The sequence below is a fragment of the Toxotes jaculatrix genome, chromosome 16 (assembly GCF_017976425.1).
Source record: "Toxotes jaculatrix isolate fToxJac2 chromosome 16, fToxJac2.pri, whole genome shotgun sequence".
Classification (NCBI taxonomy): Eukaryota; Metazoa; Chordata; class Actinopteri; family Toxotidae; genus Toxotes; species Toxotes jaculatrix.
In genome coordinates, this window is record NC_054409.1 from 8,715,511 (window position 1) to 9,252,968 (window position 537,458).

General features: G+C 40.0%; 12 protein-coding genes and 2 long non-coding RNA genes across 21 annotated transcripts in view; 10 read left to right on the top strand and 4 right to left on the bottom strand.

Moving 5' to 3' along the window:
* The window catches only part of tsc1b (TSC complex subunit 1b), a 25,970-nt gene extending 1,650 nt beyond the window's left edge, over positions 1-24,320 (top strand). The window contains exons 2-22 of the mRNA XM_041059048.1: positions 4,014-4,228; positions 4,449-4,552; positions 5,570-5,722; positions 6,398-6,542; positions 6,764-6,918; positions 7,019-7,092; positions 7,198-7,376; positions 8,465-8,583; positions 11,978-12,143; positions 12,300-12,421; positions 13,003-13,096; positions 13,458-13,565; positions 14,244-14,889; positions 16,337-16,380; positions 17,701-17,867; positions 18,602-18,784; positions 18,981-19,091; positions 20,596-20,718; positions 21,396-21,583; positions 21,936-22,112; positions 23,263-24,320. Coding sequence (XP_040914982.1) covers positions 4,120-4,228; positions 4,449-4,552; positions 5,570-5,722; positions 6,398-6,542; positions 6,764-6,918; positions 7,019-7,092; positions 7,198-7,376; positions 8,465-8,583; positions 11,978-12,143; positions 12,300-12,421; positions 13,003-13,096; positions 13,458-13,565; positions 14,244-14,889; positions 16,337-16,380; positions 17,701-17,867; positions 18,602-18,784; positions 18,981-19,091; positions 20,596-20,718; positions 21,396-21,583; positions 21,936-22,112; positions 23,263-23,938 — 3,843 coding nt within the window. The 5' untranslated portion in view covers positions 4,014-4,119 and the 3' untranslated portion in view covers positions 23,939-24,320. The remainder of the gene's footprint in view (positions 1-4,013; positions 4,229-4,448; positions 4,553-5,569; positions 5,723-6,397; positions 6,543-6,763; positions 6,919-7,018; positions 7,093-7,197; positions 7,377-8,464; positions 8,584-11,977; positions 12,144-12,299; positions 12,422-13,002; positions 13,097-13,457; positions 13,566-14,243; positions 14,890-16,336; positions 16,381-17,700; positions 17,868-18,601; positions 18,785-18,980; positions 19,092-20,595; positions 20,719-21,395; positions 21,584-21,935; positions 22,113-23,262) is intronic.
* Positions 24,321-27,049: 2,729 nt separating this feature from the next.
* LOC121195909 lies at positions 27,050-46,548 on the top strand. Its single transcript, XR_005895521.1, has 3 exons — positions 27,050-27,179; positions 27,713-27,786; positions 46,469-46,548. It is a non-coding gene; the product is annotated as an uncharacterized LOC121195909 (long non-coding RNA).
* Positions 46,549-65,933: 19,385 nt separating this feature from the next.
* On the bottom strand, positions 65,934-74,690 carry gtf3c4 (general transcription factor IIIC, polypeptide 4). Its single transcript, XM_041059783.1, has 5 exons — positions 74,368-74,690; positions 70,040-71,785; positions 69,213-69,343; positions 68,622-68,710; positions 65,934-66,176 (listed from the first exon to the last, which is right to left on the bottom strand). The coding sequence occupies exons 1-5, from the start codon at positions 74,680-74,682 to the stop codon at positions 66,112-66,114; spliced, it is 2,346 nt and encodes a 781-aa protein (XP_040915717.1). The 5' UTR covers positions 74,683-74,690; the 3' UTR covers positions 65,934-66,111.
* A 33,722-nt stretch (positions 74,691-108,412) lies between these two features.
* Positions 108,413-113,389, bottom strand: barhl1b (BarH-like homeobox 1b). Its single transcript, XM_041059211.1, has 3 exons — positions 112,853-113,389; positions 110,048-110,270; positions 108,413-108,713 (listed from the first exon to the last, which is right to left on the bottom strand). Exons 1-3 carry the CDS (start codon positions 113,298-113,300, stop codon positions 108,413-108,415), a joined length of 972 nt encoding a protein of 323 aa, XP_040915145.1. The 5' UTR covers positions 113,301-113,389.
* Positions 113,390-145,537: 32,148 nt separating this feature from the next.
* Positions 145,538-157,214, top strand: stom (stomatin). Of its 2 annotated transcripts, XM_041059347.1 has the most exons (8): positions 145,538-145,717; positions 147,442-147,474; positions 147,866-147,975; positions 148,239-148,311; positions 150,770-150,852; positions 151,071-151,274; positions 152,980-153,114; positions 153,540-157,214. In XM_041059347.1, exons 1-8 carry the CDS (start codon positions 145,660-145,662, stop codon positions 153,726-153,728), a joined length of 885 nt encoding a protein of 294 aa, XP_040915281.1. In that variant the 5' UTR covers positions 145,538-145,659; the 3' UTR covers positions 153,729-157,214. The 2 variants fall into 2 exon arrangements, with proteins under 2 accessions (XP_040915281.1, XP_040915282.1); XM_041059348.1 differs by lacking the exon at positions 147,442-147,474.
* Positions 156,669-174,744, bottom strand: gsna (gelsolin a). 2 transcript variants are annotated; one of them, XM_041059344.1, is made up of 17 exons: positions 174,591-174,744; positions 167,101-167,301; positions 165,035-165,189; positions 164,499-164,660; positions 164,128-164,277; positions 163,951-164,040; positions 163,723-163,855; positions 163,295-163,599; positions 162,869-163,002; positions 162,640-162,730; positions 162,410-162,436; positions 160,786-160,956; positions 159,865-160,039; positions 158,548-158,669; positions 158,235-158,312; positions 158,063-158,123; positions 156,669-157,634 (listed from the first exon to the last, which is right to left on the bottom strand). In XM_041059344.1, the coding sequence occupies exons 2-17, from the start codon at positions 167,294-167,296 to the stop codon at positions 157,465-157,467; spliced, it is 2,220 nt and encodes a 739-aa protein (XP_040915278.1). In that variant the 5' UTR covers positions 167,297-167,301; positions 174,591-174,744; the 3' UTR covers positions 156,669-157,464. The 2 variants fall into 2 exon arrangements, with proteins under 2 accessions (XP_040915278.1, XP_040915280.1); XM_041059346.1 differs by lacking the exon at positions 162,410-162,436.
* LOC121195715 lies at positions 159,917-166,715 on the top strand. Its single transcript, XR_005895504.1, has 4 exons — positions 159,917-160,055; positions 160,812-160,984; positions 164,165-164,334; positions 164,508-166,715. It is a non-coding gene; the product is annotated as an uncharacterized LOC121195715 (long non-coding RNA).
* A 4,099-nt stretch (positions 174,745-178,843) lies between the features above and the next one.
* Positions 178,844-192,575, top strand: ppp2r2ab (protein phosphatase 2, regulatory subunit B, alpha b). Its single transcript, XM_041059308.1, has 10 exons — positions 178,844-179,117; positions 181,383-181,451; positions 186,647-186,744; positions 187,037-187,202; positions 187,403-187,515; positions 189,125-189,302; positions 189,689-189,853; positions 190,026-190,195; positions 190,673-190,764; positions 190,887-192,575. The coding sequence occupies exons 1-10, from the start codon at positions 179,111-179,113 to the stop codon at positions 191,164-191,166; spliced, it is 1,338 nt and encodes a 445-aa protein (XP_040915242.1). The 5' UTR covers positions 178,844-179,110; the 3' UTR covers positions 191,167-192,575.
* Positions 192,576-193,198: 623 nt separating this feature from the next.
* bnip3lb (BCL2 interacting protein 3 like b) lies at positions 193,199-206,415 on the top strand. The gene is made up of 6 exons (XM_041058773.1): positions 193,199-193,493; positions 196,912-197,143; positions 199,608-199,686; positions 200,036-200,139; positions 200,710-200,859; positions 203,607-206,415. The coding sequence occupies exons 1-6, from the start codon at positions 193,436-193,438 to the stop codon at positions 203,653-203,655; spliced, it is 672 nt and encodes a 223-aa protein (XP_040914707.1). The 5' UTR covers positions 193,199-193,435; the 3' UTR covers positions 203,656-206,415.
* Positions 206,416-211,951: 5,536 nt separating this feature from the next.
* dpysl2b (dihydropyrimidinase like 2b) lies at positions 211,952-237,387 on the top strand. 3 transcript variants are annotated; one of them, XM_041058954.1, is made up of 16 exons: positions 211,952-212,039; positions 212,681-212,726; positions 213,451-213,899; positions 225,601-225,689; positions 226,937-227,121; positions 228,466-228,630; positions 229,083-229,144; positions 231,155-231,235; positions 231,725-231,793; positions 232,720-232,840; positions 233,274-233,430; positions 233,553-233,694; positions 233,891-234,061; positions 236,130-236,309; positions 236,628-236,793; positions 237,014-237,387. In XM_041058954.1, the coding sequence occupies exons 3-16, from the start codon at positions 213,633-213,635 to the stop codon at positions 237,103-237,105; spliced, it is 1,947 nt and encodes a 648-aa protein (XP_040914888.1). In that variant the 5' UTR covers positions 211,952-212,039; positions 212,681-212,726; positions 213,451-213,632; the 3' UTR covers positions 237,106-237,387. The 3 variants fall into 3 exon arrangements, with proteins under 3 accessions (XP_040914888.1, XP_040914887.1, XP_040914889.1); XM_041058953.1 differs by lacking the exons at positions 211,952-212,039; positions 212,681-212,726 and adding an exon at positions 213,015-213,141; XM_041058955.1 differs by lacking the exons at positions 211,952-212,039; positions 212,681-212,726; positions 213,451-213,899 and adding an exon at positions 216,286-216,549.
* Positions 237,388-247,245: 9,858 nt separating this feature from the next.
* adra1ab (adrenoceptor alpha 1Ab) lies at positions 247,246-260,322 on the bottom strand. Its single transcript, XM_041059186.1, has 3 exons — positions 260,172-260,322; positions 254,779-256,077; positions 247,246-251,218 (listed from the first exon to the last, which is right to left on the bottom strand). The coding sequence occupies exons 2-3, from the start codon at positions 255,695-255,697 to the stop codon at positions 250,761-250,763; spliced, it is 1,377 nt and encodes a 458-aa protein (XP_040915120.1). The 5' UTR covers positions 255,698-256,077; positions 260,172-260,322; the 3' UTR covers positions 247,246-250,760.
* Positions 260,323-270,360: 10,038 nt separating this feature from the next.
* On the top strand, positions 270,361-277,454 carry LOC121195612 (transmembrane protein 230-like). Its single transcript, XM_041059187.1, has 4 exons — positions 270,361-270,480; positions 273,339-273,453; positions 273,830-273,952; positions 276,721-277,454. Exons 2-4 carry the CDS (start codon positions 273,352-273,354, stop codon positions 276,859-276,861), a joined length of 366 nt encoding a protein of 121 aa, XP_040915121.1. The 5' UTR covers positions 270,361-270,480; positions 273,339-273,351; the 3' UTR covers positions 276,862-277,454.
* Positions 277,455-278,329: 875 nt separating this feature from the next.
* On the top strand, positions 278,330-394,942 carry igsf9a (immunoglobulin superfamily, member 9a). Of its 4 annotated transcripts, XM_041059515.1 has the most exons (22): positions 278,352-278,573; positions 289,850-289,944; positions 290,127-290,327; positions 298,165-298,311; positions 300,948-301,096; positions 302,734-302,845; positions 304,903-305,044; positions 309,932-310,077; positions 311,630-311,772; positions 313,278-313,418; positions 313,882-313,998; positions 315,167-315,317; positions 375,645-375,756; positions 377,489-377,679; positions 379,414-379,631; positions 379,987-380,071; positions 381,095-381,265; positions 381,653-381,689; positions 382,041-384,347; positions 385,057-385,130; positions 386,989-387,180; positions 391,104-391,189. In XM_041059515.1, the coding sequence occupies exons 2-21, from the start codon at positions 289,884-289,886 to the stop codon at positions 387,150-387,152; spliced, it is 4,869 nt and encodes a 1,622-aa protein (XP_040915449.1). In that variant the 5' UTR covers positions 278,352-278,573; positions 289,850-289,883; the 3' UTR covers positions 387,153-387,180; positions 391,104-391,189. The 4 variants fall into 4 exon arrangements, with proteins under 4 accessions (XP_040915448.1, XP_040915449.1, XP_040915450.1 ...); XM_041059514.1 differs by lacking the exon at positions 391,104-391,189 and having other exon boundaries at positions 278,330-278,394; positions 386,989-388,453; XM_041059516.1 differs by lacking the exon at positions 386,989-387,180 and having other exon boundaries at positions 391,104-394,942.
* Positions 394,943-498,134: 103,192 nt separating this feature from the next.
* Positions 498,135-535,601, top strand: lrrtm4l1 (leucine rich repeat transmembrane neuronal 4 like 1). Its single transcript, XM_041059474.1, has 3 exons — positions 498,135-498,219; positions 509,346-510,976; positions 535,536-535,601. The coding sequence occupies exons 1-3, from the start codon at positions 498,135-498,137 to the stop codon at positions 535,599-535,601; spliced, it is 1,782 nt and encodes a 593-aa protein (XP_040915408.1).
* Positions 535,602-537,458: the final 1,857 nt, after the last annotated feature.

Below are 537,458 nucleotides of genomic sequence, written 5' to 3' on the forward strand. Positions count from 1 at the left end.
TGATAAACATCAGAGGAGACGACCCTCTGTTTACTATGATATATTTATTTTGCATATCATTTAAATGCATGTTCTTTGCTCCTGTTATTTATATATACTCATGTTTGAGTTTTTGGCTGTATTGAATTAACATTTTCATGTAAAGTAAGTTAAAGTTTGGCTGTTGTCTCTGAATTAATTAAATTATTGATCTGTATAAGCTGTATATATGTAAAATCAGAACCCTGTTATTGCTAAAAAGGATTAGTTGATTAATTGATTAGCAGATTGATAGAAAAATAATTGCCAACATCTGTTATCTATGATCATATTGCATTATCATATCTGTCCCTTATCAAGCAAAAATGCAAAACAGTCTGTGGTTCCAGCTTCTCAAACGTGACAGTTTGATGCCACAATTAATTAATCTATTAGCTGGTCACCAGAAAATTATTTAGTCATTGATTTGATAATTGATTAATCATTTAAGCCAAATATCCTCAAAGATGAGGATTTGCTACTTTTCCTTGTCTCACATTTTAATAAATTAAATACCTTTGGACTGTTGGCCAGACAAAACAAGACATTTGAAGGAGTCACCTTGAAATACAGGAAATGGTGACAGGCATGTTCCACTGTTTTCTGATGTTTTCCAGACCAACCGGGTTAATTGATTATTGAGAAGGTAAACAGCAGCCTAAGATTTAATACCTTTTGGTTTTGGGCTGTTAGTTTGAAAAAATGAAAAACAAGCACTTTGAGGACATTATTCACAATGAAAATAATGTTGGCCATATCCTTAAACCCTGTTGTGTTCAGTTAAACTACAATATTTGCATTTCCTTTTATTACACTCAACAAGCCTCTTTCTGCTAACTGAGCAGGGCAGTGGGTTGATGATATTCATGTCTTCAAATGGACTGAGCAGGCCGTCTTTTATGAAACTGCGTTAGAATATTCATGCAGGAGAAAAGGAGCCTGTTGGTAACGGCTCGCACATAGCCAAATGTTATTTCCAGTGTGTACATGGAAGCGCTCGGGCTGCATAAAGGTTCTTTGTGTCCTCCTGATCGTTCCCGAGCTGCCTGAGACCACACTGAGGGTGGCTCCTGTTTGGGCCACTGACCTGTCCCTGCGAGAGGAGGGTGAAAAACAGCTACATCTGAATCCGCTGTCCTGTCCACACCCTGACTCCCAACAACCCCGTGACTGAGCAGTTAACTGATAACAGGGAGACAATCGAGCTGTGACAGGAACGTATTCAAGATTTTAAGCATCTTGTTTTGATTAGTTGTGAATGAGAGAGACTCGAGGAGGCTAATATTTCTTCCCAGAGGGCAGTGTCTTTATCTGACATATGACTTTGGTGGAAATAAGATAAACCACGCTGGATATCGTTTAATTTCTTCTCGTGTCACTTTCTAAATTGGCTCCAGTTATCTTGGTTTTGGTAGCATGTGATTCTGTGTTGAAAGATTTGATATAGCGTACTAATGAAGTAGTTTATAGCCTGTAAACCTGTAAAAAAAAAAAAAAAACACAAACAAGTTCAGCCATATTGGGATTCCGATCATCTCCTGGAGTGTTTAGTATGTGGCCTAAGTGGTGAAAAGAGATCTGTAAGACTGATGAGATCTCTGGTGCTGATTCATTACTCCTGTGAGGGAATAAGCTGCTGCGTGCAGACACCCTGACGATAATGACCTGCCTATCAGGATTATTTATGCCTGTTTTTCAGATGGAGATTTGTGTGGCTCTCCTTTACTTTAACTGACTGACTCAGGCTGTTGCCTAAATGTATCATAGACAACATTAATAGACTAATAACCTGAAATGGTAAACACATCAGGCAGGTTTGTTTGTTTGTTTTGATGGATTTGATAATTGTTGAATATGCCACTTGAATTAAACTCATCAAGGCATTGATAGTAAACATGGAGGATTGAAATGAGTTGGCTTTAGCGGGGGTCAGATAAGGTGCAGGTAACATATTGGGATCTGTCACACTGTCTTAATTAGTTCTTGGAAATTTTCTGCTTTCCTTGTTTGATTAATACATTTTATTGATTTGTGCTACATGGTATAAATGTGGTTTAGGTCTGTTTTTGTTTGTGAGGGTGTGTGTGGTTCAGGTGTAATACTCTCACCTCATGTGAACTGGGTTGGTTTGGAAAATCTGTGACAAAATTTGTGTTTTTTGCTGGATCAGATATAACAGTTATATCCCAGCTTGTTAAGTGTGGAGTGTTTCCCTTATTATGTGGTGTTTTCAGTGGGTAAAGTATCAATGCCTGCTGAGTTTGTTCTCTGCGGGGTAAAGATCATTTATTTTCTCATTTAAAGACCAAAAGTATGTCAGCCTTCTTAGGGAAAACAGAGGTATAAATAATGAAATGAATGATGATTGTATTGCATTTAGTGGCTTCAGTTTCAGGGGCCTGGTTTTTGTGCATGCGGGCTCGCTGTCACACTGTGTGGGCTTAGTGGGAAACTGTCAGTGTTGTTGCTTTTTCAAAGTCTAGATGTCTCCTGTCAAAAAGATTTATTCTCATTAAAATTAAGTTGATTAAGACAAAATAACTCAGCATCTACTCGGCTTTCAATGCAAATGTAATTGGGTTGGTTACTGAGTTGTTTTCATGCTCAAAATTTAGCCTTTTTTTGTTAGAAAGCAACTAATAATGGTAAATATACTTTGTTAGTGTCAGTGGACACAGTGAGATGTTATACCAAACATTCCTTGAATCTACATTAAATTCTTTTGTTTTTGTGACTTGGGGCAGTGCAACCAGCTGTAAACACAACACTGATGTCTTATCATCTTATAAAACTGCTGTGGCAAGCATGTTAGTGAACAGGGTTTTTTTTAGAGTGTCTACAGCTGCCTGCTGCTGTGGCTCAAAACAAAGCTGATGAGAGCGGCGAGAGTGAAATAAAACAGTAAGGTTCAGGGTCGTAAAACCAAAACAATGAGTTAAAAGACTCTAAAACACTTTGTAGAGCTGAGGGGAACTGCAGAGTTGGCAGTAACTCTCTGCAGGTTCGTCACTACAAACGCCCCATTTTCCCATTACACTCAATCATTTAGTCTATTGTTAATATACAAATATTGATTAGAGCGGCTTTAAATAGAACTCATACCTAAATGATTATTCATGACTGTTCAGTCAGCAAGAAAGTGAAGAGATCTTCCTCTTGTCAGCAATCTTGGCTACAATACACTGCTTACAATTATTCTTTTCAACAGGACTTAAAATTAGATGCATGTTTTTCCACTGAAGGTCCACCTGGAAGTTTCAAAGTATAACCTCAGCAGTTGGAGGTTAAGGCTTTTGCATAAATGCTCCTTAGTGGTGGTAATGTGTTAGGGGACAAATGCTGCTCTTTGACTTTCCCCACTCACATTCATCCTGTCACAGCCCTGTTCCTCCTATATAACAAAGCATGACCTCACAAAGATGTAAGCTTGTTCATTCATGAAAACAGCCCCAGGCCTTTTTATGGTTCTTCATCAGGAAGTCACCAGCAGCCACATCACCAGGGTCTGTTTAAATTAACGAGTAAAATGCCTTTACATTTGCAATTACATTTGCAGAGCAAATGTAATGGAAATCATCAGAGATGTTAAAATTAAATTGCTTATTTGGGATTTGCTTATTTTGGGATGTGTAGTACATCTGTAAATTGCTGAGAAATATGGGCGTGGTGTCTGGGATAGTACATACAGTGTTTGGTGTGATGACCTCTTGGGTAGCAGCAATCCTGCTGAAAGAATCAAGGTCATCGTATCATTCAAAACTGTAGTTAATTTTATTCCTCAGGGACCTCATTTGTCATGTCTGGGTGAATGAGATGAAGTCAGAAGATGAGATCATTGTGGGCAACCTTTCAATTGTTTTTTCTTCTGATTTAAAGAAATGGCCCAAACCCTGAGTCCCACTAAAGAGTTGTTATGGTCATGTGACCATTAATCCTAGATCAGAGCTCTGACTAATTCTGGGAAATGTTTATGAATTGGTCTTGGTACAATGTAGAGGTGCCTGGAGACTGTATTGGAGGGTGGCCCCAGGAGTCCTCCAGGCAGGCAGGGACGGACACCGTGAGAGAGACGCTGCCTCCACCTCCAGCACTGCCACCACCATGGCCAGGGAGCAGCCCAACGTGGGGGACCTCCTCCCGCTCCTGGAGACCTCCGACCTCCACCAGCTAGAAGAGATCAGAGGCCTTATCAACGAGCAGCTCAGCACTGGTGCGTACACTTGGCTCGTCTAACGTCAGCATGGTTTATCTATTAGTGTCAGTGGTTTGGCCAGTGTGACAAGATTGCACCAGATTGCTTTTTTAAAATACCAACTGTTTGAGGATTCACTGTATTTTAATATATTCCCTGTTGGTGAAATCCACCTAATTTACTTTGCCTGACTCTCTTTCTTTCAAAAACTAACTTGTTATAATTATTTTTCCCAAAGAGCGAGGGTCGATGCTGCTGAACGGGCTGGTGGACTACTTTTTGGAAACAAATTCTGCCCAGGCCATGCATATCCTCTCCTCAGTCAGAGAGCCACATGATAAGGTGAGAAACTCCGCCACACAATCCCGCTCACACTGGGATTTAAAACAGCGAAATCAATTCATTCCAACGGAATCAATACGTTCAGAGTATGTGCTCAAGTTATGAGACAGGAGCTGATGGTACAAACACATCTTTTGAGTAAATTGTGTGAAATTATTGCCCTGTTAGCATGTTAGCGACTGACAAATACAGGCATTCATTGTGTTGTTGTCTTGTCCTCAGCTCTTAGAAATGTCATCAGTTTGCTTCCATGCTGTTGTTGAATTGTGTGCTTTTTGTGTGTGTTTGCATATCACCCTAGCAACCTAATACATGTGGATTTGTTGTGGTCTACGACTGTCTTCTGTGATTTCATTTGCATGTCATTGAAACACCCACACCACCCTGTATGTGTTCCTGGTGCTCTGCTTGTCCCTTTTTCCTCTCCTGTCTTCTCTGAAGCTCCACCCAGGTGCGACCTGATCAGTCATCAATGAGGTGCACCTGGTCTGGGAATGAAGCGCCTAAAATCTTGTGTGCTAGCATCAGTAAAGAGAGGCTTCTAGTGTAGGCACTGCTCAACTTGCAGTCTCTCATCCTGGGATTTTAGTTTGTGTTGCTGTTGTGTTTTAACTTTGTGTCTTTTATGATCTTGATTTAGTGTCCTGCTTTTTTTGTATATTTGTTAATTATTTCCATGGATTTAGTTGTTTAAAGTTGTTTTCTGTGGTTTATTTGGGTCAGTGGTGTTGGGGTGTACGCTCCACAGGGTTCCCCAAGGGTGGAACATTACACTGGCATTTTGACTTCTGTTAAAGTGGTGATTTTTTAGCTGTTTTTGGTTTCTGTAACATGTCTACACTTTACATCACGTGTATTTCTACATACTGATTTGAAAAAAAAAAAAAAATTATAATCTAATTTCCTGTACTTTTTTTGATTAAAAAGAAGAAGAACTCCAGTTTTTGTTTCACCTACAATGATTTTGTTAAATACAAATGTAACCCTGCCGTACCTCCTCCCCTTACTCCCTCACAGCACCTTCTGGACAAGATGAACGAGTGTATGACCAAACAGGCCTGCCGACTGCCCACCCTCACCCTGCTTGGCCATGTAATCCGCAAGCAGCCGTCCTGGATCCACAAGATTGCTCGATACCCTCTGCTGCTCTCGCTGCTCAAATGCCTAAAGGTAACGGCCCAGTTATGACTCAGTGAACAAAGAAATCTCCTTGTCAAGGCATTGAGAGGTATGTAGACGGATGAGGATTAGAGCCGGTCCTTTTTTGTAAAATTATTGTAACTATAGCATTTAATGACCAGGGTTTTAAAACTAGCAGGCAGTGAAAGGGTGTTGTCTCACTATAGAACAGTGAGCAGTTCCTTACAGGTTTGATGCTGTGTGTTATTGATTAGCTTTGTCACTGTGTTCCTCAGAGGAACACTGCTTGTTTGTCTACTACAAAGTTGCTTTGTTGATTAACCCTTGATTAGATTAAACTTTAACCATGCTACGAGCCGGACTCTAGAAAAGGCAGTTGTCAGTCTGTAAGCGTCCGTGTGAACCACTGCTTTGGAAGTATTGGATGGATTACCACAAAACGCCATGCACACATTCATGTCCCACTCAGGGTTAAGTGTAATAATTTTGTTGCAGCGCTTGTATAAAGGTTCTCACAATTTTCACAATTTCTTTATGTTGTTCTTTAGATAAAATACTTTTTAATATAAAAAACCTGATTTGGTAAAATGTTCCACCTCATTACGATGTAAATAAACGCAAACACTGACCCTTTAATGTCTTTTATTAAAGGGTCTTTTAATGGTTGATTTTGTTGTAAACTCTAATACTTCACTTTCCTGGCAGACGGATACGGACGTAGTGGTGCTGATAACTGGAGTGCTGGTACTGATCACTCTGCTACCCATGATCCCTCAAGCTGGGAAGCAACACCTGTGGGAATATTTCGACATCTTCGGCCGCCTGGCATCCTGGAACCTCAAGAACCCTGGTAAGAACTTCTTGTCATTTCTCAAGAAAACATGTCAGTGCCACACGTCTGTACTTGAACATGCAAGAGCAAACTTTTTTGAGTTGATTTTGAATATGTCCCCAGCTTGCAAAATATAATGCTCAAGACAAAACAAACGTACTATAAATTTGTTTTCCAATTATCTTGCAGTGTGAATTTGTTACCCTGTAGTTTACATGTTTGGCTTTTGACACATTCAGGGCATGTTTCGGAGGTTTATCTAATCCACCTGCACGCCAGCGTCTATTCACTCTTCCACCGCCTCTACGGCATGTACCCGTGCAACTTTGTGTCCTACCTGCGATCCCACTACAGCATGAAGGAGAACATGGAAACATTTGAGGAGGTGGTAAAGGTGAGGATGTTATCACTGCTGCTGCACTGTGTTGTTCTTTGTCACAGCCTTGTAGCCAGATAATTGCGTAAATAAATTTTGTGTCCAATCTTCCATTCAGCCGATGCTCGAACACGTACGTATACATCCTGAACTGGTGACGGGAACAAAAGACCATGAGCTTGATCCCACTAGGTGAGTTTCATGCTGTAACACGTAGCAAGGGAACAATATGGTGCTTAATCGTCTCACCCAAGTCTGCTGCATCACTTAGACTAACACTGCTGTGCTTTGCTGTAGGTGGAAAAAGTATGAAATCCATGATATCGTCATCGAATGTGCCAAAGTGTCTCTGGACCCCAAGGAGGCCTCCTGTGAGGAGGGCTACGCCACCATGCCTGAGAACTTTTACCCCCAAATCCACATGCGACCACAAGACTGCACTTCCAGCCCCTACACGGACCTCCACAGCAGCTACGGTCAGAAAACCTCTTATGCATATGAAACTTAATACTAATGGAAAGATGTTGAATTTTTAAGGATGATATTGGTTTTGAATGCTGGTAAAATGAATTTAATTAATTTTACATTAACACATAACAATCAACATGTATCTTTGCCATTTCTGTACTGTAGTTTCTTAACAGTTGACCAGTATGTACACTGAGGAGGCACAGGACGAGAGTGTTGTTGGTTTATATTTTTCTCAGTCTATTCTTTCATTAACATGATAAACAAGCAGGAAGCTGACAGCAATTACACATGTAGTGTTACAACAGGAAGTTGCAAAAACATTAATTTGCGATCATGATGTTTTATCATGTTCTACTATGGCATTATTAATATGTAGGGATTTATCTTTATTGCTGGAATGTACACAACTACTAAATATCTCATCTAGTCAGCTGGAAATTCTGTGCAGATGTTCTGCAACGTGTTACGTTATATTGTGATAGTGAATATTTTCTGGAATTATTAATTGCAACCTTAAGTGCAATTAAGTGTTTGCTTAGTTTGTCCAAAAGAATCACTTACTATTCCTCAATCTTGTTTTTTTTTTTTTCTTTATCACATTTATATCAGCACTGATGCGGACGTTTATTACTGGTTTTGGACAAAAACTGCGTTTTAGTTCTGAGACGATTAGCTGATTTGTAAGGTTGTCGATCAGAAGAAAAGTGGCCACAATTCAAGTCCATTAATCATTTAAATTATTAGCTAAACATGTCAAACATTTACTTGTTTCAGCCTCTTGAGTTGGTGTGAAGATTTGGTGTTTTTTTTTTCTGATGTCACGTTGAACTGTGGGAAATTGTGATAGGCACTTTTCACTTTTTTTTGACATTTAGATCAGAACATTAATCTGTTAATACAACATTCAGAATTAGTAATTAAAATAATTAGTTGATACATTAAAAAAAAATTTGGCTTCTACTTCTCATATTAAATGTGTTTTCTCACTGGTTTAAAGGACGAACACTGAACAGTGGTGTCCAATAGAGCAGAGAACGACCGCAGGTTAAATCCATTGAAAGATTGATCTGACTGTTTGTCTTCTCGACAACAGGAAGCTCTTCTTCGACCCCGTTCTCAACTCCACGGCAGCCGTTACCCCCGCCCTTGTCCTTGCCCCCCTTCTCAGGGACACAGTCCTCCTACCGCAGCCCACAGACCTCCAGACGCCAGGTAAGACCATCCATAATCCGGTCAAAAGCTGTCAAAATCCTGGTTTTGCACAGAAGACTGGTCAGTAACTGATGATCAGAGGTTAATACCAGAGCACTGTGTCGTTAAGCTTCTGTTTGCTGCTGGCTGTTGTACGCAGGGTCATGTTTACACTCCACGTATCACCTGTCAGATGTAGTAAGCTGATCGCTTTTCTCCAAAAGTCCTGAAAAGTACTTAATTAGAGCAACAACTTCCTGCCTTGTTTGTAACTCACAGAGCAAAAGTGAGTGGACAGACAGTTTTTGAATCATCAGAGTCAGCGGGCTGGCAGACAGTTGGGTCAAGCTTCAGAAATTACAGCACATGGCCCCCATCCTCGTCCTGCCACATCTCTGTAGACACTCCTGAGGGTTGGTTGCCTTGGAGATGCCGTCTCTCCCTTTCTATTATTGGGCCAGCCACATGAGGGAGGGGTCTGGGTGTTTTTCTGCCCCCTGGGGTCTGTCTGAGGATTTTTCTCCATGACCCAGACAGATGGAAAATCTGGAAAACATGGGGGACCCGTCATTTTAGGGGGAAAAAAGAAAAAGGCATTTTAATTTGGAGAGGAGAGAAGGCATGTTCGATTGTTGTAGCAGCCAACATGTTGGTGTTAGTCACTAAATTAATATTGAAAGTCATGTATTATTTATTAAAGTTACCATTTGTAAATACGTACATGAAGCCAAATAAACAGGGTGAAATTATCCAGGATATCGAGTCAATTTCGATACATTTCAAGGTGTAGTGTAATAAGCAGTACTCCTCAGTCATAATAATTACATCCATATGAGTAGCTGTGCAGTACTTGGATCCAAAAATCAAAACTTCTGGGACAGGACTGTCCAAATTAAGGTCAGCAGTCGGGTGCAGTGACACACGGACGATCTGCCAAAGGATCTCAAATCTGGATTTCTGGCTGAAACGCAGACTGCTGCTAACTCAGGGTTTCCCTCAGGGATGAGTTTTATCTAAATGGCCCATTAAGTAAATGCCATTTGCTGTGTGAAATAGCACCACGTTGACTTAAGGTTTAAGTTAACTACTTTTTCTGATGTCAGCAGAGGTGGTCTTTGTCCACTTTAAAAGAATGGGAGAAATCTTTGAACTACACTTAATCCTGCCTACATGATACACAATAATAAAATAAAATGTGTGTAAAATATTTCCTGAGCACTTTTTAAAAGGTTAGTTCACCGTAATTAAAGTTAGAAATGTTTCTTCTCTTCTTTCTCTTGTGAATTATCCCGAGGAGGAGGTGTAGTAGTCGTAGTCGTAGTAGTTGTTGTTTTTTGGGGAGGAAAAAAATTTCCATTGATCTAAAACGTAACACAAATCCAGAGCTGTTTGCATGAGCAGATGCCTCCAGGAGTGATTTAAAATGTGCCTTTTGTAATTTGAGTGGACTGGACACATACAATACAATACAAATGGAATTAATTTCACAGGTTGAGAAACCACATATGGATAACCAGGTGTCTCATATAGACTCATACAGAGCAGCAAATTAGACTTAAAGGAATAGTTCAGCATTTTGCAAACTGTCTGTTCAACATGAAATTACAGTCAGCCAGTTTAGCTTAGCTTGTTTCCAGTCTTAATGCTAAGCTAACTGGCTAGCTGACTGTAATTTCATATTGCTTACTTTTCATCTAGCTCCCAACCAGAAATCTAGTGTATATACACTGCTCACAAAAATTAAAGGAGCACTTTAAAGAAACACATTAGATCCATCAGATCTCAATATGAAGTTGGATATCTATACAAATATCGACAGGGCAATGTCTTAGGAACAAAAGGATGCAAAGTCTTTTAATGGAAATAAAAGTTTTCAGCCTACAGAGGGCTCAATTGTGTAGACACCCTAAAATCAGAGTGAAATGAAGATGTGGCAGGCTAGTCCATTTTTTCAAAAACTTAATTTCTGCAACTCAAAATGCTTTTCAGTATCTTGTGTGGCCCCCACGAGCTTGTATGCATGCTTGACAACGTCGCGGCATGCTCCTAATGAGACGACGGATGGTGTCTTGTGGCATTTCCTCCCAGATCTGTGTGAGGGCATACCTGAGCTGTTCTACAGTCTGAGAGCAACTTGGCGGCGCCTAATGGACCGAAACATAATGTCCCACACATGTTCTATTGGGTTTAAGTCAGGGGATCGTGAAGGCCATTCAATTGTTTCAATTCCTTCATCCTCCAGGTACTGCCTGCATACTCTTGCCACATGAGGCCGTGCATTGTCGTGCATTAGGAGGAAACCAGGACCTACTGCACCAGCGTAGGGTCTGACAATGGGTTGAAGGATTTCATCTCAATACCTTATGACAGTCAGAGAACCATTTCCTAGGCAGTAGAGGTCTGTGCGTCCCTCCATGGATATGCCCCCCCAGACTATCACTGACCCACCACCAAACCTGTCATGTTGAACGACGTTGCAGGCAGCATAACGTTCTCCTTGTCTTCTCCAGACTCTTTCACGTCTATCACAGGTGCTCAGGGTGAACCTGCTCTCGTCTGTGAAAAGTACAGGGCGCCAGTGGCGGACTTGCCAATTCTGGTGTTCTTCAGCAAATGCCAGTCGAGCTCCACGGTGCTGGGCAGTGAGCACAGGGCCCACTACAGGACGTCTGGCCCTCAGGCCACCTTCATGAAGTCTGTTCCTGATTGTTTGGGTAGAGACATTCACACCAGTGGCCCTCTGGAGGTCATTCTGTAGGGCACGAGCAGTGCTCAGCCTGTTCCGCCTTGCACAAAGGAGCAGGTATCGGTCTTGCTGATGGCTTGAGGACCTTCTACGGCCCTGTCCAGCTCTCCGAGAATAACCACCAGTCTCCTGAAATCTCCTCCATGTTCTGGAGATTGTGCTGGGAGACACATTAAACCTTCTTGCTGCAGCACGTGTGGATGTGCCATCCTGGAGAAGTTGGACAACCTGTGCAACTTCTGTAGGGTTAAGGAATCGCCACATACTGCCAGTAGAGATAATTACTCAAGCCAAAACCAGCACGAGTGAAAAATCAGCCAAAAAAGATCAAGAGGGAGAAACTTGAAATGACCTCCACATGTAAAACCAGTCCTGTTTTGAGGGTTTTCTGATTGTTGCCACTGTGGTGCACCTGTTGTTAATTCCATGAACACCAATACAGCTGAAAGTGATTAACGATGCCCTCAGCTGCTTAACCAACCAGAAAATTATCAGACAGGTTTAACTGATTTCATGCCAGGCCCAATAAAAAAAGTGTTCCTTTAATTTTTGTGAGCAGTGTATATTAGTGCGTTTCCTAAGTGTCGAACTATCCCTTTAAGCTCAGTGGAAATTTAGCTGACCTTGAAGATGCCAGATTTGTGACAGTTTTGCTTTGTTTCTTTGCAGAACTCCACCTGTGAACTCAACTCTTCCTGCGGGGGGAAGGACCCTCTGTGGAGCCCCTCCTCGTTGTGTGGCATGGCCACGCCCCCTTCCTCCAGGGGCATGTCACCCAACTTAGAGCTCTCCCACAGTGCCTCACACCTTCCCAGCCGCTTCCACTGCACATCAGGTACAGGTTACATCATTAGAAAACATCTGACCTCAGGTGTTGCTGTGCTGTAGTGGTTTTGTTTTGTTTTTTTTTGTTTTTTTGGTCCGCTCTGCATCTGAGTGACGCTCTGGAATTTTCTCTTCTGTTGACCGCTGATTGTTTTGATCTGAGCAGGAGGGAAAGGAACGCCTGCCTCCAGCACTCCAGCCACATCTTCCCCACCTCCCACCCTATCAGATGACTTCCCAATAATCTCCTTACCAGCCAACACAGTCCAGTCCAGTCCACCAAGAAAGGTATGCTCGTTTACAGATTTTTCTCCTGTCAGTAAGTTTATGATGTTACTTATTTCTGGATTTCACTGAAAGACAATAGTCTCCAAACAGACTTTTTGAAATAGTTTTACACAGCTGCAAAAAAAAAAAATCAATGGGTGGATTGTGATTATTCATCACCAGTATGCTGTTTTTCCAAAGTTCGTCATAGACTAATTGGCTAATTTGTTTCTCGTATGTTGTTTAATGTGGAACACACCAAATAAATGACAAATGTCAGCCATTTCAAATTATCTAGTTTCAGTCATCTTGAAAAATCATTTCCATGGCAGTAGACAATTTTTTTTTGTTTTTTTGATTTTGCACTCAGAAATAAATGAATAGGAGAAAAGCAATGAAATCAGTCATGGTAACAGTAGTCAGATAATTATTTTTTTTTTTTAACTAATTTTAGTATATAAATCTAAATATCTTTAGAAAAAAATCTTGAGATTGTAAAAGGTTTATTATAAATGAATTATTATGAACTAGTATGAATTCATTTCATATAAGGAGTCAGTGGTTTGCTCTGACTTTCCACTGATTTTTCCACTGATTTTCAGGATCGTCGACAAGGAGACAGCAGTAAACCTACACTGGTGAGACAGGAGCCAGTGAAAGATGCAGACAAGGGTGCAGAAGTAACAACAAACAGAGGTTAGTCGTGATGAGTCTCATTACTGTAATTCAGCATATTGAATTTTAACAGTAGAGGCCTTAATAGGTTTTTCACTGAAGGTTACAAAGCTGATAGTGGGTCCACTCGGATTCACTTGGGTGAACTAGACACATTGACACATAGATCTGAGACCTGGGGCAGTATTACTGGATCCCACCAACCGGATTAGACCTGAATATAATCTGGATTCAGACTGACCGAGGTCTCAAGTTGAAGACCTCTTTGTGATTCTAAATGATGAATTGTTGGATCATCTGTCTTAATCTTAATGAGGTGCAGCTTTTTTTTTTTTTTTTTTTTTTAATGCCCAAAACTGTGATACATCCATCTCCCCATCAGATGCAGGAGCTGCTGAGAATGTCTCCATGACTTTGACAGAACTGTCAGTGTTCATGAAGAAACAGGAGCTGGAGCTTCAGCTGAGAACAGAGAAGGAGAAAGAGGAGGGTGAGTATTGGCTTCGTACATATCATAGAACCAGATCCAGTCACTCTGTGGGTACCTTCCTTCCAAGGTGGCAGAATGACAAAGTGACCCTTTGGAAATGATATTGTGAGTTCTCTTTCAGCAGGTTGGCAACCACAGGAAATCAGGAGTGAAACTGCTTTGTGCTCACAAATTTGTTGGCTGACGAGCTTGTTACACTCTGAATTGCTTTGCTTTTTATGTTTGACAAAGGAAGGCCTTCAAAATGCAAAATGAACCAAAAAGTTTTGAATTGGAAATTTATTCTGCTGTTCAGTTAAATGAGCCTGAGCTCTTGGACTTGACTAAATATGTTTATATCGGTTTATGTCTGTGTCTATCCCTGTGTGCTTAGCTAGCTCCGCACGGGTATTGGTTTAAATTCCACTTGAGCCACTTGTACTAAAAATAAATGCACCTACAGTGCTGTGAAACACTTAAGGGAAAAAAAAGGCATCTGCCAAATGGCACAAGCTCTGTTGCTAAAGCTAGCTGCTTAGACTGAGAGCCTGAAACCTTTTCAGTTTTTCTGTGTGGGATAGCTGTTGTTTGGCACCTGTTGTGAGTGCAGAAATATTTAAGCAGTCACTGACGTTCAGAGCATACTGTACATGGAGCTTTAACTCCATCACAATCTTCAATATGTTGTTCCTGCTGCAGCCGCCATCACAGAGGAGCTGCTGAAGATCACTGAGGATACGCAGGAGCTGCCGGGCCTGAGGGGCTTTGATTCTCCTTTCTATCACACCACTGAGACGCTGACCGGCTGTCAGGCACAAGACAAGACCCTCTCCAACACCCAGCCTGGAGGCACCGTCCGGGACACCCACCATGTTGTATCAACACCAGACAAAGCAGGGAACACTGCGAGTACCAGTGGTGTTGGCAGCGAAAGAGCAGGGGGAGGAGCAGGAGGAGACAGCCGGAGTTCAGCCCTCGGCCTCGAGCAGTCCTGGTCCTACCAGTCGGGTTTCACCCCGATCGACCACGACCTGCACCGGAGCCCCTCCGGCCCAGACGACGAGGTGGGTAAGTTGGGGATGTTCTTCCCGAGCCCGTGCAGCAAGACCCCAGGCCCGGTACCCTATGAGTCGTTTTTCGACCTGGCTCTGCCCAGGGCGGCCTCGCTCTTCGTGGGGCAGAAGACGTCGGAGGCAGTGCACAAGGCGGCGATGGAGAGGCTGTTGCAGCGAGAGGAGGGTTTGGAGGACGGGGAGGAGGAAGGAGTAGTGTCCGCTTCACCACTGGAGGTGCTGGATCGCCTTGTTCAGCAGGGGAGCGACGCCCACGATAAAGTTCTGAAGAGGTGAGGGGCTTGACTCTGTCCTCTACTGAGGAGCCCGTTTGACTTCACCTGATAGCATTTCATCTATAGGTTACATTATTGCAACATAAACTGCTCAAACAATGTGCTCATTACTTTTATTGTGAAGCAGTGTCTGAGCATTTTCTGTTCATAAATCAACACATGGAGAGGATGGTGCAGCCATGACAGAGTTAATCTCTCATGACTTCTGTGAGTTTGTTGGCAATATGAAGCTCAAGTTGTTCACACTGAAGAAGTGTGTTTTGATGTTCTGTTCACTGAGCAGAGCGTGTTTCCAGTCTATTACTGTGGCCCAAAGGAAACACCCAGATGAGAACAAGTATGACATTGTTCAGAAGACACCACCCCTTTCTTTCTATATACACACACACACACACACACACACACACACACACACACACACACACACACACACACACACACACACACATACACACACACACACATACACTGTGAGCCGGTCCTCCCAGCCAATAATACGACAGCACAGACAGTGTCAGCAAAGTCAGTGCTGGGCACAGAACAATCTGGCTCCACTCATTTCAGTTGCTCCTCATCCTCACATATTACAATCTGTAAAAGATGAAGTCAGCTGAAACACAGATGAAGTAGGTGACAGACAAACGACCAGCAAGGCTCCTTACTATGATATAGTCACTTATGGGCATTAATGTGACTATAACAACAGCAGTTTCATATTGATACATTATGACGTTTACTAAAATTAAAAAAAAAACTTGGGTCATTTTTACATTTTGGTTTTTGTACAGATTAAACAGTCTTGATATAACACATTAATTGCTGGTCAGTGGATTTTGTCACTGATTGACAGAGTCAGGCTAGCTGTTTCCGCCTGCTTCCAAGTCTTTATGCGAAGTTAAGTGGCTGCTGGCAGCAGCTTCATATTTAACATTCAGACAAAGCAGTATCTGTCTTCTCATTTTACTTGCTGCAAGAAAGCCAATTAGCGTATTTCCTGAAATGTAAAGTTTTGTGAAATTTAACTTCTCACGCATTCAGACGAGAGAACTCCTGGATACACTGATAAGAGACACAACAATTCAAATAGTCTTTTTGATACTTTTAGTTTTTTCTAAACCTAGTTAGGAGTGTAAGATATATATATATATTATTATTTTGATTAATATTTATTTATGCCATAGAATCACCATCATGTTTAACCCACAGGGAAAGTATCACAGTAGTATCATGTATGTTAATCTGTTCTTTCAACCAGGTTATGTCTTTGAATGTAGTCCTTAAAGCTGTGTTGTCCATGGTTAACTTCACAGACTGCTTTGTGTCTTTTTTTTTTTGCAGCAGCAGTGAAAACCTGGTTTGATAGAATCACTTAAGAGCAGCTTAGGAGAGAAACATCCCTGAGAGATCATTTTTATAAACAGTCTTTCATTCTCTCCTTTCACAGATTACCTTTGCCAAGTAAGTCAGCTGACTGGACGCACTTTGGAGGTAAAGCACTCGCCACCACAACAGTTGTACACTGATAAAAGAAGCTATTATAAAGACTGCAGACGGAGGATTATTTAGGCATGATTCATCACGAGCTCTGAGACATGAACAGCATGTTAAAATGTTACCAAGTCGGACAGGGAATTTGTTCAGCTGAGGCTTATCAAAACACACAAAGTTCCCACAGTCAGGCAGAACGCGATCACCTCAGAAATTCGAATGTTGGCCCTTTACAGATTTCTTCTCCTTTTATTTACCTCCCTGTATGCACTCAGTCACCCAGAGCAAGAATCAGATTTTCTCCAGCTGCAATTCAGAACAAAATAGAAACGCTGTGATTTTGCTCGAAGTCTTTGCCAACGTGTAATTACAACTCTGGAATTTAATCATCTCCCCTGTATTTTTGATTGCATCTAAAACGAAACTCCTGTCACTGCTTATGGCTGACTGATCAAATTCCCCAGTGGGTTTTCTCTAAATTTCCTCTCTGCTCTCTTTCCCTTTATACACGTTAACAAGGGAAGCTCTGTATGCAGAGCTTTGTCAGAGTTGTAGGTTTTCTATTTATTTATTTATTTATTTTTTTTTTTTTAATCCTTGATTGAACAGTACAGCACTTTAACATTTTTTAATGAGATTAATGTGTGGCACATAGAAGCCCTAAAGATATAGAGTTGTTACCACCAGAAGAACAAAGACCTGCTAAAATCTTAGCAGGTGCATGAGGATCGATACTATTCATCTTTAAATAAAGACCATCAAGATTTCAGTTAGTGCAGCTGTGTAGCAGCCAACAGACAGTTAGCAGGACAGCAGATTTCAATGAAGTAGAGGTGGAAGGTTTGGTCATGAGCCAAAGAACAAGTGAAACTGAGAAGGAGCCGGGAATCCAGCACACTGTGGGTCGCTTTCTCTCATATAAGCATTTTGCAGGGCTGTGCGTCGTTTGAAGGTTTCAATACAAGTGCCTTTACAGCACCTGAGTTTCATTACTGATACCAAACAGTTTTTTGTGTGTGTGTGTGAGTGTGAGTGTGTGACTGATCAGCAAATCTTTGTAAAGTTCAAAAACAGACAGTTTCGTAACTAACAATAATGTGATGTGGTATTTGTAGCAGAACTCAGTGTTTCAGACTCAGCAAAGTCACAGGTTTAAATCAATGTCCAGTTACTGGGTGTATTGTAGTATCGTAACCTTATCTCTGCTGTTCCCGTGATCCACACCTGAATAATTCATCTCATTTCTAGTGGTGTGTGTGTGTGTGTGTGTGAGGTTGTGTGACCGTGTTAATTACATTATTATGACCATGGTCTCCCCAGGCTCAGCTCCGCTGGACGAGCTTCACACGCTGCGCAGCCAGCTGCTCCTGCTGCACAACCAGCTGCTGTACGAGCGCTACAAGAGGGAGCAGCACGCCGTCCGCAACCGACGCCTCCTCCGACGCATCATCAACGCCACTGCGCTGGAGGAGCAGAACAATGCTATGGCAAGTTTGCGTGAGCCCATCATCACAGATTAGCCCTTTTTAGCGCCTTTAAATTTAAGCAACAAAATGAAACAAACTGCATTTTAAATAGACAAATGGGGATTTGTGGATTTAGTTTACTGAGATCCAGCACCACAGAACAATCAGAATGACTGTCCTGTAACTGGAGACTCATGAGTTTATTCTTTAACTACCAGCATGGTTGTTAAACGGCTCTTTGGATTTTGAACAACAGTGAGAGGAGCAAATGTATCTAAACTCTTCAGAGATATCAACTGATCGTCGAGGCATTCGTAGCATGTCCTAACTCCAGCTGTCTAATCTGTCGGGTCTCATCGGCTCCATGTAACATAAGAAATGTTTGTTTGTGACTGACAGCAATTCAGTCAGATTGTGTTTTCGACAAGTGATTGTTACAAAGACGCCATGGAGGCTGTTTTGTCTCCAGGAAGGAAACGTAAACAAGGAGGAGGAACACTGGCACATTCATGCAGCAATCAACTGAAAGACTAATTGATTTTCTGCAAAATATTTCAGAAATGTTGCTCACTGATTGAGTTTTGTGGAGAAAAATGCCTGTGTGTGTGTGTCTGTGTGTCCATGTCTGTGGTCACCTAAAACTTTTTGAGTGAAAAAGTAGCACAAACTGTTGTAAACTGCCTTAAAACATTTAGAATCTCCTGCACACTTTGTACTGAACTTGTGCATCTGTGTGTGTTTGTGTGTCTCTCCAGAAGGACCAGCTGAACCTGCAGAGTGTGGACATCTTGTCTCTGAGGGAGAGTCTGCAGGTGGAGCAGCAGCGGTACAGGCAGCTGTGGGACGACCGGGAGACAGTGGTGACCAGGCTGCACAGTCAGATCAGACAGCTGCAGCAGGGCCGAGACGACTACTACACAAAGAACCAGGAGCTCCAGGTACAGACACACACACACACACACACACACACACACACACACACACACACACACACACACACACAGTGTCACACACAGTGATGCAGATAATTGGGCAGACACCTGCACCCTGGTTCACATCAGCATATACATTTCTAAACAAATGGAATCCAATTTAACTCTCCTGCTTTAATCTGAATCCGTCTTGTGTCTCCAGAGTAAGTTGCAGGAGTGTCAGAAAAGGATGGATGAACTGGAGGCAGAGCTTCAGAGGGCCAACAACAAAGTGTGCCACACTGGTCACCTCCTCAACCAGATGGCCATCAAGGTAAAGAAATGTTTTGTTCATTTCAGTTTGGTGACAGAAGGTAATTAAAATCCCTCTTCAGCACAGCAGCTTTCAAAAATAGATGCAATTCAGAGTGCTTTACATAAGGTGGAAAATGCATTTGAACATTTAAAATTTTTAATTTAAACAATTTAATATTTTAAAAAATATGTTAGATATACTCAATTAAATGAAGGATGTTTGCTCACATGCTCCATGTAAAGCATTTTGCTGGATATTCATGTTTTCATGCTTGCTGTTGGCATAGATGAATAAATGCAACTATAGGCCGGGAGCGCTGGTCTGAGCATTTTTTTTTTTTTTGTTCTGTTGCATCAAACTGATTTTTAGAAGGCATGGTAATTAAGTGAAAATATATTTCAGTTTTCTTAGAGGGTGAAAGGAGGGGTGTTTTTTCAGACGTGTAAAGTTGCCAGCACATTTACGCAGTGGGGTGCACGTCTGAAAGGGGTTGCATGTCGTCATGGTGCCGTTATTTAAAAATGACAAAAACCTTTTGGAAGTGTCTCCTTTGGCCTGACACTCTCAGCTCTTGCTTTGGCTTGTATTTTGATTGTGTGTGTGGCCACATACTGCAACTGGAAAGATCTATATTTTTAATATTACTGGAATGTGTGCATCTGCCCTGAACAATAACAAAACAATAACAGCAATCAGTTAGAACTTGCCAGTGATATTTCCTGTTGCCGCATGACGTCTTCAAAACGAGTCCGGCCAAAACTCTTCAGGCTCCTCCAGTGTAACATTTAAAATCTAAATTTTAAGACATTTCTATGTCCTCACTCCTGTTTTCCAAATGGAGCAACTGGGGAGGACAGCGAGCCCGCCGGCAGAAAGTTGGGTCAGACTTGGGGGAATTACAATGGCACAGGCCCCCTCCCTCGCCCTGTCACCTCTCTGTAGATTGCAGACTGTCCCAGGGCTCAGTTGCCTTGGAGATGTTGTCTCTCCCTGTCTATTTTTGGGTCAGCGACGTGGGGGGTCCTGGGTGTTTTTCTGCCTCCTGGGGTTTGTCTGAGGTCTGTTTCCCTCCACTGACCCAGACTGAACTGAAATCCTGTCAGACAAGGAGCCGTTGATCCAGGAAATGGGAATTTCAAATCAGACAGTAACCAACTAAAGGTCCTTATTCATGATATCCAGACAAGATGAACACGCTGTAGGATTAAATATTACATGATGTCATGTCAGGGGGATTGATTGAAACATTTCTCTTTGAAGTTGGCCACATAGTTGATTCAGTCATAAACTATAATTTGTTTCTGACAAAATTAGCTTCTTACAGTGATGTTTACTGAAATATTTGCACGACTCTTTTCTCTCGCGCTTTGTCAAATCCTTGATGGATTCAGCGAGATTATTAATGACTAATTCTGTACTTCTTGTTGTTGATGCACTCCCAAATATCATTGGACAGGTTTTACTTGTAGCCTGATTGCTGTTTTGCCCTCCATCATCACTGTTTGTCTCGTGTGTCCTTCAGCTGAGCAACAGTGAGAGCACCCAGCAGCAGATGAGCTTCCTGAACAAGCAGCTGCTGCTCCTCGGGGAGGCACATAAGCTGTCCATGCAGGAGCTACACCACACAGGCGCAGATAATACAAAGGTACAGTGAATGGAAGTGTGTGTGCGTCTGTGGGTGTGGGTGTGTGTTTGTGTGTGTGTGTGTGAGAGAGACAGACGCAGAGACGACGTACTGAGGTGAAAAAAGGGACACTAATTGGGTTTGTTGGGCATCAGGTCAGAACTGTCCTACTGAAGTGTTTTTAGCTTTGCTGTAACAGCAGCTCTGGTAGATGTGTCATAGGAGGCTGTATTTACAGTTTTTTTTTTATATCTCAACTGTATATGAATAAAAGTGAAAATCATAATTAATGTGGTAGCTGATACATCATTACTCTTGGTTACAGAACAATGAATTCACCATTTCTTTTTACAAATCTTTTAAAACAATATTAAAGCATCATATGGATGTTCTTCAGGCTTCATCTGTGTTTGGTTTAAAGTACTATATTTAGACTTCTTTGCCTTCTTCTAAGCTCAAAGGTCTTAGAGTTTGTAAAATGAAGTTTGAGATCATTTTGTCACATGTACTGTTCCCAAAGTCAAGAAAAGACTTCCTTGTTTAAATGCCAGCAACCTTGACTTTTGGGTCAAGTGCACATAAAAAAGGTCTTAAGGTACACTCACAGCAGAGTTACAGTAAAAATCTCCACAAACGTTCATTTATTTCTTGTTCCTTCCTTCTCTTTGTGTTGCCGTTGACAATGACTCATCACCCAGGAGGCCCAGATGCTGCAGGTTTCTTACGGGAAAGAGGTGGAGACGCTGAGGCAGAATCTGCTGGTTCAGGGTCAGAAGCTGGAGGCGGCGCAGCAGAGAGTCGCCGAGCTGGAGACACACCTTTCCAAGAAAGAACACCTCATCGCCGAGCAGAAGAAGTTCCTTGAGGATGTAAAATGTCAAGCAAAGTGAGTATATGTTTATCAGGATTAGTTTGAACCACAAAGTTCTCAGAGACACATACTGTAATTGTCTTTGATACGTGTATAACTGAAAATAATGAACCCATGAGTACTTTGATGTCTGTAGTGAGACTTTTTTTCCCATCTCATCATCAGTGCAATAGTAAATACCATAAATCAGCAGGACGTGAATCAGTTGTTTGTATTGATAGAAGCAGGTGTAAATCAGTCACATCTCATGTCCTCCTTCTGCCTTTTATCTTTCCTTCACTCAATTTCAACTGTGCCTGCTCTTGTATTTTCTTTCCCTTCTTTGTCATCTTTTTTTCTTCTCCCTGTCTTGTCTCTCTCTGTTTAGGGCGGAGCTGCAGGCCTCAGACAGCAGGTATCAAGCTCAGAGAAGAATCACTCAGCTGCTGCAGACTGAACTCCTGCAGCTCTACAGCAGGGTGGAGATGGAGGCCCCAGCAGCCAGCGCCTCCACCAGCTCACCACCAGGGGGCAGAGCTGACCCACACACTCCTGCTGACTCCAGGTCAGGCTCAGAGCACCCTCAATTTGGATGATTTTTTTTTTTTTTTTGTGTGTGTATGTATTTTTCCTGATGTATTGCACATAAACCCACACAGCTTAATCACAGCTTTAGAAACATGGCAAAGTCACTCAGCTGGTGACTTACTTTTGCTCTGAATATGCAGTGATAGTTTTATTGATTTGCTTGTTATTAAACAAGCTAATGTCCATAAGTGATCATAGATTCAATATTTATCTTGTTAGCACTTTGTAAGCCTGGTTGATCGTTCCACCACTTTCCAGACTGAAATATCTCAACAACTACTCGATGTATGGCCTTAAAATTTGGTTCACACATTCATGTTCCCTTTATGGTGAATTATAACAACTTGAATAATGCTTTAGCTTTTCATCTAACGCCACCATTAAGCCAAAATTTTTGTAATGTAAACTAGTTTGGATCAAATATCTTCAAGACTAATGATTTTCCCATCAGCCTCAGCTGTACTTAGTGTTTAGAGGTGGTAGCAAATGTTAGCATGCTAACTAAGAAGGTGAACATAGTAAACATTATACCTGCTAAACATTAGCATGTTAGGATTGTCATTGTGAGCAAGTTTGCATGCTGAGTCTGAAGCACCGCTGTGCCAAAGTACGGCCTCACAGAGCTGCTAGCACGGCTGTAGACTTAATCCTGTTTAATGAAAAGTTTTTTTTTCCACTGTAGTATATTATGAATGGTGTTGTTTGTAGATACACTTCCATAGTAGATCCTCCCAGTATCAACAAATTGGTTTTAGACATCATGTCTGATCCTTTTATTGTTTTAGGCTTTGCAGTAATAAACATTTTCTGCTGTGAGGGGAAAAAATATCAGTGGTATGTAGTTGCTTTACAAACAATAAGAGGATAAAAGTGTTGACATGAACATTTGACCAGTTCAGGTGTCAAATTTGGTCAATAAAAACATTTTTAACCAGTAAACTAAAGCAGTGACAGTTACTTCTGACTAGTGATGTTTATATTAATTATTCAAAAATGGATAAATTTGAATGCACAATTAGTGAAGCATTTTGCTTTCTGTCACATTGTCTTTCTTTGAAACAACAGCTGTTAAAAAAAAAAATCAATGATTATCTTTTTTTACGCATGAACATTTTCTCAATCCACAGTGTCGTGGTGCCAGATGGACCAAGTAAAACTCACACCAACGAGGAGGCGGCCAGTAGACCACCGCATGACTCCCCTCGGGGTAACGCCAGCACTTTATCGCCAGGGCAACCAAAGGCGAGCAACTCTTCCAAGTCAACAGCCAACTCCATCAACGGCAGCCAGGACCTGGGCCCGCCCCTGCTGGTGGAGCCCTCCTTGTCTTGTCCCCATGTCAACCCGCTCACACCCCTGCCCACCTCCGAAGCGCCCCTCACCGTGGGCTCTTACCCCAGTGCCAAGAGCTTCCTGGGCATGAGGGCGCGCGAGCTGTTCCGTAACAAGAGCGAGAGCCAGTGCGACGAGGAGCAACCACCGCCACGCCTTGCTGGCCTCGCCCAAGGCCTGAAGACTGAGCTGTGCGTGGAGCCGCCCTGCCCAGGTTACGTTGCCCCCGTCAGCCCTGCACCTTCCCCTGTTCCAGCTCCACTCCCCACCTCAGCCCCTGCCACTCCTCTCACTGTGTCCACTAAGGAGCCGCCATCTGAGCCTAAACAGCGGGCCTTCAGCCAGGAAAGCCCCCGCAGGAAGGCAGGGACGGGACCCGGTGGAGGGCGGGGTCAGGCAGGGTCAGTGCGCCCCCGGCAGCAGCATCTAAAGATCATGGACTATAATGAAACACATCATGAGCACAGTTAGAGACACAGAACTGAGCCGGGACGGAGGGTGGGTGAGGAGAGACTGAAGTTTAACGATGGAGAAGAGCTACAAATCAGCAAAAGAGTAACATGTCAGCAACTCTTTGGAATTCAGTGTTATTTGTTCCATTCCTCTGAGTGGACAACAGGATTTACCCACACCTTTCTACCCCCCCCCCCCCCCCACAGACACACACACACAGACACACACACACTGATTCATGCCCCAGAAATATTCTGACGAAGTGACAGGGATACAAAATTATGTGTTACCAGAGAACTTGCCAAACTTATGAATTTGAGTAAGAGGCTCCAAGATACACCATCAGGATGTGACACTGTGAGTCTGAGGTTTAAAGGGTAAGATCAACTAAATTAAAATTTAAAAAAAAGCATATTTCCCTTTTGGCTCTAGTTGTATCAGCCATGCAGCTAGCTCAGGTTTTTTATGTCCACATTTTGAGGAATCTGTCAGGAGTTTCTGCTTTCACCAGCTCACCACCAGGGGGCAGAACTGACCAAGTTGGTGAATGAAATCCTGTTTGTGGTGCTCTCAGCAGCAACTTGCCTTTCTAGAAACAGTGTCCTAGTTACTTTGGATAATCCTCAGACTTCACAGTGAACAGTTTTCACTGTTAGAAAAAAAAAAAAAACTTTCTACTGAAGAAATAGTTCCTTTGAAAAAAGTTCACGAGGTCTGTGGTTTATCCAGAGTAATGGGGACATTGTTTTTTAGAAAGACAAGCTGCTGTTAAAATTTTTAGATGTCATTTTTCAGTGCTGTGAAGACTACAAAGGACTGCACTAGGTATAAGTGAATCGAACATTTAAAAATTTGAAAGGCACCATCTCAAATCAGATCAAAGATGTAACACCAGGAGAGCAGGAGATGTTAATTTGTCTTGATCATCTGTTGGGCGTGTTTGGAATCGACCAAATTATTGTTTTTTTGATTCATGCAGAGCGAGTGTTTGAGAGTTACATCAGAGCGACGGAAGTGATGAGTATGTAGAGATGTTTGGGTTATTCCAGGGAAGCCTGGAATAAGAGTGTGACCTTACTGTTGCTGGACTGAATTGGAAGACAGCATCATTTCCACACAAAACTCCCTTGAGTTTTTGTCCAAAATAGGTCAGACGGCGATTGTGTTTTGTTTGCGAGGGTGTACGTGATGGAGTCATGTTGATTCTTGTATTTCACAAAAGGTGCAAGAAGGAAAGTGTTTGAAGTTTAAGAACTGGTGAAATTTTATGCATTTTTATAAATTCCACTCTCTCTTTACTTTTTATTCAGCTATGAATTGTGCTCACGGGTACATATCCTAAATCTGAATCAGACCTGGCAAAGGACACGAGCCCAAGCTACAAAAGTCAACATTCTTTTGTTGTTGTTAAACAGAACCAGCTGACCATTTTGGAAGTGCCATGAAAACATTTGTGGCTGAATTCAGATATCTCTAAACAGAGGTGTTGTTACTCACGTTGTGTTCAGCGGTTACGTACAGTGTGGGAAACTGAAGATGTCCAATGGGTTTTCCTTCCTGCAGGTCTGATAAACATGGGGTTACCTCCTTTTCTTCTAAGTATTAGAAGTAAACTCTGCTTTTGAATCCTGTTGTCCACTGGGAACTCCTGCTGTCATTTCCTTCTGCCTCGCTATCTAAAGCATGTTCAACAATCCACTTTAAATGCCAACCATAGTAACTACAGCAAACCAAGACAGAAGGTACAATCAGCACAAACTGAAGAAACCAGGACTCTGACCGGAGCTGGAGAATCTGGGACAAAATGGCAAAAAAGGAAGTTCTTAAAGCAGTGGCTTGTGTTTAACTGTGAACAATAAAGATCGTCTTCAATGTTTTGCACTACAATTCTTGAGTTTTGCTTTCTTTCTGCTGTTGAAGTCCCTTGATTTGGTTTGTACTTCTGTGCAAATGCAGCATCAAGATGTTTTGTCAGTATAACCATTTATTTGAATTTGTTTTAGGACTTTTTCAAATAATGTGGTTCCACAGAAAATGAATCAACTATTTTGATAATTTGACTTTCTCTTTTTGGGTTTCTATCTTTTTCTATCTATTTCTGTCTTTGGGTTTTAGCCTATTGGTTGGACAAAAGACATTTAAATATGTTACTTTCAGTTATGATGGCCATTTTTCACAATTTTCTGCCATAAATATACAATATAATAAATCAAGAAAATAATTATGTGATCAGGAGATAGCAAAAATAATCTTGAGTTGCAAGCCCAACGTGTACAAGGACTTACAGATGGTACAGAAATTTGAGGCAGCAGTATCTGTTGAAAGCTGGCATCGAATGCCTGTCCAGATTCCTAGACTTGTTTACTGTTTATAGATCTGTAAATGTTGTTAACTTCAGGCTGCATTTCATTGAGCCAAAGATTTTTATGTGTGTTGAGCAGGTTTGTTAAATGGGTGAAAAAGGCTTAGAACATGTTTATAGTTCCTAAATAAGGTATCAAATAAATGTTGTTTGAATATCTGTACTGAAACTATATCGTATTGGCGCTGGTGAAACCATGATAAAACCAATAATTACAAAAATCCTGATGGGCAAAACACCAGCAAATGCTGCTACTGCTATTATTATTATTATTATTATTATTATTATTATTGCTTACATTATTTTTGATATTATTATTAGTAGTGGAGGTGTAATTTTTGAAAAAAAAAAGGAAGAGACTTACACCATTAAGCATTATATAAACTGTACAATTAGTTTGTGCATTATAGCAGCAATGAAGAAGTTAATGTGGGATTGGTTCATCATGTTGAAGACACTCATACCTACATTAAATATAAAGCTGGATCCAGGACAACGGTTAGCTTAGCTCAGCACGCGACTGACAACAGAAAACAGCTTAGTGAAAAGGCTCCACCAACAAACACCTCTACACCTCACAGAGGACCAGGTCATAGCCTGTTTCAAAAAAATGAAATGACGGCGTACAAAGGGCAGGTTGTGGGTTTACAGCAGGTTTTGTACTAGACTATTTCTTGGCGAAGCGCAGTGACTTCCTGAAGTCACGTGCACGCAGGTGGACTTTAATTAAAAAGAAAATACAGAGCCGACACGAGCCAGGTGAGCTGTTTCCTCGTGCCCCTGGTTTTACGAAGATAAACTAAGATAAGCTAACAGTTCTCCGTGTGACTGTCAACTACGTCCCTGCAATAAAGTGATTTCCCAAAATATCGAACTACTCCTTCAGTAAATACACAGGTGAGTGTGAGTCTGAAAGGTAAATGTTTTTCGCTAACATTTCAGGTGAGCTAAATATAGCAAGAACGCCATTTCCCTCAATCCCGAAACATTTTCTGACAGTGAACCGATACAAACACTTAAAAATATAATAATTTAATCTCATAAATTCGTTTACCGCTGTCATTAAACATGGCAGCGTGTGCTGTGCGTTTGTTGAAGGTTTTACAGGTGAGTGTGGACTGACCTGAAAACTGCTGAAGGTGGTTGTCACTTCAGTGCATTTACAAGCTTTGTTAGGGCCTTTTTATTGTGATTGTTTTTCACGTTATAGCACATTTTATGGCGTCCTATAACAAAAACAATAGTGTTTTGAACGTTTTCTTTAACAGTTTACATCTTTATTTTTGTTAAAGTGTATTGTTTTTCATTTTTGGGCTACTCCCCTCTCTTCTGCTCTTTCCAAAAAGCGGGTATTACAGGGAGTACATGTCTGTGGTCATTTTTGCTTGAGTTTACTTTGATTCCTCTGTTTGTTTTCTTGTTTCCACCAGAGGACACTGTTGCTCCAAAAAAAACCAAAACAAAACCCTAACACCAGACTCTGCAGCCATGTTGGGATCAACAGGTAAGACAGGCGGGTAAATATGGTGTTACACAGCTGATGACTGAAGATGATTCAGATCCTTAGGCTGTTAATGGTGCTGTTAAGGTCAATATATGACAGCAGTATTGATGGTATTGATGAGAAGTGTTGTTATTAGTGGGTTTTTTTTTTTTTTGAAACATATAAGTTGATTTGATATTAGTGTGAATCTGATACCAGAATCTAGGCTGTTGAAAAATCAGAACGAAAACTAAAACCAGAAATATTACAGATGGTGAAACAAATGTTCATCTATATTGCTTTACACAGTTAAACCTGTCAGTATTTTGTGATTTTGTGTTTGAATTTTTCTTGTGTGTGTGTATGTATGTTGTTGATGCATGTGGATACTCATCCGTGTGTGTTTTATCAGCTCCCAATTCCCTGGGCCTCTCTGTAAACTCTCATCCCGCTTCCGGGATTGAATCGTTTTTTGTTTTTTTGTGAGCATAACCAACCAAGTATGATTAGTTTATCAAACGTGTGCATATGTATTTCCAAAAAAAAAAAAAAAAGGGGGGTGGAAAAAAAAGTGATATGATTAATTTACCAGCATTCCACAGGGTCAAGGAAATTGATGCAGGATAATTGGGCACATAGGGAATCCTTGGCAATTTGTGCTTTCAGACTCTACTTGAGAAATTAGATGTCAGTGCAAATGTGAAATTGCTCCTCAATGTTCTCAAAGATTCCATGAAAGTTTAAATATAAATCTTAAGTATTTCCAGCAAAGGGATTCGTTCTTTTTTTTTTTTTGTGCCAACTTGAAATGAATCCCTGTGAAAATGATCTGAATGAAGTGAAAGTGTATGAGGGGGGAAAGAGACATCCGAGCTTGTGTAAAGTTCGGGGCTGCACTCTGTGGAGGATGTCGGGGCTCTTGCTCTCGGTAAAATCCTCATGCAAGAATTCATTAGATTCTTTTTGACAGGAAGTAAAGTTTGAATTCATCTGAAGACATGTAATTATAATATTCAAGATATGTACACCTATAATGCAAAATATAACTCAGATGGTTCAGTATAGCCTACTTTTTTTTTTTCTTCTTCCGGTTGTCAGTGTAGAAGTTAGGAGGTACAAACGTATGACACATGTGTTCATATGACTCAGAATAAATTATATAGGAGTGAATAATTGATAATAAAGGAGCATATATTTGTCAGGTTCACGCGGTCATTGATTAATAAAGTTGCCGTGTGTGTTTTAGTTTGAAAGAACTTAGACAGTTTTATTCCAAAAAGCATCCAGACTCTGATAAGCCACTTTTTATTTAATTCAGTGGTCATCAATTACATTTTATCAATTTAGCTTCAATTTACAAGAATTACTGAAATTACTGAAAATTAATAAATCATCATCATCACAGAGTCTGATCAAAACTTGAGGGAAATTTTCTATTCAAGCAAGATCAAGATAAACTGATCGCTTAAAAGTCTTGCTCCAAAATCCTAGTTATATTTAAATGTTAGTGTTTATTCCTCACGGACACAGTGCAAAAGAAAATGCTAAACAAGAATATTTTTGGTAAGCATACTACATACTGACACTCTGGAAAACGGCTTCATTTGTCCTCATTAAAAGCTTAAAAGTCCATGAATAAATAATCATTAAAGAGGATACTTTTTTCCCTGCTTTTTTTTTTTTTTTTTTTTTTTTTTTTTTTATCTTCGGCCTTATGCAAAATACACTCACTGACTAAATAAATATACTCCATAAAGGCTGTTTAGAAACGTGCCCTCCCCCCTCTGCTTCCACATTTAGATGGCTGACATGCACCTAAAGATCAGATCCTACATTGGCTGTTGGTTTTGGAGGGAAAAATTGGACCTCCGAGAGTCAACTTAATGCAATTAAGTGAGGATGATGAGTCTTTCTCTCTCTCTGTGCTGCTTGAATCCGTAAGCAAGGCAGAATCAAAACTTAAAGGCAAGAAGAAAAGATGAGCATGCACAGACCGGTCCCAGCGGTTTAATTATTTTAATTATCTCTCCTCTTTCAGCTTTCCTAAAAAAGAGGCCATTAAAGGATGCCCGTTTGGGTTAATCTGATTAAAAAAACAAGATGGAGGGAGAGATGAAAGCCTGCAGATGTCAGTGCTAATCAGGGGAGTTAAAACTGCTATTTGTGAACTGGGACGGTTGTTAAAGTGGGTAGAAAGTGCGTGCAGTGTTTTTTTTTTTTTTTTTTTTAAATGCGTTTTTCCTCACTTCAAAACACCTCCTTCCTGCAGCCTCTGTTGATAAACTCCTCAAACTAACACCACGTTTGATTCTCTGCCGCGCTGTGTAGCGGTGCTGGCAGCAGGTCAGGCAAACACAGCGCGACTGGAGAGAAATAGTAAAAGTTTAAGTTCAGTCCCCAGTGATACGGTTTCGTTTCCGTAAAAGGAAGATGCCATTTGAGGAAGTGATGAAAGCAGCCTTAGCAATTAGCAACACCAGAGTGGATCTTACTTAGGTTTTGCAGAAAGTCGGCCAGTAAGGCACGTGATTATTGATTTAACAGTATTTTCCCTTTTAATTCTGATCCAAAAGATGATCGTAAGCTGCTTCTAAGCATGTCATTTTTGCCAACAGTGGAGTCCTCGTGTTGTTATTAGTTCAAGTGAGGAAAGTCTGTCAGTTTGCAATGCAGATTAGGTTGTCTCATGCATTTTTACGTGATTCTCATGGTGCAACCTGTCTTTTTCTTTGTTGTTTCAAGTTACGTGAAGGTGGGGTGCGGAAGGGGGACCGGGCAGGAGAGAGAGTTGTGTTTTTAACGACAGTCAAAGTCCAGCAAGTACAAAACATTTGTGCGCTCAAATCAGGCAGAATGCCCCTTTAATTCTATATAGTTTTAGTTTCTGCATTCAACGCAGGGGAGTCCATTTCTGGAAACATCTTGAAATAGGTTGCTTTCTAATGGAAGTGTTTAAGTATTCTCACTTCACTGGCGGAGTTTTTCACTTGTTCTAAGAAAATCTAAAAAAATTTTTTACAGAAAATGTAAAAAATATTTCTGTCTAAAAATTAATTTTAGATAGAACTGACTTGATAAGCTGGAGATAATTTTTGCAGTGTAATAATTTAATGCGTATAAGAAGCCATGTGCCTCAGCTCCACATCACTCAGCAGGCCAAATGCAACACTGTCAAGTTTCATAATGCAGGGAGTTGTTAAAGTTCCTCTGACTGCAGAGCTTGACATTTGTTCAGGCAAGAATGAGCACAAAACCAGCACAGGTGTTGAGCCATAGCATGGCGAGAGAGGAGGGGAAAGGAGAGAGGGGGAAAAAAAAAAAAACAAAGATCTACTTTCAAACTAAATCAAGCAGAAGGAATGTCCTGAGTGTGTACAGAGATGGACGGGAGCCCATGCAATATTAAAGCGCCATGTCTGGCAATGCCAATCGTGCCACTCCTCTCCGCGGCTCCCGCCCTCCTGGCTTCCCGGCCATCGGCTCTTCCCTCAAGGTGACACTTCAAAGCGGGCACGCAGACGTGGCAGGCTTGGCTGTCGGCATGGAGCCAGCCCCCCCATCCCCCTACTCCCCCCACCCCACTCCATCCTCCTCTTTCTCTCCCGCCCACCACCCATTCTACCCCACTACCCACACCACCACCACCTCAAAGACACAGCTCCTACCCCTGCTGGGCCAGGTCAGCGCCAAGATCCACACCGCTTGCCGCCTCGGGAGCCGCTGTCAAAAAACTCTTCCCCACAAGCTTAATTAATAACGGGCCATTCCTAATGCAAACCCTCTGAATCTGCAGCCTGTTTCCCTCCGATCCTATTGGTGAGTTCTGAGGCCTCGACAGAAGGCAGACAAGGAGAGGAGGGCTGGTTGGGGATGCATCCAAATCATTTGAATTTTGATGATTAGGATTCACATGCATTATTCTCTGCGCTTTATAACCTATTTTCTGTGTTGTACAGAGTTCCTGTCTGTCTGACTGGGTGCTTTTTTTTTTTTTTTTTTTTTTTAAAAAGACGTCTCTCTTCTGCAGATGATTGGAGACACTCGAACCAAAGAATATAGGGCTGCTCTCCTCGGCCTGTCTGACAGGTGGGGTAGGAAAAACCTAAATGTGCACACATACACACACCCAGCCTGCATCAGCTGGGTCCAGGTCCTGTAATCACCTCTCAAACCTGGAGGGAGAATTTTACCAAGCGCGCCGTGATCGATATTTGCCGATCTGTCTGCCCATATCAACCTCAAATAAAAGCAGAGAGCAGGAGACAAGGCAGCACAGGCAGGTCGTGAGGAGGTCTGCGGCGCCCCCGTTTGATGTCTGTGAAAGTGCTCATCAGTGTGTAGAACCGGCCTCATCTCGGCACGCCGGGTCACCGCCACCTCACCCTGAGCAGCTCACGGCTGATTGTCTCACTGTCGGGGCGAGCGAGGTTGTTGTTTTCTGAGGTGAGAGGACGGATCTTTTCCAGCAAGCTGGGCTTCGTTTTTTTAATAGGGCCCCAGCTCCAGCACCTCGCAGGCCTGCTCAGGCCGACACGCTGATGATGAGGAGGGGAACTCGTCCAAACTCACTCCTCCTCCTCCTGCCAGGCCTGAGCTCATGTTGCTACTGTATTTTTATTCACCGCATGTGCTCCTCTGCCTCGTCCGTTGCATTCTTGATGGGATGAGCGGGGAAAAAAAAAGTGCAGGCTAAACAACCCTGTGTGCCTCGAGAAGCCGTGGTTAAATGGTACACAGCTCGGAAACATAAGGTCTGCAAGTACAAGCTCAGCCACGAGAGTATTGTGGCATTTAGGGCAAGGAGCTGGTTACGTTAGCTGACACACTGATATAATTAGGTCGTAATAAATAAAAAAAAGGCAACCGGGGCGTGTCTCAACAGTGGCCATTAGAAAAACTACATAGGTTGCTTTTTAAGAAAAAAAAAGTGATTCGTCTACCTGGAAATACACACACTATTCTCTTTTTGCTGCTCGGTCTCTCACACGTTTACTCAGTGTCCTACTTGCAGAGTCCTTATGAATGTTGTTCTAAACCCCAGAAGCCCTGGCCCTTTAAGTGAGCTAACTGGGGTGGTTGTAGGCTCAAACCAACCTTAATTAGTACGCTTACTGCACAGCGAGGGCAGGTACGAAGGCGAGCCTCTGCACTGCAGTTTCCCTCAGATTAAGCCTCTTTTAGATGAGGCTGTAACCTCCCACAATGACGCGGTAATTAACTTCATTAGCTTTCGATTCTCTTTTAGTTTTGGCAAAGTGGGTGAGGCTTAGTTTTGGCCTCCGTTGAGATAATAGTAGCAGAAATCGGCTAATCTCATCTGTCTGTGTTTTATCTCCACCAATGTTGCTGTATTTCACGCGTGCTACCTGCTGTTCATCTTGGCGACATGCATGTGCATGAGCGGGTTGTAATGAGTCAGGCATCGGGTTTTAATAAGCAGAGCTTTACCCACAGATCCTTCTGTGATTTGCATCCATGTCGGACACGAGGCGTAAAGCGGGGTGATTGATTCATGGCTTGTCCCATATTGGAGCGAGAGAGAGGGAGGAGAGAGAGATAGAGGAGGGCCGTAGATTTATTATCAAGCTCAGCGACAAAGAGAGGAAGAGAGTGTGCATATGTTAATCCGCTGGCTGAACGATGATCAAAGACTGGAACAAGCTGAGCCCTGCTGATCGCCTCGGGGCAAACGATGCTCTCCAAGCAGCTGGGAAAGTGTGCAGACGAGGAGTAAACAGATAGTTAGAAAAATCAATAGCTGAGGTTCAGGCCGCAGCTTGGTGTGAAGGTCAAAGGAGGCTGGTGTCCGTGGCGCGTAGAGGGAAGTCTGGAAACCAGGGGCGCTTTTAGGCCAATTTAAGAGAAGTGATGTGTTTACAGCTGAGTTGTGTCCAGACGTGAAGGAAGTTCAAGCTGAGGTTACGACTGGTCTGGTCAACTTGGTGATATATATTTTAAAAAAAAACATGAAAAAACATCAGTTACTGGTTCAAACTCGAACATCTAAGGACTGGATTCATGGGCAGTGGCATGGTTGTGTGTTTGGAGCGAGGACCTCGCATCAGCTCATTTGGGTTTCAAAGGAAGAAGGATTTTCTTTTTAGTGTCAAAACACCTTGCATGGGTCTCCGTGTGTTCGTTATCTGTTATTTCACCTTTTTCTTTATGCTGACCCAAAGTATTCCCACAAGGCCTCTACCTCAGGTACCCATGCTGTCTGGCTGCTTTGGGAATTTGAGCCATCTCTGTGATCCCGTCCTCAAAGCTCATTTTCGGTTTGAATTTTAAAATTTCCATAGTCAGAAACACCTGGTTGTCCTGTATGTGGTCGTGTAGATAATGTAGACAATGTAGAGCAGGTTCGCTTTCATCAAAACTACAGTATCTGTGAAAAAATAAAAATATTTTCTGTCTTTGCTCTGTTAATTATACATTTATTTCTTTGTTTGCCTATAGCTGAATAATTAAGATGACTTAGCTTCTTACCCCCAAGCTTTGGTGCCTGTTGACTTCCTCCACTTCTGAAGCGGATTGTTTTTGTGATTAGTCACTTTGTTTAATCTGGTAATGATGGCATCCCCTCAGGCTAAATGCCTGATTCGTGCTTACCAGTTTATTTATTCATTTGTACTTTTGACGTGTTAATCTGCATAAACGGCGCAGAGCTCCACCAGGACCCCCGAACGTCTCTCTGCACCTGTCAATTACAACAAATCTGAAACACCAGGAAGCAGCCACCCTGGTCTCTGCACCTTGATCGGGGTAGACGTCTGCCTGTCAGTCAGCCCTGATGTACCCTGTCCTGTCAGGGAGATACAGATACTCATCCCTTCATCTCTGCCTCAGTTCTGCAGCATTAATTGAGCAGAACTGCGGCTAATTAAGAGTGATGAGAGAGAGTGGAGGGCTGCACAGAAATAGACAATACAGCGACACACACACAGCTCGTTTGGCAGTAGTTTTTCACTTGTTTGGCTTGTGACGACTTGTCAGTGGTTCCGTGTATTTTATTCATCTGTACATTGCATATTTCTGTAAAATTCTAGAGGCCTGAAATGGTTAAACTATCCTGTAATTCATAAGAAAAACGCAAAAATATATACTTATATTTTGATAGCATCAGAAAGATTTGGTTTTTCTTCTGTCTTATCACGTCAATTTTGCTAGTTACTCCTTAAGCTTAATTTGAGTCTGACTCTGGAACTGCATGAAAAAACATGGCTATAGACAACCGTGGGGCTTTGTAGAAATTTGTTATATGTATTTGTTATATGTTTTAAACTGGAGGAAATTTGATGGTGTCAGGGTTAGGGGACGTGGATGGTCCGTTATTCACAGGATTGGTGGTTCTGCCCTCAGCTCCTCCATGTGTCCATGTGTCAGTGTTCTGGACCTTCTGAAACTTGTGCAGGTAAAGCTGACATTCACAAGTCTTGACCCAGAAATTGTTGGAGTTGGATACCAGACGTCAAAAGGAACCGGCTGACCTCTCCTGCTGCAGCCCGGCCATTAGAAAATCCTCCGATATGTTGTCGGACAGTTGGAGACCAATAATTTACTGCAGCACATCCCGGTTATCCCTACAGCAGGCCTCTGGTTATCTGATGCAAATGTTCCCAAATGAAACGAATGGGGAAATATCAACAAGCTCTGAGTAATTGCGGCTGATAAAAAATGCATGGGAGTTGTGGTGCCGGACTTGCTTCCCGCAGACGCAGGGAAGTTATCTCTCATTACCCAGATCGTGATAAAGTGCACCGACTTCGCCATCAAGCTAAAGCAATGCATTCAGCTCCGCCTAATAAAGGCTGCTGCCTACCATGCACTTGCTCGTGAAATCCATTTGGAGCAGTTTGTTACAGAGGAGAAATGGTTGCTGGCTGCAACGATTAATTTTCTCTCTCTATGTGCTTTGACGCTTGTCTCCATAGTTAAAAATCCCTGCACATGAAGTCTAGATGTTTTATTCATTGTAAAACTTAATTTATATACAAGTATGGATGTACACTATGTTAGGATTTCAGACTAACAACCTCCATAGTACACTTAGAGCGTAGAGTCTGTTGCAGTTGTTCATTGGTGAACTGGGGATTACAATATCAGTTAGTTTTCAACTGCAACTTGTCTTGATGTGTTTCTTGCTGCACCACAATTCAAGACCTCAGTCCTTCAATCTGTCACCTGAGTGTCAGGAGACAGGACAAGCTCTGATTCAGTCTGCCATGCAAAACAGCTGCTTGGCTCCGAGAAATCTGAATAATAAAGAGGATGACACGATGGCTGTCGCTGCGAGCACAGTGGGGGATCCAGACTCCACAAAATAAAAACATGAGACTAGATTATGAGGAATGGATGAGGGTGATTTCATGCCAAAGATGAGCAGTTATTTTTCTGTGCTGCTGGGAAACTTGTAGTCTGTGGAGATTTGAAAAATCACCCGCCCCCCCAAAAAAAGAGTAGATGTGGTTGGTGCCTCGAGTTTAAAACTCAATAAGGTCAGGCTGAAACACCAAGCCAGTGTTTCTGGATGTTTTAGCTCATTTGCTGCTTCACATCAGCTTACTGTTGGGTGTATTACGTTGTAATACGTGTTTCTCCAAACAGCTATCAGTCCCCTTTCACTTCACTTTGGTGTTAATATCATTGTGTAGACTTCAAAATGCTTGCATGAGATACATAATCCAAAACAATGAGCATCGCCGCCTTTTATTTTTGTTACTTTTGTTTTATCTTTGCAAGGAGAAACAGCTGTCGGGTCCAGGTCACATCGTAAGTCTTCAAAATCAAATTAGCATTCAAGATAGGAGCCTTTGAAGCCTCTGAATGCTGACTATTAAAATGACACCGCATTTGAACATTTTGCTTTGAGAGCTGTGTTAAGGTTTTTTTTGTTGTGCAGCTTGTAGCGTCAGTCAGTCTGTCAGTTGGTCCACTTTGGTCTGAAATATCTCAGCAGCTATTTGATGGATCTCCATGAAATGTTCACATATTCATGCTCCACTCAGGTTGAATTGAACCTTGTGTTTAGTGCTGATTCCTAAATGTTTGCATGCTTGCATAATCCAGAAGGGTACAGTTCTGTGTGGCAGCATGAACTGGTCTGAAAACAATAAGTTAGCCAAGGATGAGAACATGACTTTAAAAAAGTAGACACGGAAGTTGGCATTGTGATGCATTATGCAAGTTGAGTTTCACACTGCCCTGAAATGAAAGGAATCCATTAGTTTCCACGAAGATGAAAACAATTATATATATATATATATATATATATATATATATATATATATATATATATATATATATATATATATATATGTGTCTCAGTTGGCAGCAATGTAAAGTATTTGAGAGAGATTTACAAAAAATGCTGAAGCATGCAAAAACTTTATTAATAAAAAAAAAATTATTAATATTCACTGTTCATCCATAAATGCTGTCAGAAAAGGACCCCTTTCTGATGACAGGTAACATTTCTGTGAACTTTGAGATCTGCCTGTTGCCCATGCAGATGAAAGGATCATCAGCAATCCAGCAAAAAAAAAAAAAAAAAACTTCACTTCTCAACTAGGGTTAATGCTTGTGGCAGTACACTGACGTCAACAGCTGTTCTCAAACAAGCCCTTTGATGACTCATTGACAGCAGAAGCTCCCGATTGCCACTTTCACTAACTGGGGAAATGTCAGCGTCTGCACTCGACGGAGGCTGATCACAGTCCCTCCACAGGTCCCGCCTGCCAGAACGAGGCGGTGATGAAATAGCTCTGGTGTTAATGGATGTGAGAGCAATCTTGACCCTCACCAAAGAGCAGGCTCTCTGTCTCCATTAAAAAGGGCCTTTGCTTTGGTCTGGATCAGAGCCTTAGCTCTCTCTGTGCCACGGGGAGTAGCCAAACAAAGGTAATTGTACGCCTCCTCTGCCCCCTCCACCTCCACGTCAGGACTCAGGGGAGTGTCAGTGGAGGACACAGGTTTTGAAATAGAGAGGAAGCACACACACAGACAAGTAATGATTAGGTTATTAGCACCGAGGTGACTAATTACCTAATTGTACTGTCAAAAGGGGGAGCAGGAGGGGAGCCAGGCTGCAAGGTGAGGAGAGGAGAGGGGACCAGAGGTGGAGTGTTTGGAGAAACTCGGGTTCATCTCTACTCTCCTGCCTCCCCAGGCTGGGCTGCCGGGGTGGGTCCCTCGCTACGTCTCTTTCCCCGCGGCGTTCCCCCTCAGCCTGCTGTTCGGGTCCCAGTGACATCTGCTCGTAGCACGATGTGTCCTCCCTCCCCCCCTCGGAGGCCGGAGTACCCCCTCCACACCCCCGCATGCCTCCCCGTGCAGATGTTGCACTCCCTGGGTCCTGCCTGCGTGGAGAGCGTCAGGCCTGTTTGATGTGTGATGAAACGGAATCGAGCGAGCCACTCGGGGACTCAGGGAGCAAAGGGGGTAGAGGGGGTGAGGAAGGGTACCAGCGAAAGAGGGTAGGGGGGGAGGAGGAGGGCAGATTGGGAAGAGTACAAGGAGGAAGGGATGTTGGGATAAGTCTCATTACAATATCAATCAGAGGCTGGGCACAGAGTACAGGGTTGGGATGTCCCTGCACTGGAGGTCAGAAACCTCAGGAGGAGGATGATGGGAAGGAGGAGATGGGAGGAAACAAGGAGAGGAGAGGAAAGAAAATAAGTGTCAAGGAAACAAGGAGAGGAACTGAGATGAGAGAGGGAAAGAAATTCAGGGAAAGGAAAGTAGATAAGAGAAAACAGGGTGAGAAGAGAAGAAAAGAACAGATAGAGGAAAAGAGGAAAGGAAAACAGATAAAAGAAGAGGAAGTAAGGGGAATAACCACAGGAGAGGAATGACAGCATAAGGAGGAGAGATGGAAAAAGAGAGGAAACCAGAAGAAATGAGGAAATGAGATGAAAGAGAGGGAAAGGAAAAAGGGGATGAGACAAATGTAGGTGAGAGAAATCATGATTAGAGGAAGGAAACAAGGGAAAGCAAGACGGAGGCAAAGGAAAGACAGAAAGAGAAGAGGAAATTAAAGGAAAATAAAAACAGAAGGAAACACAAGGAGAGCAGGTGAAACTAAAGATTTTAAATAAATAAAATTAGAGGAAAGGAACAAGGAAATGTAAGTGGAAGAGGAGAAAAAATGGATGAAAGTGTGAATAGATGGTTTAAGTATATGAGAGGAGACAGGGTGCGAGAAAAGGAGTCCAGAGGAGAGAAGAGGAAATAACACTGGAGGAGAGGAAAGAGCAAACAAGGAGGAGAAAGATAGACATCGAGTAGATGAGAGGAGAGGAAAGGAAATTAGATGAAAGGAGACGAAATAAGAGGAAAGGAAAGGAAATCAGAGAACTCATGATAAGAGGAGAGGAGGCAAGAGTAGAGGAGCTGGTCGCAGCTTTTCTCTCATGTTTCCTTTCTCTGTTTCTTCCTCCAACATGGGCTCCTTCCCTCGACTCCTCGCTCTGCGTTCCTGCATATTCCCTCATTTACTCCTGCATCTCTCTGCCTAATCTTGCTCCCCGTGCAGTATGTTAATTATTGTTGTGAAAGAACAGAATGTTAATGATGACAAGGAGGAGGAGGATGATGATGATGATGATGATGGTGCGATTATGATTACCACTTAGTGCGGGCAGTGCCATGCCACATAGAGAAAAGTTTAACAGGAGGAAGTGGGTGAAGAAGCACTAACAGGGGATCAGGTGAAGCAATGGATAGGTTAGCAGTTAAAGATCAAAGTGAAAAACAAAGGCGGATTTCAAACGGGCCCAGAGAGCTTGGCAACAGACCCACGGCTCCTCTGATAATACTTAGATCTATAAATGTTTCTTTTTTTTATTTATTTATTTTCTTATTTATTTTTAAAATTATTCATCGCCATAATAATTTGGGCCTAACAAGCACTTGAGGGAGACGGCTTCCTTTTGCATCTCTCTCTCCCCCATTTCTTTAGTTCCCCGCTCTGTGGTGCTGGGAGCTCGGGGATTTGGGGGCACTATTAGAGAGAATTTCTTTTATTTGCTGCTAATGAATGATATGCATGATACTATTTTCTTTTTTCTTGTGTACTTTGTGGGGGTAACTGCGAGGATTGGGGCAGGAGCTGGAGAATTGGACTCTTTTTCAAGGCTTTGTTCATTTAACCCTCTTCTCGCCTTCCGAGCGAGTGCACGAGGTTGTTATCATCACTTTGCCAGATTTCCAATTCAAATATGCTATCGTACTTCACTTGACACCAGTGATATGGCATAGTTTGACTTTGTTTTGCTATTTTCAGTCACACTGTATGTTTGTGAAATATGGGTTAACTGGTCTGTAGATACAGGAGAGGCACAGCAGGTCTGTAAACATCTCTGCCACCTAGAGAAATAACTGCACATTTATTGTTCTTGATTCAAAAAAATGATCCCTATTTTTTTTTTCCATGCCTACACGGTGCAAACACAGAGCACTTTATTCAGCCTAATGCTGTGCTGACACTGTGTGATTTCAGTAATTGTTCGTGTGTTATTTATATGTGAATTAATACACTACATGTTTTAATCAGCTTCTCCATAAACTAATCACCACATGTTAATGCTCACACTGAAAATTAACACTGAGCCCCTGATTGGTTCTGTCCATTGACAGTTCCAAGAAACTACAGTCAGATGCAACTAACTAAGCTCACTGCAGTTTGTAACAGAACATCTGAGGGCAGGGAGGTGGGAAATCAAATCAGGGAACTACTCAAACTGTAAACTGTAAAACAATTCTTGAAACAACCTGATATTTATTAGAGCTCAGAAAACTGACTGCAGCCTTTTTTTTTTTGTTTGTTTGTTTGATGCAGAAAAAATGACCTGTAACTAACATATTACTTGTTAAATCTGATATTTTTGCAGTATATTCTCCTGCTGCCGTATTATATGAAGTATTTATTTTGCTGTTTGTGCAAAGATGTTGATAGTCACCGGGGAAACACTGACCTTCACCTTTCTGTGCAGGAAATAGCGCAAATACCTTTTAAAGTCTCGTCTCAATAGGCTTTTGGAACAACTGCACACAAACACACACACACATACACACATGCATACATAGGCAAACAGGAACATAAACTATTTTGCCTGCAGTGATTGCTGCAATGCCATATTCCAAATGTTAAAACAGCAGCACACATCAGTTCGCTCTGTGCCGGTGTAAACATGGCCTGATAATGACCTCCCTCCTGACTGGAGAGAGCTGCTCCTCCTCAACTGTCCCTCCTCTCCTCTTCTTCCTCTTTTTCTTCTTCTTCTTCTTCTTTGGTGTGATGTGTGAGTCGACCCGGGCCTCAAAAACTTTGAAGTTGCCTCTCTGCCACCTTCTGCCTAAATCGGCAGCTTCTGATGGGAGTTGATGGAGGCTCTATTGTCTCCCTTTGGAGCGAGCTTGCAGGAGAGGTCGTGTGATGAATGTTTGAGCAGCAGTGATAAAGCTGCACTTTTCCCATGCTGAGAGTCATGCCAGAGGCTTCACACGCCTCGTCGGTCAGGAGGGGAGAGTCCAGGCTTGGGCCGCCCTGATCTTTACCTCCTACAGTGGGCTATATGGATGGGGCTTCAGGGAGCTCTGGGGCTAAAGGTCGAGTGCATAAGCACAGAGCACAAGTCCATAACACACCTGAGAGAAAAGACCTGTGTGTTTTGTTGATGCACAGATTCACACTGATGCCAGGCCTTTATTCTCTTTAAGACACGCTGCACAAAAAACAAACTTTGTACAAATATGTGTGGACGCTGAGGGCTCGCGTTAATGTTTAATTCAAGGCTGTAAATGACCATTCATTAGTAAACCTCATACTTCAGTCTTCTCAATGTTACATGAGCGAATGTTTAACTTTTAATATGGCAGCAGAGATGTCAACACATGTTGGGGTCTGAATTAAAAACTACCACAGATTGACTCAATTAGCGCAATCCTGTGAAATCCATCACTCAGATGCAACTTGCCGATGTTAAATCCCCCGTCTTTGTTTGTTTCTGCACAGCTTGTTGCTCCCCAAACCCCAAACATCTGTGCAGAGGGAGGGGACGGGGGGGTTTGTGGGGGGGTTGATGGCAGGCCACATGGGGAGGGCCTCCCCTCTCTCAGTCTGTCAGCCCACCTGACTGCTGCTGTGGCAGGCCTGCCCAAGGCAAGACCACAGGCTAGGGCCTCTTGTGGGCCTCCAGCAGGGCTCACCAGCCTCCCTGAGCCCATTAGAGCACCCCTCCTTCCACCTCCGCCTGGGTAGCCCCCACCCAGCCCTGCAGCCCTCTGCCCCAAGATGCCATTGCTCTCCGTCCTTCTCTGCTCTTTGCTGAAATAACTCTATTGTTTTCCACTGTTTGCCATGTTGTGTCTGTAATAGGAGCAGTTTGGGGGCATGTTTTTTTTTTAAATTTATTTTTCTGCCTTTGCTTGCCTTGTCCTCAGGCTGCAAGGTTTCAAATCAGGCTCCTGAGAGGTTCCGCCTTCCAGTGGTGTGAGAGTATTTTTAGGGAACAAATCCCAGAAAGGCCTTTTTACAGTTACTGCACTAATGTGGTGTGACTGTCAAAGCTTCCACTTGTGTCCAGTGCTCCCCTGAACGGTCCAACATGGAGGATTGTTGAAGCACTTAACCTGAATTCGCTGCGTGTTACAGCAAAGACAGTAGAAGGCAGTATTTGTGTTGTATATTTCTCTCTCTGGTTCTAACATCTCCGATTTAATAAGATTGTCTCGAGAGCAGCTGAGATTCTCAGAGGCAAGGTGAGGCAGGGGGGGCTGGGGGAGGTGGATGATCAGATATTCTAGATATCCTGTGATTCTCTGTCTATTTGAGTCTTTTTGATCTAAATGAAACTACAGGGTGCAGAACGGACCCTGCATGTGAATCAGACCCGGCGACTTTGCATACGAGCCGCAGAAATACCAGGAGAGCAAATTCATGTTCAAGCCCAGTTGTGGATGCAATTTGTGAACGTGAGCTTCTGAAGCGCGCTGTAATGGTTCAATTTATAATTAATCATATCTGATTTGCCAGATTGCCATAAACTTAGGGAATAAAAATTTGGGAGTGTTGGGGTTTCTTACTTTTTTAAACATTAAGTATTTATGATCCTTGATGGATATATAAACTGTGTTAAATCCATTGCCTTGAATATTGATTATCTCTAATTAAAAATGCAGTTTGATAAGAAGGTTAGCAGCTTTCTCTGGTCAGCCCCCCCCCCCCCCCCCCCCCCCCCGTTTTACAACTTTCATAATATTTTTTTTTAAATTCCTGACCTCCTTGTGGTGTTTCCCTGTTTGCAGTTCAGTATGCCAATTAGCTGTAGAGCTCTTTAACGAGCAAGTCATTAGTTCTAATTAGGATGCGGTTAACTGCGATGCATTAAAAGGCGAAACCCATCATGTTGAAGGATGGCGGTGTCGCCGCTAAGCTCGACTGGAAGCAGCTGCCGACTTTCCTGAGAGGGTCACGCCATAAACAAATACTCCCCTGAGCACAGCGATGGGACACCTACTCGTAGAGAATTATTGGCATGCAAAATTAACAAAAGCAGGTATTTCAAGTGTGCTGTTGGAAAGAAGTGGAATTGTGTCTGTCTTTTATTTCTTGGACAAACTAACAGGTGTATCTCATAATGTTGTAGCCCCACAAAATGATTTATAGGAACGCTGTCTCCTAAAATTATGTTTATATACTATAAAGACAGAAACGTAATGCTACCCAGATTATATTTCTATCAGCATTATCAGGAAAGTTTTTAAACAATGTGTCTGTCATGAAATGTTCATACTGAAGATATGTGCTAAATTATCACTGATCTTTTTTTAACATTAACATTAACATTAATAGCTGTTTTTTTTTCCAGTTTAGACAAAAAATTGCAAGTTCAGTGTCAAACTGTCGTCTCTAGCTGTGGACGCGCTTTCTATCACTTCTATTCTTCTAACGAAGTTAGCCAGCTCACCAGCTAGCCCCTGCCCATCCTGTCCTGTAACACTATTTTGCCATCATGGGTCATGGTAGTGTCCAGTCTGCCCTCAGTCCAACATAAGAGGATGAAGATATAGCACTGCCCTAAGGGCAGATTCTAACCTTTGGCTTGTCTCTCAGATTTCTATGTGGTATGAGAATAACCCTCTGTAGGTTTAAAAAAAACATTGCCATAATCAATGGAGCAATTACATTTCTTCCTTAAGGAATGAGGCAAACATATGAACACATCATAATTTTTAGGAGACAGTGTTGCTCCTGTTCTGCTTTTTCATTACATAGTAAAAAAATACCTTGTTGATTTCCATTAAGTTCACTATATAAAAGACAAGTTAGGTCATTTATTGTTTCCTTACAAAACCACATGAATGATTCATTTGAGTGTTTTCTTACTTTGGAATGAGATTGTTGTCAAAGTTCTTCAAAGGTTTTATAGTCTCATTTTTTAATGTCTTAAATTTTCTTAGCTAACTTAGCCTACTTTAAACCTTTGTTTATTGATGTTCCTTTCTCAGCTGAACAGTATTTTTACAAAATTTAAGCATCTCTTATGGGGCAGTGGTTATGTTTTAACAAAAGTTTAAAAAGTTTGTTTACTTAGATATAATTCCATGACTTTTAAATAATAGTTCATAACAACATGAGGATTCTGTGAAGGCCTTTGGAGAGCAATCCACTGAATTACATTTGCAAAAACGTCCTTTTTTTTTTTTTATCACGAGAACTGGTTTAACTGTTGAACAAAAAAACTGTTTTTGGTACTATGAAGCTATCTTAGACACTTACATTTCACAAACTCTTTTAGGTGAAGCTGTTTGGTACATATGGAGGATCTGAATCTCATTACCTAAAGTCAGAATAGTTGGCAGACAGTTGTTTTTGCTAATGTGTGCACAGGGACAAGGGAGGAGGAGGAGGAGGAGGATGGCAGGGCGGCGGGTTGTAGCTGAGGATGTGCAGGTGCAATGTGGAATGAAACACAGGGAGGAAAGATAAAGAGGAAGAAGGAAATCATTGAGCGAGACTCGTAATGTGGGAGTCGCGGGGCTCGGCATAAATCGTCGTAGATTACGGAGCCTGTGGAGATCTTTCGACTTGTGTTCCTCCTCTTCCTGCCTTCTGTTTGACATGAGAGTGAATGAGGTAATCCACGGTGCTCAGGGGTACACAGGCTCTGCTCCCATCTGGGCTTTGAACCTTTTGCTCACCTCACGCTCGGTCTCTGGTGTGTCGTGGTACAGTCGAGCATGTCAAACAAAGAAATTAAAGATGGCAGTTTACAGGGAAACACTCGGCTCTTTTGGTAACACGGCTCCGAGAAAAACCTGACAAATTGATTTAAAAGGATGAAATACGTTCCCCAACCCACAAACGTTTCCCCCTCACCTTTTAAAACATATTTACCTCCCTGTCTGTTCCCTTTCTGTCACTTTGGGAAGGCGTGTGCGCTTTGTGCACGTTTGTGTCTGTTTGCATGTTTGCATTTATGTACTCATTCATTTTTCATGCTTGTAATAGCACTTCTTTGCAGCTATTTCTATCAATCAGGGTTTTTTTTTTTTTTTTTTGTTTGCATGTGAGATTATATGTGAGTGCATACAATATGTGTGTGTTTTTTGAAACCGCTCTGCATGCAAGTGTGTTTTCAAAAGCAGGACTGCGACAGTTCCTTTGTTGCTCACAGCTGTCCCACATTAGGGATCAGCCACTATTCCCCAGGCAGTAAAGGGTTTTCAGAGGCCTTGCTAATTGGCTGTAATCTCCTTTTTAAACTTGAAAGCCAGCAAGCCTCCAGCCTCACAGTTTACAAGCAATTAATGCAAGGAACACCAATATTGCTGGTCACAACTGGTGTATATCTGCTCCCTCTTCTTGCGGTTTCCTCTTATCTGATCTCACGCCCATCTCAGGGGCGGATTGACTCCTCCTGTGTTATGGGCCCCGGTGTAAACAGCTACTCAGTAGTGGGGCCTTCTGGGGAAGAGGAGCGGCGGGGGGATTTGGTGTGAATCTTGAAGTGTCCGTGGGGATGATGGCGGGGTTTGGGGATCGGAGGGGTTTCCTTCTTAGGCGCTGATGAAATAATAATGCACAGAGTTGGCGAGGCTGAAATTTGCACATGAAAATCCTCTCCCTTCGCGCTCCTTGCGTCTAATGTGCCGCCGATGACAATCCCTGCCTCTCACAGTTTATATGCAAATGAGTTCTCTCAGCTTTTTCCTCCTCAGAGAGTCGCCCAGCCGAGCTAGAGAGAGCGAGATAGACAGAGAGATATAAAGTGAAAGAGACAGAGTGGGGCTTTTTTGTTGTGTTTTGTTTGTGTTTGTCTTGTTTATTTTTAAAAGGATTTTTAAAAGATGATAATATATTTTAATTTTTCCCTTTGTTTTTTTTTTTTTTTCCTGAAAGGCGATATGCAGATTCTCTGAAGAGTTTGAAATGCCAGACTTTTCTATTGTGTTTAATTGGAACATAATGCCGGCAGTCTAAATAAAGTGTTTGTGTGAAGTAAGAAATGGTTGTATGATGACTAATTTTTTTTTGGGGGGGGGGGTGGTTCTCCAACAAACAACACTCATCTCCCCCTCAGGAGTCTCCTCTACCCGTGCTTGTCTGATTATTCTCTTTTGATATAAATACTGTTTCCTCTCTGTGACCTCTGCTCTGTCTGGTTTCCTCTTTTTTTTTTTTTTTTTTAATTTCTGTCTGCAGGTCTCAGCCTCCTGCTCAGCCGTCCTGTTGGCTTTTGAGGAGAGGAGTCCGGTGTTAACGTCACATCACCAGACACTCCAAGCTGCTCGCCATAAATTATGGTAAACATAAACAACACACATGAATTGGAAGTCACTGGAAAGCAAGAATTTTTTGTTTGTCTTTCTGTTTGGAAATGAAAACCATGGATCTAAAACACAGAGCTGAAGATAATGATTAGTAGCTTTACACAGTCAGCCTAAATTTCATGAACTCCATTTTTGTTTTTATTCTAATATTCACTGAAGAAGCCAGACCAATCAACAAACACAGGGAGTTTCAGATGATGCTTTCACTCCCAAACATTATGAACAACTATTTAAGCCAGAGTTGTTTGAAAAATATAAAATAGAGCATGATTCAGCAATAGCATGACCACTTTTACATCTCACACGTATTCAGAAACTGATTACGGCAGACAGTGTGGGACAAATTTGCCCAAAACGTCACCTTTTTGCAATCAGACTTCGGTATGTTTTATTACCTACTTGTTATGATGTCTGGGGCCGAGGGGCTGGGGGTGTGGCACAGGAGTACAGAGGGGGAGAGGAGAGGGGCTTCATGTCAGCCTGCTCTCCTCAGTCACGGCCAGTTAGTTAAAGCAAATGCAGGCGGACCCTGGAGAGAGCGCAGGGCGGCGGAGAGTGCCAATCACGGCCGAGCCCTGGGCATTCCTCGGTACAGCTCGCCTTGAGCAACTTTTTATTAATTTAATAAACATCCCACAGAGATGGAGCAATGTGGACTTGCGTACCCTCGCAGACGAGAGCACTGCTCGGGCCTAATGAGATGTGCTAGTCACACACGCACATATTCACACATACGTGAAATGTGCACACACCCCGCCTGAAAACATGCAAGCGTTCAGCCCACAGGCTCATTTGCTCAATAAATATGAATAAGAAAAAAAAACAAAAACATTTTCACAGTTTCCTATTGTGGTCTCTAGCCATGAAGATACCATGATGCCATACAGCTAAGTCTTGGTTTTATTCACCCAAGTTTTGAGATTCATCTCTGAGCTTTCTGCCTCTACACTAATCCAAAGGAAGTGAATGGAATTTCATTACAATATTGAAAAATGATGTTTAAAACATCTCTTTCCAAGAAACAGTGGTACTGTGGACAATCCACATAACACACTGTCAAAAGATTTCACAGGGACCGTTTCTTTAGTGGAAAGTATATGTAAGAACATATACTGTGAATGTGCATCTGTGGATCCTCCAGGGTAAACAGGACATTGTTTCTGGAGTAGGGCTGGGTAGTGAACCTCAGTTCTTTCTGGTTCTGACCGAAATGCGTCAGAAACATCAAGTCAAGTATTGAAAGTTGGCATTGAAAGTCTTAAGCCTTTCGATGCCCCTTTTGATTCTTTTCAGAACTTGACTCTACAGACACATTTCAGTCAGTGCACAGAAAGTATTAAGGTTACATACCCAGCCTCACTCTGCCCAGAAAATGTGCTGGTCGCTCTGAATAAACCACAGAGCTCATAGAAGAAATCCCATTGAAAACTGTTGTTGTTCTGTAGATTATCCAGAGTAAAACTTTCAAGAAAGATTTTCATTTTTAAATGCTTTGAACACCAGAAATGAAATAATGTTCACCTGCATCATATTGGAGTGCTGACAGGAATCTTAGAGGTGGACGTCTCAAAACTTGGGCAAATAAAACCAGAAATATGTGCATGGTTATCGGCCACAAGACGCAAGTGAGAAAATATTGTATTTTGGGTGCATTGACCCTTTAACGGCATCTTTGAAATAAAGTTCTTCTCTCCGGCCCCCGAACCGCTCCTCAGACTGAGAGTTCATTACGATGCTGCGAGCGGCGCAGTGATGCACCAGGGGTGCGACTGAGAGCACAAAACATTATGAAAATAATAATGATCTGACTTTCATGCTTGTTTCTTCCTGCCCCGGCTGCTTATGGCTGGCGTCAGTGTCGATGGGAGTCATTAGAAGGGTCGGGCTCTCCTCTCGACTGATGAGGAGCGGCTGCAGCAAGGAGGGACTGGGGGATCAGGAGGAGGAGGACAGACTCCGGCATGCTAACAACCATCATCACTATCGCCACGCGTACCTACTGCTCTGGGGAGATGCTACCTCCTGTCAAACAGCAGAAGGACCCCGGTTCGCCCCGCAATGCGAAGTCTAGTGTGTGTGTGTGTAAATGTATGTGACTGCTTGTGTATGTGTGGGTGTGTGTACATGTGCTTGCAAGTGTATATGTTTCTGTGTATGTGTGTGTGCATCTTGCTGTCTACATAATTCCCTCCCAATCTCGGCTCACTCTTTGGCTTTGACGGTTCACTCCTCTTTCTCTTCCTTCACCTCACCCCTCCGTCTCCCTCCCCCTCCATTTCTCACTGTATCACTCCATATATTCATGAATTTCCTGTTTATCATGAAAACTTATGCATGAAAATAGAGGGTGGGAAAGGGGAAAAAAACAAAAACAACAACAAAAAAAAAAAAAACAAACAGGGTGAATGTTGATGGGGGTTTTGTCTCGTCTGGGTGCAGCGCTGCACAGGCAGCCCGATCCTCGGGGGACGTGTGTGAGAAGACCCTGATTCTATCTCCCTTTTCTTTGCTTTTCTTTTCATTTCCTTTCTTTCTCTCTTTCCTTCCATCCACCCACCTACCGCCTTCCCTCTCTCCTTCCTAACATCCACCCCCCTCTCACTTTAGTCTCCCCCCACCTACCCACTGCCTTTCTCTTCTCTTTTCTGTCTCCCCTTCACAGTGTCAAAGCCAGTTACAGGCAGAGGAGCTCTCCTTCTTAAATAATTCACAAGTTGATTAATAGACTCACAAGGGTATAATTAGGCAGGGGAGAGACAGTGGCTAGTGTAACCAGTACAGTGCTTAGGGGAATTAGAGAGCAGGGTTATTGAGGAAATGGAGAGTACCAGTAAAAAAAATAAAATAAAATGGAAAAAAAAAAAAGCTGGCGGCTGCAGTGGTGGACTTGAGGAGGGGATGAAGAGGCAGGGGGGAGGATGAGGAGGAAGAAGGGGGGGGGGGGGCGGGGGCACCTTTTTCTGAGGCTATGTGTTGGATATGAGGCAGCCTCTCCAGGAGCATGGAGCCCAGGGTTTGTTTGATGTGGAAATTGGACAGTTTGAATCCGTCTCCTTTAATTTTTCACAACTTACAGGGCCCCCCTGGGTGCCTCACATTCCTCTTATAGGATATAAATTAGTTTTTTTTTTTGTCCTCTCACTCCCTCAGTTTTTAAACCCCTTTCTTCTCTTTTTCCTTAACACATTACCCAGGTACCCCGGTTATTTTTTTTCTCCGCGCCTTCTTCCTTTTCCTCGCTGAATGGAGTTGTAGTTTCACCCCCGATGTTTGTCAAACAGTCAGTCATCAGCATAAAACTTCACTTATGTTGCCTCTAAGGCATCTTTTGTATTCTGAAAGGGATGTGCTTTCCTCTGCCAGACTGGTCTTCAAAACAAACAAACAGAACAATGGAACAACAGATCTCTCAGACATCATATTTCTGTTGTGGTGATCTCTGCCTGCCTCGCTTTTGCTGTTAAAATAAAATGAAAAGAACCAATGGAAATACACCCAGACAGGTACAACACTGCCTTTCCAGCTTGTGCTTTTTTTTTTTTCTTTTTTTTGTTTTCTCCTCCTTCCCGGGAAGTTCTCTGTGAGTTAAAGCAGTCATATTGGGTACACACTGCTGTTTCTTTGGATTGTTCTTCTGTATTTATTTCATTGTCGATATCTCAGATTGCTTCCCGCCGTCCCGCTCAGGGTGTTTTTTTTGCACCCAGGATTCACCGATATCTAAACAGACTGATGTGTCCATCCTGGCTGCGCGGGGCTGGCTGTGATGTGCGGCGTGTCTGCCTGCATGTCGACATGTCAACTTTAATTCAAACTCCTGTGTTCTCCTCTCATCTGTCTGCTCCAGATGTTGCACTGGGTGTCAAAATGGATCTCTGCTCTCAAAAAAAAAGGTGGAAAGCAACACATTTTTCTGTTTGTAGAAACTGATATATACACTTTGAAATTCAATTCAGGCATGCAGTAGGAGATGAGCCCAATTCAGTGAGTGTAAGCCTTGATGCCACTGCTGATTTCATTTCCTGCTTGTTATCTGCACTGAATCATCTGACGTGACAGCCAGGAGGATAAAAAATGCACTGCTTATTGGTTAATTCACTTCTTTGCCTATCCGTATTTGACAATTGTGCATTAATTATCTTTCCTGTACCTTGTAATTGGCCTTTCTTTGTTGTCCCCAGCAGACGGCTAATGACTTCTTGATATTTTCCTTGGCTGTGCAGATACCCTGCCACCAGGAGGCGCTGAAAAGAGCAGGACCCCTGTGTGTTGATTTATTTATCTATGTCTGGATTAAAGCCTGTATACCTGATAAAGGGGATGTCAGAAGAGCTTTGACAGCCACAGAGGCGGCAGAGTGTGTGCGATTTGGTCGCTGCGCCGGCAGAAACAAGGAGTGTCGATGGCATCTTTGAAGTCTTGACAGACGAGAGCCTCTGAACATCCCCTTAATCTTGCCTTCCCCTCAGAAAGGCATGCGAGCAGGCAGGTTCTGAGCGTGCTCGGCTCCCTGTTTGCCTTATTCTCTTAATGACACAAACCATTCAGCGACCACGCATGATAGCATTTCATCTGGCATAATGTGTGGTGGCTGCTTACTTCAAACGCTCCAGCGCCTCTCTGCGTTAAGCCGGCTGGAGACGGCAAGAGCCGGGACATGAACACACAAGGCTTTTCCTATTGGCTTGATGGGATGCCTGTGTGTAGTGTGTGCTGTTTGATTGTGCTGATTGTTTTCGTGAGCCCACCTAAAGCAAATACAAAGAATCTGCCGTGTATGATTGTCTGGAAATCAGATCAGTGGAGAGAGATGTGTTTCACACCTGAACGCTCCGTCTGCCTCGAGTGATTCACGCCGCTTATAATGACCCTTGAACCTTGAACTGTTCCCATTACTGTTTCTTCACACAGCATATATGATATTGCTTCCTCACATAAAGACATGTCACTACAAAGACAATGTCAGGGAGGTGCAGCAGTGCTCTGTGATGGGGTGCATTGCATTACTCTGCGCTCCATCTCGAGCTTATTTCCTATCAGCGCTGATTTGATGTTTTTCCATCAATTTTCATCTTCCTCCCCATCGCATCCAGGACAGTGACAAAGCAGCAATAGAGGCAGAGTGGAATACAGGGGGCGGTCGTCGTGGAGGACCGGAGCTGCTGGGCATAAGAGGGCGCTGGGGTTAATTACTCCATTACTGAGTGGCTCAGCCAGGAGCTGTTTAAACAGGCCCCAGTCAGCAGGGGATTAGGCCTCATTACTCCAGCTAAAGTTACGCCCACGACCCTTCCCCGCTGCCTCTTACTGCGGGTTTGTCAGGCATTCGGGGGAATATTCATATGGAGGGAGGGGGGTGGGATACAGGAAGGAAAAAGAGATTAAGACTAAGCAAAAGGGGAAGGACAGGTGAGGGGAAGAGAGCAAACTGGCAAGTATGATGGGTCTTAACTCCAGCACATCGCCTGCATCATCACCTGAGCTCAGCCAGGGCTACAATTATCCCCCAAAATGCCAGAGCGTAGCAAGATTAGCATCTGAGGCTCAGGTTACCCTCCCTCCCACCGAACCAAACCCCCGGCCATCCTTGGCCACCGCCTCTCCACCGTCCTCCTCCTCCAGGTGTCTGATGGCACTCGGTGATAATGACGGTGCTCTCGTTTGCAGGGAGGACGGGCAGCTTGAAATTAGGTCGATGTTTGTGCTCCATGAGCGGAGCGATGGGTCAGTTTACCAGGTCTATAAGGCATGAAATACTTTGGTTTACAGTGACAGTCATCACTCAGTGATGGACGGTGTCTTTGTGAAATATAGGAAATGGAGTTAAAGTTTCTCTAATGTAATACACACAGTATAATGTCCTTTCACTGTAAAAAATATTGTATTTGTAGGGTCATTGTTTTTGTTTCTGGGTTTTTGTTTCAGATGCTAAAGATTGGATTGAAAACATTCAATCAGCCAAAAGCTTGACGTTTTACGTATGGATGCATGTGGCCCCGCGGGCCGTAGTTTGCCCAGGTCTTAGGTCCCTTTTTTTGAGCATTTAAGGTGCTTGTAGGCATTTTTTTAACCCATGGACAGAGCCCGACTAACTGTTTGCCCCTGTTTTCAGTCTATGCTATGTCAGGCTAAGCTAGAGGTCTCCTTGATTCAGCTTCATATTTATCATACAGATGTGACAGTGGTAGCAATTTTCTCATCTAACTTGGTAAGAAAGCAAGTAAGTGCATTTCCCGCAATGTCAAACTATTCCTTTAATGGGTCTGATCGTTGTGTAGGTCGTCATCTACTGACTAAACTGATCACAAGATGAGATGTGTATCGATCTCGTGGCTTATATCCACAGCTAACAGTTTCCTGGGGAAACTCTGACCTGAGAATTACTTTCAATTGATCAAGTTGCTTATTGTTGAAAGTTGGAATAATGATCCTCCCTTAGATCTTCAGTCTGATTGCTCTTGGGCCGGTTAAGTTTAAATGGATGTTAGGTTGAGCTGAATATTCATTTTGCCATGAAACAGGATAAGTGTCCAGTCGTGTTTTCACTCACAGCGATGCTCCTAACCTGTATTTTCCTGTCGATATCTATATGCCTGGGAGGATAAAGAATTTAGGGATTTCAACAAAGTTGCCAATGGATCAAATGGCTAAAAAAGTGGATGCCTTCCAATTAGAAAAGTCAACTGTGTACTGGGAGAACTAATCCAAGGGCTTTTCAAAACAGATTTGTGAGAGCTTGAGTTGTGGCTTGCTGAACTGCATACTCAAAGTTTTGTGTCAGTGCCTCTTTGTCTTTAGTCCAATCACCTGAAACGCATTAAAAAAAAAAAAAAAAACCCTACAGACATACACTTTGGTATTGCGCATTCACACAGTAGTCACGCAAATCCCTCCAGAGGCACTGCCAAATGCAGTCGATAAAAATCCTATTTCATATGAGTCAAAATGCTTTCTTGATTTATAGGATACGCTCGCTCGCCAAACTATGTGATTTAAGTTCAAATCCAGAACAGAGCTTCTATTATATAATTGAGGACAAAAAAATCAATAGAGGCAGCTGGATGTGGCCGCACCAAGCACAGCTCGCATCCATATTGAGAGTGTACCCTCTTCGATCGGTGTCTGGGCCAGGCTCAGCTTCACTAGCCTAATCACACACGGAGCAGGTCGATTGGAGGACTTAGCCAGTGGCGCTCTCCGATGGCATATGTTAACATGATTCCCCCTCTTGTTCGCTGTTTAAAAAAAATAGCTGCACCTGAGATCCTTGGCCATTCAGCACTCAAAAAAAAAAAAAAAAAGAAACAGGGATTATTTTAAACATAGCCTGAGGTGAGAGCGAGATTCTCCGCTCCGGTAACCTGAGCGAGCTGGAGGTGGGCGGCTGAGGACAAGAGGGGCAAACAGGATATTTATCCTATTGATTTTCTAAAGTTGAAACAAGAAGATTTAGGGGAGCTTGACTCTTAAAATTCCCAAGGAGCCACTCACTGCTCAGCCGCACGGCCATGAACACACACACATGCGTACAAACACACACACACGCACAGAGAAAGCATCTTGCTAGTGAGCGGTGTGAGTGAGGTTTAGGGGCCTTGAGCTGCAAAGCTGTGCTGTGCTGTGGAATGATGTGCCCCAATGTGTGTCAGAGGAATCATTATAGCCAGTGCTAGAGCTGAAGCCCGCCCATGGTGTATGAGTGTGTGTGTGTGTGTCAAGTAGCAAAGTGGAGGTGTGAGCAGACAACAGATGGGATGGGCCTCAGTATTGCAGAGATGTGGCCTTGTCTATCTTGCTGAAGGGAGAAAAACCTGCAAATCATCAACAAGCGCGCTGTGAAGGAAAATGTGTGGGAATGTGACTCAGCACACAGAAAGCCTCCTGGAAATTTATAAACGCGGATGGCAGGTCCTCAGTGCAGGGGATACGAAGCTTTGCCTGTTGCTATATTCAGAATGTTACGTTTAGTCATAACTTTTACTTTAGAATAATGATCTAACTAGAAATTGCTTTCAGTTTTCAGTGTAACTCAGTCTGTGCAAAGGTGTTGTGAAAAAGTTCACTTCATCTGAAAATGGGCCTTTTTCTTTTGTAACACAGCTGTGAAGTTATATTCAGGGGGTCCAAGCTTCTCGGGAGTAAAACTTCTGTTCAACTCCGGGAATATCTCCCGGGGTTGGATGGACAGGAAAGTCTCTTTCGTGAGTCGTCAATGCAAGAGATGAATAATGTTAGAAAATACCTCACTTTGATTTAAAGTTCTGCTTATGTAAATAATTACTGCAATTAATCCCCCCGTCTCTATGGCAGCTCACTTTTCACCCCACTTTGAATTGGGCCATTGGGAAAAAATCCTGCAACTGCATCAGTTTCTCATTTAACTTTAACTCAGAAACTCAATTTTGGTGGAATGTTTTGATGAAATATGCCAATGTTTCCAGAACCACCAACACATTTTTTTGGTTTGAAAACCAAACCAATGGCATAAACTACACCCAGAACTCTGCTGCTCATTTGTTCCTACCAGAGACCATGTCACCCCTGTACTGAGATAGTTTACTGGCTCCTTGTATTGCAATGCATTCAGTTCTGACTTCTTCTCATCATGTCACAAAACTCTTCACAACCAGGACCCCTGTTTCCTCACTGACCTTCACCATGGCCACACTGTTCTGCCAACACCAGCCCCCTCCCTCCCTCCCTCCCTCCCTCCCTCCTCCAGGACCAACATCAGATAACTGCCACCCCCTCCTCACCTTTTTAAAAGCACTTTTACTCTTTGATTTTATATCCAGCTCCTCAGCGCTCTGCCTGGATTTTCTGGTGAAACGGCAACTAGATAATTAGGTTTTAAAAACTGTCTGATTTTGGTTGAAACAGATATTTAATTTTGACACTGAAAATGCTACATTAAGCCCAGTTTTGAGTTTTAGCCCAGACTTGAACCCGAGCCAAACTAAAAGAACACCCGAGACTTGACCTGGACTTGACTGCTGTGTGACTTGACTAACTTGAGATTTGACTCCCAATGGATTTGAAAGCTAAAACATTCAAGTCTCAGGTTTTCACAAATCCTGGTACAATAAAAAAAAAAAAAAAAACTAAGACAGAAACAGGTAGCTCTTTCATGAATATTACATTTTTAGGCCTAGGCATTGAAAGGACCCAGTTTGTTTTATAAAACACAATTAACACAGGTTTCTTCAAAATTCAGAGCAGCAGTTTCAGAAGTTAAGGACCAAATTCTCACAATGTGACTGTGTCTGTGACCCACATTTTCAAGACAACCAAAGGGAATACAGCAGAAATGGCACAGGATACACAAGCCAAGACTATAAGTACCCACAGAGATAGAGAGCCAAAGTCCTCGTGTCACATCAGACACACCGATTCATCCATGGACTCACCTCTCATCTACAAATAGACACAACGCTGGTGTGTAACTGTCTATTGTAGGTGCCATTTTTGAATTAAGTTAAACAAGCAGCATGAGCGTTACGGTGAAGCCTTGTCTTTGGCTGCAGTTTCAAAACTTGAGAAAGGTGCAGCTGTATGTTGTGAGATCATGACAGATTTTATTATTATTTTTATCTTTATCTCTTGAGGTATTTAAACTTATCCCTCAGGGACTTGAGACTTGGCTTGGACCCATCCAAAACACATGGAACAGCTCTGTCTAAATGTCCTTTGACCTGTAAATGATGCTTAATTCACTAAATGTTGGGGTATGTTAAGGGTGTGTTAAAGAATGGTAGAAAATCTCACTCAAAAGGATTTGGGTTTTGCTCTTTGTCACCTAGTAACACAAACACTGTCATCTATTTTAGCACAAATGCATCACTTGATGATAATTACAGTCCATCAGACAGGTCACAGGCCTGCATTCTTGGCTGCGGTCGTCTGTCTGCGCTCTCCAGCTGCTCCTGTTGGACCTCCCGGGTCAATCTGCAGCCACGACTCGTTGCCCGGCGGTCACGACTCGTGACTCCTCAGTCATGCTCGCAGATGATTGCTGATCTCATAGGTGGGGAGGAGGTGCCACGGTAATTGTTCTTTGGAGTGCCCCAATTATGCCATTAACGGCCCCTCAGTGATGAGGCTAATGGCGAGAGACCTCGTTTGCATAGCATTATCTTAATTGAGCCCGAGGCCTGGCATGAAAACAAGCCCGAGATTATGTTACTGATGGATGGTGGCGATGGTCCGGTGGCAACCATTTACCCGACAGCTATATTAATTAACAGCTATCCAGTTACATGGGCTTTAACAGGAATGAATAAGTTAACATGGTGACTGTGACGGCGGTGGTGACAGGGCTCCTGTGCTTATGTGTGTGCTTCTAATGGAGGAGACACACTAATATGGGGTGTGTGTGTGTGTATGTGTGTCTCTGTGTGGAGAGGGATGCTAAAGAAGGCCTGGCATCGGATCTTATTACCCATTTCCTAAAGGAGGAAACCGAGCCAGCGTTCGTACCAGCCTTTAAATAAATCACCACACAAAGCCTGTACTAATACTTTTAATCGTGAATTAATTACACACTCATTGCGGGGAGAAGACCCATAAATGTTCCAATATGCTCGGGCCTGAAATCTTTATCGCGCAATATTTCAGGAAAATTGCAGCTCCAGAATATGTCGCCACACACTGTGTGTAATGTGAGGCAGGGACTTATTGTGAATCACCCTCAGACCAGAACCGGGACTCACACATGCAGTGTGTCTCTGGATCAGGATGGAGTTTTAAATGAAGCGGGCCAGCCAGGTAGCCCTTTTGTTATGTAAAGATCTGCCATGTGATCCGGCAGGATAAAAGAGGAGAGAAAAAGAAACCCTTCAGATAAGCTTCCCCTCATCAGATAATTAAGGATGCCTTTGCTCCAGTTTCTCCGTCTTTGCATAAGTGTCTGATCAACTTTCAAAAAGCTCATCAGTCAGAGTTGCTCCTTGGAGCTCCACTCCAGAGACTTAAGCAGGTTCCTCCAGGATCTGTCTGCCCAAGTCGGGCTCTGCACCGGGGGGATCTTGGCCTGCGGCTCGTCCTGGAGGGCCAAAATAAATTTGCAGAAAATCAATTATTCCACTAGATATGGCCAACAGCAAACGCCCAGCTCTAGGAATGATAATAGGTATTGTTTTTTTATTATATTTGAGGTCCAGTGTTTTTGTGAGTAACTTTTAATAGGGCTACAACTAATGGCTGTTTAACACTTATTTTTATGGCCTGTTTAGTTTAGGAAAAGGTGGAAAATAGTGGAAAATTAAAAGTTCCGATGGTCCAAGGGGACATTGTTTTTTGTCCACAAAACAAAGACATTCAGTTTACAAAAAGCAAATTTTTGGCATTTTCTGCTGTAAACTGACCAATCAGTTAATCTGCTAATCATTTCAGTGCTAATTCCCACTGAGGTGAAACAGAGAAAAGCTTCAAATGTTCATATTTGAGAGTCAGAAATGTGCTATTCAACTGCCATATGTGTAAATCGTTTTTTTTTCCACCTGCTGGTGTGCGTCTGCATTTCATGTGAAGGATTTTTGTCCCCATGTTGTCTCCTTGGATGTCACTACTTTACCATGCTGTGGTGCAAATGAGCCATGCAAATGAGAAAACAGAATTATGAAATCATTTCCTAACAATATGCAGAAGAGGTCAGTGAGCCATGCTTGGCTACAGGCTACAATAAGTGAAATTAATTACTGTTTACGGTGCCATCTAATTGCAGCCTCTCAGTGAACGCCTTTTTTTTTTTCCTCTTACATTTTCCCACCTCGACACCCCTTTGCTCCTTGTCAAAACTCTTCCTCCACCTGTCACAGTGTCTGAGTTTTGTGCACGGCCGCCCCCCCCCCACCCCCCATCCTCCTCCCCTCCTCTTACTCCTCTCCGTCGCCCCCCTTCCTGCCTCCCCTGCTGCCAGTTTTTAACTACACTCCACTCTGGCCTCTGCTCTACTTGTTACAGCCCCAACACGAGTGCAAACAATCAAAGTCTTTGGGAACGCTAAAATATGCATGGCTATCCGTGACAGACAGATAAAGCAGGGCAATTAGGCACGTAATCCTAGAGCATCGTACGGAATAGTCCGCCTCAGCTGTCCTCCCTCCCCTCCTTCCCTTTACTCTCTTGGTCTCCATTAGTTAAATGTACTCTGTGTGTCGGCTCCCCATCAAATCAAGTAACACTTCCCCTAATTGGCTTATAAATAATACAGCAGGGCCTACATTATAATTTCATCAGTGGTAAACATTGCGGGGGCAGTTGGTAAAGAACCTATTCCTCATTAATTTCTTAATTTGGGTAGATGGAACGAAGGGGAAGTGAGGGAATGAAAGGTGGAGAAAGAGGGAGAGATGTGGAGATCGAATGAACGGAGAGACTCACATCACCTCAGGCAGAGAGAGAAGGAGAAAGAGGGAGAGATGGTAGAGGAAAAAAAAACAAGGGGAGGAAGATGCTACTCCTGCTGCTTTTGTTAAGAGATGTCAGATATTCAATCCAGGGGTTTTGTCAGTACTCCTGTGCAATAGGTGATGAGGGCCCCCACCGCCCCCATTTTACACACAAATACACACAAGTAAACACGCGCTCCCACTCCCCAGTCTCATTCGTTGTTCTTTTTTTATACCGACTTAATGAATATTTCATAACAAGCAACATAAATATTCATTCTAATGGTTTTGCACATAGTTATTACCGGTATTTCCTTTTTCTCAAAAAAACAAAAAAAAAAACAAAAATACCCATTACAAATTCTGCATAACCAGGCCCTGAAATAATTTCTCCCACTCCCATGCAGACACAGAGGACTGCACAAGATTATCTAGATCAACTGCTCAGACAGTATTTCAACAGTAAGTTGCTAGAACTGTTGTGAAAATCTTCCCAAATATCTTGTGTTTGCTTTATGTCAGCTTTAGGGTGTAATTATTTGCATGTGCTAAAACATATTTGTCGATGTGAATGGCATAAAGTTCATTTCTAATTTCAGTCATCGGCTGCAATCACAAGACAAACCGGAGAAATTCACATAGACTCCCTGGGTGATGAAATCCTTTTTGTAAAAGGCAATAGGTCTGTAACCAGCCTTCCTCCCCTTGGCAGATAAATGTCACCCAAACCTGCTATTATATTGCATAATGCACTTTTAAAGGAATTTTACATGGCCTGTGATAGATGCTAAGAAATATGAGGTGTGAGAATTTGACATCCTCTGATCTTTGAAAGACAGATATTAAAGCAAACTCTCAAATAAGCCACCCCCACCTTCTCTTCCTGCTGAAATCTGGAATATAAAAGGCACAGAGAGCCCTTCAGTCTTCAAAAGGAAAGTTAAGCGCTCCATATTCTTGGTGAGATTTTGAAAATGGAGCCACCTGAAGGCAATCTGTCTCCGCTGGAGCCCAACTTGTCACCGTTACAGAGAGCTGTCACTTCACAGTGCCAGCACGGATGGAGACAGACATCCATCATCTGCTGTATTCGCGAACACGCTACATGATGTCTTGCAGGCCTGCTGAACAGTATGTTTCACTTAAGATCTGCTGAAACTTGCTCAGGCAGAGCCACGAGTGCTTTTTGTTCACTTATCCCTGTCATCTTAAAGGAAAGCAAAGAAAATACAGTTAGTTATTCAGTCCTGAAGCAACAGAGAAATAACTGCCCATCAATCACACTCTAAGACACATCACACAGCTCTCATTAAACGGAGGAAATCCTTAAATCCTTACGAAAACGCTGCTCTAAGTCCTGATTTAGAATTTTTCAAGTTAAAGTAAACAAGTAATAACAGTAAAATTCATTTAAGTATCAAACCTGACACAGATGTGAATTATTGGCACATGTTGAGGGATCAATAAAGAAAATCCCCCACACTGCAGATCAATTATATAGCAGATAATATCACAGTATAAAGCAGTATAATATGCTCTGGTATTAAAAATAAATGTAGTAGTAGTTCTGTGGGCCATGACCCATTAAAACAAAGCTTTGTCAAACTGAGACCACCAGTTATGGCCAATTAAAATAAGGATTTATTAATTTAAGAATTAATCATTGATTTAAAGGCTAAATTAGATAATAAATGACAAGAAAAAAAAAGAGTCAAGATTAGAGGTACGTCTGCAAAAAGAACCATAATGTGGTGCGACATGTAAACAAACCTCAACGTGAGACATAATTTCGATGACTGATTGTCGTTACGTTCATTTGGACATGTAGTTTTATATTGTGCAGTTCTTAGCACTGTCACCTCTCAGCAAAAAGGTTCTGGCTTCATACAGAGCCTTTCTGTGTGGAGTTTGCATGTTTTCCCTGTGCCTGCGACGGTTTCCTGCATGTACTCCAGCTGCCTCCCACCCTCAAACTGTAGCGAGTCAGTTTCTCTCTGAGTCATTTTCTCTGACAGTTAGCATTTTTCAGACTTCAGTCCTTTTCAGCTCATCATGTGTTACAGCCCTTATTCTTGGCTGTTTGACAGATTCTCTTCCTGGTTCATTGCTGCAGTAAAGACGTCAGGAGACGTGATTAACTTTTTCCACTCGTGAGTTTATTTCTCTGTGGCAGCAAAACACATTACACCAGCCTTCAGAAACTCCTGCAGGCTACACTGGGCTAACCAAACACTTTTAGGGCTGACTGACTTTGAAGGACTCGCTAATGACTTAAAAACACTTGCAAGCCTTGAAACATCAAGTCTACAAACACTGTAGTTACACTTCTACTCTCCCCATTCAGAAAGAATATCTAATGTTGTGAGCAGTAATCACCTCAGTACTGGGCCTGTATTACATCCTTTCTCTATAGAGTGATAGGAAACTCTCATCACAGTTTTTTCCATTCATTTTGTTTAGGCCCTGTGCAAAAACATTTAGGTGCCATGCCTAAGTCTTATAATGGCAGAGAAACCCATGGATTAAAGTGCCATGGCTAAAAAAAGCAACAAAGCTAAAACTCAGAAGCTCAGTTAATCATCCACGCAGGACTGCGTGGGTGTGATTTGATCAGATTTGATTGACAGTGGCCTGGTATAATCTAAATCTGCAATGTAAACTAACTACGACTAATAATGGATTGAAAAGTACTTGATTCCTTTAAAGCAATGGCAATGTTAACTCTTGTTTTTCTTGTCTATCACTTGTTTTCTTCTACAGAAGTTACCGTGCTAACCAGCCCATGCCCAAGATGTCCAGGCTGTCCTCAGTTCAGCAAGAGACGACGAAGAATCAGCGCTGCCCAGAGGACACATTCCTCTTGTCTTGTAAACGCAACAACAGCTGAAGCTCTTGGTAAGTGAACAGCTGTTACTGTCGGCTATGTAAGGATAGCACACAAACTTACATATAGCACCTTTAAAAGTTGATTAACACCACATTAACAACAATACAGTTAAGAAAATTAAATGAAAAAATATTGAAGGCTGTTAATGAAAATAAATAAATAGTTTCTGTCCTGGTAAAAAGTGCAACATTTCTCTCAAAAAAAAAAGAGAAAAAAAAGAAAAGAAAATGCTAAAAAGCGTACTCAGTCATTTCCCCACCACTGAAAGTGAGGATGTTGTGCTAAATGTCAGAAAAGGTTAAACCATCCATACACACAATGCAGCCCCTCCACTTAATTACAGCAGAACAAGAGGAGACAGGGAGCATGTTGAGAATGAGCTTAATTAATGTAGCAGTAAAAAGTGGCCCTCCCTCTCCATGTCCATTCTGCTGTTCAGTATTAGTTCCACTTCAGTGCTCTCGAAGCCAGGAACAAATAGTGACTCTAATGATGGACATACAACCTCCCCCCTCAATCCGCCTCACACAGCCCCTCAGCTGGTCTCGGGTCACTGCCCTCCCTCAGCTCTCTCTCCCCAGCTCAGCTCCCCGGGGACGGCAGAGCGGGGGAGTCAACCAGTTAGACAACCATGTTCACCCCATCAGATCAGAGAGCGGGTGGAAGACAACCTTGCATACTGACTTCATTAGCACTGACAAGTTCGGGGGGGATGCGGTTCAGTTTAGAAGACTTTAGAAACAGAGGAGAGAAGCCTCATGGGGGCGTGGAGGGAGTAGGCAGCCCGCAGAAATGATGCAGCTCCGGATCGTCGCTGTGCCACACTGTTTACTGTGGTTTATTTCTGGGCACAAACTTTACAGACAGCCGAGTTTATTTCAGAGCTGAGGGACTATATGTGTCCCGTCTGTATGTTACGCAAATGTGTAACTGCCACTGCAAAAAGGAGCCAAAGTACAATTTGTGAGGTCATTAGGCTTTGTAAGTGAATCGCTGTCATTATGAACCTGTTACCCATCCAAGTTTACTCATATTGTAATTTTCAATGGACAAATAGTTTGAATCCCTCATAATTAAACTGAGAACAGGGCGATGCTGACCTTCTAATCGCTACGTCTTTAGTTCAAGTCTGCCCCAGGGCCTTTTTTCATTTGTCTTCTCTCTCCCTTCAATTCCTGTCAGCAGTCTAACAAAGCAGAAAACAAATAATGTTTAATTCTCAGTACCACAGCCAAACAAACAAGTTTCCATTTATTTTAAAACTTACATAATCTTCCTTTTCTCAGATATGTGACAAAATGTAAAAAAAGAATCAACAGGAGACTCAAAACAGTGTTTTTCAGGTGATGCAGTCGCGAGTCTGCGGCAGTGAAGCATCGGCCACGTTTTGCAGTGTAAATTGAAATATTCTGAAGCAACAAAATGAATCCATGCTCTTGAGAGAATACAGCGCGACACATCGTGTTCAAAATTGAGTCTAAACAAAACAAAAGGAATATCACATGAAATTAAGGTGTGAAAAGGTGCCATAAATGTTTTATGTCATCCAGCCACTGACATAAAGGATATAAATATTATATGCAAAGAGAAAAATCCCTGTTTGAAGTCTTGAGAGCAAAGGCAGTGGGAGAGAAAGGGAGGGGAAGCAGGTAATTACTAGTGGAGATGCTCTTTGACGGATTATTATATTAAAGCAGGAGGAGGATCAACCAAACACAGCTAACCTCTGTAACAGTACTGGTCTCCACCTATCAGTGACAGGAACATTACAACCTGAGGAGCCACTTCCACTTGACAAACATATCCTGCATCAAATCCCCAGGCTGAAGGGAAAAAAAAAAACAAAAACAGGCAAGCCTGGCAGCCATGAAGGCACCAAACACTGCGAACCCTCCACAAGCCAGAGGGCTGATGAAAAACTCACTTCAAATTTAGTCTCTTCATCAAATGACAATAAAACTGCAGCCACACCTATTCTGTTCCCATTATAGGGGAATAAAGTAAGGATAAATTATTTTGGTAAAGATTATAATAACTTATCTTGATTAAGGTTGCTAAAGGGAGAAATTAGAAAACAACATTTTAAAATTAAACACATTATGCATGAAAGTTGAGAAATAGTTTGTTTGAAGTCAAAATACAAAGCCAAAGAAAAGAAAACAATGTTTTTGTAGTTTGACCAAAAAAAAGGTTACTCAAGGTCCACTTACTATGTTTTCATTTGCTCAGACATTGAGCAAAAAAACTTTTTTTTTCTTGTCAAACTACTGTTCCCAAAGTCAAGGATGAAAATTTATGATCAGTGATTTTGTATGTTTTCGTTGTAGCTATTAAAAAAAAACAAACACCACACCGTCTTTCTGTAGTTTAGTGAAAAACTGAATTTGCTGTGAGATCGGGCACAACTTGTTTGTTCACACCTACTAGACTGGTGTGGCTCTCAGCTGATGATGTTCCAGTCGACTAAATTATTGTGAGTAAAGGAACATTTTTACAGCTATCAGCGTACTCCTGCCAAACACAAACAAATCCCATTGTATATGAGTAAACAACAGTTACAGCGATAAAACCTAGATCCGAGGCTAATCCTAAGTGCCGAGTTTCTGTAGGTTTTTCAAGGAACAACTGCGCCTAAAGCAGACTACATGACCAGATTCTCTCATCCTGTCTTAGCTAAAACAATTATATATATATATATGTATAAATAAAAAATTATACCACTAGTCCAAAACATTTCAGAACCTCTTGCAGCCATGATAATAAAATGATTATATGATGATAAATGATTAGCTTTCTAGTAAAGTGGGAGTTTCTTCTTCACAAATGGACTGGATCTCGGGCCAGTAAATGCCACCACTGAGCTGAGAAATGTGGGGGTTTAGAAAAATAAAAATAAAAAGGTCCCCTTTCATGAGCTCCTGAGGGTTTCGGAGCAGAGCTGCCTCCTATCTCCTCGCCCCAGGGCAGGCTATCATCTCTAGTGACACGAGAGGGAGGGCAGACCCCACCCGACCTCTGCCGGGCCGGGGATGTAAGGGATGAGAGAGGCGGCAGTGAACAGAGGAGGCTCTGCTGCTGGCCCAGTCTCTCAGGTCCACCTTCCTCTTTGATCGCCGGCCGCCGACCTCCGTGTCTCCAAAGCAAGGAGCCGGGGCCGAGGGGAGGGGACGGGGAACATGCCGCTGAGCCTGTATCCCCTCCCTGCAGCCCTTGTTCCCTCAAAATATGAAAAAAGGGTTAATTGTATTTAACAATTAACCCCCCCCCCCCACCCCACCACCACCATCACTACGCCAGCCCCCACCACCACCACCACTACCACCACCCTCCCCTCCTTGATTAGAAATAGAATCACATCTGGCGCCATGTTCTGTCCCTCATTACTGCTGAATCTCATTACAACGCGCTCCCGTGGGAGGGACTGCGCCGGGTTTTTAAGCACACTTTTTGCTTTCTTCCTGCCTCTTGCTCATCTCATCTGCCTCGCTGCTCCTTCTCTTCTGCGTTTACATTAGCGGAAGTCCTCATCTGAGAGAATGACTGAGCACCACATCCCTCATCCTCCTCCCAGGGCTTGGAAATTGTTTTACAGTGCCAATTAAAGTAGGTATGTTGAGTTGTTTTTTTTTTTTCCCAGAGTATGTATTATTCAGAGTGTATTATTTGTTGCACTCAAAAAAAAGAAGAACAAAAAATCCTCACTAAAATAGGACTAGCAGAGTAAGTTCCACTTACTTGCAATAAAAACTACACCAAAGGTTTGGAAATATAGTCAACAGAAGGAAAATGAGGGAGCTTATTTATGGTGCCCTGAAGTCCTACTGAATAATAAAAAGCCTCCACATATAACCACATTTTAAACTTTGTTTCTTTGCACCCTTGTGCAAACACTATGTCTGACTGGGAATTAATTTTAGAGAGAAGAAAAATAAAGAAATCTGTAAAGTTTGACTCCAAACTGTTTTACCTCAGTAAAATATTAATTTAAAACTATGGCAGGGGGAAACAGTTTCTCTGCACACTTTGTAGGCTACACCCGAGAGGAAATCATAGTCTGAACGTATAATCAAAGCCTTTTATTTGCTCTTTTGAGATACCAAAATAAAGTAATAAAAAGGTGAACAAAATACATGAAATAAAAAATTGTAGCAGTGATGTCTGACAAAATTGGACCCTGCGTCAGAGTGTGGAGCTCTGAAGGTCGCAGGGAAGCCCTGAGGTTCCTCCGATTGTTCAGCTCTAGATCATTGGCGAGTCGCAGAGCGTGCAGGGCGCCTGCAGTATCTTCTTTATCCACTCTGGGTCTGTGGGCAAAGGAAACACGTCATGTTTACACTTAAGGTTTCACACTATAGGAAATGATTAAAGACTTGCAGACTGTACTTTGTTATGTAAATGTTATGGCAATTTTACATGTAGGTCTCATGTTTGAATGAGTGCTCGAGTCGTTTCTCCGTAAAAGTCAAGACAGTAGTTTTACCAGGTTGGATCTAGAAACACTTCCAACGCGGCTCAAGACTGGACTGAGCGCGGATTTAAAGGCTACAAGGTTAAATCCAGACAGAGAGATTAAATGTAAGCCCTGTAACGCCTTCCTAAGAACAGTGTAATAAATTCATCTCTCAGTTTTTGTCACAGATCTCAAATCATAAATAGGGATCAAGTAACTAACCAATACTTATATTTTTTCTGCACAAAGATTAAAATAAAATTAGTTTAAAGATAAACCACATTCTCATGTCAGATCAGTCAGTGAAAAAATGATATTTTCCCTCAAAGTGCAGGAAAAAAAGTGAAACTACAATATAATAATCAACAGTATTCCTTTGTATGTTTTCAGCAATTATGAATATCCAGGAAAATACTTTAAATACCGCACGAGCAAACAGAAATTAAAGAAGAGCCCGTAACACATAACATCTTGTCATTCTATGCCTGAGCACAGACAGCAGAGTTCAATAATAAATGATGGGGAGATTGATGAGGGGATTCACTGTGAGAGCGAGCGACCCTCATGCTCATGATGTTCATTAATCAAGGCTCCAACAGTGATGCAGCCAATCAGAGAACAGAAAACAGCCCTTTCTGATAATGATCATTACTTTTAAACAGCACCTGCCTCTGTAAGACCAGAGCCAGACATTTATGTAACAAACAACAATGTTTGGAAACTTTTACTGAAGCCAGCATCGTGACATGTTCGGCGTCTGATAAGTATTTCATACGGTAAAAGTTAATAACTGATGCACATGCTTCAAAAACCAAACACAGGAGAGCACAAACAGCTGTGAGATGTTTTTAGGCAGGAGCTGGGATATGTGGTGATTTTGACAGATGCCAAAACTGCACAGACCCGTCAGTCTTTAGCTCAGATGGGCTGGAATGACCAGGAGAGCCGTGCCTCAGGCGCTGAGGCAAGACTGATAAAGACCTGGGATGCAGGTAGCAGCCAGATGAAGCCAAACCTCAAACACTGGGAAGAGTTCAGTGTTTTTCTCTCCCAACTTTAATCACTGCAGGAACCACAGAGCCTAAACATGATGACGATGATGATTCAGACATGTCCTGTCTAAAAAAAAAAAAAAAAAAACCAAACTACAAAACTACAAAGCTAACTGTCATGGAAACAGTGAAGGGCGAAGGAAACCGTGCTACTCGTGTCTGTTCGCCTGCCCGCCGCTCTCAGTTCTGGAGCTGAATGCTAGTGAAGTCGGCTAAACCAGTTCTGAAACAGACACTGGTACGACTTCCTCTGCTACTGTCCAGTGTGACTGAGTGTTTGGCTGACAGCTTGTCACCGGCCAAGCAGGGGAGACGCTCTGTGGTGTGCTAGAATTTTATAACTGAAGACCAGGATGCACACTTTTTATACCACTGACTGAAGTCTGATGCAGAAATCTGAAAATCCTGGTTCGGGTACAGCCCCATTAATCTGGTTACTGTAGAGCAGTAACTCTGGATGGAATTATTTAGAATATGAGGACATGTTAATCTCCTCTGTCATCCCATAGCTCTGCCGTGACACCTGTACTTTACCTGTCTGAGGCACCTGTGTTTATGCAGGTACACAGGTGCATAGGGTTTTTCTTGTCCCCTACCCTGAATACAGAAACCAGGTTTATTGTTTACATGACATTTAAGAAATTCTGATACTGCAGAAAGCCGACTGGAGCCTGGTTACCTTAGTGCAGAGAGATTCCCAACCTTTCCAGCATCTGATCCCTTAAAACAAAAGCTTCCTCTGTTTACGACCCCTCGACGTTCAATAGTGAACATTTTTTAAAGGCCTGAACATGTAAAGTCATCCAGTAATTCACAAGTAAAAAGTAATTTCTGAAAAACATTCATACAATCTGTGTAATTCTGTGACCAAACCGAATCAAGTCGCACAAAGATCATTTACTTCTGCACCGCTGCTCATAATTCCCAGGTTATGGTGAAAAATGTAAGTCAGCCGTTCATCCAGAGTGTCGGTATAATGAGATAGAAGTGACATGTAAGAAAGTGAGATAAGACTCAGCTTTGTGTTTTCTAATAAACACTTTCAGAAAGGGAAAAAAAATCTAATTTCAATAATCATTCATGTTTTTCAGTATTACGTTTTCAACTGGCTCGAAATCCAAAATGTCAAGTGATGATCTGAGCAGCAGAGAGGGATGAAGGCCGACGTTGAAGGTAAGAGGAGGAGATGGCTGATCGGGAGTGTGACTGTGAAATGGAGGTGGAGGGAGATGGAAAGTGGCGCTTACCCTCAGGCTCTGGCAGTCTGGCAATGGTATCCAGCAGGAGGCAACGTCTGAACGTCAGCGTCTGGCAGGCCTGGTATGACAACACACACCTGGAGGAGCCCGGGAGAAAGGCATTAAGAGAGCTGGCTGGCAGGGACAGAGACATGTGTGTACACACACACACACACACACACACACACACACACACAGATACAGACACACAAAAAAAGTAGAGCAGAAACAGAGCTGAGGTACAACTGACGGGCACAGATTTCCCTCTCAGTGCCCACCACAGGCACCACATTCTAGCTAGCGAGAAGGCAGGAGAGATGTTTGACAGACGATATTTATGAGACGATGAGAGTGGTGCATGGGTAAATATCAAGAGGTGGGAGGCTTGATTACTGCTCTGTGAAGATAAATAAACCGTCAAAGAAGGCATCTGGCATTAAGATTCAATTCATGTCCTGACTGTCAGGATCTCAACTGTGGCGTCTGAACCAGCGGAGCACCTACGCTTCCTGTGAGGCTAAAGCTAATAAAAAAAACCAAAACAAACATATTTAGTGGATTAGATTTAAACTTAGAATAATTCAAGAATAATCTGTTTACCTGAGCCACATGTGACCGTTTTTACAGGTTGCTTGTTTGTGGTCCGTGAAGGGCAGCACGGCCTGACACAGGCTGCAGCGCTCTGAGAACGTCTGCTTGTTCATCTTGTTTTTGATGTGGCCAATCAGGACCTGAGGAGAATGATACACACACACACACACACACACACACACACACACACACACACACACACACACACACACAGGGGGTGTAAGTGAAGGCAAATACACTGAACTCATTTTCCTCCAGCTTATAATGGTAACAGAGTAGTGCTAATCTCATTAAAAGCCTAAAACACTTTTTTATTTTGAGCTTATGTAAAACATTAATATAACAGCTGCACAAAGACTCATCAAGATCCACTTCACTGCTTCTTCTCCTGATGACATGAACTATACACGGAGGAGCCCAAACATTATGACCACTCACCAACAATGAAGGTAACACTGACCATCTCATAACAGCAGCGCAGGTCAGTGCTAACGTCTTGGTGTCAGATACCACAGGACACCCTGCTCTGGGGGCATACGAAGGACCAACAGCAAATGATAAAGGTGGTCAAATAATGTTTTGGCTCATCAGTGTATTTGTTATAAACATTTACCAAAAATAGTGTGGAATTAAATAGTAACAGTAAGGTTGTGTTTTATTTCTTATGGATGCATCTTTTCAATTTTTCAGATAATGAACAAGCAGGTTTTTTTTTGGTTTTTTTTAAGTAGTCAGTTTACACTTAACCTCACTCTAATCAGGTCAAATGGAAAAATCTGACCAGGATGTTCATGTTCAGCTGAAGCTGAAATACCAGGTGAGTCACTGAGTTTTACCTCTGAAGCTCTGTCATTAGTGTCTTTGGCGAGGTACTCCACCAGGCCGCAGGTGGGTATGCTGGTGTTCTGAGCAATCCAGGTGTTGAGGTACACCACCCCCAGCACCTTCTTCATGTTTTCTCTCATCAGGTGGGTCTCTACAGCATTGATCCAAGCCTGCACCTCCGCCATCTGCTCCTCCTGATTCTCCTCCTTCTCCTGTTTTACTCCACCAGGCTCTCCTTCCTCTTGCGCGGCTTCTTCTTCGTCCTCTCGATCCTCTCCGTCCTCCTCGTCCTCGTCCCTTACGAACACCTTGCTCCCCTCCTGTGTAAGTTTCCAGCGGTGATTTGCAGGAGGCGACTGCAGTGACTGGTAAAGAATACGAACCAAAAAGAGCTTGAAACGCCACAAATAGGGTGAGTCTACTTCCTGGATCCTTTGATCAAGCTCTTCCTGAAGTGACGCAGGGATGCACTTGTTTTTCAAAATTTGCCACCTCACAATATCAAGCAGGTCGGCCATTTTGTACAAGCTCTGTGTGGGAGACTTGAGCAGCAGGGCTGCTGCTGTTTCTGGCGCTTTCAGGGTCACAAAGTGAACCTGGTAGGTCCTGTTCACTGGATGATAGCTGTCCACGATACCTTGTGTGCTGACCATCGCAATGTATGCTCCGTTGCGGCTAACAGCAATCCCATGTATCCGCCTCCCCGTTAGGTTTTCAGGCTGCAGCATGTCCTCTTGTTTGAAAATCAAAGTGTTCTCTGTAAACGTTGGCGTCAGCTTTTTTATCCAGCCGTCTATGGAACATGTGTACACTGCAACGCCATGTTGACTGACCGCCAGTGAGACCACGGGGAGCGAGTGAAGCCCCGCCACGTGAGAGTTGTGTACATTTAGTCCAGCGGGTGAAATCATGAGCAGGCACCAAAAGACGTAGCAGCCGCGTGAGGCGACGATGAGGCTGCAGCTGGATTTGTGGATCGGGTGGATCATCGGGACGCATTTGATGTTCTCCACAGCGATTTCGTCACACTCCTTCCAGAGGATGACTGGGTGTCGGAGGGTGAAGTAGCCCTTCACTCCCGACAGGCTGACCGGCATGATCTTGACGGGTCCCACCTCACTTCCGACGATCAGGCCGCTCATCCGTCGATCTGCGTTTTCATACTCCCACCACGCCAAGTCACTGGGCCTAGTCACGCCTGATTCGATGATGTCGTAAAACACAACATCTGCCCCGTTTATAAACGGCAACACAAACTTCCACAAAACAAGGTCGCCGTTTTCCATGAGGACAGCCAGGAGGACCATCTCCACGTCTATGCACGTGTTGTCCGACTGAACCTGTTTGATCGTGTAAACGCTCGACCACTCCATTCTCAGAGGCGTTTGCATTTGGAAACGCCGCTGCAGCTCCTCAAAGTCCAGTAGGTTTGCCTGCGGCGGCTTGTTGTCTTTTTTGGCATAGCCTCGCTCCTTTAGCCTCTCACTGTACTTTTTGGTGAGATCGACTAGCTTGTTCCACTCGAGGCGCTTGTGGCTGTTATGTATGGTAAGCCTTTGGTCAAGCGTTAGGCAAGCGAGCAAACAACGTCCACTAGAGTCACAACCTAACGGAGACCAACTAGCGTACTTTATTCCTTTGTGCACTCCCACTGATGGGTTCATCACTCTGTCGGCCAGAAAAACTTGCCTTACAGTCGGGTCCGGATGTGTAGAGAACTTCTCCAACATTTGGGTTTCCTCTGCTGCTGTTCCCACCTTTAAAGTTAAAAATTAAAGCAATAATTTAGTTTAAGAAATGTCTCCAAGTCATTTCAGCGTACATCCAAACCACATGTGACAAAATATTTGCAGCTGGATTGGCCATGACAAGAATATGCTGGAAACCAGTGCTGACAAATTCATCCCTATACACCACTAACTGTCAGCTTAAGGCATTAGTTCAAGTACTTTACAACAAAGATTTCACAGCAAGAATTATAAATTGACCCTAATAATTGTAAAGTATATCATGTATGGGTAAAGTGATAATAGTGACAGTCATTGAAACCTTATATATACTACAGATCAGTGCAGGAAGAAAGTGCATCATCGTCAAACAATCTGGATCAACTAAACACTCTGACATGGCAGCAACATAACATAATTGTGTACTTTGTGACACTGACTTTGAAAGCCACCGTCTCCTGCTCCCAGCTCAGTAACCCTCCTATTTACAAGCAGTTAATCACATCTATAAATGACAGCAGGAAACCAACTTCACCCTTCTGTCACTGTGCCTAGTGGATTATTAAATTCAGCTCCGTCCAATATTTTATCTGCCAAGTGGATTTTTGGAGTGGAGAAGAACCTATAAACAATCATGTTTACACACCAGAGCAGCTGCGCAGAGACAGATTTACCAGAGCAAAATAGTTTTTCAGTTTCTCTTTGCATCAACATTTTTATTCCGTTGCTTTAATTATCTTTCTTTCAGTTTAGTAAATAGCGAAAATACAGAAACAACCACCACTGCCAAACTAATAGCACACAAGTGAATACTGGCTTGGCTGTGCTCCTCAGGCATGTTTACATGAGTTGCTGAACGAGTACACAAATAAGAACACTATTACAACACACTCACAGATGTCATTTTGTAATCACCAGTGTATTCTTGAGACACACTTGTGTCACTTACTAACAACGGCATTACCTTTGAATGTATTAGCCCTTTTGTTGCAAATACATCAGCACTGTCCAAACGCTTTGTTAAGTGGGGGTGGGGGGGGTGTTCAGTGGAGGGTCAGACTCGGCCCACAGACCACTATCTGCCGAACAGTGATATACGGTATGTGGAAAACACTGTGCTGTACTTAATCAGGTCATTTCAGTCTGTTGTTGCTCTCTGGATAAAACAATAAATTTGATACTTGTAATAAATTAGTAAAAATTAAGTTGCAAATAAAATTCAGCTGATGCCTGAGGCAGAGATTTACTCTTTACCTACAATAGCCTTTATCAGACAGATGCTTTCCACCTTAAGAGAACTCCCAGTTATTTTTGGCCCCTGATCACTTTAGACTATGATGCTCATTTTTCCTGTGAATGAATTTGGTGTTTCAGCTGTCACAGCACTGCAGACAAGGAGGAAGATACCAACCATCTTAGAACAAGAATCAGTTCTTGCACCAAATGAAGGTTAGACAGCCATGTGCCTCAGTGTCCTCAACTGTCCTGAGTTTTCCATTTCATCTAAATACTGCAACACATGGATTTCACTGATCAGGTTTCATCTGACTGAAATAATGCTTTGATTCTTTCTCAGGCCTGTTGAAGATGCTACAATAATTAATTAGCAGTTTTGGGTTTGTTGTCATTTTGACAGCTTACATGTCAACATAGCCAAGCTGCCTCTTTATCAATTTTACATCCCAGTAAAATGTCATAAATTCAAGATCTCAGGTAGAAAAAAAACAATAACAACTAGGTTATAGTGGCACAATTAGATCCACTTAAAGGAAGTCTGACAGTGAAATAATCATAATGTAGATATGTTAACCAAATAGGTGTAAGCAATAAAGTTTTACCTCTGTCAGCTGTAACAGTCAAATAATATCATTTAACTATATCACTTAACTGTAGTGTTGAGACAGTTTTTATTTAATTAATTAGTTAAGTCATTTATGTAGCAAACATGTAATCACTTATTGGATAGATTCTTAAATGTGATGATTTGCTGCTTATATGTGTTTTATAACTGTAAAATTCAATATATTTGGGTTTCAGGCTATTGATCAGTGAAAAGTGAAAGAGAAATAATCAGAAAAGTATTTTGGACTCTTGCAACTGTCATGGGCTCTTTTTTAAAAAAAACATTTACTGACATTCTACAGTCGAACAGATATGTTGTGATATTATTAACACATCACACAATATTTTTGATTTGTTGATTTGTTTCTTCATCAACTTCAGCAGATTACTTGTTACCTTGGCCTCAGGTCTTTCCACCAGAGATGACTGAGAGTCAGCCCTAATGATTTAGGACTGTTAAGAAAACCTGAGGTCAGTTCATGGACATTTACAGAGACTGAACTGATCCTGGAGCAGATGGAGGGAATGATCTTAGCGTAGCTGTTGTTGTGATGTGTTATAACATATTACAGCGTGTGCAGTTAGAGGTTTATAAATGCGGCAGAGCACCTAACAGCTCACTACACAACCGGCAGCAGCTGTGAGTCTCAGTGTTTACTAACTTGGCTGCTGCTAATAACCGGCGCACTTGTTAAGCTAACGTTACAGAGCTAACTGAGTCCACCTTTTTACCCTGAGTTGGCCTCTGGAATAAACGTGATGATATTTACCCTCAGTCTGTGGGCTTCTGTCGGGACGGGGATGGAGGTCCTGTGCAGCGAGAGGTCCTGTTTATTGCTGTGGACATCGCACACCAGCTCCATCAGAGACAAGGAGCTGGTGGTGCACACAGCCAGGCGGTGGTCCTGCGACCAGGCGAGCGGCTGCAGCCCGCTGACCGGGGCCACGAGCGACACGACGGGGTCCCTCTTGACCGGCGCTCCCTCCGAGCCGAAGAGCAGACCCCCCTCGGCCTCTGGCTCGGTCTTGATGACAACATCTAAGGGCAGTGGGCTCGCCGAATCTGACAAACTGGCGGCCGCCATGTTGTCTGTGCGGGGGGAAGTGATGTCTGCAAGAGCGGGAGGAGAGGAAGGAGGGACTTCCTCCGCGCGGTTAAGTAGTGCGCTGTGAATGGCGTCAACTAAAAAGAGAAAATTACCTGTCAAGCCAGTTAATGCTGCTGCTGGGATGATATAAATAAATAAATAAATCGATAAATATTTTTTAAGCAGAAGTAAAATATCCACACCCATGTTTCCAAAAATCACCAAATTATCCATCCCAGTTCTTTGCCAAATACTGTATCTTAGATACATTACAATATATTTCCAGTCATGCCACATTGTATTTTGTTCTAAATAACAATAACAACCTGTAACAGGCAACCTGGTAGTGTGATTAATGATAAGATTATCCTTTTAAATGATAGGTTAGATGTAAATTTTATATCTGGAAAAGGTAGTGAAAAAGGTATAGTCGTGGGTGAACTTGATGCAGCATATACGCACTGGGTGGAAACCATAACCTGTCAGTTTCATACTGGATCAATACATTCCATTAAAATTACATTATAGTGCTTTCAGTCAATGATGAAATCCGCTGAATTTCACTGAAAATCTAAACTCTTAGAGCGCATCACTGAAACCATTAAGAAAGTTGAACATGTACAAATTGTCCTCATCTGTTGCTTGTTTAATATTCATATTTCATGCAGGGATTATAGGTGTTATAGGAGTTATAATAATATATTCCAGTGCTTTACAGCCCATCTGTGGGGTCACAATATGATTAAAGAGATACAAAATAAAAGAAAAAATCAGTCACACAAAATAGTGATTTGTTTTGTTTATATTAATGTCCATGTGACTGACTTTTCTTTAATATGTGTGTTTTTGTGAATAATGGATACTTTCACCTCCTCAGACCTTCCAGTCGTCTTTAAATGAAACAGTCTCAGGAGAGACAATCCCTTTGAGCTGCTCACAGCTCAGGTCACAACTTGTGAAGAAGGGTCATAGGTGGGCATTATTTTAGTTTAAGGGGTAATAACCCAAATAGGTTGATGACCACTGATTTACTCCATATTGTGTTTGTACATACCTGATTGTGTATTAATTAAAATCTAAAATTTATCCCCATCACTTAAAAATCCATCCATACATCTAATGTTATATACTACTAATACTGTTAATGTGAAAATGTGATGGAGGTGTATTGTGTCTGGGGTCTTCTGCCATTACCCCTGACAGACTGTCAGCACACATCTAAAGTAATTACAATTAATAACCTTTCTCAGATATGTTAATGAGTGTTGCAATTACCCAAACATGCTGTGCATATTAGCAATTTATATATTTTACATTTTGTATACTGTATTATTTGCTGTCTTTGTCTCTTTTTATATTTATATTTGCATCACATTTTGTGAGCTACAAAGGCCATAATTTATTGACATTGGCATTCGATGACAATAAAGTTTAATTGAACTGAACAGAAATTATTATAACAACAGTAATACAGGCATTTTTCGATCACATGCTAGTAATTAGTTAATAAAAACATGTCTGTTAGTAGTGTGGTCACTCTGCTGTGACTGTGACAAAGGCATAATGTCGTAGAGCAAAACAGCACGTTCAGCCCTGGACAGTGTGTCAGGACTTGCACATCCTTGTTTTAATTGGATTAGATTAGATTAAACTTTAATGATCTCCGTGGGGAAATTTTGTAATCTATGTGACATATTCATTCAAAGAGGGTTGGTCTGTGTTGAGACAACACTGGCACTCAACAATGACATATTCACCACTCTGAGAGACGACAAAAAAAAAAAAAAAACGAGTCCAATCCCTCACAGGCAAAACATCAGTCATTTCGTCTGTCCGAGTGCGGTCACTCGTCATCACGAGACATCATTAATTGTCATATTTCATAGTTAATTAATAAAAATATGAAAACTGTCCCATCCACAGTTGATGGCTTAGATATATATCAGCATGCTCTCTGTGATGAGTCACCAGACGCTCCTGGACCGGTCAAAGGTCAAACTGCAGCAGTCGGATGCAGAGCTGGAGAGTCCCAGGCAGACAGTGATTTGTTACAGCCCTCACATGAAAGCTCCTCTCGCAGTAGCTGCCTGACTCTCAGCAAGATGACAGCGGGATTTCAACAGGCAGAGTTATTTGTCACAAAACAAATTGTTACAAATCTGTGAGACAAATATAGAATAGCGCGCCCACCATGTTTTAATCTCTCATTTTTCTGTCTTTTGTTTCGATAATCGAAATGAATAAATGAACGGGGACCATGGTATGTTTCATTCTTAATGAAGCGTGTAGTGAATGAATATTTCACACACCTGCTGTGTGTCTTTGGTGGGTTTTGACTGGGGACCCAATCCCAGCCAGAGATGTATGAATGTTGGATTAAACATTCATCAAATGCTGTCACAAAAACTTTATCCTCTCCTGTCAACCACATATAAAGATGGAAGCATGCCCCCATGCAGGCCAAAGAAACCCAGCCATGATTTGAACCTCAGCCTTTGGTTTACTTATTGTGTGGTAGTGGAATTATTTAGGCTGCGCTGGAGTCATGTCTGAACGTATATAGGTTATGTAGTGTGGGTTTATGGATATGGATGGGGTCAGATCAGGTCAATCCCCTGCATCTCTAATATCCACCTGCTGTCTTGTTATTGCCTGCAGGTTCCTCCTCAGCCGTTCAGCCCTCAGTAGACCACATCCTCTGCTGTTTGCTCACTCCAAGTGTCAGTGGAGCCGCTTACATGTATCTTGTGAGGAAGCCCGCAGGGACGTTTTGATGCATGGTTCATCATACATGTTTTAATCATTCAGTCTCTCAGACACCTCCCAGGAGGGGGCTGCTGCAGCACATTACCGAGTACACACAATTAGTGATATAATCATGATGATGATAATGAAATGTATTTAGAGCATATCAGCATGGTTCATTCTGTTCGGGGAGACATTAGCAGGACTGCAGCCCTGGAAAAGACTCGGCACTTGGGCTCCTGGCGCTCTCTCTCTGGAGACTGACAGAGCCCGGCAGGTTGCCACGTCAGAGATTAGCAGTCATAGCAGTAGACTTGGCGCTCCTTCTGGGCCGTCAACTGCAAAAGCCTCACCTGACAGGTGTTGCTCTCAATCAGTGCTCCTCTGCCCCCCATGCTGTCCTTGGGGCAGGAAGGGACGAGGAAGCCTCTCTTCCCCCTTCATACATCCTGACAACTTGTAACAGGCAATTCTGGGAGATGTGTTGGGATTCATTCACCAGTAGAGCAACAACAAATCCCCCTCTCAATGACAAACTATTGATATCACATCGGTGACATCAGTGGGAAACACAGAGCTGGCCTTTTATTTAGCTCCCCTCAGGGATGTTCAGTCACCTGCTAAAGGTCAAGGTGATAGGATGTCAGGATCAGAGAGCTCCTCAACACAGGAATAACGGTACATGCTGTGAACTGTTTTAACAGACTGTAAGGCAGAAGGAAAGCAGTGATCGCTGGTCAAAAATGATAAAAATGTTCCATTTAATACTGAGTTGCTGAAGAATCCTCAGCCATCTGTCCACCATATGCCTACAATATAAAAAAAAATCCAACTGACCTTTGTTATAGAGATGGATGGCCACTTCTCATTATCTCTGGTTCCTAAGCTTACAGTATCAACAGACTAAATCAGCACAGATGACATAAATTGTTTTAGACCAGAAGGAGAAAGTCACAGCAGCAGCAGTCTGCTGTACTTCGGGTAATGTCGAGTAATGGCAGCAGCTGTTTCTGGAAACAGACACTGCTGTTGAATTTATTAAATGTAATTTTTTTTTCTTGCTGTGAGTACCAAAAACAAAATTCCATTCACCTCCATTGTACTCAGGTGGAGGCAGAAATCACAGAAACAGATATCTCGAATAAAACCAAAATCTGGTGTGTGTGTGTGTGTGTGTGGTAATTTTAGAAATGTCTTTTTTTTTTTTCTTGTCAGCTACTTCAAGCTAACAGTTTCAGTTGGATGTGTTTCTCTCTTGTGGCACAGCTGCTGTATAAATCCAATGCACCCTTCCAGTGAGTCTGGCTATTTAAACTATTGATGCCCCGCCCACTGTTTTCTACTCGTTTAGAAACAGGTGAGCAAAAAAAAAACCCAGAGGGAACCTACCTGTAACTTACCTGCTGCTCTTTATGCAGCTTTTCATAAACAAGCTGTTTTGCCTGCAGTCTTCAAACACCTCTGAAGCTGGAGTTTCCTGTTTTGTGTGGAAAACTGTAGAGGAGGGATTTATCACCAGCTGAGGACACCCAGGAAATGCTTCACATGAACAAGGTAAGCAGCTAGTTTAATTGCTACCTGTGGTAGCATGTATGCTAAGTGGCTGCTTGCTCTGCTCAGTACCTGAATCGGCTTCAGGATGTTTTGGTGTTTGCTGGTTGCTAATTTCTGCTCTAACATGCCTTTTTCACAGCAAACTTTTTGACGTGTCACAGAAGGAAAACAGTTGTAATAAAAAAAAATATAGTGAAGGATGAACTTCATTTAGCTGCTACAGTTTTATGGGCCTGATATTGTTCTTGCTGGCTCACTGTCAGTCACACTGTCATGGTTTACTGGGACACATGGCCATCTTTAATATCAGTAGTAGCACCTGTGCATTTCTTGTCATGATGGGTTAAAATGTATATGCAATGAAAAAGACCTATTGTAGTGCCTTAAACCTGTGTGCTGTGTTTGTATTGATACTACTTGCCAAACATCCTTTGATAGCAGCTGAGCTGTTGTTATTGTTGTTTGGCAAATTATGATGCTTTCATTTTGTTGACTTGTACAGCATTGGAATAGGTATACTTGGATTTGTGTGTTGTTAGGGTTCGTTAGATTGATCTCCTGTAATATTGGCGTAGTGGGAAACACTACACAGACTGTGAGCTCCCATGTCAGGCAGGGTGTGCTGGGTTTGGATTTATCAGTCAAAGTTAGCGACAGTTTATTCTGTGCGAGGTTTGAAGTTGTTGGAAGAATTTCACATAATTGCTGGTGTCAAATCCAGTTTTCGGGGGAATATTGTCGTCAGTCTCTGAACACTGCTGCAAACACTGGCTGCTTCCTTTGTTGATGCTGCTCACATAGCAATTCACAAGCTTCCATCCAGCGTACAGCTGTGGACTCAGGGTTTTGTCTTTCTTTATCGGACATCTTGTTCTCACTATTTTATCATTGTGTGTATTTTCCAACAGCGGTTTGTTACATATTTTTATATTAATGTCCATATGAATCATTGGGTGACTTTGCAATGGAATAAGTTTGGTTTGACAAAGACTTTCCTTGTTACTAAGCTTTAAAGTAGGTGTTTTTTTTTCTGTGTCCTCATAATAATGATCTGATCTAATGGAAAATGATGTCTGTGGCCAAACAGTAGATCACCTGTGATCATTTTGCATGACATTTGTCCGCAGGACTCTCCTGTATAAGCAGTAACTTTCTGAAACTGCTGAATCAAAGTACTATTTGTTTAGTTTACAATATCCTGCCACTCAGCTGGAAGGTATGTTTACCGGAGGCCAGGCCCTAAAGTGTAGGGTTATTAAAGGAAACATGGAAACTGATGGGATGGAACTCAGGAGGAAAACCAGCCTTTCTATTTATTCCCAGAGATAATGGCTGAATTATTCATCCTGTGTGATGATTAATTAAAAAAGGCCCCGGGTCCTGTGGCAGGTACAGGCTGCAGAGGCACACACTGACATTCCCATGTGATGTGCTGAATGTGTCTGCTTCCGCCTGCCCTTCTCCTGCTTCTCTCTGCACGTCTTTAGGGAAGGTGCCCTCACATACACACATTACATGCGTGTGCACCCAACGCTTTAACCTAATTCACAAATACATGAGGTGAAAGACTAGGTCCTGGTAATCGTACGTAAAAGCAGACGGGGGTGTCAGGTCTCAGGTTCCGTTAGCTTCCATAGCTCTCTTTGGGCTCCATAATAGTTCACTAGTTCTAACTTATATGAATACGATGGATGCATGTACCATCCTCATATAGGATGCTAGAGTGTCTAATATATATATGTGTGTGTGCGTGTGCATGTGTGTGTGTTGCAAGTTTGTTGTTGATGTACCATGTGTTACTGAGAGGGAAATGCAGCATAATAGTATTTCTATACCAGTAGGTTCACACAGACTGATAATGATTTAAAAAAAAAAAAAAAACTAACTAAAAAAGATTTTACCCCAACATTCTATTGTCTGAAAATCAATAGCTGATAGATTGTCAATCAGCACAACCCTGTAGATTTAAGATGTAATACATAATGAGTGGAATTAAAAAGAAAAAAATGTCCAGTAGTGTCAGTAGTGTAATTCCTATGCTAAGTTTTGGGACATTTGTAAAAGTTGTACAATTTAAATCTGCTTTAAAAGAGCCTTTAGAATACATGATGGTGGTTATTTGGACTAGCAGTGCTCTGTAAAGTCATCATTTTGTGGGGAAACCCTGTAGCAAACATGACACACAGAGTCCTAAGCTACCACTACTAACAGCATTGTGGTATTTTAGTGCTAAAAGGGGATGTTCAGAGATACAGAAGCAGAATATGATGACTGAAATAAGTGATTACAGGTTGGTCCATGTAGCAGGAACAATAATGTGTGCAAATGCAAAAGAAGGCTTTTTAACCACAGCTGTTAAAAGCTGTTGGTGTCTGAGAGATGGCTCTGGTAACACGCCCCAGTTTGTGAGATGCATTGTGTCTCACTGTAACCAGTGGCTGGTTGCTGCCAGACTCAGGTAGGCAGCGGCTGTTGCATCCTCTGACCTAGTGTGGGCAGCTGGCAGTGGGCAGGACATGCCCTGTGGCAGTGCCAGAGGAAGGCCAGGAGGGCTGGGGTCCGGGGCCTGCTCTCGCCTCTGCTCGGGCCCTGCTAATGGAATGGGGCTGGGGCGCCCATATGGCACTTGTGCAAAGAACTGGGAGCTCTGGAGTTTGGCATGCGGAGTCACCAGGCAGTCTCCCGTTAGATATTAAACAGGACAGGGCCAGACCTACATGATCACTGCACCACCACCAAGTGTTACGGACAGACTCGCTGATGGGGATGGAGACACACCTGTACCAGAGGCTTCCATGTGCCCTTAAAGGAGCATACTCCATTTTTTGCATGTTTTATTCTCAGCTACAAATTGAAAATATCTCTCGTTATTGCCAACTATTTACCAGATGGTTGGCAAATGATTTTAAATGGATTCCCCACCTTCTAGGTAGCAACCAGAACTATGAGAAAGGCAATTAAGCATTGTGAGCGGAATAATGGGATTTTGGTCATTTCATCTGAGAAGGTTTCCAGTAGTTTACCAAAGTTCTCGATAGTGATGACAACATTTAGCATATTCACAAATGGCTAAATAATCTTCTAATTTTGAGTAACACTAAACATATATAGTATTTTGTCATCTTGTATGCTGGCACCTACAGCAGGGCTGCTGCACATGTGAGACAGAAGTGTAAATCCTTCACTCAAAAAAATCAGACAGTAAAAGTTCAGGCAAGGTAATAGTCTGAGCAAGTTATTTTTCATACTGTAACTCCATGAACTTAAAGAAATGAGTTGAATTATTTTACTACTTTATTTAGTAACCCTGTACCATTTTCAGTCCTGCTTCGTTTGCCGTAGCTACTCTGAGAAGGCCTCACTTTTGTTTCTGTGGAGCCGGTCAACAAAAACAGTCCAGGTTTATGAGCCAACAACTTGGAGAACGTCCTCTAGTTGGAGGTCAAGGAAAAACTGGTTTGCCAGGATGTACGCGGCGTTAGCTCCATGTCAAGGAGCCGGCCAGATAGGCTGTGTGTAGGCAATGAGGTGGACAGGGGGAGAGCGGTGTAGCCCACCAGCCCTCGCTGGCACTGGACCGACCTGGCTCCTCTCTGAGCTGCGTGGGACCAGGCGAAAGAGAGTCACATGGGATGGGAGGAGAGGGGAAACGTGTGCTGGGGCGGTCTGCAGTGTTAACAAATGTGTTCACATACTGTATATACTGAGATAATGCTTACCCTCTAGAATAACTCTGTGCTCCTTGCTGACTGTACCACACAGGCTGATGCAAACGGACCTAAAATTACCACTTCAGGGTGACACCTGCAATTTGTACTGCAGACCTAAAAAGGAGAAATAGCCAGGGTAATTACAGTCAGCGGAAAAAATACAGTTTGACGTTGCCCTGCCCTGGTTTTCCTGCTAATACTCTATTAAAAAGTGAGGCCAGACTTTTAAAACGGGTCACTCTTGCTAACCCTCTTTCCAATCTCCATTTCTTCCATCTCTCTCCTCCTCCTCCTCCTCCTCCTCCTCCTTATTCTCCTTCCACCAACCACCTCTCTGGATCTGGAACAAAAGCCACCTCCGCTGCCACCACCTCCCCTCCCCATCTCCTGCTTTTCCATTTTATTGGTGACAGCTGCCGCGAAACAAACTCGCTGAGCGAGAGAAATGATGTGTCAGTGAAAGGTCCTTTAGCCCGCGCTGCTAATCTGTCACACGCCGTTTGTTGTTTACTGTTTCCTCCTGCTTGCCGACTGGCCGGCAGTGTGCGCCGCACAGTAATGGCGACAGATGCTGACCCGCAGAAGTGTGAATCTTGCCGATTTCTCCCTGCTGTCAACCTGTAAATTACAGCTATCGGGAGTAATTAGACCCGATAAAACCCTTCCAAGCCTCACCCCCCTTGACACACACACTCAGACACATGCACACACACACAGCTCTGGCCTGTCAGTGACCTGAGTGGGTGCCATTTTGAGAAAGAAGGCTGCAGACCCTAACCTGTTTTGTTCAAACTGATGTTTTAATTGAATATCTTTATCTTTGCGGTTTTTATGCGTCCATGATGGCGACAGCTGTGGCCTGAGGCATTATGCTTTCAGCTTGTCTGACCGTACGTCCCTTCTTATGAACGCGTGACATCAGAAACGCATGTGATTTCTTTGCACTGGGCACAAACGTCCGCTTTAACTCAAGGATGAACCGATTAGAATTCGGTCATTAGGTCAAAGGTCAGGGTGACTTCACATAACACAATAATTTGTTAAGTTCCCAGTCTTCTCTACATACAGTATATTATGTGAGTCTGGATGTAAACTGCAACTTGACTGGTTGGTGGAGGCGCGCAACCGCGAGGTGGTAACTCTAGTTGCATTTAAAATGAAGTTGGAGCTTTCATCATAAAAGCCTCTGAAATTTTGAGCGCTCTTCCCTGGTTTAAGGATTTCGCCTCTCTTTTGGGTCAGAGTCTGACATCTTTCCCCAAAACTCTTCATGACTTTGAGGACTCTAAGATCGATGCTGGCAGCGGCTCTGAAGTTGCAGAGGTGAGTCCGTACACCGTGAACTACCTTGGATGAATCTGCAGACGTTGCCAGTCGTCCTCTACTTATCCTCGCTGAGGTTTTGCAAGGTCAGTGGGGTCCTGGGCACAACTAGAGAAGTCAGCATCGGGGCCACCTCTTCTTGCCCTGGCATCCGTGTTCGGCCTGCAACCACCACGGCGGCCACCTCTGCCAAGCATGCTCTTAAAAGCAAGTCCTGTGCCCCTTTAAGTAACTTGCGCGATACCAAAGGTCACGCAGCCGGGTCTTGTCATCCTCTCCCCTACTCTCTGCCCTCCTCCTCCACCTCCTTCTCCAGCCCTCGGTGCCCACTTCCTGACCATCGGAGCCAATCACTTTCCACCCCTCACCTCCTTCGCCGCCAATGCCGAGCGGCAATCTGTCACCCGGGCACTAGGAGATGCCACCCTGCCGGCCGCCTTCCGTACACTGCGGTAATGGCTTCTGGCAGCCCTAGAAAGATAAGTAACCGGCAAAAAGAAAAAAAAAAGGCAGGAGAGAGGGATGAAGAGGGAGGGAGGGCCCAGGGCCAGAGAGGAGAGGACCCTCTCTCACATCCAAGCTGCCCCCATCTCGCCACTGTTCGACCCTCCTCTCCCCCTTTCGCCTCACCCCGCTTTGGCCTGGTCGCTTTGCACGATACTTCAGTGAATAAATGAGTCGTTTTAATCCGACTGACAAGCTGGCATTGCCCAGCCCTGCCCTCCATCTGTACTGGCGGCCAGCGCAGCAGCAGGCCCCAGGCAGCCCGATGTGCCAATCCAACACACAGCTTATCCTGGCTGTAGCTTCAGGGACAGAAGGGTTAGAGCTCTATGCGGCTGCTACCCTCTCCACCAAAAGAGCTATTTATATAAGAAAGGGATTAGCCGGTGGAGGCTTTGATGAACTGGAAAAAAATTATGAATTTGCTCCCATCTTGCTCCAGTGCACATTTGAAGTCCTTGCCTTTTTAAATGGAAACTGCAGTTTGTTTAGTGCTTTTGCGTGTGATAAAATAATCGAGTACGGGTGTTGCATTTTATTTCACACCCATTCTCAAGGCAGCTGTTTATTTTTTAGGGCGGCCATGAGCTTGCTAAGACATATCATGAGATGATTTAGTTCTTTCCACGCTTGCATTCATCTCTGCAGCAAATGAACACGTTCACCTGGTGACAAACTCGAAAGTGAAAGTGAAACTAGCCTCATTTTCATACGTCCCCACCACCGAGGGGTTAATTTTTGCCCTGTCATCCCTGGCACAGCGAGAGGCCAAGTGCACTATCACTCACTGTCCGCTGTCCCGTCTGAAAAACCCAGAGGGAGAGAAAAAATTTGGCCGCGGGAGGTGCTAAACCCTCTGCTCCATTTCCTCTCTCCACAAGCTCCGCTCCACTCCCTCACTTGGCCATGTGTCACCTCCAAGTCGATTGGGAAGGGACCTAGTAACATTTGAGTGCCCAATTAAGCGCAGGGGCTCAGTCCGGGCCCCCCTCTGGGTTCCGTTCAGGCACGTCACTGATGAGCAGGCTGCCATCTTCCCTGTGAACCACACACACACGCACATGTATACTCACTCCTCCCACCCTCTCATTCTTTTTCATGCTTACTTCCCCCGTCTGTTCTGCCTCTTTTTCACACAAACACGCTCTCCTCCCTGGTTAAAGATCCCCCACAGATCTGATTGCAGCTTATCTTTGGAACAGGAGGTTATGACTGTTTGATCCATGGCCGCCGAACCCATTGCCAGTTATACACCGGGGCCTGGATGCTGCTTATTAACGGGAGGGGTCCTCCCACTGCGGCGCAGAGGATCTGAGGGCCCAGTGTTTTGCTGCTTTTGGTGGAAGATTAAGCACTGTTTTCTTAAATTAGCCTGGAAAACATGAAGCATAAACATAAAAGAAAATATTCTTTATCCCAAGGTCAGCTAGGCGCTCATTATCACCCAGATTGAATAATTACTGAACTTAAGAAGTGCAGGGAAAAAAAAAAATGAAACAACAACTCAGAGTTAGCGCAGTCAGGCCTTTTGAAGTGTTAAAGGACTGCTTATTCCCTTAACTGGAGTGAAAGAGCAATGCTGGATAATTTAGGTTACAGGCTCGGCAGTGACAGCTGGGCAGCATTGAAAGCCAACCAAATCGACATAAATCACAGACTTTTTTTTCAATAAGTAGGTTAATATCTCAGAATGGTGTTTAATGTTTTATTCAGCATCCGAGGCAGGGACAGTGTAAAGGGACAGCAAGTGTTTTTGAATGCAGACGGGAAGTGGAGGGCTGGGCCGGATTTGGCATCTCCCCGCAGTTGCCTCCGAGCACACCGGCTCTGTTAAAGGAGCACAGGAATGATCCTCGCCCCTCTCGAGCCCTCTCCATATTAAACAAATGCTTTGTAAGTGTACCGTCATTACTATTCATCACAAATAAATACTTAAGCACTGAGAGCTTAGCACCCCGCTGCTTTACAGTTATTCATTATTTCTGTCACCTGCTTGTCCTTTTTCTGTCTCCTCCCCTCCCTGCCTCTCTTTCCCTTTTGTGACTGAATGTTCCGGTGCCCTTCAACTCAGTAGTGTGTTTGGAGGGAGCTGGTGGCTAGTGCCCATGTGCCAAGCCTCCCTGCCTTGTGTCCCACATTCCCTGCCCTCACCTGAGGCCTTGCCCCAACCGGAGAGCAGGGCCAGAGGCTTCATTGTGCTCCGTGTGCTTCCCAAGACAATGCCCTTCTACTGTTTTCAACACTTTTCACCTCCACACTCTTTTTTTTTTTGTTCCTTTTCTTTTTGCACAAACACAACAAACACACCCACACAAACACCCCTCAAGTTCAAACGCACCAAGTCCACTCCTGCCCCAGACACGGGGGCAAAAGTCCACTGCACCCCGTCCTCTGCGGCGGGTTTTTGGAAGGTGATACAATCCTTTTTCCTCTGCCACGGTGCTTAGCGGGCTGGCTGGCTCCGGTGCAACGCGGCGTGCGCTGGCGTGGACTGAGCCTGGGCCAGTGTGCTCAGAAAACTGATGAATTGCAGGCGAGATGCGGGGCGGCAGCCGGCGAGGAGCTCCGGCGAGCGGCCGTCACGCGCTATCACCGTCTGCTCGTGTGATGGGGGAAATCGGAGAGACAGCGCTGACAACTTAATTTAACACCAGATCTGGAGGAAGCCAGAGTGCCACTGCGCTCTGGATAATTGATAACTCTGCCACCCCACCATACCTCGCCTCACCTCATGCCCGCTACACCTCTGCTCATCATCCACCCAAATCAGTGGCGGACACGTTACTGTACAGATTTTAAAGCTTGTCCAGGTTGTTTTGCACCGTAGAAATGCTTTTTTTCCACTCCAGAAGCAGGGGCAGGAAAACTGGAAACTCAGTGGTGTTCTGGGTTTGGTTTTTCTGGTGCGTTTCTGGCAGAGTTGGGTATTCTTTGATTTTTTTTTTTCTTTTTAAATACTGGTGCCAGTACGGTACTTTGAAGAAGAGTAATGTGCATCCTTTAACACAACAACACAGTGATATTAGCAGCCATAGAAAACTCTTCCTACATGAAGTACAGGCTAAAAATGGGCAAAATAACAATGTTAATCAGGAAACAGCTGATGAAACAGTAAGTAATCAAGACTAGCACCCACTGCTTGTTAGTTTTAGATACTTGGTGCCACATACACCAGTCCTCAGGAAGTACTGATGTCTAACCCAGCCCCAGCCTCCAGGCTTTTTGAGCTTTCACGTGCATTCTCCCTTTGAAAAATACCGATTCCAATTAGGTAGGACACGCCGTCTCTTCGTCGTCCTGACTTATGAGTTACTACTATGATGCTGAAACATCTCCTTGGGCTGGGGTGGTGCAGCGCTGCAGGGGGACTGCGCTGCCTGGATCTCCTTCACAGGCTGTTGGAGGCTGCCGAGCAGGAGCCCGGTTGACTGGTAATGCCTATTAATTACTAATACAAACTGCTAATTAGCAGACCAAACACTGGCATCTGTACAGTTTGTTTTCCCTGCAGCGATGATATTGAGTTCTAACACAAAGAGGCAATAAACCTGAGCTGCCTGATGCACGTCAGAATCAAAGGGGACTTGCTGCTAAGCATACTTAATGCCAGGAGCATGTACCACAGAGGTCAAATAGACAGCAAGACCAAATTTCATAAGGACGAGGTGATGATGATGATGATGATGATGATGATGATGATGATAAGACGGTACATGTCCGGATGTAAGATCAGCACAGGGCAGAGGTGGAAAGTAACTAAGTACTTTTACTGCTTTAGTAGAGTTTTGAGGAAGATCTAGAGGTGCTTCAGTTTTCTTATTGTGGGAGACTTTAGACTTCACCCACACTACATTTACGACGGAAATACTGTAGTTCTTACTCCACATCATTTATCTCACAGATGGAGTTAGGCTGTAGTTGCAGATTGAAATGTTAGAATTAATATGAGATAAGCTAATTTAATTACTTTCAGGAAAGTAGATTTGTTGTTTGTTCATTCTACTTCTTCTTCTACTTCTAACTTTTACTTCAGTAATATTTTAAATTCTGTACTTTTACTTGTAGCAGAACTTTGGTACTTCTAACGTTCAAGACCTTTTTTAAGTGTAAAAAAAAGTTAACGCGTAAAATGTTTTGTAAAACTTTTTGTTTTTCTCAAACTGAAAACTTAATAACAAGACTTGCGTGTCATATTGGGAACAGTAATTAAACATTTCTAATGATACCCAGCAGTAAAGTCTTAGTAGGGAATGCCGAAATCACCATGGATGCGTTTTATAAATTATCACACTTGCACATTCAGCACCTTTGAGTGCCACCCCCAGGCCCAACCCAGCTCTTCCGAGCCAAGATGAGATGCTCACCCCACCCCGCCACCCCATGCTTCTCACGCACAAAAAAAAAAAAAAAAAAAATGAGTAATTGGCCACAAAGTGTCAGCCAGCCCTAATCCCCTTTTAATTTCCTTGTGGGGCCTGCGCCAGGGCTCTGGCTGCAGCATGAAGGTGGCCGCTGATGGCAGGATGGCCGCGGTGACAGGCAGGCATGCAGCGCAGGCCTGGGGGTCTTTACTGGGATCCAAGCAAAGAAAATACAATAACCACACACTGCCACCACTGTTTGCCTTACACTTCAGCAGGATTTAGGTTTCCCCAGCACTCTGTCACAAGTATGTGTGTGCACGTGCCCACACACACACACACACACACACACACACACACACACGATTGTCATGCCACCAGATTGTACTATGGACATAAGCATGCTCTTTTTCCTCTCTGCTTACCTCAGGAGGGTGCACACGCACACAAACACACACCTACATGCATACATTAAGCATGTTCTCAGGCACTCAAGCACACCCCTGGTAATACCGCTCTAGATGAGGCTATTTATATCTTAATTTATACAGGTTGGACTCAGCGTAGGGGTCATCGCCACACAGCTGTCCAATCCCTGGCAATCCCACAATGCCAAGAGTATTATCTCCTTTTGAACAGCAATTTATTTTCTTCCCTCCTCACTGTTATTCAAAAGTAAAGGTCCCTTCATTAAAATGTATGCTTTCTCAATGCGTGCGCACCGGAAAAGGGCAGCCGGCGAACAGCATTGGCTCCCTGTACACGTAATGAAAGGCGTAAAGGAAGGACGACGTACAGGCTGAGGAGACGTCTTTGTAACACATTTGCCCAAGAGGTTGGTTCAGTGGAACAAAATGGAGAGGGTTAATGTTATTCTGGCAGATGAAGGAATTTTTCATGACATTTACACACAGCAGGGATTTTCTTCCTGAGAGCCCGCTCATAACACTTGACTACGCAGCATATGAGCAGTGGCGTATGTATTAAGTGTACAAAATATTAAAAGTGCCTCTTTGTTCCAGGCAGCACACACTTGGAGGAAGCTAAATGCACTTTTAAGGATGTAGTCTGCTAGGTGTGGACCGGTCACAGTGAAGGGTTGAAGAGGATTTTAAGTTTGTTGAGGTACAGATTGCAGGGCTGTCCGATGAGAGGGTCGGTCGGTTTCAGATTACACGTCAGCCACAGGAACCTGGGCAGAATTGCTAATTTCCTGCAAAGTCACTGGGAAAATAGAGTCAGCAAGTTTGTCCACTAGAAAGCAGTCACAGGTTCATTTTTCAGCTCTTAAATGTCCCGTTCATTTGCATGTATTCGTAACAACAACTAAATATGATCAAGTATCTACGTAGGAATCTTTGTTGTTTTCTGTTTAAAAACAGCTGACGTATCTGTATCAAATTCTTTTATCTCTTAAAAATAGCAATTGATATTTGTCTGAAATATCCAGTGTAGGTTGGATCTTAGTAGACTGTGAAAGACAGAGGTGTCCATTTTGTTTTGTGACTGGAATAAACAGAGTCATTATTAACCAAAAATGGCAAAAATTCATTCTGGCATTTATGACTGTGAAAACCTGAATATCCTCAGGAAAGTGTGATAAACATTATTCACTGTTTTCTGGTTATTTATAGGCCAAATGATTGATATTAATATTATTAATTAAAAAAAATAATTGGCAGTCTAGTCTATTGTTTAAATAATCCTTATTTGCAGGCCTGAATTGAAAAGTATTGTAACTGTATCAGGTCCTCAATTGTGAGAATTTGCTATTTTTCTGCAATTGTAAATTGAAAATCTCTGATATCTGGACTTTAAATTGGACAAAACCAAAGCAAAAAAAAAGAAAAAAAAAACACTTCACTTTGGGTTCAGGGAACTTGTGATAGACTTTCTTTTTTTTTCTTTCTCTCTTTTTCCCCCTATTTTCTGATGTTTTATAGATTAAATGATTACTGAATTAACTGACAGATCAATCCATAATGAAAATAATCATTAGTTGCAGCCCTGTGCGAATGTTTCTCCTCTTAAATTTATATTAAAGCATCTGCTATGTTGTTTGATTATAAATAAAGCCCTCTAAGTGGAAAAGAGAATATTCAAAGTGTTTCTACTGTCTTGTCTATGAGGGTTTTTCTAATCGCCAATTCTCACAGCAAAGGTCTTTATGGCAACATAAGGGGTTAGCCTAGATTTTCAGTCCAGTCTCATTTAAGGCTAATTCCTGTGTGGGTCTGGGTGTTTGATCCCATTGCCCATCTGAAGTAATTAAAGGGTTATTAGTAAACAGATATTCACGCTCGCTCACTCTTGCCAACTGTTTCATGCCATCTGCTGCCGGCGCACGTGCTTTGACATTGGAAATATGCTGCTGAACCGACACGGGTGTCTCAACACATAGGGAATGAACCAAGCTTTCATCAAGTCTAAACACAGTCAAACAGTGTCATCTTTTGTGTGTGTGTGTGTGTGTGTGTGTGTGTGAGAGTGAGAAAATAAAATAGAAGGAAGAGCAGGGAATTATAATCTTGCATGTGCTATTTTAAGCCTGTTTGTTAATTTCGATCCCTTTTAACTGGCTCTACTTTTGATACCAGCCAACCACTATTCTTATATTTCATCTGTACAGCCCTCTCTTCTTCTTCCTCTTCTTCTTCTCTCCCTGTCTCTCTCTCTCTCTCTCTCTCTCCTCTGGCTCCAGCTCTGTCCTCCTGTCTGTTTTTATCCTTTTTTTATTTTCAGTAATATAGAAGGGATTAACCCTGCTGGCCCCTGGGTGGTTACTGTTTCATTTTATTCTTATTAAAATCTTAAGAACCTGCTTTATTATTCCTGTTTGATACTACCTCAATAATCCTCTGTCTGCCTGTGTGTGTGTCTGTTTGTGTGAGTGTGAGTGAGTGAGTGTGTGTGTGTATGTGTGTGTGTGTGTGTGCGCGCGCGTGTGGCATACAGCCACAGACCAATAGGTGAGCTGTGTGATGGATTTGGGCTGTGATGGTTTGGGCTGGCAGGGAGACCAAGACACATTACACAAATTTTAATCGAGTGCGTGCAACATATAGACGCACAAACACAATATTCTGCTGGGTCTGAAATCCAGGAGCTTTTTTTTTTTTTTGCACATTTAAGACTTTAATATTTCGAGAAAAGCGTCATAAAATGACTCGTCGTACATTTCAACTCATCGTCTCATGTGTTTTTCTGTAATATGTTCTGACAGACATTTTCTCCCCCGTCCGTGTTGAGATGGCTATTACCACTGATGGGTCTCTAGTGTTTGCTGTGATCTTTCTTACAGCGAGCTGCATTGATTTTGTGAAACCTCTGATAAATCTCAGACAGGAACTAGACAGGAGTGTTGTCACAGCAAAGCTTCCCCGGATCACACAGTGATTTCTCCTGCAGTTCCACTGACCCGGGGAGGTTTATTTAGAGAAGCAGGGCAGAGTGCCACTGTTAGGTGCTGTCTGTTACTGTTTCATTACATCTGCTGCTAAATATTTTAAATTCAACCTCCATTGAACATCACCTTAAGGATGGGAGGAGGTGTTGATCAATCCATTTAGAAATTTCAAGAGTTTCTTGCATTGAATTCTGTCTGTCTCTCTTTTTTTTTAAACACATATCACATAAGTGCAGAAGAAGACCTGTGTAGTATCTTTCTCAGTGTGTTTTCAGTGCAATAGATGAGCAGGCAAATGGAGGGAGAAAAAAAGAATAAATGAAGCTTTGATTTCATCCTGCAAGAGGAATAGCTAATGTGACGTTAACCTATCATTTAGTATGCTTTTGGAGAGCATCTGTCCAAGTCCAGCTGTAAGCTTTTCAACCTGGAGACCAATCATCTCTTCATTAAAAGTGTGATACTGTTCAAGTGTCTCCGCAGGCAGCCGGGAGCGCACAGGATTACACTATCGACTTAGCGAAAGGTCAACATTATTTGATTTTCTCAAAGGTTACTATTTATACCTATTTATTGACTGCCATTTTCTCATAACATACTTGAACGGCGCGGGAAACGGGGCACATATATATTCATTTTCTGTCTTTGTCCTCCCCGTTTGAGAGTCTGCAAAAGTGTGTGCATTCTAATTTCTCATTTACGATGCATTAAATTCAGATGAGAGGATTGTTGGGGACAAAGCTGATCACGCTGTGCGAGATGAATCAGAAATTGAACCAAAGTGTTTCATTAAGAGCTGTTGGCTGGCTGCTAAGACAACACCAGGGTGTAATCCCCCCCCACACACACACACACTTTTTGCTCCCACTCTCCTTCCTTTTCTGTAGCTTTTACTCTTTCTATCCCTTTTCATCACTCTCTCTTTAACTCACACCCTCTCCAGGTGCACATTTTGCAACTCTCTTCCTCTTTCTTCCTCACTTTTTGCTTCTCTTTCCCTCCTCCTTCCTTTTCTCCCTCTCCTTCTCGAAGGCCTGCGAGAGCACCGCCTCCTCGCAAACAGAGACATAACCAAATCCCCCCCGCCACCCACCCCCACCTCTCCCCTCTTGCCTGTGCACCGGGGTCACACCGTCAAAATGACTCTTTTTATTACAGTTCATAAACAGCGGCTCCCCCGGCGGCCCCGGGAAATTTCACATAAACTTTGATCAAACAGACGTTAGCCTCGCTGGTCCTCAACCACCTCTCTCCACGCTTGAAAATAGCTCCGCTCAATCACAGGCAGAGAAAACACGTCGAAAACAGTGCAAATAGCAAGGCAGTCACTGATATATCAAGTCATTATTGACCAGAACACCTGGGGAATAGATCTCATATAAAAACAATAAGTTACTCTTTGCCTTTTTTTTTTTTTCCTCCTCTGCCCTCCCCTCTTTTAGCGGAGGCAGAAATGTAAGGCGACGCACTGGCAGTAAACTTTGTGGCTTAAAATTAATAGTTTCGAGGGGAGCTCAGGTGATCCATCCAAAAATGATAAAAGTATCCGAAATAAAAAAAGCAGCGGTTGATTTAACTGTGTGTGCGTAGTCGCTGGGAGCTGCGCAGTAGTTCTTCATAGCTTTCCCTGGCTCCATCATCCTCTCCATCTTGTTTAGTAGAGCTGTCAGACCAGTTTCTCTCAGCATCGAGGGCTCGCAGTGCTCCCTTGTCGGTAATCGTGGTTGAGGCTCGCTCTAATGGAGATGAGCAGCAGGAAAGCGACGCACTGTTTGGTTGTTTAGTCGAGCTTTCAGAGCAGAGATGTAACAGCGACATGGCTGAAGCTCAAAATCTGAAACACAGGGGCAAAGGTCAGTTTCCTTTCCACTCTCCTCAGGTAACGGTTAAATGGCCTTTAAGAGAGGTTTTCATTTTAAAATATTTGAAATGGCACGTGAAGTTCACATTTTGCTGTACATCCGCTGCTTAAAGAATAAACTAATTACTAATTATAACCCAGAAGTTTCTGAAATGAAATCACTGAACTGCTTTGAAACCAAATCTAGAAACATGAACAAGGTTTTTGAATTGAACTTTTTGGGGGTTAATAAAAAGGATTCTCATCCATAGTAAAAAAAAAAAAAAAAAAGTTAAGATGTATAGTTTCCTATTTTGATGAGGTAATAGTAATTTTACTGGTTGGATTCACTGTAAATTACATACCACTTGATTTTGTTCAGTATTTATATGCTAATTTAAAATGGCTAATATTGGAAACCGAGCAGAGACTCTCCTTCCTCCGCTGCACATCCAGTCTGTCCTTTTACAGACAGTGATGTGTGTCTGTGTCAGTTTTCTATAGGGCCCTCTGCAGAACATGGTGCAGCTGAGCTATAGTTACCCCTCTGTATTGTTTGTGTGTGTATCTGCCTCCTCACCACGCCGCACCGCCTCTGCCTGGGTCTTCGTATCAGCCGGCCTATCTTCCACCTCCCACCCACCCCCCGCTGACTTCTCACCTTTCCCTCCGCCGCATCTTACAACTCAACCTCCCCTTTCTTTAATACTCTGTTAGCCGCGCCAATTACTCTATCTCTCCGAGCCATCTCCCCGCTCCTTTACCTCTCCCCCTGCCTCCCTCCACTGCTAATCCTCTTCCAGGCCTAATTGAAGGGGACAGCAGCTCTGTGGGGTCACACGCTGACGTGGCGTTTAAACAGAGATCTCGGCTACGGAGTGACATGGCTCTCCATCCTGATCTGCTTGCTGGGTGTTTGTGTGTGTGTGTATATATATATATGCTATATATATACACACACACACACACCCAGCCACTGTTATTTTTTTCCTCTTCTGTTTCTCCCTCTCCTCCTCTTTCTCCTCCTGGGGGTCAGAATGCAACCTGGAGCCAGAAGCAGTCTACAAATTGTCAGAGAGAAGCCCAGAAGAAAAAAAATGGAGGCTCAGTGCCTCTAGTTCATTATGACTTAGGATGTGAGTTAGGCAGCACTATGTGTTGACATTGTCATTGTTATCACGGGAACATCTGTGTATGGCCTGTCAGAGGTGTGTGTGTGGATGTGTGTGTGTGCAGGAGTGTGTGCGACTGTGCTCAAAGCGAGGAGGACATGTTTGTGTGCCTGCATGCATATACATACTGCAGATGCATGTGCTCCCCGTGCATTTTTTTTCCCTCCTGTTTTTTTATGTGTCCATGTGGAGGCTGATGGTTCCAGGTTTGGATGGCGGTGTCTTGGCACCCGTGGGTCTGCTGAGACCTGCCTCTGTGCAGGATCAAGGGGTGCAGGGGCTGCTGCTGCCGCGCCCAGCCAGCCTGACTGCACGCCAGCTGCAATCCCTAATGCCTCCGCCACATCCTTGGCAGGCTGCGTCCCTGCCCTTTCCCTCCCAGCTCCTCGTCTTGGCAAAAGTGGAAGCTTTTGCTTTTTTACCGCAAGCTATTTTCTTCCTGCTTCCTCCTCGTCACGCCTCAGGATATGTGACATACATTAATGCCATTAGTTGATGGTGTTTGACTGGTGGGCACATGATTAGACATGAGTTCATCTCAGCCTTTAAATCTGCTAAAACCGTGTGTTGCTAATTATGCTGCAAGTAATTGCATAATATATACAAAAAAAAAAAAAACACCAAGCAAGATGGAGCTGCAGATTATAAATCATGCTGCAGTGCTGTGCAGAAAAGTGTTTGATGTGCTGGATTTTTATAGGGAGCCTGTTTATCTTTGTACTTGTGTCAATGTTTACAAATATGTTAGAAATATTTTGTAGGGCTCATGGTGTTTGTCCTTTACTGTGTGTAAGAGGATGTTGATATTCTTAGGAAAAAGTGTTATGAGAGCAGTCAGGAAAAGTTGATTCCCATAAACAGGCTAACTTGAGACATCTGTTGCGAGAAGCACTTGAATCACTATTTACTGTTTTGCAAATTTCCACCGCACATCACAACCTGTGTTTTTCTTTTTCTTTTTTTTTATTATTCTCTGGCAAGTGGGAGAATTTGCTGTGTTTTCTCGGGGTGTTGTTATGGTTGAGTTTGGGGACTGTCAAAGGGACGCGCCGCAGCACAGTTAAACTGGGACTCTCAGTACCCATCAGGCCCCTGTGAGTCTTTGTGAAGACGACACCACAGAAGGCGCCTTCCAGAGAAAGCGTCACATCCAGTTAGCAGACACCCGGCGCGCTAAAGAGGTTAAACTGCTGCGCCTGGCACAGCCAATTGTATTGATAACCGTTTGAAGCTGGTTTTCTCTCCTACCTGGCATCACGCTTCACACACTTTATTCGGCTTGCCACTCCAGACAAACTTCAAACCTCGGAGAGTGTGTTTTCCTCCACTCAGGTGTATATAGGTGTGGGTGTCGGTGTGTGTGTGTGTGTGTGTGTGTGTGTGTGTGTGTGTGTGTGTGTGTGTGTGTGTGTGTGTGTGTGTGTGTGTGTGTGTGCAGAGCCAGGGGCCTTTGCTGCTGTTTGTTTGTGCTGCCTCCATTCTATAAACCAGCCCTCTGATCTCCCAGACAACATGCCTCCAAATTCCTCTGCCGTTCCTGCTCCATGTAAATATATCGGTGTCAGTTTGTCTGATGATGAAATGAGTATTAGGATCCAGAGCAAGGCAGGGAAACCACACCGCTTCTTTTGCGATTAAAGCCATCCTCTCGGCAGTGTGAGATCTCCGGCTTTTGTGCGTGTTAGAGAATAAAGTTTCTGCAAGCTGAAAAGTGTCTTAGCACATCTGTGTTTCCTCTTGACTTCTCGGTCTATTCCTACTTTTGCTTTACCGCTCTCTGCTGTCTTTCCCTCTCACACTCCACCAGTCTTTCGTTATCGGCTTGTTAGCCCGAGGTCCTCGCCTTGGCCTGGAGTTATGGCTCTGTCGGGCAGCTGCTCGGCCAGCCCTAGGGGTCCTCAGAGGCAAATGGCATGTCAAGGAGTGGTCACTGAGGTAGATTGTCTTCCCCACAGTCAGCCTCACCGCCACCAGTCTCACTTGTCCAATTAGGGGCTTTTTGGCCCCCCTTTAAGTCCCCAACCCGTCCACTCTTGATTGATTCTCCATCATCTCTGGCCCCAAGATGAACACACCTGACACCTTGCAAGAGCACAGGTACACATAAATACTGCCTGTGTGCAAACAAGCTCAAACACAAAACAATGCATCATGTTTTTGCCTGTACATCCATGTGGGCACTCACGTGTGTGAATGAGTAGTTTATGGATACAGCTTATGTTTATGCATGTGTTTGCATATTCATTATGTCAGCTACCAGATTAACCCAAGTGAAGTAGCATGTTGGTGATACCTAGTCCTGAAATCACAAAGTCAATTAACTAACAACCAATTAGCAGTTTTGCTAATTGGTTGTTCATTTAAGTTATTTATCAAGTAAACACACCACACATTCACGAGTTTCAGCTTCTCAAATGCGAAGACGTTTGCTGCTTCTCTGCTGCTAATTGGAATATTTTTGGCTTTTAGACAGCTGGTCAGACAAAACAAGCAATTTGAAGATGTCACCACGGACTCTGCTGGATTTAGACAAACATTTTAAACCATTTTCTGACAGTTTTCAGAGGCTCAAATCCACCTGATGAGGTGACGTGAATGTACATTAAAAAAACTGTTAATTTGTTTTCACTCAGGAGTAAACTAGCACTGATGAGTTTTCTGTGTCAGTTAGGTAGAGCCTAACACAAGCTCATGAATGTGTTCATAGAGCTACAATAACAGTCTTAACACCTGCCACTACTTTGATTATGACAATGATTCTGTGAAATCTCTTACATGTAAATCAAACTCGGGCTGCGTTGTTATTCCTGTCTGCCGTTGCTGATTGAATCGATTGTCGTGCGCTCGCTCGCTCCCCTGTAGGCTACAAGCAGCATCAATCATTTCCTTCCTGCCAGAAACTACATTGTTGCTCCCTTGATCTTTCTGCAACTTTCCCATAATTTATCCAGTGCTGTGATTTGAACTCAGTGTAACTAAATTGTAAAAAGAAAATCAACAGTTTGGCAGGTTGTAAAAAAATATATATATACATTGACATGTTCAGTCATGTAATAATAATGTCAATTTATTAGCCATTTAATACTCACTTTCTGAATGAATCACACATAGCTTAATAACATGTAAGGTTGCTAACTGCTAATTGAAATTCTTTGGGTTTTATGGTTACATAAAACACACAATTCGAAGATGTCACTTTGATCTCTGGGGACTTTTTAAAACAATGTTTTATAGAATTAATTTTCATTTAATCAATGGTATAAAATAATTGACAGGATAATCCATATTGAAAATCATTGTCAGCTGCAGCCCTGAAGTTTTTGTTTTACACCAGTAAAGAGTTTTATTAACAGAGTGAATTTGATTTCAGTCATTTCACACAGCTTTGCTAACAGACACATATTTCCATCTTGGTTATGTAATTGAAGTGTTTGCCTGATGCCCTTCTTTAATGGCTTTATGGCTGAACCCCTGTAGGTGCAGCACATGTCCACAGTGACTTCATTTACTGGCAAATTAGTGCCCTTTATGAATTTGAGTGTTGCATTAACCCTGTTTCCACACTACTTTTTTTGTTTTTTTGTTAAAGTCACACGCACACTGACAAACAGTGACCCTGCTGGCAATAGCAGGAACCTGTTAGCACTGACACTTCTTTTAAACAAAGACCACAAAGCCCCCCTAACTCATCCACCTCCTCTTCCTCACCCCAACCAATACACGGAGAGGGAGGGAGGCAGGCCTAATTCAAACATGCGTGGTCCTGCTCTGCTCTCTGCCCTCCACCAGGAGACAGGGTGTGAGAGAGCTGCCAGACATCACACAGAAGCACCGTTAAAAATACATGTATACCACTCCTCATCATTTATTGATGGCCTCTCCTCCCTTTATGTTTATGAGGTGAGAGGCCCCCCCAGTGCCCCTGGTCAGTGCCCCCCCCCCCACTGGGTCCACAGGGGTGTCCAAGAAACTGCCTGTTCCCTCTAATTTAGCCCGCTTTCAAATGAGACCGTGATCGTGGACACTCCTCCACATGTATAAGCTGTATGTGGGGATCACTTATAAATAGTAAATGGCTGCTGTGTTGAGAACTGTGCATAGTTTCAAGAAAAATCTGCTGTTTCTGCAGAGATTGGAGAATCAGTTTTGTTATGAGGTTGCTGACCTTGTGTGTATATTGGGATTAAAATTTATTTTTTAAACAGTCTAACCGTTGGTGCGATGAAATTCATTACGCCTATTCAGAGGCCATTTAGCCTTTCAGTCTAGAGAAATAGAAAAATGTCAATTAAGGTGCATTGGAAAAAATGCCTTGCATTGTCGAGCAGATTCATTTATCATCGCCATAAAGTCTGTAAAGACAGTCTGTATATTCACACACTGGTGTTATTTTCCAGTCTGTGTAGTCCTCTTGTATTGCTCTTGCTGAATTTTCCATATTGTGTCGACCACAGATGAATAACTTCATCTGAAAAAAAAAAAATGGGGAAAAAAAGGATTTTTTTAGCTGCTGTAGGTACCAGATGTGCTCGGGGTCCTGCGTTTACAGATGACGTCACAACGTTATGAATGGCCGCACATCAGAAAATGGACGGATTCTGTTTTGATTGTGCGATCGGTCGTGAAGAGAAAGAGATCTACATCTAATAAAATGTAAATGCCCTGCTTAACATAATTATTTCACATCTGTTTGTGTAGAGTGTAAGTTCATCATGTGTTACTGTAAATGTACAGACCAGTGACAAATGAGTAGTCTGTTGGCCTTTGGAGATTTTGGACTTTGACAGTAGCTTCCTTCTATTGATGTTACATAGCTGGACTACCAGCTGCTTCCTGGTTAATATGGAGCTTGGTCTTGTGCTCATCCACAGTACATACAGACATGTACTGCTCTCCTTGGCCTTGTTGTTATAGTAGCATCCCATCAATTCAGCATTCTTGGTTCTTGTCCGTGTGTGACATGTTCCAGTAGCCCACTTCTCAGTGGCATGTCCTTGTCCCTCAACATCTGATGCAGACCTTGTTAATCCAGGTGACATCCAAGCTGGAATGGCTTCAATTAAATTTGTCACATACCTAACTAATGGTAAACTGGCCACGTGAAGACACGAGAACTCCTCACAATGTACAAAGGTTTCCATGCAAAGTCCACCACCCTGAGACTCTACCAGCAATGAAAAGCAGGGTGAGGATTAGTGAGCGTCAGAGCCACGATCCAGGAAGAAACAAGGAGCATCCATGAATACATCAGGGCCCCAGGGATCAAGTACTGAGGGAGTGCCTGAGGCAGCAGAAGATATAAGGTGATGAGGAGGAAGAAGAAATATTGTGGAAGACCAAGCCCCTACATGGGATGTATCATCGGCAGATAGAGGAAGTGGCTGACATCAAGAGATCCTACCACTGGCTGGAAAAAGGCCGAGCTGAAGGATAGCACAGAAGCTCTGATCATGGCAACACAAGAACGGGCCCTGAGCACCAGATCCATAGAGGCAGGGGTCAACCACACCAGACGGGACCCGAGGTGCAGGCTGTGCAAAGATGCCCCTGAAGACAGCTCCACCTCAAACTCCCAGCTTGAGAAAGTTTTTTTTTTTTTTTTTATAATATTAATGAACTGACATTTTTAATGTAGACAAATATACTAAATAAATATGTTTTAAATTCTGTATTTAATTCTGTGCTGGACATAAATGTTATTGCTGCGGCCTGGGACGTGGGCTGCTCCATTATTTATCAGAAGAAAATACAAAAACAAATTTCCATGTATAACCCACAAATGGAGCTCAGTCAGAGAAAAGTGCAGCAAAACTGTGACAAAACAGTAGCTTGCCCTGTCTCGACTGAGGAAACCTCAGTTGTGTCTCTAGCATTCAGATCTCATACCAACTTTCTCTTAATGCAATCTTAATTTAGAGTCTGTCCGAGAAGCGTTTTCTGTTTGTTGTTGTTTGTCAGTATGAATTTAGAAACATTAGCTCATCTCAGTTGGCTAACAAATGAAAACTATGAGGAAGTGCATGGCATCCATACACTTCCTGGCATACAGCCAATCATAATGTGTGACGTCATCTGTAAACGCTGGACCCCGAGCACATCTACCAACACCTTAGCCATTTCCTTGAAAGTCTTTGTCTGGAAGTCGTGAACAGATCAGTGTGAGATTTACTCATTGCTTGATGTTGTCGTCTGGTCCCAGAGGCATTTCCAGGGCCGGTTGGCTGTTGGGGGTCAGGGCCTCAGGGTGTTTTTTTTTTCTTACTGCCATGTTATCTGGTCGTAGTGGCTGCTGAGAGAGCAGCGTGGCAGGAGGTGAAACCTGCCTCAACACAACAAAGTATTGATTGAATAATCTCTGTGTCATCTGATAGTAATGTGGCTTACACCGGCCCCCTGCTGCGAGCTACACAGCTTTCACCTCTCCCTGGGAAAAGTGGTCACAAGACAGATCAGGAAGAAGTCTTAGTTTGTTAATGGATGAGTTGTTGTATTTTTTGATGTTTTTCATTTCACTGTGTGTTTTTATAGCACTTTTAAAAAAATAGACATTTGCTAAAATTGCTCATTGGGATTGTATTTACCTACTATATTTATCTCATATACCACATAAGACTCCTCTCCATCATCAGAGTACCTCCTGATACTGTGGACACCCATCACCTGATCAGTTTAAATTCATATTGGCTACTGACCTTTTTCATTTAAATATTTCTTATATTTAAATGTGTCTTGAAGGTCCTATTTGACAGTTCAAATGAAGGACCAAACCAATCATCATTTAACAGTCAATGATTTAACTGATTATTACTTGTGTTGCAACATTTCCCTCCTTCTCCTCGAACACTGCCAATAGCTGAGGTTGCAGAAGCCGAACCCTCCAAAGTTTTGTCAAGTTTGTTGTATTACAGGGGTACAGCAGGTTTTCTGTTTCCTTGTTGGCTATTAAAACTAAACGGTGTTGGTCAGATTCTTATAGTCTCTATTATCTAAAAAACAGTTTTGCTCATTTTAAATTATAATGCAGGCAAAGTTGTTGTTAACACTACTCGTTTGTGTCAACGCTAAATTAAACACTGAGGCATGTCAGATATTTCACTTTAAATATTGGTTTACATTGCTTAAAAGAGAAATTGTTAGAAAAGAACCCTTTTTTATTCCTCAGTGTGAAACATACAACACATTACTGATTTCACTATTGGAGGTGCCACTTAGTATCAGAAATGTGCATGTATTATTGTATATACAGATTCAGAGATTTTGTGAATCTATGGCAGCTACAGTATTTCTCAGCTGACCAAAAGAACCACAGACGTATCAACAAAATGGTAATTTGGCTCATTTAAACTACACTTGGCTTCACTTTTTGCTTGTCACTGGCTTTTGTTCACTACAAATCCAGTATGTAACACTATTAAAATGGCTCATGTTGCTTATTTGATGAGTTTTTAGTTAGTACAAGGAGAGCAAATGGGGTCACTATCTTAATAATGTGTTCACTTTCTTCCCATTCTGCCATCATAGCTTGAATGCAGTATTAGTTAGCCTACCTGCTGTCACACATATGCTAATTTCAGTCAGTCAGCTTGGATATTCACCATCCTCTGCAGTCCAGGAGAAATGAAAGAATGAGAGGTTTCAAGTGAAGGCTATGTGTGTGGTTGTGAAGCAGCAGCTCCACCTCTTTTCTTCCCCGCATGTATCCCCCTTCTCCCGCTCTCCTCTCCTCCTCCGTCTCCCTCCCTAACCCTCCTTCTGATCCGAGAGGAAAGCTTTCATTATTTGCTGAGATTGGGCTGTCAATCCCTGCGCCCCTGACCCAAGTTTGTAGTTCTCCCCCGTCATATTGGGGAAATGATTAGTGGGGTTATCTCCCCTCCACTCCGAGAGGCTTTCATTCCTCCTCGCGGCCCCCTGTACCTCCAGGCAAGGAGGGGATCTCTAACCGGCAGGCTGCTGCTCTCCTTTCACTCCTCACACTCTCCCCCCTTTACACTTGCTGATACTTCATCATGTAGCCTGCTTCATCTCTCTAAATGTCTCCGTTCATTGCTGAGTCAGGTTCATTTTAACGTTACCCTCTCCTCTTTTCCTCTGCCTTATTTTCAGCCATGGGAACATAAAAATCAAGTTAGGTGAATAAAGTTAGGAGGCGTTTTTTTTTTTTTAGATTTTAACATGAAGGAGAAATAAAATACATTTGGGCAAATGATGACTTTGTCGGGGTCAGTAACCTACCTACAGTTTGGCCTACTTTTCCCTGCCTGCTGCTCAGACTCTGAACTGAACATCAGTGCATCTAACTGCAGACTATATTTACATTTTTACCACATAGCCTGAAGCACCATGATCCTATTTAAAACAAGCAAAAGAGCCATATTTCCAAAAGAAACTCATAGAAGGGCCTAGTTTGTTTGTCATTTCTCTTTCTGTTTAAAAAACATTTAATAATTTTCCATCTTTAATTTTTCAAACTTTTATTGTCCTGTCAAGAGAGAGAGAGAGAGAGAGAGAGAGAGAGAGAGAGAGAGAAAACAAACCTTTGTGAATGGAGGTTGAAGAAGAAAAAAAAACTTCTCCTTTTTTTGAGAACCAAAGTCAAACACTTTGTTTGGAGTATTACACACGAGGGTCTGTGTGTAATAAAGCGCCTTTGCTCTGTTTTGAAACGCGTCTGTGTGCTATTATGGCTTCAAAGGTTATTCCAAAATGCCCCACATACATGTAGCATGTAGGATGTAGAGGCTATAGGCATGTGGGAATAAAGTCATGTCATATCTTCTCTGACTAACAGCAGATATAATAGACCATGTAAAGCCACATTTCGCTTTAGCGCACGGAACTGTAAAATTAGTTCTTTTCGTTTTATGGCTATTGTTGGGGGGCGGCAAAATAGGCCACGCGCTCCTTGAACATTTTAATTGATCTATTTTTCATCCTCCCCGCGGATTTTTTTTAAACAAAACGCTGGCAGTGTATCGCAACAATCTTAATGCAAGCTGCAGATTTGCTTCATTGGTCCGCTGAAAGGAATGAAAGGAAATATAAAAGCTCTCACACCACGAGCACAATGCAAATTACGCTTTGATTCACTCTTAATTTCATCAAAAGGTTGTTGTTTTTTGTTTAGTCTTTTTTTTTTTTCTTTTGAATTATTATTATTATTATTAGGAGTCCATGGGATTAAGCAGAGTCACTGATCCTCTGGGTCTAAGCCTTTTTTTTTTTTTTTTTTTTGTCTGTCGGGAGCTCAACGAGACTCCATCCGCACTTCATTAACCCTGAGCCGGGGACAATCCACGGTAAGAGCCGGGGGATTTACCACCAGCCTTTCACATGCAAAAAAAAAAGAAAAAAAAATCTCCGAGCCATCCAACAAGACACACGGGGGCTTTCCCTTATATAATCAGCTGTGCACTTTGCAAGAATAACCCCCTTTTCATAAAAAGGGCCGTCGTTATCTGAATCGGTCACGGATCCTCATGATGGGACTATAATGATCTTTTGGCAAGTTAGGAGGTGTTTGATTTTTCTTTTTTTTTTCGCTTCCCTTTTCCCCCTTTTCACTTTCAGCAGTCATCAGAACCAGCGGCCCGGCCCACTGTATTTTTAATGCAGTTTTACGCATCATAAATGCGGCAGTTACCAGGCCGTCAGTCTGATATTTCACGGCGCGGTCAGCCACTAAGTGGAGGCCCCAGATAACAGGTGCCATGCGTGGATGACAGCAGGGGGAGCTGGCTATCAAACCCATTATCGACTTTCAATTAAAACCTATTAAAGTCTTTTGTCTAATCGTTAACATCCTACACGCCAAGTCTTGTCCGTCAGCCTGAACTCCTTTAACCCCCAACGCGCCACGGCCGGATAACTTTGAGTCCGCACAGACTTGGAGGGGGGGCGGGGGTGTGAGCTCGGTGCTTGGGTGGTTGGGTGAAATTTGTATGGAGGAGGGGAGGGAGGGGTGGCGATGGTGGAGCCGCTGACCAGCTGTCCCCACGCTGATCCCCGGTCTGCAGTCAGCTCCAGCCCGGTCACCAGCTGTTGGAGCCGTTTGGCAGAGGAGCGCACATCCAGCACCCTCAAGGAAAAGAAGGATGGAAACAATCAATTTCCAAATGGGATCATTTAGGGCACTTAAACAATTGCGCACATAACATTAATATTTCATCTCCTGCATTGTTTATGGAAAACGAATTGGAGTTGCGGCTGTTATTATAGTAAAGTGGGAATGGTAAAGGAGGGAGGGAGGGAGGGAGGGAGGGAGGCGGGGTGGGGGAGCAGGACAGGGGCTCCATTTTGGACAGAACACCCTTCTGCTTTGTTGGCCCTTCTCTAAAGACATTAGCTGGAATTGATCTTTGATTGCACTTTTGAACGTGTGTGTGTGTGTGTGTGTGTGTGTGTGTGTGTGTGTGTGTGTGTGTGTGTGTGTGTGTGTGTGTGTGTGTGTGTGTGTGTGTGTGTGTGAAAGAGACAGAGGAAGAGCGGGAGGGGATAGTCGTGCGTGTACTACGTGTGCGAGTTTTCCGAACAATTTCTACTCCAGAACTTTTCCCTCATGTACCTTTCATTAAAACGGTTCATGCATGTATACCCTAAATAAAGAGAAAAATAAAATAGAGAAACAAAATCTAATAAGTTGCCGGTTGACAGGCCAATATTTTTTTTGTAATTATCACAGGAAAACATTAATATTTGTCCAAACTGAAGTTAGTTGTAAAAATATTTCTCCAAATCTCCGCTCTTCTTTTGAAAAGGTTAAGAAAACGGATGTCAAAGCTCTTGCTCCACTGATGACACTCTTAATAACTTTTTTATCACGCCCTCATCTCAACATTAAACAAATTAAATCAACGACACCAAACCAAACAGAGAAGAGAGAGTCGTTTGACAGACATGTTCAAATTCATTCCAACACGTTTTCCTCTAATAGAAACCCGCCAGCCATTAAAATTGTGTTTATTTTCTAGCTGCTTCCAGAAAAGTGGAGTTGTTTAATTAAAGCTTCGCCATTCATCTCCTCAACCTTTGCTCATTGGCACTGACACGTGTTCATATCGCTTTATAATAAAAAGTCTCATAGTTTTAAACAGTGGACAGTCAAGCCCTCAGTCTCCAAAACATCCTTCAGCCCTTTTATTATAAATTTATATTTCGGTTTTCGCTGGGAAGGTCGAGTTTTTTTCCTCTTTTGATTTGGTCCAATACAGGCTTTTTATTTTGGTGCCAAATTATAATGTTAAATTATTAAAATTTCTATGTTTTGCACCAAATTATTTTTGTTTTTTTGAGGGACATGTATATTTCAAGGCTATTTTAAGGAGCTAACGGTGCCATACTTTGCAGGACGCGTGTATTATGCACATAGCGCGTGGGCAAAATGATACAACAAACTAAAAATGTAATTCAACACAACACAACCACAAACTGCAGCTTCAAACTAAAGATGAACCAGAAGCAGAACAGCTGTCGCAGCTGTGCAGAGGTACAGGTTTCATTAGACTACGGTGTAGCTGCCATTTGACAGAAATCGATTTTAGAGAATAACCAGGGGGAATCCACGTGTTGATTCCAGCTGACACGCCTCGTGGCATTTCAGCTCCGCACTCACATACTCACGCAGCCACGCGATTAAATGAAAGACTTTTTTTTTTTTATTATTTCCACATTTATAAAAGTAATTCTCTTTTACATCAAATCCCCCCCTCGGTTTTTTCTGGCCAACCTTTGCTGTGAATTTCACCAAAAAAAAAATGAACTTCACGAAATGGGGAGAGAGTTTCGGGGAAGCTAGAGGGAAAAAAATAAATTAATCATAGTAAAAAAAAAATTATAAACGATCCAGGAAATATACAAGAACCACTCCACAAGTTTGATATCTGCAATATACATTTTCACCAAAGGAGAGTATAACAGTTAAGGGTTATCACGGCGTCATATGAAATAACATAAGTAATGCACAACGTCTGTTCAAATACATCTATAGCAAATCAACAGGCAGGTACACCTGGACGTGGACCCGTGTCCAATCGGTTTGTTTCTCGAAAAAATAAAAAATAAAATAAACACCACTGAGGTGATTGCCTCCCCCCATTTACCCCTTTGGGATAAAACTGCTTTTTTTTTTTTTTTTATAAATTACTTGACATTTTTACTCCGCTAAAACTTTCAACTAAGAACAAGAAAAAGACTTTATATAGATTTATTTCTTTCCGTAGCTCTCATGTTTGTGCCTACACGTGGGTCCAGGCAGGTAGTCCATCCCGTCTCAGGCAATATGTTTTTTTTTTTGTTTTTTTTTATTCTTACTCGTTCACCTGTATATTTTCTGATGGCTAATCTAGCCTATTATGTTAAACTGGATCACCGTGGTCTGAAAAAGACACACTAATAGATCAAACAAACAAACCAACAAAAAAGAAAAAGGTTTCTTTAAAATCAGTCTCTTTCGAATAAAATGCAAAATATTCTTATTTACAGGTTTATGACTGCTGATCATCTTGTTCTTCTCCGTGTAAAGAAAAATCAAGGACAAATTTACAAAGAAAAGAAAAAAGAAAATATTAAGTAATTGTTCCTTTGGGTCCCCTATCTAAATTATATTCAGATTACATGAAAAGATACTGGTTTCCGCGTTTGCCACTATCCATGAACGTCCTCATAATAATAATAATAATAATAATAATAATAATAATAATAATAATAATAATAATAATAATAATAGGGGGGTCTAATCGGCTTTGAACTGTAGGTCAAAGTGTCACCAGTTTTATCTGTTGTTGGGAAAAACACTGAAAATACTGAAACTGGGATCAAATAAATACATAACTTAGATACTCTGATATTGAAAAATAAATAAATTATAAATAAAGCTTATGCCCCCCTCCCCCACCAAAAAAAACAAGAAAAAAAAATCCTTCCACACAGACAGTTTGAGTTTCAGTCACAAAGCTCCGTCCTCAGGGTTCAGCCTAAATCGGGTTTATTTTTTGTACCATAAAAAGGCTGAGCAGTTTTTATCTTTTTCCGTCTCTGTTTTATTTCTTCTCGTGAGTCCCAGGCTGTAGCCATAGTCTGTGTTCAAGAAAAAAAAAGCGTGTGCAGGGGCCGGCTCACCGCTGCTGAGCTGGCCGGGGAAGCACGCCGGACATGGGCAGAGGAGGCGGCGGAGGCGGCGGCTCGCTGCCCCCCTGCAGGCCGTGCAGCAGGATCCGCGGGACCAGTGGTCTCTGCAGGGCCGGCGGGGGCGCCGAGGGGCCTCTGTACAGGTAAAGGGCCGCTCCGGGGTCCAGGTTGGACACCAGGCTTTGCGGGTAGAAGTACGGGGACGGGAACATCCTCTGCAGGGCAGAGTAGTTTCCAGCTTCCGCCAAAAGCTCGAGTCCCACCGCCGTCTGCCTCTTCCACTTTGTCCTGGATGAGATAAAAGACGCGGTTTTAACCTTAAACACGTGTATATATCCATAAATGTAGTGAGTGTGTCTGCATTTGAAACAACAAACTAACTCCCATCTGTTTACCTAGGGTCTAATTAGATGTCAGGAGTAGACTACATCTGTTTTTTTTTTTTTTTCTTTTTAAATCACCAAAATCTCCAACCTGCCACTTGTATTCGCACCCAGGGATGTCTGTTAGATTGCCAGTATGCACTCCATGCAGGTGAATAATTCATAATAAAGATAATTGAGTAGATATAGTGGTTTGTTTGAATTATTGATATGCACACATGCAACGATGCATTATTCATACTCCAAAGTGTTGTGTTTTTATATTTATTTATGTCATTTAGCTGCCTGAGAGTCAAAGCTGCAGACAAATAAATGCTGAAGCTAATTCAACCGAAAACTGCAGAAAACATGTTTTTACACTGACGAAGACGGTTTCTCTTACTACTGCATGGACCTGACTGTCTGCAGAGTCATTGTAGGCCTGTATTATTTACATCGGACACGACCTTCAAAAAAAAGTCATCTTGTTGTATGAAGATGCTAAAACAAAAGATTAAGAAACATCCCTGCTCTCCAAAAAATGTGATGGAAGGAAAAATGTTCCTCTATAATATGACATTTTTTTATGAAACTTAAAAATCTAAATTAAATCAAGGTTGTCGAAAAAAACAGTTTGGTGATTGGTGTTTCTATTAGCTAAAAGCTAAGGTATCAGATCAGTTCATCAGCTGTTAATCCATCATTTCTCCTGTAAATTTACTTGATGGATGTTATTTTAAAGTGCAAAAGTTAGACGTGATCAACAAATCAAATTGTTAATCGACTCATCAAATGACTTGAAATCAATCAGAAAATATTTTTTAAATAGATTAACTGTAGAAAACCATCAGTCTTCTGCTGGTAGTTTCGTGAATCTATTTGTTTGGTTGTTGTCCGATAATATTGTCGGACGTCTCTTTTGTGCTCTGGGAAACTGTGATGTGTTGTACTGCTTTCTGGCATTTTACAGACCAAAGGATTAATCAGTTAATCGAGTAAATAATGGGAGATTAATCGATAATTAGCAGGATGGTTAGCTGCAGTCCTGGCGGCAGTGACTCCAGTGTTAAGTAAACTCGTGACACCTTTGGGGTGATGGTGCAAGGAAAACATGGCGTCCCTGGGTCCATCTAGGCATGAGTCAGCCGTGAGAAACCAGATTAACCGCCCCCCCCCCCCCCCCCCCCCCCTTCCTCCTCCTCCTCCTCCTCCTCCTCCTCCTCCCCCCTCCCACTCAAGAAACAGTAGCAGCGTCTTTACCTCCGGTTCTGGTACCAGGTCTTGACCTGTGTGTCGGTGAGGTTGAGGGAGGCCGCCAGCTCCATGCGGTCCTGAACGCTCAGGTACTTCTGCCGCTCGAAGCTGCGCTCCAGCTGCGCCAGCTGGTGGTCCGTGAAGGCCGTCCGGGCCTTCCTGGGCTTCTTCAGCCGGACCTGAGGGCTGTCTCTACTGCTGGAGATCTCCCTGTCCCCTTCCTCTTTCACTAGAGGACAGAAACCGTGAACAGGAGTTAAAATCGGAGCCGAGGCCTCTCACACTGTCCGCGGTTTATTTCCAGCCGCGGGAATAAATCTGTGCAGCAGCATCACAGCCTGTGAATCAGACAGCTATCAGTGTCAACTCAGTAAATTTAAAACGGGAGATGTTGGGACCCCATAGCTGCTCTCTACTTTAAGTACTTTAATCAAAGATTTTATTTGAATCAGGAGAAAATCATAAAATATAAAATGAAGTCTGGTTGGATCAAGACAAAAGTGAATTTTAATAACTTCAGTGCAGCGTGTCCTGTGTGAGAGCTGCTATAAAAACAGGTTAATTGGCTGATTGGCCAAATTTAAAATAATAATAATAACAATAGAAAGACGTGCTCCTTCTGACAAACCATGTGTTTAATTCCACTTCTGAACACTGCGCGTAATTTGTCTTTAAATGTAATTTTGAAAAGTAGAGTAAATCTCTTTATTTCCTTTTTTATGTTTTTTTTTATTTTATTTTTTAACTTTTCTCCCAGGTTTTGAATTATTTTAAATCACTGGTTTAAACATCTTACCAGTGGTTCCAAATCACAGTTTGCTTAATGATTTGAATATTTATTGTTAAAATGTTTTTTTTTTAAATATATATCCATGTCTATTTTTTATCAGCATGCTGGGTTTTATATAACTGTGAATCCACATTTAAGAAGTAACCGTTTTCAGACTGCACAGTGTGAATCGCGGCGTTAGAAGCGGCGCCTATAGGCTTCATGGAGTCATTTGATTTGCTCTTAAATTGTTATGAAAAGCTCTTCCAATATTCGCCTTTCCAATCTGATATTTTTCTCGTCAGTAGACCCGCAGTCTTTGTTCTTTTTCTCCGTGGTGTCATGTCAGGGCGAGCATTGATATACACTCCTTCAATTCTCTTTAAAAAAAGAGACAAGAAAAGAAAATGGGGGGGGGGGGGGGGGGACGAGCGAGGCGAGAGATCCGGGTAGTTGAATAGTTGAGTCGTCTCAAGAAGCACAATAATCCGCCTAATTGAGCCACAAGGGAAGGACGAGCCTTTCAACCGCGACCACAGAAACTTCACAGGACCGTGGAAATGAGTGGAAATCAAGAGCCGGGCGGCCTTCCGCGGTTACAAATCTGATTAGCGCCGGGGACAAATTGCATCAAATCCCTGAAATATTATAGCAGGCGGATTCGTGGAAATCAAAGCTACCGTACAGGCGCTCTGTGGGCCCCGCGGCTTCTTCAATCAATCAGCGCGTCGATGAGGATCTCCATCCACACTGTGACACACGTGAGCGCGCGGGCGCGCGCGCTTGCACACACGCGCACGCGCGCACCGAATTTGTTGAGCAAATTGATGACGTGAAACCGTATCGATACCTGACAGGAAAAGTGAATTAAGAAATGATGTGCTTGTAAGTACATAAACTAATATAAATAAAATAAAAACTATCACTGCTAGTAATAATAATAATGATAATAATATTAATAATAATAATCTGAATTTTCAGGTGTATTAAATGAGATTTTAGTTATATATTTTCCCATGTAGCCTACAGCGGTCGTCTTCTTTCCAGGCACTGCTTCATTAAACTGTCAATGGAGGTGACATGTCTGTTATGGCTGACATGATTGGAAACAGAGAGGCCCTTGATGGTATTTATCTGGAGGCGACCCTGTCATCTCTCCCGTTCTTGCCTCCCTGACATCAACAGATGCTTTATGGATACTCTGCTAATGCAAAGCATGAACCGCACCGCGCGTGCGTGCGTACGTGTGTGCGTGCGTGCGTGCATGCAGCCCTTAGTTTTATTAAATGTAGTCAGTTCACAAATATGGGCTCATCAGCTTGTTACCGCGCAGGGCGACGAGCGGCAGGCTTTCACCACCGTGAGGTAGCAGCAGCTGATCGGCTCGATTTTTTGCCTCACTGGTGGCTTCCGGCGGCCTGCTACCAGTGAAATGTACTGTCAGTTTACTGAAAAAGATCATGTGGGTTTTACTGGGTTTCACGTTTTTACCAAATTATTCAAAAAGCTAGATTATTTTTTAGTAGGAAATAATAATTACACCTTTAAAAAATACCTATTTTATTTATATTTATATTTCTTTAGTTTTTTCTTTATTTCCCATAAAGCAAAATTCTCAAAATATATTTTGAATAGCAGTTTGAGCTTCATATAAAATGTAAGGTATTGTTGTTCCAGCCTCATGCACAACTACAGAATTTGTAGCATACCCGTCTATGACCCTTTTTTTTTTTTTATTTATTATTGAATCATTATTTAATGAGGTTTGTCCAAATTTTAAAAAATGTGTTTTAAAGACAGCGAGAGATGCACCTATACCAGACCAGCAGCAGCTGAACAGCATGCAAAAAAAAAAATGTCGGTCTAAAAATGTCAAATTTTCAACTGACATTTAATATAGATAAGTTGCTGTTGTTGTTTTTCCTACATGAGCCAGAAGTCCAGTATGGAACCAGGAGGCCAAATCAGTTTCACTTCCAGCCTCATCTCCAAAGCAGAACAGCTCCTTCACTGTATCGACAGACACAGTTTTCTATCCTTACCTTTATATTCACTGTCTGACGACGAGTTGCTGTGGATTTTCTCCATAAAGTCGTCCGCTATCTTCGAGGCCAGCCTCCCCGCCTCCTGAGTCGGCTGGCCATTGCTGGAGTAGGGCGCGCAGGCGGCCAGAGGTTTACAGTCCGCGAGAATATCTCTGATGAGGAACGACGAGGTCACGGTCCTCTGCTGCGACCCCGCCGATATCTGCGCGTGCTGGAGGTGCGGCGGCAGGCCGACGCCGTGACCTTGCCTCTGGGCCACCTCGTCCACGCACTCCCTCCTCGGCGACGGCGGCGACGAGCAGCCGCTCTCCACGTCTGATCTCGGGCTGAACTCCAGAGGCGAGCGGCACTCCCCCAGGCTGTCCCCTTTGGACACCGGACTTCCAGGCCTGTGGGACAGCAGCGAGTCGATGCCAAAACTGGACCCGTTGGCGGACGCCTCCATTGTCTTGATCGCGGCCTCCTCAAACTACCATTTGGTATTCGGGACAAGTTTTATTTTAGGGAGGAAAGGGGGGTTGGGGGGTATTTAAGTCTCAGTTGATCCAGAGAAAGAACCCCCCTCCCTGCACCAACGAAAATGTTTTTGGATAGGTTACAAATAAAGATAATTCATCCGCTGTTTCCAGTTTCCCAGCTGGTTCTTTATAGAGAAAAATATCTCCAGTCTAAGTTGCGTTTAAAACAATCGTCCATGCATCCGATTCTCTGGTTTTTGTCAAGTCTCAAAAAACGATGAGTCCTCCTGAAATCGATGCAGCCGCTGGAGTCACTAGCAATTCTTCTTCTTCTTTTTTTCTTTGCTTCCTTCAGGATCAACTCCTTCTGTTTTTGAGTTCACACAAACCTCGCCGGCTCTCTCTGAAATGCTCTCACCTACAGAACACCAAAAAAGCAGCAGGAAGGAGCAGCGCTGTTTCTGGAAATTGTGGAGCAACAGCGGAGCCGGTTTCTTCGGGGTGGAGGGCGGGGGGTAGAGACGCGTTTCAGCACCATGGACAGGTACAGCGCGTCAGACCTGAGAGAGCAGCGGAGGAAAATGTTGAGGGCAGCTCGTCATGTGGCCACACAGGCGACAGAGGAAAACTGTTCGCATTCTTCTAAGTGGAACAACCAAATCACATTAAAAAAAAAAAAAAAAAAAACAACAGGAAGCAGAGAGAGGGAGAGGGAGAGAGAGAGAGAGAAGAGTCCGAGAAGCTGTAGCAGGAAAAGAAAGCAGCAAAAGAGGAAGACGCGGAAGACGCGGGACGAAGCGATGCGCGGCGCAGGAGCGAGAAAAGAAGAGGTGAACTGGGTTAAATAGTCACAACTGGCAAGTAAAAGGACGAGATGTGATGGGGGTGGGAGGGAATCCCAAAAAATTGAACTTGAGGAAAAGTCAGGAGCTAGGTTTTAAGAGCGCCTCGTCCACGTGAGTCCCCTGTGACAAGCCTTCATTGGCTGAGGGGAGCTGGAAGTGGACCTCCCTACACGCCCACTCTCTCTGCCTCCCTCCCTCTCCTCTCTTCTCCTCTCCTCTCCTCCCTGGCTCATCCTCACTTTGATAAAAGAGACACTGAATTCATCAGGAGACTCAGATCCAACTGTTTACAGGCAATTTTCACACTGTTTGCTTTCATTACATCATTGATGAGGCTTATAATGGGGTTATTATGTGGAGCTGCTCGGCGTTTTTCTTCTCGACTCCTTTTCTTTGACTGGATTCGTTTCCCACCTTCACAGCTCCCCTCTCTACAGATTTCTCCTTTAACGTTTTAAGATTTTATTACTATCACCAATTTTTAACTTATGATTTATTGCTTTATCGAATTACCTGATTTAACATTATTTGCAGGTGTTTTGACTTTTAGAAATGCAGTGAGAAAACTGACTAAAGCGGATTTTAAAACGTATTATTATTATTATTATTATTATTATTATTATTATTATTATTATTATTATTATTATTATTATTATTTGGTGGTCTTTTTTTGTTTTTTGTTAAAATAATTTTTGTTTGTTACAGGCCTGTTCATTTTATTGTTGACCATTAGGACTATTTCACTCTGGCTTTTTGATTTTTTTTGTTGTTACACATTTGCCTTAATGTTTGTTCAACCTCGGGTCTAAAATCTTAACTTTTAATTCCCAAAACAGACACGTTATTTAGGATGTTGCCTTTCAAAATAAGAGAAATTAAGGATGGGGGAAAAAATATATTAAAACGAAGTCTGCCCATTGAACAGTCGCCATTAAAAGCATAATAAGGCTCTAATAGTTTGTGGTAATTATATACAATAGTCTGAGCAGCGTGACGCAAAACTCCAGGGCGCGTGATTTGCCATTGTGCGCACTTTTCACCTTAACATGCGTGAAATACCATTGTGCGCACTTTTAGCTCCTTCCTGAACAACAGTTTGCCCCGCGCGACGGCCTCGACAGCCCCTAATAATCTAACTAACCCCCTTCTCATCATCGTCAACACCCCCACACCTCCTCCTCCTCCTCCTCCACCCCCCCACCCCATGTGACCACCAGATTGGAGGCGCGCGTCGGTCTCAGACACCGGCAGGTTAGTGAATCCGCTCCCCGCTCCCATGGGGTCCCATCACGGCTGCAAGCTGTCACATATGAGGCAGGGACAACACAGATATAAGGCAACACACACCCACCCTGACTTAGCTGTTTCTTTCTCCTCTGCTGGTGCATGAAAAGGAGCAGTGGTTTGATGCTTTCTCTCACAGTTTTTTTTTGTCCTCCTCTCTTCTTCCTCGCTGTGCTGCGTGTCCACAGGCTCCAGTAATGTTGTAGTAAATAAATCATTAGGTGATTAAACTGACTTCTTCCTTTTTGCGATCATCACATGGCCTTTAAAACTTAGAGAAGCTTTCATTATTCTGATCAGTTTCTTAAAAGACCCGAGGACTGATTAATTTGATTTTAATTTTAACTGTTCATTAACCAAACTGCTGTGAGTTTATATCTTTATTTACCTGCACCTTTTTTTTGGGGGGGGGGGTGCGTAGGGAAAAATGAAGTGGATAAACAGATTAAAGTTTACAACTCTGCTCGCTGACAAGGCAACTAGTTAGTAGTTGAAAAATATTTTATAAAAATAAATAATTTGCACCACACCATAGCATATTTACTTACCAAACTGGGAAACTGTGTTTATTTTACATGAGATAGTCTATGGCTGTAACTAAGAATCTAAGGATTATTTTCTTAATAAGTTTTTTTTTATTTTTTTATTTTTTATTTTGGGGATAATCACGTAGTCTTTAAAACTATCAAACAGCACAGTCAAGACAAAGTTTGCAGAACCAAAGTTTTACATCTTCACATTGTTTGTTCTGACTGTCCAACAGTTCAAAATCCAAATATTTAAATATACTTTATTTTTCAGAAAAATAGAGAAGCTGCAACAAGAGAATCTTTATTATTTTTGCTTGTTGAAGAACTTGATTATCAAAAAGATAAGAGTTTCTGTACTTATATAGACTGAGTGAACAGGTTTATTAAAATGAAAAAATAAAATGACTTTAGAGACCTTTGATTAGTTTAGAAAGACTTTAAAGGCTGAGAAATTTCTTTTTGGCAGGAGACAGTGCAGCCAGGCAGCTAGACTGTAGCTCTGTGTGTGTGTGTGTGTGTGTGTGTGTGTGTGTGTGTGTGTGTGTGTGTGTGTGTGTGTGTGTGTGTGTGTGTGTGTGTGTGTGTGTGTGTGCTTAGTGTAGTGTAATGATCTGGCTCATGCTGCTGCTGATTTTGGACAAGTGTCCCTCTGGTCAAGCTTTTTTTTTCTCTCTCTCCTCTCCAGGAAGTGGTCAGAATTTGAGGGTCGGTGCAACTGTTACCACAGTGATGAAATACACACACACTCTCTCTCTCTCTCTCTCTCTCTCTCTCTCTCTCTCTCTCTCTCTCTCTCTCTCTCTCGCTCTCTCTCTCTCTCTCTCCCACACACACAACACACACACACACACACACACACACACACACACAGTGATGTTGTGGGAGGATGTTATTGATCCGTGTTAAAAAGAGGAAACAGGAATGTTTCCAGGAAATGATCAGTGCTTAGTGTGTTGCTGTCTCTTCACCTCTCTCTCTCCATCTGTTTTCATCAGATGGTTAAATAACACTTTATTATCGATCCACATTAAATAACCCCACACCTTTCACTCACTTTTTATTATTTATTTATTTATTTTACCAAAACAGAGTAGGCACCCTTGGGCCATTTCAAGAATCAAGTGCAGACTGTTATTTCCTCTGGCCAGTCAGCCTTACAGTTTAATTTAATTCTCAGTATTTATGACCAATATTTTATTCTGATTAAGTTACTGGTCTTTTGAATATTTGCAAAAGTATCAGTGGTATAAAACATAAAACAAGATAAACTGGCACCAGGTGCAGTATCATCGTAATGGTCCATACTGACCTGTCAGTGTTAATAATCTATCTGTGGACATGCATTATTGGAATTCTGTCCATAAGCTTTACTACTAATAATGCCTGCTGGGCCTCCTTAGCTTCCTGGGCTTTTGTGGGAATAAGAAAAAAAAAAGAAAAGAAAAGAAAACATTGTGCTACATTTTATTTACTCGCGCAATTGAGCTGGAATGTTAAATATACATTTAGATATGTTTTGTAAAAAATGTGTCGCCTTTGAATAAACTTTGGCATCTCTATCGTTTTGGAACATCGAGTAAAGCGTGTCTTTCGAGGGGGATGAATGTAAAAAGGTGACTCCTCTCGACAAACAAACAGCATTAAAAAAAAAAAAAAGAAAAGAAAAGAAAAAGGCACTTGCTCTGGAAGCTGGTGCTGCAGCCCGGACCAGTCAGGGATGCAAATGATGCACCTTAACGCCATCAGGTACTGGAGTTGACAGAAAATAATGAGAACCCGCTGAATCTTTTATAAGGTTAACACTCACATTTCCCAGTCAGCTGTCACACAAGAAAGAATTTAGCACATGCATGCGGGCGAAATGAACCTTCATCGTCTCATTAATGCTGACAGGGCCCTGGACCGGCAGCTCCCAGCGCCAGCGCCGCCACCACCTTCGTTTTGTGTCGGTAATTTGCAGCGGAGACAGACCCCCTTCTCCTGGAGAGAAACAGGAGAGGAGGAGGTAAAGGAAGGAGGAGGAGGAGGAGGGAGGGAGATGTTACAGAGGAGAGCAAGCAAGAGTGAGAGGGAAAGAGGGGAATGGTAGAGGATCGTGGAGTGAGTGCAGAAGAAAAGAGGGAGGGAAGGTGGGCTTGAAGGGGGGTGGTGGGGGGGTGGAAAGATGGCTAGCGCGGCAGGAGTCTGATTCTCCCCTAATTGGAAGCATTGGGCATTGTCAACGGAGGATTTTCAGCTGCTCACTGACAGGTAGAGCCGTCAGAATGATAGCCCACTTGTCAGCGCAAAAGACCAATAAAAACAAACCACTTTTGATTTAATTGGAGGCCTAACCATGGAGTGTGTGTGTGAGGTAGAAGGTGTGTGTTTGTGTGTGTGTTGCCTGCAGGGCCAGCACCACGGGGAGGTGGGAGGAGGTATGAGGATGAGTGGGGGGCATTTGTGTCTGTGTGTGTGAAGGAAATCATCACTCCAGCCATCAATGTGCTCGCCCTGCCTCCATCTTTGCCATCACTCCTCATCCTCCCTCTCATCCAGCAGCTTTGGGAGGGGGGCTGAGGGTGAGTGGTCACCGGCCCCCTGTGGTGAGAGGGTTTCAGGAGAGGCAGGTTTTGATTCTGTCCCAGGAGGCCTTCCTGAGCAGCAACATCAGAGCAAAAAAAAAAAAAAAAAGTTCCTCCATCTTCTTCAGGAGGGGAAGAAGGGGAAGGCCCCTTCTTCCCCTCCTCCTCCTCCTTCTTCTTCTTCTTCTTCTTCTTCTTCCATCAACAGACGTGGACTCTGGCTGCAGAGGCCCACCTTAAAAACAGGATGAGCAATGTTTGACATTTCTTGTGCTCCTCTGTGCGACTGGAGGAAACACTGAATCATAAACTTTTCTCTCTGTGAGACCAAATGTCACAGTGAGGTGACTTCATGTGTCTGTGGTTTGTGCTTGTTAAAGATGTTTCTGAAGGATGTGAAAACAGTTTATCAAATATGAATCTTTTCATATCGTTTACCAGTTTTTTGTGCTGATTACAAGTGTGTGTGTGTGTGTGTGTGTGGGGGGGGGGGGGGGTGTAGGTTAACTTATTGCTGTAGTTTTTAAGGGCCCACGAAGGAACAGTTTTGTCGGTTTGGTGCGGAAGAGCTTGATCATCCTGCACAGACCCCCTGACCTCACCCCCACCCAACGCTTTAGGGATGAACTGGAACACCAACCAGACTTCATCCCTCTGTATCAGTGCTGCACTCAATTAATGGCTTTGTGACCAAATGGCAGCAAATCCCTGCAGCCACATCCCAAAATTTTGTGGAAAGTCTTCCCACATTACTGGAAGCTGTTATAGCGGCAGATTGTTTTGGAGTAAGACATTCGACAAACGTGTGGATGTAATGTTCAGGTGTCCACATATTTTTGGCCTTGTAGGGTGTTTCCTCTGACACTTATTTGGATAAATTATTACCTTAATATTTTGCTCTTTGCTCCTTACTTCTCGATAGGAGATAAACGATTGGGGCAGTAAATGATTTGTTCTACTCTAGAGTAGAGTCCATGTGCTTTGGATCTGGATCCAGAAGAACTGACAGACCTGACCCCAGACCAGTCTCACCTGACAGTTCTGTAGCTCATTAACTCTCCAGATCTGGATTCCCATGGGGGAATCACTTACACCTTAGTAAATATTTGCATTCATGGTGCTGTAATGTGTTTGGATTGATGTGTCAACCAACCATGTGATATTGAAACATCTCCATCTGTTAATGAAACTGCTGATCGGTGGATGTAAAGCAGAGTGATCCCAGTTATTTTATGTTCTCCACCACTGGTCACTCAGCAGTTTAACATGGGTGATTACGTCGTCCCATTTACTGTACATTAGACGCGGAGGCAAAGTTACCTTAAACTAAAACTGTTAGTAGCAGCCCACACTTTCACTATGCAGTAATTATAAAACTTGCGGATGTGTTGAACCTTAACGCACAATCAGACTGTAGGTCCAATGCATACATCTGAATATGAACCCAAGCCCGCCCGTCCTGTGCTGTCGGCCCGGCGTGCATGCGTCCCCTTGCAGCCCAGTGTTTTATTATTCTTGACAGAGTTCAACAAACACATCTGGTCAGAGGATAAGAGGGGATGGAGGGATGGTGCCAAGAGGCGGAGAGGTGAGTGAGGAGCCAATGGAGAGGGGTGTGGGGAGGCGGAGGACGAGGACCTACAACCATCCATCATAACCGTCCCTCATGAGGAGTGCCAGCTCCTTCAAACTAAGGCCAACCCTACTTTCCCTGACCTTTAACCCTGCTGGGGCTAAACTGTGAAGTCCATTAGAGCTATGAGATGGAGGGGGTGTGGCTTTAAGTGATTTTAATTAGTTTATTTAGTGTTGATTGTTGATGTTTAAGTCAGTTGTTGGGCTTCAGCTGAGTATTTTAGTTACAGCTCAGTTGTACAGATGTCTAAAAACAACATAATGATTGGCTGCTGTGTGAATTATGACTCTTGTCTGTCAGGACCAAAGGTGGAAGTATCATGACGGTGTTATACGGCCATGAATATTCCTGAGGAGGAGGTGGATGGATGGATTGTCAGAGTGTGTGATGACCTGTGATCATGGGAGGCCACTGTTTGTTTCCTGTTTGCTTCCAACAGTCAACACTGGTTTTCACTTTAACCTAGAAATGGTTCTTTTTAACCGTAATGATAAAGCTTCTCTAATTCTGACAAAGTAATGATTTTAACCCAAACCATGAGTTTCCCCAACACTGTGATGACTTTTTTTTAGTATTGAGTAATAAAAGTGATCATTGAAATTCACTAATTGCTACTAATTACACTAATTACATAACAATTACTAATTCTAGTAACGCCATGTTACTCCAACGGTTTGGGGGTCAGTCTGTTTGCAGTCTTACCAGGAGTTGGAAGGAGAGTTTATATTAATTCTCTGTTCATTCAGACCACTGGGAAATGTGTTAGCCAGGCAGGAGACATGTAGGATAGTGGTTTGACACACAAACACAAAGTTTGCCAAAATAGAATATGGTCTAGATTGTAAAATTGTGATTTAATCAAGCAATATCTTGTCTGCCAACTTTTGGTACTTGAGAACAGGGCTGCAAGTAAAGAATATATCCTTAACCAATTAATCTGTTGAATGTGACTTAGATTAATTAAATTAAATCTATAAAATCAGAAAATAGTGAAAATTAGCAGAGTCTTCAAATTGCTTGTTTTGTCAAAAGAAAATGAGTCAAAATCTCTCAAATGACAAAGATATGAAACAAGCAGCAGTTAGAAGCTGGATCCAGTAAATGTTTCACATGTTTGGCTTCATAATTGACTTGTATTAATCCTTTTTTTTTTTTTTGATTGACCAATAGTTAGCAGGCCAAGGTGTCTGTTTTTGAGGTGAAGCAGATTCTTGTACAACATTCATGGTGCATTTCAGCAGCCAAACAGTCGTTTTCCCCTGCAAGGTGTCAGAGTTCAATGTTAACCTGTCATGTAGACCCCCGCCCTCCCCAACCTCCACCCCCTGAGTGATGGTGTACTGGTGGGTTCACATTGGGAAGGGGGTCCCCTACAGCTGCCACAGGGAGACGCACAGAAGCTGGTGGACAGTGTGGAGACTTCCCCTTCAGGTCCTGTACCTCCGCTGGGGGTGGGAGCATGGGGGCACAGGGTACAGGTTCGACCCTCTACCCTCTACCCCGGTAGGGTAGACAGAGACCCCTGGCCATCTTCCTCCTTGTAGGAAGGTGGGGGTGTTGGAGAGGCCGAGCTAATGTCCATGAACCACATTGTGAGTGTCACTCAGGACACAAGCACACAGACAAATACACACACAATATACAAGAGTAATTGAACATCTGTCCTCGTCTAAGAGATAAGATGTATTTTTCCCAATTAATCTGTGTTTTTTTTTTTGTTTTTTGTTTTTTGATACATCAGTTGTTTATAAAAATTTCCAGGGCCCAAAGTGACATCTTCAGATTTCATCAGTCAAAAAATCCAAAGTTATTCAAGAGATTTAAACACTAGAAAAACAGTAAATCCTCACTTTTGAGAAGCTGGAACAAGAGAATATTTGTAATTTTTGCTCAGTTCTGAAAATAGTTTCTGATTGATTTCCTTTTGATCAACTAATCAATTGACTAATTGTTTCAGTTTTACTCATCCTGAGTATTTGAATAGAATGATAAGGCGGCAAGATGATAACACAGTGATATAATTTTGTAAAATTCAGTTGTCCAAATTAAATATTCTAGGCAAAAAAAACATAAAAAACAAAAACAAAAAAAGTTGCTGAAGTTTTATTTTTACATGTGTAAAGAGTTGCTGCATTATGTATGTGTATGTATAACAATACTGGAGAAGTTCTCTTATAATATGAAGACACTGATTTGGTCCTGCTCTGCTTCCTGTCCTGAATTTCTTCTGATGTATTCAGTGTTTATTGTTAATTGCGTTTCCATGTCTGCAGCATAGAACTGTTTCTAGTTGCATGTTCTAATTCTCATATTAAACATAAACCTAGGCTGGGGGAAAAAAAAAAGACAGGCCCTGTTCTAGTTTTGTCACACACACACACACACACACACACTAGGTGGATCATGGCAGGGGGGCACCAGTGTTCATCCTGGCCTTAAACTCCCTGCTTCCTAATTTGGCCAATATGCAGGTAATATGTGGGGTCGCAACATCTCAATTATCACACCTCCTGTCAGCGGCTCCCAATCCTCTGCTCGCCGCTACCTTCCCCTCCAACGTGCCTTCACCCCCCAACCCTCACCCCTCCCGCCGTGACTTTTATTGCTTCATTAGTATGCTCCACATGCTCCGGCGCACACCCACGCTCCGCGAGCCTTCAAACCCTAACAACTTTTGGCAGATCAGTGCGTGATGAGGGGATGATGAGGGAGTCTTTCTACTAAAAGCCCACCTACCTGGAGCTGTGGCCCATTTTTTTTTTTTTTGTCCAAGTGTGCACCCAACCTGGTGATGCTGAAAGTAGGGGAAACAGCTGGGTGAGCTGGTGTGAAGTGTTTTCTGTTTGTCACATTTGAAAACACACAGCGGATGAGATGACCTGCATACGGCTGGATATTATTGAAGTCTTTTAATACATCGCCAGTACTGCCTTTAGTTTGAGTTTGAATATGTTTCTCTACAAAACTCTTCTTCACTTTGCAAAAATATTAACTGGCTCACATTTTAAGTCACAGTGAAGATGACAAAACTTCTGGAAATGCCAGTTTTTTAGGCCGAATTTTTAGGAAAAATGTGTATAGAATTGTACATCTGAGGTTTGAATAATTGACTGAATATTTAATTTTGGTTGGTACACAAAAAGTATTGTGGTTCAGTACTCGTCCTTGCACCTGCCACAGTTAACACCTGACACGGATCACTCACCTTGGCCAGCTTTCTTGAGCACCTGCTCTCTTGCAGCAGCGTTTGCTGCAGTGTAAGCACGTTATATTTCCTGTCACAACCATCCATCCTACAGCTAAGCAGGTATGTCCAAGGTGTGTTTAGAGAACACGCGTGCAGGTGTGTGTGTTGGTATTGGTGGTGGTGGTGGTGGTGATGGGGGTGCTCATCGTGGAGAATAAGAGAATAAGACCCCAGAAAATGCTCATTAGAGTTGACCTTGGCACTTGGAGCCGGCGTTTGATGGATCGGGTACAGGGCCAAACAAGACCCTGGGGAGCCATGATCTTATCTCTTATTGTACACACACAGTCACACCCCCCCCCACCGCTGACCCTGCCCCCCTCTCTCCCCACTCACTCACACTCCTCTGCTCTACACGCATCAGAGGCAGAATAAATCTGTGTCTGACACCACAGAAAAAAAAGAGGGGAGAGGAGGTGGGGAGGCCTGAGGGAGTAAAGGAGAGAGAAGGTAGAGCTTGAAGAGAAGTGGGGGGAGAGAAGGGGCGGGGGGTGGGGGTGGGGGGGGTTACGGGTGACAGGAGGAGAGAAAAAACACACAGAGGGCCGAGGAAAAACCAATAGCTCACTGAGGTGTCATTACCTACATAAGTCAGATGAGTGTGTGTGTGTTTAAAAGAGAAAAAAAAAAATCTGCGAGGCACGTGAAGCGTTAAAGGGAAACTGAGGAAACTGGCTGAGTGGGGGAGGAAGGAGGGGAAGAGGGGTGAGGATCAGTGGATGATGAGTCTGAGATGAAAGATGAGACTCTCAGGTGTCTCTGTATCGCGCTCACGGTTTGTTCTGTTCCTCTTACCTGTCCTTCTTCTCGATGGCACACATGTATAGAGACAAACACACACACACAAACACTCGCACGCACACAGACAGTATTGCCACCACCACCCTCATGTCTCCCCTATCTGCTCCCAACCAGGGGACACACCAAACACACAAAGAGACATGAGGCAACATCCACCTCCAGGATAGCAAAGTTTCTCCCCCACCACCCAGCATCCCCATATTCACAGGGGTAGCATCACAGGCTTGTGGGCTCTTTGTGTTTCTCTTCTTCTGCTGCTGCGCTACGGGGAGAAAGTGACACTCTGAAGTCTTAATTGAGGTTTACCCGGTGTTTTTTCCTCAGTGTTGTTGTGCGTTAAAGTGTGGTTAAACTTTATAATCAAGCCTACAGGGTTTACAGTGTGAAGCACAGAAAGCGGGGAGCGTGTGATGACATTACAAACACAGTTGTTTACTGGGCTGCTAGCAGCAGCAGCAGCTAGCTCGCTACCTGCATCTACAGAACAACAACAACAAAACTATGCCACATTCTCGCTGTCAGTCAACAGCCCTCTAAACAAACCTCTGAGTGTTCCCAGAAAAGGAATATGAGTAGAATGCAACTATTTACTGAATGTTTGAATGGCTCCCTCTATTTTGTCTTTGCACTCTGTCCCCCCACCTCGCTCCTGTCTGTCAGTCTGTCTGTGCAGAGATCTGGGAGGGACTGAGAGACTGATGTCTCAGCTCCTCCAGGATCCCACCAGGAACGCCTTTTGACAGTTGCAGGAGCAGCAGGATACAGCGCAAAGATGTTGCTGTAATTACACCTGGTTGCGTCATGAAAAAGTAATAATTTGCTGTCAAGGACGTCAAGGTGTCAGCGTTCGGCAGGAGTTGATAAGGTATTGACTGCCTCCAGAGTGCTCACTCACTCACTCTCACTCATACTCCTTTATAAAGTTGACTCCCAGAGAAAGAGGGAGACAGCAGAGGTTGGGGAACAGGGGAGAGAAAGAGGGAAGTGAAAGAGAAGGGGAGGGGGATAAAAAGGACGAAAGGAGAGAAATGAGTGACGAAAAATAGGCTAAAGACAGTCGATCTGCATGCTCGGAGCTTTGAGACATTAATTGCACTCTATTTGCCACTTCGAAAACCCCGTTCATTTATAATACATGCACAGATTGCGTTAAATTATACATAAGCGATCAACAGGCTAAAGCAGTGTGGCGTGCTCCCTGTAAGTTGAATAATACACAATTACCACCTGGCTCACTCCTCTATTCACTTTGATTACTGTCACACGGGTCGTGACTGGCCACTGATTGACACTCACAGGCACGAAAAAAAAAAAAAAGAGGAAAAAAGCCCTGACTTCTTGTTGCGGGGTGGACCCTGCCAATCCCGGCAAACCTTAGAGTAAGCACAAAGCCTCATGGGAAGGACAGACCTCCTCTGCTGAACACGAACTGTCTGGTGAGCGTTGGTGTTCCTTTGTGTGGTGGTGGAGTTGGGGTCAAGGCCCTGAAATCAAACAGGGGAGAATGTAGCACATGACAAGGGCACAAATGAGTTCACAAACGTAAAAACACTTGGTGTGTGATATATAAAAAATTCTCAGTCATCAGATCCAGCTGCTGCCAGTTGTTCCCAAGAAGATTTTTAAAGCATGTTTGATATTTTCAGGTGCTGTCTGCACCAGTGACATCACTTGCATGTCGCTCGAAGGAGTGATGCTGGTAAATAAACAATTTTACCTGCGGTTAGTATTGTTTTACAAAGTTCACTCACCTCTCATTCCCTCTGCAGGCCATGTAGTCCTACATGCCTCTCTGTCCGAGATCTAACTCAAATTCTGTGCATTGTTCCCTCCTATTTTTTGGCCCTTTCAGTCCACATTTCACTGCATATAAACCGTACAAGCTGTCACTGCTCATCCATGTTTGTTTTGGTACAAGAACACACAGCGGTTGGTGTTCTTGACTTGAGGGGTCATCCACCGCCAGCAATCCAGTTGTTACTGATCAGCCATTCAGTGTTTATGCTCCTTCCTGACTGTCAAAGACTCAAAAAAAAAAAAAAAAACTGTGCAAGTTTTGTGGAAACAGTCTTTGTTTGTGGTTTATCCAGTCTTTGCAGGTTTCAGCTAGTCTTCTAGCTTTACCCTGGCGATGTCAGCCTGTAGTCTTCGGCTTGTAGAATAAAAAAAACAAGGGTAGAGGCAAAAACTAAAGAGGAACTGAACCACATTGGAGAAAGCACATCAGATTTACTATAGCTGAACAGCCAGTCCCAGAGCACCTCACCTTATGCGCAGACATTTGCAAGTGAATCCTAAATTGCCACCGATTCCTCATTGGAAATAATAATATTAGTTGAGAAACACTCTTAGCACGCAGCCTTGCCTCACGCAACTTACGGTCTTTTGCCTTTGCCTGTTGCATAAGTATTTTTTTTTTGTTTTTCTGTGGTGTTTTGTGACAGTGCAGCCTGCCACTGATGGCTGACCCTGAAATAAAGCAGCGAGCTGTTATTGAAATTCAGTGACGTTTGAACGATTTGATTTGGGGGGAGGTCACAGTGCATCTCTGCATGCGAGGTCACCGCTCACCTCCAGTGTGGATTTGGCTGCCGGTAACGGCTGACTAAAGCCAACGGTGCTGGACACACCACAAAAACTGTGGTGACGGCTAGCCACATTCGCTCAGTGGTACTCAACCTGTGACTGTCGGTTAGATATGTGAGGGATACTCGAACAGCAGTCGTTAACAGGTGCTGGTATGCCGGCTATACTACAGGCATCAAATCTGCTTTCCTTTATTTACAGGACAATCTCTCTCTCTCTTTCTCTAACCGGTATTCCACCCAGCTGATCTCTGGCCTGCTGCTCCATCTTTGATCAGAGAAAGGTGTTCTGAAGTGGGATGAAGCCCCAGGCTCGAGCTTTGATATCCAGCGTCCCTCGTCTTCTCTCTTCTTGATGTCGTCCAGCCATTTCACCGTCACAGGGAGCTAAACACGGATTGGTGATGGCATGTTTGACAGCTATAGCATCCTACACAGCATTTCACATGTGTGCAAAGAAAAAACACCTGCTCCGGTCTTTGCCTCATGCCTCTTGAATGCTCCGCCCCAGCTTAGTATAAGGGGAATGCCCTGTGCTTCAAAGCTGGGGTGACGTAAGCTAAAAGCTCTTTCTGAGTGTAAAGCAAAAGCCACCAATACAGCAATTCAGTGGTTATCTGTCCTCATTGTTGCTTAATGAACCGTCAATGGAGCTGCTCGGAGCAGCTTATAGACTTCTCATTGTTGCACAGGGGCTCCCAGGGTTGATAGATTCAGCATTAAGGGTCAGGATTTATGGAGCTAGAGGCACAATCCTTCGGATATTTCCCAGAGATCTAAAAGCTGGTTAATCAGCTCTCCCTTCATGATCTCCCTGTCTGTTCATCTTCCCATGGACGAGTTCTATCAGTCTTTTTACCACCAACCTCCTCGCGCTTTCTGTGCCTTTCTTCTGCCATGTTTGTGTTTGGGATTTGCCCAAGTGGCCCCCAGATCAGTTGACCTGACCCCAGCTTGGCAGAGAATGGTTTGGGTCTTAGCTGCAGCCTCTCTTACATTTTAATCACAGCTCTCTGGCTTTCTTTCACTGCCACACACACAGAGACGCACACTGAACTTTTTTTTCTCTCTTTTTCACGAGGTAAAATTATCAGCACAGTAGATGTTATGATGGTTCTCTTTAACCTGTACTTTTAAACTGCGGTGAAGATAAACTCATCTCTTGCAGCGTCTCCTGTAATTAAGCCCGCTGTCTTTATTTTCACTTGGATCACCTTGCATTAAAAATTTCCCCCTGGATATCAAGTCTCCCCCCACCACCCCCCTTCCCTCCCTCTTTCCAGCTGCCTCCCCCTTCCTGTGCAGTTTGTCAGCTGAAGTGATTGCCTCCCTCTCTCGCCCCCTCAGTGGCATTTAGCTATTCTCATTTGCATGTACATGCCCTCGCTGTGCGGCCCGTGGGCTGGCGAGATTGATCAACAATGCCACGCCGTGTTTTATTACATGTCAGTCGGAAGGCTGGTTACCAAACGCCATGGGCACACATGTGTGTGAGCACACGCGAGTGTGTACGATGGTGGGTAAACATGTTGCATGACGCACGCGCGACGGGTAAAGGCTCACAAACAAAACACACACACAGAGCTTGCATGTCACCTCCAGATTCTGACACTTTACAAGCATATGTGCATACGTACACACTCGAGACCTGGTTACAAAGGTAGTGAAAACACACACACACGCATCATCTTGGACTCTGCACCCTGTGGGAGTTGATTCGGCTGAACATGTATATTCTTGCTCAGTGAAGCCTGCGTTTACGGTGGTATTTCAGTGTAGCCTAAGCCTTCATCTCCTCACACTGCGCGCTGAGCTGACAGATATATTAATATGCAAAATAGCAGGATGCTGAACAAAATGCTGATAATTAAGCGAAGATGTTCTGGGTAGAATCGCGCTTAAGAGTGTGCACGTGGGACCTAGCACATGGTAAGCCATATGCCTCTGCGCAGTTAGCACTATCCTTTGGGGTAGGGGGGTTGGGGCCTGTTTCTACACAGGCACTGTGCGAATGGAGCCTGGGAGACTTGAACTATATCCTTATCATACTTTTATAGAGTCATCAGAGGAGCGTGATGCTGTTCTCGCTCCAGGTCGTTGAGCAACAAGATGTTGCTTTGTGTAACACTAACACAGAGGTCAAAGGTCAGCGAAAGGTCCTCAGTCTGACATCCCCGGTGTTGCTATATGAAAATTGAACTTTGTGTTATGTTTCACAAAGATGTACCTCCCTCCCTTACCCACCAGCTCCTCCTTGCCTCCCCTCCCTCCATCCCTCCCCCCTCCCGGCTGATCTCTCTCCCCGTCCCCAGAGGGGGTGAGGGAAGAGGGGAGAATTTTCGTGCTGCCGGGGGCGACAGGCTCTCTGTGCCATCCACTTACACAAACGGCAGGATCAGCGCTCCACACAAGAATAATTAGAAGATAATGGGTAGTAATGCGGCCCGATCTGTCCCGATTATCTCCTGGCACCGACCAGCACAGCGCCATCTGGTGCCAGATCTCAGGGCAGCGGCTGCTCTGCCACATGAAAAGAAGGTGGGCTTAGGCTTAATCTCACACCCCATTCTGTTATTGACTGTCTGTATGGTGCTGTGTTCAAAAGTGAGCGTGTGTGAGAGTGTGAGTGCATGTGTGTCAGTCTCTGCCTGCCCCTCTGAGATGGTCGATATATATCACAGAGAGAAAGTGAGATTGCATTTATATTACATGTATAGGTGACAGCCGGTGTTGCTGAGTGTCTTGGTGATCGACAGTAAAGCAGAGTGTTGCTGAGAACCCAGTTTGAGTTTCTGCAGAGCTGTTACATGGACAAGTGTCTGTCATGCTGGGCTCTCTCTCAGCTTAACTCCCACCCTGCGTCTTCTTAAACAGCCTCTCTCCCACAGCTCTGGGCCAATTCAATATGACAGTCCATTGTATGGCCAGTGTGGCCCGAGGTTTAGTGCGTTAAGGCTCTTTGTGCTTTGTGTTTACAGACGCTTTACGTTCCTTGGCAGAATTCAAAAACCTCTCGCTCGCCCCACACCTTTGCAAAACCAAACCAAACGGCCTAATTCCCACAATGCTGCAGCTATTGTCTGTTTGATTGAAGAGAGGCAGGCTGCTTTATCAAATTATCCCATCACGTATTTCACAGGCACCCGGTGCCATTCAGGAGAAGCTGTGGTTTTATGCAGTTGTCATGGATTGGCTCATGCCTGCAAGAAGAGAGGAGAACCTACAAGTTGTTCTGCATCAGTATGTTGCTAAAAGTAGTAAAAGAAGGCACTTTGTTGTAACTTGCTGTTGTATGCTTTAGACTAAGAAGTTTTGCTTCAGCTTAAACATGTCAGACATCAAACTTTTGTCTGACATTGTGAGGATTTGCTTTTTGTCACCGTTTTGTATCACTGCAAACTGAATATGTTTGGGTTTTAGACAGTTTGTCAGTTAATCAAAATCTCTCCTTGGCCTCTAGAAAAAAGAGACATTATTTTCTGACATTTTATTGACTAAACAAATGATCGATCAATCAATCAATGAAGATAATAAGGATGAAAAATAATGACTAACTAATACTTTACTTAACATAACTTAACTACATTTCTTTATGAATATGTGTGTGTATATGTTTAGGGTTTTATATATATATATATATATTTCATTAGTTTAGATTTTCATTATCCAGGTTTTCTGGGTTATTTTAGAACATTATTGATTATATGACTGGAATGCTGAAAAAATAATCTCTCCACAAGGTCGAGTTAATAGCTTTTTTGGAGCTTTCAGTCCCATCACATGATCTTCATCAGCAGATGGCATTAGCCCAGTTAGCATATGTTCAAAGGTTTTTTTTTTCTTTCTTTTTTTTCTGAGCACTTTAAAAACATCTTGTCCATGTAGACTTAGAAGTTGGATGTTATTAAATTATAGATATTATTAAAATTGGATTATTATTATTATTGTAAAACTGGGGGCTTTCCTTATTCTAAGTCAGTATCTGTGACCTGCAGGTCACCCCAGTGCCCTGAAAAACTGCCAGCCATTTTAAACTCTTTGAAGAGTTTGGACTTCAGCAGACATTTTTCAGTAACATGACACCTTACAGATTGCCCTGATAGAGCACAATCTCTTGTAGTTTTTATAAATAGATCTTGGACTGTTCAGAGTTCACCCCCCCACCCTTACTCTGTCAACACCTACTGCCACCTCACACTTCCACCCTCCCTCTTGTATTCCACTCCTGTCCTTACCCTCAAACTGTCCCTCTAATTTGCTCTCCATACACAACCTTTGCTGTTTATTGAGATGCTAGCTCTCTTTATGAGCACCTAATCCCGGGGCAGGGGGGATAATTTATGAAGCATTTACATGAAGAAGCCCAGCTAATTGGAAGCATGTGTCTGGGTAAGCCTCGCCAATGCAGACACACTGCAGATGAGCAGGCCAGGATTCTCACCGCTTGTAATCTTACATCATAATCATTATTTTATCTCAAAATCAAAAATTTTTCTGTGGCTCTGCAAGCTGGCCGGGTCCTGAAGCCTGTGTTGTGGTGGCGCCATATGTCAAAGAGGCAAAAGCTATCAGCGCAGAGAGTCTGGAAAAGCTGTCTTTTGTTTGCCTGTACACGTACGGAGGCAGCATTCTTCTCAGGCTAACTGCCCCATCAGCAGAGAAATGAGCCGTCGGAGAAGCACTCAGCGCTGCCTCTCAAGGCTTGACCCTCAGTCTGCCGTGTCCAAGATGAGGTCAAAGGTCAGGTAGGCAGGTCTTTGCCAGCCAACTAAGAGGGCACTGGCCATTTTTGATGTCAGATGACACCTCGATTCTCCATTTACTTCACCCCGAGCATCCGTGGCCCTATTCTCTCCAAACCCAGCCTCCCTCAAAACACCCCCATCCTCATTTACATCAGGTCGTTTGTTATGACTTTATGATTATATATGGGGCTTTGTCTGGCTGTGCATGTACCTTCACCACTCCCAGCTGGTCCCCATTAATAACAGGGCCCTGGTGTAGACAGAGCAGGAGAGACGGAGGAGCTTGTTAGCGTCATAGCCGAGCGCAGGGGCTCAGCATGTGAGAGTGGAAGGGCCGACAGGACAGGAGGGAGATTCACAGTACACATACACAGACACACAAACACACACACACATAGTCACCTGGAGTATCCTCTTACACTCCAACCACAAATTTGAAGTACATGACATGATGTCCAGCATTTGTCCTAGCAATTGCACAAAGCCATCATGGCGTATTTGTGTGCAACTACATGTGTAAATGTGTCAGTCTGCTAGTGTTTGTATGTGTGTATGTGTGCGTTTGTGGGCCACTGGGCATGTGTTGGGGTGAAAGCATAATGAGGCTGACTGGACGGAATGGGCCGCCATGCAGACAGGCTCCATTGTGGGTCCCAAACGGCAGCAGAAGCCCCTAAAATCTGCGTCCCTGATCTACGCTCCAGGAAGTCGGTTGGGAATAAAGGCGTGGAAATAGGATTTATTTAGCACGCCTCATCAAAAGGGAATTAGCAGGGTTTGGGGAGGGAAGACGGGGCTCTGTTTAGAGCTAGGATGAATGGCAGGATCATCTCTGTAATCCTGGGCCCCCCTCCTCTCCGCCTGCACCCAAGAAAAAGAAGAGAATCACCCACATTAGCTCTAAAGGTGCCTTCTGTAGCCTCATCCTGAACCTCAAACCAGAGATCCTAAAAAGAAAATCAGTTTGTAAGATCTTGGCAGGTGAGGTTAAAGCACGGCACCTGGATCCTTTCTTCCTCTCTCCCACCCATCTCTATCTTTTAATTCCTCCTCTCCCTTCAAAACATGGCCGCGGAGCTGTCAGACTCGATGATAGCGAGGCTGACGGCAGAGAGCTGGCGCGCCAACATGCAACAAACAACGAGCGAGCGTGTAAACTAAAGCAAACAAAGCCCCTCTCCGCTCCTCCAAAGGCAGGATCCCTCCCACCTGCCACCCTGCGCCGCTGATGAAACATACAGTAACAGAGAACAGCCATTAAATGGGCGAGCGGTAAAACCGAGTTGTACAATGTGAGGGGGGCTTGTTGTGGCACATCCCGCTCTCAGTCACACGCACGAGCTTGTTCATTATTATCCCTGCTCGTGTTTGTGTTTTCCGACTCCTCGGCTCCAGACATGGCGGCTGGGTGCATTGTGGGAGATTTGTTACCTGTGAAAAGGTGACAGGCTAAAGGGTGCTTGACTGGCAAATCTCTGTCAATGAGGCAATAAATTCAAGTTTTGCTCAGGTTCCAGACAAAACTCATCAACATTCCTCTCAGTATTTATATAATCAGATTTGGAGCAGGTATCAATAATTGACAGGGAGCTCAATTTCCAGAAGATGGGCAAAACGAGGTGTAACCATCCATTTTTAAAATGTCACAGAACAAAAAACAGCATCTGAAGTATTTGCTGCTGGCGAGCTGTAAATGTTTTCTGGTCAATCTCTTAATTTCTCCTGTTAAAAAACTACCAAGCCGCCAAGGCTTAAATGAGGCTAAAGTCCACACATTTAGACAAATGAAGTTTTAATTGTGGTAAAGTATGCAATGGTATTAATCTACATTCCCTGCTCCCATGGGCTCATCTCGTTCCCACTTTGCTTCTCCCTCCTCCTCCTCCTCTTCGTCTCAGGAGCAGGACTGCTATAATGGGCTTGGCTAGAATAAGCAATGGTGCCGTGCCCGTATATATATCTCAGCGCCTGGGTAATTCCAGCTCACTTTATGTGTCCTCGAGGCTGCGTCGGCCCCCGGCAGACCCATAGCTCCTTTATGTAACACCCAGGAGAATCTGCCCCCTGCACAGGTACAGGCCTTGGAGAAACAAACACCATCAGTAACCCGTCTGCTGTACACGAGGCTGCCGGGCCCACCTTCACCCCTCCTCCTCCTCCTCCTCCAATCCATCCGTTCCCTCTTTTTCTCTTCTCCCTCTCTCTCTGCACCCCGCAACCTAATCATCACCGGCCCCCATTCCCATGATTTATCGCTCCACGCGCTGCTGAAAACCAATAGATCAGGCTTGCGGCGGGGGGCCCGGGAGGCAGAGAGGGACAGGGGATGGGGATGGTGGCCGGATGGGAGGGGAGGGAACCTGGAGAAAAACCCACCTATGATGAAGTGCTCTGTGACGCAGAGGAAAAGCAACAGCAACATCACAGCTCGCAGTCGGTGTCCTGCCGTCCCTCTGAGCACATTCCTCTTTCTTCCTTTGCTCCATCTCTGTGCAGCCCTCTCTCCAGTGTCCCCCTCTGTGTCTCCGTTACTCTCATCTTTTTTTCTTTATGGAGAGCCTCCTCCCTTGTTAAAGCCCTCACTGTTATTCCATATGGGCTGAATTTCAACATTAGCACAGGGATAATTTCCTCAATTAGTTTGGATCAGCAGCCTGCGCTCAGAGATTGCTGACATGGAACAGGGACGTAACCAGGATTTTAGAAACACTGAAGTGATGAGAACAAGTTTTCCCCAATGAACCACCCTGACAAATAAGCCTCAAAACATTGTTTATATTCTACAAAGCAAGTTGGCAGGAACCAGCCGTTGTTCTTTATTCATTTATTTTTTTTTACATCCCTAAAACTTGTTAAATTTATGTATAACAAACCTAAACCTGCTGGAAACAGCCATTTGTAAGTGTTTAATAGTACAAGTGAAAACCCCTAATAAATTCCTGTAATAAATACCACAGACAAGACCTCATTGTCCTCAACGGCAGCTAAAGGCCTGATAAGTGTGGACAAATTTGTGGCTGTCAGCTGTTAGACGTAAAGCTGCATGGTCAAGGTGAGTGACGGCTGACCCTGGCACGAGCTCGCCAAGTATCTGCCAAGAGAAAGAGGCCTGTAAAATCTGTTCATGTGTTTATCCTGCCCTAATCCTTTCAACCGTTTGTGTCATTTATTTATGTGATGAGACCGTGTGTAGAATATTCTTTGGATGGCCAGTTCTACAAATTTGAAGTTAATAAATCAGTTTACATATTTTTATTCTATTGCAAAAAAAAAAAATTAAATTAAATCAGACTCCAAAAAGGCACAAATTTTTGTTTGCACAGATTAAATACCAGAAGTTGAAATAAATTGCCATCCATTGTTATAGCATAGCACCAGAGATCAGGGCTGCCAGAGCTATATCTATGAACAGCCTTATAAAATGAACTTTTTCTTCTCCAGAAATCTGAATCAGTTTGTGTGAAGATGTTTAAATTGGCAAGTAGGTCAACTGATGAGGCAACACACATATTGTCATTAATCAGTCAATTATCGAAACAGCTGTTCATGGAATCAGCAAACCGATCCATCCACAATTTGTTTCAACACTAGTGTCACTTAAAAATATGTAAAGAAGAATAAATAATGAATTTTGTACAGTCTGCACAGGTTGGTTTCATCCCAACTTTGCTTGAAATATCATGACTGTAATAAACCATGTATAGTTTATCATCGTGAACTGTGAGCTGACCTGGCCTTTGAAAATACACAGAGCCGTGCAGGTACAGGGTGATACTTGACCTACTGGCCACCTGGCCTCTGCGTTTTTACTGCAGACACATGGTGCTGGTCCTCAGAGAGTACACTTCATTACAAACATAGATTGGATTATGTCTTCCAAAACAGACTGACCGTGTCCAATCACTCTAGTGCAGCTTTGAATGAAGAATATTCACCGTATGTCTGGACTGGTGAGTCAGGAACGTTGATACGCAGACACACACACACACTCACACACACACACTCGGAGACTGGCCCTCCTGGGGACTGGTACACCGGGCTGACGGAGGAACATGGGGGCATGAAAAGAATCGAGGGGGGAGTGAGAAAGAAAGAGAAATGTCTTTTAAATGACATCCCCATTGTGAGCTGAAGCAGGACGATGGCACTTTGCAAAACTGCTAACAATGAGCACAGGAGAAATCCCTTATCCTACAGGGGCCCGGCAGCATGCTCTCCATTACCATAGTCATTTAAATACAGTAATCTCATTTTCTGCCTCAGCCGAGGGGGCATGCTAAATTTCCCAGTGTGAAGGGAGGAGAGAGGGGTGTGTATGGCGTCCAGGGCATGCAGGATTAGTGACTTCTCCCAATCTGTGCGTGTGTGTGTGTGTGCGTGTGTGAGTGTGTGAGGTTGTTGGGCTGTAGTGGCAGCACACTGCAAAAAAAAAACAAACTTCATCTTACTTTGGTCGTATATATGTAGGTATGGCCATCAATCTTGTGGTAATAGTAACACAAAGTTAACTGGGGATGCAGTTACATCATAAAAAGAAGTCTGATGGATCAAGAGACACGAGCAGTCAGACGATCAGACAGGCTGTAAACAAACTTACAGGTGAGCCGAATTTATATCTGAGTCTGGAAGAAAATAAAAAGGCAGTAAAATTATTACTCAAACCGTCTGTTGTGAACATCCATCACAGTTATCCCAGTGAGGGATTATAAACGACACTTCAGGTAATTTGGCTAAATTATTGGTTTGTTTTCAACCTTTCTGTCTGATCGTACTTTATTCCCTGATGGGCCTCATTTTTGTGACATTGTACCAGATCTTAGCAATGTGCACGGTTAGAACAACTTTATCATAACTGATAGAAATGATGGACAGAGCTTTGAAAACAAGACCCAAGAAAAATGCCACCACTTCACGTTCCTCGTCACCATGGTGACATCTTCATATGGCTTGTCTTGACTGACCAATAGTCCAAAACCCAAATATAAAACATAAAAAGCAGCAAATACTACAGTTCAGAAGCTTCAACTTGAGACTGTTTGTTGTCGATTAAAGGGCCACTCCAGCAATTCACTGTTGCACGTCCATGAAGTATATCAAGTATGGGAGAACACGCTTGATCCTACAATTCCCATAATGTAACTAATATCATCTTTTCATTAGAAAATCACTTCCTGGTAAATGAAAAGGTTCCTACTCTATAATTCAGTCCTGAAAACATCATCAGGGGTTATTTTGTCCGACATTAAAAAGCTCTCACAGAAGACATTATAGGTTTGTTTTCAGAAGCTGTGTATAGAAGTTGACTAATCCTGATGTGAAAAATTGCTGGAGCTCCCCTTTATTGTTCTGACGACCAGTTCAGAGTTGTTCAGCAACAAAATCAAGTGTCCTCTTTCTTTGTTCTACCGGGATGACCTGCTTCTTTCTGTCTTGTTTCAAGGTGGTGACACTCACTTCTAGAAACTTCTTGAAACAAGTTGGCGTGCGGTGGCAGATTTATTCATGTGTAAGAGAAACCCAACTTTTAGGACTTCAGTGACGAAAAAAGACTCGATGAACATGGACATTTTTTGCAGTGCAGGTGTCTATATGCATGAGCAAGTGTGTGTGTGTGTGTGTGTGTGTGTGTGTGTGGGCGTTGGTTGGGGTTGCTGCAGCAGCTTTGGGGATATCATATCAGATTGAACAACAAAAGAGGAGCAAGGGAGAAAAAGCTGTTTCCACACAAGCTGTTTTCATTCTTCTCTGCTTCCGGTCCAGTGGAACAGTTGATGAAGTTTAAATGAAGCAGAATTAGGAGATCAAGCAGACACAGGAGCTGGTGTTGATGGTATCTGCGAGCCCCCCTCCCCAACACACACACACATACACACTCAGGAGAATCGAACCGGGGCAGCTGACCTGGATGAAATCGAGAGAAAGAGAACCGTGGAGGAAAGAGAAAAAAAAGGCGAGGAGGAGGAGGAGGAGGTGGGGGCGCTGAGAGAGATAAGGGGATGAAGTATCTCCTAAATGTGATAATCTCCAATCACCTCTAACATCAATTCTGTCAAGGCCTGGGTTAATGAGCTCACAGCCGATCAAGCGTTATGCACCGCCACCCCCACCACCCCCCCGAGTCTCTCCCTTTCTCTCCTTCGCACTCGCTCTCATCATCATTGTTGTTCTTTTGATTTAATCCCTCTTACTTCAGCTGATTTGAGCAAGAAGGGAAAGAGGGATGGAGGGAAGGGAAAAGCCTATTACCCAAGCTCCTCTGCTCTCAACTATCTAAATGCTAACGATGTGAGGGGGCGAGAGCGAGGAGGGTAGGAAAATGATGATGGGAGGAAGACATTGAGAGGAAATGGAAAAGAGAGCACGAGCGTGTTGGCAGGAGAGGACAAGATGCAGCAGAGGGGGGCTAATCTGCTGTTGCTCGGGGTCTCCGGGAGCAGTTTGGTTATTTTGAAAGCAGGTTAGCTGAGGAGAAAGCCCAGCGTCCTGTGTGCTGACCTTCCGTCCCTGGGGTCAAAGCACCTGATCTCGGTTCTTTACTTCCTCTTGAGCAGTTTTGACACACCAGCACCAGCATCTCCTGCCTTTTCTGTGCTCATCTTTTACCTGCTTTCACTTTTCTATTGATTAAAAACACGAGGGGAGTGTGTCCGCCTGCTGCACAGAATAGATTTATAGAGTTATAGATTTGATTCGCTTTGGCTGGTGTAGTTGGTTGGAAAAGACTGGGGTAAAAGCTGCGGGTCACCTTGAACTGAGAGTAATGTCTGTTTCGATCTGGTTCTCTGCGGTGCATCGAGGGACCGGAGGAATTTTCGCGTCGTTTCATTATGAGCTTCTGCCCCTCACTCTGCCTCCTGAACAATTGTTTTCTTAGTTAGGCTTCTTGATACAGTACCCAGAGGCCCTAAAAACAACTGAGTAAATATTTGGCAATTGCTCGAGCTGAAATGATGATCATGAGCCAAGGTTTGGCACGACCACAGGATGCAGTATCTGTGCCACCACAACTCAAACCTACTGAGCTTTAATTGGACTACAAATTCTCCAAAGAGAGCGCACGCAATCCAGTGTTTCCCTTGTCTAATTTCGCTTTTGTGAACTTTGCAATTACACGGCAGTAGGGAGCAAGGCACCTGTGTGTCACAAATTAATTGCCTTGCAAGTTCGCACGGCAGCTTGGCTAATTTACATGGCGATAAGAGGGAGAGAAGCACCGCGCAATGTGCCACTCTTTCAGCTGTAACAATCATTTTGATTTGTTTTCACTGCCTGGCACTCAGCATTTCAGTTCATCTCAAATACACAAGAACAATGGGAGGAATTTGCTCGAAACACACATACACACACACGCATACACTCCTTCGGCTTGTTCTCGTCTGCCTGAGAAGCACAGTTACTTATTCTGTGCATAACAACTCTACGCCTCAGATTCTCCTCTTTCAAGAATCCCATTTGATTTGATATTGGCCAATGAAATAGTGGAGGGTGAGAGGCAAGTGAACAATCAATCTTTGTAATGTGATCCATGGATTGAGCGCGGTGAGTAAATGTTTGCACAGGCAGCCATCCAAGCCTGCAGTCAAACGAATTCTGCAGAAAAGGAATCTATCCAGGGCAGGCCTCTCTCTTTATCTCTCTCCTGCCCGACAGCAGCAGGTTATCAAGCACATTATATTCCAGCGCTCTGTGCATTTTTCATATAGGCTCGCCTTTTATGTTTTATGTACGCCAGCTCAGGGGAGAACAGCTGTGTGGGCGCCGCATCCTCTGTAAGTTTAGAGGGAGAGAGAGAACTCATTTCAGTGGGAGAAGTGGAGCAGAATGCCAAACGCAGCGAGCGCAGTACCTGCGAACAAACAGGAGCTGCAGACCAAGGCCTGCCTCAGCTATTACATTACCATAATACACGGAAACAACACCTCGCATGCTGTTACTGCAGTAATTTGAAAACAGATTGACAGGATTTACAAGTTCTCAGCTTATCTTTGCTGTGACCTCTGCGACCTCTATCTTCACTGTCAACTTTTGGAGTAAAAATCATATGTTGGAGGCTTATTCACAGTTGCTGCAGACTTTTCCAGGATAATCTGGTATTACATATAATAATGGAAATTGATTTTTTTTTTTTCCATGTTGCATTTGATTCTGTGGAAATGTACCCAGACTAAAACAGAAAAGAAGAATATATAGTGTGATTTTATAATTGACCCTACTTGCTCTTTCATGCAGAGTTGATAAATCCCCTCAGGCTTCTTCTCTGACTGTCAGTCTGTTAGAATATAATACACTGCTTATAAGGAGGATCTCACTGGATGAAATACCCAAGTGGTGTTAGAACAACAGCTCTTTGAGACATAGGCCACGTTGCAAATTAGTTTCTGTGCTGTCTATATTAAATTTGATGTCAGCACTTTTTTGCCAATCCAAGATCAATAAAAAAGAAATAAATGTAAATAACCACATTCAACGTGAACATTATGGGATTAAATGTAGTGTTAAGTGTTTTCGAATTTTTATTTACACAGTTTAAATTAACAGGTTTTTGAGCTTATACATACATCTTTTAATACATATTTTATATATTATATATATGATTATACAATATTCATAGATTAAAAAAAATAGAAAATGTAGTGTATTTATACAAATATGTTTAAATGAATAAACAAGACCCATAGTAGCTGTAGAAAATGGATATTTATATAGAACTATAAAATCAAGGACATTCCTTATGTTCTACTAAACAGCATTTAAAAAAAAACAAGCAAAAAATAATAATAATAAATTTACTGCAATGGGTTATTTTTCAATTATCAGTTCAATCAAACCAAGCTTTATAGTGACTGACTTTAAATCTGTGAACCTGGATAAGTCTTGGTGTACTGACCATCTATCAACATACACAGAACACCCTGGTAAAGGACAAGAAGCAGCAGTTTTAATGAAGAGATCTTATATGGATGGATAGAGGTGACTTAAAAAAATAATGCTCAGTGATTTAAACACATTTGCAGGATATTTGACCTCTTTTGAGCTTCACACTGGTCAAACCTAGATGAGGAAACCTCCAAAGTAACCGCAGGGACTCTTCACTTCTCACAGACTGGGCTCCTCTGCTGGAGACAGAAGGTGAAATCTTTTTGTTTAGAGGGACATACTGCCACCCAGTGTTCCAGGCTGTGAGGCAGGAAAAGCTGCAGTCCACTCAAGTTTGTCCATTTCTGATTGTGTCCCCCTCACTTCATCCTTCTCAGCTTTGGTGATGCTGTCATAATTATGCAGATGAAATAAATTGGCCTATGTTTATCATAATTATGAGACAGTCAGGAAAGTGTGACATAGCCACTTTCATTATACAGTTGAAAGTTTCTTATAATATGAGTTTCTTGGTCATAATTATGACCTAATATCTCATGATTATTTACCATCTTGTGTAATATATAAATAAGTCATATAATATGACTTATGTATATGAGACATTATACACTAAGCTGAGTACATCATATTTATAGGAAGGTTTATCTCACTGAATACTGTAAGTATTCATTATTCAGTCTTATGATCAGTATATAATGCCATAAAGCTGAGAGAAAGGGATTTTCACTTGTGTTAATTTTGTCTTAAGCTCACTGATTAAATAGGTTCATGTCAATGAGACACACAGCGTTTCGTATCATAACCAAGTCAGTGCTCTACCTTAGAAACAGGTTGAATTTTTTTGTTAGTCACAACAAACATCCTCTGCTCATCAGTCAGCAAAATGTCTGACAACTTTAGAAAGTTTCCAACCTGCCTACCACAGTGAAACCACTGTGGTTTCAATATATGTGTGTCTCAGATGTCAAATGTCTCCTGCGAGGCCTGAGCGTCTCAGTTGCAAACTTCGATCTGCTGGTAGAGATTCCTCTGGTTGGATTTTGACAAACTTAAAAAAAAGTGTGTGTTGCTGCTTCATTCCTGCACTTTCAGAATTACAGCTGACTCGTGTTGCAAAACCTCAAGTGATGCTGATTAGATTTTCTTCAAACTTTGGAAAGAAATACATTCCCCCTTTCAATTATAATATTCTTAAACTTGCACTACGGACCAGAGTTGCTTTAACACTCGGTTAAAGGATCTTCACAACACCTATATCTCATGATTTCAAAGTTACGCTGGTCAGTTATTCTTCACTCATTTATGTGCCATTAAAATCTCTGGCAAGACTAATCTGATATTGACAATATGTAGGGAAGTGTGGCGCTAGAGAAAAGTGATGCGCTGCATTTTTTACTGTCTAAGAAAGTGAATTTATTGCTCATGGTGAAATGATAAATTCACAAATTGACTACTGTCTTGTCATCCATCAAGCCACAAAGCTTTTAACAGCATCAACTAGAGAACTGATGCACCTAATGCCATTTGTTTCTCAGTACCATTTGATGCACAAACACATAAATGTCCATATATTAATTGACCACAGAACATAGAGTGAAATCCAGAATGATTACCCTGTAGTGCTTATCAATCTATCAGTTTATTTCTGTTTTCCATACAGCAGCAGTTCTCCTTTATGACTCATCAGACTTTAATATAAAAACTATACAACTGATTCTATATATAAAGCATTTTTCTTATTCAGTTTGTTAAAAGTATTATGTCTGTTCAATTTAATCATCTCAGCACTGTTGTCTTGTGATAATATCACTGTAAGAAGACAACTCATTGGAAGACAACTCAATGACCCCTAGTGGCCACTTATCCAATCACTTCCCAAACATCTACAGTCTACTTCTTTCACAGATTACAGATTTTTTTACAGAGAACAGAGCCCCCACTGACATCAAATTTCACACTCACAGACTCGAGTTATTCATGCCGGCTGCACTTGTTGTCTGTTTTTGGATTAGCACCACAGAATTTATTTTATATGCTCAGCTGATGTTCTTTGATCAAATGTGTGAACCCTAAATTTCTCCAGCAGTGTGTTTCCATCTACCTGAAATCCTGAAAGCACAGCAAAAAGAATTACTGGTTCATAACTGTTTTAACCATGAAAAGTTACAGTAAACGCTACAATTTGCATTGCACATAACATTGATGCATTTATTTTTCCATGTGCTGCTTCCATTTTTTGCACGTAGGCTTGTTGTAAGCACTGTAAGAACTTGTAATCGAGAACAAGATTGTGTTTGAACTAGCTTCTGTTAGCCTGATTTGTACATTTTCAAAGATCTGAGTGGGCAGCATGTGCTATATGGCTCTTAATTGATTCTTTTGTTCACCGCAATCCCCATCAGCACGAGGCTGAGGCTCCATTATTGGCCAAGAAAAGAAGGAGGGATGGAGAAATGGACAGACAGAGCATGAAGAGAGATAGTTAGGGATGGGAAGCAATAACGAGGAGGGCAAAGTACCCTGTAGGCTTAGCAAAAAGGGTGGATAATAGGAAGCAAGTGTGACTGCAGATACAGCAGCCTATCAAGTGAGAGTGAAAAATGGAGGAAGGATTGGAAATGAGCAAATCATATGCTGTAACTTATCCTCCCAGTTCACCAGAGACCAGAGACACTTTGTTTTAGAAGCAGGAAAAGCCAAACTCCAGGTAGCCACAGGGAGTTTGGGGTGGAGGGGGGGCATTTTTTCATGCTTGAGAGGGTCTTTGCTGTACCTAACTGGCTACACTGGCCACCAGTCCTGTATACTGGTCCCAGCTTGGTGCTTTGTCAATGTGCTGTGACTAATCCAGGAGGGGTCCCGCATTTTCTCTCACCCTAATTAAAAGAGGATTAGATGGGATGGAGCTCTAGGCCACTCCAACATGCATAGCCACCATCCATGTGCTTTCCCAGCATCATCACATTTACTGGAATTGGCTGGATTTTCTGCACAGGCCACCACCTGAACTCAACGAACAGGTCTCTCACTGAAATGGCTGCAGCTAAGACTAAAACCCAAAAGGGCACTGTAGCAATTTCTCCACCTGGTTTCTATATATGGTTCTATACACTGCATCATTTGTGTATGTGCTGTGGTGATATTTTAATCTGGATTCCAGTGGTCTGTTCATTTTCTTAAAAAAATAGTAAATTCATAAAATTTGCACCAGTCTGACAACAATGTATTTTAAATTAGGGCAATAGAATAGGAGGAAAACTGTGCTTTAGTGTCTTTACCTTCCTTTAACAACCAAAACAAGTTATCCTACATGCCACTCATTAATAAAACCGTATTTCATCTACACAGAAAACATAAGCCATTGAAAGAAAACAATGCAAAGTACCAACTGGAGGATTTACTGGATTCAGAGATCAATCAGCTAGCAAGCATGATACTCTCAGCTATAGACCCTATCTCAGAAGATAAGAAAAAAGGCCTGACTAGTTCCTTCTTCAAACAAAACGTGCCCTGTAATTTGACTTGTAGGCAGCTTGACTTGATTCTTCCTGACAGCTACATGTAACCAGTGGTCATCTGTACAAAAGCATATTTTGTTACAGGTTTTTTGCACATGTGCAAAAATATATTTGAACTCACTGTAGAGTTCAAATATTTGGCAACACAGAAATGACACAATAAATAAGATGATAATAAGTAAGATAAATAGTTATAAATAATCATGCAAATGTAAGTTTAAAATCAGTGACATGAACACACATCTATGAAAGTTTCCACCTCTACCCCCAAGAAATGTCATGCCACTATCAATCCCACGACTAAAGGGTTCATTGTGTTAAGACAATTTGTTGATGCTTCAGATGTGTCCAAGTTCATTTGCTTGCTTTTGTTATCGACTATAACAAATCCACTACATCATGAAATTCCCAATATGTCCAGTGCACTGCTTAAAAAGGTGTCTCATAGATGTTTTGTGGCCACTTCACATGTTCGAAGCTTTCTATTCACTTCCAATTAAAAAGCAGAAAGCACCTCATTGCTATATTTGGTGACATAACATGGCAGAACATGAACATGACTGGTCTGCAATAGCTTTGCAATTAAAGACAGAATTATTACAGAAAGTTAGTTTGAAAGTGTTTTTCATGGCAGCTGCTGGCAGCTGTTAACTAATCCTGCACTGTGATTTATAAATAGCCAGCTGAGATTAGCTAGTTTAAAGTGCTGGCTAATTTAGCTGCCAGCTGCGACAGAGAAGAGGGGCTTTATTCCCACTGTGCTGCTGGTATCTGGGGAGGCCTTTAAAAATGGACCTCTGGGGCCTTTGAGTGGTTCCTGTAGGTGTAGGCTACAATTTATTTTCAAGCTGATCTGCAGCATAAATTATCAGTCACAGTTACTTACATAACCATCCAGACTGCAGCACAAGCCAAATATGGGTGAACATTTCTGTTGTTGTGGCCTCTTCTAATGTTAAGGGCGTCTTTCTTAAGAGTCTGTCCCATCTAAAACTGTTCACATCACTTTTTATTTACAGCTTGCACGTGGAGTTTATTAACATAATGAGGACACTGAAAAATGGGAAATGTCTTAAACATTTGACGAAATCATCTTAACTGAAAGTCCACATGATCAATTTTTTTCAAAGCTCTTAACCACATCTCACCATCATCAGCAGATGGAGTTTGAGCTGACTGGTTTGGTCTTAATGATGCTCTTGTACCCTTAATAAAAAGGCACTTTTTCTTCATTTATATGTCTTTTTAAGTCATATAAGTCATTAAAAATATGCGTTATGATTCAAAATCTTAGCAAACAATATACATCCACTGTTACCTTAAGACTACTTTAAGATAGGTTACATCTATCAGCTAGTAAGGTTGCTCTGCGGTTGGTGAGCTGAGATGTGAAGAGAAATGTACAGTTTATCTAGCTTTTATAAAACTGAGGGGTAATATTGGTTTAAGTCTGCATGTGAAAAATGATTTGACTGTTTGTGAAGCAAAAAACCTAGAGAGTAAAATGGACCCCCCCCCCCCCCCCCACCCATTGGTATATGAATTTAACAGGCTGAGCCGCGCCCACTTTAATCTGCCTCTAACCCCTGCGTCACAGCACCTACGAGTCAACATCTTGGGTTAAACAGACCCACTTCACTCGGAGGCAGCTGACAGGGCCACGGACACACAGACACAGGACTGTTACAGTTAGATATTTCATTTAGTTCTAGGTATGAATGCCAACGAGGAAGCTGCAATGAAGGAGTCCAGAAGACGAGAGCGTCAGATGGGTAAGGCTTGCTCACTTCACACGGTGTATCGCTGTGGGCAGCGCGGCCACACGGGTTATCATTTAGCAGCTAGTAGCTCAACGGTCGCAAAGCAAATGTGAACACAAATGCGAAGTTACCCGACTGTTTCATTAACAGTACATAGCTTATTTGTTGTGTCTTCACCTGGAGTGAAAATCCTAGCGTTAGCAGCAAACATTAGGTCACGTTAGCTAACTGACCAGCCTGGAGCTACCATTAGTTAGTTAGCATGCTCCTCTCTCCTGCTAATATTAGCAAGCGATCTTTAACATGCGGGTAACGCTTTTACTTTTGACAGAAATTTTGTCAGTGCGAAATAAATGCTTTTTTAAAAACAGACCAGAACAACGCTGGTCGGCTTTTAAAATGAACCCAGTCAATTAACGCAAGCGGTTTTTGCAGCCGTTGGCTGTTTAGGGTTAGCTGTATGTTTGTTGATAAAGTGATTGATAAAGCTCATTAAACTTAATTTAATGAGCCGACATCATTACATAACAGGTTAGAGTATTGCATGTGTTTAGTTTAGAGTTTTAACATTTTAGTTAGAGACATATCCGAGATTCACTGGATTTATCTTTACCCACAGGGTGGGGATCGGTTTATGGTGATCGGTATTGATTATTTCAGTGACGATGACGACGTGGCTGTTACATTTATAGGGAATAAGCATTAATCCAATATCATAACGTGTACACTTTAGTTATCCATTAGTATTATCAGTGCATGCCTAATTTGTAATACTGCTCCAAGTCGTTCAAGATACTAGACTCTCAAGATGGTCACAAATGTGTATCACATGATCTGCAAATAAAAAATAAGACTTACAAGTTTGTACAGCGATTTGTTCGTAATTTTGGGCACTCATAAAGGCTTGTTCCAACCCACACACAAATACCAAGCAGTTTGAAGACATGTAGAACAGTTTTATAAATGCACACCTCACAGCCTGCATGAATATGAATACTTTACGTACAGGTTTTAAACTTCAGCTTCTCTTGTCTGATCATTTTAGGTTTCGAACAGCTTCCTGTGTTTACAAATGTATAAGAATATTTGTGATATTCTTGTGTATTTGTTTACATATTGTTAGATGTGTATGCACAGATTGCTTGGTACGCACAAATCAGGTTACACTTGCGTGAGGAGTTTTGAGAGACTGTTCTCATCTCCAGCTCCACCTAGATTCACAAACGCATTCTGCATTTAATTGCTGTTGGAAAACTGCGACATCTGGGTTTTCCTTGAATTCATGTGTGATGTGTAAAAGTGGGAGAGATGTTTTTCTAAGCAGACCGATTATCCTGTCACCCCATGATTAGAGCACATAGGTTTACCAGTAATAGATGTTATATAGTAGCCTATAAATGTGAATAAATAGCTCAAATAATCTAATCAGTCCAGGGGGGGAAACACATTTTGACGGGGGCAGGAAGGGGTGGGTGTTCAGTCTAAGTTGTTTCCTGTAGCACTCCCACTACTTCTGTGGTCAAGGTTATGTTAAGCCACCTTCCAATTTTTGGACTGGGTGTTTTCCCAGCAGAGGCCCAGATGTCCCAGGACACATTTTTGAGTACACAAAATTCACAAGTCTTTGTAGACATTTGTAACTCCAGTTTTTCATTTATAGATCATGTGATACACATTTTTGACCATTTTTAATCTAATTTCTCTCCATACGTTTTGACCTCTAACTCTGTCTGTAGGTTCAAGCAAGCATGGTTTACATGATGTTGAAGGTATGGATCTCAGCCACTGAATGGTTTGCATGCCACTGTCAAAGTTTTAACTGGAGTGAAGGCTACGGACAGGGCAGATGATGTGACTACCATTGTTGTAGCCAAACACATGCCAAAGAGTGGGAACATGTGACATTAAACCTGACTAACCATGTACAGTTATAAAAGTGTGGGTGCTCAGAGATGGATGAAAGCTGCGCTGATGCTTTGACTGGACTGAAAGCATTGGTAGCTTAACAATGTGATGTTAAGAGTTACATCTGAAAGACTTTTTTTCAACAGCCATTTGTAAATGTTTTAAATGCAGTGTGCATATACTATACATTTATTAACCTGTATCATAATCAGGTGAGTTTCTTTCAGCATATGTATTTGTGTTCTTTCCTTCTAGCTCTGGAGAGTCCGGACTCTGACATTGGCTTGTGTGGCTGGCTGTTGGTCGGGCTCTCCATCCTTCTCATGCTGGTTACCCTGCCCATCTCCATATGGATGTGCATTAAGGTCAGCTGCTTGTCAAGTGGAGTGTTTATTTTCCACTGTACAAACAAAGCTGGTTGGTGTGGTAGAGTAAATTACTGAGGACGGCCTAATCTGGCTTTTGTTTAGGAAATTCTAGACTTTGTGCTGCACACTCATCCTCTATGTTATGTGTATTTATTTAACATCCTTTGGGAGCTGTTGAACCATTGTTTTGCACTTACTTGATTAAAAGGTATGCTCAGACTCTAGTACAAGCCATTTGTGTGGTTTTTCTCTGTACATAGATTGTGAAGGAGTATGAGCGAGCCATTATCTTTCGCCTGGGGCGCATTTTGCGAGGAGGAGCCAAAGGACCAGGTTAGAAAACATTGTTGTGTTTTTCTCTAATACACTGGCATATATCTGTCTATCTATATCTATTTTATTGGTGTAGAAATATGCTCCCCTGGATCATCATTCAGTTGTCCTGACATATGCTTATAAATTCCACTCACTATATTAGGCAGTATGAACCTAAACAAACCAAGGCACAGTTTGTTTGAGAGCCTACAAGATACTGTAAATGAAGTGACATGGCGTCTGTTTCTTAGAGACATAGCTTCCTAGAACTAAACTAGACAAGTTGTTTAACAGGTTCATGTTTAGGTTTCCTGGTGTTCTTTAGTTTTTCTTAAATGTAGAGTTGTGAGCTCCCCTAAAGCTTATAGATCGGAGAGCTTCACATTTTATATTGTAAACGTCCCTGTTTTTGTAATGAAGGCCTGTGGAGGAGGGCTGACTAAAGTCAAAACCGGAGGCTCATACGCAGCGGAAACCACAAAGATGATGAGAAGAGATGATTAACATGCATTTAGTATGACCTACATCAGAGGTGCCCAAACTGTTCCACAAAGAACCGTGTGGCTGCAGGTTTTTGTTCCAACCAAGCAGCCGCACACCAGACTTGACTCATTTAATCAGCATTTGATCTCAGTCTTCAGACAGTTGATTGGTCAATCCATGTGCTCTTGCATGCTGAGCACAGAGATTATGCCAGTGTTGGATAGAGTGTGTGACTCCAGTTTGTTTATTATATTAATTGGCTTATAAACACAGACAGATAATCTTTGTTACAGCACATCGGTCATTTTCTGACCACGCGTTCATGAAAAGATGCTTCCATTGTGAAACATAAGACAAAAATTGTTCCCCTGACATTTGCATGCAAGTTTTTTGAGGTTTACATGGAGTAAATATAATTTTAAAGGTATCTTTTTTTTTTTTGGGTCTCACTAAGTGGATTTGTGGGTCAGTAACACTGACCGTCTTCTTTAATTGAGCCAGAGCAGACCAAGCACTGGTCTGTCGTTGTCCAGTCAGGACTCTATTTCTGGGGTGTGGTGCTGCTTCTGCTGGAAACAATAGTGAGAGGTCACATGACAAGTTCCTGCTGTACTTTTCCGCAAAGCCCCTGCCTGGTAGTGGACGAGAAGACAAAAGGCAAATCAGCGGCACAAATTTAAATAGAAAAATATGTAAAAGATGTCCATTTTCATTTCCAGGTTAAGCATGGTGGTCCAATCACACTCTCATTCTTTTGGTCATGACCCAAAGCTCATGACCCTAGCTGAGGGTTTGAGGGGCTAATAATAACAAGAAGATATCCCAGCCCAAAGTTCAACCAAGTGGCATTCTGCCACATAGATTAGCACATATGTACACACGTCTGTCATTGCTACTTCATATGTGTCTGTTAAAGGTCTGAATGCCTTTATCATCCCATTCTCAGTGATGTGACTTCTGTTTTGAAAGGCAGTGTGTTTGTTTAAATAAGAATACAGACTCCCTGAAGGAATAATTTGCATACATCTCATAATTCACTGTCTCTTTATCTTTGATTTCTTGTTTTTATTGGCGGTAAAAAACCAGGCAGTGTCCTCTCAAAAAGCTGATATGTGATTCCTCAGAGAGCCAGGGGACCCCTTTTATGACAGCGCGTGGTAATAATAGCTCCCTGCCAGCAAACCTCACGTTCCTGAGGAGCTGAGGGAGCCGATGCCAAATTTGAATTCAACATTTGGTTTCCCATAATGCCCCTTACCTCTCACCCTCGTAATCTGGCTCGCTCTCCATCTACAACAGCTGTTATACAACAGCGACTTAGAGCATGTCCCCATATATTTTGTTTGAAACAGGCTCGTGAGGATAGTTCGTCACAAGATGAAAAGGGTGTGTTGGAACAGTTTGTATCTGTATACACTTCTGCCATGAACAGAAATGTTTATTGAAAAATAAAGCCTTTTTTTTTTGTTAGGATGCTTATCAGTGGAATTTTCCACTGCGTCACAAGAGAGAGGGTTTTCATCGACTTTGTAAGACCAACTTAGACCTCTTTATGAGGCTGAGAACTAAAATTGCTGAGAATGCTGGGAATTTCAGTTGTCTTAAGTTTCCCATTCTGAGCAGATGGTTTTGATTTCAGCATTTAAATGACAGGAAATGCAGCCTGCAAGCCTCTAACTAGTGTGTTATTCGTGTTTGCTAAGTGATTGCACACCTAGCACATGTCTGTTTCACTCAGGCACATGCCTAGTAATGTTTAATGCACTAATTGAATTATTGTGACGTGAAGCAGGCTTATGAAAGCAGCAAATATCCACAGCTTTGCCTCGCTGTCAGCACAGCTGCAGTCTTACAAAGAGAGCTTGACTTGGCCTTCTGTCAGAATTTCATTCATGCCGGTGTTTTCAAACATTTGAGAAGAAGCTCTCTCATTATTGTGTTAACAGTGGCTTTGGTCTCTGTTAAAACTGTTTGCGTTGCTGTGATTCCACAGGGTTGTTCTTCATCTTGCCGTGCACTGACAGCTTTATTAACGTGGACATGCGCACCATCACCTTCGATATCCCACCGCAAGAGGTATGACACGCACACCTCCAGTTACATTAAACAAATATGTTGTCACATTCACTGAAATTCAAAGGACATCAAAGTAATTGTGCAGATTCTTGACAGAGCCCACCAGCAGTGCTCTATTTGGCAAATAAAGCAATAGAAATCGTTTAAACACTTTAACATCCAGCAGTTTCTTCCTGTCATTTCCTCATGAATGTGTTTAATCACCGCCCTGCTCGCAGGTTTTGACCAAAGACTCCGTGACAGTGAGTGTGGATGGTGTGGTGTACTACCGGGTCCAGAATGCTACTCTGGCTGTGGCTAACATCACGAACGCCGATGCTGCTACTCGACTCTTGGCCCAGACCACCCTGAGGAACGTCCTGGGTACCAAGAACCTGTCGGAGATCCTGTCTGACCGTGAAGAAATTGCACACAGTATGCAGGTAGTGTACAGTAGCAGTTAATACACGCTGTTAGCTGGTATTGTAATTCATAACAGCACGCTGCGGCTGATGATATGCTTCCTGGAATTACCAGTCTGTTCATACCTTTTATGGTAAGTTGAAATTTGAACTGTAAATATACTGGTGTGAGTAGTTTATTTGATTTTGTCCGTATCACTCCAGTCTCACCTTTATGTGGCTTGTGTTTTGTTTTTTTTTTGTTTGTTTTTTTTTTCCATTTCTGAGTTTGAAATTTGAGCTGCGCTGTTTAAGCTCCATTATTAAATTAAAGTTGCAGTAATTCATATTTCTTAGTTTGATCAAATAAATATGTAGACTGTCAAAGGTGTCGTCCATGGTGACAAACCCACAGAAGAAAATAAGTTATCAAAATTATTTTTGGACCCGCAAACACATTGTCAGAGTTAAACGAACAAAGTGTGTTTAAATGTGTAACAGCTGTAAACTGAGGAAACCTCAGGTAATCCTGTGTTTCCATGCAGACCACAGTTGTTGTTGTTGTTGCCTTTGAGCTCAATTATTTATTGACTCATTAAACTTTTACTTTCAGTTTATGTCGAGCTACTGTAAACGATTAAATATTTATTTGTGATGCAGAGCCAGTCAGGAGGTTTGTCAGTGATCAGATGTGTTTTTAGGGGCCCTCGCATCAGATGGAAAACCTTGGCTGTCCATTAACCAGTTAGTCATGAGCAACTTGACTTTCTTTTAAGGGTTTTGACAAAGGTCAACTCTTCATTCAAAAAAAAAAAAAAAAAAAAAAATTGTGACTAATTCACTTTGAGTTTGGCAGTTTATATTCTTCATCAGCTTTGTCAGCATTGCTGACAGAACCTGTGAGCACCACCCCCCACACTGGCTAAGTTCACCATCACCACTGAAATGCAACAGTTGTACCTCTTCTCCCTGCTGTGTTGCACAGAGGGGGTTTGAAAATAGCAAATATATTCATAACCTCAGACAACTGTACAAGTGTATGTAGTGATTCAGTTAATACAGGTAACAGTGATACCTTTGCTGCTGCATTGAAGCTCCAATCACTGTTCAGTGGTCATACAGTTGTTGACAGCAGGAACATAGGCACAGTTGCATTTACAGACACATTCGAGGAGCTTGCGGCACCGAGCATAGCCTCGTACCTTTCATTTTTGTTTTCACAGTAGGAGGCTTTGTCTGAATTTATTTAATACAGGAACAAAGCTCCTTTCTCCAGCACCGTCAGTTCACTGAGGAACACAGACCAGTCTGTTTTAGACCAGAAACATCCTCCAGAAAACACTTAATGTGTAACACTTAAAATAAGACATGCAGTCTGAGGCTTGCTGGAATAATAATTGAAGTTATGAAGTGACTGTAGTAATATGATGCTGGCAGTGGGTACAGTTCTCCTTCAGACAGGAACATGCAGCTGGGTTGAGCTCCATCTGCTGGACAGTTTAGAGCAGTACAAGATATAGTAGTTCGCTTTTAAAGAAGAGGGGAGAGGAGGATGAGGTTTTTTGTTTCCTTTTTTTTTTGCAATTAAAACTGTGAGAAAATCTTGGCAAACAAATACATGTTTTTGTCAAAAGGAAACAAGTTGAGATCTTGGGGTTAAAGCACACTGTGTATGTGGTCTTATGGCGGTTAGCCTATGAGGACCCAGTAGCGTAAATGCTGAACACTTGTCTCTCTGTCCTCTCAGTCCACTCTGGATGACGCAACAGATGACTGGGGGATCAAGGTGGAGCGGGTGGAGATCAAGGACGTCAAGCTGCCCCATCAGCTCCAGAGAGCCATGGCAGCCGAGGCTGAGGCCAGCCGCGAGGCCAGAGCTAAGGTACGGTGGTTCGTTCTGTTTGAAGCAGGAAATCCCCTCAGACCTCACGTCACTGTTTTCTCCGTTGACGCTGACTGAAGCTTCTGTTTACACCCACACCAGAGACAGTCTTTTAAGAGCAGTGTCGAGTTCGTAGAGGAACCATTATTCAAAAACGCAATAAATGAAAACAAACACATCACGCAACTTAAGTAATGTGTATTTGCACTGCTATTTGCATATCATCTTTAGATACTGGCATTGATTTTGAAAGCGTTTGAAATGTCACACATCCTCTCACCCAGTTTCATGTTTCAGTGCAGAGCTTCATTTCCATGTATAGGTTACATTAGCTCCCACGAGCTGCAATTTAATGATTTGATTCAAATGGCATTGCTTTACAGGGTTTTTATATCCTGTTCATTCACCTGTCTTTCCTCCTCCAGGTCATAGCAGCAGAGGGAGAGATGAACGCATCGCGGGCGCTGAAGGAGGCCTCCCTGGTGATTGCCGAGTCTCCGTCGGCCCTGCAGCTCCGCTACCTCCAGACCCTCAACACCATCGCTGCCGAGAAGAACTCCACCATCATCTTCCCGCTGCCGCTGGAGATGATGCAGGGCTTCATCAAGCACTGAGGAGTCCTCATACGCATGGTTCACACGTACACACTCACACAACACACATGATTTACACACACATGTTTAAACCCTGTATCCACTAAGCATGTCTCTTTCAATCAGCAGTGCTAACACAACGGCTTAGGAAATTGTTATTGTGGCTCATGACGCTCCGAGCTGTCTCCCAAAAACTAGTGCTGACCAACACCAACTGTTAAAACTCTTGTTATCGCCTCACCATCTTTGCATTTGAACACACCACAGACAGCAAGCCTGCATGCAAACATGCATGTGTTGCATCAGCGTGAGAGGAAATAACTCCACATCAGGATGCAGCAGCTGTCTGGATTATTGATCTAAGAAGGAAAACTGACACACAAGCTAACTGACACACAAGCTAACTGACCATTTTCTGTCCTCTGGCTCTTATTATTAATTATTTCATTCCAAATCGCCGTTTCTTTGCAAAAATAATCTTTTAGTTCAGTCAGAAAGCTTTAGCAGATGAGCACAGGTGTCACGTGTGTGCTTCGCTCACATCTGTTTCTCTTCTCGTGCACTGATCTGTCAGGCTGAACAGTCAGAGAGCTCTCTGTCACCAGCTGCTGATTCAGCGTGCTCCGTTCACTGAACGGCCACTGACGAGGGTCAGCCAGAGCCGACGGTGCCAAACACACAGCTAAATCTACACCAGTTAGATTGGTGTCTTGCCAAGAACTGACCAAAGCAGGTGCTGTACAGTATTTAGATTTGTTATTCTCTAAAAAGCCATAGTGCAGCAGGTGGTTTAGCTTTTATGCTGCAGTTTTATTTTTGTCTTTATTTTATGCTACAAATGTAGAAATCAAGGTTTCCTGACTGTCAGGCCCAAAACTTCTCACCATCCATTTTACAAACACTTTAAAGGAAAGTGCCAGCTGGATATGCAGACTTACACCTACACACACACGCATCCTTGTATTTGTATAACTATTATCTCCTGATAATGTGGCACTGCTGCGACCACTGCCAGTATCACAGTGCCGTTATCATTTTATACCAAAAATTATTTTCATGATGTCCACATGAAAGCTGTAATGGCCTGATCGCCAATCCCCAAAACCTAACTGAATGTTTTTTAGATGTTCGCTGTGCCATTGCATGTTTGCACTGAACCTTAGTGTGAAACTCACTCTAACCTCAGCACGTACAGTAGATGCTGCACTGTACTTCATTTATTGCTCCCTCGCTTTTTTTTTTTGTTTTTTTTTTACTTTGATCAGAAGCATCAAAGGAAGAAACAATGACATGCTGGTATAAAGATCCTCTTTGCCTTTTTACAACGTTAAGTGTTGTAAAAACAGCAAATATGTGAACTGTTTGGGTTTTGAGAGGTGTGAGATGGCTGCACGCGAAAGCTGTGATGATGAAATCTTTGAGGTTTGCGTTTGGTGTAATTTATCACATACTAACACACACCAGAGGTATGCAGAAGTCGTAAAATGGCCCCTTCAGAGAGCATGATTGGCCAGTGATATACAAACACCCACACACACACACACACACATTCGACTCTGTTAAACACCTGTTCTCTTGTAGCTGTTGTCTCAGATCACAAGCTAAAACGTCACTGAGAGGTGGCTAACAGTTTTTCATTCTTGTTGGTTGTTACACTGGATGTTACTGTTACTGCTACTGTTTACAGTGTTTTTCATTCATACCCAGTTTATGTTGTATTCATGGTGGTGGACAAAGTATTAGGAACACTACAAATTAACAGAAAGTTGACTCCGCATCCCTCACACACAGTGAAAAAGTGAGAACCTTATCAGCCACACAGGTGGTGTGTGTCATTGTGTGTAAGGCGGTGGCTGGAAGTCGTCCTGTTATTTTGTTCACCCAGCGCCCCCCCCCCCCCCCCCCCCTGCCCGTCTGGCTTCATTAGTCCACTTAGGAGGAGCAGGGACTGAAACCTATCGCAACTCTTTCAGCCAGAAGCCTTAAACTTACTGCCATCCATTCATTTTACAGTCTAATATCACATTTCTATGCACTTCAAAATGAAAATAACTGATGGATTTTATGTACCTATTTTTTTTTTTTAAACAGCAGTATTTTATCAAATAATCTCTTTCTGGGTATAATACAAGCCAAATAGTATGTAGTTGTTATAGTGTCTCTATATATATTTCCTCCTTTTGAAATATGAAGGACAGAAATACATTACAGTATCTAGTCTGTGTCTGACGTAGTAGTGGTACTATATATGTGTATATTCACATATATATGTGTGTATAATTACAGTCCTGTGAAGTCTATTATAGTTTTGCTGTTGCTAGTTGGAGGGTTCACGTTTGTCACAACTGACCCCAGGTTTAATGTGGTGTAGATATTTGATAGCTAGATATAGATAGTAAAATCTGTTACATTATTTTACTACACTAACTGCTCTATATTTGATTTATTGCTAGAACAGAGAGATTTTATTTTGCTACAGCTGCCTGGCAAATAAGCTTTTCACTGTGGGACCCATGAAGTGTGAATTCAGACCTGCTCTAAGCTGCGTTTAAAATCTGTTACAGAAAGAGGAGAGGTGGTTACATACACTCACAGCACGACCACATTGTGTTTCTGATGTAAGTAGCTGCTCTGCGTCTACTGTCTGACTTCTGTAATCGAAGAGAGAAAAACCCCTCTTATTAAAGTGGAGTTCCTCAGATTCTGCCTTGTTCTAAAAGATGTTAGACACATCAGTATTCTTAAAGTTTTATTCAGGATTTATGGTTATGTTAGTTTTTGCAGCTAACTGCTTTTTTTGTACAGTTTGCTAATATTTGATATGGTTTTATCTTGACATAATACTTATATATAAAGACTTTAAATAAAGATGCTATCAACATAACTTTTTCTATGGATTTCATTCTTTCAGGACAGCGCCGCAAGCAAGTTTTTTTTAAAAGTAGAGACGTAACACTTTAACATGTCTAATTTGGTTTTATTGAAATGATAACAAGGCTTAGGGAAACCTCAGAAAGTCTCACAGAGGACGTAACTGGTTTGTAAAGCAGCAAAGCGTCGGTTTCCCAAGGTTGGCCACTGCGGCATCACACAAGCTTCCTGGGCATAAATCTGGCATTTAAAAAAAAATAAAATAAATATCATAAGTGACATCTAAACAAAGGCTACAAACAACTTGTCTAAAAAGGCATCCTTAAACCAGAACAGTACCTTTTAAAAAGGTTCAAAGGCTGAACAGATTAACAGTAAAAACTAGAGGAAAGAATATTAAGGCATCAGTTGTATTGCTTTTGATAAGAGGTGTTTTCTTGGCAGTGAGTTTTCCAATGTTGCAGGACATCAAGCCTTTAAACTGTCTGTCTGTGTGTTTGTTGTCCGTACACTTCACTAGTGAACAGGTTTTACGGTTAAAATAAAATAAATGAGGAATATTGCCTTCAATAAAAGTCATAGTAGTAGACTAGTGCAAAACCCAACAGGAAGCCTGTGTATCTGTTAAAGCTCTGTTATTGGTTGGTTTCAAAACAGGTATAAAAGCATCACTGAAGCACGTGAGACAAAGTGAATTAAAACACTGATTGATAGACCTCTGTCCCTTTAAAAACACAACAAAATGTAAAAAAAACAAAACAAAAAATAAACTATTCATTTTCAGGGCGAATTGGCAGCTAAAAGAAGTCTTTATGATTGGAGCTGGGTGCTTGTGCCGGAGCAGCAGGATGAAAAGGCTGATAGGGAGGGAGGGTCAGGTGACAGATCACAGGGCCAGCTCAGCCATAGCACGCTCCAGAGGGTCGCTGGTCCAATAGTCGTGGTCCCAGCCCAGGAACCAGCCGGTGAAGGTGGGCGGCTCGAAGCCCTGCTTGATCTTGACGATGGGCGTCCTGGGGTCCCTCTTAGCTGGATCTGTCTCGATGTAGCGGACCGCTGAGGGAAGAAGAAAGGCTGGATTTAGTGACAGTCACATGTCTTTTTCAAAGAGTGAAGCTGAATCACAGATGCACGACAGAGTCACGTGAGGGAAATGAAACCAGATTATATCAAAATTTTAAAGGCCTTGAAAATGTGTTGTCTCAGTCACGGTACTTGAAGAGATTATTTATATTAGATATGAAAAAATAAGATTTTATGACTCTTGGATTATTTTTTTTCTTGATGCGTTTTTGAATAAGCAAGTTTAAGATGCCAGAGGAGTGTTTTAAAATTCTAAAAAAAATGGTGAGAGGTTCTGATGGTTTCCTTTATCACTCCTACAATCTCACAGGTCTAAAGGATTTCAGCCGATAAGTGCCATAAATATCTTGTCTTAATAACATTATATGGAGCACCCCCCGGTCCCCCCCATATGTCTTTACCAGATGCCATAGCTTCAGTCTTCTCTTCCTCTTGGGCCTCGTTTCCGATCCAGACAAACACCTAAAAACAGGGAGGGTTTATACATGTTTGATTTTTTTTTTTTTTTTTATTGCAATGACTCTGAATTCATATACAATGAAGCTAAAGCAGTCACAGCTCTGGTTTCTTTACCTGCTCCCAGGTGTCGAGGATCATGACATCGTCAGTGGCGAGGTCATCTTGGGTCATCTCCCCGGGCACCTCCTCAATCTGAGAGGAGGACAAGGATTTAGTGATGATGTGATTAATGTGCTGTGTCCACAAAGGGCTACAGAGGATTCAGAAACTGCCACTTTTACATTTTAGAGACAATGTGCATTGTATATCTGATTTAAAGGGTTGATTCACTCAAATTTACATTTTTTTACATTTTTTTTTTCTAGTGAGAACAGCTGTCTGTGTGAAATGACTACAGCATCAGACGAAGCTTAGACAAAAGACTTACGATAAAGTTTCCAGTCTTATTGGAGCAGGCAAAGAGTCTGGGTGGATGAGCGTCCATCTTGTCCTTGAGTCTGGTAGAGGTGCGATATTCTGTCTTTCCTCCCAGAGCCTCCCAGAACTGATCTGTGAAGAGGACAGACACCCGTCATTAGTTATCCAAGAGTTAGATGAGACCACTGATACCACTCTTATGTGTGTGTTAGCTTCTCATCTAACAGAAAGACATGAGAGTGGTATTGATCTTCTCCGTCTTGGTAAGAAAAGTGAACAAGATCAATCCACAAATGTCAAACTTTTGTTTTATAGATGCATTCATTGATTTTCTTTTTGGCCACTTGGGGCCAAAAGAACAAAGTTGTTATGGCTAACTCAGTCATTAGTAAACATTTGTATACTTATACATCCAGCAGACATGAAGCTTGGACATTAGCACAGACTTTAGCACTCATTTGGAGTTATGATGAATGTAAGTCCAGTATTCACTCTCCCTTTAGCTCTGGTTTGGTCTCCATCAACTCTTAAGAAGAATATCTGGCTGTTAAGTTGCTAAATGCTACACTATGTTCACTACTAAGCAACTGTGTCTGCTGTTTGTTGCTGGGTAGGTAGAATCCAGTGGCTCTATCAGAGCTTTTGTTTTTAGCCATTCAATACGTGTACCAAGACTATGAGCTAAAAGAGGCTAAAAGGCTCCTCAGAGCTCCACAGAGCTGGTGGTGTCACAGTGAACGTTCCCATTCACATTACACTGTTTTTCATTCGATATGTATTGGGAATCACTATGTATAAGACAGCAGCCAATTGTCAGAATAATGTTAACATACTATTTTACCCTCTGACAAGGTTACAAACCGTCTTCTTAAGCTCACAGAAATAAAGTGTTGAATCTTGTCTTTGGCAGCCCTCAGCCGAGGCCAGCTCTTAAAAGCAGGGTGTTTATAAAAAATTGAGTCAGTTGTGTTTCAGCCTGCGGTTCTATATGTGAAGGTGTTGGTAGAGAATTCAGTTTCTTTTCGAGCTTTGAAAGCAAAGCGCAAGATTACAGCTAACATTTAAAGGGCTGAGACAATCATGTCTCCTTTGTTTTAATATAGATGAACACAAACACTTAGTGTAGCTGAGATACAAAAAGAAAACTCTTTAGCTTTGCACAAAAAGCACTATTTTCACAGCTGGACCACAGTTTGAAGCTGATACAGATACAACCCTGAATCCGCATAAGTACATATACGTATATATGACTGGTTTTGTATTCCGTTTGTCTCAGAAACACAAAAGCATGAGAGGATAGTATTCAGTGCTCATCATGTTTCCTCACCAGTCTCTCCTCCCTCTGACAGCTCGGAGGCCGACACTCCCAGGATGCTGCACAGCTGCTGAGCTCCCTGCTTCTCTGTGTCACTGGCACCCACTCCCACCCACATGAAGGAGTCTCCAGGGGTCACCAGAATAAAAGCGTCGTTAGCGTTCAGGTTGGATGCCACCGCATCGAGCTGCATGAACACAGAGGTACTGTAGATTAACATGTGCAGCCCTCCTGCTGTATGTTTCACACTGACCTTTTAAACATCCAGGGTTTTTCAGTTTATACTCAGTAAACTCTGACCATTGTTCAGATTTTTTTTTTCTTTTAAATTTCCTGCACTCTGAAAGACTGTACAGGTTTTCTCTTTAATCACTTAATTCTCCTTAATGCTTATTTCTGTGAGGTTTCTTTGTATTAGGCAGCAGTGAGATGATGCTGTATACTCCAGGTTGTGACACTGACAAACACAATGAAATATAAACAATAAAAATGAATGTTTTCTTGTAAGTGCAATGAGTTTTATAATGTTTAAATATAAAGTCTAAGCAAAATATTCATGGACAAAGAATTACTGGACCGTGCGAGAATGATAGAAATCAATATTTTAACAAGCAGTGTGGTCTATTACAGTATTATAGTTACCTTAAACAGCTTGGCACTGTTTCTTGCAAACATTACTGAAACAGGAGTAAATAGTGCATTTGTTGGGGACTATTTTCAGCAGATTAATACAAAATTGGGGTACTGGGGTGTATCTTTGGCAACAGGATGGTGCACTTGGGATGGACTCAAAATCTTCAGTGATAAAGGAATAAATAACCTAGTGCAATGTTGTGCCCTACTGATTTGTTTTTGGACAACGATGGAGCTCTGTGCCACAGAGAATATCACCAGACTTATGCTTTAAAGGTGAATGATGTTACGTTCTCTTACCTCCACCGCTCTGGTGTGTCCCGCAGAGTTGGATCGCACCTGGAAGAGTCTGGTCTCCGCAGGAGCGGACTGACCTCCTTCTCTGGACGTTCCTCCCTTGTACACCACCATGGGCTGTCCTCCAAACAGACTCATCAGATGGGCTGGCTCTTTCCCCTGCACCACCCTCACCTTGAACACCAACATCTCAATTAAAACGGTATGGTTGTTACAGTAACTCTCGTAACAAAATACTTCATGCATTTTGATGTTGTGAGTTATTTTGAGGTGGTGCAACTAAATCACAGCAGACAGATCCTCCCTTGTTGTGTCTTGTGAAATATGCATCAACAATATGTGAAAGATCCCTGTTGCAATACACGATACAGACACAAGGTGGCAGCACGGAGCTGAGCCACGTGTTCACCGTCTGTGCCATAAGGTGATGAGAGTCAAGGTCTGTGAAACTGGGACACTAACTGATGACGCAGGATACGTCTGAATCAGTGTTATGAGTCTCTTTGGTCTGCAGCTTTTGTCATAAACATTTATGGCTGTGAGGTGGTGAAGTTGGCTCCTCTCTTAGCCGTCACAGGACATTATGATAATCCTGAGCAAGAAATGATAAATATTCACTGGACAGTTTACACCTTGTAGTCCACAGTTGTGCACTTTCAAACAACCATGAACTCTCTCATATGAAACTTTTGCCAATTTTATACTTGTTTTACTAAAGTTCTTGTGCGTTCTTGTGCTCCTTTTGTTAAATAAAAAGCAGTTGTTTTTTTTTTTGGTACTTGTACCAAAACACAGTTATAGTACTAGTATCAAAATACAATCAAACGATATCCAGCCCAAAGCCAAGTACATTCGAGTGGAGTTTAGTTTGACAAACCATGATTACAAAAGTGACATTGGCAAGACAGATGTTCTCTATGTTCTGTAAGCGAGGGCAGGGAAACACCTGGCAAAATAAATGTGACATTTACAGATGTCTCAGCACTGGATAGTTTCACACACACACACAGAGAGACACAGTCATGCCAAGAGTCAGGACAGATATGAACACAAAGGAAGGATGTACATGTACAGTGACGACACCCATAGGAAGTGAAGTGTAAATGTAAAACAGAGATGAATGAGAGAAAGTGCAGAGCCAGAACTGCACTGAGTCTAAACGACTCAGAGTTTACAGACTGATCTTGTTATATAAACTCCAACAATTGATTCCAACTTCATATTGTGTTCATGCAGAGCTAGCAAACATTAGCGCTCACTGACAGGTTACTTCACCACAGTGTCGCTCTGATGTCAGCTCAAGGCAGAGTGTGGGAACAAGGCTGTGATTTATGTGAGGCAGAGCTGGCGTCAGAGGAGGAGGGAACCTCCCATTAACATCCACATCAAATTTCCTGTTTGTGTTTGACTCAGATGGCTTCACTGTGGATTTAACTCTTTATCACATTGATTAAGTTCTGAAAGGGCCAGAAAAATTACATTTAAAGCCCTTTTAATATCAACATAGTTATATTTATCTGGAACAGACAGAAACGTTTTATTGTCTGCTTCTTTTCGTCCCTGGCTCTGGACAAACTCATGTGAGTGACTGCAGGAGGATGAGGAGCAGGGAAGGGATGGAAAATACCTGAGTGGTTATAGGAGCACCAACAACCTGAAGACACAGAAAAGGTCAGAAACCAAGGAGGAAAAAAGCAGCCGGGGAACCAGGAGGGAGAGGAGAAAGAGCGAAAGGATGGAAAGGTCAGACAGGAGGTGACTGTGCTGAGTAAGCCAGAGGAGAGCAGAGACATTAATAACATGAATGATAACATGAATATGAAAACAAAAACACACTAAAGGAGCAATGTGTGTTACCTGGACAGGACCACCACCAAGCTCTTCATCTAGCTGGGCGCCGAGGATCGCCGACGCCCCGATCTCATCCTGAGAGGAGTCCATTCCCTGCCTGGGACACAATGTAAATGTGTTACCATCACTCACTTAATGAGTGGAACAAACCTGGGGCAGGTTTGCTCTTGCACCACCAATCAGAACTGATTGGACTGAGTGCAGTATTTAGTTCCTTTGAATCTCATATTCTCACCACATGTAGATGATATGTCCCTGACGTCCTCCGTGATGATAGTTGTACAGGATGATGTAGCTGTCTCCTCCGTAGAACTGTCCGTATGTTGACGGATCCACTGGAACCTTGTCGGATCCCTCAATACGCCAGATCTGTCAAGAAAAAAAAAGAAGAAGAAATATTGCTGTGAAAAAGTTGTATTTAATGTTTTATCCCTATTTCCTACAAATTACATATACATTACATTATATTATACATATGTTCAGTAGGCTGAGGATTTTCCACAAGAGGGAGCTGTTCAGTCATTTTCTGAACTGGATGGGAGAGTAGGTGAAAACTTGGGCCTCCCAGAAGCCCCAGGTCACCAAGGTAGTACTAAAAAAAAAAACATCTCTGAGACATAACCACACTGACAACTTGAGTAACTAGCCTCCCTCCTCTCACCTGTTTCTCTCCGCTGCCATCATCCACCATGCCGTGCTGGGCAGCCATAGCGGGGGAGTCGTGCAGGCTGGCAGCATCGAAGGGCACCTTCTCGATCTTGGCGATGCTGTTAGCGATGTAGGCAATGCCCAGGCCCACTGTCTGATCTTTGTCCCGCCAGTTTTTGAAGAACTGCTTGAAGAGCGGCGTCTCGCCCATCTCTGGCAGGATCTGGACCTGCGTGTGTTTGGGGTAACCCATCTTCTTGATGAACTCGTCTGCTGCCTTCATCGCAGCCTTTCGCTCGTCCATGTTGGCGTCTTTGCCTGTAGGAAACACATAGTAAAGGTTATTAAATTAAGTGAGGAAAATATCTCTTCAACTGTGATGTCAATGAACCACTGTTAAATGAATATACGGTGAATTCACTGCAGCTCCCCTGCACCGACCTTTCCAGACAAAGATCTTGCCATCTGAGCCGTGATCCAGAATGAAGCAGTCACCAGACTCCAGGGCACTTTGAGCGAAGGGGTTCTCTGCTGCCACCAGTGTGATGGTCATGCCCCCGCTGGCATTGGACACCTGTAAAGGCAGAGAGAGGCACGAGGTGTTGAGAGTGATGAGAGTGAACCTTTGTTCAGCCTCGTGTGTATCTGTGTGGTACCCGTTTCTCTGACCTTGTAGAGTTTGGCCCTCATCCTGTTTGAAGCATCAGCTTTGATGTCGTCCGAGGCTCCGACGGGCAGATCTGGTTTAGGACCTAAAACCTGAGGACAGAAGCAGCGATTTGAACGAAACCCCTGCTGCAGCAAAATAACACACTGTTTGAATTTTTCATAATTCACTGATCTCACCTCTAACATCTTCTCTCTCTCCATCCCCTCGTCACAGACGTAAACTCGGGCCCTCCCGCTGCGCTCGTTGTCACGGATACCTTTGGCTACCTGCGTAGCCTTGAGCTTCTCAAAGCGGTTGCTCTGGGAGCCACACCACTGGAAAATCTCCTGTATAACAAAAAGAGGAGCTGATTGCAAAGCGGATGAATAACATCTTTACAAAAGGTGGAAATCCAGACCACTGTTATTCTGCTTTTCAGCTAAAAAGAAGCAACTTGTGTGCTTTTGTTGTTGTTTACCACTGCTAAAAAAGAAACTGAAACTGTTATTTTAACAATCATATAATATAATAATATATATCTAGTGATAATCTGCTCAGTGTGACTCACATCTCCCAGGTCCATGATGAAGCAGTCTCCCTGGTTGAAGCTGTCCCAGCTCACTGGCACCTCTGTTGCCCGGACAACACGACGACCTTTGACCTGGAGCACCCGCTGCACAACCACCTCGTTGGTGACAACGTGCTTGAACCCAGACGCCACGCCTCCTTTCTGGAAGATAAGAGTCATACATCAAATTTTCAAAATAAAATACCTGCCTTATAAAGAAACATTAATCTCAACCAAACTGAAAGAAATATTAAAACATGGGAAATCATTTTAATAGCTTTTGGTAAATTTAGACACTTAAGTGAAAAAATTGTTATGATGTCATAACAAAATGGATCTTCTATTTTATGGATGCTGAATGACAAGATTCAGGTTTTGTGTTTTACTTTGAATAGTAGTAGTGATTCTTCATAAATGACAGGCTCTTCCATTTTATACATGCTAAATAAAAAATGCAGTTTATTATTTAAACTATGATGAAATATACCAAAACAAAAGCATGAAAACACATATTTCTTGCAGACATGAAATCTTACCATGTATTTGATTCCAGACTTGAAGTAGCCCAGAAAGGTTTTGGACTCGTGTCCCTGGACCTCGCGGTACTGGATGGGTTTCCCCCCCAGGAAGTCGTCCATTTGGACCGTAAAGATTGCTGCCGAGCCACTCTCATCCTGGGTGCAGAAATCACCTGCACCAGAGAAACCGTGCACATGCTCCATATTAATCCAAGTCTTGTTCTGTCTCAGCAGTCATACTCTACATCTACCCAGAGAGTTCTCTCACAGAGGACTCGGTCAGGGGATTGATGCTTGGGAGCAGCACAGGGTCCGATCCCAGCAGACACATTAATACGTGCAACATTTTTCTATTTCTGGTCACACCATGTAGTTCAGAGGCATGTAGGACGGTTACATCAGATCCTGTTTATTGTTAAATGGTGTTTCCATGATCAATCAAGCGGACTAAAAGCCCATGAAATCAATAAAGAAAAAAAGAGCAGACTCAGCTTCTGGCTTTTCTGTTTCCTCTCAGCTAAATCCTAAAAAAATGACACGGTCAGACACACCACCGTCTGTCAATACCTTTTACAGGACTAATCTTTTAGCTCTGGCTGAACCAGATACCATTTTGAGCTTTAACTTAAAATACAGACACTGAAATCAATCCATGACTAACCCTTTTCAGTGAAAATAGCATGTTAACATTGCTGTCCAGTGAAAACCATCCCACCAAATATGTCCATATTTGGTGAATTATTGTGTCTCCAAATCCAAAAAAGCTTCAAACGTTGTCTGACAGCAGCAGGTCACTTTGCAGATTCTGAATTTACACACAAACTTTTGATCAGTTCAGTTATAGTTTATTCTGTATGTAGTGTCTCCTTTTTCTTTTTGTTGCTCATGCTACATACTGTATATATTAGATGCTCTAGTCTTTTTGGTTACTTGTCTATAACAAACCACTTTTCTGTATCTGTTTGAACCTCTGTGCAGTTTCCCTGTGTAATATCAGTAAAGTTAACAAGTGATAACTGCTTATATATTAGTGTATACAAAGTAGTTCAAATTTGCATCACCTCTGTCAGCTACAATATTTAAATGCTGCTTAGCTGTTGATACAATTCATGAGTGATAATGATCCAGTATTCTGACTTTTCTGGTTTTACTTTTGCTGATAAGACTTAGGTCTAGATTTAGGATTTTAGGGCAAATTTTTACATTTTTACAAAGTTGAGTTGCTGATTTTTTGTCAGGGGTCAGAGCATGTTTGTTTACGCTCAGTATTGGTGCAAAATAATATAGACAAAACAGCAGCGTTTACACAGCATTGTCTGTGAATTTACAGTGAACGGAAACGCATTGAAAATGTGAAGCTGTTGTTTACTGCACACAGGCCCTTCATCACATGGCTGGGTTCAGCACGAATAGTAAAAACTGCATAGCTGCAACACTGTCAAGTGAAATTGGGTTCCAGGAACACAGACACAGATCCTTATCTGCTTTGCAAGTCAAACAGGATCGTAGCAACATTGGAAAAATAAGATCAGCTCTTCTATGTTTCGCAGCGTGTCCATGGAAACAAGATTCATCAGCAAAAATGTCTCATGTCGCTTCAAAAAATGATTTGGTGCCTTCAGGCTGCATAGTTATAAAGAACAGAAAGATATTTTTTTATCTTAAATTGTTTATGAAACATTAAAATTCTTATTTATCAGGATTTGAACTTGATTGTTTTTTCCTCTTAATTCTCATGATTGAAAGATGTTTGTGATCTTATTGTTTTTGTCTTAGATTTTCTTTAAGATGTTGAAATTCTTATTTGTGATGGATTCATTAAGATTGTTTAGGGTTTTGTGCTTTTAAAAAGTATTGTATGACTTAATTAAATTTAGTCACAGTTTACTTATGGACATAGATTTGGTTGGATTTTACAAACAGCAAAGGAAAAAGTGCTGCTAAGTGCCCTTTAATCCACTGACTTCCTTTTTGTAGCAGTGTTTGTGGCTCCGACTAAAGTTTAAGAGTTTACAGTTTCATCTGCTGATTTTTTTAGTGGATTTTTCCTTTAGCGCTGCTTATTTCCGCCTCACTTCACTCACCCAACCAGAAGTGGAGGTCGTACTGCAGGGTCCCGGAGCGTTGTTTGATGGTGTTGAGGATGAGGTAGGCGTCTCCGGTGTAAAATCCCCCGTACAGGTTCTCTGGAACGGGCACTAGGTCAAAGTTCTCCACCCTCCACACCTGGAGGCCTGGCTTCTGTCCGGCCCGCTCAAACTCTGCGTGGTGTGCTGCCATCCTGCCTGCAGAGAAGTCACACACCTGAGGTTTAGTGCTTTTCTACTCCACAGGTTTGAACGAATGGGTATGTTCCCGTTGGAAGAAACCTGTGATTTTCTTAGTCAGTGGTCAAATACTGCAGAGATAAGCCTCTTAAAGCCTTGTTATAACCTTTTAAAAGTGAGTCTGGGACTCTCTATATGTGAGCCTGGAAAACATGAAGCCACTCCCCTTAAGGCTTAGCCATTGCCATGGATACAAAGATAAAGTTTAGGGTTATAGTTAGATATTAATGCACAGCAGAGTGAGTCACTGGTGCCCTGTGCTCAGGGTGTTTCCTCCAGTGAGCAGGAAGAGGAAGTCCAGGCAGTAATGAGTCAGGCACAGTCATAGCTGCCAGTGATGGTGGCACAAGACATGAAATGTGTATAGTTATATAAAGAAGAAGACTGGATTATAACTCAACACTGTTGTTCTTCAAATTGTGCTAACCAAAAACACTGGAGCAACAGAAGCCTCTCTGTGTCTGCTAACGTTGGCACTGTCCTGCCAGGATCGACACATCAGCAGTCAGACATGTGTCCGATCAACAGCAAATTCACAAACACTCACACCCAAACATTCATGTACACTCATACCATGCACTCCAGTCGTATCTCACAGCTAAAAAGATGCATGGCTCCCAATCGAGGGCTTCAAGTGCGTGTCTGTGCTGCATTGGATTACAGCCCGCTGGTCTCTAATTGTGCACGTGTGGATGTTTGAGATTTTTAAGATGGGAGTTGAGCATCCTGTTAAAATCTTTGTTATGACTGTGCGGAAAACAGTTTACAAGTTAAAGGCGAGGAAATCAGCTGATTCTGCTGGTGTGGACATGTTTGAGATGTCAAAGAACTGATTATGTGGAGTCTGGTCTGTGTAAACACGAGGGTACAGGGTTCCTCTGTGCACAAAGGGTTTCAAAATGAGTGTTAGGTTTTGAATTTGCTCAGCTTTGATACACTACACAATAACAAAGAACATTTAAGTGGTGGACATTCAATAAGTAAACTTGCCTTTGCACAGGATATACACTTTTTACTTGTACTACTTTACATCAGTTGTAGTTGCTAATTACTCATCACATCCAGATTACGAAGAAAGAGATCTGAGTGCATCTCCCATTTCAGGCAGCTGTTTTGTGGTTAACCTAAATGTCTGCAATGTTAGATTACACAACCAGCTCTGTTTGCAACACTGTCCTGTATCCTGTGAGTTTTTGCCGCAGACGCTGGCACACACAGCTAATTCCAAACCCCATATTAACTGCTAGTGGTGAGCTAATCACTTCACAGAGAGTGTGAACAGTTTCGAAAATAAGAACCTGACCTCCCTGACAAGAGCTTCCTTTGTAAGCTCTAATGGTGCATTTCTTCTTTATTTATATTCTTTGTTTATTTGAACGACGATGTTGCTTATACAACATTTATTCACAAATTGAAAAAAAAAAAAAAAACTGTGTAAACAGGAGGTCATGTAGTTCAAAATGAACACAGAATCCAGTTTTCCACAGGAATTCTGCTTGGACCTGCTGCCTCTCAATTTGCATGACTAACCATCCACATTGGAACAAGAATCGCCCATTCTTCTACCCGGCCGCCTGCCCACAAACATGGCAGGAATCTGCCGCTGACCCTGGAAAAGGGAAGTGGCTCGGAATCGACGCAACCAGGCCAACAAATGTGGGGGTCCTTCAAGGCAAAGATTTCACTTTTGAGTCCACTGTATCAGTTTTGCAGCCATTTCTGCGCTTTTCTTATGTAACTCCCAGACTCACTGCACGGTATTCTGTAGCTATGGGAGTGTTCACACATGGAAAAGTGAGCAGATCATTTTGGCATCAACCATTTTCGCAGTCAACTTTCCTGATTTTTGAATGGGATACTTTGCCACATTATGGTGGCTGGATGGAATATTTCTGTAATATGAATTATTTGGATAAATATCTGGCATTCTAAGCAAAGGAAACATGTTCAGGTGCTCAGTGGGTCACACTGTGAAGACCTCTCTCATTTATAGTTCCTTTAGACTTCATGTGTGAAATGACTCTGTGGACTTTACGCAATCAAAACTGTGAAAATGTAGCCAAAACATCTAGAGTCATACAAGGCTGGGCACAGCCTGAACTTCAATGACTCTGCAGCATCTGTGTCCGGGATTGGCCAAACAGAGAACAGCTAGGGCTGCTGGTCAATTCCATTATGGTCATTATAGTCTGATGGAGGATGTGGAAAGCTGAATTTTTCCTACAGTGACTCCAAAGTAGTCTGGTGCAGATTTTCCATCTGGGAGAAGCCTGAATATCACAAAAGTCAGACAGCAGGTCTGCAGCCTCTGTGGCCACACAGGAACATTTACACTAATTTAGTATTAGTTGAGTATTAGCTGTTTTTAATCCTTAATTCGTCCAGTTCTGGTGTGAGTAGCCTTGGCACATATATATCAATAGATTAATAGCAATCTGAAGGGAAATAAGGTTACACTAATAAACTGGCATGCTCTGTCATCAGCTGATTTGGTCTCCCTCAGGTCTCCACCTTCAAGGGGTGGTGGTTTTAGGAGGTTTTGGTGTCTTAATATGGTCTGCATGGTGATTCACATAATTTTTTTTTTTATTAAGGAACAGTGAGCACTCATGTTTGGGACATGGAAATGACCAAATGTGGAAATTTATCGACATATACTGTACAGTTATGAAGTGTACAGTGTTACAGTTTTATAGCAACAGTGACTAAGAATTTGTTTTCATTGTGGATCGCCTGGTTTATAAGCGATCCAACGCTAATACCAAACCAGTGCATCAGATTGTAAGGGTAAGTTTCGGTCCTTCTGTTTTCCCATGAGCCACAATTATCAGAAAACAAATAGCAAGAGTTTCTGTCCCTGTTCAGACCCATGATTGGACGAAGTGAGCTGGATTATCAGGAGACAATCGTCAAGTATATAAAATCTGTGTGTAATGGTAAAGTATGCAATACTGCACCAAAGCATTTCCTCACAGCATATTAAATGCCCTGTGTATAGCTGCAGTATATATTGTCTGTAGTACTGTGGATTTAAATTCATGGCCCTAAACCAATGCCAGCAAAAGAAGAGGTACCCAGTTACTGTGATACAGAGACAGGCTAGCTGTTTCCCCCCGCCTCCAGTTCTTTATGCTAAGCTAGGCTAATCACCTCCCATGTACCAGCTCCACGCCTGTGCTCCAAACTTAACATACATGAGACATGAGAATCAGCCATTACTTCAACTTCTATGAAAATAATGAGTTTAGTTATGTTAGTGACCCCAGCTAGTGTCCCATAATAACATTTGCTGACAAATCTATACCACAAATGGTATGGTATTTAAAATGCATCTAAATAAGGTAGCTACCACATCCTCCAGACTATTGCTTCCTAAATATCTAGGGAACCATCTAAAACAACAGTGGTGACTGAAAACAATAACTTTATGCTCCCAAGCACTTGGTAATAAATTAGTAACTTCTGCTTGAAATGCTACAACCACTCATTAATGTCATCCGACACACCCAACAAATATACAGATATCTGAGCAAGAGGATTCTCATTAACAGAAAACAGATGTACAGTAAAGAAACGAAAGAAGTTTTCACTTCTTAGCCTTTTGAAGTAAAGTTTTGCATCTTTGCTTCTATGTAGTGTGAATTTCATAACAAAAGTCCCCATATATCTCACCCAGTCCCCATGATAAATGTTCAGAAACATACTGCACATGCAGCTTTCTCAAAGTCTGAAAACAGAGCCGTCATTTCTTTAAATAAAAAACTTGACTCGATCAAGAAAACATACTTTTCATTTACTAGCAGCCACATACCTTTACTCTGAAAAACTTCACTCAAGGAAAATATCACTTTTGTGCAACTTCATATTCTAAAGATCTAAGTCTCTGTGGCACTAAATAAATATGACTGCCTTTGACTGTGATCTTCCCCCTCTGTCTGTCTCTGCACATCAAAGCTGTTTCATCCCAGAGTTAGAAACTGTCTGTGACTTAATAAAGCAAACATCTGAATCACCTCACGCTTTGAAAAATCAAAGCCAGTATTAAAAAATGTGACAAAAACTCTGACAAAAGCTGGATAATAGCAAAAAAAATCTAACAGGGACACAAAGCGTTTACATTTTTTAGAATATTCTTTGTGAAACTTTTTTTTTTGAATGAGGGGCAGCAGCTGACTCAAAGATTAACCATTTCATGTTTCTGGCTGCTCCAGGTCAGATAAAGTGACTCAAGGAACAGCAGTTTGACTCAGCGCACACACAGCTACAAGCTTAAATAGAACAGGTCACGTGACGGTCGGTTAGTGACTGTCTTTACAGGCATGCTGGTAAAAACAGATGGTGTGTGCAGGCCACCCCACATTTCTGTAGAGCTGGAGCTGGAGTTTCTACACCCTAATCTTCGGGCCCTCTGTGCCACCCCACCTCCAAACAAACATGGAGCAAGTCTGTCATTCCAACCACAGTTATTTAGTCCCCTCCCCCACTTGTACCAGCCTCTCCTTTGTGTCTGCCTTTTTGCTTCAGGCCTGAGTGAAAGCCCACTCCTTGATCCACGGTGCAGATAACAAAAGTGGATTCATATGACAAGAAATATTTTAAGCCCTTGTGATTTGTCTGCTGTGTCCCCCACTTCAAAAACAAACACGAAATAGTTCTATCTGTGAAATCTGGATTTCTGGGTTCTAACAGCACGCCTGCCCTGAGTTTCTCCCAAAAAAAAAAAAAAAAAGATTCTTCCATAAGGGAAGGGGCTTCTTGATGATTCATTTTCTCCATGCATGCCACTCTCAGCCTCTCGAGGCCTGTTCAGCTGGCTTGGGAAACATCAGATGACACTCACAGACTTGCACAGGCTCTACGCTCTTTAATGGCTGCTAAACCGCTCTGCTTCCCTTTCACCAGTTTACACAGTGTAAAAACAAACACAACCAAAATGTGTTTTTATGACATTGTAAATAACCGCCCTGATATATGGATGGTTATTAAAGGCTATGAGAGGGCTATTCCAGGATCAATCCACCTGAAAACACTTCTAGGAAGCAGCCATGGGTGGGGTCATACTTCTTACAAATTGGCATCTTGTTTGATTGACACTGTGCAATTCAGCATTATAAATATAGATGTATGCATTTAACATGTTATTTAACTTTTGTATGAGCAGATAAGGATGTATATCAATATCACACACAATGTGTAACAAAAAACATGGTGATGCCGAGTTTGTAAACCACTGCCCTGCCCTAAATGAAAAAGCAGCTAGAAGATGACATGATGTCCATTTTGAGTGAGAGCTGTGGCCTGGCCTCAACTGGAAAAACATCGACTATATTAAAGTCAACGGGGAAACCCCCAGCTTTTTTCTTGAAGTACATTAAATACAACAATGTATGCATTGCCAGCTTTACTTCCTCTAACGTGAATTTTGAAAGTTACTGTCTCATGTAGAAGACATTAAGGCTTTAAATGGTGTAAGTCTGAGCGCACATTTGCTTGATTTACATGCTCCTCAACCCGTCAGCGTGCTCTCTTGTCAGCTTCACTAAAGTTCAGCTCAAGCTAGATGATAAACCAGGGGTTTTATCAGTGCCCCACCCGGCATCGACCCATAATACTGTTATAAAAATGACTCACAAACTAAACTGCCATCTCTACCATGAATAGTTAATTTGCAGGCCACAAGACATGTGATGCTTTCGATTAAAATTAAGCTAATGTCAAAGTTACGAATAACTAACAGCGTTTCAATTGCTGTAGGTCAGAGTGTAGTCAGTTCCTGTTTCACACTGAAATAGTGATTACTATTTAAATGCTGAAACAATGGTTATAGTTAAATTAGACAGCCCAAGCCCAGTTGGAACCTAGACATCCTCTGACTTGCACATCACCAAATCAGTGTTTACTGCATTGTAAGCCAAACCATCCACCCAACCTCCTCCCTAATGCGTTTTACAGCCATATAACTGTCTTTCCACCTACGCTGTTGCTGCTCAGAGAAGGCTAAGAGGACAATCATTGCATGACTGCATAACCACAATAGGTTGCTTGGCAGGAAACGTAAACATAACCCATGTTTATGTCCAAATAACAAAAGACATAATGTCATTTTTCATGTGAGGACAACCTCTCAAATTTAGATTTTCTGGCTCACACGCAGGCTTCAGTACGGCACCTCAGAAACTTTTTGGTGACTGGAAAGATGCTGTGTTTGTGTTCTTCAACAGTTTTGGAGCCCAGAAAAGACATTTTGAGGAAGAGAGACAGAGACCAGAGACACCTAAAAGTAAATCAGAATGCTAAATGACACCAGAAATGTGTTGAACATAATGTCTCCACACCACCTCAGCTGTCCTGTCCTCCGTGCGCACAGAGAGCATACATGCAGTTCTTTGAGGTTTATATCTAAATCTGAAGTGGGTGAGTCGCTGGATTCAGGCATCCCATAATCTCTGTCCCTCTGACAGCTGAGTGTGGATCTGGCACAGAGCTTTCTGAATGGCTAACAGATACATAAATGGCTTTCTTATACATAAACACATACACACCACAGCCATGATGCACACATCTCATGGTTGCTGTGACAAACCTCAACACACAGGACGCTGTAACTAAGTTCCTCACTGAGGAGTTTCACTATTTGCTTGTGTGTTTCTATGGAAACCACAGCTGCCTCTAAATACATGGCATACACAGCTGCTGGGGAGATATTCTGCAGTTTCATCTGTCTGAATGTATTTACTTTATTATCATTATTATTATTATTATTATTATTATTTTACTTTATTTTTCTATAACGCAGCAAAACACACGCTGATAAGATTTATTTAATTTTGGGTTTGTATCAGATCATGGCAGCCTGAGCTCAGCTTCACTAGTTAAGGAAGAATGTGACCAATTCTGTGCCAGTTAAGGTGGAACCACTGGGTTTTCTTCATCCAGAGTTTCCATCGCCTGTCCATATATGGCAGCAACTCCGTTGCACTTTAGACAATAAAAGATTGGTTTCCACTTCTCTGAATGAGCCGGACAAAAAAAAAAAACTTGTGCTCAAGTTAGACATTGTACAGAAAGACGCCAAATGCTCCACTTTGTAGGCAGCCTTCTATTTTTCCCAGCATACCAGACCGTTCAAATGCGCATGGAAAGTAACGGTTCATTACGCTGTAGCCCTAATTGAGGCATCAAATTACGCAATCTGTGTTACAGGCTGTGCTGTTGCATAGAAGACAGTGGGTGTTTTTATAACATACCTGGATGCGTAGGTTGTGATCAGGAAGGGACGGGCGGACGGATGTGGACCTGACGGAGCCGCGGTGAGCGCTTCTAGCTGCAGCGGGAGCAGAGAGGCGTCGAGACGGCGGTGCAGCGGAGGGCAGAGCCGCTGTTTATGCTTTCGGCCCAGGACACTCCCCGTTATGACACTCCCCTGGTCGGCCCTGCTGCACCGCCTGCAGAGGGGCGGCAGGCACGTGGGCGCGCACACGCACACATCTATCTATCTATCTATCTATCTATCTATCGATCTATCTATCTATCTATCTGTCTGTCTGTCTGTCTGTCTGTCTGTAATATAAGGCCATAGGTTGCGGTGTGTTTTGGAATTGTTCCCAAAGCGTTCATGTTGTTTAATGTGAGCATTACATTGATCAAACACCACAAATTATTCTCTCAAAAGTTGAATCAAACCCTCTCAAAAAAAATTGAATGCAAAGCTGCTTTGTACTTGCAAAGGTTATAAAATTAATCTCAGCCACGTCCCAGTCTACACAACAACACAGTGCGCACCTTGAAGAACACTGCCCCTGTCTGGTTCTGGTGTACCTTTAGGTGGTATCAAGCCAAACCCACAGTTTATGCCTATGCAGATTGTGCTTGGTGCCTGCATGTCATGCACAACACTGACTCAGTACAGATACAGGCGTATTAATGACCTGTATTAAAAGTACCGAATTAAATTTGTAATCTGTGTCCCAATTTGTTAAAATTCCACACTTGATATACCATGTAAAAAAAAAAGTATGTTATAGAGGAATAAACACAGTTAAGCATGTATTGACTTTGTTAGATCAAGTTACATTATTATTTTTATTGTCATACTTTTTATGTTTGCTGCCACCTAAAAACAAAGATTTGTCTTTTTTGGGTATCTGCCATCTTAGAGTGATTAGGGAACTCAGCACTGGAGGTGTAGTATTAAAAGAAATGTTTATGTCTTGTCTGAAGCTGGATAATAAGAGCGCTATTATAGACCCCTAATAGTAACCTGGTGGGTTCTTACTTCAGATTTTCTTGTCTTGGTGAGAGAATCGTGATGGCCCTCTAGTGGACAAAGCACCAAAAAGCAGGATTATTTTTATTCATCCTTATCAGACATGCTCAGACTAATGTGATGCAGTTGACTGAGCAAGAAAGACAGTGTTAAGAAGGTCACCTTATTATGTTTTTGCCTTAAAGGGAATTTGATTTGAGTGATGTAAACAATTAGAAATAAGTTGTCAGTCAGAGAATGTGTTTGTCTCCTTTCCCCCTTATCCTCTATGGCAGGGGTCTTCAACGTTTCAGGCCAAGGACTCGAAACTGATGGAGAGAAGGAGCAGGGACCCCCTACCCTTTATATGTTTTATATTAAACTGAGCCTAGTGCCATGTATAAACATGCCTTGTTATTGTGCAATCAGTACTAAGCTATTCAAACAACACACAGGTTCATATATTAATGTTTTTATTTTAAACATGTGCAAGGTACAGTGAGTAGGGTGGCCATGTCGCTGTCATTTATAAACATAGATATCTCCTTCTCAAATAATATTGCAGCATGCATCCTTGTGTCTGGGATCTTACTTAGCTGCGGGACTGAACACGCTCTAGGCCAATTGAACTGTGCCAAATGATTGACACAGCAGCGAAAGGGGCGGGTCCTCCTCTTATTGTGCAGGAGGCTTGGAGGGACAGGTCTAGTCCCGTGCAGTGAGTGAACCGGTGCCCAGCTTGAGAGAGCTTCTGTGTGTCACTGTGTGTCACAGACCCCCTGTTGAAGACCTCTGCTTTATGGCATTTATTTACACTTAACTGTGATTAGTATAAGCTATGACAATGACAAGTTGTAGAGAAAGTAGAGTGATTTCTTACTCAATGTTTTTGCTGACAATTGTGGTCCATGGTAACAACATGTTGCATTTGAACAGTAGGGAAATAGCTTTGCTCCCCTCAGGAACAAGATGTTGACGACAGCTTTCTGGAAATCACATGTTGCTGTAAACAGACTGTATACTGAATTACTCTCTCTGTTGTATTGTCTACCATGTTCTAAAATTAGGAGAAGGTCTTTTAGCACACATTGTAGGGCTCCGGTCATGGATGGAAAAATCCCAAGAAGAAAGTCTTGTTTTTGTGCCTTGCTGTCTCAGACAGTGACACAGGCTGTCTTCAGCCTCATATAAATCCCAGCACAATAGACAGAGCTGAACATTTGAGACTTGGACTAAAGTTAGACTTCATTAAGTATCACGCTAATTGGCATGCTAAAAATGACACCTGCAAAACATCAGCATGTTACCACAGTCATCAGCATGATTGCATTAAACTTTAGCTCAAAGCATTGTGTTGAAGTAGTGCCCCCACAACAGTCATTAGAAGCTCCCACAGACACAGTTCCAGTGAAAGCAGTTGACAGTGAGGTCTGCAGATTACACTTAGAAATGGAGCTATATGAAACTCCATCTGCCAGCTGGTAATTGCAAATCTGAGGCTTTCAGAGGGGCTGTCCACTCCCCTCCTCTGAGTTCACTGTATTTCTTTGCTAAGAGTTTTTTTGTGCCGTCTGTCTCTGTGAGACTGTGCTGTCTGGGCAGGTGCTGGGCCAGCAGAGGGGTGCACTACTGCTGCTGGATGCTTGAGGAAGATTGAGGGGAACCTTGTCTTTGGGGATGTCAGCTGAAGAGTTTGAAATCATTGAGGGATGAAGTGGGTCAGAAAGCAGCGCCTGGGAGTGGACTGACAGCTTTGCTGCATCTAATAAGATATTGTAGCTGGCAGTTTTGATAGTTCTACTCCAACTGAACAAGCCTCTGGCAAAGAAATATTCTTCTCAGTCTCTTTTTTCTTGTGGGCTTGCCAGTTGATGGTATTCCTCACGTTCCTGCATTTCTTGGCAAGCCACTGCTTAGGAATGCTGAATTTCTTTTTTTTCTCCACTGGGCATACTTCCTCTGAAAGAGATAAAGGATCTGAATTGTCCATGTGGGTGGTGAAACTATCACTCACACATCTGAATGCCTCTGTGTTTGTGGTGCTAAGGAGTCTCACAAGCTCTTCAGTCCTCTGCAGAGTCCGCCGACAGACTGTGGTTCCTTTACAGGTGATACATTGTGAGAAATGTATTCTTTTGAAATTTTGACAGACAATAAAGGCCAGATTTAAATTGTGTAATTTAATTGTCATGCATGTAAAATAAATATTCAGGATGTGACTAGGTTTTATTTTACATGGTGGTGTATGCACAATAATGCCCACATCATGTGTTGTAACTATTGTCAGATTTTAGTTCACTAATCAAGAAAGTACTAACTGGGTCCTTGCGATAAGCAGAAGTCCATCAGTGTCTCTTCTCTTGCAATATGTAATTTCACCTGTTCTTCCTCTAGCTTTTCTGTCAGCTCACCAGCTCAAACACAAAGAGGCCAAAATCATTATACTGGAGCTTTCTCAAGAAACCTGAAATATTTCAGTCCTTGTGAAATCGTACAGATCATACCATTTACAGCTATAGGTTTTTATTTTAAGTGTCTTTTCAAAAGGTGTAAAGTAGAAGAGGTTAGTGGTGCAACAGATGATGATGATGATGATGATGATGGTGACTTGGTTTATGTTTGTGTGTCAGGAATGAAAAGTAACTGACTGCACACACTCATTTTGCTGACTCTCTTTTCTTTCCTGGTTTTCTGCATTCAGTAGCTGACTTTTCAACTACTTCTGGAAAGTCAAGAATTCTTCAGTTGGTCGAGAACATTCTCTATTAGTATTGTGCTCTTTCCCCTCATGAGGAAATAATTAAAATAAACTTTACTGACCAAGAATGGTGACACATAGGCTACAAGGAATTTGTGTCTGGTTCTCGGTAGCTCTTTGACAGATTGTTACTGCATGTACAGGATCTATGGCAGTGCAAGAGTGCATGGCCCTGCAGAGAAAACTAGGTGTGTGGATAACTGTATAGATAATTACTCAGGTATGTACAGAGGTGTACATACCTGAGGAAGAGCTAAACTGTACTTTTTGTTGAGTGTTTTTTTTTTGACACGAGACATATTTATGCTAAAGTCTGAACAAAGTAACAGCATTGCTGCTTGAGTAGGAAAATGATACTTTCTCCATCACCGGCTAGCTGTCCATCGACGTGCACGCGCGCGGCTGTGTATCCGCCATTCTGTGTGCGCGCGCATTATAAAACCTATTTGGTTCACGTGCAGAGAGGCTGTGGAGGGGTGGGGACGAAGTGACTTGTGGGATGCGAAGTAGCCGGCGGCAAGAGAGACAGAGGGTGAGAGTGAGTGACACACAGAGAGAAACAACAGAGAGAGGAGCGGGAAAGCAAAGGAGGGGAGTCATAAAATAACCGGTGTTGGGCTTAATTGAGCGTCTGCCATCCAGGTTCGCGCAGACTCAACGGCGGAGATTCAGCGGAAGAAAAAGTTCAGATCCCACGAACCAGCGCGTGGGAGTGGGAAGCAGGATCGTGACTGACTGAGGCAAGCCCCACTGTCTGTCTCATCATGGCAGGTAATTCATTTTAACCATTACACACATAAACACCACCAACAGGCCGGCGATACCACAATGCAACTGTGTCCCTGACAAGCGTTCTGCCCTGACCGCTGCAAGGTTTCGGTAACATTAGCTGCCGTTGGTGTCAGTTTAGCTAACGGTAGCTAGCTAACAAAACTTAGCTAGTGCTAATGTTAGCTACACAGCAAACTGAAGTGTTGTCGCCCATCTGGCCTGTCTTTGCCGACTAAGGCTAGCAAGACATCTGCTGCTAGCAAACGATAGCTGTTTACCATTATCACCGGCCCGGGACCGGTCTTGCAAGCTAACTCTTACATACCGCGTTAGCTAAACAGGCTATCCCTGGGCACCAACGCTAACTTCTCGTAGCCGTGACGAATGATTCTCAGACTTGTGCACGGGTCTTACAAAGCGCAAATATGAAGTACCTGGTCTGCTGTTAATATCGGAAAATAAAACAAATAGATAGAGGTAAAACTGACGGTTTCCCACCCGGTGCACATATTTTCCAAACATGCCAAGACTGTCTTGACAAGCAAGGCGAGCTAATGTTAGCTCAAACTTTGACATTGCCCACATGCAGGCTAGCACTCCGGGCCTGCTACAGGCTTATCAAGCTGTTAAAAATGATGTGCGATGACTTAAAGGACTGAGGAGAGAGATATTTAGTGTCGGAGACATAAATATGGCTAGGTGTGGGTGAATTCTCCCCTCAAATAAGCCCCAAATAGTGGGAGATTTGTTTAGCCTATCGCAGCATTTCACATTTCATTCATCTGCTGATACGTGAGCGGCGAATGTATAAAATTATAGTTATTAAAATGTATGTATGTACGACTAGTCCCTAGTTGCCGATTGAGATTGATGGCTGCTTAATCATACAGCAAAAAATAGGTCAGTAGTAATATATTTAGTACATGCGTTCCAGCCATTTGGGCGGGGAAATGACACTGATGTTCAGGCATCGCACATTATCTTCTTGTTGAAACTGACTGGTGAGGTGATTTGCACATGAAGACACCTGTTTGTCTCATGCCTTTTTTTCTGCAGCGGATGCTGGCAATCCATGAGAGTGCTACGTTTTGTCCTGACCAGTACCAATCCTGTCCTGGCATTTTTGTTTTAAATCATGATTCATTTTAGAATACGTGTATGTTGAAGCCACGGTGACTCATAAATGTCCTTGATTGTTCTGCAGAGCTGTTCCACTAGGTGCAGACATTGTTATTGACAAATCAGAGCAGTTTCAGTTGTGTAATAACAGAAATGATTGTGTTCAAAAAAAAATATGTGGAATTCAAAGAGCTTCCTTGCACAGGGAGATATGTTGAGGGAGAACCTGTTGAGGCAGGTGATGGAAGTCATTACCAATCAAGGCATGTTGTTTTCTCTTATTGATGTTTAACATAGGAACCTGTTGTGAGAACATCTGCTACTTGTATGGCAGTTGCCTTGGCCTAAAAAGAAGGATGCTTCAAGACTGAATTTACTTATTATTGCTAAGACCTTGAATCATTATTTATGAACACAATTTGCAATCAACTCAAATCTGATTTTAGAAAAATGTGAAATTGCTGTACAGGATTAATTTGTTGGATGCATTTAACCATTGTACACAATGGTCTTTACCATTCACTCACTGAATGGTAAAGACCTTTAACGTCCAAATGGCCTGTATGTTTTTGGCTACTAAATGTACTGATTTAACTTTGCCTTGCAGGTATCATGTGAAACAGCTCACAGAAATCTAAAGCTTGATTTCAGGTTTAGGAGAGTTTGAAAGGTCTTATGTGAGATCAATTTCGTTTTTGTTTAGAGACTAGACTTGCAGAAGTTGCGAGAGGATATGTGCACATGTGTGACCACACAAATTTTCGCAACAGGTTTGGCATCTGTCTGTAGTTCCAACATCATCTAGTTTAGCTCTCGCTGCCTGAGAGTGATAATGTGTTGGAATAAAATCTTTCTTTAATGTGGTGCTTCTTTTGAACTGCCTGCATGTACATGTAAGGGAAGTCCAAACGCATGATCAGTAGAAATGTTTTGACATACCACCTCAGTTGTTGCTGAGGCACTTTGTTTCATTATTAAACAAAAATTTGAAACTTGTCTATCTTTGTTTATCTGCCACTTGTACATCATAGTTGATGCTGGGTGCAATACAGTTAAGAGCTGAGTAACACTGGAAAGCTTCAAATGAAAGTATATGTTGTAAACATCTGGAATTTCACTTCGGTGTTTTGCTTTTTATCTCTGCAGGACCTGGAGGTGACATGCAGTGGTGCTTCTCTCAGGTGAAAGGAGCCATTGATGACGACGTAGCTGAGGGTATGAGCTCTGCCAAAAGTGGAGTATTTATAAATGTAAAGCAGGGGTGGGAAAATGAGGAAAAATGTTATAGGCAATAAACAGGAGCTTGCAGTGAGGGAACAGGTAGCAGTTCAACGTCTTCTTCATTTTTCCTTTTTCCTCTGGCAAGATATAGCAATTAGCTGGCTTGCAGTGTGACTAGCTGTGATGCTTTGCATTTAAACTCTGCACTTCCTGCAGATGGACAATTTTATAATTATTAATAATATTAACCCTATCTGTAACTCACTCCTTCCTTAAACAAGCTTGCTCATTGCACTAAATTGACTGGCTCTCTGTGTGGTCGTCATGTAGATGACTAGAGAGCAAGAGCCGTTTTGACAAGGGTCACTATGTGAGTCTTTCAGACATTTTGCAGCTCCTGTATGACATAAGTCTTTATGGTTCTTACTTTTATCTGACAGCAGCCACTTTGCTGTGTCCTTGGCTGCATTTTAGGTGTAACTCCTCTGTTAAAGTAGTTCTAATACAAGCCAATCACTTCCTGCTGTTGCTGCTCCATAATTAAAAGCTTTCCACTGGCACACCACAGGAAGGCTCTTCTTGGCACAGGAAGTGTAGCCTTGTTGTCAGTGACTTTATTGACTGACTGCTAAGTCATTTTAGAGATCAATTTTAAATCTAACAGCAAAACATGATTTGGTTTTTAGTATTTCAGAGAGGAATAGTGCCAGCCACATTGAGTTGGTTAGTTGAAGAGCTACAGACGAGAGGCATTTCTTATGCTGTGCCTACAGCATGGACTCTCTTCTCAGCTGCTCAAGGTGTGGTGCAGGTATTCCAGTGATAGAGAAATTTGGAAAAAGAGCCTTCAGAAGGCCAAGAGGGTAGTGGAGGAGAATGCTATATCCATGAGTGTTAAAGCTTATGCACCGTGGTTTATAGTCCTATTAGACACGATTTCTGGAATGTTATGACGACAGCAGTAATTTCCCCCTCTGTCTTGACGATTGCATGCTAAACAGTAGAGTGAACACAATCCTTCACCATTCATGGCTCAAGGTATTTTAATTTGAATGTGTGTACACAAATTTGACGGCCCAGTTCAGCGTGTTGACATTTTCATTACATCAAAATTTGAGTCAGATGCAGTCTTTTTTACTGGACAACCCTCGATGGTAGCAACCCCTCTGTCCCATTGGAGTGAATGAGGAACCTCTGTTCTTTGGGTATAGTGCTGCAGTTGGTCTTTCTGTCAAAATTTTGTTGGATGGCTCCACCACAAAAGATGCAAAATGTTTTCCTCATAGTCGATGGACCATAAAACTGTATGGTGTCTCTTGACTGTGTTTCATTCACTGAACCAGCAATCCAAATTGCATTTGTAAAAATGTTACATACTGTAGTTTTAAATGTTCTATTCCCAAATAAGTGAGGCAAGTTCCTGTTGGATCATGGCACTCCTTGTGTTACCAGCATGCTAAGGAGGGCCATGTAGGCAGAATCTAAAGAATAGCAACATGCTTTACTTTAAAGCAACAGTGTTATAACAGTTCATGATGTTCTGCGGCAGTCTGGTATGTTTTAGCCCTGTAACACATTCCTACAGTGGAGTGACAAGAAAATAGCTCATTATCCCTGCCCTCTATTTTTACTCTCACTGTTCACGATTTATGCAGCATCCACCTATGGATACTGACTTAGATTACCATTAACTAATGGTGGGATGTATTTACTAATGTATTATTTGTATATTTAGGAAACTGCTTCTCAATTTCTGCCTGCTTTGAAACATTGAATAACCTGATACTGTAATTTAGTTGTTAATTAAATAATTCAGTGCCCATCATAGTCTCATAGTCCAAGGTGATGATGTAACATGTCTTGTTTTGTTGAACAACAACCCAAAACCCAAACATTTAGCTTGGCATGACATTAAACAGAGCAAAGCAGCAAATCCCACAGTTACAAAGTTGAGAATTTTTGGCATTCCTGCATGGAAAAAGCCACTGTACATTAATAAAGTTGTGTTCTATTGATTGAGGAAATTGTTAACCAGAACGATTGTATTCTTTGAAGTTCATATCTTGTCAGGTTCCTGATTGTTGTATCTCTGCTGGCCCACCTTGGTATAGCCTAATCTCATGTGACATTCATGAATTTAACACATATGTAAGTCTTGTTTTTGTTGTATTTATTTGTTTATTTATTTTTTAAAGATTAAGTTCACCAACTTTCAAGGTCCATAAAGAAGGGGACAAATATGAAAATATGAGTTCAAAACCCCAGCAACCCTTGCAGTATAAAGAACAACTTTATTGTTAGACTTCACTGTAAAAACAGTCTAATCCACATTTATTAAAATACATTTGTTTCCTGTTACATTACAGTGAAGTAGTTGCCAGTAAGTTATTATATAAAAAAAATCATAAAGCTGCAGTGATGAAAGTCACATGGTTTTCTTGCAAAATATAATTTCTTATTCCATAAAATCTTCGTGTCAGAAGATGGCTGTGGTTTTGATTAAATCATAACTTTAAAAAGCAACATTGGATAACTTTGAAACTGTACCAGACCATGCCATGTAATTATAGTTATATTGTTTACCTTTACACAGACAGGGAGACATGCAGAAATCGAAATGGAATTTGTTGTTTTCTTTTTTTTCTTCTTCTTTTGTTTGTTTGTTTGGGGGCAATTTAGAGTTTCCAGTTAGCCTAGCATGCCTGGTAAGCAGAAGCGGGTGAGCGAGATAGAGGAAAGGTGGGGTGGAATGGAGAGCGGAGAGAGGGATGGGGGGTTCGGGATAGGAGGGTAGGGAGGAAGGGCATGAGGGAGATGAGGAAAGATAGAGGGGTAAGTGAAGGATGGTGGAGAGAATCGGAGGATGAGGGAGATGGAGGAATGATAGAGGGGTAACTGAAGGAGGGTGAAAGTAGAGACAGGGAGACAAGGGGAGGTGGGGGGTGCTGAGGGGTGGAGGCAAGATAGAGAGGTGAGGAGGAGGAGGGAGCTACAGTTGTCCAGCCTGAGCTGAACAACCAGCAGCCTTCTCCAACTCACTGTCACACTTGTTTTTCTTGTGCAGCAAACCCCTCTTCTTCTTCTTCTTCTTCTTTTGTGCCTCCTCCTCTTTCTTTTCCTTCTTTTTCCTCTCCTTCTTCTGTTCCTTTTTCATCTCCTTTTTCTCCTTTTGTTTATTTTTAATGTCCTCCTGCGCCATCTTTTCTTTCTTTTTCAGTGTCTCTTTATCCTCCTTTTCTTCAATTTCCATCTTTTTCTTTTATTATTTCTTCTTGTTTTTCTCAGCCTCTGTGTTTCCAGCCACTGTATTTGCCTTCTTGTGAAATGTCTCTCCTTCTGCATTGTCACACAGAGCTCCTTGAGTGTTTTGTTCTCCTCTTGGAGTTGTTTCTTCTCTTCTTCCTGTTCTTTGTTCTCCTTCTGCATTTCTTTCTTCTCCTCCTCCACCTGTTGTACTTTTGTCTCCCAGCTCTCTTCTCTCTCTGTGATCTCTGCTATGAACTTCTTTTCCAGACAATTACATTTTGTCTGCCACGTTTCCTCCTGAAGGACAATTTCAGTTTCTGCGATCCTCAGATGATCCATGACCCATTTGAGCATCTCAGGATTTCATTATCTCTCTTGAAGAGATTGCTTGAGACGGGAGGCGTCCAACTCCATCATTGAGAAATACAGGACTTTGTATATTCATCCCTGAACTGCCTCCCCCGATCTCTAGAAGATGCTCCAGTCTGTTTATTTTCAGTTTATTGTTGTATAGCCGGTGGAAAAACATTTCGCTTTCACCATGTAATTTTTTTTGTATGCTGCCTTATGCTGTTTATCTCCCATTTTAGATAGTTGTTTTCCTTTTGAGCCCTATGAAGGGCATTTTGTTGGAAAGTGAGTTCATTGTTGGGAGCTGTTTGAGCTCGTGGTTCATGATCATTTTGACGGCCTTGAGGGGCAGTGTCTCCAAACCTTACCCTTTGTTTTGGATTGTTTCTTCTGGCCATGGTACTCAGAAACAAAGGCACTACAGGGAAGAACTTGTTACTGTAGACTGCTTATGTGTAGAAGAGTCTCTCTGCAAGTAGATCGTACTTGAATGTGTTAGACAGTAGTTCTGTGTGCTATGTGCAGTCTCGCATTGTAGGGAATATTTTGCCTTTGAAGTTTAAAAGACAAAACGCCCGCAAAGACAGTGACGTAGGAGGACCAATTCAAGGTGCCACTGGTTCCAGTAATAAAGCTCCCCTTCGTTTCCCTATAAACCATATCAGGTGACTGACAGTTGAGGTAGTTCTACAGTATAAATCTGTTTGAAACTCTCCTGTTATTTCAAGGTGGTTAGTGTAAGTGTTTCCCTTATCATTGAGTTGGGGGAGATGCCGTCCCGTTTTTCGTTTCATTTCACCTAGTGTGAGTGTCTCTCCTGCATCTTGTTGTCATTTATGGTCTCGTTTCTCCTCTCGTCTGTAACGTGTAATGTCTGTGTGGCTCAGTGGTTAGCACTGTTGTCATAATCTAAGCGAATATGTTTTTTATTTTGTTTATTTGAGATCTGTTTTGTTCTGTGGGAGGTATTCTTTTGTACTGACTTTTTGAACTCGACGCGTCTTTTGCTCTGTGTTTAGCTAGCTTGGTGGTCAAAGCTGCGGTTTTGTAATCAGGAGGTGCGGTTTTAAGTATTCCCTCTCAAGTAGCCTAGCTACTAGCTCACAAGTATTAGCTCGTACATTGGGCCTCAGGGAATACAGTGTTCACAAAGACCTCCTACTACAACCTTTTGCAGCATTGTGTTTCTGTTGCTTTTGTGCTACAAAGGGTTAAGTAAGTAAGTGTGTGTGCACGAGAGAGAGAGAGAGAAAGAAAGAGCTTGCTTTATAAAGCAACATATTGCTGCTGGGGGAAGTATGGAGTGCTGTATGAGAGAGGGGGGAGAGAAAAGAGAAAAAGTAGGTTATGGATCATTTTCCGTCTGCTCTGCATGCTCTGTCATCCGTCTGCATCTCTGGCCTACATGCTCATCCATGTAGTGCACTCTGATTCCTGGACAGTTAAATAGAGGGTTAGTTGGGATTAACTGAGTTGTTCCTCATTGGTTTTAGTATTGAAAAGAGGTTGTTCTATTTCTGCACACCAATTTGAAAATCAGGTAGTTGCAAATGTAAGTTTGAAAGTCTGTCATATTTGTGTTTCTTTTGCAGCGGACATCATATCCACAGTTGAGTTCAACCACACAGGGGAGCTGCTGGCCACAGGGGACAAGGGTGGGCGTGTAGTCATTTTCCAGCAGGAAATAGAGGTACAGCTGCCTGTTTGTCATCTTTTGAGTTTTCTTTCCCACACACTGGAAATTATTCGGCAACTAAAAACCTCAGGAGTATGAGCTTTAAATTTTAACTAGTGATACACTTTTCCATTCATTCCAGTTATATTTCCTTGTAAAAATAGCTATCAGTGTTATTTAAAGTATCGATATGTCTCTTTGAGCTGAAACTTATCAAATATAGACCAAAAATTATCACAGTGGCTTGTCCTTGTCTAACATCAGCTCCCTTTTTATTTTTTTTTGTCTGATGCTTGGTTTCCGGCAGAATAAGAATCAGCCTCAGTTCCGGAGCGAATACAATGTTTACAGCACTTTTCAGAGCCATGAGCCAGAGTTTGACTACTTGAAGAGTTTGGAAATAGAAGAGAAGATCAATAAGATTCGCTGGCTTCCTCAGAAGAATGCCGCTCAGTTTCTGTTGTCAACTAATGGTAAGTTAGTCATTTTGCAACTAGATATTTAATGACACACTGTGATGACTTTAAATCTGCATAGGTGTAGTTAAAACCATTTCTAACAGAGAAACTGGTATCTATTTTCACTCTTAACAGTCAAATGTGAAAAAGAACTGTAATTAAAATTTCTGAAAATGTGAACTTAGCAGTTTTCTCTCTTTTTCCACCTTTGGCAGATAAGACAATTAAGTTGTGGAAAATCAGTGAACGAGACAAGAGACCAGAGGGCTATAATCTCAAAGAGGAGGATGGACGCTACAAAGACCCCAACACTATCACATCACTGCGGGTAAGCAAATCAAACACAACCTGAGAGGTATTTAAAAAAAATTATGCAGCCAGACCAGGTTTCTTACACAGAACTTTAAATATCCTTACATATTTATTTGATACTTAGTTAGCTCACTTCATGCATAATCAGTGGTGGCAGTGTAAATTGTGTAGAGAGTGTACATTGAAACTAAACCTTATGAAATATCATAAGAACAAAGGTGGGGGCAGTTATGTTAAGTTCAACATAAAATTTTCTTACAGTGACATACAAGGTGACATTGTTTTAGTTTAAAAACTGCTCTTTTAAATCAGTAACAGTAGTACTGGTGTGATTGCACCCAAGGTACATTCAGGACGCATTTGAGATCCAGTCACTCAGACCACATTCAGAGGTGGCCTGGGCTGCACATGGGCACATTCTTTTATGAGTGTGAACACAAATGTGTTCTGGGCCAGATTGAAGGCCTGTGTGGTCAGCTGATGTCCTCTGTGTAAGCAGATGTACGTCCTCATTCCTAAACAAATACAAGTTATACAAATTGCTTTCAGAAAGTCCATAGAGATATATTAGGAGACACCTTCTGTGATTTGGTTTGCCTGGAACACTCCAGTCTGTGTTGTTTTGATTTCTTCTTCATTTACTTTCCCCATGGACTAATAGTCCACAGGGGAGTGCAGGGAGTGCATTGCTACCTCTGATTAAAAACAACAACACATTTGGTCTTTGCAGGCTGATTTGTTGTATGTGCAATATAGAGTGGGGCAGTGTGATCCAATCACAAGTGGTTACTCGAGACGTGTGTGGAGACGCATTTTAATGCCAGGTGTGAACTGACATACTTCAGAGCTGTCCACTTGTGATTGGATCACCTGAGACGCGTATTAGTGCCAGGTCTGAACAGGGCCTAAGTATTGCTGCCCTGTTGGGTGTGACAAAGCTAGTCACCAACTGTCTGTTCATGACTAATAAACTCCTGAGGACGCTAAAAAAAACTGAAAATGCTTGTGTGGGTGTATTATAGGTGTGGTGGGGCTTTACTGCTCTGTTTACCTATCAAAGTGCATCCTCACAGGTGATAGCTTTGTATGAAGATATACGTGGTTTTATGTTTAAGTTCTAGAAGAAGCTATTACTGATTATCTTAAATTTTCAGGGTTAAATACCAAAATCTTACAACAATTTTGGATGCAACAGTATCACACATGGGTGTGTTAGCAGTCAGGAAGGGCTACCAGTTTGGCTTCCTTTTCCTTTTCTTTGTTAAAGGCAAAGATAACTGCAACTCCCAATCTGTGCTACTACAGTTGCTCTTTGAGCCAATGTCAGGACTCCTGTCAGAACTATGCACCTTCTTAGTGCATAGCTCTGACAGTGCATAGCATAAAGCTTGTGATTTACACTTGTGTTGGTACAAGCAGATCTGTTTGTCAGACTCAGATGAGATGGGCAACTGAAAAAAGCAGCTTAAATGCATCCTGTATAGACAGGGTGTTAATGCTTCCTATTTCATCCAGCTATTTGAATACGTAGAATACTGCGTTACACAAATAGCTTTCAGAGCCTTAAAGTTCATCCCTGCTTTTGCTGTCAGTTTCAGATTATGTCCTTTTTGTTCCTGTCTTAGGTACCAGTTTTAATACCCATGGACCTCATGGTGGAAGCCAGTCCACGAAGGGTGTTTGCCAATGCCCACACCTACCATATTAACTCTATCTCAGTCAACAGTGACAATGAGACTTACTTGTCTGCAGATGACCTCCGCATCAACCTCTGGCACCTGGAGATCACTGACCGCAGCTTCAGTATCCTTAAATACATTTGGAAATGTTTGTCCATGCACCTGAGTAATCCATGAAACTCTCACTTGAACAGGACATTATGTTCAGGTGTCAGCAGAAATGCTGTTGTTCAATGTCAGAATTGGCAGTATTAATTAAACCATTGGGTAGCATAATACTGTCACACACGATAAGAAGTCTTTCATGTCTTCTGTCTTCATTATAGTCTATTATATTTTTGCATATATTTGTTTTTTCCTATGCAAAGGCCCTTTCCAGGGGATTGCAGTGATTCTCAGAGCATGGCTTAGGAACACTTTCGGTGCTGAAAAAAATGTACCATGTAAACCAGATGCATCATGGTCCTAATCTCTTGAGAGGTTTATTCCTCTTAACCCTGTGCTCTTCAGATATTGTTGACATTAAACCGGCCAATATGGAGGAGCTAACAGAGGTGATCACAGCAGCAGAGTTCCATCCTCATCAGTGTAACACCTTTGTCTACAGCAGCAGCAAAGGAACCATCCGTCTGTGCGACATGAGGGTTTCAGCACTGTGTGACAAGCACTCCAAATGTGAGCACCTGTGTCATTCACTTTTAATCACCATATCTCTACCTCAACAACTAGATCCATTATGCTAAGTCCCTTGAGCTACACTCTCTCACACTAGACCTTTGGAGAGTACAGCAGTTTGACTTTATGACTTTTTACTTATGTTTGTATCATCCTTCTTTCTCGTGACCAGTGTTTGAGGAACCAGAAGATCCAAGTAATCGCTCCTTCTTCTCTGAGATCATATCCTCAATCTCAGATGTTAAGTTTAGTCACAATGGACGCTACATGATGACCAGAGACTACTTGTCCGTGAAGATTTGGGACCTGAACATGGAGAACAGGCCAGTGGAGACCTATCAGGTGAGACTGACATACAGATGCACAGTTACAATGTGCATTACAACACTTTGACCCTAAACAAAACATTTGGCTCAAAATTCATCTGATTCATCATTGATTACAGTCTAAAAAATATATCAGTCTAATATTTATTTCAGGTGTTATTATATCATTTTAAACTCATTTCAAATTTAATTCAGTGTGCATTTAATCTTAATTTAAAACTAAGGGTTTTAAAAAAATTCAAAGACTGATTTTATTTATTTTTTCCTTTCAGAGTGACCACACCTTTTTTTTTTTCTTTAACCATAGCTTGTAATTTCACATAGTGACCACTAAGAGGCACCTTAGATATGTGGTTTTTCTGTGCACTGGATTTTGTATAGAAAGACATTTGTCCCTTTGTAATAAGCTTATAGATGATCTGATAAATCTACACATTAGCCATGTACATGATTACATCTGATTTTAGTGAGTCTTTGCCTCTTATCATTTCAGGTTCATGAGTACCTGAGGAGCAAGCTGTGCTCGCTCTACGAGAATGACTGCATCTTTGACAAGTTTGAATGCTGCTGGAATGGCAATGACAGGTGAGGGCATGCAGGGGGTAGTTCAAATAACAGCTCTTGAACAAAGACTTTTTTGTTAGGGACTTTATACTAAGATCACTTGTGTTAAAGGCTCACACATTTTTCCCATATCCCTCCATCAGTGTGGTGATGACTGGCTCATACAACAACTTCTTCCGGATGTTTGATCGTGGCCATAGGCGGGATGTAACCCTGGAGGCATCCCGAGAAAACAGCAAGCCCATGCAGGTCTTAAAGCCCCGCAAGGTGTGCGCAGGTGGCAAACGCAAGAAGGATGAAATCAGCGTGGACAGTTTGGACTTCAACAAGAAGATCCTTCACACTGCCTGGCATCCCCAGGACAACATCATCGCAGTGGCGACAACCAACAACCTCTACATATTCCAGGATAAAGTAAACTAACTGCGGGTGAGCTTACATGAAATCTGGCGTAGGTGACGTCACGTGTTCCACCTGCAGCCTCACAGCCTCATCCAGAGAGTGATCTGTGGTAACGCCGATAACCAGCATCCCTGTCCGTCGCTACTGGGTGACCAGACTTTGCCACTTTGTTTTAGATGTGGACAGAGGAAGCCTCGCTCTTGCCCATCATCAGCCTGTCTGTGGCAGAGTGACACCTGCCTTGTTGTTTAAGTGATGTTGTGCCAATTTTTTTCCTTTGATATGTTTTTTTTTTTTTTTTTTTTTTTTGGGTCAGCCCTCTCGCCCTTTTCTTCCCCTGGGGTAATATGGGTAAACCAGTTTAATTTCCTTAAAATTCTGAATACAGACACTTATTTTTATAACTTTTTCCCCCAATTGCTCTGTGGTAGAAAATGAAAAACAATTATTTAGTATGTCCCCTTATTGTCCTGTGCCATTGTAGTGTTTATTTTTCTAAGAAAAATTTGCTGTTCTTTTCTTTGTGTATACACCTTTTTAATAATTCATCTGTTATACTGTCATAGTATTCTTTGAGTCTCTTCTCGTGTCTCCTCTCTTCCATTAAACCATGCATACTCAACAGTCACAAAACTATGATTACAGTTTTCTTTACACACTTGCTCCTCAGACTGGACAGCAACACCTCAGCGGTTGCCTCCAGAAGTTTGAGAAGTTCTGTGTGTTTTCACAGATTCAAAGCCTGGTCCAGTGAGGCATCATCCCACTCACTGTCACTGTGCTTTAGGCTCTGGCTGGCCAGATAGGTCTAGTCTTTTTTTTTTTTTTTCCCCGATTGGCTCTGTGTCTTGACATCTGTGTGCATTGGTTCCTCTTTCTCCTTCAGTTTTGTATTCAACAATAGTCAGGTTTAAGAGATAGCCTATTCAAAGATAATTATTATGATTGTCATATCATATTTATATTAAAAGAGTTAAAACGTCATCAGATTTGTTCCGTCCTATTTTGTGAAATGAAGCTGGACCTCACATTTTTTTTTTTTTTTTTTTTTTTGAGTGATCTTAAGTATTGTCTTCCCATGGTGTATCACAGCTCTGAAGCAGTACTTCACAACAGGGAAAACCTTTGATTTGACACTGGACTCTTACTGCACCAACTAAAGTACTTGGATGTCTGTGTTGTAAGACTGCAGTTTAAAAGAAAACATTATTTGAGGCATTAAGTCCCTTAAAGTGTTTGTTTAAACTACTGCAGACATTATTACTGCTACTGTATGTGATGGTACAATAAGCTGCACGAGGATTTGCAGCAGTTGATGTCTCCACACCATATTTAAAATGTGGACAGTTCAGACTATATTGATGCCTCTAGTAATGTATATCTACAATTTTAATCTATGACAGTGAAGATAATAAAGGAACTACTTTTTGCATTCTTGTGATTGCCTGATCGTTGCTGGGATTTCATCAACATTAACCTCTCATTTTATGCATTGTGTTATCCATGTTGATGCCTTTCAGGTAACTGTGACAATCCATGACCCTCAAGGTTTTACATCAGTTGCTGACTCAAGTATATCAGAGATACATGTTTACACTATAAACATGCAGGAACCAGATGATATCACTGATCAGGACACCTTCAGATGTAGGAGCATGTGCACCTGGCATTCCAGGTGTAAAGCCAGCTGTCAATCTGCCCGATGGATATAATTAAAACCACTTGATTAAGGTTAATTGAAATCAGCTGATGTGGTGTGTGTGTGTGGTTGCTGAAAACTAGCCTTGGGGACACATTTGCCTCGTGTCTCGACTGGCGTGTACCTATGTACGTGTGTGCACGCACGCCTCTTCCTGCATGGTCGAGTCGAGCTAGCACTCCTATTAATAACTCCTATTAATGCTACCGTATTATTCGAATTTCCATTTTTAGTTAATAATTGATGAGATTAGTACATGCATGTGGTCGCCTGTGCGGGTGTTTTTTTTTTAAGCTCGTTATGTAATGTAACTCCCTCTCCCTCTTTTGTTATCAACGGGGGGCGTGACGTCATCACCCAGCTCCGGGAAGGTCTGAGCGGCTCGCGGCTGCTGCCCCCCAGACCAGCTAACGGACGAAAACAAACGGCAGCGCTGCTTTAGCATAGCTAGCCGCTCACTGTAGAAACGGGGCAGAAGGCGACACGGGTCAGTTGTACTATCGCACGTCTGAATGTGTGCAGATAAGGTAGTGCGCGTTCTGCACTGACTTGAGCCTTTTATGCAACCCGCCCTGCTCACCAGGCACGACGATGTCCGACGCTGCTAACGCTACTTCTACAGACAACAACGGAGACTCTGGGCTGAACGGTAAGCTAAACGTTGCCAAATTGCTTGACTGGACCAGTCTGTCAGTGTTTTTTCTGAGGCGTGTGTTGGGGTACGCGGCTATACTAAGAATAACTTAAATGAGAGTTTCTAATCAGTAAATGTAGTTGTCCGTTAATGTATTTTTTCGCCGAGAGGCTACATTGAAGGGGGAGGAGTAAGTACGCTATGTTCCGCGTGTTTATTGACAGTGGGCGCACCAATGGCGTTTGGACAGGCTTGACTGACAGGGAAGAAATCCAATGAGCGAATCACGCGAGGGGTGGAAGGTGGTTTTAAGGGTCGTCAACAAGGCGAGATAGATGAAGTCGTCAGAACTAGCAAGATGGGTAAAGACACATTTTTGACTATTTACACAGTTGCAGTACTTCACAGTCAGTGAAATCATTGTAAACAAGAGGGAGGGAGAGTAGATATCTAAATTTAATGCTTCCACTCAGCTTTTTATGTATATTCATATTTTTGTCCACGAGTATCGGGATTCATGTTAGAATAATCCATTTCAAAGTAATTACATGTAATTTCTAAATAGATTACCTATTTAAATAGCTTGTCACATAGCATGTCTACACAGTGCTTTCACAACACAATGTCATGTGTGTGGAAATATATCACCTGGGCCCTCCGTTATATAAATGGGACAGGCTATAACACCTCGGCTTTCATAGGCCATAGAGACGTAAACAAAAGCATGTTTATTACACTGTTGCATCGACTCAGGGGCCTTCTCAGAGAGCTGCGGTAGTTTAACTTTTACCACACTTTAGGGGGCCGTGACTTGGCATGCTATTTATGGCCACAGTGACAAGGGGACAGACGTTTCGGACGTGCGGAGGGTGGGGAAAGTGTTACAACACACGGCAGTGAGGGAACATGGACGCTGGTCGATTCAAAGCACAAAGCCACAATCTGGGCAGGAATCAAACTTCCCAGCCACTTCCAGGAACTTTTCTTATTTAACAGGCATTTTTAAGGAGGATCAGGTGGTCAGTGGTGGATGGTTACAGTTTAAAAATGAAGCAAGCAAGTTGCCAGTATTTGGCTGGTGGTTGGTAATAATGTTCTACCCTGGTTTATGAGTCATTTGTGCATTCAACAGCCTGTTTGGCTGTATCTTCCCCGTTGTGTGCGATGGAAAGCAACAAGTGTTGCTTTTATGAGAGACAGTTTTGTCAGTAAGCCCAAGTCTGGTAGTTCTCCTGTGTATCTTAGCACAATGTAACCTTTTGTATATATATTATATCTTGAATAAATATCTTGGAGAAGGCCTTTAAACACTGTAGAAGGATCAGCCATTTTAATTTGTGAGGGGCCCCAGAATGCCTTGCTACCACATTAACCAAACACAATTTTTGATTAACTTGGTTGTGTGTTTGGGTGATAAACTTAGTGGTTGGTATCACATTTGGCTTAGCCAGCATGACTTAATTTATAAACAAATTTTTTTGGGTGTATTTGGTGCACCATAACATATGTACCATGTACACTCTAACAATACTTGCGGAGGAACAGCTTTATGGACAATGAGACCTTGCACTTATCAGATGGAGAGGCCAGCACTGTGCTTTGTTATCTGGGACTGTGTTATTTTTGGCATTTCCCAGAGCGCTCGCACCCATGTCATAAACATTTTTATCTAATACCTGGGATCCTCAGGCGAAAGGCAGCCTCGGCCCCCTCCCTCCTGTCTGAGCCTCAGCATCTGTGGATCAAAGAGGTCACATCATGTGTGCCTCCTCTAAACCCACCCAACAGCTGATAACGGCTCTCTGACCAGAATGTTCGGAAACGTCGGCTCCATGGCAACGTGGTTTTAGTCCACGGAGCGGAGACAATGGGCTGTCAACAGCAGCTTGGCTCGCAGTCTGCCGTGTAATCCGCAGGATGAGTGCGAGTGCTGAGTCTAGGCCTGTCTGGGGGGGGGGGGGGGGGGGGGGTGCACCGCTTGGGTAGTGGGTATAGCCGCCTGATGCCTGTGAAATATAGTCCCCTGAAAGCTCATGTGAACATGGTGTTATGGGGTCATGTGACCTGCTTGGGAGGCCTTCCTCTTTTTTTTTTTTTTTTTTTTTTTAATTTCGTTGAAGACAGGAGGGGAAAGTGTTTTTAAACTTCATGAGGACAAATATCAAAGAATGCCCCCCCCCCCCCCCCCCCCTTCTCTAAATTCTTGCCCTGGCTAAGCAGCCCCTCCTCTATATTTGTAACCCAGCTCTGACATGCTGTGCCTCCTCAGCTGCCTGTCCATGCCAGAACTCACGTACAAACTTGGAGAGCGTCATATATCACAGTCAAGGTTTACAAGAAACCACAGCACATACACAGACAAGCGTTTACTGCCCTTTCATCACACAGCAGTAAATAGAGCTTTACTCTTGAACCTCTGTGACTGACAGACTCAGGCTGTCCATCTTGTTGGTCCCTGCTAGCTTAGGATCACAAAATCATTTTGACATCACCCTCTCTTCCTCATCCCCCTATATTTCTTTGGCTTTGTTGGGTGAAGGCTTTTTTTACTCCACTTTGTGGGAATGCTGTGACACCCTGTACTACTCAAAGACAAGAGGTGGACATTTTGACTTTTCATAGCAGGAAAAACATCAGCACAATTAACAACATTAATGATGGCTGTAAATCCAATTAGGTGTGCTGGTTCCCAGGCCCCTGTATTGTGCATACTGGCGACCAGGACACAAACAATTGAAAAGACCCATCATTAATCTAATCCGTTACACCTGTGTTCGTCCTGACAAGCCAAATGCCTGCTGTGAAAAAGGTCTTCCCAGGTTTAAAATATAACTTTCTTTCTCACTGATAGTTCAGACAGTATGTTAGAAATCTGCCACTGTGGAAATAGATAAAATAAGACTAAAACTGTCACTAAACATTAAATGTTTATGCAGTTTTTTTTCTGATTAATCAAGAAGACAGTAGGGCTTTTTTCACAGCAGATGTCATAGCAGCAAAAACACAGCTGTAATTAATATTACGATGGAAGGGCAGGTGTGTCTTCGGTTTCAGGGTCCGGTTTTTGTGCATGTTGGCTCACTGTCATGGCTTACTGGGCCCCTTAAATGTAACAGAGCCATCATAAAGGGTATTTTTAGTTCTACTGGAAGCACAGTATTAGCACAAAGTGAAATTATTTGTCAGAATTTCTCATGTGATCAAAAGTGAGAACGTAGTAAAAAATGAACATCAGTGGTTCTACCAGAAGAATAGGTGAGAAGGCACAGGCACGCTGTTATTCTGAAAATGTTACCAAAATGGTGGTAATATGTACCGAAATAAAAAAGGACACAGGTAAATGACTCTTGACAAGTGGCGAATGCCATTTGTTTCACTGCACTGACAGAGATGAGTGAATGAAGCTCATGTGTTTGTCTGTTTCTCCCCACAGGGTCCTGGGTGGAGTTGGAGATGAACAGAGGTGCAGGTGGCTCAGCCCAGTCATCCTCCACAGGCAGCCCTGCCTCGGCCCTTTTGCCCCTCCCTCAGGTGGAGGAAGAGGAGGCCATGGTGGGGGGGCTGGAGCACGTCCCGTCCTCGTCCTCAATCCACAACGGAGACATGGAGAAGATCCTGTTGGATGCCCAGCACGAGTCGAGCCGCAGCAACTCCTCCTGCGACAGGTAATGTTAAGAATCCTCTGAAGGTATTTTGATTTAGTCGTTCAAAACAGACCCTAATCTGCCCTGCTGAAGGGACCCTGAGGAGATACTGAGGCCACAATCCCTGTTCCATATCTGAACCTGACCTCTGGCAAGGATACAAGCTTACATCGAAAATCACAGTTTTGAATCCATGTATTTGGGAGGATGTAAAACTTAACCAAACGATAAATTATGGGAATGAAATGAGAACCAGAAATGAGAATGAGTTGTCAATAAAGAAAAGCTCCTGGCTTCTGTGCTTCTCATGTGCAACACACCTAAGGAGAGTAAAGGCAGAGGAGGGCCATCTGTAAGAAGTCATCTTTCGATGCCCCGTTTATGGTAACCTTAATTGGCTTGTATTTAACTGAATGCTTGTTACAGTTGCTTAATTGTGTCATGTGAGAAAAGCAAATGCCAAGCTCACCGAAACCAACAGAAGCTGAATTGAAATTACCTGTGAGAGTTTTTCTTTTGGTTCAGCTTATAAATCTAATAACTAATCCTTGTCTTTTAATTGACCAAACAGCAGCTGCAATAGCTGCAAAGAGCAAAAACCACATTACTTTTTAGTAGCTTATTGCCCCATATGTGCATAAAGAACACACAGAAAAAAGTTAGGAATGTTTATGTAAATTACAGGAGACAGGGGAATTTCCACCACAAAAGAAAGGCTCTAAGGAAATCATGACGTGAGTTTTTGGATTCTCACAGGCCTGTGTTCATAGCTGTGGAAGATTAGGCCTCATGAAGGATTCATATGTAATCACATGTATTTTAGAAATCCAGTTCAAAATTGAAATGCAAACTGCACTTTTTTTTTTAAACGTCTGTAATCATTTGCTCATTTGCCTTGCCTTTTTGAGACTCAGGAGAAACAGAATATGATGATCATTCACTTTGCAGAGAAAACAGCAGTGCTGAGTAGCTTTCCTGAGATATCACTCTTGAGCCAAAGGCTCTCAGCTTGGATGCCCCGGTGGCCGCTCATCTGCTAATAAGCCATTAAAAGCTCACTGGGGAAACTGTAACTTAAAAACCTTTTAATACGAGGTGTTTAATATTGGACTTAGCTTTTCAGAAATACTCAACTTTCCTTAGTATTCCAGTGGAAAAATGAAAATAACTTATTAACCAAGAGTGGCTTCTCTGTCATCATTACAACGACATCGTTTTGAGTCAGCTTTGACTCTGACTTGACAGTTGCTCAGGAGTTGAGTTGGCGTCTGAAAATAAAATGACGTCTTCTGCCACAGCATGCCTCCCATTTTACTGAGCATGTTAGAAAAATCCTGACCCTTCAGGTCGCGGCCACATCATGTGCTCATGTGTAATCCGCGCAGCAGCGATAAAGCAGAGCTTATCAGCGAGCAGGGCAGTCAGCTGTCAGTGAGTCACCTGAGGATGTTTTTGAGAATTCGAGCCAAGAAAACTGAATCAACAAGCTGCTCTGGAAAAAGCAGGAACACAAACACCAACATGGTACTGCCTTAACACTTTGAGAACAATCCAGGTGTCATATTGCAGTTAATTAGGTTAATCCCGGAAATGTTTTCTTTACTTATCCCTCTAAGACACACACCTCGGTACACATTTCATGTAAGAGGTCAGAGTACAGGAGCAGCAGAACTCTGCTTACTCTGTTTTTTTTTTTTTCTAAACAACCAGAAAAACAGAACATTTAATGATGTGACATGGTGTAAAGATCCTCTCTAAAATGCCTCCAATTGGAAGAGTAATATTTATTTTTTGATAAATGACTTTGACAGTTTATTGATGATCAGAATAGTGGTTGATTAATTTTATGTTCATTAATTAATTGATTAAAGAACTAGTTCAGATTATTACTGACTATAAAGTGTCCAAAGTAAATAATGCAGCCAGAAGTACTAAATAAAGATAATAAAGATTTTATTTGTTTATTTTTTAATGTTAAATTTCATGTTGTTTTTGGCCGTCTTTACAAAATCTTGGCATCATGTTGGAAAATAAGTCTTCTTCCTTTAACCTGTTGTCTGCTGGAAAAAAATCTAATCAAATTATGTAGAGATGAAACTATCGGACCATGAGGAGAGGAAAAGGTGTTTCTTTTGTCAAGTCAGTTAGTTTCTGTTCCATGATACATTGGTGTGCTTATGCATTTTTAAGGTTTTGCAGTAATCCATTAAAACGTAACAGCTTAACTGGCAACGGAGCCCGTACACTGTTGCTATGGCTACCTGTCATTTGCTATAGTTGTTAAACTTTTGATCTGACCTATGTTTGAGGAGGTGTTGTGTCACATGGTTGTGTCATGCATCTGTCATTCAATAGGCAACAAATATTTTCCATGGTATTAACTCACATGATTAACTCATACATGTGTATTTTCATAAGAAAAGCTTTGAGTCATGGCTTCACGATAACGTTTCTTCTGACTTTTTGTCTCTGACTTCACCTGTAGCCCTCCGCGGCCTCACAGTCCCCAGGATGACGGACAGATCATCTTCGATGTGGACGTGACCGGCAGAAGAGACAGCCAAGTAAGAGCTTGTGTGCCTATCAGGTTCTCCATCAGTCTGTTGCCATGGCAACCCCAACCACTGGCCCTGAAGTGGTGTGTGTACACATGAATGACAACTGCTGCCTGCCTTTAGTTTCTATGGTGATGGCTGTTGCCCCCAGTGTGGATTATCGTTTCCTTTGCACAGCATGCATTGTCACCGTGACTTTCACTCTTTTGAGCTCTGGAAAAAAATATTTTTACTTTTGTGGTGTCAGAACTTTGAGGGTCTCCGTGTCCATGGCAAACAGATGCACAAATATACTATACAAAAATGTCTCATTTGTCCTGAAAAAATGGTCATCGTGTTTGTGTGTGTGTACCTTTAGTCGGAAGAAGACGTCTTGGACAAGGAGAGGGACATGGACATCCTAATGAAGGATGCAGATTGGGTTGCTGACTGGTCTAGTCGACCGGAAAACATTCCCCCCAAGTAAGTTTCAACTCGGTAAACATCAGCGTAATGTTTCCATGACAACTGAACGCGCACAGCTGCTTGTTTGTCCTGTGAAAGAGGTTAGTCATTATGGCAATAAAGTTGGTCTAATGCACAAATATAAAGCCAGCTGGCAGAAATTGTCTCTGAAACTCTGATGCTGATGTAACTTTTGAATGGTTGAAGATTATTTCATCTCCAAAATCTGGTTATTCACAATATCTTGAACAAATAAAAAGAGTTCTGTCTAAAAAACGATGGCTCAGACAAGTGTTACCTCAGTGAAATTATATAAAACCTACAGCTTCCTCAAGCCAGTTTACCAAAGGCTGACAGCAGCAACATGAGAATTTTTTTTTTTTTAGACGAACTGTCTTCCAAAACACAAGAGGTATTCAAAACTGAGAAATGAAGCAAAGTCTTCAGTGAGAAGCTTTTATAATTTGTCATTTTTGCTTCATAAATAACTTAATGGTGAGGTGTGTGGGGGTTATATTTGCCATGATTGACAGTTGTCAGGTTGTGAGTCAACAGTGCTCTTGTCTAAAGTGACTCTGGTGTGTGCAGGGAGTTTCATTTCCGTCACCCTCGACGCTCAGTAACTCTCAGCATGAGGAAGACCGGGGCCATGAAGAAAGGAGGCATCTTCTCCGCCGAGTTCCTCAAAGTCTTCATCCCTTCGCTGCTACTATCACACATCCTCGCTCTGGGGCTGGGGTAAGAAACAAACACCACAGATCACCTGTCCAGTCAAAATGTCACTGAGTGTACAGTAAGATTAAGATTAAGAGATACTTTATTAATCCCTGTGGGGAAATTCGTTTGTAGCAGCAGTCACAAGGAGCAATAAATACACTCTATAAAGGAAAAATAAACTTGGAATACAAATACAATATATACAGGAGGGACAATTGCACATACACACATACATATATATATATATATATATATATATATATATATATATATATATATATATATATATATATATATATATATATATATATACATACATACACACACACAGTTCAGTACAGTAGCGTAATTTTTGTTTTGTTCAGTCAATGAATGATTAAAATTAATTTCTTTTTTCATACTAAAATATTACAGATATTCTTTGTTGCTCCCAGAGTTGTTTTATTGTCAGTGTGGAAAACTTTAGAACTTCTTGAAGCTTATCAAAGGTTCAGAAACCAATCATTGGATGTTGGTAAAGGTTTGGGTTATTGACATTGTTTTCCTTTGCTACAAGTTCTTCATGTTTTTATATTAGGAAACAAATAAACATAGCTTTCATTTTGTTGTGACTACTATTTCCCAGTTGTTCATAAACCCCAGCAGGGGGAGCTGTAGAGCTGCAGACACAAGTCAGCTGAGTCCCTGTCTGACAAACTGGCAGAGCAGGTGCTGACTGAAAGGCTGCACACCTGCTGTCTCATTGTGAGCTCCGACGCTCCCAGGAGCGCTCCATGTTTGTGATAACACATTGTACAGTAATCCTGGCTCCACAGTTAGATAATGTCATAACAATGATACCCGAGTCAGCAGTCTTTTCTTGATGCAATATCCAAAGAGTGGCATTAAAAATATAATGCATAACTTTTCTACATTAAAATGCATCTGAGGGTCCAGAAAAAGAGAGAAAGAAATCAGTAAACTAGCTGGTCACTCTGTTGTTTTTTTTTTTTCATTCTGTTGTTTGTATTGCTCAATCGTGATGGATCATTACCATTTGCTGTGCGTTCTGTCATCAAAGCTCTCACCATAAAGTGCAGACGTACGAGTGAAAACATACAACCCAGGAAGATAATGGGACAAGTAGAGGGGTAAAGTCAATCAGTCAATCAACATTATTATGTTAACATCATGTTAACTTGTGGGTATTCCATTAGAATGAAATTACATATTGAATACACCTGACAAAACTAAATGTGAGTAAAACAGGAATTACATACTGTGCGTTACACAAACCTGTCATAACCACAACATCCCTACTGACCACAGTATGTAAAGTTTGTTTACTCCGTGAGTTTGTTTGGTGAATGTTGACCAGCAAATGAGTTAGCTTAATGTGAAGGTAGCCTCTATAGAAGAGATTAAGGAATAAAGGTAGAACAGCCAGTCAGCTTGTTGTCTGTGCTGCTCAACAGTGGTTTCCAGCAACATTTCATGCTCCTACGACATAAATTGATTGCATTTCTAACAACAACGCAGGGAAATCTAGTGACAAAAAGAGCCGAGTTGAATTTGTTTTCATAAATGTTTTTCATCATTCTGTGGAATTCAAGTGAAAAATGTAAGTCCACCTTTGAAAGACACAAGGCTGTGCTGACAATGAACACAAGGACATGAGATGAGTCACTTATTTTCCGGTGATGAGTGTGGACTGTTTTTCTTTTCTTCCTTGTCAAAAGTCTGTTCATCTTATACATGTAGTTTTGCTTTCTGGATGAATCTTGCTAAACTGAAGCTTGTTAGCCTTGCTAACATCAGAGCACTCTTGTTGTCTCTCTGTTTTGTCCTTAATAGATGTTTTTCAGGAAAAAGCACAGGTGTAATCAGTAACATTAGTGAAGGCTGTATTCCATGTAGGTGAAGCCAGGTTGAGAGGTTGGCTTTGCGCATGCTGGCTCACTGGAGAGACCTCGACGAAAACTTAATGGAACATATCCATCATTAATGTGTAATTTCCCCTGTGCTTCTCCTGCTTGAACAAGTCAGAATGTCTCCTTTCATAAAGAGCAGACATTTTGCTTCCATCCACCCATTTTTATACACTTTCATTTTGCACAAACAAAGTTGGTGTACCAATAAAAGCAAAAAGTGTAATATAAACAGAATTGAGAAGATCATAACATTTCTCCAGTTAATACAAAATGCCATATTTTCATCATGTTTTCCACCATTTTGTTCGACTGGTGATTCTTTGTTTACATCATTGTGTACATCCTCTACCTCTGCAATGGTTTAATGGCACCTAACTGGAGGATTAGCTCCGCAACATCCTGATGAACTCCCAGTATTTTCATAACAGTAGTGGATGGAAGTGCCCTTAAATACAAATTTTCTTTGGCTGCTTGCTGACACCTGGGTACGATGAGTCAAAATCACTGCAGCGAAAAATGTCCTTCAGCGGCGCCTGTCCCCCACCCCCACACTTTGGAAACCACTGGCTTGACATCCAGTTATTTTCAAGGAATCCACTGAAAGGTGAGGACAGAATAACGACTGCAACTTCCATCAGTTGAAAGATGATTCCTGACCTCAGATTGGGGTATTGACAGGAGGTTAAGCTTTTCTAGAGACGCTCCTCGCTGTTGACGAGGAAACACCTTTCACGTCTTGTTGATAAACCACCACAGTTTGATGTTTTAACAGTAGCAGAGTTTTATGAGTCAAATTCACAGGCTGCAACATTTGACAGCGATTTGTGACTGCTCTGTGTCTGTGTACTTTCTTTGCAGAGTCTATATCGGAAAGAGGTTGACCACGCCACCCGCCAGCTCTTTCTGAAGCTGAAACTAAAGAAAAGTGCCTGAGAGGTGGCCGTGAGTTGTTGGAGAAAGCTTTGCTGTTGCGAGAAGAACGAACGCCCGTCTCTCCTCCCTCTGTCCCGCCTGCCCCCCGCTTCCCCTCCTTGTCCCTGAGATATGACATGTTCTCAGGAGAAATGCATCTGCCTTTTCCTCCCCTCCTTCCCCACCATTTTTTCTTGATTGGCTGTTCTCTGACTATCTGTGAATTACCCCCCCCCCTTATATCCTTCACTCATTTGTTTAAGCTTTTCAAATAATGAATAAGGTCACATTTCTCTTTCCTCAGCAGTTGTGTTCAAATGTTTATAACGGGTGGGTTTTCAGGGAGGGTCGCAGCATTAAACCAAACTCTTCTGCTACACACACTGTCCCATTTCCCTTTGATCTGACAACAAGGGAGGACTGTCCAGTTTTTAGAACTGACCACAGATTGTGCCACCTACACGAGTAGCCCAACACTCGACCCCGAAAGGGTTCGACCAAAATCAGTCGGCTACGCAAACTGAAAATGTGATCATGCCTTTTTGAAAGTAGCCATTTTGTTAATCTTCTTTAGGTAGTATTGCCTTTTTATTAATTTATTTCACGACAGCGGTGGTTTATTGAGAAGTTGTATTGAAAGGAGTTACCATAGTGGCCATCCCAAACCACAAGCGCTCATGAATTGCACTGGGGGAGTCTCTGGCTCTGTCTGCCAGAAGAGAGACAGATTTATGTGACACTTCTTCACCTTTTCTCTGACAGAAACTCGAATTTGCGAAGTGACAATAACTGGAAACCAGGGTGTCGGTGTGTGTTGTGCAGGCAGACAGTGTGTCCCTCTCATTGTGTACACTAACAGTATTTTGTGGTTGGGTCGTAGGTAACTGCGCTGCACTGTCCTGAAAGGTTCCATCTTCTGTCCAAACTGTCTGTGTCCATGTTGTCCTTCCAGTGAACCTCCTGGTCTTGTAAGCAACATGTCGTAGAGCTGGTTTGGTCCTGACTTCCCTCTTTCTGCTTACTTTTACTCCAGATTGGGCTGGATATTACGTAGGACTGCTGATTGTTTCCTTTCAGGGTGGATTTTCAGTTACCAGGAGGGATTTGGTTCCAAAAAGCTTGAAAATCTGAGAGCAAAGTAGGTACATTTATTTTGACGATGTTTGAGTGATTTTATTTACAAAAGTTTAAGATATTTCATTAAAAAAAAACTAGAAGTTACTTTGTTAAGCTTGAAACAGATAATTTATACAAGGAATTTTAATTTCAAGATATTCGACTTGGTTTTAGAGCCTGTTATTATTATTGAGGAAGAATTGTCCAGTGGTAGCCAGCCCTGCATCCTAACACTCCATCATGTTTGCCAAAATTCAAAACAAAACAGGCAGAAATACTTTGTCAAGCTGCTGATGAAGGGAAGTGACTCCAGGCTTGGTCTGAGTTTGGACAGGTAGAAGGTACCTGCTGATCTTTTTTTTTTTTTTTTTAACATTTATTTGTTAAGTGGCGCCTCAAATGTGCAGCAACTTGTAACTGACTGAAGGGAGGGTTGTCTAAGCACAGGTACTTAGTTGGCATGCCCAGTAAGGTCGCGTACTCACACAACATGATTGGAAAGCTTGATATTGACTGCACCGCAGTATCTCTGAGGTTGGACTGCGGTTGGTTTTGTACAAGTGGACCTGCTTCAAGTGAAAATTTGATTTAGAAGTTCAGATCATCAGACACCAGATCTGTAGATGTTCTTGCATGATACGGGATTTTATGCAGGAGACTTGGTCCATGCAGAACTAATTCCTAGAGATCTGGTTTGCGGTGAGACAGCAGAGGATTTGTCCTAAATTTCTCCAGCACCCTGTGAAGGAAATATTTTCATTCAAGACGGATTAAAGTTGTTATAGTTTATTTCTAAACAGCTCGTTGCAGAATAGAGAACATGTTTTGTTAGACACAACGACGCAGTGAGTTTCAGCTGTAAAGGTGAACATTATGTTACCTCGGAACCTGCAATGTCATATTTTTGACACTGAATGTCTAGAACGCTATTTGTCATCGGCAGAAATGGACATTGTCTTGTCTTGCTGAGCTAGAAAAGAATAGACGAACAAAAGAAGTAGCGTGTGTGTGTGCTAAAACAAAGTCTTCAGTTCGTTGTGAGTATCATCAGCGCGTCGTTCATCGATCCTACTCTGGAAGCTAAAAATGAGAAGGTGTCTGCGTTTCCTGCATTTTTCCTCTGCGGCAGCTGTCTGATGCGTTCAAGTAAATTCTCTGTGACCCTGCAGGTTGACTCAGTGTGTGCTGTCCTCTTTCTTTATCTTCTCATAACAGACTTATTATCCCCCAGCAGTGACCACGTCAGGGTGTTGACTTTGCTCTCATTGTCTCCATTTCAGCCTCAGAGATACTGCAGTTATTTTGTACGACATCCCTGTTTCTGCCTGTTTGTGCGTGAGCCATTTGAAACTGTTGATCGTTCTTTCCTGTTTTTGTTTTTCCCGATGTTGAAGGATTGTGAACGCACAGAGCGGGGGTCAAGACACGGATCATGTTTTAAAAAGTGTGAAAATAAAACCCCTATTGTTGATGGCAGGGCCTGATGTGAATAGGAAATGGAAGGTGTGGAAAGAGATGTCCCTCAGATTGCAATGGTCTAACAGTAGCTATTGTAATGATGCATTTGCTTTAATTTTCTTTTTCCCACTACATTGGAAAAATTGATAAACATTTTGTCATTAAACATTACCTGAATGAAGCTGTACTGAGTGCGCCTTTTTCATTTTGACACCTCAAGGTAGATTCCTGTAAACCTCCCACAGAAAACATTCAGTCTTTGAAAGGTTTATTATTACTTTTATTAGTGAATAGCTTTTTAAGATTAGTTAAAAAAATAAATAAATAAAATTGAACAACCATTTTGTTGATACTTAAATGTGTGATCTTTTAGCCTTCCACTAAAGTATCACACATTTTTTATTTTGTCATTTTTAAATCAACAGTTTTGTTTGTCTATAAAATAATGGTCTTTATAAATGATGTTAGTTATCACTGCCCAAAGTCCAAAATCGGTGGACGGAAAAATGTAAACTTTTACCATTTTCTTCTGAGGAAGAATTAAAGGTAAAAGTTATAAAAAATGAAATGGTGTCAAACACTAAAGCACAGTTTATGTATGGTTTGTATTCTGTCATTTGCACACGCCTTCATCATTTCAAGTGTTACTCATTAAATATCTTAAAGTGTTTTGTTTTTTTTGCATTTACTTCCTTCCGCAACCTGTCGCCCTCAGTCCACAGCCTGTTGTTCAGGACGTGACTCAAGTCCAGAGCAGCAGAAGCTTTTTGCATGCCTGGTCAGTTAGTGCACACAACTGAGAGCTGGGGCTTCACAGGAAATCATTACCTAACTCCCTGGAAGTTCTTAGGAACTCTGCTTTACGGTTACAGTGTGAAGATGTTCAGATCAGTTTGGGGGGAAAAAAAGCAGCTGAGGTGAAAAGAGGCTGGGTTTGTCTTTTGTGAAATGTATTCAGAATATGGGCTTGAGTGAGTGAAGTTATCCCAGGAACAGCACTTAATGGGTTTCAGATTATTTGTTGTCGTTTGCCCTGCTCTAACAAACTTGTATATTGTTTACGTCCTTCCTGTCTACGTAAAGCATTTCCAGAAGCATCTAGTTGTTTTTTACCGAACCCTCATCTGTCAAACCTTTGACCCTGTGTGACCTGGATGTTTTAGCTGCTTGAAACCAGAGCAGGGAGACCTTCAGGAAGACACCATGTCAGCACTGATTTTAGCCATTTGAAACTGCTAAGTGAGGCCCCTGAAGAAAACAAGTTAGATGTCTTTCCCCTGGTACTCTGTTCTCTCTCACAGAAGACGGTAGTTAAATCCTGCTGTTCAGAGCTGTTGTGGGGAAGCGCTGCACTCCAGTGGCAGACAGTCTGCAGCGCTGACTTCTGTTCTTTTCTTTAAAATACACATTAAACAGCTGGTGTCTTTTTGCTTTCTCCTTGACATGTGGTTTCAGTCAGGACCACATGTATGACGGGGCAGGTACATCTGTCTCAAATCCTGACTGTAAAACAGCCAGCGGCTGTTGCTGCAGATTTATTTTATTTTATTTTATTTTATTTTATTTTATTTTATTTTATTTTTTTGTCAGAGGCCATAATGACCATGGATTGTGTTTTTGTAAGCCATGTTTTCTACAGCAGGCTTAAAGGATTTTTTAATTTAAAGTTAAAAGTTAATTTGCTCAGTGTTGTTGTTACCAGAAATGTCAGTGTCGTCCATTAGCTTTCAAACATGAAGCCATGTCAGAAACCATGTTTTTCCACATTCTGGTTCAGCCATTCTCATGAATCAGTACATCTGTAGTGTGTCTGTGCATAGCTCAGTTATTATTCAGTCATTTCACTGGGATTTGTTAGCAGGTTTTCCTGTGAACTGCTGAAGGACAGTCAAGATTTTTACATATAACATTGCTGAGCTGTCTTTGTAGTCTGGGCTGCTTTCCCCTCCCACCACTCTGCTTTCACCAGACCTGCATGTGTTACTCTCCCTCTCTGATTGAATAACTTTATTTGGATCTTATTTGCCAAACTCCGAAGTTGATTTATCAAAATGAAGCATCTGCATTATGTTCACCTGAGCTGACTGAAATATACTTAAGCTGCTCTACATTTTAAAGAGAAATGTTGTACTTTGTACACAACATTTCTCTGATGACACCAGTTGCTTCACATGTAAAGACTGCCTACAACAGATGCACTTTGCCTCTCACTTTGTTCAAATCATAGACTTTTGTGGGAGTAAAACGTTGCTTTTAGGCTGCTGGTACTCTGAATACAGGTACAAAACACACAAACTAAAATCAGGCAAAACACCAAATCTTGTTTGTTAGTTTGGTAGTCTGCTTTGTATATATAAAACTAAAAGCTGCAGCTGGTTAGCTTAGTTTAGCACAAAGAGTGGAAACAAGTGAAAACTGCTAACCTTGATCTGTCTGAAGGTAACAGAATCCACCTACCAGAACACTTTGTCTGTTTAATCCATGCTAAAACTGAAGTGTGGGAACACATTGTGGTTCTACGCTGCCAAGCAACCTCCTGACAAGAAAACAAAGAGGTGTATTTCCCAAAATGTCAAATCATTCCTTCTTAACTTTTAAATTATAATTATTAGTTTTGCAATGAGACCAAATAAAACTAGATCAGTGTTGTTAAAAAAAAAACATCTTCTGGTTATTTGTTAGATTTAGCTTGTTGTCATTCTCATTAGAAAAACAAAGAATGAGACATTAGTTGACGGCAGTGCAATGAGTCAAATATGAGAGACAGTCTAAATAAAGAAGAAATCATCCACAAACTATCAACAAAGAACAGAAAAAGCTATGAATAATGTATCAGTGATGAATCATGTCACAGTCAGGTAAACAATGACTGATCTGAAGGTAACCACCCCAAACTCCTTCTTCCTCTTCAACAATACCTCCTGCAGTCTTCCTCCATCTTCCCTATATGGGACCTCAGAACACCTGTTCCCAGCCAATCCAGACACAGTGAGACATAGTAGCTCCTCCCACTGCAGCTGATGGCGTTACCATGGGTTACAGGGTGGTGGCCAGCTCCCGTCTCCATCCCTCTGGTGAGGAAACGTTCCTCCTCAGCTCCTCAGGATTCAGCAGCACTATGCTATACTGCAGCAGCTTTCACTGCCACATAAAGAGAGGAGGAAGTCTGAATATTGACAGTCTGTCCATCAGTAATAATCACTGTGCTCTGAGGGCTCATGTGCCAGATTTTACTCCTTTAGATGCTATAATGTGTGGTCAGTGTCACAGTTATTTCAGAACCAACATGCTGCTAACTTCAGTCAAGAGCAGACAGTGTGTTGTTAGCAAAGTGGTGTTGAATTGTAAAAATCTAAACTGACCAATGCTGATATGTGCATGTACATGTGTAAGCTCTTCACAGTAGCCTTCAAACTGTCCTCAACAGTGGACTTTTGTCGTGAAACATAGAACTAGACTAGACTCTACAGCCCAAACTGCTAGAGCAACTTATGTATGTATATATATTATCTACAGTGCAGAGTGGAGAGCTGCACCAGTGCCATAGACAACCAGAGATCCCTAAAGGTATCACTTCTCTTTGTGTAAGTTGGTTTGTGGTAATTTTTGTTTGTCTGTTTTTGTTTTAGTTTTAACTAAACTTTGATTTTCTATCCTCTTTTATCAGATTTTTGTTCTTCTTGGTTTTGGCTTCTTTTGAAACATTAGCACCGGCTCCATGATGCTTGCTGACTGATTTCAGTTTCTTACAAATCTGGATCTGTTTTCCTGTGAAATCCACCAAATATACTAATTGGTTATATAGTATTAATTCAGATTAAATTGTCTTCCCTCAGATTGACAAACTGCTGTGTAAACTGAACTACACAAGAGCTAATGATCTAATCTAATAAAGCAGATCCAGTATGTTTTCACGTGGAATAGCCGATTAGAAGAATCCTCTCATGCTGCTGATCTCACTACTTGTCCTACATCTGTTCCTGGATGCCAGGACCGTGCCCTTCCTGTCCAGAGACCAGACTCCCCCTCCTCCTCTTCCAACTGTTTATCGGGCGCGCTGCCAACTTTCCCCTCTAATTATCTAACACTCCCCCCCGTCTCTGCTCTCAGTGGGGGATGTTTGTTTTGCTTTGTGGAACGACAGTTCTGCAAGAAGCAGAGGTGGGGCGGGGGTGGGTGGGGGTGTCGGTGCACTGTGCTGGCCTTTGGGCGTGGCTGCACCTTCGACATTTTCACTTTTCAGAATCCACCTTTAACGGTCAGATAACAAACTTGGTCAGCCTCTCCTGCAGACATGACTACCCGACCCACCCGCCCACACACACATACAGCGGCCCTCACAGCCCTCTGGGAGAGGAAATAGTAGCAGCAAAGCCATTTGCTGCCCACCACGTTGTTATGGAAACTGGGCTGACATGGACTCAGTGTTTAAATGTTTTTCATGGCCACTTGTGCAGTAGAGCTCGTGTTTGTTATAATGTGAGTCAGGAATTAACAATGTGTGTTAGACTAAGCTGTTGCTGCCTGTTCTTATTGATCACCATGCAGCACTGATTTATTTATACCTCACTGCCATCTATTCTCTGTAAAGCTCAACTCAAAATTGGACACTGTCCATTGTAAACAATCATTAATGTAGAATCCTGTTGCTTAAGATGACAGTCTAACTTTACTCTGAGCAACATGGTACATTCACGAAGGCAAATCTGAATAGGACAGAGGATTTTACTGGTTATGTGCAGGTCTCAGTGGTTGCAAGGCGTATAACATCTTAATGACCTCACACCTTTGTGCAGTTTATTGTGCTGTTTTTATCTTGCTTTTATGAATTTAAACAAAAGATTATTAGATTTTCAGATCTAATTTCATAGGGACATTTCAGGTATTTAAAAGCAGATAAATACAGTAAGAAAACTCCAATAACAGTCCCATGACTTAAGGGAATTTAAGGGTGTTAAAAGCAATGATTCAAGTGGTGTTAAAGTGGAAGAATGAATGAAAAGCTTTAAGAATGTATTTGTAGTTCAAAACACAAATATGTGAAATGTGAGCAGAATAAAAAACACTCTAGACCCACAAATGAATTTTCATCTTGCAACAATCTGAGGTTAAAAAGTGTCAAGTTTGCAAAGTCTGAAACCACTGGACTAAACAGGAGTTTGCAGTGGTAACAATCAATATAAGATAAATGTGGGTGTAGTGAAGTTTACAGTTTTATTGTTTTGTGAGAACTTGAACTTCTTCTTCTTTTTATTATTATAATTATTTTTGCACTCTAATATAATGTTCAACCTCTGCTGAGAATTGTGTTGTTTACTACAGGGATGGTTGATTTAATATACTAACTGCTCACTATCATTTTACACAGTTTTCTGTATATTATAGTCATTTGTCATTACTATCAGGTTCTCTATTTTGTTTGAGATTCAGCATTTTCCATATCCGTTCCTCTGTGTGCTGGATGGCAGCTGAGACATTTGAGTTTCTCAGAGGGGATCAATATAGGATAATCTCATACAGTAAACTGGTCTGATCCTGCACATATCAACTTACTGTGTGTGTTCTGAGTATTAATACATCAGATATCTTTGTAAAACAGAATAGTACCACTGTTACAGCTTATAAAGGGTTTATAGGTTGTAACTAATGGCTTTATTAACATTTAATGAACCATATCTCATGCTTAATACCTATGCCATTTTTAAGAACAGCTTATGAGTTGTGAAAAATCTGGTTGCTTTATATTCTCCAGGACGGTTCAGCCGCTTACCTTCAGGAGAGGGACTGCAGAGCATCTGCAACCCAGTCAGTTCATCAATAGTTTATTTGCATTTGTAACTGAACAGAAGGAATAGCCTTTTAGAACGTGAACCATTCATTGTGACCCTTTTTTTAAGTCCTGCAAAGCTGATTTCTCAAGAAGTCTTTAATTTGAACAATGGGGCCTTACGTGAAGGCAGTAAGAACAATTTAGATGATCTGAATATGAAGATATTTCTTACAAGAAATTACATTTCTTCTTTTTTCTGCACTTTTGTCACTGGTTTGAAGTGGGTGGGGAGTTTTTGAGTGTTTAATATATTTGTTTAATTATATAGAAATATTTAACTATTTCATTATATGTATGATAATTAAATGTTTTTTTAAGTTTGTGTATGTATTCTATGTATTTAGACATGAATATGTAATGTTATTGAGTGATAATTAAGATCTGAAGCAAAGTTTTCAGGGAATCTAATGACTAAATTTTGTAACCGCAGCCTTAACAGCTTAACCTATTTAAAACTGGTAGCAAAGAACTAACAACTAATATAATAAATGCATAAATAAACGCTAAACTTTTTGCATATAAACAATTCATTATTAAACCTTCAAATGTTCATTTTCATGTTCATTTGTCCTTTCCCACTAAACTGACTAAACCTTGTGATTTCTCCTCCCTGTAGGTATTGGTGAGAGCTGTTTGTAAGAGCCATGCACCTGGAACTCTAAGTAAGTAAAACTAAACATTGGTGTGAATGTGAGTGTGGGAGCGTAGGGTGTGGTGCTGAAGGGACAGCGCCCTTCATTGTTGGACTGGGTGTGACTCTGGGGAACTCTCCGTGGTACTGATCGCCTCTTGACCTCTCACTTTTGCCCGAAGCGCCTTGCAGACAGACATGTACACACACACATGTACACACACACACACACACACACACACACACACACACACACACACCATGTTTGAGTTATTAGATTACACAGCTCCTAAACCCAAACTCTCTGACGGGCAGGTCACTGATGCATTAGAGCTCTAGAGAACAAGTCTTTACTTTGGACAAGAAAGGACCGATCATTTCCGGACAGGCAGATCTGATGCGCTCCTGGCACCGTCACTCTCTGAACGGGTTCACACAGGCTACAGGTAATCCCTCATCGAGGAACATCCTCCTCCCGTAGCCCATTGGATCTTTATTTTGACAAAGCTAGGCTGTAGGTCTCTTGCTCATATGCTGACTTATAACTCGCACAGAGGATATTGGCTGTAGGCTAGAAGCTAATTTAGACTCATGAGTAAGCGATTCATAACAGTTTGCTGACCATAGACTGGGGAAACAGAAGAGGATTTTCTCATATCTTAGACCTAATATCAGACAGTGCGTTCTCTCCCTCTACAGTGGGAGTGTTTTCATGCAGCATTAGCCTTACAGATTTGTTTGCGCTTTTGTCACAGTGCGACCACCTGCGCTTGAAGACCGGCAAAAGGCGGTGGCTGTCCAGGCGTGCAGGGCTGAATAACAACAGCAAAAAAACAAACAAAAAAAAAAAAAAAAAACAAGAAGAAGAAGCTGAGACACGGAGCATCTGTGCAGCTACACCCCGAGAAACCTCACAGCTCCCCCGCCTGCTATAGGCATGTCGACCGCCGGGGAAGTGCCAGCATTCTTCAAGAGCATGGGCTCTGACAGCCCCGCCAGGCCGAGGCAGAAATTCTGTGGCATGTTCTGCCCGGTGGAAGGCTCCTCGGACAGCAAGACCCTGGACTTTGATGCACTCTCGGCGTGCAGGGGCAGGAGTGACCGGAGAGTCATTGACCGGCAGACCGACATCTCCCAGCCGAGGAAGGTGGAGATAAGGGAGAGCACGGGGAAAGAAGCGCTACAGAATCTGGATGATAAAAGGGTAATTTTCTAAATATTTTTTTGCATGCTTATTGCGTACATTTTAACACCTCTCTTTCTCAATCTGCCTCTTTTTTTATCCTTCTGTCTCTCAATCTTTCTCTCCATCTGTAAATTCTGTCATCCAACACTCAGATCTGTGCACCAACCTGCGCCATTTTCATCTAAAAAATCTTTCAATTACAGCCTCTGCCACTCAGCTGAGTTTGTTTAAGCTTACAGTCTGTGTATGCCAGACAACTTGCCCTGACTACATTTCCCAGAAAGCAGCGCGTTGTAAAAGAGTCAACGGAGGGGCCACCATGCAGAGCTGCCAGAGGGAGTGGCTCCTGTTAGTTAGATCTTGTAGTGTTGATTTTCCTCTCTCTGCTGCACAGCACAGTTGGCTTTGTGCTGCTTGTGTGTCCGTGAATGGCTGAAGTGGCCTTGAGGAAAACAGTGAACACCTGCTAACTCAGCGTTAACAGGTCTAAATGAGAAAAATCTGCAGAAAGGGGGCGGATGTGTGATCCAGCCCTGCCTGGTTATAAATGAGACACACACACATGTGAAATCACCAGGCTTGGGTGCTTATATGATGTAATGCATGGATGCAGCATCATGGTGCTTGTGTATTTATGCTCTCGAACAGCAGAGCTGAGGGTGTGGAGCTGGTGGACGAGAGATGGCAGCTCTGACTTGGATGACTTGCAGGAAAATCTTCCCACTTTTCTCCTGCTGGTTTGGGCTCTTACCCAGGCTTTGGTAAACCATGGCACTAACAGGATCAGTGCTTCCTTTACTTAATATTCAAGCACTCAGGATGCTGTTAAAAGCTTTTGTATTGTGGTGTTGAGCCCGGGTATGATGTTACATATTGATTGGAAGCATTAGCCACACAATCCACTCCTTACTCTTTTACCTCCGATGTCTATTTAAGTCTTACATGTATAGAGGAGTTCGCTCTCCTCTTCTCTGATATAAGAATATACTTGATTTGTTCCTGTGTATCAATAATAAAACAGATACAATTACATGATGGGATGTTTAAATGCTAATCGACATATTAGGACCATGCTTGATAAAAACGTGTCATTAGCAGACTGCAGTGGTGGAAAGTAAGTAATGGACTCAGGAACCGCTTTCAGGAACCTGTGTTTGTTGGAGTACTTCCATTTTCTGTTTCTTTATACTTCTTACTCCTCTACATTTATTAGCCACACCTTTATTCATTAATGAATTAAATAATAATACAATAACATGAAATAAATTATTCTGAAAAGGGCCACTCTGCATGATGAGTATTTTAAGTATATTTTGATGCTAATACTTCAGTACTCTTACTTAAGTAAAAATATTCAGTGTGTGACTTTTACTTATTTAAAAGTCCCTTTAAGCCAGACTATGTTGCCTGTACTCGAGCCAGTAAACTGCAGGGTTTTGCAGTTACAGCCTTAGCTGGTCTGGTATGACCAAGTAGCCAAGCCTGATGGTTATGGTTAATATTAGCAAAGTTTCTATGGCTCTGTAGCTAAGATTACTGAGTCTGACATGATGACTCGTCTGTACGTGTGCTATGGTTACATCATGTTTCAGCATGTCACAGATACACATTTGAATTATTTCTATCACACAAGTACAAGAAAAAGAAAGCAAAAATACACAGTCACTCTTTAAATGAAAAAAAAAAAAAAAAAAAAGAAAAAAACGTTGCAGCTGTTGGTGCGAAAATCAAATTCACCGAGCATTAGGATATTGAATTTCATTCACTTTAAAGTTAACTCTTCTCTGTCTGATTTAATTCTGCCTCATGTGAGCAGAATTGGAGCATTCGTCCTGTTATACAACACAAGCCAAATATCACACAGGCTTCTTGTATCCGGCTTCTGCAGAGTATGCAGCCAGTTTTATGTAATATTCATTAGAAACTCACTCTTCTTCAAACTGTGGAGGAAGATAAACCCCGTACACTGTCTTCCTGCATCCCAGCAGGTGTTACTGATTTTCTTGCCACGCCTTTAAACCACCGTGGGACACTTTAAATCACCAGTATCAGGAGCGATTCAAGAAAATGGTTGAAACAAGGTTATTCGAGCTGGACACGGGTGGAAGGATCTCACCCTGTGCACGGGCTGGGATTTTACTTAAACTCAGATTTTTTTTTTTTTTTAGAAACCGAATCTAAAATGACAAGAGTTAAGATGGCTGCTGGGTGTTTCTTCGTTTGTTCGGTCGGTGCACTCTGCCTTCACTAATCCAAAGAGATCAATTGATGGCATTAGTGCCTCTCTCCTGTCAATGGAGCAGGGCGAGGCTCTGCGCATGCTCCGTGGGGTTCCTTTATGGGGAAGAGGCTCACGAGTGGTCCCTCCCTCCCCTCTTGTCTGACTCCGTCTGGGAAGGAAAGGTTTGGTGCATCGGCGGAGACCGGGAGGCTGCCAGGACGCGATCTGGAGTTGAGAGATAGTTTGATTCTTTGACATTTGTGGCCTCCCAAGGATCGGCTGCTACCAACCATCTCCTTCTTCTTCACCATCATCATCCTCCTCCTTCCAAGCAGCAGTAATCCGCACATCCCGTTGCATTGATAGCGGTCCACGGCGCACAAGGAGACGAAACCACCGGTGAAGATGTCTGGCTATCAGGGCAAGAAGAACATCCCCCGCATCACAGTGAGTGTTGTGGTGTTTTTTAGGCTGAAGTAGCTGAGAGTAAATCCGGTCCGGTGTCCGGTGTCCGGTCGTGTGGGCCTGCGGGTGTGGGTGCAGGATGTCACCGGGGCGGCATGGTTCCTGCGCCGCTGCGCTCCTCGACAAATCTGAGCTGGAGGATTTGACCGCAGGAGTTTCTTTCTTAAATTCTTTTGTTTGTTTGTTTGTTTGCCAGTTTATTTGTAGATGCATGTCGGTTTTATTGTGAAATTCGCTTCTTAGAGACTGGGTGCACGTTAGGGTCGGTAAATCAGAGAGGCCCCTCATAGTGTGGCGAGGCTGAAAACGTGATTTTTTTTTTTTTTGCAGCATCTTTGCGACAAGTGCTCATCTCCAAATAAACCGAACCATCGCTTCACCTTAAAATATTTATTTCTGTTGCAGATTCACTCTCATTCCGCCGTTGCTTTGCCTGTGGTATGCATGACAGTTGAGATTTCACGCCGGTGGTCTTTGTTAGGCGGTGTGTCTGGTGGCCGGGTATCAATGCACACCAACTGGTGGGGGCAAATGCTTCCCCGCATCCGCGCTAACGCTCGGTACCCGGCTGGATTTTTTTTTTCAATCTCTCCTTTCACTTTGAAAAAAAAAACGTGTTTTGATGTTTTTTATTTTTATTGTTGCAGACGGATTTAAGGACACTTTAACTGTGTCACTGTGGGGCAGACTGTTTCGCTGAATTCATAACGGAGCTGCAGGGATGGTGGTGGTGGTGGTTCAATGGAAAGTAGAGAATAGGGAGGGGAAGGGAGGGGAGCCAGGGGAAGGGAGGGGACAGTGGGTCCCATTTCCTCCCATGTTTCTCTCTCAGCTGTGTAATGAAGAGAAGATGCATGCATGCAGAGCTGATCAGGAAGGAGGTCACTGTCTTGTCGGTAAAGTGAAATAATTGGGTTAAAATGTCCAGAATGGCTCAGAACATGAGGACAGACACATGGATGGAGCCGAGTGGTTCTTTTAAAGCAGATCTCAAATCTTAGTTGTGTGTCTTATTTCAGGCTTGCAGTCTGATATGAGTAAACGCTTTGTGCAGATAAAAAAAGATGCATTACTAAATTAATCATGGCTTTATAATCATTATATAAAGGATTTGCTGGGAATAGGCTCAGGGGTCCAAGGGGTCAGGTGGCTCCTAACCCTGAAGTGGCTGATATTAACATTTGGTCAAAATGATTTCTGGAAATCATGACAAAGAAGCTAGTGCCAGGACACTTATGATGCAGGTGGGGGTTAGCTGGTGGGTAGGATGAGGGGCCTTCTAGGCATCTGTGCCCAGGGGCCCATCATCTTTAAACCCATTCATTCTTATTCATACTGTGTTAGAGGAGGAATCAACCTCCATGCATCCTTCACCCTGTGGACATCATGTAGGCTGTGTGGTCAAAGTGAACCATAACTGATGTGGCCCACAGATCGACCAGTAACTCATCCCTGATCAGATGGGACGGATGTCTGAGCATCAGTGCTGAAGGGATTGGCCGATTAATTGATTAATAGAAAATTAATTGACAACAATTTTGATAAGTGGTTAATTGATTAAGGTGCTTGGTTAAGTGAAAAGTCAAAATATTCTGGTTTCAGCTTCTCAAATATGAGGATTTGCTCTGTTTTAAATCTTTGTAAATTAAATATCTTTAGGTTTTGGCCCGGTGTGCAGACATAGTAACTAATCTGTAGTTGTTTCCTTGGGCTCTGGCAACTTGTGATGAGCATTTTCTGACCTTTTTTGACACTACAAAGACTAAACAGCTAATCAGTTAGTCAGGAAATAATCCAGAGATGAATCCATAACGAACACAGTAATCAGTTGCAGCCCTATTACTCATACTGCTACAAGAAGAGATGCTGAAACACAACCACAAAAGATTTATCTCAGTGATGATGCATCTGAAAAATACTAAGAAGTGTCTCAGGCTGAGGGAAGCTAATCAGAAACAGTGCAGTCTCACCTTATGCTACACTAAAGTTTTAATATAACAGAGTCACTGTGAAACTATTGCATATTTCAACTGTTTATAAAGACAAAGGGTGTTAAAAAAAGGTCATATCATGACAATTTAATGATTTGAAACGTGTTTTTGCGCTGTGTAGAAAACAGGCAGCCTCTCAGGTGAATTCTTTTCCTCTGAACTCTTTCTCTCTTGAAAGCGCTTCGAGATGCAGCAGCCAGTTGGTGGAGAGATCAGAGGATTAGTTGGAATTGTAGTCCCAACACTGATTAAGTCAGACCTAAATGGATAGACTGCCTATTCTTGAACAGTGCATGGAAGAAGAAGCAGGTCAGAGACACAATCAACTTCTGTCTAAAACTGATTTTTCTTTTCTCAAGAATTTGGGATCTACATGCTATTTTCACACGGTATCTCAGTCACGCAGGAGTACACAATCACATCAGGGAGGAGCATGACAAATGTGTTGCATGAGACTGGAGCTGCTGGATAGAGGAGCATCTTTTAGCCACTTCATGGATTTTATTTGTCCACCTGGTCCTGGGTCTTGACCCTGTAACCAGCCTACCTCAGTGCCCGTCAGTGGGCTGCTTCACAGAGCAGGAGTGAGTGTGAGGAGAGGATGTGTTTGTTAAACCAACCAAAAGCTGGACAGGAAATTAATGAGGTTAAATCGAATAAAAACTAAACAGAAAGGCTGAAGCACCAACAAAGAAACTGTGTGTTCTGTGCCTTTTTATATGGACCAATCAAATTGTGAGTTTAGCTTTAATATAAATCAGAATTAATCCGTCATACTCTCTCCCCATTTGTCAGGAGTGGACCGTGGTGTCTGTACAACATTAGGGTCTGTCTTGGCCAGATGGAGTCCGGTCAGCTGCACAGGCAGGGATGTACTTAAGGCAGCGCTCATCAAATATGAATGAACTTCCGCAAGTTCACCACCTGGGATCGGAAGCTTCTCTGTGACTCATAAAATTTCTCAAAATTTCTGAATCATACAGTTAAGCCACAGCAGATTTCAAAGCCATTAATCGATTAATCGTTTACTCTTTAAAACATCAGCCCATCTCAGTCTCCCAGATTGTTTATCTTGTCTTACAAATAAAATAAGCCAAAAGAAACAACCCAAAAATAATCAGTTTACTATTTTAGTGCCGAGACAGATACTCAGTTAATCGTTAAGTTGATCAATAATTTGGATCATTGATTAGTCATTTAAGTCACAACTGTTGTCAAATAAGTTTCTGTCCTTCAGCAGGTCAGCGAGTCAAGTTATTTTTTTCTCCTCAAAAGAGCAGTTTGTCTTTGCTGTCTTTGCAGCAATGAGGACATATTTGATGTTTTAGTAAAATAAAGCCACAGTGTACAAAGTAAAAGGAAGGTAAAAATAGACTGAGGCTATAATAAGACTGTCCTGGATTAAAGTCTCTGTGACTGCAGTCCTCAGAGGATGAGAGATCATTAGGCGTTCTGTTAGCATACCTGTACTACAGTAGATGTCCCCAGTGGCAGCTCTGTGTGTATGTGTAGTTACTGTTAAGGTCAATGCAGCGGGCCTGCTCATGCTGTTATCTCACAGTGCACAGCAGCCCAGGGCGCTGTCTGTTCACACATCGCCCACAGCGCGCTGGTGTCCAAATCACCCACCCACCGGCTCTGCCTTGTTCACGCTCGATATCATCCCAAATTCCCCCTCTCACAATCAGCACCTGAACAGGGGAATACTGTTGAGGAAAGTCTGTAACAGAGTGGCGGCGCCTCCAGCTGCACTACGTCCTCGGCAGACTGCACAGAGACAGAATTTAAATTAATACTCAAAAGTCAGACAGAGAATTTAAGTATAGTCAAAGAGAATTAAAGTTGATTAGGTTCATACTCAAAAGGGAATTTTTGGTGATTTTTTTTATGAATCAGAGAGAGAATATCTTCATCCTCTGACTTTAAGACTTTAACTCTGAATTTCTGTGGTGATGTGAACCAGTAAAAGAAGGTAAAATCTATCCAAAGCTCCCAGTTTCTGTTTTATAAACATACACATAAAAAAAAGAAATTACTGTTCAGATACAGGTTTGTAACCGGTTAGATATTTTCCCTCTGGGAATCTACTTAATTCCTGTTTTTCCTTTTATTTTGAAAGTGCAATTGTACCGTTAAAAAAAAACAAAAAACGTTAACATATGTTTTTACAGCAGTTGTCTGAACATGTACGGAGGTGATTTTAGTAGCAGGCTGGTTTTTGAATAATCCAGGACCCACATAAATCATAGCGCTGAATGTCTGACCTGGCAGCATTCTCCACCTGACTTCACAAATGTTCCCAGGATATTTTCCATTTGGACAACAACACACCACGTTGCTGGGTTACGTCTAACACTGGCAGACGTTTTCATAGCGCCCGAGCTGATTTTGTTCTGATTTCACAAAACTCTTGTCTCTTTTCTTCTGTGGAGTGTTGTAGTTTTCACTTTGGGTTCTGGGGCTTTGTTTATGCATGTTCTTAATATTGATAGCTTATAGGGGTCATATGATACAACACATTGATCTGACAGGCTGTGATAGAGGGATGATCAATATTCCCAGACTCCACTATCAGCATGCTGAGCAGCCTACAGTATTAGCACTAATGGTATAAAGATGTTTGTTTAAAGCTGCTTTACTTTTTTTATACTGACAATGGGTCAGATGATGATGTATAATGTGAAATGGGTCACGCATAGTGATGAACCCACTGAGAATTATCACCTTAGTTTTCCTCAGCTCTATGGGCCTTTTTAGTGTTTTTGAGCTTGTTGTTTTGTCTCGTTTTGTTTTGGTTTCACAGCCCATAACTACTGTTTTTTGTTCTCTGCAGCTGGCAGCTGTTTTCAGTGCAAAAGCTCTGATAAACCCTGACCTACCCTGCACCAAACAACAGAAGATTAGCAAGTAATGAACATGGTGGAGCACTTAGCAACCAAAGAGCCTCATATTTCCCACAGGACACCAGTAAGAAAGCTAAGGGGAGAGTGGATATTGGTTGCTCCTGGTCAGCCGGATGTTTAAATTGGCAACTGATGGCCAACACCTTTAGCAAATATATTTTAAAAGTGGATATAATGACAGTTTTAGGGATTAGAACGGTGGTTATTCAGCTTTTACCCAACCATGAGATTATCAACAAAACGTTTATTAGAATAAGATTATAATAAGACTTTATCCAGTAAATTATCTGGCTAACCTTGCTAGCATGAGAGTACCTTTTTAAGTTCACATTTTTTCTCAGAGTCATACAGGCACCCCCCTCGCCATGCGTCTACAGCCCCTAAGCTGGGCTTCCCCCCAGTTGTTGAAGAACCAGGATGTTTTCTTGGAGGAAACAACATAAAGCAGTTTGAGACTGAGGGTTAATTAGATTAAAGTTATTTCTTTAAACAGAATAACCAGCGAAGAATCCATTGTACATCTTGTTTGAAAATTACGTTATGCTCGCCAAAGTGCATTCAGCTGCCGTGGCATGTACATTAGCGTGGATAAGTCTTGTAGTTTGGAGTGAAAACACAGCTCTATAGCAACAGTGACCCCATTGAGCTTTGTCCACATCCTGTTTGTGAGGCTGTAAGAGGTTCCCATGATGAAAAGGTCACTGTCATGTTTGGCAGTGATCCAGTACAATCGGATACACTCTCCAACCCCTATGAGCTCCAAAACAATTAGATGTGTAAGTCTGGATACAAAGCAAGTAATGTCTCAGCTAACTTAGCAGTTTTTTTAAAGGGTTCTGCAGCTGAACCTAAGACATGGAAACTTTTAAGACAAAAAAAAACAAAACACCTTTTTAATGGGACTTTTCAAAATGATCTGCCTCTCCCTCAGTAAGTAACCCCCCCCTAACCAGGCCTACGTTAGACCTACTTTAGGGATCAAACATGAGTAATTGTTTCTGAAAAGATAATTTTGCCTCTCAGTCTTGGCTCGCATGACTTTGAGTCTGTGTGAAAATACAAGCGTTGACTCGATAGCCGTAAGTCTGTTGACGAACTCCAACAAGTAATGTGATAATGACGGTCATGATGAGGCGCATGATGTAACTGCATATTTCAAAGCAGTTGCTGGGATGAGAACAGGCCAGCAGTGGGCTGGAGCTGAGCCAGTTGCTCCACCAGAGCAGTCTGCTCCGCATAGATGGAAGATTACCGCATGATCTATTTGCATTGGTTCCATCAGCGCTGTCAGAGCATCGCCACACCTTTCAGATGACAACTGCAAAGCATTTTCCGGACCGGCTGCAGTCAGCTGAAGTCCTCAAGTGTGTGTCAGCTGTAAGACTGTCTACAGCATGCATACATGTACAAGTTAATGCGTTTGTCTTGTTACTCTACAGCTGTAGTAAGAACAGATCAGATAAAAATAAGATTCAAGTGTAACTTAACACCCCAGTTGGCAAAATTAATTTGAGCTCAAACTGGTTTCAAAAATATACCTACAGTACTTTGTTTCAAAAACAGATGTTAGGAGCTTTGGATGGATATGACCTATTTATACTTATTCACATCACCAGATAAATCCATAGTGTGAGGCTTCAAACTATGATTAATTCACCTCCATTTCCTTGGAAAGGCTGAAGAAGGTGTGAAAAAAAGTTGTAAAAATCCTTTTGTGTGCCAGAAAGAGCTGCAGAAAGTCTGATGAACTGCCTCAAGGGATGTTACGCGAGTCACCGTTGACTGGGGCTGAAGACTCCAAGTTTGAAAACATACATAATGTGGAGATGTGGAGTCTGACAGAAGTTAGCTCATCAGACCTCTGTAGCCTGCTCCTTGGCTCTGCTTGAAGTTAGCGGCTCGGGCTGACTCCATTAGCCACTACTTGCATACCTGAATTTCTGACTGGGCTCTTGGCGGTTGAGTTGGATTGTGGGTAACGTAGGCACCAGATTTTGACGAGGAAGAATGATTAAACTGACAATAACTAATTCTGAGTCTGACAGTGTAATAGAAAGGTAATGTTCAGTGGGTGGAGAGCTGTTTTAAGATTGTTTCAGCTACTCACACTTAATTCCATTAATGAATGTGTTGTTTGTTTTTTTTTTTTTTTTCTGACTATTTGATTAAACCCTTACGTGGGAGAAGCTGGAAGCAGCAAACCATAAGGTGCATGTGAATAAAACAGCAGAAACACATAAAACAGATTAAAGAAACAGGAATAAACATATGTCACATGTTGGCCTGGTTGCTGCATGTGTATGTATGAAACAGAGTTTTCATCATGTACCAAAAAACAAATTCCACCTGCTCCTGGCTGTGCATCACTAGAAACATCAGCACCATGATTATTGAAACAGAAGTCTTGGGGGGAAAAAAAAACATCAAGTAAAATTTCAAAGAGCTGAGTCCTGCAGTGCAGAGTTGTATATTTGCTGGTTCAGATGCAGGGCGGGGCTCTGACTGGGAGCCTTTGCAGAGCAGCAGTTGTGCTTGGAGCCAGAGCTGCTGGCCAGGCAGCAGCTAGTGGCAGCGGCTCAGACAGAGCAGCCTTTGTTAGCCGGGGATGCTGGAGTCCTTGTGACCAGAGCTGCCACTCCCTTTTTGGACAGAGGGCCCGGGCTGCCGGGGTGACTCGAGGGAGGGACGGGGATCGAGGGGGCTCAGGGTTGGAGGCTGTGGAGGTGTTAGACCCCCCCCGCCCCCCCCCCTTTCCCTTTTCCCTCCCCTGCACAGTGACAAGTGGCACAGCAGCAGCAGCCATCCGTGATTGATTACACAGTCCTTGCTCTGATTGGTCCTCTCCTACGTCCATTATTATAGTGGCTCAAACACATGAAGAGGACAGAGGGGTGTGTTTGGAGGCGGGCTGCTGTCTTTATTGTTGCACAACTGAATGAATGAATAGAAGGTTCAGAATGAAAAGAATTTTTGTCACGTGCCCTTTAAAAATCACTCAAAGATTCTGCTTCCCGAAGTGTAAAAATACAAAAGGTTAACACTGTGGGAAAAATATCCAGTAAATTATAAAATATATTTAGTCTGTCACAAAGTTCCTGCACAAACATATGAATTAGTAAATATTTAAAAACTAAAAAGTAAAAATAATAAAGATGGTTTATTAGTGACATTTGCATTCATGTAAACGTTTTTTGTGAAAAAAAATCTCCTTTAAGGTGTGGTAACCTAAGTCAGAATCGAAATATGTGCTTTTTGTGTTGGATTGTTTGACCCACTATTACCACCTCCTCTTATTTCACATACAGTACACACACTTGTTTGTCACAGAGGCCTTAAACAGGCAACAAAAGGTGTGAATACAGTGAAAAATGGAGACGAGATGCTTCAGTTTGTTGGCTACTAGACATGACCGGTCGTTGCTGAATTGCTTCACTGTTTCCATTTTCCTAAACTTTTTTTAATTTGTAAAACGTGTAACCTTTCCTTCCCAATAAGTTTATGCTTCTCCTCTTCTCCTCTCTTCTTCTTTAAATCCTTTCTCTCTCTCTTCCATCCTCTCTCACTGAATCTTTTTTAATCCGGCTCTCTCTCCAATTCCCTCCTGACATTATGAACAGAATCATTGTTAAAGCATCCACACATAAACCTGGGCCTGATCCAAATATCACATCCTGTGTCCGTATATTAGAGTGTTGAGTATTAAGTGTGTGTGCAGTGTGTTTATGGATATCTGTGTGTGTGCAGAAGAAGAAAGCCAGTATTGGTTGAAAGACATTGCACAGCCATGTGTTGCTTATCAGAATGCATCCTAAAAAGGCCAAGCAGAGACTGCTCTGTAAATTGGACGACTTTGGAGTATTTATGTTAGGCTGGGACTGCCAGTCCACTCCTTTATGTGACATTTCCCAAAATGTCTTTGATCAAATGCACTTAATCCCACTTCCGATCGAGCCAAATCGGATGCTCGCCCTCATAAGTGTATTTTTATAAGCACCTATAAAATCCCAGAGCGGCCTGTATGTGTTCACATCTGCAGCGCCGCGTTCCCTCTGCTCTTCTCGAGCTTTTCCCGATGAAATATTTAATGTGTTTACATGTGATTTAACGTACAGCGACTAATCATTTCTATTGTTTTGCAGAGCGACCGCCTCCTGATCAAAGGAGCGAAGATCGTGAACGATGACCAGTCCTTCTGTGCTGACATCTATATGGAGGATGGAGTCATCAAGTGAGTTTACTGGCTTTTCTTCAAGCTGCTGACAAGTGAACAAAAACCCTCCTTTTATTATGTTATGTTATGTTATGCTATTTATAATTATGAGTTTGTCTACACTGATATTACATACATACTGCAGTGCAGCTCTGTAATAGACAATCAGTTGAAATTAGAATTTATTTCAGTTATTTCAGGCAAAAAAAAAGACCACAAAATATGGAGTTGGACAGTCTCACTTCAACTCTTCTTTCCCAGTTGCTATGGAAATGTAAAAGTCTGAATTTCCCGTTTCTGGGGCACTTTAATCAACATTTGCTCACTAAATGGACCTGAAGATAAGAGGCTCTTCATGCATCTTTCAGCCGTATGCAGCTGAATCAGGAGCTTCACAGATGGAGGACAACAAACTTCCATGGGGAAAAAAAAAAAAAAAAAAAAAAAAAAATCGGGGCTGGAGCTCACATGATGTTGTGAACCTAGAAGAGGTGCACACATTTGTCATTGCATAATTAGTTGAACAGGATTTCAAATCTGTCGAATAATGTATCCAAGATTTGGAGTGCCACGCCCCATGCACTGAAATCACAACAGAAACAAAAGAGTTATAAAAAAATAAAGTACAAAAAGTGAGAATACTGCATCAAGTACCATCATTTAGAGGAAACATGACAAATTCTGTTCTTCATTCAGGCCAAACAGCTCACTTGTGTTAAGCATCTGTCAGTTACAGAGGCTGCAAATCAATCAGTGTCAAATCATATTGGTTTTCTATTATTTTTTAACAGGTTGTGGAGAAATTTGATTTGTTATATCTTTAACTTTGTACACGATTTGTACAGTTTTATGAGCCTTTTCTAATTAAATTGACCATAAATGCAAATTTATAGCTCAGAGCAGTGCAATATAAAAGCTCATATCTTTGATATGTTGGTATTTCATTAAACAATACACAGCCTCTTTGTTTATTGTTTTTGCTGTTTTTTTTAATCTTTATTTGTTTCATGTATTTTGTGACTGTAAACTAATCTTGAGAAGAAATACAGTCAATTCTAATATAAACTCATGAAAATTCCTACATTCTAAAAAAAGGGGGAAAAATAAAGAAAATGTATCTCTGTAAAAATCATCTATATTCTAAAAATCTTGTCCACTGATATATAAACTGTAAAAACATTCAGTAACCAGTTGATTTCTTTTTAACCTTTAGATATCTTTGCTTTTCTCTCTTCTTTTTATAATTTATTACTTTCTTTTTTCAGACAAATTGGGGAGAACCTCATCGTGCCCGGTGGGGTAAAAACCATCGATGCCCACGGCCGCATGTTGATGCCGGGCGGCATCGACGTGCACACGCGTTTCCAGATGCCTGATCGAGGTATGACGTCTGCAGATGACTTCTACCAGGGAACCAGGGCTGCGCTGGCTGGAGGCACCACCATGATCAGTGAGTCACTGAGCGGAGGGAGATCCTGTTTATTAATTTCTTTATTTCTGTCTGTTAGAGAATCACCGCAGTGTCTGCAGAGCGTCTTTCCCTGCAGTGATTCTTCATCCACTGATTGGCTTTAATTGAAAATATCTTAATGAGAACAGGAAGAGTGCCAGGCCTGTTCATGACCGAGCCAAATGATTAAACCGCCCATCTGCTCTGAGGACTCAGAGCCACGAGGTGCTGACTGCTCTTCAAGCTGAGCCAGGACGTTTCCCTTTGGAAACACAAATGCTGCAGATTGGTCGCTGTTATTTTACAAACCCTGCATGAATGTTGTCGTTCGTAGATTTTAGCTTTTTACTGTTGTAGTTCTGTTTGCATTTGCTTAATCCAGATCTCAGCCCTGTTTGTTCTTTGTGCTTCCCCCTAAGTTTGTTAAGGTTTCCTCTTATGATGTGAAATAGGTGTCACTGTTTGAATATTAGCTCTGATGTAAGACAACAACAGAGCTAAATGTAAATCTCCCCTCTAATTGTCACACTGACTCTCCCCCCTGACTCAGCAGCAACACCCTCCTCTCCCTCACAGCAGAACAAACACTCCCAGACTGTCGAGCCTCCTTGTCACCTCAGGCTGAACGCTGACTGCTGCAGACTCAGACCGGTCTGGAGCTGGGAGTATGGCAGCCTGGTGACTAGACTGTCAGTGGAGTGCACATCACATGTGGACAGATGTGATTGCACCAAAAATGGAAAATGACAGTTTGAAGTGTGATTGGAGAGGCCTTTTGTAGTATAACACAAATTAGTGCTGAAAAGATTAGCCGATTTGTCATTTGATAGAAAATTTCACAATAAAAGCTCTGGGAAATTGTGAAAGGCATTTTTAAAAACTATTTTCTGCCTAATAAATAATTAAAAAATTGGAAATGTGGACATGTATGCTTTCCTGACTGCACTGAGGGACGATTTAACCAACTGGCTCCTCTGCTTAGGCAGATATGAGCCGTTATGTTCAGTTATTTGTGTCTGAGTAACATCTCCAGATGTGACATCTTGAGCCCATATAAATGTGTCTTTGGGTGGTGGAAACCATAAACAGATGATGTTTGTACTTGGAGTGCAGGCTCTGGTTTGAATAGAGACAGGAGATCTGGCTCTTTTCAAAGATCATTACGCAAGTAGTCATTTCGGACAAATTTGGAACATACTGGGCTGCCAGGTGTGAATCAGGCGTATTCAGGTCCAGACTCAACATCAGTAAATGTGGATAACAGATAATGTCAAGTAGAAACACTACAGGGGTCTGAGTCACAGTGTTTGTGTTTAATAATTTTGCGTGTTTGTGTGTGTCCAGTTGACCATGTGGTACCTGAGCCCGGCCTCAGCCTCATCTCGGCCTTCGAGCAGTGGCGCGAATGGGCCGACAGCAAGTCCTGCTGCGACTACTCGCTGCACGTCGACATCACCGAGTGGCACAAAGGCCTCCAGGAGGAGATGGAGGCGCTCGTGAAGGATCACGGTGCGACCACACACCCACTGCAAAGTCACATCAGAGCCTCTCAGATGAAGATGTTTGAAAGATGTCAATGAAAAGAAAATATTTAAAGCTGCTTTAAGAACAACTTCCGGCAGCAACAGATTTTTGAAAAAACATTTAATATCCGTTCCCATCAGTCAGGTAACCTGTTTGCAGCAAATAGCACATGGCACACTTATTCTAAAACCTATCCTAATATCAAGGAATGTGATTTTTGTTAGCAGGAAAAACAGCAGAGCAAGAGAGAAACGAGACTGAAAGTCACACTAGCGGCCTCTAGAGGCTGCAACGTTCACTACACCCCACAAGACAAGGACAATAACAGTTAGCTAAGTTATATCATGCACCAGTGTTTTGTTTTTTTGTTTGGACAAATTTGCAGTATTTTATTTAAAGGAGATGAAAAACATCCACTAAGATTTATTTCTTTTTAGGTGTCAACTCTTTCCTGGTCTACCTGGCTTATAAAGATATTTTCCAGCTTACTGATGCTCAGGTGAGGCCTCCTCTCTTTTTTCGTACTTTTCATATTATCCTTTAACATCAAACATGCTGCTGCACGTAAATCCATACAAATTTGTCTCATGGGCGTCACCTTCATCATCATTAAACAAGATGTGAGACAAGACAGCACACAAATGAATCCACAGACAAAGATGATATTGTTTAGTGTAGAAGCTAAATCTAAATAATCTAACTCATCATAACGTGTTTATTGTTCCAGACTGGGAGCTCAGCCAGAGGAGTAACAGTTGTAAGGATTAAAAAAAAAAAAAAAAAAGTATTTTGGATACCTTTGTCAACCTGCCAAGATGCTCACTGCATTTATGTTTGTATTTGATCTGGCAACACACTGTTCAGTGGCATGAAGTAAGAACTCGAAGAAGCAGGGATAGAGATTAGTAGCCTACAGTAAGTCTGACATTTTAATATCATAAAAGTCATATCTCAGTCTTGGTCTTGGCTCTTGCTCTCGTCCTACAGTGTGAGTTACAGTCACAGTCTGTTTATCTTGGCGAGGCGTTGTTTCGTGCTGCTTATCTGTGTGTTTCTCTTGGGAGACCGAAGGGATAATGAAAGCCACACCTCCCTCTCAGTGTCCCTCTGACTCACAGTTAAAATGAATTAATCCCATTTGAAAGCTGTTTTAAAACAGATCTGTGTTGCTCTTTGCACCTGTGCGAGGAATGTTCACAGGCTGGTGCAGCCAGAGTTTATCATTTTCTCTCCCGTGTCAAACTTTGATGGCCCTTTATTGTTTGGCAGCCGGGGAGATGTTGACTCATTCAGTGAGTCGGGTTTCCTTCAGTCTGTGAAGTCATTTTTGTACTTAAACAATCAAAAATGTGGGAGACTCACATACTGTTCTGGACTAATGTTTTATTTCAAAACAAATTTGGAGTCATTAAGGTCATTTTTATTGTCTGGTTGATTTTACATCATTTTTTGGGCTTCACATCTCAATGATTAGTGTAAACACAGTGGGTCTGATGGTAATTGCAGCGTCCAGTGCCAAAACTATCCGTTGATTAGTCGATTGGCGAAATGACAGAAGATTTATTGACAGTTTTGCTGACTGATCAATGGTCTTTTAAAGCCAAACCTTCTCTGGTTCCAGCTTCTCACAAGTGATGATTTGCTTCTCATCTCAGTTTTATTATATGATTGTAAATTGATTGTGTTTGGGGTTTGGACTGTTACTTACACGAAGCAAGCAAAGTTTAAGACGGCACCTTGGCCATGGGAACTGAACAGAAAAGATATTAAAGATTTTATTTAATAATAAAAAAGTTATTAGTTGCAGCCTTAGGCCTTTGACTGCCAGGTCAAATCTGTTTGTTTTTTTTTTTTTTTATGTATCCAGATTGTATCCAGATTGATTTCAGAAAATCTGGACTGCAAAGAAAACAAAAAACAAAACCCACATGAAATGAAATTTTTGCAAATCAGATCCAAAGCACATTTGTAGGTGAAAGGGAATTCAACCAGATTTCTACAGGTGCATCTTCTCAGATCAGATTTCAGAGTGTTTTCTTATATATACACACAACAACAACACCAAATTCAGAGTGACGTAGCTACGTAGTCACTGGCACCTGTGTTGTTACTACAGCAACCCATGCAGATAGGTTGGTGATGTCTGGACACACGCATCCAATCTGATCACTTGCAAATAACTGTGTGGAAAATCTGATTTGCCTTCAGCCTCAACAAAGCCTTAGGGTTCATAAAATTATGTAACTGTTTAGAAGAACAAATCTGAGATAGTTGTCAACAACTAATATAATCAGTATTTAATCAGTATAGTGATGTGCGAGCACAACAAATCTCTGGAGTCTGCAGCTGTGCTAGCGGCTCTGTGAGGCTTAGAACTTTAAGCTAAATTATAATGTCAGCATGCTATATATTTTATTTTATTTCCTAATCATTAAAAACCAGTCTACTGTATATACATTCTGCTGTGCTGTCTCAACATCGAGATCATAACTGCGTCTCTTTGCCGCAGGTGTACGAAGTGTTCAGTGTGATCCGCGATCTGGGAGCCATCGCCCAGGTGCACGCCGAGAACGGAGACATCGTAGCTGAGGTACGACACTTCAGCCCATAATGAGCTGGGATCGTAGACACGGGACTTTCTTTCTGCTGGACGATGCCTTTAAAACTGGCAACAAAAGGGAAAATAAAACCCTAAGCCTCAAGTGTCTCGAGACGTTGCTCAACACCAGCACACTGAGCGCAAAGGCTGACGGCCTCTCTGTGCTTTATTAAACCCCGTAAAGCTGTGACACATCACAGTTTCTCCACAGTCATGATGAAATGTTCAATACTGAGCTCTTAATAGCCAACAGATGAGGATGATGAATATTCATGGGGGTCATGGCCATGCAGCGTTTTTTCACTGCCAAGGCTGGTCATGAGGAACATGCGTGCACCTGCACATGACTCAACATCTCGCATTTCCACGGTGGTTTATTTGTGTGTGTGTGTGTGTGTGTGTGTGTGTGTGTGTGTGTGTGTGTGTGTGTGTGTGTGTGTGTGTGTGTGTGTGTGTGTGTGCATGCATTTGTCTATTTAGGAGCAGCGCAGGATCCTGGAGCAGGGGATCACTGGGCCTGAGGGACACGTCCTGAGTCACCCTGAGGAGGTGAGACAAGAGTTTCAGCTCTGTGGATCCTAACTGACCTGCGTGGATTTTAGGGTGAAAAGCTGGTGTGACTTTTGAAAGTGACAAAAATCTAAGAATGACTTATTGCAGCTCTGTTTTTCCTCCTTAAATTTCCCTTCTTCTTTTTTTTTTTTTTTTTTTTTTTTTTACTATTATCTAATTCATAATTTAATGTAAGGTAAAATACACAATGGTTTCTCTCTGCTGAACAAACCTTGGCCATCATAGAACAGTGATGAAAAACCTCTGGCAAAAATCAGAGAAAAGGGACACCTTGGCAAAAAATAAAAGCAGAAAATTAATCCAAAACAGACAAGATGAAGAATCCACAGTGTTCTCTCTGCTTGGAACATTTTGGTGCTTTCTTTTGTCAATGAAAAATCACAGTCCTGCCATTTCACTGGTCAAAATAAGTTGCCAAGGTGTCCATCCTCGCTTTTTACCTTATTTTTGTTGCTGTGGGTGGCAAAATGCATGTCTGATGTCTAATAACAAACTCGTGTCTGTATAGTGACTATGATTCCACAGCTGGTTAGCTTAGCTTGTCTTTTTTGGGGGGGCTATAAGGCCTGTTGTAGTGTGTAAAATACGACTGGGTCCAAAACACACCTAATGTAGCAGTCTTAAGGCCAAAGCGTCCCACGGGTGGGACAGTGGATTTTAAAAGGTTAATTTATCTTATATCATTTTCAGTAAACTCTGAGCTGTTATGTCATCCAATAAAACCTCCGCCCCAAAGTTTTACATCCTCACATGAAATACGGAAGAGATCATTTTTGACATATGACTGTGAGACACATGTGGTGGTGATTAGTGAGATAAGGATGAAGCAGAGCCTCTCAGTGAGCCAGGATGAGGATCGGGACTCAAAACTACTATTTTTCCGCCACTTCTCTCTCCTTCAGGTGGAGGCAGAGGCTGTGAACCGCTCTGTGACCGTGGCCAATCAGACCAACTGCCCCCTGTACGTCACCAAGGTGATGAGCAAAAGCGCAGCTGATGTCATCGCTCAGGCGAGGAAGAAGGGTGAGACTGCACAACCGAATATTTTTCTCAGCTTGTGCTAATTAAATCCACATTTCCTGCTGGGGTTGTCATCATTTTTAATGTTTCCTTTCTAAAACTAGAAACCACAAAGATGAGACTTAAAACAAAACCTCAGTCTGCTCCACTAACAACCGACATAAATACTCAATTTTGTGGATTTCCACAATTAAATTTAAGGTTTGGACTAGAAAACGTCTACTCAATTAAAATTACTTTCAATGCTCAATTCCAATCACGTGTTTTCCTACAGTAGATTTTACAGAAAACAGAAGGAGTAAAACAAACACAAACGAGCACAAACAGTAGTTAGAGCATGTCTGTGCGGCACTGGAAACATTCAACAGTCCACGTGACATGTATGCAACAGACTAGGAGCAGAGTATCTGGTGTTAAAGTGGGACTGAAATTTCAGGCACTGTGGTCTACGGAGAGCCAATCACTGCCAGCCTGGGAACAGACGGTTCACACTATTGGAGCAAGAACTGGGCCAAAGCCGCCGCCTACGTCACCTCCCCTCCCCTGAGCCCCGACCCCACCACACCAGACTATCTCAACTCTCTGCTCTCCTGGTAAGAGGATGATCCAGACATTCGAACTATAGACACAGTGAAAAATGTCATAATGACAGAGCTTGAGCTTAACTCCCCTGTCCTCGCTGTTCTCGCTCTCTGCCCCATGACCTGCTGTATAGTGGAGACCTGCAGGTGACAGGAAGTGCACACTGTCCCTTCAACACCGCCCAGCGCGCTGTGGGCAAAGATGACTTCAGCTTGATTCCTGAGGGTGTCAATGGCACTGAGGAGAGGATGTCCATCATCTGGGACAAGTGTGTGGTACGTATTATTTATACAGTTTTTGCTGGTGTGTGGCAAACTGGATAAAATGACATTATATTTGACTTTAAATCATGATATTTATCATAATAAAGTACATGTGATGGAAAGTTAACTGTTTCTGGATCAAATAAGCAGAAAGTGAATGCAGATGAAAACAAGACCAGATAAAAGACTGCCACTCCTGTTCTTTCAGGTGACAGGTAAGATGGATGAGAACCAGTTTGTGGCAGTGACCAGCACCAACGCGGCCAAGATCTTCAACCTGTACCCCCGCAAGGGTCGCATCGCTGTGGGCTCAGATGCTGATCTGGTGCTGTGGGACCCAGACGTCACGAAGATTATCTCCGCCAAGAGCCACAACTCAGTACGATCTTCACTCATAAACACATAACCGATAACATTTACACCTCAGTACAAGTGAGGCCTATTGTCTTCAAATGTTAAAGCCCCTGTGTGTGTTATTTTTATGTGATTGCTGTCCACCACTGTGTCTTTTTGACATCACGACACCATCAGCCCCAAACTACACACATGCTTTTGGACATATAGTGCAATTATATGGACACCATGAAGGTAACATTCTTCCAAATTAAAAGTCAAAGAGTAAAAGGAGTGAAATTAAGGGCAGCTCGAGTAAGTGGTGTAATAGTCCACTCTTCTGTTGTAAGGGATGACTCTGGTTTTATGGCCGTCTGACTGCTGAACAGGGTGTGGGCCTCACACAGCGTCAAGGGAGTGATGTCATCCCTAAAATCTGCCAGAGAACTGGAACACATCATTTCTGATTGTTAGCAGGCAGATCATGTGTGTGTATATATGTGTGTGTGTGTGTGTGTGTGTGTGTGTGTGTGTGTGTGTGTGTGTGTGTGTGTGTGTGTGTGTGTGTGTGAGTGTGAGTGAGTGAGTAAGAGAGACAGAGAGAGACTATTGCTCTGTATGTTCTTCTAATCCTGTCATATTCTTTGGTTTCTTTTTATTCCACTTGGTCAGAAAATGACGGACTGATGTTCATGGGAGAAATTGCTCATTTGGAGTGTTTATATGTGTGTGTGTGTGTGTGTGTGTGTGTGTGTGTGTGTGTGTGTGTGTGTGCGGCCTACTGGTGATCTCATTTCAGGTTTTCAGAGTCCACCAGATTGCCATGACCTCAGCTTTAGCTGCAGTAGCTTTTAGGAGAAAGCAGTCATACAGTACAGCTTCCAGATTGGTCACACAGCAACCTTCCCACCCTCCTGGTCAACACACACACACACACCCAAACACCCAGACCGCTATAACAACCCCACTTCTCCTTCTTCTTTCTCTGGCCTGAGAACTGAAGCCTCCATGCCACATCAGTTGCCCCCACCCCAAACGATTAGCTTCGCTTTCTTTATTAGCATTAGAAGTCAGCGCGAACACTCTTAACTCCGTCCGAGTTAAATCAGTTAAGCTCCTTTCAGAAGTGCACTTTAATCCATAAACACTTTGGCAGTTTTACAGAGTGGCATCATGTGTGAACACAATCTGCAGCCCATCAGCATTACTCTGGCAATTTTTCAATTAAAGACTAAGTGAGATTTTCATAACTGTGTGAACTAAAGCAGCAACAGTCCCAGTTACAGCATGTGCTGCAGGGAGGTTACGTCAACCTTATGACAGGGGGAAAAAAAATCAGCTGGAGAAGATGAATCATTGTATCTCTGCTTTGAAGGTATTTCTGTGATAATTTATTACATCGACTTTGTTGTTATGAGGCACAAGCAGCTGTCATAAAACAAAGCAGGAATCCAGCTGTCAGCTGTCAGACGAGAACTTCAACCTGCTTCGAATCCAAAAACACAAACTGAAAATCACCTCATTTCTATCTTTAAAACATGTCATATATGCGCTACCATGTGATGGATAATGCTGGGGGCATAAAAGCCAAAAGTGTGTAAAATAACCGAGAATCCATCACTTAGGCAGTTTATTTGAGAATTCAGAACATTCCTCTGCTCTTTTGCCCTTAATTTCCAACTCACAGCAGTTATCCAGCACTGTATCCAACATCTATTAGTAAAGGTGCTGTCATGTGTAAACAGAGTCAACGTGGTATTTTTCTGTAGTGGAGCATTTTGAATACAAAACCGTCACCTTACACAGATAATTGATCGTCGCTGTGATGAATGGTTGTGGAAGGGTCCTGAGTCAGTCGCTTTATTAGCATCAGCTACAGGCTGATGAAAGGTCAATCACAGTCACCAAACTGTGAACTATTATGAGACCTGAGCTTATGTGACCTTAGACAGTGAGGAATAAGCCCAAGAAAACTGAATTTACTAATCAGTAAACAAAAGAGGGATTGTGGTGTTTACTGTATATATTTTTTTATATGTATTTGTGCATGTTGGCCAGTTTTTACTGCAGTTGTTCTTTTTCATCTACTTTGACGTCTCTGTTCTCCTCTACAGACTGTGGAGTACAACATCTTTGAAGGCACAGAGGTGCGCGGTGGGCCTCTGGTGGTCATCAGCCAGGGCAAGATCGTCTTGGAGGAGGGGAACCTCCACACGACCGAGGGCTCGGGACGCTATGTGGCCCGTAAACCTTTCCCCGACTTTGTCTACAAAAGGATAAAGGCTCGCAGCAGGGTATAGTCGTGTTTAGGGCTTTTTGATTTATACTGGTACTGACCATCGTCCAACAGCCACTGGTCAAAGGGCAAATCTTGTCTAGTGAGGCTGTGGTTGTTGTAACAAAAGGGCATTTTGACCTCAATGTTGCTCTCCACACTCAGAAATCTTATAATGATTTATGTTTGTTTTGTGGCAAACTGGAGGGATGATGCAGCTTCTTAAGGACTGGCTGTAAATGTGCATGCATCATTATTGGAATGGATGGTTTGAATATTTCCTTGTTAGTTTTCACTGTCATGATTGTTTCTGATTGTCTCGTTCGCCAAAATGCAGCTGGCTGAGCTGAGGGGTGTACCCAGAGGACTGTACGACGGTCCGGTCTGCGAGGTGTCAGTCACCCCTAAAACCATGACTCCCGCCTCCTCTGCCAAGACCTCACCTGCCAAGCAGCCCAACCAGCCCGTCCGTAACCTGCACCAGTCTGGATTCAGTCTATCTGGTCTGTGACACATTAAAGGAACGGTTCAGTTTTGGGTGGAAAATTTTGCTGTTTTTGTTTTCTCTCTGCCCAGAGTTTCTCATGCAAAAGAATTTTTTTTTATTTGCTTTCTGGTGTGACAAGACCCAATGAGTCATTTGTAAAGTTAATAAAATTGCCTCCGAAAAACTGAAATATCATATAAACCTTGCATTGCCAACTTTCCATTTTTCACACACAGGTGCTCAGATTGATGACAACATTCCTCGCAGGAACACCCAGCGCATTGTGGCGCCTCCAGGTGGCAGGGCCAACATCACCAGCCTGGGTTAGAGCCCCCACCCTCGGCCGATGAGGAGGAAACAAAGGTTTGAGGGAGGGCAGCCAGTGGGAGCTGAAGGGTCGAGAAACCACGTCACGACACCAGAGGCCTCCACCCTCGCAGAACCTGACCGGGTCACCCTCGATCTTTCACTTCCTCCTTTGCCGCTTTTTCACATACCCACTCTCCTCTTCCCCAAAACCTGATCCTAGAGGACACAGCTAGAAACAAAAAAAAAAAAAAAAAGTCTGCCTCATGATGAAAAAAGAGAAAAAAAATGAAAACACTCCTTATTTGAGCACTTTTGACAGCATTATTTAGTTTTTTTTTTATACTGTACTTTGTCCCTGCCATGTATCCTTTTGATGTTTTTATCTTTTTCTGTTGTTTTGATGGAGGGGTCTAGTGAGACTAAACTGAATTAACACAGTTCAGAAAAGAAAATAATTTCTTGCAGGACGTCCATTGCATTTCCATTCTTTCTTTTCATTTTGGGAGTAGCTTAAATGGAGCATGGGTACAAAACCAGTGTTGTTATTTTCTTATTTTGGTTTTAAATAGGCCAAATGGTGAGTTGCTTGAAATTGAATAGTCTTACGAGTTTATTCAGTCGACAAGAATCTAATACTTCATTCAAGCTGTCGACTGTTTGTGATTTGTATTATGTTGCATTTCAATCGCTTTGCTTTCCAGTGCATCGCCATCTGTAAAACACCGCTGCAGTCAGTATCTAGCTGATTGCCTGCCACGAAGATGGCCTTAAGATTTGAAAAACTGAGCAACACAGCAATCTTTTATTAGAGTTATAGACTCTCGCTGCTCTGGCTCTCATCTCGTGTTTTCCCACCTGTGGCTTAGCTAAGGTACAGAAGTAAAAAAACATATTCCATATTTGGCAGCTGGCTTAGAGCTTGTGAGTTGGCGGGAAAAAAAAAAAGTCTTGTGGCGCAGAGGGAGCTTTGGCAGGTAGTAAATAGAGCTTTATGCCTCATTTCTGAGCATAAGGCCATCGTTAAGTGGGAGGACTGAAGGAAAGATTTAGGGAGGAAAGAGAAAGTTGTAATTCGCTGTCATGTCAGATTCAAACCTTTCCTTGCCTTATTGCTTCTTAACGCCGTCCTTTTAGAGAACCTTCGGAAGTGTGGGGAAGGTGCCATTCACTACGCAGCTACGCATTTTCCACTTTGTTTGCATTCCTGTGAATCATAAAGCTCCAAATTTTTCCATTGACAGCTGTTGAAGCATCCAATAACCGTCCATCACCAACCAGTGCATTTACACTCAGAATGTTTCTCCTCTTCCTCCTCATGTGACTGTTTTATACTCATCAAAATCCCTCTTTCCTTTCTACTCGTTATGTGCCTGAACCCACAGAAGTTGTACTGATAGTTTGATTTTTTTTTTCCTTCTTGTTTTGTTATTCTTATTGAGGTAAGTGAAGGATGTAAGATAAAAAAAAAGATGTAAAATAGCCAGGATTAACCGATTCAAAGGTGCCAGATTTTGTGCTTTCATAGGGCCTATTCTGCCGGTAGAGCCCCTGTAAAGACGAAAAATGCTCGATATCTTGAAATGTTCTAATGTTTTAGAGTTTTTAACTTGTTGTCAAACTGCTTTTTAGTGTCATTCTGTTTCTAGGTGCCTAAGGGCTGAGCACTATTGATTTACGCTTGAAAGTAGACATGAGCTAATGTGCTTCTGACTAGTGTGCAGTGTTGACGTGTGAGGGATGGGACACACACAGCAGGCTCCTGTACAGCACTCCTTACTGTTGTAGACTTGATGTCGCTACGGGCTGTGCTGCTGAGCGCTCATACGTTTTTGTTCCTTTTTTTTTTTTTTTTTTTGCATGATCTGGCTTTCATTAAAAGCCAAGCAACTGATTTCCTGTGTTCTCTCTTATGTCAACAAGGTCTTGGCCACCAGTCACCTTCTTTCTGCCGCCTTTTTTCTTCCCAGTGGCTCCACACGGAGCAACAAGCTCAGCCTGACATGGACACAACCAGGGGCCAGTTACATAAATGTAGGTTAAGACTAGTCTAAACTTTAGACTGGGCTTAAATTCTTATTTTGAGTGGCCAACATTTGCCAGCAGGTTAAAAGTGGTTTCAACCTGCTTCTTGCTATAGGGACACATCTGAGGAGATGCCTGCTAATAACTGAGAGACAGCTGTAGTTAGTTGTTGGACACATCAAACAGTGTCAAAAGTCTTTGTGTTGTCAATTCCAAAACTAAACAGCTTGGCGAAAATGTGATGTGCATCTAAGTGTTTTGTATTTTTTTTATTCATCTGCCAGTCATCTTATCTATCCACAACCAAGGCCAGCTTATTTAGAAATATTAACACCAGAGTCCAGTTGCCCCAGCAATGACAGTTTTGATCAAACACCAAAACAATTAAACATGAATCTTCCTTTTTGAGCTTAAAGGCAGTCAAATCTATACTTTTTTTATTCTAATTTTTTCATTTTTTTTAATTGTTAGTGTTTTGCTTATGTAACACATTTGCACTCATGTGAATGGTGTGAATAAAAGTTTGATCCTTTGGGGACTTTTAAAACCTCAAAGAGTAACTGTCCGTTAGTCTAAATGATGAAGATGAACTACACATCCGGAGAGTAAGACCCTCAAAGCCTCATGAGCTGTGGCCCTGTCCACAACACTCTGTGCTGTAAATCGGTCTCAGCCTTCAGTGTCAAAGCAAGTCTGACTTGAATGAGATTGAAGCCCGTCTTTATGCAACTGGCCCCTGACTCACACTTATACATACGTGTAAGAAAACTTACACCACCTCTGCATTTGTGCTTTCAGCCCCAGTCACCCCCCCCCCCCCCCCCTCCCCACCCCCCAATCCGACTGGAGGCCTATAGAAGGCAAAGTCCGTCAGCATTATGAATGGTATACGTATCTAAAGAATCCAAAGCGGGGGGGAATGTAACACGTGCACGTCTCTGAAGCATTCAAAGATGAGATGAGATGAGATAGGAATGGGAGATGGAAACTTGATCTCCATGGTAACTCACACATCACACAACAAGGTTTCTGTAAGTCAGGAGATGGGAATTTCACCCTGCCTGACTAAACTTCATTCACCATGGTCTACACTCTTGGTAGATGCTGTATTACTCACCACTGCTGCCCTATTACTTCAGGCAGGAGTGTACAAATCTGGCAGTGAGCGTTGCTCAACTGAGAGTAAAAGTGCGCCTCTTGTTTTTTCCATGTCACTCCTTCCTTTCAGTCTTTCTTTATCTGTCTTTCTCTTCCTTTCACTCTCCCCTTTCTCTCCCTCCTTCCCTGGCCCTTTCGTTGTTTCTGGCTGTTGCCGTGGCGACAGGCCCCTCCACTCTCTCGGGGTTCTGCTTTTTGTTTGTCATGGCAACGCTTGTCAGAAAGGAGGTTGCCATTAGCAACCCATCCCGACCTGGTGCTATTAGCGCGGCTTTGCGCATAAACAGACACATTTTTATAATTAGTCTGTGACACCATTTCTACACAATCCTGTGCTGAGTTGCGTGGAGTCCTCCACTGCTTTAAAAAAAAAAAAAATGGAGCTGAAAGCACACTGCACACTATGGTAGTAACACACACACTCACTCACACATTCACACACACACTAAACAGCAAACAGCCGTTGCTGTGATGCAGCACCCATGCCTGAAGAATTAACTTGGATATTAAAAACCAGCTGTCAATGCTGGCACCCTCGCCGTGTCCCATGCCTCCTAACTTTACACACATACACACTCACACACACTAAAACACACACTTATACTCCTATAATGCTCTGTCAGCTTGGATGCTTTTTCTATGCCATATTATGCTAATGATATATGAGTGATATGTATGTACACTACGTGCTGCAGATTGAGAGGAGCTTCCATCCGTTCTGAGGTTGTTGATGCTGTTGAACACCTTCTTGCCCCCTGAACCCATTCGTCCCCCTCTGTAAGCCTCTCCCCCTTTGTGAAAGTGAAACTGTGTGATGGTATTCGTCTTGGTGGCTGTGGGGTTTCTGGGATGCTTGCTCACTATGGAAAAAGTGTCAAATCCCATGGATGGTGATGTAAAAAAAGAAAAAAAAGAAAAGAAAAAAACAAGGACATCGAAGAATTAAAAAATAAGAAAAAAAAAGGAATAAAATCTCTGTTTCTTTTTTTTCTGACTTTAATGTTTTACATTAGAAGCTTTCTGTAAATCATGAAATATAAAAACAGAGACAAAACATTAGAAAAAAAAGTCTAGTCCCAGTTAGCTGATACCTGGTTTGGACCACTAACTTTTGAAGGCAATGCAGAACAGTTTATAGATGTAACCTATATACAAATAAATTATTTAAATTAGTCTTTTAACCCAAGTTGAACAGTATTACTGGTCCAAATGCTAATATGTTGGCTGGGAGCTCACTGAGAGGCTGTAAAGGCCACAGAAAAAGCCGTGATGCAATAACGTTGTAGCTGTGTGGTTTATTCTTGGCCATTATGGGAACTACGCCAACGTGTCTTCTGACTGCATCTAAAGCCAAAAGCATTAAAACCTAATGTTTATAAAACTAGTTAGCAAAACTTGCTGTATCAAGCATGTCCCACTGCTAACTATGTCCTCCGTTGGGATACAGTCCACTCTGTTTAGATGTGATGAGATGTGTGAACCTTTGTAGTCTTATCACGATGAATTGTACAAATAGCAGTAACACTGGACTGTATTGGAAGGTCTCTCTGAGGGAGTTGTACTCAGTTGTGCAAACACAGAGTGACAAAACAGCTGTGTGTAGAATGAGGAAAAGAGAAAAGTCCAAACCTGCCTACGTTCACACCTCCACACACCTTTCCAGTTGCTGTGCACAGGATTCTGCAGACAGAGAGAGGGGGGTTTAAGACGACCCAACAAGCACTTTGTTTGAAGCATACTGAGACCTGATAAGTTGAAATGAATAAAACAATTTGGACCAGCAACAGACAACTGCATGGTCAGGAACTATGTATCTTGTATCTTTCTGTGAGCAGTTTGCATGTTTTCCCAGGGTCTGAGTGCGTTTTCCTCCACAGTCTCAGACATGCGAGTAAGGTGAAAGGCTGAGTTGCACGTAGATGTCAATGTGTCAAGGTTGAACCCTGCCCCTGTACTTCTGTGGGGAAGAGTCTCTTGGACCATGTAACCCTGGACAGGATAACCAAGTTGTAGAATGGCAGATGGAGGTAGAGACACTGAACCAGTACAGTTTCAGTGGGTGGCAATGTCACATGAACGTCTTGAATGTCACTGCATACCATACGCAGTAAACCACTACCATGAAGTTGCATTAATGTTTTGACACTAGGTGGCAGTGCTGTCATCCTATTCACGCTCCACTCCTCGCCTCCTGTGTCACTGTCTTGTTTTATGTGTGGGAAACACTCTAAATATCTTCCTTGAGAGACTGGAAATGCTTTAAACAATATTGCATCTCCCTCCTCTCTATGACGGCCAGCTTTTCTCTCCAACCTGGAGTGTGGCCTTCACCAGCCACACTTCACGGTAAAATAAGATGTACTGTTCTTTGTAATCAGTGTGTGTCTTTTGTGTGTCTAGTTGGGAACAACATTTGTGCAGTTTGAAAAGAAAACGAAACATTAGAAACAGACAAATAGAAGCCACTTGATCGTAAAAAGGGAAATTACTAATTAAAGCTTCTGTGAAGCTCATACAACAAAGAGCACACAGAGATGAATAGAAAGCTGAGCTTCAGAGAGGCTGTACCACATCATGCAGCAGGGTGGGCAGTGCTACTGAGAGGTTATTACTTCTCAAGCATGTGCATAACGGTGTTCAGCTGATCATGATGTTGTTCTTATTGTAAATCATTCATGTTAGTGCCAAAATAATAAAACACATTCATCAAGTAAAGTAATAGCCACTTTTGATTGGTACAGAATGAAAAAAAAAATGAGAAAAGTCGACTAAAATATACACAGGATGAATGAACTTTGAGAGTTAAATGAAAAGCATCATTTTTGTTTTCTCACTCAGGTAGGGTTTCTCTTCAGGTTTAATCCTAGCTTGCTTTGTAAAAGGAAATTGTTAAAGGCTAAACTCCAGGTGACCTGCATTTTCATTAGGTGAGATCAGCCTTATTACTCTTCCATGATATACAATCATGATATGATGATACTTCTTCTCGTGTGTACTAGAGGAGAAGTTTCATCATATCATAGTCCACAGTAGTTGTTGGTGTTACAGACTCTGTTTCACCGGAGTGGTCCTTATTGTGTGCAGTAGTACCACACAGAGCCCTCTAGTGGCTGCTTCATGTCAGGTCAAGGGGAGCTCAATCACAGGGTAGTTTGTTGTAAATCAAAGCTTTTTTTCACACTCTATCATCTGACTACCATATAAATGTATTTCATCGAATGTTTTCTCTTTTTTTTTTGTATCCACGCATTTATAGTCTCCATTTCACCTGAGCTACATGTCTTGGGACGACAGGGGAAAACTGAAGCAGCCAGAGGAAACACTCACAGACTCTGGGGAGGCTCCACAGAGAGAGGCCCCAGCTCAGCCAGGATCAGCCCACTTCAAAGGGTCACAGCATAAATCTGATGGCAAACAGGTTGGGAACCACTGGTTTAATCTTTAACTGTTTTGTTTGTTTGTTTTTCGGCTTATCATATATTCTTTTCATGTAAAGTTTCAACTTGAAAAGTAAGAAGTAATTACAGCTAGCAGTGGATAAAACAGTACAATATTAACAGTATTATAAAGTTGCATATAATGGAAATGCTTAAGTAAAGTCCAATTATCTCAAAATTGTATGTACAGTACTGTGTTGAGTAAACGTATTTTCCACCACTGTATCATAACATGTAAGACTTATATTCATAATAGTCTCCTTTGCTGTACTAAAACTAATTTTGCAACATATATTCAGAAAAAATTCAGACCCCTTCACTCTTTATTCACTTTATTGTGTTGTAGATTTTATTTTTAAATAGACAAAAAAATCCAAAACTGAAATCTCTGCTGTACAAAAGTTTTCAGACCCTTTTCTGCCAAATTGTGGACAGGTGGATCCTCATTGCTGTGGCACTTCAAACTGTGATCAGGTGCATTGTGTTTGCTTTAATTATCCTTAAGATGTGACTAGGACTTGACTGGAGTCCACCTGTTGCAAACTGAATTGAGTGGACATAGTTTAGAAAAGCACACACCTGTGTAAAGACTCATGATTCACACTGCACGGCAGCACAAAAACCAAGCCATGAAGTTGAAGGAGCTCCCTGTCCCTCTGAGTCTCTGTGATGTGGCATACATTTTTAAAAACTTGTTTTCACTCTGTCATGATGGGTTATTGAGTGTCTGTCAAAATGTCTACAACCTAGTAAAGTGTCCAAAAAGCCACTGTAAATAAATGAACAGACTATGAAGTCAGTTACTGCTCCTTGACTTTGGATGAGATGAACTACCTGACAGTGAAAAAAATTAATTAGATTTTCTGATCTTAAGCGACTGAATGAATCAAAATAAAGGCTTAAGCTTATACCCAAACACCTGATCACAGATGTGACAGATAGAAGTCACTGTAATTGAATCAAACCTCCCACACTGTCCTTTACACTTAAGTGTGTGACAATATTTCCTCTGATTTGCTGGAAAAAAATGTTCACACGGAGCGTTAATTATTTTCCCACGTTGTCAAGGTTGACATGAATTTTATACACAAACCGTGCTAATGACTTGTCAACTCAATTAGTGTTCATTTAAAAGGAACTCTCAAGCTGCCCCAGCTGTTAGCACAAGACGAAATGGGACCACTGACCTGACAAGTGTACTAACCTTTGGACAAGTGTACTGACCTTTTCAATTTCAGTCCGGCTTTTAGAAATGAGTCCAAACATGGCTTGTGTTTGTTTTCTGCCTGAAGTCAAACTGTGGCTATAACACAGAGCACAGCATGATTTTTGCTCTGACAAGCTTTTATGATAGGACCATCACTTTGCTTCTGAAGGAACTCCAGACCTTTAAGTCCGTCACTCTGCTCAGTTACTGTGAAATAATGTTATTTAAAATTTGACAGCTGCGAAATTGGAGGCAAAAAAGATTTTATGTCCAGGAAGTATGTGAATAGCTGAAATGTATAAGGTGCAGTCAAGGGCAAGTTGAATGAACCAGAGAAGAGAACACAATATGCCATGCAGCTGAATGCTGTTAGAAAAAATGTTCAATAACATGAACATTAAATACATCTTACATATCTCACATACGTATTGGCTCCTTTTCTCGTGTGGAGCCTGTAGGTCTTCACTAATTAATTTTTGTTCATGGCTGCCAACCTGTAAATCGGTTATTTCAAGTCCATGCACGTACACTCACAATGGGGCTTTAATCATTTCAAATGCCAGCACTGAAAAGGTGTTAGGAAGAGGGAAACTTTTTGCAGCCTGCAACACCATCACCGTATTTCATTGCAACACTGAAATATACTGATCTTAAAACTTGTTCAAAACGTGTTCAGTTGCTGTTTGCATCCTGGCGTTGGAGCCTGCAGGTGCAGTGTTTGCTTCACTTCACTATCAATAGATAGGATTTTTTTCTTTTTTGTGATCTTCAAGGACCCGCACAGGTGTTTCTGTTGTTCTGGCTGATTAAACTTCTGCTCAGGTTGAAGTCTGAAGGAGCCGTGCCAGCAATAATGTAAGGTCACCAAACTCAGCATTAGGATAAGAGTGATAAAGAAGCATAAGGTCTGTGCACTGTCCTGAAATGATGTCTAATCACAGAAAATAAGTTAATACAACTGTGTAGGTTTTACTTTTTGAGCAACGTCAGTTTTGCTCTCAAATTAGCCAGCCCACGTTCTTCCAAGCCCCTTAATACATCATGTATATCACGGGTATGACCTTCAGTTTATTTTCTTTTTGAGAATCAAGTGATGTGGGAACAGCCAATAATGTACAATAGCGTATTTAGCTACTGTATTGATTCTGTTGCTACGATACAGACAGTGAAATGATGAACTGATCTGGAAAGCTCTGAGGCTTAGAAGTATTTTGAGTGAATTTTGTTTAAGGAGTTGAGAGACAACTTTGTCTGTCTAAAAGCAGATTTACGTCAGTTCTTTTGGATTCATCTTCTTTCATCTTTCAGCTTATGTTCTTTAAGCCTCTGAACTCCAGAGGAACAGTTAGCTGGTGTTAAACTAAATTAGTTTGTTATTGTGTTCAAGGCCCCTTCTTAAGGTCGTATTCTCATCCTTCCGTAGCAAAAGGATGAGGTACACATTATTCAGATTAGTGTGTGATAGGTTGTGTTCTCACATCATTTATCTCTCAAAAGGGTCTGAAAAAAGAGAGGACAGCAGTAACTACCTGTGTAGGTGTGTGCACAATCATGGGAATATAATAATGTTTTGGCTGTGAACGTAACCTAAATTAGAAATACATGGATAAAATGATGGGACAAAAAGAAAATTAAATATTCATTTCAATGTACTTTTAAAGCTGCATAATCGCAAAAAAGTTTTGCAGTAGTCCAGAGTTGTGTTTCTGTCTGCCTGTTGAATTTAAGTCCATTATTCATTAGCTCTGGTTTTTGTCTCCTGAGAAAAATATCCGATTCTTTGGTTGATACACACTCCACTTTCTTCACCAGCTAGTTGCTACTTTAGTTTTTCTGCCGTTTGGGGCTGGGCAGGTAGTCAGTGGGTTCATCAACGATCAAAAAGAGGCTAATGAACTATGAGTTAGTGGTAATTCTTTGTGGGTTTGTCACTGTAACATTAAAGTCAGCCATTTGATTTATTAGATAATACTGATTCACTCTGCTTTAAATATTATTAATTTTATCACCTAACAATGAAAATTTCCCATGACTTTCAGTTCCAAGGACTGTACTTCACTTATTTCACAAGTTATTCTCATCCATTTTTATCATTTTACAATTTTTTCTGTCCATCCAAGTTAGTAAATTAAAATGTGCTCTATAGGAAAAAAAAATAATTAGAAAAACATTTGGCTTTTGACCAAAACTTTCAGAAGCAGTGGAACCAGATAATTCAGGAACCATAAAATGAATCAACTTTGTCCAATTTAATTTCCTCTGGCAGACAGAATTTGTCACCTCTTATGTTACAACATACCATCTTAACATTTAATGACAGAAAATAATCTAAGTGAACAACCCAGTGGAGACATTTGGCAACAACACTAATGCCAGGAGTTACATTTGCAAGGAGGATACTCAGTTGCTCAAACATCAGTGCAGACACCTGCATAATGATGTTACACCTGAGAGCGTTTTGCACATGAGAGAATTTCATTAAGTTCTTAAGCGGAGGGGGGGATTAGGTGCAGTTACAAATCTGTTGGAGTTTTTTCACATACCTTGACAAGCTATTAATGCAGTGGGAATGCTAATGCTTCTAAAAAACGTCCATTAAATGTCAAACTTGTGCTCAGCCACTTGGAAGAACTGTGAGAAAACTCTCAGAAGAAGTTTCAGGGAAGTTTTCCAGTTCGACACAACACAAACCATATTTTCCTCATTGCAAGTAATGAGGCCTCTTTGACTTCCTGATGCAGTTGCAATTCTTGTCATCTGCTTTACTTCCTGTTCAACATCGTTATTAATCATAATCGCCATTTATAATGAACAGTCACTTTGCCAAGTCAACTGATTAGGTTAAACAGCACGAGCTTGTCTTTCCAGTAATGGGAGCCTGGATCCATTTATCACGACAGTGTTTGCCTTACTTTGACGGCTGCTGCAACACTGTTTGAATCTTGGGCTGCTTTTTGAAAATGACATCCGCATGTTTAATAGGAATCTGATGCATTTATTTCCATGAGTAATATCCAAACTGATGGAAGAAGACACAACACGGCCTGACTGCTCCTAACAAACACGTTAAACCGAGCAAGCAAACAAACAGGTGTGCACACACACTGATACACATTCATTTGGCCTTGGGTGTGCGCACGCAGAGAACAAGCAGTAGTTTGATGATTCTGCCTCTTCTAGTGCCCCCTCCCCCCCAAGTGCTGATAGTGTGTTATGAATCATTAGTTTTCAAGATTTCTGTACTGTCTTTAAAAGCCAATAAAAGGCAGCAGATGCAGTGTAACGCCGTGAACTTAAACAGGAAAATGCAAGGACAGATTGAGTGTGCTGAATTTCAAACTAGGCAAATAGTAACGGGACAAAACAGATGTTCTATGTTTATATATGAAACAGACATTTTTGAAGATTTAAAGAAATATAAGTCCAGGCATGGAATGTCATGGCATTTACTAAATAAACTATGTATATTGCATTTAGTCATGCCTCTCTAATGAAATGTCAGCATATCTCCTTCTGCTACTTGTTGCCTAATGCAGCGTAACATTGAGTCCTTGGCTGCTTAATCTCCACAAATGAGGGCTGCATGTTTATTAGTTGTCTGAGACAGTTTAGTCGCTACATAAATGTAAACTATGGGAGCTTACAGAGTTTACAAGAGTTTGAACACAGACATTATCCTCCTGAGCAGTTACTGTACATAATGCCACTGTTACAAGTACAAATCCCAAACAGCAATGCAGAATGATGGCAAGTCTTCCTATTGTGCCCTAACCTTAGGTGACTGCAAACTGACAAATCATTTGACTTGTAGAAATTCTTCAACATCCTGCATTTCACAGATAAGCATTCTCAGGTATTCATCACTGTTATGTCTGCAGGGTAAAAAAAAAGGCCTTTAATCCAAACCCAGCAAAGGAAAAACAACTCTGTTTGTAACAGGGGAAAGCAAAGGATTAAGAGCTAAGAAGAAATGTGTGACAACTTTTTAGAAAAGATAAGGCTATGTTGTTTTTTAAGGCTATAAATCACTGTTCATGACATGTTTTTTAATGAAGCATTCACATTATCTTGACACTGGACAAATAATGTATTTTTTAATAATTTTGTGTGATATGATGGATTTTGTTTTGCTAATTAACGAAACTAGCTCATGTCAATAAAGACACAGGTCTGGAACACCATAGACATCCATAGGATACAATGCAATCCAATACAGTAGACTTGCAATGAAATCTATCTGTTGGAAAGCTTTTGGTTTTTGTTGTGACTGGTTAGGGAGATGTTAATGGCCAATATTGATGAGGGTCTACTTGTCCCTCTTTGCTGAAAGCAAATTGTCTGCTGGCATATGTTGTGATCATCTTTCATCCTTTTAAAGGTTGCAGTAGTATATATATTTATAGCGTCTATTGTAGCATTGGTTTCTTCAAAATTAGTATTTCCTTTCGTAATGTCACCCTTAATGTTTTGGCCGCTGTACACCACTGAAAAATAGAGCACCTGTCTATTTATTCAGCCGAGAATCTGTCCCACCTCTAGGTTTTGGCTCATTGTTTTGGTTTTATGGCACTGATAAATTGACGACCTGCCCAGCACAGAATGGCAAAAATCAAGTGACTAGCTCATGAAAGGAAGTGGAGCCACATATTTCCCCCAGGAATCAGTAGAGGTCCAATCAGAGCTAAAAGGAGATTAAATGTTGGACTAATTTTCAGCAAACTGACAGAAACATGCCTCAAAATGGGATGTTAGTGTTACTTTGTGGATAATATTTTGCTCGCTAGTCATAACAGCTTTATAAGGTGACAGTGTGTCAGGGTTGTGTGTCCGTCATCTTGATTTAGAGATATTCTGTCCCCTAGTGGTCAAGAATCAGCAAATGCAGCAACATACAGATGAACGTTACAGGAGAACATAAACATCAGATAGTTGCTGATTGAATTATTCATGCATTAGTTTCAAACATCCAGAAAATGATGTAATTTTCGCATGGTGAGACACAGCACTGGAGAACTGGATAAAACATCACCAAGACTAAGGGAAAAGCATCTGACATCTTTTCATATATGCGACAAACAACACAAGCAATGGTATAAAATATGAAAGGCTGATCCAACACATATTTGGTACAGCCCTAACAAAAACAAAAGAAAGGAATATTTAACCCTTCAGAGAGCTAGAATCAAGGACTTTTATTAAACTGTATTATACTGTACTTCACTCTGTGAGAGATGTTAGTGTTTAGTCCCACATCAGGTCAGACATATAATACACACTCCTGCACAAGCCTCTCCATTTTCTCAGTCAGTGAATACTAATTATTCTGGACCTTACTTATGAGTAGCTCGCCCTTAAGGCATTTTGCAAAATCTGCAGCAATATGACTAAAATTCACTGAATTCCGGTCACCAGGTTCTTTTTACAATGTCACTTAAATAAGATGCTTTTAACTTTTTTATTCCTTGCCAAACACAGGTGGCTATCCCTTCTAACCTTGTGCCTTTACTTGCAAAATTGCCTTTTGGTTTGCCTTTTTTTTTTTAACCAAAGAGGTTTGTATTTTATTTTTTCCACAAAACTCTCATGTGCATTCATACTTCACAATGTTCTACTTGCTGCCATGAGCAGCTCTTACTGAACAATTTGACATCAAGTGCCCTGTTCATGAGCAGTTCAGCAGTGGCTGTTGAGTGTAAATGGGATATTATTCAGTTACTTTCATATTTTATTTGACAGTCCAGGCGTTTAAACAGACATGAAGCCTTTAGGCAACAGAGTTACTGTTTGCTGAGGCAAAATCGAAGTACAAGATTGGATGCTCAGATTTCCCAAACTGCCTAAACATGCCAATCAAACAGCCTCTCCTTTAATGCCCAGAGAAATACGTAAGACACCAGCTGATCTGTGAGTGGAGGATTTCTGTGGTACTGGAGTTTGACTTGCTGAGAAACACCACGTCTTGAGCAGACTCTTGTTTTGGATTTGTGCACTTTGAGCCTGATCTGGAACAGATGACGGGGAGGCTGACAGGGCCCAGCAGCAATGCCATGAGGAAACAGTGACAGTGTTTTGGGTTGAGGCCTCAGAGGTATTAGACACAGGGCCTGAACTGGAGGAATGGGTGGTGATGTGTCCTTGTGGTTTGGCTGTTCTCAGGCAGTGACCGCGGAGCACGTTGTGGAAGGCCTTCTTGAACTCCTGACTGAAGCACGGGTAGATAATGGGGTTAATGCAACTGTTGAGGTAACCCAGCCAGAAGGTAATTTTAAAGATGGTTTCAGAGGGCTTACAGGATGGGAAGAAGGATCCTAGAGAACACACACAAAAAGACACATATGAAAATATGAATGAAAAGAGATGCTAATACAGCACTTGAGAGCCCACTCATGAGCCAAGGCTGAACTTCTGTAAGTGGCAAAATTGTTCATGTGCAAAACTGATTTTGATAAAAGCAGTGCTTCACAGCACCTTTATATACTGTATGATACCACTGATGAGCCGCAGTCACCTCATCTTATCAGTTTGGTGAGCACACTGTGATGCCACCGTGATTACATCAAGCACTTAGTAGCAACATTATACAAATGATTCAGGCCTCAACAGCTTTTGTATCACAATGGTTGTATCTACAGTTCCCACCCACAGGAGGGCTGCTCTTCGATCTACATATTAAAGGCAGTACAAGTGATGCCACTGCGGTTACACCAAGCACTTAGCACTTGCATGGTGCAACCATGGTGGGTGGCCACTAGGTACTTCAATTCAAAACAAGCTTTCCATCTGAAGAGCTCTGGCGAAATAAAAAATGAAATATTCAGTAGTTTTTCAAACTCTCAGTCTGGGAATCTCAGACTATCATTGCCTCAGAGCTTGAAAGAGCACTGTGCTGTGAGCCATGACGGTCTGTCTCAATTGAAATGCATGACTATTCTCCGATGACTGGCTGCCTTGGGAGGCTACAGGGTAACTGAGGATGCCTCCTAGCATTACAGACCATTAAGCCTCATGCTTGTTATCTATAATAGCTTTCATACAAGGGAGCAATAGTTTGGCTCATTCCATTTCATCTCACAGTAGAAGCCTATTCTGCTCCAGTGCAGTGTTTTATTTGGTCTGTTTGTTGCTGGTAATTGAATTTCTTCATGTCCCTTCTGAGAAACTCAAACAGTAGAGTCAAAGCACAGTAGGGAAGGAGGAAGGTCCTGACTGATGATGCATTGAGAGTAAAACATATCATCAAGCAACATTATACAAATGATTCAGGCCTCCACAGGGGGGCTGCTCTTAGAGCTACATGTTAAAGGCCCAGTCTGTAATTTTTTAGCAGCAATAGCAGATTAAAATATCTCAACAACTATAGACTGGAATGCCATGGAATTTGGTACAGATATTCATGGTTACCAGAAGCTGTATCCTAATTACTTTGGTGACCCACTGACCTTTTCCACCACCAGTACCAGCAGCAGGTCAAATTTTGCATTTATTGAGTGAAATATCTTTGTGTACTGGATGGATTGGCACAGAATTTTGTACAGACATTCATGGTTTAGACAATAAATTCTACAGACTTTGGTAATCCCTTGACTTTTCCTCTGGCACTGCCATGAGGTGGATTAGCCATTAGTTAAATCATAACAGCTCCATCCATCAGCTCCAGCTCCATGACAACAGAGCAAACTCCATCCACTGATTTAGACTATGTGATACACCTGAAAGCTTTGGAAAACAAATAGTAAGTTGACCTTAAGTTGGTATTGTTTTGTCAGACTATAATAACTTTACTTATTGTGTGGTGTTAATCCCTGCACTAAAAGACCTGTTCATCACTTTGATTCCACAAGCCTTTTGTTTACATTTGGATTACAGACTGGAACTTTAATATGGCTGGTTATGAATGTAAACACTGGACAAAAAAGAGAGAAAGATAACACACACTATTCGTCCAGATGATGTGTTCAGTGTCTCCTGCATGTCGTATAATATATAGGTCCCTCCTGTAGTGTGATCACAGTTTGTATGACCGAATACACGTTTAAACAGTAATCTCACTATCTGCGACCTGGGAGGTAACTGCTGACAAACTATTGCCCTTAAATACACACCGGTCCACTCTGACAATCACTTATCTCAGTCAAGCCATGAGAGTTATTTCGGAGGCAATTAAGATTCTAGATTAGGCTTCACAATGGTTGGTTTCTGTCCTCGCTTAAATCTGTGATAACATCCCTGTTATCATCTTCTTTGACAGAGTTCGACAAAATGTAGGTATAATTTATTAAAGATGAAGTTGAGACTTCCTGGCTTTGTGGGCATTTTACCTTTTCCCTGAGTAGTGTTAACTGATGCTCATATCTACAGTGAAATCTTACTACAACAGCAGAATCTACATTAATTAGCTCATTTCTATTCAGTTTTGCTTCTGCTAAAACTCTAATTAATATTTCATATATTTTTCAAGGCAAGGCGAGTTTATTTATGTAGCACCATTCAGACACAAGGCAATTCAAAGTGCTTTTCGGAGGCATAGAAATGTATTAAAAATAAGACATTTAAATTAAAAATAAGACATTAAGAAGCTACATATTTCTTTTATTTGAAACAGTAAATAAACTATAATGTTTTAAGCCCTGATTTAAATTAGCTGACATCTTTAGCAGACCTCAGGTGTTCAGGAAGCTTGCTCCACAGGTGGGAGCATAGAAACTGATTCACCTTGTTTGTTTTTGATTGTGGGAACGATGAGTAAACCCGACTCAGGTGACCTGGGGGGGTCTGTGTGCTTCGTACTGTACGAGTAAATTAGAGATGTATTTAAGCCTGAGACCATTTAGTGCTTTAGACAAGTAATAGGATTTTAAACTCCTTTGACACAAAGAAAGCCAGTGTAATGTGCTCCACTTTCTTGGTGTTAGTGAGCAGTGTTCAGGATGAGCTGCAGCTTTCTGGTGTCCATTTTAGCATGTTTCAGTTAAAAATATGAAAATCAAGGTTTTTCTTGATAACAATATCATTAACTAAGAAGCACTTGCCAGCCAGAGACATAATATTTGATAAAAGTGAGTTCAGTGTACTAAAGGCACTGTCTGACAGTCTGAGTCAACTGGAGTCAGATTAGATAAAGTAGCTGTGCCCTTTAAGTACAGTCTTTTCATAGTAAAGCAGGCCTTTATAAAAAAAAAAAAAAAAAAAAAAAAAAAAAAAGGATCAAAGTAACCATTAAAGCTCTCATTATGACATTAATTAAGGAATAATTTAAATCCCCTTTTTAGATTCAGAAAGTTATTTTCTCTAGTTTTCAGATGACTCATTTTTAGGCTTCAGTTTGTGTCTCTCGTGTTTTATTGTTACATTCAAACTGTTTTATTCTGAAAAATCCTTCAAAAATCCTGATTGTTTTCAGTGTTTACTTCTGAGATAGTGACATATCTCCTTGCTCAGTTTGTGCGATTAACAAAATTATGAACTTGTTTTCTGGTAGGATGTTTTTTGAGTTGTTCTTTAATTTTATTTTCTGTGTTACCACACATTTACATTCTTTCTTACATTTCTTGTATTTGAAAATATTAAATCATGGAAAGTAACAGTTAATATAGATAAATATATCTAATAATGACACTTCAATTTTTAAATTACCTGCAATTTTGGAAACAGATTAACAGGTTGTGCTGCAAACAGAGTATTTTTATTCTTCAAATAAACAGCAACAAGTGCTGTTAAATGGCTTTCTGGGTTTTTGCAAGATTGCCAAGGATTTATTTTGCAGAAAAATAGACACTTTTATTTGTGACTCGAATGTAAAAAGAATATGTGAGAGGCACAAACTGGGGTTGTGTTAGGTTCAGAGCAGATGAGGTTAGGAGTTACCTACCGATGGGTAAAACCAGGAAAAAAGGGAGCCAACACAGAATGAAGCACCCGACAACAATGCCAAGAGTCTTGGCTGCCTTCTCTTCTCTTGAGACCTTCAGCAGCCTTTGCAGGGAAAAGGTGGAGCGTTTATACCTCTCGGTCCCCTCGTCATCCTCCTGCTTCCCCGCCTGAGCAGCATTGTTCCCTCTGTGTATCCTCAGCATCACCCCCTCTGTCTCAACTCCCTCTCCCTTACTGCCCTTCCTGATGGTATCTATCTCTCTCTTCGCCACAGTATACACACGGCAGTACATGGCCAGGATGATGGCCAAAGGTATATAGAAAGATCCCAATGCAGAGAACAAGGCGTAGCCAGGCTCCTCTGTAATTCGGCACACTGTATCATCCTCCGGGTCGGGCTCCTTCCAGCCAAACAGAGGGCCCACAGATATAGCTGCTGAGAGTCCCCAGAGAGCAGCCACCGCGGTCAGGCCACGCCGCCCCGTAGCTATAGCAGAGTAGCGCAGTGGGTAGCTGACGGCCACATAGCGGTCAATGGAGATCACACACAAGCTGAGGATGGAGGCAGTGCAACAGAGCACATCCAGAGCGGCCCAGACGCTGCAGAAGGACCGGCCAAACACCCATCTGCCGAGAGCCTCTGAGGTGGCGGAGAAGGGCAGGACGGCGGAGCTGAGCAGCAGGTCTGCTGCTGCCAGGTTGGCGATGAAATAGTGTGTCACAGAGCGCCAGTGATGGTGGAACAACACTGACAGGATCACCAGGATGTTGCCGAGGACACCGAACACTGCGAACACCACCAGCACCATCCCCAAAACCACCACCTTGGTTACATCCACACCTGGGTAGGTGGAGGAGCTGCAGTTGGGACAGTGATCTTCGGCAGGGAAAATACTCATGTTCTCAGCAGGAACCATTGTGATGCGTTGGATGTATTTAGGCTGTTATGGGATTGATAACACTAATGTCTCATGTGTTCCTCAGTTATTAGACTCAACCCACTGGCTCTTTCTGCTCCTCCTAATGCAGGAGATAAAAGATGTGTCTGCTGCATAAACTGCTCTTCTAGTTAATTTGTAGATGCTGTGGTTCTTGCCAACACTCCACTGATCATGTGGCCCTGGCCAGGGTTCCTTGGCAGAATGTCATATTTAGAAAGAGAAACACTGCCAGCGTTTGTCATTTTTAGTCCAGAGAAGCTTAATAGAAATGACAAATATTCATGTTTTAAGTCGCAGCCACTGATGGATTTGGGATGATGTGTTCAGCCATGCTGGAAGGCTTTAGTGCCGGACACCTGTTAAAGCAAGGAAAAGAGATAAAGTATATTTAACAACACATGCATAATTCAGAGCTTTTATAAATACCCCAAAACAGGCTCATTACCACTTAAGTGCTGCTCTTTCTTTGGCATCGTTGGAGCAAATCAAAACTTCATACATAAAACAGAACACATTAAAGGTAATTTGTTAAAAAAAAAAAAAAAAGAATCATTACACAGCACCCAGTTATGATTAAGGGTAAAAATACCACTCAGAGTCTACACTCTCTTTATTTGCAAATTCTTCTCCATTCATTTGAAAACAGGGGTTATGCTTGAGTGAATTAAGTTGCATTCACAATTTCCTTTTCATCCAAGAAACATTACAGGCTGCTTGTCTTGTCTTTTTTTGCCTCCGCAAGCAAACAGCTGACACCCCATTATTAATATATTTTTGTATACCCTTTATCTAACCAGGCAGATTATTTAAAGGAAAACATCTCTCTATAGAGACAGTGATCCTGAGCTGCAGGGATGCTGAGCATTATGACAGAAAAGAGAAAAAAAGAAACAAGATTTAATCAAAAACAACAAAGGTACAGACAAGGACACCGCAGAGGCAATAATCATCCTTGGGGGTGAAAATAAAATCTTCAGTGGCATTATGAAAAAAACAGGCAACCATGCAGGAAATACAAAGACAAATGAAAGCAGAGATTATTTATTTTAAGAGCAGACATTCAGCTGAAGCCTGTGATGACTTCCTTGACGCTCTTGTGTCTGCCAAGTGGGCTTTAACTCAACCGCTGGATGACAGGCCAGGAATTGAGCCTTGAGGAGGGCACTATATTACTGTGACCGATAGACCCACTCAGTACCACTCTCAGTGTACGTGTTGGAGATCTGGGGTGTCACTGAGTGAGATAAACCCTGGCAAAAAAATAGAAGAAAAGAATGAAAATGTAGCTTCAATAAAGCCTTCAGAGAGCAGGGTCATGTTTGTCACATGTTCGCACAGGATCAAAGGCTTTAGATCACTGCACATCCCACCCAGAGGTGGAACGAAATTCACCCAAATAAACACTTGATGCTGGGTTTTCCGCGTCAGTGGCCAGAGGGGGGGATTGAAATGAAATAGGCGGTGAGTGGAGATGGGATTGTTTCAGCAGAATGGCTCAACGCGGTGATATTTGGAATACATGTTCGGTTGTAATGGGATTTCTCAGTGTGTTGAAGTGACTGCGGTAAAGAGATTCACTGCATCTAAAAAGTTTACATCCTCAGCCCACCTGTGTCTGAGGACTACTGTCAAACAGCACAAAGATTTACACTGACCTGAGGCAGCAAAGTAGAAACATCTGAGCATTGGTAAAACATCATTCAGGAAATGAAAGATACCACGCAGCGTTCCTAACTTGTGTAGCACTGTACTGCACGTCTCAAGGCCATGCAATCTGTATTAAAAGACAAGACTTTCTACAAGTTATATATTCTGAAGCTGCACTTATAAATGAAATTGAATGCGTGTTATGATTACGCATAACACATTACATTTTATTTGCATGTGCTGTGCTGGCGCCCGTGGCAAGCCGTTAAGCACAGCTTAATCTCTAAAGTAAAAACTCCCCTTCATGTCTTTCCACTTCATGTTTCATTCATGCATGTATTAGTATGGAAGGAGCAGCAGGGCGATAGCAGCACTGTGACAAAATGATGAAGAGGTATAAGATGTGTTAAATGACCTTTTCAGTCTGTTCCTCTATTGACTGCCTTCCCACCCTTTCCAGCCCCATCCTATGAGTTTTTGGCGTCTTTTATTAATAACTGTTTTCCTGCAGGGAAAGGATGGGGAGTAAATGAAAAAGGCTGTTGAGCTGCTTGAGCTTTGACAAAGGGGCAGATACCAAGACAAATGAAAAAACAAAAATGACATGTTTTTGCATTTAAACCGTGGAGGACAAGGGAGATACTGCAGCCAAGTCCTACAGTAATAGGTGAGTGAAGTGACCTGCAAATATAGAGAAAAACTGTGAAAGCTGTATGAAGAACAAACAAAAATGTCACTAATCATTTTGATGCATTGACCTGTTTCCTTATTTCCTATAGGAATGAAAGCTTGAAAATGTCAAGGTGTTTGATCAGGTTAACTTTTGGGAATATTCACAATCGATTAAGCATCGTTTAGCACCAGAAATGCCATCTTTGGCTTATTTATATATTTGCCGTTCCCCCTTCTGAAATGTGAGGATTTGCTTTTTTCTCTCTGTTTTATATCATTATAAACTGCATATCCTTGGGTCTGACAGTGTTGGTTCGATAAAACTCAGTCGAAGATGTCAACTTGTGATGGGCTTTGACTCTTTTCTGACATTTTGTGAAGTCAAAAAAAAAAAAACAATGTAGAGATTAATAGATAATGAATAATCATCAGTAGCTGCAGCCATAAGGGCACTTTCTCTCAACTGGCCAAGAGTGAGACTGCATATATCCCTCATCCCTCTGAGGATAACATTTGATTAAAAGCTATCAGTGAACATCGTTACACTCCCATTTACATCTGAAAACTAAAGGTGTACTGCTCAGGATATTGCATTAGTGGATCTCATGAAAACTTTCCTCCTTAGTCTGAGTGGCCATCACAGAACTGGAACAAGTCAGACAATTAAATCTATGATTGGAATTTTAATTAGGGTTTTGTTTTAGAAAAGAGAAGATTAACAAGAGAATATTAAGTGGCTTAATGTTGCTTGACCATGGGCATATCCAATGAGAACAGCAGTTCATTGGCACAGCACAACATTATTGTACTACAAGAGTAAAATCCAGGATATTAACACGAGTCTTTTCAACATGATTTTGTCTGTGCAGCAGATCAGACAGTCCTGTGTGTTTGTACTGACTCTGCAACATGTCTCTTCTTTGTGTCACACAGATTACTATGTGTTACTTATTCACCTGTATCACTTTGGATTTCTTACTTTCCTCTGTATTTTGATTAAACTACATACTATTTTTATTCTTAACAATCTAACCTGTCAATTACATTTTACAATGTTATAAAACAGAGGAAAGCAACAAGTAATCACATTTGACAACCTGAACCTACAAAAGGTTAGATTTTTTTTTTCTAATATCTGATTCAAACAATGACTCATTAACTGAAATGGCTAAAATCACCTGTCACATTAAGATATTTAAAATATTTCTCCACATACTTCACCACTAAGATAGATTTCTGGATATCATATCTCTTCAAGTACACACATGAATCTCTTCAACGTGGGAATCCACTCTGCTGCCTGTGTTATAGGGCCACCGGAGAGTTCATCTATCCTTTGTTTCTACAAACACTGTAATATAACGGTTTGTGGCAGGTCTCTGGAGCAGTGCACTACCATGATGAATTGAAGTCCATTTCTAAAATGCTGTATACTCTCTTGGGGGAACAGTCATTGCCAGAAGTTCATAATTCAATACTGTACCTTCATGACATTAATCATTATGTGTTATCAACCTTGAACATTAGCTATTCACTGCCCTTCAGGAAGGACAAGAAGACCTTTGTTTTGTGCTTTCATCTGTCTGCAGAGGTTGTGTTGCTATCATTTATTCTCAAATGACAGATGTATCCCAGAGAATGACGATGTTTAATTTTTCTTTTACCTATACCTATTTAAACTATAACCAAATATCACTTTCTTCATATCCATAAAATATTTTGATTTGCTTCCCATTCCTCAGCTGTTACCTGTTGAGGGGAATTTAAAAAAAAAAAAAAATCAATGTAAATGCAGCTGCAAAGGGCAACATCCTTTAAATTTTATTCTTTATAAATATGAAACAATGCTCTTTATTTTTTTAAATCATATTTGAATACTTTTAAAATATACAAGAAATAAACAAAACACTGAGCACTGGGCTGCATGAATTAGCAACTGGTGGTGAAAATAAAGCAATTTTCACAATGTCCCTCATTAGTGGCATATTAAAAAAGAAAACAATCACCACGTTTCCCATCTGATTAAAAATAATCAGAAACAATCAGAATGATCCATTATGGAAATGAGAAGTCACTCAGCTTGTGAAATAAGCTGTTGGATGAAGGGAAAGGAAAATAAGAAGAGTCTTACCTTCTTCAGAGCGCTCACATCTCCCTGACCCGACTTTCAAAAAAATAAAAAAATAAAAAAAAAAATAAAAAAATATCTGCCAATTTTCTCTGAAGGTAGTCATGCGTTACTGTGCCCGCCACAGACGGCACGGACAGCAAAGTACCGTGCTCCCTCCCTCCTGCCATCCCCCTGCCTCCTCTGGCGAGAAGTCACAGTGGACCACCCCACCTGATCCTCCCAGGCCCCGCCCCCTCTCCCGTCTCAGCGGATCATACCTTTTAGTCAGCGGGAGTGTACGTGCCATGGTCGTTTATTTACTGTGTGACCCACACACCTCAGAGTCACGTGACCAGGATATTCAATTATTAATGAAAAAAATAGATAAAAACAAATACAAATGTATTTTTACGTTTTTTAGAAAGTGAGGTGATTTTAGAAAATTAGAAAATTAGAGTAGCCTAATAAAAGCAACTTAAAGATAAAAAAAAAGCATTTTAAGATAACATCTATGCTGAGCCCCAACATTTTCATTTCAATACAACATACAAATATGTACATGCCTGTCCTGCAGCAACTGTGTATAAATCTATTTCCTCATTGGTTTTCCAAAAACTACATTGTCCAGCTGTTTAAGGAAATTATTATTATTGTTATTATTTTTTAACTAAATTGCAATGTTTTGATTTTGATGGCATCCAGATTTCTCCAGCTGATTTTTGGCCATACAGATAATGCCCGTGGTCAGTCTGGAGCAAAGGCAGGAGTCGTGTGAAGGTGCTGTGAAACCTCAAAGAGATGAAGACAGGGTGAGTCAGGTGTCTTTCCATCCTCCATTCAAAATATTGCAAAGAAGCCTTTATCCTTGGCTGTAGTTGCTGTATTGATGAAAGTAAAATGTAGCAAAGTGCAATATATATACAGACTTAGCAAACAAATCGTGGTGCACATGAAGCATTTGACCTAAACATTTATTGAAGCTTACACTTCTCTGGAGAGACTGAAAACATCAGATCTGTGTGGAGTGATAAGGAGCCTGTAACCTTCCTCCCTTTTAATACACGAAACAAACACAAATGCCATATTTCCATCATATTTTCTATGCTGCTTCTGGTTATTTGAGGTTTCGCTCTTTTAATGACATCATAACGCTGCATCCTCTTCTTCTGCAGTGATTTAATGGTACCCGACTAGAGAATTGGCACCACCAGCTGTTTACCTCAGTGTGCCCAGCTCCTTCCATTCACCTCACAGTAGTGGATGGAAAAGCACAGTAATTTGCATTCTGTTTTGCCAGTTTTCTGCAAGCTAAAATATGCAGCTTTCATTTAACCATGACTACAATTTTCTTTTTCTTTTTCTAACCTTAACAAGTTAGTTTAGGTTCCCAAAACAAAGCGTTACCACAGAGGGGATAAAACGTGGGTGGTTTTGGAAGGCAGTGATAGACCACCTAGATTGCTGGACAAGATAAATAAAAAACAAATGGCTGGATTTTCTCTTTGCAATTTACACATTCACATTAACCAGAGGATGATGCATAACGTGTTTGGTGACCCCTGACTTCTGTTCGCTTTGCCATCAGTCCAAAATCCTACCGCTGCACTAGAAACGTGTTGTACAACTCTCAAGACTTACAACATTTTGACCCCAGCAGTGAAAAGTTGTAGTCTTTATGGACTGTGCATTCTCACGTTAAAAATACTGGTTTTTGATGTTGTTTTTCAACAGTACACAGACTGTTTCCATAAAGTTGAGAGCTGTAGAATTAATATTTTCCTTCCCTTCATTGGAACCAAAAGGCCCAAACCATGAAAAACTGCCCAAGCACACAGGTGTCCACATAGTTCTGCTGCTGATGTAGTTGTCTGGAACAGTTAGATTTAACGAAGTGTTTTGGAGGACTTTTAGGTAGTCAGAATACAAGAGCTATTTGCTTCTCCAGGAGGCAAAGGCACCACCTCAATCCCGGTGGTGCCTGTCTTTTAATTTGCAGAGGGATACCAGATGTACTGAGGCAGAACCTGAACGGGGTTGGGAGGGGTCCATTGCATCAATAATACCTCAAGGATGACAAATAGTCTATTTCTTTTCTCAGGTTATTGTTTCAGGTTGAGTTATTTATGGCTTCTGCGACGGCTCACTGACCTGACCACAGGTGTCTCAGATACCGCTGAGGGCCTGGGCAGCAGTGTTCACTTCACTATTTTTTCCCCCTCCACTCCTGTCTCGAATGCCAGGGTGATGCATTCATCATGACAGAGTTGTTTCATAAGTCTTCTGCCGCTGGGTGTATTGATCTAGCATATGGATCTTTCAAGTCTAAGGGTTTATATTGCAACTTTCAGTTTTCGTTTGGGGCTGTCCTTTTATTGTCCTTTGACTGGCCTTCATGAATTCTTGTCCCCATCTCACTGACAAAAAAAAAAGTGTTTTGTTGTACATTGATAGAGCAAATCAGAAAAAGCCTCAGTTTTAAAGCCTAATAATTGGTTGCATCTTTGATCAGTTCATTCAGCTCTGATCAAATTAACAACAGAGAGTTTGGTTTTGGCAAATGTAACATAAAGCACTGAGCTAATCAGCATTTTATGTCATTATGCTGAGTGTTGGCCTGAGTCAGTAATCAGTGTTTATTTCCGACTCTGAGCACAGTGAATAGAAAGCCCTTTGTAGTTAGGTTCATCTCAGGTATAGAAAATGTCCCACTGCCACTGAGTTTAGATTAATCTTTGGTGGTGCACCTGGTATTTTAAGCTACTTTGCAGGAGCATGGAGCCAGATAATGGCTGTGTGAATTTTAACTGACTGCATGGTGTAAAAACATGCACTTTATTTTGCCTGAGCACGGCTCTGCAAAGCGAGTGCTGCTACTGATATGGCTCCAATTTTGACGGAAGACATAACAAGTGCCACTAAACATGAAAAATACATACCTCGTCTTAGGACATGTATTTTCAAGGTGCTTGTGAGGAGGAGTGAAGATCTAAACACAGAGATGCCAGAGGCTGTTTTCCTGGGAACTTGGTTTTCTGAACTTGTATTTGCATAGGTCATGAAAGTTCTAGCAGATGCAGACGATGAGGAGTTGAAAAACCCTGTGTTCCTGCCCTGAAATGACAGCTCGACAGCTGTTTGCAAAGTTTAGAGAATGACTCAAACTGCACTTTAGACCTTTATAAGAGAAGTGTTTCTTCCTCTTCTTGTGTTTTATTATTCTCCCTTTCCTTGATCTGAGTGATTATCAGGGGTAAGCCAGCCTTCTAACTGACATACAAAAGGAAAGTCACACTGGTGCTTATGTAACAACAGAAGGCAAAGACTTTGTTGCCCTGAAATTGATTTAAAAGAATAGGACATTCTGGTCTGTCATTTATCCCATGAGCAGCCATGTTCTTGTTTGTGGTATTTAGCAATCTTCTAACCTTTCTCAAAAAATAAACTAAACTAAAAAATACACACACACACACACACACACACACACACACACACACACACACACACACACACACACACACACACACACACACATATGATTTCTATATATGATTTCAGTTTAAAGGTCATGTTGCTTGCCCTGGGCAGACAGGCTTCTCAGAGAGATATTACTGCACCATAGCGCTCACAGCTTCCTCTCATAAGTGATGTTCTCTCTCACATTTGCCGACTTCAGACATTAAACTGATTACATTTTGGGAAAAACCTGCTCTCTCCTTTCATTGCCAGGGGAATGCAAACACGCGCGACTCCAGCCTCAGCTTGGCGGAGGGAAATACATTTTGTTGTTATCAGCTTCAGTTGGTTAAATGCTAAATTATTCATAGGGAGGTAAAGGCTTGCCCTCGTGAGATTAGTACGCCTAATTGTTCATCCAGTTTGCTGCTTGAATGCAGGAGTGAGGCTGGCTGAACACCAGCATCCTGGATGAGTTCTTTAATGAGAAAAAGAGACATGACATTCAGAAACTATTTACAGAACTCCTAAAACTTTTAATATGCGCTAAGCAATAATGGCTACCTCCAACTTTGCAGGTTGGTAAAATTAAAGTTAGACATCACTTTGGGAGAAAACACGGAATCTAAAGTTTGTTCACGCTTGTAACATTTTATTGACATTCAGGAAAATAATGGTTATTGTGATGTTTATTTTCAGTGTTATATAAACCTCACAGCCCAGAAGGCCTTTAAAATGTTTTTATAGCCATTGTATCTCTTTAATTCTAATGAAATTCTCCTGCATATTCAATTAGTATTTGATATTTGATGCATCTTTTGAAAATCTTAATGTCTCAATCGTGTCCTCCAGATCTTATTCCTTTATTTCATCTTTTTATGCTGTCTTGGGCTATTTTCAAGCTCCATCAGATACATTTAGATGATATTATTTTCCTCCACAGTATGCAAATTTTTTTTGCCTTCTCAATGCAATTTTATACCAATGTCCTTGGGTGCACCACTGTCCATGACATTACAATTTCTAAATATCTGGAATATCTAGCTGCATTCATTTAGGTTGACAAGTAAACTTTCACTTATTGTTTTAAATACAAAAATCGGTAACCTGGCTGCAACTGGTAGAGAGCACTGTTACTGACCTCCTAGTTAACTGGTCTGAGGCTTATTTGTTTTCGGTTTTTCTGTGAGTCAGTCATTAAACAGCAAACAGACAAAGTTAGCAACCACCTGGTGAAGAAAAAAGAACATCTCACAGTTATTAGATAACTGTTAGATGTTTTTCTCAAGAGTTGAGGGAGACCAAAGCAGAGCTAAAACAAAATGATAATATATCAGGGCTGTGTGTCTGTCAGGTTATTTTGAGGTTCTTCTGCCCCCTGATGGCCAAAACACAACTAATGCAGCTTTGGTGTCTCGGATATAGCAGAAAATAAGGTTTAAAAAGCCAAAATGCAGTTTTGAAAATAGTCTAATTCAAACATCATACACCTGTTGCAGTGTATCTATTAGGCATGCATTAACATTTTCCCAGCACATGCTCAACTGTCTGCATGACAGCAGGTCGGGACATTAAGCAGAAGCTTGAGCTCTGATAGCTGTGCGAGGAAAGCGGCAGACCACAGTTCATTTTTAAAGAGAGACTGGTGGTGCACTTACATCCATCAAATGTATGACACACTGTTTTCCCTCCCTGTGTAGACACAGCAAGGTAGGCGTTTCAAAGAAATGATGTCAATGTTAATTTGATTTTCTGTGCTGGGCAGGGCTCTGGAGAGGATGCTAAAGGATGCCTGTGATACCAGGGGCTTGTTTGGGAAGAAAAAAATATGGTGGGTCCAATTAATCATGGAGTGCACTTAGAGATGGGCAAATGGAATTTGAAATGAGCACTTTTGTTTCATTAACTTACAAAGCCTCCGGGGGTTGACAGAAACCAGGATGGATACATCAACAGTCGGGGCAAGAAGAGGAAAAAAACTCAAATGGAAATGAAATGGAAAGACAGCCCATGGCATGCAATTAATGACAGGGCTGGCTAAGCCAACTTGAGGAATGTCCTATTGATTGCTGTAAATACTGGGGTTGCTACATTTTTCTGAGTAAGCAAACAGGTAGCTGATTCTTCCACATTGTATGTGTCAACTTTGGACTGTCAAATAAATCTGTTTACCCGGGGTAAATGTTATTGGAGTGGTTAGAAGCTTAGATTTGAGATGTGGTGAAGATGAAGAGATTTTGGTGATTCTAGCAAATTTCTTTCAAAGACCTAAGTTTGCTAATTTTGACAGAAAACAGTGGACTATTTCTTTATTGTGATTAACTGTAGATGCTGCATATATATACACCATTCAGCCACAACAGTAAAATCAGTAACTGGTTTTAATCTGTGTAAATCTGCAGGATCAGCACATTCATTCAAAACTGAAACCAATGTCCTGCAATAACTTGTACCTTCGTGAAGATTTTTATGATCAGTTTTTGTTGTAACTGTTTTGGAGAGGAAGTAATTTTTTGGAGGCTTTGAATATTATTGTGTTATGATGAGAGGGGTCTCTTGCTGCAACTCCGTCTCCTAAATGTGATATTTACATACAACTGATATGCCGACAGTAAATAACTGCAACCGGATAACGCAGACAGCGTATTTGTTTTCTGCTAAAATATTAGATCCTGCAATTCAATATCCACTTTTAGTGACTACAGGATTTTTAAACCTTTTTATGGTTACGTTTAGAAACGTGCAGTGCTTGGTTAAGGCTAGGGAAAGGTCATGGTCTGGTTTGAAACAGAAAAAAATTGAATGGCCATGAGGTGTCTTGTTGCATGCAGACAGTGCCGTGATAGGAGGCCAGCCACTCTTTCACACACTTTCTAGGCTGATGTGAGCAATGCGTGGCTGCTGTTCTGCTACAGGACTTCATTTGATGGTTAACTGTGTGAACACCTTTGATCTTGAGTGCTCACAGCATATTTTTAGTGTTTTGACTTAACCAGCCTTGCTTGCTTTATATCAGATCAATTTTATTTAATTTACTGGGAGTTTTTATGAAAAACAAAGATGTTTGTGATAAGCCAACTTAACCACTGCTGCCTGTAGGGAAACACAGTATTACTTCTTTGTGTTTCTCCTTAGAGCAGGGACAAAGAGCTGTGGGAAATAGGTCAAGCATGAATAATAGTTGGTCAGAATTATGCATCATATTCACCATAATGACCAGGGCTTTTATAGATTTGTAGTGTAAACTTAAGTTTGTAGTGTTACATGCTCTTGAGCATGGATGGTGTGGTTCTTAGTGAGCCCTATCCCAGTCAAATGATCCTAGTCAAATGATGTTGTGTCATCTGTTTACAATATCGTTCCTTTTTCATCGATTTCTGCATTTTGTGGTAACGAGACAAAACACTTTGCAGCGCAAGAAAAAAAAAAAACCATGAGCAGAACGAAACCATACAATGCAACAGTAGATACGTTATGGGCCTGCCAAGGCGAACAGGATGTCCTGCCAGCTCTGCCACAGCGCAGCCGAGGCACCGTGTACATGTCAGAAGTTTTTTTTTATCCTTTATAACTCCTGTAGCAGCAGCAGTAGCTAACATCTCGTGAATATAAAGAATAGGATGGTACAGGCCATATAATATTTTCCATGGTAGCAGGAGCACCTTGGCATCGATTCTGATATTAATTTTCAGGGGCAACGTTTCAGCACTTTCTGATGATCAGAGACTGAAACAGGTTTTCGTGTTATTAAAGTGCCATGAGGTCTCTGATAGATGGTTCGCTGCATGTGCACTGTGTGCCTCAGGACTTTTTGTTCATCTTGATCGTATCTATTTTATTAAATGTATTACTCTAGCCATTAAATAATAGAGAAAGTTGGGTCTGTCAGATTTTTTTTTTTTTAAATACTGGCAGCATGGTTGACCACAGTAAAACTCTGGGAAACCACAAGTTCTAAGAAAAGTGTTTTCCTGAGGTTCTCTGGTGAGTGGTGAAGAGTTGCTTCAATTTCAGTTTGCTCCTGAACTTTAATACTGTTCATAAATTTCTCAGTTGTGGAAGGGCGTTGTGTTTGATTTAATATAGAGAGAAAGGAATGTTGCTGATATATTTATTTATATCATTCCATTAGTAAGAGCTTGGATGCTGGTAATGATATAGAGCCTTTTCCAGCAGTTTTCTTACTTGGCAAGCCAAGTTCTATCTGTGTTTCTCACAGTGTTCAAAGTAGAGCAGTCTTAACTGTGTTTTATTTACAGTACACATAGTATAGAGTTCATATTTGAGCAGAGTAAGTTTTCATTGAAGGTCCCTTGTACCCTGCAATCATCAGAAAGAAGTTATCCCCAGACTCAGATCATTTGCTTTCTCTCCAGTATAAGTGTTTTTTTCACTCTTCATCCTGCCAGTAGCTTCTCAAAATGGTGCAGCAGTGGTTGTTAAGGAGTTATTCAGATTTCTGTCTGTGAATAAAGGCTGGTCACTCTGATTAAAATCGCACTGAATTCATGACCGCTGCTGTGACTTTCATACTGTAGACTGTGACATGCAAAATATAATTATTTCCAAAGCAGATACAATTATTTATAATGATGCCTGTGTCACATTTTTAACATTTTTTTTAGCCATGGTCTCAGCGGGGTGCTATCTGGATGGCAATGTTGGTCAGTTCATCACTTCAGCCTAGGCTAAAACATTTCAACAACTACTAAATTGCTTGTCATGAATTTTTACTAAGATGTTGATGGTATTCAGAGAATGAATCCCTCTGACTTCTGTGATCTTCTGGCTTTTCCTCTGCTCTGCCGACAGGTTAAAGGTTTCATTTATTTAATAAAATCTCTCAACTTCTACAGAATGGATTGGCACAAAACTTTGTATATACTCTTAGCCTTGCTATTCTATTTAAACTTTATTAAGTATTACCTAAATATTGTATGTCAGCACAGGCACACAACATATGACTGGAGCTAAGATGCTGCACCTGAAGCTCTAAGGCCTGTAAGCTGTGCATGCTGCTTCTTGGCTTATCTGAAGGATAAACTGTTTAAAATTGTACCAGGATTTCCTGAACTGTGCAAACAAACTGTCTTCCTTTTCCTATCTGATTCTGACTCCCACTGATAGAAGAGATCCTGCCTGGAGGAAAGTGGTGGATGCCACTGTCTGCACAGGCGGTTAAGATTATTTTAGCAGCGGAGCAATCATTAGTGATATTTTTCCTCAGTTGATATGATTTGATTGGAGCATACTGCATGTCTCCAAATCAGTCTGATTATAGCACTTTCAGTCTAAATGTCTGATTGACTCTTTGTTGACACTTGTAGTTGACAGACACAAGCAGCCAATTTCAAAAAGAGATTATTTTTTTATGGAAATTTAACACAGGAGTCTTCACATACACCAGATAATAATGACACACAGTGATGAGTTACCTTCATGTTGGCTCACATAAACTGATGGGGTTTTCATACAGACAAAAGTTTAAACAGTCTTTTAAAGGCTGAGTTATTTCAATTTTCCATCACAGAGTTTAAAATACAAAAGAATTGTCCTTTAAGTGCTCAAACTGCAGTGACACCATACAGAGCACATAAATCTGGTGGGAACACTGAATGAAAGTATTTCTGAGCGTGTCTGCTCTTAGCAGCTTCTCAACAAAACCATCATGAGTCATCGTCTCAACTTTCAAAAATCCATATCTGTTCAACAATAAGCGTGTCACCAACTGCCCTGACAGGTAATCTGTTTTGTATAAAGCTAAAGCTGAAGGGTCTTTTTCCGAAAGAACAGAACCGTTTACTTTCTACTCAATCAGACAACTGCAGAGCCAATGAGCAAACAGACTGGAATGTGATTGCAAAGAGGAGCATGAGAGATACAAAAAAAAAAAAAAAAACTAAAGAAGAGTGTAACTGAAATTTAATCAAAAGGAAAATGGCATTGACAAGCCCACGGATGATGTGTTTCTTTCAGAGAGTTTGAAAGGAGGGCGACGTTCAGTTGCTGACCTTTGCCTGTCTTAAATGTCATCAATGCACACCACATGGACTTACACAAACCTTAATGACAACTTTTTTTTTTTTTTTTCACTGAAGGCAATCTTTTAGGACACAGGAAATGCAGTGAAAGATATAGGAGAAGAAAGTGGATGTTGGAAAAGGAAATGTTTTTGGACAATGGATGAAATTTCTATTTACTGTACTGATAGAGTACACAGTACTTTGTATTGCAGTGCCTTCAAGGTGTAGGCTTTATTTCTGTACTGTTATTGCAGTTTTGGAATAAAGTATTGAAAATCAAATAAACACCAAACCAAATATATTTATTTAAACACTGTTCAGTTTTGAGGTTCTTCACCTAAATAATACAGTTTCATTCTAAATTATACTTTCACGCCTCTACAGAGTATACAACAACTTTGCTTGCAGAGTAACGCTTCAACAGTAGTAAGTAGTAAGTAAAATATACAATAATACAATAATGTACCAATATGACAATAACAGTGAAAGAGGCGTTTCTGCTGGAAAACTTTTATTTTTGAAACTTAAATTACATAACATTAAGGTCCTTAAACTTGTGTGTGAATACTTGAACACTGTGGGGATGGCTGTTACCTCACAGGTGAAGGATGTGGATTGTTCTTGCACTGCTGATTATCAGCTGACTTTAATCACCCGGGACGACTTGGATATGAAGCGCGTGGAGAGCAACACAATAAGCAGGACAAGATTCTTGTGCGCATGAGCACTGGAGGGGAAAACAAGGAAGTTGACGCAGATTTTCCATCAATGTAAACAGTGTAGATGTGGCAGCACAGAGCAGCAGCTTACCCTGGATAACAACATTAATTGTTTCTATCATACCCCACGTTCAGGTAAGAGAGAGACAGGGAGAAGAAACGAGTTTTAAATGAATGTATTCGGGCATGTCACTTTATATTAGCTTGCTTTTGATAGCGTAGCTTCTTAGAAGCTAATGGTTCAGCTAATTAGGCACGAACTTGCATTAGACATAAATTCATATTAGACACTCCGGAGTGAACAGCAGTTTTACTTGTTTGTTGATCAAAAGCCTCAGTTGCATAATGTTGTTAATGCACAGAAGCGACTAATTTACTGTTACCATTAATACCTGGCTATCAGCTATAGCCTCTGTAGTGATTTTAGATAACATAGTATCTGACATGTATTATACATTAGCATAAATATATTCATTCACTAAAAGTACAGTGGTGAACTAAACCGTTTAGTACAATGTAAGTTTAAACAGCTCCCATATAAAAAACCTATGAGTAGTTTATAAAAAAGTTTTGAGGAGTAGCCAGGATTTTAGAAATGCTGCTTCAAAAGTCCAAATTCCGACCCCCTAAAAATTAATTGTGTGTTTATTTCTCAGTTTTTGTTTAATTAAGTATTCTGTTATATTTTTGTTAATATCATGTTCCTTCGTTGTGGTCTACAAATGCTGAAATCCAGTACTGTATACGTTTTTTAAAAACTTTTAAATGTAAAGACCTTAGTCTCGTGTCATACCACATGTGTGTGTAATTGCTGAATGAAAACTCTACCTCACGTTGTCAAAACCCACAAACTCTCAGAACCTATACTGCGGGCATGGGCAGTATCTTCAAGGGTAGCTGCAACCCTGAAGAGAAACCTGACAAAGCAGAAAAAAGTACAGTGATTTGAGGAGGTATTCAGACCCATTCATTCTTTAAAACAATATTCTTTGGTTTTATGAAATCAAGATTGAACTGTTTGGCCTCAGTTCTGAGCGTCATATCTGGAGGACACCAGGCACCTTGATAATCAGCTGCCCATTACCATCCCAACAGTGAAGCATGTTTATGGCAGTAGCATTTTGCTGTGGAGGTGTTTTTCAGCTGCAGGGACAGGGAGACTGATCAAGGTTGAGAGAAAGCAGAACCAAGGAGAGTACAGAAATATGTTAATGTAAACCCGGTCCAGAGCACTCGGGACCTTAGACTGGGTCTAAGGTTCTCCTTCCAACAGACCAAAGACCCTAAGCACACAGCCAGGACAACGCAGGAATAGCTTAGGGACAACTCTGTGACTGTCCTAAAGTGGCCCAGCCAGAGCCCTGACTTGAACCCATCAAACATCTGGAGAGACCTAAAGAAGGTTGTCCACCGATGGTCCCCATCCAACCTGACAAAGCTGTGGTACATTTTAACTCTCATGCAAAACTGCATATTATTTTATCAGCTAATATGGGGACATCCAAAAACATGGCCTCATAAACACTTTGCTGCGGTTTTGCTAAATCCACAGTATTCCCTCGCTGCAGTCAGCGCTGTAACTGCACAGCAACTATAACCTGGAGCTTTCCTCATCACGGAGGCTCGGTAGCGAGTTGATGTGACGGCTGCCAGCAAAATAACAGAATGTTTCTGAAAGCTCCCTCATTCTTTGTTCAAGCAGGAATAACAGTTTTTTTTTTATTTATGGATTTAGTCTCCCGTGGGGGGGGCTCAAGTGCAAAGATGCACAGTGCCAACATAAACAAAACCTAGGCCTTAAGGAAGATCAGATCACATGTGTAGTCACACTTCTCTGAGTCCCTCTGGGGCAGATCGGTGTTGTAGTATTTTTCTTGTTTCTTGCTCTGTTTGTGTGTGGATGCTGCATGCAACAGAGGAGTGATAATATGTCATATTTATGAGTAAATTGTTTTTAATAAATGACAGGCTATGAGAAGCAATAGTCATCATGGCTGGAAAAGGGGTGTCAGATTGATAATAATAATTTCTTTCAGCAGAAGCATCACTTGAAATGATTCTTTCCCTGCTGTGAAAAAAAGTTAAAAAGATATCTTAAGCATTGAAGGCTTCACACACCCTCTGTTCCAGCCCGAATTTGCAGAAAAACAAGTTTTGTAGAAAAACGGAAGGATCAAAGGTTCCCCAAACGCCTCAGTAAGTGTGCTGCAATCATCACATTTCACTAATAAATGCTTCAGACTAAGACAGTCAGTGACCTGGACTTAGTTTCAACAGTAAAAATGAGTTTTTGTATCAGACTGTGCCTGAAAATGGCTTTTTTACATGCTCAAGCACAAGTGACACAGTGGAAATGATAAGAAGGGACGAGAATCTTTTGTGCACTAACCTCTCAGTCTGCCTCAAATTTTTAGTTGGGTAAATTCTGAACCTGCCATCTGCTGCCTCAGCAGAAATCCAGATTCATCAAACCAGGCTATGTTTTTTCCGGTCTTCAACTGTCCAGTGTTGGTGAGCCTGTGTCCACTGCAGCCTCAGATTTTGGGTCTTGGCTGACAGCAGTGGAACCTGTCGTCGTCTCTGCTGTTGTAGTCCATCTACCTGAAGGCTGGATGTGTTGTTCATTCTGAGGAGCTTTTCTGCTCATCACAGTTATAAAGAGTGGTGATCTGAGTTACCGTGGCCTTTCTGTCAGCTCCAACAAGTCTTCCCATTCTCCTCTGAGTGTTTCCGCAAAGTGTTTCTCTCCACAGAGCTGCTGCTCACTGTGTGTTTTTTTGTTTTCTCATCATTAAACTCCAGAGACTATTGTCTGTGAAAATCCCAGGAGGCCTGCAGTTTCAGAAACACTCAAACCAGGACTTACTGTTACCTTGCTAGAAATAACTCTGAATGTATTGGGCCACATGTTATGCATTGATGAGCTGCGTTGTTAAAAGAGTATGGTTGAGAAATAAGAATGATAACCTCTCTGCATCTATGCTTCCAAACAGCTCCTATGCCATAATGAAGGCAGCTAGAAGCAACATGTTGGGTGCTGGAGTATCGAACAACAAGGTCAAGTATTCACGGCTGGCTGCTGATGAGGATGGTTATATAGATTTACAGGTAAGAGACTTGTTCTTCTTCTTTGGTAACTCTACAAACCTGTCAGAGTCTCCAGTGTTGTGTCATGCTGCTCTATAGATTGTTCAGTAGCCTTGGATTTAATGGATTTAATTTAATTTAATGATGTCCTGGTAATGTGCCAAATATGCCTACAAAAGAATAGCTCAGATAAAGTTTTTGTTTCTGCTTAACACAGGCTAATTTTCTTTTGGCATACCCTGAAATCATTCTAATATTTACTATAAAAATGATGTGATTTTTTGTGAGCACAGTTTTGCTTTTCTGTCTGCAGTCGTTAACCACTGTAATGCTACAACACTTTAGCTGTAGCATTAGCTTTTAAGAAAACGTCTTGTATTTTGTTAACACTTTCCAGTTCAAGAAAAGTCCACCAAAGGTCCCATACAGAGCAATTGCACTGGCAATATTCCTGTTTCTGATTGGCTCCTTGCTGATAATCTTCGGGGCCCTTCTTCTGGCAGGAACCATAAAGGTTGAGGTGAGTTTGGTTGTAACCTTTGCTCGAATGGGAAAATAATGTTTTTGTCTAGAGCTGATGTAAATGAACTGTGGTTGAAATGTGTCTCCAGCATATGAACTGAAATACAATCTCTTGTTGTGTTGTTGCCAGCAGGCCTATTATTAAGAATGGCACTGTCTCCCATAATGTTTGGGATCCTGAAGACTGACAGTCAGGCTTGTTCCAACAGTAAAGGTCCGAGTCAGAGTGTGTGTCCTCTGAAGATTGTTTGATTAATGAAGTCTTCAGCTCATCTTGGATGCATCTTAATCTTAAAGGAATAGTTTAACATTTTGGTTAATAATGCTTATTTGCTTTCTTACCAAGGGTGAGGTGAGAAGATGGATATCACTCTAGTATCTGTACGCTAAATATGAAACAATTGCCAGCTGTCGCTTAGCTTAGCATAAAGGCTAGAAACAGGTGGAAACAGCTAGATTGGACTCCAATCATTGAAGCGGTATTTAACATGTTGTTTCTCGTTTGTTTAACAGGTCTGAAAACAGTGTAAAATGTTTTGAAACTGTGCTGATGCAGTACTCGAGTTTGAGCAAAACAGGTTTTATTTTTCAGCATGAAATGATCAAATGTTAAATGTTGCCTGAACAGAAGCAGCCATACAAGAAATTAGGCTAAGTTAAAAAGTCTTAAATTGGTAATATTTTGATTTAAATCAGGAACTGTTTGATTATAGGCTTAAAAAAAAAAAAAACAAGACCGTGAATCTGACCATACATCTGATGCCAGCTTGTGCTACTTGACAATTTTAGGTACTCTGTGCTACGGAAACATTTCATTCTGTACCAAAAAAAAAAAATGTGTGGTTTGATACCCAGCACTACTCATGACACACATCCAGAGAACCAAACACAACCTCCAAAATTTCAACTCAAGCTGTAATTAAAACACTCAAGCTGCAGTTAATCTTGTCTTTAAATAGCTGCAATTTAACAGTTATACTGACATTTTATTGCCGTACTGCCAGCTTTCTGCTGCGCTCCTGCTTTTCCTGGCCATAATGGAGTGTGTGTGTGTGTGTGTGTGTGTGTGTGTGTGTGTGTGTGTGTGTGTGTGTGTGTGTGTGTGTGTGTGTGTGTGTGTGTGTGTGTGTGTGTGTTTGAATATGACTAATGATTTTGATATTTTATACCTTGGAGTGCCAACTTTGGTGCATCCCTGCTGTGGCTTCAGCTTCTGAAATTCATGACTCCATGTGGGAGATAACAGAGCCTGCACATATTATATTTGTAATTATCAGTAGGAGGTTAATGTGAAGGTTTTTTTTTTCCTGTCTGCAGATTGTATTTGCAGAAAATGTGATCTGACATGAAGTCAGCATCAGAGTATTTTGAGCCGTCTAGTTGCCAGTTAGCCCACACAAGTTAAAATGGCATATCTAATACCCCAAATTACACAAGGTTCAAGCAGTGGATAATAGAGAAATGGGATGCAGGGAGGTTCTGTTGCAAGACATTGTTGGAGTTCTGGGTTGAAAGAAGGTGATTTAATCTTTGTTTTATTTTATTTTTGCTTTCAGCTGTAGAGAGAGAGAGAGAGAGAGAGAGAGAGAGTGTGTGTGTGTGTTGGACATCAGTGGTTCTGGTGAATTGGAGCTACTGTATGTCAGGGTCTTCAGCGAATACTGTGAAAAGAAATTGGGGACAGTCAGCTGTGGCAGCGGCAAATAAAAGGAAAATGAAACTCAAGCTGAAACTACCCTTCGCTTCACAACTTGTTAATAATGCTAATAATAATAATAATTCAAGTGTGAAACAGTTGTATTTTAGAATCACAAATAAAGGGTCCGCTTTCCCCAAAATTAGAAAAAGGCATTGAGTTATTATCTAACAAACAAACAAACAAACAAGCACAAAACAGAAAATCTCAGTACAAGATCCACTTACCAGCTTTTTCCAGAGCTTATATGTCGATGGAGTTTGATCTGTTCTGAATGAGATGGCTGAGTTATCATCACATGATCAAGTGTAGAAGCCCAGTCACATGACAGTGACTGAGCCAACTCCATTGCCTGAGGAAGAGATTTGGTTGAGAGCTTGGATAAAAAACAGTAAATTGCCCTTTTGTGAAGATTTTTTTTTTCTGTCAAACAACAAAATCAGATATTTCAGTGTTGTTAAGGTAACTTTTTTTGGACTTTGGGTGAATTGATCCTTTAAGTACCATCTCAGATATATATATATCAATAGAGCATGTACATGGCACAGGCAAAAATAATTTTTATAAAGTTTATAAGCTTTAAAACCATAATAAGATGATGCACATTTCTGTGGCTCATGCAGCAGTGCATCTTCAGTAACTCAGTGCACAAGACTGCCATCTGCTGGTGGAATTCAACACATGAAATTGGAGAAAATGAAATTGGAGCGACTGCCTGTGCCTTCTGGTGGTTTGCTGCCCTGCGTGTGAAATGACTGATGATTTACATGAAACCAGATCTCAGACAGATGAAGTCATCATGTCTGTGTGCCTCCTGCACACCCGTCTCATTCAGAGGATGTGAATGTCATGCCAGTGGGTGATGTGGAGATAAGTATGTTAAATCCTGCTTAGCACATTAAGGACTCTTTGATGCTTCCTCCAGCACTTCTTTACCAAATACAGTGTTCCAGTGTGTTGTGTTTTTTTTAGTACACGGTGAAGGTGCATGATAGTGCATAGATAGTGGGTCTGACACACACCTGAAGAAATATCTACTTGTAATCCTCTCTGTTCTTCTTTGTTTTCAGCATCCAGGCCGAACCGCTCCTGTCATCATCATAGGGCTGCTCGTTTTCCTTCCTGGATTTTACCATTTGAGAATTGCCTACTACGCAGCTAAGGGTTACCGGGGCTACTCCTACGACGACATCCCAGATTTTGGTGACTGAACCAAATGACAGCTTCTGATTGGTGGAGGAATCCCCCTCCTTCTGCTGCACTGTGTATCCTGAGACTGTTTCCTGCTGTTTACTTTGTGTTTCTGAATGTTTGTAGCAAAAAAAAAGACACAACTTTATCATATCATGGCGCCTTGTGTTTATTCACAGATGCACCATGCATGCTATTTTACCAGTTTTGCTTATTTTTATGATTCGCTCTTATTTATTCTCTGCTCTGTGCTGTGGGATCCTCCACACAAAGGCTTGACAAACCTTAAAGGGTTTAGAGACTCGACTTTATTGACAGTGAACCAAACACATAATGAGCAGAGGATGCCACAACAGCACAGCTCCGTTTTTGCTGTTATTCAAAATGTGCCACTCATTCAAGAAATTATATCAAAGCTTGAATGAGTGGTGAGACATCTTGGGAGTCTACACAGATGCCTTCAGCTTACTACTGCTTGAAAGTGCTTGACCTGGATGACTGAGAATCTTTGTGCTTACTGCACAGGTGTACTGTGTATCTGAAACAAATATTTATTTGTCACTGTAGTTTGTATAAAATGAAAAGCTTGGGAGGCTGTATTTGTCCTGAAAGATTATATTTGCAATACTATAGACTCATTACAGTACACTATATTTTTGAATGACATGTATTACTTACTTTATGAAGTATTGGTAGTTGTGCATATTCATTTGATTTTTAAAATGTTAAAGGAAGATGTATTTTTACATACATTTGCTTGATTTAAAAGAAAATGAAATAAAGTAAAAATCTGAACTAGAATCATTTGGTTTACTGTGATTATTGAGACATGACTGTGATGGCAGACTACAGTAATAAATTGTGACTCAAATCATTTTCTTAAAATGAAAAGTTCACTAAAAAAAGGTGAAATCAACCATGTATAATTTTTTTATGTTAAATTTTGGCAAAAACAAATTAAAAACATTTTCAGTATTAAGTCACAAAAAGAGCAGTTGTTAGTCCTGAATCTTTTTTTTTTTTTTTTTTGAAAGAGTGACATCTGTGAATATGCACAGAAACCACTTTTCCATCTTTATTAGTGAGGAAATGTGCCATTATTAAATGTTTATTTCGACTCGACGAAGTTCAACAAGTGCAACTTTTTCTCCTGCTTTGGTCACAAACATCAGGTAAAGGACACCCTCTTGTGGTTATGACTAAGCTGGATGCCATCAAGGGATTAAGGGCTAAAAAAATTAAAAATAAAAATCTCCTTTTCATCCTCTGCCCGCACAAACAAACTCTTTTATTAAATCTGCGTTGGCTTGAACATTAAAGGGCTTATAGGACTCTGGTAGGTAACTGTAGTTTGATGTGGTTTTAATGTTTTGAACACAACAAGGAGACAGGAGCAGCCAGAGGAGGCAGGAACTGGAGCTGAGGGGAGGGGTGGGGGGTTGGACTCTCAGGAGCTCCGCGAGGGCTCAGCGTAGTGCGTCGACGGTCACCTGTACGTGAAAGGCACACCTGTCCCCCGGCGGCTTTTTAGAGAGAGCACGCTCGTATTTCAGGTAATTTTCAACGCCTCAAAGGAACAAGGCCTGCTTTTAGTTTGCCGGACAGTGACCTGGTCTTCATACGGACTACACTGAGGCACAAGGTGGACTAAAATAAAACCAAAAACAGGACCGCTTGAGGGATGTGTTCTTAAAAGGAGATCCGCCAGCGGCTGTCAGAAACCGTGCTACAGGTAGGATAGAAAAAATAATGGACGTAATGATTCTGAAAGTTTCTGACTTCCAGCAGCTTTGAAAGGATGAGAAATTAATGCTCTGAGCTCATAGTGGAGAGTGCGAAATTTCCTCTCAATCCTCTGAACTATCTCATGCATTTAAACGTCAGTAATGAAGTTTCTGGTGCGGCTTTTCATTATAATGCGAACTGTGAAACTGGCAGGAAGTTTGTGGAGCTATAACTTAGCAAGCAGTCACTTCTCAGGATCAATTCAAGCCTCCAAATGTCAGTTCGGCCCGTGTTTGTCGTTTAAACGGCGTCTGTATGTAGTTTTTTTTTCTTTCTTTCCTGCTGGCATTTAGTGATTTAATTGCTTTGACAACCTTTGAAGCCAAACCATTAAGTTATTTGAGCCCTAAAAGTGTGGTGAAACACGGATAACATGGTGAATGCCCAGAAAACTGGAAAAAAAATAATACTGGTTGTATCTTTCACGTGTTAAAATCAAATACAGGACTTTAAAAGTCCAGCATTACAGTCTACAGATTAATGTATTTTCATCACAACCATAAAGGTTTTGTCTGAGAGAAGGTTTCATTCACATTAAAGCACTTTTTAATAGATTGTGTTTCAAAGAGGAGCAGAGTCTGAGCTGATTCGGTCCTTATCCTGCTCTGTACATTTAACAGAGACAGATAACATTTATTACATGAATACATGTATAACTTTTCCTCACAGTACTGCAATATGTAGAGCCAGAGCCAGAATTTGAAACCTTTTTGTGCTTTTGGAGGCCAGAGTCGATGTGTATTTCACATATTATGGGAGAAATATTCTCATAACTTCCTCCTGACAAGGTTCATTTACAGATTTCAAATTCTATTTCTGGTTTGACTGAGTCTGCTGAGGTGCCAGATGGGTTTCCTATAATATAAAAATTTTAGTAAAAAAGTAAAAAGTTTACATCATCAGAGGGAGCTGAGTGGAAATTCATTTAGTGTACTTTTTTTTGGTGAAGGACAAGGATTTGCCTGACACCGCCTGAATTATAAAGATGCACTTCACATCTTAGACTTAAAGGAGACTGAAGTGGATGCAAATTATTACCTGCAAAACCTGCCATTAAGCCCATGCCAGTGTTTTTGCATACTTCATCCCAGTTCATTGCTCATGACTCGCTTAAAAAGCTCACTGAAGTGTTTGGATATAGTTAGTGTGACAAGATTCATTTGGAAATTCTGCAGCGAATCACCACTCAACAATAATGTAACTTTGACAAAAACCGAAGGAGACATGATGGTCTCTGTGATGAATTATCCATGTGCAGAAAGTCACCTGAACACTGTAATGACATGAAGGGAAACAGGCAACTGCCAGAATGTATGTGTGTGTATGTGAATATAAATTGACAGAAATGTAAAAAAAAAAAAAAAAAAGAATTTGGTATTGCCCTTTAAAATACCTGAAAAATTGGCTTCTAATCTTAAGTGTGAGTAAAAATCAGTTAAAAAAAAAAAGAACTTTTAGGTTTTATTTATTAACAGTTACCGCTTAAAAACCCATTAATTCAGCTGTCATTGGATACAGATTCAAATGTTGCTAAATTCTGATTGGTGCACTGAGTTGTGGGACATCACCTTTTTTCCAGCGTAGCCCCACCCCCTCCAAATCGCAAGAAGTGCATTGTAAGAAAGACAAAAAAGGGCCCTGAGGACCCTATCACTCAGAGTAAGTAGCTAGTTGGGTAAAATAGTTTTTCAGGGCCTTTTAAGGTAAAGAATTAAATGTAGTTCAGAAGATACACTGTCCGAATATTGAGTTACAGCTGGCTTTACACAGCCACGATTGTCTACTGTCTTAGAAACAGGATTTGAAGCACATGACTCGAGTCATGAATCTGATGGGTTTAAACTTGACTTGAAAAAAAATCAGCATTAATTGGACTTCTCAGCTGGAATGACTCAATATGCTCCCAAAGCCCAAACATTAAAAATAATGTGGTGAAAACTCCTGGCAACAGATATGTTTCGTAGCAGTGCGACAGCAGCCAGTCACTTTGCCATGAGCTGTAGGGAAAGACGCATCTGTCAGTGCAGAGCAGTGACATCTTGCATTATCAGATTCAAATGTAAAGACTCTGCTGCTGTCAACAAAAAGCTGATGGCAGATTTTTTTTTTTCCCTGTGCATTTTTGCTAATTAAAAATTGAAATACCATTAAAGGGTTTATATATGACACAAAGTTTAGGACATGGTCTGATGTATTAATAGCAATGACTTGTGAGGTACTTGCATGTGACTTACAAAACAGTGACTTTGTACCATCTCTGCTTCTGATGTTTTTTTTTTTGGTATGTGACTGAAAATATACTTCATGGGTTGAATCAACAAAAAAGATTGAGGCCTTCATCTGGATATGCCTGTCTGCTCTGTGATTCATAGAAAAGGTACCTAATGTTTGTACTCTGAGCGTAGAGATGCAGCACCCACATAGTTGAAACCTCTTTATTTATTTATTTATTTATTTGCTCTGCTTTTCAACCTGTCGTATTTTCTCTTAAGTGCATATCAAACCGAGCCATGCAGAGGGTTCCTGTTGTGATGGAAAGCTTTTGTTACAATTTAAAACAAAAAGAAAGAAAAAGAAAGAAAGGGCTTTCTGACGTTATGTACAAGCCATGAAAACATAAAATGTACACTTATAGGGGGCAGACAAAATAACGTAAGCACTTTGTGGAGAAATAATCACAGTAACAATTACTGCGGCAGAGGTGGGTCAGAGCAGGTTGTATGCCAATGAGCAGCATTTTTCAGCTGTGAGAGGCGGCTGGGAATCAGCACTTGGATATAAGATTTCACAGCATGTCAGCTAACAGAGCTGATGTTAAAAAAAAAAAAAGAAAAACTACCAAAAAATGTGTCAAAAATCAGAATGAAGTCAATTGGCAAACAGGAACTGAAGCTGAAATTATCAGGATATGGTTGACATATGTGAGGTTTATAGGAGACTCGCGTGGGGGGTTGGACTCTCAGGAGCCATTTTAAGTCTCAGGTCTATCAGGTCTCTGTACACTGACTGTTTAAATTGAGTATTTTAGCTTAAACTGCTGGTTCTAACAGTCATCACATTGTGATAGCTTGGTCCCCACATTTCTGCCAGCAGATGTTTGGTAGCCAAGGCTCTAACTCAGCTGTTGGTGGTTGCATGTCTTTGTGTGATTGAGCATCATCACTTTGGATTGAGAAGTAAATTTGTTGCCATGTTTCTCTCGCAACTGTAAACTCTCTTTTGGAGGAGCCCAAAAGAGAGCTCATGACAAGATAGACATGAAGTGCTTTTTGTGCCTAAAACTGCAGAAATAGCAAAAGTAATAAGTGATAAATGTTTATTATCTGAAAAAATAAATCTGTCTGGGAGCGCAGGGAGCAGCATTAGCAGTTGGCTCCAGCGATCTGGTCAGAGCCGTGGATTTGACAAAGACTGTGGATGGTTTTACACAGAAACAGCAGGAACAAACAGCAGCTTTAAGACCAGACAGCTCACTCTGTTGCTGTGTGTTTAAGGCTGTTTAATGAATACTGCTGAGGCTCTGTGTTTGACATGAGTTTAGACTTTAAATTTGGAAATCAGTGACAGCTGATAGAGGAGCAGGCGGAGGGCTTTAGATGGAAAAATGTATCATAGTCTCTTTTCATGACTCTGTTTGACTGATCAATAACACCGATTGAATCCTGTATTGACACAGTTTGTCAGAAGAGAAGCTCTGCCTGTTTACACTGTAGTCAGCTGTAATATGAGATTTTTCATTAACCTGGCATTTATCCAGTGTCTGGTACATTCTGATGGAAGAGCAGGATTTTCCTACTTGTTAATGTCATGAATATAATAACCATCATGAGCACACCAGTGCTCTTGTGCAGCAGGCAAACAGTATAATGACTTTAGTCTTTTTTCTATTCTAAGGTTCTGTCAGTCAATGTGTTTGGACACATTTCTCTAACTTTGTGCATCGTTTAGCATAATCACTGCCGTAGCTGCCGTATCTCACAGGAATACGTGTCACGTTAGCTGCCGAGGTTGACGGATGTCTATCAACTGACTTAGATTTTTAATCTCTCTATTTATAACTGTATTGTGTTTGTGTGCTGCTGGGACAAACTAATTTCCCTCTGGGATTAATAAAGCTATCTATCTATCTATCTATCTGTCTATCTATCTATCTATCTATCTATCTAAGGTGGTGTATGGTTAAAAAAAACTATATTAATATTAATAATAAAAATATTAGCTGTTGTGTCATTGTGAAAGCTGGTTTTCTACCCCAGTGTTGTGCACACATCCTTGATTGTTTATAAAAAACCTGTCTACTCGGTTCTGTAGGAAGGTTTTTAGTAGCTGTGTTTGCCATTACGATTTTCTTAAAAAGTTAAAAACAAAGACATTATGTTGGATGTCCTTTTTAGGTTGTTTCACAGCAGTAATTGGACTTTTTTCCCCTTTTAATTTCAGTGTGCTCAGAGGTTAATGTCTAATTTAGCTCTCTGACAGATACAAACAGCCTTGAAACAGTCATAACCCACTGACCATGTTTCAAATTCCCTAAAGCATACAATACTTGTAGCTGTCTAAATCAATACCTGGAACATTCTAAAGGACATGTTTTGAACAGAGACACAAACAAACATGGACCATGGCAATACTCATGGGAAAGAAATGGAATTTGAACAGAAAACAAATGTGTAGGAGCCACTTTATCTTTTGGTTTCAAGTATGGTGGGGTAAGAGGGGGCAGAGCTGCTGAAAAATCTGTTACAGTGCCTCGGTCGCAATTAATCAGCTGGTCCCCATTTCTCTCCTTATGTAGATTAAAACGGCAACAACACAGAATTTCAACAGCATGCCTGTCACTGACATTTCTATTTCTGTCAGCTGATAAATCTTCGTGAGACGGGGCTCTTTCCTTTGTGAGTTACTGGCTCATTTATTATAGCTGTAAACGTTTTCCAGAGTGCTGTGTTGTCACTGTGCTTATGTTTATGCATGTCCACAATGACAGTGGAAGGAAGAGTACATCTGAGGGAAGTGTCTGGAGACCATCTGTGTTGCCATGAGTGTTTCACCTGTGCAGGCCGCTTTGTTGTGCGGCTCTCTGAGTTTTTGGTTCAGATTTAATGACAGAAAATGTCCTGCAGCTTAACGAGATTTTGTTGCCTCTCATCTTTCTCCTTGCTGTGTTTGCCACACTTTCCCTGCTCTCTTTCTCTCCACAGATTTTTTTAAAAAACCACCTTTGTTCCACTTTATTGCCTTGCTATTTCGCTAGACAAACAAGTCTTACCTTGACAGTGCAATAAAACCATGAACAACATTTTAATTCATCTCAAGCTGTTTGTATTTGGACAACAGTTGCAGACTAGAAGTGTCTGACATTTGTTTAATCAGTGACATGAATGTCATTACAGGGTATTCAGTCCTTACCGTCGCCTTTCTTATGGGTTAACAAGAGCCAGGCGATGTTGAACAAGACAAGATGCTGAGCATCTCTTCATTATGTGCCAAACAGGGAAGAGTCACCGCTGTGAGTGTGTGCATGTGTGTGTGCGTGTGCCCATGTGTGCACTCGCGCGTGTGTGTGTGTATGTGTGCCTGTTCCATCACTGTGTGAAGATGAGAAGCCAGAGAGTCATATGGTTGAAGCATTACCTTGGTTTGCCTAGCTCTTTCTCAGCAAGCACTCAACATCTAATTCAAATGTAATAAGTTCAGGATAAACTCTCTGTTGTGCTGCTTTGCATAAAGCCATGTGGGTGAAGGGCAGGGGATAGAAGTCTGTTGATGTACCAACAGACTGCAATCAGCAGACATGCGGCAGACTGAGGATCCTTTTTGACTTTCACTTTGATTTTGTAGGAAATCTGTGTATGCTGTGCTGTTTGCTGAAGCATGGGAGTGTGTTGGAACAAGCGCAGCAGCTGTTGACAGCCTGCGTAATTGTTTTTCACCAGTTCAGACTTTGCCCCAGCCATGAAATGAGAAATCCCATAAAAGCCTTATGGTTAGGGAGAGCAGATATGGCCTGTGCTGCTGCTGGGACTAGGGTGTGTTCACTGTTCATATTCAGGAAGTGTAGAGATCACTGACAATGGCAAGGACATCATTAATCTGACCATCCACACTTATTAAAGTCAAGCTAATAATTTATAATGGACCTTTTATCTTGTATGTGGAAGTTTTGAAACATATAACCAAAGATAAAAATGAAGATAGACAGACAATATGCACAAGAAACTTCACTAAATTCATTATAGCAACATTCAAGGTCTCAAGTTCAAACCAGCACCATAAGGCATACACTGCTGTAGGCACCAAGGATAAAGCACTGTTTAGTTTGCATATCATTTGTTTTTTTTTTGGCTGTACATGTACATTTGACGTCATTCGTGTCTTGCCTGATTTTATCATTACTGCTCATGTTGTTGTCGCCTGTAATGTGTCATGTCATAATGTTGCAATGGTTTATACTGCTGAGGTGTTGTCAAAAACAGATTTCATGTCGCACCATTCTACTGTTGTAGAAATTGTTATCACAGACAGAAATTATGTGTGGCTTCCAATTTCAAATCTGAAAACTTCAAGAATAGCAAAGTTATTTCTTTCCCAAGGTTTTGTGACTTTTTTTTTTCGCTTTTATGAGCTGTCATTGGAGCTGGTTTACCTCTGCCAAATATTATTTCACTTCTGTCCTGCGGTGAGCAGCTCCTTCATTTCCCTTGTGCCGTGCAGTGATGAACAAAGATGTCCGTCAACAAGCAAAATCAAGACTTGCACAATTGGCAGTGTGAGGTTTTTCTTATTTACTCAGTCTGTTGAGGTACTTTTCACTGTTACATGGGTGTGGTGGCAACTAAGCGAGGATATTTAGTGTTACTGTTACTGTGAGAGCTATTTAGAGGTGCTTTACGTTTCCATTTTATAATACATCACACTTGACGTTATGGTAACACTTAACACTAGAGTAACGATCCCTTATAAGACATTTATAAGCTATTAATAGATAGTTAATAGTTAACTAATCATGAACAAGGCACTTACATACAAGATTATTAAATCATTTATTACTTAAGTTACAAGACATTTATAAGATAGTAGATATTGAACTAATCATGAATAAACCATTTATATACATTTTTAAATGATTTTAAAACCATTTATAACTAAAGTTGTACAACATTTATATATGATTTAGGCATTATTGAAAATGCTGTGTCAACATTGTTTGTATATGATTTATTCAATTTTCAATGTGATCAACCTTATTAGTAAATTATTGGTGAAATAGTGTAGATGTGTTAAAAAACTCACTGTACCACCATTTGTTTATTCATGTTTAACAGATGATTTGTTAGGTATTCATAAAAAATCTATGAATGATTTGCAGATGTTATGTCCCTTAATCTAAAATGAAGACTATTCATTATTTACACGTCTGTTAATGTGCCACCATTTCTTTATTCATGTTTAACAGATGATTTGTTAGGTTTCCATAAAAAAAAATCTTAATCAAGTCCATCCACACAATCTCTCTGTAGCTTCAGCTTCCTTTTATGCCGACATGAATTGCATTTAACCTTCCTTTGTAGTATATTTTTCTTTTGCATCCATTTAATCAGTTTGTGGTGTTTATTGGAAGCTTTTTCCCTTCTGTCAGCTCTCCCAATATACTGGCCAAACCAGTCATTTTAACAGCTCACAAAAATTAAACCTCCAAGTTCGCCGCCTACATTTGAATGCATATCCCGCATTTATGAATGAATGGATGGGCCCGCCAGAAAACTTAAATCTCCCACAAGGCAGTTCGACATTTTTATATGTCTGTGTGTTTAGAGAGCTGTTAGCAGTGTTGCCAGGTGTATGACAATTACCATATTTTGTACAATAATTGTGCCCTTTGTACTATATACGATCAGTGATGTCAAAAGTCCCATAATATACGTTAATTTGATAATTGTGACACTTTGTATTAGTAGCTATAGCTTGTATACGTCAATTGATGCCTTCCCGTGTTGTGGGAAATTTAAAAAGTCACATCTACAGCGCAGAGAAAAGATGCAACAAATCTACAACATCTAAACATGACACTGTCTAAATATTTTCTAACATGCATATTTTCTTTCTTTGATGTGCCTTCTTTGATAGTATATTTTACATTAAGTGCTTTAGAAATGTTCATTGTGTCCCTGAACGCAGCACCACTTTCAGCCAGCACAGCCAGCGACAGCAGAGCCTACACGTTTCTGCTGTTGGTTATGACTCATGTACACTTTCTCTCAATATTTTAACATTTCCTATCTGGCAACGCGGTCCGTTAGACATTTGAGGCTGGAACATGTACGTCACAACAAGAGTTTAGTGCTCCAAGCGACCTTCGACTGTTGAAGACGGGGAAGGAGCTGGCAGCAGCAGCGCAGGTAACTTTAAGCTAACTGTTACAGTAACGTTACTAATCCACAGTTCTAAATCCACGTTTGCTGGTTAACTTATTTATTGACTTATTTTACCTGGCCGACTCTGCTAAACTGTCTAATCTGCTAAATCAAGCAAGCACTAACACTAATCGGTTTTAGCTAGTTAGCTCTATTAGCTATATCTGCTAGTCTAGCTAACTTTATCAACACGTCAGTGTGGTTTGGATAGTTTTGCTAATCCCACATGGTGAATGCAGATTGATGCAAGGGGATAAGCTATCGTAACATGAAACACTGAAGAACTTGTGCTTGTGCTATTAAGCATAGTAGTACTTGTTTTAGCTGGCGTCATAACTAGAGATGGGAATCAGTTCAGGTTGAGAATCGGTAGCAGCCAGCAGGCATCCTCCTGTCCTGATTCTAACTGGCTGATTTTTGGAGGTTTTTCTCACACATTTCTCAAATCAGGAATCGATAAGGGAATCATTAAAGAATCAGATCAATAAGCAGAACTGATAATAGATTTGACATCCATTACTTTTTACCAGTTCCCATCCCAAGTTATAACACAATGTTATAGTAACAATCACTTTTGATTAACTAGCTGCCACTGGTCCTTTCTGTGTGGTTTCAGGTAACCTAATGCCACCGCCCCCCACAGCTGTGCTGTCGGCCAAGAAATTGCGCACACAGGCCAAGGAAAAAGATGATGCACAATCCTAAAAAATAGAGGAGTTGACCAAAGCGAAGGAGGCCCTGTTGGCAGAACAAACAATTTTTAATCTGTGTTAACAGTGTTTTGAATGTGAGGGCTGTTGAAAAGCACTTCAGTGTTATTGCTATATGTTGTTTCGTAGCACATTGGTTGCTGTGTTTGTTTTAATAAAATGTTTTATACTCTTGTACTCTGTACTCCTAATTCTGTCACTGTTTGATGTCACAAGGAAGGATGGATCCCAAAATTGTTTACAACATTACATGTGATGAAAAAGTCTACAGATCTTTAGCAAACACTATTAGATATTTGTTAATGAAAAATATGGTTCACTTTAGATTAAGGGACATAAGAACATCTGCAACTGATTTATAGATGTTTTATGAATGTCTAACAAATCATTTGTTTCAACATGAAAGGACAAGTTAGTAATTGCTTCATATCTGTATTTATTAAAACCAGATCATTCATAAGAGGTAAGTAAAAGGTCCACAAATCATTTATAAACATTAACAGACACTTGTAAATAATGAATAGTCTTCACTTTAGATTAAGGGACATAATAACATCTGCAAATCCTGTATAGATTTTTTTTTATGAATACCTAACAAATCAACATGAATAAAGAAACGGTGGCACATTAACAGACGTGTAAATAATGAATAGTCTTCACTTTAAGGGACATAATAACATCTGCAAATCATTCATAGATTTTTTATGAATACCTAACCAATCATCTGTTAAACATGAATAAACAAATGGTGGTACAGTGGAATTTTTAACACATCTACACTATTTCACCAATAATTTACTAATAAGGTTGATAATATTGAAAATTAGTTGATGATGAATAAATCATGTACAAACAATGTTGACACAGCATTTTTAATAATGCCTAAATCATATATAAGTCATATATACATTTTATATATATATAAAATTGTACAACTTTAATTATAAATGGTTTTATAATTATTTACAAATGTATATAAATGGTTTATTCATGACTAGTTCAATATCTACTAATAGCTTATAAATTATGAAGGATCGTTATTCTAAAGTGTTACGGATTATGTGATTTAAGTATTATTTAAAAAGTTGCATAATTATTTATATAACATAGAATTTAACCATGTAAGTGATTGAGAGAAGCAATAACACACACTGCAGTTAAATTAATAAGGAATAAAATACTCTGCTGCTGCAGCCACGTGCTTGGTCTGTTATATAATCACTAGCTTATAGTGGCTATAATGGCTTATAGTGGCTAATACAGTAACATTTACCATCAACCAGTATTGGTCATTTCCAGCCTCTGTGGCCCCTGTACGTAGTCTTTCTTTAAATGAAGAAAATGAAGAGTTGTTATGCCCATTTCCTGTCGCATCTGACCTTAACCAGCAGCAGCTGTGGTCCGCATGATATCAAGACAGATGTGTGGAAAAAGAGAAAATCTTGCATTAGCACATGTGGTGTTTACTGGCTTAGAGAGCGAATTCATACATTAGCGTAATTTATACCACAGAAGGTGACTGTAAAAGCGATATTTACTGAGAGCAAGGAAATTGCGTTGATTTCTTTGCTCCAGTAAATGAAACAGAAGCAGGGATTGTCTTGACCGGATCAAATCGGACGCTGTGTCTTGACATTAAGTTGCACTCTTAGATGCCTTGCGGTAGCCTGCGCCCCCATCAGCTTAGCTTATATCTGTCTTCTCTGTCTTTGAGTGCTGAGTCTCCTGGCTCCTCCAGCCAAATGTCTTCATTGATGTGCTCTAAATAAAACACTTAGATGTCACTCCACACGTGACTCTCAAAAGATTTATGTGACATTTATGACATTTACTTTCAGAAAAGGATATAGGGCCAGGGAGATTTCTGGCAGCAGAGGCAGCTCTGCCCATTTGTGTAATGATATGGGATGAATTCCAGTTATTGGAAAGCTGTATAAAATCTGAATGCTACCCCCCCCATCCCCGTCTGTAAAATTATGACAGAAGTGGCAGCTTTGCTGTAGCCTTTTTAGTTTGGAAATCTGTCACAGATGGCTGTCTTCTTATGTGGAGCCAAGGAAGTAATGTGATTGTGACAATTGTGTCTCTTTTACCAACAGATTGAACATGCTGCAGGTTGTATGACTGACAGATATGGGGCCAGTGAGATCATATTTGCAGACTTTCACTGTGGTGGCAGCTTTTTGCCTATTTTGTAAGTATCTCCATTGTTTTATTAGAAAGATATTTTGCATCCCACTGTCCTTCCAGCTAATCTTTTCTAAGATGTGTATACACCATTGTCTATATTAATCATTAATTATTGGTTTACTTTTAATGCTTAAAAGTAAACCAACTGAAAGTAATCTGTTATTTTGCTTTTGATAAACCCAACAGTGACCGTTGAAGGTGCGAGGCCGGAGGTGCGTGGAAAGGTTGGAAGTGTGGTGGAGTTGGAGTGCAGTTTTCCTCCATCAGACCCAGCTGCTGTGTCCTCTGCATCTCTGCATGTGGTAGAATGGGTTCGACAAGGACTCGACATCCCTGTCTTGATCAAATTTGGATCCTATGTGCCTCGGGTCCATCCACAATATGAGGGTGAGCATCTGTCATCACAATAAATACCCCAGCTGAAAACTGTAATGCTGCACACATCCCTTCTTTACTGTTAATTGCGATTGCTATAATTGTCTGCCACTGTCTGAGGCAGCATGTTGTTGTTCTGTATAATTGTGGTTATTTTTAACCTGAGCTTTGTTTTCATTTGGCATGATAACATTTAACTATGCTCAAATTGTTCTATGCATTGCTCATGCTCTTAACACTTCATTGTAACACTTTAACATGCGATATGAACCTGACTGAAACACCAGCATGGCCAATATTACCAACAAATTTTTGCTTATCATACTATAGATATATCTATATTAGCATATATGTAGGGCTGGTAGGTAACAAGAAATTGCATTACAGAAATGCCAAAGACATATGAGGAAATTTACTAAGAGTTAAGATAAAAAAAATAAGTCATATATCAATACAGGTGTTCATGTGTTTGTGTTTGTATTTATTAATTAAGCATAGACTACAAAAGTACATTGTGGAAATGTAGCAATGTAGGAAATGAGCTACTAGTGTCCTAAAAAAAAATCCCACAAAGAAGGCCTGCAGTTAACACTAATCTCTGTAAGCCATGCTAACACCAGAGCTGTATGTATATCTGTGGATGGCAGTGTCAGCTGATTAGTCCAGTACTTTGGTTCAGACTGAGATATCTCAAAAACTGTTGCATGGACTTTCATGAAATCATGTTAAGACATTCACAGTCACCAGAGGATAAAATCTACTAACGCTAGTGTTCCCATTACTCTTTCTTTAGCGCCACTATGAGGTTGACATTTGTTGTTTTAATGTCAGCAACTGTTTAAGTGTGTTTTTACCACAATCACTCATCATTATAACAGAAATAAAGAATTTAGGGCCCAACTTGAAAGTAATTAGAATGAGGGCTTTTATGCTTTAGTCCAAGTTTCTTCCACTGAAAGAATGTAACCAGTATCTGGGTCTCAGAGTATATTCAGCACCACACCTTGATGGCCTTTCAAACCAGCCTCAGTGGGAGCTACTTTTTAAAGGAGCTGAAACTCTCACATTGCATCATAATCTATTGTGCACTTTCTGCCTACAGCTCTGAGAACAAAGAGAGTCTGTGGGGAAAAAGATCCTCAATGGACCAAGAATACCTTTGTGTAGGTTCTGTTATCCTTTAAAGTCACAAACAATGGGACTAATGTGAACAAAAAGAAAGCATGTCTGGGTGGCTCAGATCTTCCTTTTGTCAAAGTTGTTTTCTTTTCCATTGAGCTGCCTGAAGAAAAATTCAGCCTATCGACCTTTCCAAAGGCTATTTGAATTTCTGCAGGAGCACCACGTATGGTTTTGACTAAAGTGCAGTTTTAGAAAGAAACTGCACTTCAAAGACTGAAATAATTCAGACTGTTTAACATTCAGGTGGCAGCAGACAGCTACCAAGCTCTAAATAATTAATCTTGCCATTTATTTTCGCCAATGTGTACATGGGTAGATAGTCGATATCAGCAATCAACATGTCATTTAATAAATACGGCTAAAATAATTAGAGACTTAACCTCTTAAACCCCTCTTACCCACTATTGCATCAGTCTTCACAAACTACGCAGCCAGCCATTGTTCAAACCCACACAAACTGATTTTAAATTCTAGTGGAGCTCCCCAAGTTTTCAAAGATACTGAAAATGTCAGTTTGATTTTGGGGAAAATGTGTGTAAAATGATGAACAAGACACCTAGAATATTCACGTTTGGTGGAGTTTCAACTGTTTCACCAACAAATAAAAGGCAAAAACTTTATTTTAGCATACAGAACAGTGGCACTATGTAGAAATGTAGGTAAAAATTTATAAACAATATGAATATTACATTTGTATCGATAATTGCACTTTAATTTTTTTATGTCATTTTCAAAAATAATGCTCTGAAAAGAATACATTATGGTTCTTTAAGGACAAGTCTGATGTCATCCTATAATTTTGTTATTGTCTACAAATCCCAGGAAAATACTAAAAACCAGCAATGTACTAGTGGAGACCTGTACTCTAAATAGTTTCCTGCTGTAGTTCTCTATTCTGACTGTGGAAATCAGCTCCAATCCCCACCTGAAGACATAAATCTTTAGAAACAACCCTAAACAGTGGGGCACTGTTTTTTTTTTTGTTTGTTTTTTTTTTCCTTTTTTTTCAAATTGTCAAATTTAACTGAAAGAAGAGCAAATTGTGAATTATTGTGGACTATCTTCAGCTGCAGATTGACACACATTTGGTCATTTGGGTAGCTACTGGGTATTTATATCACCGGGATGACATGAAGGGGAATGACTCAAAATAAATTTCAGTGTCCATGTCGATTGTAATGAAAGAACACGTCACCCAGTGTAACGGTGTGGCTCACTGATGTGTCATAAACCTGTGTGGACAACAATGGAACTCTGTGGCACAGAGAAATAAGATATAACAGGCTTTGGCTGCAAAAACAATACCTATTAGTAGGATCAGTTAGTTTTCGTCTTCGTTTTCATGTAATTTGTTGATAATAAGAAAAATAGGGAGCATTACCAGCCTTATCCTTTACGTCGCTATATTAGTACAATCCAAAAAAATGTCTGGTCGTACTGATTCATTGTTTGTACTGATTCATTGGTTGTACCGACATAAAGTAAAGAGCTGTAATCAGTGCATTTAGGTGTGTGTTTGTCAAAGGATCAGAACCTGCTTTCAGCTGAGCTGAGGCCTTTCTCATTTGAGTTGGATGCCACTCCCTCACCCAGCCCGAGCAGAAAATACGATACAGACATTTACATAGCAGTAAAGTCAGGGTGAACCTTGGCTGATGAATTATCGTAAGTGGGAGAGGTGCAGACTTTAATTTCAGCCTAGGCTCATAAAAGACTGTAGCCTTTTGTCGCTGACTCTGAAGACGATCCTTCAACGTACACTGATGTCACATGTCATTACACTGAATGCTAGTTTCAGAAGATGCAGGGCAATATACAGGTAGTAAAAACCCTAAAATTTGCCTACCCTTTGCCCCATGAATTACACTTTTTGTACAGTTCATTCGACCATAAAACATCCTGCACAGAAAAGCACCTTCTTTAAAAGGACAGGTATGCTAATCACATGCGTCTCCGATGACAAACAGAAAGCTGATGTTCTTTGTGGATACAAAAGGTTTCAAAAAGATGCTTTGTCCAGTCTGGTGCTGATTGGACAGGCTTTCTCACAGGTACTGGCTGGTGTGGGAGTAACAGGTGCAGCATGGGAAACTAACGCTTTAGAGAAGGAACAACTGGTTTGGATTTCACCTCCTGGGGCTATGAATGTTCTCAGATGTCTCAGCAGCTTGTCTTCAGAAACCCAGAGTCCGTAAGAGTGAATCTTATGGAATTTTTTACACTGAGTGACTCCCTCTTCTTTCCTCCCTTCCTCCCTCTTCGCTACCTTAAATGGATAAAAAATGTAACTTTTCTGATTGCAGGCCATGTCCTCCATCAATAATCTTTCTGTTTGAGTGTGTGTAGCTTCACGAAGTGTGAGATACATTAGATTTTCTTCAGATTGCTCCCTTGAGGGTGATGAGAGCTAAAAGGGTTTAAATGTATTTGTTGTAATAGAGCAGCAAAGATCAAAGGATTAGCGTGTGCTCTGTGCACAGGATAGAAAACCCCTCCGCGCCCATACAGATGCTGACTCCATAAAAAGTAAATACAGCTGTATAAATCCAATGTTTCCATGTAAATCCCATCACAATCAGCCTGAGCAGACTGTGTGCAGGCATAACACAGCACACGCAGCTAACATGGCTAATATGCTTCCACATGGACCAAATGAAGGTCTGCACAGGGATCGCTTATGTTTGTTACAGCAGTGAGTAGGCCTCAGCCTCTGATAGCAACAGAGCTCTCAATTCAAATTTCAAACGGTGACACTGTGTAGCTTAATAGAGCAACAAGCAGCGAGGAGTGAAACCTTATCTGCTTCTTTCTATAACCGAAACCTGAATGCCTCTGTGCAGCTTGCCAAGAGCTGACGACATCTCTCAGAGGCGATGTGGGCTTCCTGCCCGTGAATATCACATTCTCAGGGACATAAACGCCCGGGTCGCACAAAATGGTATTGAATTTAAATAATTTTTCATATAGAGCCCTGTCAAACCAAACAAGACACTTTCCAGATAATTCCCCAAAAGACATTTTTTTTTATAATCTAAAAACTTAATTTCCAAAATGCTACAGATCCATTTTAGACGAAAGAAAATCAATATCTCTGGTGCATCCTTCACTCTGAATAAAACTGAGGAAAAAAAAAAAAACCTTATTCCATAGCCTTCAACGTGTTCCTTTTGTCAGTGAAGGGCCTGCTTCTTTGTAAAAGAACTCAACCTTGCAACCGTTTCTTCAGAGCTGTTGTGTCATTTTAAAGTTACGTTTAAAATTGTTTTAAAAAAGTTTTTTTGAGTTGAAAGCACATTTGATGAATGCAATTCATCGTGCTTTACATGCAATGTATTGTTACAAAAAAAAAACCTAAATACTAACAAAAACCCTAACCCTAACCCATATCAAGACTGACCACATATTGTCAGTGTGCGAAATTGAAGGAAATTTAAGGAAGTTTCTCGATGTGTCGATGCGCTTTTGTGAAAAAAAGTTGCTACAGGGGTCAGAAAAGTCAGTACAGGTTGCAACAAAGGTGCTAAGTTGGCAACACTGCCTGTGAACGCCTTCCTGATGACATAAACCGTTTGCTCCAATTCATATTGAAAGAGCAATGGCCAATGGGGAAACTCCAACACTCAGCCAACTGACCAGTGGTGGAACTTCATCACTCAGTCAGTCAGGCGGCAACATATAGGGCTGGTCCTGCTGAAGTGGCCCAGCCAAAATTCTGAGCAGAACAGAATATAAACAATGAACACAATGAAGCATAAAACACGCTGAAATTATTGAAGAACCAACTGATTAAAAATGAGTTTTAAGAAGTGTTTTTCAAAGAAGATGTGATTTTGCATAGGCTACTTGATCCATCTCAGATGACGTTACATAAAGGTTTTTAATTAGAGGCTCGGCTGAATGAAGATTATTTCTAAAATTTCCTTTGAAACTAATTGTCTTAAAGATAATAACCACCACATATAATAAGCTGTTCTGCTCTAAAACCGCCAAAGCATTTTTGTCAGTCTGCAGACTTTTAATTTCAGACTGAACCTTTTCATTTGTGAAGTGTTGTATTTCTTCTCTGCACTGAATGGTTTTGTGTTTCTCTGTCACCTGAGAGTGTATTTAGGGACAAGGCCTTTGGGGTGGGGGGGGGGGGGGTGGTGATGTTCAGTTGGAAACAGAAAATAAATGCATTGTGCAGTTGTGTGCGTCTGTGTGTGTGTGGTGTGTCGGTTTGTGTGCATGAAATGAACTGATAGAGGTTGTTGTTTAGCTTGGGCCATTCTAGAAGCTGCTCTTCAGCTAATTTAATGGAGTGGGTGAGCAGAGGGCCGGGGGTGGAGGGGGTGAGCAGGGCATACAAGGAGAAGGAGTGTCTGCTGTTGGTGGGGTGGTTGGGCTTCTACCTGTTGTCAGGATCATTTTCAGTCCCTGTTGTAGCACTCTTATTTGGTTACGTGCACTGTGCATCTGTGGAATAATGTTGGTCTGCGATTTAGCAGAGCTTTTAGTTACTTTTTTCCATTTCATTACTGTAATGCAAATTTCTAGCTGCACATTTGTGAAGGTGCCTAATGACTGAATGTTGTAGGAAATAAAGCACAGAAACGTTTGTTTATTTTTTATGTGGAACCCAATAAGCTCTCATTAGCAATAACAAATTAATTTATCTATTCTGGTTTAGGTCCCAGAGCAATTTTAGAGAACACAAATACGCTATGGCCAAAAGTCTGTGGATCTTTACACCCAAATGCCCATTTGTGAACATCTCATTCCAGACACATTAGCCTGCTGCTATAAGAGCCTCCAGTATTCTGGGAAGGTGAGGTTTTGGGGACCAGGCTGCAGGGATTTGCTTCCATTCAGCCTCGACAACATTCATCAGGTCCAACACTGCTGTTGGGTGATATGGTCTGGCTCGCTGTCGGCGTTCCAGTTCATCCCATAGGTGTTGAATGGGGCTGAGGTCAGGACTCTATGCAAGGCCACTGGGAACTGGGAAAACTTATTTCTTTATGGATCTGGGTTTGTGCACAGGAGCATTTTGTCAGGTTCAAACAGGAAAGCCTTCAATAAAAGTGGTGGATTACATTAGCTAAATAAATGAGATGCTGTTCTAGTTAATAATATAGTTAGCAATGCCTCAGTTTATTCTGCAGTACACATTACAATCAGTAATTGCCAACCAACAACCCAGTTTACAAAAACGACAAGCAACAATACAATTACCCAATCTATTATTGTCATAATTAACTATGTGAACTGTCATTCATTGAAAATCTGTTAAACTGCTGTGTGTAATAACCACCAACATTAACAATTCTAGTTCTTTTTTTTTTTTTTTTAGTGGGGAGGATTGAGATCAGATTGAAAGAAGAAAAGAGAAATCTTGTTATTTTATTTACATCAGCAATGCAAAAGCTAAATTTACCTAAATTTACCACATGAGATTTGTTTGCACACCGAGCACTGACTGAAGCTCGTGTTGCGGGCGCGCACACACTTGTTTTTACACTCTCAGACGTGCACAGCGCAAACACAGAGACATAGATAATGTGCTTTGAGAGACAAAAAGGTCTAAACTTCCCTTGTCTTTTTCTTTGTTTCTGTGTTGTACCTCTCATCAGGGCTCACACTCAATTTACCTCACATTCAAATCTCTTGCAACCATGCATTTTTCACATGGTTGTAGTTGTGGCATTAGGTCATGCTCTTACTCTACCTCCACCCTTCCCTTTTCTCTATCTGACAACTCCTAGTCACGTTCTCACAACATCCCTGCCTCAGCACTACCTTTCCTCTGAGGTGCAGTAGTGACCTATATTGCTCTGAGCCAGTAAACATGAGAGAGGAAAAAAAAAACTGCCAGGGGTCAAAGGGTAGGATTTCGAAATGCACTAATCCCCCGAGTGTATGCTGATGTGTATTTTGCTCTACTTTAACCTCCCCTCCCCTCTTTTCCCCTGTGGATTTAGTCCCCTTCGGCAGCTTGGAAAAGCAAATAGGGTGTGTTATCACTGCCAGCATGCCGAATTCCAACTTCCTGTTTTTTTTTAGACTGTCAGGACTGTCCCTCCCTGCCACAGTCACCAGAAATCAGAGCCTGTTAATAATTACTATCACAACAGACATCCAAGTGGGACCAAGGCTTCCGGACCGCAGTGTGTTTGCTGTTTACATGTTTTTATTTCTGAGATGCTGCAGAGAGAAGACTGTGTGTCCTCGCATGATGCTTTTATTGACAGTTTCCTTTTAGCCATGTTGCTTCAAAGGGTTAGGTCACTCGACAATTGTCTCTCTGATTGTCTGATAAAGTGTGAAAACTAGATGGACACAGAGAGATGTGGGCTGCAGCCTGGAAAAGATAAAAGGATGATGTTGCGAGCTACGCTTCGGCTCGAGGGAGCTGTCACCTGGCAACCAGGAGATCACATTTCTAAGTTTGTGTGTGCATGTGCTTGCTGTTGTTTGTGTGCCTTGGTGCATGTGCTGGCGTGTGGTCGTTTCAGGCGTTTGAGTACAATGTTCTTTTTCAGCACAACAAAGCATCACACTCCAACAGTACACACGGCTCAGACCTGAGATATGACAAGTGAAATCAGCATCACCTGCAGACGGTCTCTCTCTTGCCCCTCACACCTGCATTCTCACTTTTTTTTTTTTACCTACTGTGTTTCTGCAGGGCGGGTTTCTCTGGTGCGTATCACCGCCCTGAGGCTGGGGGGCCTGCAACTGGATGATCAGGGCTTGTACGAGTGTCGAATCCTCTTACTGGATAAACCAACAGATGAGCTGCGAAACGGCACCTGGACTCTGCTTTCTGTAACTGGTGAGGTTTATGGAAGTGTGTGTGTGTGTGTGTGTGGGGGGGGGGGGGGGGGGGGTTTCGCTTCATGCCTTTATGGATGTTTTTGAAGTGGGTTATATTTAACTTCATAAGACAAAAATCAGCACTTCAGACAGTAAAAGCCATTTGGTCCAGATGATGATGCCCTCGCCCAGTTTGCCATTCAAAACATAGGAAATCAGGATGGATAACTTTTACCTATAAGTGCACATTCCTCATTAATAAACAGCAGAGAAAATCCAGCCTCAGGCAGATTTTTATTCTTGATTACTTATTCTTTGATTAGACAGGGCCTGATTCAAATCATAATTTTGCCAATTTAAGTATCATTTTACTTTCACAGAGGCCCTTTTCTTGTGAACACTTGTATTTTTCATTGTTTTGCATCTTGAAATACCTTATGACAACTTACATGGCTGCTTGTGTTTAGACAACATTTAAAGTATGAGGTTTTGCATTGTTGAATAAAAAAAGGGGTTGTAGAAAACCAGTGCTTATTTTTCATTAAGTCACACTTTTCAGTTAAATGCACTTGTAATTTTTAAGGGTCGAAAATATTTCCATTTTGGTCCCTAAAGTGGAACTGAAATTTGAATTTTGTGTAAGGTAATACAAAGCGTAATGATTCTGCAACTATTGTGCATAATTTTCCATTTTTCAAAAGAGAATAAGCTTTTTTATACATACACTGTGGAAGTAGTATTCAAGCTTAAAGCCTCTGGGTGGGTGTTTCCCATGGCAACTGCTGACTGACATTTGAGGATGGCGTTGCTAGGAGATGCCCTGTAGCCTGTGAACGTTAAGACAAGACAAGTTTTCAACCTTTTTTTCCATCAAGCTCACATAGCATTGGTTTTATACAATTTAAGACGTCTGTCTCTAAACATTTAGTATGGATGGTGAAGTTTGGACTCCACATGGAAGGTGGAAGCTAGAATGATGACTAATTAGCTTCTACTCAGCAACTAGAAGACTCAGAAAGTGGAAGACTAGCTTGCTAACATTAGCACAGATTCCCACTAGATGTTTCTTTTCAGTAATGTGGGTGTTGCACCAATCAAATGCAGTTCTGACATTTCCTCTGGAGGTACCCTCTCTGTGGAGCACATTTTGTAGATCCTAAATTTCAGTTTGTCATTTCCTTTACAGTTTCATGGTGTCAGCTAATGTCCATGTCTATGTGTATATATGGTAGCTCAGTACATGTGGATGTTCTGTTTTTCAGCCTTATCAAGCAGTTCAATCTGATAGGACGTGTACTTCTAACTAAAAATCTGTCTTCCACACATCTTTTCTCAGATTTCTTTAATTCTGTGCAGCACTGGTTTATCATTTTGTGACTGAGGCTATAATATACTGTATTCTGATCAGTCTTCTTTGAACTTAAACTTAAAAAGTTGGTACAAGTTTTTCAAAAACTTTCTTAAAGACAAGAATGTCTCAAACTTTAGACAGATCAGGTAATTTGGAAAACTTTTGGCTTGCTTCACCCGGATTTTGGAAAGAATAATTTCTGACTCTTGAGTTATCACCGTCCTTATTGACAGGTTTAAATAATAAATCTAAATATAAAAGATGCATCATTATTTTCGTGCTTTGAAGTTTAACTATATTTTGAAAAACCTCTGCTATGACTCTACGTACAAACATACAGAACAAAGTATCCGAGCACACCGCAGATCAAAGCGAGGTGAGACAGTTTCACCGAGCTGGTCTGTGTGAGCGTCAGTTTAGAGATGAGATTTATAATAGATTATGTCTTTGTACTTGAGGCCTTGGATATAACTTCACTGACATGCCCTGCAGGTACACTCTTCATATCCTATTGTTTGCACTCTGTCTCAACATGTGAGACTGACCGCAGCCTTAACACGCTGAAAAATGCAGAGCTAAAAGAACTATTCTTTGTATAAAAACACCCTCCTGCTTGTGTGGGAATAAATCTATTAAGCATGTAAAATCTTTTTTATTTTTTATTTTTTTTAGGAATGTAATTCCACCTGGTCTCTCCTGTTCACAGACGCACAATAAAAAATCTCTGGTTATTATACAAAGGTGCAATAAGGATGTGAGAAATGATAATACACTGTTAAAGCTGCAAGTGGTTTGTTTGCGTTCGCAGTGTTCGCAGACGTTAAGAGGCCCTCTGTAAGCTCTCCGATGAGATCTGAGACTTAAAGTGGCAGCAACATGTTCACGTTAGCAGATCTAAAAGACAGTGTTTGTAACTGACATTTTCACTTTGGGATGTGAAATATTAATGTAACTTGATGTCAGTAAACTGCACACAGGCTGCTACTGTTTAACAAACAAGGCCGAGCTGCTGTCATGCCATATATGAGTTGATGAAAAAGGGACGAGAGACACAAAAGATTTGTTGTCTTCAAGTCCAGCTTTTTTCTTTTCACTTTCCTTCGCACTGCTGCTGCTTGGAAGACAGTGTGGATCTTTGAGATTTCTCTTTTTCTGTAGACAGGGAGTGTGTATGTCTGAGTGTGTATATCTGAGTGTATATATCTGAGTGATTTAGGTTTATTTATATTTTTAAAAATCCTGTATTTCCTCATATGCAGATGTATACACACATTCAGTTTAAACTTCACCTCAATGCTCCGCAGCTCCACCCACCTTCACTGAAGCCCCGCCCCCTATGGTGGAGGCTCTGGTTGGAAGTCACCTCTCTCTTCCCTGTGTTGCCAATGGCAACCCTGCTCCAACCATCACCTGGCTAAAAGATGGAAGTGTGATTCAGGGAATAAATGATCAGGTATGTGTGAACTAACTACCATGTTTCCTCAAATAGTGACCGGGGGCTTTTATTTACCTCAACTGCAGACAGTTAACAGGATTTATTTAAAGCAGGATTATATTAGAGGCAGGCTTTTATTTCTTATCCCCCCTGTTTGATAAGGAGACTTGGTCATATATTAGTGTGAAGCCTTGTTTTGATCCGTTCCCATTTGCCCTGTTAAAGTTCCTGCATTATGCTGTTAATACAGCCTCAACTTCTTGTAACTCTTTCATATTAAAAGCCCTCTATAGCATTTCACAGGATAGAAACCTATTATTTCTTAACAGGGCTTTTATTGTGTAGCATTTGCAGGCATATTGTATTTAACAGCTGAATGGGATTAAAGGACAACAAAGTGGATACACAAATACGCCCACACTGACTGAAATAGGACAATAATACTTTAGATGAGTAATCCAGAACGACACAGTGTTGAAAATAGCCTTATTTTGTTGTTGGATTTGTTAAATTAAAGCGGTATAAATGGACATTGTGCTTAACTGGCAAGCACATTATATGACAGGCACCAGGAGTTCACCCTTGTTTTTTCTGTGACTTGTGTTTGCACACACTCATGGCCTTTATCACAGACCAAGCTTTTAACTGACTACTGTTTTTCATTTAAGGTACACAAGTATGTAATGAATGAATGTATGTTAAGGTTAATACATGGATGTTTTTTTTTTTACATGCTTCTAACTTTTTGTCCATTTACCATAACTGTCATATCTATTTAGCTATTGTATCCTTAGCTATTGTTTATAAGCAGCATTTTATTTTTGTATCTGGTTGATGTGGAGCTAGTTTTAACTTCATTTAAATGGTAGCTTGTTAAGTCATGTGGCTCAACATGACTAAATCTGAGGGGTCATGAGATGTTTAATTCTGTTAGATGAATCTGTATTGATTTTTTTTTTACTACACCACACATACTGCTTTTTTTTCATAAAAAAGTCACAAGCCTACAAGGTCTTGATTTTTTTTTTTTTTTTAATTTAATCAGATACTTTCTATGAGTGACAGGATCCCTCCTGAACACACTATTTCTTGGAAAAGCACCAGCAGTATTGGTTATTTCACATTCAAGAGTTTTCTCTTTTCACTGGTTTAAAGTGAGTGGGCCTCTTTTGGAAACATAAGATGTCATGTACTCTCATGCATCAGTGAGGATTTAGTGAAATTCGTCACTGTCAGTCAAAGCAGATCAAATCATGTCTGCACAGTCCTGACGAAGCAGATTTACTGTGTTTCCGAATGTTGTACTCTCGCTAAATAATACCTAAAAATACCTTTCACTTTTTCCCTGAAATAGTCTGATCATTTATTTTGAATGTTGTAGAGAAATACTTAAGATTTGAAGCCATGTTTTCAGGGGCTTTAACATTAAAATCTGTTAAATCTAAGTTGTCAGATAGTGGAGTGAAAAGAAAAATATTCTATTTATTACACGTATGTGTGTATCTGCCTGTGTGTTTGTGTGTCTCCTCTCAGTATCTATCTGCAGGGACTTTAGAGAGTATATGTGTATATAATGCTTATTGATATGTATGTATCTGTGTGTATTGTCTACATCTGTCCACCTCACTCTTTATCTGTCATTCCATATTTACCAGGAGGGAGCCTTATCTCTGCGAGCAGTGAGCATGCAGTCAGCAGGACAGTACACCTGCCACGCCTCCAACTCTGAGGGAAACGTGACTCGCGTGACAAAAGTGAAGATCAAAGGTCAGTTGTTGACTGACGATGTCTGCCTCTCTATCTGTCTCTCTGTCGGTCGGTCGGTCTGCCAGCTTCTTCAGTCTCTGATGTCTGTGTGCCTGACTGGCTGGGAGCCACCGTAATTTACATTTCTGTTTCTCTCTCTTGCATCATATGACAGAGTGGTAACAGAAAATCAAACTGAATTAAACTCCTATTCCATCCCTGTGTAGATAACATTGATATCATGAAATGAGACAAGATATCATGTGGAATTTTGGGGCGTTGCTTTATCGTGATAAAGCTTTATGTTCTGCTCGATTTAAAAGCTGCATTTCAGAGACGTGACAGCCTTCTGAGCTTATTAGGCTGCAGCAGATGAATGAAATGAGCAAGTGTCTCTGTTTGGTCATAAAATTCACAATATTAATGTTTTTTTTTCCTATGAATGTTCCTGTTGAATGAAAATTGCAACTGTCTCTTCAGGTATCTGGTCAGAAGTATATAATAAGATTTGTTACCCTGACAGATTCCTAGACGTTTTATGGTTACTGGTTATGGTTTACAAATCTGTAGTCCAGTTTAAGGACAAATACACGTAGAATGTGTAAATACGACACTGTGTATCATTGGATTACACCGACACACCACTGCCTTATACACTGAGGAATTTATTTCTGACTTCTTCCTGTACTCCTACTCGTACTCCTACTGCAGATTTTCTCCAGAGAAGCAGAGGACTCTTGTGGAGCGTGGCGCATGGGGAAAACATTTTGTTTTGGCATAATGTCTCCTCGAGGTTTCCCTTCATTTTAGAATCTCGCAGTCGCAGCGGTCACGTTTCGAACAATAATCATCATGAGCACACACTGCCCCTAAGTCACGTTATGTGAGCATTTGGCTGCGTTTTCCCACAGTTTTGCCACATGGATGGATTACAGTGGACTAATAGCTGATCTGGATGAAGTCAGTCTAAAAGCCTAAAGCAACCCCTAAACTGTCACTCATGCATATATATATAAAGCATTTTAGATTATAAACCTGATCGGTAATGACTGTTGAAGAGGTCGTGTGGCTATTTATACGTGAGACGTGGCATCTCGAGCTTCCTTTATTAGCTCTTTGCAAACGGCACACGTGTCGGTGGTCCGCACGGCATAGGGAAGTGATAAATGTGGCGTTGTAGCATCACTCTGCAGGAGCTGTATGAGATTAGTTTTCAAGAAAATCACACTGTTATATTTGACAGCACAGGATCTCAGGTATAGTGTAGCGTTACTTATTATTATAATTGCTATTTTTGTTGTTTTCAGAAAGGTTATGTTTGACAGCTTTTCTCACTTGCTTTGGCACATTTGTCAAATAAAAATCTTGGCTGCCTGAGCACCCTGTGTGCAGATCTTAAATCTCACAACACTATGACTTTCCTGTTGCTTGATCCAGGTATGTGTTGACTTTGCCTCATTTACCAAAGTGGATTACACTGCTTGTCTAATGGTTTGCTTTTGAGCAGCTTTCTCAACGTTCTTATTGTGTAAATACTCACATGCATTTTTTGTAGTTGTATATTTTTCTTTTACAGAAAATATAAAAATGTTACAACCAGGTAGATAGGAGTGTTTTTCTATGGCCAGAGAGGTGTAGAAAGAGCTCAACAATTTAAATGGTTCTTGTGTTTTTTACTGTTCTTTTGTCTGTTTTCACATTTTTCCCTTTTCTTTATTATTTTCATTAAATGTAACAAATAATACAAAGACATTGTTATAATAACTAATCCACATAATCCTGATCTTTACCCATAGTCTGTGTAACCTTCATGTGGCCGACTCCAAACTAAACGTTTGATTAATCTATAATGAAAATATTTGCATAAGCCCTCTCTGGACTTGCAAATGAGAAAAACTGTAATACTATATGCTGCACTCAGTCGTTATAGAATTGTGATGGATATTTTTTAGTTATATTCTAAGATTTAATAGACTAAATGTTCAGTTGATTAATCAATAAAATAATCAACAAATTAATTGACAATGAAAATAATCCTTTTGTTAATGTATTGTACTTTGTAACCTTTCTCCCACTAGGTCCGCCTGTCATCGTTGTTCCTCCCAAAAGCACCTCTCTCAACATGTCCCAGAATGCACTTCTGCGGTGCCAGGCGGTAGCCGACCCCCCCAACATGACTTATGTGTGGCAGAAAGGTGGAGAGAACATCTACCACATAGAGTGAGTGCAATCATCTCTCTTTGTTCTTGAGCGGTTCATGTTTTATGCATTGCATTTGAGCAGGTGGAGTAAAATGTTACCTCTGTGGCCTTTGTATTGCTGCACAAGGATGGTTGTTACATTCATTCGTATTTAACTTTGTGCTTTTTATGGAAGGTTACAAAATATAGTGTGTCACCAAGAGACCAAGGACAAGGACAATCAGAAAGATCAGTCAGATTAAATATGTGAATACAAAGATCCAAAAACATCTTAACATTTGTGAGAAGGCTCTACCAGAGGTGTGATCTACATCACAAAAATGTTCTTCTCTATGTTCACAGACACTAAAATCTGCTTCTTTGTCAATAGATTTTCTGATTCTGATTCTGGCTCATGGAGCTACAGTAGATGAAAGCCAATCCCAGCAGACCCAGCTAATCTAGAAGCGACGTTTCTTAAAAGCCTCTCTGACTTGTAATCATATGCCGGTGCAGTGGATGATTTGATGACAAATGTTGAATTTTCCTGACATGGAGCAAGTGAAGTGACTTTAAAAACTGGAGCAGTACCTGCTTTGCTTCAGGTCTTGCACAGGTGTTGCAATGTTTTGAATAAAACTGACTGAGGGTCAGTTCGGAGAGCCTGCTCTGCATTAGACAGACGAGCACGTGAGAAACACAAAATGCACTCATGAAATTTACAGTAATTTAGTCAAAATCATCAATTTTATATGTTATTGTTGCTCAATAATTTATTGCGCTTTGAAAACCCCTGCCCCCTAGGTATGAAAAACTCAGCTAAGGTCACTTGCTTTTGAAACTCTTCACACTTTTCATGTTGGAAGTCCCTCCATGCATGTTATCTTCTCAACTCTTGTGTTTGCCAGTTAGTTAACTTAAGGTTGCATTAAAATAGCAACACTTAGCTAGCGACTGCAAAGTCTATAATGCTACAGCGAAGCCATGGAAGGCTTCTTGGGGACATACACACCACTCTATATGTTTATGTTATTCACAAAGACAGAGTGGTGTGTCTTACCCCAGGGAGTTTCCTATGGTGATTTCTGCTTTGGTTGCAGTATGTAGGTACTAGCAAAACAGTCAAAGGGACAGAACCATATTAATAAAAAAAAGAACAATAAGTAATTGATAATATAAATGATTCTTTTCACTTGTTTTAACATTTTAACAGGCCAATTCTGGTCTAAGAGCCACATTAGAGTGACTAGAGAACTGAAGAATTAAAGGGTTCTTTGGTAGATCAGGGCAAAAAGAACTTTGCATTAATTAAGCCTGATGGTGAAGACAGAATGTTTTACTCCTCCTGTATTTACCCGTAAGAGTGAGAGTTGTACATTGGATATATTTCTGAGATGATAAAAAGTGGATTTGTTGCTGCTTCTGATGTGAAATTCAAATCAGCATCAGAAAAAAACAAAAAAAACAAAAACAAAAAATAAAAAATAAGAAACAACCAAGGTTACCAGCTTGGGGCTTTACATTTTGTGCCAGGGATTTTAAGTCAGAGCACAGCTTCTCTCATTGGATTTTCGTTGCAGTGTTTTGCTCCTCAGTGTTATGTTTGCTTGTGTGCAGGGAAACATGATGTAACATCCATAAGTTGTTCTGAACAAAAGCTTCGTATCATTAAGAAGTGTGCAGTTGTGTATTGTCTGTTATCAAATGCTAAAAACACTTAGCTATGGAAGCATTTGTTGTCCCAGTGGCAGCATGTGAAGGCTGAATGACAGGCGCTAGAGATATATTTTAAAGAGTAACCTAACACCAGTTTAACACCTTGTTTTTGCTGACCTCCAGTGGTAGCAGTTACATCCTTACTGTAGTGATATAGAAGTGTGCTCAGAAGGTACTTCTGCTAATTATGCCTCCTCACTTCTTTGTTCTCCAGCTCGTGACCTTGAAATTGATCGCCATGGAGGATTTTTCAATCCGTTAAATGTATGTCAGAGGAGAGATGAGGAGTGAGGACAGAGGAGGCTCATAGAGGAGCTCACAGCAAGAACTCACAGGTCTATCCTGTGTGGAATTTCTTTTTTTTTAACAAGATGGCAACACCCCTTCAGTCAGAATCTGTCTATTGATCGATGTGTTGTGGAAACGGCTTTACTATAATATTAATAACATTACATGATAGATTAGACAAAATACCTGTAGAAACAGGGATGGCAGCACCAGCAGTGGCTCCATCGTTATTCATGTTTATTCATGAGGTAAAAACTATTGAAAAGCTATAGGAATCACAAAATCATCCTTTGCAGGTTTGGTTTTTTTCTTCCCAAGCCAAATAGCTTTTCCTCCTCTTTTCTTATTTTCTGTTCCAGGTTCATTTTGGCCTATTCGGAAAAAAATATTCATCTAGAGTCCGATACAGCCACGCAGTCACATTTAGAGCAGAATAGAATAGAATAATACTTTATTGTCCACCAGGGTGGAAACTTGTCTTCCACTCACCAAACACATGGAACAACAACATAAGAGACAAGCAGTTGGCAAAACAGACAAATAGACAAAACCACATTACACATTAAAACAGCTCATATCAATGTCAGTAGCTTAAAGCTCATCAGCCTCTTGGTGGCATTAAGAACATTGATGGCAAAGACTTGTTAAATACATGTTTAGCTGCCAGTTGGACTCTACAGCTCCTCCCAGAAGCGCGTCTGACGTTCTTTTTGACTTTGTCTTCCACAAGTTACCAAAAATACACATAAAGACATTAGATATATAAAATGAAGGAGAGAAAAAGGGCTTCCATCATGTCTCTTTAAAAGAAAAAAAAAAAAAGAAACTGGCCTGAAACTGTGAAGCACTGAATGAGCTTTTCTATAAGGGAGGTTTCACAATAGCAGTGTTCAGTGCCAGGGAGAGGATCCAAGTGAGCATGGAAAGGTCCATGATTGCTGGCACATCATCCACCAGACAATTGAACACTCTTAAAAAAAAAAAAAAAAAAAAAAAAAAACGATGGCTGGGATAGGGTCAGTTGAGCAGGTGGAGGGCTTAATTTGCATTACTTCTCCTTCTAAGCAGTCCTCTATCACACATATCATTATTCATTACAGTTACACTCAGGTTAATACTCAACCTGATTTTGATGAGGAAAAAAGTTTCAGAGAGGCTTTTTGGAGCTGATATATAACGCTGTTAGCAGCTGAGAGGAGCACACGAGGATTATTCTGATTATCTGATACTAATTTTGGGAAATAAGCTCTTTTGTAATTGCTTTGTTAAAAATAGTGAGGTGCTCTTTGAGAATGTCAAAACGGGACTTTCTGTTTAGTTTTTCTCCATTTTACACTCAGCTATGCTGCAGTTTTTTAGTTTGAATGTATCCACAGTTTTATGGGGGGTTTTGGTTTTAGTTTGAAGGAGTTTAACTAATTCTTTTTGCATTTATTGTGGAAAGTGTTGACCACATGTATGGATCCATCCACAGATTGCTTATTTTTTTTATCTTTTGTCAGTGTAAATGACAAACAGCACATTATAATTCTGAATAATTCTGGACCTACAGTATTTAGAGCAGGCAGCTTGTTGAAGAATAAGGCGTGTAAAGCCAGGCTACAGCTTTTATGTCGGTGTGTCAGATACATATTTAATGAGCCTTTCATATCCTTTTCTGGGGGATCTCAATTTTATCCATGGGTTGTGACCAGTAATTTCACAGCCTTTCAAAACTGCAGTGTCTCTGTTTCTCAGCCAACAAAACATATACACCTCAATTAAATCCAAGAGTATCAGTCATTTTTTGTAAGAACTTTTATTATATGTATAAAATAATGACTTTATCTCACCTGTGCTATTAACTGAATTGTTTGCTGACCAACCCTCACAGTTATAAAGCTGCTGTGGCTAATGTGTTTAGTGCTGAAACAATTAGTCACTTAATCAGTTTGTGGACTGACAGGAAATTGTCAGCAACTTTGACCATCAGTCGTTTTTGTTTATGTCATGTGAAGGAAACAGAGACTTTAGCATTTTTGCTTGAGTCATTCTAAATTAAATATCTTTAGCTTTTCGTCCGTTGCTCTCCTGAGACAACTGAGAAAAAATATCTGTCTCTTTAGCTGTGAGAGGCTCTACTTTCTCCACCAGCTAGCTGTTTTTTGCTGCTGTTTGGTGCTGAGCAGGTAGTGCACAGGGGGGTATATCAGAATTTGTTTGCTGACAACAGCTGCCTGCTGCAGATGGAAACAGGGTGGATGTGAGCACTCAGACTGAACCATACTGTAAATTGCCCATAAAACCACATCAGTGAGCTATAACAGGCTAAAAAGCCCACTATAGTTGCAGAGTTGTTTATAATTCTTTGTGAGTTTGTCACTGCGAGCGACCCCTTTCACATTAGTCATTTGATTCACCGTTAATATAAAAAATATTGCGTGGAGCTTAAATAACAGCAGCATTCTGCTGTTGACATTGATGTCAGAGCAAAGAGAGAAAAACACAGTAGTGATGAGAAATATTCAGGTCTTTTACAGTACATGAGTCATCTGACCTACATGGTAATTAGCCCAAATGTGCGACTCTAAATCTTCCCACGAACACATATCATCAGTGTGCATATGTAACCTGTTTGTGAGGTGTTGCAGCCTGGTAGAGTCCTCAGGTTTTCTCTCTGCTCTCTCTGTAAATGTAAGAATGTATAAAATGAGTGGGCACTTCTCTTCCCACTCCAGCTGAAATGAAATGAAATTTCCTAAACCTCCATCTGCACAGTGGTGAATAGCTCACAGGAAAAAAAAAAAAAAAAACTCCTACACTGTTGATTCTCTGAGAACCTGTTTGACTCAGCTCGAATGGAAGAGCTGAATTACCTCTTGCTCTTGTTCTGAAGCAGCTGGTTTGTTCACATATTCAAGAATTCCCCTGTGTTTTCCTCAAGGTCTTTGAAAACACGAGTGAAGATCGTGGTGGATGGAACTCTGCTCATCTCCAGCGTCATCCCAGAGGATTCTGGGAACTACACCTGCATGCCGACCAACGGCCTGCTGACCCCGCCCACCGCCTCTGCCAACCTCACAGTCTTGCGTACGTGTGTGTGTGCAGTCTGTAGTTAACGTAGCGTATGTGAGTCCTCAGGAGACATCAGACATGTGCTTCCTTTTTCATATTCTCATTTCTTCAGAATTTCAGCACACAGTTAAACAATTGATACAAAATAGTTAAAAATGTTTATCTATAATTATCTAATTAAATATTGAAATGTAAACAAGTGATTATTGATATACATAAAAACCAACAATTGTTATTATACATCTTAACCATATAACCATACACATTGTTGCTGTACTTTAAAACTTGTGACAGGTCACATTGAATTAGGTTACATTCTCCTAGATCTTAAATATTTAAAGAGTAACTTAATACCAGGCTGTAAAGCATTGTTTCATGAATCCTGTCTGGTTGAAAGCTTCAAGTTTGTTTCACGTCTGACCATAGTGATGGGTGTGGTTGATTATGGTCAGACAGGTGCTCTGTTGCCACCTGTAACCACACCCATCAGTAATGTCATGGTGTGCTTACACACCCTGGAGAACACCTCTACATCACTACAACGTGGCTTGAAGTTAAACCACTTGAGGTCAATAAAGATGTGACTTTAAGTTGCTCTTTAACTTGAGTTTACAACAGAAATACCATAAAGAAATGCAGAGGGGATCATGAGCTGAAAACAGCACGTTCATGTTCTGTAACCGAACCATTCAAGAGTTGAAAAATGTCCTGCCAGAGGGCTTTTTCATCAAATGGGAGAGATGCTGTGTGGGAATCATCTCTAACAATATTCACTGCCATTTGATGGAGCCAAAATGTATAAATTAAAGAAAGAGATCAGAAGGAGTGGCCAGAAATTTTAGATACAGGTTTTAACTATTTTCTCTTTCACAGTAATAGACTAAAGTGGAATAGGGAAAGTTAGCACATTTACCATAACTGATGTGAAAACTTGACCATAGTTTCCCCGAAAATACAAATTTTTACACCACACCTGATGAACGAGCTTTAAGATTTTGCCTTTTCATTTAGGTTTAGCAAAGATTACAGTGCCAGTATAGTTCCCAACCATGTGCATTTTGCTGTGTGTGTCTTTCCTTACCGATTGAATAACAGTTATATTCAGATATTTAACTGAGGACCTATATAACCATAAACAAGCCTTTCTGAGTTTATTAACTAATTATAATTGAAAACAGAAGCCTGTTTACATGTTGTATACAGATGTAAACAATCCTTTAGTGGCATCAGAAAATGGTAATAACCGTGATTTATTTATTGTAAAATCAGTAACAGTTGGCAATGTGGACTTTTCCTCTGAACATTTTACTGTTCCTTGTAGACCTGTAAAACCCTTCAGACACATTCAGTCAGCTGTAAATACAAGGGGCAGCACTTGTAGTAGAAACACAGGCACACAGGAAACAAATTACAACACAGCAATCTGTTCTCAAAATGAATCAGAGGTTATGGATCATGGTGCACGTTCTCTGCCTCAGTACATGTAATTTCCTGTGGTATTAAAACAGTAAGACATTGTGGAAGTTATTACAAAATAAATGAGTTTTAATATTTTCCCTCCACTCAGACCCAGCCCAGCCTCTTCAAATGCCTCAAGAAACATACCTTCCCACTGGTATGGACGGCATGGTCACCTGCCCGTCGGCAGCTCAGCCGCCGCTTCTCCATGTGGATTGGACAAAGGATGGAGAGCCACTCGACCTTTCCTTGGTAATAAAAAGCAGAATCTCCACATGGAGGCATGGTCGCTACAAACTCAAATGCAGGTCCTACTTAATTTAATGTTTCCTGCTAATGCAAACATCACAGAGAAGCAGCATCTTCCATTCATTTCCTTTTAGCAGAGACAGACTCTGTCAGACTCTGCTGATGACAAGAGGCATCTATAGAGCAACCTTCACTAACAGCCCGCCATGCAAATGTTTTTCAGTCATCCCACTCAACTTGCCTACGGTATAGCACAGCAACAATTTTCTTGCTTTTACACTGTTAACGCTGAGGAAGATGTTATGATAATTTTTTTTTTTTTATCAAGCATTTTCATGGGACATTTCCTGTGTCCGCTGATGGAATTTTTCCTTTCAGGTTTTCAATTCTGAAGTCATTCAATCACATATATCTTAATGGAGAGGGATGATGTGTTCAACCTTAAAAGCTTTTGAAGCAATCCCCAAGGAACTCCTTACTGCCCCCTTTGCACTCGTTTTTCTTCTTCTTCTTTTTTTTTTCATTTTCAGTTCAATCTACTGTTCACCTCATCTGAGGGATGGGTATAAGAACCATAATAGATGAGGAGCAGGGAATGGGACAGCCATAGACATTTTTTTAACCTTTTATTCTCCTCGTGTTTTCAGATTGGAAATACATATGCAGAGTCTGTGGTGACAGCTTCCTAAAACCATTTCCTTTGTTTTGAGTGCCAGATATCCACCCGCTTCCTCCTCCTCCCCCTTCACATGCTGCGTTGACCCCCTCCTGAACACTTTGGTCTGAGCGATGGACATGATGGTGGATGAGAAGCACCACAGGAAATGTGATAGATTCCTATAGTGTGGGGCACAGGAGCTGTCAGGCTGTTATTCTGCCAATTATTCCAATTCCACCCTGGATGTCACAAGCTCTCATACCCACAGTAATACTTTCTCACAGCCTCATTCTGTGGAGGATAATAGCAGTTTTGACTTCATTAAACTGAGTGGGAGCCTTTTTGCGCAGTCAAAGCGCAACACAAGCCTTCTGCTTTGGCTTAATGGGGAAAAAATGACTCGAAAATTTACCTGCTTTTAATGCAAATGCCTCAGAAAGTGATTCTGAAAGCACTGCAGAGCATTTCTGTCACATGTGTTTGGATTCGCCTCAGAAATGATAAGGAGAAAATTGACAAAAGGCTTTTCTAATCGGAAGAAGAGAAGCTCACTTTATCTTTTACATGTATTTTAGATATCATCTTACAAAAGCTGTGACGACATTAATAAATAATACGTATTTTTTAAAAAGCTTGGATATAATCTGCCCAGTGGGGGCTTAAGTACTTAACTGATGCAGGACTGTGGAGGGTAGATATCAGAAACAGTATTTCTATTTTTTATTTCTAAGTCCGTCAAACACAGCTGAGGAGCTAACTTTTTTTTTTTTTTGGCCTTAATACCATGTATCAGTCAAGGCATTCATTCCATTTCTGTGTGATTGATGTGAGCATTGTGCTCTTCTTCCAGTATCCTGGATGGACCTTGACACCTGAGGGCTCTTTGTCAATGGCCACAGTTAATGACGATGCAGCGGGCGTGTACACGTGTACCCCTTACAACAGCTACGGCAGCATGGGTTCATCTGGGCCAACCAATGTAGTTCTACAGGTTAGTGAGTCCCTCAATGAGATACAATGCACATTACATGAAGTCTTATAAAGTACCTTTTGTGAGGCAGACTCCATTTCCTGGAGGGTGAACACCAAATTGTTGGTCAGTCATAGCATGGAAGGTCAGAAACTGCCACTAAATCTGTCCTTCTAGTTCTGCTTAACTGTCTACACCACTGTGTATTTTAATTAACCACAACTGCATCTGTCACAGCGAATTAAAAACTTAACAGAAACGACATTTTATTGACCTTTTCACTCTGACGTGTGAGCCCTCTGGCATTAATGGAAGTCAACTCAGACTCACTACAATGGCAGCACTATTTGGGAGTTAATTGTGTGGCTAATCCTTTTGTTATTAAGATAATCTTGTCCAAAGCGGCGGTAATCCAGTCTTAAAATCCATTGTTGGCATTGCTGCAATCTCCTTGATTCAGCTATATTGTTTTGGCAATTCACAGGACCCCCCATCATTCAGCATCACTCCAGAGAAGCAATACAAACAGGAGGCTGGTAGGACCCTGCTCATCCCCTGTCAAGGAAATGAGGACCCAACAGTTAAAGTGACCTGGAGGAAGGTAAATAACCCAGTGCAGGTTATTCAGTTTGTTTACAAGGGCTCTCATTTTTTTTGTATTATGTTTCTATTTAACTTAGCTTATGCTACAACAGGCAGATTTGGAAATATTCCAACTGTGCACTTAGTGGCTTCAGTGTAAAGCACAAACATGCACTTTATCATGCAAGAGGTACAAGAGCAAATGCCTGTAGAAATGTGTACATACTAGAACATATGGAGTAGTCCAGACGAAACTGGATAAATTTAATGATGTTTTATCTACGAGAATTTCTACAAAAGCAAAATAGAATTTTAAAAAATGGATTAAAAAAAAATCCAAGTTTTAATCTTGTGTCCACTGCACTTAACCGTTAGATAGTGGGTCGGAGTAGCTAGCAGAGCGATATTATGTAGGAGGTGTGTGTCAGTTGGCACAAGCTATGTGTTGTTATCCAAAGGAGCACAACAAACTTGCAACAAACTTGAAACTTTCAATCACAGTAACTTTAAAACACTGAGTGTAGTTACTCTTTAGGGAAAATTCTGTTCTGTTTGTGCTGCCATATACTGGTTGCTTCAAGCTCAGTACAGCACCTCACAGTGCACAACTGTGCAATGCTACATTGCATTTAAGCTTGGTCAGACGTAAAGCAGACCCATGGAGGTCAGTGCAGCAATGTTTTTCCAACACACAGATATTGGTGAGCAGTTACAGTTTCAAGTGCTGTGAGAAGTCAATACTTTCAAGCTTTTTGCTTTAATGCCCTTCCCATCCCAACACTTCCTGTCTGTACTGTATATTAGAGCTGGACATTATGAACTAAACTGTATATTACTGCCAATACACTGTTAGATATACACGGATAAATATACTGTAATGAAAACCTTTTTTAATTTATAAATGAATCACACTTCCTTACTTGTACTGGCTTACTTCTGATTTCGGATATGTTTATCTTAATTGAATACAGAATGGCCAGTTGTAAGCTAATGGGCTAGTTAAACTTCCTGGCAGGTTTCACTGGTTGTTGGAGCTATTTTCAGTTAAATTATGAGACGTAGACAGTTAATTGAACTTGGTCAATTGAGATCTCTTCTGTTTGTCCATCCCCACTGAATAGATGGTATATTTAGACAGATTCAGAGAGTTTTGTTCCATCTGTGGATGGTCTTTGTGTTTGTGATAGGTGGACCTGGCTCGTCGCATCTCTTACTCCATAGAACCCAACGGTTCTCTGCTGCTGCAGCCTCTCACTAAGGACCACCAGGGGGTGTGGGAGTGCAGTTCTGCTAACCGTGTAGCCTCGGTGAAGGCCAGCACACAAGTCTTTGTTCTGGGTGAGTGCAATCAGGAGGATTCCTATCTGAGAAAACCATTGCAAAAGTTGGTCTTGCTATTACATGAGCCGTCCGCTTTTTTATTTTTGGGGTCCAAGCAGCTTTGCTGCCATATTCGATTTGGGCTCCTATCTAGGGAACGCTTTGGTGCAGTGAAACCAATTTGGTCGCATGCATCATGACCAAGTCCCGAGGGGACAGGACGAATTTAGTGTCAATCAGCCACTATGGGGGCGCTGCAATTAGCAAAATTTTTCTGTTGGCTGATATCACTTGATGTGTTTGGATTTAGAACTAAATGATTGATGAATTCATGTCTGCAGATGCTCTAATGTATGTACTGTGACATTTTTTATGACATATTTTGAGGCGATACTAGAGTATGACTTTTTTTGGCCGATTTTGAAGCCTGACTATACTATGATGTTTTTTTGGCATATTTTGAGGCCATACTAAAGTATGACTTTTTTTGGCCAATTGTGAAGCCTTATAATACTATGACGTTTTTTATGACATTTTGAGGCCGAAAAAAATTGTGACTTTTTTTGGCCGAAAAAAACGCCATACTATACTATGACGTTTTTTATGACATTTTGAGACCGAAAAAAATGTAGACTTTTTTTGGCTGAAAAAAATGCCATACTATACTATGACGTTTTTTCTGACATTTTGAGGTCGAAAAAAATGTTGACTTTTTTTGGCCGAAAAAAACGCCATACTATACTATGACGTTTTTTATGACATTTTGAGGCCGAAAAAAATTGTGACTTTTTTTGGCCGAAAAAAACGCCATACTATACTATGACGTTTTTTATGACATTTTGAGGCCGAAAAAAATTTTGACTTTTTTTTTGCCCGAAAAAAATGGCATACTATACTATGACGTTTTTTATGACATTTTGAGTCCGAAAAAAATTTTGACTTTTTTTGGCCAAAAAAAACGCCATACGTCATACTATGACGTTTTTTATGACATTTTGAGGCCGAAAAAAATTTTGACTTTTTTTGGCCGAAAAAAACGCCATACTATACTATGACGTTTTTTATGACATTTTGAGGTCGAAAAAAATTGTGACATTTTTTGGCCGAAAAAAACGCCATACTATACTATGACGTTTTTTATGACATTTTGAGATGAAAAAAATTTTTGACTTTTTTTGGCCGAAAAAACGCCATACTATACTATGACGTTTTTTATGACATTTTGAGGTCGAAAAAAATTTAGACTTTTTTTGGCCGAAAAAAACGGCATACTATACTATGACGTTTTTTATGACATTTTGAGGTCGAAAAAAATGTAGACTTTTTTTGGCCGAAAAAAACGCCATACTATACTATGACGTTTTTTTATGACATTTTGAGGCCGAAAAAAACGCCATACTATACTATGACGTTTTTTATGACATTTTGAGGCCGAAAAAAATTTGGACTTTTTTTGGCCGAAAAAAACGCCATACTATACTATGACGTTTTTTATGACATTTTGAGGTCGAAAAAAATTTTGACTGTCTTTGGCCGATTTTGATGCCTTACTATACTATGACGTTTTTTATGACATTTTGAGGTCGAAAAAAATTTTGACTGTCTTTGGCCGAAAAAAACGCCATACTATACTATGACGTTTTTTATGACACTTTGAGGTCGAAATAATTTTTGACTTTTTTTGGCCGAAAAAAACGCCATACTATACTATGACGTTTTTTCTGACATTTTGAGGTCGAAAAAAATTTTGACTGTCTTTGGCCGATTTTGACGCCTTACTATACTATGACGTTTTTTATGACATTTTGAGGCCGAAAAAAATTTTGACTTTTTTTGGCCGAAAAAAACGCCATACTATACTATGACGTTTTTTATGACATTTTGAGGTCGAAAAAAATTTTGACTTTTTTTGGCCGAAAAAAACGCCATACTATACTATGACGTTTTTTATGACATTTTGAGGTCGAAAAAAATTTTGAATATTTTTTGGCCGATTTTGACGCCTTACTATACTATGACGTTTTTTATGACATTTTGAGGCCGAAAAAAATTTAGACTTTTTTTGGCCGAAAAAAACGCCATACTATACTATAACGTTTTTTATGACATTTTGAGGTCGAAAAAAATTTTGACTGTCTTTGGCCGAAAAAAACGCCATACTATACTATGACGTTTTTTATGACATTTTGAGGCCGAAAAAAATGTAGACTTTTTTTGGCCGAAAAAAACGCCATACTATACTATGACGTTTTTTATGACATTTTGAGGTCGAAAAAAATGTAGACTTTTTTTGGCCGAAAAAAACGCCATACTATACTATGACGTTTTTTATGACATTTTGAGGTCGAAAAAAATTTTGACTGTCTTTGGCCGATTTTGATGCCTTACTATACTATGACGTTTTTTATGACATTTTGAGTCCGAAAAAATTTTTGACTTTTTTTGGCCGAAAAAAACGCCATACTATACTATGACGTTTTTTATGACATTTTGAGGTCGAAATAATTTTTGACTTTTTTTGGCCGAAAAAAACGCCATACTATACTATGACGTTTTTTATGACATTTTGAGGCCGAAAAAAATTGTGACTTTTTTTGGCCGAAAAAAACGCCATACTATACTATGACGTTTTTTATGACATTTTGAGGTCGAAAAAAATTTTGACTGTCTTTGGCCGATTTTGATGCCTTACTAGACTATGACGTTTTTTATGACATTTTGAGGCCGAAAAAAATTTAGACTTTTTTTGGCCGAAAAAAACGCCATACTATACTATGACGTTTTTTATGACATTTTGAGGCCGAAAAAAATTTAGACTTTTTTTGGCCGAAAAAAACGCCATACTATACTATGACGTTTTTTATGACATTTTGAGGCCGAAAAAAATTTAAACTTCTTTTGGCCGAAAAAAACGCCATACTATACTATGACGTTTTTTATGACATTTTGAGGTCGAAAAAAATTTTGACTGTCTTTGGCCGAAAAAAACGCCATACTATACTATGACGTTTTTTATGACATTTTGAGGTCGAAAAAAATTTTGACTGTCTTTGGCCGATTTTGATGCCTTACTATACTGTGACGTTTTTTATGACATTTTGAGGCCGAAAAAAATTTTGACTGTCTTTGGCCGAAAAAAACGTCATACTATACTATGACGTTTTTTATGACATTTTGAGGCCGAAAAAAATTTTGACTTTTTTTGGCCGAAAAAAACGCCATACTATACTATGACGTTTTTTATGACATTTTGAGGTCGAAAAAAATTGTGACTTTTTTTGGCCGAAAAAAACGCCATACTATACTATGACGTTTTTTATGACATTTTGAGGTCGAAAAAAATTTTGACTGTCTTTGGCCGATTTTGATGCCTTACTATACTATGACGTTTTTTATGACATTTTGAGGTCGAAAAAAATTTTGACTTTTTTTGGCCGAAAAAAACGCCATACTATACTATGACGTTTTTTATGACATTTTGAGGTCGAAAAAAATTTTAACTTTTTTTGGCCGATTTTGATGCCTTACTATACTATGACGTTTTTTATGACATTTTGAGGCCAAAAAAAATGTAGACTTTTTTTGGCCGAAAAAAACGCCATACTATACTATGACGTTTTTTATGACATTTTGAGGTTGAAAAAAATTTTGACTGTCTTTGGCCGATTTTGATGCCTTACTATACTGTGACGTTTTTTATGACATTTTGAGGCCGAAAAAAATGTAGACTTTTTTTGGCCGAAAAAAACGCCATACTATACTATGACGTTTTTTATGACATTTTGAGGTCGAATAAATTTTTTACTGTCTTTGGCCGATTTTGAGGCCTTACTATACTATGACATTTTTTATGACATTTTGAGGCCGAAAACAATGTTGACTTTTTTTGGCCGAAAAAAACGCCATACTATACTATGACGTTTTTTATGACATTTTGAGGCCGAAAAATTTTTTTACTTTTTTTGGCCGAAAAAAACGCCATACTATACTATGACGTTTTTTATGACATTTTGAGGTCGAAAAAAATTTTGACTGTCTTTGGCCGAAAAAAACGCCATACTATACTATGACGTTTTTTATGACATTTTGAGGTCGAAAAAAATTTTGACTGTCTTTGGCCGATTTTGATGCCTTACTATACTGTGACGTTTTTTATGACATTTTGAGGCCAAAAAAAATGTAGACTTTTTTTGGCCGATTTTGATGCCTTACTATACTATGACGTTTTTTATGACATTTTGAGGCCGAAAAAAATTTAGACTTTTTTTGGCCGAAAAAAACGCCATACTATACTATGACATTTTTTATGACATTTTGAGGTCGAAAAAAATTTTGACTGTCTTTGGCCGATTTTGATGCCTTACTGTACTATGACGTTTTTTATGACATTTTGAGGTCGAAAAAAATTTTGACTGTCTTTGGCCGAAAAAAACGCCATACTATACTATGACGTTTTTTATGACATTTTGAGGTCGAAAAAAATTTTGATTGTCTTTGGCCGATTTTGATGCCTTACTATATTATGACGTTTTTTATGACATTTTGAGGCCGAAAAAAATTTTGACTTTTTTTGGCCGAAAAAAACGCCATACTATACTATGACGTTTTTTATGACACTTTGAGGTCGAAAAAAATTTTGACTGTCTTTGGCCGAAAAAAACGCCATACTATACTATGACGTTTTTTATGACATTTTGAGGCCGAAAAAAATTTTGACTTTTTTTGGCCGAAAAAAAAACGACATACTATACTATGACGTTTTTTATGACATTTTGAGTCCGAAAAAAATTTAGACTTTTTTTGGCCGAAAAAAACGCCATACTATACTATGACGTTTTTTGTGACATTTTGAGGCCGAAAAAAATTTTGACTTTTTTTGGCCGAAAAAAACGCCATACTATACTATGACGTTTTTTATGACATTTTGAGGTCGAAAAAAATTTTGACTGTCTTTGGCCGATTTTGATGCCTTACTATACTGTGACGTTTTTTATGACATTTTGAGGCCGAAAAAAATTTTGACTTTTTTTGGCCGAAAAAAACGCCATACTATACTATGACGTTTTTTGTGACATTTTGAGTCCGAAAAAAATTTTGACTTTTTTTGGCCGAAAAAAACGCCATACTATACTATGACGTTTTTTATGACATTTTGAGGTCGAAAAAAATTTTGACTTTTTTTGGCCGAAAAAAACGCCATACTATACTATGACGTTTTTTATGACATTTTGAGGCCGAAAAAAATTTTGACTTTTTTTGGCTGAAAAAAACGCCATACTATACTATGACGTTTTTTATGACATTTTGAGGTCGAAAAAAATTTTGACTTTTTTTGGCCGATTTTGAGGCCTTACTATACTATGACGTTTTTTATAACATTTTGAGGCCGAAAAAAATTTTGACTTTTTTTGGCCGAAAAAAACGCCATACTATACTATGACGTTTTTTATGACATTTTGAGGTCGAAAAAAATGTAGACTTTTTTTGGCCGAAAAAAACGCCATACTATACTATGATGTTTTTTATGACATTTTGAGGTCGAAAAAAATTTTGACTTTCTTTGGCCGATTTTGACGCCATACTATACTATGACGTTTTTTATGACATTTTGAGGTCGAAAAAAATTTTGACTTTTTTTGGCCGAAAAAAACGCCATACTATACTATGACGTTTTTTATGACATTTTGAGGTCGAAAAAAATTTTGACTGTCTTTGGCCGATTTTGATGCCTTACTATACTGTGACGTTTTTTATGACATTTTGAGGCCGAAAAAAATTTTGACTGTCTTTGGCCGAAAAAAACGCCATACTATACTATGACGTTTTTTATGACATTTTGAGGTCGAAAAAAATTTTGACTGTCTTTGGCCGATTTTGATGCCTTACTATACTGTGACGTTTTTTATGACATTTTGAGGCCAAAAAAAATGTAGACTTTTTTTGGCCGATTTTGATGCCTTACTATACTATGACGTTTTTTATGACATTTTGAGGCCGAAAAAAATTTAGACTTTTTTTGGCCGAAAAAAACGCCATACTATACTATGACATTTTTTATGACATTTTGAGGTCGAAAAAAATTTTGACTGTCTTTGGCCGATTTTGATGCCTTACTGTACTATGACGTTTTTTATGACATTTTGAGGTCGAAAAAAATTTTGACTGTCTTTGGCCGAAAAAAACGCCATACTATACTATGACGTTTTTTATGACATTTTGAGGTCGAAAAAAATTTTGATTGTCTTTGGCCGATTTTGATGCCTTACTATATTATGACGTTTTTTATGACATTTTGAGGCCGAAAAAAATTTTGACTTTTTTTGGCCGAAAAAAACGCCATACTATACTATGACGTTTTTTATGACACTTTGAGGTCGAAAAAAATTTTGACTGTCTTTGGCCGAAAAAAACGCCATACTATACTATGACGTTTTTTATGACATTTTGAGGCCGAAAAAAATTTTGACTTTTTTTGGCCGAAAAAAAAAACGACATACTATACTATGACGTTTTTTATGACATTTTGAGTCCGAAAAAAATTTAGACTTTTTTTGGCCGAAAAAAACGCCATACTATACTATGACGTTTTTTGTGACATTTTGAGGCCGAAAAAAATTTTGACTTTTTTTGGCCGAAAAAAACGCCATACTATACTATGACGTTTTTTATGACATTTTGAGGTCGAAAAAAATTTTGACTGTCTTTGGCCGATTTTGATGCCTTACTATACTGTGACGTTTTTTATGACATTTTGAGGCCGAAAAAAATTTTGACTTTTTTTGGCCGAAAAAAACGCCATACTATACTATGACGTTTTTTGTGACATTTTGAGTCCGAAAAAAATTTTGACTTTTTTTGGCCGAAAAAAACGCCATACTATACTATGACGTTTTTTATGACATTTTGAGGTCGAAAAAAATTTTGACTTTTTTTGGCCGAAAAAAACGCCATACTATACTATGACGTTTTTTATGACATTTTGAGGCCGAAAAAAATTTTGACTTTTTTTGGCTGAAAAAAACGCCATACTATACTATGACGTTTTTTATGACATTTTGAGGTCGAAAAAAATTTTGACTTTTTTTGGCCGATTTTGAGGCCTTACTATACTATGACGTTTTTTATAACATTTTGAGGCCGAAAAAAATGTAGACTTTTTTTGGCCGAAAAAAACGCCATACTATACTATGACGTTTTTTATGACATTTTGAGGTCGAAAAAAATGTAGACTTTTTTTGGCCGAAAAAAACGCCATACTATACTATGATGTTTTTTATGACATTTTGAGGTCGAAAAAAATTTTGACTTTCTTTGGCCGATTTTGACGCCATACTATACTATGACGTTTTTTATGACATTTTGAGGTCGAAAAAAATGTAGACTTTTTTTGGCCGAAAAAAACGCCATACTATACTATGACGTTTTTTATGACATTTTGAGGTCGAAAAAAATTTTGACTGTCTTTGGCCGATTTTGATGCCTTACTATACTGTGACGTTTTTTATGACATTTTGAGGCCGAAAAAAATGTAGACTTTTTTTGGCCGAAAAAAACGCCATACTATACTATGACGTTTTTTATGACATTTTGAGGTCGAAAAAAATTTTGACTTTTTTTGGCCGAAAAAAACGCCATACTATACTATGACGTTTTTTATGACATTTTGAGGTCGAAAAAAATGTAGACTTTTTTTGGCCGAAAAAAACGCCATACTATACTATGACGTTTTTTATGACATTTTGAGGTCGAAAAAAATTTTGACTGTCTTTGGCCGATTTTGATGCCTTACTATACTGTGACGTTTTTTATGACATTTTGAGGCCGAAAAAAATGTAGACTTTTTTTGGCCGAAAAAAACGCCATACTATACTATGACGTTTTTTATGACATTTTGAGGTCGAAAAAAATGTAGACTTTTTTTGGCCGAAAAAAACGCCATACTATACTATGACGTTTTTTATGACATTTTGAGGTCGAAAAAAATTTTGACTGTCTTTGGCCGAAAAAAACGCCATACTATACTATGACGTTTTTTATGACATTTTGAGGCCGAAAAAAATTTTGACTTTTTTTGGCTGAAAAAAACGCCATACTATACTATGACGTTTTTTATGACATCTTGAGGTCGAAAAAAATTTTGACTTTTTTTGGCCGATTTTGAGGCCTTACTATACTATGACGTTTTTTATAACATTTTGAGGCCGAAAAAAATTTTGACTTTTTTTGGCCGAAAAAAACGCCATACTATACTATGACGTTTTTTATGACATTTTGAGGTCGAAAAAAATGTAGACTTTTTTTGGCCGAAAAAAACGCCATACTATACTATGACGTTTTTTATGACATTTTGAGGTCGAAAAAAATTTTGACTTTCTTTGGCCGATTTTGACGCCATACTATACTATGACGTTTTTTATGACATTTTGAGGTCGAAAAAAATGTAGACTTTTTTTGACCGAAAAAAACGCCATACTATACTATGACGTTTTTTATGACATTTTGAGGTCGAAAAAAATTTTGACTGTCTTTGGCCGATTTTGATGCCTTACTATACTGTGACGTTTTTCATGACATTTTGAGGCCGAAAAAAATTTTGACTTTTTTTGGCCGAAAAAAACGCCATACTATACTATGACGTTTTTTGTGACATTTTGAGTCCGAAAAAATTTTTGACTTTTTTTGGCCGAAAAAAACGCCATACTATACTATGACGTTTTTTATGACATTTTGAGGCCGAAAAAAATTTTGACTGTCTTTGGCCGATTTTGATGACTTACTATACTATAACGTTTTTTATGACATTTTGAGTCCGAAAAAAATTTTGACTTTTTTTGGCCGAAAAAAACGCCATACTATACTATGACGTTTTTTATGACATTTTGAGGCCGAAAAAAATTTTGACTTTTTTTGGCCGAAAAAAACGCCATACTATACTATGACGTTTTTTTATGACATTTTGAGGTCGAAAAAAGTTTTGACTGTCTTTGGCCGATTTTGATGCCTTACTATACTATGACGTTTTTTATGACATTTTGAGGTCGAAAAAAGTTTTGACTGTCTTTGGCCGATTTTGATGCCTTACTATACTATGACGTTTTTTATGACATTTTGAGGTCGAAAAATTTTTGACTTTTTTTGGCCGAAAAAAACGCCATACTATACTATGACGTTTTTTATGACATTTTGAGGTCGAAAAAAATTTAGACTTTTTTTGGCCGAAAAAAACGCCATACTATACTATGACGTTTTTTATGACATTTTGAGGTCGAAAAAAATTTTGACTGTCTTTGGCCGATTTTGACGCCTTACTATACTATGACGTTTTTTATGACATTTTGAGGTCGAAAAAAATGTAGACTTTTTTTGGCCGAAAAAAACGCCATACTATACTATGATGTTTTTTATGACATTTTGAGGTCGAAAAAAATTTTGACTGTCTTTGGCCGATTTTGACGCCTTACTATACTATGACGTTTTTTATGACATTTTGAGGTCGAAATAATTTTTGACTTTTTTTGGCCGAAAAAAACGCCATACTATACTATGACGTTTTTTATGATATTTTGAGGCCGAAAAAATTTTTGACTTTTTTTGCCCGAAAAAAACGCCATACTATACTATGACGTTTTTTATGACATTTTGAGGTCGAAATAATTTTTGACTTTTTTTGGCCGAAAAAAACGCCATACTATACTATGACGTTTTTTATGACATTTTGAGTCCGAAAAAAATTTTGACTTTTTTTGGCCGAAAAAAACGCCATACTATACTATGACGTTTTTTGTGACATTTTGAGGCCGAAAAAAATGTAGACTTTTTTTGGCCGAAAAAAACGGCATACTATACTATGACGTTTTTTATGACATTTTGAGGTCGAAAAAAATTTTGACTGTCTTTGGCCGATTTTGATGCCTTACTATACTGTGACGTTTTTTATGACATTTTGAGGCCGAAAAAAATTTAGACTTTTTTTGGCCGAAAAAAACGCCATACTATACTATGACGTTTTTTGTGACATTTTGAGTCCGAAAAAAATTTTGACTTTTTTTGGCCGAAAAAAACGCCATACTATACTATGACGTTTTTTATGACATTTTGAGGTCGAAAAAAATTTTGACTTTTTTTGGCCGATTTTGAGGCCTTACTATACTATGACGTTTTTTATAACATTTTGAGGCCGAAAAAAATTTTGACTTTTTTTGGCCGAAAAAAACGCCATACTATACTATGACGTTTTTTATGACATTTTGAGGTCGAAAAAAATGTAGACTTTTTTTGGCCGAAAAAAACGCCATACTATACTATGATGTTTTTTATGACATTTTGAGGTCGAAAAAAATTTTGACTGTCTTTGGCCGATTTTGACGCCTTACTATACTATGACGTTTTTTATGACATTTTGAGGCCGAAATAATTTTTGACTTTTTTTGGCCGAAAAAAACGCCATACTATACTATGACGTTTTTTATGACATTTTGAGGCCGAAAAAATTTTTGACTTTTTTTGCCCGAAAAAAACGCCATACTATACTATGACGTTTTTTATGACATTTTGAGGTCGAAATAATTTTTGACTTTTTTTGGCCGAAAAAAACGCCATACTATACTATGACGTTTTTTATGACATTTTGAGGCAGAAAAAAATTTAAACTTTTTTTGGCCGAAAAAAACGCCATACTATACTATGACGTTTTTTATGACATTTTGAGGTCGAAAAAAATTTTGACTTTTTTTTGCCGAAAAAAACGGCATACTATACTATGACGTTTTTTATGACATTTTGAGTCCGAAAAAAATTGTGACTTTTTTTGCCCGAAAAAAACGCCATACTATACTATGACGTTTTTTATGACATTTTGAGGTCGAAAAAAATTTTGACTGTCTTTGGCCGATTTTGATGCCTTACTATACTGTGACGTTTTTTATGACATTTTGAGGCCGAAAAAAATTTAGACTTTTTTTGGCCGAAAAAAACGCCATACTATACTATGACGTTTTTTGTGACATTTTGAGTCCGAAAAAAATTTTGACTTTTTTTGGCCGATTTTGATGCCTTACTATACTATAACGTTTTTTATGACATTTTGAGGTCGAAAAAAATTTTGACTTTTTTTGGCCGAAAAAAACGCCATACTATACTATGACGTTTTTTGTGACATTTTGAGGCCGAAAAAAATTTTGACTTTTTTTGGCCGAAAAAAACGCCATACTATACTATGACGTTTTTTATGACATTTTGAGGTCGAAAAAAATTTTGACTTTTTTTGGCCGAAAAAAACGCCATACTATACTATGACGTTTTTTATGACATTTTGAGGCCGAAAAAATTTTTGACTTTTTTTGGCTGAAAAAAACGCCATACTATACTATGACGTTTTTTATGACATTTTGAGGTCGAAAAAAATTTTGACTTTTTTTGGCCGATTTTGAGGCCTTACTATACTATGACGTTTTTTATAACATTTTGAGGCCGAAAAAAATTTTGACTTTTTTTGGCCGAAAAAAACGCCATACTATACTATGACGGTTTTTATGACATTTTGAGGTCGAAAAAAATGTAGACTTTTTTTGGCCGAAAAAAACGCCATACTATACTATGATGTTTTTTATGACATTTTGAGGTCGAAAAAAATTTTGACTTTCTTTGGCCGATTTTGACGCCATACTATACTATGACGTTTTTTATGACATTTTGAGGCAGAAAAAAATTTAAACTTTTTTTGGCCGAAAAAAACGCCATACTATACTATGACGTTTTTTATGACATTTTGAGGTCGAAAAAAATTTTGACTTTTTTTTGCCGAAAAAAACGGCATACTATACTATGACGTTTTTTATGACATTTTGAGTCCGAAAAAAATTGTGACTTTTTTTGCCCGAAAAAAACGCCATACTATACTATGACGTTTTTTATGACATTTTGAGGTCGAAAAAAATTTTGACTGTCTTTGGCCGATTTTGATGCCTTACTATACTGTGACGTTTTTTATGACATTTTGAGGCCGAAAAAAATTTAGACTTTTTTTGGCCGAAAAAAACGCCATACTATACTATGACGTTTTTTGTGACATTTTGAGTCCGAAAAAAATTTTGACTGTCTTTGGCCGATTTTGATGCCTTACTATACTATAACGTTTTTTATGACATTTTGAGGTCGAAAAAAATTTTGACTTTTTTTGGCCGAAAAAAACGCCATACTATACTATGACGTTTTTTGTGACATTTTGAGGCCGAAAAAAATTTTGACTTTTTTTGGCCGAAAAAAACGCCATACTATACTATGACGTTTTTTATGACATTTTGAGGTCGAAAAAAATTTTGACTTTTTTTGGCCGAAAAAAACGCCATACTATACTATGACGTTTTTTATGACATTTTGAGGCCGAAAAAATTTTTGACTTTTTTTGGCTGAAAAAAACGCCATACTATACTATGACGTTTTTTATGACATTTTGAGGTCGAAAAAAATTTTGACTTTTTTTGGCCGATTTTGAGGCCTTACTATACTATGACGTTTTTTATAACATTTTGAGGCCGAAAAAAATTTTGACTTTTTTTGGCCGAAAAAAAACGCCATACTATACTATGACGGTTTTTATGACATTTTGAGGTCGAAAAAAATGTAGACTTTTTTTGGCCGAAAAAAACGCCATACTATACTATGATGTTTTTTATGACATTTTGAGGTCGAAAAAAATTTTGACTTTCTTTGGCCGATTTTGACGCCATACTATACTATGACGTTTTTTATGACATTTTGAGGTCGAAAAAAATGTAGACTTTTTTTGGCCGAAAAAAACGCCATACTATACTATGACGTTTTTTATGACATTTTGAGGTCGAAAAAAATTTTGACTGTCTTTGGCCGATTTTGATGCCTTACTATACTGTGACGTTTTTTATGACATTTTGAGGCCGAAAAAAATTTTGACTTTTTTTGGCCGAAAAAAACGCCATACTATACTATGACGTTTTTTGTGACATTTTGAGTCCGAAAAAAATTTTGACTTTTTTTGGCCGAAAAAAACGCCATACTATACTATGACGTTTTTTATGACATTTTGAGGCCGAAAAAAATTTTGACTGTCTTTGGCCGATTTTGATGCCTTACTATACTATGACGTTTTTTATGACATTTTGAGGTCGAAAAAAATTTTGACTTTTTTTGGCCGAAAAAAAACGCCATACTATACTATGACGTTTTTTATGACATTTTGAGTCCGAAAAAAATTTTGACTTTTTTTGGCCGAAAAAAACGCCATACTATACTATGACGTTTTTTATGACATTTTGAGGCCGAAAAAAATTTTGACTTTTTTTGGCCGATTTTGATGCCTTACTATACTGTGACGTTTTTTATGACATTTTGAGGCCGAAAAAAATTTTGACTTTTTTTGGCCGAAAAAAACGCCATACTATACTATGACGTTTTTTGTGACATTTTGAGTCCGAAAAAAATGTAGACTTTTTTTGGCCGAAAAAAACGCCATACTATACTATGACGTTTTTTATGACATTTTGAGGCCGAAAAAAATTTTGACTGTCTTTGGCCGATTTTGATGCCTTACTATACTATAACGTTTTTTATGACATTTTGAGGTCGAAAAAAATTTTGACTTTTTTTGGCCGAAAAAAACGCCATACTATACTATGACGTTTTTTATGACATTTTGAGGCCGAAAAAAATGTAGACTTTTTTTGGCCGAAAAAAACGCCATACTATACTATGACGTTTTTTATGACATTTTGAGGTCGAAAAAAATTTTGACTGTCTTTGGCCGATTTTGATGCCTTACTATACTATGACGTTTTTTATGACATTTTGAGGCCGAAAAAAATTTTGACTTTTTTTGGCCGAAAAAAACGCCATACTATACTATGACGTTTTTTATGACACTTTGAGGTCGAAAAAAATTTTGACTGTCTTTGGCCGAAAAAAACGCCATACTATACTATGACGTTTTTTATGACATTTTGAGGCCGAAAAAAATTTAGACTTTTTTTGGCCGAAAAAAAAACGCCATACTATACTATGACGTTTTTTATGACATTTTGAGTCCGAAAAAAATTTTGACTTTTTTTGGCCGAAAAAAACGCCATACTATACTATGACGTTTTTTATGACATTTTGAGGTCGAAAAAAATGTAGACTTTTTTTGGCCGAAAAAAACGCCATACTATACTATGACGTTTTTTATGACATTTTGAGGTCGAAAAAAATTTTGACTGTCTTTGGCCGATTTTGATGCCTTACTATACTATGACGTTTTTTATGACATTTTGAGGCCGAAAAAAATTTTGACTTTTTTTGGCCGAAAAAAACGCCATACTATACTATGACGTTTTTTATGACACTTTGAGGTCGAAAAAAATTTTGACTGTCTTTGGCCGAAAAAAACGCCATACTATACTATGACGTTTTTTATGACATTTTGAGGCCGAAAAAAATTTAGACTTTTTTTGGCCGAAAAAAAAACGCCATACTATACTATGACGTTTTTTATGACATTTTGAGTCCGAAAAAAATTTTGACTTTTTTTGGCCGAAAAAAACGCCATACTATACTATGACGTTTTTTATGACATTTTGAGGCCGAAAAAAATTTTGACTTTTTTTGGCCGAAAAAAACGCCATACTATACTATGACGTTTTTTATGACATTTTGAGGTCGAAAAAAGTTTTGACTGTCTTTGGCCGATTTTGATGCCTTACTATACTATGACGTTTTTTATGACATTTTGAGGTCGAAAAAATTTTTGACTTTTTTTGGCCGAAAAAAGCGCCATACTATACTATGACGTTTTTTATGACATTTTGAGGTCGAAAAAAATTTAGACTTTTTTTGGCCGAAAAAAATGCCATACTATACTATGACGTTTTTTATGACATTTTGAGGTCGAAAAAAATTTTGACTGTCTTTGGCCGATTTTGACGCCTTACTATACTATGACGTTTTTTATGACATTTTGAGGTCGAAAAAAATTTTGACTGTCTTTGGCCGAAAAAAACGCCATACTATACTATGACGTTTTTTATGACATTTTGAGGTCGAAAAAAATTTTGATTGTCTTTGGCCGATTTTGATGCCTTACTATACTATGACGTTTTTTATGACACTTTGAGGTCGAAAAAAATTTTGACTGTCTTTGGCCGAAAAAAACGCCATACTATACTATGACGTTTTTTATGACATTTTGAGGCCGAAAAAAATGTAGACTTTTTTTGGCCGAAAAAAAAACGCCATACTATACTATGACGTTTTTTATGACATTTTGAGTCCGAAAAAATTTTTGACTTTTTTTGGCCGAAAAAAACGCCATACTATACTATGACGTTTTTTGTGACATTTTGAGGCCGAAAAAAATTTTGACTTTTTTTGGCCGAAAAAAACGCCATACTATACTATGACGTTTTTTATGACATTTTGAGGTCGAAAAAAATTTTGACTGTCTTTGGCCGATTTTGATGCCTTACTATACTGTGACGTTTTTTATGACATTTTGAGGCCGAAAAAAATTTAGACTTTTTTTGGCCGAAAAAAACGCCATACTATACTATGACGTTTTTTGTGACATTTTGAGTCCGAAAAAATTTTTGACTTTTTTTGGCCGAAAAAAACGCCATACTATACTATGACGTTTTTTATGACATTTTGAGGTCGAAAAAAATTTTGACTGTCTTTGGCCGAAAAAAACGCCATACTATACTATGACGTTTTTTATGACATTTTGAGGCCGAAAAAATTTTTGACTTTTTTTGGCCGAAAAAAACGCCATACTATACTATGACGTTTTTTATGACATTTTGAGGTCGAAAAAAATTTTGACTTTTTTTGGCCGATTTTGAGGCCTTACTATACTATGACGTTTTTTATAACATTTTGAGGCCGAAAAAAATTTTGACTTTTTTTGGCCGAAAAAAACGCCATACTATACTATGACGTTTTTTATGACATTTTGAGGTCGAAAAAAATGTAGACTTTTTTTGGCCGAAAAAAACGCCATACTATACTATGATGTTTTTTATGACATTTTGAGGTCGAAAAAAATTTTGACTGTCTTTGGCCGATTTTGACGCCTTACTATACTATGACGTTTTTTATGACATTTTGAGGTCGAAATAATTTTTGACTTTTTTTGGCCGAAAAAAACGCCATACTATACTATGACGTTTTTTATGACATTTTGAGGCCGAAAAAATTTTTGACTTTTTTTGCCCGAAAAAAACGCCATACTATACTATGACGTTTTTTATGACATTTTGAGGTCGAAATAATTTTTGACTTTTTTTGGCCGAAAAAAACGCCATACTATACTATGACGTTTTTTATGACATTTTGAGGCCGAAAAAAATTTAAACTATTTTTGGCCGAAAAAAACGCCATACTATACTATGACGTTTTTTATGACATTTTGAGGTCGAAAAAAATTTTGACTTTTTTTTGCCGAAAAAAACGCCATACTATACTATGACGTTTTTTATGACATTTTGAGTCCGAAAAAAATTGTGACTTTTTTTGCCCGAAAAAAACGCCATACTATACTATGACGTTTTTTATGACATTTTGAGGTCGAAAAAAATTTTGACTGTCTTTGGCCGATTTTGAGGCCTTACTATACTGTGACGTTTTTTATGACATTTTGAGGCCGAAAAAAATTTAGACTTTTTTTGGCCGAAAAAAACGCCATACTATACTATGACGTTTTTTGTGACATTTTGAGTCCGAAAAAATTTTTGACTTTTTTTGGCCGAAAAAAACGCCATACTATACTATGACGTTTTTTATGACATTTTGAGGTCGAAAAAAATTTTGACTGTCTTTGGCCGAAAAAAACGCCATACTATACTATGATGTTTTTTATGACATTTTGAGTCCGAAAAATTTTTTGACTTTTTTTGGCCGAAAAAAACGCCATACTATACTATGACGTTTTTTATGACATTTTGAGGCCGAAACAATTTTTGACTTTTTTTGGCCGAAAAAAACGCCATACTATACTATGACGTTTTTTGTGACATTTTGAGTCCGAAAAAAATTTAGACTTTTTTTGGCCAAAAAAAACGCCATACTATACTATGACGTTTTTTATGACATTTTGAGGTCGAAAAAAATTTTGACTGTCTTTGGCCCAAAAAAACGCCATACTATACTATGATGTTTTTTATGACATTTTGAGTCCGAAAAAAATTTTGACTTTTTTTGGCCGAAAAAAAACGCCATACTATACTATGACGTTTTTTATGACATTTTGAGGCCGAAATAATTTTTGACTTTTTTTGGCCGAAAAAAACGCCATACTATACTATGACGTTTTTTATGACATTTTGAGGTCGAAAAAAATTTTGACTTTTTTTGGCCGATTTTGAGGCCTTACTATACTATGACGTTTTTTATGACATTTTGAGGCCGAAAAAAATTTTGACTTTTTTTGGCCAAAAAAAACGCCATACTATACTATGACGTTTTTTATGACATTTTGAGGTCGAAAAAAATGTAGACTTTTTTTGGCCGAAAAAAACGCCATACTATACTATGATGTTTTTTATGACATTTTGAGGTCGAAAAAAATTTTGACTGTCTTTGGCCGATTTTGACGCCTTACTATACTATGACGTTTTTTATGACATTTTGAGGTCGAAATAATTTTTGACTTTTTTTGGCCGAAAAAAACGCCATACTATACTATGACGTTTTTTATGACATTTTGAGGTCGAAATAATTTTTGACTTTTTTTGGCCGAAAAAAACGCCATACTATACTATGACGTTTTTTATGACATTTTGAGGCCGAAAAAAATTTAAACTTTTTTTGGCCGAAAAAAACGCCATACTATACTATGACGTTTTTTATGACATTTTGAGGTCGAAAAAAATTTTGACTTTTTTTTGCCGAAAAAAACGCCATACTATACTATGACGTTTTTTATGACATTTTGAGTCCGAAAAAAATTGTGACTTTTTTTGCCCGAAAAAAACGCCATACTATACTATGACGTTTTTTATGACATTTTGAGGTCGAAAAAAATTTTGACTGTCTTTGGCCGATTTTGAGGCCTTACTATACTGTGACGTTTTTTATGACATTTTGAGGCCGAAAAAAATTTTGACTGTCTTTGGCTGATTTTGATGTCTTACTATACTATGACGTTTTTTATGACATTTTGAGGTCGAAAAAAATTTTGACTGTCTTTGGCCCAAAAAAACACCATACTATACTATGATGTTTTTTATGACATTTTGAGTCCGAAAAAAATTTTGACTTTTTTTGGCCGAAAAAAAACGCCATACTATACTATGACGTTTTTTATGACATTTTGAGTCCGAAAAAAATTGTGACTTTTTTTGGCCGAAAAAAACGCCATACTATACTATGACGTTTTTTATGACATTTTGAGGTCGAAAAAAATTTTGATTGTCTTTGGCCGATTTTGATGCCTTACTATACTATGACATTTTTTATGACACTTTGAGGCCGAAAAAAATGTAGACTTTTTTTGGCTGAAAAAAACGCCATACTATACTATGACGTTTTTTATGACACTTTGAGGTCGAAAAAATTTTGACTGTCTTTGGCCGAAAAAAACGCCCTACTATACTATGACGTTTTTTATGACATTTTGAGGCCGAAAAAAATTTTGACTTTTTTTGGCCGAAAAAAAAAACCGCCATACTATACTATGACGTTTTTTATGACATTTTGAGTCCGAAAAAAATTTTGACTTTTTTTGGCCGAAAAAAACGCCATACTATACTATGACGTTTTTTGTGACATTTTGAGGCCGAAAAAAATTTTGACTTTTTTTGGCCGAAAAAAACGCCATACTATACTATGACGTTTTTTATGACATTTTGAGGTCGAAAAAAATGTAGACTTTTTTTGGCCGATTTTGATGCCTTACTATACTATGACGTTTTTTATAACATTTTGAGGCCGAAAAAAATTGTGACTTTTTTTGGCCGAAAAAAACGCCATACTATACTATGACGTTTTTTATGACATTTTGAGGTCGAAAAAAATGTAGACTTTTTTTGGCCGAAAAAAACGCCATACTATACTATGATGTTTTTTATGACATTTTGAGGTCGAAAAAAATTTTGACTGTCTTTGGCCGATTTTGACGCCTTACTATACTATGACGTTTTTTATGACATTTTGAGGCCGAAATAATTTTTGACTTTTTTTGGCCGAAAAAAACGCCATACTATACTATGACGTTTTTTATGACATTTTGAGGCCGAAAAAATTTTTGACTTTTTTTGGCCGAAAAAAACGCCATACTATACTATGACGTTTTTTATGACATTTTGAGGCCGAAATAATTTTTGACTTTTTTTGGCCGAAAAAAACGCCATACTATACTATGACGTTTTTTATGACATTTTGAGGCCGAAAAAATTTTTGACTTTTTTTGCCCGAAAAAAACGCCATACTATACTATGATGTTTTTTATGACATTTTGAGTCCGAAAAATTTTTTGACTTTTTTTGGCCGAAAAAAAACGCCATACTATACTATGACGTTTTTTATGACATTTTGAGGCCGAAAAAATTTTTGACTTTTTTTGACCGAAAAAAACGCCATACTATACTATGACGTTTTTTGTGACATTTTGAGTCCGAAAAAAATTTTGACTTTTTTTGGCCGAAAAAAACGCCATACTATACTATGACGTTTTTTGTGACATTTTGAGGTCGAAAAAAATTTTGACTGTCTTTGGCCGAAAAAAACGCCATACTATACTATGATGTTTTTTATGACATTTTGAGTCCGAAAAAAATTTTGACTTTTTTTGGCCGAAAAAAACGCCATACTATACTATGACGTTTTTTATGACATTTTGAGTCCGAAAAAAATTGTGACTTTTTTTGGCCGAAAAAAACGCCATACTATACTATGACGTTTTTTATGACATTTTGAGGCCGAAAAAAATTTTGACTTTTTTTGGCCGAAAAAAACGCCATACTATACTATGACGTTTTTTGTGACATTTTGAGGCCGAAAAAAATGTAGACTTTTTTTGGCCGAAAAAAACGCCATACTATACTATGACGTTTTTTATGACATTTTGAGGTCGAAAAAAATTTTGACTGTCTTTGGCCGATTTTGATGCCTTACTATACTGTGACGTTTTTTATGACATTTTGAGGCCGAAAAAAATTTTGACTTTTTTTGGCCGAAAAAAACGCCATACTATACTATGACGTTTTTTGTGACATTTTGAGTCCGAAAAATTTTTTGACTTTTTTTGGCCGAAAAAAACGCCATACTATACTATGACGTTTTTTATGACATTTTGAGGTCGAAAAAAATTTTGACTGTCTTTGGCCGAAAAAAACGCCATACTATACTATGACTTTTTTTATGACATTTTGAGGCCGAAATAATTTTTGACTTTTTTTGGCCGAAAAAAACGCCATACTATACTATGACGTTTTTTATGACATTTTGAGGTCGAAAAAAATTTTGACTTTTTTTGGCCGATTTTGAGGCCTTACTATACTATGACGTTTTTTATAACATTTTGAGGCCGAAAAAAATTTTGACTTTTTTTGGCCGAAAAAAACGCCATACTATACTATGACGTTTTTTATGACATTTTGAGGTCGAAAAAAATGTAGACTTTTTTTGGCCGAAAAAAACGCCATACTATACTATGACGTTTTTTATGACATTTTGAGGTCGAAATAATTTTTTACTTTTTTTGGCCGAAAAAAACGCCATACTATACTATGACGTTTTTTATGACATTTTGAGGCCGAAAAAAATTTAAACTTTTTTTGGCCGAAAAAAACGCCATACTATACTATGACGTTTTTTATGACATTTTGAGGTCGAAAAAAATTTAGACTTTTTTTGGCCGAAAAAAACGCCATACTATACTATGACGTTTTTTATGACATTTTGAGGTCGAAAAAATTTTTGACTTTTTTTGGCCGATTTTGATGCCTTACTATACTATGACATTTTTTATGACATTTTGAAGTCGAAATAATTTTTGACTTTTTTTGGCCGAAAAAAACGCCATACTATACTATGACGTTTTTTATGACATTTTGAGGTCGAAAAAATTTTTGACTTTTTTTGCCCGAAAAAAACGCCATACTATACTATGACGTTTTTTATGACATTTTGAGGTCGAAATAATTTTTTACTTTTTTTGGCCGAAAAAAACGCCATACTATACTATGACGTTTTTTATGACATTTTGAGGCCGAAAAAAATTTAAACTTTTTTTGGCCGAAAAAAACGCCATACTATACTATGACGTTTTTTATGACATTTTGAGGTCGAAAAAAATTTTGACTTTTTTTGGCCGATTTTGAGGCCTTACTATACTATGACGTTTTTTATAACATTTTGAGGCCGAAAAAAATGTAGACTTTTTTTGGCCGAAAAAAACGCCATACTATACTATGACGTTTTTTATGACATTTTGAGGTCGAAAAAAATTTAGACTTTTTTTGGCCGAAAAAAACGCCATACTATACTATGACGTTTTTTATGACATTTTGAGGTCGAAAAAAATTTAGACTTTTTTTGGCCGAAAAAAACGCCATACTATACTATGACGTTTTTTATGACATTTTGAGGTCGAAAAAAATTTTGACTGTCTTTGGCCGATTTTGACGCCTTACTATACTATGACGTTTTTTATGACATTTTGAGGCCGAAAAAACTTTTGACTTTTTTTGGCCGAAAAAAACGCCATACTATACTATGACGTTTTTTGTGACATTTTGAGGCCGAAAAAAATTTTGACTTTTTTTGGCCGAAAAAAACGCCATACTATACTATGACGTTTTTTATGACATTTTGAGGTCGAAAAAAATTTTGACTGTCTTTGGCCGAAAAAAACGCCATACTATACTATGACGTTTTTTATGACATTTTGAGGCCGAAAAAAATTTTGACTTTTTTTGGCTGAAAAAAACGCCATACTATACTATGACGTTTTTTATGACATTTTGAGGTCGAAAAAAATTTTGACTTTTTTTGGCCGATTTTGAGGCCTTACTATACTATGACGTTTTTTATAACATTTTGAGGCCGAAAAAAATGTAGACTTTTTTTGGCCGAAAAAAACGCCATACTATACTATGACGTTTTTTATGACATTTTGAGGTCGAAAAAAATTTAGACTTTTTTTGGCCGAAAAAAACGCCATACTATACTATGACGTTTTTTATGACATTTTGAGGTCGAAAAAAATTTAGACTTTTTTTGGCCGAAAAAAACGCCATACTATACTATGACGTTTTTTATGACATTTTGAGGTCGAAAAAAATTTTGACTGTCTTTGGCCGATTTTGACGCCTTACTATACTATGACGTTTTTTATGACATTTTGAGGCCGAAAAAAATTTTGACTTTTTTTGGCCGAAAAAAAACGCCATACTATACTATGACGTTTTTTATGACATTTTGAGGTCGAAAAAAATTTTGACTGTCTTTGGCCGATTTTGACGCCTTACTATACTATGACGTTTTTTATGACATTTTGAGGCCGAAAAAAATTTTGACTTGTTTTGGCCGAAAAAAACGCCATACTATACTATGACGTTTTTTATGACATTTTGAGGTCGAAAAAAATTTTGACTGTCTTTGGCCGATTTTGATGCCTTACTGTACTATGACGTTTTTTATGACATTTTGAGGTCGAAAAAAATTTTGACTGTCTTTGGCCGAAAAAAACGCCATACTATACTATGACGTTTTTTATGACATTTTGAGGTCGAAAAAAATTTAGACTTTTTTTGGCCGAAAAAAACGCCATACTATACTATGACGTTTTTTATGACATTTTGAGGTCGAAAAAAATGTAGACTTTTTTTGGCCGAAAAAAACGCCATACTATACTATGACGTTTTTTATGACATTTTGAGGTCGAAAAAAATTTTGACTGTCTTTGGCCGATTTTGACGCCTTACTATACTATGACGTTTTTTATGACATTTTTAGGTCGAAAAAAATTTTGACTGTCTTTGGCCGAAAAAAACGCCATACTATACTATGACGTTTTTTATGACATTTTGAGGTCGAAAAAATTTTTGATTGTCTTTGGCCGATTTTGATGCCTTACTATACTATGACGTTTTTTATGACATTTTGAGGCCGAAAAAAATTTTGACTTTTTTTGGCCGAAAAAAACGCCATACTATACTATGACGTTTTTTATGACACTTTGAGGTCGAAAAAAATTTTGACTGTCTTTGGCCGAAAAAAACGCCATACTATACTATGACGTTTTTTATGACATTTTGAGGCCGAAAAAAATTTTGACTTTTTTTGGCCGAAAAAAAAAACGCCATACTATACTATGACGTTTTTTATGACATTTTGAGTCCGAAAAAAATTTAGACTTTTTTTGGCCGAAAAAAAACGCCATACTATACTATGACGTTTTTTGTGACATTTTGAGGCCGAAAAAAATTTTGACTTTTTTTGGCCGAAAAAAACGCCATACTATACTATGACGTTTTTTGTGACATTTTGAGTCCGAAAAAAATTTTGACTTTTTTTGGCCGAAAAAAACGCCATACTATACTATGACGTTTTTTATGACATTTTGAGGTCGAAAAAAATTTTGAATATTTTTGGCCGAAAAAAACGCCATACTATACTATGACGTTTTTTGTGACATTTTGAGGCCGAAAAAAATGTAGACTTTTTTTGGCCGAAAAAAACGCCATACTATACTATGACGTTTTTTGTGACATTTTGAGTCCGAAAAAATTTTTGACTTTTTTTGGCCGAAAAAAACGCCATACTATACTATGACGTTTTTTATGACATTTTGAGGTCGAAAAAAATTTTGACTGTCTTTGGCCGATTTTGATGCCTTACTATACTGTGACGTTTTTTATGACATTTTGAGGCCGAAAAAAATTTTGACTTTTTTTGGCCGAAAAAAACGCCATACTATACTATGACGTTTTTTGTGACATTTTGAGTCCGAAAAAAATTTTGACTTTTTTTGGCCGAAAAAAACGCCATACTATACTATGACGTTTTTTATGACATTTTGAGGCCGAAAAAAATTTTGACTGTCTTTGGCCGATTTTGATGCCTTACTATACTATGACGTTTTTTATGACATTTTGAGGTCGAAAAAAATTTTGACTTTTTTTGGCCGAAAAAAAACGCCATACTATACTATGACGTTTTTTATGACATTTTGAGTCCGAAAAAAATTTTGACTTTTTTTGGCCGAAAAAAACGCCATACTATACTATGACGTTTTTTATGACATTTTGAGGCCGAAAAAAATTTTGACTTTTTTTGGCCGATTTTGATGCCTTACTATACTGTGACGTTTTTTATGACATTTTGAGGCCGAAAAAAATTTTGACTTTTTTTGGCCGAAAAAAACGCCATACTATACTATGACGTTTTTTGTGACATTTTGAGTCCGAAAAAAATGTAGACTTTTTTTGGCCGAAAAAAACGCCATACTATACTATGACGTTTTTTATGACATTTTGAGGCCGAAAAAAATTTTGACTGTCTTTGGCCGATTTTGATGCCTTACTATACTATAACGTTTTTTATGACATTTTGAGGTCGAAAAAAATTTTGACTTTTTTTGGCCGAAAAAAACGCCATACTATACTATGACGTTTTTTATGACATTTTGAGGCCGAAAAAAATGTAGACTTTTTTTGGCCGAAAAAAACGCCATACTATACTATGACGTTTTTTATGACATTTTGAGGTCGAAAAAAATTTTGACTGTCTTTGGCCGATTTTGATGCCTTACTATACTATGACGTTTTTTATGACATTTTGAGGCCGAAAAAAATTTTGACTTTTTTTGGCCGAAAAAAACGCCATACTATACTATGACGTTTTTTATGACACTTTGAGGTCGAAAAAAATTTTGACTGTCTTTGGCCGAAAAAAACGCCATACTATACTATGACGTTTTTTATGACATTTTGAGGCCGAAAAAAATTTAGACTTTTTTTGGCCGAAAAAAAAACGCCATACTATACTATGACGTTTTTTATGACATTTTGAGTCCGAAAAAAATTTTGACTTTTTTTGGCCGAAAAAAACGCCATACTATACTATGACGTTTTTTATGACATTTTGAGGTCGAAAAAAATGTAGACTTTTTTTGGCCGAAAAAAACGCCATACTATACTATGACGTTTTTTATGACATTTTGAGGTCGAAAAAAATTTTGACTGTCTTTGGCCGATTTTGATGCCTTACTATACTATGACGTTTTTTATGACATTTTGAGGCCGAAAAAAATTTTGACTTTTTTTGGCCGAAAAAAACGCCATACTATACTATGACGTTTTTTATGACACTTTGAGGTCGAAAAAAATTTTGACTGTCTTTGGCCGAAAAAAACGCCATACTATACTATGACGTTTTTTATGACATTTTGAGGCCGAAAAAAATTTAGACTTTTTTTGGCCGAAAAAAAAACGCCATACTATACTATGACGTTTTTTATGACATTTTGAGTCCGAAAAAAATTTTGACTTTTTTTGGCCGAAAAAAACGCCATACTATACTATGACGTTTTTTATGACATTTTGAGGCCGAAAAAAATTTTGACTTTTTTTGGCCGAAAAAAACGCCATACTATACTATGACGTTTTTTATGACATTTTGAGGTCGAAAAAAGTTTTGACTGTCTTTGGCCGATTTTGATGCCTTACTATACTATGACGTTTTTTATGACATTTTGAGGTCGAAAAAATTTTTGACTTTTTTTGGCCGAAAAAAGCGCCATACTATACTATGACGTTTTTTATGACATTTTGAGGTCGAAAAAAATTTAGACTTTTTTTGGCCGAAAAAAATGCCATACTATACTATGACGTTTTTTATGACATTTTGAGGTCGAAAAAAATTTTGACTGTCTTTGGCCGATTTTGACGCCTTACTATACTATGACGTTTTTTATGACATTTTGAGGTCGAAAAAAATTTTGACTGTCTTTGGCCGAAAAAAACGCCATACTATACTATGACGTTTTTTATGACATTTTGAGGTCGAAAAAAATTTTGATTGTCTTTGGCCGATTTTGATGCCTTACTATACTATGACGTTTTTTATGACACTTTGAGGTCGAAAAAAATTTTGACTGTCTTTGGCCGAAAAAAACGCCATACTATACTATGACGTTTTTTATGACATTTTGAGGCCGAAAAAAATGTAGACTTTTTTTGGCCGAAAAAAAACGCCATACTATACTATGACGTTTTTTATGACATTTTGAGTCCGAAAAATTTTTTGACTTTTTTTGGCCGAAAAAAACGCCATACTATACTATGACGTTTTTTGTGACATTTTGAGGCCGAAAAAAATTTTGACTTTTTTTGGCCGAAAAAAACGCCATACTATACTATGACGTTTTTTATGACATTTTGAGGTCGAAAAAAATTTTGACTGTCTTTGGCCGATTTTGATGCCTTACTATACTGTGACGTTTTTTATGACATTTTGAGGCCGAAAAAAATTTAGACTTTTTTTGGCCGAAAAAAACGCCATACTATACTATGACGTTTTTTGTGACATTTTGAGTCCGAAAAAATTTTTGACTTTTTTTGGCCGAAAAAAACGCCATACTATACTATGACGTTTTTTATGACATTTTGAGGTCGAAAAAAATTTTGACTGTCTTTGGCCGAAAAAAACGCCATACTATACTATGACGTTTTTTATGACATTTTGAGGCCGAAAAAATTTTTGACTTTTTTTGGCCGAAAAAAACGCCATACTATACTATGACGTTTTTTATGACATTTTGAGGTCGAAAAAAATTTTGACTTTTTTTGGCCGATTTTGAGGCCTTACTATACTATGACGTTTTTTATAACATTTTGAGGCCGAAAAAAATTTTGACTTTTTTTGGCCGAAAAAAACGCCATACTATACTATGACGTTTTTTATGACATTTTGAGGTCGAAAAAAATGTAGACTTTTTTTGGCCGAAAAAAACGCCATACTATACTATGATGTTTTTTATGACATTTTGAGGTCGAAAAAAATTTTGACTGTCTTTGGCCGATTTTGACGCCTTACTATACTATGACGTTTTTTATGACATTTTGAGGTCGAAATAATTTTTGACTTTTTTTGGCCGAAAAAAACGCCATACTATACTATGACGTTTTTTATGACATTTTGAGGCCGAAAAAATTTTTGACTTTTTTTGCCCGAAAAAAACGCCATACTATACTATGACGTTTTTTATGACATTTTGAGGTCGAAATAATTTTTGACTTTTTTTGGCCGAAAAAAACGCCATACTATACTATGACGTTTTTTATGACATTTTGAGGCCGAAAAAAATTTAAACTTTTTTTGGCCGAAAAAAACGCCATACTATACTATGACGTTTTTTATGACATTTTGAGGTCGAAAAAAATTTTGACTTTTTTTTGCCGAAAAAAAACGCCATACTATACTATGACGTTTTTTATGACATTTTGAGTCCGAAAAAAATTGTGACTTTTTTTGCCCGAAAAAAACGCCATACTATACTATGACGTTTTTTATGACATTTTGAGGTCGAAAAAAATTTTGACTGTCTTTGGCCGATTTTGAGGCCTTACTATACTGTGACGTTTTTTATGACATTTTGAGGCCGAAAAAAATTTAGACTTTTTTTGGCCGAAAAAAACGCCATACTATACTATGACGTTTTTTGTGACATTTTGAGTCCGAAAAAAATTTTGACTTTTTTTGGCCGAAAAAAACGCCATACTATACTATGACGTTTTTTATGACATTTTGAGGTCGAAAAAAATTTTGACTGTCTTTGGCCGAAAAAAACGCCATACTATACTATGATGTTTTTTATGACATTTTGAGTCCGAAAAATTTTTTGACTTTTTTTGGCCGAAAAAAACGCCATACTATACTATGACGTTTTTTATGACATTTTGAGGCCGAAACAATTTTTGACTTTTTTTGGCCGAAAAAAACGCCATACTATACTATGACGTTTTTTGTGACATTTTGAGTCCGAAAAAAATTTAGACTTTTTTTGGCCAAAAAAAACGCCATACTATACTATGACGTTTTTTATGACATTTTGAGGTCGAAAAAAATTTTGACTGTCTTTGGCCCAAAAAAACGCCATACTATACTATGATGTTTTTTATGACATTTTGAGTCCGAAAAAAATTTTGACTTTTTTTGGCCGAAAAAAAACGCCATACTATACTATGACGTTTTTTATGACATTTTGAGGCCGAAATAATTTTTGACTTTTTTTGGCCGAAAAAAACGCCATACTATACTATGACGTTTTTTATGACATTTTGAGGTCGAAAAAAATTTTGACTTTTTTTGGCCGATTTTGAGGCCTTACTATACTATGACGTTTTTTATGACATTTTGAGGCCGAAAAAAATTTTGACTTTTTTTGGCCAAAAAAAACGCCATACTATACTATGACGTTTTTTATGACATTTTGAGGTCGAAAAAAATGTAGACTTTTTTTGGCCGAAAAAAACGCCATACTATACTATGATGTTTTTTATGACATTTTGAGGTCGAAAAAAATTTTGACTGTCTTTGGCCGATTTTGACGCCTTACTATACTATGACGTTTTTTATGACATTTTGAGGTCGAAATAATTTTTGACTTTTTTTGGCCGAAAAAAACGCCATACTATACTATGACGTTTTTTATGACATTTTGAGGCCGAAAAAATTTTTGACTTTTTTTGCCCGAAAAAAACGCCATACTATACTATGACGTTTTTTATGACATTTTGAGGTCGAAATAATTTTTGACTTTTTTTGGCCGAAAAAAACGCCATACTATACTATGACGTTTTTTATGACATTTTGAGGCCGAAAAAAATTTAAACTTTTTTTGGCCGAAAAAAACGCCATACTATACTATGACGTTTTTTATGACATTTTGAGGTCGAAAAAAATTTTGACTTTTTTTTGCCGAAAAAAACGCCATACTATACTATGACGTTTTTTATGACATTTTGAGTCCGAAAAAAATTGTGACTTTTTTTGCCCGAAAAAAACGCCATACTATACTATGACGTTTTTTATGACATTTTGAGGTCGAAAAAAATTTTGACTGTCTTTGGCCGATTTTGAGGCCTTACTATACTGTGACGTTTTTTATGACATTTTGAGGCCGAAAAAAATTTAGACTTTTTTTGGCCGAAAAAAACGCCATACTATACTATGACGTTTTTTGTGACATTTTGAGTCCGAAAAAAATTTTGACTTTTTTTGGCCGAAAAAAACGCCATACTATACTATGACGTTTTTTATGACATTTTGAGGTCGAAAAAAATTTTGACTGTCTTTGGCCGAAAAAAACGCCATACTATACTATGATGTTTTTTATGACATTTTGAGTCCGAAAAATTTTTTGACTTTTTTTGGCCGAAAAAAACGCCATACTATACTATGACGTTTTTTATGACATTTTGAGGCCGAAACAATTTTTGACTTTTTTTGGCCGAAAAAAACGCCATACTATACTATGACGTTTTTTGTGACATTTTGAGTCCGAAAAAAATTGTGACTTTTTTTGGCCAAAAAAAACGCCATACTATACTATGACGTTTTTTATGACATTTTGAGGTCGAAAAAAATTTTGACTGTCTTTGGCCCAAAAAAACACCATACTATACTATGATGTTTTTTATGACATTTTGAGTCCGAAAAAAATTTTGACTTTTTTTGGCCGAAAAAAAACGCCATACTATACTATGACGTTTTTTATGACATTTTGAGTCCGAAAAAAATTGTGACTTTTTTTGGCCGAAAAAAACGCCATACTATACTATGACGTTTTTTATGACATTTTGAGGTCGAAAAAAATTTTGATTGTCTTTGGCCGATTTTGATGCCTTACTATACTATGACATTTTTTATGACACTTTGAGGCCGAAAAAAATGTAGACTTTTTTTGGCTGAAAAAAACGCCATACTATACTATGACGTTTTTTATGACACTTTGAGGTCGAAAAAATTTTGACTGTCTTTGGCCGAAAAAAACGCCCTACTATACTATGACGTTTTTTATGACATTTTGAGGCCGAAAAAAATTTTGACTTTTTTTGGCCGAAAAAAAAACCGCCATACTATACTATGACGTTTTTTATGACATTTTGAGTCCGAAAAAAATTTTGACTTTTTTTGGCCGAAAAAAACGCCATACTATACTATGACGTTTTTTGTGACATTTTGAGGCCGAAAAAAATTTTGACTTTTTTTGGCCGAAAAAAACGCCATACTATACTATGACGTTTTTTATGACATTTTGAGGTCGAAAAAAATGTAGACTTTTTTTGGCCGATTTTGATGCCTTACTATACTATGACGTTTTTTATAACATTTTGAGGCCGAAAAAAATTGTGACTTTTTTTGGCCGAAAAAAACGCCATACTATACTATGACGTTTTTTATGACATTTTGAGGTCGAAAAAAATGTAGACTTTTTTTGGCCGAAAAAAACGCCATACTATACTATGATGTTTTTTATGACATTTTGAGGTCGAAAAAAATTTTGACTGTCTTTGGCCGATTTTGACGCCTTACTATACTATGACGTTTTTTATGACATTTTGAGGCCGAAATAATTTTTGACTTTTTTTGGCCGAAAAAAACGCCATACTATACTATGACGTTTTTTATGACATTTTGAGGCCGAAAAAATTTTTGACTTTTTTTGCCCGAAAAAAACGCCATACTATACTATGACGTTTTTTATGACATTTTGAGGCCGAAATAATTTTTGACTTTTTTTGGCCGAAAAAAACGCCATACTATACTATGACGTTTTTTATGACATTTTGAGGCCGAAAAAATTTTTGACTTTTTTTGCCCGAAAAAAACGCCATACTATACTATGATGTTTTTTATGACATTTTGAGTCCGAAAAATTTTTTGACTTTTTTTGGCCGAAAAAAAACGCCATACTATACTATGACGTTTTTTATGACATTTTGAGGCCGAAAAAATTTTTGACTTTTTTTGACCGAAAAAAACGCCATACTATACTATGACGTTTTTTGTGACATTTTGAGTCCGAAAAAAATTTTGACTTTTTTTGGCCGAAAAAAACGCCATACTATACTATGACGTTTTTTATGACATTTTGAGGTCGAAAAAAATTTTGACTGTCTTTGGCCGAAAAAAACGCCATACTATACTATGATGTTTTTTATGACATTTTGAGTCCGAAAAAAATTTTGACTTTTTTTGGCCGAAAAAAACGCCATACTATACTATGACGTTTTTTATGACATTTTGAGTCCGAAAAAAATTGTGACTTTTTTTGGCCGAAAAAAACGCCATACTATACTATGACGTTTTTTATGACATTTTGAGGCCGAAAAAAATTTTGACTTTTTTTGGCCGAAAAAAACGCCATACTATACTATGACGTTTTTTGTGACATTTTGAGGCCGAAAAAAATGTAGACTTTTTTTGGCCGAAAAAAACGCCATACTATACTATGACGTTTTTTATGACATTTTGAGGTCGAAAAAAATTTTGACTGTCTTTGGCCGATTTTGATGCCTTACTATACTGTGACGTTTTTTATGACATTTTGAGGCCGAAAAAAATTTTGACTTTTTTTGGCCGAAAAAAACGCCATACTATACTATGACGTTTTTTGTGACATTTTGAGTCCGAAAAATTTTTTGACTTTTTTTGGCCGAAAAAAACGCCATACTATACTATGACGTTTTTTATGACATTTTGAGGTCGAAAAAAATTTTGACTGTCTTTGGCCGAAAAAAACGCCATACTATACTATGACTTTTTTTATGACATTTTGAGGCCGAAATAATTTTTGACTTTTTTTGGCCGAAAAAAACGCCATACTATACTATGACGTTTTTTATGACATTTTGAGGTCGAAAAAAATTTTGACTTTTTTTGGCCGATTTTGAGGCCTTACTATACTATGACGTTTTTTATAACATTTTGAGGCCGAAAAAAATTTTGACTTTTTTTGGCCGAAAAAAACGCCATACTATACTATGACGTTTTTTATGACATTTTGAGGTCGAAAAAAATGTAGACTTTTTTTGGCCGAAAAAAACGCCATACTATACTATGACGTTTTTTATGACATTTTGAGGTCGAAATAATTTTTTACTTTTTTTGGCCGAAAAAAAACGCCATACTATACTATGACGTTTTTTATGACATTTTGAGGCCGAAAAAAATTTAAACTTTTTTTGGCCGAAAAAAACGCCATACTATACTATGACGTTTTTTATGACATTTTGAGGTCGAAAAAAATTTAGACTTTTTTTGGCCGAAAAAAACGCCATACTATACTATGACGTTTTTTATGACATTTTGAGGTCGAAAAAATTTTTGACTTTTTTTGGCCGATTTTGATGCCTTACTATACTATGACGTTTTTTATGACATTTTGAGGTCGAAATAATTTTTGACTTTTTTTGGCCGAAAAAAACGCCATACTATACTATGACGTTTTTTATGACATTTTGAGGTCGAAAAAATTTTTGACTTTTTTTGCCCGAAAAAAACGCCATACTATACTATGACGTTTTTTATGACATTTTGAGGTCGAAATAATTTTTTACTTTTTTTGGCCGAAAAAAACGCCATACTATACTATGACGTTTTTTATGACATTTTGAGGCCGAAAAAAATTTAAACTTTTTTTGGCCGAAAAAAACGCCATACTATACTATGACGTTTTTTATGACATTTTGAGGTCGAAAAAAATTTAGACTTTTTTTGGCCGAAAAAAACGCCATACTATACTATGACGTTTTTTATGACATTTTGAGGTCGAAAAAATTTTTGATTGTCTTTGGCCGATTTTGATGCCTTACTATACTATGACATTTTTTATGACACTTTGAGGCCGAAAAAAATGTAGACTTTTTTTGGCTGAAAAAAACGCCATACTATACTATGACGTTTTTTATGACACTTTGAGGTCGAAAAAATTTTGACTGTCTTTGGCCGAAAAAAACGCCCTACTATACTATGACGTTTTTTATGACATTTTGAGGCCGAAAAAAATTTTGACTTTTTTTGGCCGAAAAAAAAAACGCCATACTATACTATGACGTTTTTTATGACATTTTGAGTCCGAAAAAAATTTTGACTTTTTTTGGCCGAAAAAAACGCCATACTATACTATGACGTTTTTTGTGACATTTTGAGGCCGAAAAAAATTTTGACTTTTTTTGGCCGAAAAAAACGCCATACTATACTATGACGTTTTTTATGACATTTTGAGGTCGAAAAAAATTTTGACTGTCTTTGGCCGATTTTGATGCCTTACTATACTGTGACGTTTTTTATGACATTTTGAGGCCGAAAAAAATTTTGACTTTTTTTGGCCGAAAAAAACGCCATACTATACTATGACGTTTTTTGTGACATTTTGAGTCCGAAAAAAATTTTGACTTTTTTTGGCCGAAAAAAACGCCATACTATACTATGACGTTTTTTATGACATTTTGAGGTCGAAAAAAATTTTGACTGTCTTTGGCCGAAAAAAACGCCATACTATACTATGATGTTTTTTATGACATTTTGAGTCCGAAAAAAATGTAGACTTTTTTTGGCCGAAAAAAACGCCATACTATACTATGACGTTTTTTATGACATTTTGAGGTCGAAAAAAATTTTGACTTTTTTTGGCCGATTTTGAGGCCTTACTATACTATGACGTTTTTTATAACATTTTGAGGCCGAAAAAAATGTAGACTTTTTTTGGCCGAAAAAAACGCCATACTATACTATGACGTTTTTTATGACATTTTGAGGTCGAAAAAAATTTAGACTTTTTTTGGCCGAAAAAAACGCCATACTATACTATGACGTTTTTTATGACATTTTGAGGTCGAAAAAAATTTAGACTTTTTTTGGCCGAAAAAAACGCCATACTATACTATGACGTTTTTTATGACATTTTGAGGTCGAAAAAAATTTTGACTGTCTTTGGCCGATTTTGACGCCTTACTATACTATGACGTTTTTTATGACATTTTGAGGCCGAAAAAACTTTTGACTTTTTTTGGCCGAAAAAAACGCCATACTATACTATGACGTTTTTTGTGACATTTTGAGGCCGAAAAAAATTTTGACTTTTTTTGGCCGAAAAAAACGCCATACTATACTATGACGTTTTTTATGACATTTTGAGGTCGAAAAAAATTTTGACTGTCTTTGGCCGATTTTGATGCCTTACTATACTGTGACGTTTTTTATGACATTTTGAGGCCGAAAAAAATTTTGACTTTTTTTGGCCGAAAAAAACGCCATACTATACTATGACGTTTTTTGTGACATTTTGAGTCCGAAAAAAATGTAGACTTTTTTTGGCCGAAAAAAACGCCATACTATACTATGACGTTTTTTATGACATTTTGAGGTCGAAAAAAATTTTGACTGTCTTTGGCCGAAAAAAACGCCATACTATACTATGACGTTTTTTATGACATTTTGAGGCCGAAAAAAATTTTGACTTTTTTTGGCTGAAAAAAACGCCATACTATACTATGACGTTTTTTATGACATTTTGAGGTCGAAAAAAATTTTGACTTTTTTTGGCCGATTTTGAGGCCTTACTATACTATGACGTTTTTTATAACATTTTGAGGCCGAAAAAAATGTAGACTTTTTTTGGCCGAAAAAAACGCCATACTATACTATGACGTTTTTTATGACATTTTGAGGTCGAAAAAAATTTAGACTTTTTTTGGCCGAAAAAAACGCCATACTATACTATGACGTTTTTTATGACATTTTGAGGTCGAAAAAAATTTAGACTTTTTTTGGCCGAAAAAAACGCCATACTATACTATGACGTTTTTTATGACATTTTGAGGTCGAAAAAAATTTTGACTGTCTTTGGCCGATTTTGACGCCTTACTATACTATGACGTTTTTTATGACATTTTGAGGCCGAAAAAAATTTTGACTTTTTTTGGCCGAAAAAAACGCCATACTATACTATGACGTTTTTTATGACATTTTGAGGTCGAAAAAAATTTTGACTGTCTTTGGCCGATTTTGACGCCTTACTATACTATGACGTTTTTTATGACATTTTGAGGCCGAAAAAAATTTTGACTTGTTTTGGCCGAAAAAAACGCCATACTATACTATGACGTTTTTTATGACATTTTGAGGTCGAAAAAAATTTAGACTTTTTTTGGCCGAAAAAAACGCCATACTATACTATGACGTTTTTTATGACATTTTGAGGTCGAAAAAAATTTAGACTTTTTTTGGCCGAAAAAAACGCCATACTATACTATGACGTTTTTTATGACATTTTGAGGTCGAAAAAAATTTTGACTGTCTTTGGCCGATTTTGACGCCTTACTATACTATGACGTTTTTTATGACATTTTGAGGCCGAAAAAAATTTTGACTTTTTTTGGCCGAAAAAAACGCCATACTATACTATGACGTTTTTTATGACATTTTGAGGTCGAAAAAAATTTTGACTGTCTTTGGCCGATTTTGACGCCTTACTATACTATGACGTTTTTTATGACATTTTGAGGCCGAAAAAAATTTTGACTTGTTTTGGCCGAAAAAAACGCCATACTATACTATGACGTTTTTTATGACATTTTGAGGTCGAAAAAAATTTTGACTGTCTTTGGCCGATTTTGATGCCTTACTGTACTATGACGTTTTTTATGACATTTTGAGGTCGAAAAAAATTTTGACTGTCTTTGGCCGAAAAAAACGCCATACTATACTATGACGTTTTTTATGACATTTTGAGGTCGAAAAAAATTTAGACTTTTTTTGGCCGAAAAAAACGCCATACTATACTATGACGTTTTTTATGACATTTTGAGGTCGAAAAAAATGTAGACTTTTTTTGGCCGAAAAAAACGCCATACTATACTATGACGTTTTTTATGACATTTTGAGGTCGAAAAAAATTTTGACTGTCTTTGGCCGATTTTGACGCCTTACTATACTATGACGTTTTTTATGACATTTTTAGGTCGAAAAAAATTTTGACTGTCTTTGGCCGAAAAAAACGCCATACTATACTATGACGTTTTTTATGACATTTTGAGGTCGAAAAAATTTTTGATTGTCTTTGGCCGATTTTGATGCCTTACTATACTATGACGTTTTTTATGACATTTTGAGGCCGAAAAAAATTTTGACTTTTTTTGGCCGAAAAAAACGCCATACTATACTATGACGTTTTTTATGACACTTTGAGGTCGAAAAAAATTTTGACTGTCTTTGGCCGAAAAAAACGCCATACTATACTATGACGTTTTTTATGACATTTTGAGGCCGAAAAAAATTTTGACTTTTTTTGGCCGAAAAAAAAAACGCCATACTATACTATGACGTTTTTTATGACATTTTGAGTCCGAAAAAAATTTAGACTTTTTTTGGCCGAAAAAAACGCCATACTATACTATGACGTTTTTTGTGACATTTTGAGGCCGAAAAAAATTTTGACTTTTTTTGGCCGAAAAAAACGCCATACTATACTATGACGTTTTTTGTGACATTTTGAGTCCGAAAAAAATTTTGACTTTTTTTGGCCGAAAAAAACGCCATACTATACTATGACGTTTTTTATGACATTTTGAGGTCGAAAAAAATTTTGAATATTTTTGGCCGAAAAAAACGCCATACTATACTATGACGTTTTTTGTGACATTTTGAGGCCGAAAAAAATGTAGACTTTTTTTGGCCGAAAAAAACGCCATACTATACTATGACGTTTTTTGTGACATTTTGAGTCCGAAAAAATTTTTGACTTTTTTTGGCCGAAAAAAACGCCATACTATACTATGACGTTTTTTATGACATTTTGAGTCCGAAAAAAATTTTGACTGTCTTTGGCCGATTTTGATGCCTTACTATACTATGACGTTTTTTATGACATTTTGAGGTCGAAAAAAATTTTGACTTTTTTTGGCCGAAAAAAACGCCATACTATACTATGACGTTTTTTATGACATTTTGAGGTCGAAATAATTTTTGACTTTTTTTGGCCGAAAAAAACGCCCTACTATACTATGACGTTTTTTATGACATTTTGAGGCCGAAAAAAATGTAGACTTTTTTTGGCCGAAAAAAACGCCATACTATACTATGACGTTTTTTATGACATTTTGAGTCCGAAAAAAATTTTGACTTTTTTTGGCCGAAAAAAACGCCATACTATACTATGACGTTTTTTGTGACATTTTGAGGCCGAAAAAAATGTAGACTTTTTTTGGCCGAAAAAAACGCCATACTATACTATGACGTTTTTTATGACATTTTGAGTCCGAAAAAATTTTTGACTTTTTTTGGCCGAAAAAAACGCCATACTATACTATGACGTTTTTTATGACATTTTGAGTCCGAAAAATTTTTTGACTTTTTTTGGCCGAAAAAAACGCCATACTATACTATGACGTTTTTTATGACATTTTGAGGTCGAAAAAAATTTTGACTGTCTTTGGCCGAAAAAAACGCCATACTATACTATGACGTTTTTTATGACATTTTGAGGCCGAAAAAAATGTAGACTTTTTTTGGCCGAAAAAAACGCCATACTATACTATGACGTTTTTTATGACATTTTGAGGTCGAAAAAAATTTTGACTTTTTTTGGCCGAAAAAAACGCCATACTATACTATGACGTTTTTTATGACATTTTGAGTCCGAAAAAAATTGTGACTTTTTTTGGCCGAAAAAAACGCCATACTATACTATGACGTTTTTTATGACATTTTGAGGTCGAAAAAAATTTTGACTGTCTTTGGCCGATTTTGACGCCTTACTATACTGTGACGTTTTTTATGACATTTTGAGGCCGAAAAAAATTTTGACTTTTTTTGGCCGAAAAAAACGCCATACTATACTATGACGTTTTTTGTGACATTTTGAGTCCGAAAAAAATTTTGACTTTTTTTGGGCGAAAAAAACGCCATACTATACTATGACGTTTTTTATGACATTTTGAGGTCGAAAAAAATTTTGACTGTCTTTGGCCGAAAAAAACGCCATACTATACTATGATGTTTTTTATGACATTTTGAGTCCGAAAAAAATTTTGACTTTTTTTGGCCGAAAAAAACGCCATACTATACTATGACGTTTTTTATGACATTTTGAGGTCGAAAAAAATTGTGGCTTTTTTTGGCCGAAAAAAACGCCATACTATACTATGACGTTTTTTATGACATTTTGAGGTCGAAAAAAATTTTGACTGTCTTTGGCCGATTTTGATGCCTTACTATACTATGACGTTTTTTATGACATTTTGAGGCCGAAAAAAATTTTGACTTTTTTTGGCCGAAAAAAACGCCATACTATACTATGACGTTTTTTATGACATTTTGAGGTCGAAAAAAATGTAGACTTTTTTTGGCCGAAAAAAACGCCATACTATACTATGACGTTTTTTATGACATTTTGAGGTCGAAAAAAATGTTGACTTTTTTTGGCCGAAAAAAACGCCATACTATACTATGACGTTTTTTATGACATTTTGAGGTCGAAAAAAATTTTGACTGTCTTTGGCCGATTTCGATGCCTTACTATACTATGATGTTTTTTATGACATTTTGAGTCCGAAAAAAATTTTGACTTTTTTTGGCCGAAAACAACGCCATACTATACTATGACGTTTTTTATGACATTTTGAGGTCGAAAAAAATTTAGACTTTCTTTGGCCGAAAAAAACGCCATACTATACTATGACGTTTTTTATGACATTTTGAGGCCGAAAAAAATTGTGACTTTTTTTGGCCGAAAAAAACGCCATACTATACTATGACGTTTTTTATGACATTTTGAGGTGAAAAAAAATGTTGACTTTTTTTGGCTGAAAAAAACGCCATACTATACTATGACGTTTTTTATGACACTTTTGAGGTCCAAAAAAATGTTGACTTTTTTTGGCCGAAAAAAACGCCATACTATACCATGACGTTTTTTATGACATTTTGAGGTCTAAAAAAATTTTGACTGTCTTTGGCCGATTTTGATGTCTTACTATACTGTGACGTTTTTTATGACATTTTGAGGCCGAAAAAAATTTTGACTTTTTTTGGCCGAAAAAAACGCCATACTATACTATGACGTTTTTTATGACATTTTGAGGTCGAAAAAAATTTAGACTTTTTTTGGCCGAAAAAAACGCCATACTATACTATGACGTTTTTTATGACATTTTGAGGCCGAAAAAAATTTTGACTTTTTTTGGCCGAAAAAAACGCCATACTATACTATGACGTTTTTTATGACATTTTGAGGTCGAAAAAAATTTAGACTGTCTTTGGCCGATTTTGACGCCTTACTATACTATGACGTTTTTTATGACATTTTGAGGTCGAAAAAAATTTTGACTTTTTTTGGCCGAAAAAAACGCCATACTATACTATGACGTTTTTTATGACATTTTGAGGTCGAAAAAAATTTTGATTGTCTTTGGCCGATTTTGAGGCCTTACTATACTATGACGTTTTTTATGACATTTTGAGGCCGAAAAAAATTTTGACTTTTTTTGGCCGAAAAAAACGCCATACTATACTATAACGTTTTTTATGACATTTTGAGTCCGAAAAAAATTTTGACTTTTTTTGGCCGAAAAAAACGCCATACTATACTATGACGTTTTTTGTGACATTTTGAGGCAGAAAAAAATGTAGACTTTTTTTGGCCGAAAAAAACGCCATACTATACTATGACGTTTTTTATGACATTTTGAGTCCGAAAAAATTTTTGACTTTTTTTGGCCGAAAAAAACGCCATACTATACTATGACGTTTTTTATGACATTTTGAGTCCGAAAAATTTTTTGACTTTTTTTGGCCGAAAAAAACGCCATACTATACTATGACGTTTTTTATGACATTTTGAGGTCGAAAAAAATGTAGACTTTTTTTGGCCGAAAAAAACGCCATACTATACTATGACGTTTTTTATGACATTTTGAGGTCGAAAAAAATTTTGACTGTCTTTGGCCGAAAAAAACGCCATACTATACTATGACGTTTTTTATGACATTTTGAGGCCGAAAAAAATGTAGACTTTTTTTGGCCGAAAAAAACGCCATACTATACTATGACGTTTTTTATGACATTTTGAGGTCGAAAAAAATTTTGACTTTTTTTTGCCGAAAAAAACGCCATACTATACTATGACGTTTTTTATGACATTTTGAGTCCGAAAAAAATTGTGACTTTTTTTGGCCGAAAAAAACGCCATACTATACTATGACGTTTTTTATGACATTTTGAGGTCGAAAAAAATTTTGACTGTCTTTGGCCGATTTTGATGCCTTACTATACTGTGACGTTTTTTATGACATTTTGAGGCCGAAAAAAATTTTGACTGTCTTTGGCCGATTTTGATGCCTTACTATACTATAACGTTTTTTATGACATTTTGAGGTCGAAAAAAATTTTGACTGTCTTTGGCCGATTTTGATGCCTTACTATACTGTGACGTTTTTTATGACATTTTGAGGCCGAAAAAAATTTTGACTTTTTTTGGCCGAAAAAAACGCCATACTATACTATGACGTTTTTTATGACATTTTGAGGTCGAAAAAAATTTAGACTTTTTTTGGCCGAAAAAAACGCCATACTATACTATGACGTTTTTTATGACATTTTGAGGCCGAAAAAAATTTTGACTTTTTTTGGCCGAAAAAAACGCCATACTATACTATGACGTTTTTTGTGACATTTTGAGTCCGAAAAAAATGTAGACTTTTTTTGGCCGAAAAAAACGCCATACTATACTATGACGTTTTTTATGACATTTTGAGGTCGAAAAAAATTTTGACTGTCTTTGGCCGAAAAAAACGCCATACTATACTATGATGTTTTTTATGACATTTTGAGTCCGAAAAAAATTTTGACTTTTTTTGGCCGAAAAAAACGCCATACTATACTATGACGTTTTTTATGACATTTTGAGTCCGAAAAAAATTTAGACTTTTTTTGGCCGAAAAAAACGCCATACTATACTATGACGTTTTTTATGACATTTTGAGGTCGAAAAAAATTTTGATTGTCTTTGGCTGATTTTGATGCCTTACTATACTATGACGTTTTTTATGACACTTTGAGGCCGAAAAAAATGTAGACTTTTTTTGGCTGAAAAAAACGCCATACTATACTATGACGTTTTTTATGACACTTTGAGGTCGAAAAAAATTTTGACTGTCTTTGGCCGAAAAAAACGCCCTACTATACTATGACGTTTTTTATGACATTTTGAGGCCGAAAAAAATTTGGACTTTTTTTGGCCGAAAAAAAAAAAAACGCCATACTATACTATGACGTTTTTTATGACATTTTGAGTCCGAAAAAAATTTTGACTTTTTTTGGCCGAAAAAAACGCCATACTATACTATGACGTTTTTTGTGACATTTTGAGGCCGAAAAAAATTTTGACTTTTTTTGGCCGAAAAAAACGCCATACTATACTATGACGTTTTTTGTGACATTTTGAGGCCGAAAAAAATGTAGACTTTTTTTGGCCGAAAAAAACGCCATACTATACTATGACGTTTTTTATGACATTTTGAGGTCGAAAAAAATTTTGACTGTCTTTGGCCGATTTTGATGCCTTACTATACTGTGACGTTTTTTATGACATTTTGAGGCCGAAAAAAATTTTGACTGTCTTTGGCCGATTTTGATGCCTTACTATACTATAACGTTTTTTATGACATTTTGAGGTCGAAAAAAATGTAGACTTTTTTTGGCCGAAAAAAACGCCATACTATACTATGACGTTTTTTATGACATTTTGAGGCCGAAAAAAATTTTGACTTTTTTTGGCTGAAAAAAACGCCATACTATACTATGACGTTTTTTATGACATTTTGAGGCCGAAAAAAATGTAGACTTTTTTTGGCCGAAAAAAACGCCATACTATACTATGACGTTTTTTATGACATTTTGAGGTCGAAAAAAATTTTGACTGTCTTTGGCCGATCTTGAGGCCTTACTGTACTATGACGTTTTTTATGACATTTTGAGGTCGAAAAAAATTTTGACTGTCTTTGGCCGAAAAAAACGCCATACTATACTATGACGTTTTTTATGACATTTTGAGGTCGAAAAAAATTTAGACTTTTTTTGGCCGAAAAAAACGCCATACTATACTATGACGTTTTTTATGACATTTTGAGGTCGAAAAAAATTTAGACTTTTTTTGGCCGAAAAAAACGCCATACTATACTATGACGTTTTTTATGACATTTTGAGGTCGAAAAAAATTTTGACTGTCTTTGGCCGAAAAAAACGCCATACTATACTATGACGTTTTTTATGACATTTTGAGGCCGAAAAAAATGTAGACTTTTTTTGGCCGAAAAAAACGCCATACTATACTATGACGTTTTTTATGACATTTTGAGGTCGAAAAAAATTTAGACTTTCTTTGGCCGAAAAAAACGCCATACTATACTATGACGTTTTTTATGACATTTTGAGGCCGAAAAAAATTGTGACTTTTTTTGGCCGAAAAAAACGCCATACTATACTATGACGTTTTTTATGACATTTTGAGGTGAAAAAAAATGTTGACTTTTTTTGGCTGAAAAAAACGCCATACTATACTATGACGTTTTTTATGACACTTTTGAGGTCCAAAAAAATGTTGACTTTTTTTGGCCGAAAAAAACGCCATACTATACTATGACGTTTTTTATGACATTTTGAGGTCTAAAAAAATTTTGACTGTCTTTGGCTGATTTTGATGTCTTACTATACTATGACGTTTTTTATGACACTTTGAGGTCGAAAAAAATTTTGACTTTTTTTGGCCGAAAAAAACGCCATACTATACTATGACGTTTTTTATGACATTTTGAGGTCGAAAAAAATTTTGACTGTCTTTGGCCGATTTTGATGCCATACTATACTGTGACGTTTTTTATGACATTTTGAGGCCGAAAAAAATTTTGACTTTTTTTGGCCGAAAAAAACGCCATACTATACTATGACGTTTTTTATGACATTTTGAGGTCGAAAAAAATGTGGACTTTTTTTGGCCGAAAAAAACGCCATACTATACTATGACGTTTTTTATGACATTTTGAGGCCGAAAAAAATTTTGACTTTTTTTGGCCGAAAAAAACGCCATACTATACTATGACGTTTTTTGTGACATTTTGAGTCCGAAAAAAATGTAGACTTTTTTTGGCCGAAAAAAACGCCATACTATACTATGACGTTTTTTATGACATTTTGAGGTCGAAAAAAATTTTGACTGTCTTTGGCTGATTTTGATGTCTTACTATACTATGACGTTTTTTATGACACTTTGAGGTCGAAAAAAATTTTGACTTTTTTTGGCCGAAAAAAACGCCATACTATACTATGACGTTTTTTATGACATTTTGAGGTCGAAAAAAATTTTGACTGTCTTTGGCCGATTTTGATGCCTTACTATACTGTGACGTTTTTTATGACATTTTGAGGCCGAAAAAATTTTTGACTTTTTTTGGCCGAAAAAAACGCCATACTATACTATGACGTTTTTTATGACATTTTGAGGTCGAAAAAAATTTAGACTTTTTTTGGCCGAAAAAAACGCCATACTATACTATGACGTTTTTTATGACATTTTGAGGCCGAAAAAAATTTTGACTTTTTTTGGCCGAAAAAAACGCCATACTATACTATGACGTTTTTTGTGACATTTTGAGTCCGAAAAAAATTTAGACTTTTTTTGGCCGAAAAAAACGCCATACTATACTATGACGTTTTTTATGACATTTTGAGGTCGAAAAAAATTTTGACTGTCTTTGGCCGAAAAAAACGCCATACTATACTATGATGTTTTTTATGACATTTTGAGTCCGAAAAAAATTGTGACTTTTTTTGGCCGAAAAAAACGCCATACTATACTATGACGTTTTTTATGACATTTTGAGTCCGAAAAAAATGTAGACTTTTTTTGGCCGAAAAAAACGCCATACTATACTATGACGTTTTTTATGACATTTTGAGGTCGAAAAAAATTTTGATTGTCTTTGGCCGATTTTGATGCCTTACTATACTATGACGTTTTTTATGACACTTTGAGGCCGAAAAAATTGTAGACTTTTTTTGGCTGAAAAAAATGCCATACTATACTATGACGTTTTTTATGACACTTTGAGGTCGAAAAAAATTTTGACTGTCTTTGGCCGAAAAAAACGCCCTACTATACTATGACGTTTTTTATGACATTTTGAGGCCGAAAAAAATTTGGACTTTTTTTGGCCGAAAAAAAAAAAAACGCCATACTATACTATGACGTTTTTTATGACATTTTGAGTCCGAAAAAAATTTTGACTTTTTTTGGCCGAAAAAAACGCCATACTATACTATGACGTTTTTTGTGACATTTTGAGGCCGAAAAAAATTTTGACTTTTTTTGGCCGAAAAAAAACGCCATACTATACTATGACGTTTTTTGTGACATTTTGAGGCCGAAAAAAATGTAGACTTTTTTTGGCCGAAAAAAACGCCATACTATACTATGACGTTTTTTATGACATTTTGAGGTCGAAAAAAATTTTGACTGTCTTTGGCCGATTTTGATGCCTTACTATACTGTGACGTTTTTTATGACATTTTGAGGCCGAAAAAAATTTTGACTGTCTTTGGCCGAAAAAAACGCCATACTATACTATGACGTTTTTTATGACATTTTGAGGCCGAAAAAAATTTTGACTTTTTTTGGCTGAAAAAAACGCCATACTATACTATGACGTTTTTTATGACATTTTGAGGCCGAAAAAAATGTAGACTTTTTTTGGCCGAAAAAAACGCCATACTATACTATGACGTTTTTTATGACATTTTGAGGTCGAAAAAAATTTTGACTGTCTTTGGCCGATTTTGATGCCTTACTGTACTATGACGTTTTTTATGACATTTTGAGGTCGAAAAAAATTTTGACTGTCTTTGGCCGAAAAAAACGCCATACTATACTATGACGTTTTTTATGACATTTTGAGGTCGAAAAAAATTTAGACTTTTTTTGGCCGAAAAAAACGCCATACTATACTATGACGTTTTTTATGACATTTTGAGGTCGAAAAAAATTTAGACTTTTTTTGGCCGAAAAAAACGCCATACTATACTATGACGTTTTTTATGACATTTTGAGGTCGAAAAAAATTTTGACTGTCTTTGGCCGAAAAAAACGCCATACTATACTATGACGTTTTTTATGACATTTTGAGGTCGAAAAAAATGTAGACTTTTTTTGGCCGAAAAAAACGCCATACTATACTATGACGTTTTTTATGACATTTTGAGGTCGAAAAAAATTTTGACTTTTTTTTGCCGAAAAAAACGCCATACTATACTATGACGTTTTTTATGACATTTTGAGTCCGAAAAAAATTGTGACTTTTTTTGGCCGAAAAAAACGCCATACTATACTATGACGTTTTTTATGACATTTTGAGGTCGAAAAAAAATTTGACTGTCTTTGGCCGATTTTGATGCCTTACTATACTGTGACGTTTTTTATGACATTTTGAGGCCGAAAAAAATTTTGACTTTTTTTGGCCGAAAAAAACGCCATACTATACTATGACGTTTTTTATGACATTTTGAGGTCGAAAAAAATTTTGACTGTCTTTGGCCGAAAAAAACGCCATACTATACTATGATGTTTTTTATGACATTTTGAGTCCGAAAAAAATTTTGACTTTTTTTGGCCGAAAAAAACGCCATACTATACTATGACGTTTTTTATGACATTTTGAGTCCGAAAAAAATTTAGACTTTTTTTGGCCGAAAAAAACGCCATACTATACTATGACGTTTTTTATGACATTTTGAGGTCGAAAAAAATTTTGATTGTCTTTGGCCGATTTTGATGCCTTACTATACTATGACGTTTTTTATGACACTTTGAGGCCGAAAAAAATGTAGACTTTTTTTGGCCGAAAAAAACGCCATACTATACTATGACGTTTTTTATGACACTTTGAGGTCGAAAAAAATTTTGACTGTCTTTGGCCGAAAAAAACGCCCTACTATACTATGACGTTTTTTATGACATTTTGAGGCCGAAAAAAATTTTGACTTTTTTTGGCCGAAAAAAAAAAACGCCATACTATACTATGACGTTTTTTATGACATTTTGAGTCCGAAAAAAATTTTGACTTTTTTTGGCCGAAAAAAACGCCATACTATACTATGACGTTTTTTGTGACATTTTGAGGCCGAAAAAAATTTTGACTTTTTTTGGCCGAAAAAAACGCCATACTATACTATGACGTTTTTTATGACATTTTGAGGTCGAAAAAAATTTTGACTGTCTTTGGCCGATTTTGATGCCTTACTATACTGTGACGTTTTTTATGACATTTTGAGGCCGAAAAAAATTTTGACTTTTTTTGGCCGAAAAAAACGCCATACTATACTATGACGTTTTTTATGACATTTTGAGGCCGAAAAAAATTTTGACTGTCTTTGGCCGAAAAAAACGCCATACTATACTATGACGTTTTTTATGACATTTTGAGGTCGAAAAAAATTTTGACTTTTTTTGGCCGATTTTGAGGCCTTACTATACTATGACGTTTTTTATAACATTTTGAGGCCGAAAAAAATTTTGACTTTTTTTGGCCGAAAAAAACGCCATACTATACTATGACGTTTTTTATGACATTTTGAGGTCGAAAAAAATTTAGACTTTTTTTGGCCGAAAAAAACGCCATACTATACTATGACGTTTTTTATGACATTTTGAGGTCGAAAAAAATTTAGACTTTTTTTGGCCGAAAAAAACGCCATACTATACTATGACGTTTTTTATGACATTTTGAGGTCGAAAAAAATTTAGACTGTCTTTGGCCGATTTTGACGCCTTACTATACTATGACGTTTTTTATGACATTTTGAGGTCGAAAAAAATTTTGACTTTTTTTGGCCGAAAAAAACGCCATACTATACTATGACGTTTTTTATGACATTTTGAGGTCGAAAAAAATTTTGACTGTCTTTGGCCGAAAAAAACGCCATACTATACTATGACGTTTTTTATGACATTTTGAGGTCGAAAAAAATGTAGACTTTTTTTGGCCGAAAAAAACGCCATACTATACTATGACGTTTTTTATGACATTTTGAGGTCGAAAAAAATTTTGACTTTTTTTTGCCGAAAAAAAACGCCATACTATACTATGACGTTTTTTATGACATTTTGAGTCCGAAAAAAATTGTGACTTTTTTTGGCCGAAAAAAACGCCATACTATACTATGACGTTTTTTATGACATTTTGAGGTCGAAAAAAAATTTGACTGTCTTTGGCCGATTTTGATGCCTTACTATACTGTGACGTTTTTTATGACATTTTGAGGCCGAAAAAAATTTTGACTTTTTTTGGCCGAAAAAAACGCCATACTATACTATGACGTTTTTTATGACATTTTGAGGTCGAAAAAAATTTTGACTGTCTTTGGCCGAAAAAAACGCCATACTATACTATGATGTTTTTTATGACATTTTGAGTCCGAAAAAAATTTTGACTTTTTTTGGCCGAAAAAAACGCCATACTATACTATGACGTTTTTTATGACATTTTGAGTCCGAAAAAAATTTAGACTTTTTTTGGCCGAAAAAAACGCCATACTATACTATGACGTTTTTTATGACATTTTGAGGTCGAAAAAAATTTTGATTGTCTTTGGCCGATTTTGATGCCTTACTATACTATGACGTTTTTTATGACACTTTGAGGCCGAAAAAATGTAGACTTTTTTTGGCCGAAAAAAACGCCATACTATACTATGACGTTTTTTATGACACTTTGAGGTCGAAAAAAATTTTGACTGTCTTTGGCCGAAAAAAACGCCCTACTATACTATGACGTTTTTTATGACATTTTGAGGCCGAAAAAAATTTTGACTTTTTTTGGCCGAAAAAAAAAAAACGCCATACTATACTATGACGTTTTTTATGACATTTTGAGTCCGAAAAAAATTTTGACTTTTTTTGGCCGAAAAAAACGCCATACTATACTATGACGTTTTTTGTGACATTTTGAGGCCGAAAAAAATTTTGACTTTTTTTGGCCGAAAAAAACGCCATACTATACTATGACGTTTTTTATGACATTTTGAGGTCGAAAAAAATTTTGACTGTCTTTGGCCGATTTTGATGCCTTACTATACTGTGACGTTTTTTATGACATTTTGAGGCCGAAAAAAATTTTGACTTTTTTTGGCCGAAAAAAACGCCATACTATACTATGACGTTTTTTATGACATTTTGAGGCCGAAAAAAATTTTGACTGTCTTTGGCCGAAAAAAACGCCATACTATACTATGACGTTTTTTATGACATTTTGAGGTCGAAAAAAATTTTGACTTTTTTTGGCCGATTTTGAGGCCTTACTATACTATGACGTTTTTTATAACATTTTGAGGCCGAAAAAAATTTTGACTTTTTTTGGCCGAAAAAAACGCCATACTATACTATGACGTTTTTTATGACATTTTGAGGTCGAAAAAAATTTAGACTTTTTTTGGCCGAAAAAAACGCCATACTATACTATGACGTTTTTTATGACATTTTGAGGTCGAAAAAAATTTAGACTTTTTTTGGCCGATTTTGATGCCTTACTATACTGTGACGTTTTTTATGACATTTTGAGGCCGAAAAAATTTTTGACTTTTTTTGGCCGAAAAAAACGCCATACTATACTATGACGTTTTTTATGACATTTTGAGGTCGAAAAAAATTTAGACTTTTTTTGGCCGAAAAAAACGCCATACTATACTATGACGTTTTTTATGACATTTTGAGGCCGAAAAAAATTTTGACTTTTTTTGGCCGAAAAAAACACCATACTATACTATGACGTTTTTTGTGACATTTTGAGTCCGAAAAAAATTTAGACTTTTTTTGGCCGAAAAAAAACGCCATACTATACTATGACGTTTTTTATGACATTTTGAGGTCGAAAAAAATTTTGACTGTCTTTGGCCGAAAAAAACGCCATACTATACTATGATGTTTTTTATGACATTTTGAGTCCGAAAAAAATTTTGACTTTTTTTTGGCCGAAAAAAAACGCCATACTATACTATGACGTTTTTTATGACATTTTGAGTCCGAAAAAAATTTAGACTTTTTTTGGCCGAAAAAAAACGCCATACTATACTATGACGTTTTTTATGACATTTTGAGGTCGAAAAAAATTTTGATTGTCTTTGGCCGATTTTGATGCCTTACTATACTATGACGTTTTTTATGACACTTTGAGGCCGAAAAAATTGTAGACTTTTTTTGGCTGAAAAAAATGCCATACTATACTATGACGTTTTTTATGACACTTTGAGGTCGAAAAAAATTTTGACTGTCTTTGGCCGAAAAAAACGCCCTACTATACTATGACGTTTTTTATGACATTTTGAGGCCGAAAAAAATTTGGACTTTTTTTGGCCGAAAAAAAAAAAAACGCCATACTATACTATGACGTTTTTTATGACATTTTGAGTCCGAAAAAAATTTTGACTTTTTTTGGCCGAAAAAAAACGCCATACTATACTATGACGTTTTTTGTGACATTTTGAGGCCGAAAAAAATTTTGACTTTTTTTGGCCGAAAAAAAACGCCATACTATACTATGACGTTTTTTGTGACATTTTGAGGCCGAAAAAAATGTAGACTTTTTTTGGCCGAAAAAAACGCCATACTATACTATGACGTTTTTTATGACATTTTGAGGTCGAAAAAAATTTTGACTGTCTTTGGCCGATTTTGATGCCTTACTATACTGTGACGTTTTTTATGACATTTTGAGGCCGAAAAAAATTTTGACTGTCTTTGGCCGAAAAAAACGCCATACTATACTATGACGTTTTTTATGACATTTTGAGGCCGAAAAAAATTTTGACTTTTTTTGGCTGAAAAAAACGCCATACTATACTATGACGTTTTTTATGACATTTTGAGGCCGAAAAAAATGTAGACTTTTTTTGGCCGAAAAAAACGCCATACTATACTATGACGTTTTTTATGACATTTTGAGGTCGAAAAAAATTTTGACTGTCTTTGGCCGATTTTGATGCCTTACTGTACTATGACGTTTTTTATGACATTTTGAGGTCGAAAAAAATTTTGACTGTCTTTGGCCGAAAAAAACGCCATACTATACTATGACGTTTTTTATGACATTTTGAGGTCGAAAAAAATTTAGACTTTTTTTGGCCGAAAAAAACGCCATACTATACTATGACGTTTTTTATGACATTTTGAGGTCGAAAAAAATTTAGACTTTTTTTGGCCGAAAAAAACGCCATACTATACTATGACGTTTTTTATGACATTTTGAGGTCGAAAAAAATTTTGACTGTCTTTGGCCGAAAAAAACGCCATACTATACTATGACGTTTTTTATGACATTTTGAGGTCGAAAAAAATGTAGACTTTTTTTGGCCGAAAAAAACGCCATACTATACTATGACGTTTTTTATGACATTTTGAGGTCGAAAAAAATTTTGACTTTTTTTTGCCGAAAAAAACGCCATACTATACTATGACGTTTTTTATGACATTTTGAGTCCGAAAAAAATTGTGACTTTTTTTGGCCGAAAAAAACGCCATACTATACTATGACGTTTTTTATGACATTTTGAGGTCGAAAAAAAATTTGACTGTCTTTGGCCGATTTTGATGCCTTACTATACTGTGACGTTTTTTATGACATTTTGAGGCCGAAAAAAATTTTGACTTTTTTTGGCCGAAAAAAACGCCATACTATACTATGACGTTTTTTATGACATTTTGAGGTCGAAAAAAATTTTGACTGTCTTTGGCCGAAAAAAACGCCATACTATACTATGATGTTTTTTATGACATTTTGAGTCCGAAAAAAATTTTGACTTTTTTTGGCCGAAAAAAACGCCATACTATACTATGACGTTTTTTATGACATTTTGAGTCCGAAAAAAATTTAGACTTTTTTTGGCCGAAAAAAAACGCCATACTATACTATGACGTTTTTTATGACATTTTGAGGTCGAAAAAAATTTTGATTGTCTTTGGCCGATTTTGATGCCTTACTATACTATGACGTTTTTTATGACACTTTGAGGCCGAAAAAAATGTAGACTTTTTTTGGCCGAAAAAAACGCCATACTATACTATGACGTTTTTTATGACACTTTGAGGTCGAAAAAAATTTTGACTGTCTTTGGCCGAAAAAAAACGCCCTACTATACTATGACGTTTTTTATGACATTTTGAGGCCGAAAAAAATTTTGACTTTTTTTGGCCGAAAAAAAAAAAACGCCATACTATACTATGACGTTTTTTATGACATTTTGAGTCCGAAAAAAATTTTGACTTTTTTTGGCCGAAAAAAACGCCATACTATACTATGACGTTTTTTGTGACATTTTGAGGCCGAAAAAAATTTTGACTTTTTTTGGCCGAAAAAAACGCCATACTATACTATGACGTTTTTTATGACATTTTGAGGTCGAAAAAAATTTTGACTGTCTTTGGCCGATTTTGATGCCTTACTATACTGTGACGTTTTTTATGACATTTTGAGGCCGAAAAAAATTTTGACTTTTTTTGGCCGAAAAAAACGCCATACTATACTATGACGTTTTTTATGACATTTTGAGGCCGAAAAAAATTTTGACTGTCTTTGGCCGAAAAAAACGCCATACTATACTATGACGTTTTTTATGACATTTTGAGGTCGAAAAAAATTTTGACTTTTTTTGGCCGATTTTGAGGCCTTACTATACTATGACGTTTTTTATAACATTTTGAGGCCGAAAAAAATTTAGACTTTTTTTGGCCGAAAAAAACGCCATACTATACTATGACGTTTTTTATGACATTTTGAGGTCGAAAAAAATTTAGACTTTTTTTGGCCGAAAAAAACGCCATACTATACTATGACGTTTTTTATGACATTTTGAGGTCGAAAAAAATTTAGACTTTTTTTGGCCGAAAAAAACGCCATACTATACTATGACGTTTTTTATGACATTTTGAGGTCGAAAAAAATTTAGACTGTCTTTGGCCGATTTTGACGCCTTACTATACTATGACGTTTTTTATGACATTTTGAGGTCGAAAAAAATTTTGACTTTTTTTGGCCGAAAAAAACGCCATACTATACTATGACGTTTTTTATGACATTTTGAGGTCGAAAAAAATTTTGACTGTCTTTGGCCGAAAAAAACGCCATACTATACTATGACGTTTTTTATGACATTTTGAGGTCGAAAAAAATGTAGACTTTTTTTGGCCGAAAAAAACGCCATACTATACTATGACGTTTTTTATGACATTTTGAGGTCGAAAAAAATTTTGACTTTTTTTTGCCGAAAAAAAACGCCATACTATACTATGACGTTTTTTATGACATTTTGAGTCCGAAAAAAATTGTGACTTTTTTTGGCCGAAAAAAACGCCATACTATACTATGACGTTTTTTATGACATTTTGAGGTCGAAAAAAAATTTGACTGTCTTTGGCCGATTTTGATGCCTTACTATACTGTGACGTTTTTTATGACATTTTGAGGCCGAAAAAAATTTTGACTTTTTTTGGCCGAAAAAAACGCCATACTATACTATGACGTTTTTTATGACATTTTGAGGTCGAAAAAAATTTTGACTGTCTTTGGCCGAAAAAAAACGCCATACTATACTATGATGTTTTTTATGACATTTTGAGTCCGAAAAAAATTTTGACTTTTTTTGGCCGAAAAAAACGCCATACTATACTATGACGTTTTTTATGACATTTTGAGTCCGAAAAAAATTTAGACTTTTTTTGGCCGAAAAAAACGCCATACTATACTATGACGTTTTTTATGACATTTTGAGGTCGAAAAAAATTTTGATTGTCTTTGGCCGATTTTGATGCCTTACTATACTATGACGTTTTTTATGACACTTTGAGGCCGAAAAAAATGTAGACTTTTTTTGGCCGAAAAAAACGCCATACTATACTATGACGTTTTTTATGACACTTTGAGGTCGAAAAAAATTTTGACTGTCTTTGGCCGAAAAAAACGCCCTACTATACTATGACGTTTTTTATGACATTTTGAGGCCGAAAAAAATTTTGACTTTTTTTGGCCGAAAAAAAAAAAACGCCATACTATACTATGACGTTTTTTATGACATTTTGAGTCCGAAAAAAATTTTGACTTTTTTTGGCCGAAAAAAACGCCATACTATACTATGACGTTTTTTGTGACATTTTGAGGCCGAAAAAAATTTTGACTTTTTTTGGCCGAAAAAAACGCCATACTATACTATGACGTTTTTTATGACATTTTGAGGTCGAAAAAAATTTTGACTGTCTTTGGCCGATTTTGATGCCTTACTATACTGTGACGTTTTTTATGACATTTTGAGGCCGAAAAAAATTTTGACTTTTTTTGGCCGAAAAAAACGCCATACTATACTATGACGTTTTTTATGACATTTTGAGGCCGAAAAAAATTTTGACTGTCTTTGGCCGAAAAAAACGCCATACTATACTATGACGTTTTTTATGACATTTTGAGGTCGAAAAAAATTTTGACTTTTTTTGGCCGATTTTGAGGCCTTACTATACTATGACGTTTTTTATAACATTTTGAGGCCGAAAAAAATTTTGACTTTTTTTGGCCGAAAAAAACGCCATACTATACTATGACGTTTTTTATGACATTTTGAGGTCGAAAAAAATTTAGACTTTTTTTGGCCGAAAAAAACGCCATACTATACTATGACGTTTTTTATGACATTTTGAGGTCGAAAAAAATTTAGACTTTTTTTGGCCGAAAAAAACGCCATACTATACTATGACGTTTTTTATGACATTTTGAGGTCGAAAAAAATTTAGACTGTCTTTGGCCGATTTTGACACCTTACTATACTATGACGTTTTTTATGACATTTTGAGGTCGAAAAAAATTTTGACTTTTTTTGGCCGAAAAAAAACGCCATACTATACTATGACGTTTTTTATGACATTTTGAGGTCGAAAAAAATTTTGATTGTCTTTGGCCGATTTTGAGGCCTTACTATACTATGACGTTTTTTATGACATTTTGAGGCCGAAAAAAATTTTGACTTTTTTTGGCCGAAAAAAAACGCCATACTATACTATGACGTTTTTTATGACACTTTGAGGTTGAAAAAAATTTTGACTGTCTTTGGCCGAAAAAAACGCCATACTATACTATGACGTTTTTTATGACATTTTGAGGCCGAAAAAACTTTTGACTTTTTTTGGCCGAAAAAAAAACGCCATACTATACTATGACGTTTTTTATGACATTTTGAGTCCGAAAAAAATTTTGACTTTTTTTGGCCGAAAAAAAACGCCATACTATACTATGACGTTTTTTGTGACATTTTGAGGCCGAAAAAAATGTAGACTTTTTTTGGCCGAAAAAAACGCCATACTATACTATGACGTTTTTTATGACATTTTGAGGTCGAAAAAAATTTTGACTGTCTTTGGCCGATTTTGATGCCTTACTATACTATAACGTTTTTTATGACATTTTGAGGTCGAAAAAAATGTAGACTTTTTTTGGCCGAAAAAAACGCCATACTATACTATGACGTTTTTTATGACATTTTGAGGTCGAAAAAAATTTTGACTGTCTTTGGCCGATTTTGATGCCTTACTGTACTATGACGTTTTTTATGACATTTTGAGGTCGAAAAAAATTTTGACTGTCTTTGGCCGAAAAAAACGCCATACTATACTATGACGTTTTTTATGACATTTTGAGGTCGAAAAAAATTTAGACTTTTTTTGGCCGAAAAAAACGCCATACTATACTATGACGTTTTTTATGACATTTTGAGGTCGAAAAAAATTTTGACTGTCTTTGGCCGATTTTGATGCCTTACTGTACTATGACGTTTTTTATGACATTTTGAGGTCGAAAAAAATTTTGACTGTCTTTGGCCGAAAAAAACGCCATACTATACTATGACGTTTTTTATGACATTTTGAGGTCGAAAAAAATGTAGACTTTTTTTGGCCGAAAAAAACGCCATACTATACTATGACGTTTTTTATGACATTTTGAGGTCGAAAAAAATTTAGACTTTTTTTGGCCGAAAAAAACGCCATACTATACTATGACGTTTTTTATGACATTTTGAGGTCGAAAAAAATTTTGACTGTCTTTGGCCGATTTTGACGCCTTACTATACTATGACGTTTTTTATGACATTTTGAGGTCGAAAAAAATTTTGATTGTCTTTGGCCGATTTTGATGCCTTACTATACTGTGACGTTTTTTATGACATTTTGAGGCCGAAAAAAATTTTGACTGTCTTTGGCCGATTTTGATGCCTTACTATACTATAACGTTTTTTATGACATTTTGAGGTCGAAAAAAATGTAGACTTTTTTTGGCCGAAAAAAACGCCATACTATACTATGACGTTTTTTGTGACATTTTGAGGCCGAAAAAAATTTTGACTTTTTTTGGCCGAAAAAAAAAAACGCCATACTATACTATGACGTTTTTTATGACATTTTGAGTCCGAAAAAAATTTTGACTTTTTTTGGCCGAAAAAAACGCCATACTATACTATGACGTTTTTTGTGACATTTTGAGGCCGAAAAAAATTTTGACTTTTTTTGGCCGAAAAAAACGCCATACTATACTATGACGTTTTTTATGACATTTTGAGGTCGAAAAAAATTTTGACTGTCTTTGGCCGATTTTGATGCCTTACTATACTGTGACGTTTTTTATGACATTTTGAGGCCGAAAAAATTTTTGACTTTTTTTGGCCGAAAAAAACGCCATACTATACTATGACGTTTTTTATGACATTTTGAGGTCGAAAAAAATTTTGACTGTCTTTGGCCGAAAAAAACGCCATACTATACTATGATGTTTTTTATGACATTTTGAGTCCGAAAAAAATTTAGACTTTTTTTGGCCGAAAAAAACGCCATACTATACTATGACGTTTTTTATGACATTTTGAGGTCGAAAAAAATTTTGACTTTTTTTGGCCGAAAAAAACGCCATACTATACTATGACGTTTTTTATGACATTTTGAGGTCGAAAAAAATTGTGGCTTTTTTTGGCCGAAAAAAACGCCATACTATACTATGACGTTTTTTATGACATTTTGAGGTCGAAAAAAATTTTGACTGTCTTTGGCCGATTTTGATGCCTTACTATACTATGACGTTTTTTATGACATTTTGAGGCCCAAAAAAATTTAGACTTTTTTTGGCCGAAAAAAACGCCATACTATACTATGACGTTTTTTATGACATTTTGAGGTCGAAAAAAATTTTGACTGTCTTTGGCCGATTTTGATGCCTTACTATACTATGATGTTTTTTATGACATTTTGAGGCCGAAAAAAATTTTGACTTTTTTTGGCCGAAAAAAACGCCATACTATACTATGACGTTTTTTATGACATTTTGAGGTCGAAAAAAATTTTGACTGTCTTTGGCCGATTTTGATGCCTTACTATACTATGACGTTTTTTATGACATTTTGAGTCCGAAAAAAATTTTGACTTTTTTTGGCCGAAAAAAACGCCATACTATACTATGACGTTTTTTATGACATTTTGAGGTCGAAAAAAATTTAGACTTTCTTTGGCCGAAAAAAACGCCATACTATACTATGACGTTTTTTATGACATTTTGAGGCCGAAAAAAATTGTGACTTTTTTTGGCCGAAAAAAACGCCATACTATACTATGACGTTTTTTATGACATTTTGAGGTGAAAAAAAATGTTGACTTTTTTTGGCTGAAAAAAACGCCATACTATACTATGACGTTTTTTTATGACACTTTTGAGGTCCAAAAAAATGTTGACTTTTTTTGGCCGAAAAAAACGCCATACTATACTATGACGTTTTTTATGACATTTTGAGGTCGAAAAAAATTTTGACTGTCTTTGGCTGATTTTGATGTCTTACTATACTATGACGTTTTTTATGACACTTTGAGGTCGAAAAAAATTTTGACTTTTTTTGGCCGAAAAAAACGCCATACTATACTATGACGTTTTTTATGACATTTTGAGGTGAAAAAAAATGTTGACTTTTTTTGGCCGAAAAAAACGCCATACTATACTATGACGTTTTTTATGACATTTTGAGGTCGAAAAAAATTTTGACTGTCTTTGGCCGATTTTGATGCCTTACTATACTGTGACGTTTTTTATGACATTTTGAGGCCGAAAAAAATTTTGACTTTTTTTGGCCGAAAAAAACGCCATACTATACTATGACGTTTTTTATGACATTTTGAGGTGAAAAAAAATGTAGACTTTTTTTGGCCGAAAAAAACGCCATACTATACTATGACGTTTTTTATGACATTTTGAGGTCGAAAAAAATGTTGACTTTTTTTGGCCGAAAAAAAGGCCATACTATACTATGACGTTTTTTATGACATTTTGAGGTGAAAAAAATTTTGACTGTCTTTGGCCGATTTTGATGCCTTACTATACTATGACGTTTTTTATGACATTTTGAGGCCGAAAAATTTTTTGACTTTTTTTGGCCGAAAAAAAACGCCATACTATACTATGACGTTTTTTATGACATTTTGAGGTCGAAAAAAATGTTGACTTTTTTTGGCCGAAAAAAACGCCATACTATACTATGACGTTTTTTATGACATTTTGAGGTCGAAAAAATTTTTGACTGTCTTTGGCCGATTTTGATGCCTTACTATACTATGACGTTTTTTATGACATTTTGAGGCCGAAAAAAAATTTGACTTTTTTTGGCCGAAAAAAACGCCATACTATACTATGACGTTTTTTGGCATATTTTGAGGTTTGGCCGTGGCCGCGCTACGAAATTTACCCTTCGCCAACACACAGGAAATGGATGTATTTATGCCTGTATCTCCCACATACTTCATCCAATGTGGATCAAACTTTACAGTCGTGTTGATCATGTGATTCAGAACAGATTAATGAACTGATATCGTGATACACAAATCGCACCAACTACTGAAAAGCAGACCAGATGAAGAGGGAGAAACTGATCAGCATACAAAAGAGAACACAGTGACATGCTCATATTATGCTACACACATACAGTACCTACTGTGGGAGAAGACATGTCTTTTGTACATGTGTATGTCTCTTTATATCTGGAGAGCAGATGAGATTAGGGCTGTTGGAAAGAAGAGAAGATAGTGGAGACATTGGTGCAGTTGAGCTCCTTTTACTTGGAGCCATAAATGTCAGTGTGCCATGTGAGCTATATAATGGAAACACATACCTTCTACATAGATGTATTAACAAGGAGTTGTCATGGCAAGCTGTGTAGATTTAGGATTTTATGTGGATCTTACATCATCAAACTATTAGCAGGGCACTGCAGGGAATTGAACCCCACCCTAGTGTACTAGGTGTACCATAACCAGTGCCTTTTGCTTTTTGGAGTGATGTAAAGGTAAAGCAAAACCTAAATTTCAATAGCATTTCTTAAATATTGTGTTATCAACATATCTAGTTAGAATGAGATATGGCATTTGTGGAAATGCTGTTGTAATGTAGGAAAGAAAACCTTACTTTGAATAATGTATATGACATATAGGTAGGTATTACTGCTATAGAATCAAAGCATGGATTCATGACATATAATCTATGTGTTATGTATTTTTGCTTTACGTCTGTGGGTAAGTGGTGATGTACATGACTGCATATGATTTGAAATAGTTCTTAATTGTTGAGAAAGTAGAGAAAGCAAAGGATTTGGACATGTAAAGAGCAAACACACAGTAGAAATGTAGAAAATGCACCAGAGCTCTGTTGTGCTCCAGCAATAAAAACACAGTACATATAAAAATATAAGTTAAGAAAAACAGGTAAATAAGACTGCAACAAATCTCTGTTCTGCATCATATCTCAACTACACCAAAGCTAGAACTGTTTAAATGTGTTTTAATAACACCTGTGTACATCAACAAGCCACAACCACTGTAAAATTGCTTTTAATCACTAAAACATTCTCAGCCTCCATCCACAAACTCTAATCAACTGTAACCCTAAGGTGATTTAAGGTGATAAATAACACACTATCCATCAAACAAAATTACTTTCACTTTCGTTGTCGGCCATGGCTACCCGCTACACCTTGACTAAAACAGCAAGGCTAGTAAAAATAAATAAATACATAAATAAAATAAAATCAGCATTGCTCGTACTTCGCCATGATTGGTTGGTCATGTTCACGTGAAGCGGGCTGTTAGTTGCCCTAGGAAAAAAAAACTTCTCGTGCGTCTGTGCGCAAGCATAGAGCTGCAATTCATAGAATCTGGCCTATAGACAATAATACGATCTCTCTCCTCTGGCAGATCGTCAACACTTTCTAACCCTTCACGATCTAATATCGTCATATGCCACACCCCTAGATCATACCGAGTTCAACGCATCCTATGACATTTTTCTGCCGTATTGGATTTCTCCGCCATATTGGATTTTGTTGAAAGCGAAACGAAATTTTCAGCAGTCACAAATTTTGTCTGATTCTCACGAAAATCAGCACAGACTATCTTTAGACCGTTCCGCACAAAACTTACTTGCTGGATATTTAAATTTCAACTTTGTTCCCCCATTACAGCCAGTCGAAATTGGTGGCTTTGCCACCATATTCGATTTGAGGTCCTATTTCGGGAACACTTTGGTGCAACGAAACCAACTTTGGTCGCATGCTTCATGACCACGTCCCGAGGGGACAGGAAAATTTGGTGTCATTCGGCCACTATGGGGGCGCTGCAATTAACAAAATTCTTGTGTTGGCTCATATCACTTGATGTGTTTGGATTTATAACTGATTGATGAATTGATGTGTGCAGATACTGTGTGTTATTCCATTGATAGAACTTGCCAACTTTCCTTGACAGCCAATGGAAATCGACGGAAAAGCCACCAAACAGGAAGTCAGCTTGTATTTCCACCAATCTCTTGCCAATTCAAACTTTGAATTTTGCTCACATCTCTGCAACGCTTTGATGTTCAAAGACCAAAAACCAGTCTTGGCGCTTTAAGACTTCCTCTGAAGTGCGCAATACAAATTTGGTGTCATTCGGCCATTAGGGGGTTATGTAATTAGCAAAATTGCGTTTTTGCATGTAACTTTTGACCAGTATGCCCGATATTCAAAAATTATATGGGCTCACAAATCTGCTTGGACCCCATATTGCTGCTTGCATCTATATTTTCATATTGTTTTCTGTAAACCCCTATTATAGCACAGGACAGATACCTGTGCCTCCACTCCACCTCCAATGGATAAATGTGGAACATCTAGAGATGGCCTCTAAACTTTAGCAGTATCAGGTAGTTGAAGTGCTGGCTGATTTCCATCAACTCCTCTCTGCTCCATCCATTACAGGAACCAGTCCCCATGCGGCTACCTCTCTGTCCGTCTCTCCAGGGGTGAAGCAGGCCAACATATCCTGGGAGGCAGGCTTTGATGGAGGATCAGCACAGACATTTTCAGTTTGGTGGGTGTAAAGCCTCCCACTTTCTTCTCAGGCTGTAACCATGGCAGCCATCGACAACGCTGGTATTACTCTATTGATCTCTAGGATGAGGAATTCATTTATCTGTTATCACTTCTTGGCAGCTACAATAAAAAACTCTGCTGCAGAGCATAACTTTATAATACAGTGGCCATGCTAGCTGCAATGGGAGGTTACTGACAAAACACAACGTAATACATTTGTTTCTTGTGAATCAGGGCTTTTATATTGGCTTAGAAAACAAGTCAAGTCAGTTTTATTTATGTAGCGCCAAATCATATCAGAAGTTATCTCTGGGCACTTATAGAGCAGGTCTAGACCGTGCTCTTAAAACACAGTGTTTTAGATATGCCTGTGATGAATTAAAAGGGAGTGACGGACAGGATAAAAGGGATGAACAACTGCAGTCATTTGGATAAAAATGAACCAGAACCATAATGTTAAAAATGTATTGCCCTTTCAAAACATGAGACGCAGTAAAAAACAAACTCCTTGTGTCCCAGGTATAATGCGTGGGCATGATGTCTTAAAAGCACTAGCATTATTTTTGTTAAGTGAAGTTTTTTAAAAAGTAGGATTCACTAATCGAATAGAAAACTATATTTAGACTATCATGTTTTTTTATGTCAGAGAATGCAAGTGATGGTATACAGAAAACTTCTCCTAATGCTCATCTTAATTACATTGTCACCTGGGAGCGCTACATCAGATGAATATAAGATGAGCTATCTTAATCCCTGAGAGGGAACTGGGTCAACGCTGCAGCAAGGAGCAGCATAGAAATAAATATAAATTACATCAAAAATATAAATATAGATCAGCCAATCAGTATAAACATCCCTCTAAAGTCTCAGCAACTCCTCGCTCTGACAGCCTGACATGTTATGACCAAAGATTATGAAGTGAATACACTGTCTTGTCATAAGAAAACAAAACATCAACACTTTTTTCCTGACTAACAGGATGTAAAGTGAATGTTTTTCCATTGACATTTCAACTGCAGTCTTCATTTTTTTCCCCCGTGAAGGCTAATAAATAATGATAGCAGACAGATCTGGTTAGAACATTGCAACTTTCTACAAAAGAAATTTTAACAACAGAATTGTGAAAGCTCCATGGGCAAACATTCACATATACTTGAAAAATCAAGGGCTACGGTGCAGAATAGAAAAGCACCCGCAGATCTTTTTTCCTTCTTAGAAGGTGACCTAAATTTGCTCCTGTATTTTGCTTCATAAATATGACCTACTCTTTGCAACACAAAGTATCTGTGCTTAATTCAAATTATACTCAGGTATGTAAAAGAGAAGGCCCTCACAATTAACCGCATCATGCTAATGTGAGTAATATTCTGTTCTTTTTTTATTTTCTTATAAGAGAACATATCGTTTCTGTTGAGCCAAAGCAGTCATCTTTAAAAACCAAGGCATTATTTATTGGATATTTTGTGTAACCTAATACTCTGTATAAAATAGATGTGTAGAACCTCAGCTCCAGTAGGAACATGAATATCACCATAATTGAAGTTGCAAGCTCTCTGTGCAGTAGCAGGGATACATCAGCGCTGTCTCTGCCAAAAAATCTGGAGCTGATGATGAGTATGAATGATTAATGAAACCTACTTTTCTGTCATGTTTCATAAAACCGGAATCCCAGAATTCCCTGCCTCTCTTTTGTTCTCACTTTTTTTTTTCTCTCTCCTCTCGGTCTGCAGGGTGAAGAAGATTTCAGCGAGTGATAATGATGGGAAGCAGGACTGGTTCTCTGTGCCTGTGCCCCCGTCCTCTGGCACCAGGCTGCAAGTGACAGGTCTGTCTCCGGCCACCGACTACCAGTTCAGCATCCTGTCTCACAATAAAATGGGCACGGGACCCTTCAGCGAGATTGCCACCACACGGACCTTGGGTCAGTACCATCCCCCCGGTTCCCTCTAAATCTGTTTCCGACAGCCAGTTGCAGATTTGTAAAATACTCTGACTCTTTTTTTTTATTAGCTATGAACAATGTAGAAAACATTCAGCTAGCTGGCTTTTCATTTTTTAGCTGATGCTGAGCATCTCTTTCATCAGCTCAATGATAAATGTTGCCAGAAGTAGATAATATCAGCTGTGGCTAATTAAAGTTTATTCCATGAGTAACTTGCCCGAAGGCCAAAATGAAATTTGGCTGTTGTGTGAGCTACAGGCCAGTGTCTGTACTTAGCCAAAGATTGTTTTTTTGAGAAGGAAGAACCTTACTTCAGTACTTGTGTTCTTAGTTCCTAACACAAACCTAGCACTAGAGATGTGGCTGGAGGGATGGCAATGTTGGTGTGACAGTCGTTAGGTCCACCACTTTGGTCCAACATGAAGTCTCTCAACAGCTACCAGATGCACTAAGAAATTTGGTATAGGCACATGTGTCCCTCTCATTAAGAAGTGACATGGAACTTCTTAATGAGCTCCCCTCATTATACATCAAGCGACGCCATCAAAGTCCTTTGGTTTATGACCAAATACTTGCAAACTAATGACTCTGCCATCAGCCTCAACCGTGCTTTGTAGTGTCAGCATGTAAGCATTTACCTCAAACCACCTCTGTGTCTTAAGTACAGAGCTACCAGCGTGGCTGTAGACTCTTAGTCTTGTCTGACCTGTTATCCAGCAGTGAGTTGTATCCTCAGAGGTATTTTTGTGATCTTGTAGATGTCAACAGTCATAAACCTTTCAGTCCAATATTTCCACTCTGTGTACTGCTGCCTTCTTACCTGGATGTACAGTGTATTTAGATATATTTTGTCCCCAGCCTTAGTCCATGGCAGACCAGGGTAGTGGATGGCACAGTCTGTGGAAATGATGTGAGTTAAATGTTGCTTTTGCCCCTGGAAATATTTTATCGTAGTGAACAGAGAATAGACATCTGTGAAACATTTGAGAGATCATGAAGATACCTTTGAAGATGCAACCCCTTGCTGGATATAAAGTAAAGAAAAAATAAATAAAAAATTAACTGTTAGATTTCCCCCCCCTCAAAGGTTTGTGTTAGGAATCATCCTGTCAATTTCAGTAGTGTGAATCTCTCAATTAAACCTGTAATCATCGTCAAAAAAGGTTATAGTCCTAAAAGTAATTAATTAAAAGGGTGTATGGTGCTGCTATTTGAGTGTGGCAGTAAGGATGTGTCTGGATATAAAGTAAAGAAAAAATAAATAAAAAATTAACTGTTAGATTTCCCCCCCCTCAAAGGTTTGTGTTAGGAATCATCCTGTCAATTTCAGTAGTGTGAATCTCTCAATTAAACCTGTAATCATCGTCAAAAAAGGTTATAGTCCTAAAAGTAATTAATTAAAAGGGTGTATGGTGCTGCTATTTGAGTGTGGCAGTAAGGATGTGTCAGTATATTTTCATACATTACTACTACAGCTGACATATAGTAAAATTAACACGACATGTTTGCCTTGGATTTTATAACTGGATAGTTGATCTTTTGTGTATTGTATGTTTTTTTCTTGGACTCTAACATACCCCCTCTCTTTATTCCTTCACACTCTCAAGGTTGAATATCTGTGACAGTTGCAATTTCCTCCACTGTAATTTAATTTTTCCGCCAGAACGTATCTGGCTGATCCACTGAAGGTCTCTCTTATTCCCTCTGCATCAGATCCTCCACTGAGGAGAAGTAAACTAAAGCCTCCTGCATTGCTGTCAGCTAATCAGGGCTCAGCAGGTGTTGTTCTGCAATGGTCCCTTCCTGAAGCTCAGCACCCTCCCATCACAAGCTTTGTTCTCCAATCCCGCACTGAGCAAGGGGAGTGGTTTAATTTGGTCGACGACATCAGTGCCAACAGTAGTGAATTAGTCGTTCCAGGTCTACACAAGGTAACACGCCAGTCGAACTGCTCCCTCTGAGACTAATCAGTCCACGTTGCCTGTTGAATGCCTTGGAGATTTTTATCTAGGCTATACCTTCATGTAGACCCTCACTTAGGCACACTATGTGGCAGCCATCACTTTTCTGTCGCCTTTCAATCTGTGTGTGCTGCCTTTTGTTTATTCTGCCCCTTTCATCCTCCTTTTTCTCCCCTATATAGGCCTACTCAAATTCAAATGAACTTCATTAGCATTGCAGGCACAGGCCCGTGTTGACAAAGTGTGGTTTCATCCTCTGTCCTCCCCACTGTGTGTGTCTGTGTGTTTGTGTTTCTGTGTGCGTGTGTGTGGATGCTGGTCTCAGGACTGTGTGTACGAGCTGCGGCTGCTATCTCGTCGCGGGGAGTTGCTGAGCGAGCCCAGTCCATCAGTCAATGTCTCAACCGTGGGTAGGTGTTCGAGAGCAACCTTGCCCCCTTCGTATTCTCGCCCCACCCTTCACGTTTCCACCCGTCCTCCTCTCTCAGTCTGCTATTCTAACTCTTTTCTCTCTTTCTACATTTCTTCCCCCGTCCCTTCTGTTCTCAGCGTTAAACCAAAATTAGAGCAGGGCCCCAGGGAACGCTGTCCATTAGAAGCCTGAATTATAGAAATAGCTGCACTAATAACTTCTCAAAAGAGTTTTTCTGATTCTTGTGTGAATGTGACATGAATGTGAATCAGATATGGTACGGAGTCATCAAACACAGGGATCTACAACTCCCACTAGTGTTACCCAAGGACTTCCACAACAATCTGAGCCATAAGTTGTATATTGTTTAACATGGCTCTGCTGATAATGTCAGCTGGATGTCTTACGGAGCAAATTATGCAGAAACAAGAAGTTTATGATTTGATGATAATGACTGTTACAGGGACGTAGATTGGAGATTAGATCCACGTGAAACTGGTAATACCAAACCTTGTAGCAGTCATTTATGAGTTTCTCTGTTTGTGATGTAAATTAATTATATTTATTGTAATAGTAACACACAGACGATATGATCTAATTGTTTGATTAATTTAAAATGAAACAACTATATAAAATTTATAATAATTTATAAACCGATACTTTTTATAAAACATATTTAAATACATGCAAAATGCATGCTAAGAAGGAAAGAAATATATAATTTTAATATAGTTCTTAATTTATGAAAAATTAATCAATGGCTAAACATAAAATAATAACAGAAATGTAGGGGAAAAAGGGAAGAGTTATATCTGTCTCTCTTTTTAGCTTAACTTTGTTGTCTTGTGTTTTTTCTCTATCACTATTGAGAGCTACTGTTTAGTTTTTCTTTTCTTAAATTATTTGATTATTTGTACTTTATTTATGGTTATAGCTGACTCTACACTCTTAGCTCACCCTTCATTTATTATTATTATTTTTTTTTTAACTCATATTTATCACTGTTGAAATGATGTCACAGGGATGGAGATCTACCCCGGCACATCCCGACTCCTGGAGTTCGTCCCAGAGCCATTACTGGCTGGCGTGCTGGGCGGGGTCGGTTTCATGTGCTTGGCACTTGTCTTGCTGCTTGGGTCCGCCTGTGTCATCAGCCACAAGAGGGACCAGAGCCGCAGAAAGAAGAAGGATGGTAAAACTCCTCTCACTCCAGAGACTCAGTAGACACTCACTTTGATGAACTGCATCATGAATATCATCATTTATTCAATAAAATATTGAAGGCACTTTCAATCCATTATATAAATCATACCCCACTGCATAGATCTGGCGCTCCTCTTGTCCCCTGCTCGTCCATTCACTTGTAAAAGTTATTGATGTCATTTACATTACTTGCTAATTAGGGTAATTTCTCATTAGTGGCTGATAAATGTAAGTGTAATTAACTTTTTGGACAAGCCTGGGTGCCTTGGGCCCTTTAATGGGCTCTTATTGGGGTTGATTATGTTTTTACTTCTTGGTCAGTGTGGCTGTATCCTAATGAGTCAGATACCATCTTGCCCCTCTCCCTTCCTTTCAGAGCCCCCTCCAGCCATCTATAAATGCTCCCCATCAGTGTAAGTACCCCTTTATCATTTCATTATAATACCTCCCATTGACCTTTCCCTCTGCTTCCCATACAAACTAAAACATGGTGAAAATGCCAGCACCTCAGCTGTTTCCTATTTCATATCTTCTTTTTCTTCCTCGTCTTCCTTGTCATGTATTGCTGCTGTTGCTGCTGCTGCTGCTGCTGTTTTGGTCTCTCTCTGTCTATATCTCTCCCGCCCCCTCTTTCTCTCTCTCTCAATCTTATTTTCTCGGTCTCTATTTCTCTTCCTCTTACACCTCCGGTTTTTCTTACAATTTTCTTCTTTCACCCCCCCCCCCCCCCCCCCCTTCTCTCTCTCTCTCTCACACACACACAGAAAGACTTCAGGCACCGGCAGTCCAGACAGTGTGTTGAAGAAAAGCCTGCTTCCAGCCAGCACCTTCTATCCCACCACTTCCTCTACCACTACCACCACCTCCTCCTCCTCCTCCTCACAGACAGACTGTTCCTCCTTTAGCACTGAGAATCATCATCGGCGGAAGCATCTCCCATCCAACTACAGCAGGGGCCTTACTAGGACAACTTCTTCTCCCATTTCTCCTCCAATTGAGTTGATCTCTAGAGGTCCAGATGGCCGCTTCATACTTCCACCATATGACAATGACACATTGAGTGTTCACAGCAGGAAAAGTGTAAGGTATGACCAACCTACCAGAGTCAGAAAGTCTGTGTCACTGCACTCTGGTGGAGAAGACAGGAAAGAGCCGCCTTTTGTGCTCTCTGTTGATCTCCCACCTTGCAAACCAGTGGAAGCCAACTCCACAAACCAAATCTGCGGCATGGCCCAGCACCTGCCCTGTCAAAATCCTTCTATCTTGAATCAGAAGGCAAGCTATGATGGCTTTCCTGACATTAGCAGCCTGTGCTCAAACAGTAGTTTGGCCACAATTCCTCATCAAGACCGAGTACTAACTCCCTCATTTCCAGTGCTACCACATATCCGATCCAGCCTAGGTCAGCCGTCTACGACCGCCAGCAGCCTGGTGCTCCAAATGGAGCATGAGCGGGAGACAGGGAACCTGAGTCGCTGCCTGAAACTGGCTCAGGAGCGGGAGGAGCTGGAGAGGGAGCTCCAGAAGTACACACTAGAAAGAGGCTCTATGAGGGAGCAGCCAGACTTGGAGAGAAGAGAAGCTGATGATAATGAGTTTGTCTGGGAATATAAAAGTAGTACCTTACCACACAGATACCTCCAGGGCAGCAAGAAGAGCTTTGGCCTATCTCCAAGCCCTTTCTCTTCTTCCTCTGTCTACTGGGAAACCTCTCCTCCCATTCTGACCCCAGCCAGGACCTGTTTCAGTGTGTCTTCACCTACGAGTCCCTCTTGCTTTAATTCCGGCAACCACCATCTCGCTCCATCTGTCGCCAAACAGACCCCCCTCCTCCAATCTGAGGAGGCAGGCAGTTTTTCCATAGACAGATTAACTGTCCCGAATCTCTCCTCAAAGCACCAGAGACATGAAAAGGTAGAGGCAGCACCACAGGGCTATGATAATTCACCACAATCCACAGTCTTAGAAATGCAAACGAATGATTCATGCTCTGAGGCACGGAGACAGAACAGTCTTAGTCATGGCAGCCTTTCAATGTTGTCTTTCCATAGCGATAAATATACTGAAAACTCTAATTCGGCTCTCGATACACTGCCAGACTCTTCAAAAGAGGAGGCATCATTCCCCAGGCCAACTGATGAGGGCGTGTGTGTTGAGATGAGTGTGGATGAGCCAGAGTTGGAAGTATGCGTAATGCGGCCTACAAAGCCGATGCTGCACCACAGAATCGCCTCTCACGTGCAACACGGGCGGTCACTGACTCAGAGAGGCCGGTATGAAGACATGAGGAGGAGCACAAGCTTTAACTGCCATAGTCCTGCTTCTGTTGACCATATTATCAGGGTCCTGGCTTATCCACAGCCTCCAGAACCAGATCTCTGGAGAGCTATGACCAAAGGCTCTAAATTCTGGGACTCTAAGCAGCGAAGTCAGAGTCTAGACTTGAGGAGACGGAAAGAGAACAATTTCCTGACCCCTGATGCGTGGATAGACTCACTCAGCCAAGAGAACTGCTCTTCTGCAGCTTCAGACACTGTGTTCAGGGAACCCCAGAGTTTTCCTACCAGGAAAATCTCCAAATCTCCAGCAAATTCTCCCTCTGCTACCCAAGCTGCCACCTGTTCACCTCCTGCTGTGGACCATTTAGCCGCAAGGGGCAGTCCAGAGAGGGCCATACCAAATCCTGATCTGCCTTTCCACTACGAGCCAAGAGGAGAGGCATCCATCTTTCCAAATGCTGCCAAATGGCCAATCACCTACCACCAGGAAGCCATGAAAGAAGCAGAAGGTTACTTGGATGCCATGAAGGAAATTTCGAGATGCTTAACCCACACCAACAATGATCAGGAGGTACTACTGGAAGTGGAGGCAGGAGGCTATGAGGGAGTGCCAGAGTCCGGGAGCAGCTACAGCAGTTACGCCAGCAGCGGCCGAGGCAGCATGGAGCCCACCAATGGACGCCTGTCTTTGTGTCACCTTTCTCCAACCCTCACCACCTCACCTGAGACTATAGAGGACAGCCAGGGGAGTACAGAGGACAAGCACAGCCACAAAATGGAACCAAGCCAGAGGTATTAAGAACATAATGAATGAGGGGAATTATGTCTTACAGAAGAAAATGTGGGGCTTGCATTTGTAGTGCAAGAGGACCCTGTGTGGTCGATATAAGGCTTTCAAGGTGAGCCTAATACATTGGCAGATTTTCAAAACAAACAAATGTCACAACAGACTTATTCTTAAAAAAACAAAAACAAAATTAATTTCTATTTGCATATTTGCATAAGCAATACTGGAATGCATGGGTGTTCAGTTTTGCTTGAATATCATAAAATGATAAAAAAAAAAGCAGTGTGAGCAATGTCAGAATAATATGAAAAGCAATTAATTCAACTGAAATAGCTCAGAAAACATTCATAAATTGTGCATACAAAATGCGCATAAAGTGTTGCATAACTCTAAGAGTTACGGAGATTTTTTTCCTCTCTCTCTGCTGTAGTTACACATGTCATCTTTGTGGTGTAAATGGACACAGATTACATAACTTAAAATGCCTCGGTAGGATGTGAAAAGAAATATTAGCAAACATTCCCCACACTATCTGCTCAGTTTTACTTAAAAAAAAAAAAAGCAAAGTGTGCGTCTTGACTGGACTTGATGTATAGTGTATTGGTGGTGCTTTGCCATTTGCTTGATGTGTTTGTGTATGTTTATGTGTGTGCGCATTAAACACCCAAACTGTGTTTATATTTGGTATTAAGTGATGTTTTGTGACCTCTCCAGGAGAAAGGCTTCTGTTGATGAGAATTATGAGTGGGATGCTGCAGATGTCTACTCACAGCCTAGAGACCGTGATGGTGAGGAGTTTTCTTTTCTTATAAATAATGCGCAGTTCACATTTTGGTACAAACACTGGTGAAGAAAACTAGACAAATTTGTCTGGTTAGAATCCTTAATTGAGGTAATGTGATGCAGAGTCAAAACAAAATGTGTGAAGTTGTGTAGTTAGAGACTTGTTCACTGTTTATCCAAATGGTTCCTTCAGTTCAGTAGACAAATCCTGACAGGACAGGGACATGGCATCAACTGATGAAGGGATGTTGTAATCAGTATTTTTTTTAATTTAAAAAAAGAAGTTGAGATATATGACTGTAAAAAAGAGAAACTTCTAATTGGCTTTTACTGTCAGCAGATGTGCCCATTATTTGTGCAGAGAGAAGGGGACCTAAATTAGCTACATCAACTGGTTTGCAAGTAGCCAATCAATAATGACTTTCACTCTTGAGCATCATTCACCTGTAGGACCTTGTGTAAGCCATCAGCTGGCATCAATTACAGGGAGAGTGGTAATATTAGCTCCTTTCTCACCAAATAGTTCCAGGAATTACGGGGCCGCAAGAAATAAAGTAGGAACTAAAAGTGCCTGATTAGAATTTGTCAATAACGATTTAAATTTGATGGCAGGATTACTGCGACGTGACTCCATGATAGCTGATGTCTCATGTTAAGAATGGGTGCAAAGGAGACATGCAGAGGTGGAAAAGGAGACTATGTCTGCTTTTGAAAGCCCTGGGGGAAAAAAAACTTTTATTTCCTGCAGACTTGTTGATATTTTTAACGTTAATAAACATTACCAGAAACGGTCACCTCTCATCCTAATATTACAACAAGACTTCCAAATAAAATGAAAAAAATATGTTGTTTTTAACTGCTTTTTAAGCAGGACGACATCATTTGTCTGCGCCTTTCAAAACCGTCACAAGGCACAAATAGAAAAATAAATCTGTCTTGTGATGTGACAACTCTGCAGTTCAGGGAAACATCATGGTTTGGATTAAAAAAATTTTCTTAAGGTTGGGTGACCTTCATGATCATAGTTAGAATAATAACTACTTTTCTAAGGCAATGGAGCGATTATGGTCGTGGTTGAAACAGAAACGGCTTGAAATTATAAACAAACAGCAGCTTTCCTTGTTCAAGTCTGACCTTTCGTTGACCTGTCTATCCCCCTCAGCCTCCTCCCTACGCAGACTTTGAGAACAATAGTATTAGAACAATACAGCAACAACTGAACTTAAACATGTCATTTTGGGCACTTGGTGAAAATGAATAACGAAATCAAAGAAGCCGTACACAAGTGTTGGACCAGTGAGTGACGTTAAGCCCTTAAAAACTCTGCCTTCCATACTTCCTGAGACATCAGAATGAACAGCCCCTGAAGCAGTCACAAGCTGGTATGGTTTAGTCCTTGATCTCTCTGCACAAAAATGCACATTAATGTTTCTTATTTCCTGAAATGGTTCTTGTACTGCTGGAAATGTTATTTTTCATATAAAACCTGTAGACTAACATTCAGTGGTAGCGTAGTGTGCGTGGTAGAGAGCAACATTTAACAGGCCATTAACAGAAGACTTAGCAATTTTTAAATTTGATCTCAGTGACATTTGTTACAGTATTTTCAGGAACAAATTAAGAGTAAGGTCAGACGTAGTTTTACTCTTTGGCTCCTCTGAATTAACTTTCAAGCTAACCTGCATTTGCACGCAGAATCTGATATTTAATATCCAACCCTTAACCTGTGAGTGGTTAATATCTGCGGGAGTTCAGGATGGAGGGGACGAAAGCAGCGGGGTATAGACATTTAATGAAATAACATCTGCGGTAAAATATCAGAAAAACTCATAGATAATTTCACAAGTTTCTTTTTACCCACAGGCCTGCTTCCTTCATTGAATCTGCTGAAGCCTCCCCCGTGCTGTAGCCTTCCCAGCATGCAGTGCTCCACTAAGGCACTGAAAAATTGCACTCAGCTGTCTTTGCTCCCAGGGCATCAAAGCAGCTGCTCTGCTGAGCCAGAACCAGACACTGTGCTGTTCTGACAGCGCCAGCCTTCGGCTCATCTCATTGGTGTGTCCCCTCACTTATTGACAAAATTCACAAGGCGATAAAAAGTGCATGTGGTAGAAACTGAGCTTTTGTCTGATCGATTGATTTTTCTTTTTCAAACCAAAAAAAAGGAAAAAAGTACCAAATGGCTCTTTTTTTTGGCACTTTGGTCTCTTTATTAAACTTCACTTGAAAAATCACGGTTTCCAACGCATACGGGTCTCGGTAAAAATAACGGAGACACAAAAACACCCTTTATGCAGAGCTTTAAAAGTTTGCTTCGCTTTGTGACCTATCACCATGACGCTTTTTCTACATTTTCTTCAGAGACAATCTGCCAAACTGCGGATATCAAAGGCTTCCTCTGTGCTGATAGATTCTCCACCTTCCCTGGTGTAGTATGATATTCCATTCATCATCCAGGGGACGACTCAGTGGCCACACAAGGGACACAACCATCTCAGTCATCATCAAGTGACTGGTTTAGGCTGTGGATGATTAACGTTTTAGACGTCATTAATCATCTTTGAGTTTAACAAAAGAGCTTTTTATGAAATGTCAATTAATAAGGGAGATAAATAGAATATAAAAGGTTAGTCTGCGGCACAGTTACTATTTTGATTTAGTGTAACACTGTTCCTCAAAGTGGCATTTCCCAACAAAGATCATTATCTGCTTTTTTTTTCTTTTTGTCCTTAAAATACTGTGAATTTTTGGAATCCAAACATCTACCGAAGCTGGATAAAAGCCCAAGTTTCCTCTCCAGGCCGTCTCCTTGTTCGGCGAAGCAAGACCTCAGATTATGTTCAGTAATTAAGTCAGAGTCAGGTTCACTTTTTTGGGCTGGTCCCTGTTTAGTTTTTATGGATATGAAGGGAAATTAGTTTTTATTTTCTTTAATTTGACATCAATTTACTAAAGGCCAATTCACTGAATGGTGACTGCTCTTTTCTCCCAGCAACATCTGCTTCATACTCACCCAGCTAGTACCTAAAGAACAAAGATAACGCTTCACATCAGCTAAATACCATCAGTGCATGGTATTTTCAACCCTCATGCAGCAGTATGTAAACGCTCTTTAGAAAAATTGGAAAACTTAACTATTTCTACCATCCATCCCAAAAGACGTGCAGCATTAAATCTTAGTGACAAGCAAATTTGTGCTGTTGACCATTTGCAAACCATCTTGACAGGGCTGACCTTTGCGGGAATGGAAGGAATCAGAGAATCCAGAATGGAGGAAGCCACGCTTTTGTCTGTGTTCATTCACTCTGGGCCGTTTTTAGCCATACAGCAGGCGAGCTAAAGGATGCTGGGGGGGGGGACTCTCATCACCTGATACAGGGAGGGATCTGCAGGCAGAGTCTGAAGGGGGACACTCCACTGGGGGCTGTCATATAGATAACTATACGGCTGCTGCCACGCATAAGTCTCAGGCTCCTCATGTTCTAGGCAAACATCATAATATGATCCACACTCGGATAAGCCTTGTTACCAGAATACAGATAATACTGTACGTCCACAGGTGCGTCCTCAGCTCGAGTCATGTTGGCAGTAAGTCTGGTTTAAGCAGAAAGATAGCCTTTAATGATAAACAATGGGCTACACCCTGAAATTAAAGCACAGTTCCTGATGTCCTGAGCCAGGAAAATCCAGGCATTTTGAGTAATAGATATTTGGCAGTAAGTCCACATGTTTACTCCAGGAATAACAAAAAAAACCCCACTGACCACACAGCTCTGTCAGTGAGTAACCTCCTTTGCCCCAGTATACTTTTTTATAGATATAAAAATAGGGGTCAGCAGTTTCAGTTATGACCCCTATGATATAACCGAATGCCAAAAGAGCTTCCCTCAACGGCAGCCCCTGCACTGCTGTTGATACTTAACCAACCTTCCAGCAACCCAACAACTTTTCAGGCACAAATCTGCCACCACTGCCCTAAACCTACGGAGACAAACATGCTTATGCTTCATGCTTTCTTTTCTTCATGAACAATGGAGGAAAAAGGAAAAATGGGTTTGGCTTGCTGCTCTAGCTCAAGGCCCTCACATTAGTCAACCAAATAATTAACTGAGAACTCCACAGTGTACCAGAGCATTGTGGGGTATCCATCCTATAATTGAAATTCACTCATAGAGGCTACATTTACTGCAAATCAATGCTTCACTTCTGTAGAACATTTTCATTTTCTAGTGTACATATATTGTACCTCGAGTCCATAAATGATCAAACCCCATGTGCTGCTCAGGGGATTTGTAGTCAGCACTACTTTTTTTGCCTATGTTTTTGAAATTGGATCTAAATATTGTGCTTCCAGTACATCAAACACAGAAAAGTATGTGAAAATATTTTTTTCTTTACTGGATATAATACTTTTAAAGAAATAATTCTGCTGGCTTTTGACAGTTAGGGGTCAAAACCTGAATAACACAATCCTTTGGGGAGCTACGGTATATTGTATGTCGAATGCTTTTGAGGATTCAACTGTGAAATGTTCTTGCAGAATGTGAATAACACAACTCCGACGATATAGAAATACTGATAAACAGCACCACAGAATACAACAGCACAATGGAATAAGATATCACAAAGGAAACCTGTTCAAAAAAAAAAAAAAAGACGTGGACAACAGCGAGGACTCATAAAGCTGATTGTTATACTGCTACCTTTTTCAGTTATTGTGTTAGGGGGATTAGCTTTAAAGCGAGTGCACTTTTATTATGCCCATTAAGCGGTGAATGAATTATTCGCAAATGCCAGGAAGTGACTCTCAAAGCTTGAAAGTAATCAAGGTCTTATGAATATGATATTAAGGAAATGTCACATACGAATTGGAAACTCTAACCATATGGTTCTCAAGTTACCATGTTAGAGATCTAAACTCGCCGTGAGCAGTAAGGAACTGGAGTTTTTATGTGAATGAATGTCAACAGAAAACTTTCCCAGACTGGATTCTCTGTATTTAAACATTATTCTAAATATTGAGATGAGAAAGTATTCCCAGTGAATACTTCTGTCTGCCAGTGTCTTTATAAACTACCAGCAGGGGGGTTGTTAGATTCTATATATAGCAACTTTAAGCCCTATTATTTTCATTTTAATCACTTTTCACTTTAAAAATACCCTGATTTATTTTAAGTGTAGCCGACGAGTTTAAACTGATTGTAATTCAAATTCTACTGTGTCTCCCAACGCTCTCAAAAGTTGACTCTCTGCTGCAAGGAATGGGTGCACGGTGAAGTCAAGTTGTGCAACTCCAGACAAAAAACTTCATATAATAAAAAGTCCTGATTAAAATGGAGAAAAAATGCAAACAAGCCTCTGATTACGCTCTTGAATCCTTCCCCAAACTGTTAAAGACCAGAAAGGTTGAGGTACAAATTAGATTTTAACGAAAAAAAAATCACCCCCATGTTTGTATTAGTAACTTAGCTATTTAGAGTTAAACTCTTAGTAATGGTAACACTAATCAAACAGTGTTTTTTGATCTAACAGCCCAACAACTGTCATCAGATTCTGACTGAAATGTGAGACGAGCACTGAGAAACAAGAAAAACAGAAATCCCTTAAGCGAAATGACTGAGACTGATTTACCTATGAAAGACAATAGCATGTTTCTGTTACTCACTGCAGGAAGCTGATTGAGAAAATAAGTCTCCAGGGACTTTCAAATATAAAATGCACATAATGAGCTCATACTATTGCGGCGTCCTCTGGCTGGATTACACAATGGTATTTATGTACAATGGCTGCGCTAAAAAAAAAAAAAAAATCAAACCTGAATCAACACGTCCTTTGACTAAGTCGTAGGAAAATTGGATTTATTAAAAATAAATTAGCCTCATTTTATTTTTCTCATACATTCATAGGGTTATTGTTTGTCTGCCAGCTTTTCAAGGCAGCAACAGATACTCTCTCCTCGCTCTGCTCCTTTTACACAGTACAAACCAGAGAAACAATCTGTGATGGTGTGCAGATATACAGCTCCATTCTGCTCTTTTGACACCGAGTGGGCAGCTGACTTCATTGACTGATAAAATACTTGTCTTACATCTGAACCAGCTTCCAATTATACTAATGGCATTAGTACCACAGCACCAGACAAGCCCCTATCCTGAGGAAATGATCGGAGGTAATGTCACAGTCATCTTTTTTAATACTGTGCGATTCCATTTATTTAGACTTTTATATCACTTTGACACCACAGATTACGGGGTGGGACAAACACGTATTTCTTGTCTCTGGCTGTGGAGCAGAGTTTTCACAATGCTGAGAGCAAACAGCCAAAGCAGTAATGAGTATGTACAAGTGCAGCCGGAGCAGAGGCACTTCACAACAGCTTATTTTAAAGGCCAACACTCGTAGCATTCAAGCGACAAAAGAGTAGTTCACATCGACAGGTAATGTTTTTTGTTGTTGTTGTTTTGTCTTTCACTATGCGTACATGGCATGAATTTGTCAGCTGTGTATTCACTGGGATTCAGGCAGCCTTTTTTTTTTTTTTTCACCCTGCGATTCCTTTTCAAAGCGTTCTCTACAAGAAGTGACACAATGACAGCTTGAGATCAGCTTTATATATAGAGGTTGCATAATGCTGTCTGACGCTGTGTATGGGTTGCAATCTTTTTTGTGTTAATTAATCCCAAACACACAAAAACTGTTTGCTGTTTTAGCAAAGAAATCAGTCCATAATTGGCCTGTTTCCATTGTGCCACGAGCAGCTACGAACTGATTTCACGCTGCGTGAGTTGTTTTCTACACATGTGCAGGCTGGTAACCTGCGGCTGGTCCTTCTCGTTTTGTTACTCACTGCTGTATTTGAAACTCACAAGATAAAAACCAAAAATTACCATCATCTTGTTCTGTAAAAACAATTTGGATAAATTATCGCTGTCAGGGTTAAGCTGGGTCACAACTACACTGTGTTTCCTGTGACTGTTTCACAATAAAAGCCTGTGATTTACCTGCCGGAGCATTTAATGTGAAGCAGCAGCAGTAACAGTAAGTGGATTTCATGCTGCTTTGTTTCCTGTGAATCCTTCCTATGTTTGAAGACAATCTGAATGTTTTACTCCATCACTAACTGTAAAGCTACAGTTCTGATAAGTAGCAACAGAATTCAAAAACACTGAGTGGCTGAAAATCTTGAAGCAGCGATCATTAATATTTTTATAATGACAGTGTCAATGTGAAGCAAATGTAGAAGGGAACGTTATCCAGTGAGGAGCCTACAGAGAATTGCCAGCTGAATCTACAGCTCTTCTTAGTTTCTGGAGCTTCACAGTGAACTTCAGCTTTGTTTGTCAGTCCAGCCTGAAAATGGACTGTTTTGGTTCAGTCTCACTGCTCTCATAGTGTCGTTTTCAGCCACAGCAGGCAGCTGTTTTCAGTGAGAACGCTCTAAAAACCCACCGTCCCTGCTCACGCTCCCTGCTCTGCACCAGACAGCAAACAGACATAGCAGCTAAAAAGCCAGATATTTCTCCCCAGAAATAAAAACAAAACACAAAACAAAACCCATGGCTAATGAATACTGAATTCATAAGGTGGACAGAAACATTACTCCAAATGAACGCTAACCTCGCCCTGTAACTGTTGGGTGTATAAATAATAAGTTCAACTGAAAAAGTGATTATAATGTTTCACAGCTGGTCCCACGTGGCCTAAAATTTTCCTTAAAAACCAGTTAATGCAATGTCATTAACATGTCATGTTGTGTCCCCTGTCAGTCCTGTCAGTCAAAAGTCTCATGGAATGTAAAGTGGTTCCATTATTTCCAATCACATGCTCATGCCCAGTCTGGACAGTCTGGACTTTTCTCCTCAGTGGCATAGCTAGATGAGTTTACAGCTCTTACATCTGTTTAAGTTAAAACAGAGAAATTTGCCACCCTGAAATCCACATTCGCTTATTAAATCGTGACTCATGTCAACTAGAACAAGCTATTTAATATATTGTAAAAGACATTTTTTCACTGTTTCTTAACTATAGTTTTTTTAAAAATATTTTTGTTGATATTTAGATAATAGCTAGAGAATCGATAATGAAATTATGAGTTTCAGCCCCAGCTGACAACTCATCAGACATTTAGGATCAGCAACAGAGGCTGACAAAACACTATTCTGCAATAAAACAGCAAAATAACAAGATTACCATGTTGTAACAAATCTTGTACATGAGCCTAAACAACCTGAGGGGTTACTACAACATGGGAATTATACATTAAATGCACACATGATAGATTTCTAGCGGCAGCACAGTGACATTTTCATACTGTGTTCCACTGCGATGTAGTCTTTTATGTTTCATTTAACCTTGCAGACATTCATAATTTTTTTTGGTGTGTTTTTTTCCATCTTTAAGTGGACTACAGCAGGTATTTTATTTTGCATGACAGAAAGAATGAGGACGGCAGTTAGTGTTTGTTGCTGAGAACAAGCCGTGACTGTTATCTCCAGCCGAGTGTAAAATTAGAGTGATTATCAGCAATATTACCGTAGAAATATGGTCGGACGTGGATAATTTAAAGATTGAAACCTAAATGGGAGTTTTTCAATCAGTCTATCTGCACATCCAGCATTCAGCCCGAGAGGCGAGAATTCACAACATGTCAGCGAAGTTAATTACCTAAACGAATGCCTCCCAGCAGAGTGTGGAATAATAGCATCAGGGGAGAGAATGACTTTTCTTCTGTTGTATTGGTTTTATAGTACAGCAGAATCTTTCTTAACCCGTATTTCACTTTAATTAGCCGTTTGCCCAAGAGACAGACTTTTTGAAAAACATCTGTGTTCTTGTTATCTCACGGGCAGTAACCTTGCCGTAAGTGTTTCTTATTCTCTCAATGATTACAAAGTGTGCTCATCCAGAATTGATGACCTTATTATAATGGGTGGTTTTCGCGTGTCTTTGAGAATCCGCTCGTACAAACAGATAATTGAGCACAATTTTTCACATCGCCTCCTGACATTATAGAACACTTTTCAGGTTTTTGCTTTCTGGCAAATATATATTCAACTGAAACAAAATAGCCCTCTATTCATTAACTGAATTTTTTTTTTATAAGGAAAATATATACATTTTATATTATTAAAAACATAGGAAAATATATAGATTCATATTATTAAAATAAAGCATATATTGTGACTACTGTTTGCTTTTGTAAATTATTATAAAACTTCGTGTTTGTTCTCATTTCTGTCAGTTTTCTCACACTTGCAACTATGTTTACAACAGCACCAATATATCATAATAAAAGAGCTCATCAGGTTGGGAAAATATGTCAGTAAATATTTAGACAGATTCAGTTTTCTTATTAAGTGCGACTGTTATTAATATCTGGATGAAGAATTCTAGTTTTTAAATATTGATCTAGTTTTCAAGTTATATTTTGTAATCTCAAACTTTAAGATTTGTATGTAAACATTTGATTCTATTGTATTAGCGGATTTTCTTTGGAAGACAACAATATTTTATTCGTTTTTTTATGTTTTGTGTACTTGTGTGTCATGCAAAATCATTACTTTCGAGACCCTTGTTGAATAAATACTCTGTATATGTACTCCCTGAATCAGGGTCTACATTGTTTAAGATAAAAATATAAAACTGTAAAACATTTTAGGAACTTGTGTACAGTGACATAAGCATCTTTACATTATATATTTGTAAATCTCTTTGTCCTTCACTGCCTCTTCAAAATGTTCTCCCAACATTAACCATACTGTAAAGTCTAAACACTGCATGTACTTATTTTTTGTCATATTTTAATAAATAAACCTGAATCCAGACTCCAGTGTTTCCTCTTCAGTAACTTTACAGGTTCCTTACATTACATTACATTACTTATTTTCTAATGATAAAACAAATCGAAGTATATGATGAGAAACTTTAGCCTTCAGTTTGGAAGCTTCCAAAGAAGGAGACCGATGGTTTCTGAGATTATGGTTTTCATTTTCGCCAGCTTCCGATGACACAGCTCCTTTTTTATCCTGTCTATCCTGTCCTTTTTTTCCCTCCATCTCATTTGGATTGTGATCATGAACAGGTGTGATTATCACGGATCACTACAGGAGATCTGAATTCACGGTAGTTAAATTACTGAATGTCAGCAGGTAAGCCCTTTAACTGGTATATTAAAAATATACGCCCACTACTTACTGGTTGAGACGTGCAGAGCATAAAACGCCAATAGACACACACACACACACACACACACACACACACACACACACACACACACACACACACACACTTGTTAGCATTTTTCATTTAAATAGCAATAATGTTTTAAGTGACAAGCACCATTTATATCAACACTTACTTACTTACAGTAAATATTGTATGGCTCCACAAACTAAAAAGCCTTTGTGGGGAAATGAAATATAAGCATCATTACTACTTCTACCATGATTACTGACTTTTTCTTCATAACAGTGATGCATAATAAGCCTCTCCAGGCTGCGCTGCACAGTTAGTGTGCTTTATGTTTGTGTGTGTGTGTGTGCCTGACTAAACCTCTTTGTTGTTCTAGAAATCACCATGAAGCTCTCACGTCTATCAAGTAGTTCAAGAATTGCACAATATGAAAAGAATTATTTAGCCTATAATTTTCACATCATGAATTTCAAATTAAAAGTTCCAAACACAGACCCCCCTCCAACAGACAAACACACACAGTAAATAAAGTTAAAAAAAAAAAAAAGCAGCCAAAGAACAAATTGAATTGCTCATCAATATCTACACTGCCCGTGGGGTTGAGTGGGCATTTTCACACTTGCTCTGTAATTATGGCACTAAACCTGGCAAATGTGTCTTTTAATTATAGCCCATTCAGACAATAATTCAATAGAACAGCAAAATGTTCTGGATGCTGTGTCTCCCATACAAAAAGAACACTGGGGTCAAGGTAAAGCAACTAATCCTCATAATGACCATTAAATATTTAGCCCTGCTCATCTTGAATCACAACTGTAAGATTTTGTGGCATTTCCTGTCTAGCTACAGAAAAGAAAGTCTGCCATAGTGGGGGCGTATTCTAAGTAATCGAAGTATCACGATCAAGTGAACCAACTTGGACCAGGTCCACTGATGTCTGGGCCAGCTGGGGTTGACTTTCAGAAGATAAAATCTTACACTGTGTTTGGTTCAAGGATCTGTTAGTTTGCTTTCTGATCATTCTCATTAAGCTTATTTGAAAAATTTTTACAACTGGAATTGAGGCCAACATCATCAGTGGTGTTGATAAGGTAATTAATAACACTTAAAAAAAACAAAAAACTGTCATCCAGGTTTTCGGTGCAGAGCCACAGCTCAGCTGGCTGTGTGCTGAAGTTCACCTTGATCTTACAAATTAACTCACCCTCAACTCTACACATTTCACTCTTTATGCTGTCATGATGATATGATTCACTATCCAAACCTGTCTCCTAAAAATTACTTGCATGTTCAACTAGTTTGCATTGCAGGTTTTGTAGGAAACGTATTGCCACACAGATTTTTTTTCCATCAAAATAAAAAGGAATTATTTATTGTGTTGCAATACTAGCCTTGGCCTGTTCCATCTTGGAATTCCACTTTGTGCCTCAAGAGGCGATACAGAGTCACTGTGGTGTCCAGTCTGCCCTCAGTCCAGCATGACAGGATGAAAAAGTAGTAACTATGAGTCGACTATAAACGTGTTGCAGTCACCCTCTCTCTGTTACATTCCTCCACTCTTTCCTCAAGCTCTGACACACTGACATTGATATTTGCCTAAAACAGCTGACTGCAGTGGCTGAAAACAACAAGAAACAATGAGAAGTGAACTGAAACAGTAAAATTACAGGCCAGACAGATAAAAGTAAAGGCCAGCTGCAGAATCATCTGATAATTCTCCGGGGGTTCATTGTTACGAGCGGCGACTTTCACATTTTTACACTGATCTCACATTATCATTTGATACCTTATTATACAAGTTTTCTCCCTGTGTAGAGGGTTGCATCAGGAAGGGCATTCGGTGTAAAAACAATGTGCCAAATTTGAAATATGTGAATCGTTTCGGATGATTCGCTGTGGCGACCCCCTGACGTAGGGGTGTACGATATGACGATATTAAATCATGAAGGATTAGAAAGTGTTGACAATCTGCCAGAGGAGAGAGATTGTATTATCGTCTATAGGGCACATTCTATTAATTGCAGCTCTATGCTTGCGCACAGACACATGAGAAGTTTTTTTTTCCTTGGGCAACTAACAGCCCGCTTCATGTGAACATGACCAACCAATCATGGCGAAGTACGAGCGGTGCTGATATATATATATATATATTTTTTTTACTAGCCTCGCTGTTTTAGTCAAGGTGTAGCGGGAAGCCATGGCCGGCAACGAAAGTGAAAGCTTGGAGCTGGTCCCCAAAAAGCACTCCACTTCAGTCATATGGAACTGGTTTGGGCATTCTCCAAACGACAAAGCGCAAACAACTGTCATTTGCAAAGTTTGCACAGAGGAGGTTCGAGCTTCGGATGGCAACGCAATGAACCTCTTTAACCACCTGAAGAGGCAGCATCCGGAGCAATTTGGTGAGAGCCAAGCAGCGAGACCAACCACACATCAGCCAGTGGTAACGGCTAAAGACATTACACAGAAACAACAATAACACAAGCCTTTGATAAAAGCACGCCATATGAGAGAAGTAGCAAACGCTGGAAAGAGGTGACTTTTTTGTCTTTAGGGCTAAGTTTTTACATAGAGAATAGTTTGGTTCTAAATTAACTTCACTGTAAAAATGAACTGTGATAAAATCGTGATTGTGATTTTACCATTAAAAAATCATGATATGATATTTTTGCCATATCGCCCACCCCTACCCTGACGGGGAACAGCCAAAGTGAAACAACAACAACAACCTTTTTATACGTACGTTTTGATCATGGCTGCTTTAAAATTCAGGAATACCACTGTCTTTGCTGAAAGTTGAAAATGCCAGTAAAAGCCTTGTAGCAACAAGCTGAAGTTAGGACAAGCACAGAGTCCTCAGTGCACATCCAACCAGCAACATGAACCTCTTCCTCTCAACCTCTTTGCACTAAGACAATATCAGACTTAACGGATTCAATAAAGAAACAAACCAAACACACAACCTTCTCTCAGTTTCTTTGCTCTTCAGCCGAAATTCCAATATTAAGTAACAGGGCAAACTTTGATGGCAGTTCATTTCTATTCAGATAAATATTTGTGTTTCTTTTTAGTGACACAAGTATTTTACCCACTGTATGTACTCAGCTGTTTAATGTGAGCTCCTCTCTGACTTTAAAAACTGAAATAAATTATCAAATGGAGTTATTAAGTATTCACAAGTTTCAATAATCCTTCTTCCCAGCTTAAGGTGTTACTGTGATCCCATGTGACTTGTCACCACCATGACAGCTTGCCCTCAATCAGATGAGATGGATGCTGCCTGAAGCTGTTCGTTTCACTCAGAGCGGCTGCACAACATCACATGTCCATGCAATCTCCATATTACACCTGTTGATTAGCCTGTCTTCTACATCCCTCAAAACGCCTCCTCTAGCAGCCAAGGATGAAGAGTCTGTCCTTGACAAGTAGTTTGACTTTGCCTCTGATATTTTCTTTCACGGTGGAATGAAATGGAACTTGTTGGTTGCTGGCGGCCTTGAACAACAGCACATTTACACTTTCCACGCAAAAAAACCCTTCTTCAAAGACGACAAATGCCACATGTAAACTAAATGATTCCAATTGTGACAGAAAAGGAGGAGCGCAGTGTTGTCAGTGTGCGCTGTCACACAGACACTAACTACAAGCACAATGTCCTGCAGGAATTCACAAAAGCACAGCTTGATGTTGCTCATACATTATAATTGCTAGTCTAGGGGATGAAAATACATCATAACCTAACATTTTCTAGGATTTCTATGGGTCTTTCTTGGATGCTTAGCTTAAGGCCTTGAGTTAAAGAAAAAAAAAAAAACAACGTATTTTCATACAATGATTACAATGTAAATTGTCTGTTTTCCCCTCCAAATACAGCCGTCAATAGTCTATTTTACACACTAGATGTTCACTGTTTCAGACAAATAGATTATTCCATTAGTCAAATTGATTACAAATGAGTGAGTGGGGTCGACTGTGTTGGCCAAACAACAAATTAGATAAAAAGTGAATGCAATCCGTCAAGTGTGCTGAAGTCTATCGAGTTTAATTCGTGCCAGCACAGTGTTGTTGTGAACTGCTTTCTCATTTTATGCCCTATATAACTGTTCATTTTCATCTGCGTTTACACATTTCTTTGCTTTGGTACGTTGTCTTCTTGTCTGACATTTGTCACTGGTGATTAATGAGTGTTACCTTTCACCGGTGTTCACATCTGTCTGGTGTTCTTACCTTCTGTTTAATGAAGCCAGGCATCTGTAGTCGTTTGCATTCGCTGATGTGACATGTTGTCTCCAGCTGTCCATCCTTGCAGTCGTCGCAGCTTGTCCATTCTCAGTTTTGAGTTTGTCCATCACCTCTTATGTCCGAGTTTGTCCATCACTTTTGTCTCTTGAGTTTGCCTCTTTTTTTTTTCCTGGCCTTTTAAAGTCTTTGGAACAACTCTCTGTCGCTTGAGTTTGCACATAGCTTGGAGCCTCTGTCAAACAAAAAAAAAAGATGACAGATGTCAGTCCATGTTACATTACAGTTAAGGACGTCAAAGACCAGTTTCTGATGTTATTGAATCAGATAACAACACCACTCTTTTAGAGAAAACATGACGTAAAAGAGGGAATTCTGAATGGAGTATAACAGTTTGTATCATCTCTACTAGTCAAAACTGAACATGGCTGTCCTCATCTGCACTTCAGCTGGCACTGCTCTGCTGGCTCAAACAAGGACAAAAGCCATTTGGCACCACTGACAGATAATTCATGTGGTGCAGTGCTACAGGATTAAACTAGGAACCACTAATGAAATTGAGCACAAGACTTCCTCAAAAATGTCCTTGAGCGATCACAGTCACAATTATGACGTGATGGAGACGGAGCTGAGTCTGTGGAAGCATAAATGCTTTTATTAGAGCTTCCACCACCCTCGATGCCTTTCTCACACAAAACACTTTTGTTATTATTGATATTAAACAAGGTAATGACAGAGAAAATAAAGCTGTAATAATACCTTAGACTGTAAAAAATGATGAGTCCTAGTGTCTTGCTGAGAAATTCAACATTCATTGCTGAGACAGTCCACAACAATCCACAATTATATCATCATATAGACATCAGTCATGCCAGTGTGAGTCTGGAACTGTGTTGCCCAGTTGGCCTACATTTTATTTAATTGGACAGGTAAAAATAGTTTTGGGCAAGAAATGTGATAACATTCCAAATGTGATGGAATGGATTGGAATGTGCCCCCCTCCCGAGTCTGAGAAGCCACTACTGTTCGACGCTGTTTCAGCTCACAATGTCAAAAAATAGATAGAATTTCTTTTCAAAGTCTTGTAGGGGTAAACAGCAGTCAGATATGAAAAACAGCCACAATATGTGACTTGTTAAGATATTTTAAGCAATAAGATTTTCATAGAGTAATAAACTAAAAAGGCATCTTGTTACTGAACACCCACAGTACAAAGTGAGACAAGTCTTTCAAGGCAACACAGAGATGTTCAGACAACTGTGCTCCGGCAGCGGGCGAGTAAGTCGGTCCATTGTAATGAGGGTGCTAAGTTTACAGTAATTGGCACATTGTGTCATGAGGACGTCAATTGTGTTCACCGCCACATTCTGTTGCATTAGCAACTCCAGAACCAAAGTGTGCCAGGCAGCACAGAAGCAGCGAGGATCCCAGCATGAGGTATGACACACAGTTAACTAGCACTTCAGCAGCAGTTCAGCAGCTTAGAAATCCATGGTGGGTTTTTTTTTCTTTTTTATTTTGTGGTTAGTTGTTACGAAGATAAAAGTAATGAAAACCCATGGCCTCAATAAAACTCTTATTTCCCTCATCACCAGGCTATTGTGACACAATACTGGCACAATAATTACGTTTTGTATTCATCGGGCGTTCAACAAATTAGTCTGAATGTTTCAAAAACACGGAGGAGGACAATGCAAATCTCTGCGGCAGCGAACATATTAGAATACAAATATACTACAGCTATTTAAATTACCAGATATGACTGTAATGTCTCAGCTAATGGTGGACATAAGAATATTTTGTTTGTTAATTACTTTGTCAGATGCTTTTTCTTCATGCTATCTTGAAAATGGATTGTCAACATCAGTGTGGGACTTCTGCATCACTGTATGTAAAATAAACAGTGCTGTTTTAAATTATGACTTGACAAAACCCAAAGTGGTCTCCAGGTTCTACACTCCCCCCCCCCCCCCGACGAGGGTTGAGTTGAGGCACACACGCAAATTTCTATCTTCACATGCTTTATGTATGTTCAAAGAGTTACTGAAGGCTGTCATTCTTCCTTCTGTATATACTCGCTGTAAAGGGATCCTGTCAATCTGTCTAAACTAAAGCATCCAAGGCCTCAATAAAAGCCATTGAGACTTGACTCTGTTAGAAGCTTTAAGTTTATAACTCGACCTTCAGTCTTTACAGCCGTGAAATGCAAACTAGAAATATATTTTAGCTCTTACTTCTTGTAAAATAGAACTATTCTTGTTTTAACTCTGTGTTTTCTAAGCTAAACAAGAAGAAAGCAAAACGTTTTTTTTTCTTCTTTTTTTTAGTTTGCCTAATATTTTTGGCGAGTGCATCTCTTTGACGTTTGGTTTTCTTTGTGTGCTGTGCCACCTCATTCCCAAAGGCCTAAAGACTAGAGATCAGAGGGCTGCAGTCATTGTCTAGCGACTGGATACAAATGGTAATAGTTTTCATACACTGCACAAGGCTTTGCCCCTTGTGTTATATTAAAAATTAATATAGTTTTAAATGCAAAACTGTACAGGTCTGAACTCACTTGGAACCAGTGCTGTTATCCGTTGCCCAACTTTGGTACTCTGTACACTACTATACACTACTAGGAATAATAACATCTGGACTGCTGCAGTAATAGCTGGGGCTACCCTATTTGTCCTCACCACAACTGGGCACATGAAAGAGAGACACAGCTGGAGTATGCATGAGTTTATCAGGCGTACAGGGACATGCACAAAGATTAATGTCTCTTCAGAGTTTGTTTGAATGTTAGAAGGTCTGGTTAGCAAGCATGGCTAGCATAGAACGACACAATGAGAACTCCAGAATGTTGTAAAGGGAAAGGCTTAAATTATTAATGGCACATATCAATGTGGGCATGTTGAAAAGGAAGCAAAAACATCAGTGCATCAATGCTATGTAATGCTCTCCAGTTTGTAGGACGCCAGAGGTTGGAAGCTGATGTAATGGGAAACACCGACTCTGCAGCTCGAGGTAGATACAATATGGACCAACTAATTACCGTACCAGATAGCCCTTTCTCACTACACAGACTTTGAATGTGTAGTCTTTCTCCCGATGAAGTTAGATAGGGATTTCTGAATCTGTGTAGTTGCTCAGAACTGTGTCAGTGTCTGTTTTTAGCTCCAGAAGCTTCACAACTAAAGCTTTTCTTGAATCAGCATAAAAACAGTGTTATTCGATACCTTTATATTCATGGTGCTTTGATGTTGCCAGAAGCCAGATAAGTCAAATAAAAGGACGTTGCGAAATAGTATATCATTTTAATTATTTAGCACTGACTGTTATTTTCAGCACATCAACTGCCAGGCAACTGCAAAGAAATGGGTTCTGTTACAAACACAGAGACTCTGATCAGAGAACAGACCTCTCCACAGGTCTTTTTTTTGGGGGCTTTTCTGAGAGCGGTGCAGGAAGATGGGAGGCAGAGGCTGAGCACCTGTTGTTCTACTGTGTGCTAAAGTGGTTATTCAGCGGGAGGGTCATGGGCACACTGTTGGGACTTAGGGAGGACGTGAGGGCCCTGCGAGTGAAGGAGCACAGGGATTTATTTGACCTTCTCTGCGACGATCTGCGGCTGGCCAGACTAATTTACTTCATACAGATCTTCGAAACCTCAGTGAGCTAAACACGGGCCTCCACAGGGCAAGAAATCAAGCGATTTGGAGCTTGAGGGTGACACTGGCTGCATGGCTGAGGTTACGACAGGCCTGACTTGACTTGTGATTTTTTTTTCCTTCTCTGTCTGCTTACCACATGAATCATCCAGCCTGTAGCGAGACAGAGGACAGACATAACCGAACGTCTTGTTAGAGTGCGAGAGAAGTTTGAATACTACTTTCTAGACTCAGGGGGAACTTCAGTGAATGAGGTATCCATTTCAAGCCGCAGCCTGTCTTGATGTCCTTATTCTTACACAGATGGAGGTTTTAGTGATACTTCCAGCCAGCAACTGCAGCAGCAAAATTATTTCTAAGACATGAGTGCTTACACAGATCTGGGCGTCCTTGCTGCAGAGCCCTTTTCTTTTTCAAATACCTGTCTGAAAAACAGGAGCATATGTTCTGATTCAGTTCGGCACTTCACACCTAGTGTACATTCAGTGACCAGAGAAAAAGAAAAGTCTGTACGGTGTGATTCTATTCAGTATAATCGCGCTGACAGAAACACTGCTGCACCTGTGTAAAGCTTATGGTGCTTACTTTTTTTTTTTTTTTTTTATTGCGGTTGTGTTAGATTAGTTTAGATTCAACTTCATGGTAATTTTGAAGGCCATTGTTTGTGGTCCACTGAAGGAACACAATTTCAGTTTCCTGTTTACTAAGAACTCTATACTTAAATCATGACAGTAAATTCAGCATTGCACGTATTTTAAATAGGAAGGCACAGATGTTTAAGGGTTTACTTTTACAACTGTTCTGTAAGTAAACCCTTAAATAACAACTTTATAAGATTTTCTGTGGCTGTGGATTGTACAATTTCCAACACAAAATTAGAGAATGGCTATTTCATCAATTTATTTCAAACTATCATCACCAAAGACTGTTTGCTGAATTCAGCAGTGTTTCAATTTAATTAGACAGAGACTTTTGATTTCCACACAGACCCAACAAATGACTGCAGTACAGTCATTTATTTAAACAAAACAAAAAGAAAAGGCCTCAGGAAAGTTAAATCAAATCTGCAATGTAAAATAATAAAAACATGTGCCTTACTCATAATTGTTTTAGCAAACAGATTCTAACATGTTCACGCAGCCAAATTTGATGTCACAGTTGAATTAGCTCATAATCAAATAGAAAGATAAATAAATATAAGTATTGTTGTAAGTGTTGCAGCAGAATCTTGTTTTGTCTGCCGAAGACAAATTACAGACCGTGCAAGTTTCTTGGTTGTCGAAACAGTGATATTGTGGTTTGAACATTGAATACACACTAACTACACTATACAGTTTTCATTTTGACTATTAGACTATTTTGTGCGTGATTATGTGTAATTATGTATAATTATAATTATTCACAACTTGTGTGAACTCAATGTACTCTAACAAATTACAATTATTTATATCACCTAATCATAAGACGTATCACATGTAATTAGAGGATGAATCAATTTTTTTCTTTGTCTGCCTCTACCTTTCTTTTTCATTCTCTGGGGAGTGCTCACACCCACACACACACGACTGACACATACATATATTCTCTATCTTGCTGTGTCTCACTCGTGCTCCTGCCACCCGGGTTCACTGCTCTTGCTGTTTTAACCTCCAACCTGGGTTGTCCATGCTGCGTACGCTGCGTGTCACTCAGTGAACTGTTTGTTTGCCACTCATCGCTCACTGCCCCGCTCCTGTCCCCACACGGCTCCCTGCAGGCCACAAACCGCTGGAGTGATTTCACATCACAAGCGCCCGTCTACATGGGCTACTTCCCCTCGTAGCAGCTGGTAATTTACTCCAGACAAGGCATCTCTGCTCCTATCAGTGAGATAACGCTTTATTCTTTCCCTTCCCTTCCCGACTCCCCCCCTCCCTTCTTCTGTCTCTCTTTTTCCCCTTTCTACCTCAGCTCCACATGCTCTGCATGCAGTATGACTCACCATGCAAGGTGTTATCACTGATAATACTGCAGCACATAAAGCCACATATTACTCCACCAGTATGTGATCTATTTACACTTCACAAGCAGCTTGTAATTAAAAGTATGTCTGTTTGTTTTGACTTGTCAACTTCACACAGTCTGCTCCCCTACTACTCTCAAATCTATACAATTGCACTGAGTCTAAAGAAGTAATGGCATACACAGCACATACAATACAGAGAGGGAGCCTGAGGACTGAAATCCCTGCTTGGTTTCATGCCAATGCAACAGTTGCAGGAAGGAGAATTAAGGGAGTTAGAAGTTGGCAGCAACAGGGCAAACACTGACTATGAACACGTGCTGTCACACTGACGTGCTTCCACACTGACGTGCTTCCACAAGTAACCTCCATTTACAGTCTGCTGCACTCATAGTTTCCACCTATTCTCTCTCTGTCTCCAACTCAGTCCTCCATGGTCCTCAAAGGTTTACTCGGATCAAATTGCTTTTTAGCCTTTGCCATCTTATCAATTCCTTCCATTCTACAGCTGATTCTTCAAAAATATATTTTTTTTCTTAAGTGAAAAAAATAGCTTTGCAAGAATATTGTAACTTGTTTCCAATATGAATCAACATTCTCTTGAAAAAATAAGGCACATTTCTGCTTCAGAATCAAGAAAGGTGCAGTTTTAGAAATTACTTTAAAGGCGATTTGAAACCACGTTGAAATATTTTTGCTTAGAGCCAAAGATTTTCAATTCTAGTGCAGGTACAATACTCAGGTTTTGGTAACAATGCTAAAACCATAGCACACCAAAATCATAATGTCATGTCCAACAATACTGAGAGTCTGTAGCCATGCTAGTACCTATTGACAATACTAACATACTGATGCATTGCAGCTGTAATGTTTACCATGATCACCATCTTTGTTTTCTGTGTTAGCATTCTAACATTTATCATCCCTTATAAAGTGCAGCTGAGGCTGTTTGCTCTGCACAAACTAAAAAAAAAAACAAACAAAAAAAAAACCCCTTTGCATTCTTCTTGTTTAACTTAGAAAACAGTTTGAAGCAACTAAACAGTTCTTACAGCAAGCTTTGATGTAATGTAAATTTGCAGTCATGTCTAAACCAGACATTTGATGCCAGCTTTCAATACAGTTTTTGATACTTGATACCACAATACACAGGTAGGTCTGATAGTCAGACCTATTCTCAGACGCTGTCAGATTTTTCACTTGTTTTAAGAGATAAACAGCTCTAAGCATTGAAATACAGCCAAAAACGACTTTTTGCTGTGCTCCAAGCTGCTGCCTAATACATTGTTGGTCTCCACCCAAGATTTTTTATATCTACATACTGTGACATTTAAATGCCACTAAAAAAAATTCTCAAAAGTTGGATTTCTGTCTGTGCGACTGTGTGTGACTCACACTTTATTACAGTCATGTGTAGAGGAAACTGTATTATTGTACACTCATGAAGACTCTGAGAGATGTACAGCCTTCCTGTTTCTTATTTAAGTCAGCTGACTCGTAGATCCATTTCACGTTTCTGGTGCCACCAAAGTTGTCGTTAACTATATTTTGTCAGCCGTGTATTTTCTCCTTTGTTATCAATTTCTGCATGTATTCAGAAACATTGCGAGGAAGGCAATTAAATGGGTTCCTTGGGCTGTCATGGCAAAGCATGGATGACTTTATTATTCAAGGAGGAGAAACCCAATCTATACTAATGGCCGTGCATGCTAATCATATGTAGGTTACTGCTAGTTCCCCTGCATATTGGATTACTAAACTCTCACTGTGTGTTGTTTCATGTGGATCATCAGTACAAATACTCTCTAATCCACTCACTGCTTTAATGGCCATGCATCACATCAGTATACTCTTAGGACACGTATATGTACATGTATATCAATACATACTTTAATGCTCATACATTTTGGAACACGATCACGTTGTGGTGTATTTTTATATATATGATGTATGGCTATTTCTGCTGTGACAGACCTGTATAATAATACAGAGTGCTGTTTGGACCTGATGTTTCATTTAATTACTTGAGATGAATTAACGAGCTTTAGTATGTATAATTTACAAGCAGAGATACAACAGAAGTGTCACATTTCAACTAAATGTGCCTCATCTGCTTTGATTGGTTTTACTTTAACAATCAGTGATGGCTTTAGTTACTTTTTTTTCTAGCTTTCACTTCATCCACAGTTAAAACAAAGATGTTTACTTTAAATTAGAGAGGTGTCCCCAGACTTTTGTTCTCACTCTCATGGAAAGTTGACAGAGAATGCTTAGCGCAATCAACACTCATTAAATCTTAATTAAAATCTAAATTTAAATGATTAATTGCATCAGTTTACTATTTATATTGTGAAGAATTATGTTCACAAGTTTTTTTGTGTGTGTGTGTGTTTTTGAAAAGAGCCTCAGACTAACTCTCTCATATATTCATTAATTCATTCACTTAATGGCTGTATTTTCCATATCAAGCAAAGAACTGATTAACATTTCCATTATAAAAATGTGAGCGTATACACTGAAAGCAAATTGCATATGCTGTATGCAGCTTCTGAGGATAACAAAAAACACACGATTTTTTTTGTTTCCTGAAGCCATAATAATGGACGGATGAATGAAGAGAAACTGGAGAGAATGGTCTCACTTTCTTAACATGAAAAATTATTATATACACATCACATGTAGATGTCAGGATCCTGGAAATCAGCAATGATGAAATCCGTAAGGAGTACACAATGTTTCTTCTCTATATATACGTATATATTTATGTAAGCATGTATGTATGTACAGAAAAACAATTAGAACATCAATCTATCCATTTAACCATCTATCCATATGTATGTTTCCATGTATTATCTCCCCTTCCATCTACAGTGTATAGCTATAAAATTTTAAGGGCAAAATACAGTGAACAAAAAAACTCTTCATCCCGCCCACGACAAGCAGACCAAAAATATACTGCAGTTGGGTCCCTGTTCAATCCTAACCTACAGATGAGCAGAGCGAGGTGATAACATGCAGTCATGCTTTTATATTTACCCTTTCCTTTTTACAAATGGCATTTCGAGAAAGACTAACCCTTTTATTTGTAATGAAATTCTCAGAAACCTTCTTGTCACTGCATGAACAGCAATAAAATTTAACCTTCTGCATCTTACTGTAAATTTACCTTTATGTATGGTAATGTTCTTTATTAATCATGTGCATCAAAGAAGGGGATTGGCTTGGGGATTGGCATGGAAGCCAATTTCTGCTATTGTGATGAAAAAAAAATCCTCTAAGTGATTTTAATATTTATCAATATTTGTGATTTTTTTTTCACAAAAATTGACTTTGTATCACTAAATCTGATAAAGTTTCTCATTATTTTGAGATGATAAATGATTTTGATTAAAAAAAATCTCTTTATAATGACTTGTAAAGAGAATTTTAATTATTGTTTTTCATCACATTGGTGGAAATTGGTTCCTTTCAAAATCTCACACTCAGTGTATCACCCTAAGCGCTACAAGATCAAATCAGAATGTTAACAGTCTCACGCTAACCTGTTGATGTTTAGCAGGCTTTACCATCTTAGTTTAGCATGTTAGCATGCTAACATTTGCTAATTGCCACTAAACACAAAGTGCAGCTGAGGCTGATGGTAACTGGTTTCTAACCAAAGTACTGGTTGTGTTAGTTTATAAGTCTGGTTATAAACTTTGGAACTGGTGGGCTGACAATGCCATCCTCAGAACCATACTGCTAGCTAGCATGAATAAACATTTAAATTTTACGTTCAGGCCTATTAGTGCAGAATGAGGTCACCAAGGAATATTTGAGATATTTGCACTGAGATTATGTTTTGACAACCCATGCTGACCACAGATGTCAAAAGAACAAGCTTCAAGCCTTTCATAGGCAATTTCTCAGGCCTATAGAGGGATGAATGTTTGTTAAAAAATATATAAATGCTCAGTGGGGTAAATTTCACTGTTTTCCGGAAAGTCTCCATCTCACGGGGTCTTTAAGGGCCACCCAAAAGCCTCCCATTACACAAACTGTGACACTGAGAACAAAATGTGTCCCTGTTAGGTGACAGCATGTGTGTGTGTGAAGAAGGCAGCGTGACAGCTTGAACAGTCGAGGGGTCACGGGGCTGACCTTGAAATCCCTCTCTTCAGACAAGATAAGAGGAGGGTGGATGAGAGCCGCAGACAGGAGCAGCACTTGGTCTGGCTTATCCTCTACTCTGTGATGTCCACTGTTAAATGACCAGTTCACCAAGATTTTTGTCCTCGCCTACATCAGCCTCGAGTCTGACAGGGTGACAGCTCTGCATCAAAGGCTTTAATCATCATAGTTATCGTAGGCAGGTAGATGAATATTTCCCCTTTGTGACTGCAGCAGCATCGTTAAGCAATAAACCTGTCAGCAGGCAACATCTTTTGATGGTTGAAGTTTGGTTGGATGCATATGCAGAGTGTTGCACGTCTATGCTAATCAACTAAACTCTTTCTCTGTCTTAAGTGGTTGGATTATGACAGGATGGCTCAAAGCAGAGGCAATGGTGTTGCAAGCTGATAATTATTTTAACTCATTTTCGTTTGGGGCTTGACAACTGGAGAAACTTTGATATAAGCAAAAATAAAAGATGTACTTTTCTGTTCTGAGAAAAAAAAGGCTTATTGAATGGCATTTAAAATAAGGGAAATTACACCCTTCAGGGAGATATATTTAATAAATGCGTTCAGAAACGTCTGAGTGTTTTGATTTTTCTTCTACTCCCAAGGGGGGCTTGAATTTACAGAGTAATTAGTTGAGTAGAATACACCCTCTAATTTACCCCTAGCCCATCCTGCTCTCCTCTGCAGCAAAGTTTACATTTGGTAATGAATTAAGAGCCTAGCGCTATTAAAAGGGGGTTTTGCTGACATCTCTATAAGCTTAAGATAAGCTGGGCCTAAATCAAGAAAAATGCAGACCAAGCACATTGCAGTCCAAGGAAATCTTAGTGAGAAGAGCTTTCAGCGGAAGATAACAGTAGGTATATTTGCCTTTGCATTACCCATAAAACATCCTGGTTTGTCTTAATTTGAAAATGCTTTTAGAGGGAGCCCTATAAAAGCAGAAGAATAGAATCCTTTTATGTTGTTGCTTCATTTAAGGAAAAGTGATGCTAAATGCTGTTTAGTTGCACAATTATATTTTAGAACAATTGTAATTGTTCAAACTAGTTTAAACTGATCATTTGAATTTGATTTAACTAGCATTATGAGAAACGTTTAACTCAAAATGTTCCGTAGTGAGCATTTCCAGTACGTCCAGCCATGGTGCACTCGTGTGTTATATAACCAGAGTCTGTTCCTGCCATTTTCTTATATATACCTCAAAGACAGATGCTCACAAAAACAACAAAGGGTAAAATATATTTTGGTTTATTTTTTGGAAAGTCAGTGATTTTATGCTGCCCAGGCTTGGTCCCTGATCTTACATTCTTTCACAGAGACTACATGTAACTCTATACTGTATACTGACTTTGACAGTGCTGTACTCTATGTCCATCTACTGCACAGAGGCAAACTTTGACATACAAACTGACTTCTGACAGCTGACATCCACCATGTTTCAGCAACTATAGTTTTCTGCCTGCATCACATCTCAGTGAAGAACAGCAGACTTCAGCAGCCTTGAAAATCAGTGCAATATGAATGTGAATGTGCTCCACTGTGGGGGTCAACAATGTTAATTACGTTAGGAATGAGCAAGAATAAGGACGCTATCGTAAGACTTTATCTACCTTGTAGCCAAAACAAGCGGTGGTGAGGGGTTGTTTCCTGGCAAGTCACAGGTTTGATTCACACAACAATCAATCTGTCTAAAGATCCTTGTTAAAGTGTCCTTGAGCAAGACACTCAGCCCCCATTTGTTAATAAGGATTCTCTGGCTGATTCTCTGAAGTATGCACGTCTCAGAGAGAAATGTCATTTGTATATAACGGTTGTATCATATGTAGAGTGATGCAGTGTGTGTAGCTCACAATTCCATACAACATAGCCATAATCTATACAATTCTCACAGCATACTTTTTTGCAGTTAGTATACAACAAATCGATGTTCTTTTCCGTTTTGTACAAACAAGACATTGTACAAGACGTGTGCCAAAGGACATCAGTCAGACTGCGACCGAGGAATGTCAATGCCAATTAAACTTAAGGAAGAGAAAGCAAAATGTTTTTCTACAAGGATTCAACAATGGATTGTTTTTCTTTCAGACATACTGTTGCGAGCATTTCTCTACAATCTGCAGTTTGTTTGATTTTTTTTTGCAGTTGTGAGAACCTCCTCAATATAATTTGTGCACTGCATAAAGGGACAAGACTATCCATCAACACACTAAAAAAACAAATCACATGAAGTTTCCAAAAATTATGCTTTTTTTATGTCATGTCTGTGTTAAAGGTTAAGTTTAAGAAGCTACTAAAGTTATTTGGCTAAGGTGGCCATAATCAATAGTTTTCTAATAGCAATGTCTCAAATAACAATGTGACAACATGACTATGTAAAAGGATTGCTCGTAGCTGTCCTCAGCTTTACAGAGCTTTACAGCAAGTTTCATCTAATTATTTGACTGCCAGGCCCACAACTTTACTTTCTTGGTTCTCACACTTCCCTCATAGTTTGGTTTACAGTCACAGCAGGTAGTTGTTTTTAGAGGAAAAAGCTCTAAAACCCCGCTGTACACTACCTGCTCAGCACCAAACAGCAGACAGACACAGTTAGAGACTAGGTGGTGAACACAGTGGAGCATTGAGCAGCTAAAGAGCCAGATATTTCCCCCAGGAGTTGGCAGAAACCGAAAACAAAGCGAAAAGAGAAAAGTGAATATTGGACTTCACCAGGTGGACAGAAACACGACTCCAGCTGAATGACAATTCTGCTATATGTCTGCTATATGTGCAAATCAACAACTGTGTTCTAACACGTTTGCCGTATAAGCTTAAAAACTCGTGATATGTCACTGTGGGGCTTATAACTTGTTTCTGCTGCCATCAAGTTGCCATCAATAAATCAATCTGTTATTGCAGATTTAAGATCTTTTGGTAGGAGACAGGAAATGTCTGTCATTGAGAAGTTAAAGAATTTGTTTGCCCCAACTAACTACACAACAACTTTTAACTGTTGGCTTGCTAGGACTGTTGCACAATGAGTGTTTCTGTATGTTTTTGTGTGAAAGTCCAGACTCAGATTGACCTCAACACTGAATTCCAGTTCTTTGTTGCAGTCCCTCAGTTTCCGTCCTTTTTCCTCTTGTCTCTGAATGTTCACGGAGTAGAGTCTTTGCCATAATGAGTGTGCCTTGACAGAAACCACTTGTTAGCATTGAGTTACATCTTTTCATAGGCTCTGTATGCAACTGCAAATTAATTTTAATAGAACCGACAGTTGATTTAGTGACCCAGTACAACTCAAATGGGTCATTTTTAAATATAATCAACATTTTTATATTACCAATGGACTATTTATATGCACTGTAAAGGGCATTTCCTGACTTCTCTCTCCCTGCTTTTACCAGTGTATTTTTCAGATGCAGCAGCTGTTTTAAGAGAGGAAGTAGCCTGTGCCAAACAGCAATCGAAATTAGCAGCTAGGTGGTGAACATAGTGCAGCATCGCAAGTAAAGAGACACATATTTTCCTCCTGGATTGGTAAAGACTAAAACTGAGCTAAAACTGAGTAAACATTGGACTTCACATTTACGAAGTGGACACAAAACAGACTTGCAATTAATGCTAATGTTGGTCTGTGCTGCAGAATGTGTAAGGTGGCAACTGTAGGCTATCAAGTCTGCAATATAAAATTTGGTATGTCAGGTTAATGATTCAAACAAAATACAAATGCTGTCTTTTTTTCACGTGGGTCAATGTCTTTCACTGTGTCTTGGCACTGTGTAATGTTTTAGAGCTTTTAAGTGTGCAATATTTTGTGTCATAACTGTACTGTAAATTAATTCAGTAGCCTATTGCTCAAGGATGCACCTCCTCAATGTCACTAAGAATACTGAATTTATTTACTGTATTAACAGAAGGGGAGCTTTACTGTCCTTCGATCACTGCATTCCTACCAGTTCCAGCAGCACTGACCCATCTGTGGAGGGGCAAGCGATAAAAGGATTTCCAGAGCTCAAGAGAGGATCACATCATCCTAAGACAGTTCTGATAAGGTTTAGAGCCCAAGTGCGGCTCTTTCATTGCCCTGATGCAACACAGTGAGGATCACAGTTTACTCACCAGGTGAAAACTGAAAGGACAGTATTGTTGTTTTTTTCTGCTAATTATGGAGGCTGGGCTATACTGGCTGTTTAATACAAATCATATATATATATATATATATATATATATATATATATATATATATATATATACATATGATAGTAATTTTAAAAGGAATAGAAAAGAAAATATTCAAGTAAAGTACACGCATGTCAAATTTAAATTACATTACAGGGATAGATGTTGTATTTTGTTTTTGCCAGCCGTAAGATTACATACAAGATAAAATCACATTATTTACTCACCTGAGAGATCTACAAATAGCTAACAGTAGCTGTTTGAATTAGATATCAAGTAAAGTATTTACTTAAAAGATTAAGATTTTGGAGATTGGGAAGAAACTGAAAATGAAAAAAACGATTACAGACTTTATATCAGATAGTGTTTATCAGCTCACACTGTATGTTGCATGTAGTTCTCAGTAGAACCAGCTCAGGAAAAAGTTCAAAGAGAACTAAACATCATCCCCCTCAAGATCTATAACCTGTGTTTCCCTTGTGTTGTTCGTTGCAGGAGAAGCTCATTCATGTTTCAGCCACGCAGCTGATTGTGGAAACTTTTCCCGACTCACATAACCAACATGTTATGTAAGGCAGCAGTGTTATGTGAGCGGGAGATTTGTGAGCAAATGCAAGTAGCTGAGGCCTGCTGAAAATGTCACTGGATTTGTTGCTTGGCTCTTGTGAGATGTTTAGTGACTAAAGGGAATCTGAAGAGTGGCCAAATCTGGTGAAAAAGTTGCTAAGTTGGCAACAGTGGTGCTTAGTGAGGAAGAAGTTGATTTAGGTAATCTGAGCAAAGATGGGTAGATCCTGTTTGTTTACAGGCCTTTGTGTATGATACAATTTTCTTTCATTGCCAGGCTCAGTAAAGCGTTTAACTGTGTGTACTGTAATGTTACAGCTGAGACAGAAAATGCGCTGTACACCAGGTAAATTAGGCGTTTTGACAGAAGTCAAATTGCCAATTTAACACTGAGTTTCTCTTTTTTTTCTGAAAATCAAATCTCAACAAGCTGTGGTCCACATCCCTCTCTGCTTTTACAACTTCACTGCAAATGCATTTTTGAAATTTCATATCCATTTCATTGCCATAATGTACATGCACATTAGCACACTTAAGTAGAGGTACCATTACCACAATGTAAGCTTCAATGCAGTAACAGATCTGAATTTAAAAATCTATTTAGGTAAAAGTATAGAAGTACTATCTGCAGACCATTTTAATCATTTAGAGGGAAAGTGTTTCTCTGGTGGTACGACAGACAGTTTATAGACATCAGAAACATGACAAGGGGCTTAAACTAACTGCTTCTTTGAAAGGGGTCACAAGCCAAAAAGGTTGGAAATCCCTGTGTAATCTACAAGCTTACATATGTTTACAATGTCAGATAAATGTAGTGGAGTAGAATTTTGAAGTAGCATAAAATCTAGTAAAAGTACCAGAAAACTGTACTTAAGTAGAACACCGCACTAAATGTTCTTCCCACCACTGGACCCATGCAGCTATGTCTCTTAAAAAAATCATGTTCAGTTCTATAGAAGAATACAGTATGTATGGGAGGAAATGATTCAGCCTGGATAAAGTTTTGGATCAATATGTTAACTAAACATTCATGTAATAATAATTATTTTTATTTATATATTTTTATTATATATATTATTAATAAGTATTTTTTGGTCATGCTTAGGGAACTTTTGTGCATTTTGAGAATAAAATCTTGGGGTAAAAGAGGCCAATGAGTTCTTTAAGATACAATGGAGCTTGGTCATTAAGGGCTTTTTTTGTAAGCAGGATGATTTTTGAATTCTATTCTGGATTTAAAAGGAGTCTCTTTTTCTAGTCCTTGTCGATGGCTCGTGCTGAGGTGTCTTGGATAAGCTGGAGGATTTTACCTGAGTTATTGGGACATCCTGAACATAAGGAATTACAGAAGTGCATTCTAGAGGTAACATCGTTTTTTTGGCATCCTTTTGAGACAGGATGTTTCTAATTTTCACAATGTTGTGCAGGTGGAATAAGGCTGTCCTAGAGACTTGTTTTATGTGTGTGGCCAATAATAGAGTTCAATGACACTGAATCACAAGCGTAGTCAGGCTGTGGGTACAGAGACAGCTAATTTGGTCTCTTCAGAGGATTTGCTGAGACTAATATGAAGGTAAAATACTGAACCTTATCTTTTTTTTTATGTTTGCCTGCCTTGCTGGAATTGCTCAAATTTATTTGAAAAACACACAATGGTCAACAGAGATTTGTCTTCTGGAACCTTTAAACAAGCGAATGTGCGTCTAACTTTTCTTTCTTTTTCAAACTACCAACAGAAAGAAGCCCCCCGTCATTATGGGAACACTGTGACTCCATCAGTCAACCTTTATATATCTAATTATTTGGCTGGTCTTACGTAATTTTCTATTATCTGTCCACCACATTATGGAATTTACTCGTCTAACTGGAGTAATTTTTAGGCAGTTCCTGCTCTCTACGGAGTTCTTTTTTGTTTGCCTCTTTCATGCCTGTGGCTTATCATTAAAATGATTTTTTTCCGTTACTAAAAGGCGCCTGTTTTTGTGTTTTTAACAGTCAATATAGTAGCAGGACTTGACAAACTCCAGTACCTACTGCAGACTGGATCAAATAGAATAGAAAAGCAAGGATTCCTAATTACTGTCTTTAGAATGGAGAAACAATATTTTGCTTTTGTTTTGCTTCTTTTTTCCTTCCCTACCTTAGGTCATATTTTAATATTACTGTATTGCTGTTTTGCTCTCACTTAAAGTCCTTCTTACATTTCTAGAAGCACATTTGCATAAACATGCAATCATAAAGAATCATCAAGAACATTGTCCACATCTTGTTTGTCTTTTGTTTACATCACTGCTTCCAATTAATGCACAGATGGATGCATCAAACTTAAATTAGCAATGCCCTCAGATAGGCACAGCCTAAAACAGCAGCTCCCGTATTCACCTGCAGCTTATTATTGCAAGCCGTCAGGCCTTGTGTAGAGTGGGGCAATGCTGTAAAATTGTTTTTCTAAGGAAAATACGATTGAATTTAGAAACATTTATGTAATCCTTGTCTCATTTGCATATGACCATGTGTAGTTTGCGAGGGTGGAAGTGAAATCACTCTACAAGATGATTGTGTGCTTCCCTCAGGGGGATTCAAAGCGCGACTCCAGCCCTGCCTCACGCCCTCACCCGTCCCCCCCCCACAATGCTTTCAACAGTGGAAATAGATTGATGTCTTTGAAATGCCCTCCAGAGTCCTTTTCTTTAACCCTGAAAGATACGATGATGGTGTTGTGACTTGAGATGCAGGTTTTTACTGATAGTCACAACACCTGTTTTGACATCAAACAATTCACAGAGTTAAAAAAAATGCGAAAGTATTTCAGTATTTTCTGCTCAGCTCAGTCTGGTGAAAGGACACGCAGAGATGTATCTTGAAGCATATCATTAGTCCATGAATGAGTGTACATGTTTTTGCTAATGACAGTGAAAGCAAAGCCCCAGGCTTATCTTGCTGTCACCCACTTCAGGATCTGCTGACTCTGCTTTTTTTTTTTTTTTTTCTTCCAGGTACAGAACAGAGTAGAGACGTTTGCAGTTCTCGACCCTGGTAGAAATTCAACAATAAGCAGCTCAAGGAAGCGTACGATTTTTAACCTTGTACTGTCATCACCTACGCTATCTTTAAGGGGTGAGACATTTGCTATCACAACTGTATATGTATTTTATTGCCACATTTAGAGCTTTTGAATTCCTCATAATAAGCAATAACACTTTAAGAGTGAGCTGCTATACATTCCAGAAAATTTCTTCTTTGTAAAGAACTTTTCCAGAGAAAGCTGTAAGCATCTACAACACTTAGGATTCAGGATTCTTTGAGGAATCATTAAGGTTAAGGTGAAATGTTATGTTGTGTACATTTGATTCTACAGTAGCTACAGTACTTTTTTTATGGTTCCTTTCCAGTATTACTGGCTGCTCTTTCATAGCAGACTGCAAAATAAAGGACAGGTTGCAGCCGGTATTTCATTTCTACTATAAATCTTTGTTATTTTTCTCAGTGTTGTAATCTTGATTTTATCAAACATTATAACATTTAGGCAAATTTACATACAAAAGGCCTCACTTTGTAGGAGTTCTGAAGCAACATGAACCTTCCTCCCTCTATCTGCTCAACACACACAGTATTTGATCAGATCAAACTGTAACAACAGCAGCAACAACATGAAGACAGTATGAAGAATAGTGCCGTGCTGTTCCTTTGCTTTGATCTGGGTTGGATTAGGTTTAGTTAGAGTACTTACAGAACTGTCTCAGACTCGAATTAAAAGCTGCTGACTAGAGCTCTGTGTACATGCATGTAATTGCCACATTGTACTGTAAGTGTAGTGGTGTACCACAAAAGAAGAAAAGGCTCCTTTCATTTATATGTGTGTGCACCTTCTCTAATAAGAGACAGTGAAGGTGAGCACCGGGACACTGTATTACTCAAACAACAATCGTGTAACAGTATTGTTGGCAGCATGTCACATGTTATATTGAAGTTCATTATTTCAAAGTTTGTCCAGGGTGAGGAAAAAAAAAGTTTGAATGACTTGGCTAACAGCCAGGCTCCATATTGCTAACTGTTGTCCTGAGGTCTCTGTCTCGCTGAGTTACTTGCTTCACTAAAACACTGGTGACCCTTGATAGCTGGTCTCATGAAGCTGGCTATCACCTGCCTGTTAACACTGGGGTTTCCAGCTTCGAGCAGAAGAGGTGAGATGTCAACCGCAATGTTACAACTATAATTGACATAATGCATTCCCTAGCCCCTTACCTTAACCTTAACCACTGAAACTGAATGCCTAACCCTAACCTAACCAATTCTAACCCTAAAACCAACTCTTAAACCTCAAACAGCCATTTTAAGGTGTGTCAAAATAAAAAAAAATTTAAAATTTAAACCTGTCCTCACACTGTATAGCCACACAAGTGCACACACACAAACACACACAGTCTCTCTCTCTCACTCACTCCCCACTCAGTCCCCCCCCAAAGTCTGAGTAAGGATTGCACCCTTGCCTGTGTATATTGTAATTTGGTGTCTCTTCTTGTAATTGCAATTGTACAGTTACTGCTTCTGTCTACTCAGTAATACAGCATTTACTCTGTCATGACAGTCCTCCCAAGACAAACAGCAGAATCTACACACACACACACACACACACACACACACACACACACACACACACACACACACACACACACACACACACACACACACACACACACACACACACGTGTATACATATTGCTATTCAAATAATGGAGACCTCCTGCAGCCATATTTATTGTGACACTTGACCCCTGACAGAAAAGAAAGTGATGTTAATATAAAGTGATAAAATGTTGGACCTTGTTTCCTGTTTCCCACCGACAGTCACCATTACTTTCTTTTAACCATAACCACAGTCAGTGCCTAACCTTAACAATATCACCATGAAGACAAAGACAAATTTGCACGAAGCACAAAAGTATATCATTAATTCACTTTAAATGTGTTTCTGCTACCTTGTATGTGTTTGTAGTTGTATTGCTCTAAAAATACCGCATGCTTGCTGTATAGGCATCCTCAGCACATTCCTTAGCAACTATGAAATAACCAAAAGAGGAGAATATGATAGCAGAATGTCAGGACAATGAGCCTGAAAAAGGTATTAACATTTCACAAAGTGATGTGCAAGACTAATAGTCAAACTACTGACACCTACTTTACCTCCTCAGAGTAAAGTATCCAGGGATTCTAAAGGAAAACAGCTGAAAAAGTCCTTCTATGAAAACACCATTCAATCTTGGCAATCCATGCACACTTAGAGGCCACGGGGTCGTGCCATTAACCAAGAAAATTAGATGTTTGTAAAAAGGTGAAGAGGCAAAAATCCATAGCCATATTCATGAACTACTGCTAATCCACTCAAAGGTAAGGGTGAACAAGTCAGGCTGAGGTGAAAGTAGTGCCACCTCAATACTGATTCAGTCTACAAAGTCAGTTATCATTCAGCACTTTCCATCATTTTTCATGTCGGTCATGTTTGAATGTGTCAAAAAAAAAAAGCAACAAAAAGCATGCACGGCTCGACACTTTAGCATCTGCCTTCTTTTACAAGCAGTGCAGAGCAAACCACACGGCAGCTTTCCCTCCACAGCTATTTTTACATATTATTGCTTTCACAAACAAAACCTGACAGGTATTTCCAATCTGCAACAATGACCACTGATTAACACCTATTAGCTGCCCACTCTTCTGGCAGTGAACATGTAACAGGATACAGGATAGAGAGGACAATGCTAATGTGGATTCATTTACCACGCAGCCACTGAGGAAGGCGGATGCCAAACTTTTTTTTTTTTCACATCTCAGTATGAACAAAAAAAAAAAAAAAAAAACTTTCCGTGAACTGAATTTAAGCACAATCTGTTGATTTTGGAAATGATATTTTTGGAGTAGTTAGGGCCCAACACATATGTTTTGTTCTGAATTTTCTGGTAATAACAGAGCTGCATGAGCTTATTGGCACCAGAAAAATAACACGTCGATGAGTGGAAGACACTGACACGTTTACTGTGTTGCCATAGATGCACGTTGATGGGGCAAATACTGCTATATTTTCCTGAAGTCATCAACTTGGGACGGTTTTGTGTACTTTTGTTTTGTGAGTACCAGGCAGGCCTTTCAAATCACTGATTCAAGGTTATTTGCAACAAACTACAGTTATTTTAACTGTTATTAACTGTTATTTTAACTACAAAGACAGTTGACTCAGACGGTCCATTAACCTGTCATCAATTAAGCAGTTAAAAGGTCTGGAGTTGATTCCAGGTGTGGCATTTGAATTTGGAAGCTGTTGAAGTTGACCCACAACATGCGGTCAAAGGAGATCTCAATGGAAGTGAAACAGAACATCCTGGACGTCCACAGAAGACAACAGTGGTGGATGATCGCAGGATCCTTTCCATGGTCAAGAAAACCCCTTCACAAGTGGAGAATACTCTCCAGGAAGTAGGTGTATCAGTATCTAAGTCTACCATAAAGAGAAAACTTCATGAGAGTAAATACAGAGGGTTCACCACCACACCACCACAACCATCTGAAGAAGCCAGCACAGTTCTGGAACCGCATTCTTTGGACAAAAAAGACTAACCTGTACCAGAATGATGAGAACAAGAAAGTATGGAAAAGCACACCACATCGTCTATAAAACATGGTGGGGGCAGTGTGATGGCATGGGCATGCATGGCTTCCAATGGCACTGGGTCACTAGTGCTTATTGATGATGTGACAGAATACAGAAGCAGCTGGATGAATTCTGAAGTGTGTAGGGATATACTCTCTGCTCAGATTCAGCAAAGTTGATTAGACGGCGCTTCACAGTACAGATGGACAATGACCCAAAACATACTGCGAAAGCAACCCAGGAATTTTTTAAGTCAAAGAAGTGGAATATTCTGCAATGGCCGAATCAATCACCAGATCTCAACCTGATCGAGCATGCATTTCATTTGCGCGAGACAAAACTTAAGGCAGAAAGACCCACAAACAAGCGACAACTGAAGACAGCTGCAGTAAAGGTCTGGCAAAGCATCACAAAGGAGGAAACCCAGCGTTTGGTGATGTCCATGGGTTGCAGACTTCAGGCAGTCGCTGCCTGCAAAGGATTCTCTTTGTCCAATTTTTGTTACTTTGTCCAATTACTTCTGAGCCCCTTAAATGAGGAGACTTTGTATAAAAATAGTTACAATTCCTAAATGTTTCATCTGATATTTTTGTTCAACCCCTTGAATTAAACCTGAAAGTCTGCACTTGTGCCACTGTCCAAATATTTCTGGGCCTAACTGAAATACTTAAGGAAGAATAAAACACATTGTGTGTAACCGTGACACCTTTCTGCCCTCATTTGCTGTAGTTTACAGTTGCTACCAAATAAAGGCAAAAGGCATGATAAAAAACTGGAAAGATGCTTTTTATTATGTAGTTGTCTGGATTGTGCAGAGATGTGAACACAGAGCACCGCAAACCTGCAGCCAAAGGCAGATGGTGTGGGTATTTTTTTTTAAATTAGTTCATTGACAATAAAAATACATTTTGAAAAATTTGTTGTGATGCATAAATCCAATGCTGCCCTCAGTCGTACATCTACTGTATCTCATGTCCCAGATGGTCACATGATTTTGTGACTGATGTGACACAGCAGCGTTTGCACCACCATGAATTTCAAGAACGAAACAGAAACAAAAACAAAAAAAAAAGCAAAGCGGGAGACACGGGATAGATGAGCACCAGTAATTGCTTCTCCCACATTAACAGGCAGTGTACCCAGTCACAGCATAACTGACCAGTCTGATGTGTGTAGTGGTGTGTGTGGTTATTCTGCTGCAGCTTGGTGTCGTTTGCACATGATTTAATGAAATTAAGGAAATTAAAACATGGTGCACAGCAGTGCCTAGTGGCACTACTTCTCAGACCTGACACTGTACATTTGTTAACATATGTGTCCTGCTGCCCTCAGAAGGCTGCCAAGATTTCATGAACCTACACAAAAGCTTTTCACACAGTATAAAAGCAGCTGCTGACGACACATACCGTAAAAATAACATGTTTCGATTTTAGGACAAATATAGACTGCTTTACTATGCCTCTGCTTTAACCACATACTTAGTGCCGATTTACATGCATCCACTGGCTTAAGTGTTTAATCCTGATAGTTTATTTACACTTGAAACATTCCTCCAATTTTGCTGCTCATTTGCTCCACGTATTTAGTTTTCTCCCATGGAAAAAAGAAAATCATCAGATTACCTACAGAGTGATGCTGACAGAGTGACAGAAACAGATGTGGTTCTGAGGCGTCTAAGACCCAATTTCCACCAAAATAGCAACATCTCACTTTGTGCTGCCTCATCTGAATGAACCTTCCATCTGTTTGAGCCTCTCCTCACACCTAGGGACAGAAGGGCAAAGCCAATTTTCAGTAGTAGAAGTACCAGTTCAGTAATTAACCACGTATTTGACTGTAATTAAAAGACTTACGTAAATTGACCTGCCAAAGAAACCTGCGGCAAAATTCAGAGGTCAGAAAAAAAAACAAAAAACAAAAAACCAAAAACACTCTGGGCAAGTCACCAGTTTTGTGGCAAGACTGGATTAGTTATATAAATAAATGGTGGAAATGTATATTTTCTCTCCCTTGCTTTGGGAATAAAAGCAACAGTCTGCTCAACGAGCCACTTTGCAGTGATTTCAATGCCTTTGAACTAAAGTCAAAGAAAACTCAGCGTCTCTTTTTGCTTTTTGCCTGCTGTAATCTCACCTGGCAGGTAAGTCAACCCAATTACCATGTTTAATACCTACTATCAAAACAAAAACAAATATATTTAATTCACCAACAGTGGCTTTAAAGAGGTATCAAACACTGCCTCGCAGCCTGTTCCCAACTTCTTACACACAAAATCAAGAAAAGTGGAAAAGTGTCATTTTATGTGCCAAAGGATGTGGCTTGGTGACAGGAAAGTTCAGTAGCAACCAATTTAGCTTTATATCACTGAGAGTGTTTAGGGAGGTAAAACCTTTGTTTTGTTTTGGCTCCCAGAAACCCCTGCGGGAAGTTCCTGGCTTTTTCGCTGCTAAATGTTCATCTTGCTTCACCAACTAGTCATTAATGTTTGTCTATTTGTTGGTGGGTTTATCAAGGCTTTTCTTTTTTTTTTTAAACATCTGCCTGTCTCTGTTGGTAACTAGGGGCAGTGAGAGTGGACCAAAGCAGTCAAGTTGCTGTAACACCAAAACAATTCACTGATACCTGCTAAAATGCTCTGTGGAGCTGAAGGGAACTTTGCAGTTCATCAGTATGAGGGACACCTTCCACACTACGCGCAACCATTTGATTGTCTTTACATAAACACTGTTAAAACAACGTCCATTATAATTATTTTAACTGATGGAGCAAATCAGTATATAGTTATTTTCCAGACAAGACGAGCTTACATGCGCTGTTGATACAATCTGAGTTAATTAAGACATAAAATTATGCTGCATTCACTTACATCTACACTCACGCCAACATTGACAGGTTCATTATAACGTGAGTCACAGAGTTAGCTTATTGCACACAAGCAGATTACAACAAAAAAAGAGAGATCAAAACATGAAACGCTTCCTGTGGCGTCCCTTAGCTTGAAATGCATCGCTATTTTGGCAGGAGGCAGCCATCCTCGGCCAAGAAATTCCCACTAACCCCCCCCCCCCCCCAATCACAAGGCTTGCGGGACTTCCTCTGTACCCCTGTTAGTTTCTCTCAAACAGAAAAACAAGTGCACAGTGAGAGCTCGCTGCATGCGTGTGCATTTGCATTGTATTTGCTTGTGCGTCATCTCGAATGTCGTTGTGCAGCTCAGTTTTTCTGTTCGAATGTGCTGCTTTTCTGTGCTTTTCATATATATCTACATTTTCCTGCATGCCAAGAAGCTCTTGGCTTTGTTTTGTTACTGAAAAGCTGGTGGCACCCTCTGAAGTGCAGGTTAGGAAGCCTAATGTTTATACATCACTAACATCCAAGAGAACAAAGGACTCATGGGGGCTGCTGGCTGCTTTCTGGCCAGTCAGAGGTGACAGTCAGCAGCCGATTTATAATGCGCATTATTGCTTAGAAAAGTAAGCACTATTATTTCTTCTGGGAGAATTATGCTTTTTTTTGTATATATGTGGGGTGTGTATGCATATTTATGGGTTAAAACTGACAGAAAACAGCATTTATGACTTTAAACATTAATGAAAGATAAGGGATAAATCATTAGATTTTAGGGCCAGTACCTTCAGGTGGGTTGTGACATTTTTTTTTTTGGTGTAGCTGAAATGTCACTGTGGGTCGCCTCCAAACCTTGAGGTGCCGATGACTAACAAATGAAAAAGGAGGCACAAAAACGAAATTATTAATGTGAATGACAAGGCCTTTCAAAAATAAATAAATAAATTTAAAAAATAAAACATTTATCAATATACAGAAGACACAACACAACAACTAACACAACGCAACATTCAACAGTCTGAATGTTGCACGTGGTATTGCAAAACAATTATTATTATGAATCATTAAGAAATCCTCAAAAGCAGGAACCCTTACATCTAATATGTCACCAGGCACACCTCATTTAACAGTGATGTGAAAAAAACAGTATTGTTCGTATTGAATTTTGAAAACTGTAATTAGTTTCATTTCTCCTAGAATTAAGTGTTTCATGTACACACTGGGGTTTTCTTTTTTTTTTTTTTTTGTCAAGAGCTATTTAAAAAAAAAAAATTTCCTCCCCTAATTACAGACATCCATCTCGCGGGATGTACGTCAGGCAGAATATTCCAGTCCGTGCTCAAGTTGCACCCTGTGCACTGAATCACGGAGTCTGAAGGCCTCATCCGCCGCTTTGGAAATTATAATCAAGATTGAGAAGCATGTTAATGAAGAGGCAGTCACAATGTGAGTGTGTTTTCTTGTCCAGGTTTTTCTCCATAGTATTGACTTCACTGAAATGTACAACACAAGTAACTCAAGTTCGAACTACACAATAACTTCTTTAACTGTAATTTCCTGTTCACTACTTGATTACGGTAATGACTTTGATTTGAAAGGCAGTGAGGGTGTCTTTGGGAATGGGAGGGAAACAGCTGAATAAATGATAATTCTGTGTTGGGGAATTAGTTGCAAACATAGAAGTAAAATAGTGGGCCTTAGAGTTTTATATTCTGTCAACATGTGGATGTTGTCATTGATGCTACTTGAGAGAAACAAACAAGGGACCAGATTTATTCCAAATGAATGATTAAGAGCATCAATTTACCAGAGGCACAACAAGATAATGCACTCAGGCTTCATTACTTTTTGAGCAGCAATGAGATCCTGCGCTCATTCAGGGCAAAAGTGCGACAGACATAATAATTTTCTTCTCCAAAGTTTTGAGTTGAAGCTTTCTTAAAAAAAAAACAAACAAAAAAAAAAACTGGTTTGTGGATTCAATCAGCACAGTCCTCTCTGGCTTGTCTGAAGTTACTTTCTTAAGTGACACTAAATGGCATTGTTTTGCCTTAAGCGAACATAATCTTCGGCTACTCCCTCCAGAGTGTGAAAGTTAAAAAAAAAGCGCAAGTGCCTTATGCCAAAGCACACCAGGAAGTGGCACAGTGGAAGTCATTCATGCGTGTTTGCGAAAGAGGTGATGAAGAGGTGACTCACTCGCTACTTGTTGGTCATGGGTCGCACAACGCCGCTACTGCTCTCTGCTCCCTCAGAGTTCAGCACTGTCAAGATGGTTTGCGACTGGTCAGTGTTGCAAATTTGCATGTTAAAGTTCACTGAAATCTGTATTAAATGCAAATTTATCTCTGCGAGCAAATCCACTGATTGTGGCGCTAAAATGTATTTGTCTGACTGAAAGGTCGCCATTATAAATGTTGGTGTGATCCAGCCCTGAAATGATTACTTGAGGAACTTCAGTAATTTGACTACGCTGTGGGGTAGAAACAGCACCGTCTGCTGTAGTGAGTCAGTGTACTGAGTACTGAGCTGCTGAGTACTGAGCTGCCACAATTAAAAAAAAATATTTTCAAACTCTACTGTGTCATGAGGAGGGTGAAGTGGAAATGTGACTGTGAACGGATTATTTTAAGGCAAAATGAAAAGAAAGTGGTACAATCTTAGTTCAGTTCAGTCTTTAATGGCCCACATGGGGAATTTGGCTTGCAGCACGGCAGAAGCAGACCAAAGCAGATTTACCCGTTAATAAAAACGATTTAAAAAAAGAAATGTCACACATGAGGAAGAAATGATATTTAGAAAGAGCAAGCACATCATAACAATAAAGGTGATAAGAAATAGTACGTAAAAAACAAATGAATGAAAACGTTATAAAACGGGGAAAATCAGTAAATTCAAAAACCAGATAATGGGACAGTAATGGGACTGTCTTTTTGGCAGTTGGAGAGGGTGCAAATTAATTGCTGGAGTGCAAATTAAGTGATTTCATTGCACATACTAAAGAGGAACGTCAGAATCTAATGCACCAGGCCCTGGGGAATTAATAACCCGTCCTCCTGAAGGAAGCAGCTACAGTTAGATCTATTGAATATTTAAGGGTTGGCAGGTATCTGTGGAAATTATGTTTGCCTGTTGCCAGACTCTTCTATCAAAAATGTCTGAGGATGAGGACTCCTGATCATTTATAGCCTAACTGGCTACATGTATTTATCCTGTTCTGTGTTTTTTTGTTGTTACCACATCATACTATCAGACCAAAGATTAAAATATACTCAGTGAAAGATTTGAGATACATGGCCATCATTTTTATATTAACACTAAACACATTTAAGCTCCTATGAAATACTGGTTGCTGGTTATTTTTTTTTCTACAGATTTTTCTCAGTATTTGTGGTGAAACTCAAGTAACACAATGGAGTCAAGTCTACACTTCTTAGATTGCTTATATAAAGATAAAGCAGCTTAGTCGCAGTCATGTGTATTTTGTCCTGGATTAACACTGCAGCACTCTGAATACTACCATAGAATGGCATAAATGTCATTACTCATTCATACACTTGCCAGGCCAATAATAATGTTAACTTAATAATTTACATTTGGCTAATAATTCCTCTGTGATGATTGTGGTATGAGGCTAAAACAATCCATCGGGATGATAAATATTTTACAAAAGAGTTTTTAGAAAACTATGCTGTCATTTGAAAACATACAATTTCAATGACAACCCAAGAATGGACATGTTCAGTATTTAGAAATGAAACCAGTGGAAATACTGTTTAAAGGTAAATTTGTATGCAGTGAAGTGAAGTGTCCTTGGGCAAAACACTGAACGCCAAAACATCAAATTTAAACTGGCAGCACGGGTTAAAAGCAGAGAAACCCTCACACAAGTAAGATCAGAATAACAAAAAAGTAATGTTGGCATAAGCTCTGTGAAAACCTGTGTGCAGTCTGACTGCTGCACAAGTAAAGAGCACAGAACGCCCTCATACTATATTAATGATGTTGCCATGTATGAAAATCCTCCTTTTTACTCATAATAAACCAAACACCAATTTGTTTTCAAACTGAACATCATCACGAGCTGACAGACACATAGACAGTTATCAATTTTTGCGAAAATATTAGCGACCAATTCCTAACACCAACTCCTGAAAAACAATATCTGCCTCAGCTGCCAGATTCTCCATTTTCCTCACCAGCTAGTAGCTAACTTTGCACTGGGCAGCGAGTGTTCAGTGGGTGTCTTTGCACCTAGTTTTCTGAAAATAGCTGCCTGTTGCTGTAAAAGAAAAAAAAAAAAGAAAAGAAAAGAAAAAGGGGGGGGGGGGGGGGGGGGGGGCGATATGAGCAATAAGATTTAACCCTGTTGTAAATATCTTGCAAAACCAAAGCAACTGACTAGAAAAGGCTTCTGACCTTCATAGATTTTTTTTTTTTTTACATGACCCAGAGTCATGTAAATCAATGTTAACATACGCAACGCTGATCAATGCAAGCTCCTTTCATGTGGTAACGCCATTCACCTTTCACGGGCTAGACCAGTTTCACATTTTCACAAGGTCAGTTTTACCTTTTCCACATAGAGCTGTTCAACCCCATTAGTACGATGATCCTGCTTTGACGTACTTGTCATGTTTTAAACAAAATCCAGTTTCTAGCCATATTATGCCCTAGATTAGATGGTAACCATAACAACTGCCAAAAGCTTTCAGCAACTAGACAGTGCTATATCCAGCATCAAATGGAAGAGGCGATGCTCATCCACACGTCTCCCTGTGCCTGTTTTTTTCCCAGCCTTGACAGCATCTAACACTGACATCTGAGATTAGAGATGTTTTCTCATATACTGAGCCATCCTTGGAAACATGCACTGTTTATGTTACCCTCCTTTCATCCACTACTTCTACCCTGTACTGGGAATTTTCCGAAGCACAAAAGGCATCTTGTGAGAGCTACATTTGAAGTCTCATCATCTTCCAGCCCTCATAGGACTCTATTCAACATTAAATGGTATTAAATATTTCATTGTCACTTGCACTGTCATTGACACTGAGTTATAGCTTTGTCTTGACAAGAATTTTATACAGTGCTTCGTGCATGACTAATTGTTCAATACTCTCACAAATTTATTCAGTATTCTCAGAATTAGTACACAGTGTGTCATTCTGTAGGATCCTGCACTGGGATGAATCTAATGTAAAGGTAAACTAAAACAAAGATTAACTGGTTGTTAACTGGTTTTTATGTCCATGTTAAGTTCACAATTGGGTATGTGATAAAATCTTTACAGCATTATCGGCTGGTAGACAGAAGGGGAAATTCAGCTGCCCCAGATAAAAGTGGACTTAGTTCCACAATCAGCTCACAGTGCACCACTCAAAGCTTTGTTTCTCCGGGAAAGCCAGGACGGTTCTTTGAGGCTTTATTCAACTTTGTAAATGTATTTTCGGATTCGTTTGCATCCTGTAGAACAACTGTCCAAACAACTGTGCAAACAATCAGCAGGGCAGCGAAGAGTCAACAGTCAGCCAGCTTTGAATCATCTCTCCCCCGACCGTGCAGGGCTTAGGTTTTGGCTGGACAGCTTAATGTCTCCAGTTGTCACACCCAGACAAGTAAAATTATTTGGTTTGAAAATGTCCATTTATTCACAGAGCAGAAAGGCCTCGGCAGCAGACGTCACACAGCTGTTGCTCTACTGCAGTGTTTGTCACATCAAAACCAAAAATAAATTCTGTCTCCACTCAGGAGTCATTCTCTGAGGTTGGCACCATGACTTCAGCAAATATGAAATTGTCATCTTTCATGGATAACAGCTCAAAGGAGTTTGGAGCCTCAGGGTTGCTTATCCCTTGAAACATCTGCTCTGGAAAAACAGGTGGACTAAAACCACTTAAAAGGAGATTAAATAAATGTTTTGTTAAAAAAAAAAAAAAAAAAAATTGTGTGAAGTGGGAGTCAAGGTCAAGTGACTTTGACACAACCACAGCTGAGATGGAACATGAGGTTATCCATGCCGATTTAAAACCAAAGCTGATAAATACTTAAAAAGGCAAAGGAATTACAAGTAAATCTTGCTGAAACGGTAGGGCAGCACTGGTTTAGCTGATATTATTATTAACGTGTGGCTGCTGTACGTGAGTAAACGGATCAAGCAGCACGGTACGCATTTTTTAAAGTGTAACTACTTCCTTAATTTCTGCTAGAGGCCTCTCTTCTGTGTGTGATGTGAAATACAGCACAGTTATTGGTGGGCTGTGTTGTGTTTACAGACACTTCAGAGGAATACACATTTTCGGTTCTTATCTGGCTTAGTGAAGCTAATGCCACCTCCAGCTCTTTTTAAGAGGCACAAACTAAAGACTACGGCCAGTCTTTGTCCGTCCCCTTTGGTTCAGTGGAACCAAACTTTCAAAGACAGAGACTAGCTAAATTTATGTTCTGCACAAAACAAAAAAATTAGGGTGCCGTTTCTCTTTAAATTTAGGGTCATATCCTAAATAGGTTATAAAGGCCCGCAAACTATTTAAATTCTTAATTAATTTAATTTAATTATCAATTAAAAGGAACACTACATTTGATCGCAACTTGGGTTCTAGCTTTCCAGCTACAGCCATTGACTCTAATGCTTATGATAATGAAGTAATTGATGATTTTATGGAGATTTTCAAAGCAACAAAAATAAAATTCCACTCGTTTGTTTCAAACTGTAGTTTTCCTTTAATCAAGTGATTCTTTCAACACTAGTGGAATTCAAACTCAGTTTACAGTTTTTTGTCGCTACTTATTAATGTAGTTTTGCTTTGGAGAGAAAAAGAATGAAGAAGGAAAAGGAAAAAAAACCCCAACTGTGATCTAAAGCATAATTTATGATGGCCACGTACAATCTGTCAGATTTCGGGATCGCTGGTGTTTTTAATGTATGGAAGAGAAATTCATTGTGGATGGCAGAGGATAGTGCACACTGACTCCACTGTGTATGAAGTGACTCACTTCATCTCTGTGATCTTCCAATAACTATTAATAATGACTTACTGTAACATTTAAGCTTCAGTCCAATGCTGCTGCTGTGTCTGCAGGATTAGACAGCATGTTCAATTTACTTGACTACAGATGTAACTGGGTTTGATAAACTGCCACTGACAGTGGCAATGGATTCTTCTTCCAAAACTCCTGTCACTTTAAAGCATTTTCCTGTTCAGGGACTGCAACATTCAGCACTGCTCCGACTGCAACAGCCTTCCACTTATTCATCTTGTCATATTACTCAGACTAACCGAATCTGCTATCAAATTGAGGGTAAATAAGAGATTGTTGAGCTGGCACAATGGGAAGATTGAAGATTATTCACCTTGCTTAGCTCTGTCAACAAGTGCTGTTTGTAAGAGGCACGATCAAACTGTAAAATTACAACCATGTGCAACAATTTCTCTCAAAATGTCAAAGTGAAATAATCTTGATTTTTTTTTTCTTCACATGTACTTACTTGAGGATTCATAGTTTTTCATAAGTCACTGATTGGCTAAAGATCCTGGTCTTTACTTTTTAATTGCGTGATAGAAGTCATAAAGTGACATCCGTTGTTCGAGGGCAGTGAGTGTCCAGTCTTTTTTTTCCTTACACACTACACATATTCTTGCTAGATGAGTTCAAGTACACCTTTGCAAACCACACCTGTCATATTTTAAATTAGTTAATTTTAGCTATGTTAATTAAAAGTAAATAAATTTGGATATTCAAACACTTTGCATAATGAGCTGTCTATTACTTTTAGCTACTTATAAAAACAAAAGTTAAGGCACCTTCCTTTACTGAATTAGGCCCAAAAACAACCACAAGAAGGCTCAACAGTGAATTCCAGTGTCCCTGCAACTTAAAACCACAGGGCACAACCTGCCTTTACAGTCCTTTTTACTGCCTCTCAGCTGCAACCTTAAACAACATAAGCTCCCTCTATTGAATCCTCCATTGGCACTGTGAGTACCACAACAAACACAGTTTCCTGTGACTCTCACCACGGACCAACATTTGAGATCACTATCTTCTGAGGGATTACAGTCTTCCTCCTGAAATCCCTGACCGTTTGCAGACCTCGTGCTTCCCATCTGGCCCGTACCTGTTTCTTCAGGCATGCTGGCCAGGCAGCTTGAAAGCTTTGTGAAGAAGGCTTCAAAAGAATGAAAAAATGAGGTCAGCCATGGCCACTATGAACTGCAGTTATCCAGGTGTGCATAGGTGTAAAAATGGGAAGATGGCTAAGTTCACTGCAAGCTCTTCTCTTCTCCACAGTCCTATTTCCACCACTGTCCCAGTTAACTGCTGAACTACACAGATCGCCTTGGAGTTGGCAGATACAGAGTTGGTGTTTTTTCAAAGAACAGATGGAACGAGTGTGTCCAGAATCCAACAAGTCTCCATACTGCACCTCACCAACAAAACTGTTTGTTAGTAAGTGTGTTCCAAAATGTACCAAGTTCCAAAAAATGACGCCTACGCGCATTTTGTGATCTACTACATCCATGGTCAGGGTCTTTGTTAAGGCTAGGGAAAGACTGTGAGTATGGTTAAGACTAACCAAACACTGACAGCTGGTGCATCATTTTAACTTATGTCTCTCATACTTTGACTTAATGTGTCTAAATTTTGACTTTACTATTTCACAATTATGACTTGAGTCAAAATTTCGAATTATCTCAAATTTTCAACTTTGTAAGTCACAATTTTGACTTACCCTGTTGTTTGATTAAGTACATTTTTTCAGTTAGTGTAAAGATTTTTTCCTGAGACTTTTCATCTATTTTTTTTTCTTTTACGAGAAACGGGCTCCCACATACCTTTGCATGACCTGTAAATACAATATTTTCATTTCATTTTTTTTTAACTATTCATCTATGTCTTCCACCAACAAACGCTTCCACTACCACAAGCCACATTCGCAATGACACAATAACAGGTATCTGCTCTATAATAGTTTGTAAAACTTCATCATTGTGATGCATGGGGCATGGTCCAGACATGGGCTGAAAGAGTATATCTTCAGTTTAAGCCATCTTGCAACCTGTTTACCAAAAACTTCATTTACATTAGGGGTAAGCTCCTGAGTAGTTTTACATAACAGTACTAAGGATGGATAAACAGACTAATGGGAGACTTACATGAATAACAGACATTCTAGCTAAGTTAACCATACTGTCCTATGCCTTGCTCTTGGCAGTACCTGATCACACTGTTGTGGCAGCCAGCCCAGGGCCGAAGAATCTACTGACTGAGCTGCTTGCATGATGGAGAGAGAAGAGAGCAGGGTGAAGGGGGGAAGGAAAAAAAGGAAAGATTTAAACCCTACCCCTCATCTATCTGGACGGGGAAAGTGAGATCACTGGCGAAAAAAAGATCGATGAGTTCCTTGCCTTGGTCAGGACCCAGCGGAAATATTGTGAATGCAGAGTGTTTCACAGGGTCTTTGCTTCAGGGGAAAACACCAGACTCTATGATCACACTCAAGGATTTGATGCAAGCAGACACAGGGGATCAGAGCAGTAAAAATAAGAGGAGGGGCTCTTGCTGTTTCTGTTTAAGTAATAATCTATAAAACACATCTCTTTCTCTGTGGAGAAATTTGTTTTTTCCTTGGAAAGAAGAACTGGGAAACGGGCACAAATGTAAAAGCTTTCATGAGCTGTGAATTGCTTAAATCATGATTGTACAGGATCAAGTCAGTGCAAGAAAATATGTAGTATAATATGTACTTAATCTTCCTTTGTAATCATCCAGTACAATGAAATGTTGGTGCAAGGTGGCATGTCAGGGCTGCACATAGTTTTAAAAATGAAAGTTCATCAGCCACTGACATCAGCAATTGCCCTGCTGAATGAAAACCTGAATGCTCTTTGTCTGCTCGTTGTGGCACGTTTGCGGTTTCAAGCTTTCAGATTTACTTTAAACCACCATCAGGAGGAGGTAGAGGTGTTGGGAAATAACAGCTAACCCATCAGGTGATTGCTCAGTGGCATCAGTTAGGGTTGATGATGTCTACAACAGTGACGTTTGGTAGATCGATATACACTAAATTGTATATCTTTACTTATTATGTCAGTATTACTGTGTGTCTATAAATTCCTCTCATACCAAACATATCTCTGTAACTGCTTGGAAAAACTATGAAATCTAAATATTGGTAGAATTTTTAAAGTATATGTTATTTTTATTCCAACAAAAAAATCACTTGAAAATGCTCACTATTTCCAAGCAACCGAAAATAGATCAAGAAGGACGTACAGTACAGAGAAACAGTGAGCTTCCAGGACTGTAGACAGTGACAAGGCTACGCCTGTCCAAAAACAGCTGAAGAAGAAGCAAAAGCAATGACAGAACATCTAGTGAAAGAAGACTGACAGCACACTGCATCAGTAAACTGAAGAAAAGAAGAAGGAAAAGAATCTGTGCCTACAGTCAGCCGGATTATCGCGTCCATCATGTCCATCACGGCAGGGGTCAAAGCCCCAGCGTTGCCCCCTGTCTCGAGCTTTCAAGGATCCTCACCCCAACCTGCCGCCCCCTCATTTCACTGCCACCCGAGTGAGGCAGGAGCTAGAGGGCTTTGCAAAAGCAAGGGGGGGTTGGGAAGGAGTGTCAGGACTGCAGGGCAAGTGGCTTGTAGTAATATAGTCGCTGTAGTTAGAGTGGGTTGTCCACTAATCTCTGGGTTGGTGGTTTGATCCCTGTCTCCTCCTGTCCACATGCTGAAGACATTGCCCGGGGAAGTTGCTCCTGACATGCAGGCCACCATCTTGCATGGCAGCTCCTTAACCATTGGTATGTGAGTGACTACATGAATGGGTGAATGACAAGCAAGATTCTAAAGGTAAAAAGGCGCTATATATAAGTGCAGTCCATTTACTATTTACATGTGTTCCCAGGCAGACTCACATCAGTTCACACAGTCTCACATCAATTCACACATTCATTTGTGACATGACTGCAATGACGACTTGTGTGACTGTTAAGCGCAACTGCTTTTCATTGCAAGGTTGTCAAATAATCAAGCTTTGTCAAATAGTGAAGCTTCGTCAAACCCGCTGACATCTCATAATTATGCGCGAGGTACCCTTTGGCATCTGCATGCTGACACGCAGGGTTTTCAGTTGACGCTAATGTTAACCCACCCACAGCAATATTAGACACTCAGAGCAAATGCTCTGGCGGTCTTTTGACTCCAACGTAAACCTACCCGTGGCAGTTTTGAACATTTTGCCCTATGACATTCCCACCGGAGAGCTGAGATATGGTGCAGATTTTTTTGCCCAAATAAGGCATTCAGTGGAAGGACCTGCTGTCCGGAAGTATTTTTTCCCTATTGTAAATTACTCGTCCAAGGTTTTCTTTTAATGACATCCTCAATATATAATAAGCCTCTTTGGTGATTTAAGTGTACCATTCATTTATATGATGGCCTTCAAATCTTTATTTTATCTAATACTGATCCATTAAAATATGCCTGAACTGCCTCTGGTTCTGACCCTTAGGATTCGCTGATGACATCTCTATGAAAAACTAACTTTATGTAATTTTAACATTTTCTGAAGTTTCCCCATGATTCTGTTTGCATTTCCGTGCATATGTTCCGTATTTACTGTTACAGATTTGTATTACATACTGTATATTTCTGGGTGATGTGATTGTGTGTGGCACACGATGACTGAATGAATGAATGGACAGCGTATTGAAATCCCGTATCCATTTCTCAAAATACGTATATACCCAAAAGTATTGGTGGTAAGACACATTGCATGACACCTGTCAATCATTCGGGACAGCAGTAATTTTATCATATTTGCCTGCAGACTGGCACATCTATGCTACTGTTTCTTTTGTGCAGTGCATGATCTTAAACTGGCAACATGAATAATACCACTTATGCCTTTTCTCAGCAGCTAATGCTGTCCAGAAAATAGCAATATATATGGCGTGCCTGGCTGAAACATACATTGACTATGCAATTAGCCCAAATATAAAGGGAGTGAAAGACAGTCTCAGGTCCTGAAGGTTAATGGGAGTCATTTGGGGATTTCTGAAAGTGCTATAAAAGCAGTGTTTAGGCAGTGTGAATGCAAAATGTTAAAGTACCACTTGGTGGTGTGTCTCCTTGGTCTTCTGCAGTACATCTCACACAACTGTGCAAGATGTACTGCATCTCACACAAGGAGGTTGTGGAGGTGGACAAAATGATCACTATGCAGGGTGATGAGGTGAAGTTGGTGCAGTGCCACAAGTGGCAGAGGAAGCATGAAGAAGTGGACCGGTGTGTCAACATGGAGCCACTCTGTAAAAGAGAGCAGGCTGCCTGTCATTTAGTCATTCAAGTCCTTTTAAATATATGCAAAGACGACATTAAATGTTCTACCAATCAGCTGCAGCTAGCAAACAACAATCTGCAGTTCACAAGGAAGCTACAAAAAGACATGGGAAGGTAGGCAGGATAAAACAGCATGGAGAAAAAGCCTGGCACTGACTGTGTGGCCCAGCAACCCACAGTGATTTGTTTGATCCATGATAACAACAAGGAGGCCTATAGGATGGAGGTGTGGGAGATGTACGTGCGATGTGATGGAAATAGCCTGTCTCTCAAAAACAAAACTATCATTGATTTTAGCAACTTTTAGTTTACCTTCACTTTGTTATGCATCAATGGTGCTGTGGAGAGTGTCCATGCTTTTAAATCTTTAAGACATCAGATTTCTTATTCCTTCACTTGTTCTGGCAACAGCAGTTTAAAAAAAAGGCTCATCCACTTTGGATGTCTTTAAAAATGGTATGCCAACAAAATTGCTGCTTAACTTCAGTCAGCGCACGATTTTAAAGTAATAAAGTAATAATGCCTCATCTGTTAAAAAAAAAAAAAAAAATCTGAAAGAGGTCAGAAAAAAATGAAGTGCTGGTTTCTACACTAATAGTGAGATATGCTGCTCTCACTGCAGGAAGACAGCATACGGTATTATTATCAAAGATAATTCTCATTCAACCCATCATTTATTTACTACTTTGTTACCATCTGATGGTGGTTAGCGCACTATCAAGTCTCACACCACCTGCTTTAGGAAGAGCTTTTATTCACAGGCGGTGAGACTCGTCAGCAACAGCCAGCCCACAGGGTCACAGATGAGAGGAAGATATTCTTGTACTGATTATTAATGGATAGAATTAGTGGGCCATGTTAATTTTAAGCTATGTTACAGTTTAAAAAGAAAGTTCCAATTGTTCAATTTATTTTAAAGTGTAATATGTTAACAAGGAACCATCATATTTTAATTTTAGTCCATTTTAATGCACATTTTATTACAATATAAGAATTGAAATAAAAAATGGTTTAAAATACAGTGTTTTTACTTTTACTGTATAAAGTTTTACTCCTACTGTTATTGGATCGTTTATGAGCTGTTCAGAGGGGCATAAGCATTTAATTGCGCTGGAAGGCACTGCTGTACTTTTTAATGTATGTGACAATAAACCGAACTGAACTGATTCTTGGTCCAATCTGGAACACTTTCTCGCAGCAGGAGGGAAAAAAAACTAACCCTGCCAAGTTGGCCCCTAACTTACATACGAGCTGAGCGTATCTCTATCTGTACGGCTTTTGTTTTCACAGGTTGTTTAAATGCACAGACTGTATTGTAAATATGGTCACAGTATGTTGGTTTTAAAAATACCAAAGTATCAGTTGATGCATTCACTGAGTACAACTTATGTTCCATTCACACATGCACCCAGGTGACCAACTAAAGCTATGGGTGTTGAATCATATATATAGATGCTGCCATATGGGAAAAAAAAAGTGTAAAAGGTGAATGGTATGTGAAAATATATGATATGAATCATAAGCAATCGCCTTTGCTGTCAAAAGAATTATAGCTGAACACCTATGGGAGACAGTGCCCTTCACTACCGTTATCAAATGGAAGAATGATGTTGAATGAATGTATGCCACGGGCCGACCAACGAAGACATTCTATGTTGTTGTTATGAATATGGTTAGAGCTGATACAACTGATCAATTAGTCAGTCGACTGACAGAAAATTAATCATAGGTTCTCAAAGGTGACAGTTTTTATAAAATGAATATACATCTGAACATATGACCTTGACCTTTCAGTGTTTGTGGTCGGTAGTTTTCACATTCTCTAGAATAAACAAGTAATCGATTAATGGGAACACAGATTCATCAATAATGAATACAAAAGTTGCATCCTAAATCGCCTTTTTTGTGGTTTGAAAACCTGTATAGATAGTAATAAAACTCAAATCTACAAATTCTGCACATTTGCTCATCCTAAAAATAACTACATTTACACCGTGTCAATATTTTTGGCAGTAAGTACATGAGAGCAGATACATGAGTGTACTTAATACATCCCATCTTTTCAGCCTAAGTTCTTCTGACGGTTGCCAAATTGACATGTAAAAAGCTGGGTCTGTATTCATAATATATTTTAAAGATTAATGGACGAGTCTTCAAAATCTTTCACAACCGTGCTAATAAAAGTTCTGGTGTATGTATTTTTTGTTTAAATTAAATGTACATTTTTTCTTTTAAATGTTTGCTCAGCTCCTTCACTATGCCCACATCATATGGTCTTTAGTTCCTGAATCAAGCAGCGTGATCTGCCGAGGTTGCTTTCTGCTAATGGGCTGATTCCACCTGCTTTATTATCGCTCATTCTCATCCTTTCTAATAATTCCAAATCTCAATTCCCCTGCAAGTTTGGCGTAAGAGTACAGCATTATGCTTTCACATTTAATTTATACAAACAGCTAATCGTCATGCATAATGCAGCGAGGCAAGTGTGGAAACAAGCTCACAGGCTTTGGATAATGCTAATTGAATTTGAAGTATCTTGTAGACAAATTGTTTGTGACTTCATCCTGTGCTATAATTACTCATGTTAAATGAGGGTGAAAACATGCAACTATGTTAAAAATGCATTCCTCTCACAAACAAATATGATGCTTGCATTTTAATCCATCTCCTCTCTGCCATACACTGCACATGATGCAAATTTTGCCAGCTGTTTTTGTTGTGCCTCTAAATCTGTTACGGATACACTATAAACTTTATATTTTACACGTTCAGTTTTTATTTTATCAGCTGCAGTTGTTTGCTGGTGACCAATGACTACAATAGTTTGAGCAATCAATTTTCAAGGTGGATAGGTACAAGTAAAATAAACCACAGCTTTACCTTCTTTAGTGATAAAGTACCTTTTATCTTAAAGTTTCATCTGCCTCTACAGAACATCTCTTTGTTCGCCCCCATTAACCATATTTTAGGCCACACAAAGTCTGGTCAATATTTAGTGCAGTTCTTGTTGATTTCAGTGCAATAATTCCACTCAGAAACGGCATCATGCTGCGTTTTAGAATCACACACATCCGTAATGGCCTCCTCAAACAAAGAAATCTTCTCTTCTCATTCCATAAAAGCCAATTAGACTAGAGTGTCATTTTCCATAACCGCCTAATGTCACCAAAAACCGTGCTCCCAGCTAATACTATCAGCCCATTCATGTAACAAGCAAGCACAAATAATACCATAGAAAATGAGGCACACTGTCAGGACTAATAAGGCTTCCCCACACCTCCCACCCAGGCAGCTTGGAGCAAGAAAACACACGCACACTCACGCACATACCCACACACATCCAGACCATTGCATCTAAACATTAGTCCAGTTAAAACAGATTGTGTAGCTGACTGGTCCAGTCAACCAGAGAAGATTAACCCAGAGTAGGTTTCAACCCAATAAACATCCACTTAATGTCTCTGTGTTAGATAAAAACCTTCAATAAAAAGTTTGCTCCTGGCATCACAGCAGCCTCTTGGTTAGACAACAAAAAGATCAAATATTTTCTCCCCAAACTCAAGAGCATCAAGCGAGATTGCTGCAGACATGAGCAGAAACATAATTAAAGAAATGAGCAAACAAATGAGTGTTTTCTCATTTGAGTACAAGTTCTAAACCGAGCCGAAGACCTTGTGATGCCCGAGCAGTGCTGTTAACACTTCGCCAAAGCTGAAAGCTCTTCTGGTTGAGTGGGTGGCAAGGCCCTTTTGGGGCTTCTGCACTGTGTACTCTGCTCATCTGGCATCCTTTAGCCTAAGCTCCCTGCTTCTTGGGATGCCTGTGATTTCTACTGGTCACTCGGGTCAACTCACATTATAAAAATATGCATTTTCCCTCTGAATCTATGGACTGTTCAGAGGGCAGGTCCTGCCAGTCTGTTTCGGCAATGGTAAAACTATCTTAGAAAAATGTTAAATGCATTTCCTTCATCATTAAACTGTTGCATGGAAGATTTTTTAGGCATTTTGAAACATTCATTGTTTATATGTATTATATGTTTACTAGCTTGCGATCTTCTTCTTCACCACCTTTTGACAACACTTTGCTTCCTTTCTTGCCACGTTCCTGCCATCAAAAAAACAGATCAGCAGAAAAGCACATGCATTGCATTGCCCATGTTGCCAGGTGCATGCAAAAGACTAAGATTAAAACAGTCCTACTCATAAAAACACTGCTCCCCTTTGCCATTTATAATTAAAACGAGGGTACCTTTAATTCACCATTTAAATCTATAGATTACAAAAAAAAGAAAACTGTCCAAACCCAAAAATATTCAATTAATTTAAGTCAATATATAAAACAACAGATCCTCAAATTTGAGAAAAAGGAATCAGCAATCATTCATGTTGATTCTACTCGACACATTACTAAATAGATGATCCAAACTGTTGTCAAATTGAAGAGACTAATCTTTTCAACACTATATCCATTAAGTGTCTTGTGCCACTTAATCCAAGTCCCGCTCTTGATGGCAGCAGTTTGCATTTTTTTTAGTCACATTCTCCAGCTCCTCCAGGGGGAAGAGTCATTCCAAGGACAGGTAGAATATATGAACCTTTTAGCACTTTCTGGGTTCACCTTCGGGTCTCCTCCCAGGTGGACATGACTAGAATGCAAGGCCTCCAATCTGTTATTTTGGTCCAAAACTGTAAAGAAAAATTTTTTTTTTTTTAGTCTATTACACCAAAAACTGGCATCCATTGCTTTGGATGAGTCTTGATTTTCTCTGCCTTTTTTTTTATCTGTCAAGACGCACAGAAGAGGTTATAAATGAATTTAGCTGTAGAAGAGACGTGAGCATTTTTTTTGAAGATAATAATTCCCTGAGGCAAAGTGCAGTATAACCATGAAAACGTGTTTTTCATACTGTCAGCTGCTGTTCAGGATCAGCTGGATTGCAGTAATTGGTCTGGCTCTTTTTGATGTGAACTTCCAGCATCTTTGTTACTGTATCCAACTGGGCTTCTGACATGTCAGAGTAGATCCTCTGTAGATATTGTGCTGCGCCAGAATCGGGTTGTGAAACTCTCCCTGCTCTCGACACTTTCCACCTCACAAATGAGTAAATCATCACCCCCAGAAAGCAGCAGGTCATTTCATAGAATGACTTTTTGTAGGGAATAAAAAAAGTTGAAATAAATAAATGAATAAATCACCTGACAGTGCTCAAGGTTTGACTGGTTGATTCGTAGGTCAAAACATGTCTAGATATGTAAGTTAAAAATTGGGCTAGATTTGATTGAAAAGAGTTTTTTCAGATGTCAAGGTTATGCTATAACCATAGTTTGAAAACCATTTTAGTGACTATATTTCAGTGTGTAACAAGGATCTCACAAACTTTTACAAACTGATTCACAGACAAAAGAGCAGATAAAAACAGAAGAACACTAATGGAAGAACATAAAAGACATTAAATAATTAGATTAGAAGAGAAAAATATATAAATAAAAACAACAAATAAACTGAAATAAGTAAATTAAAAAGCAACGTAAAACTAATTGAAAGCTAATCTATGAAAATAAATACGGGATAATGGCAATTTAAAAGTTTTGGATCCCCGACCATAAATGCCATATATATATCCTCTCTCTCCAGTCTGGACCTGAACAGAACAAAGGCTGTGTGCTGAAGTGTACAATAGAAACAGAGAAGGTCAACAATGTAGGATGGGGAAAAGCTTACCTGTGCCTTAAAAACAAGCAATGTAAATTTAAATTCACTCTTGAAGGACACAGGTAACCAGTGCGAGTAGACCAGAAGAGGAGAAATCCGGTCACATTTTCCACTTCTTGTCAGCACCCTGGCAGCAGTGTTTTGTACATGCTGGAGGTGTTGAATTGATTTGAATAATGAGTTAGAATAGTCCAACTGACGGGAAACAAAGGCATGAATAGGGGATTTTACTTCCTCAAATGAAAGGAAAGATCTAATCCTAGCAATGTTCTGCTGACCGATGGCTATCTTTGTAACAGAAATGAGTAGAGAAGCTAAGGTCAGAATGAAAAATCACCCCTTCGAGCGTCTTGTGCATAGCGCAAGTCCAAAGCAACCACAGCCTGCTTTATGTATTCTCTGTGCCATAGGGCTAAAGACCATCATTTCAGTTTAATCTACATTTCACATGAGAAAGTCACTATCCATCCATGACTTGATATCTGCAAGGCACATTGTCAGCGAGGTAACGGAGGAGAAGTCTTTTAACACAGATATATCCATGTATGGTTAGCACAACAGTGAAAGGAAATTATAAGTAATTGACCCAGAAATAACACGTAAATGGAAAACAATAAAGGGCCAAGGGTCGGTCCCTGGGGGACCCCACAGGGACTCACTGCAGCTGCAGATGAGGCACAGAGACAGAGAATCCTGCACTTGATCACTCGAGCAGTTCCTGTCACACCCACCCCTTTTCTCTAGTCGATGCAGTAATAAACTGTATCAAAGGCAGCAGAAAGGTCTAACAATATTTAGACAGTACAACAACCCACAACTGAATTCAGTCGAACATCATTCACAACCTTTAGAAATGCAGTTTCTGTGCTATGATGGGTCTAAGAGTCTGACTGGAGTCTTTCACAAAAGAGAGCACTCATGCAAAAATGATCTGAGCTGTGTTTAGACCACTCTCTCCAATACTTTGGCAACTAATCTGGTCCCTTGCTTAATGCTTACGGGGGAGTTTTTAGATGATACATAAAAAAATATTACAGCAGAGAGAGAGTCAAGGTGGTTGCTTTCAACATCAAGACCCTTCTCTGAGTTTCTTTAGATTTCTGAGCCCAGATTTCAGCCACTTGAATCTATGGCTTCGTTCTGTTGGTCACTACCCAAGGCTTGTGACTATAATTGAAGGTTGGAATACAGATGGACTGGTAAATTAAGAGCTTCAGCCTCACCTCCTTGTTCTGCTCAACAGTCCTGCATCTGCATGACTGGAGATGCAGCTCCAATCTGCCTGTTGATCTAAAGCCCCATCTTACTCTCACCATGAGTCTTCACTTGGAGCAACACTTCACTTCCAAACTGCAGGGGTTAAATATGCCATTTCCTTTTATCCTGCACTTCTTTACATTTTTTTTCTACTCAGCTTTGGTTTTTATATGATGATTTTCACCTCACAATGTGTATTTTCCTATTTCTCTCTGCCACTTTCTAGCCTGAAGTACTACATTGATCCTTCCCCTAAAACGCATGATTTAATTACAGCAAAAAGCATAGTACAAAGAAGGAGCTGGAATTTGTGCTTTGTTTACCTTTCAGCTATTTGCTTGCCTCAGTTTAAACTTGAACCTTCCATTAATTGGTTGTTGAAGTGCACTAATCCCTCTGAGATAGCTTTATAGTGTTCTATATTCAATGGCGGTTATTAGAGAGCCAGCAGCAGCACCTTGCCTCCTCCTCTGAGACGGAGAGAAACAGTGGGTGCTTTCTCCAGAGAACAGACAGCCGTATTCATTAGGATATTCATGGGTGCAAAGGGATGGATGAGAGCGGCTCAGCAGCATACAGTATGCAAAGCAACAGTTTAACCTAAAAGGTTAGTGCTTAATCAATTATTCAAACACTACACAACATACAAAAACACGGAAATACTTAGATTAAACAGATGTACATGCACTCCTCAAGTGCATCTGACATGTTTTTTTCCTCTCTTTCTGTACATTTATTCATCCACCCATGCATCATTTATCCATCTACGCAACTGTAGTTTTGAATTTTCATCCTATGACCACATATAGGACCTCACCTCGATCATTAACCTGCTCTTTTTGCCGTTACCAAGACGTTCTGTCTAACCCCCACACCACTATACAAATTAAGTCAGGCAAAAAATTGTTTTCAAGCTGCATGTTCTTTTAGCTGCCAGAGAGGAAATGTGGTTTCGACAGAGTTTCCATGGATGCATTCTGCAGCTTTTGGCTGATGCACAGCGGCAGACCAAAATACAACGATGCCAAAACAAAAAAGATGTTGCACCGACATGCTGCCTGTCAATGGCTTTCACCAGCCTAGCCTCTGTATGTGGATTTCTTTTCCTTTTTTTTCTGGATAGATGTGGATTCAAGGAGATGTCCTCAATCCTCACAAATACAGGCACATTAATGCATGTAAGCGCACACACACCCACACACACAATCATCCCCTCCTACGTGCCCTCCCCCCACGGAAAGTAGCATTGTGGAGTTTGAGCTGCAGTTAAATTGATGTGGTGAATAAAGTACACTGTTCACTAACAGTCATCAGCTGCCTGCTGACGGGAGAGACAGTGACATCCTCCTTTGAATCATGTATTGTTTACATCCATGTATGCTAGCTTGCAGATTTCTTTTTCACTGCCTCCACAGGATAATTTAGGAAAGTAATGTTTTGATCGCCATCGTTTTTGAGTGTTTGTAGCTGGTTTAAGTTGTGGTAAGGTTAGCTTCACCAGTGACTTGTTTCTTAATTTTAGTCTGTCCTGTAGAAATTACATTTATATATTTCCAAATTGTTTTGCCATATCTGTTAACAAACATAGCCGCTGGCTGCATTATCTTCAGAGAAAATGTTTTTATTGAACAAATTACACGCTACATTTTGGAACTGCACTTAAGTTGCCAGGAGGTGGATGGCAGAGTACAAACTGCACAATGGTCACACCAGAGACTAGAGTTTGCATCCACAGTCCTGTCTCTGGTTAGGTCTGGGCGACAAAAGCACTTTGGCTAAGGTTTTGTCGTAAACCATATCACATTTGTTCCCTAATCTTAACCAAGTGCTATGAATACCAAAACATAACCATAAAAAAGTTAATAATAATGCTGTAGTCCCTACATACGGATGTCACACTGCAAGATAAGACATTTTGATAGAAAAAATACATTGTCAGAGCACATTTTACTGATATGTTAAATATCTATTTATGAATTGCTAGATAGGGAAATTTGCATATCCTTATTACGTTAATAGAAATTATAATCCACTTACAATAATGTTTCCTACAAAACATAATTGCTCTTGAAAATTTGTTGTATATGGGGGCATATACAATTTGTTGTAAATGGGATACAGTTCAAAGTTGTTTCAAACAGCTGTAGCGATTTGCTTTATATACTGAACATGTAACAGTGATGGTTATGTAAGGTAACACTAGTGCTATGAGTAGAGGTGGATCCCTGTGCTGGCTTGACCAATTATTTCCTGAAAAGCACAGTACAGAAAATAGCATGTGTGCTGTAGCTTACAAGCCTATGACAAATATTACTTTGTTACCGTGTGTATTAAAGTACAAGACTGAGAGTCTACAGGCATGCTAGCAGCTGTGTGAGACTGTAGTCATGAACAGTGGTGCTTTGACCTCAATGCTAACATCACCCTGCTCACAGTAACAAGGCTAACATGCTGACGTTATGATGGTATGTGAGCAAAGTAACACTTTCACCTGATGATTACACAGGGGAAAAAGACAGGGGATCACTACAGTCACTGCAAGTCATCCTGCGCCAAGATGCTAAATAAAAAAAAACTCATGGGATCACCAAAGCCATTAGGATTCATTCTCTGGGGATTATGAATGTCTGTTCTGAATTTAATGGCAATCCTTTCAATATCTGCTATCACTGGACCAAAGTGGTGAGCAGACCAGCCTATTAACCCTAAAATTCCTACCACCAGCATGACTAAATATAAGAATTATTTAAGAATTATTTTAAGAATTATTTTTTTTCACTTTCTATTACTGGAGTATTTTGGAATAAGATTTTGTTCATTGTATACAGTGTTAATTAGTGTATTTGTGCAGCATTAATCCATGAGGTCAATGGGGAAACAAACCAATTGGCTTTGTGTTTTGTTTTCTGTTTTTTTGTTTTGTTTTGTTTGTTTGGGTTTTTTTTTTGGTAAAAAGCAGCAAAAAATAAAACCAAATAATTTTTCTTACCATGAAACATAAATACTGTCGAGCTTGACGGTTCATTCTTCAATAAAAATTACTGCTGTTTTACCAGCAGTTCAATAAGACCTACATTGTACTGTGATTTGAAGTGATTCAAACCAGTGTTGATTCAGATCGTATTACTGTTGACAACTGTTGAATTTTCCCTTTATGAGATTGTTTTAGAGACAGCCAATCAGGATTCGTATTACGTTTCCTTTCAATACAAACACTCTGCACAACATCTACATGTTTGACGGCTCACATACTGTATACTGTACTTGCCTGCTTAGCTTGAATGCCTACATGTGTAAGATTTTAGTGTGTGTGTAGTGTGTGACTGTATCAGTGTGCCGGTGTTATATTAAGAATGACAGGCTGATCTCCTGTCTCATTAGGTGGGATGAGAACAGCTTGCTATCAGAGAAACATCTCTGTCACTCTCGCCTCCATACTTTCTCTCTGCCCCACTGCACAGGCTATTATTAGACACCAGATGAAAGGTTGGACAGCACTGACATATCATTATCACACATTAATGAATTGAAACACCTGAACTTATCACAGTGACATGTATGCTATGATTTGAAGTGTGACTGTGTGTGCTGGTGTGTTGTGCATTGGGTGACATGTATGTTGATTATATTTCTAAAAAAAAAAAAAAAAAAAAAAGTTAATAACATTTAAATGTCTTTTCAAATGTAAATATAATGAAATTGTTGGGAATACTGAGTCAGTCTTTCTGTTTGGTCCACGTGAGCTTTTGTTGCCCAGTGTTTAATTGAAAATCAGAAAGATTGGAAGCAACCAGTGAGAATTTCACTGATGCCTCGGAGGAGAATTAACACAAATGCATGAAGACCAGCAATAGTAGTAGTTTAATTTTTTTTTTTTTTTTTTTTAACCACCTGCTTCTTTTAATCTGTGCACTTCTGGAACATCAATGATTTTTTTTTTATTTCTGCAGGCACGGAACTTCAAATCATTTTGACCACAGATTACATTTCAACCCCTTTCGGAGTCCTCTTCACACGTTTTGACAATTTCTTTTGTTGACTAGTGTGAGTATACTCCAGAAACAGAACACAACATAAGGAGTTCAGTTCCAATGTCAGTTTTAAAGGTGTTTTTTTTTTTTTTTTTTTTCTAAAGCTGATATATTCAGTATATCACTTCTGAGAGACAGTGACAAAATATAAGGGAATCTACCAAATTCATTCTGTTCAACAAATGTAGGGGGGAAAAAATGACATCAAAGAGGATCAGCTGAAAGAACTACACTGCTTTAAATCAAACATTATAAGGTGGTAGGCTACTGGTCATTTTATTTTAATGTTCCTCAGGTTTATGGAGAAGCAGGACAGACCATTCAGCACCAGAAAATGGATAGGAAAGATCCTGAGGTAGGGTGAGAAAAAAAGGAATAGTACTGAAATGAAGGGAGAAACACTAGTGCACAGAAGGGGAGAAAATAAAAGATGTTACTTAACTACTGTTTTTTCTCTGTAGAAGAAGAGGTATGCAGCAGCTCTCGTACATAAAATAAAATAAAATAAAATAAAATAAAATAACAATGCTGATTTGTTTTAAAACTTGTGTATAACATTAACTGCATCATTATGTGGAACAATAATGGCCTTTTAAGGTCATGTAATTATATAAGTGGAGGAGCCACAATGGCTTGATTATTGCCGGCAAAACTGACTGCTGAAAACAGATTCTGATATAACTTACAAGCCAAACACGAATATTGTTTTAACAACAGTATTAAATAACAACACTGACAGCCTGCAGTTATGCCAGCAGCTCTGGGAAACTGCAGCAAGGCACAACAATCCTTTGAGCTAAATGCTAACATCAATTCGCTAGCATGCTCACATTGACAATGCTAACATGATGATGCTTAACCAGTATAATGTTTACCATGTTCGGCAACGGATAACAAGTCATAAAATCACCAAAGTGGCAGCTTTACTGGTGTTGGGGTCTTGCCTTTGTAGGTTTCAATAATCCTAACACTAATCCTAACTTACACTGTTTGTGATCACAAGCAGTTTTTGGGGATGGTAGGATGGCGACTGCTGCTGTTTTATCCAAATACAGATTTAAATGAAATGTTTAAATCGGCTTCATGCAAATGAGTTCTCTGACTACGTCGTTAGACAGAAAAATAACAGCTTTGGTCACATGATAACAGATGGTCTTATGATGAATTGGCAAGAATCCTGAGTAAGAGACTGAAAGAGTACTGTAAGCATGACAACATCAGCTGTCTGTGGACACCAGATGAAACTTGGTCACAGCATCAAATGAAAAGGGAAAAACAAGATAAGATAAGATAAGACAGGACTTTATTGATCCCACAGCAGGGAAATTTCTTGTTAGGCGGCTCACAAGAAAAAAAAACAGGAAAAACAGGATAAAGTGCAGAAAAAACAAGGCGTATGTATGCAATCAAGTAACAATGTGCAAAAAAAATAGCGTATTTACAATCTAAAATGTTAAGTTAAAAATACAAAAACAGTGATGGAGGTGTGATTTGTAAGATAGTGAGAAAAATATTGCACAGTCCAGACATAAGCAGATGAGAAGTTAGACCAGACATGATTTAAAGATGGGTCAAGGCTTCCATCTTTGAACAGAAACAGAGGTTAAACTATTCAAGCTATCCAAACTCTGTTTCTGATTTGTATTTATTTCTGTAGGTGAAATGTCTGCTGCACAGAAATCCATAAGAATGTATTCCAGCACTTCTACCACTGACAGCCTCACTCACACCCTGCTTCATCTCATTTCTTATTACCGTGAGACACAACTGCAGAAGGATGTGGACTGCATAAAGGACAAGGAGGCACAGGTAGATAATAAATGCTGATCTGGCAAGTAAAGGAGATCCGTAGGGAACGGCAAAGAAAGCATTAAACCACACAGACACATACTGCATATGCACAAACATGCACACACAAAAAAATGTTGTTTGGGGACAATCCTTGTTGCACTTTTAACACTGTTTCACAGTTTAAACATGTATGTTACGAATCAGAATCCAAAAAAACTTTATTGATCCCTGCAGGGAAATAGCTTTGCTACAACTGCACTGCATGCAGTTAGGAAGGGGAAGTAAAAAAAAGTAAAAACAACTATAAATCAGTAATATTAATGAATACAGGCCTCTTTTTAACTTTAGCATACAGCAAAGTTCTGCCTCCTCTGGTAGCCCAGTCCCTAAACTGAGGGAAAGGAGAGAGTCTTGTCCAGTTGAAGTCCCCAGACATCATAAAACAAGCGGTTAGCAGATGGCGGGGGGATGTAAACAACAACAACGATAGCTTGTGAGAATTCCCTGGGTATGTAGCCACATGGCTCACAATTCAAACTCAGGGCTGCAGAAACATTCCATCCTGTCCACCTGAGCCGTCTGAAAGCCACTGATGGTAGCGATGGGATCGGGAGTATCTTCCTGTAGTCATGTCTCTGTGAAACACATAACAGTACACTCATCGAGGTACCTCATATTGCTCACTAGGGCCCCTAGCTCATCCATCTTATTCCAGCAATCTTATGTCTCCCATGATGATAGAGGAGGGATATACTCTTCTTCATCAGTCTCTGTTGTCTGTTGTCCCCCTCCTCTGCATCCTCTGTGTGTCTGCCTCCTGATTTCTTAGAGGATGTCCGTTGTTCTGCTCACCATGGCGGCTGGCTTCTGTGCGATCAGCTGCGTCCAAACAATGAGACTGAGGAGTTGCTGTGCAACTTGGACAGCTTGTTCTGCGTCCACAGCCTGCTGGAAATTAAAGCCTCATTGAGTAGGCTATGAGATGAGCATGACCTCTGCCGAAATGGAAACCTTTCCAAAGAATGGATGTTTCCAAAGTGGCCTCATTATTTTCAACACGACAGTACAACATGATAAACTACTCACAGTCAGTCTAACAATTGATCATGTGGTCAGTTATAGTCGACTAATGTGTGTAGACTTGCCACTGTAGGAACTATGGTTACATAACCTTCAAAATGAGCCACAACCTAGAGTGTGCACACATCAGCATGCTGTGCGCTCTGGTACTTAAATAAATAGCACTACAGCTCTAAGCGTAGCTGAATGAAAGGTTTCAAAAAAGGTGACTCTCTCTGCTAGCATGTTCAGAGAGAGTACAACTTCAGTGTGACAAAAGACGAACGCTAAAAAGTTGGAAAAACAAGCATCAGTAACTGCAACAAACTGTGTGAACAGTCAAAAAAAAAAAGGAAAACAATTTCTTGGATTTCCTCAAGGGAATATCTGATCAGACTTGGAGAGCTTGGTTTCCTTTGAAAAACCACCGTCAAAGTTATGAAGTACTGTAAAAGTAATTGGAGCAGACATTAAGTCTGTGTGTGGAATTGTCTCTTTAGTGACAGTAGTGCATATGATCTCATGATCAGCATCGTGCCACATTCAGAGGACTACACTGACAGCATCAGGTGTCACATAATATCAGCTAAAATAACAAGCACCTCTGTCAAATTGTGTTTTATATCAAGGTGACAAGTCACAAAGAATATCAGAGGACAGCTGAGAAGTTTAGTGACAAAGAATAAAAAGTAGGCATAACCACGCCGATGTCTACAGGCCACAAGGCAACAGTGAAAAGCATACTGACACGCAGGGCTGATGCCTTTACAACAATTATTTCTTGGAGCACATTCAAGGTGGGATATTTTGTTTAGAGTTGTGCCAAATTACTACTACAAAAAGAGTACCTGCCACTGCCGTGATCACGGGCTCTTTCCATCCACTCAAATGATGACATGAAGCGTGAAAGCAATTTCAAGGAAAAAGCTTCATAAATAAACACATGCCAGAGTTCTTTTCTTTCCTGCCTGGACAAAATGATATTTAACATTCACTTAAAGTACAATAATGTTGCTACATACTATACTTAAAGGTTGAATTGTTTAAAGTATCAGTGTGTTGTATGCCTGTACACTGTCTACTAGTGCTGCACGATTAATCGAATCGGAATCGCAATCGCGATGTCACGCTGTGCGATTACGTAACCGCATAAAAGACTGCAATTTGCGATTAAATGTAAACCAATGTGGAGTAATTGACGCCACATCCAGACGCTGTGGGCAGCCGCAGGTGTGGTCACATGACTACCCGGCTTTCAGCAAACAGTAGTGACCAACATGGAAGCTGAGGAGGAACACGAGGGACAAGCTACGGAGCCCCTCTAGTGACATGGTCAAAAAAAATAGTAGATTGTGGCCACAAAGTAGCTATTACGTGCGCACGAAATACTAATTCGAGGCCACGTATTAGGTATAACGTGCCCACGAAATACTAATTTGTGGCCACGAAATAGGTATAATATGCGCGCGAAATACTAAGTAATACTATTAGTATCATTCCTGGACAACTGGGTAAGCAAATCGAGCGCACCGTTTCTACGACCTGAAAAAATCTGCGCACGGGGCAGGTTGTAGTGACGGTGCGCTCGATTTGCTTACCCAGTTGTCCAGGAATGATATTAATAGTATTAGGCGACCCTGAACAGCAAGACGTGCAGTGTAAAACCTGCAAAGCTAAAGTCACTACGTCCCGAGGTAATACGACCAATCTCTATAAACATTTGAGACAACACAGAGAAAAATTCGACGAGCGCATGCAAATAAAAGCCCAACCAAGTAACGTGAAAGATAAAACTGAAAACCGCCTGAAAGAACCACAATGTACAATCACGGATACATTTTGAAAATATTTATTTATTTTTTAATTGTTTTAATTTTTGATATTAAGTTATTTTGAACAAACAGTCTATAATCTTCAGGTTTTGTATTTTTTTGTGTCCCATTATTCTATGTGTTGTCCTTGATATTCAAGCAAGTGGACTCATGACAACATTCATTTATAATATCGTAATCGCAATCGCAAATCGCAATATTGTCCACAATAATCGCAATCGCACATTTTCATCAAATCGTGCAGCACTACTGTCTACCATGAGAATATCAAGAAAAGCAAGAAAAAAAAAATTCTCCACCAGCGTTTGAGTTGCCCTTCAGTCTGTGCAGCTGTTCAGCTAGATATCCTGTTTGGACTTCGAAAGTGAATTTTTCATCAGCCCAAAAATCCAGGGACCTGTCTCACAAGGCATATTGAACATCAGAGCATCCTCTACAGCTGTCTTCACAAAACCAAACAATGGCAAACGTGCATGACCAAGCACAAGCAATAAAACCCCGGATTCACATCAGACAGGTGGGAACAGCCTATTTTACATCGCAAGGACAGATCCAGAATATCTGAGATGACTGAAATGAGAAGCCGGTGAGTCACTTCACAAGAAATTAAGCATGAACAATTTTGTCAAGAAAAAAAATGCAACATTCTCCAGTTCCATTATTTATCACTATACATAAAATATCTTTGGGTTTTGGACTGTCGGTCAGAGAGAACAAGCAATGTGAAGATGACAGTTTTTAGCCTGTAAGAACTGAAGAAAGCAGTTTTGACTTTCCTTTAAACACAAAATGACAGATCAAATATTCAAACAACAATCAACAACAGAAATAATGATTGAGCTTTGCAGAAATTTGATCTTTCTAGCGGCAAAGTTAATATGACTGAGCTGGGAAATGCCAAATTGCATTAACTAAACAAGTAAAATATGAAAAAAGCGGAAGTAATGAAATAATCAGAGCAATGCTCTAAATAATTGCGAGATTATTGTTGACATATGCCGCAAACAGTTTCAACAGATTAAGCAGACTGTGACAGTGGATATGGGAAAAAAATTATGTGTTCTCTCAAGAAGAAAAACTATGTAATGACGCAGGAGCAGAGCAAACACAAAACACACAAAAATTGCTGGGGCTGGAGAGGAGAGCCAGAGAGAAGATGCATATGGTGTAAAAGCATACACAGGCTTATCACTGCCTGTCATTAACACACAATGGGAAAACTGTCCATTGATACGAAACTCGTGTCACGGTGAATCTGGGAGAAGTCTTCTATTCATCTGGTATTCTGCTGGTATGTGGTAATGGGGGTTTGGGGACAATATGTTGCATCCATCTCTGTGTGGCAGTCAGTGATGAAACTTCAGCACATTAATATGCAACAGTGAATGTCGTCAGTGATTGATAACAACAGTCAGGCTACTGGAGACTTCAGGAAATGTGACAAACATTTCTGATATAGTATCTATGATGCTATTAATCATTATGTAAAACAAATGAGCTCTAAGCGCCACTGGCCTGCAAATGGGCCACTGTACTATGTTAATTAAACTACGTCTGTCTGAGCAGCTCTGATTACTTGTGATAGCTTTCATTTGAATGCAGCATTTTTTTTTTTATTTCTAGCTATGGAAATAGAATCACTGCAATACAAGTTGTTTAAATTACATTTAAGTCATCCCTCCATAGAGCTGATTGGCGAGTGCTGAGGCTGTCACCTTTTCAATAAATTAAATCTGAACAAGCAGTTTGGTTCTAATTATTTTAAGCACAACCCACACAGCCTTGTTCACTTTGTGCAGACTTACATCAGGCTGAACTTGAAAACATGAAATCTTGAGACACTCCCTTGGGACTGACCTCTCGTTCAGGAAATATTGATTGTTATGAGTAAAATTACACGAACACAAGGTAATGACGATACAATGGATGTTAAAAATATGGATAACTTTCCCTGACTGCTTTTTGACTACCAGGCAAAATCCAGTCTGTCTTGCAATGGAAAAAATAATCTCAACCTGACTCACCACACATGGTGACTGAAAAGTTAAAGAGCTCAATAAATTAAAAAGAATAACAGGCTTAGTTTTGTTTTGGGCTACACCATGATCGGCAAAGCACAGCTAAGCTTTGCGAGTCTAAGCAACCCAGAGACCATTTGTTTGATCAAAAACAATGGCACTGAAAATATTCCTGGGTTTTCAGAATCAGGGTGCAAGTCTATGATAAGTCTGCATGAATAAGTCACTGTGAAGATCCAAAGTTCTTATTCTGCAAACATACAGCAGAAAGATACATGAATCACAGAGGCAAACACTTTTATTACACTTTATGAGAGGCTAGCAATTACGACAACACGAGGACACGACCTTAGCACATTAGATTGAGTTTACATTTAAAGCCATGCATTGTGATGTACAGATGTCTAATTCAATACACTTGTGAGCGCTTGATATTTCTATTTTACTACGATTTCCTCCTTAATTAATAACTGCTTTAGGTTTGTGCATATAATTTCTGCCCAACCCAAGGGCAATGACTAAGATTTTCCTTTTATAAGATGTTATTCAGGGGTCAAAAGGCTGAGCCCTCTAAAAGTTTATACCCTGGATTCCTCCCGGGAATTGTTTACATATGAGTCACTGGTCCTCTCAGCCAAACTAGCAGCAAATGTGTCAGCCCACTTGCTTTCTGAGCAGATTTCCACCACTGCTGAGAGCATCAAACTATGAATGCTGTTTTCACCTCTGCTGTGGTGTAGTTTTCCAGATATTGCTTTAAAAAGCTCCCAGAAAATGAGAAATGCCTGCTCTGTGTTGTCTCCTTGAATGCCTTTGCATATTATAAGCCAAAATCCCACCCTGCTCTCTCAAACTAAAGTGAACACTTTCTTTCTATGATCCATCATGCATTCGGGAACATATTTAGAATTCCATCCAGTTACGTTTTATTACAAGTCCTGAATCCAGCTCACCTTTCCAATCATTTAAAGCCTGCAAGTTGACATTTGTCCTTGAAGATACATTTTCTGAGTTTTGTTTGTTGAGTTTGGAGACATCAGGAGATTTTTAATTTTCCGGATGCTGCTGTTCACCATTACAAAGACAGGGAGAACATAGATCTCTATTAATTTACTATTATTTATCCAGTGTTAGAAACCATTTGTCCTTTTTATTGATCAGATTCATCATCTGCCTTATGTTGAAGGTTTACGGATGATGTACTGATGTGAGATGCATGTTGTATTTTTCCTTTATGTCACTAATAGCGCCATCGGGTTTATCTATCATTTTAATTAAAGTTTTAATAGGTCATGCTAGAATGTGAACGTGTGAGTTTTGCGAGTAAACTCCAGATCAAAATCAAATTAAATCAGTGCTTTAGAATATTTTTGTAACTTTTCAATTATTACCACGGTTTTTTGTTTTAAGATTTTTGAAGGTTTTGTGTTATTTGGCCAACGCAAATTCATTCTAAAGTTGTCCAGTGAGAGTTAGGTACAGTAATTAGAACCAGTGCTTTTACTCTGCCATCAACCCGTCAGAGACACACGCACGTCAGGCTGACCACCTACTGAGAAATCCACAGCGGTGCCAGAAGAAAGAAGTCTGTGGACAGACTTCCAAAACCTGAAACAACTGAGACACACTGGCAGAACCTGTTGCCTGGGTAACACGCAACATGTCCGGGAACTCCACCCATAGATTACCATAAAGATTACGACTGCAGCTACCAACTCCTTTGGGTTTCGGCTGAGAGTCTCCAGATCGCTAACTAAAGTAAGCAAAGCCACCTTTTATTTCTCTGCTCATAGCTGGACTGATGTATCTTTATTCTTAAACTCCTGTCAGACATCCCAGTATCGATTAGCAGAACAGCCATACAAACCATAGCCTAAACATATCATTTTACTTGATCTTTATCAGTCATTTAATTTATCCTGTGTTAGCTGATACTACTATATAATAAATGTTCATCATTTAAACCCAGTCGCTGCTATGTGTCCTGTCCTTTGAAGCAGAGGCTGGAGATCCACTGAACAGAGGCTAAAGAAGGCATAGGCATCTTTTGTCCATTCACCTGGTAGAGTGGCAACAATAAAACTGAAGGCTACTATCCGTGTTCATTTTACCATTTCTTTTCAGTCTGCTTTTAAAACTCCCTAAGGCTCTTCCAACATTCAGTTTAGCTTCCACATCATGTTTCATGTCAAACTAAATTAGTATGACCTTTAAAGATGTTGCAAATGCATTCACGTAACTACTGTACATATCAGACACTGAGTTTTAATAAAGCCTCTTTCATGTGTATAACATGTAATCTACAATCAGAGCTACCAGCCTCTGCGACTCCACAGGTTCCATGCATCCATACAAAGTGCCAAACTGAAAGTTTTATTTCAAATTCTAGATCCAAAAGATTCTAGCTACCAGAATACAGAAACAAAGACAACCTGACACAATTGATTTAGTTATGTCAAGGCACAGGTAGTACTGGGAAAATTATTCGATGTTACGGGCGGGGGTTGGGCAAGATTGTGGCCAGTGCATATGTTTTGTTCTGAGCTCCCAAATGTTTTGAGTACCAGCTGCTTTAACTAAAGATAAAAACTATGGGTCTTCAACCTAAAAGAGTGGTGTTGCTACTAACTTGTCTGCTGAGCACCACACTTACCTAAATGAGACAAAGACAGGACGGGGAAGCCTCTGATGGATTCTGAAGATGAACGCATGTTCCCTTTGTGCTCCTTTTTACCTGAAGCCTCAGCGTCACGCAGGGGAGACGCACTGGGAGAAAAAAAAAAAAAAGGAACACTTTGGTCACTTGCTGAAGAAATGCACAGGGAAGGGAAGAAAACTACATGGCATGGCCCTGATGTAATCACCAAAGGAAAAACAGTTACAGCAGAAACAATAAAAGACATTGTATGAATATCATTTGACTCTGTTGCCTTACCTTATATTATATGTTCTTTAAGGAAAGACCAATGATAACAGGTTGGTTTAAGTGGAATACATTTGACTAGTTAAAAAGATATTGAATCAATGGTCAATACGCAGTTCATTTGCAGTTAATAAGGTCATGCTTTGGCATTGGTACTCAAACCATTTTACATAATAAGCTTATTATGTTTCAAGGATTAAATTCCCTTTAGTTCTCCATACACTGTGCTCTTTTTTACATTATTTTTTTTTATTTCAGGTGTCACTCCCCCAACGAATTTATAGTTTAGAAAATGTCACTTCTGAACATGACGTGGATAACTAGATAACTTTTTTCACAGTCTGTAATATGGTCACAGTGGGGTAGCTCAGGCAAAAATGATGTTCACTCAGGTTTATTCAAAGACTCAAGAATTTTCATGATAAATATAAAGATGTATGTTTGACTATAAAAGGGGGACATTGATGCACCAAATGATCTCTTAGATAAAATTACTGAAGGAATCTCTCAAACTCACAATTTAGAGACACGGTTTATCTGAGTGAGAAGTTGTCAGAAACAGATGCACGGTGCTTTTGAATCCAAGATGAAAAAATTTACTCTAATATGTAATGCTAGGCATACACAGGATAGATTTATGGTTAACTTCTACTTGTTGCCTTGCTATGCTTTTTTTTTTTTATCAGATCATAAGAGGATTTATATACATTTAGCTGGTTCCAAAGAACATAATTATGCTCTAAAAGTCAGACGATCACCAGAGAAAAAATTCATCCTCTGGTGATATTGAATATATATATATATATATATAGCAAATTTTATGGCAGTCATGGCTAAAAATACCTTATCAGGGTTTTTATTCATTCTTCATCACCAGCTCAACAACCAGTTTCTCACTGAGCCACAGCATTCCACCTTCCTTGTGTTGGTGTTTTCTTCCCCCTTTTTTCCTTTACTCGTGTCTGCCCCCGACAAGCTCATATCAGATAAGACCCAGTTTCAGTTGTAGACACTGTTGTGACTTGTAGCTAGATTGTTTTGATTTCTTTTTGAAAGTGACCACAATGATGGAAAGGACACGGGTCTGATCCAAGAGGGACATTGGTGCTTTTTCATGTGATTGTTATAGGAGGTGAGAGGAACAGAAACACAGAGTTTTAGAGGAGTAAATAAAGTTGTGCAGCTTTTCGAGGGGTCTGTATTATGCAGAGTCTGACACACACTGTGTAGTTTAAGAAGATTTCAAAGATGATGACAGAATGAAAGTACATGAGGTGTAGAAAGAAAGTTATTAATAAAACTTGTCACAGCTGAGTTCACACACTTCCTTTCTGAAGAACCGGTCTGACATGTGTGCCCCTTGGTTCAAGAACAAGGCCGCTCTACTTACTGATTCTTACAATAACTTTGTCTTAATTGCACCTGTCAGTTCAAAGAAAATTTGCATAACACCAAACGGAGCAAATTATTAAGTTCTGGGGATGTCACACAGTTATGTCATTTGATGTCACTGAAAACATTCCTTTAATTAAATCATGTTTTACACAGGAATAAAGCTAAAAAGTTGTCTTTAAATTATGATAGGAGAAAGGAAGGGGTTTTTTTTGTAATGTTTAGGATCAGCTTACACTGTTTTCATACTTTTGAAGGTTTTGTACTGGAAAAAAAAACTGAGCTGAAGTACCACAAAGTATGTATAATCTGAATTGGAAGCAGCAAAAGCCAAGAAAATCTCTGATCTCTGATCTCTGATTTAAATATCTAATTTTGTAAAACAGCTATAGGCCGTTATTCAGATTGTATAATATGCTGAACGGAAGATAACAATCTCCAGAATATCACAATTATAAAAAACTTTTGTGTGCTCATCTCAAACACCCTTGGATCCCACAGTGAGAAACAGAAAGGACATGTAAGCTTGTTCTTATCAACACTGAGCAAGATAAGATTTTTCAAGAAATTGGGTGTGATGATGTATTTCTTTTTTTTTCCAGCTGGCTACAGAAAATAGTTCACATTCAAATCCAACAGAGTTTAAAATTCAGTTTTCATAATTAATTAATAAAGTGGATTAGAACACATGTATGGACTTTGAAAGTAAGTCCAACTTCATTTGTATTCTTTTGATTTGTTTCTAAATAAAAGTATGCACTTTTACACTGAAAAGTCTGATGTGAATGAAATCATAGACTTACACAAAGAATTTCATATAAAACCTTGATTTGAAACCTCTGCTCACTCTGCCTGACTCTGTCTTTATATCCCTGCTAATCCCCTGAAATAAACATTACATGTAGTGGTGTGATAACTTCATCTTTTCACCAATTAGTCAATGACGGCAACTACATGGACACAATACTCTGATCTTAATCAGATGAGGACTTGGGGGTGGGCAGCCAGTTTTACATGAAACATGAAAGAACTCAAACTGAGCTAAAACAAGTAACTTTCTGGCACAAGACATTTTCTTCCTAACCTGTTTTGGTATCAATGTGACACTTTGCTCATTTTTGCTTGTTGTCAGCTTGTTTCTTGGAAAATTGGTGTTGTCCCCTTGTGTCTTAATCTAATTAAGACTGGAGTACTGCTGCCCGTGTCACTGCAGACACAAGATGCAGTTACCTGTAGTCCATTACTAAGGTACTTGCTCTTATTGTCTGTGTACATTCCACTTTCTCACCTGATCATCTGTACCTCCAGAGCACGTCCTTGTGTGGCCACTGCTTTCAGCATGCCTCTCGCTCTTCCAGTCTGTCTGTGCTGCCTGCATTGTGAGCAGATTACTTTATCAACAACAATGACTGACTTTGATGGTCATTTTAAATTGATTGTGCTGCCTGTATTGCAAGTTTTATTTACTTTAACGTCATCATGAAGTTTAGCTGGCTATACAGTAAGTGTGTAAAGACCAATGTACAATGTATAGCAGTCAGTGGTGGAAAAAGTATTCAGATCCTTTACCTAAGTCAAAGTTCCAATACAGAAAAGTAAAAATACTCCATTACAAATAAGATTACTGCATGAAATTATGTAAGCAATAGAAGCTAAATATAGTTAAAGTATTAATGTAAAAATACTGATTTGGTCCCTCTGAGTGATATAATATTATATATGTCATGATTAGATGACTAATACTGAAGCATCAGTGTGTTACTTTACTGTTGTAGCTGCTGGAGGTGGAGCTTGTTTGAACTACTTTATATGCAGTTTTATAAACAGGAACACCAGCTAAAGGTCTGTGAGATGATTAATGGGAGAGGGGAAAAAAAGAGTCAAAATTCAGTTTTCAGGTTTTGGACTTTTTCTCTGATTTTTGATCTTTGGTAAGATATTGTATCATTAGAACATCTACTAAAATTAAACCAGGTGAGAAGTTTAGAGGAAAAATCACTGTGTGGTGGAGCTGTTAACAGCTCAGACATCTGAAATGTCACCATGATTATACACTGCGTTTTGTAAGAAGACTAAAAGTTAGGAAACCACTACCTTAATCTCAAACAAGGCTTGTTATATTATCCACTGTGTAAAATCTTCTCGGCTTAAAAGTAACCAATAACTGAAGCTGTCAAGTAAATGTATTTAGGTAGAAAGTAAAATATTTCCCTCTGAAATGTGATGGGGTGGAAGTTTAAAGTGGAATAAAATGAAAATACTCAAGTACAAGTACCTCAAAACTGACTAACTAACCCTTAAGAACAGTGCTTGGCTTAATATACTTAATATACTTTCCACCACTGACAGTAGTAACAGTTACCTGAAACGTATTACGTAACGTAACGCTATTGCCTTATACACTAATGAGCTAATGTTACCTTTTCAGGTGTGTAGTTTCGTACTGAGTGTCGGTCCTTCTTCATCCGTTTTTCAGCCGTTATATCCTCCATTTGTTCACCTCCGCTGACTAATTTAAAGGTCCATTATCAAACCACCACAGAATAAAACGACACGCTAAACCTGCAAACACATTTTGTGTGTGCTAGCTAAGCGTGCTAGCTCACCTGGGCGCAACCAAGACGGTCACTAGGGGGGGGGGGGGCGGCGGCATGTATGGGGGTATAAATTGGTATTTTCTCAGTATTGGGAGGGACAAGACCTCGCCCAAAGAATGCGTGGTTTCGCCCCAGGGTCCTGAGGTCCTGTAACGTGAATTATGTTCATTATAAACATGACAGCAAGGAAGGACACGAAGTTATTGTCAAACATTATTTCAGAACTTAGCAGCAGTTTAAAACGCTGCCAAAGAGCAGCATGCTCAGTTAGACGCTGGATTGGAAACAGCATCACTGCTGAAAGGCCAGGCTGCCGGGGGCACAAATATTCCTAAGTGGCCTGGTAAAAACGTCAGCCATATATCCCGAGATACAGCGGTGGAAGCTGCTCAACTAAAACATTTAATTAGAAGACAGGCCACTAGTTTTTCTGATGTGTTCAGATCCACAGGCTATCATTTGAATACCATCAGGATTCATGTCTTCAGCTTAACCTGCTCAGAGCACCAGGGATCAGTAATGACATGCAGTGTTTACTTATTGCAAACTATCATATTCACCGCATCATCATCATCACCACAGTTTTACAAAGAATTAACACAAGAAACTTTGACTGCAACAGTGAATTAGCTTGTTTAGTATTATAAAGAGTTTTACTTGACAAGAGAAATGCTTTGATTACCAGTAATAATCAGAGCAGTCATTCTGTAATCAAAGCAGTTTGCAATTTGACATGAAACATTCTCTGGCCATTTACAATATTATACATAATATATCAAATACCTAATGTCATGATTCAAACAATAAATGATGTTAAAAATACCGGAAAACTAGCTTTGTTGATGCTGCACACTTTACAGATACTGCTAAAGCAACAGATCCAGTCACAATAGAGGGTAACAAATGTAAGGTAACATAAAGCTGCCACATATTTGAAAACATTTATTTATTTTAATTTGCCAATAATTGTTGGAATGCAGTGAATGCGGTATTTCCACTGTTTACCGTATGATTTTTGCAGCAAAAGATAAACAAACTTCTGTGTGATAACTGTCCAGAGCTGTAAATCCATCATGGTGTAATAAACCACTTTGATGTTGTATAAGCCTTTAAACACATGGGCCTATTACTCCAAGTGGACTTCCTGGATTGCATGTCATTGTTTCACTTGTATCTGAAGCAACACACTCCCACTCCTAACCACAGAGAGTAATGAAAAGTATTAAATGTGTGCTAGTTACATCTGGTCAGTATTCTTTGATCATGAGGTTTAGTTTCCCTGATTTGCTCTGAGTGGAGTCATAGCCCATACCCAACCTAAAACAAACAAACAAACAAAAAAAAACCAAGACCAAAAACCTTGACAAAAACTTAAAAATGTGAAGCTTTTATGTAGTGAAGCGTTACAGAGGTGGGGCATGATGAATAATTCAGACCACAATGAATTTAACTTGTATAACCGAGTTTTATTCAGCCACACAAACACAGAAAAGGTCTGATACCCTCAATGGGAAATGTGCTTAACGCTATCTTTTACAGTTTGAATGTAATTTTAATGGTACGGTTCTTGAATGGAAAATTCTCTTAGCATTAGGGAATAACTTTAAACAAATATAACTTAAATATATACGTTAATATCTCAGATTAAAATAAATTAACATTATCATCTGTAGAATGATACGACAAAAAATGAATGAATGACATTGACTGCAGATTTTTAAACTATGTTTACTTACCAACAAGAAAAGAAGCAGCTGTGATAGTGAAAATGGAAAACTATCAACAAAACCCGCTAGAAAAGAAGCAGCTGTGATAATGGAAATGGAAAATTGACAATAAAATGTAAATGTAAATGAAAAGGCTTGATGCTGGCGATAGAGGAAAGGTCAAGTGGTCACCAAATCAACAGGCTTCTTCAACTTGAGGTCTTGATTGTGCTCAACAAATTCTCTAGCAATTCAGCCATCACTCCGAGATACATCTTGTTCTCAGCCTGAAAGCCACATGACTTGAAAGTATTATTTTAACATTAGCAGTCACTTTAATACAGACAGTCTGTCAGTGCTTTAAACTGTCCAGCATCCAATACAAACAATGGGCTGTTTTTGTTGCTTATAAAGATCATTTAAGTGGAAACATAATTGCAGTGTTCGAATTCTTATCATCTTTTCTTTTTTTTTCATAACAATAAAAAAAAGAAATTCCAACAGACCCCTGTAATTATGCCAACTGACGTGTCATTCAGCACAATGCTGCTCACCTCCATCGTCAGTTGAGAATAGGGCTGGTTCATTGTTAGGGGTATGGGGATGGGGAGGCAGGGCTGCTCAGCCTGAAGCTGCATCTGCTGGGCCTGGCACCAGGCAGGAGCAGGTACGACTGATTTAGTAAGAATAGCTTTGCTAAAAGTTTGCCTGCATTGATTAAATGTCAGCTAAAAGAGGAGTGAAATGTAAACACTCACAGATGTTAAGTAACCAGTACTAGGGGAGCAAAGATATTCCACTAGGTACTCAGCCATCAGGTTAATTTCCACCACTCACGGACTACACACACCTTTCGTTGTGAGAAATTGGGTGACATACTGTCACCTTTTCTTTTTTCTCTCCTGTCTTTCTTTTTGTTTTTGAAAGTTAGATATTTTCTCTGAAAGCTGTGACATGATGCTCCACAGGCTCTCCTCACCTGCAATTTACTCCTAGCAAGTACTGTTCGCACCTTGTCTTTTCTTGTTTTTTGCCAAAAAACACCAAATCATTAGTTTTATTAGTACATTGTACATATAATATTTTATTCATGATGATAGGTTAATACTTTTTTTTTACATTATGTTTTAATATTTTTTTATTAGAACATACAGGACCTGATCATAGGGAACATAGTGAAGTTAGTGTTTATGTGCTAATCTTGAAATTCTGCACAGGTATATTTTTAAAAACACCTCTGATTTTTTGAAATCAGAGCAGGGTTATGCAAATATTCCCTGTAGCTTTTGTAGTGTGCACTGACTGAATACAGCTGCTGCCTCCAAAATCTTTTCTTTTCTCATATTTCTGTAGGTTCCTCACAGTTTGTCCCATTTTTTATTTTTTTATTTTTTTGCTGAAAAGAAAAACAACAATTATGGCTAAATCTCAGCAAATTGCATCACAATTTCTGCCATAAGCTGCTAAAGAAAACCTCTGTAACATCCTTAAGGGATTAAGTTATGGTTCATAAGCTTGGCTATAAAGTCGCTGCCATGGGCTGCATTTCAGATGTGGGGAAAATATTATAGTCTCTTTGAGACAAATCACCACATGTACTGTAATGTGTATGTGCGTCTATTTGCTGGCAAGCAAAAGAACAAAACATAAACCACTGTAGCAGGCCTATGAATAAATTAAAGTATTCCATGAAATTGCCATGTGTGTGATCTGCTTTACTGCTGGGATTGTCATCTTCTCAGAAATAGAAGTAAATGAATTGAATATTAAGTATCTCTCAAAAGTGTAGACAGAAATATGTCTATCCAGACTAACAGCAGAGATTAGCAGGCTTGTTCTCAGCACAGCACGTGCATGTACGATTTATGAAGAATATCAAGAAATATCAAAGAAATCCTCAAATTTTTATTGCGGATTGAAGAGAAGGGGTTGTATTTTGAAGAGGCACCAGCTGAATGATGTAAATGTCTGGTTTTGCTCAAATCACAGTTGAGTCTGCAGTGAACGCTGTAAGCTGAAGCTCACCTATAAGGCATTTCAGTGAGGAGATGAATTTGCCTCAAAGCGCTTGCAAACAAGCGTGAAGACAGTTTACAGGGTCAGTTCAGTCTGTGTAGTGTATGTCATATTAGTCATTCACTGCTCACACCCATCTACTGGCTCATATCCTATTCAACCGCTCTAAAGCAAGGACCCAATGCAATTATATCAGAGCAGGATTCTCCTTTCGGCCAATGTCAAGGGGCGAAAAATCAATGCTTGCTTATCTTGTCTGCTGTCACACGACCGGAGCAGCAGTTAGGAGTGTGCGTTTCCACTCAGACACTGATACATGGGCAGGCAGGGAGTTTTATGCTGCTGGGAGTCTGGTCAGTGGATTCGCTTACCCCTGCAGCATGGGAGGCCATTAATGGTTTATACTCATAAGCCAGAAGCAACGCTGTCATTCCTGCTCGTTCTCTGAGTCAGAAAAAGAGGAGGCATCGCTGTCAGGCAAACATGAATGAATCACATTGAGAGGGAATAGAAAAGGCAGTCCAGGTTAGGGTGACAGTTGAAATGTTGTGGGCACAGTGCTGACTGGAAGTGTGCCTGTAGGGGGTTCACAACTTGACAATTAACTGCTGTTTCACTAGTGTACCATCCACCAGCCACTCACACAAAAACGGGAATATTTAGAATAATGAGCATCATCTATGCAAGCTGTCTTCCCTCTGGTTATAATCAGAAACCCAGTCGTGCTTCCTCCTACACAGAGTGTGATCTCAGCGCGCTATCAACTCGCACAGTATTTCAGACCAGGCAAACGGTTACCATCAGTGGCGTCTGGAAAACATCTGTCTAACCTCTGTACAGCAGATTTCATATTTATGTAATTGTTTATCACCTAGGAGTATTTGTATATTTGCTTCATAAAGCAGTAGTTTTTTTTTCTTTTGGCTGGTTTCAAGATCTGAGGAGGAGATGTTTTCAAAGCAGACAAAGATGAAGAGTATTTTCTCAAAGCATGTTCAAAGAAGTGACATCTACAGTTGCAGCCAATTAAACTTCATGGAAAAGTGTTTTTAAAAAAAGTAATTGTGAATGATGTGGAAGGCTTCCTTGTGGTGCAGGAATTCTCAGGTTTCTTATTCAAGGTATCTCTCAGCTGTTAAGACACAACATTAAATATTAAAAACATTATTGCAACTTGAATTGTGGAGAAAGGGCATAGTTTTTGGACCAGTGAACATCATCTGTGCTGCTTGACAAGGACACTTGTATTTAATTTCAGTGACTTATACATAAGCAGCAACAAAGATATTAAAGAGAATTAGTACAGTTTAAAAAGAAGATTTTAGTTAAAAGCTCATCACACAAAAATCATACAGTTTTTGTATGATTTCCGATGATTCACTTGATGACAACATCTGGGTGCAAATCAGCTTTAGAGCCAGAACTGCTGGCTCAGGCTCTGAGGCATTTGCTTTCAAAATTGCAGCATCCATGCATGAGACAAACAGCATATTTGTGGCTCCCACCAAGCAGTGCTTTTTATTCATTTATACACCCCTTTCAAGCAGTGACTGGAGTTTCAGACATTCAACAAGAGATGTAAACCTAGCCAGTGGACTATTGATGCAGAGTGAAGTGTGTTTGATAGGGTCTGCAGGGGTCCTGCTCAGCACCACCACTAACAGACTCCACTGAGCGCCAATCACATGAAGCCAGCAGGAATCCCACTCCCTCGCTGAGGTGAAACTCCACCATGACTCAGGCAATCAATGCAAGCTTAAGTGCATCATGGATGTCCAGTGGCATTGATGAGGTCAAGCAGGGATGACCTGACATTGCTTCTATTTGACTATATAACATGACTCAGCTGAGCTGACCTATGAAAGGCCAAGATGTCCAGACTGCACACTGGAACTGATAAAAAATAAAGGCAAAATTATCCATTAATTAGGGGTAGGTGATAGGAATAAATTCTTGTATCGCAGTGCTGTATATCTAGTTTTATAACACGATGTTGCAGATTTGACAGAAATTTAATTTAAAACGTTGATAGATAAAATAACCACAGAAGAATGGCTATAACTGGCTTATCAGGTGAATTAAATACCTGACAATTTGAAAGGTACTTTATCACATAGATGAAAAAAATCCAATAAATTAAATATTATCATGAAGTAGTCCTGGTCACTGATTTTCTACTTTTCCCCACAATGGCCTGAAGCCTGAGTTGAGGGTGTCGTAATGCTGTACGGATTGTTAAGCCCCTGCAGGCAAATTTGTGATTTGTGATATTGGGCTGTATAAATAAAATCTGACGTGACTTGACTAACGGCAGTCAGAATTCTGAATAACTTGCACTTGTTGGAGTAGTTTACTTCATTACATTTGGATGCTAATGAGCCACAGCTCAGACCACAGAAACCTGCAGTTGTGAACACCTAGGTCAGTATATCAGAGCACTGCACTGACACTGAGCTGAAGTAAAGCAGCAAGTCAGTCTGTTTAAGCCATGTTTATGCCCGCCAGCATTATATGCATGTAGTATATTACGCACCGAAATTAGGACCTCTGCTTTCTTTCATGATGTGCCTCTCTGCAACTGTATCAACCACTGAATCAGGCATCAGCCATCTGTGTAGGCTGATGAAAAGAGAGAGAATTGTGCACATGAAAAATGTGTGGACATTATGTGGACATGACTGACAATGTTTCAAGCACAAATAAGGGTTTTAAAGTGAGCACAAATGTATTGAATGGACGATTCATGATGACATTTCACATTATTATTATTATTATCAGTGTGTGTGTGTGTGTGTGTGTGTGTATATATATAAACCTCCTTTAGCAGCTGTAACCTCAAACCTCAAGTCTTTCTGGTAACAGCAGGTCAGACATGCACAACTTTCAAGAGGAATTTTGGACCATTCATCTTTACACAGCTGTTTTACGTCAGTCATATTCTTCAGATGTCTGAACAGCTCTCTTGAGGTCATTCCACAGTATATCTATAGGGTTAAGGTCTGGGCTCTGACACGGCCACTCCAGAAAGTCGATTTTCTTTGTCTGAAGTCATCATGTAGCAGATTTACTTCAGTGTTTAGGGTCTTTGACCTGCAGCATCACACAGCTTCTACTGAGCTTCAGCTGGCAGACAGCCACCCTGACATTATCCTGCAAGACAGCTTGATAAACTTGATTCACTTTCCCCCTGATGATGGGTGAACTGTCTGGGCCCAGAGGCAGCAGAGCAACCCCAAATCACGATGTTCCCTCCAAAGCACTTTACTGTTGTGATTCCAAAGCACTTTGCTGTTGCGACTGCTTTCATATTGGTGTACAGTGCCCTTTTTATGCCATACATAGCACTGCATGTTCTTCCATTTCAACCTTACTTTCAACCACAAAATGTCCACAAATGTTTTCCCAGCAGAGTGAAGTGTCAAGCTGCTCTCTGGCAAACTACAGGCACACAGTGATTTTTTTTTTTGCTGAGCATCAGCTTCCTCTGTGGCGTCCTACCATGGATGTCATGCTTCATGCAGCCGTGTACCATGATCTGCACGTGGTCGTCTCTTGGACGGAGATGTCGACCACAACTGTCTCTTGGACGGAGATGTCGACCACAACTGTCATCACAAACGAAGTATTATCTACTTACATGTAATAATGAAAGCATTCACTATGATTGCTCAAAATCAGCAGGGGGTGGCACATAGAAACATATGGTATGTTTGCGGCTGTTTATGGTTGTTTATGACTTAATAGACCCATGATTTGCTAAATCATGACGGCAGTTAGCTTTTGTTGACGTCATGAGCTGAGGGGTTCACACACTTCTTCCAGCCAATACTGTGAATGTTTGAATGAAGCGTCAAGACAAGATTGGACAAGAAAATACAGTGATCTGTCTGTTTCAGCCTGTTATTAGCTGTGTGATGGACTGGTGACCTGTTCAGGGTGTGCAACCTCTCCCTGGACACATTTTCTCATTGTCTTTTCTTATTTTATGGGACACCTTGATGTAGTGGTCTCACACCTGACCCAAGGGTGTCTGTGATGTAAAACCATCCATACTGCCCCCAGCAATGTGAACTGTCCTGTTTAGTTAAACTCATACAGATAACATGTAACACGTGATTTGATAGGTCTGTTATATTTTTTCAAGTCCACTATAACATACTGATACTATTTATGTTCTTTTTTTTTTTTGACATGATAGTAAGTGACCTCTGCAGGTCTGATTTGCTAATTTATTAGTCAAATAAACAATGTATGAGACATGTATAAAGTAAGCTATATAAAGAAAATTTTGTGATCTCTGACTTCAAACATGAATTACTGTGAGTGTATGTTCACTTGATCACCTTTAACTTGAACACCATACTACTACTGTGCAGTTCCTCCCTTCTTCCCAGCCTCAGTTCTTTGTGGCATGGATTCCACAAGGTGTTGGAAATGTTCCTTTGAGATTCTGGTCCATGTTGACATGACTGCATCACATGATTTCTGAATATTGTTCAGAAAGTTATAGTTAGTTAAGAGACCATAATAGTACTACAATGTACCACGTCCATAATTCTAAACGAGATTGCACAGGGTATCTAAAGATATGTACTTGGCTATTTAGCTCATTCGCAATAGTCTCACATAGCTCTCCAGTGCTCTGTTGTACTTCTGGAGGCTGGATGAAAAAGTGTACCGATTCTTCATCTTGCCAGGAGAGGGGTAGTGGAAGGTGTTTTGCCCGGAGCTTGTTACTTGATGACAGGTCATGATATGTGATAGTGTTGTGTCAGATTCAAGTACTCTGGGTCAACACTGACATTTTTTCTGGTCCAGATTAAATTGTAAACTGGGTTAGGGTTAGGTTTTGGTTGTGAACGTTTTGCACATACATACATACATGCTTTTTTTTTTTCAAAATAAGGGTCTCCTCAATATTACTGGCTGTCTGATCCATTACAAAACATAATCCAGGCAGCTTTGTTTTTTTCCGGCAATGCAAATTTGTTGATGGGAAATAGTTGCCTAGGTATATAACCTGTAGGAGATAATAATGATTGTGGTGTCTTGTGAGAAAACTACTCAGTTTCCTTTTGTAGTTCTTTGTGGACATCTCTTTAACATGTTCATTGTTGATCAAACATGTTTAAACCTTCATCTTTGTTGTTTTTTCTTTTCAGCCGACCCATTAATATTGTTGCTATTCTTTGATTTTTCTGTCACCTCTATTTCCATTTTCCCCAGGTTACAGTTAATCTTTAATCTGCATGTGCACCGCTGTCGTAGCGCATTAATAAACAAAGAAACACAAAGCTGCAGTGAGTATACACACATTTGTAAGCTGTGCTGTTTCTGGCTGTGTTTCTATTTCTGGCAACTTTGACTTCATTGTTTTCAGTGTTGTTGCAAGAGGGGATATTGTGGAGATCCCCAAAGGATGTCAGCAACACCACATGGGCACATAAACATAGCATTCTTATCATATCAACTAGAATTAGAAAGGTATGCATAGAAAAAGGACTGGAAGAATATGTCTTATGAATGTTTAATTATTTGCAAGCAGGCCAGCCAGCAGTGTGTGGGCATGTTTTAAAGGCACCTTTCAAAGTGTACTGATAGTGACTTCTGTTACTGTTGCTGGTTGAGTGACACTAGGTTAGAAAAAGTGGCCATTTGTTGCCATGTTCACCTTGGGGCCCCCATTCTTGGCTGAAAGGATATTGAATATAGTGGCGAGTGAACAGTTTTCACTCCTGTCACTTTGTGTCTTACAAACACCGCGCACCACGCCCCAGCTCATGTTGGTGTCCATTAACACATTTTATTACTATACTGTGAACAGCGAGCGTTGAAGAAGCACTCACAGATGGACCAATAGTTTTTTTTGTTTTGTTTTTTTGTTTTTTTGTTGCCAAAGAGTCTCTAGATAAACATGGAAATCCACTTTAGAGGTGCAAAGATATTACCTGTCCCTCTCCGTCCCTCTGTGTGATTATGAACTCCTTCTCCCTCTTCTCTTGCCTAACCATCTATTCTCTGTTCACCTGGACTTATGTGTATTGTTTGCACACTTTTTTTTGCCCCACCTTAAGCAAGCAGGCTATCAGTTAAAAGTAATGTGAGTCAGAGAGTGTGTGCACAAATAAGTAATTATATAAATCAGTTGAGAAGGTAAGTGGATAAGTAAGTAAAAACTTGATACATTGTTAAGAAATTCCCAGTTCACTGTACTGGCCAGTACTGGCTCATGGCAGAGATACCTTTTGTAACTTATCTCCTGGCATCTCCTATCAGCTAAGACCAAGAAACTGCAGTACAGAATTGCCAAAGATATGTTAATTATTAAATTGTCCCCATTACACAGTGTATTCACCACAAAGCACTGACAGGTTCATTTTTCAACTGTAAAACATCCTGCTCAGATATTTATCATATTTAGTTGATTAGTATTTCAAACATCTAACTAAATTTGGGTGGATGATGTAACACACTAATTAGCACATCCACGGTGTCATCTCATCGTATTTGAATTCCGCCTAGTTTCAGCTGGTTTCAGCTCTTTCTCTGTTTGAATTCTCAATAAAACTGTTTCTGTTTCTGTTGTCAGACGATGGCACAAGGGTGAAATAGTCACTGAAATGCAGCCCATTAAGACACATGTTACCCAGCAGTCACATCCAAGCTATTTCCAAGCTGCGGCTCTGTTGCTGCTAAAATCCTGATTTTAAATGTCGGCTGCTGTGTGGTCAACTTGCTCTTCTAAAGAAAGTAGCTAAGGTTTGTCCAAAAAGTTGCTAGATTTGTTGTTAGGTGCTTTTTAAAGAAAAAAGTCACTAAAGGGGTCTGAAAACTTGATGAATCTAATAACAGAGGCGGCATTCATTTTAAAAGAGCAGTGGCCAATGGGCAAACTCCAACACTTAGCTAGAGAACTAATGGTGTAACTTCATCACTCTCTCTGTCAGTCACAAACATCTGCATTTGTCACACTGTGATGGTCCGGCCAAAAATACTGGCACACTGCTGTCGTCTTCCCACCTTATTTATAACGCTCCCTTAGCTCTTTATGTGGCAGCAGCGCAATGTCATGTATCATGTATATGCAGATCAGGAGCTTCAGTTAATGGTCATATCAAACATCAGAATGGCGAAAAAATGTGATCTCAATGACTGTGGTATGATTATTGGTGCCAGATGGGCTGGTTTGAGTGTTTTAACTCAAAATTACTGTTAAGTCAGTGGGTATATGTGCCAGGACAATGTTGGACTTTTCTCTGGGTCCCTGCCAAATCTGAACAGCGATGACATGTATAGCCGCATGTCATCAATCAACCTCAGGATGTCAAGGTGGTGTCCAGCAAATGACGTGGGCTCTGTAGATAATTGGCGGACTTTCTGGGGAAGACCTGGTCTGATTGGGCAAGACGGCATACATCCTGTGTTGGATGGAGCAGCCCTCATATCTAGAAATGTGATGGCGTTTATTAGTAGACCAAAATGACAACCCGGAGTTGAGATGAGGAGGCAGTACTGCAGTCCTACACGCTTCTCTGCGCTTCCATTAGAGCAGTTACCCACCCAAAACCCCATAGAGACTGTATCTGCCCCCGACCACCTAAAGCAATTACATCAATAGTAAAGAGAAGAGCTCTACATCTAAATCTAATAAAAATTAACACCACCAACGTAAAAGAACAATAAAAGAGGAGAATTAAATGTGGACTGTTAAACATTAGACCTCCATCATATAAAGACGTATTACTAAATGATTAAAAATAGCATTCATATACATGTATGAATCAAGTTGAAAACTGCTGAAATCCCCCTTTAAGGTACAATAGCTTTACTGGAGGATCTATGAAAACAAGGTTAGCGTCTGTTTTGCTTATGTTTTTTTATGAATGGTTCTGACAGCACAGATAAATATGCCAACTTAAGACATTTACGTATATATCCTCTGTCTGCAATCAACAATCAGGTCCACAAACTGTCTGCAGGCAGGAGCCACACTGTTCCCCCATGCCAGCACCACACCTCAGTCCCCTACTGCATGTCAGCGCCACGGCTTTGTCTGAGTTGAGCAGAATACCAGGAGAAGTCTAATGTTTACTTGCTTCAAGTTGTGGATTCAAACCTACTCCTCATCTTTGCCATTTTTCTGAATGGGGTCTGGTATTTAGCAAAGGTAGATAGCTTCTGCCTCTGGAGTTACATTTCTAAGTGGGATGTGGAAATAAACGCTGCAGTGTTTTCACACTCCACATTGTGCCCCCGTGTGGACAAATCTGTCAGAGTTTTGGAACATGAGCTCCCAGAAGGTCAGGTCCCACATGAATGAATGCAAAAGCGGCCTCTTATGAATGATGTTTAAATGCAGCAACTCTATATTATTTCATTTCAGTGGCAACGTTTGGTGCAATGTTCGTGTAGTTTAGAGCAAGGACACTTAAACAGAAGTCCTAGAGTCAAAGCTCCAGGCTGGATTAAGTTATGTTTGGACTCCAAAAACATCAGAGCTAAACACAAGATAACACATTTCTAGAAATAGTGCAATATTCGTCTGTAAACTTGGGCACAAAAAGTGTGACGGCCAGACGGTGACATGAAAATGTGTTTGTGAAAATGCTGATCCCACTGCCTTCTCTTTTTGTATCATTTATTTTGCAGTTATTCTGCTGCTAGCTTGATACGACCTCAGTGTTATGGGGACAGTTGTGTTGTAGAGCACATGTTGCTTCTCTTTACAATGGCCATTGCAAAATGAGCACAATGGTCTTGTGCTTCCCCTGGGTAAAAAGAACACACTTTTCTCAGTCCACTCATCCTTAAGTGCACAGTTTTCACAAAGTCAAACATTATTTCCTTTACAGTGGCTAGTTTTACTGCCACACCGTTTTATATTTTCAGCCTGAGCTCCAGCCTCCAACAGAGAGCTCACTCCAGAGGCAGAAGCTGTGTTTGTTTTAATGAACACCTTTGCTAAATACAAAATCCCATTAAGAAAAAGGGCACAGATGAGGAGCGGGCTTGAATCTACATTTTTAAGCGTGTAAAAATTAGACTTCTCCTGATATTTTGCTCAACTCTGACAAAGCTGTGGTGCTGACATGCAGTGGGGGGCTGTGGTGTGGTGCTGGCATGGGGGAACAGTGTGGTTCCTGCCTGCAGTCAGCTTGTAGACCTAATTGTTGACTACAGACAGAGGTTATATACATACATGACTGCAAATTTATTAGTGCTGTCAAAAACACTCATATTCCACAGTATGTGAACAGATTATGTTGAATGTGGCTCCTGGTTTCTGTCCTGGTATTTTTATCTACTGAATTGCCAGGTCAAAGAAAAACTGAACATTCTTATAAAACAGAGGCTTAGTGTCATCCATTAACCTGGATTTCATAGATCCTCCAGTGAAGCTAATGCACCATTTCAACTTGATTCCTCTATTTCTAGTTTGGGGAGAGCATATATATATATATATATATGAATGGTATTAAAGCTCCCACTGCCTTCCCTATATTAAAATATCTCTCTGTATCTGGCTGCAAAAACATCATATCATCTGGAGGAGTTTTGCCACCTGCTTAGACTACAAGCTACACTTCCTCATTCCCTGGAAACCTGCCTCGAAGAACAGCCACAGGGCATGTCCAAACTCGGGAACTAAAGCAGTCCCTCTGCCATGTTGTTCTCTGCCTATCAACAGGGAAAACAGACACCAAAATACTAGTATATTTGAAAGAGAAATAGTTTGATGATATAACGCTGGACTCAGTTATTTGGCACTAGTCTAATGAGGCCAAATATAGAGCTGTGAAATGAGACACACAACAGTGTATGGAAGTTGAGGTGGCAGCTAGAGCTTTGTTACAACTGCAGCCGAAAGAGAGACCCTGCCTCCGGGGTGGCTTGGTTAGCTGCTCGGTGATGACTGGTATGATGGTGTGATGTCTGTGTGGCTGATGCATGGAGCCATGGAGACAGAAGTGAAATCGCCTCTCTGCAATAAACCTCTCTGTGCTCAGTTTCTTTCTTGTTGACTTGTTTATTTATTTTTGGGATGAAGCTGCTGATTCCACTGAGGCTGAAGAAAGACAACACAAAGTTTTGGAGCTTCTACGGACAGAAAAGCTGATTCTAAAATTATCAGACCAGCGTTTTTGGAAGAAAACTAGCTTCCTGGTATAATGTCGGAATTATAAATTTGTTACGTGGAGAAATATAAAGTTGTGGAATTTCACCCAGCAGCGTATGGAGAAGGAAGCTTCCGCTAACTTCAAAATCAATTATAAAAGCTTTTGAATGAAAACCTAAGAGGCAGAAAATACTGAATAGAAAAGGGACTTGATGACATTTGTTTGTTCAACAAGAATAAACACTTGGCCAAAAGACATCTTTACTGCCGTCAAAAGTTTTTCTTCTCTGATACACAACATGACAAGTGATTGTCTCCCTGCCAGACTCCAGTTTGTACTGCTTCAGCACAGCAGAGAGCATAAAAATGTGTCTTATTTATAAAGTCGTGCACAAGAGGGGCTGAAGTTGTACTAATAAATCTTCATACTATTCTGTCGCTTTTTCTAGCTCTTTAAAAACACAACTTCATCTGTTTGCATTTTTCTTTATTTGTTCTTGTTGTTACTGATCATAGTTGATCTGAGTGAACAGTGCACTTGCGGTATCACTAATCAAAAAAGGCACACTGCTGTGCTACTTCTGATTATAATGTAATTCAAAGGAATTGCATAGATTTCTAAACTCTTAAATAAGACAGTCACAAAGAAGAGTAAAAAAACAACTATAAAAATATAATGCATGGTATACTCCATGTCTTTCTGCTTCAGAAACATGACCGACTTAAGATGGTTGTGGTACAGGTGCATTCTGGGCATGTTTTGTCTTCTCCTTTCTCCTTCTTTAACGTGCGAGTCAGCTGGTAACCCTCACCAGAGGGATTTCATCAGGTAACATGAACACGAGGGGGTCTATCAAAATCAAGATAATTGGGACTAACACAACACAATGATTCATTCCCACATATTCTATAAATAAATACAAGAGGAATCCTTCATGTGCAAATTATCTAGAGTAAATAGCACATAGTGTTATATATGATGTACTGCAACACTATAAGTACAAACAAAGTTGCAAAGATTAACTAAAAATGTGTACAATTAAAATACAATTTCTTTGCTATGATAAAATGAATATTCAGTATGACATAAGGTAACATTTACTTGGCTTTTTAGCTTATTCACAGTAGTCTCACATACTTCTCCACCTCTTTGGTTGTACCTTTAGGGGGTTGGGTGAAAATAGTACAGGTCCTTCATCTTGCCAGGTGCAGGGTGGTGGAAGGTGTTTTGACTGGAGCTCGACTTTGTTACTTGACTTACTTATCTCAGCATGTTATGTCGTACTTTGCCAGCTGTGAATACAAATAAGAGCCAGCATCAGAACAGCAAAAGAGTGTCTGTCTCACCTATGTGGGGAATTGTGCACAAAAAGGTCCTGGTTCTTTATTGCAGAGGTGGATAAAAGGTTTTAGGTTTTGGTTTTATTTCTGGCTTGCAGTAGCAGTGCAGCTCTGTAAATTTCCAACGATCTACGTATCTCACTCCAGTGCACCATTTGTTTTTGTGATCTTTACACACTGGTACGATGCATCTGGACTCCATGATGAGTGGAAAAAAAAACTTGTAAATGAACAAAATCCTAATAGATAAAAGATACATATATATATATAAAATGCTGGTCTTTGCCAACATGTCTGCTAAAATGGTCAGAAGCGTGGAAAACAAATTCCCCACCTGTCTTCCATAAACAGACCACCGCTAGCAGAAGCCCTCTGGGAAGTGCTCATAAAGGGAGAGGCCTGGGAGTGGCCTGGCAGGCATGGCGTGCAATGCATTGTGGTTGTCGCAGGTGTTTCTTTCTTAGAGCAATAGAGAAATATACAACCTTTTGCTCAGTTTCCTCTGGCTATAAGGCACCAAATTTGAAAATAATTGCACATATATTTGCCTACTACAAAGGTGACCTAGTTTTAAGAAATGGCCCCTTTTCCAGCTGTGAAATTCCCCCTAAAGAATTGTAATAGGATAATCGAGGTAAAGCACACGATGGACTGGAAAAAAAAAGCACTGTGCAGACAACTGGCCTCTACATAGTGTGTGGACCCAGGAAAACACTGCTTAAATGAATCTTTGCTGCTTCTGCTGTTGCTGCTTCTCCCTCTCTCAGTTCCTTTCTGTGTCTAGCACTGTACACGTTTATGACTCTGCAACCTAGCAACTAAATCTGCAGCTTATGTCTTTACATCATGAGTTGCACACCCACTTAGAGGCAGACAAAACTGAGCATGGGAAGCTGGTCTTAGTCAGACTCCCCTTGCATGTATGCACCGTGATGTGAAGCGGTTAGTGTGAATATTATCCTGCATCCTGGTTGTTAAGATTCCAAGTTTTGATATTTTTAATCCCTCAGTGATGTTCTCGCCAATCGTTTCTCAACACAAAGCGCAGGGGTTTTTGTATTTGATACACCGCAAAATAAATAGATAACTATTTAGCTGACCTTCACAAAAACAGTAAGTTCAACTGTGTTTGCTTTGCAGCTAAACTACACTCAGACCATCTGCCACAGGAGAGCCATACAAATGAACATTGATGACTGTCTGCTAGATTGATGAGAAGTGGTTTCTTTTCTCTTTGTCTTTCCCTGTGTTTCTCTCTGTGTCGGCTCTTTCAAACACACACACACACACACACACACACACACACACACACACACACACACACACACACACACACACACACACACACAGACACACTGAAGATTCTATTAAGATTAACCTGTATGAAATTGTACAAATTGAAAAACTGAAACTTCATCCTCAGCTCCAAATAAAGTGCACTATGCTAGAGGTTCTCCTTTTATCAGTTTGCTGAAAAGGAAGTCCTTGATTCTTTATCCTCAACGAAAAAAAAAAAAACGCCTCAGCAGTCTTTGAATACTTGCTAACCAACTAGGAATGTAGATGTCACTGGTGAATTTTATTTTTCAGAAGCGTGTTTCATGACCCTTACACTTACCCTTTATTTATATGGGTCATAAACTAAACAAATCCATTAAAAAAAATACAGTAAAGTATCACAGAGTCTTTAATGTATTTATTACCACATTTATCAGCGTCACTGTTCATGGTATGACTCCAATATCAATTTGCTTGGAATGTAAAGTCTATTCAAAAGTACTGTTTTTCAAACTATAAATATATATCACAACCTTTTTATTGCTACTACTCATGATTTTATTAATATTACTTCTATGGTTGCCAGAAAACAGCTGAAGTAATTTTTTAAATGTAGATTCATGGAAAAACTTTTGTACTTTGGTTTGCATCAATGTCCTAACACTGGCTTCTGACTTAGCAGTAAAGTACGTCAAACAGAGAGAGGGGGTCGTGTTAAAAACCTCAAATGTGTTCACAGATGAAGTGAGGTGAGCCTGCCTTTTTTTTGGTTTACTTTTCATTTTCTCCCAGCGTTGTGTGCACAGTTTGCCTTGCCTCTCCTCAGCCTGAAGATGGGGAAACCTTGGTATTGATCACCTCAGACAGAGGCTGAGGATGCATACATGAATTGCAATTGCGTCCTGCCAGGTTGGCAGATCATGAGCATGTCTGTGGACTGAAAAGCTGCTTCCATCTGGAGTCACTGCAGCAAACTTACCCAGGATCTGGAAGTAACATAAAGAAGACCTGAAAAGAAAAGGCAGGACTGACTCACCAGCAGAGTCTCACATTTGGATGAGATTAACAGTATTTTTAACTTCTGGCCATCTCCTGTGGAGTTCTCCAATGCATGAGACAACCTCTTTTACGAGGGGGGAAGATGTTAAGAACACTCTCCAAAAAAAAAGTTGTGGTTCCTTAGATAGTTCACAGACTAGTGAAATGTCCATAAAACAACTGTCCAAACAGCCATGTTTGGACCTGGACCTAGCAGCGTTAATGGCTGTCCCAAACCACCATTGTTTTAAATTGTTTATTACGCATTTAAATTTAATGTTCATCATGTCCTCTTATCGAGTCCAGATCCTTGGTTGGTCGGACAGTAGGTTTCTCCTTCACTTCCCACCTGACTCCAGAGCCCCTGCAGAACCCTGGCTTCTAGTTTATGAGGTTGTTGGCTTCATTACTGGTAGGACAGTATGGCTGGGCCACATGCAAAATACAATGTCTGCTGTTGCAGTGTCTTACAGTGTCCACTGATGATGACATAACAAAAATATAACCTAACTCAAACAGGTTATAGGAAGCTTTTCACAATTTCATTTAAGACCTTTCCCAGACCATGCAGGCATCAGGGACCTTAGTGATGCCTCACTGCACGCATTTACTTAAATGACAAGGGAGCCTGGCAGGCAAAAGTCAACACTGACTTTGGCCCTGCACCACATATGGCTGGGCAGTTTCTGTTGCTTTCAGGTCATATGTTTGGTGATGCTACCTAGCAAGCCTTGGAGAGCTGTGTCCACATTAACCGGGTGAGCAAGCACTTTGCTGGCCTGATTCAAGAGGCCCCCTAGCTTCCTCCAAGACCTGATGACCAGCAAAGGGAACCATCCAAGGACCCTAAAAGTTTGGGAACAAACTGAGACTGCTGCTGGACAGCCACTCTTATAATTAGTCCCTTGGACGATTAACCCTCTTAAAGGCTTCAGGGCCATTGTCATTTGCCAAATTTCAGAAGGGTAAAAATGACAATAGACAAGCACCTTAAAAAGAGCTACCATTTATCACACTGTGAATAACTAATTATTAGTTTTTAAGGTTAATACCCATATTGATATTTTAGAATTTCAAAAATTGGATAAAAAAGTATCAGCCAATATATATAATTCACATAGAGGCATAACAGTCATTTATGATGAGATGCATTTAATTTGTTTTTTAAAGATTTGTGATGAAGATGCATATTGTGTGTGTTATTTACAGGTGAAAATAGAAGGACAACTTTAATAAAAAGCTACCTCAAATATATCTTTGGCATTTCTGAACAGACATTTATTTTATTCATTACCTTTCATATTATACTGATACTGATATCTGTGTGGTGAGCCACTAAATCTCATATATTACAAGTCTAGTTCTAATCCAAAATATGTCTTTTTTAAATTTATTTTATTTATATTGTATTTTTACATTTTTTTAATGTGAAGGACATACCAGTTCAAAGTACTCCCACCTGGGATATATTCACAAGATGCATGGCAGCTGCACTGGCCCTGCTGCAGGCAAGGGGGATACGAATTCTTCCATTTGTAGATGACTGATTGTTGTGGACAAGGACGCAGGCAATCAGAGACACAGAGCATCAGTGTCGCTCATCACCCATGATACGCAGCAGACCAGTGTTCATCTGTATTTCTTTTGATTCTTACCCACGTGGATAACACTCTTTTACTTTTTCTGAATTATAAATAAATAAATTAATAAATAAAAGCGCTGCTCAAAAGTCTTTGCTGAACCGAGTGGGCATGTTCATGGCTCACTCCTCACTGGTTCCATTGAACCCTCAGCCACTTTGGCCACTTGAGATCAGACATTGACCGGTGTGGACGGAGCCCAGTGGCACAGATTAGCAGAGGGTCACGGTTCAGTGTCCCATTTCCCTGCAGCCTTATCAACATAAGAACATGTACTGTAAACCTGACAGAGATGTGTTGGCCTTCTGATTCCAGATTCCAAAAGAGATATCACCTGGGTGTCCGAGTTTCTTTAGGTGAGCATTTACGTCACCAAGATCTCTCTATAAGGATGTGACAGGATACCCAGGTGCAATTCTGGAAGTCATGGAACCATAACATTTGTGGCATAACATTTGCATCCATATGTTTGCCTTGAGAAATTACATTATACACACCAAGTTGAGGTCCTACATTGAATTTATTTTTGGCTGTGTTGTGTGTCGTGTATCGATAAAACGTCAGTGGAGAGGACGAGTGGTGGCTTATTATGATAATGTGACCTTATCTGCTTGACTGACCTCTGCTTATACTGTTGAATAACAGACATGCATGTTCACAATTTATGTCAAATTTAACATGCGCCATTTAGTCTGGTTAAGAAAGAGATTAGCCCTGAAGCCTGTGCTTGTATTTTTAAACTGATGAATAAAAAAAATAGCCCTGACCCAAGATTACACAACTACATTTTTTTTAACAGCCTCAACAGCATGGCTGACATTGTTTTCACCTTGTCTGTGTGTGTGTGTTATAATGTAATAATGTGGTCCTGGAGATACCTACTGTCTGTCTGTGGAAAGATTTTGATTCTGATAGCTTCACAACTGTGCAAGATGCAGTCACGAAACTTTACAGGTGTGTAGTTGAGATCAAAACGAAGGCCAAGATTGAAGATGGGTGGTTGCTCCCTTTACATAAACACTTACTGTTCACTATTCTAGCCAATTTCAAATCATTTTAAGTAAGTTAAGGATACCCTATACAGTGTGTGCTTCTGTTATAATATAGCAGCAAGAGATTCACAAGCACATGTGAAATAGTTACAAGTTAAAAAGTCAAGCTTTAACTTTGTGTTTGACCAGGAGAAAGTTATTTTCAGTAATATTTTACCATTCAGATAGATGGCTGACTGACTCATTCAATCATTTCATTAGTAAATGATGCATCTGAACATTTTTTTTATCCACTGTTGGCCATCAGCATTCCTCCATCATGTTGAATTTAGCAAAAATAATGTTACTGTGTTAAGCTCCTCCTGGATTTTCTAACCATCATCTGTGCAGTTTTATTTTCTCTGTCCTATGCTATTATTCTGTTCCCCTCAGCGGGTAAACACAAATTCATGAATGACTGATGACATGAATTACAGGAATAAAATAAATAAATAAATAAATAAATAAAATAAAGGTGATGCATCCTGTATTTGTAAGCTTGTACAAAATAGCTTACAAATACCTGGTCGCTGCGAGGACAGCTTAGTCATTACTTTCTTCTTTTGGGACAATATGAGTTAATGGAACTGTCCCTAAATCCTGCCTGTACTCACAGCACAAAATGTTGAATGGGCAACACGCTGCTATCCTCTATATGCTGTGTAATTTCTCCTTGCAGAACTCAAATAAGCTTTGAAATGAGCTACTATTGATTTCTGCTGCAGCTTGAGTTGTCTTAACAACTGATGTCATGATTCATGACATTTTCAGCGGTTAATTAGAAATGCTTTTAAAAAGTGCAACCAGTGGAAGTGAGGATTAGTCATTCCCCTTTGTCCTGCTATATGATCGACCATTATAGTACTTTGTGGTAAGTGTTCAGTTGGTTGTGGCTGAAGAAAGTCATAACATCAGTGACTTCGGTCACTTAAAATTTACCCTGTGGGTCTGAAGAAATTAATATCCTAAAATAACGACATTGAAATTTGTAGACAGCGGTATTCTGAGGCATATGGCTTCAGATCTCAACTGCTGCTTTTTAATTTCAGCCATCTAAGGGTGTGATTTTAGACTCTGGAACCAGACAAATATAATTATCAACCTAGTAGGATATAAACCCGGTGGGATTCTGTGTCTCGGGGGCTGTGATTGAAAACCACAGACACCCAGATCTAATGTAGCAGCACCACACTCAGAGCCACAGCCAGATCACATGATCTAAGAAATATGACAAAGACCAGGTGACTCACTTGTTTTTAAAGAAATGGTGACTCTGCAAACTTCAGCACAAATGAGCTATGGAGATCAACATTTACTCAGCTTTGGTTTTCATTCAGGGAAACAAGTGTCAGTATCTTTAAAGGAATGGTTTGACATTTTGGGAATGCACTTATTTTCTTTCCTGCCAAGAGGAAGATGAGAAGATCAATTCCACTCTCATGTCTATGCATTAACAATGGAGCTGGAGCTGGGAGTCGATTAGCTTGGCTTAGTTTAAAGAGCAGGAGCAGGGGGAAGCAGCTAACCTCACTCACTCCAAAGTACAACAATAATAGCAGTACATCTGAAGCTTACTAATTAACACAGTGTATTTCTTCTTTCTTTCGTTTTTTCCCCTTTGTTTAATCTGTACACAAAACAAAATGTAATAAAGACAAGTTGTGGTTTGCTGGGTCGTGGGCAGTAACTCTTTCTTGGCGATCAGCAGCTGGATGCAGTGACTCCCTGGAGTCTTAAGGTTAATTCATGGTTTCTGCATCTCAAGGGCCTTCAGGGTCCATGTGACTCGAATTTCATCATTGGTCCAGGTTTGCGAGAGTCCACCTGAGCTTTTGTGTGGACATCTGTGCGCAGTTCAAGATTTGTGACCATGAAGAACGTCCACATTACAAGAGTGCTGTCTGCACATGAAGCAGAAAAGTGAAGTATATGTGAAGTATGTGTGACCTGTAGAGCCCACCCTAGGTCTGATTCTTGTTTTCTTTTTCTTTTTTTTTTTTTTTGACTTTTGCACATTCAGCCAAATACAACAGAAATTTTCCTGTGAAAACACGAGGGACATTGTTTCTTTGAAGACAAATTGCTGAGTCTTTCAAATTATAACCATATTTACATAATTCAAGCTAAGATGAGACATACATTATTGTTACTCTGGGGAAACATTTCTAGGGATAAGCATCGCTGGATTACATAATATTCGTCACACATTCAACAATAAAACAAATAGATGCATAAAATTGCCAGATGCCAATGAAAATAAAATAAACAATAAAAAAAACTTACTAAAACAAACAAAAAAAACCCCCACAAACTACAGAAGCACATGAGCTCAGGGTCACATGCAGAGCGATGCAGAAACAGTCGACTGGTCAAAAATTAGTTAAATGTAATCAGCAAAAATTGAAATAATCAATTTACTGTATAAATCACTTATGAGGCATCATAGCCAAACTTTTACTGGTTTCAGCTTCTCACATGGATTGGCTGCTTTAGTCAGTTCCAGACCCCTGTAAATTGTTTAACTTTGGGATTCAGACTGTTGGTAGAAAAAAAAAGAAAAAAACAAGAAAGAAATCTAATGACATCTCCCTGGGCTCTGGGAAATTGTGGTGGTCTATTTTCTTTTTTTTTTAACTACTTTCTGGCATTCATAGACTAAACAATTGATTTATTATTTATGGCAGATTAAGTGATAGTGGGAATAATCGTCAGTTGCAAGCAAGTACATGCACCGTTGATGGAATCCAACTGACATTCATTAAAAAGCGGTGTCTTGAAATTAAATCTAGGCTACTCAAGTGGGCACTTTACAAATCAACCATAATGTTGCATTTCTGAAGTGAGCTGAACTATAATGAACTGAGCATTTCAGTTCAATTCAGTCTGGTGATTTGAGTGTTTTAATATACACTTTCAATGCAGCATTTCCTCCACAGCTTCTCTCCTCCTCTACGACTTCAGTTCCCGACTTCATACATCTCTGAGGAAGTTGATATGTTCTAGCTATGTTCAATCAAAAGGTGGAAGAAGGGGAATATATCTATGCCTGCCGAGTCAACTGGTTGATCAACGCAGACAGGAGCGTGTCAGTGATCATGCCATGTCTGGTGGTTTCACAGCACTGTGAGCTCCTGGTAGAGATGCTCTTATCTCTGCCTCTTGAACAAAGAGTCTCTTGAATGTTGGTGCAAAATAATGAGTCTAGAAACAAGCCTTTGGTCTTTGCTTGTGAGGGACAGACACCGAAAAGCTAATGTTTGATGTTTCAGAAAGGCGGAAAAATGGTAATTTGTCAAACTCGGCTGTAGCTGAGTTAAAGAAACGCTGATGTTATCTCATCTAGTCTGCATTTTTTGCATTATTAGAACAAATACACGGCTAATCACAGCCTAGAAATGCACTTTACATCACCAATCAATTTTAACACAAATTTAACAATGGAAAAATGGGTTTAAAGTCTGGATTCTGCATTGAAAATCAAAACGTCTCTCACTCTTCTCTTCTTCAGAGGGGTGACTCTCCCATGATAATTTTCAGACAGTAATGGCTTACAACAGCAGGGGTGATGTGATAAAGAAAGATGGCTGCCTAGTTGAGACATTTAACATTTGTTATTCACAGAACAAGATTTTGTTGTCCTAGATATGACAAAAAGTTTTCACCACTGAACTTAAACTTGCAGCTGCACAGCAACACACAGATCCTTATCCCAATCACATCAAAACTATAGAGCACTAAAAAATTTAGAGAAATCTGATGCCAACTTTAATCCTCAAAGAAATAAACGTAGGAATGTCACAAGAGGAAGCCCCCTTTTCTTGCCTTTCCTCTCACAGCCAATGCGCTTTTTTAAAAACTTTTAAAGCAACAGTATACGAGTCTGCATCATGTAGAATATTAATAGTTACATGAAGCAACACCCCAAATTCACACAAACATTACCTCAGAGAAGATACGTTCATGAGTTAGTGTCATGCTGAGCTCAAAGAGACAAACCCGTAACCAACTGAAATAAAATAATTTCATCATACACACCTGCAGGAGGTCCCGATTTTTATGGAAAAATAAAACCCAATATATCAAAAAGATCACAGTGAATTAAGGAGCATGATAAGTACCAAATTTCAGAATTCAGAGGTTAGGGTTGGAACTTTTATGATTAAATGGTAGATATTTAAAACCATTTATTCCTCACAGACAAAGTCTGTGCGGTTTCAAACACCAAGGTCAGGAGGCTGAGGCTGAGTTTCTTTTAAGATGCAGTTTTGAAGTAACCAAGGTTGAAAAATGAAAATGAATGAAAAATGACATTTACTGATAAACATTCTCCTCATGGATCAACCATATGGTGTATATGGTGTATTATTATATTGGTGTATGGAAGGCATTTTGTTTGTAAATGATTTATTGGATTGCAGTGCTAACCCTTTGGACACCATGGCTTTTTTCTTTTTTTTTTTTTTAAGATTACTATAATTTTAATTGTACTCACAGAGAATAGTAAAATTTGTAAAGTGATCCCCTTTATTGCTGATTCAGTTAATCCAAAACACCTTTATGCATTCAAGTGTTAAATCAGTGTTGCCAAATTTAGTGATTAATGATTGTAATTTAAATGAACCCAAACGCATTAACAGGTGCGTTAAGTGTTTCATGATTATAACAGAGCATTGTATTGCACAAGTGCCTGATATGGAAGTTTATCTATTATGGATAAAGCATATTCTAAATGTATTAAATGGCCTATTTCCCCAAAGGTCAAAGAAACTTATATCAAAATAATTCATGAGGTTCACCTGGCTGCAGAATCTCTTACAAAAAGGTTCAGGTTTGAAGTAGATCCTTGTACCCTTTATTATGTGACAGACAAAATTTGAGCTCTCAAACGGGTGCACTGGACGGGAAAATGACACCGGTGTTGGTCTGAAACTAGCAAACACACCTGTGTTGTACTTGGTGCTGCTTTGCTCCGGGTGTGAGATCAGGCCCAGTGTCATTTTTGAGCATTTGCTGAAATGACTGATGACTGGTGAGGACAGTCTCCTACCACTGAGATAAGTGAGATAATCGGATATGATTTGTTTTAGAGAATGGACCAATGAAGCTGAATTTCAGACCTTCAGCCTGACCTGCCTCTGCCTGCTCACCTAATCACCTGCCCTTTCACTGCTCTTCCTCCAGCCCTTACATGACATCTCTTTGACCTTCCTCCTCCTCATCACTGGCATCAAGGCCCTATCTGTGGTCAAGAAAGAGGAGGAGGAGGAGGAGGAGGAAAAGGGGTGGTGAGCTGCTGATTTACAGCCCCACCTCCTTGTGACTGTGGCTCCGGGCCACCGTCAGACCTCCAATCAGGCTGCTCCCTGAGCTTGTTAAATGAATTTTATAGCTCTTGTCACTCCTAGTCTCAAGTGTCTTTCCTGAGTGTGCTACACTTCACAAAATGTTCGAACCAGATTCGGTTTTAAGACATGTGGAAAAACTCTCTGAAATGCAGTAGAAGCTGAGTGCTTCCTAATAGCGCTGCACGGTATATAAAGATGCAAAAGGTCAAACCTGGAGGAGTTTCCAGGAGAAGTAAGTGTGATTGCAAATATGTGACTGTGGCTCAAATAAATTGAATAGGTCTGACATTCAGAGGAGCACTGACCCATAAAAGATTATTGTGATACTGTCAGTTTGACCACACATTACCGGATACCATAGCTGTTTCGCCCACAGCGGGAACAAACAACTAGTTAGACTGGAAAGCATGCTGTTTTGAATCTCGGTTGCTCACTTTGCATCAAGATCTTTTCAGTTCTTCTTGAAATATGGCTTTCTGTTAAACATGCACACTGCTTTTCAAAATTATCCAAAGAGATTAAAGTCAGATAATTACAATATCAAAGAAATTACTCTCCTGGAGAGAGTGTTTTCTTTCTAAAGTACGTGAAGCTCTTTAAGAGATGGTTTGAATTTAAAACAATCTTCCCTCTGGTAAGTAGCCTAAACTGTCTGACTCATAGCTGAGATTTCAGTGAAATGAAGGACAATGAACAATACGATATGTGGCCAAAAGTAAGTGAAAACCCAAACCTAATACCCATTCATGTGATCGTTAAACTTCTAATTCCAATTTTGTTCCCCTGCATAAACTAAAAGCCTGACCGGAGACAGCATTTACTGTTTGTATTTCCTCACTTTGAAATGAGTACATTCAGTGTCATACTTGCATAAAACTTTTAGTAAGTCACCACAGTCACTACGCTACACTGACAAGGCTAAACCGAAAGTCAAGTCAGGACAGAGCTATTCCTTATAATGATCACACTTTTATAATACATCTTTTTTCATTTCTTGTGCCTGAATCACCTGAAGTAAGTACCAACTTCAAGACTGAACACCATTCCAGGAATTAATCATGGTATGAAACGATTAAAGGTGTCAAAGTGTTTAACCTGTTTCTTTGTACAATGAAATTCTTCCTTTGCTGTCCACACTGAATGACAAACAATGCACACAAAATAAATTCTAAAAACACTATAGATTCTAAACAGCATAAAATAAAATAGAGCGTGATCAGGTGGGACTGAAATAAAATATTTCAAAGTCCCATGGGCTGTGGATATAACTTCAACTGAGTGTTTCAAATAAGAATAGAATAATAAGATGCAGTTACAGCTATTTATGATCATATAAAATCCAAAACATATTAGGGCTTAAAACAGCCATTTTGCTTTCTTGTTTGGACAATGACCTGCTCCCTAATGAGAGAGACAGAGTCCGAAACGTTTCACGACAATAGAATATCTTTTTTAAAAATGAGGTAAAGCCTGTCCAACAGCATCCCTGCTCCAATGAAACCCTTGCATTTAGTCTTCCCATCTGCAATAATTATGCAACATGAGGTGGGATCAGGCAAGCTTCCCACTCATGCTATAATGATAACCACATATATCCAGCATATCCTCCACCACACCTGCATAATGGACTTACAGAACAAAAACATGATGGGGGGAGTAGGACTGGCTCTAACACTGGAGTTGTTTGTGTCGGTGGTGATGAAGATGGAAGAGAAGAAACAGATCAACAAGAAAACAAAAGCAAATCTCTTATTTGAACAAATCTGCTTGCAGCTGTTAAGCACTGCATTGAATGCTCTCTCTCTCTCTCTCTCTCTCTCTCTCTCTCTCTCTCTCTCCTTTTCTTTCTCCCACATGCGCGCACCTGCACACGCGCGCACACGCTCCCCCACGCAGCCGGGCGCGCACACGGAAACCTGCTCGCCAATGCACTGTACAGGGGTCCCTGACAGTGCCCGTGCTTGGCTGTGATAGCTGCCTGGCGTCTCAGCCGCTCCGCTGGATGTTTGCGCAGAGGACATTTGCCTCCGTTGGCGACTGCACCGATCTCCCGCGGCACAGTCCAGCTCGTTTCCACATCTTAACTTTTGCAGCGTGTGACCGTTTGGCTGCGGGCACCTGTTCAGAGACTCTGTTTCTATCGGGTGGAGGAAAACAAAATACAAAAAACAGTAGAGCCAGACGCTGTTTGACTTCCAACTTGGGGCTTGATGGCACAGTTATTTGTGAAAGATCTGGAAAGTTGCGCTGCGTCAGGGAGCATGGGCGCAAACTTTAAAAGCTTTTTATAGTCGAGTGACAGTTTTTAGAATGAAGGCAGGTGAGTCACTCGTCGCGTGAGAGGCGCGCACGGCTCTTCAGGTACTGGGAAAGAAAGGCGGCACGGAGGAAGTCGTGATCTGTGCGGCGGATTGCGCTACGGAGGACGGAGGGAACGGACCGATGAGACAACATGGGTAAGTAAGTGGAGGACTGTCTCATTTAGAATCGATTGGCGCGGGAGGATGGAGAGAGCCCCGAGAGCCTGCAAATCATCACTATTATTAGTTGAGAGCGCTTGTGATGTGGCACAGTAACAAAATGGGTTGGTTTTATTTTCCCTCCTCTGGCGCATCTGTGACTGTGTGGATGTTTTTTTTTTTTTTTTTTTTTTTTTTTTACAACATTTCCCCAAAATCTTTCGCGGCAATTTTCCTGCGCAGCAAGCTGTCATCTGCAGCATCTCAGAGCTGTACTTTTGCCCTATTCTCTGCAAATATTTTCTCAGATTCTGTATGATCATCACCACTGAGAGGTGTTCCTTCTCTGTTCATGAATTTCCAACAAAAAAAAAAGGGAAAAAAATGACTGCAGGCGGGAGTGTTCATGCCCCTGGATATCAAGCGGAGGAGAGAGACAGTAATTCTCTCACCTTTATGATGTGTAAGTGATGTAAGTGATGTAGACCAAAATCTGAATGACTCGACGTGGATGTGTGTTGCAGTGCACAATGAACTGAAGCTAAGTAATAGCTCATTATTCAGTCGTCTAACGTCTTTGCCGTTGAGGCTGCAATGACAAGTTTATTCACACAGTCTCCTCAAATCTGACCTCAAATGGCCGAAATCTGCTCCGATGTGTGTGTTTTCTGTGGCCTCCCACCCCACCTCCCCTCCGTCCTCCACCCTCCACAGCCTCCTCCTGTCTTCCACTTCAAACCTCTGACATGTTTTGACTCCGTCTTATTCCTTCTACCTCCCCGCTTGTCCTGACAGCTCTGGGCACCTACAATCTCATCCCACACTGCCTATCACCTCCTCCATTTTAGTGACTGAGAGTGCTCCAAAGCTAAATTCACCGCTCAGCCTCACAAACCCACACTTCTCTTCAGTGTTTCAGGGGCTTTGCGTCCGTAGGTCCAGTCATTTTTTTGGTTCTATTTTTTGGGGGGGTTGGGGGGTTTGGGGGGCTCAGACTGAACTGTGGGTGTTCAGAATTGTTACCGAACAGCAGAGTGCAGCCGTTTTCATAGAGCGTCTCACGATGCTTTTTTTTCTCTCTGTGCAACTTATGTTGTCAAAAATCGCAGCGAAAGACTATTATTCAATGCGCAACCAAGAAAGACACAGGATGTGTTTGACAGGAGGGGTTAGGTGCAGAGAGAGCCATTTGAGTTGTATTTTATTTTATTAGACTGCACCCTTGTGATTCTTTTTGTTACTCCCGATTTCTCACTTGTTGAATTGATGCTGCTGTTTTTTTCATACATATATATATATATAAAATTCCCACTTTAAGTGAAAAGCTGAGGCAGCCTGGAGGGATGCATGCTGCCCACACATCTGTGCAGAATCGTTGCATTTTCTATAATGAGCAGCTTAGTGCAGCCACTGAGCACATGCTTTTACAGTTTTAATTATACCACCACAATTACTATAAGCCAAACTAAGTGGCTGCCTTTGTTAGAATATCCACACCTCTGACTGAAGCTCTTTCACTGCATCCATCCCATCCATCGCCTCGTGCTCCTCATGTAGGGACATAAGAAATGGGAAAGAAAAGTTTGTTCTGTCTTCAGGGCTGGAGTTTTCTCCCTGAATTCGACAATAAAACTCGAACATCAACGTGGTTTAGTTATTTGAATCAATTATATAGAAGAGTCAAGGTAAGTGTTTGTGAGTAGCAGCTAAGTAACAACAGTGTCCGAGTAGCATCTACAGTTGTTGCAGTTAATTATTTTCAATTCCTGTTAAATTGTGTTTTGACTAATCGCTCAGTAACTAAGTGTGAATAACTCCCATCTCACATTACTTCAGACAGCTAGCTCAGCTCGACCAACCATTCACAACACCAAAGTATTCCAATTACAATGATACAGAACAAAGAAAAGCAACAAAACCTCTCAAACCAGAAAATGTTTGGCATTTTTGCTTGTTAGATGACTAAGACGAGATTGTTGCAAACAGTTTTTTCTCTTATTCAGTCTGACAAATTAGTTTTTTCCTGTGCCCTTACAAAATTCATAATCGCGCCTTTTCCAAAGCCACGCCAAATAATGACAGAGGAAGAAAGAGAAAAGCCAACAAACCTTAAACAGTCTTAAGTTCTGCAGCCGTGGCTGATTTTACAAGAGCTGAAGCCATCAATAAGGATTATTCTGAGTCTTCTCAGAATGTTTCCTCATTCTGAGTCCGACGGAAAGCACCACCATCAGGCTCTTGCAGCAGTTTAGTCATATTCACTACCCACACATGTTATCAAACTTTCATAACACAGCATATCACAATGAACTGTTTCACTATACCTTTAGGTCATTCATTTGAGTCTTTTTTGTTGTTGTTGTTTTGCATTGTTGGGCTGTCTTGAATGGCAACAGTTGCACTAAGTTTGTTTTTCTGTTCTTTTCCATTTTTGCATTTTCCTTGAAATTGTGAAATGACTGTGAACGACTTTCCCAAACAATGTGCGCTGCACATTGAACTCCTGCAGTGAAATATGGGCAGAGACACAAAAGTGAGAACATAAGTCTGGCAGTAAGCACTGGGAGCTGAGCTTGCACACACAAAAAAGACCCTGGATCAAAAGGCACATGGTAATATGTTGTGTATTATGCATGTCATTGACGCACACTAGAGCATGTTGTGTTGGATTTTTATTACTTTTGGCTTTATTTGCAAATAAGTCTTCCAGCCTAAATGAGAAAAAGATAATTTGTCAGTGCCTTCCAGAGCGATGTACAGTATATAACCGACCGCCTGCCACTTCTATGGTTAAGTTTAGGTAAGTGAAATTACTTAGACTGAGGGAAAGATCATAGACGTGGTTACAAAAAAAGTGTGTTTTGAATTTTGAACCGTTGCGAACTGTGGCCTCTGGTATCAAAGCTACGTAATATCTACGTAGCACTACTTCCATGGAAGATGGGAACAGGCCATTTTAAGTGTTCAGAATTCCTCTTTAACATTAAATATTAACAACAATCAAAGTTAAAGTTCAGAAAAACAGCATCTTTAGGAATTATTTATTAAGAGTTTGACACTCAAAAATTCAGCCCATCTGCTTGAACAGGACTGTGTGGTTTTGGTTTTTGTTCCATTCGATTGACATAAACCCACAGTTCCCTTGAGCGCCATTGTCATCAAGTATTGCTAAATACTGATTGAAAAGTTGGACGAAAACACAAATGCAGAAATTTCTGATGGAAAATGATCGGACTGTTCTAACTTTGGCAGAATAATGTCAGCTGATGTCGGAGCCCACTGCTCAGAATAAGAATCTGATTTAAAAGTTAGGCCTTCGGGGGCCTCTAACAAATGACCAGCGCTGTCATTTTCTTCTGATGAGGATAGTCTCTTTGTATTAAGTATGTAGCCCTAGAAGGGACATGGAGAAAATATAGATAGGAGAAGGAAATTAAAAAAAAAAAAAAAATCTACTTTTGCATTCTCTCATAAAAGTTTAAACACTCAGGTTACTGTTCCTACAGATCAGCACGAATACGTGGGTATAATTTGTGCAAATTCTGTGCCAAATGTATGTTTTATATTCACTCACCATTTATGGAGATAGTGCTTTTATTCTGGAAGGATTTCTGCCAGAAGTCTTATTGTTGCTGGAAGTAGAAATCCAATGTTTTGCACAAGAATGGGTCTTTTATTTTCTCCCATCTTTAATATTTTCCTCCACATCTCATCCAGGGTTCCACAGGGATACCCAGTTAACTAATATATTATAGCTGATTTCTCAAGGTAAAATGAGCTGGTTATAGTACATAAATCAGAAATAATTAAATTCACTCTGAATCACATTGGGGCTGATTAATCACTGTAATAAAGGGATGAATTCTGATTAAAAGTAAATATTGCTTCTCACAATCCTGAATGGGTGGACATAACCTACGACACTTCTGACCTTTACTGATTACCAACTTACCACACACACACACACACACACACACACACACACACACACACACACACACACACACACACATACTCATCATCCATGATGTCAACTGCTCAGCCTTTACAGCAGGCTCACCTCACAGTGGCCAGCTTAAACATTTCAGTTTGTGCTGATCTTTTGACATCAGCACTCATATCGATCAGTGCAGCTCTCTGCCTCCCTCCCTGTGCTGAAGCCAATAACATAGCCTGTGTGTGTCTGCCGGTGTCTGCACGTGTGCTTGCATGTGGGTCCAGCATCAGTGATGTTAGCTGAAGTGTGTGATATTATGGGCCTGTGAAGAGCTTCAGCCGTCATTTTTTGACAGGCTGAGTACGGATGTTAAGTATCGCTGTGGGTGTAGAAGTTGAAGACTTAGTGATATGGCTGATGAAAACAGCAGTGTTAAGGGTAGGGTGCTATACAGGCCTGGACCCAAAAGCAGACAGGAGAGGTGGTAGGCGGCTTAACGGGTTTATTAACAGTTCTCAAAACCAAGGAAACAAAGGAAAAGTCTGGGCAGTGGAGGGATTCCTGGACGGCGGGGCAGAGATAGCTGGAGCGGCGATGAATGGAGCGGTGGAGGTTGAACCGGTGACTGCAGGGGGAGAAAGCACGCTGGTTAGTGAGGAACAGGTGAGCACAGGACAAAGGATAAGTATTTTCACAGGGAAGAGTGTTGCAAGGAAAGAATGCTCAGGAGCTAGTCACCACGTAAGATGACGGAACGATCTGGCGAGGAGGGACAGGAACACCGAGCCTCTTGTACTTTGCCAGGACTGATTGCGCCGAGATTGCGCACAGGTGTGTGCAGTCAGTCACAGCTGGGGAAGGGAGGAGCCGCCCAGCAATCCACAAACTAAAACACACCCACACCAAAAACACATACACCCACACATGCACGCCGAGAGACCAAAAAGAAAAGGAACAAACACACCCCCAGAGGCAGGAGAGCTGCCTCCTAACAGTACCCCCCCCTCAACGACCGCCTCCAGGCGGTCCACCAGGCTTGTGAGGGTGAGCGGAATGAAAGTCTTTGATGAGTTGAGGGTCCAAGATGAGGGCCCTGGAAACCCACGAGCGCTCCTCCGGGCCATAACCTTCCCAGTCGACGAGATACTGCAGGGCCCGTCCCCGGCGGCGGACATCCAGCAAGCGACGGACTGAAAAGGCTGGCCAGTCATCTACCAACCGGGCGGGTGGAGGGGGAACGGCCGGAGGGCTGAGAGAACTGGAGGAGACAGGCTTGAGTTGAGAGACATGAAAAGTGGGGTGAATGCGTAGGGATTTAGGCAGTTTTAAACGGACAGCGACAGGGTTGATGACTTTCTCTACTTCAAAAGGGCCGATGAATTTGGGAGCTAGTTTTTTAGAGTCTACTTTTAATGGTATGTCCTTAGCTGCGAGCCAAACCTTTTGGCCGGGAGTGTAATTTGGGGCCGGGGTCCTGCGCCGGTCGGCTTGGCGTTTGCTGATGGAGGAGGATCTGAGGAGAGCCTTGCGAGCGTCCTGCCAGATTCGCCTGCAACGATGCATGTGGGCTTGCACCGAGGGCACAGCGAGGTCTTTTTCTTCTTCGGGGAAGAGGGGTGGCTGATAGCCCAGGGAGCACTCGAAAGGGGATAAACCTGTAGCCGAAGAAACCAGAGTGTTATGGGCATACTCAATCCAAGGGAGATGGGCGGACCAGGTGGAAGGGTTATGGGAGCAGAGGCAGCGGAGTGCGGCCTCCAACTCTTGATTGGTTCGCTCGGTTTGACCATTGGATTGTGGGTGGAAACCTGAGGTGAGGCTGACTGTAGCACCTAGGGAGCTGCAGAAGGCTTTCCACACTTGGGAGGTGAATTGTGGGCCTCTGTCCGATACAATGTCAGTGGGAATGCCATGAAGTTTGAAAACCTGAGAAACCAGGGTGTCTGCAGTCTCCTGAGCTGAGGGAAGCTTTGGCAGGGGAATGAAATGTGCGGTTTTAGAGAATCGGTCTACAACGGTTAGGACGATGGTGTGACCATTGGAGGGAGGCAAACCGGAGACAAAGTCTATGGCAATGTGGGACCAAGGGCGGTGAGGGGCAGGGAGTGGAAGGAGTTCTCCGGCAGGGGACTGATGCGATGACTTGTTCCTGGAACAAGTTACACAGGCAGCTATGTAACTCCGAGTGTCAGCTTCTAGAGAGGGCCACCAAAAGTGTCTGCGGAGGAGAGTGAGGGTTCTTTTAACCCCCGGGTGGCAGAACAGTTTTGAATCATGTCCCCATTGGAGGACAGAGGACCGGACGGACAAGGGAACATAGAGTTTTCCCGTGGGCCCCGTGCCAGGGTCGGGCTCACTCGCCAGAGCTGAGCGCAACTCAGTTTCAAAAGGCCAAGTCAAAGCTCCTATCACGCAGGAAGTTGGCAGTATGGTGTCAGGGGAGTGCGGTTGGGAATCGACTTCAAACTGGCGGGAGAGGGCATCAGGTTTAATGTTTTTTGAGCCTGGCCGATAAGTGATAGTGAACTGGAAGCGACCAAAGAAAAGCGCCCACCTAGCCTGTCGAGAATTCAGTCTCTTAGCTGTTTGTAGGTACGCTAGATTCTTGTGGTCAGTCCACACAACAAAAGGCTGCTCGGCCCCCTCCAACCAGTGCCGCCACTCCTCCAGAGCCAACTTCACCGCCAGGAGTTCTCTGTTTCCAACATCATAGTTGCGCTCTGCCGGGGTGAGTCGCCGGGAGAAGTAGGCGCAGGGATGCAATTTGTGGTCAGAGGCGGACCTTTGGGAGAGGACGGCCCCTACGCCCACATTGGAGGCATCCACCTCCACTACGAACTGGAGAGCTGGGTCGGGTTGGGTTAAGATGGGGGCGGAGGTGAACTGTGACTTGAGCAAGGAAAACGCCTGCTCAGCCTCAGGTGTCCACTGGAATGGGATAGAAGTAGAAGTTAGTCTGGTTAATGGGACAGCAATGGTACTGTAATTACGGATAAAGCGGCGATAGAAGTTGGCAAACCCTAGGAACCGCTGAAGTTGTTTCCGGTTGTTCGGCGTGGGCCATTCTACCACCGCCTGGATTTTACTCGGATCTGCTTGTACCTGGCCCTGTTTGATCACAAACCCCAGGAAGGTGACAGAGTCTGTATGGAACTCACATTTTTCTGCTTTCACATAGAGACGGTTTTCCAGAAGCCTCTGCAGGACTTGGCGAACATGTTCCCTATGCTGGTGGGGGTTAATAGAAAAGATTAGGATATCATCAAGATAGACGAAAACAAAACGGTTGATAAAGTCCCTTAGCACGTCGTTTACTAGGGCTTGGAACACAGCAGGAGCGTTAGTGAGTCCGAATGGCATGACAAGGTACTCAAAGTGTCCGAGAGGGGTGTTGAAAGCTGTCTTCCACTCGTCCCCCTCTCGGATTCTTACCAGATGGTATGCATTGCGGAGATCCAGTTTGGTGAAGATGGTAGCTCCATGCAGAGACTCAAATGCGGAGGAGATGAGGGGCAGCGGGTACTTATTTTTAATGGTTATGTGGTTGAGGTCTTTATAATCAATGCAAGGGCGGAGAGTCTTGTCTTTCTTCTCGACAAAGAAGAAACCAGCCCCCAGGGGAGAAGAGGATGGACGGATTATGCCTGCCTGAAGAGAGTCTCGTATGTAGCTCTCCATGGACTCCCGCTCTGGTTTCGACATATTATACAGTCGGCCAGAGGGGAGAGCGGAGCCTGGGATTAAGTCTATGGGGCAGTCGTATGGTCGGTGTGGAGGAAGTGACAGGGCCTTACTTTTGTTGAAGACTTCGGCGAGGTCGTGATACTCGGAGGGCACCGAGGAGAGGTCAGGCCTTTCTGAGGAGGCTGGAGCAGTAGGACTTCCTGGGGGCGGTAAAGCAGAATGAAGACAGGTTTTATGACAGTCTGTTGACCAGTTTATTATCTTACCCGCTGCCCAGTTGATGTGAGGGTTATGTTTCTTTAGCCACGGGTGTCCCAGGACCAGAGGTGTGTGTGGAGCGGAGAAAACCAGGAAACGGATCTCTTCGTGGTGGTTACCGGAGACTATTAGGTGTAGTGGTTCAGTTCTGTGGGTTATATTAGCCAGGAACTTGCCGTTGAGGGCGCGGACGGGAACAGAACCAGGGAGGGGCTCCACTTTGATTCCTGCTTGTTGGATGAGTTCTCTGTCCAGAAAACTCTGTTCAGCCCCCGAGTCAACCAGGGCCCAGAGGGGAAGAGGTTGGTGGAGCTGGAGGGAGGACTGGAGAATAAGTCTAGGGAGATTTTTGGGGAAAGAAGGGGGTTCGCCCACCAGACTCCCTATCTGTACTGGTGGGCGGGGAAGTTTGGGCGAACGGGGCAGGAGGAGATGATGTGACCTAATTTGCCACAATATAGGCACTCACCAGCCCGAATACGTCGCTGGCGCTCCTCTGGGGGTAAACGGGTCCGTCCCAGCTGCATGGGTTCCACCTCCGGATTAGTTGGGGACTGGGCCGAGAGAGAGGCGGAGGATGGGGAAACCCCAGCCCCCGACTTGGGGAATTCTGGAGCGTGGCTGCGCTGAGGGGGCCTAGTGGCACGCTCGCGTTTCCTCTCCCTCAGCCGGGAATCCAAGCGGATGGTAAGAGCGACAAGGTCATTAAAGTTCTCTGGCTCGTCCCTAGCTGCTAGGTCGTCCTTGAGCTGCTCACTCAGGCCATTTATGTAGCCGGCACGAAGCGCCGCCTCATTCCACCCAGCCTCCGCCGCCAGGGTGCGGAACTCAATGGCGTAATCTGCGACAAAGCGAGAACCCTGCCTGAGATTGAGAAGCCTCTTGGAAGCGTTTGCGGGGGCATTAGGGTGGCAAAAAACCAATTTGAATTCCGATAGGAAGTGGGAGTAAGAATAGCCGTCCATACCAGCATTTCCCAAAAAGGCTTCGGCCCACGCTAACGCTCTCTCTCTCAAAAGTCCCGTTAAAAAAGCAATTCTGCTCCTATCTGAATGAAACTTAACTGGCTGTAATTCAAAAAACTGTCCACATTGAAGCAAAAAGCCCTTACTTTTATCGGGATTTCCGTAAAACAGTTCGGGTGTGGGAATCGGCACATCGACCAGGTTGGGGGGAGAGGGAGCCGCACCGCCGGCCACCGGGAACGTTGATGGCGGAGGGTACCGCTGGGCGAGGGAATCCACGGCGTGGCCGATCTGAGTCACCTGTAGTCCCAGAGATCGTTGCTGCTCTTGCAGGTCTTGGAGCATTTGGTGATGGCGGCCGATGATTGCCCCCTGGCTGGTAACCGCCTGTGGGAGTTTTTCCGCGTCCGCTGGGTCCATAGCTGTGGCCAGATCGTTCTGTTATGACTAGGGTGCTATACAGGCCTGGACCCAAAAGCAGACAGGAGAGGTGGTAGGCGGCTTAACGGGTTTATTAACAGTTCTCAAAACCAAGGAAACAAAGGAAAAGTCTGGGCAGTGGAGGGATTCCTGGACGGCGGGGCAGAGATAGCTGGAGCGGCGATGAATGGAGCGGTGGAGGTTGAACCGGTGACTGCAGGGGGAGAAAGCACGCTGGTTAGTGAGGAACAGGTGAGCACAGGACAAAGGATAAGTATTTTCACAGGGAAGAGTGTTGCAAGGAAAGAATGCTCAGGAGCTAGTCACCACGTAAGATGACGGAACGATCTGGCGAGGAGGGACAGGAACACCGAGCCTCTTGTACTTTGCCAGGACTGATTGCGCCGAGATTGCGCACAGGTGTGTGCAGTCAGTCACAGCTGGGGAAGGGAGGAGCCGCCCAGCAATCCACAAACTAAAACACACCCACACCAAAAACACATACACCCACACATGCACGCCGAGAGACCAAAAAGAAAAGGAACAAACACACCCCCAGAGGCAGGAGAGCTGCCTCCTAACAAGCAGATATCAAGACAAGCGTAAAATCTATACCCTGTTTCATAACTTTAATTATCTATCGCTTTTTCTATATTTCTTGGAACTTCATCAGGAACGAACATCATGTCAGATCAAAACACGGCAGCAACGGATAATTAAAGTTTTAATGGTTGTATAAAAGTGCCTATTATCTACAGTTTTCAACAGCGCATGTGTTGTGTTTGCGACTGTGTTTTCTAAAATGTTATATATACATGTCTCGGAGAGCAAACATGCTTTAATTGTATGCATCGTTGATAAGGCCCAGAGTGGCTCCAGTATCAGGCAGCGGAACGGCTGAGAGAAATCTGCAGGCACCAGACCAGAATAGTTTGGCTGGAGCTCCTCTAAAAAGTCACTTGTCCAAGTGGACTTCCATCCAACACTCCTCATTAGGGCTGCCTTTTTCCACAGCGGGCGGCTTTCACGGCCACACAAAACATGCTGGTGTAAAAATGTTGACATTCAAAATAACCAATTAGCCTTTTTAAAGGTCTTCCTCGTTGCAAATTATATTTTACACTCTTGACAAGTACAGTATGTGGGTTCTACTAATCGACTGTGAGGTGGTGGTTTCTCTGAGACAAGTGTTTGTTTTTGAGTTCAGTCATTACTGTTGCTATTTGTTTAAGATTTGTTTGGAAGACTCACTTAAAAACTTGAGACATTAGTTGGAGCAGTTGTTGTAATTATCTCTGGTAATGTTATTATTAGCTGATTAGTCATCTTTTGCATTTAGTGCAGACAAACAACAGACACTTTAATAATCAATTAACCATAGAACTAAAGATGATCTGGTTCCTGCTAATCATATATGAGGATTTGTTGCTTTCCTCTGTTTTATATCACTGTAAACTGATGAACTGTGTTTATTTCTTGAAGTGTTGGTCAGAGAATACAAGCAGACCTGTTATCTGACCTTTTAGACAGTGAGCAATTAATCACTTAATTAAAAAAAAAAAATCATGATATGAATTAATTAAGAAAATAATCATAAGTTGTAGCCAACTGTTCAACTTGAAGTTTTTTTTTTAATCACAAATGAGCTTAACTGAGAAAATTAGCACGGAGTTACTGTTAAAATATTAATTCTACCCTTAGCCTCCATGTTGTCGATTAACTTGGAAAGTTTTATCCTCCCCATACCGTGGCCACTTGCCAACAAAATGCCAGATGGACTCAAATTAAACTAACCTTTGTTCATTTACTCATGCAACTTATTTTCTTTTTTGTAATCTCATGAATAACAGTTCCTGGACCTGGGTGGATTCCTGCTGCTTAAATTGCAAGGCACCATCTACATGCACACAGGCCGAGAACAGAGATTTCAAAGCCCTGGCAACTTTTGAAATCGGAAGAAAATTTCACTGATGACTTTTAAGTCCTAAACGTATTCAAAGAATACTGAATAGTGCCTGATCCTGCTCCTACTATTAAAACTGCCCTTCCAGCAAAGATAATGTTGCAGCACACACTTGCACTTGCACTTGCACACACACACACACACACACACACACACACACACACACACACACACACACACACACACACACACACACACAGAGGCTTCATTTCTCTCTCCCTCCCTCTATATGTCACAGACACATTCAGAATTGTTCGCTTTTTATTGCTCCCTCTATTTCCCTGTCACACTCTAACCTGCGGCCTCTCCAATTTTCTTTATTTTCTCTTGGTTACATTTCTTTCTCTCTCTCCCTCTCTCAATCTCTCCTCCCCTCCCCGCAGCAGTCCCTCAGACCCCCACAGGCTGTTAGCTTTACTGTAGCTAACATGGCTAATTATAACAATCCTCTCTTTCCTCCTCCTGCCCTTAGTTGATTTGGACTTCCAGATTCACACAAATATCAAACACATTTGCAATTAAATTTGCGCAGTTTTCACTGAGAAGATGTTTATCTATTTCCTTTTATTATTGTCACAAATAAAGCTCTTTTGCTGAGATAAGACACTGTTGCTATAGTTACCTAAAGTTTAATACTCGCACATTAATTCAGAAAAGCAAACAAACACCTGCAGCATACATGTTTTTTTAATACTGTGTGTGGTTGCTAAAAGATAATATACACCTGCCAGCCAATGAGTATAGAGAATCCTTAGTGTCATTGGTATAAGTGAGAGTGATAGACCCTTCAGGCAGGAACCTGCACTACTGCACTGCACTTATGAGCGGTGATTGATAAGTTTGTAGCCTCCGTTTTAGAAAACGTAGGACATTTATTTTTTAGCATAGCCCCCCATCCCCCCACCCCCCAACATTTATGGCATATGGATCCCGTCTTTGTAGTAGTCGGTATCTTCGACGGACAGAGTGGTCCGCAGCAGCGATGACATCATCACCACTGTCAAAATGGTGACCACTGAGCTCCTTCTTCATCTTGGGGAAGAGGTAGTTGTCTGATGGTGCCAAATCAGGTCATATCAGGCCAAGGACCTCCTTGAAGTCATAAACTTCAAACCTTCTGCATAATCACTCAAAGAGTCAAACTGTAACGAGAGCTGTATAACTCATCTCCTTGTACCTCAGGCCACAAACTTATTAATCACCTCTCGTAATGTTGCTAATCCCATTGATCTGGAATGTTGATGCTTAGACTTAGAAAATCTATACACCTAATCACGTCATTAGGTCTTTAAGTGGTAATAATTTAGGCTTTTCTCTTTCTCCTATAAAGTGGCCCGCAGTCAAAGTGAGAGCAAGCTGTCTGTCTTCATTCCCCTCTTTCACTGTTATGCTTGAGTAGGTCATGGGCTCACTAGACCTCAGTTACTACATCCCTCACAAATCCAGACAGAATAACTGAGCTAACAAAATTGACTGCTCATTTCATTTCAATTTTTAATGGATACTGCCCCATTTAAGCTTTATTTTGTCTTTAATGGTGTGATATTAACCAGCTAAGCTCTATTTTCCATATATCTTTTTCCTTGCTATACAGTATAATGTGTATTCAGGACTAGCTGCTCCTCCTATCTCCGCATGTACATGCAGTTCCAGTAGTAGTAAAATAAGCTTTTATCATAAATCAGCCATTTTTTTATTGCTTTGTGCTTTTGCTGTGAGTTGAAATTACAGCTGACTCCAATTTTCAAATTAATGGGCATAAAATAATGGGTTTTAAGTGTGTAAAAGGTACTTCATTTCAATATTGTAACGCCAGTGTGTCCAATTAATCACCGTTGCATGATGGGCTTCGTGACTGGTAATATGTCACATACTTCTGTGCCCTGAAAATATTTTTAATTTTATGTGCCTTAAATCTGAGTGAACACACTCAATAATGTAATATATCACACATGCTGTCGTGCCCTAGAATTTTGCTTGCCTAAGCTTAGTCACACATCACACACTTTAAAACCCTTGGCTCCCGTGTCAGAGAGGAAGACAGTCAGGGAGGGAAGGGAAGGCAGGAGGTGGGGTTGGAGGTATTAACAAGCGCATGTCTGAAGCTTTAAGATCTATTAAAAAAAAAGAATAAATAAAATATCATAATACTGTAATTCATTTCCAGACTAAAGCCTCTTAGTCTTAAATCATACCTCGTCTTTGAAAATGATGCTTTCATGTTCATACATATAAATGCACATTCAAGTTAGATCATGTTAGATCAGCGGGACGCACGTTATGTATATTTTTATGCAGCAGAAATAAGTAAAAAGGGGGAAAAAAAAAGGCCATATACGCGTATACACTGAGTTCATATCGGAAAAAGTTGCTTCTACATTTCTGCCAGTCAATAACCTTGAAAAGCTGCCACAAAGAAACACACACCCTTCCATATAATGTGTATAACCTGTGGTAGAGTAGACCATTTAATAAGAAATAGTAGATATATTTTGTTTTCTTGCGCACTTTCATTTCTTTGAAGTGCCCCGGCGCGCGGCCTTAGCACTGTTGGCCAACCCACTCGGGCACTCTGGGTAATAGCCTTTGCATCAGTGCTCAGAGCACCGTGCATTCAAATGAAATATCAACTTGTCGCGCCGCCAAGGAAGACGACAGCTGACTCTGCTGGGTCTGCCAGAATCCACTTTGTCCTCTGGCTGGGGGGGGGGGGGGGGGGGGGCACTTTTCTAAGACTTCAAAGAGGTTTCCATTGGAATCTGACCTGAGCTGAGGTAATTGGGGAAAAGATATATTTTAGGAATTATATAATAATTTCACTTTTGCTGTTTTCCACATTTGCAAGCCCATTTTAGTTGGCGTGTAGTGTGAACATTTAGGTCTAATCTCTGAAACCATCTCCCAAGTCGGTGAGTAGTTGAGCCTATGGGATTCTGGGGCGAACAGCTTGCTCTTTAATTGATATTTATTGGCTGCAGTAGCATCTTCATCAGGCGCAAATGGTGTTTTAGTGTTATTCGTTGCACACAATATAAGGAAAAGCAGTGTGCTCCAGTTTGCTTCGAGGCATATGTACACATAATGTCCTTCCCTAAGTGTACTGTTCCACTGGCTTAAGTGCAATACACTGGGGTTTATCAACAAGAACTACAACTTAAATAGGCTTAAAATCAAGTAATTTGTAATTAACAAATCCAAACCTAAGAAAATAAGTTAAAGGGGTGCTCACCAATTTTACACTGCAAAGTCTGTTTACAGGTGTAAAAAAACAAGTTGTATAAAGCTTTCTATGGCTCCAGAGGGAGCTACGCCTTATCTGGTAAAGTGTCTGAAGTGAAGTCACCCACATCAGCATTGTTTGGGTCTGAGGACTACGAGTTCAAAACAAGTAAAAGAAAAAAAAAAGAACTGGTGTGTAATTAGACAGACGTGAGCTCACCAGACCTGTGTAGCCCACTCCTCATCTCTGCTTCAGGCTATTTAGCTATTTGCTGCTACAAGCATAACACTCCTGAATCTCCAATCAAACTGATGGCAGCCAAGTTGCATTTTGGGTAATGTTGGCACCAGGTATTCATGGGTAAGAAGAGTCCGTGCATCAATTTTGATATATATTTTTTAATCTGTCCAACAATTTTACATGTATGCAATGTTAAATAGGTGGATTTCTCTTTTAAAATAGGATTTAATTTGGCATTATATATTCATATAGCCATTTATATAGCTTTAACTTCAGAGGCAATATAAATCAAGTCACCCATATTCTGGATTCATATTTGGCCAAGGACTGACCAGGGATACAGTTCTTAGGCAGGAAACCTTTGTTGACTGAGTGTCATAGTTAAATTTCTTGCAGAAAAAAAATAAAGATGGGCTCAATGGGCTTAAGTTCTAAGACAAAAATGACCATAAAACTCACAGACCACTGTACGAAACAAACCCCATCCACTGCCGTTCATACTTAAGTGTAGAATAATTGAGAAAAACATACTAGAGACTTGAAAGTTTTTTTTGCAGAACAGATTTATCTGTGTGATAATTACACCGAGGTCTATTTCCATGTTGCTGTACCACAAGTTGTTCAAATCTCCAAGATTTAACTTCGACAAGATATGAAATCTTCAGAACCCTCTGGCTGTGATTGGTCATGCTCTACTAAGAAGAGAGAGCCAGGTAAACAGATGTGTGCTGCTTACCACATGAGATCAAATCTCTTCTGAGGGTGAACAGATTTGATAGCAGTGCCTGCGTGAACTGTGATTGCAGTATTTTATGTCTTTTCTACAAATATCCTTTTTTTCTTGTTCCTAATTTTGCCATTTTTCCATTAATGATGATACCAATAAGGACATCTTTAAATTTTTAACATACCATGGATTTCTCTTTATAACTGTGACCAAAGAAAGGTGAGATATTTTCACACAGTCTACCTGTGTCTACAACATTTGATACACAACACCAGAGGAAAACCTGAGGGCACATAACACTACATTTAATGATCGTATAATCAATGTGTACTAAAGTGAAAGTCTCTCTTCATTCTGCAGTGTAAAGCTTTCCATGGGAGCCCGATGTACACATGTTCAGAGGATTTTTATTACTCCTCCATCTATGTGGAAATCCATGCTGAACCAATATGTGCTAATTAACGATGCTGTCATGAGGAGACGTCAATGAGCCAGTGGCTGAATATTGTGGCTTTCTATCACATTGTGCAGGCTGGAGTTTTCTACCACATAAAATATGCTTGAATCCTCCTCTCTTCTGTTTTTTTTTAAGGGCACATCCATGCTTGATCCCAAATGTAGTCTCAGTGATACGTCATAGAGAGCTTTCCCTGCGGGTGCACAACAGACCCTTCTAAATGCTCCAATGAGATTATCATTTAGGGAAAACTGATGAGTGCATATAGTACTATGGATGCTTGGCCAGATCACGAAGTACCTAATGGAAGTGATGGAAGTGGGGGTGAATCTATTGCTTGAGGACTCGAGGGATTTATTTATAGCACACGTTTTCACATAGCGTGTATCTTAACTCATTCTCATATACTCACCATCACTAGACTTCATTTACCTCCTTCTGCTGCTCTACTTTTTGCTTGCACTGTGGCATAGTCATGAAAATCTAGAAAGAAAGCCTTTGTTTTTCCTTACATCTCTTTTTACTTTCATTTGATGTTTTTACAGTGGTGTTAAATTTGAAGTTTCATGCAACATTTGATTGTATGTGTGATTGTTAGTAAGCAGGAAATCTCACAACCATTAACAGTGACAAAATTGTGGCATTTTTGAGCATATCTGCCATTTTAGCTAGGGAGCTACTACAGTTACTTGAAAGAAAACCATCTGGATTTATTCCATGGCTGTCTATCACTGTGTTTATGTTGATGCCAACCCAGATGCACCTGAATCATTTCCTGGCATTTTGTATTATTAAAATAAAAAATTTAGAGGGTTGTGCAGCCTCTGCAGAGCGCTATGAGTGCTTCCTGGTAGTCACATGGTAATTGTCACCAGAGCATAACTGCTAAGATTGTGCAATGGTATGCACTAACACACAGATGCTAATTGTTACAGAGGAGCGATGAACTGTAACCCCCAAAACAAGTTATATATCAGACTTTGAGTATGGCATATTGTTCTACGCTAGCTATCGTCTAATTAACTATTTGTGAGGAAGATATTTCAGTGGCAAGAACTGCTAAACAAATCCCCAAACAAAACCTTTAACCTAGAAAATCTATATCTATATATAACTGTACCTACCTGTACAGAGGTGTAGCATAAGGAAATAGCTTGTGATTAATGCAGATTAGGTGAAACGCTGCTTGTTTGCTACCCAGTTTAGCATGAAATTGTCAGTGTTGTGTGACAACCCCCAAGTTGTGGTATACTGATGCATAATAATGTGGTCTGCATACTATATGCCACAGCAGGTTTGCACACAAAGATGACATGATTTTCTCAGCAGTCTTGAAGCTCTGCAATATGTTAAAGCTCCAAATTGAAGCTTGTGATCAACATTTACAAGATGCATTACACATTGTAAACTGTTGATTTACTGCTTTCTGAGGCCTTGTCAATGTTAGTGTGAGTGTGCATTGTCAATTCATGCAATTTCCCACTATCATTATAGACTCACTCTGTCTATTTATTTTCATATCTTGTCCGTCTGTCTGTCCACACTGTTCTGGAAAACTCTATGTCTCTCTAAAACTCATGTATACAGAGTTGCACATCCTACCGGTAATGGCATTTATTTCTGTTTGCATTCACGTTATTCACTTGCTGTCATTTTGTAAACCTTGTCCAAAGTCAAACAGTAACTTCTTATCTATATGCAAACCAAATCAGAATGTTTGGGGTGCGTGTCTGTGTGCTCTTTCACTGTTTTTGCGAGGACCAATTTAAATGTTAGCCATTAATAGTGAGGACATTTTTGGGAACAGGGGACATTTTGTCCACAACTGACTTCTTCAAAGGGCTGTTTGGGGGATAAGACTTGTTTTAATGTCTGAGGTTAGAATTAGGTTAAGGTGAGGGGTTTTGGGGATATATTTGCAGTAGTGGTGGCTATTATTTGGAGTTTGGGAATGCAGTGTGTCAGTGAGTGTCCTCATAAATGCAGCGGTACACATGTGTGTGCTGTACCCGTAGCCAACACTCTCTAAGTGCAGTTCTGTGAGCAGTTAACATCAGGTCAACTGTTCATGACTTATATTTAAGTATGCATGAATTAATGCGAATGTATGAGGATTCTGATTTCTTTGTTCTGTCAACATGTGTTTTATTGGCCACCCAAGTGTAAGGGAAGAGATAGAGGTAAAGGTGTTCTTTGCTTTTATATAACGTTTGTAAAGACTTGTAGCCTGAAGCTTGTGTAAGAAAAGCCCTTTAAAAACAAAACGTTAAATGAGGTTTAGAGTAAAATAAAAAAATGAAATGAAACACTATTAAGAAGACACAAAGGCCTGAGCAGATAAGTCAAACACCATCTAATAAGGCAACAAAAAATAAAATATACTGAAAAATAATATCTTAAATCTTTCTGTCTCTCACTCGCACGCACGCACGCGCACACACACACACACACACACACACACACACACACACACACACACAATAATAATAATAATCTCAGCAATTCAACATATGATAGTTATCCTACCATTCAAATTACAAACTCTTTGGCAGCATTTATTATTAAAAATCATTTGACATTAAATTTCCCTATGATACAGGAAACCTAATTAGATCCCTGTTTCAACCACTGCTTTTTATATCTCTACAATACTGCTTGTCATCTCTGCCTTTACCCACTTCCTACTCAGAAACACTGCCATTTCAGCCTGTCCAAACAAAATTAACACCCTCCCTCTCTTTGTGCCTTTGCAGACTAGCTCTTCATTGTTAATTGTCGAATGTGTAGCTGTTAACAGCAAAGCAGCTGCTGCAAAACCGAACACGAGAGCAGACAGATGCCTGAGGGGAGGCAAAAGTACATTTAAAGGCAGCATTGTCGGGAGATATGAAAATCCGTAGTCTGAGCGTTACTCAGAGTGAGAAGAGAAGAGAGCCCTGGGTCAAGGATGTGTCCCTTGACATGTAGTGCAGTCAAAGTGTATTAGGACAGTGACACATCTTTTAACGTGTTGGCTCTGAACTGCACCGTGTACAATCTGAAATCAAAACAAACAAGTCTGAAGAGCATCTGGAGTGGAGGGACATGTAAGCCTTCAAACATTTTGTGAGGGTAGAACTATATCTCTCTATCTCTCTATATATATCTAAATATATATCTATATCTATATACTTCTTTGACAAAGGTAAAAATGTGTGCAACAATAGGGGTCAAAGGGGTACATAGTGTCAAAAATTCAAAACTGAATGTAGAGAGCTTGAGCTAATCCTGAGAAAACAGTACTTTCACATGATCCGCTCACATGAACTTCTCAACTCCTTGGAGTTCTTGGTTTGTTTTACAATTGAGCAGTGAGTCTATTGGTATCCTAACCCTCAACAGATGTGTGGAATATTTGCCCATATGTTCATCATCCTTGAGAAGTCTGTGTTCAGAATATTAATGTGTTTGAGGAGAGGAACATCTCAGTAAGTGCACTTTCACAGAAACCAGGGTCATGAGCTGTAATCATATGCAGACAAAAAGGATGGTATGCAAAGCATAGACTTATTCTTACTGTAGCTGCTTTAAGAATTAGTACCAGCACTGAAGGATCCTAAAATATTCTTAGGCTGTAGCTATTATTCAGATTGCATTAGTGATTTTCAAAAAAGTCAGTATTTTACAACATGATGTTACCTTAATTTGGATTGTGAACACAGTCTCCCCACCATTATCACTGGTGAGAGGATGTTGACATGTAATTCTTCACTGCACAGAAAGAAGACACAGGCATGTTGGTGCCCAAGGTGAGATTAGGATTGAGGATTTTCTAGCTCTACCTCTGGCAGCTACAACAGTAACATGCTGCTGACGCACTGATGCTTCAGTATTAATCCTCTAATGATGTAATTTATAATAATACATCAGTCAGTGGGACCAGTGCCAGTATGTTTACTTTAATACTTTCACTACATTTTGCTGCTAATGCTTATACTTTTACTTAAGTAGGACTTTTCCTGTAGGACCTCTACTTGTAGTGGAGTATTTTTACATTGCTGTATTGGTATTTTACTGAGGTAAAGGATTTGAATACCTCTTCTACCACTGCTGGCTTGCCATTCAGAATCAGATCCGTCACTGCTAGTTTAGAGAGTTTAGCAGCTATTGTAGCATCATTATCTAGCATTAGCTTTACTAGTAAATGGCATTTTAATATTAATTTAAGACAACATGCTTTTATTTTGGGCTTTCTTTGCCTCCTCCTCTTTTGTCCTTGTGCACCTGAAGGCTTGGACCTTTTCATTATGAAATAATTAAAGCTAATCATGATTGAAGTGTCCCTCCGGCTGATCCAATCTAGCATTTGCCATCAATCAGTCAGTGTTACGTCGCAGACTTGGGCTGAGTGAAGCACAATTGCCAATCAAATGGTGCCCATCATCCCCCTCTTTCAGTGTGCAGCGAGCACAGTACAAGTGCAGAGCAGGGCAGATGAAAAATTGTGAGGAGCAGCAGTGTTTATTCCATCATGTAGTCAACTTCTGACTGACAGTTCAGGGCTTGCGGTTATTATGTAATTAAAAGGCTGCTTTTGTTGATAATGCTCCTGACCATGATTAATAAAATTATGTTAGTGGCATTCTTGCGGCACCCCTCTGAAATTCAGCACCCTTGGCATCCAGCTGTGTTGCCCACGCCCCGATCGGACCCAAGCTGCACTAAGCTTCCATGATGTTTTCATGAAGATGATTGTGTTTTTAAAATCACCTGACAGCTTTTCATCTAGTATTTCCATTCATACGATTCAGCTCTTCTGTTAACTATGTAACAAAGAACTAAAAATTGTCTCACAAGCTGTGAATCATTTATCTGCAAATCCTACCTCAAAATGTGATATGATAATCAGTAAATTCCTTTCTGCTCACTCCATTTCTCTCTATTTTGTATTCTCTTATAGGTCCGCTGTTGTGTGATGGACGACTGACACACCTCCTCTTTCCTCTCCTCCTCCTATTACGGGCTCCCCTGTTATTCAGCTTTGGTGAGCGCACCTGCCCCAATAGCTGCCGATGTGAGGGGAAAACCGTCCATTGTGATTCATCTGGCTTCTTAGATGTCCCAGAAAACATCTCAATAGGCTGTCAGGGCCTCTCCCTGCGCTACAATGAACTGCACACCCTGCTACCGTATCAGTTCGCTCACCTCAGCCAGCTTCTCTGGATATATTTGGACCACAATCAGATTTCAGCTGTTGACAGTCGAGCATTCCAGGGGGTCCGCAGGCTTAAAGAGCTAATACTGAGCTCCAACAGGATCACATCCCTGCACAACTCAACATTCCATGGAATCCCCAATCTTCGCAGTCTGGACTTGTCTTACAACAAACTGGAAATCCTGCAGCCAGGTCAATTCCATGGCTTACGAAAACTGCAAAACCTGCATTTACGCTCAAATGGTCTCTCTAACATCCCGATTCGAGCATTTCTAGAGTGCCGAAGTTTAGAGTTTCTTGATTTGGGATACAATCGAATAAAGGCTCTGACCCGCACCACCTTTTTGGGCTTACAGAAGCTGATGGAATTGCATCTGGAGCACAACCAGTTCTCACGGATCAACTTTTTTCTGTTTCCACGCTTAGCCAACCTGAGGTCGCTGTATCTTCAGTGGAACCGTATTAGGGTGGTTAACCAGGGCCTTCCATGGACTTGGTATACACTGCAGAAACTTGATCTGTCGGGAAATGAAATCCAGACCTTGGACCCAGCTGTATTTCACTGTTTGCCCAACCTTCAAGTCCTCAACCTGGAATCCAACAAACTGTCCAATGTGTCACAGGAGGCGGTGTCAGCATGGATCTCACTGACCTCCATCAGCCTTGCTGGGAACATGTGGGATTGTGGGACTGGCATATGTCCCCTTGTGGCTTGGTTGAGGAATTTTCGGGGCAGTAAAGACACCACTATGATATGCAGCAGCCCAAAATATCTCCAGGGAGAAAAAATAATGGAAGCCACAAGGAGCCATGGTATTTGCGAGGAAACCGATTATGTTCTGACTGAAACACCCTCACCAATGTCAGATCTCATTTCTGAGGCAACAGCTGAACCAACCTTTGCTCCTACTAGCGGTTCTCCACCTATGCCACCAAGCAGCACCTTTGGTCCTCCCCCACCATTCAGACCTCGACCTATTCCTCATCCTACATTTCCAGGGCATATGAGCAAGGATCCCAGAGACTCAGTTGCTCGCACTCGACCCACTCCCATACCACCCCCAGAGATGGAGCACATGACTCTGCACAAAGTGGTGGTGGGCAGTGTGGCACTCTTCTTCACCATGTCCCTAATCTTGACAATTCTCTATGTGTTGTGGCGGCGCTACCCTGGTGCAACCAGGTTGCTGCAGCAGCAATCCATGGTGGGGCGGAAGCGTCGCAAAAAGAGTCCAGAGCCAGAGCAGAACCTGAGCTCCCAGCTCCAAGAGTATTACATGAGCTACAACCCTGCTGCCACACCAGAAGCATTGGAGGTGCTAGGCAATGGCACTGGTTCCTGCACTTGCACAATTTCTGGCTCCAGGGAGTGTGAGGTATGATCCATCGCATCAACCTAAAAATAAAAGCTCAAAATCAAAATACAAAGGCTCAACAGAGAGGTAAATCCTTTATCAAGTATACCCTATAAAAAGACACTGTTGAATCACAGTTAAGCACCCTTTACTCCTCGTTCATAACACGCTTTACTTCAAATGTTAGATGTCTCCAATTACTCGGGTTTTTACTCTTAAACTGAACCTTAAAGTGGAAAATAGAAAACAACTAATCTGATCCAAGGGAAGCAGTCTACAACTCAGGTTCAGAGTGTCACATTATTACAAAAAATGCACTACTGATTTTTGTGCACTCTGAGATTACTTGAGTGTAGCTTTAATTACTGTTTCGCAGCACAGTATTTATCTCTGTAAATTTTTATTTTTTTAATCTAAATTCTTAGACTTTTGAAAAATGTTCCTCGTGGTATGTCCACTTGGGGGCCATGACTAATTGGACACTGTCTAACTATGTCACAGACACTACTCCACATCAGCATGGCATGGCTCACAAATGTTTAAGGAATTTGTTTGCTGTTTGAATGCGTGTTTTGGGGGAAGGAATGCTTGCACTGCTACATTGATGTGTACTTTCAGACTGCGATAAATCTATTAAGCTTATTCACAACATTATGAATGTGTGTAATATTCACTGCAAGGGTTGATGAAGTGCATTGGTGTTGAGCAGAATTTGACAGTATTGCTTGTCTGAAAGTTCTTTAACACAAACGGACGGCGTATTAACTTGTTCATTGCAAGGTTAAGCATCCATTATTGGAGACTAAGGTTTGTGATCTGCGTAGTCTCTGGAATGGACCTGCACTGTAATTGCCCTTCAGTGTTGTGCTGAGTTTCTCTGGAACAGAGCACAGCTTTTCAGTTGCGTGGGGAGATTTATGGTAATCTGCGAGGCGAGACAATACAGAAATCCCCAAACTTATGATATGGCTTAAATGTGGATCCTGCTGCTGTGATAAGGAGTATATTTATAAACCAGGGTAATTACAATCACCAGCCTGAAAAATCAAAATTGTAAGTCGTCTCTCAGGAAACATGCAACCTTGTAAAACAATCTATGACAGCTTCACCAATGGGTCCAACAGAATTTAAAAGGTTAATTAAAAAACTGCTTGCTAAATATTTTGTTTAAAAAGTAAAAAAAAGTACTAAACAAAAAGGCAGCAAAATATTTGACAACAAAAGGTAACAACAAAAGATAATACCTCCTCTGCTTACAGTAAATTACAATTGTTTTGACTCAATTTCCATAGATAATGAGACAAACTGTATATTCTGAACTTTGGATTCAAAATGTCATTATTTTCTTATTGTGAAGTTGCAGTATATTATAAAAAATCCCCCCCCCCAAAAAAAAGATGAAGAAGGAAAAGATTAAGATTTCACTTAAACAAGGAAGAATACACTCTTTGGCACCTCCTCCCACATTCCCTTCACCTGAGCTGTAGTTGCACTGGCCATTGGGCATACAGGGACAAATCCCGATGGGCTGCCGTGTTGGTGGGTCGGTGGACTGTCAAAAACCAACCAAGTTCCTCTCAGACTCACATTAAGTGAACGTTACCTTGAATAAATGTAACCTCAGCATAGGGCAGTTGCTGACATTTTGCATGTTGGACTGAGGGCAACCTGGATGCTACAGTGACTCTCTACTGCTTCTTCAGGTACAAAGCGGTATTACAAGACAGAATGGGCCAGGGCTAGCTGATTAGCACGCTAACTCCAATAGATACCAACGCAGCACAAGACACTGAATGTCAAGACTGCTATTTCTTCACATTCTGTTGATAATCTCAGTTAATTTTTGAAAGTTTTAAGATAAAATACTTACTAATTGCCATTTAAAGCAAGTCAACCAAGTCAGTCCAAGTTGACAATATAGCACTTACATCTTTTACCTTTTCACATCTGACTGTAAAATTGTTCTCAAGCTCAGACTCACAATTACTGCAATTTGTTTATTTAATTGCATCTTGCATCTTCATGTTCTGTGTTCAGAGGGAGAGCCTGACAATTACAATAAAGCTAGTTTACATACATATTAAGCCCTACTATTTAGAGCTATAGTGGAATTGTTGGGATTGTGAAGATCATGACTATGTGGTTAATATATAGGCAGTTTTAAAAGGCAATGGAAAAGAACAGCATTGTGAGACAAAATTGATTCCTGAGGTCTCATGAGGCACAACTGAAAGAAGACACAACTGTTTTATCCCTCTTCACTGACAGATTTCCATACATGAAACTGCAATTTGTGCTTGCAATATGTATGCATATGATTTAGTACGGTAGCAGCTAATCAAGCAATCAGCGACTGTCTGCTAGGTGTTCTTTTTGAGTGAAGAAGCACTTCAAAGCTACAGTCCAGTAGCGGTTCAGGGGCGAAACCCGCGTTAAATCTAATGCCAATTAGGAAGCTGTTCATGCAGAAAGTTTTGGCTCCTCTCGGGAATTCTGCAGTTTCGCTTAACTTATTTCCTCAGTTTCAATTGTAATTCCTGGCAGGGCAAAGAAGTTTTTGTTTTTTTTTTTAATAAAAAAAAACTGTAAAGTTAGCTGAGGAAGACTTGTGCTACAAGATGAGGAACAGTTTGATTTAGCTTAAGCCATAGAACTCCACTGACATCCAAAAACTACTTGCAAACACATAAATTAATGATATCTTTGTTTTTTTCAAACACAGAATCAGATTCCTAAGTATGTTCAGTGACATCTGCCCTGTTCTGAGCTACTCTCCAGAGATCAGGAATGCAGTTTCAGAGTTTCCTCTGAATAAAAAAGCTGGGGCTTATGCATTGTGCATGACAAAAGAACAAAAATCATTGTTACTGCTCGCTTACTTGATATGTAGGCTCATCAGAGACTGCTAACTGTGCTTTAACACCAAAACATGCCAGTTGACCCAAGCCATTATTTTCAATGGCCTGAGTTTTGCGGCCTAAGTTCAGTAAAGTTTAACTTTGACCCCTAATACGGTGACTGCCATGGTGTACATGTGGCATTGATGGGAGGCAGAGGTCAGGACAGTGTCAATGTCACTGGAGGGAAGAATGTAGGAAGATCTAGTGCAGAAAACTGATATTGGGATTATTTACATTCCAAAGTGGTCCATCGCAGCCAAGTTAGCTGCTTTCTAGAATTGGTTAAAAACATAATAGTGATGTGTTTGATGTCTTTTTTTAAGAAAAAATAATAAATAACGTAGATATTTTGCAAACCTGTCATTCATGTATAAAATTTGAAGCTGCTGCCATGCTCTATGCTAAATATAATATAGTTTATCATAAATTCACATTATGACATGCTGATTTATTTTGAAGGCCGAGAGGCCCAGGTTTAGACAGTTGCATGTATAGTCCTGAGCCTACTGTGTTAGTCATACATCTGGCACCAGTTTCCAGCCTGACTGCAGTTTGCTGCGAAACAAAAGCGTTCTGATTTTCTCACGGTTCTGCAAACATTTCAGTGGCAGTCAGCCTCAGAGTATTGTCTCTTGCAACACAACTATAATCCAAATCTCATCATGTCAAATGCAATCTCTCCCTTTCAACATCACTGACGGGTGTCTTCAGTCGTTTGTTTTGGAGGGAGGTGGGGTTCTACGCTGTTGCTTATTTCAGGTGTTTAATAATTGACAAAGTGGCATCAGCCTGGCTCAGTTTGATGAAAGTGCCATCTTGCTGGCCAGCACAGCTGGCTGTGCCTTTTATTATGACTCTCTGCAGTGCCAGCAGTCCCTGTGGATGGCAATGTGGAAGAACAAAAGGCAACATAACACATTTACCCTGCTGTGGCTAGGATTCAGTGAGGTATTGTCAAGACTGGCGCAGAACGGTGTCAGAGCCCAGCAGGAAAACAGTTTGAACAGTTCGCTGTCTCTTTCACTTTGATTTTTGCAGGTTTAGAGGCTGGAAACTTAAAAGCCCCTGCAAACCCAGACAGGTGTTATCATTTACTCTGGCTGATTAGACTTCAGCTCAGGCTGAAGTTGGACGCCGCTATGCTGGGCATTTGCTGAGATCACCAAAATCCATTCTCTAACGCTGCATTCACATCATACTGTACAAAATGTAAATGTAAGCAGTTCAATGTGAAATACAGATCAGGCTTTCTTGAGTAGGGGTTATTAGGAATTTCTGACTGAACAAAGTGGTCCCAAAATAACTGCAAAGCCGTCAGCTCTGGCTAATCTTATGCTAACACTAAAATCAGCTATACTGTTTGTCTTTGGTACATTGGAAGGATTAATCATTGGAACATCAAAATTGTGATTTAAAAGAATGCTGTTTTTAAATCAGCAGAGCTGCATCGTAACTTACATAATTAACCACGTCTTAAAAAGTTGGGTGGGGGATAGAGTTGATTCAAATCAAAATCATCGATAGTAGTGTAGTTAAGCTGAATGAGGAAATGGTGTGCAGAGAATGGATAAATTGAGGAATATGGCTCATTTACACGATTTGATTAAGCTCTACTTCATGCTTGGGTTTAGACATGCTGAGATTCTGCTGTTATTAAGTATGGTGGATGATACTGTGATAAGTATACAGGCACTAAGAAGGATTTTAAAATGCATGGGGCTGTGCCGTTGTCGGATTGGCCATCGGGAATACCGGGAGGTGAAAGAAATAAAGTCCTTTTATTTAAACTCTGAATCACTGGATAAAGCCCAGGGCCTGGAAACAAAGTTTAAACAACTAAAAATATTATCCAAGACAGAGAAAACTTCAAGAACAGAAACAAAAGTCCAAAACTCAAAACACCAAGGGCAGGGCAGTAGATAAACAGCAGGTACAAATATGGCAAGAAAAGACTCTGGCAAAATACTAGTAACACACAGACAGAAGGACTGACAAACTGACAAAGGAACAGGGGAGGAGGCTTATATACACGGGGTAATGGGCAGCAGGTGAATCACATTAGGGAGGGGCAGACAATCACAAAGGCGGGAAACCAGACAAAGACAGGAAGTACAGGGCTTCAAAATAAAACAAGAAATGCTGAGAAGCACTCAAGAAACCAAATGAGAATAACATAATGAGGATTTAAAAACAGCCCACAAAGAGTACAGAGGGTAAAATGTTTCACAAAATCCAAAAGAGTTCAAAAACAGCCCCCTCAGGGGCTAATGTGAACATTAGTTCAAGCAGCTATAGTGTAGTGCAAAGCTGTGAACTATCATCACCAAGTCGTCAGTTCAATATCAAAACATTATCAGATGTGGCTTACCAGCAGTCTGACATACCACTTTGCAGTTATCAATACATCTACTTGCTATATTATACTTGAATATTACCAAGTAACATCCGTTATATATCATAACTAAAAATGCTTTGATTTAGAACTTTTCTATGACTGACTGATTTAAAAAAGCATTTTATTCCTTCTATACATGTAAAATTAATACTGGTCAGAAAAAATAACTTGAATTGCGTGTTTTCCTCAATTTCTTCATCCCCGTTGTGTTTGATTTAACTTAAGGCACAGCTATAATTATGTAGTGGGCTACACTTCCATTTATCTGCTCTGAGTATAGTGCTAGCAACAAGGGTAACCATCCTGGAACAAAAGCTGGAACAACCGTCCATTTATTCCCTGTTCCACTGTTACAGTGTAAGTGCAGCATTTTCATAAAGGTGTGAGTTGTACCACCTTTTCCTGAGTCAGGGAAATGTCAATCAAGTGCAGTCTGTACACGCCCACACAGTCATTACAAGAGGTCTAATCAGACGAAACAACTGAAAACACTGATGTGGGCGATCCATATTTAGCGTTAAAATATTCCAAATACACAATCAGTGCTACAGTATACAATATGTTTTCAACTTGAACATGGTAGGTCTCACCATTTAATAGTCCTCTGTTGATAATCAGCTTTCTAATCCATGACTATAATATGTCACTATCCAGTTTGAGGTTCAAGTGATCGTGTCACAATAATGTTTAACTCTATTTCGGTTCAATCAATACTATTCATATACTGTAGATTCTCCCTCCATTAGCCGATAAAAACCTGTGGTGTGTGCTTTATAAACTGTCATGTTTTAAGCCTAAATGGCACATTTTCCACGAGCAAATGAAGGTTATTGTAAGAGGTTCTGTTACTACATACTGTATATGAGTAATTTCTTCACCAGGAAAACACATTTACATTCATATACAGATAATTTGGAACAGCAAACATGTTTTATAGATAGATTTATTTGACAACAGTAAAAGTAGATAGCAGGCTGTTTACCCAGTCCCCCTATAAAAGGGCACTGCTAAGGATAAAAACACAAGAAAGCTCAACTTTGTTTCTGTTGTGGTTTTCTGAAAGGTCAAGGGGGATAAAATGGTAGATGTTCAAGTCAGGCAAGACCTGTCAAAACACATGTAATACCAAATAAATAAATAAACAGAAATACAAACAAATCCTCAAGACCAAGAGACAAATAACACTTTTCTTTTTCTGTTAATTTTAATACCCCTCTTATTTGCAAGGTCAAGATAGCAGCAGAGCAGAGTATAAAAATGCATTATGCCTATGGAAGTTTTGAACTAATGAATGAATAACATTAGTTAAACCACCTCTTGTTGCATAAGTGATGAGACTAAAGTGGTTAAATAAAATGGAGCTGTATTCTTTTGAAAGTCTTAATTTGGATAATTCTTCTCTTCACTGTAGGAAAATTGAGATTTTGAAAATATGCCAGCCCTAGATGTGGACAAGGAGAAAGTTTAGATATACCCTTAATACCTTTCTTTTGGGCAGTCTGCAGTTTGTTTTTAATGAGTCAGGGACAACTGCTGTAACAGAAGGTGACACTGAACTAAAGTCCCAGCCAGAATTTTTACTGTTACTCCAGGGTTGCTTTCCTTGCTAAAAATCCTTTTTTTTCCTATGTGCTTTTAGTACCATGGCCTCTTCTGAGAGCTGATTACTGAAGATTCAACCTAAATAATTAACAGCAGTTATAGCTGCTATTACTACCTACCTCTACTGGAAATTCGGGATACTGTCTTAGCTTGACTTGTGACCCAAATATAATGTTCTCAGTTTCCTCTAAATGGAGAGAACATTTATAATCAGGGAACCAACAACAATCTTCTCCACCTTGGCACAATTTTTCAACAATAGTTTTATGTTTATGAGATGTTATCAAAACAGCATCATCTGCATAAAGAAAGAGGTCACATGAACAGGCAGATTTTAAGCCACGATATAAAGTAAAATGGCCTCAGGATACCCCACAATTTATAGACCTAGAACCATAACATCCCACTAACATCCACCTTTTGATACCTACCAGCAAGATAGCACTAAACCTATTTGATCACTGCTATAGCCCTGAATTTATACTACAAGATCCCATAGTCTGTTGTATCAAAGGCTTGGAGCTCAGCAGGAGCATGGCACAGAGCTTGCCTGTGTCTGCCTCCCTCCTGCTGCTTTCAGTTAAATGCAAAATACAAGTTTCATTTGAATGAATTCTTCTAAATCCTGACTGTAACTCATACGACATGTTTCGACTTGTGAAATATTCTTCAGTCTGTTCATGAATGATCCTTTCCCTGACCTTTGACAGTAAAACTGGAAAAATTGAAATCGTCCTCTAGTTTCCTTTATCCGATTTATTGCCTTTTTAATTGAGTGGAATAACTCAAGCACTCGTAAAATCAGTTGGAACCTTCCCTTGCTTAATAGACAGATTACTTACACCAATCAAACACAATATTAAAACCGGGAACTGGTTTTAATGTTGTGGCTGATCGGAGTATATGAGCTATATATAGTGCAATGAGGAGCTGAATCTCCTCATTGCACCATTATAGGAGAGGAGCTGAAGAAACCTGGCAGTAATGTTGTCCAAGCCAGTGGCTTTATTATGCTTTATTATAGCTATGGTGTTTTCATTTACTCTGGTAAAAGAAAAAGACATTTCTCTGTTCTTTAATAGTCACAGTTGTTAAAAAATGATTACTAAGACGACATCAGTGACACTGCTGTTAGTAATTTTCATCCTGTCTGAGACGAGAAATGAATCAATAATGGTTTGGGTCGTAGTTGTAAGCCTTGTGGGCTCATTAATCAACTGATGAAGGCCATACGAATTACAAAAATTGCCTTCATAGATACATGTCATTTCTAAGAATGTCCCTGTTCCAATCATCATTTATAATGATCTTGACTGTAGTGAATTCTTCACCATTAAAGCATGTTTCTCCAGGAACCTGGGAAAAAAAATCATTTCAACCTTGTGGACAATAACCCATCTTTAGATTACTGTATAGTTTTTCATTTCAATGTTGGAAACGTGAATAGTCATCAGCCTACATCTCCCTAATAAAAATAATTTTTAAAAAATGCAGCTGTACTCTTGCAGCAGTGAAGGCAAATGTCATGCATCTTCGGGATAAGACTGTGGGTGTTCAAGTGCAACAGGTGAAGTCCGCTCGAGGCAAATGATGTTCTGCAGTCACATTTCAAGCAACCTTCACCTCCATGCTGCCAGGTGCTGCAAGTTAACATGCAAATACAGGAAATAGTCTGACAGTCTTGACTGATGCCATCTTGTCTGAAAACATAATAGGGACCGAATTATGTTTCCTATTATTATAATGAGGTCTTCTGACTACACATTTCATTTGTTTTCTATTTAAAATATTCTACCTAACAATACAATATCTGCTTGTAGCAACTAAAGCATGATTGAACTTTCAGCACGCTATTGTCATATACTGTGACAATAGCACTTCTGGATATGAATAAAAGTTAAGATTATTATTATTATTATTATTATTATTATTATTATTACTTCAGTTAGAAGTTGTTTAATGTTGTGTAATGTGCTTTTATGAGGGCCACGGTCCACAGACCACAGTCATCATTAATCAGTATGATAGATGATTGAAATCCAAGAGCAGCATGTACAACTTTAAAAGGACTAGTAAACAGAAATATCATGGGAAACACAATCACAAAAACAGTGTAAGAAATCAGCACTGGGTAACTGAGGTTGTGATTGTCTCTTGTGAGAGACAGAAAAAAGAAAAAAAAAACCCTGATTTGCCAGTTCACCGTCTCTCTCTGGTCTTTTCCTCAAGCACTCCCTGCATCTCAGAGATACTGTGCCGGTACCCCCCCCTCCCCACCCACCCACCCCTGCTCAGACAGCTTTGAAGAGAGAAGGATGTCACACAGCCAGCCACAGCACTCACTTTGCATGTCCCCTGGCTAATTTCCCCTCAAGTCCCGTTCCACTTGACAGGCATTCCTCCAAAAACCATTTAGAAGAACACTTTCATTTTCCGCTCCCTCTCCCCTTTACCTCATCAGTTTTAAGGAACTATTAAGAGCTTAAGCACAAGTAAGCGTACACCGCAGAGAGAGATCTCAATGAATATACAGTAGGTCTCATACTCCAGATTCCAGATAAGTCATTTGCTCTCTCACTTTTTTCCCCGCAAATTCTTCCTTGCAGGCACTGAAACAGCAGCGTTTAATGTGTGCATCATGAAATCCTCTCTGGTCTTGAATTATTAAGTTCATCATTTTTGTGATCAAGCAAGATAGAGTTTAAAAAAACTGAATTATTAAGAGGTTTTTATGGTTAATAGAAAGCTTTCTGTTACTGTTCAGTGCTGTTTCTAAACTCCCGGCGTTACGCTCGATGGGAGCAAGATCATGCTGCTCCCGTCAGCCAATAAATGAACCGTTATTAATGACGACGGGGAGCTAATGAGGGCAAGATATACGTTCTCCATTGCTTGGCTCAAGTGTTTTTCTGGCTGACAGAACAAGAAAAACCGAAAACATCTTGGTTGTTTTTTTTTTTTTTTGTCATCATTTAAAAATGTAGATGGTGAGAACAGCTGCTCAGACGACAATGCCAGCAAAAAACCCTTGGTGAGAAGTATTTCCACTTATTCAGTGCAACAGCCTCTTAACTATCTCACAGATGCAATTTCATGCACTCTTCCTCGATTGCTGGGTCATCCTCAAAAGAACTCCTCCCTACAGAGGCTGTGCTGGATGATGATGCCTACACTGAAATGTTGCAAACGTGGCTCTTTACCCGAGGCTTGCTAACCCCCACCCCACCGCACCCCACCCCCACCGTCATCCTACATGCAGCAATAACAGTCATACATACTCAACAAAAACCCCAATGAGTGGTATATTAATAGCAGCATCTGCAGCCTGGCCTTTCCCTGCAGCTAAGACAAATAGGGATCTTCTGTTTTACTGGATATCACAACAAAAACACAGAAAGAGAAGATTCTAAAAGTGAGTGTGTGTTTGTGTTTCAGACTGAAAAGGGGAAAACAGCTCAGTGGCACCTTATATAAAAGATCCACCCCCTCTATTGCCCTAAATTGAATTTTATAATCTCCTACCTGCCCCCCTTTCCCTTTTACCGCAGGCTTTGGCAGCCACTGTATACTTCATCCTCAGATAACAGAAGCATCAACCCACCCACCTTCACTTGTTCTGTCGAAAACACACAAACATCTTATTCTGCCTCAGTATTTATAACTGCAAAGCTGGCACAAACATGTACATACACTAAAATGTTCAGATAGTGAATGGGAATAAGTGTAACCAAGGGTATCGTGACACGACTACACCACACAGATGAGTGTAATTAAAATGAACAACACCCCAGCCCACACAGGCTCACACAGCACCTCCCTGCAACTTCATGCACCGGAAGCAGTGAAGCAGTAATACACTGCTGGAACTGATGAGTTGATCAATAGGAAAATTATCAGCAACAGATTTTGATAATTGATCAGTTGTGACCTAACCTTTTGGAGAGGCAAAACTTTCCAGTTTTTCAGACTGAAGAAAGAAGTGATTACAGGATAGGCTCCAATTATTTTCAAGTCTCAAGATAAGACTTAGATGCCAAATGTATGTTGAGTCATCAGTCGCTGTAATTAGTTCTCCTGTGTGAAGCTAAAACAATTAGTTGATTAGATGACTGACAAAAAATCAATCAGCAACTATTCTGATCATTGATCAGAATACAGTTTCATCTTCAAGCAAAAAAATGACTGAGATCCAGCTTATAGTTTGTACAGTTCTGCTGCTCTTCTTGGTACAAAGTACATTTATAGTAAAACTTTTGACTGACAGAGTTTTGGACTGTTGGTCAGAGAAAACAAGCCCTGTGGAGAAGTCAGACTGGGCTCAGAGTCTTTGACATTTTTCACCATTTTATAGACCAAGAAATTCACTGAGAATAAGCATTACAGTTGCAGACCTGTTCCTGTCTGTGCTGCTCGTAAATCAGGTCCTATCTGTTGTGACTACACTGAACATGCGGGACAAAAATCCACCTTCCAGACAGTCAGATCAAGTCAGTATCTTCCAGTTTTAGACTTTTTTAGGACTTTTTTTAGTGTGTGAATTCATAACTTAACAATAAGAGTTTATACTGCAGTGTGGCACAGAACACCATTTTACATTCTCAGCCTATTAGGTGAAAACATATCCATTGAATACAAGTTAGAAAATATGAGTTTTGTTTTTTCTAATATCAAGGATGTTCAGGCTCAGTGCATCATTACATGGAGAAGAAACATTATGGTGCTTATCCTTGGTCATTTTAAAACCTGTCATCAGTTTGTCTCATAATACGTATTTTTTTTGTCTGGAGTCCTTCATCATATATTATTGTGGGTATTGTACAACATGATTTGTGCTTAATGGCCTTGTCTGTGATCTTTTTGCTGTTAGTTGCTTCTTTTGCTGAAAATACACTGTATTTGCAGTATGTTTTTTTTTTTTTTTCTCGTCACATTAATTTTAATTTCATAAGGCTCTGGCTCTTTCTCTGCAAATGTTTGAATTATTAAAATGCGGTTTTCAGAAGGGAGCAGAGACATTTATGGAGATCACATATTTTTTAATGGTGCCCTATAGGCATAATGTTCATTTACTGGAATCAGGCAGCAGCCACAGCCACCCATGGAGGCCACTCCTCATTGTAGAAAGAGTAATGCTGCCTAAAGTTGGTTTTCCACTTAGAGTGACCCCTGTTAGTTTGAAAAGTTTACATTCTATGCCATTGTTGAGAAAAAAAACTGTGCTTTGTCTTTTGAAGTTCTGACCTAAAATTTACTAGATTTTTTCCCCCCTGTATTTAGTGAAACACTCCAATTATCATAGACTGATGAACAACATTGTTGTTTACATGTACTGTAATGCCACATGATTACAGCCTGCACCTATTATGAAACATAAAAAATAACAATACCAGTCGCTCATTGAAGGCTGTGTCCCTGGTTTGGAAAAGGCAGGCAGTATTAAGAATGAGGAAATGAAACTGCCACAGAAATTGTGTGGATGACGTGAGTGTCAAGCTGTACAGGTTGCTGTGCACAGTTTCACAAACTCAATTCACAATTCAGTCTGATTTTTAGGTGAGTATCAAGTGTGTAACAGTATAGTTCTGGTACAACAGTCAACTAATCGATTCATTCATTATTAAAATGATAAATAATAAATAGGAAGAATAATAAATGGGAATATACAGGTCAATCAATAAGTAATAATAATAATAATGATCGTTGCAGTATCGTATCACATCACCACATTGCCACACACAGATGAGCCGAAACATTGATTAACGTTGATTATCTTGCCACAGTGGTGAACAACAAGCTCTGGGACGCATTAGACGACGAGTGAAGAGTCTGTGGCTGTTCTGTCGGCACGTGAAGGACAAACAGCACATTAAGCAGGCATAATGTTTTGGCTCATCAGTGTAAATTTTAATATTATCCATTTCATCACCAGGCCAAGTCGTAATGTAGCAGATGCAGATTTTGTTCTTGGATTCAGGTACTTAAAATGCAACTTGAAATCACTGTATTGCCTCACTTTAGTTGGATAATTCTGTAAAGTTACAGTCATTTGTTATTCATATAACACTTACATACTGCTACAGTGGTTATTTTTGCCAAATTACTAGCCTTTTTCCATGAGCTCTGGCTTAAACATATGATTAATTAATATAATGATTAGCCTCTCCTTTAAATTAGCTCTTGTAAAAACTAATGATGTGAGAAACCCTTTAAGTGGTTACCCATGATGAGCTTTACTGCCCATGACTTCACACAAAGCGTGTTAACACAACACCACACAGGAGATCTCCACTCAAAAAGCAAACACGTGTAGATTAAATTTCAAGGACCAGTCTGAGGTTATAAATTGGGGATCAGCTGAACAGTAAATGGCTGTGAACATTGTTACTTGTGTGTAAAAAGGGTTACATTTCCTGGTTAACAGAGCTGCTCATCAGATACACAACATTTCCAGTTTCAGGCTTTTCAGTTTTAGTAAACTGGGATTGGTTGACATGCGGATAGTGTTTCTATACCAAGGTGCTTGAAAAGTTCAAGGTATCACGTTCAGGATCATGATATCATTTGCATTCCATTTTCTGTTAAATGTCACATTACGCCCGCTATTTAGTATGACATTGTCAGTAGTAGTTGCAGTAGGAGTGCTAATTGCACTATTGCACCCTCAGGCAAGTGTCAACAGCCACTCCAGTGGGAAGAGGAGGGAAATGAAAAAGATGTCTCCTGCAGCCATCTGGCAGTTCCTCAGGATCAAGTCCTATTATGTCACAAAGTCGCAGATGATTTGGAGAATGTGAACAAGATCTGCATGAAAAACTTTTAACAAAGGACAGAAAGACAACAAACACGTCTTGTAGTTTCCATTTGAATCCAAAGACATTAAACACAGTAAAACACATTTTTGTTACTGGCACTGCTGCTTCAGCATGACAGGGTATTGTCAGAAATTAAGTTAATGAATTAAGCTAAACAAAATTGCACAAATAAAACTTAAACGTTTGTCCTTTTGACCAGAAAACTAGAGTAGCCTGGAGACAAAACTGTATTTGTGTTTTGTCGGATTAATGAGGATGCATTTAAGTTTCCATAGCATGTCTCCATTTTGTTAGAGAGATCCTCTTTTGTATAATGTGAGTTTTAGATGTCTTTTTTTTTTTATCTACTCTCACTCAAACCAGGAAACTAATGAGGGATCATGAACATCTTGGCTCTCAGAGCTACACAAAACATTAAAATTGACACATCGCAATACCAAGATAAAAATTATATGTCATCAAATTGGGAGACAGTTCCATGAAATAACTGATACAATCCAACCCTGATCCTTATCAGAGCAAATAGAAAGCTTTTGACAAGCAGCCCTTTGATCAAAAGGTCAAAGCCATTTTAGATTTGGGGGCGGGGAAGTGAGAGAGTAACTCTTTTCTCCTTTTTCAGCAAGCGCCAAAAATATAACTGAGTGAGGCACCATTCATGCTGAGCCTGGCCTCCTGTGATTTCATATAATCTGCAACCATTGTCTTCAAATGCAAATGCCCTGTACACAATAAAATGAGAAAATTGTTTTTCCAGGGTGAAAGGATTACATGAATGAGATAAATAGATACAGGTTGTTGTCTGGAACTGAAATAGTCGTGTCAACGGGCACAAATTTGACTTTATGGCTCCATTACACCAGTCATTTCAGCTGTCTGTGTTGGAGATTGAACACAGATGAGATTTAATACACTGTAATTTTCATTGAGCCACATATATGAGTCTCTGGTGACCAGATCACAAATCTTACCAAGGCAAAGCAGTCAGTCTTGAAAACCTCTCCAATCTACTCCAGTTCAGAGCTGCTGGTAATGCACCTGAAGCTGTTCGATAACCAACAAAGCTGCTCAAAGAAAAATAACGTTTGCGTTTTAGTATTTTAGTTACAACTATAACAGTTTAACTAGGGTTTGCTTGCTAATGGTAAACCATAAACTAACACAAACACACGGCTGAATTCTGGGTCAGGATGTGCAGTTGGTCATCCATTAATCGCACGGTTGGCAGTTTCCGGCCCCTCCTGTCCACATGCCTTTGAACAATACACTGAACTCCAAGTTGCTCCCAGTGGGTAGGACAGTGCTTTGCCTGGCAGCTGAGCAGCCATCGGTGTGAAAGTGTTTGCGTGAATGGGTGAATGAGAGGTACTGTATGTTATGAAGTTCTCTATTAATCTGAAAGAGAGACAAAAGTTTGATCATCTTCATGGGTTTGTCATTCATACCAATGAATCTGCTAATTGTTTTCTTGATTAATCAATCGTTTTGGTTCAAAAGTGTCCAACCAACATTTCTATTCAGTTTATTATCATGTACAATGATGAACTGCATCAGATTCTCCCATCTGAGAAGCTGGAACCAGGAAATATGTTTGCTTAAAAAGGTTTGTGGTATATTTTTCTTCCAGTTAACTAACATTTATGTTCGTTGGAAGAGGCTGTAGCAAAGCCACTAAATACCCCAGATAAGTGGCCTTTTCCATTCTTGAATAATGAATCCATTCTGAATGTGTTATTGTGAATAGGAAAAAGACACACCTTCTTCTTTGAAATGAAAAGTCTTTTTTCTTCACAAAGCTGTCAAATCTTTAAAGAAGACACGTACTAAAGGACAAAAAAACTTAGGGTCATTAAAGGTAAAGGCTTTGGTCTAATTGGACACCCCACGGTGATATAGCAGCTATACACTATAAAAATAAAATCAGGGCTTTCTATCTCAAACTAAAGTAAAGATACAATAACTTTTCAGTTCACCACAGTCAGGTCAAATCACAGTTAAATGAGCACACAACTCATGGACAAGGCCTTCAAATAAACTACTGTATTTCATTTTAAAAGTGGCTCTCAGCTGCCCGTGATTCCGTTGAAGGAACGCTTTTTCTGTTTATTCTACCTACAGCCAACTGTAACACTGCCATCAAAGACCCATCAGTATACAGTATTCTCAACTCACCAACAGCTCTTCATGGTCAAAATCAATGATTAAAGACACTGCATATACACCATATAAACTACAGTAGCACAGCATTATGAGTTTGTGTCAATATTTGTCCAAACAGAATGTAATTAATCACCTCAAAAGGTTTTTATCATGATTATTACAATGTGAAGGAGTCCATTTTAATTTACATCTTTCTTTCTTACTGATGCCAACAATCCCCTCCTGCAACCAGTGGCCAAAATACTGTCCAGTAGAAATAATGGAATAATAAAAGTGTTTACAACAATTCTATCCTACTTAATCATATTCAAATGTATTGTATTGCAGCAAGACAGGTCTGAATTGAATTTCTATGGGTCACCAAGTACAGATTTTGATCCGTATTAAGATGTTTGCTGAGTGTGTGTTAGAAGTAAAGATACAGTGACAACGAAAGTGAAAATTCCTCACGTCATTGGACACAAACATTTTTGTAAGACCGACTTGTCGCTGCACAGTTTTGCACTGTGTTACATGAAATCACAGACCTGACTCTCAGTTCCCTTGTGTGGCTCCGGTAATGAGTTATTCATGCTTATAAAATGTTGATTAATTGAATTGTCCCTGATCACAGAAATGGAGTGTGAGTTTTTCCTCTCTTGATTAGTTATTATTGGTTTATTTCATCCAGCAAGTCATTACGGTCTAACACTTGTCCATTTCTCATGTTAAAATAAATGTCAATAACAGAAAATGAGAAAACAGTTTTGTGGCACATTTGCAGCTTTGAGGAAACACAGCACATTGACTCTTTTTACCTGTTACTTGGACAAGACCCATTATTCCCAAATACAAGTGAGGTGGGCAGGTGATGGACAAACTTATTTTTATTCAAACAAGTCCATAAACCCAAACTGATTGTTAGTTGCAGAGCAGAGCTGAGGGAATGTCCTGAGCTGAGATAAGAGGATGTGCAGCAAGCAGAAATGAGCAGAGTGTCAATATGCAAATGCACAAGGCAATGCAATGGACTCATAGAGGACAAGGTGTGAGACTAGACTGAGGATATAAAGAGAACGGAGAGTTCACCATCCTGATGGTCTGAGAAAGGAAAGTTTTTCTGAGTCTCTCTCTTTTGGACTTGTGGCTACATAGGTGTTTAAAGGCCAGGATAGTCTGTTGTTCATGTGGTGAGGATCATTCATAATCCTTCCAGCTCTTGTTCTTCACCTTCTGGTGTATGAGTCCTGCAGAGAGGAGAGTGTAGATCACATGGCCCACCACTCTCTGTAGGGCTCTACACTCCCGAACAGAACAGTTTCCAGACCAGTTGGTGATGCCCCCCTCTTAGGATGCTTTCTACAGTAGCAGGTTTGACCCCTGGAGAGAAAATTCTGGTTTATTTCAAACTGGTGGGTGAAGGAAATGCGAGTGTTAATTGCTGGTGGGTCACACACTTTGCACGGTTTCCTTCCTTCCTGCTTTAGCTCCTCACCCAGTGGTTTGTTATATGCCACAGCAAAATTCACGACAGAGCTGGAGCTGCTCCTGACCATGTATCAGCCAAGAAATGAAAACAGCTCTGATTTTCAATTTATTAACTAAAATAAGTCAATTATTTATAATTTGCACAGGTTTGAAGGACAGATGTGGAGGAATGGTAAAGGAAAAAGTGCCAAATCCAAAAATGCTGAGGTTAACATGCCTGTACCTGCATAGATAATGAAGAAATGGGGAGAGTTCACAAGTTCAAGTGTGAGAGAGAGAGTTTGAGAGAAGAAGAGAGAGAGAGAGAGAGAGAGAGAGAGAGAGAGAGAGAGAGAGAGAGAGAGAGAGAGAGAGAGAGAGAGTGATAGAAATACCATCATGGAAAAGAGGTGGAGAAAGAGAGAACGAGGGTTGTAAGAGAGGGACAGTTAGTTGATGCATATCTCAGTTGGAAAGATCCTCTTAATATCCTGTTGTCTGTGAAGCAAAACTGTTCTACGTTCCTGACGTTTGAGCGTATTCATGATTTCAGAGCAGATGATCACTGAACCTCTGTGATGAAACTTAAAAAAAAAGAAAAAACAAACTTGTAATCTGTTTATAACAAAACATTATCAAAGATTAGACGTTGTGGCCATGTCTTCCACTACACTAGCAGCATGCACTTCTTTCGGTATTATCCCTCAGATGATACATGTACACATGTATAACAAGAGTTTATTTATTTATGTTTCTTCTTCTTTTAGTTCCAGACACGTGAAAAAGGATTTATTCCGCGCCACGTGATGTATATACAGAGAGAGACCAGTGGGGTGTGGGGACCTGCTGTTCCTAATGTGGCCATCCATCACCTGCATAAATCACAATCATCATAAATCAAGACCCTCGAGCACAGATAAACATGCATGTGCATGCGCTTACATAAATAGGCAAACACACAGAGACATTTCATTAAGACATGTTCAGCTTGTTCTGAGCCTCAAACTCAGTGCATCAGATTTCCTCTGGGAGATCTTGGGGCTCTACCTTCACACCACGGTTTGCATCTTGTGGTTAATGCATACACATACAGAATCGCTCTCTGTTTAACTTCAAATACTGTTCTTCTAGAGCGGCTTACTCCCCCTGGCCTGCTTAGATGTGGGTCAGTACATTCCTTCTCCTAATGAAATACATTTTGTGTAAAGGGTAAACACATTTAAGCTTAGTTAAACATATTTCTTGTCTCTCAGCTATAGTTACCCAACACACTGACATAATTGTTTTTGCAGGCTTGGTACGGCTGTAGTTGTTCTTTCAGTTTGGTGATGAGGTCATTACAATGACGTATTCACCCTCACGCACAATCTAGATGTGAAAGAATGAAAATACTATTTCTAGTGACTGGCGTTCAGCCTCTGTTTGCCATACCTCCAGTGATTCCATGCAAACTTTAATGATGCATTTGTGGTATTTTGTCTGTACAGTTTGCTTACCATCTGTTTTCCTTTAGCGGTGTCCTACGAAATTCTGAATGCTGTCATTGCAAAGTTTGCATTTTCTCATAAAGTATGGCTGGAGGTAAAAAATTTGCACTTTCTTTATATATTCATACATTCATGCTGTCAGCACTAATATTAATCTGGGTACATGTATTTATGTATTTAAAAAGAGATGGGAATGCATTACAAAACAAGAATAATCTTATGTGCACTACGTCCTATGTACATACATATATGTATTTATGTATATATATGATTTACCTTTTAATTTATATATTAGTTGTGACACACACACACATATATTTAAGTGTATCCCTTCAGACACAAGGCAATACAAAGTGCTTTACAGAGGCATAGATAAAAACAAATATAACAAATTTAGAAGCCTTTGATTTCTAATTTGGTTATATGAATGACTTCTTGTCATACCATTAGTATTAAGTCCATTATTTTACATTTTATTTCCACAGAACACTGATCCCAATTACCTCAAACCAACTTCTGCAGATGTTTATAGTCGTCTCTGTTGACTGTGGCTTTTGTACTTTCACATTCTCTCACCAGATAAATAAACATCAAACAAAACTAAATCAATACGGCAATCTTCCCAACTAGCCCAGAAATATCACTTGGTTGTGATTAATCACACGACTGACTATGTGTTTGTGTGTCAGAGAGACAGAGGGAGGGAGAGCTTAAGAGAAGGTGTAAGTATTTGTGTTCCAGAGATCAAGAGCTTATACAGGCATCAGCTCCCCAGGAAGAATGTCCTTCTATAATTGTTGTTTTACTTTAAGCATAAATAAGCCCGGCTGTGGGGCTTTAATCTGTCCTTTGTGTTTATCATATGTGGAGATTAGTGAGTGTGTGAATCTTAACACAGACGTGTAAAGACATGCTACACATATGTGGCATACATGAACAGCTGTGTTGCAGCTATGTTCATACACAGACCTTGTTATGCTAATGATTTCGAGAGCAAAGTTGCAGTGCAGACAGTATTTCACTTGTCTCATTTACTTGACTTTTCACAAAGAATTGACTTGACGTACTCTGACTAGCTCCTGGTGTCTGCCTTTCTTTTCCTGGTCTTTAGGGAAATAAGGGAACATGCAACTTCGCATGAACGGGGTGGGCAGATAGAACAGGGTAATTGGAGCCTTGAGTGGAGTAAGAGCATTGTGATCTCTTTGAAAGTGGCTGGCATATGTCTGTGTTACTTCCAGCTGTCCTGACTGAGAGCAAACTAATTACATCGTGTTTGCATCCTGCTAATTAGTATCCTAATTAAAAACACATAAAGGCGTTAGAGGGGGTGGAGGAAATTCGGGACAGCTCTGGACATGTGACCTGTGTTCTTGAAAAGACCAGAACTTGGTCTTAGAAGCAGTTTTCCTTTGGAATGCCTACATATCAAGGAAACAGCATTTATAACTGTGTGCCTTTCGGTTATGAATATTAGCGTTGTTTGGTTGTGTTTTCAGTGATATCAAAGCAGGCTGAGTATGGACTCAGTTGTGTGGGGTTGTCAATAAGTTCACTGTTAATTTTTCACAGATACTAAAACATTATATCGCTCAGATTTACTTGGTTTGTATAAAATAAAACTGCTGCATCACAGGTCTCATTTTGCAGAACTTACAGGGATTACATTAGAGTCTTCCTAAGTGTGATGCTATGACTAGTGTACAACATTACTCAAATTAAAACATAAATCAAACATAAATACCATATTTCAATCACTTTTTATTACCGTTTGAGATTTGAACGACTCCCTTTTAATTACATTATCGTTCTGCTTTCTTCTTCTGCTGTGGTTTAACGGCAGTTGACTGTAGAATTAGTGCCACCAGCTGTTTATCTTGATGTTCTCATCTTCCAATATTTGCATAACAGCAGTGGATGGAAGTGCACATTAATTTGCATTTTCATTTGACGAATTTCTGGAAATCTGTTTAAAATTCGGATAGATGGAGACGTGTCATGCTCATTCCCTGCTGTGCTATCTGATGTCCTTTCTCGGAGTCAGTGGTTACACATTGTAAACCTAATTCTGAGAATGAGGGCAGGGTCTTTATTTGGCCTTTATTGGGTTTTCATGCAGGAACAATGACAGTGGTTAAAAAAAAAAAAAAAAAAAACGCTGGCTCATTGCCATTTTTGTTGAACCAAAATGGACCTTCCATGTACACTGATTAAATCCTTGAGCCTTCGTACAGTATCTTGAACTTTCAAGGGCGTGCTTTGTGTTTCCAAAGCAATGCACACCACTGCAGGGGACAATCCTAGTGTTACAGGCCTGTCCCTTTCAGGATTTCACTCCTTGAGCGGCTGCCCCTGTGACAGTGCGTTAGGGGACTAGCTACATCGGCCAAGTCATCTCTGAGTATCGAGGGAAAGTTGTCCAGTCTGAGACTTGGAGAGTCACTGCCAGCTTCTCACATCATCTTTTTCCAGTGACTAAAAGCTCATGTGTGGGGAAGGAAGGCATAGAAAGGCCTCTTTTTTTTCTATAGTTCATGTGCAAAGACAACACTCCCGAGGGTAGATTGTTATGGGATGACAAGATCCACGAAGGACAGTGGGTGTTTGTCCTTAAGGTAAAACAAATCCTTTTTCGCTCTCCAAAATTCTAAGTCAGACTCAGATTCTCAAGATGTATCTTGACAGCTATTGGCTTGTCACTGGACATCACATTAGCCCTGGCGTTTCATATGCCTGGAATGTGCTGTGCTCTGAGGCAGTGGCAGAGGTGCTCTGTGATCTTGAACAGTATTAATGACCAACAGCTACACTCCTGCCGCACACTGCCATCCTGTATTGGTGGGAAGGAAGGAGCCCTGACCAGAATATTCCCCAAGTTTATCCTTGGCCACTGTCAGCTCATCGTAACTCACACTTTGGCTAAAGCTGAGGAAGCTTCTTTGGCCTTGCTATTAGAGAGGAACTACTTTTGTGCTATTTTTTTTCCCACAGTTTTTCCCCACAGTGGCAGCAGCATTTTCAGAGGTTAATCCCAGGCAGGTGTGTGTTCCTTTAGATACAGGTTGCAGTGTAGCTCTTGTTGTGAGGGGCCACTAGTGTTGCCCAGTTTCCCCAGAAAACAATATTACAGGAAGAGCAGTGGAGAATTTGAGTTCCTTTCTTCAATTGCAAAAGCAAAAGTTTTGAGCGAGTGCAGAGGCGAAGCACGTGTCCCTGGCAAAACCTCCTCTTCACTCTGCAGCACCATGTGTTCTTTGTTGCCATCAAGGTAGCAAGTGGTGTGCCTTGAATGCCGGCAGCAGAAGTGCTGAGGATTGTTTGAGGGTGTTGACAGAAACTTTACTTAGCTGTTTGGCCTTGTCATGCAAAGTGATGTAAAAGCAAAAAAACAAACAAACAAAAAAAAAAACTCCAACTTATGGCTTAAAGCCATTAAACAACTAATGGATGTTTGCAGTGCATGTGTTTGAAGAGGTGTGAGCAGCAGAGTGAATTACAATGCTCCTCATTTAGCCAAGCTCTTGAAGAAAATCATGTTGAAGGAGCATAATGAGTTTTTTTTTTTTTGCCGACAACAGCTCAGATAGCTATGAAACAAACATTTGAGCTGGGCTAAAATAACTACATAATATGTTGTGACAGCAACAAAACAACAGAAAAACAAGAAACATGACATGAAATAAAATGATCGGTTAACGTTTTGCTCTTGTGAAAATCTGGGGGGATTTTACCATCAAAGGAAGCACAATGAGCATGAACCCGAACATAACGGTTGGCCTGGTGACCACTGCCTTACAAGCAGCGCGCTCCTGCTGTCAGTTGGCAGCTCAGCATGTGAAGAACATCCCTGGAATTTAGATGGAAGAGATGGAAGACAGCAATTTCTTTCAAATTGCTGCCATGTCACTCCATTTGACTGCACATTGGATTGATTCAGGTTCAACAAGGCACAGTGTAAAAGCGAGCATTTGAAGCTGATGAGCCGAGAAAAAGAAAATACTTTGTAGCCAGAAGAATGCTGAATTACTTGTGATGTATCAGAGATTGAAACCAAATGATAAAATAAGATTATATAACTGAATATAAACAATAAATACATATAGTCATATCACTTATGGGATCATGGGTTTTTCTTATTTCCTCAGTTATACCAGATTAACAACACTGTCACTGCCAGCATATGACCCATTATCAGTTGTAATGGGACAAAACGTGTCTATATTACTGACTATACTGTGTCATGACAAAAAGTAAGATGGACTAAGTTCATCGTTTATCCTAGCGTTTTCCACCACCTGACATGGTGACGTGTTTCTGTCTCAGTGTGTGTCTGTCCGTGCAAAGCGTGTCACGCCTCAGCTTTTTGTGTCTCTGTGTCGCGAGCATCAGAGCTGACGTTAATGTGCATGTTTTCACAGCACAGCCTGAGCTTTTGCTGCAGTGTTGTTTCTGTTTTTGTGCTCCGCTGAAATTGTCTAAGGTATGGCAATTTGTGCATCCGTCTTCACTTCACTCGCATCCACCTGAGAGGTAGATAAAGAGTTGAGTGAAGACTTGTCAGCCTGTTTGATAACGTTTAAATCAAAGTTCTGCTCAGGGCATACTCGTCTGAGCCCTATGTTACAGAGATCTGCCTCACACTGACAACAATCTCAGCTTGAGCAGCAAAAAGTTGAGCCGGGATAATTTCGAGCAGATTCCGCTTTAGAGCTTTAGAAATTGCTTAGCGTGGCAAAACTCACAGCATTCATGTTATTAAGGCACTGTGGATTTACCTGTAGCCAAGCAACAAATAGACTCTTTTAAACATTAATCATAAAGTAAAGGGTTTCAGAGCACAAATGCTTAAAGGCAAACTGTGCCTCTGCCTCTTCTGGTGTGGAGATCAATTCAAAGCTTTTGGTTGTTAAATGAGAGCAGAATGTCAAAATCTCTTACTAATTTGCAACAACGTCTCAACAAGCCTGAGTTGACCTGTGGGAAAACGCTGACATTTAAAGGTCCCAAATTATTCACTTGTCAGGATTTCTAATTTACTATTTCTCATGATACAAATATGCTATGTGGTAGGAAAGAGCCTGTTTATTTCCACTACGTGTATTTTATGCTGTGTACAGTATAGAGGTATAACAATACATTACATTGGGAATGAATTCACATGTTCAGACTCTGTATTCTGGCATGATTGAAACTGTATTGAATAACATAGCATTTTGTTTTTCTTATTACTTTATATTTAGATATGGTTACATAGTCAGTAAATATAAGAGTTGTTTCTGTGATTATTTGTGTCTGAATCCATTTTGCAGTGTCTGGACCTTAGCGGCCACTCTTCCAACCCCCCCAGTCTGTCAATATTCTTGTTGTGTGAATGAATAAAAGGCTTTTTACATTAAATATCTGTAAATACAATATGTAGGAAATACATTGTAAGATACAGTATAGGCAGGTTCAATTGAACTTCAGCTTTAATTAACATTTCCATAACGAACACTTATGAGATTTGTGCGTGTTGAGCTTTCATTTAATCTGTGTGAGACACTGGGATGAAGTCAGTCCACCTCAGCCTTCCAAGTTATCTAAGCACATGAGATTTCATCAACTGCTTAATTGCATACCCTAATTTGCTTTGCTGGCACTGTCACAGCCCCATTGTACTGTTATCAAACCACTGGGCACTGTAATTAACTTTACATTGTAACCACCACCTCTGTAACTGGCACAGACCAGCTGTTAAATGGCTTTAACTTTATTGTCTTTGTTTTTCTTTCCTTGCAGAATGAGTACACGTGTCCACGCCCCCTACCTGGTGCCTGGCTGGGAGATGTGCCTACCATCCATTAACCCCCCAACAGTAACTGCTCTGGACGGTGCAGCAAACCACAGTGAAACAGGGATACAGGAGAGAGACATGTGAAGAGAACCCATCAGGATCCTACTCCAATTATTCACACTGACGAGTACATTCAAAATGTTCCTCCATGCTATCAAGGACAGCCATGGACCAAGGCTACGAGGAGATAATACTGTCTTTTACTTTTTCTTAAGATTTTATAACGTCTTTTTTTTTGGCCTGTGGTCATTGGTCATCAGCTTTGTTGCATTTCATCATGCTTTCACTACACAAATACTGACACAGATGGTTGTGGAAATGCAGTCCTATGGCGAACAGCAGAGCTTTGGAGGAAGACTCATGAGCACTAATGGATGGTCACAACCAACATGGGAGATTACTGTACAGACTTTAATAGCTTATTGTCTCCATGAGGACAACGTGGCATTGTCTTAAAAAAAAAAAAAAAAATCACAGGCAGACAACTGTACAAATTCAAGAGGCTTTAAAAAGTGTAAACTGAGCAATGAATCATTAATGAAAATGCACTGAACAAGTAGCTCTGACCGCTCTGCTAACACTGCTGTGTATAACTTAAAGTGGGTTTACATATTTTGATTCCATATGAAGCATCATGTTATCATCTTTCAACATATTTCTTTTTTTTTTTTTTTAAGAAAGACTAATCAAAGGGTAGGACGATGTAAATGTGCCTCACTGGATTATTTTAATTATGAAATGAGTCACTGATTTTCTGTGCACCTGTCAGTAACGAGGAACCTGCTCCATCAGGTGGAAATCAAGTCAGCAGCTGGAAGATTATTTGAAGCATGTGAAAAGTTGCCTGACGAAAGAAAACTATCCCCCAGCCAATGGCTTTTGGTGAGGTTTTTTTTGTTTGTTTGTTTGTTTGCTTTTTTTTTTTTTTTTTAAGTTTTTTCTAAGTTGTTTCTAATTGCAATCAAACCTCGAAGACGTAGTTTGATTTGGAGGACAGAAAAGGGCAAAAGAGGGGAAAAAAAAAGAAAAAGCTCCTATCAAGGGTAAAATGTACTTTTCTGCAATTGTAATGTTGTTAATGTTGTACTTTATGAATATGTGTTTCTGCCATTTTAAACACCAAATACCAAAGAGCCGGAGCATTTGTGGCTTTTGGCTCTCCCAACTCATGGGTTGTAACAGATCCAGATTTGTTCTCCTAAAAGAAATCCACGAAAAATCAAAAGAAGCCTCAACTCCTCTCACGCCCAGGCGGTGCTGTGGTACCGAATAGGCTTTTTTTCATGTGTGTAACGTGTATGTCTTTGTGAACAAATCTTGCAATGACAGTCTTCATTAGGAAGCCCTTGTCTGAAAGATAACTTTGAGCACTGCTTTACATTTTATGACTTATGTTTAATACATGCTTCACTTTCCTTAAAATAATCTGTCCGTCTCTCTCCCCTCGAAGAGACTGCAGATGTTGCTGTGTGAGGTTCTGCGTGTGCTTGTGTTTCATCCATTATAAGTTCTTAATTATATTTGAGACGCATTTAGTTGTGAATTGTTTGTTTCCACCTGCAAACATAATCTTTCTACGCCGGAAAATGGTAATTTTCTATTGTAAATTTCTGCTTTCCCCCCTTGAATTTGTTGATATTTAGTAAGCAGCTGTATTCTTTGTTCACTTTCAACAGTATGTTTTATAATGAAAATAATGACTTTATTGGTGAGCAATATGAATTGGTCAAATTAAAATATTCATTAATCATTTTTTGTGTACATGCTCTGTGTGTGTGTGTGTGTGTGTGTGTGTGTGTGTGTGTGTGTGTGTGTGTGTGTGCGTGTGCATGAAGCACATGTTCATGTCTCCATTCATGCCCGTTGAA

What these genes read in the sequence shown, in the direction of transcription:
- lrrtm4l1 (XM_041059474.1), top strand. Translation starts at nt 498,135, where the DNA reads ATGACGGAACGATCTGGCGAGGAGGGACAGGAACACCGAGCCTCTTGT. An exon ending in TGCGCCGAGATTGCGCACAG is followed by an intron (nt 498,220 to 509,345) that starts GTGTGTGCAGTC and finishes ATTCTCTTATAG; the next exon opens with GTCCGCTGTTGTGTGATGGA. An exon ending in CTGGCTCCAGGGAGTGTGAG is followed by an intron (nt 510,977 to 535,535) that starts GTATGATCCATC and finishes CTTTCCTTGCAG; the next exon opens with AATGAGTACACGTGTCCACG.
- gsna (XM_041059344.1), bottom strand. Translation starts at nt 167,296, where the DNA reads ATGGCAGCACACCACGCAGAGTTTGAGCGGGCCGGACAGAAGCCAGGC. An exon ending in GGACATATCATCTACATGTG is followed by an intron (nt 162,731 to 162,868) that starts GTGAGAATATGA and finishes ATTGTGTCCCAG; the next exon opens with GCAGGGAATGGACTCCTCTC. An exon ending in GACACACCAGAGCGGTGGAG is followed by an intron (nt 160,040 to 160,785) that starts GTAAGAGAACGT and finishes GTGTTCATGCAG; the next exon opens with CTCGATGCGGTGGCATCCAA.
- adra1ab (XM_041059186.1), bottom strand. Translation starts at nt 255,697, where the DNA reads ATGGTTCCTGCTGAGAACATGAGTATTTTCCCTGCCGAAGATCACTGT. An exon ending in TTTCCTGGTTTTACCCATCG is followed by an intron (nt 251,219 to 254,778) that starts GTAGGTAACTCC and finishes TGTGTTCTCTAG; the next exon opens with GATCCTTCTTCCCATCCTGT.
- ppp2r2ab (XM_041059308.1), top strand. An exon ending in TGATGACGACGTAGCTGAGG is followed by an intron (nt 181,452 to 186,646) that starts GTATGAGCTCTG and finishes TTTCTTTTGCAG; the next exon opens with CGGACATCATATCCACAGTT. An exon ending in GTTTCTGTTGTCAACTAATG is followed by an intron (nt 187,203 to 187,402) that starts GTAAGTTAGTCA and finishes CACCTTTGGCAG; the next exon opens with ATAAGACAATTAAGTTGTGG.
- barhl1b (XM_041059211.1), bottom strand. Translation starts at nt 113,300, where the DNA reads ATGGAGGCGTCCGCCAACGGGTCCAGTTTTGGCATCGACTCGCTGCTG. An exon ending in GTCAGACAGTGAATATAAAG is followed by an intron (nt 110,271 to 112,852) that starts GTAAGGATAGAA and finishes TCTGTCCTCTAG; the next exon opens with TGAAAGAGGAAGGGGACAGG. An exon ending in ACCTGGTACCAGAACCGGAG is followed by an intron (nt 108,714 to 110,047) that starts GTAAAGACGCTG and finishes TATCTCATCCAG; the next exon opens with GACAAAGTGGAAGAGGCAGA.
- LOC121195612 (XM_041059187.1), top strand. Translation starts at nt 273,352, where the DNA reads ATGAAGGCAGCTAGAAGCAACATGTTGGGTGCTGGAGTATCGAACAAC. An exon ending in ATGGTTATATAGATTTACAG is followed by an intron (nt 273,454 to 273,829) that starts GTAAGAGACTTG and finishes AACACTTTCCAG; the next exon opens with TTCAAGAAAAGTCCACCAAA. An exon ending in CAGGAACCATAAAGGTTGAG is followed by an intron (nt 273,953 to 276,720) that starts GTGAGTTTGGTT and finishes CTTTGTTTTCAG; the next exon opens with CATCCAGGCCGAACCGCTCC.
- gtf3c4 (XM_041059783.1), bottom strand. Translation starts at nt 74,682, where the DNA reads ATGGCGGCCGCCAGTTTGTCAGATTCGGCGAGCCCACTGCCCTTAGAT. An exon ending in AACGGTCACATGTGGCTCAG is followed by an intron (nt 68,711 to 69,212) that starts GTAAACAGATTA and finishes GGGCTCCTCCAG; the next exon opens with GTGTGTGTTGTCATACCAGG. An exon ending in CAGACTGCCAGAGCCTGAGG is followed by an intron (nt 66,177 to 68,621) that starts GTAAGCGCCACT and finishes CTTTGCCCACAG; the next exon opens with ACCCAGAGTGGATAAAGAAG.
- bnip3lb (XM_041058773.1), top strand. Translation starts at nt 193,436, where the DNA reads ATGTCCGACGCTGCTAACGCTACTTCTACAGACAACAACGGAGACTCT. An exon ending in CGGAGACTCTGGGCTGAACG is followed by an intron (nt 193,494 to 196,911) that starts GTAAGCTAAACG and finishes TTCTCCCCACAG; the next exon opens with GGTCCTGGGTGGAGTTGGAG. An exon ending in AGCAACTCCTCCTGCGACAG is followed by an intron (nt 197,144 to 199,607) that starts GTAATGTTAAGA and finishes CTTCACCTGTAG; the next exon opens with CCCTCCGCGGCCTCACAGTC.
- dpysl2b (XM_041058954.1), top strand. Translation starts at nt 213,633, where the DNA reads ATGTCGACCGCCGGGGAAGTGCCAGCATTCTTCAAGAGCATGGGCTCT. An exon ending in ATGGAGGATGGAGTCATCAA is followed by an intron (nt 225,690 to 226,936) that starts GTGAGTTTACTG and finishes TTCTTTTTTCAG; the next exon opens with ACAAATTGGGGAGAACCTCA. An exon ending in CTCAACTCTCTGCTCTCCTG is followed by an intron (nt 233,431 to 233,552) that starts GTAAGAGGATGA and finishes CCTGCTGTATAG; the next exon opens with TGGAGACCTGCAGGTGACAG.
- igsf9a (XM_041059514.1), top strand. Translation starts at nt 289,884, where the DNA reads ATGGGGCCAGTGAGATCATATTTGCAGACTTTCACTGTGGTGGCAGCT. An exon ending in AAAATGGAACCAAGCCAGAG is followed by an intron (nt 384,348 to 385,056) that starts GTATTAAGAACA and finishes TGACCTCTCCAG; the next exon opens with GAGAAAGGCTTCTGTTGATG. An exon ending in ACAGCCTAGAGACCGTGATG is followed by an intron (nt 385,131 to 386,988) that starts GTGAGGAGTTTT and finishes TTTTACCCACAG; the next exon opens with GCCTGCTTCCTTCATTGAAT.
- stom (XM_041059347.1), top strand. Translation starts at nt 145,660, where the DNA reads ATGAATGCCAACGAGGAAGCTGCAATGAAGGAGTCCAGAAGACGAGAG. An exon ending in CCATATGGATGTGCATTAAG is followed by an intron (nt 147,976 to 148,238) that starts GTCAGCTGCTTG and finishes CTCTGTACATAG; the next exon opens with ATTGTGAAGGAGTATGAGCG. An exon ending in AGGAGGAGCCAAAGGACCAG is followed by an intron (nt 148,312 to 150,769) that starts GTTAGAAAACAT and finishes GTGATTCCACAG; the next exon opens with GGTTGTTCTTCATCTTGCCG.